General features: G+C 40.8%; 3 protein-coding genes and 2 pseudogenes across 5 annotated transcripts; 3 read left to right on the forward strand and 2 right to left on the reverse strand.

Moving 5' to 3' along the window:
• The first annotated feature begins 95,083 nt into the window (after positions 1-95,083).
• On the forward strand, positions 95,084-300,314 carry NWD2 (NACHT and WD repeat domain containing 2). The gene is made up of 7 exons (XM_030881012.2): positions 95,084-96,582; positions 174,024-174,112; positions 209,381-209,497; positions 281,159-281,362; positions 283,834-283,978; positions 289,617-290,206; positions 294,108-300,314. Exons 1-7 carry the CDS (start codon positions 96,432-96,434, stop codon positions 298,038-298,040), a joined length of 5,229 nt encoding a protein of 1,742 aa, XP_030736872.2. The 5' UTR covers positions 95,084-96,431; the 3' UTR covers positions 298,041-300,314.
• A 3,885-nt stretch (positions 300,315-304,199) lies between these two features.
• C5H4orf19 (chromosome 5 C4orf19 homolog) lies at positions 304,200-386,699 on the forward strand. 3 transcript variants are annotated; one of them, XM_060299233.1, is made up of 5 exons: positions 304,200-304,296; positions 356,735-356,803; positions 368,159-368,208; positions 383,873-383,926; positions 384,959-386,699. In XM_060299233.1, exons 4-5 carry the CDS (start codon positions 383,895-383,897, stop codon positions 385,893-385,895), a joined length of 969 nt encoding a protein of 322 aa, XP_060155216.1. In that variant the 5' UTR covers positions 304,200-304,296; positions 356,735-356,803; positions 368,159-368,208; positions 383,873-383,894; the 3' UTR covers positions 385,896-386,699. The 3 variants fall into 3 exon arrangements, with proteins under 3 accessions (XP_060155216.1, XP_060155218.1, XP_060155217.1); XM_060299234.2 differs by lacking the exon at positions 304,200-304,296 and adding an exon at positions 348,849-348,923; XM_060299235.1 differs by lacking the exon at positions 356,735-356,803 and having other exon boundaries at positions 304,231-304,296.
• LOC115865929 (CDGSH iron-sulfur domain-containing protein 2 pseudogene) lies at positions 304,250-383,422 on the forward strand (annotated as a pseudogene).
• Positions 386,700-397,701: 11,002 nt separating the features above from the next.
• On the reverse strand, positions 397,702-398,426 carry LOC115865931 (lysophospholipase-like protein 1 pseudogene; annotated as a pseudogene).
• A 3,850-nt stretch (positions 398,427-402,276) lies between these two features.
• RELL1 (RELT like 1) lies at positions 402,277-463,796 on the reverse strand. The gene is made up of 7 exons (XM_030881014.3): positions 463,592-463,796; positions 432,691-432,912; positions 428,540-428,611; positions 421,194-421,251; positions 418,541-418,777; positions 415,150-415,288; positions 402,277-403,162 (listed from the first exon to the last, which is right to left on the reverse strand). The coding sequence occupies exons 1-6, from the start codon at positions 463,677-463,679 to the stop codon at positions 415,153-415,155; spliced, it is 813 nt and encodes a 270-aa protein (XP_030736874.1). The 5' UTR covers positions 463,680-463,796; the 3' UTR covers positions 402,277-403,162; positions 415,150-415,152.
• Between the last annotated feature and the right edge of the window lie 112,920 nt (positions 463,797-576,716).

Consider the following 576,716-nt stretch of genomic DNA (forward strand, 5'->3'; position numbering starts at 1 on the left):
AGTCTTTGATCCACTGACATGGAATCCCATAAAATATCCCCAAGGAACCCACTTTACAGTAAACCAGGCAATGCTGTGGACACATAATAATGAGATAAATGTACTTGTCTGAGCACGTAACATGCTAATGGCAGCTGGCCTCATAAGCAGGGATATGACTGTTTGAAGGACACTGGCTTGTCATCCTGCCTTGAAAGGATGGGAGACCAACTTATATACGCTCTAGGACACCTTAGTACACTAAATTGATGACCATTGTGGGTGCTGGTGCTATTTTCACTGTTAAGAGAATATATGCATCTGGGAACTAAGGAGTAGAAATAGAAATGGCCTTACTCACCATCACTCCCAAGGACCCACCTGAGGAATTTTTGCTTCCTGTGCTACTATGTTAGTCTCTGTGTGTCTGAAGCATTGGTTCCCAGAGAGTATCTGTGCTTCCCATTTCCACAGCTTTATGCTGTGTGGGTCAAAAAGTCCTGGATTCCAGAAATGAACGCTTCCACCAGAAGACAGAGTAAGGGTCCCATTGAACTCTAAGCTACAGCTTCTGCCAAGTCAGTTCAAGCTGTTCATGCCAAGAGACCAGCAGGCCAGGAAAAGAGTCACCATTTTGGCATGGCTAGGATCCTGATCATCAGGTGGAGGTTGCCACAGGAAGGAGGAAGAGAAAAATACGTTTAGCACGCAGGTGGCCCAGGGCTGGTCCTTGACACTCCCCTGCTCTGTTGGAAACTACCAAGATAGCCTTGACCTGAGATGGGCATGGAGACCAAGGACAAAATTCTGTCTCCTCTCTACCCCAGGTATGACATCTAGCCCAGGAGAGGTACCAGCTGAGGGTGAGGGGCCTCTAGAATGTGTGGTAGGGGAGGGAGATGAAGGGTATCAGTTCTGGTCTTGAGACAGCTGCTGCCAGGAGAACTGTATGTAGTTCATTCCACTAACCTTCCTCTCATATGTTTCTTCTGCAACAGAGACCACGCCCACCCCAACACCAGAATCCTGGAGGCAATGACCCAAGATGGGTGAACTTTCTATGTGAAGTTAATGGATCCAGGTGCTACATGGGTGAGTTGTAGTGCGTGCTGAGCTACCCAGATGCCCCAGTACTGAACATGCGTGCTCCCACCACCACTGGGAGAACTGGCTGCTGAGTTCTTCCCACGGAATCACTCTCTGGGGTTTTCTCTTGACAAAGGGACTAACCTTACCAAAGATTACCCCTGTTAAATGCAGGGTAAAAGAGGTCTGATTCCCTTACCTCAATTCAGGGCAATCTGAACGGCCATCTCAGGACCAGAAGGGTCCTCTGTTGTAACCACACATCTGACCTCTTTCTCCGCCCAGTTGTGCCTCCCTCATTTGCTTATAGGTGATGTTACTGAGATCACGACCCAGAACACCTCCTGCATACTGATCTTCATCTCAGAGTCTGTTTTCCTAGGTCCCTGACCTGAGACAGTAGCTAACATCTATGGAAAAGCTTGCTATGTGCTAAATAATTCGCACGTTAACTCATTCAATGGGGATAAAAATAATATTATCCCCATACGTCAGATGAGAACCTTTCGGTTTAGAGAGGGTTAAATGACTTATGTGAAGTCTAATAAGATAATTTGAGAATTAGACTTGGGACAAATATATACTTCCGATTGATCTCTTATGGAAATCTGGAATTCCAGTAAGATTTTCATTATCTGCAAATGTATATGATGATCCATGACAGGTACTAAATTGTAATTGCTACGTTTCCATTTATATCACACGTGTTCTGAGACTACTAGTGAAAATACCTGGAGATTAACCAGTGACCATATCTCAATGGGCCTTTATGGTACCCTCATAAATTCCAAGGGTCAACTGTACTTATTGTGACCAAATTCTGGTATACAAGACTGGTGAAAGTTAAAAAAGAAAAGAAAGATATTAATATTTATTGACTATCTTCTTTGCTCTGTACTAGTGTTTTTCAAAATTATTTTACCTCAACTCATAGTAAGAAAAACATCTTTCATAGTGACCCAGTATATACATTTATGTGTATATATGTGTGTAAAAGAAACCAAAGCAAAAAAATTTGCTATCCAATATGCACCTCATTAATATGGCAATGATTTTATATTCTATTCGCCTGATTTTAAGCTAGTTGCTACCCACTATATTGATTTCAAATTAAATGACCATGAACAGTTTGAAAATCACTTCCCAATGCTAAGACTTTTCACATATATTTACTAATTTAGCTCTTCTAACAACCTTCCAAAGAACTTTTCACTATTATCATCCCATTTTTTCTCTAATGAGGTGCATGCTTTAACAACCATCCTGAGATCCTACAACTCATAAATGACAGAGCAGAAATGTAAACAGATTAAACTACTCAATTATACACATTTCAACCATCTTGGTCAGCATGCAAAATGCTTAAAAAGAAGAAGAGAACAGAGGAAAGAAATGAAGAAATATAGGTATTTTCTCCATCCATTTTCTTCTGCCTCTTACACCAGCTTCACTGTCAGTTCTAGGAAAGAGGTCCCACCTAAAAATATGCCCCAAACTCAGTGAAGATGCTGGTAACTAAAAGCAGATGGTGACCTAGCCATTCACTGTGAGAATTTGTGGAACTGAGCATGCAGCTCAAGAAAATTCACCTTCCTAGCTAACCAATGTTTTCTAATCTTTGGGCAGCAAGATATAGAGGTAAGGATGGTGTTGTTTCTCATCATTTTGGTTTTAGCACCATTTCTTCTGCTTCTTGAGAAGTAAAAGAACTATCAAGTCAATCAATACTCCTATCGACTCTTTTCTGGAAATCAGTTCAGTGAGAACATTTGCCCTGATGTAACTTAAATGCTTTATTCACTCTGGAATCTTACTGATAAATTCACGTGAATTGTGATATATTCTCTGAGCGTGCACAGGTTTTATGTTTGTTGGCATTTGAGGGAAAGATGAATTTGAGGGACAAAATTCTCTTAATCAGTTTTAACTTCTTAAGCAACACAATTCTCATAACCAATACATTGACATAAGATGCACAAAGCATCTTCCTCTCCATGCAGTTTTTTCTACTATTCCTCAGATACGTATTTTACAATGAAAATGTATACAGTGACGGTTAAAAAGAACTATAAATTTATATCTTTTTCAGTGGAGTGGTGGGGCAGAAACCAGTTTACATGGGATCATGTATGTAAGAAGAAAGAAAAATGGTAGACAAGTTTTTACAAAATCATGTATAGATTTAGTGTTATCTCCATCTATGTCTCAACAAAAATCATGTAAAACTGGCAAACAGATTTTTTTAATGAGCTAAAAGAAACAACAGGCAAGAATAGCCAAATCATTCTTTTTTTTTTAACATCTTTATTGGAGTATAATTGCTTTACAATGGTGTGTTAGTTTCTGCTTTATAACAAAGTGAATCAGTTATACATATACATATGTTCCCATATCTCTTCCCTCTTGCGTCTCCCTCCCTCCCACCCTCCCTACCCCACCCCTCTAGGTGGTCACAAAGCACTGAGCTGATCTCCCTGTGCTATGTGGCTGCTTCCCACTAGCTATCTATTTTACGTTTGGTAGTGTATATATGTCCATGCCACTCTCTCACTTTGTCACAGCTTACCCTTCCCCCTCCCCATATCCTCAAGTCGTTCTCCAGTAGGTCTGTGTCTTTATTCCCATCTTACTCCTAGGTTCTTCATGACCTTTTTTTTTTTTTTCCTTAGATTCCATATATATGTGTTAGCATACGGTATTTGTTTTTCTCTTTCTGACTTACTTCCCTCTGTATGACAGACTCTAGGTCCATCCACCTCACTACAAATATCTCAATTTCATTTCTTTTTATGGCTGAGTAATATTCCATTGTATATATGTGCCACATCTTCTTTATCCATTCATCTGTCAATGGACACTTAGGTTGCTTCCATGTCTTGGCTATTGTAAATAGAGCTGCAATGAAGATTGTGGTACATGACTCTTTTAAATTATGGTTTTCTCAGGGTATATGCCCAGTAGTGGGATTGCTGGGTCGTATGGCAGTTCTATTTTTAGTTCTTTAAGGAAACTCCATACTGTTCTCCATATTGGCCGTATCAATTTACATTCCCACCAACAGTGCAAGAGGGTTCCCTTTTCTCCACACCCTCTCCAGCATTTATTGTTTGCAAATTTTTTGAGCCAAATCATTCTTAAGGAAGAAAGAAAGTTTGTGTGCTCTGGGTGAGTGGACATTTGCCCTGGAACAGTTGTTTTTGAACATTAGTGTGTAATCAATAATAAAGAACACAGAGGCCTACATGTGTGTTGAAGTAAGACCCACGCCTCTGTATTTTCACCAAGATTCCGAGCTAATTTTAATACCCATCCAAGCTTGACAATCACAGGCCCAGTTGACAAGACAAATTATAAAAACTATAGCAATTAAAACAGGGTAGTGCCAGTATAGAAAAAGATAAAGAGAACAATAGAACAGAAAGCCTAGAAGCACACAGGACTATATACATGCTTGACATATAAAGGTGAATTGCAGATGGTGGGAAAGAAGAGACTACTCAAAACTGATGCTAGGAAGGTGTTATCTATATTAAAATAAAATTAGATTCCAAAGATCAACAAAATTTAAAGGGCAGTAAAGGCTAATAATAAAAAGCCAAAACTTTAGAACTTTTAGATGAAAGCAAAAGAGAATAACTTTATGTCCTATAGGACCTTAGGGTAAAGAAGGGTTTCTTAAAGACAGATTTTATAAGGAAAGCATGATAAAAATCTTTCTTTAAAAAACTTCTTCCATTTGCAACTATCTACAAGAAATCAGATGTTTCCAGATATTGCTCAGCCAAAACAAAAATATTGAAATTCATTGGAGGCTAAGACTTGTTCAAGAATATAGTTGTCATTCCTAACAAGAATTTTAAAAGTTTATTTTCTAATTGTATAAATAAATGTCCTGAAGTTCAATACATATGATACATTTATATTAATACTATGCTTTTACATACTCTCATTTTATATTAGATTTTAGTTTAACAAAAAAATCTTCTACTAATTTAAACCTCTTGCTTGACAAGCAAACCCAGGCCCAAAGAAGCTACTTAGCTTGCCCAAGATGACAGATTTAATTAGTCAAAACCAACTTGCCTGATGGAATAAAAACATTAAATAACTTTCTAGAATATTATTATTCCTTAAATCCTTCTCTTTCATTGTCTTACTGTTGTTATTATTAACCTCAGCATTAATAACATGAAAGTGAAATTATAAGGTCTTAAGTGGTGAATTTGGATTGTGATCATGAATAGGTACAGCCATTGAATAGCCAACAAAATAGAGTTGTAGAAGTCATTAAGTTTTGTGGCAAGAAATAAACCAGCAGTGTCTCTTTATTTACTTTCCCACGTAAAATTTCATTATTATTGGGGTTTTGAATGAGTTGCATCAATCACCTTTTCTTCCTCTCAAGATTCTGAACAAGTTGATAATTATACACAGGAAATACAAAGATGAAAATATCAATTTGATTACTGGTAAAGCTGGGCCAGAGAAGGCATTTTGGATACACGACCTCAAACTACGCCTCCTAAAATTTACCCCTACTCAGTCACAAGCATCAGTGGGATACAAAAGCCCTGGTCCTGGAAGCTTCCCCACAGAAGGAAGAAGAAAGAACACACAGACTGCTGGTAGGCAGACTGATCCCAGAGTGACAGCCAGAAGATGCAACACAATGCTCATGTCCCCATGCTTTTCCCACTCTTCCTCCTGTGGGGAGATAGAATATAAGAAACCTCCAAAATATTTATCCACCACATCTCTTTTTGAGAATGGAGCTGAGGGACCCTCACGGAAGCATAAGGCTGGTAAAATATGGTGCCCCTTTTATCAGCTGGGGTCATAACAAGTATCCAATAGAATACTTCAGATGGGAGGCTGAGGGGTTGAATGGATGGGCTTCTCACACGCTGTGGGCAGTGCTAAAGGAAAATGACAAAGGGTAGTGACAGTTCCCAAAGCTAGGAGCTGCACGTTGCATGCTCTTCTCTATCTAAGGACTGAAGGGCAAAGGGAAGACAGAGAAATGGTTACCAAAACATGGCAAAAGCTATGGTTGTAGGAGAGAGGAACAAAGCATCAGCTAGACCATGACCAGGCAGTGAGGAAATCAAGGGAAGAGGTAACATAACCTCCCTTTATCTACTCACCTTCAGGTCTCCTCCCAGTGCCACCTACCCTCCCCAGGGAGAACATCGTTGATGCAATCAGAGAAGTCAGTCTTCCAGGACAAAGGTCAGGGTGAAAAATGGTGGAAGTTACATCTGGAGTAGCAGAGAATACCAACACAGCCCCCAGGACATGTGAATGCAGCCCACAGAAGGGAACTTAAGCTATAATGGCTAAATAATATTATAGCAACCTGTCCTCAGGATCCAGTCATTAAGGGAGAATATTTATCAGGTCTCTAGACTCCAGTTGGTCAGACTGTGGCCAGATTAATCACAAAGAAGCACTGTATTCACAGGGCTTTTAATTTAAATTTTATTTTATTTAATGATTAAGATGAGAGTATGACTGAGATTCCTGATAATTTTTTAATTTTATTAAAGTATACTTGATTTACAATGTTGTGTTCATTTCTGCTGTACAACAAAGTGATTCAGTTATACATATGAGATTCCTGATAAATTTTTAATATCATCATACATAAGGTATGTTCTTATATTCATGAGCATTTATAAAATTCATGAAACAGTCATGGAGGTAGACTCGTTATAAGAAACACTTCCAATTACACATGTAAATGTGTGTCAAGACAAAGGGTTCCCAGTGAAAAGTTAACTTTGGTGCCCTGAAGAAGAAGATGATGGGGGTAGCAGGGGGGGATATCCTCAAACACATAGAATTTTCTCCCAAATTTAAGGTTACTTTGACCCAGCTCAGTTTTCTTCTCAAAGAATGCCAAGTCCACTTAGAAATTCCACTACTTAGGCCTGGATCCCACTCAGTCATTTCACCACTCCAGAAGTACTTAGCTAAAAGCTAGACTTCTGCCAACATGTTATCAATATTTTGTCAACATTTAAAATTTTCATCTTCAGGTGATTTACCTTTTAGAAAAAAAATCAACAGAAGAAGAAAACAAAATTTTCCCTAACAGATTAAGAATAGTGGAAGATCTAATTATTCTTTCTTCTAGGTAAAGTCTATACAAACTTAATTCCCAGGGAAGCATGGACCCTCTCTATCCTTTGCTCTAGCAGCTATATTCTAGCTCATCAACCACAAAAGCTCAGCTGAAGTCGTAGCTGAATGGTCTGCTATACCTCTTTCTGTAATCTCTCAACTGTTTCAGCCTATGTGCCATTTGCTTTCTTTGTGGCCCTGTCTAAAAGAGCAATGCAAAGTATATTCATTTTGAAATATCTGAGTTGTACTTCTAGCAGTTTCTAATTCAGTGACCATATAATTTTTTCAGGCATTATATATATTTTTCAATCTCTAAAAGGACATTCAGTATTGTATAAAGTGATTCACAATCAAAATTGAGAATTTTAAAACCCAGTTTGAGATAAAACAACAACAACAAATACCTATCGTCTTAAAGCCAAAGTCAAGAATCACTGCGGTTTATTCAATAACCTTCTACTCTTTCTGCAACATGCCAGGCAGAGTTCTGGTCCCAGAATATAAAGAGGAGAGATGGGGAGATATGATATAGACCCAATTTACCAGGAGAGACAATCCGGTATATAATTAATAATAATATACTGTATTGAACTCTATGTGTAGGCCTACCTATTTTCAATACCTTTTTTTTTTCTTTTTTACTAATAGACACTCAATTTTAATTATAGTAGTAATGTGATCAACTAAAAATGTTTAATTTCCTGGCCTGTCTTGCCCTGAGGTGCATGCAGTATTGTTCTGCCAATGAGATAAAGGCTGAAGTCCGTGGAGAGGTTATTGCTTCCTGAATAAGCAGTCAAAACCTCCCTAGAATATACAGCTTAGCTCCTTAGCCCTTTGTTCATTCCCTTTCTTCTCAAGAATGTGGAAAAGATACCAGGAAGTGTAGCAGCCATTGTCCAACTGTGAGGCAACAAGCCTGAGGACAAAATGCTATATCTAAGGATGGCAGAGCAGAAGTGTGAAAAAAGATAGGCTTCCTGATAATCTCCTTGATGACCCTGTATAACCTCCTCCCAGAATGTTTGTTGCATGAGGCAAATAAACTGCAATCTGTTTAAACCACTGCTAAGACAGGCTATGACAGAAGAATGCCTCGAGTCCTCTAAAATACAGAAGAGGGGACAAAGGGAGTTTTTCACAAGACACACTGGCATTTGAAATTTGAGCATCAGTGGAAGGAAGAGGCAGTAGAATCTAAGGTTAGGGGGAACTGGACTCAGAATGCTTGGGTTTATAACAATCTAGTTTCTGCTTTGTACCTACTCTTGTGTATATTTAATCTCTCTATACCTCAGTTTGCTCTTCTGTAGAAGGGTAACTTTTGTATCTACTTCATAGCATAGTTGTAAGCATAAAATAGTTAACACTGGTGACACTATTAAAACAATACAGTGCACATCATGTGGCAGGTGCATGTGGGAGTACAGGGGGCTGGACTGCTGTCCTAATAGCTACATTCCCAGAGGCAGTTGTATACTGTTCATATTGGCTGACTGTTATCAAATATTTCTAGATGGATCTGTATTATCAGTTAATTCACTCAGGATTAAGAAGGGCTGATCAAACAATATCCTTTCCTCAGGATTTGACTGAGCAATACGCAGTTTGAAGATTTTGCAGCTGTCAGATATATGCCATAGATGGATGCTGGAATAAGAACTTGGTTTTCATTCTGATGATTATTTATTATCCACATGTACCTCTCCTGTCTGCCACCTGCATCCTGTTATCAGTCAGTTCCTGTTAGATTGATCACCCGCTATTCTTTTATTTCTTCTGTTCGACCAAAGGTGTTTCTAACCCACTCTAGCTTCTGAATTCCTCCTGAGACCACTCCTGAGTTTCATGACTTTGCTTTAAAATGCACCCAGGATTTCGTTTTTATTTGGGTTTTTATTTGGGTAAGGCTTCATTGTGGTTTTTGTGGGTAGGATTTCATTGTGGTTTTTGTGGGTAGGATAGTTGAGGCCATGTAAACAGTTCAGGATTGGCTAGTTTGAATAAGTTCTGTGGACTCTGGACTATAAGGGCTGTTCCTAGTTGTCTAGTACCTGGCCCTGGGATGATTAGGGCACAGGAATATTGACTGATAGAGTGTAGAAGCTAGATAGAGGAGGTGATTCAGAGTATGGACTGGTTGGTTTGCATAGTTTATTTTCTCCAGAAATTATCTGGCCCTGGGAGGGCAGACTCTCCCTGATCAGTGATGACCCCAAGATATCAAAGTATCAGAAAATTAAAAAAAAAAAAAAGCTTAATACAGGCTTGGGCTCCAGTTTTGTATTTGTTGATTCATGTATTTCAATTGTGTGCTTTTTTATTTTTCTTCTGTGCCATGTAAATGTCCAGTTCTAATAATCTTACAAGTAAATAAGTTATACACTGTTAAAAACATATTTTTTCAAAAAAAAATTATTCAAGTGTTCAGATTGTTTTGGCTAGACTCTTTTGGGGTCTTTATTTTCCAAGGTAATTGCTATGATTTTCCATTGTGAAGAGGCAAGCTTAGTCAGTTAAGTCTTTGAATAAAGAGGTACTTTCCAGTTTGCATTTAAACAACATTAGTTGTAGTGCCTACACAGTTACTACAATTAGTCTAATATATATAATTATTCTGTATCATACACACACCCAGATACTGATCATCTCACCATCTTTCTCCATCTTTCTTCTGCATCTTCTTTTAGAAACCATATTGTATTTTAGCTGGGGGTGGGGAGGCAGTATAGCAAATCCCAAGATACAATACAAATATTTTTCTAATAAAATGCCATACTTTTTAAAGTGCCCTTTAATCTTCACTTTCCCTAAAGGACACATGTCTGCCCTATGTCCATCCCTAGTACATAACTCAAGGCTGGCACATAATAGAAACTCAATAATAAATATTTGTTGAAAGAATAGTGAAGAAATTAATGTAAATAATGAATAATAAATTAATGTAATATAATATGAGAATGAGCATATTTCCAGTTTGTGAGGAAGAAATTTCTCTAGAATTCTGCTAAATTACGTTGCTAAAGTTCACTTCTCCATTTCTTGTGGACACAGAAAGATATGTCAAGAACAGTCACATCAACCAATATAGTACGATTTAAATCACTGCTCTTCAATTTTCCCTACCAAAACTCCCAATACTCCCAAATCACAATCCAGCCAAAACTCCCAAATCATGAACTCTTATTAATTTGACTTTGTATTTTTACAACTCAGGTGAGGTTATAAAGCTCTGTTAGTCCATGGTCTCATTTAAACTTCACAACCACCTTGGGGGGTAATTAGGACAAGCTTATGCTCCCATCAGCCCAGGGATTTACACACTCATCAGCTCAATATTTTGAGCCTCAAAAAAAAAATCATCTTAGGGGTGATTGGGAATTGGACCCTTCATTAGGCTACCATACTCAGAAATCTCAACAATGGAAAAGGCAGCTCAAATTATCCTGTCCACCTACATCTTATATAAAAAAGAAAACTTTTGCTCAAAAGCCTAAATAATACACTTAAAGAGCCAGTGAGCACCAGGGCAGTGATTGAAGTTCAAATTGCCTTCTTTTCTTTAATCCACCTGGTTGAATGGTCTGTTAAAATTAATACAGTAAAAAAATTGCTGGCTTTAGCTTCTTTGAAGTCATCAATGTAAGTATTGTGCCCTTTCTCCCTCTGTGTCTTTCTCACTTCAGGAGATTTCCTACAGCCCCATGCCCTCAGTTTCTCTCTATTTTCCATAACTTGAAAAGCAATCTAATAAACTCATTCACTAGCTCTCCAGCAGTAAAAGCCCTGTTTTGTAGATTTTGCCAATTTCTGTGATGTAAATACTCCCATCATTGCCAGTTTCAAGGATGACTGTCTTTAACAATGGGATTACAAAATTTCTGAAAAATTAATAATAATAAAAATTCCGATAATTATCTATCACCATTCTGAAAGGCATTTGTATTTACTAAGGCAGTGCTACTGCCCAAAGTATGGTCCCCCTGGGAGCATCACATCACCTGGAAGATAGTTGGAAGTGTAAATTCTTGGACCTCGCTCCAAAGTTGAATCAGAAACTCTGATCACGGGGCTCAGGAATTTCTATTTTAACAAGCATTTAGGTTATTCTTACACATACTTAGGTTCGAGAAGCATGGTATTAGTTTGCTAGGTTTGCCATAAAAAAGTACTATAGACTAGATATCTTAAACAACAACTTCCTCATAGCTCTGGTAGCTAGAAGACCATGATCAGGGTATCAGCAGGTTTGGTTTCATTCTGACGTCTCTTTCCTTGGCTTTTGTAGATGGTTGTCTTCTCCTTTTGTCTTCACATCGTCTTTTCTCTGGGTGTCTGTATTCTAATCTCCTCTTCCTGTAAGGACAAAAGTCATATTGGATTGAGGCTCACATCAGTGACCTCACTGAACTTTGCTAGGGGTTAGGACTTTAACATATGAATCTGGGTACACAATTCAGACCATAAGAGTGTCCAATAAGTATCTCTTACATAAATGAATAAAAATAAGATGGGAGGGAGAAAAGAGCCAATCATTGACAGACAAGGATCCACATATTAATCTAACTACTACTGAATATGGGCTTCATCAATAAGTTAGTGAGCAGAGAATGGTAGTAATTATCAAAAGCACTTAGTAGCTATATGAAAAAATTTGCACCAGCATGTGATTTTAGTTTTTATTAACTACTGTTTTTTTAAATAAAAAACTATTTTAGTTTTTATTAACTACTATTACTGTTTTATTAACTAGTTTTTATTAACTAGTTAATCAGAGTTAGATAGACCACTTGGACATACTTGCACTGAGCAGATTTAATTGATACTTGGTATCATCATTTTCGTGCCCAAGTTCAGCAGACCAGGTAAGCTCCATTGCAAAAAGGGAGCTAAAGATGGCCTCTTTCTGTTTGTTGTCCTTCTTCTTACAATGTCAGGCATTAAGAACTGTTTTGCAAGACCCATATATACCCAGACACACAAATACATAAAATAAAAGGGGGGAATAATACATGTTCTGTTTTTGTTACAATTCAGTCTGCTATTTAGGGTCACTCGTTTATTAAACTCTGATTCTGGAATATTTAATAATTCTACTTTGTCAGACTCATTGAAATGTGTCCAGGAGGGGCATTTGGGGTACTTTATCCTAAAAGAAGTAATGCTTTAAATTTACATATAGCATTGCATTAGCAATCTCATGTTCTGAAATTGTTCATGATAAAATTATATTCTCAGAGTTTTCCAGCATATTCTTCAAGATTGTTTTTGTGAACATATCTTGAATCCTTGCACATGTAGAATCATTTTAAGTCTTAGTGCCATTCCTATCTTAAGTGTTTTCATATTTTGTACATGAAGGAGGGCAAGTATGAAAATGATCATTTATCTTTAAAAAATTAAGGTAAAATTAACAAATATCACTCTATGATCCCAAAATTTGTCAGGTGGCTTCAAAGAGAAAAAAAATAACACATCATCATTAGCAAACTCCCCAGGCAGAAACTCTGACATATTGCCTTTGATTAAATCTGATGCATCACATGCTTTTTGTAACTAGATCTGACCGATAGTTCCCATGGCATATCAGCCCAAAACTCTTCAAATACTACAGTGCAACTCGCCTTTCTAATATAGGGCACAAATTTTCTCAAACAAGGATAAACGGTTTTCTCATTCTCCCTAGGAATTCCTGAAAAAAGAACCCTAGCATCCCAGAGGTAGAAAGGATATTGGTGTTCGTGTAGTTCAATTTCCCATTTAATCAGGTATTCCCTCTACACTACCCCTAACAAGCTGTCAGCAGTCTTTCCTTGCACACTTTCTATGACAATGCAATTGCTGCCTTTGCAGAACCCCATTGGCACTGTCTGCATTATAGGGCAGCACTAAATTGCTGACTCACACACAAATTATAAATTGGATACTTGAACCCCACTTTCAGAACCTTTTATATCTTCTCTTCTGAATTAAAAAAAAACTAAATATGCCTTAAATAATGTTTTAACGCCTCTTTACCCTCAATACAGAAACATATTTATGATACAGCAATAAATACGTAAAAAATAAAGCCTTGCCATGAATCTGTGCTACATCAGCTACTGTCTTAGCTTTCTTCTTCTATAATATTCTGGAAAAGAATATCATATGCTTGGTTTTACTTCCTCACTTTCCCTTAAGTTTGGAGGCAGTTGAGCTTCCACCCCACAACATCACTGAAACCATTATCCTCAGTCTTATCCCTCTACATTTCTAAAACATCTATATACTCCTGGTTCCACATTTCTTTCTAAAATGTTCTTCTCTCTTGTCTCCTCTGACACAATTCTTTATTCCCACCCATGTCCCCAGTCACTCCATTGCAGTATTCTTCTTGTATTTATCTTGCTTATTCACTCCTTTATACTTACCCAGGTTTATCTCTTCTATTTTCTCCTTATTTTTAAGCAAAAAAAAAGAAAAATGGCCTTTAGGATGTTATGAAACCCAAAAAAACTGTATCCAAAATTTTGTATCTGTATGTGTGTGTATATTTCTAGAACTAAAAATATTTACTGAGTACTCAAAGTTTTCTTGAAATGAAATTCTACCTTGCTCCTTGCATAAGTGCTTCCATTCCTATGACATCAGCTGCCTCCTGTACCCATCACTAGGCAACTCCACTGATATCTCTCAAGTGCCTCAAACACAATAGTACAGAAGCAAATCACTATCTTACCTCCACCACTAAATTTGCCTCTCATATGTCATTTGCTGTCTTTATAAATTCCAACACTATCCATCCAGTTGTCCAAAATACAAACCAAGTAGTAATCCATAGCCCCTCCTCCCTACTCTCCACATCCAATTGGTGATGAAGTCCTCTCAACTAGACCTCTTCAGCGTCTTCAGAATTCATTGCCTCTCCATGTCTATACACTGCCTTACTTTAGGGTGCCATCATTTCTCAAGTCACTTAGTCTAACAGATCCCTAACTGATATCCCTGTCCCAAATTTACTTTTCTCCAATCCATTCCAATCCATTCTCTACATTTCTGCTAAGTGTTTAATGCCAATGCCCGTATCTGCTTTTTTTTTTTTTTTTTTTTTTTTGCAGTATGCGGGCCTCTCACTGCTGTGGCCCCTCCCCTTGCGGAGCACAGGCTCTGGACGCGCAGGCTCAGAGGCCATGGCTCACGGGCCCAGCCGCTCCGCGGCATGTGGGATCCTCCCGGACTGGGGCACGAACACGTGTCCCCTGCATCGGCAGGCAGACTCTCAACCACTGCGCCACCAGGGAAGCCCCAGTGCCCGTATCTGATCTAGGCACTTGGCTATTTAAACTCCCTTTATAGCTTCCAGCTGTCTTCAGGGTAAAATCCATATGTCTTAGAATAGTATGCAAAGCTTTTCTTTACTTCTGCCTGAATGTTGAGCTAATCTCTTGCCACTCTCACCTTCCTATCTCTTGCTTTTCTCCTTCTAGTGCCCCCTTACTCCAAGTATTCCCTGCTACCCTCTCCATCCCCAGTCATATGGCTAACTCCTACATATTCTTCAAAACTCAGCTCGGATATCACATCATACATTCTTTTCTTTAGTTGTTCAACAAATGTTTATTAGGAGCCATCTCTTTGCTAGATATCATGCAGACATAGTATGAATAAGATAGACCTAATCCTTTCCCTCCTAGAATTTATCTTCTATATGGAAAAGCATTCATACCAATTAGTGCATAATTAGTTGTTTTATTAAAACAACAGTAAGTTATTTTAGAAGTAAATATAAGGTATACTGAGAACGTGATTATGGTCCTGATCTAGTCTGGGATATCAGGGGAAACTTTCCCACGGAAATCACATTTAAGCTGAGATTTGAAAGATTTATAGTTGTTCCTGGGTGACAGAAGGGAAGGATTCCAGGTGCACTATGCAGAGGTCTTGAAGCAGAAACGTTCATGTTGTACTGGAGGAACTACAATATGGCTGCAGCCCAGCGTGTAAGATATCAAGTGACACAATTTGAGTCTGGAGACTTAGGAAGGGCCCAGATTATGCTGAGATTCTGGAATCTTGCTAATGATTTAAGTCTTACTATAAGAATATTAAGTAACCCCAAAAGGGTTTTAAGTAGGCTAGTGATACTATTAGATACACCTTTTTATCACTCTAACTTCTGTTCACAGAATGGATGGGCTACATGGAAAGAGTAGATACAAAGAGAGCTTTCAGGAAATTAGTGTAAGAGTTCAGGCGAGATGTGATGTTGACTTACACCAAATTAGTGCTGTTGCAGTTAGAAAACAGAAAAATATGAAAGTTGTTTGGAAGGTAAAACTAACAGTACTTGATAAAGGACATATAAGGCAGTTAAAGGAAAAGGATATTAAGGGTAACACCTACGTTTCTAGCTTGTTCAACCATGTGGATGGTTATGCCATTCACTGATACAAGCAACACTGAAAGAGGGGCAAGTTTCATGGGACAGTCATTAGTGCAGTTTCCAACACATTAAGCTTGGAGGTGATGTTAAGTAAGCAAACCTGGAGGGCAAAAGTAGTAATGTCAAAGTTAAAGACATTAATTTAAGAGTAAATGTATGGGTGGTAATTAAATTCAGAGCTGTCATCAGCCCAAAATATAAAACAATAATAATAAAATTAATAATAATAGCTAATATTTATCAAGATTTTACTACTAAGCCATTTCTTAATGGCTTAGCAGATATTAAGTCCTCACAAAAGCCTATTGGCACTATGATTATTATCCCCATTTTACAGATAAGAAATGTGAGGCTCAGAGAGATTGATGGTCACAGAGTGAGTTAAGTGACAGAGTATGGATTCAAACACAGGCAATGACAGCTATTTAAGTCATCAAGATGGAAGAATAAGAATTCCCATCACTCCTTGCCCAACGGAAACACTAACAATGATATATGGACCAAAATACCTTTATGAGAAGTACAGAATCCAGCTAAAAATTATAGTACCTTAGACAAGATCAAAATTGAGCAGATACTTTGAAATAGGTAGCAGACCTGTTTAAGATGAAAACAAAGTAGTATATACCAAGACACCCTATAATCACACTGTCAAATGTCAAAGATAATTTAAAAGCAGCAAAAGAAAAGCAACTAATCACATACAATGTGATTTCTCAGCAGAAACCTTGTAGGCCAGAAGGAAATGGGATGATATATTCAAAGAAATATATGTTCTGAAAGAAAAAAACTGCCAACCAAGAATACTATACATGGCAAAACTCTCCTTCAAAAATTAGGCCACCATGACTTTAATACATCCACACAAAGACACTGCAAGAAAGGCAAACTACAGGGCCAATATCCCTGATGAATGTAGAGGCACAAAACCTCAACAAAATACTAGCAAACTGAATTTAGTAGCAATTAAATGGATCATAAACCATGGTCAAGTGGAAATTATCTCTGAGATATAAGGATGTTTTACCATACACGAATCAATAAATGTGGTTCACCACATTAACAGAATTATAAATTAAAATCCCATAATCATCTCAATAATAGATGCAAAAAAAGTCTTGACCAAATCCAGCATCCTTTCATGATTAAAAAACCCTTAACAAGCTAGGTATAGAAGGCATTTACTGCAACATAATACAGGCCGTATGTGAAAAGCTGACAGCTAACATCATACCCAACAGTGAAAAACTGAAAGTTTTTCTTCTATGATCAGGAACAAGGCAAGAATGCCCACTTACCGGTTCAATTTAACATAGTACTGGAAATCCTAACTAGAGCAATTTGGTAAGAAAAAGAAATACAAGGCATACAAATTAGAAAAGAAGAAGTAAAATCAGCTCTGTTTGCAGATGACAGGATCTATGTAGAAAAACCTAAAGACTTCACACCCACACAAAAAAAGTTAGAACTAATAAAAAAAAAACTGAGTAAAATTGCAGAATACAAAATCAGTGTCCAAAAATCAGTTGTATTTCCGTACAATAACAAGGGACTATCTGAAAAGGAAATCAGGAAAACAATCCCACTTACGATAACACCAAAAAGAACAAAATACTTAGGAATAAACTTAACTGAAGAGGTGAAAGATGTACACTGAAAACTATAAAACACTAATGAAAGAAATGAAAGAAGATATAAATAAATGGAAACACATCCCCTGTTCATGGATTAGAAGACAATACTGTTAAAAAGTCCATACTACCCAAAACAATCTACGTTCAATGCAACTATCAAAATCTCAATAGGTATTTTTCACAGAAATAGAAAAAGCAATCCTAAAATTCATTTGAAAACACAAAGGACCCTGAAGAGCCAAAGGAATCTTAAGAAGACCAGACCTGGAGGCATCACACTTCATGATTTCAAAATCTATTACAAAACTACAGTAACTTTAAAATTATGATACTAGCATAAAAGCAGACATATAGACCAACGAAAAATGATACAATTCAGAAATAGACCCAAGCATACATGGTCAACTTATCTTCAACAAGGGTGCCAAGAATATATAGTACAGAAAGGATAATCTCTTCTACAAAATCATGTTGGAAAAAGCTGGATAACTACCTACAAAAGAATGAAATTGGACCCTTATTTATTTACAAAAATAAACTCAAAATAGATTACATATTCAAACATGAGACCTGAAAATGTAAAACTCCTAGAAGAAAATATAGGGGGAAAGCTTTATGACATTAGTCTTAGCAAGGATTTCTTGGATATGATACCAAAAGCATAAGCAACAAAAGCAAAAATAAATAAGTGGGACTACATCAAACTAAAAACTTCTACACTGCAAAGGAAACAATCAGCAGAGTGAAAAGGCAATCAGAAGAATGGGAGAAATAGCTAAAAACCATATACCTGATAAACAGTTAATATTTAAAATATTTAATAAACTCTTACAACTTAATAGCAAAAACAAAACAAATTTCTAAAATGGGCAAAGGACTTAAATGAACATTTCTCCAAAGAAGACATAAAATGGCCAACAGGTATATGAAAAAATGCTCAACATCACTAATAATCAGGAAAATTCAAATCAAAACCACAGTGAGGGCTTCCCTGGTGGCGCAGTGGTTGGGAATCCGCCTGCCAATGCAGGGAACGTGGGTTCGAGCCCTGCTCCGGGAAGATCCCACATGCTGAGGAGCAACTAGCCCCATGTCCCACAATTTCTGAGCCTGCGCTCTAGAGCTAGCAAGCCACAACTACTGAGCCCATGTGCCACAACTACTGAAGCCCATATGCCTAGAGCCCATGCTCTGCAACAAGAGAAGCCCCCACTGTGAGAAGCCCGCGCACAACAAGGAAGACCCAACGCAGCCAAAAATAAATAAATAAAATAAATAAATATATTTTAAAAAAACCCACAGTGAGATATCACTGCACACCTGTTAGAATGGCTATTATCAAAAAAAAAAATAAAGTTAAGGCAAGGATATGGAGAACTTGGAATCCTTGTACAATGTTGGTGAGAATATAAAATGGTGCAGCCACTATGAAAAACAGTACGGAACTATCTCTAAAAATTAAAAAATAAAACTACCATATGATCCAGCAATCCCACTTCTGGGTAGATATACAAAAGAATTGAAATCAAGATCTCGAAGAGGTATCTGCACTCCTGTGTTCACCACAGCATTTTTCACAACAGTCAAGATATGGCAACAGCCTAAATATTCATTGATGGATGAATGGATAATGAAATTGTGGTAGATATATACAGTGGAATACCACTCAGCCTTAGAAAAGAAGGAGATCTTGCCATTTGCAACAACCTGATGAACCTGGAGAACACTATGCTAAGTGAAATAAGCCAGTCACAGAAGGGTGAAGAAAACATGATTCCATTATATGAGGAATATAAAATAGACAGACTCATAGAAACAGAAAATAGAACAGTATTGCCAAGGGCTTGGGAGGGGGCCATGGGGAGTTGCTGTTCAAAAACATTCAGTCTTGCAAGTTGCATAAGTTCTAAAGATCTGCTATACAGTATTGTGATTATAGTTAACATTACTTTACTGTACACTTAAAATTTTTTAAAGGATATATCTCATGTTGTATTCTTACCACAAAAACAAACAAACAAAAACACAGATACACAGGCAGTGTCACTCCAAAGCACAAACTCATAAACACTAACCCATTATGGCATATAAAAGGCACAAAAGAAGTATTTTCTTTTTTTTTTTTTAACATCTTTATTGGGGTATAATTGCTTTACAATCGTGTGTTAGTTTCTGCTTTACGACAAAGTGAATCAGTTATACATATACATATGTTCCCATATCTCCTCCCTCCCGCGTCTCCCTCCCTCCCACCCTCCCCATCCCACCCCTCCAGGCGGTCACAAAGCACCGAGCCGATATCCCTGTGCCATGCGGCTGCTTCCCACTAGCTATCTACCTTACCTTTGGTAGTGTATATATGTCCATGCCTCTCTCTCGCCCTGTCACAGCTCACCCTTCCCCCTCCCCATATCCTGAAGTCCGTTCTCCAGTAGGTCTGTGTCTTTATTCCTGTCTTACCCCTAGGTTCTTCATGACACTTTTTTTTCTTAAATTCCATATATATGTGTTAGCATACGGTATTTGTCTTTCTCTTTCTGACTTACTTCCCTCTGTATGACAGACTCTATGTACATCCACCTCATTACAAATAGCTCAATTTCGTTTCTTTTTATGGCTGAGTAATATTCCATTGTATATATGTGCCACATCTTCTTTATCCATTCACCTGTTGATGGGCACTTAGGTTGCTTCCATCTCCAGGCTATTGTAATAGAGCTGCAATGAACATTTTGGTACATGACTTTTTTTGAATTTTGGTTTTCTCAGGGTATATGCCCAGTAGTGGGATTGCTGGGTCATATGGTACTTCTATTTGTAGTTTTTTAAGGAACCTCCATACTGTTCTCCATAGTGGCTGTACCAATTCACATTCCCACCAGCAGTGCAAGAGTGTTCCCTTCTCTCCACACCCTCTCCAGCATTTATTGTTTCTAGATTTTTGATGATGGCCATTCTGACTGGTGTGAGATGATATCTCATTGTAGTTTTGATTTGCATTTCTCTAATGATTATTGATGTTGAGCATTCTTTCATGTGTTTTTTAGCAGTCTGTATTTCTTCTTTGGAGAAATGTCTATTTAGGTCTTCTGCCCATTTTTGGATTGGGTTTTTTGTTTTTTGTTATTGAGCTGCATGAGCTGCTTGTAAATTTTGGAAATTAATCCTTTGTCAGTTGCTTCATTTGCAAATATTTTCTCCCATTCTGAGGCTTGTCTTTTGGTCTTGTTTATGGTTTCCTTTGCTGTGCAAAAGCTTTGAAGTTTCATTAGGTCCCATTTGTTTATTTTTGTTTTTATTTCCATTTCTCTAGGAGGTGGATTAAAAAGGATCTTGCTGTGATTTATGTCATAGAGTGTTCTGCCTATGTTTTCCTCTAAGAGTTTAATAGTTTCTGGCCTTACATTGAGGTCTTAAATCCATTTTGAGCCCATTTTTGTGTATGGTGTTATGGAGTGATCTAATCTCATACTTTTACATGTACCTGTCCAGTTTTCCCAGCACCACTTATTGAAGAGGCTGTCCTTTCTCCACTGTACATTCCTGCCACCTTTATCAAATATAAGGTGTCCATATGTGTGTGGGTTTATCTCTGGGCTTTCTATCCTATTCCATTGATCTATCTCTCTGTTTATGTGCCAGTACCATACTGTCTTGATTACTGTAGCTTTGTAGTATAGTCTGAAGTCAGGGAGCCTGATTCCTCCAGCTCCGTTTTTCGTTCTCAAGATTGCTTTGGCTATTCGGGGTCTTTTGTGTTTCCATACAAATTGTGAAATTTTTTGTTCTACTTCTGTGAAAAATGCCAGTGGTAGTTTGATAGGGATTGCATTGAATCTATAGATTGCTTTGGGTAGTAGAGTCATTTTCACAATGTTGATTCTTCCAATCCAAAAACATGGTATATCTCTCCATCTATTTGTATCATCTTTAATTTCTCTCATCAGTGTCTTATAATTTTCTGCATACAGGTCTTTTGTCTCCTTAGGTAGGTTTATTCTTAGATATTTTATTCTTTTTGTTGCAGTGGTAAATGGGAGTGTTTTATTGATTTCATTTTCAGATTTTTCATCACTAGTATGTAGGAATGCCAGAGATTTCTGTGCATTAATTTTGTATCCTGCTACTTTACCAAATTCATTGATTATCTCTAGTAGTTTTCTGGTAGCATCTATAGGATTCTCTATGTATAGTATCATGTCGTCTACAAATAGTGACCACTTTACTTCTTCTTTTCCGATTTGGATTCCTTTTATTTCCTTTTCTTCTCTGATTGCTGTGGCTAAAACTTCCAAAACTATGTTGAATAAGAGTGTTGAGAGTGGGCAACCTTGTCTTGTTCCTGATCTTAAACTGAAATGCTTTCAGTTTTTCACCATTGAGGATGATGTTGGCTGTGGGCTTGTCATATATGACCTTTATTATGTTGAGGAAATTTCCCTCTATGCCTACTTTCTGCAGGGTTTTTATCATAAATTGGTGTTGAATTTTGTCAAAAGCTTTCTCTGCATCCACTGAGATGATCATATGGTTTTTCTCTTTCAATTAGTTAATATGGTTTATCATATTGATAGACTTGCATATATTGAAGAATCCTTGCATTCCTGGAATAAACCCCACTTGATCATGGTGTATGATCCATTTAATGTGCTATTGGATTCTGTTTGCTAGTATTTTGTTGAGGATTTTTGCATCTATGTTCATCAGTGATATTGGCCTGTAGTTTTCTTTCTTTGTGACATCCTTGTCTGATTTTGGTATCAAGGTGATGGTGGCCTCGTAGAAGGAGTTTGGGAGTGTTCCTCCCTCTGCTATATTTTGGAAGAGTTTGAGAAGGATAGGTGTTAGCTCTTCTCTAAATGTTTGATAGAATTCGCCTGTGAAGCCATCTGGTCCTGCACTTTTGTTTGTTGGAAGATTTTTAATCACAGTTTCAATTTCAGTGCTTGTGTTTGGTCCGTTCATATTTTCTAGTTCTTCCTGATTCAGTCTTGGCAGGTTGTGCATTTCTAAGAATTTGTCCATTTCTTCCAGATTGTCCATTTTATTGGCATAGCGTTGCTTATAGTAATCTCTCATGATCTTTTTTATTTCTTCAGTGTCAGTTGTTACTTCTCCTTTTTCATTTCTAATTCTATTGATTTGAGTCTTCTCCCTTTTTTTCCTGATGAGTCTGGCTAATGGTTTATCAATTTTGTTTATCTTCTCAAAGAACCACCTTTTAGTTTTATTGATCTTTGCTATTGTTTCCTTCATTTCTTTTTCATTTATTTCTGATCTGATTTTTATGATTTCTTTCCTTCTGCTAACTTGGGGGTTTTTTTGTTCTTCTTTCTCTAATTGCTTGAGGTTCAAGTTTAGGTTCTTTATTCAAGGTTTTTCCTGCTTCTTAAGGTGGGCTTTTATTGCTATAAACTTCCCACTTAGAACTGCTTTTGCTGCATCCCATAGGTTTTGGGTCGTTGTGTCTCCATTGTCATTTGTTTCTAGGTATTTTTTGATTTCCTCTTTGATTTCTTCAGTGATCACTTCGTTATTAAGTAGTGTATTGTTTAGCCTCCAAGTGTTTGTATTTTTTACAGGTCTTTTCCTGTAATTGATATCTAGTCTCATAGCGTTGTGGTCGGAAAAGAGACTTGATACAATTTCAATTTTCTTAAATTTACCAAGGCTTGATTTGTGACCCAAGATATGATCTATCCTGGAGAATGTTCCATTGGCAGTTGAGAAAAATGTGTATTCTGTTGTTTTTGGATGGAGTGTCCTATAAATATCAATTAAGTCCATCTTGTTTAATGTATCATTTAAAGCTTGTGTTTCCTTATTTATTTTCATTTTGGATGATCTGTCCATGGGTGAAAGTGGGGTGTTAAAGTCCCCTACTATGAATGTGTTCCTGTCGATTGCCCCTTTTATGGCTGTTAGTTTTTGCCTTATGTATTGAGGTGCTCCTATGTTGGGTGCATAAATATTTACAATTTTTATATCTTCTTCTTGGCTCTATCCCTTGATCATTATGTAGTGTCCTTCTTTGTGTCTTGTAATAGTCTTTATTTTGAAGTCTATTTTGTCTGATATGAGACTTGCTACTCCAGCTTTCTTTTGGTTTCCATTTGCATGGAATATCTTTTTCCATCCCCTCACTTTCAGTCTGTATGTGTCTCTAGGTCTGAAGTGGGTCTCTTGTAGATAGCATATATATGGGTTTTGTTTTTGTATCCATTCAGCCAATCAGTGTATTTTGGTGGGAGCATTTAGTCCATTTACATTTAAGGTAATTATCGATATGTATGTTCCTATTCTCATTTTCTAAATTGTTTTGGGTTCGTTATTATAGGTCTTTTCCTTCTCTTGTGTTTCTTGCCTAGAGAAGTTCGTTTAGCATTTGTTGTAAAGCTGGTTTGGTGGTGCTGAACTCTCTCAGCTTTTGCTTGTCTGTAAAGGTTTTAATTTCTCCATCAAATCTGAATGAGATCCTTGCTGGGTAGAGTAATCTTGGCTGCAGGTTTTTCTCCTTCGTCACTTTCAGTATGTCCTGCCACTCCTTTCTGGCTTGCAGAGTTTCTGCTGAGAGATCAGCTGTTAACCTTATGGGGATTCCCTTGTGTGTTATTTGTTGTTTTTCCCTTGCTGCTTTTAATATGTTTTCTTTGTATTTAATTTTTGACAGCTTGATTAATATGTGTCTTGGCGAATTTCTCCTTGGATTTATCCTGTATGGGACTCTCTGTGCTTCCTGGACTTGATTAACTATTTCCTTTCCCATATTAGGGAAGTTTTCAACTATAATCTCTTCAAATATTTTCTCAGTCCCTTTCTTTTTCTCTTCTTCTTCTGGAACCCCTATAATTCGAATGTTGGTGCATTTAATATTGTCCCAGAGGTCTCTGAGACTGTCCTCAGTTCTTTTCATTCTTTCTTCTTTATTCTGCTCTGCAGTAGTTATTTCCACTATTTTATCTTCCAGGTCACTTATCCGTTCTTCTGCCTCAGTTATTCTGCTATTGATCCCATCTAGAGTATTTTTCATTTCATTTATTGTGCTGTTCATCGTTGCTTGTTTCATCTTTAGTTCTTCTAGGTCCTTGTTAAATGTTTCTTGCATTTTGTCCATTCTATTTCCAAGATTTTGGATCCTCTTTGCTATCATTATTCTGAATTCTTTGTCAGGTAGATTGCCTATTTCCTCTTCATTTGTTAGGTCTGGTGCATTTTTATCTTGCTCCTTCATCTGCTGTGTGTTTCTCTGTTTTCTCATTTTGCTTATCTTACTGTATTTGGGGTCTCCTTTTTGCAGGCTCCAGGTTCATAGTTCCCGTTGTTTTTGATGTCTGTCTCCAGTGGCTAAGCTTTGTTCAGTGGGTTGTGTAGGCTTCCTGGTGGAGGGGACTAGTGCCTGTGTTGTGGTGGATGAGGCTGGATCTTGTCTCTCTAGTGGGCAGGTCCACATCTGGTGGTGTGTTTTGGGGTGTCTGTGGACTTATTATGATTTTAGGCAGCCTCTCTGCTAATGGGTGGGGTTGTGTTCCTGTTTTGCTAGTTGTTTGGCATAGGTTGTCCAGCACTGTAGCTTGCTGGTCGTTGAGTGAAGCTGGTGCTGGTGTTAAGATGGAGGTCTCTGGGAGATTTTCGCCATTTGATATTATGTGGAGCTGGGAGGTCTCTTGTGGACCAGTGTCCTGAAGTTGGCTCTCCCTCCTCAGAGGCATAGCCCTGACTCCTGGCTGGAGCACCAAGAACCTTTCATCCACACAGCTCAGAATAAAAGAGAGAAAAAGTAGAGATAATTAGTAGAAGTAGGAAGAAAGAAAGAGAGAAAGAAAGAAAGAAAGAAAGAAAAGAGGGAAGGAAGGAAGGAAGGAAGAAAGAAAGAAAGAAAGAGGAAAAGAAGGAAAGAAGGCAGGAAGGAAAGAAAGGAGGGAGGGAGGGAGGAAGGAAGGAAGGAAGGAAGGAGGAAAGGACGGAAAAAAAGACAGAAAGAAAGAAGATACAGTAAAATAAAATAAAGTAAAGTATAATAATGTTATTGAATTAAAAAATAATTATTTTTTTTTAAAAAAAGGGATGGATAGAACCTTAGGACAAATGGTGGAAGCAAAGCTATACAGACAAAATCTTACACAGAAGCATATACATACACCCTCACAAAAAGAGGTAAAGGGGAAAAAACCATAAATCTTGCTCTCAAAGTCCACCTCCTCAATTTGGGATGATTCGTTGTCTTTTGGGAGGTCTGAGGTCTTCTGCCAGGATTCAGTAGGTGTTCTGTAGGAGTTGTTCCACGTGTAGATGTATTTCTGGTGTATCTGTGGGGAGGAAGGTGATCTCTGCGTCTTACTCTTCCGCCATCTTCCCAGCACCCCCAAGAAGTATTTTCTGATTGACTGAATGAAGTAGTATTCCTTACAAACCATTCACCATGCCGTTTTACATACCCTAAAAATCCTGTAGTAGTTTCTAATACTGCATTTGTGATAAAATTAAACTTCTAAGTCTTTTTCACACATATTATTGCCAAACCAGTTTTCATCCTCCTGTACTTATCTAATTATAGATTTAACCTCTGAGAACAATGTTATGATTACAACAGTTAAATTCCATGGCATTGCGCTTGTTCTGCTGCCAAATCATCAAGTTCACTTTGAATCCTCATGATTGTTGGCATTAAAGGGGACCCAGTACATGCACACTTATTTACTCTTCCTTAGTACTGATTCAACAGAGGATTTAGACCAAAAACTAATGCAGATGGTAAATGGAAATAGCACTCTTATTTATGATAAAGCATTGTGAATGTGGCTTAAGCATAAAGCAACGATACTGAACCCCAGAATTACAGAGTTTACCATCCCATCCTAGGCAGTATTAGACAACTAGGAGCCTTTCTGCAAAGGCACCTGCCCCTGTACAGCTTCCAGCAAGAAGAACAGAATTGAATGCATCCATCCAAAAGCATATGAGTTATTGGAGGAAAAGGAAGAAGAGCTGGGACTACTTCTACCCAGATCCTTCCCAAACTCAGCTATTGTCACAGAGAGAAACAAGGGGCAAACAAATAGAAAGTACAGAATGTATAAAATTTGATGTCCCTCAGAGAAAAGAAGACATGTAAATGTAAAAATGGATAATACTTGTCCATAAATGGAAAAATGATAATATTTGCTTAGTTTATCTTACAGGATTGCTGTGATAATTAAATGAGACAATTAAAATAAAAATTCTTTGAAAAAGAGAGAACACTATTAACTTGTTAAGGTAAATTGATCTTACTTATACCCAGGCAACCCTGAGTTTGAGTCTTTCATCTGCAAATAACTGTGCAAACTTGGGCCAGTTGCTTAACTTCTCAAGTTACTCATCTATAAAATAATATTCATCTCAGAGTGTTTGTGAGTCTTCTAAAAATAGTATGTGTAAAATCTAACACACAATGCTTACAATATGGGAAGCCCAGAAGATTTGCAATAGTAGTACTAGTAGTACTACTAGTAGTAATTACTATTAATTAAAGGTATTCAGTATATCAGTGTAAAGCTTTCAAAGACCATAGGAACACTAGCAAAGGTATCATGCTCTTCCACCACCTGCTATTTTCACTCAACCCATAAAGATAAAGGCCTGTATTATCTTTTTAACTGCTGCCTAATATTCCAATTGAATGATAATATCATAACTTAATTATTATAAATCCCCTATGGATCCTTATTTACGTGGATATAAACAAAAAGTCATGAACCAACATGGACACGCATCTTTGTTCACCTTTTAAAATATTTCTTTTGAATAAATGTCTAGTAAAAACGTCCATTTGTAGGGCAGTATTAGAATCAGTCTTTTCAGTCTGACATTTGTGGTACCTCCCATCATCACACATAATCCTAAAAACATCCTGTATTTTTCAAGGCCCACCTTGAGTCTCTCTCTTTTCATGAAGCCTTCTTTGACTCTGAGACCCACACTCCCCTTCCCTGAATCAAGCAGTATAGTTTTTGGTTATAAACTCTCTTTTATTTTTCTGTTTCTCATACATTAACAGGTTTAACTTTCCACTATTTAAGAACTCCTAGAAATTAAAAATATAAATGTATATTTCCTTGATGTGACTGAAATACATTAAAGATATTAGACCAACTTTAGGCCTAATTAGGAAGTAAATGAAATTAGTCTAAAGCCATTTTCCCAAACTGGTACCATTTGCTTCTCTGCCCTTTTACCTTGCTTATTAAGCATTCCCTAGCAAAGAAAAGGTAAAAAAATGTTAAAACCTCTAAGACAAGAGGTTATTTTAAAGGTTAACCAATCAATAACAGGCTGAAGTTCATTTTCTACAAGTTTATTCGTGGCTCTTTGGGAGAAATCTGTTCACACACCACAGTGAATTTAAAGAACCAGATCACCTATGCATCCCTGGAAGGGGGCTGCTGGCAGTTGTTAACCAGATGTGCTGCCTGGTAAATATGCTTATAGCAGACCTGGGGGACTCGGATAATAGTGGCCCTGCACTGTCAGAGGAGTGCATTTAATTCAGTTAGCACTTCTCTGAATACGCTTCATTTTCTTCCATATGGCCAATTTTAAACTTTGTATAGGAACATAGGTTCTCAAAATTTACTAAAATTCAAGATTCTTGGAATCATAATCCAAATTTACACTGTGCTCCTAAAGTCGATAGAGTCGTAATTAATTTACACGTGGGATCAGCTCTACAGATTAAAATACTATGTCATAAAATTTCAAGCATAAACTTTTAAAATAGTCTTGCTTAAAGTAATGACATGATGAAAAGAAATTTAAAAAATCCAAATATTGTTCCTGAACTACATTATTCAATATTTTAAGAGTTTTATGCACAAGTCCTTCATTTATATTGAAAATGCAGGAATCTAAATTATATAATATTTCCTTGGGCCTATCTTTCAAATTAAGAAGACTGAGATGCTTTTATTTTTGTCTACAGAAGAGTTTAAGTAAGATTTGTGGGCTTTTCAGTGGTTCAAGTACCCTAGCTGATTGCTTCCACATCCAGGAAATAGTGTATTTAAAGTTGGTTCTTCTGTGGAGACAACTGCTGATAAGCAAAGCTGTTTCCTTGGAAACGTCTAAGCAGCATCTGACAGCTTGCTGAGCATCTGCACAACAATTTATCTCGGTAGCGCGTCCCTAGACAAGCTGACTTAAGAGGAGGGGGTGGTAAACTAGGCTGAGGAGTCAAATCTGATTATTCTTTGGACAGCAAATTTCTCATTGTCAGTCTTCTTCAAAGACTCTATGCTGTCTCATTTTGTTATCTTGGAATTCATTCAGTGACTAAAACATATTTAAAATTTAATATATAACAAAATCATAATTGGCGAAATGATATTTTCTGGCTTATACTTTTAAAATATGAACTGCTGGCATGCCTACTGAGGACCTCGTCTCTGTTATATAGAGGCCAGTCAGAGTCCAATCACAGCAGACCTTGGGCATCACTGAAATGGAGAACCTTTACCACTGTCACTCATCTATACTGTCTGAGAATAAAAACTGAGGAATCATTGGAGCACCAAAAAGAATCACAACTAACCCCAAAGCAAGTCTTATGCTATGCATCACTCTAGTCCTGCTGTAAGTAAACAAATAAAAATGTAACTAAAACACGTGTATTACCATATATTCTCATTTATTTGACACTGATCGTCTGTGTCACCAAAATGGCAAATCATGTGAAGAAGTTTAACACTAAGTAGTTGGGTTTGAGCAAGAGAGACTACGGGGCTGAGTGATCTTACGTTCTAGCTGAATGGTCCTTGACCAGCTGCATCAGCAGCACCGGAGTACTTCTCAGAGACGAGAATTTTCAGGCCACCACCAAAACCTGCTAAATCAGAAACTCTGGGAGAGCGTCCAGCCATTTGGGTTCTAACAAGCCGTCCAGGGAATTCTGATATGGACTCAATTTTGAGAAACACTGCTTTTAGCATATACATTGTGGGGTGGTTGCACCTGAAAATGGTCCTCACATGTTGCTAGGATGGCTACCTACAGATGGTTGAACATGCTGATGACAGTAAATTATATGAAGGTGCCAGACCTGCCTTGGCAGAGTATTGAAAAGGGGTCAGTAGGCTCAGAGCAGAGGGCAAACAAGAGACTATTATTATGTGAGACCAGAGAATCTACAAGCTGAAGGATACCATGAGAGGGAGAAAAAAAATAACAGCTACTTCACTAAATTAATAGGGTGTACTTTAATGAGGGGAACGCTGGCATCGCTGAGAACTTAGTAACGACTGTTCTCTGCAGTCAAGGTCGATGGTACAATATGTTGCTATGGAACTGAGCTCCCTACTGTCAATGGAACAATGCAGATGATGGTATTCTGAAACATCAGAGGCCCTATATTGCACTTATTCATCAGAGGCAAGATGGATATAATTACTATAACAGGAGGAAGCTAGGCTGACAACAAGGTGCTAAGAGACCATAGGATTCCTAAGGACAATTCAGTCGAGCAGTCAACGAGGACATAGCTTGACTTATATAAACAAAAATGATCAAGAGCTGATGAGCAGCTGCTGCACTGGAAAATTATGATACTTCTTCTGCTTTCCAGACATGAGCCAGTTTTCAGTTCCAGACCCCATCAATTGAAGGGGAATCTGGAACCCCTTAAAGAAGGACCCTGAAACACCACAGAAGATATATGTGATTGACAGTCCCAAAATCTACCCCCAAAGCACTATACAGCCATTTACTATATGAACCAAACTGGAGAGAGAAAAACAGCCAGTTCTTCTGAGGACTGCTAGATACAGAATCTGAGTGATGACACCAAGGGAACTAAATGCCATCATGACCCATCCGTTAAAATGGAGACACGCAGAGGCAGGCTATAAATGGAGTCTTAGCCCAAGTCCACATCACGGTAGGTATAATTGTTCCAGAGATTCACTGTGTTCTCATTTCCCTAGGCCCCTGAGAGCAAAACTGGGAAGGATATTCAAAGCTGCTGTACAAGTTTCCCAGTATATCCCTGATCTGCAGAGTAAGATTCATCATGGGAGCAAAGGCCAAACCCTTACAGCAGTCCCCCGTCCTGAGCCAAGACAGTAAATCAGAAGCAATACCAAATGCCACATGGCATATCAGAGGTTAGTACCACTCTCAGAAATCTAAAGGATGCACAGTGTAACGCTTGCGTAGTAAACTCAGGAGATTATGGCAGATGGTTGGAGACTACCATAAACTTAACCAAGGGGTAGCCCTAATTGCAGCTGCTGTGCCAGATGTGATGTCTTCACTAAAAGAGGCCAACATGGCCTTTGGCGCTGGCATGTGCCAATTGATCTGGTAAATGCATTATTTTCAATGCCATCGGATAGGAGGATCAAAAGAAGTTCTCATTCACGTAGGTCCACAGCAGTTCACATTCATTCTCTTGCCTCAACTATATTCCTCCCTCACTCTCAAAATACAGTCTGAGGAGAACTCCATCATCTCAACTCTGGGCAAAACATCACGCTGGTTTACTGTAACATATCAAATTATCTTTTTATTGACTAAAACATGTAATTAAAACATAATTGAGCCTAAGATCTTGGACAATAACAAACTGACTCAACAGACATAAATAGGTGAGGATATTCCAAAGAGCCATCTGTGATAGACTCGCCAATCTTGGCTGACCTTCCTTTTGTAAGGATTCTCACTCTAGTGAATTTAGATGAGACCATTTGAGCTACAAGTTTTCCGCTGGAAACTTCAAGAGCCAGTATAGGCTCCTCTATGTGCACTTTCCTCTGCCACAACAATTGTCATTGTTCCAGACAGAGGCTGATCCATCATCCTGGGTCCCAGAGTGAATGTGATATGGAGCAGAGTCATGATGGACATTGTCCACAACAGACATTGTTGTAACAAGCTAGAGATATTTTTGGTATCCCCTGTTACACTCATAACCTAGCCTCTCCTGGCCAAACCAACATCCTTCTGTGATGAAGTTGACAAAGACCAACCCTGCTCCCCAACAGGAATGAAATGAGATGCCTACAAGAAACTTTCCCAACAGTAAGCATCATATAATGTGATTAGTTCTAATAAAACTAAAGACTTCCCTATATGCCAACTAAAGAGATGATCAATATAAAATGAGTTATGACATGCCAAGAAAGTCTGTTGAAATGATAGATGATGTTGCAAAGTCATTACAAACAAGAAGGAGCAGCGCTCCTAGAAACTAGAAGAAAAAAGTTGAGTGGACATGTTGTTAGTTTTTCCAAAAACATGGCTTGGGAAGAAGTCGCCCTGTTCAGTTAACAAAGAACATTTGCCAATATTTTAAAAGTTTTCCCATTTTATAGGAAACTGATTCACTAGGATCTCATACTCTGTTGAAAACAATCCTTAAAACCATCTTATTCTGTTTTCTCTCATTTTATATTTCCAATATTACTGTCCAAATTAATATCTATGTTTCCTGTTGATTTTAGAGAGAGAATAAATTGATGAGGCAAAAAGAACATTCTGATCACTTGGCAGTCACATCTCATCACTAATTAATGATTAGCATTCTGATCATAATGGACACAAAGCCTCTTTAAAAATAGTAAAACACTTTACACATTTGGCTTTTGTTCTTTCATTATCTTCAGCCTTGGCAATCTCATTGCAAACAGCTTATTGTATAAGGTAAACACTCAAATTTGTGTCTCCCAAACTAACAACTTTTCTATACTCTAGTTCTGGTGGATGTCTGGTCAACACCTCAAATGCATATAAGCAAATTCCATATATGGTGAACAGAGTCCTTTATCTCCCCGCCCAAAACCAATCCTATTCCTCTTTCTTTTTTTTTTTTTTTTTTTTGTCATTGGCCCTAACCGGATAATAATCCTCCTCTCCTCTCTTGCCCTTGTTTCTTTTTATCCAAAATGGTAATTACCTCTCTTTCCACCCCTACTGCCCACTTTTGTCCTCCCTAGATTTTCAGTGCTGAACCCACAGATGTCCTCACTAATTCTATAGCCAATCTCAAAACATTTCAGAAGTACATTAAAAACCTTTAGCTACCTCTCCTTCTAATATGTGGGTCTTAAAATTAACACTCTTTCCATAACCAGGGCTGGCATAATTGATGAATGTTTAGATTTTTTTTCCTGTCAACTAGACCTAAGACTTAAATATCCAATGGCAAGCTCTGGGCATACATGTGACCTATAGGTTAAGTCAGTGCACTTCTAATCTTTCCAATGATCCTGCCCTATAAGGATTAGAGCTCATCCTAATCTCAGTCTAAGTGAAATGGGATCTGATACATTCCTTGGGTATTCTCAGTTTCCTTCCATGGGCCTCAGTTCTTTCTCCATTCCTCTACAATATATTGTTAGATCTGCCAGAATCTCACCATTGCCCTTGCCATACTGTTAGCCTCAGCCCACATGCTTGGGTGCTCTGACAACAGCCACCGCTTCTAATGTCAGTTCTAAGACTTCTAAGACTATTTCCTCTAAGATTGTATGTCTTAAGCATCAGATGTTCTCTCCAGGTGTTTGCATGAGTCTCCCTTCCCCAGCTTGAAGTCCCCCATGACAGAGTAAGTGTCTGTTCCATCCACATTTCCTCACCTTCTACATTGCCAAAGCCACATCATTTATTCACGAATCTATCCACGTTCTGACAATCCAGTCTATTCTACCTCCATAACGCTTCTCAAATGCAGATGGCTCTCTGATATACACTACCACAAACTTAGTTCAGACGAGAGTTATTCAATAGAAATTCATATAAGCCACAAATTTCCCAACAGCCACATTATAAGAAGTTTAAGAGGCAGGTGAAATTAATTTTAATAATATATTAATAAATTATATTAATATATATAAATATATTATTATATTATATATATTATATTATATTATTATATATAAATAAATTATATTAATAATATAATATATTAATAATATATTTTATTTAACCCTATGTCTAAAATATTATAATTTCAACATTTAATTAATATAATTAATGTAATTAATATAATTAATTGAAATTATATTAATTAATTTAATTAATATAATTTCAATTAATATAATTTCAACATTTAATTAATATAAAAAGTATTCATAGTTTTTGCACTTTTTTAACTAAGTATTTGAAATCTGATCTATATCTTATATTTACAACATATTTGAGTTCAGATGCTAAATTTTCATTGGAAATACTTGATCTGTATTTAGATTTCATAAAATTTATAGTTGAAAAATAGATTCACATACACATGTTGTTCCAAACACCAATAAAAATTTTCTAATAGCTGAATTGAGTAGCAATTTTTTAGATTTTTTATTATTTTTATTTTTTGGCCATGCCACACGGCTTGCGGGATCTTAGTTCCCCCCTAGACCAGGCATTGAACCCGGGCCCTTGGCAATTAAAGCGCAGAGTCTTAACCACTGGGCTGCCAGGGAATCCCTGAGTAGCGTTTTTTTAATTTAGATTTAACTAAATTGAGAATTCAGTGCCTTGGTCACACTAGCCACATTTCAAGTGCTCAACAGCTGCATGTGGTGAGTGGCTACCATACTGGACAGTGTAGGTTCAGACTCACCACTCTCTCAGATTATTGTTAGAGCCTCCTAACTAATTTCTCTCCAATTCCTTCCCACCCTAATCCTTTTATATACAGCTGGTAAATTAATCATCCAAAGGCAAATTTCTGATTATTTCTGTTCAAAGACTTTTGAGGTTTCCAGTAACATGAATCAATTCCAAACCTCTTAACCTCTGGCCCTCACAGTCCTCAATGATTTGTCTTCAAAAACCTTTCCAACTTATTTCCTTTTACTCCCCTGGGCTTACATCCAGAGCTTTCCCTCCCTCATGTCTGCTTATAGTTTTCCTCTTTTATAATTTTCTTCTCTTCCACATCTTTCTATTATAATTCTACATAAAGTCTTCAGTTTCCGTTTCATCTTTCTATTATAATTCTACATAAAGACTTCAGTTTCATGTATAATTCTACATAAAAACTTCAGTTTCATGTATAATTTTACAGAAAGACTTCAGTTTCATGTATAATTCTACATAAAGACTTCAGTTTCGGTTTCCTCTTTCTGTTATAATTCTATATAAAGGCTTCAGTTTCATGTATAATTCTACATAAAGACATTAGTTTCAGTTTCATCTTTCTATTATAATTCTACATAAAGACTTCAGTTTCATGTATAATTCTACGTAAAGACTTCAGTTTCATGTTTCAATTGCATATACTTACCCTGCCACTGCCCTGGCTCCCAAAATCCCACTGAGATGACAACACAGAAATTTTTTAAAGGAAAAAATCTCTAGGACAGGGAGAACTGCAAAAGAAGTGATAGCAGATGATGTAAGTCAACAAAATGTAAAATGTGGTAATCAAACATGAGTGGCAACTGATTTCCAAAAGAAAGAAATGCTGAAATGTAAGCGCCTGCAGAGGGTAGGCCAACTACAAGTAAGCCAGTTTGTGTTGCAGAACCCCAGAAGGGTTTGGGAATTGAAGGTACTAGGTGGCTCTGAAGACTGGATGAGGGGTGGCACTCAGCCTGGGGGATCAGCTAAATGTCTGAGGAGAAGATAGATTCCAGATTCCATACCTATTTAACTCATATAATTCAAAAATTTCTCCTTCTGTTCTTTGAACAGTAACATTAAGAAACATTTCGTGAGCCATAATACTATACAAAAATTTTTCAACAATGTGCCTTTTATCCTCCATTAGACTGTGAGTTCCTTGAGTGTAAGCACTGTCTTGCACTCATTCCCTCCCACCTGCCAGCTTGTAACACAGTACATGGCACTCAAATATGAATGAGTGAAATGAATCACGTGTCTAGTGCCTTGCTCTTTCCCTGGAGATTCACATTCAATCTCGTTTGATCCTTACACTTCCATACGTGGACAAATCGGTTATCATAATATCTGTGAACACTTATTGAGCCCGGTTTTAAGCCCTCACAGAATGCTACAACACAGATAAACTTAAATCATCCCCATTTTACAACTAGGAACTTAGATACAAAAAGGTTAAGTAAATTGCACAAAATCACGCAGCTAGTAAGAAGTGAATTGAAATTTGAATGTTGACAGCCTGAATCCTGAGCTTTTGCTATTGACCAATATCTTCTACTGATCACTATTCAAAAAGCAAACCAAAAGAAAAAATTCCATTTTATAGGAAACAGATCAGTTTACAAGTGTTCTAACTCAAGATCTTCAGTCATCTCTATTGTCTTGTTGTTCCCCATTGATATTTAGTGTATCAATGAGTGAATAAAAATGAGATCCACACGCGGGTTCGTGCCCCGGTCTGGGAAGATCCTACTTGCCGCGGAGCGGCTGGGCCCGTGAGCCATGGCCGCTGAGCCTGTGCATCCAGAGCCTGTGCTCCGCAACGGGAGAGGCCACAACAGTGAGAGGCCCGCGTACCGGAAAAAAAAAAAAAAAAGAGATCCACAAAAACAGACAGTTTCTCTTATGTTCATTGCTTTGTCCCACCACCTAAACCAGTGCACTTTATAAACGTTTGTCAACAATTCGAATAAATGGTCATTTGATTGGGAATAGCATTAGTAAATATCTCTTCAATCATATCAACTCTGGATAAATTGGCCATCAATTTTTAGATTTTTTTAAAAATTATTTATTTATTTTATTTATTTATTTTTGGCTGTGTTTGGTCTTCATTGCTGCGCGGGGGCTTTTCTCTAGTTGTGGTGAGCAGGGGCTACTCTTCGTTGTGGTGCGTGGGCTTCTCATTGCGGTGGCTTCTCTTGTTGCAGAGCACGGCCTCTAGGCACACAGGTTTCAGTAGTTGTGGCTTGCGGACTGTAGAGCGCAGACTCGGTAGTTGTGGTGCACAGGCTCTGTGTGTAGTTGCTCTGTGGCATGTGGGATCTTCCTGGACCAGGGCTCAAACCCGTGTCCCCTGCATTGACAGGTGGATTCTTAACCACTGCGCCACCAGGGAAGCCCAATTTTTAGATTTTTCAAGGCGAGAAATATGCTCTCAAAGCTCACAAAATTACACCAACCTGGGTACTTGGAATAAACAGTCTGCCAGTTCCTTATCCAATTCAGTTTAGCTTTCTAGGGAGAAGGTGATCATTCAACCACAGAATCATCATTTTGCTGTAGTTTTGATAAACATTATAGAAAGAAAAAATATTATATGCACATATATTACAAAGTGGAAAATAATTATTTGGAATTTCAGAGGGAATGAAAAATCATTTGCCTCAAATATAGTGATTTTCTAGGTAAAAGTCCTCTAATCTTTTGAAATAACCTGATTAGTTTATCATTCCTTTGCTATATGTATAGAAGAGCCCAGGCTGGATTTTTCTCCCTCTCAGGGTCCCTTCCTTCTCTATGTCACGCCCTCCCAAGCAAGTGATAATAGGTATTTGACTTCAAGTCACTTCATTGTCCCTGCACCTTCTACAATTGGTCTTCTCTCATTGTTCCTATGTCAGGGATCTGACTTCTACCCCAATGTCTGCAGAATATTGGCATTGTCTCCATCTATACCCTGTTTCTGCCCTTTGAGTCCTACAGTAATAGAATATGATTCTTATGCAGCACTACAACACACCTAATCACATAGGGGATCTGTTTTACAACACAAGAGATAAATGTATGAAAAAACCTCAGCCTTCAAGAAATTGCCTTTTATACAATGCTCCCTAGCTTGTCCATCAAAACAGCATTCTCCATTGAGCAGCTTATTGAGAGAGAATGGCCACAGTGCTTTGTATTGATAAACTTGCTGCAGCTTCTTGGTCTCTCCTACCTAGAGCAGATTCTTGAAATGTCTGTGCTAACCAATTGCCAGACTTTCAACAGGCTGCCTGGCTAAGATGAATTTCATAGGCTTAGTCACCAGCCTCTCTCTCTTTTCTTCATAATCTAGCCCTACCTCAAAATCCTCTTAACTGATAAACAGTAATATCTAGATTTTTCCAAGAGGCTTATAATTTACTTACTGTTATGTTATAGAACTTTATGGAAATATGCAAGTGCAAAATGTTAAAAATCATAACCAATTGTATGTTTATAATTTCCCAACAATGCATGTCCTTTACAGGCAAGTAATAAATACCTGTCAGAATATTTTAGTATTTATTTGTTCCTATTCTTAAAGGGAAGAAAAAACTACATTGATGCCCTTTACCCTCCCTGAGGGAAATGTGATGCCCAAGCAAGGAAAAAATTTTTCTGCAAGAAGATAAATTTTGTATCAGAAGTTCAGCTATATTTTAAGATTCACCAAAGATCTCACGTTATTTTTTGAACCTATTGATAAAAGTGGGGAATAAATCTAACAAAGAAACTCCCACATACTTTGAAACCTTAATATTTGTTTTGTTCAACTTAATCATTGCTGCTTTTTTTTTCCTAAGGGACATTGACTATTTCCAGTTTATATTTAAATAACTAGAGGAAATAGAATGCAAATGTCTTGGATATTTTTCTTCTTCCATTCTCAAAGTTTTCCTACAAATGAAATAACAAGGAGGGTCTACATATTTTCAAAAGCATGTCATCACCATAAAACAAAACTCCTTCACCATTCATGAAGGACCAGCTTTGTGCCAGACATTGGTTGAGCTCTGGGAACATAAACTGAGCACAACCACCCTGCTTGTGTCTAGTGAAAAAGACACAACTCAACTCTGACACATGTGAGGCATATGCCTGCATCATTTCCAAAGTCCTGGAGTTGCAGAAAAGGAGAAGCTCTTAGTCTTCTCAGAGGGTTGAGAGACAAGGAAGCAGTGAAGCTTTTTGCCTTGGAAATGAGTATAATTTTTCCAAGAAGTAGGACAGCACTTCTCAAACCCAAATCCAAAAGTAAAAGAAGTTAAGAAGGCATGGATGAAGAGAAGGAGGAATGGAGGAAGGGGGAAAAGAAAGGAAAGAAAAAAAGAATTTTTATTTTATCCAAGTTACCTACTCATGAACGCTGATTTTTACATAATAAAATCACATGATTGGAATTTGGAAAATATTCTGTCAAACTGGTCATTTGAGATCAGCTAATCAACAGAAAATAATGCTGTAGAAAAAAATATTTTAAACGAAGTCTTTTTTAATTTCAACTGAATGCAATCAATCAGACGTTTGATGTATTTTTGTTTGTTTGTTTATTTTTGTGGTACGCAGGCCTCTCACTGTTGTGGCCTCTCCCGTTGCGGAGCACAGGCTCCGGGCGCGCAGGCTCAGCGGCCATGGCTCACGGACCCAGCCGCTCCGCGGCATGTGGGATCTTCCCGGACCGGGGCACAAACCCGTGTCCCCTGCATCGGCAGACAGACTCTAAACCACTGTGCCACCAGGGAAGCCCTTGATGTATTTTTGATAAAACTTCCTTTTCAGAATGATCTAACAAGGTATTCCAATGGTGTCACAAAGTTAGTGGTCCCAATGAGACAAGATGATGGCCAGAGGTGCTCTCCCCAACCCAGAGGCTCTGCCTCTGATGATTCTCTGATGATTTCTCTGATTCATATCATCAAAATAATTCAAGCTTTCATATTTATTTATTACCTCAAACATACCTTGAAGACTCATAACCCAACTACTTTATGATTCTGGTAATTATGGCAATCAGAATCAACCTTAAGTGACCAGCATAGCACAGAATCTCAAAACTTTGCTGTCTACATGGCTGGAAAGAAGAATGTCAAAGGATAAAATCAAAAAAAGAACCAGTTTGTCTTTTCAGCATGGACCAGTTTGGCTTTTCACCATGCCTGGTTACGCCACTGTCTCAGTTACTTCTCCTGACATCAGTGAGTAGAAGAATAGAAAAATCAGTCAGACAGTGACCTAGTTAGCATCTCTATCTGGACATGGTTGAATGGGGAGGATGTCCAGAATGGTAGCATTCACATTTCCACTAACTTTCTTGGGTTATTCCTTGAGTAAACAGAAACAAGAGCCCTCACAGAAACTACTGCATATTAATTATTTACATAAAAATGTTGGTATTATGAAAATAGTATATGATCATTGAAGAAAATTTGGAAAACATGTAAAAGGAAACAAGCAAAAACAAACATCCAGAGACACTTGGAGGAAACCCTGCAGAAAGACTGGTCTCCTATTTTCTTTTTCCCCCTCTTATTGAAGGGGAAATATTACTTGGCAACATAATTTCAATGACTTAATCATAGTCTTTTATGTGATATTCCTTAATCTATATTAATATTCTCCTAATTTAAAAAATTAAGACTATTTTCATTTTTTCCTATAAGTTATGCTAAAATGAATGTCTTAATTGTAACCTATATATTGACCTTTGTCTGTATCTCTGCTTCTTTGTGATAGATGCCTGAGAGTGAAATTACTGAGTAAACAATAGAAAACTACTGTTCTTGATACATATGGACAAACTGCTTTTCAAAAAGCATGTATCAGTTAATGCTTCAACCAGAGTAAAATAGTATCAGTCTCTGCAAACCCCAATCAGCATTGAATAATACCATATTTTTATTCTTTGCCAATTTGATAAATGAAAATTTATAATTTGTTTACATATGCCTTGCCAATGATTAATAGTGAATTAAACACTTTCTTATAGTTATTCACCATTATTATTTCAATCATGTCTTTTCCCCATTTTTTTAGGTTTTTGTATGTTAATTGTTGATTTGTAAGAATTTTATATATTAGGAATTTTAACATTCATATTTGTTATAGATATCTCAGTTTGTAGTTTGTCTTTAATTTTGGTTGTTATGAAATGTGATGTACAGGATAATTTTATATAAATAATCAAATATGTTGGCTTTTTTTTTTTTTTTTTTTTTTTTTTGCGGTTCGCGGGCCTCTCACTGTTGTGGCCTCTCCCGTTGCGGAGCACAGGCTCCGGACGCGCAGGCTCAGCAGCCATGGCTCACGGGCCCAGCCGCTCCGCGGCATGTGGGATCCTCCCGGACCGGGGCACGAACCCGTGTCCCCTGCATTGGCAGGCGGACTGTCAACCACTGCGCCACCAGGGAAGCCCAATGTTGACTTTTTAAATCAAATTTCCCAATATGTTTATGAATGGAAACTCTTTCCCTATCTTGAAAATCACGCTAAAAAATTAGGGAAAAAAATAGGTGACGGTTTTTTACATTTAACTCTTTGATCTAGTGAGGCTGAGTATCTTGGCCATTTAATAGAATTTTAATACATTCCCATTAATGTCACAATTTAAATATTTGGTCTTATAATATTTTGTTTTATGCTTTTATTTTCTATGCTTCCTCACTATTCTTTTGTTTCCATAGGATTTTTTTCTACTCTAATCATTTGAAATTAAATAATTGTACTTATTGTCTGCCTACAGATTTTTACCATTAAGGTATTTCCAAACTTTCTTTAGCAAATATTCCAAGATAAACACCATCAAGAATTAAATAGCATTTTTTACTACCCACTATATAGATGAGGGACTTTAGCCTACTTTAACTTCCCTCCCCACTCCATCTCAATTTCCAGTATACTTTAAAAAAATTGTTGGATTTTTTTTTGGAGTTGAATTTTTTAAAATATTATGTAACTTCTGTTTCAAGAATGTATTTGCCTTCAGTTTTGCAACCTTACCTATTATAAGAGATTCATTGAATTATTATGACAAGAAGTTACACAGATTAGGGAAAATTTATTGATTACATATTCCATATTTTATTCTATTTTTAACATCTTTATTGGAGTATAATTGCTTTACAATGTTGTATTAGTTTCTGCTGTATAACAAAGTGAATCAGCTATACGTATACATATATCCCCATATCCCCTCCCTCTTCCATCTCCCTCCCACCCTCCCTATCCCACCCCTCTAGGTGGTCACAAAGCACTGAGCTGATCTCCCTGTGCTATGCAGGTGCTTCCCACTAGCTATCTATTTTACATTTGATAGTGTATATATGTCAATGCCACTCTCTCACTTCATCCCAGTTTACCCTTCCCCCCACCCCGTGTCCTCAGATCCATTCTCTACGTCTGCATCTTTGTTCCTGTCCTGTCCCTAGGTTCTTCAGAACCATTTTTTTTTTTTTAGATTCCATATATATGCGTTAGCATATGGTATTTGTTTTTCTCTTTCTGACTTACTTCACTCTGTGTGACAGACTCTAGGTCCACCCACCTCACTACAAATAACTCAATTTCGTTTCTTTCTATGGCTGAGTAATATTCCATTGTATATATGTGCCACATCTTCTTTATCCATTCATCTAAATCTAATTTTTAATCAGTTTTGTCTCATTGACTCACAAGCAATTCTCAGCTAGCAACCAAGCTTAGAGGGCATGCTATGCTACTGATGGTTTAGGATACACTCCTTGTGCCATCTGAATGTGAGATATGAAGAGGAAAAGCTCAGGACCAACACAGAAGAGTCAGAATGTTATGTGTCTCTCCATTCAAGAGTTTGAAACTCTCAACACCCACAACAACATAATCCTTTCCTAAGACTTAACACCTACCATTTTTAGAAATTATTTAAAGTATGTTTTCATTGTGCTTTTTCTGAATTCTCTTAGCTCTGTATATCTTTGCTTCTCAGTAAAAGATGCTAGCGGTCAAAAGTCATAAAATTTATTTCATTTTTCCTTCAAGGGGGAAGAAAATTTTGTATATTAAATAAAAGGCAAACTATGGAAAGAGTGATTGTATTTCTAAATGTGATTTCAGACGTACCTTGCTTTACTTGATAGATTTACTTCTGGGTGGCAGTGTAAATTGATTTTTTTATACATCAAGTTATATATTAAATGCATTGAAGAAGTTTGCTATTTTAAACTTATCACATGATGAATCCTTTAATAAAACTATCATCAATTCCTTTGTAACCTATTTTATGTATATGAACTTTGCAATAGCCAGGTAGCTTATTTCCAAACCACTATGTCTTCCTCTTTTATAATATGTTACATTTTATAAATGAAAAGCATGGTAATTCCTCTGAACAAAAGGAAGAAACAATTGCATTGCATCCTTAAGTCTTCTCTTGGCTAAATAAGTTACTGACCATCAAGAGAGGAATAAAGTAGATATCAACTTAAATACATGAAAGAAAAATTATCCAGAAGATAAGGTCTTGAGGGGAGGAGCAAGGAGATGAGGGTTGGCATGGAACATCTCACCCAAGTAATGCATGAGGCAAAGATAATAAATCTCGAAATGGTAACAAAGGCACAGCTGTGGAGACTATTCCAAATCAGATATCACACATGTCAAACAAGAGACCTCAGGGAAGGGTAGAAGATAAAGTATAAAGCCAAAGTGACACTGAGACCAAGAAACTAGGAAAAATGAAGATGAAGAGGGATAAACAATAGGAAGACAGAGAAGCGTATTTTGGATTAGTCAAACAGTGCAATGAATAAACTACAGCTCTGCAAATCAAAATGGGGGAATCTCAAAACATAATGATGAATGAGAAAAGCACATCTCAGAAACCTATATGCAGTATGGCTCAACAATACATTCAAAATATACAAAATCAAGCAAGAATGGATTGTTTAGAGACAAAATCATGTATGATAAAACTTTAATAAAGGCATGGACTTGAGGACACGGGGAGGGGGAAGGGTAAGCTGGGATGAAGTGAGTGAGTGGCATGGACTTATATATACTACCAAATGTAAAACCAGTACCTAGTGGGAAGCAGCCACATAGCACAGGGAGATCAGCTCAGTGATTTGTGTCCACTTAGAGGGGTGGGATAGGGAGGGTGGGAAGGAGAGAGACACAAGAGGGAAGAGATATGGGGATATATGTATATGTATAGCTGATTCACTTTGTTATAAAGCAGAAACTAACACACCATTGTAAAGCAATTTATACTCCAATAAAGATATTTTTAAAAATTAAAAATAAAAATAAAGAGTGAGGCAAATTTTGCTTCTAATAACAGTATATTAAGTAATGGTATATTAATTACCCCTCTGATAAGGATAACTAGAGGAAATGAACAAAATATATTAAAGTTCAGTTTGAAAACATTGGCACACTTGCAAGTTACATAAGTATTACTATGAGAAGATGGAAATCCAGACAGAGGAGCTCAGCACTCCGGGTTTATGTCAATAAGGGACCAGAAAGTAACACATGGCTCATTCAAGTGGCATGATTGAGGCGTGATCAGTGAGGGTACAATTTATAAAGGCCTGGGTAGCATAAAGGGGAAGCAGTGAGAGATGAGGCGGTACCACAGGATGAACAATAGGTTGTTGGGTTTCCATTTTCAGCCCTAGCCCTAAAAGGGTGGAGAAAGGAAGTAGTTATAGAACATAGAGAGAGACAGAGCTGTGGGAAATGATGGTTTTTCTGGTCAGGGACTTAGAAAGAACAAGATTGGAAAATTGGTGACAAGGAATTCTGGGGAAGAGCTATTGTAGATGGACTCCTTAGAATGGACAGACTGTGAAGATATTTGTACCCTATTTGAATACCCACCCTTGGGTTTCCACTGCAGAGTGGGCTGTTAACCAGGTGCACAAAATGATGTGGTATGTGGATGTCAGTCAACTTCTTTCCCAAGACACAGTGCTTTCTCTTTAGGCCCATGAACAAAGTGGCCATGGTGACAGGGATGGAGGTTGAGCCTGGGCTCAACAAAATGGACTTCCCCTTACTGAAGCTGATGTTGCCAAAACTACTGCTGAGTTCAACACTGAGTCCCCAGTATGGCAGCATTCCATGGAGGGACCAGCCAGTAAACTATTAGCAGGTTGATTATACTACATGGCTTCTATCATGGAGAGGACAGAGATTCATTCTCACTGGAATAGACATATATTCTCGATATGGATTTGCCGTCCCTCCCTATAATGCTACCACCATAACTACCACCTATGGAGTCACAGAATTAATTGGAAAATGAGACTGCCACCTGACCATTTGATGCTCTTTATGCCACTGACCCAGCAGGTACAAAAGGTAGTAACTCTACTCCTAGAGAGACTGATTCTCATTTCCAAGGGGAAATCAAGTTGTTTCCACACAACAAAGGCAAGGAAGCCTGTGTCTAGAACCAGGGGTTTCCAGGGCACCTCATAATAGTTCTGTGCCCAATACTAGTAAAAATTAATGGAAAACTACCGCAACCAAAAACGGCAGGACAGTTGTGAATTTGGATTCCTCAGGAACGAAGGTTTGGGTCACTACACCAGGGAAAGAACCCCAACCAAATGAGGTTCTGGCTGAGGGGAAAGAAAAAATATATAATGGGTGGTAGAAGAAACCTCATAAATAATTACAGAAATGAGAACTATAGTAGTTTTACATATTTTCTCCTTGCTCGTGATATGAATGAGTTTATTTGTGTATGTTAACAGTTTTCTTCTTGCAAGTCTCAGCCCACGTTTCCCTGCTAACTAACTTGGCCCATCAAATGTGGACCAACTTTGGCCCAAAATAACCCAAAGACTTTCACCACCAGCCATGGTGGGCGGCAGCCATATCCTCTTCAACAACGTCTGAATCCTAGCCTCGTATGGGTCAGAGGAGGGGGTCCAAGTGTGTCCTTCCTTGGATTCTCTCCCTCAGCCCTGGGGTATTCTTTAGAGATCTCCTTTATTGCCTCTTCATAGCTAATCTCCTATAAATAGTTCATAACGCTTGATGTTAAATCATAACTATTCAAACTATTGTGTAGTTTCTGTCTCCTGACTGGATCCGGGTTGAGACAAAAGAAAATGGGATAATCAAAAAAAAAAAAAACAAAAAACTACATATATATATATATATATATATAAACGGAATCACTTTGCTGTACACCTGAAGCTAACACAGCATTATAAATCAACTATACTTCAAAAGAATTAAATTAAAAACAATAATAAAAATACATAGCAAGAAAAAAAATTTTTAAGCAAATGGGATGAATGTTCCAATTAAAAGACAATCACACTTAATTTTTTTTTTGTGGTACGCGGGCCTCTCACTGTTGTGGCCTCTCCCGTTGCGGAGCACAGGCTCCGGATGCACAGGCTCAGCAGCCATGGCTCACGGGCCAAGCCGCTCCGCGGCATGTGGGATCCTCCCGGACTGGGGCACGAACCCGTGTCCCCTGCATTGGCAGGCGGACTCTCAACCACTGAGCCACCAGGGAAGCCCCCATTTTAAAGATTTTAAAACACACACAATTTGTTGACTGCCAAATCTATGTACCATCTTCAGACCTCGTGCTGAGATCCAAAGTTTTATATCCAACCCATGACGGCTGGAGAGGGCTTGTGAGAGCAGATTGTGCCCATCTCTTCCCAACTTGCCATTAGTGATATTACATTGGTAGCTTACAGTTGAGCACAACGTGGTGTGAGTATTTACACCATAGAAATGAACAAATGCTACCCCTGAAAACAGCTTTCTTTATTGTTTAAGAGTCACTTGTTAAACATTTACCAGCACACCAATGTATCCAATCATTTCTGAACTGTCTCCACATGGATGCTGTAAAGGCATCTCAATTTCCATAAATCTTAAACCAAACTTATCATCTCTGCTCTACAAGTTTGTGCAACCTGTATCAATTTTCTAATGTCATCACCAACTATCTACTTACACAAACTAAAACCCCAGATTTTTTAACACTTCCTCTTCTTCACTCCCACATTTAATCAGTCACCAAGTTCTCTACATTTTATGTTTAAAACTTGTCTCACATTTGTTCCCTTTTCTCCTTTTCTCCTGCTGTTTTTTAGCAAAAATACTTTATGATCTGTACATGTGCTTCCAGTGTTTCTATTCAAAATATTTTTAAACTAATTATAACTAGGCTTGGGGACTTCCCTGGTGGTCCAGTGCTTAAGATGCCACGCTCCCAGTGAAGGGGACCAGGGTGGATCCCTGGTCAGGGAACTAGATCCCGCATGCCACAACTAAGAGCCCGCATGCCACAACTAAAGATCCCACATGCTGCAAGGAAGATCCCACACGCAGCAACGAAGATCCTACGTGCTGCAACTAAAACCCAGCTCAGCCAAATAAATAAATAAATAGATGTTTTTAAAAATAAAAAAATAATAATTATAACTAGGCTTGACCAATCAGAGCAGAAGTTAGCTCCAGTACAGGACAGGACCCTGCAGACACAGCGGTTGCTAGATCAAGAGAAGGTCCTGTGTTCCTAGGGGTATATCAGGTAGCCAGAGCTGTGGGAGTGGGACACTCAGGAGCTCAGGAAAGCAATTTAACAGGCTTGAAGGATGTTATTTCAATATTTTAACAACATAAAAGGTATACCAATGTGTACCAGCTGAGTATTTGTCCTGAGTATGCTGTGTGTACCATGGAGGTACACAGGATAGTTTAAAGAGGTACATATACAAACATTTTAAAAATAAAATATGTGTTTCTAATACATGTTAAAAAATATAATACATTGAGGCCAAATTTTGAAATACACAGTGTAAATTAGATAGATACATAGATAGATAGATACATAGATAGATAGATGATAGGCAGATAGAAAGTATCCTTGGCAAGAATTAGGTGAATGAGAGGACTTTGAAAACCATGGTGCCCTGCCTCCACTTGCTCCCCATTCCAACTTTTCTCCTTCAGTGCTGCCAGAGTATTTTTTCTAAGCACAGATTTGATACTTTAATTCCATAATTTAAATTGTTTGACACTTCTCCATTGCTTATGGAATAAAGTGCAAGCTCCCTAACAAGATATACAGTGGTCTTACAAGTGCTGCCTCAAAGAATGACTTTTACAATCTCACCAGAACCTCTACATTTTTAGCCACATCCTTCCATGTCTTGGTTCAGATACTCCCCAGCTGGCAAATGCCAACTTATCATTCAAATCTCAGTACAAATGTCACTTATTCTGGGAGGCTTTCCCTAACATTTTACACAATGAATGGCATCTTCCCTTTGATTCTGATGAGCTTTTATAGCATCACCATTTGGAAGGCACAGTGCTGACTGGAAGAGGGTCCTTCTCCTTCCAATGGCCTCTGTTGAAAGGACTCGATTTCTCATTGGCAACCATCTCCCAATGAATGGGCACAAAATATTAGAATTCTATATTAATTATGGCACGTTCTATGTTCTTATAATAAAGAGAACACAAACACATAGTTTCAAGATAGAAGTGTCTTTCTCAGGCAATAGCCCAGGAATGGTGCACAAGGTCTAGGAGAGAGAAGGTCCACCATTCTCAATGTGCAGTGTCCATCTCTGCTTCCAAAGTGGCTGCTCCACACTCATCCTCATGTCTGCATCCAGCAAGTAGGAGAGAGGCAGAAGAATAAGCACGCTTCTTCATCTACAGGGTATTTGGTAGAAGTTGCACAGATCACATCTTCTCAAGTCCCATTGTCTAGAACTTAGTCAGATGGCTCTATCTAATTACAAAAGAGCCTCAGGAACTTAGTCATTACCTGGTTAGCAATGTGCCCAGCCAAAATCTGAAAGGTTCTATTACTAAAGGAAAATGGAGAAAAATAGACAGTGGATATAAATTATCAGTTGGTGCCTCAAACATGAAACACAAATTTCCATTTTACCTACATATTAAGCATTCAGATAAAAGGTTTTATGGGGAAACTGTCTGTTGGATTGTTGGTCCCAGTGAGGTTTCTGGTTACTGTGGTATTTTAGTCATTTATGGTCTCTTTTATTACTGTTATTGTTGCAGCTTATTCTATAAAACCAAGCATATATATGATCACAGTCTCTCAGCCCACATATAAATCCTGCTATTTTATGAGACCACTAAACTCTAGGTCAGCTTGTGTGTATCCCTTATGTTTATAGATAGAAAAGTAAATTAAATCAACCTTAATTTTTTTTTATTTTCCACTCCAATAGTATAAATCTTGTTTCTTACAAGTAAGCCATCTTCCAAAAATACACTTATCACATCCCTTTTTAAAACTGTGTGCATAGATCTGGAATTACCTACAAGTTCTTACCTTAAAACGTTTAGCTGACTCATAACCCTTGCAATGTGGCTTTAGTTCCATAAACGATGCACTAAACCTGAGTAGGAAAGTACTGCAATCAAAGTATGCATTCAATTTACTAAGCACCAATTATATTTTTTAAAAGTGCTTTCTTGGGCATAGTAGTAAACTCTATCAAGCTTTCCATCTGGCCTCAAATTAATAAATGTTTGCCTTCTGTACTGAGCAAGACTGCAGTAACGCGAGGGTTAAGGAACCTTAATGAGATACAATTATGGACTGTAGGAGTTTGGCTTGAAGCAATAATACACTTCATTTTGTATGAGAGAAAGATACTTTCATTTTTCCTACTGGGGGTTCTTCCTTCTGGACCACTGAGTTTGAATTACTTCTAGAGGCCAAACATGTCCTGAAGTGAATATTCGAGCATGATTGAGAGCTGCCTCAGTGAGCCTGCCTACATTAAGAGCATTCTCCAGTGCAAAATTAAACTAATAGCCTTTCATGATTCTCTGGATAATCAGAAACTGAGGGCCTGCATGTCAGAGATGGCAAACTGGTCTATGAGTGCCACCACAATGCTTTCCATGCCATATGTGAAAGCAGCTGCGCTACACACCCTCACTCCCTGTTTCAAGAGTTGACACTCAACCCTACTTGTATTAGAGGACAAGTTATTAAGGTAAGGATTTTCCAGGTTTCCTCCTCTGCAGCCCCCTAATGAGGATTCGACCTTGACCCTCTCACTCTCTTCGTGTTCTCCACCATGAGAGGAGAAGCTCTGTGATACAGAGGGAAAAGACAAGAATATGCAGATGTAGGCTAGAAGAAAAGTCACAGAGGGAGTTTTGAAGTAAGAGATACGGGACCAACCACTGTACATGAAGGCAGGGGATGGGACAGGAAATTGGAGATACTTAGAATTGAATGGAGATTCTAAGAATCGTGATACTTAAGAAATATAAGAATACATATATCAATTTACATTCTCACCAACAGTGGAAGAGGGTTCCCTTTTCTCCACACCCTCTCCAGCATTTATTGTTTCTAGATTTTTTGATGATGGCCATTCTGACTAGTGTGAGATGATATCTCATTGTAGTTTTGATTTGCATTTCTCTAATGATTAATGATGTTGAGCATTCTTTCATTTGTTTGTTGGAAATCTGTATATCCTCTTTGGAGAAACGTCTATTTAGGTCTTCTGCCCATTTTTGGATTGGGTTGCTTGTTTTTTCAATACTGAGCTGCATGAGCTGCTTGTAAATTTTGGAGATTAATCCTTTGTCAGTTTCTTTATTTGCAAATATTTTCTCCCATTCTGAGGGTTGTCTTTTCGTCTTGTTTATGGTTTCCTTTATCTTCTCACACCGGTCAGAATGGCCATCATCAAAAAATCTAGAAACAATAAATGCTGAAGAGAGTGTGGAGAAAAGGGAGCCCTCTTGCACTGCTGGTGGGAATGTAAATTGATACAGCCACTATGGAGAACAGTATGGAGGTTCCTTAAAAAACTAAAAATAGAACTACCATACGACCCAGCAATCCCACTACTGGGCATATACCCTGAGAAAACCATAATTCAAAAAGAGTCATGTACCAAAATGTTCATTGCAGCTCTATTTACAATAGCCAGGACATGGAAGTAACCTAAGTGTCCAGAATCAGATGAATGGATAAAGAAGATGTGGCACATATATACAATGGAATATTACTCAGCCATAAAAAGAAATGAAATTGAGATATTTGTAGTGAGGTGGATGGACCTAGAGTCTGTCATACAGAGGGAACTAAGTCAGAAAGAGAAAAACAAATACCGTATGCTAACACATATATATGGAATCTAAGGAAAAAAAAAAAAAAAGGTCATGAAGAACCTAGGAGTAAGATGGGAATAAAGACACAGACCTACTAGAGAATGGACTTGAGGATATGGGGAGGGGAAGGGTAAGCTGTGACAAAGTGAGAGAGTGGCATGGACATATATACACTACCAAACGTAAAATAGATAGCTAGTGGGAAGCAGCCACATAGCACAGGGAGATCAGGTTGGTGCTTTGTGACCACCTAGAGGGGTGGGATAGGGAGGGTGGGAGGGAAGGAAACGCAAGAGGGAAGAGATATGGGAACATATGTATATGTATAACTGATTCACCTTGTTATAAAGCAGAAACTAACACACCATTGTAAAGCAATCATACTCCAATAAAAGTATTAAAAAATAAATAAAAATAAATTTAAAAATTTTAAAAAAGAATACATATAAAAGACTTGAATTGCTTTAAAATTATATTTGCTGAAATTTTGTCCATTGAGTATGAGATTGTTCTGACATTAAATCTAGTGGATACTAGCTTTTAGGCATTACACCTATTTTCCCTCTGCACTCTATATTCTAAGAAGAAAGGAAGGGGCCAACTTGGACATTATATTTCTCAAATATTGGCAACTCAATGCCAACCTCAGCTTTCATCACTTTTTAAAATCACATTTATAGGCAACTGAGAGAACAGAGTCCCCATTGGTTATGTTGAGTGTAGATAGGACCAGAAAAGAGCTTGGGATGCCTCCATGGTGATGGGTTAAACCAGAGGCAGCCACATGGCAATTTCACCTTCCTCATGTAATCTAGTTAAACTCTTTAATAACTATGCCCTCTCTTAACTGCTCCACCTTCATTCCTTTGCTGTCTGATGTCTGATCTCTGCAGCTCTTTTGAGAAGCCACAGGGCTCTGGCAACCTCACTAATATGGAGACAGTATAGCAAAGCAGGGGAGAAGAAATACCATTCATAACCAAGCAGAGATGAGTTCAAATTGTTACTTCACCCTTTACTTCCTTGGGGAAGTTACTTGAAATTAAGAAGCTGTACTTTCCTTGTCTGTAAAATAGGGATAATGATAGAAACTGTCACATAGGGTTATATTGAAGATTAAATGAGATAGCACTTAGCATGACACCCAACCCATAGTAAGTCCCAAATAAATGCTAGCCATTTTTATTATCATTAACACATTATAATGCTGTGGCTCAGTATTCATTAGCTGCAATTATTATTATTATTGCCATCCTATATCACCCTCCAACTCCTCTTTATCTCTGCACCCTTGCCTTCTTCCAAGGTCCTATTCTGAACCTAATCTCCCTGACCCATTTAAGGTGCTACTGTATTTGGGTGTAGTCAGAATCCATCACAACTTCCATCTAAGGCTTTCAAGATTAAAGACTTTCCTGGACTCCCTGCTGGTATCCATCCTGCCCAACCAGCATTTTCTCACCTTCATCTCCCTCTGTGGGCTGAACTCACAGCTCTTCCCTGACACCAGTAAGTCTAGCCTCCAATAGACACAACAAGTCCAGCGTTTAATCAAAACATTTTCCCCTGCATCATAACCGTTTTTGGAGCCCCCCCCCAAAAAATAAGAACTAATTCAAATGTTAACCTTTATGAGATAATTTTCTAAGGATGTCTGAGAAGAAAGGAGTTGAATTTTTCCTTTTAAGTCTGAAACATTTCAATGAAGTATAAAAATTTTAATGGAGAACTTTTAGAGAAAAACTTTAAAGGAATTATTCTGATCCTGAAAAATCTAAACCAATTTACCCACAATTATTTTTCCTCTAATGAGAAGAAAGAAACCCATAGGGGACAGGAGAAAACAATTTTAAAATGGAGCAAATAAATCTCAAATTTTATGATTGTCTATCCTCCCAGCAATCTTGTGAGATAGGTAGTGTCATCTCCATTACATAGATGAGGAAACAGATTTAAGTCACCCAACTAGAAAACGTCAAAGCTGAACTAAAAGCCTCATGTCTGACTTCAAAGATTTTTACAGTACTAAACATCATACTCAGCAGCAGACCTAATGCTGTGACAGGGGTTTTTTTTCCCCTACACACTTCCTTGCTACTCTCACTGAATGTCGGTGATAACACATTAGCGCACTATTTATAGGAAGGCATGTTTTATTGGCTGATACTTCCTCAGTTTGAGGCAACTACCCTCTAGTGTGCTGACAACTTCTTCATTGAGTCCCCATGAAAGCCTGGTGTTCAGAGTCACAGGGCAACTCAATTCTGTTTACCAAACTCCCAGAGACTTTCAGAAATCACTTTACTGGAGTTTCAATGGTGAGAAAACAAGTTACACAGAAGGACCTGCTGAGAGGGCAGCTGGAAAGTGTTCTGAGCAATTACAAATCAGCAGCTTTTCTTCCTATTTCATCTTCAGAATCACAGCAGATTCAACGTTTGGAGGAGAAAAATAAGAGAACTCATGGAAAATCACCAGTGAGTAAGTGAGAATGTCTCCAAGTTCTACTGTGTTGTGTAGCTCTGGTGAGCATCACACCTGCCTCCATGCCAATTACTAGCAAAACTCCACTCTGAACCAATACCATGTAGGAAAGATAAGAGGGTTGTGTTATTTACTAGCACCAGAAAATTTTGCTTTTAACACACTTATTTTATCAACCCATCTTAACATCTTTGCCCTGTGATTTTTTCCAATAACATCACTCCTTTAGTTTTCAACTGACAGGTCTCTGATGTGTGGGCTAGACATTAGTGCTGCTCACCAATATTTCCAGTCTCCTCTTTCCAGGCTATAAGGATACTGTTCTTCTCTGTACTCTTGTGGTTAGTCCTGGCCAGGTGATTTGGCATGGCCAATGATGGCGTGGCAGCAGATGTGAAGTGTGTCACTTCCCGCCAGGGTTTTTAACAGCACTTGATAGAATCTCCAACTCTGCTTCTTTCCCTATCTTCAGGGATCAGGGGGCATGTGTTGACATAAAGTTGCCATAAGAGCTGGAATGCTGAGCTAAGACATGGAAAACAGCCCTGTAGAGAGTCACTTAAACCACAGCAGGCATACTGTGAGCAAGAAATAAACTCCTTTTGTGCATAGCCACTGAGATTTCCAGGTTGCTCATTTTACTGCCTATTGCAACATGTATGTGTTGTGTTTGTCTTGGGCTGAGAGGAGCAGAAAACTACACTGTAGTGGTCTAAACAAATAAGTCTATTTAGCTCACATCATAAGGAGACCCAAGGAGGCAATGCAGGACTGGTAGGATGGCTCAGTGATATCTTCCATGATCCAGTCTCCTTCCATCTTCTTACTCTTCCATCTCTGGTTGTGGCATTAGTCCTCATGGTATCATATGGTTCCTGCATCATGTCCATGTTGAGAGCAGGAAGAAGAGGCATGGCTTTTGTCTTTCACTTTGGGAAAGGAAGTCCTCCTTGGAGATTTTTGCCGTTGTCTCATTGGCTAGAAATGCATACTAAGGCCAACATTAGCGCAGGGAGATATGGGAAGATGTTTCAGCTTTGGACTCTCCAAAGTGGAGGAAGATAAGGGAAAGGAGGTTTGTGAGGTAGCCAGTCCCTAGTTTCTGTTACTATGTGATTATGAAGAAGATAGGACCTTTTCAGGTAGTACTTAAATACAGTTTCTTTGTTTATTTGTTTTGTTTTTTGTATGCATTATAGAATGACTACCACATCCATTCTCTCTCTCTTTTTGGGGGGGGGGGGTGCTGTGCCATGCAGCTTGTGGGATCTTTAGTTCCCTGGCCAGGGACTGAACCTGTGCCCTCAGCAGTGAAAGCACAGAGTCCTAGCCACTGGACCACCAGGGAATTCCCCATTCTCTTTTTTTTCCCCTTTTTTTTAATTGAAAAATAATTGACATATAACATTGGGAACACTTAAGGTGTGCAATGTCTTGATTTAATACATTTGTACTGCAATATGATTACCACCATAGCATTAGCTAACCCCTCTGTTAAATCATATAATTCTCATTTTGTGTGTGTGTGCAGGAAAAACAATTAAGATCTTGTCTCTTAGCAGCTTTGAAGTTTATAATACAGTATTGCTGACTATAATCACTATGTTGTGCATTGGATCTCCAGAACCAGTTTACCTACCAGTTGCAAGTTTTTACCCTTAAGCAACATCTCCCCAGTTTCCCAACCCACAGCATCTGGTAACCACCATTCCACTGTTTCTACGAGTTTGGCTTTTTTACAGGCCACATAAAAGTGAGATCATGTGAAAAAAAATTTTTTTTCAAAAAAGTGAGATCATACAGTATTTGTCTTTCTTTGTCTGACTTATGTCACTTAGCATAATTCCCTCAATGTCCATCCACGTTGTCCTAAATTGCAGGTTTTCTTCTTTCTTGTGGCTGAATATTCCATTGTATATATACCACTCATCTGTTGACAGACACTTAAGTTGTTTCCATGTCTTGGCGATTGTGAATATTGCTGCAATAAACATGGGAGTACAAACATGCAAATTGTTTTTAAAGACCTATTAGCTCACAAAACCAAATTTCAAATACAGCATTAAGAAGCACATCTATATAATAATACATTTTATGTTATCGCAAAATATATACATATCTTTCACTTTTGTATGGCTCACTCTGTCCCTGTATCAGGGACAATATAACAGAATCACAGATTTCCCCAAAAGAGATTAGCAGAAGAATTGAGCCCGTCTACCAAACCATTAATCCCAGTCTTCATAAGCTAACTCTTTAAAATCCCTGAGCCTTCAGACACACATCACCTAATTTCCATGTAAGCCCAAAGCCTGGTCAGGTCACAAAATGGGGGATACTTATTTATTCATTCCACAGACATTTACTGAAACCTGCTCTGGAATAGGCAACTTACTATGCATGATATCTACAATTATGATAAGTGAGGCACCAACTCCACTTTCCAGGAACTCATGACCTGGAAAAATCTAGACGAATCAACAAGTATCTACAGTGCAATGAGAGCAATGACAGTAATACTTATATAGTTATACCTCTAAGGGGGAAATACTCAGAGTGCAGAGAGAATGGGAGAAGATTGGAGGATGTGGTATTTGAACTGTGTATTGAAGGTCTGAATAGGAACTTTCCAGGAAAAAGAGTTGGGAAAAAGATGATTCCACAATGAGAGGAAAGAAACATCCATAGTATTTAGTCCCAGAATCGCAGAACTTGACGATTCTCCAAGCTTTATGCGTTTTGTCAACCCTATTTTATACATTTTTTAAAAATATTGCAGCAATATCATGGCACAACTATATATGCCTGTTACCACTAGATTTTTCCCCCAATAAATTATACAAAGAGGGACTTCCCTGGTGGTGCAGTGGTTATGAATCCGCCTGCCAATGCAGGGGACCACGGGTTCAATCCCTGGTCTGGGAAGATCCCGCATGCTGCAATTACTGAAGCCCACGTGCCTAGAGCCTGTGCTCTGTAACAAGAGACTCCACTGCAATGAGAAGCCCGCGCACCACAATGAAGAGTAGCCCCTGCTCGCCACAACTAGAGAAAGCCCACGCACAGCAATGAAGACCCAATGCAGCCAAAAGAAAAAAAAAAAAAAAATTACACAAAGAAATGGGGGAAAAGAGAGATAACTAGAGGGTAAGAAGAGAGTCAACCTTCACTTGTAAGATACACTGAGTTCAAAAGTCTGCCCTCTCAGGCCTGCAGCTGTGATTAGGAAAGCCAAACGTGCTATTTCTTTTATATGTGATCTCATAAAATAGAATTTTAAATTACTGACTTTTCTCACCGGGGCTGAGGGAGGCTTTTGTGAGAGCATATGATATTATTGAAAACAGTGGGATTTGGTAGTCCTTTTGTACCTCAATTTAAAAAGATCCCGCAAGCAGCTCAACTTGTATATCAGACCTCGCTTCTGTTCCCTCTTATCACTCTGGATACTAGACACTGGAATATAGGGGAAAAAACCTACAGAATACAACTTACCAGATCTTCTAGTTACATCCAATTAAATCATGAATGGGTAAAAATGGGCCTTTTCCTCACTGTAGCTGTACATTTTATTCATTTGCACCAAGTATGATAGTCTTGGCTTCAGGCCCTTTAGATGAGGGAAAGTTCTGAATAAGACAAGTGTCTAGTAAGTTCCACGAAAAGGTAAACCATGTTCTCTTTGCCTTTGTTCTCTTCTGTAAGTAATGTGCACGTACCAGCCGCATCATAAAAATTGATTGGCTGGTTGGTTGAATGAGTTCATAAATGAGAAGAGAAGCTGTGGAGTTTAAGATAAAATAGCAGAATGTCATTTATTCCAGTGATTTGTATTGTTGCAAAATCTTAGAGAAATTACTCGTAAACAAAGGAAAAATAGCTCTATGTAACAACAGCAATACTTATTAAGTGCTTTGCATATACTAACTCATTTAGTCTTCCCAACAACCCCATGGGAGTATTCTTGATGATGACTGAGGTCAATCAACCCAAATCACATGTCTGAGAACAAGGGAACTTTGAATTCCCCAAAGGAAAATTAGGGCTCTGAATAATAGATGATTGGGTGGAAGCCAAAAAGTGCCTACCACACTCACAGAATGAGTAACATCACCAAGACTGAGCCCACATCTTCTGTTTCAGACTAATAAGCCCTCACAATGCCCTACAATACAGCCCCCAGAACAAAAACATATATGATGAGTCACTAATACATTCATGTTTTTCTCATTCATGCAATAAATATTTCATTCATTCAACTAACATTTACTGAGCAGGATTATTCTTTCTTTCTTGACATGGATGCAGAAGCTATGTCCCAAAGACGTATCTTACTAAGTTTAGTAAGAGGCTTTTAGAAGAAATTCTTCAATATGCTGGAAGCCTCATCTCTTCTCCGTGCGATACTTTGAAGTGATCCATTTTCAGCTCAGAGGTGTGCGGGACATAATGTGTACAAATGTGGGACTGATATTTGTGAAAGATATTATTAGGGAGAGATCACCACAACTAGGGAGTCATAATCGGTTCCTATATTGGGCTACATTCAGCTTAGGTGGTAAGAACCTCCCAAAGTCTTCCCCCAAAATGAAGCACCTTCACAGACAGACTTCCTCTTAGCATCCCATGCAAAGCAGCCCTTCCTGTGAACCCCTATGTGCTCTTTCAACTTACCATACCATCTGCAGAGGAGGGTCCAAGCTTCAAGCCAAGAGCACAAAGAAGTGGTCCTATGCTTTCTCTCTCCTCTTCTTTTTTTTTAAATTGAAATGTAGTTGATGTACAATGTTATGTTAGTTTCAGGTATACTACCAAGTGATTTGACTTTTACACATAATATGAAATGATCACCATGATAAGCCAGTAATCATCTGTCCCACACAAAGTTATTACAATATTATTGAGCATATTTCTTATGCTGTATATTACTTCCCTGTGGCTTATTTAAAAGACGACAAATAACAAGTGTTGGCAAGGATGTGGAGAAAAGGGAACCTTTGTACACTGCTGGTAGGATTATAAATTTGTGCAACTGCTATGGAAACAGTATGGAGGTTCCTCAAAGACTTAAAAAAAAGAACTACTATTTGATCCAGCAATTCCACTTCTAGGTTTCTAACCAAAGAAAACAAAAAACACAAATTCGAAAAGATACATGCACCCCAATGTTCACTGCTGCATTATTTACAATAGCCAAGATATGGAAGCAACTCAAGCACCCATAAATAGATGAATAAATAAAAAAGATGTAGTATATGTATATATAATGGAATATTACTCAGCCATAAAAAATTGAAATCTTGCCATTTGTGACAACATGGGTGGATCTCGAGGGTATTATACAAAGTGAAATATATCAGACAGAGAAAGACAAATACCATATGACCTCACTTATATGTGGAATATAAAAAACAAAACAAACAGACTCATAGATACAGAGAACAAATGGGTGGTTACCAGAAGGGCGGCAGTGGAAGGATGAGCAGATTAGGTGAAGGGGATTAAGAGATACAAATTTCCAGTCTCCTCTTCTTTATACACCTTTTTAAATTCTATTTCCAGGTAAAGAAAAGTGCAGCAGGACAAGAATAAATGAAAATGGAATAAACAGCATGTTAAAGAAGACTCACTGCTCTCTTTTATTTTTAGACTCTGTTCCTTCAATAATTATCCATCACATGCCTAACATGTGACAGGTCCTGTTCTGCACAGTGAACAAAATACACATGCAAATGTCTGCCCCTGTGAAACGTATGTTCTAGTGGACTTTCTGTTCCAGTAATATTCAAAGAAAACTGGCTGGAGCACAGAAAATAATTGAAATGCTTTATTAAGTTTTTGTTTGTTTGTTTGTTTGTTTGTCTTTTTTGCGGTACGCGGGCCTCTCACTGTTGTGGCCTCTCCTGCTGCGGAGCACAGGCTCCGGATGCGCAGGCTCAGCGGCCATGGCTCACGGGCCCAGCCGCTCCGCGGCATGTGGGATCCTCCCGGACCGGGGCACGAACCCGTGTCCCCTGCATCGGCAGGCGGACTCTCAACCACTGCGCCACCAGGGAAGCCCTATTAAGTTTTTTCAAATTGTCAAGAATGAGTCTTCAGTCTCAAAATGTCACGAACAGGACTCTCCGCAACCACAAACTCACCACCACCAGTACCGTAATAGTATTCAAAGAGAACAGAAACATTGTATCATAAATGCTGTTGTGAAGAAATGCCTTGAATGTCAGGAATTTCAAACTTAGGTGAAGGAAAACTTGGGAAGGTGTAGGCTTTTCAGTTAACACTATACCAACTCAAGAATTAGGTTAAAATAGTCCAAAGTCAGCAAGTCAGACCTGAAGTGTTTTAGAGGAAAAAGAGAAGGAGTCAGAGATCCCATGGAAAAGAAAACAGATTGTTGAATTACATCATGTAAAAATAACATTTGATGAATTAGATTTCAGGGAAGTTTTGACTCACTGTCTGTTCATGCTCCCTGACAGCCTCTGTCTAGATATGGAGAGCTGGTCAAATGTCCAGAGCCTGTCAGAATCTTATTCTTACTCTGAACAGATGCCTCATTGTGCAGGGTAATTTAGCGTTATCAATGAAGGAATTAACCAAATGACTCATGGAATTCGTAACAAGCCCAGGGGTGCTCACCTGTAAAACCTACGAACCAGGCCTCAGGTTGGGGTACGGGTTTGCTAATGACCACATGTTATCAATTTCAAGGGACACATTTCCCTGATTTTAGACCTGGAAGATAAAGGCTCTTTAATTTCTGTGAAACCACAGGCAAAAGTCTCCTGTGATTCATTAAACATGGGCTTGAAGTAACAGTAACAATTCAGTAATGCAACATCCATCGGCTGAGAAGTTATTGTCATTTGAATAGAGTGAATATGCAATGCAGTAAGTTCAGGTGTAGTAAATCCAACTAAATAGAAGTTGTTAGGTGTTTTTTTTCCAATAAGTTTTGAAAAAGTAAGAAGTGGAAGAAATCTAATGTTTACTAAATGACACCCATCTGACAGGTACCTTCTCACATTTAATCTGTACAGAAATCCTGAGTTTGACAGTATTCTAATCATTTTGTAGATAAGGAAACAGAGACCTAGAGCAGTAAGGTAACTTGAGTAACTTGCCCTTGGCCACACGTTCAAAAAGGTAGTGAAACCAAGATAGGAAAGCAAGTCTTAGCTTCCCAGGTGCTTACACTGCTGCATAAAACTACTCAGCACCATGAGGGTTTCCAGCAGGTGCAGCTATAATCCCTACCTTTGATGGATTTATAGTTCTGTTAAGGAGATGAAACACATAGATATAGAAACTAAAGAACAAAATAATAGAACACATTAGCAAAACAGTGCAATAATGTGTTGTGCATATATAGCCTTCATAGTTTCCAAGATGAGTTCATTTATGTTTTCTTCATCATGAAAAAGCTCCTGACATATATTTCAAGCAAGGCGTATTCCCATGTCTTTGCTTAGGATTTGGTATTTGAAAGAAATTGGAAGATATCCTCACCCTTGCAAAAATTTAATCTTTACTAAAATATATTGTACATTCTGAAGACACTGGCCTAGACCATTAGTTCCCACATAAGTTTGGGAGGCAGAGCACCCAAGAGACATAGACCTCTTTGAGGAGGGCTATGAGATATTTTTCCATAAATCCAAAATACCGAAACTAAAATAGTGTGATACGTTGAATATCATATTATGCTGGTATAAATGAGTGATAGCCAGGGCCAAAGGTTTAAGGAGAATGTGTTAAGAGGCAGCGGAGAGACTTAACATTGAGAATGGATCTTCCAGTGCTTTTGATTGACATTTCTGCAAACAGTGTAAAAGCATCTTTCTCAATAGTGGATTATCTTAATTCACTACATGGAACTCCCAAGGGGAGTGCTGAGAACCTTCAAGGAGGTGGTCCATGAATTCTGACCCAAATTAAACCTCCAGATGAATGATGCTTATTCATTTGCGAGGCTGTGACAACACAGTTTATATTCAACTTGGTTGATCAGTGACCCTTTTAGGGACATACTTTCATTTAGGGAAGTGGACTCGAGGTATGTTGAATGACAATTACCTATAGGTTCAATACCAGGTGCTTTACTTTACATATACAAAATGCTGAAGGACACATTGTTATCTTCATTTTTAGATGAAGAAAGTGATATTTCCAGAGTCCGAAGCCACACACAGTCACACACAGTCCTCTTTACATGATGATAGCAGTTTTGCTGATCTCATAGAATTACCTTAAGGATCAAATGAGATAACAGAAAAAAAGAACTTTGAAAATTTTCAACTTTCACCTAAGTTTACTGTATCATCATCACTGTAATCATAATGATCATCAACATCACCATAAGATGCCATCAACAATGCATCACTTTTTAGAGTCATTAATGAAACTGTCATTTGATAATGAATATTAGCATCAAAATTATTTTACTTGACTTGCAGATGACTCTGTTTTTGAATTTTATTTAATTTATTTTTTTATAGAGCAGGTTCTTATTAGTTATCCATTTTATACATATTAGTGTATACATGTCAATCCCAATCTCCCAATTCATCACACCACCACCCCTCCCCCTGCCACTTCCCCCCTTGGTGTCCATACGTTTGTTCTCTACATCTGTGTCTCTATTTCTGAGCTGCAAACCGGTTCATCTGTACCATTTTTCTAGGCTCCACATATATGCATTAATATACAATATTTGTTTTTTTCTTTCTGACTTACTTCACTCTGTATGACAGTCTCCAGATAACTTTCATCAAGATAGTTTTTAATAATAAAAAAGCATATCTCATCAGAGACTGAACAGTATGATTTAATTTAGCCTGAAAAAAGAGAAAAATAAAGATCCAATAACTATTCAATTTATATTTATATTCACTTTAGTTATATAAGCATATAACTTTAGTTTAGTTATATAAGCACTTATATATATATAACATATATATATTATAATATATATATAAGTTATATATATATATAGGGAAGGTGTAGGTGTATATATATATATATATATAAGGTGAAGGTGTATATATATATTATATATAATATATATTATATATAAGTTATATATATAACTTATATAACATATATATATATTCACTTTAGTTATATAAGTTATATAATCTATATATATCTATATATAAATTATATAATCTAACACGAAAGCAAGAACAGTGAGAAACAGAGGAAGAAATATCATGCTTAACACAACCACACTAAGACAACCATTGTAAACATTTTAGTGTAAGTGCTTTCTAGTTTTCTAATATTCATCTTCTGTATAACTATATTCAGTGTATGTATAAATATAGATCCTGTTTTTAATTCACAAACATATCATAATCATTTTAAGGGGTTGTTACATAATCTTTATTTATAACAGCTTCATTATAGGCCACACAGATTATTTAACAAATCTTATTGGTAAATTCTAACTTTTCATAATTACTTATGATTCTGTGATTTAACAAAATTACTTTATGTATATATTCTATCTTTTTGATATTTTTAGGAGACACTAGCAAAACTTTGTACCAGAACAATTTGTGGTTCCAGATTCATCCCAACAGATATTTTTGCCAAAAGTCTATATTAGTATATAGTGCCACCAACAATCATTAGGAATGCTGGTTTCAACAAACATTTGTTACAATTGTTGTATTATTATTTAAACTTTATTTTTACTAATTAATAAGAGGAAAAATAATGCCTCTTTATTCTAAAATACATTTCTTTGCTATTAGTGAAAGTAAACATTTTTCTGTATGCTTATTAGTTGTATTTGCTCCTTTTTAAAAATTGAGACATAATTGACATTAATATTGTGTAAGTTTAAAGTGTACAACATGCTAATTTGATACACTTACATATTGCAATATGACTACCACATTAGCCTTAACTAACACGTCAAATCATGTTTAACAATGATCATTTCTTATTTGTGGTGAGAATGTTTTGTGAATATTCCCATCAAATCCTTTACCCATTGATCCATCCCATTCTTAGTGATATTTCCTTAACAATTTATACAAGCTCTTTTTCTAAAGATGGTATTTTCCTCACCATAAACACTTACTAAGGTTTTCCTCCTTTTCATGCTTGCCTTTAGTTTTGATTGCTTTAATGTTTAATATTTTAGTTCTACGTTTATGTAAATCTCTTTATTCCAATGTGATTTTTTCTTTCTTTTTTTTTTTTTTTGGCGCGGGGTGGGGTGTGGGCATTTCTAAACTTAGAAATTTAGGCCCTCTGTAGAGGTTTAATAAATATTCCTTTCTGTTTTCTTCAAAATCTTGTAAAGTATAATTTTAAAATCTATCTCCTTGATCTAGTACAGCTCACAGTTCAGTGATGCCGGTCTCCCTCAGGTCTCATCACTTTCTGCCTTAGGCTCTTCTCCGAAGTTTCTTTATACTCTTCTTACTCTGCCCAACCCCTAAATGTTGGTACTTCTCAGAGATCTGCCCTGACCCTCTTCTCTTTCCTGTGCACATTACTGCTCCCCAGGCAGTCTTACCTACGCCCGTTACTTCAGTTACTCTCAGCACGGCTTTGACCTCCACATCCCTATCTCCAGACCCAACTGTCTATGTCAAAAATGCAGAGGTCGGGCTTCCCTGGTGGCGCAGTGGTTGAGAGTCCGCCTGCCGATGAAGGGGACATGGGTTCGTGCCCCGGTCCGGGAAGATCCCACATGCCGCGGAGCCGCTGGGCCCGTGAGCCATGGCCGCTGAGCCTGCGCGTACGGAGCCTGTGCTCCGCAACGGGAGAGACCACAACAGTGAGAGGTCCGCGTAACACACACACGCAAAAAATGCAGAGGTCATCCTGGCGTCCTTCCTCCTTCACATCCTTGACAACCAGATTCAATGGATTCTGCCTCTAATTTAGCTCCTCTCCCTCTGCCTTCATCTGGACAACTGCAATTGCCTCCTTACCGGTCTTCTTGCTTCCATTCTCATCCCTTCCAACAGCTCCGGGTGATCTCGTTATCAACAGGCTACAGCTTCCCTGTCCAAAGTTATCTGTTTATCAGCAGACCAATAAACAATTACAGACCAGGAGTTACAATGAAGTCATGCAGAGATGGTCCAGAGAGAGGGGTACCTAACCAAGACTGAGATGAGGGGGTCAAAAAGGAGAAGGAGTTGATGGTAACTGTGAACAAAAAGTCAAAAGGAAGGAAAGCAAGGAATTCTTCCCAGAGGAAGCTATGGAGTTAGATTCTAGTATCGAACGTGTATTGAGGGCCTGACTCTGCCAGGCATTTTACCTGTAATTACCCATTTAGTCTTCACAGCAATGCGTTGGAGTAGGTACTGTTATTAACCCCATCTTGTAGATGAGGAACTCCAGCAACAGGATAGCAAAGAATATGCCTTCAGTCACAGTGCTAGGGAATGGAAGAGCCAGACACACTAATCCCCAGGTCCATGCTCTCAGCCTTTATGCAAAATTGCCTCTTTGCGGGTAGAGGGGCTATGGGGTGGGGAGAGGGAGAAAGAGAGCTTTAGAGATTGAAGATTGACAAAGATATGACATTGGGTATCCTGGTTAGGTAAGCCATTAGTTCCAGTAAGGAATCCTGGGTAATGACCCTACCTTATTGTGTTCACTTTGGAAGGGTGATTAATATTTAAGTATCTCAGTTTCAGCATTTGAAAAAATTGAGTTCTTTGCACTTTCTCTTCTAGTCTCTCACCAGTCAAAAATGCTACACCTTAGAGTATTACTAAAATGAAGTGTTATCAGAACCACTAGCATGTGTATCAAGGGATAAGAGAAACTCATCATCTCTACAAACATTTCAAATATTGCTCCATTTCAAACTGGGTGGAGGAAGCTTAGGTTCCAGAGCCCTTGAGCTCTGCAATTCTCAGAATCTTATGCAATGTCATTCAGGTCTGGAGTCTGCTTTCCTTCTTCCCCCAGCTTTTAGACCCACTGAAGAACTTCTCAAAGCTTGTGAACCTCATTGTCAAATACTCTATCCATCTTAAAAAGCAGCTTTGGGGAGTATAGTACAGGTTCCTAAAAACAAGAGCAGGCATCTTCAAGAAATGATCTTTCTAACTGGCATCTTTACCTGCCACCTTAGTTCATCCAGTTTAAGGCTTGGGTCTGGACCTTACTGAAAACAAAAATGCTGCCAATGAATTATTCTGGGGACGAAATGTAGTTGACCTCTGCCTCCAATGGTGTCAATTTAATTCAATTTGTCTCCCAAGCATTAATCTTGCTTTGTTTCATTGAAAGAAAATTTTGTTGAGGAATTTTGTGTCAGTGACAAAGTTAATCAAAGGGCGTAAGGATTTCTTTTCCTTCTTTAGGAAGGTATCTTTTAACTAAACTTATACTCAGCCACCCATACTGTTTCTATAGTAATCCATTATTAACCAGGGTCTCCTAAATCCAAAAAATAAGAAGCCTAGACTATCAGCCTAGGAAACATTGAAAATTCTCATATTATATGTGAAGCCATATTTGTTCTTGTTTCCTTGCCTTAGTAATTTAAAGCAATTGCTCAGTGACTCAGTGCTTCTCCTTCTAAACGTGTTTGTTGGAAAGAACTTCAATATATGCTGTGGCTCAGAATAATATATCAACATTTGAGAAGGAAATTACAGATTTGGCAAATTCTCCTCCCATTTTGGGAATCCATGTGTAGATCTATGGAATGTTACTATAACCTATCCCTGTATCCTATTAGACTTTTGTTTTCTATTGATTGCTATATACAAACGAGGCCAAAGCAATCTGCAGAAAGGTGGTATCAATAATCTAAAAAGAAAATGTCATAGAAGAATTAAATGGCAGCTGAAAATTAGCTGCATTGTGTAATGGATCAGTATGAATTACAAAAGCAAAATAAATCTGAGCATTTGGACAAGAAGTTAAAAACGTAAGAGATGGGAGCATAATTTTTCACCCTAAAACCATTATATAACTCACTTCTTAAACTGTAAGGGAAAATACAACTAACAAGTGTTAATGAAATTAGCCTGTCTTACAGGATACGATAATATACAAAGAGGCAGGAAATCAGCCTTTGGAAATCTGTTTATCATTATGTATATTCAAAATATTTTTTTTTAACATCTTTATTGGGGTATAATTGCTTTACAATGGTGTGTTAGTTTCTGCTTTATAACAAAGTGAATCAGTCATACATAAACATATGTTCCCATATGTCTTCCCTGTTGCGTCTCCCTCCCTCCCACCCTCCCCATCCCACCCCTCCAGGCTGTCACAAAGCACCGAGCCAATATCCCTGTGCCATGCGGCTGCTTCCCACTAGCTATCTACCTTACTGCGTTTGTTAGTGTGTATATGCCCATGACTCTCTCTCGCCCTGTCACAGCTCACCCTTCCCCCTCCCCATAACCTCAAGTCCGTTCTCTAAGAGGTCTGCGTCTTTATTCCTGCTTTACCCCTAGGTTCTTCATGACATTTTTTTCTTAAATTCCATATATATGTGTTAGCATACGGTATTTGTCTTTTTCTTTCTGACTTACTTCACTCTGTATGACAGACTCTAGGTCTATCCACCTCATTACAAATAGCTCAATTTCGTTTCTTTTTATGGCTGAGTAATATTCCATTGTATATATGTGCCACATCTTCTTTATCCATTCATCTGGTGATGGGCACTTAGGTTGTTTCCATCTCCGGGCTATTGTAAATAGAGCTGCAATGAACATTTTGGTACATGACTCTTTTTGAATTTTGGTTTTCTCAGGGTATATGCCCAGTAGTGGGATTGCTGGGTCATATGGTAGTTCTATTTGTAGTTTTTTAAGGAACCTCCATACTGAATATTTTTAAAAGTACACTCAGCTCCAATGCCCCAACCTGTCCTAAGACCAAAGGTAGAAAGTGTCTTTTCAAAATTTGATTGATTGGTGATGGTTGCCTGTGGAGCTGGGTTGGAAAAGAATTGTGAGGGTAAACCAGGACTCAACAGGCAAGACTGCCAGGACCTATTAGTGGTGTCTACCTTGGATGTTTAGGGTTGAGGGAAGGGTGGTAGAAACCATGCTAAATATTTGTCCATCTTAAATCTCAGGGCACGTTTGTGGAACATGAATGAAGCGTGTGAACATTCTTGTGCATGTCTCTTAGTATATACACCAGTGAGCTACCACTAGTTTGTAGAGAATGCAAATATTCAACTTCACAAGATAATACAAAATTGCTCTTCAAAGTGGCTATACTAGTTCACACTTCCTCTAACAATGAGGACTCTCCGACGTGGAGAAATTTTCCCAAAGTCCCATAGCTATAAGTGATGGAGGCAGATTTGGATACAAGCATATTGTCTCCAGAAAATTTTCTGTTTACAGTGGCATTAACTGCCGAGGGATACATGGTGCGCTCACAAGACCCAAGGAAAAGAAGGGGGTTTGGGATAAAATTCAACATAATGACAGAACTCCAAGTAAAGTTCTAGTGGCAATAGACAGAACGATTTTGACCAAAATTGAGGTTTCTGTTTGGAGCTTATCACATAAAGAACAAGAATTCTGGATTTGAGAGATAACATTGAGCTTGGCATCCAGTTAGAGCTGAATGAGTCCAGCTTCAGAGAACGAATTCTACACTTTGCACATTAACTACGAGTTTCCACCTTAAAGATTATAAAGGGAACTTCACACGCTTCAGTACTTTCTGAGTAGGTTGAAGTTAAATAGTCCTCAGAAGGGAAAGGTAAAGCATCTTTCCAAAGTCCTATTCTAGGAGGACATTTCTCATCCATGGGTAGAGAGTTGTCCTCCATTTGGGGATATACTGGTTGGTTTGGGTGTAGTGGTGAACGACATCTTTTAAGATGTATTAGAAATGGTTTTCAGCTATGTCTGAAGTAAGCAAGTGAGGTGAGAACATCTAAAAATGTTTTAACTTGAAATATATTAATAACAGACAAAAAATGGGAAGGTGGTAGGTTAAATTAATTGCCTCTCATTTATACCTTATATTTATAAATACCAACCTCTATGTATTTAAGCTGAATTAAGACTTTAAAATCTCTTGGCTTTGGGAGAAAAATAAAAGCAAACTTTTTCCAAGCCACAGAGAACACTCAACCTTTTATAAGTTGCTCCTTTTGCATTTGTTTGATTTTTTAATATTGTAACATAGGATATAAAGCTTAAAGAATTAGAAACAGACCTAAGGTATGTTCACTTCTCAAACATATCACTTGAACCTCAAATTTAAAATGAGTCCTAGGTTTTGAAATGAAATTGCCAAACTCTTTCTTAATCTCAACCCTAAGGCAACTTTTTTTAAAATATATATTTTTAATTTATCTATTTTATTTATATTTATTTTTGGCTGTGTTGGGTCTTTATTGCTGTGCGTGGGCTTTCTCTAGTTGCGGTGAGCGAGGGTTACTCTTCGTTGCGGTGCGCGGGCTTCTCATTGCGGTGGCTTCTCTTGTTGCGCAGCATTGGCTCTAGGTGCACAGGCTTCAGTAGTTGTGGAACGCAAGCTCAGTAGTTGTGGCTCGTGGGCTCTAGAGCGCAGGCTCATTAGTTGTGGCGCACGGGCTTAGTTGTTCTGCGGCATGTGGGATCTTCACTGACCAGGGCTCAAACCTGTGTCCCCTGCACTGGCAAGCGGATCCTTAACCACTGCACCACCAGGGAAGCCCTAAAGCAACTTTTTTTTTTTCAACATCTTTATTGGAGTATGATTGCTCTACAATGGTGTATTAGCTTCCGCTGAATAACAAAATGAATCAGTCAAACATATAAACATATCCCCTCCCTCTTGCGTTTCCTTCCCACCCTCTCTATCCCACCCCTCTAGGTGGTCACAAAGCACCGAGCTGATCTCCCTATGCTATGCAGCTGCTTCCCACCAGCCATCCATTCTACATTTCTTAGTGTATATATGTCCATGCCACTCTCTTACCTCGTCCCAGCCCACCCCTCCCCCTCCCCGTGTCCTCAAGTCCACTTTCCACGTCTGTGTCTTTATTCCTGTCCTGTCCCTATGTTCTTCAGAAGCTTTTTTTCTTTTTTAGATTCCATATATATGTGATAGCATACATTATTTGTCTTTCTCTTTCTGACTTACTTCACTCTGTACGACAGACTCTAGGTCCATCCACCTCACTACAAATAACTCAATTTCGTTTCTTTTTATGGCTGAGTAATATTCCATTGTATCTATGTGCCACATCTTCTTTATCCATTCATCTGTCATTGGACAATTAGGTTGCTTCCATGTCCTGGCTATTGTAAATAGTGCTGCAATGAGCATTGTGGTACATGACTCTTTTTGAATTATGGTTTTCTCAGGGTATATGCCCAGTAATGGGATTGCCGGGTCATATAGTAGTTCTATTTTTAGTTTTTTAGGGAACCTCCATACTGTTCTCCATAGTGACTGTATCAATTTACATTCCCACCAACAGTGCAAGAGGGTTCCCTTTTCTCCACACCCTCTCCAGCATTTATTGTTTGTAGACTTTTTGATGATGACCATTCTGACTGGTTTGAGGTGATACCTCATTGCAGTTTTGATTTGCATTTCTCTAATGATTAGTGATTTTGAGCATCCTTTCCTGTGTTTGTTGGCAGTCTGTATATCTTCTTTGGAGAAATGTTTATTTAGGTCTTCTGCCCATTTTTGGATTGGGTTGTTTGTTTTTTTGATATTAAGCTGCATGAGCTGCTTATATATTTTGGAGATTAATCCTTTGTCAGTTGCTTCATCTGCAGACATTTTCTCCTGTTCTGAGTGTTGTCTTTTCATCTTGTTTATGGTTTCCTTTGCTGTGCAAAAACCTTGCAACTTTTTAAAATCTTTTATCTCACTGAATTTCTTCCGTTTCATTTTTTTTATCTTTGGTGAAATTAAACTTTACATTAGATTTGATTTTTATGAAATATTCTAAAGTTCTAACCTCTTGCATAGCTTCTAGTGTTATTTATTATAAATAGGATGACTATTTTTCCCTAAAATTATTAAACACTGAATATAAATTTTTAGATTACAAAAATAACAAAATTCGCTTAATAATTCCTCCTTAAAAGGTAATATCAGGGCTTCCCTGGTGGCACAGTGGTTGAGAGTCTGCCTGCCGATGCAGGGGACATGGGTTTCTGCCCCGGTCAGGGAGGATCCCACATGCGTCTAGGCCCTTGAGCCATGGCCGCTGAGCCTGCGCGTCCGGAGCCTGTGCTCCACAACGGGAGAGGCCACAACAGTGAGAGGCCTGCGTACCGCAAAAAAAAAAAAAAAAAGGTAGTATCAGACTGAAGGCTACTATTTAAACATCTATTTCAAAAGAAGCGTCTGTAATTTTGCTGACCTTTACGGGATCACATTCCCTTCACATTCAGCCAGTAACATATTGTTTGACCCAAGGTTACATTCGTTTTGCTTTAAATGACATCATTTGGTTTCATCTCATTTTAACCCAGCATCAACAACTTTTATAGCCCCATCACACCTCCTTATACTCTTAGAGTTCGTGTGTGTGTGAAAGTGTGTGTGGATGAATGGGTATAAGCCATCTCTTTCAGATTCAAGTTACTGTTGAAGACAAGGTCATTACTCACAGGTCCAAGTAGCTAACAAGGCCCAAAATGTGCAAGCAGGGATGCAAGCAGGCTGTTGTGAAGTGGGTCCTTCATTTCAGGCTGCCTAATGCCCGCTTCCCATTGTCAGTCGTTACAACTTTGTCCCTTCCTCTCAGGCTGCCTTTGCACGGATTGATCTGCCCCCACTCCTCTGAGACTACAGTTCAATTTGGTTTTGGTTTCCTACAATAGCATAGATAGGTTCTGTTAAAGTGCTTTAGTCAGTTACTGTGAAGAATTTTCCTCACATTCCCTTCACCACTGCCCCCAATTTATTAGCCGCGCAATATCTCCTTATCTGTTATGAAGTAATAAATAAATAAAATAATGTGAAGAAATCCCAAGGAAAGTCAAAGTATAGATCCATTCAACAGTTATGATTCCTATTGCAGTGGTGGTTTACTTCCAAGCCAGTGATAAATGAGATAAGGCGCCCGTCTGGAAGGTGGTCATTTATCACCCATTAGGTAAAACCTCTACTGCAACTGTTATCACGAAAGGTTTCAGTAATGAGGAGAACGTGCAATTCTGTCCAGCCTCTCTTTCTAAACTTACTGGGAGCCCTGTGCTATGATTCTGAGCCATAAGGGTTGCTTACCAATTAACAAAAAAACCCAAAAAAAAAACCCCCCAAACCACACTCTGAAATGTGTAAACGATTCTTTAAACTGGGCACAAAGCCCAGGAACGAAACTTCTCTGACCTGTTATAACTAATGTTACCACCATTACCTCTTCCCTTCAATTATTCAGGCTTCCTCCATGCCTGGACTGGATTCCTGCTGACAGTAATGTGGGGCACATTACTCATTAATCATTAATCATTTTCTTGTCATTGTATTCTGGTGGGGGGAAGGGAGTGATGCTCACTACCAAAAATAGAATGCCTTCTCCCTCTGATAAATAGGAGAAAACTCTGTAATGAACATGTTATCTTGTCATGGGTAATTCCATCTTCAATTGTCTTGAGAAGAAGCATATAATATTGGTGCTGTGTATCTACATATCATAGGCATACAATGCTGAAAGTGTAAATAGATACTAAATTAAAGTAAGTGCTTTTTAAAATAGCTATGCAAACATAAACTCAGCTATGCTAATAATTTCCGAGTCATGGAACACTGAATTTTTTAAGCAATAAATATTTGATGCACGAAGGCTGACATTTAGGTTTTTATTATTTATATACATGAAAAAGACTCATTCTTGTGTGTATGTGTTCGAGTGCCTACAAAAACATTTTTATCTCCCTACATTTGTTTACATTTGTTTGCAAAACCTATCATGCTGGATCACAGTTTTCAAAAATTTCTAGAAGATTGTCATTGCACACAAATCCAACATAATAATATCATAAAGTCTAACTTTTTTTTTTTTGCGGTACGTGGGCCTCTCACTGTTGTGGCCTCTCCCGTTGCGGAGCACAGGCTCCAGACATGCAGGCCCAGCGGCCATGGCTCACGGGCCCAGCCGCTCCACGGCACGTGGGATCTTCCCAGACCGGGGCACGAACCCGTGTCCCCTGCATCGGCAGGCGGACTCTCAACCACTGCGCCACCAGGGAAGCCCCAAGTCTAACGTTTTTAAAAGATGGAATCACTGTTAAGATCCATAAGTCCCATGTCTTCATTTTATAAATGAGGAGGTTGAAGTTCAGAAAATTATTATTCAAGAGGCTGGAAGTCCTTGCTGACCCACGTTCCCAGCTAGGATTTTTTCCTAACCCTGTGTTCATCCATGCTCCCATTCTGGCTTAATGTGAAGTCTCAAGCAAGGATGGGAGATGTTCAGTGCTCCCTGATCATCCGTTCAAACCTTGCTCTACTATAGTTTGAGTATAATGAAAGACTGTCATCCCATTTTTCAGTTGAGAAGGCAGAGTTAGAAAACTTGAGCTAATTAGTTAGAGGCAGACTAGTCAGTCAGAGTTAGGCAGAGAGGGGATCAGTACCCAGGCTGCCTGGCATCTAACAGCCAAAAGTGAGCAGTATTACTGTTATCGGGTGCCTGATACTCAGCTCCATTTCTCTTCTTTTATTCAGAAAAATATATATATATGTTTCTGTTTTAGTGTACCTGTAGAAATGGCTGTGTTTGTCTTTATACAGGTATAACTTAAGGGCTGAAAGGGCACTGGCAACACATGAGTCTGAACACCCCACTTGGGTTATTCTCCCAGATGTCCTGCCAGTGGTCTCCCTGGAGGTCTCTGGGAATCGTTCTGGGGGTGTATGCTTAGTAGAAAGATGGTTCTAGAATCACTCCAATTAACTTTTAGTTTCATCCATGCCATCTTTCACCTCTACAAAATGATATAGTAAACACAAACAACACTTATGGTTTTCAACATACTGGCCTGTGGATGAAAAGCATCAGCTAATCAATTTAGTTGATATGCATAGTGAGAATGGCTTGAGAGAGGTCAGCCCCCGCCCACTGTGTCATCCAGCAACGTCAAGTGGAAGAGAAGAGACAACCACCCATTATTTAAAAGGCACCATCTGTTTTGCAAGTTGTTTTCTTCCTTTTGTCTGTCTTTCATCCACACTTCCTTTCATGTTTCATCTTTTATGATTTTTCTTTTCCTGTACACAGTATTGTCTTTTACAAAACAGAGAAACCGAAATCGATTTGTTCTATAAATTAACTGTTACATTGCCCTAACGAATAATTTCCCATTGATGAAATGAACCGCAGACTGACAAGCATGGGAATGTAGGATACATGGATCTGGGTTTGAGTCCTAATTCTGCCCCAAATAAGAAGAAGCTGGGTTACTTTGGCTAAGTCACTTAACCTCTCTGAGCCTATTTCTTCACTTGTAAAATTGATATCATCAACCAGAGTAACTGCAAGATACAAAAGAGAGACTATATGTGACAGTGCTTACTAAATTAAGTTCTATATAAATGTTATTTTTAATAGTATCAGATTTTCATTAGTTTCTAATCTTGTTTCATATGCAAGGTAAAAATCAATGACTATTGCTATAGATTGCATTATAAGATTTTTATATTCAAGTTTTTGCCAACAATATAACTTGAGATAGGAAATTCTCGCCACAGTAACTTGAGAAATGATTTTATCATTTGATCCCTAAGCCAAATGTTAATGAAATAAATCACTGTAGCATGTAACTCAATTCACATCTCTGCTGATTGGTTTGACACAGAGCTGCCATTAGTCTGGAAAGAAGATCTGCTTGCAGAATTGAAGTGAAGATGGGGCCCAAGTGTAAATTGCATTTATAAAGTTTATCTGCCATCAAAACCTATCTAAACTTCAACTAAAATTTATAGCATTCTTGGTTACACCATCTCATCAGCACTCCAAGCCACCTCAGATATTCTTATCTTTCTGTGTCTTATCTGATTGGCTGGAGCAGAAAGAGAAATTATGTTCTACTTCCTGCTGTTCTGTCTTTCTGAGCTAAAAGTATCTGGCCCCAGGTTGTCACCATAAGTGAGCCCAGACATTTGTCAAAAACATTGGAGTGCCTTTACTGCATAAAGGTATCCTCAAGAGTTTTTCCAGAGCACATCTTCAAGGAGTTTACCATCTTCTGATAAGAAGATTGGAAGATCAGCACATCAGCCAAAGTAAATGGCAGTGCGCACTTCTAAGGTCACAACAGGCGCAAAGTCAAACATCACTGAAACGCAGATTACAAATTCAGAAGTAATAGCAATATTTTAAAAGGTGGGTTAAGGGACGTGGTGATGGGGAAGATAAAGTTTGTGAAGAAGAAGAAAGACAACACTTAGAATATTGTCACATCAAATAAAGTTCCCAAATTGTTTTTCATAACTTTCAAGGACTCCCCCTTGCCTTCACGATAAAGCTCAAACCCCTAACACAAAGCACAATTCATTGGCCAAGTAGTTATGGAATACTGCTCTGGGCCAGGTAATGGGGAGACCGTAACAAACACAAACTTCTGGGTCTGATTGTCCACACCTTGCCCACATCTTGCTCTATATAAGAACTCAGTACATCTGTAAAGTTCCCCACCAGTCCCCTAATATTTCTGCTTCCTTGCCTTTGCTCTTCAAAGAATGACCTTCTCTTTCCTTTGAAATCCTTCTCATCTTTCAAGGCTTAGCTCAAAGGCACTGCCTTCGTAAACCTTGGCTAATAAAACTTTTGGGGCCAACTTCCAAAGCACTTACTCTGTAGTAGCTGCTACAACAAAAATATGATAGACTGGGTGGCTTATAATCAATAGAAATTTATTTCTTATGGTTCCAGAGGCTGAGAAGTTCAAGATCAAAGTGCCAACAGATTCAAGAAGTGAAAGACCACTTCTTGGTTCATAGGCGGCCACTTTCTGGCTGTGTCCTCAGGCGGCAGAAGGGGCAAGAGAGCTCTCTGGGGCCTTTTTTATAAGGGCACTAATCTCATTCATGAGGGTTCTACCTTCATGACCCAATCACATCCCAAAGGCCCCACTCCTAATGCCATCACATTGGGGGTTAGGTTTCAACATCTGAACTTGGGGGAAACACATTCAGTCTGTAGCAACCCCTATGATTAACTAATTAATAATCAATTAATAAACAAATTCATTCATTGGGAAGCATGTCATAAATGGAAGGAAAGTACGCCTTGGAGACATGTTCATTAGAGGATCCAACATTAAGCTATTCATACACACATAAAGGACCATCTCTCTCGCCGCCCTGGTCCTCCTAAGGAGATGATATCACAGGTTTGCTTCTAGTGGCAGCTGAGTCAGGAAGGCCAGCACCCACAGAACTGCTAACAATTGAGGTAGAAGAATAAGGAAAGTGAAGACAAAATGATGAGACTTCAGTTCTGTTCAAAATCTAGTTGTGAAGCCAGATATGTAAAAGAAATAGTTCTCTCTGATAAATGGACGTAATTCCTGAAAGACTTTGCACATGGCAATCTTACTACAGTGTATACTACTTTAAAAAGGCACCAAGAGGAGGACCTCAGCCAATGATAATCAGTGAGGTAAGTGTGTTTCCTTTTTCCTTTTGTGCCTAAGGGAGATCATGTCCTAAGGCCTTAGCTAATCATCAAAGTGAACTTGGACCCCAAGGAGAAAGCAGCCCATTAAAAGGATATAAATGGCATTTGAGATTCAGATTTATTACACCTTTTCAATTTCCTCTTGAGAGAAATCTATTTAGAAATAATGAATAATTAAAATTAATATTAAAAAGCATATTTTAAAATCTTGTTGAAAGTCTCTCTCCTTTTTATTTCCTTATTATTTATAATGAGCAATATTCTGGGCACTGGGAATTGGGAGCCCATGGCATACTTCAAGCTCTTATTTTTCACTAGAATTCCTCACAAGGGGTAGTTGGTAGGGTTTTCTTTACTCTTTTTTTTTAGTGTAATCTACAACTGTAGTGGGAAGAGTGCCTACAAATATTGCTGATGGGTGAAAAAGGGCATTCTCTGGTAACATTGGTGAGAAGCCAAGTACTGAGTGAACACTACTATTTGCAAAATGATTTCTGTGAAAGAGCCCAAAGCTATGGTTACTGCTTTTCACTTTGCCCTGTTTGATGAGAAATTTCTTTTATAACAGGCAGGTTGTCTGCCCAGCTTGTAGCCTACTGACAAACTTCACTTTGCTTTTTCTTACAATTAATGCGTTAGGCATGCTAAGTGGATCTCAGGTTCTATTTTATAATAGGAAGTAGGAAAGTTTGCAGAATCTGCAGGCAGGCTGGGATGGGAGAGAGTCTTTTGAGACCATAGCCTTTAACCTTAATGAGGAGTCTCTCTCCTCTGATTCCTTCAACCCCACAATCGCATTTCATCAGAAAACAGAGGTATCAGTCATGATTCTTAAGTAGTCAACCAAAAGAACCAACTGATATAAGCAGAAAAGGGATGCATTAAGGACTCTAGGTAGCTTTTGACATTGCTTGGCAGGTGGAGAACCAGGCTTGGAGGCTTTGTGGCCAAATATAATGTCCACTTTCCTCAGGAACATGGTCCCAACAGACTCCCAGTACACCCGGCATTGACGGCACTGGTATGAGCCCTGGATGCACCATCAGAGCCACCTCCTCTCCTGGTTCTGGTAGACACACATCTCTGGGGCTGCTTCACACAATGGGTCTTCTCAGTGCCTACTTCTCATCACCACCTTCCAAACCTATAACTTATACATAAATGTCCAGTTAGCAGCACATAGATCCCATGCTTATGCCAGAACTGCAAAGAAAGCTGGAAAAGTTAGTTTCTGATATCTTCCATAGGGACTCTTAACATAAACTCCTCAAAGTAGGCATGTTCAAAGGCACCAGACTGCAAACAAGAATGACAAAAGTCCACCCTTCCTTGGTTTCTCAGCTGAGCTGGAATATCAGCCAACATTCTAGGTCAGGGGGAACAAGAGGCTTGGGAGGGAATGATGTGTTTCTGTTCAACTCCTCTATTCCCACGGAACCTTTGCCACTTATTCTTGACTTATTAGCTGAGTGTCTTTGAGCAAATTACTCAACGTTTCTAGTCCAAGCCATCCGCCCGACTGAAGTCCCTCTGATTGCACGCATGCCCTCCAACAGCTCATTTCCATGCCCAGTTGAGCTTTAACAACATAAATCTGACAATGTTATTTCTAGGCTAAAGACACTCCAAAACTGCCTCAACACCTTATGGCAGCCTGCAAGACCCTATAGGATCTGGTCTCTGCCTAGATTCCCTTCAAGGCATCTAGGGGATCATCCTTCCCCTCATTAGCTGTTACTCAACCCAACTGATTCTCTAACACAGGCAAGTGTGTTTGGACTCAGAGCCCTTGTCCTGTGGTTTTCCCTACCTGTAATGTTCTATCTCCAAATCACTTCTTGGGTGGATTCTTCTTATCATTCAGGTCTCAGCTCACATGCCACTTCCTCAGAGGGACTTTCCTGACCACCTTATTTAAATTGGACACCCTTCCCACACTCTTTATACCATACCCTCTTTTCAAAATCATACTTATTATCAATACCTAGATTATCTTATTTATCTATTCATCAAACTGTCTATTTTCTGTTTGCACTACTGAAAAATGAGGTTCATGTTCATCTTGGTATCCCCAGTGCTTAGAACTGTGCCAAATCCCTAAGCTTCTGGCTTAATTCCTTCTACACTCTTCTCATTCCAGACTTCTCTTCACCCTACTTCCTTGCACCCTAATTGAGTTCCCTGTCGTGTGTTTGAGCAGATGGGAACTCCCACTTCCCCTGAAGCAGATGGCGTCCTTCATGGCTAGTGTAGGCAGGGTATCAGTAGTCTGGGAGTTGAGCACGTGATCAGAGTGTACAGGGCTGTGAAGTTCGGGAGAAATTGAGTGGGAGAATGGGGAAGAAAGAGATGTCAGGCAGGCCGGAAGTCAGCTGGGCAAAGATGTGACAAAGGTGGCTATGGACACAGGGTTGATAACAAGAGTCAAGAGTCAGGTGACTTGCTGTCTAGCAAGAGCCTGACCTCAGCTGTCATTTCTTCCTGGATTAGCACAGCAGAGAGAAGCAAACAGGGCCAGGCATACAAACCATATATCTCACCAAAGGTCTATTTCTTAGAGACACAAAGACAGCAGAATTAACTAAAACATCCATACGCTTGGTAATGCTTGTTAATACCGAGCCCCAAGAGCCAGTGTAATCCAAATGGAAGAGGGGTCCATTTGGGCTTGAATTATCCCAGTGACATCTGAGCTCTCTGAGTTTTCTTAGCTTTAAAAGAAGGATGGCATATTTTTCCCTTCAAGTAAACCTCTATTTTAATTGTCTCCTTTTAACATTTAGCTAAACGGACCCCACTTTAAGTATACCTGCAAATGAATATGTCCTCAAACAGAAGTGTGTCCTCAGACAGGCATCCACTGAGATCCCTATATCTTAGAACTTGACCTGAATGTTGTGATGAGTGTTAGAACTTGACCTGAATGTTGTGATGAGTGAATGTTGTGATGAGTGATGTGATGAGGCAATAGTTTTCAGTCTTAACTACTTTCTTTTTAATTATTTGAAATTTCTAGATAATCACTTGCTAATGGAGAACTAGCCATGATGTTATAAATTGTGGTTTGTGGTTTATGATTTGCGGTTGTATTAACCCAACCCCATAAAGAAGTCCAAATCTCTTACTCTCTAATCAAAGAATTGACCAGGTCCCAGAACCATTGAATGGCAGGTGATGAGTGAGCAGGCAGGGAAGTGTTCAACCTCTTAGGTCTTCCACTCTACTCTTGGTCCTCCTGACTGAAAATTTTCACCCTTGTCCCTCCAAACCATCCTTCCTCTCCCATTGAGTGTTAGATAAGTTTCTGGCTTCTCTCTCCCTCTCCCCAAGGACAGTAATATAGGATCATTCCCCACTTGGAGAGAAAAGGACCTTCAGGCAAGCTTCTTGTCACTTATGTAGAAGACTTGCCTGAATCATTGTTTCTACTTTGATGTGAGGCAGTAGAGGGGGAAAGTCCCTCCTGGGTCAAGAGAGAAAAGGGGAGATAAATGCCCAGAAACAACCACATTATTGCTTGGATATATAACATTTACAAGGTTGCAAACAACAGAAACCACTTGAGGCATTTAGACAAACAAGGGTGACTTCATTATAGAGGAAGTGTTTCTCTCCTCTTTCTATGGCAGGGAAAGGCTGGGATGCAGGCAGACTTCAACTGTGCCTTAGAGATTCAAGCTCTGTCTGGACCCATTTTCTACATCTTGCCTCTTGTCTATGTGTCCGTTGCATGCCTTTCCCTCTCTCTCACACTCTTCTCTCTTGCTTTCCGGCTCTTTCTCTCCTTCTGGTGCTTACTGTAGTCATTGACCTGCTCTGACTCTGTCTTACCCAGCTTCCATTGCTTCTCTGGTGCACGTGTAAGAAACATGACCACTGATGCCTCCTGGATTTACCTGTTACAGGTCCAGACACCCAAATTCCCAGGGAAAGGACTTTTGACAAGCCCACCCTTGAACTGATCAAAAGTGGAGGTACTGATTTAGTGTTATGTGAACACAGCAGCCAGAGCTAGCACTGCATCCATGTGAAAGTAGGTCACAGAGTGGGAGAGCAAGGAGGCAAAGATGAGTGGCACACACAGCAAGTATCTACCTTATAATTTACTTACAATGCATGGCAAATTGTCTTCCTAATTTGTGAGTGTCATGCCAGTTGCATAGTGTATTTCATCTCACTTGAGAACAAAGGGGAGCACTAGACCCTTGCAGATATTTGCAAACCTATCTATTAATACAGTAGAGATCATTCCGAAAACTGTATCAGCTACACTTAACTAAAGATGGGATCCTGCTTTTATTATTTCAATTGTGAGAAATTTCTTGGTGCTCTGTGTGGCTGCCCACAAGATTAAGTGCTTAATCTACATTTTTAACAGATGGAGAGCTTTCTTGACTTACTATAATTCTCATGTCTTGAGTCAGATGGAGTAAGGGGATTAGAAAATAACGGTGCATAAAGTAAATATCAATTGTTGTTCCTTTTATTTTTAGTAAAATTTTAATGTCATTTTTTTCCTCCCTCTATCTGTCTTTCCTCAAGGTTCTTCTTCAATCAGTCTCCTTCTTCAAGTCTATATCCTTGGTGACATCACAGTACAAAAATGTAGTAGGTGCTCAATAAATTCTTGCTGAAATAAACTGTGTTTATCTAATAGGGGCAAAGTGTCACATGACTGATTTTGCCACTTCTCCACTGATGCAACAAGCAAATAGACAAAAGATAGATGTTAATATTTTTATCAGTTTACATGAGAAGTTCTTTATGGATATTTCTGTGGTATTATTCATGATTGTCCTTGCAACTCTAGGCTGTGAAGGTATTTACTTTTTGCAGAATTAACTGTAGTGTGGTTCCCTTAGCGAAATACTAAAAATATTCTGTTCCACATATGGCTTTCTTGGTGTTAATATGCGCCGTTGCTAGATGAAACTACTTGTCTTTTATTTTGAATATATTCCAAGATCATTTGAAATGGTATGGGCAATTCATTCTAGAAGCATGTATTAAGAACTTCCTCTGTGCCAAGTGCTGTGTAATTCCAAATAAAAAGCTCAAATAAGTGATTATGGTAAGAAAATGTTTTTGCTTTTCACTCCTAGTAGACATTCTACATCTTTCCAAAAACCTAACTATTAAGGTAGGCTGTGTAAATTTTAATTTATAGCTTCTTCACTATTCCTATTTCCAAATGATTCATATTTCCCTATTCTTTCCATAATCATAAGTTTTCAAAAATTGAAATCTGCTCCCATATCTCTTAGTTATTTTTTCTCATTTTAAAATAGATTAAACTAAGACTTACATGTGCTAGTGGTAAGTGGTTTTGTTGTTGTTGTTGTTGTTTTCCTGACTTTTTAACCCAAATTTTTACTGTTCCCTTCTGGTGGTAGAAGGAAAGAAATATTTTTAACAGAAAAAAAAAACTTGTAACTGAATATTTAAAAAATAGAGACTATTTTCTAGGAATAAGTTAACTGTTCTCTCTGTGTTTAGAGTTGTCTGCAAACCAGGTAGTGGAGCGTGGCTACTATTAGGTGATTTTGGTCACTGTAACAACCAATACAGGGGGCTTCCCTGGTGGCACGGTGGTTAAGAATCCGCCTGCCAATGCAGGGGACACAGGTTCGAGCCCTGGTCCGGGAAGCCACAGGGACACAACTACTGAGCCTGTGCTCTAGAGCCCACGAGCCACAACTACTGAGCCCGTGTGCCACAACTACTGAAGCCTACATGCCTAGATCCCGTGCTCCACAACAAGAGAAGCCACGTCAATGAGAAGCCTGCGCAGCACAATGAAGAGTAGCCCCAGCTCACCGCAACTAGAGAGAGCCCATGTGCAGCAATGAAGACCCAACACAACCAAAAATAAATAAATAAAATAAATAAATGTACAAAAAAAAAAAAAAACAACCAGTACTGACAATGGACATGTAAAGAGCTTTCTTGAGGGAAAAGGTCCTTTCCTTAAGAATTGAAATTAATTAAGATATATATCTAATAAGAATGTGAAGGAAGTAGAGATTTTGATTTCTTCCAGCCAACACAGCATTAAATTTTTGCTTCAAAGTCCAAATACATTGAAAGAATTAGCAATGCCTTGAAAGTACTCTCAGCAATCCTTTTAATTTAGTAACCTCTTCATGATGCAAAAATGACTCAAGTGTATGTGTAACAGCCTAATGAATTTCTGGAAAGAAGGGATTCTTCATTAAAGCATGTCTGTGAAAACTCTAAATTCAGCGGAACACAGGTTTAACTCCAGACGGCTATTAAAGCTTTGACATATTCAACAGCTCCATACGCATGAAGTACTGTTTTACTCTCTGATAGATTTTGCATACAATACTAATAGCATATTTAATCACAGGGCTTTAAGGCGTTACACAGCTACATTTGACAATCTTGATTTGTAAAATGAGATTCAGAAAGGTTAAGTGATTTGGATCCTATTCTTTACTGCCCTAATTAAGCTCGCAGGTCTCTGCCCAACCCATATCTGGGAAAAAAACAAACTGTGACACAGATAACACCGTCCATCTGGGTCACTGCAGCAGTTCTTAGTGATCCATCTGTACTGATACCAGAGATAGAGATTGGGAACACCCATTACTGTGCATCTGCCACCTCCACTCGCTTTGATCTCCTCTTTTCCAAACTCCTACTGTAGTCATCCTTAATCCACACATTGGGCTATTAATCACGCATGGCTCTGCACTGTTGCTTAATCATTTCATGTTCATTTATTCTACTGACACATAATTATGAAACATTTACTGTGAAGAAAGTACTATTCTAGACTGGTGTGTGTGTGTGTGTGTGTGTGTGTGTGTGTTCTTTTTAATCTTACTCATGTAAATACCTCCATCTTATTCAAAAAGAAAAAAAAGAACTTAAGGAAACTATGGCAGTGAGGAAATATGGTATCACTGTGCTCAGGAACTAAAACCTAGGAAAGAAGATAAGACCAATGTGGTGTTCATTAAAATACTCCACAAATATTCCAGTTCTTTTCTCCTAGGTATATAGTTGAGTTGAAATTACCCTCTCTAAAGTTAGGTGTGATCATGTGACTTCTTTTGGCTAATGAAACATGAGTTGAAGTGATGTGTATAACTTCCAGGTGGAGGTCTTAAGGGCCAATAAGGCAATTCACCACATTCCTTTTATTCTACCTTAGTGATCATAGAAGTATATGAGAAAGTAGTGCTTCCATCAGCCAGGGTTTTAAAGTGTCCACTATGAGCAAAGCTCCTCTCCCAGCCTTCACTGGATATGCAGCAGGAGTGAGAAACTTTCGTTGTATTAAAACACTATGATTTTTAAACAGTTTTATTGAGGTATAATTTATATGCCACAAAATTCTCCTGTTTAAAGTATACAATTCAGTAGTTTTTAGTACATCTACAAAGTTATGTAACCATCACCATAATCTAATGTTAGAACACTTTCATCAGAACAACATCATTTAGAAGATTTAATCAACAAGAACTCTCATACCCATGAGCACTCACTCCCCATTTCTCCTTCATCTTCCCAGCCCTAGGCAATCACTAATCTACTTCTGTCTCTATAAATTTACCTATTCTGGGCATTTCACATAAATTGACGTGTACAATATGTGGTCTTTTGTGACTGTTTTCTTTCACCAGGCAGATTATTTTGGAGATTCATCCATGTTGTAGCATCTCTCAGTAATGTATTCCTTTTTATTGCTGAATACATTGTATGTATGTACCCATTTTGTTTATCCATTCACCACGTGTTGGACATTTGCGTTGTTTCCACTTTTTGGCATTTATGAATAATGCTGTTACAAACATTTTTGTAAAAGTTTGTGTTGTTATATATTTTTGTTTATCTTAGAATTGCTCTAGGTGAAATTGCTGGATCATATGATAATCACGTTTAACATTTTGAAGAACTGCCAAACTACTTTCCAAAGTGACCACATCAGGGACTTCCCTGGTGGCGCAGTGGTTGAGAATCTGCCTGCCAATGCAGGGGACATGGGTTCGAGCCCTGGTCCTGGAAGATCCCACATGCCGTGGAGCAGCTAAGCCCATGAGCCACCACTACTGAGCCTGTGCTCTAGAGCCTGCAAGCCACAACTACTGAAGCCCGCAAGCCTAGACCCCGTGCTCTGCAACAAGAGAAGCCACTGCAATGAGAAGCCGCGCACCGCAACGAAGAGTAGCTCCCACTCGCCGCAACTAGAGGAAACCCATGTGCTGCAACGAAGACCCAACGCAGTTTTAAAAATTAATTAATTGTTTTTAAAAAACAACAAAAACAAAGTGACTGCATCATTTTACATTCGCATCAGCAATGCTTAAAGATTCCAATTCCTTCACATCCTTACCAACAATTGTTATTGTCTGGCTTTTTTTATTATAGTCATTTAAGTGGGTATGAAATGGTATCTTACTATACTTTTGATATGCATTTCCCTAATGAGTAATGATGTTGTTCATTTTTTCATGTACTTATTCATCATTTGTAAATCTTTTTTGGAGAAATGTCTAGTAAATTCTTTGATCATTTTATAACTGGTATATTTCTTTTTTTTTTTAGATGTTGGGGGTAGGAGTTTACTAATTTATTTTTATTTATTTATGCTGTGTTGGGTCTTCGTTTCTGTGCGAGGGCTTTCTCTAGTTGTGGTAAGTGGGGGCCGCTCTTCATCGCGGTGCGTGGGCCTCTCACTATCGCAGCCTCTCTTGTTGAGGAGCACAGGCTCCAGATGCACAGCCTCAGTAGTTGTGGCTCACAGGCCCAGTTGCTCTGCAGCATGTGGGATCCTCCCAGACCAGGGCTCAAACCCGTGTCCCCTGCATTAGCAGGCAGATACTCAACCACTGCGCCACCAGGGAAGCCCCTATAACTGGTATATTTCTTATTATTGAGTTAGAAAAGTCCATTATATAATCTATACACAAGTCCCTTATCAAATATTTGATTTGCAAGTATTGTTTCCCATTCTGTGGGTTGCCTTTTCGCTTTCTTGATGATATGTTTGCAAGACAAAGGTTTTTAATTTTGACAACGTCCAATGTTTTGATTTTTTCTTTTATCACTTGTGCTTTAGATGTTATATCTAAGAAAACTTTGCCTAAGCCAAGGTCACAAAGATTTACTCCTATGAGTTCTTGTAGGAGTTTTATAGCATTAGCTCTTACATTTAGATCTATGATCCATTTCAAGAACATTTTTACGTGTGGTGTGAAGTAGGGGTCTAAATTCATTCTTTTGCATGTTGATATCCAGTTGCCCCAGACCCATTTGTTGAAAAGATTCTTATTTCTCCTATTGAATTGTCTTGGCACCTTCATCAAAAAGAATTGATCATAAACATAAGAATTTCTTTCTGGTCTCTTAATTCTATTCTTCTAATTCTATTCTTTTTTTAATTGGAGTATAATTGCTTTACAATGTTGTGTTGGTTTCTGCTGTACAACAAAGTGAATCAGCTATATGTATACATATATCCCCTCCTTTGGACCTCCCTTGCATTCCCACCCAAATCCCACCCATCTAGGTCGTCACAGAGCACCAAGCTGAGCTCCTTGTGCTATACAGCAGGTTCCCACTAGCTATCTATTTTACACATGGTAATGTATATATGTCAATCCTAATCTCCCAATTCGTCCCAACCTCCTCTTCCCCTGCCATGTCCACATGTCCATTCTCTACATCTGTGTCTCTATTCCTGCCCTGCAAATAGGTTCATCTGTACCATTTTTCCAGATTCCACATATATGTGTTAATATATGATATTTGTTTTTCTCTTTCTGACTTATTTCACTCTGTATGACAGACTCTAGGTCTATCCTCATCTCTACAAATGACCCACTTTCATTCCTTTTTATGGCTATGTAATATTCCATTGTATATATGTACCACACATGTATCTATTCTATGCCAGTACCACACATAGTTACTGTAGCTTTGTAATAGGTTTTAAAATCTGGTAGTGTAAAGTCCTTCAATCTTGTCATTTCTTTTTAAGGATTGATTTGACTAGTGTAGGTTTTGCATTTCCATGAATTTTAAAGTAAGCTTGTCAATTTCTGCAGAAGGAAAGAAAGAAAGAAAAAGAAAGAAAGAAAGAAAGAAAGAAAGAAAGAAAGAAAGAAAGAAAGAAAGAAAGAAAGAAAGAAAGAAAGAAAGAAGAAAGAAAGAAAGGAAGAGGGAGGGAGGGAAGGAGGGAGGAAGGAAGGAAGGGGGAAGGAGGGAAGGAATTAGACCAGCTGGAATTTCAGGGAATTGCATTAAATCTGTAGATAAATTTGGGGAGTATTGCCATCTTAATACTGAATCCTCTGATCCATGAACATAAAGTATCTTCATTCATTTAGATCTTCCTTTATTTTTTTCAACAATGTCTTGTTGCTTTTGGTCTTGCACCTCTTTTGCTAAGTTTATTTTTAATGAGCTTTTACTGTTTTGGATGCTATTGTGAGTGAAATTGCTTTCTTAATTTCTTTCTTGTATTATTCATTGCTAGTGTATGGAAGTGCAATTGATTTTTGTAACCTTGCTAAATTCATTTATTCTAGTATTTTTTAGTAGCTTTCTTGGGATTTCTGCATAGAAGATCATGTTGTCTGCAAATACAAAGTTTTATTCTTTGTTTCTAATTTAATGTCTTTTATTTATTTTACTTTCTTAATTGCCCTCTCTAGAACCTCTGGTATGATACTGAAGAAAAGAATCCCAGAGATTTTGAGGTTGGTTGTTATTGCAACATAACCTTGCCTTTATATCAGTAATGCAAACATTAGATGGAGCAAAACAGAGATGGATTCCATTTAGTTGGCAAAATCAGGGAAGGCTTTTGTGAGAGTGACTTGGAAAGGATAAGCTTTGAAGGATGGAAGTGAAGCCATTCAGTACCAAAAACTACAATACTGAGTTTTACACCTTGATTTAGTCAAAGTTAATCGGTAAATGAAGAGTAGAGAGAAGACAGGAAATAAAAGTTAAGAGCAGAATATTTGTGAAAAGCTGTACAGGAGAGTTGAGGATGAAGATGGAAAGATCAATCCAGAGGCTACTGGCTACTGCTAAAGCCTAGAGAGGAAATAGCAAGTGCCAGAGCTAAGAGGTAATTAACGCTGCCTGTTCCCAGATCCCTCCTCTGTTCACATTTAGAGCTTCAGCAGTACCTACACTGCGTCGACCCAGGCTCCTAGAGTCCCCCAACTCCTAACTAAAGGATATTTACCAGCTACTGAGCATGAATCTATTCTGAGCCTTGTTCCTGGCTCTGTTTTGATCTTGGACCTCAATATCAGGAACAGTATGAGTTTTCCACTTTTAAATTGCAAGATATCTTCTGACGTTCTGTGATCTCCTTTTCTGCTTTGCCACAGGCCCAGGAATCAATGTACTTCTCTTGCCATTTTTCATGTTGCTCTAGCTCATGTCTTACCTAGATTTTCTCATCTCAGCTAGACTGCCTGTAGAGTAAAATCCAACGTCCTCAGCTCCTTTTGGTAGACCTGCAACCCTCATCCCCAAACACACGAAACAAGACACAAACAGCCAAAATTCCTCAAATGGAATTGTAGTCATTGACTGGTTTGTTTGATTTTGTTTGTTTTTACTAGACCTTATCAATATAAATTAAAATTTTTTAAAACTACAAAGTTTTAAAAATCTGACATAGTTTTGCTGTCACGATCCCCTTTTAAATTAATAACTATGTCTAGCTGGGCTTCTCTTCTAATAATAATCACCATCCCTGAGTACCAGGCACTGTGCTAAGTCCTTTAACACGTTTACTGTTCACCACTGAAAAGTAGTCAACTCATGTCCATTTCACAGAGAAGGGCACTGAGGCTTAGAGAAGAAAATTTATTAGGCTATAGCCACAATTTCTAAATGTCGAAGCCAGTATTGGAACCCGCATTTATCCATTTGTTTCCCAAACCCACATCCTGCTATTATAGCCCACTACCTTTTTGAGTAGAGCCCATGAAACCCCTTTTAGATTCTTGCTCTTGCATTGTTGGGCATCGTGACTCTTTGCTTCCATGCAGCCCTTTTTTTCTAGAGTGTCAACTGATGTCTTTTCAAGTATGTACTTGTCTTACTGGGTTTAGTAATGTTTAAGAAACCTCTAAACTGATTGACGGTCATTTCATTAGAGTCTTCCTCTACACAGATAACATTTTTTGGAGTCCCATACTAGACTGGACTGCCTGAGAACAGGGTTTGTCCTTGGAACAAAGAAATGCTTAACAGGAAGTGTTTAATGAATAAATGAACAAATAAAACAAGCAAATAAATAAAATGGATGAATATATGAATGGACAATTTTAATACCTCATTCTTGCAACTGGCTTTTGCACTGTTTAAAGGCAGTGCTACCCTGTAGCAGTAAGTGAATGGAGATTGAATCCCAGCTTCATTGCTTAACAAGTTCTGTGAGGATGGATCATTACTTAACCTCTCCAAGCCTCAGATTGTTCCTTTGTAAAACGAGTAACAGTATCATATGGCATATGGAAGGCCATATGAGATAATGAAGGTAATGAATGCAACACAGAGTAAACATTCATTTACTATTATCTCCATTCCCTTACCTTTAAGACAAATTTTGCAACCTGAGTTTCCTCCTACTTTCCTTGTCTTGAGCTAGTTCTCCTTTGCCTGGATAATTACATTGGTATATGCTACCTAGCATCTAGAGATGGAGTATATCATAATGTTTGAAACTCAGACTCTGGAACCAGACTGCCTGCATTAAAGTACATACCCCACCACATCCTGCGTGATCTAGGCAAGCATCTTGACATTACCTCGCCCCAGTTTCCTCATATGGAAAATGGGAATAATAATAGTGCCTCCTTCCCAGGGATGACAGCTTAGAATTAAATAAGTTAATGTCTATAAACTCATAGAACCATATCTAGCCCAGTGAAAGGCATTTAAGTGTTTACTTTATTACTATTATTGTCATTGGCATTATTACTACTACTACTACCACCACCACTGCTTCAGGCACTTAAGTAAAAGTGCCCTACAATGTTCTTCTTGGAGATAAGAGAACTGAATCTCTGCCTTCTTCATTTGCTATTGATCTCCAACTACTTGATGTTTACTACTGGATATCACAAGTGCCAATTGCCTTTCTGTCTAAACTCTCTAAGTTTTTTGCTACTGAAAATTATGCCCAAGTACTTGCAATATCCTGAAGTTAGTCTGTCTCAATTTCAGGATCTATTCATTCTTTGTCTGTCCCATTTTGAGATATATAGAGTTCTACTGTTCCAAAATTAAGTGGTCCCTAGATCACTGACTGGTGTGTGTGTGTGTGTGTGTGTGTGTGTACATATTACCTCTGCTGTCATATGGTTTCTGACTCTGCTGGGAACAGTCATTTCTCATTTCCAGATAGCAGCCCTTCCTCTTCCAATTCATTGTCTCGAATCTGCTGTGGTTCTGCCAACCAGGAAAACCCAGCTTGTTTGAATTGTGAATATAGTACATGTGACGAGACCCTGACAGAGAGCCTCTGGGACCTCCCATGAGTCAAGAGAGCGAGCAACAGTGTGTGAACATTGTAACATAGAGTGTGGTTGCTTAGAGGATTCTTCTTAGCTCACTTTGTTATTCTTGGTTGTGGTCCAAGAGAGGTGAGCTTTTTCAGGTATCTGAGTCTTAAAGAGGTAGAGCATCATTATCCTAATTTTATTCTAGAAATGCAAAAAGCATTCAATTCATCCCTTGTCCACAGCATCCAGATGTTCTGGGCCATATAAGAACAGATACTGTACACTTGCTCGGGGAGGTGTGTAAAGGTTTTAACCATCTGACCTCTGAACCTCCTTCTAGTGCTTAGAAAACTCTGTACTGCCTGCAGGACAGATAGTCACTCTCCCTGGCTTCCTGGCCTCAGAATCCAGAGCAATAGTGTAATAGATTACAGGGCAATAGTGATGGCAACATCTAGTGCCCAGTGGCAATGGTGCCAGTGGTGGTATCCAGCGAATGGTACTGGTGGTGGCAAGGGTGTACTTCAGCGTTCAGGCTGCAGCAGCAGCAGTGTCAGTGCTAAGTGTCTGTTCTTGTGACACTACGTTGTGGATCCAATGAGCTGACCTCTTCTGGTCCCCTCCCATTTTCCAAGCCTGGTTTTTCATCCCTCCCAGCAATGTTATTACTACCCAATAATTTTCCAGAAAATTGCTTACATGCTTAAGCCAGTCAGCACCAGTTCTGTTGTTTTCCACCAAAAACCCTGTGTTGGACAGATGGCTGATTTATTATTTTCTATCTAAACCATATATAAAGCAAACACTTGATTTCAAATGATAGTTTATTCTTTGAATTGAATTGGACCACATATTGGATTATGGTTAGTAAACTTTATTGTCATATCCTTATTAGCACAATTATTCAGAAAAGGTGGCAAAATTCTATTTTGACTTACCACTTCCTATTTATTACAGTTTTACTCCCCTGAGTATCTTATAACCCAGCAAGTAGTGTTCAAATCATTTTTAAAAACCACTTTCCCCCTCTGTTTTCTTCTAGGACTTTTACAATTTCAGGTCTTAGGTTTAATCCATTTTGAGTTGATTTTTCTTCATGTTATAAGAAAAGGGGACATTTTCATTCTTTTGCATATGGATATCTAATTTTCCTGACGATGCTTATTGAAGAGACTATCCTTTCCTCATTCTGTATTCTTGGCACCCTTGCTGAAGATTAGTTGACTGTGTATGCATGGGTTTATTTCTGGGCTCTCTATTTTGTTCCATTGGTTGATGTGTCTGTTTTTATGCCAGAACTGTACTGTTTTGATTACTATAGCTTTGTACTATAATTTGAATTAAGTAAATGTGATTTGAAAAACAAATGTGCTTTGTTTTTCTTGCTCAAGATTGCTTTGGCTCTTCAGAGTATTTTGTGCTTCTATGTGAATTTTAGGATTGTTTTATCTATTGATCTTAGCAATGATTTTTTTGGATATGACACCAAAAACACAGGCAACAAAAGCAAAAATAAACAGGTGACATTATATCAAACTAAAAACTTCTGCACAGCAAAGGAAATCATCAACAAACCAACAGAATGGGAGAAAATATTTGTAGACCATATATCTTATAAGGGATAAATACCCCAAATATATAAGGAACTCATACAACTTAATAGCAAAAAAATAAAGTAAAATTAAATAACCCAATTAAAACATGGGCAAAGGAACTAAATCAATATTTCTCCAAAGAAGACATACAAATGGCCAACAGATATATGAAAAGATACCAATGAAAAAATGACGACAATGAAAAAATCATTGTCAGGGAGATGTGAATCAAAACTACAATGAGATATCACCTCACACCTATTAGGAAGGTTGTTATTTAAAAAATGAAAGACAAGGGTTGGCAAGGATGTGGAGAAAAGAGAATCCTTGTACACTGTTGGTAGGAAGGTATATTGGTACAGCTTTTATGGAAACCAGTATAAAGGGTCCTCAAAAGATTAAAAATAGAACTATCACATGACCCAGCAATCCCACTCCTGGGTATATATTCAAACAAACTCATTTAAGCTCTCTGAGCCTCTTGTACTCATGTTTAAAACCGAGCAGTGGGCTTCCCTGGTGGTGCAGTAGTTGAGAGTCCACCTGCCGATGCAGGGGACACGGGTTCGTGCCCCGGTCCAGGAAGATCCCACATGCCGCGGAGCGGCTGGGCCCGTGAGCCATGGCCGCTGATCCTGCGTGTCTGGAGCCTGTGCTCCACAACGGGAGAGGCCGCAAGAGTGAGAGGCCCACGTACCGCAAAAAAAAACCAAACCAAAAAACACATAAAACTGAGCTGTTAATAGAATTCAATGATATGGAGTTAGCTTTTGCTCAGTAAAAATATAAAAACCAATGTAAATGTACCTAACATTGCCATTCAAGCAGAATGTTTTATACACTATATTATTTGGTTTTCCTAACAACTAGTATAAAATGTATAGAAAATGCAAATGATGTTTATCGATTTGGCCAAATGGATCGTGTTACATATTGGTAGCCACGTGGTATATTATAATTAACCTATAGTTTGGTGTGCAGAGATCCAGTTTTTAGACTGGTTCTACCATCCACCAACTGAGTGAACTTGGACATGCCATTAATATTGCTTGACCCGCTTTTTCATATTAGAAAAATGGGGAGTAGGAGTATAGTTAATCCAAAACCTACTTCACAGGGTTAGAATCAAAATGAGTTAACAGGTATGAAAGTGATTTGTAAAGAGTGATTTCCAAATAAGTATCAAATGATGGAAGAAGAGAGAAGAGGGTGTCTAAAGGTACTGTATTTGTGACTAATGTCATGATACAGATTTTTTATTAAGAAACTTACCTTACTTTCTTCTACTTTGTATGACAGACATAGTACTCTCATAACAATGTAATTGTATAGAAGGTTGTAAGAAGCAGACTGCTCAGAAAATACATTACACAGAATTGGAAGGGGGTGGATATAAAGTTAGAATTTCTGAGCCATGAAGACATCAGATAGCAATTTCAGAAAGGTGTAACTTTATTTAAAACCAAGCTGCTGTGAATTCTATCATGCTGCAGACACCTCTGAATCAACAATCTCTGTTGGCAAATTGTTATGCTGACAAATCTCACATAAACTGAAAATTTCCATTTTGTAAACAAGTAAGTGGGTTCCTGAGGGTCTGGATTATATCCTGAGCTGGAACTCTGGAAAACAAGATTCCTTGCTTGAGTGACCCTACATAAGCCATTTCTCATTTTAGCAAAGAGATTCAAATATTTATGACCCATATCAGGGAGCAACTGTGAACTTTAATGTAACATTAAGTTTAAAACACTTCTACAAGTTTGGGAAACACAAAAACACATGGTTGGCTTCACTGGCTAGATTTTGTGTTATACAGTAGTATGGTGTGTTAATTTGGTCATCTTCATAACACTAGGGGGTCTATTTCCACTTCTATCCACAATAGGAAAAATGCAGAACACTGGTCCAGAAGCATCCAGGCCAGAATATTTGATGTACAGAAATGCAAATGTACATGCAGGTAAATACAGTTTGGATGATGTATCTTCCTTCTGCTGGGTCAGAGTCAATGTTCTTTATGATCACCACACCCATTATCTAAGCAGAATGAACTGAACATGTGATACAGCCATGCAGCTGGGTGAAAAATCACCAGCTTTCACAGGAAAGGGAAGTAGGTGAGGTACATTTGCATACCATGGACTTTGGAACAAGCAACGTACACATACATCACAAGAGGTGTACAAGGGACAACGGTGTCCAAGAAGGGGCATCAAGTGGGAAGATGAGAGGTATTTGGCCCAGATCCCAGATACAGTGGGATTAAATGAGAAACCTATTAAAAGCTTTATACAATGTCTAGCTTACAGACGCTTAACATATCAATATTATTAGACATTAGTTTTCTTTCCTCCTGTTTTATAAAATTACTTTGTGGGAGGGGCACTATCTATATACTAAGGGGAGTTGGATTCCTTGACTGCAAGGAATCCTTCTAGCTTTACGAGTATAATGAACCTGGCAGTAATTTAACCTTTGAGCAGCCCTGTTTTATCAAGGGCTGGCATCACTGTTTATAAAGATAGTAACCTCTTTGTGGTCCTCTGGCCTGCAAAGTGGAGTGAGTGAGAGGATGGAGAGGGGAATACCTGTTCCTGATCACGAGCTTGGTCCCAAGCCCATTTTTCATGTACATTTATTTTCCTATTTCTATTTCTAGGTGCTTTTCTAGATGCTCCAGCCAACTTCAGGGATGGTATGGGTTTACCTGTGGTCTTATGAGGAAAAGACAGGACCCAAGGGAAACAAGGAATTTGGAAGTCTTGGTCATCAGATCAACATCCTACACGTTGGAAGAGTCTAGTCTTGTGTGATCTTGTAGCAGAACTTCTTTCCTATTTGGTCTGTGATAACCAGCCTTCCACACCTGTGAACCCAGGCCTGAACACCTATTTTTCGGGTTACTAAAGATGCCAGCCAGGGTCAGACCTGGGCAAAATTAGAAAACAAAGGTGTTGTGTTAGAAAGACTACTGAGACAGGGGCCCCAGTACCTGGATCCCAGCTCAAGCATTAACTAGTTATATGACTTTGGGTAAGTCATTTCTCTTTTTTGAGCCTTGTTTTTTTGTGTGTATAAAATGGGAGTAATAATAACATGTTTGTAAAGTGTTTTAAACAGATAAAAACAGAGCTGTCTCCATACTGTAAGTCGGGGCTTGCCTTCCACATTCATGCCCACTCTTTCCCTTCCCTTTCCAGTTTCTCTCCCTCCCCACCCTCCACTTGTACAGCCTACAGTTCCTCAGGGTGGGAAACAGATCTAGTTAATTCATAACAAAATGTTTGCACCATGAGTGACTCTTCCCTTATGCCATCTGCATGCTAATGAATGAATCTCTGTTTTTAGGCTATCCAATGTTAACAAGAGACAGAATGGAAGAAGGTAGAAGCGTGCGTTTGGGGGCGGGCAGGGGGAGGTTGGGTATCCTTAGGTAGAAACCGCCCTGATAACCCAAAGACAGCAGCCGGCTCAACCTGACGCAAAGCTGGCTGTGCTGGGAGCCTTTGGAAGCTTGGTCCCACAGATACCGTGCAATTCTCTCTCCTCTGCATCCTTGGTCTGCAGTGACACTGGCAGATGCTAAACTTCGGCCTGTCGAGAACACTTAATTAGGTTATAGAGGCTGCCCAAAATCCCAAAGTCATCCTAAGAAAGTGAAACACTTTGAGATCTGAAACAAAGGTCAGAAGACACAAACACTAGTTTGATTTTTTTTTTTTTTTTTTTCCGGTACGCGGGCCTCTCACTGCCGTGGCCTCTCCCCTTGCGGAGCACAGGCTCCGGACGCGCAGGCTCAGGGGCCATGGCTCACGGGCCCAGCCGCTCCACGGCATGTGGGATCTTCCTGGACCGGGGCACGAACCCACGTCCCCCGCATCGGCGGGCAGACTCACAACCACTGCGCCACCAGGGAAGCCCCAGTAGTTTGATTTTTAAGAGAGAAACCACCAGATAAGGAGGCGGGGTGGGGGGGCGGGGCGGTGGATGAGAAGGAGGAAGGCCGGCGAGCCCTTGACAATCTGGCAACTCCTCATCAGTCTCATAAACAACACTGAGATCAGGCATAAAGTGGTCCTGGCTCTCCTTTCTCCAGTAACAAATACTGTATATTCATAAAGGATGATACTGTAATAGACACTGTATATTCATAACCTCTTCCAGAGAGCCCAGTCCGAACCTCCTGGGACATCAGGAGAGCTTTCAGAGAGTTGTCCTTACTGCTGAAGAAAGTTCCCACCTGGGAGTAATGAGGTTGGAGAGAGGAAGGAGATAATTTGCTAAGTGGGATCAGTTGAACTAATACATGGGCACGTTCAAGGTTTTCTTTATTGGTTGCATCAAATTATTACAAAGTAAGGACTGCTGTGTGCCCCCCTGGTTCTCAGTACTGAAGAGGCAGCCTTAAAAACCCAGAGACCCAATTCTCCGAAAAGGTTACCCCAGAAAGTGTGTGCTGGTGATGCGGCGGGGTGACAAAATAAACAGCAGTGCGTAGGACTTCACTGCCACCAGCTGGGCCCAGAAGAAGTGCAGGCCAGGAGGAGGCCAGGAGCTGCCTACAGCAGAAGCCCCAGGTGAGAGGCTAAAACCAGCAGTTGAGCTACCTTCACCCTGTGCCCAGCCGTCCCTCCCCAATCTCAAAGATTTGGAAAAGCTATTCTTCCTCTCTAAAAGCCAGGAGTTCCTGCCCTAAAGCTCAACATAAGGGGTTTGGAGACCAAAGTCCCGTTAAGGCTCTAAGCACGCCCTGCTCACTTCCGCCACCCCACAGCACAATCACACTTCCTTCGTGCCCCGGGATTTGCAGAATTTTGGAGGTGCAATGAAGTGCGGCCCGGAGATGGCAATTTTATGGCTCGGTCCCTTTATATCTCACGTCACCCCGGACGTAGATCAGACTCCTTGCACTGTCCACCTCACGCCCCGACCCCAGGCAACAGTCCCCCCATGCGCTCTGGCCACGTTGGATCAGCGTCAGGTGGAGCCAACTCACGCTCTGCACGAACTTGGAAAAGCTGCTCCACGCCAACTCTGATCTCTCGCACCTGGCTCCAATCCGTGGCCACCTGCACTTTGCGGGACGTTGCGCGGGGCGGCGCTCCCCCGAGTCCACACTGGTCTGCGGAGCCCAGGCGCGCGCCAGGGCGCGCGGGGCTCCCGGCATCCTCCCGTGCGGCGGGGCCCCGAAGCCTCCGGGCTGGCGGAATGGCCCGGGAATGCGCCCGGGTGGGAGCAGGAAATAACCCCTGGAGACTTAGAGACCTCGGGAGGGCTCGCTGCGGAGATCGGCTCTAGAAAAGGTTCCGTGAGCACGCGGCGAGGAGCACGTGAGCGGCGCTGCTTCGCTATAAAAACCCCCGGCTCTGCTGGGCGTGGGGAGCGAACGGAGCGGCAGGACTCGCCACCTGCGCCAAGAGAAACGGCCACGGTGATATTCCCTCCAGGACGCACGAGACGGTCCCGAGTTTTGGTGCTTCGATCCCTGGGAGTCCGGGCTCCGTGGTGCGTCTAACTTTGAGGCGGAATTCCCAGCACTTAGGCAAAAAAAACGCGCAGACGCCGGGATGAGAGCGTTTTGGAAAATGTTCAGGGCTTGTTTGACCCTTAGTAGAGTTGGAGGAGGAGTAGCAGAAATCTCGGGCTAATTTCTTTCTGGTCGTCCACCGAAGAGGCAGCCAGGAGCGCCCGGGCTCGCCCTCAGAGAAGCCAGGGAGACCCTTGGCAGCCCGAGGCCCCCGCAACAGAACCGCCCTTAATTTAATTAAGTCGCGGGATATTCCTGTGCCCCAGGGGAGGCGGCTGGCGATAAACTCCGGACGCCTTTTGTAGATAAAGTTTGGTCCGCTCCACTTGCCCTCTCTGTCCGGGCCCCGTTGACCGCCCCCTCCTCTAGCGGCGGGCGCGGGCGGGGACATGGCCATGGACTCGGCTTCCTGGCGCAAAGAGGCGCCGCGCCCGTAGCCGCCGCCACGCTGACCTCCCGCTCCCGCCCGCTACTGCGCTGAGCCCTGGCAACAAGCGAAGGCTGACGCCCAGAGGGGCAGGAGGCGGCGGTGAGAGGGGCCCGAGGGTCCGTATGGCCGCTCTCCGCCGGCCGTTGGTGTGTGCCACGGAGCTCGCCCGCGTCGCCTCGGGCTCGGAGCGGCTCTGAGCCGCGCCGCCTGCGGGGATCGACCTAGCCGTTCCGCGGAGCCGCGGGCAGGAACCCGAGAAGCAGGAGTCGGCGGCTCTTCCTCCCTGAAGGCAATGTGGCCGGCCGGCGCGGGCACCAAGCTGCCCTGTCCCCGGGACTCTGCGCTCCGGCGGGCGGCTTTCTCTGGGAACCTCACCGCCCTGCCTTCTCACCTGATGCCAGCCGGCCGCAGCGTCCGGGTCTTCATCAGCGCCAACCCTGAAGGTAAGTCCTTTGCTTGCGCTTGTCCGTCTGTCCTTCTATCCGTCTACGCGGCGGAGCCAGAGAGAGTGCCATGGCACAGCTGGGCGCGCCGTGCGTCCCCGGCGCTCCCTTTCTCTAGCTAATACCGAGGCTGTCCTGAGCGCTTGGGACTTTAATTTGAATCACTTTTCTTCTTCCCTCGCTCATTCCTTCTGCCTGCTGACTTCCCCTGGGACACCCATTTCTCGCCCTCTGGGTTCTTTTCCCTTGGTCTGAGAAATGTCCGAAGTATTAACAGACGCTTCTGGAAGCTTCATCCTGCCACTCCCCACCCCCACCCCGTTTTTCTTTCCTTTAGCGGTTTCTTCTCCGAGGTTATCGTGAAACGTCCTCTCGCTCTCTGGGCTCCGCGGCAGATTCCTGAATGGGGCTCCCTCCTCTGCCACTTGTTCAGGCCGAGGCGAAGTGAGAGCATGGGGTTCCCCGAGGCTTGCCTCTTGCCGGTGTGCTAGTGGGACCCTTTGTCTTGGGGAGCTAAGGAGACTCTTGTGAACCCAAGATCCGCAGAGATCGAGGGGAAACGCGCTGTGCGGTCCCGAAACAGGCTGACGCTGGTTTCCAGGTGGAGCGTTCAGGATGAGTTCATCTCTACAGTTGGGTCTTGGGCTAGATGGCCCCGGTCTAGAACTTGGCCTTCTCAGTCGTGTTCCAGCTAAAGGCTGGGGCCCTGGTAGCTGCTAAATGAAAACTTGTTGATTTATTGCATTCACAAACCACAGCGGCTGAGCTCCGGGTGGTCAGTTTTCTCTCATCACTGCCTATCAATTCACAGTCCTGAACCTTAACTTTCATTCCCAGTAAGTGAAGAAAAAGTAGGATGCATTTGACTTGGCTTGGATAAAACTGTAAGAGTTGCTCTTTCCCAGAAAAATAAGTGTTTGGCCCTAAGATGAGTTTATAGGAGACTGAAATAGGCGTGTGAGATGGGAAACTTGCTACACTCTAACAAGCCTTGGTTCTGACAGAGAAGTAAAGGAAAAAAAGAAAGTTAACAGTCATATGGATAGAATCATCATTGCAAAACCCAAGGTTCTGGTTGCCTGTAAAAAGGATTCAGAGGACCTATAAAAAATAGCTTTCTAAAAAAATTACTGTTTCATAAAACGCTAGCAGAAATTTCAGGTACAGTTCACCTTATGACAAAGGGATTGGGAAAAGAATCAAATAGATAACCCACAGTGATTAGTATTAGAAGGGCTGTACACTTTTGAGGGAGGGTATGACTGTCCTCATCAATTTACAACTCTGTTTCACAGCACTTAGTAATTAAGGAGGCTTTTTGAAAGCTGCAGTACATTCTTTAAAATTCCTTTCATCTGAACTATGTCTTACAGGATTTTTTACTTAAATCTGGATAAAGAGAACTGTGGGGCTGTGCAGCATGTTGAAGGACCTAAGGAAGTTTGCAACTTAAGTTTTCGGTGTTGTTTTTAAAAATATTGATAAAACAGTATTTGAGAGAATTTAATTTTCCTGAGCTTAAAAAAAAACCTCATAAGAAGTGTTAAGTGTGCTGATGTAAAACCAGTTAAGTAACACTTTTCTTTAAACAAGTTGTTTTTAAATACAGTGAAAAGTCTGCTAATATAATTAGTAGTTTATTTTTCTTTACATTTGTAATTTCTAGGATAAAAATCAGTGATAATGGATTTATATCAAGGTAGCTTAATATTGAATTAATATTCAAGATTAGTGTCATTTTTCTTAAGCCAGTACATGTGATTCTATAAGTTTTCCCATTTCTTGAAATACAGTAGAAGCTTCAGCGTGTATTAACATTAGGACAGCAGACAAGAGAGGGGGTGAATCATGCCTTCTGGTCACTGAGCTGGGCAGCTTGAACATTGATCTTAAAAGCCCAGAAATGTGACTCTTACCTGAGAAATTGCAATAGGAGCAGGACTTCAACTTTTATCCCAAATGGAGAGCCGAGGATATGTTAAATAGAAAAGACAGAGATAGGTATTTTTTTTAAGAGCCTGAACATGAAGCTTTGCGATCTCCGTAAATGCTCTGTCAGAGACAGCACTTTACCACCAGATCTTTATGGATATGACTCAGGAAGCAAATGGTTGTGTTTTGGTGCGATCCCGTATTAGATTGTTGGCCAATACTCAAGAGTCTCTCCGCTGTCAAATTAAGACAAAGAATTTTATCTCATGCTTTTCTTTACAAGCAGGAATCCAGTTTATGCTCTAAATAAAAGCTTCTCTGTGTTGAACTCATAGCAGTACTTTTAAGAATCCAGAAAGGATCTCCCTTAGATTGCTTTACAGAGCTTGTATGAAATTTCTCTATCAGTAATTAGGATAATACATGTTTTTACAACATAGGTTAGCTCAGTCAGTAGTTCGGTTTTCGTTCTCAAACCCTGTGAGGATGGTAGACCAGAGGGTGTTCTCCCTATTTTACAGAGGAGAAAACTGAGGCACCAGGTTAAGCTCATCTAGCAGAATGAAACAAGCTGGAGCTCATCTAGCAGAACTCATCTAGCAGAATGAAACAAGCTGGAGCCTGCAGGGGCCTCAAAACATCTCTCTTGGTACTTAGGTTCATGCCTGATTTCTGTAAATGTCTTAACACCCATATGATCAAGAAAGTCAGCTGGCTGTAGTCAACAATGCTGGCCTTCCTCTTGAAGCCTGACAGCCACAAGAAGCTGAGTAGCAGGAAGGAACCATAGCTGCCCTGACCCACTTTACCCCCATGAAAAGGTAGCCATAGGAGCGTTCAAGGAAATGGCAGGATTTTCTGAACTCTGAAGGACACATTCCTATGCAAAAGCATATCTGCATCAGACCTGTCCCCACTGTGTGATAGACACTCAAGAAGAACCAGTGTGGGAGAGGAGTAACTGTCCCCCGTTCTCTTGCGTGGACGGACCTTGGACTTCATCTAGTCCCACCTCCCACCAACGTAGCAGTCCCATCTGTGGCATCTTTATTAATCCTTGGAATTTTTCCAGTCGTTTAACCACTGTCTCTCTGCCAGAATGGCACTTATACCTCCTTGGAACAGTGGTTCTAAAGCACATATAAATTTCTCCACTGTGATTAGCCTGAATTGAATTGTCCGTGAGTACGCAGAGGAGAGGAGCCTGCACAGTTCTCTCCCTGTGACTGAAATTGGAGGGGCCTGTTAAATAGTATTCCTCTTCTGTGCTTCATTTCTTACCCAAGGCTCCTTTCCTTATAGGGACACATCTCATATTGGGGACTCTACTTTCATCATCTCATCTAAACCTGATTACCTCCCAAAGGCCCCACCTCCAAATATGATCACATTGGGAGTTAGGGCTTCAACATATGAACTCGGGGCGGGGGGCAAACACTCAATCCATAACATTCTGCCCCTGACCCTCCCACAAAATTCATGTCCTCCTGGCATGCCAAATACATTTATTGCATCCCAACAACTGCAAAAGCCTTGTCTTGTTGTAGTATCAACTCTCAAGTCTGAAGCCCAAAGTCTCAGCTAAATAATATGTGGGTGAGACTCCAGATAGGACTCATCGTGAAGCAAAATTCCCCTCCAGCTGTGAAGCTGTTAGATAAGTTATAGGCTTCCAAGATACCATGAGGGGACAGGCGTAGGATAAAGTTTTTCATTCCGAAAGGAATGAGAAAACTGGGAAAATTAGAAGGAAGAAAAGGATGAAGGATTCCAAGCAAATCCGAAACCTGACAAGACAAATGCCGTTAGGTTTTAAGGCTCTAGAATAATCCTTTTTGATGTGATGCTTTGCCTTCTGGACGTGCTGGGGTGGCAGTCTCACCTTTATGGCTCTGCCGGGAGGGAATCACCCACCCAGGCTCCAGGAGGCCCTGCCCCCAAGTCTTTAGGCAGAGGCCACCTCCCCTGTTGAAGCCCAGGTGATGCCTCCCCCAACTTTGAAACCAAGGAGGCAGCCCTGATGACTTCTGAATCTTTGGGGTCATTCTTCCTTTGTCTTCAAGAACACATGTTCACAGGCAGTAGCCCTGTGTTTCCAGTCCTGTAGGGCCTAAGAGGTCTGACAGCCTTCCTTTCTGTCAACCTGTCTCCTCCAGTTCACACTGGCCGTGTTTCTGCTGGGCAGGGGGGTTAAGGGGGGACGGTCCATGCTTCACACATATACTCATTTCTTTACCAAATGGTTGTGTGACCACACCCTTCCTGTTCTTTTCAGAACAATGTTTTTTGCAATATCGATAGGCAGAGAACTTTCAAGATCATCAAGTTCTGGTTCCTTTTTGCTTAACAGTTATTACTTCAATTCACCTCTTTCTCATTTTACTATAAAATTAGGAGAAACCAAGCCAATCCTGCAATAATTTGTTTAGAAATCTCCTCAGCTGAACATCCAGTTTCATTGGTTCTAAATTCTAACTTCCACAAAACACTGTTCAGCCAGTTCTTTGCTACTGTATAAGTCACTTTGTCTCCATTGTCCAAAAACATGTTTCTCATTTCTGAGAGTCACCAGAAGGCCTTTGTCGTCGATAGTCTGGTCATGATTGTTTATGTATTCTCTGAGAAGCCATCTCTCCAGCTCTCCTCTTTTCTTTCTGTGCTCTTACCAGAGTCTCCTTTAACAGTCCCTTCATGGCATTCTTGGCTTTTTCTAGCACGCACCTCAAAACGCTTCTAGCCTCTAGCCAGTTCCAGAACTGTTTCTACATTCTTAGATATTTGTTAGAGCAGCACCCCACTTCTTGGTACCAAAATCTGTCTTAATTTCCTAGGGTTGCCATAACAAATTACCATAGATTGGGCTTTAAACAACAGAAATCTATAGTCTTATGATTCTGGAGTCTAGAACCTGAAATCAAGGTGTTAGCAGGGCTGTGCTCCCACTGAAGGCTCTAGGGAAGAAACTTTCTCTGCCTCTTCCTACTTTGATGCCAGTCCTTGACGTCTGTGGGCTTGTGGCTTTATCACTCCAGTCCCTGCCTCATCCTCATATGGGGGAGAGGGAACTCTTGTGTCTCTTCTTCTAAGGACAGTAGTCCCATCATGGGACCCTACCCTCATGACCTCATCTAAACCATTATCTCCCAAAGGTTTCACCCCAAAATACCATCACATTGTGGGGGGTTAGGACTTCAACATGTGAATTTGGGAGGATACAGTCCTTCAGTCCATAATAGGTAAAGTCTAAACCTGAAAAAAGACCAAATATTGCCTTTATAACTAATAAAAGCTGAAGCAGGCCAGTACTCCTTATCTGTGATCCCCTGGGCCAGATGCGATTTTGCAATTCCACATTTTTTTAGATTTAGGGGGAAAATGGTGCATATGCTGTTTATTATTATTAATATCTGATAATCAGATATGAATATGTTTATAAGAAAACATGACTAAGTGCTGTACTGTAGAACTTTCTGCAATGCTGAGGGTCTTTATCTGCATTATTCTGTGTGAGAGCACTATTTACATATGGCGGTTGAGCTTTTGAAATGTGGCTAGTATGACTAAGAATTTGAATTTTTAATACTTCACAGTAATTGACTTAAATTTAAATAGACTCATGTGACTATTGGCTGTTGTATTGGACACATATCTCTAAGTGGGGTAATAAGGACTGTAAGTGGCGTCATGTCCATCAAGGTCAGGTTTTGCCACCATCGACTGAGGTCACTTCAGGTTTTGCTGCCAGATGAATTGGGGAAAAAAATTGTTTTCAACACTGGGGGGATTTTGTAATTGCAGGTAAGGGCTGTGGCTCTTTACTGGGGAATGTGGCTTTTAACTTGAGGCAAGTGGGTTTCCCAGTACTGAACCTCAGAATTGCACAGACTTACCCTCCCCATCACTATCAGCAGTGGACAAAGTCCAGACCCCTCCCCATGGGCAGAGTTGAGCCCTCTAAAATTTAAGATACAGAGGAGCTGAGAAGAATGACAGGTTTACTTACAAGAGAGAAAGAAGGGGCTGGGCTGTTTGTGCTCAGATTTTCCTTCCAAATGCATCCATCAGATAAAGACACTTGTCCCCTGAGGAATAAGTGCCGGCCCTGTCCACGGCTACTAGTAGCTCCCTCTGTGTGTCAGGAGACATCTGGAGTGGAGAGAAAGATACCTCCAATGCCTCTTTTGTTTGTTTCCCATCCCCTCACCACCCCCCCCCCCACACACAGATTTATGCACTGGTCATCTTTGAAGATTGTGCACTTTTGTCTACAATGTTAATGATTGGATGCTGAGGCCATTCCCACTTAGACTTTTTACTTTACTCGTCTTTGCATCTTCCCTGACTCTCTTCTCCATTCCTTTGGAGTCTTGGTCGGAAAGCTTATTCTCCAATTGGCAGAAGCCACAGTAATAAGAGAGAGATAATCCCTACAGTTGCTGCATCCAATGGCCATTGGCTTTAGCTTGTGCTCCCAGACAAGAGGCAGAACGATGTGTGTCAAGAAATTCTCAAGAAACCTATGAATATTCTTTACCATGGTTCTTCTTACCTTTCCTACAATACTAATATCCAGGCTCCTTGTTTTTTCATTGTTTTTATGAGTCATTAGAAAAGTAGTTAAGCACAAGAAGCATTTATATACTCTTCTGATGCTGCAAGAATATCTTTCAAAGTTGAGAGTCTTAAAGGAAAATATCGTGAACGGCTGGCTCTTTTATGATAAATGCACACAGGACATTTATAATAAATGAATTATAAAATTTTAGTGGTTGAGTCTTCAAGTCCTTCAGCAAACATTATTCAGGCAGGAGAGAATACTAGATACAACTACAGACTTGAGAGCCAAACTAGCCAGGTTTGACGACTCCTCAGTCCACCGTGTAATGCAGTGATTTCTTAAGCAAGTTGTTTAACTTATTTGTTCTCAGTTTCATAATCTCTAAAAGAAGACAGTAGTACCCGCCTCACAGGGTTATTGAGTAGATTAAATAAGCTAATAGACGTAAAGCACTTAGAACAGTGCTGGACACTTATTAAACATTGTTTGCTATTATTATCCTTATCATCTTTATTAGTTTCCACTGTGATCCAGACACTGCAGGTATGGATATGCGGAGAGGAACAAGGCATTTCGTGCCCTCAAGGGAATGCCGTCTGTGAAGCTATCAGAACTCAGTAGCAAAAATAAAAGCCGTTCCAGATACTGTAGGAAACAGTGCAAGGGTTGAAGGAGTGAAAGTCAGGGGCACCATTAGGCATTTAGGTCCCATTGCCAAAGCTGTCACCCAGAGGGCAGGAAAATGTAGAAGCCACTGCCAGGATCACAGCTGCCGCTGGGGACTGGGTAGCTGGCTGGCTTCTACAAGCACGCGCTGAACCTGAGTGTCAACCACAGCTGGTGGCAGAAGAACCTCCCTGGTTCCCCTTGCCCTCCAGATCTCACACAGATTGTCCATCTGGCAGAAGGGGATTGCATTCGGACCCTGGCCACAAGTACGAGTAGGACCCTCCAGGCTTCCAGCCCCTCCATCACAAGGGAGAGAATGAAAGAAGTGCTATCGGATGTTCAACCCCAAGAAACAGTATCTGGCCCGGGGTGGGAGGGAAGGCATATTCACTCATTCACTTATTCAACCACTAATAAGCCAATGAGTGAAGTACCCACTCCATATGGGTGCTGTTCTGTGCTTAGAATACAACAGTAACAAAACAGGCGGGTCTCTGCTCTCACAGAGTTTACGTGAATCATAAATTATATGTGATGGGCACTGAGCTAAAATATGAGCAGAGCGTTAAAGAGACAATGAGGGTGAGTACGCCAGCTTGGGGCTGAGGATGCGGGGTTGGGAGGGCCCCCCAGAGGAAGGAGTGGAGAGCCAGGGTGTAGAAACTGTTCTCTACAGTAATGGAATATGAGGCAAAGAGATGGTGAGATCTCTACAGGGAATAGAGAGGGATCACCTTGATTATTCAACGAAGAGCTTTTATCCTTTTGAATAAGAGTGGCGCTGATGTCTTGAGGTGATGGTATCGTTTGTCCCTTGAAAGTGGCTCATTTAGAATGACATTTAAGAAAGCGTGACTTGGACCATATAGGTACTCTGTGTCCAAATAGATCGTGACTTGATGGTTTCATAAATCATCTACTGATCTTTAAAAATTCTTGTTACACCATAGCAATGGTGCATTTGCCATTTTAAAGGGCGTCTGCAAGTTTGTATTTTGTTTCAGTTGCTGTGTATCAACTTGCCCCAAAACGCAGTGACTTAAACCAGTGATTTACTGGTTTACACATTTCTCACTCCTGTGTCTGGCTCCTCTGTGCTCCTCCATGAGGGCTCCCTCGCGCCAGCTTATTCTCATCATTCAGCATTCATTGTAGGGGATTGGCTTCCCCAGAGAAAGGAAGTGCAATCTGCTGGGCCTCTTCAGGCCTGGCCTCCGAAGTCCCAAAATGTCACTTTCCCTGCCCCTGCGTCCTATCTATGTGAGTCATTAAGGTGAGCCTAGAGTCACAGGGAGGGGAAGGAGACCCCATCTCGTGATGTGGGGTGAGGCACGTGCATGCAGGGAGGGGAGGATTTCATGGTGGCCAACTATGAAAGCTACTGAAAGTCCCAGTTATGTCGTGTGGTTTCTTTGGCTCGGCTTTGTCCTAATTAGATTAAATCAGATAACACGTGAACATGTAGTAACCTGATAGCCTGACACATAGCAAGTGCTCAACAAGTTACTAATCATAATAGCTGTTGTTGTGATGATGATGAGTTGTTGAGGCTTGACAGTGACTCTGTAAACTGTACCCTTCTAGATCCCCCCAAATTCTGAACTGAGGGAAAAAAGACCAAAGAGTTTGCAGATAGGAAATCAAATTATCACCATTTTTGCTGACAAAGGTAACACCAGAGGATGCTTTTGTGCTTCCTAGCACTAAACATCGGAATGAGACAGTCTTCTGCCCCCACACTGGCAGTGGGGCTGGGGAGGGTGAGGGACGGAGGGTCTGCTCCACAGAACAGGAGTCTGGAGCGGGGAGCACAGCCACGCTCTCTGTGAACAGACGGGTCACTTCCCCAGGGAGAGGGGTGAGCAGGTGGGTAGAGCTTGCCTGGTTTATTCTTCCCACATTTTCCAGTCAAACAAGTCACCCTTTAACCTCCCACCCGATTCTGGAGAGGGTAAGCGGGGCAGTAAAGAGAGTCCAGGAGTCTTCCGCTCCAGAAGGGCTTCTCTTCCCTAGCACGAATATTCACTTATTTCGACTTTAGCATTTGTACACGGTGGAAGCCTTCAGTTACCCAGCATCATTTAAATCAGATCATCTAGTTTGACATACCCCAAATTATCCCAGTGAAATATCTTAATACAAAGAAGAGGAGACAGTGAGCTATAGGGTGTTACATACCTTATATATAAAAGCAGAAATTCCGTGCAAATATCCGTATCAGAATACTTTTGTAAGGTAAGTGCTTAGCAGAGCTTTGGGAAAAGTCACTTTATCTCTCTAGAAATAATTTGTCTTAAACCCCTAGGTTTTGGGGTACATTGATATGCTGCAATATACAACTAAAAAGGACAAACTCACAAACACCTTTTAAGATGGCAAATGATAGAATTCCTACAGATAACAGGCACTCATCTACAAAGCAGTCGAGTTTGATAAAGTAAGCGGACTGTTCTTTTCAACTCAGGAAATTCTTTTAAGTCTCGTTCTTCATGGTCGTGTGATTTAAATAAAAGTAAAACTTGTAGTAGATGGCTCACAAGGATTCATAGGTGCTGAGTTATGTACAATCTAAAAGAAAATGACATTAACTTAAAGATTCCTTTGTATAACTTCTTCAGAGCTTGGTTTCCATCATATTTTTTGCTGGAATTAAACAGAATTCATTCTACAAATTAACATATGTTGGCTGTTGTATAATTAGAAAAAGATTTGTGTGATACTAAGTTACTGAAAGGTTAAAAAACTGCAGCTTTGGATGCAATTCAAAGGGAATAATACCCACTTCCAATTAAATACTTCCTTGAAATCTCATTTTCAATCCAGAATATTTCAAAGACTTTGACATGGGGGTACACTCAAAACAGAGAGCAAAGCCTAGATGTCAGGTGTCTTATTCCAAGAGTGATTCCAAGTGCAGAATCTAACTCAGAAATGAAATCACAAAATTGAAAGGGTATCCTTCATAATGCTGAATCTGATCCATTATGTATAGTATCATTCAGAGATATTCTTGCCCCTGAATATATTTTCTTTAGATTTTATTCTAAGCATCAGCTGCACTATTGGTTAGATAGGCATTGTATACACCCAACTCCTAACTGATTGGTGTGGAGAGTTACAAAGGAAGTAAGAGACACATGCTGCTGCCTTTATTTTTTAGACTCATCCATCTAGGAGGCAGGACCAACACAGCTGCCAAAAATATCAATGCAAACACTGGCTGTGAGAGGGATGTTTGTGCGCAAAGGTCAATTGGAATAATTGGAATCAAACTGTCATATCTGATATCCCAGTCAGGCATGAACTGGTCAAGTTTTGTTAAAAGGGAAAGACCAAGATGCGTCAAATCTAAGAGAGAGCCCTCTCTACTGCAGTGGAGTGGCCAGCGGGGAAACTGGTCCAGCTGCAGGTGATGAGAAGCAGTCTCTCTGCTGAGACCACTGAAAAGAAGACATGAAAATAAAAGCTCCCTCTTAAGCCCAGGGTCACTCTCTTCGGAAGCCCACTGTAATAACAGAAAAAGGAATATGCAGGAAAAGTGTAAGACCTTCCCACCTCTGAGAAGCTACCGTTGGTGGGTATGTATATGCAAACTTGTGGGGGATGATTGCATTCATAAAATAGGAATTTCACAATTTAACGAAATCACTCTGGACTAGTAAATCTTATAAAGTGGGAGGCTTTTGTCGTGTGGCCCCCCAATTTTTTGTACTCCTCCCTTTGACAGGTGGAATCTATGACGTCTTTCCTCGAATCTGGGCTCTCTAACTGGTTTTGGCCAATAGGATATAGAAGAAATAGCTGGGCCAGGCTTTTAGAAATTGTTCACTTCATTTTCTGTCTTTGAAACACTTGTCCCTTAGACCCCAGCCACCCTTGAAAAGATCCCTTAAGAGAAGTGAGCGGTAGCACCCCCACCCCCCACCCTCCGCCCACCCCCAGCAGAGTCCTCCCGGCAGACCAGTGGTGTATGGAGCAGAAACTCCCTCCCCACCAAGCCCCGCCCAAATTGCAGATCCAAGAGAAAAATGAGTGAGGATTGTTTTAATTTGTTATGCAGTAATAAGTAAAAGGCATAAAATGAAACAAATGCACTATAGTGTGGGCTGGCTAAGGTGAAAGAATTTGGGGGGCACATCTGGATTTGCATCCAGAGATTTGTTATAATCTTGGTAAAGCATTTAATTTCCTCAAGCTTCATTGTCCCTCAAACTGCTGACTTTTGAGCATAATATTGGGTTGACCAAAAAGTTCGTTTGGTTTTTGCCGTAACATCTCACGGAATAATAACAATGGTAACTACCTTCGAGGGCTAGCATGAGAAATAAATAAATAAGCACCTAAGACAATGCGTGAAAGATAAGGAGGGCTTAAACATTCTAGATCAGAATTTGCTAAAAGCCCTAGGCATACAGAAAAGAGGCATAAGGTTACAAGGGAATGAGAATTACTTCAATCACTGCTCTTTTGTAAATTGTGACATGAAATGGGTCATTGTTCCTAAATTATGCCACCTATATAACCATGTAAGCTTTTAGCTAGAACGGATGATGTAAAACAGTGTATTTTTTAAATGTTGGTTTAACACATAAGTTCAGCCCAAATTATGAGGCATTAAGTTAATAAGTTACATCTTTAAATAAAAGAGCCGCCACACCTTATAACTTACTTTCAAAAAAGTTATCTGGGAAAAAAACCTCTTTTGAAACCATACGTAGCAAGCAGATTTCAATAAAATGACATTCAAAGAGAATAAAAAGTTAGCACTTTCTCCTTTTAATGTAAGATGTACTAAAATCTTATACTAAAAATCGTTTCTTTCACACATAGAGTCCCTTTAATGTTGCTTTAAATCTACATGAAGGTTCATAGGTCATTTTTTTAACTCCTGTTCGTCTTTTAGGCCTTGATGCACAGTTTGCTTTGCCACAGGTGTTCCAAAGAGCATGTTGTGGCCACATTTATGTGGGAAGGACCACTGTTGTTAAAAAAAAAAAAAAAATGAGCAGCCATCTTTATGTAGGAAGGATTTCAATACAAATCTCATGTATGATTGAAAACTGTCTCATTCCAAGTGGCTGCTATGGTAGAATGCCCCAACCCTTATGTAAGTTGATCATTCTTGTGTGCCTGTAAATGTTACTGTAAGCCTGCATTATATTGAGGAAATAACGTAGGCATTCCTGTTGAAGTTTGGGGTGGAGGAGAGTAGAGAGGAGGCGTGAAGAGAAGGGGGGAGATGGAGCTCTTAGGTGAACCAGTGCATAAATACAGCCAGGGGTAGATGCATGATAACTTGCATCTGGAAAGGGTTAATTCATCTGTTCACTAATTCTGCCCTATGAATCTCAGAGTAGCATGGAATTGAGAGGGAAGGCCCTGGCATCTAAGAATTTTGAAACGGAAACAATGTTTGCTTTTGAACTTTGAGTTTGGTACTCCTTGGAAAGAGCTAGGTACTTCGGCAGTCTAGTCCCCCCTCTTGGGGCAGGAGAGCCAGAACGCTGAGCAGCCGCAGGGCGGAGGGAAGCCAGGAGCCTGCCATCCTGGATGTACCTTGTAAGATTATTTAAAAAAGAAAGGAAATCGAGGGGTTAGCCAAATGCTTTGGTACTTCTACCAAGATTTTTAAATATTTGAAACTCACTCTTTGGATTCAGTTCTTATTTTCTAATCTTTTCTTTTTGTCGTTCCTTACCCTTTTCCTTTTGGAAACTTACAATCTATCTCAGCTGTGTCAAAAAGAAAAAAAAGGTTCACTTTTGCTGATAGGACAGGAGCAGAACGGACCCATGCTCTGCAGGCGGCTCTAGTGGGTGTATAAGCGGGAGGGAGGGGTTCCTTTTTACACTCTGCTGACCTCAAAATGCGTAAGTAAGTTGCTTCTCTGCCAGCACCTGCTCATGGGGGCAGGGCAGTACAGGTTTCTAGGCCAGGAGTTTCATGCGATACCACGGCATCCAAGAATCACATCACTAGCATCCTAGATTCAGTACTGCCAAATGTTTACCTGTTGTGTGACCTGGGGCAGGGTCTAGAATGTCAATCTTCCTTTTCTGTCAGAACTAAAAACATCTATATTGTATCAGTATATCTTACGGAGTTCTGAGGACTAAATTCTAATGTCATATACACACAGTGAGCCCTACATAGAAACAAAGCGTTCTTCTTTTCTTAAAACTCTTCCAAATACATGAATCTTAAACTGACTCTAAGCCAATATTAAGTAATTAGTTTCCAGTAAAATAATTAATATTGAGTACTCACACAGAGTAGGTGCTCAAGAAAGACTTGTTGAATTCAAAGTCATATTAAGAGAGATGAAAGTGGAGAGGAGCTGGGGGCAGTCTACCCACAGATCCAGCTTTCCCAGGCGTTCCTGCAGGACCAGCTCTAGTGCACAGAACTCATTCCCCTAAGTTGCAGTCCCTGCCTCCTCCCATCCTCACCTCCAGCAGAGCCAACCCTCTCTCTGGCAATATACCCAAACTCCTCATACCTGTATGGCTCCCCTGCTCTTCTGGGTGAGACTAGGTCCCTACAGGGATGGTTGTAGAAACCCAACCGTGCATACCCCATCCCCCAAGCTAGAGCTTCCATGAAGCCACATTCCATGAATACAGCTCCTGATTTTTTGCTGTAGCCACCCAAGGGAGAGGAAAATTGGCGGAGAAGGGCGTCTTCCTCTCAGGAAAGCAGGGACTGAAGGATGATGAGATAAGAAGAGATTTCTGCCATGAAACCAGACAACAGCAGTGTAGTTTTAAGTTCCCATGCAATTCTCACAAAAACAATGAGAAATCAAATACTGCTAATGTTATGGTCTAGCTGCACTGTGACTTTGGGGACCAGTAAGGAACCTTGCCACTTTCTGTAACATTATCTTTATGGCAAGTTTCCTTTTGTGTTCCATTTAAATCATGCGCAGTCAGGCTTGCATATCAGCCATTTAGAAGTTGGAGAGATTTGAGCATTTTCACTAGAGAACTTTCTCGTTTTCTAATAGCCTTGTGTGTGCGTGTAGTATAATGTTTGTGTCCTAGAGGCGACCTGTGGTTAGGAGGCATGAAATGGACTGAAACGTTTTGCCTTCTACTTTTGGTTTGGACAGTACCTCTGCTACCTTGGGCAGTTCTTCCTGGGACTCTTTTCCTCATCTGTAGAATGAGGTAGATGAAACATAGGGCTTCTGGGACATCTTCCAGCTTCAGCATTACATTACTCCATTTCTTTAAACTCCACAGCAGTTCCATTTTGTTTTATTTGTTTTTAAGAAGAGGAAGTGTGTGCTCTAGCTCTGCCTCCTACCTTTGTGAACAATTACTCTATCGTCGGAAAAATGATGATAATATCCCCTGACCTCCTTGACTCAGATGTTTGTCATGATAATGGATGGAGAAGCACTTCTGAAACTGCAGTGTACTGCAGAAGTGAACACTGTTGATTATTGGAATGTCGAAAGTACAGCAGAGGACAACCAAGTCAGTGGGAAGCCTCACCAGGATTTAGAAACCCTTCCCACCTGTTCAGTATTAAAACTGGAGAGTGTGAGTAGGATGAAATAAGCATAAACGTCCTCTTCTTGAGGCGTACAGATGAGACTTTTAGGTTGACAAACTTGTTGTGCCTTTGGGTAAGGTGGTTGAATATAAACTCCTGGATAAAAGGGGTTGCATCTCCACCCTGAATGGTGTGATGGGATTCATCATGTGTGTACATCCAACACAGAATACACACGGGGACTAGTGAGTAATCGAGCCTAAAGTCTCACAATCTGGAGCTGGAAACACTTGGGTTTGAGACCTTGCTCTGTGCCATTTTCTGACTCGGTGACCTTAAGCAAGTTATTTAAGCAAAGCTACAACTAGAGAAATTTTCTCTAAAATTGAACATAGGATTCTTATGAGGCTTAAATAAGATAAAGCTTGTGAAATGCTTATCACCTGCCTGGCACATAATAAGTCCTCATTAAGTGTTAACTAGGTTTATTTTTATCATTGTTGTTATTTATTAGCTCCATTATCTCCTTACCTAGCAGATGCTGACAACTCAGTGAGTTGAAGAGGTGACATCAAGCCTGGCTCAATTAGCTGGCAGTCATTAAAAACAAACAAACAAAACCCTCATCTGCCAGTGGTATCTTGTTGCCCACTCAATTAGAAGAGGGAAAGATATGTGACATGATGATACAGTTGGGAAACATTTCTATTTGTTTATATTAAACCAGAATGTTTCTTTCCAGCTGTCAAGGTTGACATCTTAAGAGGCCATGGTTGTTACAAACATTTTAAAAGTGCTTTTGTAGAATTATCATCAGAAATGAGCTTATGAGCTAGGAGGATAGGCATGCCTTCTTGCTTTACAGTCAGACCCTGTTTTTAATCAGAAATTCACAACAGTCATTTTACAAATATTTATTGAGGGCTTTCTACATGCAAGACACTGTTCTAAGCCCAGATGATACAGAATTTAACTATGTTAAATAACTGTTTATTTAACATACACATCACCCCTACTGTCATGGGTTTCATGTTCTAATGGAGGAATCGTGTGAAAAAAGCAAATAAATTAAAATATCTTTAAAATATCTTTGTAAACTTTGTAAACTCCTTGGGATGATGCATACCATGAAGAAAAATGAAGCAAGGTAAGGAGAAAGAGTAATGGGCAGAATTACTTTCCCATCAATGAGTGGTCAGAGAAGGTCTGCCTGATGAGATTTGAACAGAGCCATGCACGGAAGGGAAGAAGGGAGCCAGCAAGATAACATGGAGGACAAGCATTTCTGCCAAGAAGTGCATGCAAAGAAGAAGCAGTAAGTGCAAAGGTCCTGAGGCACAGCATGCCTTAGGTGCCCAAGGAGCAGCAAGGTCAGTGTGGTGGAGAACAGATGGAGACGGCAATTTTCACAAAATGTAACACCCCAGTATAGCAGGCACCAAACAACCAGAACAGATACTGTCTATCAGCAGCCAGTAAGCTGCACCTGTGTGTCTCTGCTGAGCATCAGCCTTGGTAGACAATGAGATCAGGGAACATATGGGGGCCAATATCATGTGCAGCCAGCATGTTATCTAGACTTAGCTCCATAAACCAACTTTACCCACAAAACATAAGGATTTTTCACTATTTATTTGGGTAGTATCCCATTCATTGATTCCATTTATTTTTAAAAGTGATTCTAAGAGAAGTTTCCAAAAATATTTCCAACATTGTTGGAAAAGAGGGTGTGTCAATATTCACTTGGATGTATATGTAGGTTTGTTAAAAACGAACCTGATCGGTGTTTTGTTCTGTTTTTTAAATTCAGCAGTTGTTCGGTGTCCTAATGATGTAGAAAGGTGTGCAGCCTAACCTGCCTCTACTGGCTGCCTGGGTCCCTGGGAACTAGAATGGAAAGGGATGAGAGACATAATAGTCAGATATTCAGAGGAAGCATGTGGCAAATGGCCCCAAACCTTGGAAATAATACCCATGCAAGAGAGGAAAAAGCCATTTAAACATATGTGACCTGGCTAGACAGGAAAGCCTCTGTGAGGTGGCAGAGAGGATGGGGCCAGCCTTGGTCTCTGGGTGCTGGAAAGATGCATTGGCTCTGCTTGTTGTAGCTCCAGGTGGATCCCTTAACCAAGCCTCCTAGGAAATCTTTTACAAATTCTTTTTATTTTATTGTTTTCAAATGAGTTCAAAGTTTATTTCCACTGAATGGATGAGAAGGTCTTTCGGATCAAATGAGGAAAAAGCGTCAAATTTGTTGAACTTTAAGATATTAGGCGATAATAAACATTAGAACAAAAAATTTAAACTTAAAAAATAGATTTTATATCATCCTTGACTTTTTATCCATCCAGATACTGGAAAGTTTCTTTGTTACACGTTTCTGAGTAACATAATGTTATTACTTGGTATTTAAAATACCTTCATGTAGAGCATATCTTATTTTTTTAATAATCTTTATTGGAGTTTAATTGCTTTACAATGGTGTGTTAGTTTCTGCTTTATAACAAAGTGAATCAGCTGTACATATACATATATCACCATATCTCTTCCCTCTTGCATCTCCCTCCCTCCCACCCTCCCTATTCCACCCCTCTATGTGGTCACAAAGCACCGAGCTGATCTCCCTGTGCTATGCAGCTGCTTCCCAATAGCTATCTATTTGACATTTGGTAGTGTATATATGTCCATGCCACTCTCTCACTTTGTCCCAGCTTACTCTTCCCCTTCCCCATATCCTCAAGTCCATTCTCTAGAGCTGTGTCTTTATTCCTGTCCTGCCCCTAGGTTCATCAGAAACTTTTTTTTTAATTCCATATATATGTGTTAGCATACGGTATTTGTTTTTCTCTTTCTGACTTACTTCACTTTGTATGACAGACTCTAGGTCCATCCACCTCATTACAAATACCTCAATTTCGTTTCTTTTTATGGCTGAGTAATATTCCATTGTATCTATGTGCCACATCTTCTTTATCCATTCATCTGTCAATGGACACTTAGGTTGCTTCTGTGTCCTGGCTATTGTAAATAGTGCTGCAGTGAACATTGTAGTACATGACTCTTGTTGAATTATGGTTTTCTCTGGGTATATTTCCAGAGGTGGGATTGCTGGGTCGTATGGTAGTTCTATTTTTAGTTTTTTAAGGAACCTCCATACTGTTCTCCATAGTGGCTGTATCAACTTACATTCCCACCAACAGTGCAAGAGGATTCCCTTTTCTCCACACCCTCTCCAGCATTTATTGTTTGTAGACATTTTGATGATGGCCATTCTGACTGCTGTGAGGTGATACCTCATTATGCTTTTGATTTACATTTCTCTAATGATTAGTGAAGTTGAGCATCCTTTCATGTGTTTGTTGGAAATCTGTATGTCTTCTTTGGAGAAATGTCTATTTAGGTCTTCTGCCCATTTTCGGATTGTGTTGTTTGTTTTTTTGATATTGAGCTGCATGAGCTGCTTGTATATTTTGGAGATTAATCCTTTGTCAGTTTCTTCATTTGCAAATATTTTCTCCCATTCTGAGGGCTGCCTTTTCATCTTGTTTATGGTTTCCTTTGCTGTGCAAAAGCTTTGAAGTTTCATTAGGTCCCATTTGTTTATTTTTGTTTTTATTTCCATTTCTCTAGGAGGTGGGTCAAAAAGGATCTTGCTGTGATTTATGCCATAGAGTGTTCTGCCTATGTTTTACTCTAAGGGTTTTATACTGTCTGGCCTTACATTTAGATCTTTACTCCATGGAGTTTATTTTTGTGTATGGTGTTATGGAGTGTCCTAATTTCATTCTTCTACATGTAGCTGTCCAGTTTTCCCAGCACCACTTATTGAAGAGGCTGTTTTTTCTCCATTGTATGTTCTTGCCTCCTTTATCAAAGATAAGGTGACCATATGTGCATTGCTTTATCTCTGGGCTTTCTATCCTGTTCCATTGTTCTATATTTCTGTTTTTGTGCCTGTACCATACTGTCTTGATTACCGTACCTTAGTAATATAGTCTGAAGTCAGGGAGCCTGATTCCTCCAGCTCCATTTTTCTTTCTCAAGATTGCTTTGGCTATTTGGGATCTTTTTTGCTTCCATACAAATTGTGAAATTTTTTGTTCTAGTTCTGTGAAAAATTCCATTGGTAGTTTGATAGGGATTGCATTGAATCTGTAGATTGCTTTGGGTAGTGTAGTCATTTTCACAATGTTAATTCTTCCAATCCAAGAACATGGTATATCTCTCCATCTATTTGTATCATCTTTAATGTCTGTCATCAGTGTCTTGTAGTTTTCTGCATACAGGTCTTTTGTCTCCTTAGATAGGTTTATTCCTAGGTATTTGATTCTTTTTGTTGCAGTGGTAAATGTGAGTGTTTCCTTAATTTCTCTTTCAGATTTTTTGTTGTTAGTGTATAGGAATGCAAGAGATTTCTATGCATTAACTTCGTATCTTGCTACTTCACTAAATTCATTGATTAGTTCTAGTAGTTTTCTGGTGGCATCTTTAGGATTCTCTATGTATAGTATCATGTCATTTGCAAACAGTAACAGTATTACTTTTTCTTTTCTGATTTGGATTCCTTTTATTTCTCTTTCTCCTCTGATTGCTGTGGCTAAAACCTCCAATATTATGTTGAATAATAGTGGTGAGAGTGGGCAACCTTGTCGTGTTCCTGATCTTAGTGGAAATGGTTTCAGTTTTTCACCATTGAGAATGATGTTGGCTGTGGGTTTGTCATATATGGCCTTTATTATGTTGAGGTAAGTTCCCTCTATGCCTACTTTCTGGAGGGTTTTTATCATAAATGGGTGTTGAATTTTGTCGAAAGCTTTCTCTGAATCTATTGAGATGACCATATGGGTTTTCTCCTTCATTTTGTTAATATGGTTAATATGGTTAATATGGTTGTTAACGTTGATTGATTTGCATATATTGAAGAATCCTTGCATTCCTGGGATAAACCCCACTTGATCATGGTGTATGATCCTTTTCATGTGCTGTTGGATTCTGTTTGCTAGTATTTTGTTGAGGATTTTTGCATCTATGTTCATCAGTGATATTGGCCTGTTGTTTTCTTTCTTTGTGACATCCTTGTCTGGTTTTGGTATCAGGGTGATGGTGGCCTTGTAGAATGAGTTTGGGAGTGTTCCTCCCTCTGCTATATCTTGGAAGAGTTTGAGAAGGATAGGTGTTAGCTCTTCTCTAAATGTTTGATAGAATTCGCCTGTGAAGCCATCTGGTCCTGGGCTTTTGTTTGTTGGAAGATTTTTAATCAGAGTTTCAATTTCATTGCTTGTGATTGGTCTGTTTATATTTTGTATTTCTTCCTGGTTCAGTCTCAGAAGGTATGTGCTTTTCTAAGAATTTGTCCATTTCTTCCAGGTTGTCCATTTGATTGGCATAGAGTTGCTTGTAGTAATCTCTCATAATCCTTTGTATTTCTGCAGTGTCAGTTGTTACTTCTCCTTTTTTATTTCTAATTATGTTGATTTGAGCCTTTTTCCTTTTTTTCTTGATGAGTCTAATGGTTTATCAATTTTGTTTATCTTCTCAAAGAACCAGCTTTTGGTTTTATTGATCTTTGCTGTTGTGTCCTTGATTTCTTTTTCATTTATTTCTGATTTGATATTTATGATTTCTTTCCTTCTAACTTTGGGTTGTTTTTGTTCTTCTTTCTCAAATTGCTTTAGGTGTAAGGTTAGGTTGTTTGAGATTTTTCTTGTTTCTTGTGGTAGGATTGCTATAGACTTCCCTCTTAGAACTGCTTTTGCTGCATCCCATAGGTTTTAGGTCATTTTGTTATCATTGTCATTTGTTTCTTGGTATTTTTTTAATTTCCTCTTTGATTTCTTCAGAGATCTCTTGGTTATTTAATAGCGTATTGTTTATTCTCCATGTGTTTGTATTTTTTACAGATTTTTTCCTGTAATTGATATCTAGTCTCATAGCATTGTGGTTGGAAAAGATACTTGGTATTATTTTAATTTTCTTAAATTTACCAGGGCTTTCTTTATGACCCAAGATATGATCTATCCTGCAGAATGTTCCATGAGCACTTGAGAAGTGTACTCTCTTGTTTTTGGATGGAATGTCCTATAAATAATCAATTAAGTCCATCTTGTTTAATGTGTCATTTAAAGCTTGTGTTTATTTATTTTCATTTTGGGTGATCTGTCCATTGGTGAAAGTGGGTTGTTACAGTCCCCTACTATGATTGTGTTACTGTCGATTTCCCTTTTTATGACTGTTAACATTTGCTTTATGTATTGAGGTGCTCCTATGTTGGGTGCATAAATATTTACAATTGTTATATCTTCTTCTTGGATTGATCCCTTGATCATTATGTAGTGTCCTTCTTTGTCTCTTGTAAGAGTCTTTATTTTAAAGTCTATTTTGTCTGATATGAGAATTGCTATTCCAGCTTGCTTTTGATTTCCATTTGCATGGAATATCTTTTTCTCTCCCCTCACTTTCACTCTGTATGTGTCCCCTAAGTCTGAAGTGGGTCTCTTGTAGACAGCATATATATGGGTCTTGTTTTTGTATCCATTCAGCCAGTCTATGTCTTTTGGTTGGAGCACTTAATCCATTTACATTTAAGGTAATTATTGATATGTATGTTCCTATTACCATTTTCTTAATTGTTTTGCATTTGTAGGTCTTTTCCTTCTCTTGTGTTTCCTGCCTAGAGAAGTTCCTTTAGCATTTGTTGTAAAGCTGGTGTGGTGGTGCTGAATTCTCTTAGCTTTTGCTTGTCTTTAAAGGTTTTAATTTCTCCATCAAACCTGAATGAGATCCTTGCTGGGTAGAGTAATCTTGGTTGTAGGTTTTTCCCTTTCATCACTTTAAATATGTCCTGCCACTCCCTTCTGGCTTGCAAAGTTTCTGCTGAAGGATCAGCTGTTAACCTTATGGGGATTCCCTTGTATGTTATTTGTTGCTTTTCCCTTGCTGCTTTTAATATGCTTTCTTTGTATTTAATTTTTGACAGTTTGATTAATATGTGTCTTGGCATGTTTCTCCTTGGATTTATCCTGTATGGGACACTCTGTGCTTCCTGGGCTTGATTTACTATTTCCTTTCCCATATTAGGGAAGTTTTCAACTATAATCTCTTCAAATATTTTCTAAGTCCCTTTCTTTTTCTCGTCTTCTTCTGGGACCCCTATAATTCGAATGTTGGTGCGTTTAATGTTGTCCCAGAGGTCTCTGAGACTGTCCTCAGTTCTTTTCATTCTTTTTTCTTTATTCTGCTCTGCAGTAGTTATTTCCACTATTTTATCTTCCAGGTCACTTATCCATTCTTCTGCCTCAGTTATTCTGCTATTGATTCCTTCTAGAGAATTTTTAATTTCAGTTATTGCATTGTTCATCATTGTTTGCTTGCTCTTTAGTTCTTCTAGGTCCTTGTTAAACATTTTTTATATTTTCTTTATTCTATTTCCAAGGTTTTGGATCCTCTTTACTATCATTACTCTGAATTCTTTTTCAGGTAGACTGCCTATTTCCTCTTCATTTGTTTGGTCTGGTGGGTTTTTACCTTGCTCCTGCATCTGCTGCGTGTTTCTCTGTCTTCTCATTTTGCTTGACTTACTGTGTTTGGGGTCTCCTTTTGCAGGCTCCTTGTTCGTAGTTCCTGTGGTTTTTGGTGTCTGCCCCCAGTGGCTAAGGTTTGTTCAGTGGGTTGTGTAGGCTTCCTGGTGGAGGGGACTAGTGCCTGTGTTCTGGTGGATGAGGCTGGATCTTGTCTTTCTGGTGGGCAGGACTGCTTACAGTGTTGTGTTTTGGGGTGTCTGTGACCTTACGTTTTTAGGCAGCCTCTCTGCTAATGGGTGGGGTTGTGTTCCTGTCTTGCCAGTTGTTTGGCATAAGGCTTCCAGCACTGGAGCTTGCTTGTCATTGAGTGGAGCTGGGTCTTAGCGTTGCCATGGAGATCTCTGGGCGACTTCTTGCCGATTGATTTTATGTGGGTCCAGGAGGTCTCTGGTGGACCAGTGTCCTGAACTTGGCTCTCCCACCTCAGAGGCTCAGGCCTGACACCTGGCCGGAGCACCAAGACCCTATCAACCACACGGCTTTCTAAAGAGAGCAGTGTTTGTGGTGAGTCTGGCCTCCAGCCAGTGGGTCCGACGCTGACACACTCCCGCGTCTGCTCCTGTTAAAAATTCTTTAAGAGGGAAAACTAAGGCAGCAATTCTGAAGCCCATTATAAAGTTGATGGGGCAAGGACCACCAGCCCTATGGTGTCTGCATCATTGAGGGCAGTAGCAGCAGCAATGAGATTGATGGTAATCAGTAGCGGAAGCTTAAGTGAATTCACCTGGGGCACCTTACAGCCCAGCAGCAGCTGTGATATGACTGCTGTCAGGGACAGTGGGGATGCATGGTACGGGTTTCACAGCCGCTAAGTTCCCAGGACACTGTATATGTAGTAAAACCTATAATTGCAGTAGCAAAATGTAATGGCACAGAAGGAGAACGCATAAGCCATGTGTTTCATAGCAGATCCCCAAGGTAATCAAGAGTTTCATACTGGCTGTTACTTTTTCATTCATGCATGTGTCCGTTCACTCACAGGACCAATAAGTGTATGGTTGGATCTGTCCACTGCTTCCCCTCCCCCAGTCTGGTTTGGAAGCTGAGGGAGCATGGGTTACACAAGCTTTCAAGATGTTAACAATCACAAAGGATTGTGTGGCTTTTGGCTCTGGAATCTGAAAGTGCCAGGTGTATCTGGATTTCACTACTTCATAGCAGTGTGTCTTCTTTCTGTGAGCCTTTTAAATGGGGCTAGTAATAGGACTTGTAAGCTTCCTATGAGAATTACTGGAATAATATATGAAAAGCACTTAGCTCTGTGCCTGGCATAATAGACACATTAAAGCTAGTTCTGATGATTCAAAATGGGAATAAAAGTATAGACTGGGGAGTGTGGGGGAAGAGGATGAGAATGAAGAGGAAGAAGAGGAAGAGAAAAGAAAAGGAAGAAGGTCGAGCAGAGGGGGAGGAAAGCAGTTAGGGAGGAGAACATGCAGGGAAGAAAATAGCTGAGAAAAAATGTCAAACAAATGTGCCAAGCTATGTGAAGAGAAAATATTCAAGCTCCCTATAAATTTTAAGAGAGTCAGAAATTACTTAAGAACCAGAGACTGATAGACTGGAAGGGGCCCTAAATGATGTTTTTTTTTAAGGAGAAGAATTTTTTTTTTACATGAAGAAGAAATGATTTTAACAGTAAGGTTTTAGATGGTCATTGGAATCAAATGATTGCTTTTATTCCTGTTTGCTGAGTTCCTGTAAACAGTGAGATGAGTAATACTTTCTGAGCATCCTTGAAACAAGATAGTAATTAAAGAGAATGCTAGAGTTGTATCTGATGGTTATTAAGATGGAGATTCCAGAGTACAGTAAATAGCCATTCCATTCATTTCAGATTGAACTAACCAAGCCGTTCCAAACCAAAGGAGATTTTGGACTCAAACTCCTTCAATCTATCTGTCTACTTCCAATTCTAAGAGGTAACTGTCAGCTTAAAATTCAGTGCCTGGCCGAATTCAGATGTGATAGGTGATTATTTTTTTTACCAGTCCCTTCCTATATAATAGGAAGATATGGAGAATTTGAGTGGTTTGCTGAAAGTTACATAGCTGGCATAAACCCCATCTGTCAAGAGCATTTCAGAAGATCTGGCTTTATTCTGAATGTGATTTGGGTAGTTTCTCCCCCTTAGGTAAAATGATGTTTTTCTATCCGCCCTCATCCTAGAGTTGTTTTATCCTTTTGGTTTTTTACAACTTGCTGACCTTTTTCCTAAATAGGTCATTTGGTTTTACAACCAGTAAACTTTGTGTTCTGGAGATTTTGCCCAAGGAGGTTGAATATATTTATATCTGCATGTGTCCATATATTTCAATATGTATTTGAAAGCTGCTAAGGTTATAAAGCACTATGAAATTTCCTGCTCCACAAAATAAAATGAAAACAAATGCCCTTATCCTGTAACAAGACATTTTCAGAAGTTCACAACATGTAAAAATGAGGCTTTATTCTGTAAGAAGTAAAATCAGAAATAAATACAGGATCTCACCCTTTTTCATTAATGCCATTATACTCTGTGTACATATGTAAGTAATTTCCCATTTAAGTTCTATAAAAGATTGATCATATTTAGATGTACATGATATGTTTCTAAACATTTTAGCCACTTAATGTCATTTTCTAATCAAAATGACATCTGCAAGATAAAAATAAAATTTAGAACATTTGTTTTTGGATTAACTTTTTTCTACCATAACAGCTATACTATCAAAACACACTGAAGGTGTTTACTGCAAAATCTATAGGGTAGAATGAACCTCAGAATAGGTCTGCCAGCCATGAAGTACTTAAATTAATGCAAATTTCAGCAATATTAAAAACAGATCAAAACATTCTATCAAGCCCAAGTCCAGACCATTCCATGACTGGATTGTAAACTTTTCTACCCCTCCAAAACAAGGGGGAGACAGAAGAAAAAGGTCTGTTTCATGGTAGTGACAATACTGAATAATTAAAAAGGGGGGGTAGATAGGACCTTAAGATCCAGATATAAAATGATTACAGCTGCCCCTTAAACAACGCCGGTTTGAACTGTGCAGGTCCACTTACACACGGATACTTTTCGGTAGTAAAAACTACAGTACTGGGCAGTGCATGGTTGGTTAAGTCTGTGGATGTTGTTGACCTGCAGACATGAAGGGCAGACTGTTATACATGGATTAAACCCCCATGTTGCTCAAGGGACAAGCGTACTTCCAAGAGTACCAATTTACCTGTGGTAAATTACACGAACAAGTAAGATGTAATTGAGCCTACTCTGCACAGTCTCTGTAAAGTCACACGGAAGTTTGAGACATGGGATCTACACCCGTGAACTTGCAAAATAGCTACTGGCATTGACATCTGAGAAGTTAGGAAGCATCTAACAAATGTAAAACATTTGTATTAGTTTCGTATTGCTTCCATAACAAGTTATCACAAATTTAGTGGCTTAATACAACACAGATTGACTGCCTTATAGTCCTAGAGGTCAGAAGTCTGAATTAGTTTCGCTGGGCTGAAGTCAAGGCATAGACAGGCTTGCATTCTTTCTGGAGGTTCTAGGGGAGAATCTGTTTCCTTGCTTTTTCCAGTTTCTAGAGTCTGCCTGTACTTCTTGGGTCATGGCCCCCTCTGCATCTTCAAAGCCAGTAGTGTAGCATCGTCCACATCTCTCTCTATGACCTCTGTTTCCATTGTCATGTCTCCTCTGATTCAGCTTTCCTAGCTCCTCTCCCTCTGACCCCCCACTCTGGTCTTAGTGTGTTTTTTGAAAATAGATTTGCGTGTTTACCTTGTACCAGGAATTATTATTATTATTACAATATAAGTAAAATAATAACTGATAACAATTACAACAATTAATGATAAGTGGGCTCTGCCCCCAAGGACTTCATGTCTGATAAAGGGAGAGAAACACAGAAATAGAAAATAATAGTTGGATGTAATGAGAATTGTGAAAGCTGCTTGACCCTAGTGTTATGGGACCACCACATGCCTCACTCCAGTTCTGATTCCTCAACCATTGTCTACTCTTTTTTTTTTTTTTTTTTTTTTTGCTGTACGCGGGTCTCTCACTGTTGTGGCCTCTCCCGTTGCGGAGCACAGGCTCCGAACGCGCAGGCTCAGCGGCCATGGCTCACGGGCCCAGCCGCTCTGCGGCACGTTGGATCTTCCCAGACCAGGGCACAAACCCGTGTCCCCTGCATCAGCAGGGGGACTCTCAACCACTGTGCCACCAGGGAAGCCCTGTCTACTCTTCTTAATCTGCTTCTCCCTTACCTGCTCCTCCCTTATTACCTTCTTAATCTGCTTCTCCCTTACCTGCTCCTCCCTTATTACCTGCTCCTGTGACCTTATTTCCAATAGGAGCCCTCTGTGCAAAGAAGATAGCTGTGTAGTCAGAAATTATCCATGTGCCTCCTCATCAACCCGGAAGCATCTACACTACCCCTTACCACCTGTGGGATAAAGTCTTATCTCCAAGTGCCTGATTTGCCAAGCCTTCAATAATTTGGCATTATCCTACCAGCCAGCTAATTTCTTTCTGTACCCTACCCTCACCATATCCGCCCAAATGAAGCCTTTGTGTTTCAGTTTTAAGGTCGACCTCCTAGGGGAATTATTTAATATCAATATTTTAAAAAATCATATAGATCCCATTATTGCTTCACCTTATCTAATGTCTATGCCTTGTTTCCCAATTCATTGTCAACTAATTAAGGGCTAGGACTCTGTTACAGTCATCTATCAATTATGAGCACCTTGGACAGTGCCTTGCCAGACAGGCGCCTAGTGAATGAATGTGCAGTATTACAATACATAGCTTGACTGTTGATAAGACAATTACAAATGTAGATTGCCATATGGTCCTTTTATACAGTAAGATCACTCACCGGCATTAGTGATATCCTGTAATTATTAAGAGCTTCTAAAAGGCTATTTAATAATACTTAGGGGAAAAAGCAGACCATTGGCATGAGGAGTTAGTTTTTAAGAAAATTATTTAAAAAGTTAGTTTTTAAGAAAATTATTCTGGCAGCCATATGCATGAGGGGTTGAAGAGGTGAGGGAAACTGGAGGCAGGTAGACAAGCCATAAGGCAGATGCAGTAAATCAAGCATAAGAGGTGGGTGAGTGTCTGGAAGGAGTTTCCCAAACACCTAGCATAGCCTATTAACATCCATTATTTAAATGTTGCTAAAGCTTATTTGACAAATGGAAATAAGTTATCAGGCTTTATTCCATTAATTCATCAAAAAAGGTCCATTTTTAGGCAAATAAGATCAGAGTGAATTCCAGATTTCTCACAGCAGTGATTTTTAAGCCTAATCTTCAAAGAATTCCTTTGCTATTGTGAGATTTATTTTTATTAGTATCACATCGATGTGTACATTGCTGGTTTTATAGGAATTAAATAGCCTGCATCTTTCGCTAGAAAAAAGAACACATACTTGTATTACAATCACAAATAAGATTTTTAGAATAAAAATTGAACATCCTGATAGTGGGGATGCCAGTCATAATTCGATTTGATTCAAGACAGCTGATGCTTGTCTCTTTTCATGCTGCTCTCAATGAGTGGTTGTACTTTTTAATTAGGGAGAATATGAGCTGTGCAAAATTGATGTCTAGCATATTAAAGTAAAAAGTGGAAGGTTTATCCACAGTCTTCTGAACAATGGTCTTTCATGAAGTACAATTTATATATAATGAAACACACATATCTGAAGTGTATAATTTGAATTTTGACAATGGATTCACTTGTGTATCCACACCATAACAGAGCTATAGAACAGTTCCATCACCCCCAGAACTACCCATGTGCTCCCACCTGTCAGTCTCCACCCTACATAAGCATCATTCTTCTGAGTTCCATCACCATAGGTTAGTTTTATTTTTGAATTTTATTCCAGTGGAATCGTACAGTAGGTACTTGATCTGGATTCTGTCACTCAGCAGAAGGTTTTGGAGATCCGTCATTGTTGGGTCTGTATCAGTAGTTCATAATTTTTTTTTTTTATTGTTGAGTCCTATTCTGTTTTGTAAACATACAACTTGTTTGTACATTATCCTTTTGATGGACATTTAGGTCGTGTCCAGTTTTTTCTCTTAAGAATTAAGCTGCTAAGAAAGTTTTTAAGAGTGTCTCTATATTTTTTCATTGTTGATTAAATACCTAGGAGTAGAATTGCTGACTCAAAGGCTGGCTGGATGCTCAACCTTATAAACGTCAGTTTCTGAAAATAGTTGTGCCATTTTACACTCCCGTCAGCAATAGATGAGCAATTAATATGCTTTACATAATTTGGTGTTGTCAGTCTCCTGTTGCATGTGAAGTAGTACCTCACTGAGGCTTTAATTTTCATCCTTCTGAGTAAAATTCATATTGAGCATCTTTTCATATGCTTATTGGATGTTCATATATCTTTTCTGTGAGGTGTTTTTCAGGTTTTTAACTGATTTTTCATTGGGTTGTTTGTCTTTTATTATTGATTGGTAGAATTATATATTCTGCATACACGTCTTTTGTCAAATATACATACTACAAATATTTATTCACAGTCTGTAACATGCCCGTTTTCTTTCCTAAACTGTCTTTGGATGAGCAGAAGTTTTCAATTTTGGTGAAGTCTACTTTACCAATTTTTTTATATTTAGTGCTTTTTGTGTCCAAAGAAATCTTTTCCTTTTCCAAGATAGCAATTATTCTCTCGTGTTTTCTTCGCGAAATGATGTAATTTTAGCATTTAAGTTTAGGTCTCTGCTGCAGTTTGAGTTGATTTTTATATATGGTATGAGACGGGTTGGGATTCATTTTCTACGCGTTATCCGGTTGACCTTGTGCCATTTGTTTACAAGACTTTCTTTTCTTGCGTTGAATTGCTTTGACAACCTTGTTGAAAGTCAGTTAACCATATACGTGGATCTGTCTTTGGACTGTGTTCTGTTTTATTGGTTACTTTGTCAATCCCTACTCCAGTACCACACTGCTCTGATTACTGTAGCTGTACAATAAGCCTGGAAATCAGGTAGTTTAAGTCCTTCAACTATGTTTTTCTTTTGCAAGATTCCTTTGGCTATTTCAGATCTTTCTAATTTCCATGTAAATATTAAAATCAGTCCATTGCTATAAAACAGTCTTCTGGGATTTTGGTTGGGATTCCATGGAATCTGTAGATGAGTTTGGAGATAATTTGACATCCTAACAATATTGAGTCTTCCAGTCCATGAACATGGATATCTCAACAGTGTACAGTAGATTTCAATGAAGAGGTCTTACACATCTTTTGTTAAATTATTTCCTAAGTATTTTAAACTTTGTATGCCATTTTAAGTGGAATTATTTTATATAATTTTCTAATTGTTTGCTGCTAGTATATAGAAATACAGTTGTTATTTTCTATTGACTTTATGCCCTGTGATTTTACTAAGTTCACTTGTGAGTTCAAATAATTCTTTTGTAAATCCCTTAGCATTTTCTAGATAGACAATCATGTCTTTTTGAAATAAAAGTTATATTTCTACCTTTAGGTCATTACATTTTATTTCTATTTCTTACCTTATTGTACAAGCTTATTATACTCCAGAATAAGTTGTCGAACAAAGGTGATAAGAGGAGATGTTTTCCTTGTTCCTGATCTTAGGGAAAAACTGAATGTTCCCAATCTTAGGGGGAAAATATTCAATATTTCACTATTAGATATTAGCTGTAGGGTTTTTTTGCGGTTGCCTTTTATCAGATTGAGAATGTTCAAATCTATTCCTGATTTTCTGAGGACTTTTATTATGACTACGTTTGAATTTCATCAAAGCTTTTTCTGCATCATTTGTAAAATAATCATAAGGGGATTTTTCTCCTTAATTCTGTTATTGTGGTGAATTATATTGTTTATTTTCAAACGTTAAACCAATCTTTACTTCCTGGGGTAAACCTAACTTGCTTGTATTGTATTACCTTTTTATATATTGCTGAATTTGATATGCTAATTTTTTTTTTTTTGGCGGGGTACGGGGGCCTCTCACTGCTGTGGCCTCTCCCATTGAGGAGCACAGGCTCCGGACCCGCCGGCTCAGCGGCCATGGCTCACGGGCCTAGCCGCTCCGCGGCATGTGGGATCTTCCCGGACCGGGGCACGAATACGTGTTCCCTGCATCGGCAGGCAGACTCTCAACCACTGCGCCACCAGGGAAACCCTGATTTGCTAATGTTTTAAGGACCTTTATTCTGTACTCATTAAGGTTATTGATCTGTAGTTCTCTTTTAATGTATTTGTCTGATTTGAATAACGGTACTACTGGCCTCATAAAATTAGTTGAGAATTGTTCCTGTCACCTCTATGTTTAAAAATCGTTTGTGTAAGATTGATAGTCTTTCTTCACTAAATGGTTGACAGAGTATACCACTGAAGCCATGTGGGCCAGTGTTTCTTTTGAAGGAACATTTTATAATTCAATTTTCTTTAATAGATACAGGACAATTAAGAGTTTCTATTTTATCTATTTTACTTACATCAGCTCTAGTAGATTGAGGTTTTCAAGGAATTTGTGTATTTCATTGAAGTTGTTGAATTTATTAGCATAAAATTGTGCATAATATTCTGTTATTTTATTGACATCTGTATGCCTAGTGGTATCCCCTCTGTTCCTGAAACTGATAATTTGAGTCTTCTCCCTTTTTTGCTTAATCAATTTTGCTAACATTAATCATCTTAGTATTTATTAATCTTATTCATCTCTCAGATAGCCATCTTTTAACTATGTTAATTTCCCTTGCTTGCTTTCTTTTTCATTGCTTTCTGCTCTTATTTCCTACACTCTACTTATTTGGGATCAATTTATACCTTTCCTATTTTCTTACAGTGAAACTTAAATTATTGTTTGTTTTTTGTTTTTTGTTTTTTTGCCATACGCGGGCCTCTCACCGTTGTGGCCTCTCCCACTGTGGAGCTCTGCTGCACGCGGGATCCTCCCGGACCGGGGCACGAACCCGCATTCCCTGCATCGGCAGGTGTACTCCCAACCACTGCGCCACCAGGGAAGCCCCCTTAAATTACTGATTTTAAACCACTCTTGGGATACAAGCATTTATGGCATAGCATATGGTCTGTCCTGGAGAATGCTCCATGTAAGCTTAAAGAAGTGTGTATTCTGCATACATTGGGGAAAGTGTTCTATAAATGTCAGTTAGATTGAGTTGGTTGATAATGTTTTATATCATTGCTGCTGTTCTGCCCAATTGTTCTATCAATTATTGAAATCTCCAAATAATATCTATTTTTCCTTTTAATTCTGTTTTTGCTCTGTTGTTAGGTACACATATTTATCATTGTTAAATTCCTCTGATGTTTTGACCCTGTAATTACTTAAAACATCTCTCTTTGTCTTCGCTAATAGTTCTTGACCTGGAGTCTATTTTGCCTGATGTTAATGTGGCCTCTCCGGCTCTCTCGTGCTTACTGTTTGAGTTCGTATCTGTTTTCATGCTTTCACATTCAATTCAGTTGCGTCCTTGAATCTAGAGTGTGTCTCTTACAGAGAGCATGTAGTTGGATCGTTTTGAAATCAAGTCTGACAACTGCTATCTTTTGATTAGTTTTTAAGCATTCATATATAATGTAATAGTAATATAGTTGGATTTAATATAGTTCCGATTTCCCATTTCACTATTTTTCTGTGTGCCTTCTTTTTTTTTCCTCTGTTCCTCCTTGACTGCCTTTTGTCATATTCTTAGTATACCATTTTAATTCCTCTGTTGATTTTTAAACTATATTTTTATTGAGATATAATTAACATATAACACTGTGTTAGTTTCATGCATGCAAAACAACAATTCAATATTTGTATATACTGTGAAAAGATCACCATAATAAATCTAGTTAACATCGGTCACCATACATAGTTACAAGTTCTCATTACAAGAAAAAATTTGTAAGATTTATTCTCTTACCAACTTTCTAATATACAATGCAGTATTATTAGGTATAGTCACCATGCTGTACATTACATCCCTGTGACTTGTTTTTGTTTGTTTTCTTGGCGGTAGAATTATTTTTTCTTCACACACACACACACTGTATTTTATTTTTACAAGAGACAATAAACTGACACCAAGCATTGTAAATGGATGACCACAACAAAAGCAACAATGATTGCAATTACCAAACACGAAACACACTCAAATTATGTCATAATATTGACATTCAGTCCAGTAGCCCTCCACTGTGACAGCTCCTTTACTTTGCAGTGAAAATTGATTTGTATATTTTTTGCCTCTGAGTCCTTGTGGGATTTTTTTTTTATTCAAACAAAGTCACAAAAATTATACTCATCCTCATCAGTTCACTCAGTCCCATGTAATTAATTTTTTTTCATCTTGATCTTTTCTTAGCACTTTTATGAATTCATCAGTTTTCCACTAGACTTCTGAAAATGCTTATTCATTCAGTTCAGCAGTATAGTCAGTTACCAGAAACCTGTACTTGTCTGAGTCTTTCCCATGAATTCCTTGAAGATGAAACCCTTTTATAGGGGCATTTTTGCAAAAGCATCAGAGTACACCCAGAGCTGTCTGTAAATGACAAAAGACTTAAAAATGACCACGGTTAAAGATTTGATGAGAGTTCATAATAATGCAATTGACAAGGAAATTTAGTTATTTCTGAGATATACATTTTAAAGTAATAACTAGAATTATGACTTATAACATTATACCAGAACATATAAGATTTTTAGAAATTTCATGTAATGTCTGAAACATTTATATTAACATTTCCATACAAATAACCCAAAGAAAGTTTAGTATTACTTGGTTTTGTTTGTTTGTTTTTTTATACTGCAGGTTCTTATTAGTCATCAATTTTATACACATCAGTGTATACGTGTATGACTTGTTTTATAATTGGAAATTTATACCTTTTAATCACCTTCACCCATAATGTCCACCCTAAATTATTTTAAAATTATTTTCCTAGTAGTTGATTTAGGGATTATAACATTTTTCACAGTCTCCTTCACATTAACACTAACTTAATTCAGTAAAATACAGAAATTTGTTTCAAAATTACTCCACTCCCTCCCCCCATGTTAATATTGTCATATATAGTTATAGCTATATAAGTAATAAGCCCAATAAAATAGTCCTATGCTGTCTCATTTCCCATCTAAGTTCTTTAAAAGACACAATATACATAAAGCAATAATCATATTTCTATAGAGTATTTTATATTAACACACATATTTACCATTTCTAGTGCTTTTCATTTTACCCACTGGATTCAAGTCATTGTCTAGAGTTCAGTCCCTTTTAGCCAGATGGGCTCTTCAGTATTTTTTTTTTGTTTTTGCGGTACGTGGGCCTCTCACTGCTGTGGCCTCTCCCGTTGCAGAGCACAGGCTCCAGATGCGCAGGCTCAGCAGCCATGGCTTATGAGCCCAGCTGCTCCACGGCATGTGGGATCTTCCCGGACCGGGGCACGAACCCGTGTCCCCTGCATTGGCAGGCGGACTCTCAACCACTGCGCCACCAGGGAAGCCCTCTTCAGTATTTTTATAAAGCCAAGACTAATTTTTAATTAGTCTAGTCTAATTTTTAACTAGTCTGGACACTAGCAACAAATTCTCTTAGTCTTTATTTGTGAATTTGACTTTCATTTTTGAGAGATAGCTTTTCTGCATATAGAATTCTTGGTTTATAGGGTTTTTTAAAAAATTCCTTTCATCATTTTGATTTTGTCATTCCACTGCCTTCTGGCCTCCATTGATTCTGGTGAGAAGAAGTCTGCCATTATTTTTTATTGATCCTCTGCTGTATGGAATTACTTATTTTTCTCTTTCCATGTTTAGAATTGTCTGTCTTTGGCTTTCCACACTTTTACTATGATGTATTCAGATGTGAATTTCTTTGTATTTATTTTATTTGCATCTTGTTGAACTTCTTGGATATGTAAATTAATAGTCTTCATCAGATTCAACGGAGGAATCAAAAGCTTTACAGACAAGCGAAAGCTAAGAGAATTCAGCACCACCAAACCAGCTCTACAACAAATGCTAAAGGAACTTCTCTAAGTGGGAAACACAAGAGAAGAAAAGCACCTACAAAAACAAACCCAAAACAATTAAGAACATGGTCATAGGAACATACATATCGAAAATTACCTTAAACGTGAATGGATTAAACGCTCCAACCAAAAGACACAGGCTTGCTGAATGGATACAAAAACAAGACCCATATATATGCTGTCTACAAGAGACCCAATTCAGACCTAGGGACACATACAGACTGAAAGTGAGGAGATGGAAAAAGATATTCCAGGCAGATGGAAATCAAAAGAAAGCTGGAGTAGCAATACTCATATCGGATAAAATAGACTTTAAACTAAAGAATGTTACAAGAGACAAGGAAGGACACTACACCATGATCAAAGAGTCAATCCAAGAAGAAGATATAACAATTATAAATATATATGCACCCAACATAGGAGCACCTCAATACATAAGGCAACTGCTAACAGCTATAAAAGAGGAAATCGACACTAACACAATAATAGTGGGGAACTTTGACACCTCACTTACACCAATGGACAGATCATCCAAAATGAAAATAAATAAAGAAACAGAAGCTTTAAATGACACAATAGACCAGATAGATTTAATTGATATTTATAGGACATTCCATCCAGAAACAGCAGATTACACTCTCTTCTCAAGTGCTCATGGAGCATTCTCCAGGATAAGATCACACCTTGGGTCACAAATCACACCTCAGTAAATTTAAGAAAATTGAAATCATATCAAGCATCTTTTCTGACCACAATGCTATGAGATTAGAAATGAATTACAGGGAAAAAATGTAAAAAACACAAACACATGGAGGCTAAAAAATATGTTACTAAATAACCAAGAGATCACTGAAGAAGCCCAAAGGAAATCAAAAAATACCTAGAGACAAATGACAATGAAAACACGATGACCCAAAACCTATGGGATGCAGCAAAAGCAGTTCTAAGAGGGAGGTTTATAGCTATACAAGCCTACCTCAAGAAACAAGAAAAATCTCAAACAATCTAACCTTACACCTAAAGAAACTAGAGAAAGGAAGAACAAACAAAACCCTAAGTTAGCAGAAGGAAAGAAATCATAAAGATCAGAACAGAAATAAATGAAATAAAAACAAAGAAAAGAATAGCAAAGATCAGTAAAACTAAAAGCTAGTTCTTTGGGAAAAAAAATAGTCTTCATCATATTTGGGAAGTTTCAGCTATTATTTCTTTAAGAAGTTTCCTGCCTTTGCCTTTTTCTCTCCTTTCCTGCTGGGGCTCTCACATATGTTTGCATGCTTGACATCCTACAGGTCACTAAGGGTCTTTACATTTATCTTTATCCTCAGATCTTCAGATTGGATTATTTCTGTTGATCAACCTTGAATTGCACTGATTCTTCTGCCATTTCAGAGCTATTATTACTTTCTAGTGAATTTTTATTTCAGTTACTATACTTTTCAACTCCAGAATTCTTCTTATAATTTATCTGTCCTTCTTGATGATCTCTATTTATTCATTCATTGTTGTCATACTTTTCTGTAATTCATCAAATATGGTTTCCTTTACTACTTTGAACACGTTTATAATAGCTTCTTTGAAGCCTTTGTCTACTATATAATCAGGGAACATTAGAGTTGGTTTCTAATGACTACTTTTTTCCATGAATATGTGTCACACTTTCCTGTTTCTTCACATGTCTCACAGTTTTTTTGTTGAAAACTTGATAATGTAGCAACTCTGGATTCTGATATTTTCCCTGAAGATTATCGTTGTTGCTGTTTTTTGTTTGTTTCCCTCTTTAGTAATTTGCCTGAGCAAATTCTGTGAAATCTGTCTCCCCTATAGTATGCTTCCACTGATATCTCTGCTTAGTTTGTATGTAGACATATACATAGGTTTTTTTGTTTGGTTTAGTTTTTAGGTCTGGTATTCTGGGAGTCATCACATATGTCCATGTAGGTTGGTCATGAGAGGTTGTGCTCAACCACTTTGCCAGTATGTCCTCTGTTCACAATTTATGAATCTCTATATGGGGTGGGTAATGCATTTAAACCTCAGTTTATTTTAAATTTTGCTCTGGTCTTTATCTGGGCACTTTGAGGTCTTTCATGTGTATGTGCATAGCCTTAGGTGTGGTTAGGAGTATGAATAGCTTGGATCCTCTCTGGTATTCTCTGCATGTGCATGTAGCCTCAGCCATAATTATGCTTTCCCCAACGTGACAGTATCCTCAGGCCAGTAGAACTACTTGGCCCTTCTCACTTGCCCACTACTGAGATCATCATTTCTATCAATCATGCCACTGGGAATGGGCATTTCCCATCACTCCAAATTAAGTGAGCCCCTTTACCTGCAGCAGATAAAATGCCAACCCCATGGCCTGGCCTGGCCTGGCCTGCCCTGGCAGAACCTCCATGTCAGTCTTGCTGGCCAACACCAATTGTGAGACACCAATAATTTTAAGTGACATTTCTTCAAATATGCAACTAGAAATTGATGAAACGTGGTTACATAGGTTGGAAAAGCAGCAAAGCAGCACTTACATGAATCCTGAAATGCATTGCTGCCCTTCTGAGGGTTTTGATCATTCAGCCATACCCTGAACCTTCATGGAAATGAGCACCCACTTCCTTGACCATTTCAATGTAGTTAAATGGACCCAGCCATGACAAGAGAGAAATAGGCTATTTCCCAAAATACACACGTCTGCAAGGTAAACATTTAGTCCATTTTCTGACCTTATTACCATCTTCACCCATCCCATTATGTGCAACTGGCTGTACAGCCCCCTCCCTGAAAAGAGCAGGGGACACAGTCAGTCTGTTTTGTTAAATGCAGTTTATTCAGCCCCCAGAAAAAGATCTTCTGACTGTTATTGTCAATTCTGTCGAAATATTAGGACAGAGCAGAATAAAACTGACCGACATAGGTATTTACCCCTCTTGCATTTGGCTGTTTTGTGTAACATCCAGAATAATGGGCACAAAAAAGACAGAATGCAAAGGAAGGTGAAAATAAGATGGCGAAATACACATGGTTAATATCAAACCATATTTTTAAAGAGAGAAGATATAGAATTCACTGCTAAGCTTTTCTGGGTTTAGTTCTATTTGTGGCAAGGAGCTTTATTATCACTTTGTTTTATAGGTTTCTAGCTCCCTATTTCTATTGCCTACTTTCTTCTTGAATATCAGTCCCTTTGGAAGCCAAAATACACAGAAATAGGACAAAGCCTTTGGTAGAAAATCCTCCTCACCAAATGGAAATATAGATTTATGAACAACAACAAGAAGTTGTGTAACAATAAGACTGCACCTGCAGAAGAAAAAAATTAACATAGTAATTTGCTGTATACGTTCATAATTGCATAGTGGTATCTCTAGGAATAATATGTAGAAAGAGAAATTCATTGTAAATGAATATCAGTTGCTTACTCCCAAATGTATTTTAAAGTTACTATAACATCTGAGTTAGATTGCAGGAAATACAGTGAAAAGCAGAAGCATTTCTATTATATCTGTATTATCTCAAAAATTACTTTACATTATACTTAATGTAAAGTAATTGTTAATGGTATGTTTGTAAGTCTATTTTAAACTCTTATTATTCACTGAAAAATCAGTTAAGAACAAAATCTCTTTCAAAAAATTTGCTGCTTTATAGTCTGATTATATTAGCACCTGTAGCTAATGTTAAATATGGACAGCAGAATAAAATCAAGTGAAATGATGCTTCTAAAAAGTACAAAACCAAACCAAAAATGAAAACAAGAAAGAGAAAATTATCCCTAAGTTGTGGCAGAGATCTTTTCTCTAGAAAGAATTTCCTTAAGGAAAAGAGTGAAGAGAGACAGGTTTATCATTTCAGAATTCAGGGAGAGATTTATATAGGAATCATTTAGGAGCAGTGAGGCAAAGCATCTGGGTCCCAACTGGGCATAAAATAGGAAAAGTAGCTGCTATCTGGCTGCATAGTTGTTTTATCGTTCTCCCCTTGTGTATCTATAGTACTGCATTGACCCAGGTTCCAGCAGGGAACAGATGGCACACTCAAACTAGATTATTTCTAGAAGGTTTAAGAAGAGGACTTTCAGCAAAGCTGTGGGGAAAGTGGAGAGAAATTGCAGCACTCTAGGACCAGTAAGAATAGAGTTGTTACCACCTCAGTTCCAAAGGACCTGAGAAGAAAGCATATTTACAGAGTACTAGAGAGAAGCCTCTCTTAAGGGGACCCTACAGAGCAGAACCCTGAGGAATAGAGACGCTAACATCTCTTTCCTTTCTGTCTCTGGCCTCGTGCTGTGGTGCCCAGGGTCCACACATCACAGGAAGCTGGAGGACAAGGGGACTCATTGATAGAGTTTCTACGCATCAGCCTCCTGGCTGAGGAGAGAAAAGGTAGAGAAGGGCAGGGAGCGGAGCTCGAGGGGCAAATGGAAGAAAACTGACCCCTGTGTTATTTTAGAATGCTGCTCTTATGGAACTTATAGTCCAGTGGGGAGACGTGGTTAAAAACAACCACATCAGGGCTTCCCTGGTGGCGCAGTGGTTGAGAGTCCGCCTGCCGATGCAGGGGACACGGGTTCGTGCCCCGGTCCGGGAAGATCCCACATGCCGCGGAGCGGCTGGGCCTGTGAGCCATGGCCGCTGAGCCTGCGTGTCCAGAGCCTGTGCTCTGCAACGGGAGAGGCCACAACAGTGAGAGGCCCGTGTACCGCAAAAAAAAAAAAACCAACCACAACAAAATTAAATATGAACACCAGAGAGAAAAGCATAAATGCAGTACTCTAATCCAAACTTTTTTACGAAGGACCTTCCTCCTATCTCAGCTGAACTACCCAAAGGGTATCCCCATGGGGCAGTCTGTGGTCCCCTCTCTTTTGAAACACAATAAGTGTTTCTGGGACCAGTTGAGTTTAGTAGAATTATATGTTTTTTGAAAAGCTACTATGTGCCAGGCATATAGTTTAAAATTGGTAATATAAAGTTGGTAAAGACTCAATTCCAACCCTCAAGGGCCTGGTAGGAAGAGAAGAAAGGCACGTTCAAACAGTGTCTGGATAGACCTATCAAGGGAGACCTGACGGGGGGAAGGAAGACTGGGACTCATTGCTCCTCTTAAACGCTTTGTATGTATCAATTCATTCTAACCCGTCACTAACCCGAGAGGATTCGTGCTTTTCCTCATCCTCATCTTACCTATGAGAAAACTGAGGCACAAAAAGTTAAAAGCCCAAGGTCACACAGTAAGTAAGCCTTGGAGGTGGGATTTGAGCTAGGTACTGTGGCTCTAGTCCAATTCTAAGCCTTACACTGCCCTCCCAGCCACTTCCCAACTCTGAAAGGTAACAAAAAGAGGAAGAATGGGAGGAGGGAAGTGTTTTTAATGATAATGATAGCTGTCATTTAAGGAGGAACTACAGGCATACCTTGGAGATCCTGTGGGTTTGGTTGCAGACCTCCATAATAACAGGAATATTGCAATAAAGTCAATATGAATTTTTTGGTTTCCCAGTGTGTAGAAAAGTTATGTTTACACTATACTGTATTCTGTTAAATCTGCAGTAGCATTATGTCTAAAACAATGTACATACGTTAATTTAAAAATACTTTATGGCTGAAAAATGCTGTCATCTGCGCCTTCAGCGAGTCATAATGTTTTTGCTGGTGGAGGGTCTTGCCTCCATGTTGATGGCTGCTGACTGATTAGGGTGGTGTTTGCCGAAGGCGAAGGTAGCTGTGGCAATTTCTTCATGTAAAACAACAGTGAAGTTTGCTGCCTCCATTGACTGTTCCTTTCATGAATGATTTCTCTATAGCATGCAATGCTGTTTGATAGCATTTTATCCATAGTAGAACTTCTTTCCAAATTTTGAGTCCTCTCAAACCCTGCCACTGCTTTATGAACTAAGTTTCTGTAATATTCTAAATCATTTCTTGTCATTTCAACAACCTTCACAGCATCTTCACCAGGAGTAGATTCCATCTCAAGGAACCACTTTCTTTGCTCATCTGTAAAAGCAATTCCTCATTCGTTAAAGTTTTATCATGACATTGCAGCAATTCAGTCACATCTTCAGGCTCCACATCTAATTCTACTTCTCTTATTATTTCCACCATATCTGCAGTTCCTTCCTCTGCTGAAGTCTTGGACCCCTCAAAGTCATCCATGAGGATTGGAATCAAGTTCTTCTAAACTCCTGTTAATGTTGCTATTTTGACCTTTTCCCATGAATCTCGAGTGTTCTTCATGGCATCTAGAAAGATAAATATTTTCAATTGACTTTGCCCAGATCCATGAGAGGAATCACTATCTATGGCATCTGTAGCCTCACAAAATTTATTTCTTTTTTTTCTTGGGGGGGGGGTGATGAGTATTTGTTCTTTTTTTCCTTCCATTTTTGAGATATAATTGACAAACAGCACTGTAAATTTAAGGTGTACAGCATAATGATTTGACTTACATACATCATGAAATGATTATCACAATAAGTTTAGTGAACATCCATTATCTCAGATACATAAAAAAGTAAAGAAGTAGAAAAAATTTTTTCTTGTGATGAGAATGCTTAGGATTTACTTTCAGCAAAACTTTCATATATAAATACAGCAGTGTTAATTACAGTTATCATGTTGTACAGTACATCCCTAGTTCTTATTTATCTTATAACTTGAAGTTTCTACCCTTTGACCGCCTTCATCCAATTCTTCCCCCCCACCCCACCCCCGCAACCCCTGCCTCTGGTAACCAAAAATCTCTTCTCTTTTTCTAAGTTTGTTTGTTTTTGAAGTGTAATTGACCTACCACACTATGTTAGTTTCCGTTACACAACGTAGTGATTCACTTCTTCTGTACATTTCAAACTGGTCACCATGACAAGTCTAGTCACAATGCGTCACCATACAAAGATATTACGTAGGTATTGACTAACTGTATTCCTCACACTGTACAATTCATATCCTTGACTCATTTATTTTGTCACTGGAAGTTTGTACTTCTTAATCTCCCTCACCTATTTCTTTCCTTCCCCTAACCCCCTCCATTCTGGAAAACACTTGTTTGTTCTCTGTATCTATGACTGTTTTTGTTTTCTTATGTTTGTTCTTTTGTTTTTTAGATGTCACGTATAAGTGGGATCATACAGTATTTATCTTTCTCTGTTTGACTTATTTCAATTAGCACAATACCCTCTAGGTCCATCCATGTTGTTGAAATGGCATTATTTCATTCTTTTTTATGGCTGAGTAATATCCTCTTGTGTATACGTGTACCACATCTTCTTTATCCATTCATCTGTTGATGGATGCTTGGGTTGCTCCCATGTCTTACCTGTTGTAAATAATGCTGCAGTGAACATAAGGGTGCATATATCTTTTCTAACTAGCATTTTCATTTTCTTTGGATATAAACCCAGAAGTGGAATTGCTGGGTCCTATGGTAGTTCTGTTTTTCGTTTTTCTGAGGACTCTCCATAGTGGTTCCTTCAATTTACATTCCCACCAGCAGTGCTCAAGTGTTCCCTTTTTGCCACATCCTTGCCAATACTTGTTATTTTTTTGTCTTTTTGATAATAGCCATTCTAACAGGTGTGAATTGGTATCTCATTGTGGTTTTGATTTGCATTTCCCTGATAATTAGAGATGTTGAACATCTTTTTCACATGCCTGTTGGCCTTTTGTATGTCTTCTTTGGAAAGATGTCTATTCAGATCCTCTGCCCATTTTTTAATCAGGTGGTTTGTATTTTTTGATGTTGAGTTGTATGAGTTATATGTGTATTTTGTGTATATTTTTGGATATTAACCCTTTATCAGATATATTGTTTGCAGGTTTCTTCTCCCATTCAATAGGTGGCCTTTTCATTTTGTTAATAGTTTCCTTTGCTGTGCAAAACCTTTTTAGTTTTATTAGGTCCAATTTGTTTATTTGTGCTTTTGTTTCCCTGGCCTGAGGAGACATATCCCCCAAAAGTATTACTAAGACTGATGTCAAAGAGCTTACTGCCTCTGTTTTCTTTTAGAAATTTTATGGTTTTAGGTCTTATTCAAGTTTTTAATATATTTTGAATTTATTTTTGTGCATGGTGTGAGAGAGTAGTCCAGTTTGATTCTTTTGTATACAGCTGTCCAGTTTTCCCAACACCATTTATTGAAAAGGTTTTCTTTTCCCATTGTGTATCCTTCCCTCTGTTGTCATAGATTAATTGCCCGTATAAGTGTGGGTTCATTTCTGGGCTGTCTCTTCTGTTCCATTGATCTGTGTGTCTGTTTTTGTGCCAGTACCTACTGTTTTGATTACTGTAGGTTTGTAGTATAATTGGAAATCAGGGAGCATGATACCTCCAGTGTTGTTCTCTCTTTAGATTGTTTTGGCTATTTGGGGTCTTTTGTGTTTCCATACAAATTTGGGGATTATTTTTCTCTTACCAAGCCTTCTCCATTAGAGGAATCACTATCTATGGCAGCTGTAGCCTTACAAGATGTATTTCTTAAGTAATAAGACTTGAAAATCAAAATTACTCCTTGATCAATGGGCTGCAGAATAGATGTGTATTAGTAGGTGTGAAAACGTCATTAATCTCATTGTATATCTCCATCGTAGCTCTTGGGTGACCAAGTACCTTATCAATGAGCAGGAATATTTTGAAAGGAATCTTTTTTTCTGGTGAGTAAGTCTCAATAGTGGGCTTAAAATATTCAGTAAACCATGTTATAAACAGATATGCTCTCATCCAGGCTTTGGTCCATTTATAGAGCACACACAGAGCAGACTGAGCCTAATTCTTAAGGATCCTAGGTTTCTGACAATGGTAAATGAGCATTGGCTTCAGCTTAAAGTCGCGAGCTGCATTAATCCCTAGTGAGACAGTCAGCTTGTCCTTTGAAGCTTTAGAGCCAGGCATTGGCTTCTGCTCTCTAGCTATGAAAGTCCTAGATGGCAGCTTCTTCCAATGTAAGGCTGTTTCATCTACGTTGAAAATCTGGTGTTTAGTGTAGCCACCTTCATTAAGTGTCTTGGCTAGATCTTCTGGATAACTTGCTGCAGCTTCTACATCAGCACTTGCTGCTTCTCCTCGCACTTTTATGTTATGGAGACGGCTTCTTTCCTAAACCTCACGAACCAGCCTCTGCCAGCTTCAAACTTTTCTTCTGCAGCTTCCTCACCTCTCTCAGCCTTCATAGAATTGAAGGGTTAGGGCCTTGCTCTGGTTTTGGCTTTGGCTTGAGAGAATGTTGTGTCTGATTTGATCTTCTACCCAGACCACTAAAGCTTTCTCCGTATCAGCAATAAAGCTGTTTCTCTTTCTTATCATTTGTGTGTTCACCGCAGTAGCACTTTTAATTTCCTTCAAGAACGTTTCCTTTGCATCCACAATTTAGCTAACTGTTTGGCACAAGAGGCCTAGATTTTAACATGCCTTCCTCACTAAGCTTAATCATTTCTGGTTTGTGATTCAAAGTGTGACTCTTCCTTTCACTTGAACGCTTAGAGGCCATTTTAGGGTTATTAATTGGCCTGACTTCAATATTTTTGTGTCTCAGGGAATAAGGAGGCCCAAGGAAATGGAGAGAGACAGGGGAGTGGCTGGCTGACGGAGCAGTCAGAACACACACGTTTATTAATAAGTTCATTGTCGTATGGGTGGGGTTCGTGGCTCCCCCAAAGCAATGACAATAGTTAACGTCAGAGATCACAGATCTCAAGTATAATAATAATGAAAAAGTTTGAAATATTGTGAGAATTGCCAAAATGTGACACAGAGACATGAAGTTTGCAAATGCTGTTGGAGGAATGGTACGGATAGATTTGATCAATGTAGGGTTGCCCCAAACCTTCAATTTATAAAAGCATGCAGTATCTGTGAAGCACAACAAAGCAAAGCACAATAAAACGAGGTCTGCCAGTACCGTGTCCCAGCATTGTTAACCACTTTATTTTTTTAACCAGTGCTAAATAATTAGTTAATGTTTATTTAATCTTCTCAAACCACACTTGTACTATAAGCAGGTTAAAAGCATGGAGTAGTGATTCTCTGAAGTCTCCCATCTTTGCACTGGGTACCTTCTGTCCATCATACATGATGATACAATGAGATTCATCACTGTCTAAAAATAGAAGAAATTATAGTAATAGAATATTAAGATCGATATAAAAACTTTCATTATACTATGTTTTTACTGTATCCTGTTATCTTACATCTTAATCATCGTGATATAAAATACTTTTCTTTTAAGCTAACTTAACAGGTATAAGAATCCTAACTAAAACTCTCTCCTTTACACAAAGACAGTAACATTCTTGTAGCTAACTCAAAGTGGTCTGACTAAACATAGCTTTCTAAAGTGCCTGCAACGTTGTTAATTCCCTAGGGAGAAATAGAAAGGTACAATTTCTCTTCAGTACAGTGAGTATAACGTTGCTTATCTCGGGCAATATTTTAGAGCAGTTATGCATAGCCTTTTAGTGTTCAATAACTTAATAGTCTCTCAATTTAAAATCGTCAGCCTGTTTCTTGCAGAGGCCACAGTTCTTTTAATGGAAGGCTGTTAAAAATGAAAAACAAAAAAGGCATCCCATGACCTTAAGCATAGGATATGTAATCTATTGCTCAGACTGGAAAAAAATAGATTACTTATAAAATGATTACATTATAGCCATATTTCATTTCTGTGGTAGGAAAAAGTTGCAGAATAACAGTGGGTTTTCCCCCCTGAGCCTTGCTTTATTTCCTGACTTTAAAGTAATTTAGGTGCTTAGGAAAGGCTGTTGAGAACTTTATTCTACTCGTATAGTATTTCTTGCACACTGCATGCAGTTTGGGCTGTAAAAATAGTGAAGCCTCTCTCTCTTAAGCATCAGTAATTCTTTTTTTTTAACATCTTTATTGGAGTATAATTGCTTTACAATGGTGTATTAGTTTCTGCTGTATAACAAAGTGAATCAGCTATATGCATACATATATCCCCATATCCCCTCCCTCTTGCATCTCCCTCCCACCCTCCCTATCTCACCCCTCTAGGTGGTCACAAAGCACTGAGCTGATCTCCCTGAAGCATCAGTAATTCTTTAAGTCAGACCCATTGACCTTTCCAGTCAGTCTGATTCCTTGCACAGTTTGAATTGTGGAAATATGCGGGTGCAGTACCATCATTGATACTCAACATTTATTGGATTTGTATTTGGATCCAGCTATTATACTAGGCACGTTCGCAAAATATCTCTCTGTTTTAGGTTTTGAGGCACTGGTTTCTCCTTTCCTGGGTTCTGCTTGTATTTCACTTACTGATATTGTAGGTAAACTTGCACCATGAGAATCCTTGGAAAATTACTTTCCCTCTCAAGACTCCCATTTCCATAACTGTAAAAGTTGTTTCACAGTTCCTTCTGTTAGAATTGTGAGAAATTGACAAATGTCAATAATGTAATGATAATAGGTACCCTCTAATTAACACTTACACAGGACCTTGAGTGATTATTAAGTTATTTTCAGATTATTAGGAAGGCATTACTATTACTTCTCTTTTACTGATAAGGAAGCCTAAGCTCAGAGAGGGTTACTAACTTGCCCAGCATCACACAGCTGGCATGTACCGGAGGCAGAACTCACATCCACATCTGCCAGACTCCGAAGCTCCAAGCCACTGCTTTGCTGCACTGCGGTCATTATAGACTCACCTAATTGCCTCAAATCCAGCCTTCTGCAATCAGTGAAAAGCCTTCTCCCACCCAAAATGTATAAATGATCAGAATTTATACTGGTAATATTTTAATGTAGAAAAATCTGTTTTATCCAACTATGGAAGAATATTAGGCTCAATACACGTGGCTTTAGGGAAAATTCTCTATGAGGACCAATCAGCTTTTTTTTTTTTTTCTTTCGGTACGCGGGCCTCTCACTGTTGCAGCCTCTCCCACTGTGGAGCACAGGCTCCGGACACGCAGGCTTAGCGGCCGTGGCTCACGGGCCTAGCCGCTCCGCGGCATGTGGGATTTTCCCGGACCGGGGCATGAACTCGTGTCCCTTGCATCAGCAGGCGGGTCTCAACCACTGCGCCACCAGGGAAGCCCCAACCAGCTTTTTTGACAGACAAAATAATTTCTAAAAGATAGCACTTACGTTCTCTTTAATGTGTGTTTAATTTTTTAATTCTGTATACTTGTATATGTCACCTAAGAGTTCTTACTGACACTGGAAGATTTTAGTTCTATATTATGATAATCATAGTGGCTAATGTTATAATCAATTACAAATGTAGGACTGTAGTGTTGCCACAGTTTACTGAAATCCTAATCTTCCTGTTTAGAGGCATTACATCTTTTCAGAAGCCTGGTGTATTCGAGTGATTTGACACTCAACAGGATAAGACTCAACAGTGTATAAGTCTTAAGATTTTTGCAGTATTCCTAAAGAATTGGAACTTAAATTTTATTAGTGGGTATCATATGGAAATTTATATGTAGTGGGGGAATCAGATAATTTGACAAAGAGTTTTATTGATACCTCGATATTATCTGAGGCGTATAAAATGATTGAGAAAACTCATCTCTGGGAAGGGTATTTAGGATCCTTCTACGTGCTCTTTTTTTTTTTTAACATCTGTATTGGAGTATAATTGCTTTACAATGGTGTGTTAGTTTCTGCTTTATAACAAAGTGAATCAGTTATACATATACATATGTTCCCATATCTCTTCCGGCTTGCGTCTCCCTCCCTCACACCCTCCCTATCCCACCCCTCTAGGTGGTCACAAAGCACCAAGCTGATCTCCCTGTGCTATGCGGCTGCTTCCCACTAGCTATCTATTTTACATTTGGTAGTGTATATGTGTCCATGCCACTCTCACTTTGTCCCAGCTTACCCTTCCCCCTCCCCATGTCCTCAAGTCCATTCTCTAGTAGATCTGTGTCTTTATTCCCGTCTTGCCCCTAGGCTCTTCATGACCATTTTTTTTTTTTTAGATTCCATATATATATGTTAGCATACGGTATTTGTTTTTCTTTCTGACTTACTTCACTCTGTAGGACAGTCTCTAGGTCCATCCACCTCACTACAAATAACTCAGTTTCGTTTCTTTCTATGGCTGAGTAATATTCCATTGTATCTATGTGCCACATCTTCTTTATCCATTCATCTATCAGTGGACACTTAGGTTGCTTCCATGTCCTGGCTATGGTAAATAGTGCTGCAATGAACATTGTGGTACATGACTTTTTTTGAATTATGGTTTTCTCAGGGTATATGCCCAGTAGTGGGATTGCTGGGTCATATGGTAGTTCTATTTGTAGTTTTTTAAGGAACCTCCATACTCTTCTCCATAGTGGCTGTATCAATTTACATTCCCACCAACAGTGCAAGAGGGTTCCCTTTTCTCCACACCCTCTCCAGCATTTATTGTTTGTAGACTTTTTGATGATGGCCGTTCTGACCAGTGTGAGATGATAAAGGAAACCATAAAAAGACCAAAAGACAACCCTCAGAATGGGAGAAAATATTTGCAAATGAAGCAACTAACAAGGGATTAATCTCCAAAATTTACAAGCAGCTCATGCAGCTCAGTATCGAAAAAACAAGCAACCCAATCCAAAAATGGGCAGAAGACCTAAATAGACATTTCTCCAAAGAAGACATACAGATTGCCAACAAACACGTAAAAGAATGCTCAACATCATTAATCATTAGAGAGATGCAAATCAAAACTTCTGTGTGCTCTTGAATGGGGTTAGGAGATGAAGATTCTGGGGAATGTCCTCAGAGCTCTTGGGGCTTAAGTTTTCTCATTTAAACTAAGAGGTTGGCTCTTAATCAGTTTACTATACACATTCTATGAGATTGAAGGATCACTGCAAATGTTTTATTTAAGTTCCTTTAAAATATATTTTGGCCACATCCTCTGGGAGGTCATTAGCATTGAGTTATTCTAAATCAATACAGCCCCTCTAATCCATAGCCCAGAATGTTCCACCAACCTCAGGACCTCACAGTCCATCTTGGGGGACTTCCCTCAATTCCTTGGCTCTACCAGTGCCTGTTGGACTTCTTTCTAGGGCCCCAGACCTCCAGGTTCTCCTTTAGCCATGCATCTGATGGCCCTATCGCTACAGCTCATTTACAGGAAACTTCCTCTTGTGATGAATCATATAAAAGTAGGGAGTGAAGGAAGACAGTTCCGTTGGAAGGGTAGAATGCAGATGAGGTGCACATACCTCTCTGCCCAACACCAGTGAGTATCTGGTGCTCAGGATGCTGTGATAGCCCTTGTGGTTGGTTGTCGCCCAGAACCAAGCTTGTACATTTGTCTTTGCAGCCATGCACTCTCTTTGTGTCCTTTCAACGACTAGAGTCCTGTGGTTGGGGGTATCAGACAGGGTTGTAGACAGAAATCCTGGGAGCTTGTTTGCCTTCAGGGATGACACTCTTAGTAGTTGTTTGACTTGTGAGGTGCCTCTCTCTGTCAACTCCACTGTTAGAGATATTCTTCCATGTCTAATGATGGGCAGGACTGATTTAAAAAAAAAAAAAATCTTGGAACTGTATATGACCTTGGGTACCATCTTGGATACCCCATTAATTTAATACTCCTTCACATACCACCCCCCACCCCACAATACACTCATGTTATCAGTAAGGAGCAGAAGCCTATTTAAACTAGTCATTATTGGCAAAACTTGAATTTAGTTCATGGGTCTCCCTTTTCTAGCCAACTTTACAGCACACTATGTAACTTTTAAGGAAGTAGACATTTTATTTTGTGGGGTTTCTTTTGGTGATCTCTGATATGTGTTCCCTGTAATTCAGTAACATTTGATTATTTTTCCAAAGCTCTGAAATCACTGGGGGAAAAAAAGGGGTGCTAAGACAAATTTATAAATAATTATCCTAAAAGTTTCTCCTTTATTTCAAATATAATTTAATTGGCTAATCTCTAAGACCTTCTGTAATGTACAATATAATGATGTATTTGTAGTATTATAGAAGAGATTAATAAGGGCATCCTGATTTGTAATTTTTATAAGTACCCAAGAATCAAATCAAGAAGATACTTTGGCATTTTCACAAATTCATTTTTATTATATTAACTGATTTGCTATCCTCATGATGGATGCTATTTCCTTACATTTAATTTTCTTTGAGAAAACATATACGGTTTTTAAAATTTTTTAACCCTCAAATTTGTTTTATTTGATTACAAAAGTAATACATGCTTGCTTAAAACATTTTAAGACACTACAGAAATACACAAGGTAAAAATGTAAGTTTCTTCTCTCGGTCTTCACCACTCCCTTCAAGGAATATCTACTGTTAATAGTTAAGTATGTATTCTTCTAGACTTTCTTACTTTTCATACAAACAAAAGTAAGTAATATATAGTTTTTAACTTTTTTACAAAAATGAGGTCATAGTACAGTGTAACATGATTCTGAAACTTTTTTCAACCAACAATATGTCATGGTACTTTTATCAAAGTTATATATATATTTTTTAATGACTGCGGAGTATTCCAGTAGTATGGATCAATACTGTATTGATTAACATTTAGGGTTTTTCCCCCAATTTTCACCTTTTATTTTTGTTCACTTATTAACTTCTTTTTAAATTGAAGTATAGTTGATTTGCAATGCTGTTGTTCATTTCTGCTGTACAGCAAAGCGATTCAGTTATACATATACATATATATATATATACACACACACACACACATTCTTTTTTATGTTCTTTTCTATTATGGTTTATCACAGGATATTAAGTATAGTTCCCTGTGCTAAAGCATAGGACCTTGTTGTTTATCCATTCTATATATAATAGTTTCCATCTGCTAATCCCCAACTCCAACTCCATTCCTCCCCCATCTCCCCTCCCCCTTGGCAACCACAAGTCTGTTCTCTATGTCTGTGAGTCTGTTTCTGTTTTGTAGATAAGTTCATTTGTGTCATATTTTAGATTCCACATGTAAGTGATATCATATGGTATTTGTCTTTCTCTTTCTGACTTACTTCACTTAGTATGATAATCTCTAGGTCCATATATGTTGCTGCAAATGGCATTATTTCATTTCTTTTTATGGCTGAGTAATATTCCATTGTACATATATACCACATCTTCTTTATCCATTCATCTGTTGATGGACATTTAGGTTATTTACATGTCTTGGCTATTGTAAATATTGCTGCTTTGAACATAGGGGTGCATGTATCTTTTTGAATTATAGTTTTGTCAGGATATATGCCTGGGAGTGGGATTGCTGGATCATATAACAGCTCTAGTTTTAGTATTTTTGAGGAACCTCCATACTGTTTTCCATAGTGGCTACACCAACTTATATTCCCGCCAACAGTGTAGCAGGGTTTCCTTTTCTCCAACACCCTCTCCAGCATTTGTTATTTGTAGACTTTTTAATGATGGCCATTCTGACTGGTGTGAGGTGTGACTGGTATCTCATTATGGTTTTGATTTGCATTTCTCTAATAATTAGTGATGTTGAGCATCTTTTCATGTGCCTGTGGGCCATCTGTGTGTCTTCTTTGGAGAAATGTCTATTCAGATCCTCTGCCCATTTTTTAACCAAGTTGTTTGTTTTTTTGTTGTTGAGTTGTATGAGCTGTTTGTATATTTTGGAAATTAAGCCCTTGTCGGTCACATCATTTGCGAATATTTTCTCCCATTCTGTAGGTTGTCTTTTCATTTTATGGTTTCCTTTGCTGTGCAAAACCTTGTAAGTTTGATTAGGTCCCATTTGTTTATTTTTGTGAGAAAGCATGTATGTTTTGGTTTCATTTGGACTGGATAATATTTTCTAAATTATCTTTAGTTAACCATATTTTTACTTTATTTGGGATTCTAATATACATCTATGTATTTTATCATCATATTATTCTGTTGAAAGTTTTATGCAGAAGTTTATAGTAAGCTGATTTTTTTCCATCAAAAATTTTATATGCAGAAAATTCTCTTTAATGCTCAGAATATAGGGCATTCTGTTTAGTAGTGTTACTGCTTATACCAATCAAGTGATAGCAATTTAAACATTACTTTATCAAACCTATACCAAACAGAATTTCACTCCAATTTTTTGAAGACTCATCAGGTATACATAAGGATTTTGAAGCAGCCTCTTAGAATCATGACATCAATTGGCCTTATGTGTGGAGGAGAGTCAATTAAAGGTATTGCCCATAGAAATCTGCAGAGAAAAACTTTCTGTTTTAGTTGACTGAACAATAGGAAATATCATCAGAGTATTATTTAATACATAAAGGTTACTTTCAAATAAAACTTTTATTGCCGGGGGCTTCCCTGGTGGCGCAGTGGTTGAGAATCTGCCTGCCAATGCAGGGGACACAGGTTCGCAGCCCTGGTCTGGGAAGATCCCACACGCCGCGGAGCAACTGGGCACGTGAGCCACAGTTACTGAGCCTGCGCGTCTGGAGCCTGTGCTCTGCAATAAGAGAGGCCGCGATAGTGAGAGGCCCGCGCACCGTGATGAAGAGTGGCCCCCGCTTGCCACAACTAGAGAAAGCCCTCACACAGAAACGAAGACCCAACACAGCCATAAATAAAGCGAACTGTCAACAAGTAAAAATAAATAAACACTAAAAAAAAAAAAAAAAAAAAAACTTTTATTGCCATCTATAAGAAAAATTCTTAACTTCCAAGTGTGCTTGATAAGTTCATCATTTTTATGTAATGTGTTTTCTCTAGCATCAGCTTTAGAGACTCCTTTACTTAGCACTTTTGTTAATGAGAACAGCAGTGATGACGAAATCCCCAAGATACCCTAGTGTTGAAATATCATCCAAATCACGCATGTGCTTATTGGGTCAGGTTTCCCCCACTGTCAGAGTTGGAGAAGTACATTAACTTTTTCCTGTCTTGTTACATTACTGTGAACAGGCCCTTGCATTCTGGAGCATGAAAGTAGCTTCGTAAGATGCTTACTTAGATATTAGTGAATTCCAGTTGGCATTGAGCTGTGCATGTGCAAAGAAAGGGGTAGAAAGGGTAAGGATTAATGGGGGGTAATTACATGGGGTAGAAAGGGTAAGAATTGGAATCAGCGTTGTATGGCAATAGAAAGAATGTGGACTCCGGAGTGTGTAGCCCGGATTAAACTATGCATTGGCCAGTACGACTTCTGTGCACTTGGGCAAGTTCCTTAGCAACTTTGAGTTTCCTTGTGTGTGAAATAGAGATCATGATACCAACGTCAGGTGATTATTGTGAGGTTTAGTGAAACAATGTATGTCACAGTAGCTGAGCAGTTACTGAGAAGGTCTTAAGTGTTAGGTGAGTATGAATCTTTACTCCTTGTATTCTCACAAAGCTTAACTTGGTTTAATGACACTAAAAGAAAAAAAAATCAGTGTAAAGAAGATAGGAGATTTTCTAGTGTGCAGTGTTTTATGTGGATCCTTTATGTCAACAGAAATAAAGCCAGTGCAAGGAAAATTAATTTCACACATTAGCCTTCTGCAAATGCCTCCTGTTCCAGGATTTCTTTGGCCAGTATCACTTAACCCTGAGGTGAAAATGAATATAGCAAGAGGGAGAAACAGTTGTTCAATTTATTACAATAGCCAAGCCATCAAATTAAACATGTTATTTATAGTGTTCCTAATTGTCAGCCTAACTGGCATATTTTTCAGGCTAGCATGCGAAGAATTTAATCGGCAGCCCATTCTTCCCACAGAGGTTTAAGGTTGTATCCTGGACAAGAATTCAAGCATCAGTCTCTTCTGCCTCCTCTGGGGATCCATGTGCACAGCAGGAGGGTTTGTAGAAACTGCTCTAAGCTGCCCATTTGCATTTATTACGCAGTGCTAAGCAATAGAACTAAATTTGTTGTTGGTTTTCATGGGATTAACTGAGCCCAGTTATTGTGGGAGCATAAAAGAATGGGCATGATTATATTAGATGAATCACTTGTTAGCTATTTAGATAAAACTGAGCTCTAAAAAAAAAACATGTTTATAAATTTGTGATGAATTATTAGTAGTTGGTTTTTATATTTTATGTGAATTCCACATATGGTTTACATCAGTATTTTAGCTTTGGCTTATTTTCTTTTTAATCCCTGAGGTTTCCAATGACTTTTCATGATGAATCTCTTAACCTAGAATTCAGGCTGGTGCCTAAATATTGATGGTTATTTGGATAGACACCTCCAACATGGTTTCATTATTCATTTTAATACCTCAACTAATATAATCTAGCTTTGGATGCAGTAAATCAGAAATTTCCACATAACTTTTATATTTTTTTTATGAGTCATCATTAGCAGCTCTCATTTGAAATATGCTTATACCACATATTGGCACAGAAGCACCATTTTTCAAAAATAAGCAATTTACTAAGAAATTAATGCTTTGATTTAATTCATTTATGTCAGAAATTCCAATACTACTGAGTATTGTTTCCTGAATAAATAGGGTCATTTCATCCATTTTTGTCCAGTACATTGTTTTGTGTGAAAGAGTACTTCTGTAAATGAATCTATTAACATAAACAGTTTTACCCAGGAGAGAGGTTATTATTTTGATAGTTGCATTTTTTTTTCATTTGTTTCCTCTCCCCTCCTTAAGTGCATTCCAGAAAACACCATATAGTCTGTGATTGATGTCATTGGTACTTACATTATGCTGTGTCAACTTTTTTTCCTTTAATTATAAAATTTTTAATTCTGAAGAATTTTAGACATGCCGAAAATGCACCATCGAGGTTTAACTGATGTTTTGCCATAGAAGCTTCAGATACTTTTTAAAAGAAATTTTATTCATGGGGTGAAAATCCTGACCACTGCTCTCTGCCGGCTTCCCTAGAAGGAGCAGAGCGTGAGTGTGTATATGGTGTAGTATGTCTTAAAAGGTTGCAAGATATAGGTGTTCTGTATACTGTACATGATACAGTCTGCCAGAGCAGACTGTAACATGAGTTAAGAAAATCAAAGGCACTGATTTTTTTTTTTTTTTCCTACTTTGGAAGGCAGGCTGATGCTCCAACATGAACTCAAAGTGGTCTCAGCTGAAGATGCTCTTGTCCTAAATGGATCACCGTTCCATTCCAGTTCTCAATGCCTTGATCCATTGTGTGTCCACATGTGTTATTCCCGTCAAAGGATGGTCTTAGGCCTGAAACAGGAACAGAACTGCCACTTGGTCTACTGCTAACTCCCCCTCCCCCACCTTTCTTCCCATCTTTGGAGGATTCCTCTTGAAATCATGATGAAAATCTGAAATTCCAAGAAGACCTAGACTTTTATCTATTTTTCTTTACTGTGTCTAAAACAGTTTCTGGTATGTGCTAGGAATTCCATAAATATTTATTGATTAAATGAATGAGTCACAGATAATGAGAACTTTTCCCATTTTCCTGAGATTTTTAGAATTTCATCATTACTCCATCCTAACCTTTCATCCACGACCTTAACTTCTGACTTTGCATAACCAAAGGACTCCTTGGAGGCAGCTCCGTACTTTAGTTTTTGGTGCTAATGTACCTGCATTTAAATAGGGGCCAAGCAACCATTTTCTCCAACATTTTTTAGTGAAAATTTTCGAACATACAGGCATGTTGAGAGAATTGTAGCGTAAACGATCATATACCTACCACCTAGATTCTACAATTAATATTTTACATATTTATCATATGTTTCTTCACCCCTTTTTTATTATATGCATTTCAAAGTAAATTGCAATCATCAGTACACTTCACCCTTAACATATCACATCATGAGTATCATTAAATAGAGTTCAGTACTTGACAGATCTTTCATTTGCTTTTTGAGGTAAAATTTACATGCAGTGAAATGTGTAAGTCCCAAGGGCACCATTTGATATGTTTTGAATAAACCTTAAACTAAATATAAAATATTTTCATCCCCTGAAATTTCGCTTATGTCCCTTCCCAATCATTCGCCCGTCCCCACCCCCAGAGGCAATCACTGTTCTGATTTTTTTGTACCACAGATTAGTTTCAAGCAACAGATTATTGGCAAACGATTTTTTCCTCATTAAAAAAAAAAAATTTGTTGGATTTGGTCACGTGCATAGGTGCCCTGCGTGAAGGTTGAATGAGCAATCCATTTTCCATATTCACATCCATGCAATTTTCTGAGGCTATAATAATTTAACCATCTTCTAATTCCTTTCTCACAGTTACAGGTAAGCTAAGGGAAGAAGAAGCTGTCCTTAGAAAGTTAGATAAGCACACTATTTCAGAAATAATATCAGCCAGCATTTATTAACAGCAGGTTAATAAATGCAGTAGCAGGTACTGGGCTAGACATTGAGGATGCCAAGATGAATAAAACATGTAGACGTAACAGCACAGGAGATTGACACAAAAGCCAGTAACTATTAGCCATTTGTTTATTATGTTCAAAAAATAGTTATTGAGCCTCTCCTGTGTGCCAGGCAGTGGGGATATAGCCCTGAACAAGACAAACATGGTTCCTGCCCTCAAGAGCTCCAACCTAGAGTTGAAGGCAATCCTTAGTGATTTTAAGTGTGCTGAGTATCCCAAATCAGAAGTACAGTGTGTTACAGGAGTGTATAGCAGGCAGAAGGAACATAGGCCTTCTGAGGTTGTAGGTAGTCAGAAAAGGCTTCCTGGAAGAAATTGCCTTAAGCTGATAATCTAGAGAACAAGCAGGAATAAACTAGGTAAAGCGGATTACCCGCAGGTGTTAGATTACAGGCATGTGGAAACAGCGTGAGAAGACAAATGGCAGGTTGGAAAATGGAAATAAGGGATAGAGAGCAAGGAGGAAGGTGCCAGAAAGTGAAAGCTGGAAAAGGAGATGGAGTAAATCCATTTTGGATTCTTGCAACATTTATCAGGAGAAGGTGAAGATTTTTGACATTCTGAGTCATCATCATCTTCACTCCCTAGATAAAATTATTGGTTTATTGGATTAGCTTTTGCGTCATCTAGAATTGGCTTCATTGTTATTTCAGAAAGAAGCAATTCTAAGAGGACGAGTTAAAGAGTCCTAGAGTTAAGAAATGATATGACTCAAGGAATTAAATACTTGGGAATGTATTTCACTGAGGAGGTGAAGAAAAAAAATGATATGACAAAGTTTTGGTTTAATCAACTTCTTAAAATATGCAGCTCTGTCTAGCCTGGAACCCTGAGACCAAACCTGAAAGGGATCACAGGGGTTCTTTGACCAAAGGCCTGAATTTAGCTGTCTACTTCAGAGGCCTGAGATCAGCCCAGGGCGTGCTGCAGGGGTAACCATTCTCACAAGCAGGCCTTCCCTGAGTAGTTAGTTCAGCAATTTAAAAATAACTAAATGTGGCCAAGTTCTCACTTTCATATCACTTTGATTTTCTTGCATTTTTTAATACCTTGTAATAAAATTGAGATACCATAACAAAAATAATAGTCCAAGGGCTTCCCTGGTGGCTCAGTGGTTGAGAGTCCGCCTGCCGATGCAGGGGACACGGGTTCGTGCCCCTGTCTGGGAGGATCCCACATGCCGCAGAGCGGCTGGGCCCGTGAGACATGGCCGCTGAGCCTGCGCGTCCGGAGCCTGTGCCCCGCAACGGGAGAGGCCACAGCAGTGAGAGGCCCACATACCGCAAAAATAATAATAATAATCCAATCTAAAGATTGCTGTGAGATATTTTAAAAAAAAACCCTTAAACGCAACATTTTGTTTATCCCAGATTATATAGGGAAAAAAACGCAATGACAGCTGTTGCGTTGAACTGCATGCTATTGCTGATAAAATCTCCATTACCTTTTTGTAAATTTAATTACATCAGTCTAGTGGGCTCCATGCAGATATTTACTTTTAGTATAATGGATTTTTAAGGGAAAATGTTCCATGAAAGCATTGAGCATTGAATATTTCATTTGAAAGCAAATGCTAAAAGTTTTTTTTTTTAATTTTTATTATTTTTGGCTGCATTGGGTCCTTGTTGCTGCGCATGGACTTTCTCTAGTTGCAGCAAGCGGGGGCTACTCTTCGTTGCAGAGCTCGGGCTTCTCATTGCGGTGGCTTCTCTTGTTGCAGAGCACGGGCTCTAGGCGCACGGGCTTCGGTAGTTGCAGCACGCGGGCTCAGTAGTTGTGGCTCACAGGCTGTAGAGAACAGGCTCAGTAGTTGTGGCGCACAGGCTTAGTTGCTCCGCAGCATGTGGGATCTTCCTGGACCAGGGCTCATAATGTGTCCCCTGCATTGGCAGGCAGATTCCCAACCAATGTGCCACCAGGGAAGCCCTAAAAATATTTTTATAACATTCAATATTGAGACTTTGGGAAAAAGTAAAGTAAAAATATCCTTTAAAGGATTAAAAGTAAACTTTTACAGCCTTCGTCTATGAGGAGTATTTAGAATTTCACACTAATAATAATATATTATTGATAAATGCATTAGAGTGAGGGATAACTCTGCTAACACTTTGGCTGATTTTTTTTCTGTGTGAAATTATATTAATGTTCTTCATATGGTGTGACATGACTAAGCTCACCCGTTTAGTGACAAGACCAGATGAACACATCCATAAATTTATAAGGATCAAGATATTTAAACGTATTTCAAAACAAAATCAAGGCACCATCTTACCTATACCTTTGGTATAGGTAGCACATTAAACACTTTGCTGGGATTCTCAATTCTTGAAAAAATGGAAAAATTGTCTGAATGTGTGCTGACTCCTTAGACCCTCTAACTGAAGATCATTTTGGGTTAATTATATTAACAGGATCACACAGCATTAGATTTTAAATATATGTATATGTGCTCATGGCAAGGGAGCAATACATATTTGCTAGTGATTCATTAGCAGTATCTAACGAATCCATGTTTGTCCCTAAAAGCAGTCATTATGGGAGCTCTTTTGATCCCTATTTGATGTCTTCAGGAGGAAGGTTTTTTTTAGAACAAAAATGTCAATTTAAATATGATCTTCCAATTTGCCAATTTTTGATGAACATCACCTGTGACGTGAATGCATTTCATATGTTGCCAAAATGGACTAATTACCTTCCTTTTCTAATAGCTGTGTATAGTACATTATAATAACTCCCTTTAAAGTATTATTTCTCTTATACGTTTGTACATTTAGTTTATTTTGTAACCAGATGGTGGAGGATGGTGTTGATAGTGTGGAACAAGAGCAATTTATATGAAGGATGAATATTTGCTTTTACTAATGATAGTAAGAGTTTAACGTGCTTTCTTATTAATGTGGAAGGAACCTTCATCTATTGTTATTCCTACTAGTTCTTGCAAACCATGTATTATTGATTAGTACTTAACGAATGTTAAGCCTGGGACACTGTGCATTTAAAAATATATATATATATTCGGACTTCAGAAAACCAAAGGAGTCCTGTCAGTAAACATTCTGAACTAATCAAAAGCACAGTAAAAAGTTTGTAGGTAAACGTCAGAAGACAAGTCGAGTCAGGAGTGTTCCACAAGTCACAGGAAGTCTCCCCCCAGCCCCGCCGCCAGCACCCTCATGGAGGGGAGGTTTTCTGTGTTGTCAGGTGAGAAAGTAATGAGAGGGGAACCACAGAGCTGATGCAGTAAGACAGGTGTGAGAGCTTCCAATTTTGTGGCTGTAACAATCGCTGATGTCCCCAGGGCTCCCACACACCAGTGAAAGAGTAGGTATATAGCAGTTTGGGAATGAGTATTAATGCTCTTGACAGTTTTAACTTTAGTATACTGCTAACTAGTAGTTGATGCCACGCTATTTCAGAGAAATCCTTGGTACTAAAGACCACAACCTAGTATGGAATTCCCAGGACTGTCTTTTTAAGCTTCCCTCAAGCCCCAAGTACCCATTTCCTACGCTGTAGAACTTATCTCGTGCTGACTTTCCATAAGTAGCAGCCAAGAAGGATGTGTCCCAGGCCCCAAATATCCATCTTACCTGTTGCTTATTTGTAAGACAGCAGCAAACTAAGGGAGAGTGTGGACAACGCTGGTGAAGACATGGCTTCTGCCTTTATCTCCATGTTCTAGATATTCCAATGAAATGGACTATGGTTTTGTCCATGACAACAATTTTTTGCCTATGACAGAAAAATTTTGCTTTGATAGGTTTGATTATTTTTAAGGATCTGAGACCTGCTTCATGATTGATGAAATATATGGTAATCATTTAAGACTCCAAAGAAAAGAGTTAGCAAAAAATTAGAATATTAGAATCATACAGGTCTTAAAAGATCCAGAGTATTCCATAATGCTCCCATCCCGGTAAATGACCTACACCCTGTGTTTGAATAGCAGCAAATCTGTCTCTTTAAGCAGCCCATTGCATCTGGAAAGCTTTATCTAGTCAAATCTCATATATATATGTATAATCTGTCTCACTGAAACTGTCTGCTGCTCCTTACTCAGTGCATGTATTTTAATAGCTTTGCCAAAGCAAAGACAGGTTTCACTGTGTGCCCCTTTCCTGATTCAATAGCCTTGATTCTGCATTTCTTCATTGTAATTATTTAATCCTCACTTGTCTTACGGGTTAGGCACAAAATCTGAGTCTTCCTTTGCTCTGATTTTGGCTTCAATTATCTCTACTGTGTAACCAATAATTCCCATAAACTTCATCTGCTACTGTAATTTGGCTTTCATCAGCTCCTGGATTTCCAAATATATCTGATACATTTCTGGGACAACCTTCCAAACAGTATCTTCCCTTCCAGAACAACTCTCCTGCCCAAAGACTAACTTATTTTACTGTACTACTATGTTTTCTAGTCTTCCAGGTTGAAAGTATATTTCGTTAACTTTTTATTTTGACATACAGTCAATCCTCATTATTCACAGATTGCATGTTAGTGAATTCATCCACTGGATAAAATTTTTAACCGACCCCCCCCCAAATGAATACTCACGGTGCTTTTGCGGTCATCATGGACACGTGCAGATGGGTGAGACATTTGAGTCGCCCAGTGTGCCCAGTTCCCTGCTGAGGTCGAACAGGGGAACACTGTGCCTTCTTGTCTCAGCTTAATACTGCAAACAAGTGCTCTTTTCATGGTCTATTCAGTGCCACATTTTTGTGGGTTTTTTTCTTGGGAATTTTGCTATGCAAAATGGCTCCAAAGTACAGTGCCAAAGCACATGAGCATGGTGTTCCTGAGTGTAAGAGAGCTGCAAAGTGCGTTAGGGAGAAAACCTATGCACTAACGAGCTCCACTCAGTCATGAGTCATGAGTCGTAGTGCTGTGGGCCAAAGTGAGTGAATCAGCAATATAAAATAAGGTCTTTAAACAGAACACACATAAAACAGGTTTTGTATTGATCGGTTGAAAAAAATAAATACTGTGACCAGAGGCTCGCAGGAACCCAACCTTTTATCTCTCTTAGGAGCAAGGCTTCAGTGTTCCCTAATTCTGTGTGGACAGAAACTTCATAGAACATTACTGCAGATAATGAGAAAGGACTGTCATTTCAAACTTACAGAAAAGTTGCAAGAAGAGTAAAGTGAATTTACGTATACCCTTCATTAGGAGTCCCCAAATGTTAGTATTTTACCACATGTGCTTTATCCCCCCTTCCACCCTCTCTATGTCTATGTGTGTGTATGTGTGTATACACACACCTATAATTAACATATATCTGTATCATTTGCACTTAAATGCTTCAATGTGTATTTCCTAAAACTAAGGACATTTCCTTATATAACAATACAGTTATCAATTAGGAAACTAACATGAATTCGGTATTCCCTAACCTGTAGATCCTAATTTACCCCTTGCCGCAATAATACTGGATCATGGGTTGCATTCAGATGTCATGTCTCTATAGCCATCTGTAATTTAGTACAGTTCCTTAGTCCTTGACATTAATATTCTTGAGGAGCATACATCAGTTATTTTGTAGAATACTGTTTCTTCATGATTAAATTTTTTTTAAGATTTTTAAAAATATTTTATTATTATTTATTTTTGGCTGTGTTATGTCTTTGTTGCTGTGCACGGGCTTTCTTTAGCTGCGGTGAGCGGGAGCTACTCTTTTTATTTTTTTTTTCACACACACACTGTATTTTATTTTTACAAGAGATAAATAAAGTGACACCAAGCATTGTAAATGGATAACCACAACAAAAGCAACAATGATTGCAATTACCAAACACGAAACACACTCACACTATGTCATAATATTGACATTCAGTCCAGGAATCCTCCACTGTAACAGGGAGCTACTCTTTGTTGTAGCGCGCGGGCTTCTCAGTGTGATGGCTTGTCTTGTAGCGGAGCACGGGTTCTAGGGCACGTGGGCTCAGTAGTTGTGGCTCACAGGCTCTAGAGTGCAGGCTCAGTAGTTGTGGCGTATGGGCTTAGTTGCTCTGCGGCATGTGGGATCTTCCCAGACCAGGGCTTGAACTTGTGTCCCCTGCATTGGCAGGTGGATTCTTAACCACTGCACCACCAGAGAAGCCCTCTTCATGGTTAAATTTATATTACACTTTTTTGGGCAGGAATATTACAAAAATGATGTGTTCTCCTCAGGACATGGTATCAGGAGGAATAGGTTATTGATTTGTTCCATTTCTCGTAATGTTAGTTGATCACTTATTTAAGGTGGTATCTGCCAGGTTTCTCTATTGCAAAATTATTGTTGATGTCCTCCAGCCAGAGACCCCCCGGGAATATACCTCTGGTTAAACAAAGTTGGGTTTGTTGGCTCAGGACAACAAGGGAGAGTGCACACCATGAGGAACCGTGGGGCATCTCAGTAAGAATGTATTAAAAGGTACTTATTATCAGATTTGGACTTATACGATCAATTATTGGGGGGAGGTTTCAAGGAAATGTGGTTTTACTCTAGAGTGGGTGCTATCAAAATGGGCGGTTTCACTGTTGGTTATATTAATAATTTGTATATCGGAGGCAAGAGGAATGGAGCAAAGCTAAACCTGTGTTTGAAAGAAGCAACACTCACTCACGTCGGTGGGGAGAGGAGCATGTTGGTCATTTTTTGTGGTTTGGACAGTATTCTTTTTTTTTTTTTCTGTATCCACATGTGATTATGGAGTGGTTCTGTTTTTGTTTCATTCCAGCATGGTCATAGAGCATCTAATATTGGCGTTCTGTGAAATTATTTACATTCACCAAGGGAACACCATCACCTAGGTGTGAGAGCCAGATCTGCTCCTGTTTGATAATAGTCAGGGACTGATTTTTTTTCTTGTTTATTACTATTTTCACCCTTTGTTAATTAATGTAAGCATCCCTACTGAAGTAGGTAGGTGGGTAGACAGATTGGTGGGTGGCTGGGTGGATGAAAGTACAGATGGATGGGAAGGGAGAGAGCACTTCCTCACAATAGAAAGTTAATTGATAAATGTAAAAAATGATAGAAGTAGAAAATCATTATTTGCCAACCGTAATAATTTGAGGCAAGGATCTTCAATAGATGCTCTAACTAGTGGATGAAAGGTTGAAGAACAACAGGACACTTTATAATCTCAAAGGATTTCCATACAAGATACCTATCAATTACAAAAGAAAAATAGCTATTTTATAAAGCAGAAAAAGTGTAATCACTCTGGTGTGATGGTGGTGGTGGTACAAGCCAACTTTTACTGAAAAGTTACTGTGTGAGAAGTACTTTATATTGATTTAATCCCAATGAGGTAGATAGTATGGACATTCAGAGGTTTTTAAAGGCTTATGATCTAGCCCTGGATATGCCCTTGATCTTTAACCAAGCCAGTATTCAAACCCAGGATTCCTCTTAACAGCCGTACTATGCCAGCTCTTTCTCGTATATATAAAATCTGTCACTCAATTTCCCGTTAAAAGCCTCTCCTTTGCACCCCTTCTTTTCCCGCTGTAATCAGGATATAAGCTCTCTTTACCTTGTGTATGGATTACGGCCGCAGTTTCCACGTGATCCTCCCTGTTTCTGTTTCTTCTTTGTCAAATCTGCCATATGGAGTGTTGCCCTTTGTATCTTTCCATATGATCACATTTATCATGTCATCACCATGCCTACTTCATCAAATCCACATCCCTCGTTTTCAAGACCTTCAGTAATTTGGTCCCAATACCATAATTTGATTCCCTATCCCATTAGGAAGTTTTGTTCACAGACCCCTAACCCCTAAGCTCCAGGTCTTCTTGTCCATCAGGAAAGCTCTCTTTTCTACCCTATTTTTCTGAATTCTACTCATTTTCAAGTCATAGCTTCTCCAAAATCTTTCCCCAGCTAGGGTCTCAAAATCAGTCTGGTGTCTAGAACGTGTTCTATTCAGTTTAATATGGAATCGTTTTCTGTTTTCTACAGATGCCTTAGTTTTGACTCTGTCTAAAGCAAGTTCGTTTGCGTTGGGGACCATGCAGTGTTTTGTTTCCCCAACACCCAGCTGAGTGTTGGGTACATGGTAGAGTCTGAACAAACGGAGAACTGGCTGACTGATGAATTACTCTAAACAGACAGGTCAGCCAAGTGCAGGGAGACCCCTGTAAGCAAGCGACAGCTGCATTTTGGACATGGTATGAAAATGTTTTTCTTGGAGTTGACTGAAGTGGATGATGAATTGCTTTTGTTCTGTATGTTCCTCTGTATGTATTCTTTCCTCTCTCATTTGATTATGAGAAATAAATGCTGTTGACCCCCCAATTCCCAGAACACAGAGGAACAGCAAAAGACTGGTAATTTATAGACTAATTATAATATAACCCCGTACATCGTACAACAAACTACACTACTTGGTGTTCCTCTAACACATCCTGAACTTCTTAAGCCCTCCTCATTTTCCTCATGCTGCTACTCTTCTAGAAGATATTTCTTCCTTTCTACCTGAGAAAATCTTGTCTATATTTCAAGTCCTAACTTAATTGTCATCTTCTCTGATAAACTCTCCCTGATCATAAGACAAAATTAATCATTCCTCTCTTCCTGCTTTAGTAGCGTTTTGCTTATCCCCCTATTCTAGAACTTGCTATGCATTACTGGGAACCCCATTCTTAGCTGACTGCTGTCTGCTGGCCCTAATATATTGTGAATGCTGAGGGCAGCAGTTGTGGCACATGGGCTCAGTAGTTGTGGCTCACGGGCTCTAGAGCACAGGCTCAGTAGTTGTGGCACACGGGCTTAGTTGCTCTGCGGCATGTGGGATCTTCCCGAACCCGGGCTCGAACCCATGTCCCCTGCATTGGCAAGCGGAGTCTTAACCACTGCGCCACCAGGGAAGCCCAGGATCTAGGGTTTTATTCTCATCATGCTATTTTTATCTAAGATTTTTTTTATATTTATTTATTTGGTTGCCCTGGGTCTTAGTTGCAGCACGTGGGCTCCTTAGTTGAGGCTCACCAGCTCCTTTGATGTGGCATGTGAACTCTTAGTTGCGGCATGCCTGTGGGATCTAGTTCCCTGACCAGGGATCAAACCCGGGCCCCCTGCATTGGGAGCACTGAGTCTTAACCACTGCATCACCAGGGAAGTCCCTATCTAAGACTTTTTAATTCTATCTTTTTAAGCCCCAATATTAAATGTTATTATTTTATGTTACTAGTTTTTAAAGTATAATTGACATACAACATTATTAGTTTCATAGATACAACATTCTTTTATTTTCTTTGTTTATATACCCAGAAGTGGAATTGCTGGGTCATATGGTATTTCTATTTTTAATTTTTTGAGGAACCTTCATATTATTTTCCACAACTGCACCAATTTACATTCCCACCAGCAGTGCATGAGGGTTCTTTTTTTCTACAGATCCTCACCAACACTTGTAATTTCTTGTCATTTTGACAAAAGCCATTCTGACAGGTGTGAGATGATAACTCACTATGGTTTTGGTTTGCATTTCCCTGATGATTAGTGATGCTAAGCATCGTTTCATCTACCTATTGGCCATCTGTATGTCTTCTTTGGAAAAATGTCTATTCAGATTCTCTGCCCATTTTTTTTTATTATTATTATTTTTTTTTTTTTTTTGCGGTACGCGGGCCTCTCACTGTTGTGGGCTCTCCCGTCGCGGAGCACAGGCTCCAGACGCGCAGGCGCAGCGGCCATGGCTCACGGGTCTAGCCGCTCTGCAGCATGTGGGATCTTCCCGGACCGGGGCACGAACCCGTGTCCCCTGCATCGGCAGGCGGACTCTCAACTACTGCGCCACCAGGGAAGCCCCTGCCCATTTTTTAATTGGATTGTTTGTTCTTTTGTTGTTGAGCTATATGAGTTCTTTGTATAGTTTGGATATTAACCCCTTATTCGATATATGATTTGCAAATATCCTCTCTCTTTTTGCTTTCTTGTTGGTTTCATTGGTGTACAGAAGCCTTTTAGTTTGACGTAGCAACTAATTTATTTTTAGGCTTAGCTGTATATCTACCAGTTTATTTGCACACCAATACTTCTTGCATCTCAAATTTTCTTCTACCTGAAATAAATCCTTTAGAATTTCCTTCTAAAGAAATAAGCCACAGAATAGAGAGCTCAGAAATGAACCAACATTTATATGGGCAATTAGTCTACAACAAAGGAGGGAAGAATATACAGTGGGGGAAAAGACATCCTTTTCAGTAAATGGTGTTGGGAAAACTGGACAGCTACATGCAAAAGAATCAAACTGGACTACTGTCTCACACCATGCACAAAAATAAATTCAAAATGGATTAAAGACTTAAATGTAAAACCTGAAACCATAAAGCATATAGAAGAAAACGTAGGCAATAACTCTTTGACATCAGTCTTAGTAATATTTTTTTTAATATGTTGCCTTGGGCAAGTGAAACAAAAGCCAAAATAAGCAAATGAGACTACATCAAACAAAATCTTTTGCACAGTGAAGGGAACTATCAACAAAATGAAAAGGCCACCTACTGAATGGGAGAAGATATTTACTGACAATATATCCAATAGGGGGTTAATATCCAAACTATATAAAGAACTTGTACAACTCAACATCAAAAAACAAACCTGATTAAAAATGGGAAGAGGATCTGAATAGACATTTTTCCAAAGAAGAAATACAGATGGCCAGCAGGCACATGAAAAGATGTTCACCATCGCTAATCATCAGGAAAATGCAAATCAAAACCACAATGAGATATCACCTCACACCTGTCAGAATGGCTATATTAAAAAGACAACAAGTGTTGGTGAGGATGTGAAGAAAAGGGAAGCCTTTGTGCAGTGTTGGTGGGAATGTAAACTGGTGCAGCCACTATGGAAAACGTATGGAGGTTCCACAAAAAATTAAAAATACAACAACCTTATCCACCAATTTCACTCCTGGCTATTTTATCCAAAGAAAATGAAAGCACTAATTAGAAAAGATATATGCACCCCATGCCCACTGCAGCATTATTTACAATAACCAAGATATGGAAGCAACCCAAACACCCATCAGTAGATGAATGGATAAAGAAGATATGGGGTGTGTGTGTGTGTGTGTATGTGTGTACACACACACACACACACACACACACACACTAATCAAAATAAGTCAGATAGAGAAAGACAAATACTGTGTGATTTCACTTACAATGTGGCATCTGGGAAACAAAACAAATGAACAAACATAAAAAAACAGAGTATAGATACAGAGACCAAACAGGTGTTTGCTAGAGAGGAGGGGTGTAGAGAGAGGAAAGAAATAGGTGAGGGAGATTGAGGTTCTAACTTCCAGTTGCAAAATAAGTGAGTCACAGGTATGAAACGTACAGCACGAGGAATATAGTCAGAAAGTATGTAATATCTTTGTATGGTGATGTATCTTAACTAGACTTATCGTGGTGATCATTCTGAAATGTATAGAAAAAATTTACTATATTGTGTAACAGGAACTAACATGGGTTAGTTGTAGGTCCAGAAACAAACAAGCTCACTCATAGAAAAAGAGACCAGAGGGAGGGGCAAGCAATGGATAAAGACAGTCAAAATGTACAAACTTCTAAGATAAATAAGTACTAGGGATGTAATATACAACATGGTAAATATAATTAACACTTTTATATATGAAAGAGTAAATCCAAAGAGTTCTCATCACACACAAATTTTTTTCTATTTAATTTTGTATCTATATGAGATGATGGGTGTTCATTAAACTTGTGATAAGCATGATGTATATAAGTCAAATTATTATTCTGTACACCTTAAACCTATATATTGCTATATGTCAATTATGTCTCAGTGAAACTGGAAAAAATAAAATAATTGATACGAAACAAAGAAGGCAGGAAACTCACTTTTTGTTTTTCTAAAAATACCCTCTTTTGCCGAAAGATTACTTTGTTGCTTATTTAATTCTAGGCTGACAGTCTAGATATTTTTTTAATCTTTATTGGAGTATAATTGCTTCACAATACTGTGTTAGTTTCTGTTGTACACCAAAGTGAATCAGCCATATGTATACATATGTCCCCATATCCCCTCCCTCTCATCCTCCCTGTCCCACCCCTTTAGGTCATTGCAAAGCACCAAGCTGATCTCCCTGTGCTATGCTGCTGCTTCCCACTAGCTAACTATTTCACATTTGGTAGTGTATATATGTCGATGCTACTCTCACCTCGCCCCAGCTTCCCCCTCCCACCCTGTGTCCTCAAGTCCATTCCCTATGTCTACATCTTTATTCCTGCCCTGCCAATAGGTTCATCAGTACCATTTTTTTTTTTTAGATTCCATATATGTGTGTTAGTATACGGTATATGTTTTTCTCTTTCTGACTTACTTCACTCTGTATGACAGACTCTAGGTCCATCCACCTCACTACAAATAACTCAATTTTGTTTCTTTGTATGGCTGAGCAATATTCCATTATATCTATGTGCCACAACTTCTTTATCCATTCATCTGTTGATGGACACTTAGGTTGCTTCCATGTCCTGGCTGTTGTAAATAGTGCTGCAATGAACATGTGGTACATGTCTCTGTTTGAATTATGGTTTTCTCAGGGTATATGCCCAGTAGTGGGATTGCTGGGTCATATGGTAGTTCTATTTTTAGTTTTTTAAGGAACCTCCATACTGTTTTCCATAGTGGTTGTATCAATTTACATTCCCACCAACAGTACAGGAGAGTTCCCTTTTCTCCACATCCTCTCCAGCATTTGTTTCTAGATTTTTTGATAATGGCCATTCTGACTGGTATGAGGTGATACCTCATTGTAGTTTTGATTTGCATTTCTCTAACAATTAGTGATGTTGAGCATCTTTTCATGTACCTCTTAGCCATCTGTATGTCTTCCTTGGTAAAATGTCTATTTAGGTCTTCTGCCCATTTTTTTTAATTGGATTGTTTTTTTGATACTGAGCTCCATGAGCTGTTTGTATATTTTGGAGATTAATCCTTTGTCTGTTGTTTCATTTGCAAATATTTTCTCCCATTCTGAGGGTTGTCTTTTTGTCTTATTTATGGTTTCCTTTGCTGTGCAAAAGCTTTTAAGTTTAATTAAGTCCCATTTGTTTGTTTTTATTTTTGTTACTCTAGAAGGTGGGTCAAAAAAGATCTTGCTGTGGTTTATGTCAAAGAGTGTTTTTCCTATGTTTTCCTCTAAGAGTTTTATGGTGTCTGATCTTACATTTTGGTCTTTAATCCATTTGGAGTTTATTTTTGTGTATGATGTTAGGGAGTGTTCTGATTTCACTCTTTTACAAGTAGCTGTCCAGTTTTCCCAGCACCACTTATTGAAGAGGCTGTCTTTTCTCCATTTTATGTTCTTGCCTCCTTTGTTGTAAATTAGGTGACTATATGTGCGTGGGTTTATCTCTGGGCATTCTATCCTGTACCACTGATCTATATTCCTGTTTCTGTGCCAGTACCATACTGTCTTGATTACTGTAGCTTTGTAGTATAGTCTGAAGTCTGGGAGCCTGATTCCTCCAGCTCTGTTTTTCTCTCTCAAGATTGCTTGGGCTATTTGGGGTCTTTTGTGTTTCCATACGAATTGTAAAATTTTTTGTTTTAATTCTGTGAAGAATGCCATTGGTAGTTTGATAGGGACTGCATTGAATCTGCAGATTGCTTTGGGTAGTATGGTCATTTTCACAATATTGATTCTTCCAACCTAAGAATATGGTATATTTCTCCCTCTGTTTATGTCATCTTTGATTTCTTCATCAGTGTTTTATAGTTTTCTGAGTACAAGTTTTTTGCCTCCTTGGGCAGGCTTATTCCTAGGTATTTTATTCGTTTTGTTGTGATGGTAAATGGGATTGTTTCCTTAATTTCTCTTTCTGATTTTTCATTGCTGGTATATAGGAATGCCAGAGATTTCTGTGCATTAATTTTGAATCCTGCAACCTTACCAAATTCAGTGATTAGTTCTGGTAGTTTTCTGGTGGCATCTTTAGGATTCTCTATGTATAGTATCATGTCATCTGCAAACAGTGACAGTTTTACTACTTCTTTTCCAATTTGTATTCCTTTTATTTCTTTTTCTTTGATTGCCATAGCTGGAACTTCCAAAACTATGTTGAATAATAGTGGCAAGAGTAGACATCCTTCTCTTGTTCCTGATCTTAGAGGAAATGCTTTCAGTTTTTCACCATTGAATATGATGTTTGCTGTGGGTTTGTCATATATGGCCTTTATTGTGTTGCGGTAGGTTCTCTCTATGCCCACTCTCTGGAGAGTTTTTATCATAAATGGGTGTTGAATTTTGTCAAAAGCTTTTTCTGCATCTATTGAGATGGTCATATGGTTTTTATTCTTCAGCTTGTTAATATGGTTTATCACATTGATTGATTTGCATATATTGAAGAATCCTTGCATTCCTGGGATAAACCCCAGGAATTCATGTGTGTGAGTGCATGTGGCTTAATAGTCTTTGAAACTTTTAATTTGCTGAAATTCATTAGGCCTTGTTAGAAATTATGCTTCTCAAGCACTAGGGGTCACGGCATGGCATGCAGTATCTTATTCACAGTTCCCCGAGCAGGGATCGAACCCGTGCTCCCTGTAGTGGAAGCATGGAGTCCTAACCCCTGGACCACCAGGGAATTCCTTGTCAGACTTTAAATAAAATGAATTTGCACTGCTAACCTACGAGAAACCAAGCTTGTGATTACGAATATCAAGGAGGTTGGGTTTTTTCCACCTAGTGCGAATGGTATAACAGCAGGTTTTCTTGGTGATGAAGATTGATTTCTGATTCACCCTCACACTGAAGGTCTTAGCTCTTTGGGGTCATGGCCTTTTGCAAGGATTTCCTGTTAGACTCATCACTTTGGGGCTCTGTGCTTTGTGTCCAATCTACCCTGCACCCACAGAAGACAAAAATCAACACTAGAGGTCACCAGGGCTTAGTGGAAAATAACCAAAAGCTGGCCTCAGAGATCCCTTATTTTCTGAGATTACTGCTTTCACTGTGCCTTGGGCCTCTGTGCATTGCTTAGTTTCACTCAAACTATGTGACACATTTTTAAATATATATGTTAAAATATTGTTATGCCATATTTGGGTTGTTTTAGTGTCATATTTTTGAGGGTCCTTTTCCTCAATATTACCAGAACTAAGCCCAGCATTGTTATCTTTTATAGTTTACTCCTTTTTCCTAAAGTGTATTGAGGTGTAGCAATAATACAGTTAGTGAATTCCTACTGGGAACTTTTAAGAGTATTTGGATAAACTGGTGATATATTTTTTTTAACTTAAGCCTTTATTTCTTTATGTTTGGCTGAGTTGGGTCTTCATTGCTCCACATGGGCTTTCTCTGGTTGCTGTGAGCGGGGACTCCTCTTCATTGCGATGCACGGGCTTCTCATGTTGCAGAGCACAGGCTCTAGGTGCACGGGCTCAGTAGTTGTGGCACACAGACTCTAGAGCGTAGGCTCCGTAGTTGTGGCGCACAGGCTTAGTTGCTCCGCGGCATGTGGGATATTCCCGGACCAGGGCTCGAACCCATGTCCCCTGCATTGGCAGGTGGATTCTTAACCTCTGCACCACCAGGGAAACCGTAAACTGGTGATATTTTTTAAATTACATTTTAACTATGGTTTTCCCTAAACCTTTGAAAACTATCTTGAAAATTTAATCATTTTAAGAACTACAATGATCATGATCAAGATCATGATGGTTGTAGCTACTTTACTATAAATCTTTCAGTGCTAAAAATTCTCATAATAAAAGGTGCTTTAGTCTTTGATTCCCCAAATTGTTTGATAGAATAATTGCAACATTTATTGAGTATTTACCACATGCCAGGTGGTGTTGAAAGACTCCATCTAATCTTCACAACAACCTCATAAGCTTGATACTAGTAATTTTGATTCCACATGACAAATAAAAAAAAAAGACATCTTTTAATTTGCCTGAAATGACACAGCTAGCAGGTGAAGAGCTGGGATTCAGACACGGGGAGTTTGGTTCTAGAACCACAGTTAGTCCCTCTACTGTCTTTTCTGTTTGATACCAGTTGGTGTACTTAACAGATCAGATAATGAGCAAGATTGACCAAAGTGTGCTTTAAAACTTCATTTCAATAATGGTACGGAAAAAATAATTGCAAAATATGCTGGGGTTTTGATAGGGACTGTGTTGGATCTGCAGTTTTTCTATTTCATTTTTGGATTGTTTGTTGTGAGTATAGAGAAATACTGTTGATTTGTATAGTCTATCCAGCCACCTTGTTGAAATCGTTTATAGCCATTGTATTTTTCCTCTGGATTCCTCAGGGTTTCCTACATACAAGACCTTGTCAACTGAGAATATTTTTTTCCTTTTCAGTCTAGATGCCTTTATTTTTAATTTTTTCTTCACTGCACTGACTGCAGCCTCCAGTAAAATGTTGACTGTAAGTGATAATGTGTTCCTGACCATAGGTGGAAAATATTCAGTCTTAAGCCATGAAACATGGTGCTAATTGTAGGGTTTTGTGTAAGTGCCCTTTATCAGGGCAAAGAAATTACTTTCTGTTCCCTGTGGCTGAATGGGTATTAGATTTTGGCAAAAGTTTTTCTGCATCTGTGGAGTGATCATATGGTCATGCCCTGTATTAATGTGGCATATTCCACGTTAAACTAACCTATCATTCTTGTACTATATCCCCTTTGGTGACAGTGTATATATTGCTGGGGGCAGTTTGCTAGTATCTTGCTAAGAGTTTTTGCCTCAGTGTTCATGAGGGATATATATTGGTCTGCAGTTTTTGTTTTGTGTTTTTTTCTTTTGACGTTATTGTCTCATTTGGGGTTTAGGATAATATAGACTTAAAGAATGAGTTGAAGTGTTCCTTCTACTCTTTTCTGAAAGTGGAAAGGATTATTTCTTTAACTATTGATATATCAGTTAAATACTCTTGGGTGGTGATTTTCTTTGGGAAGATTTTTAATAACTAATTGAAATTTTTTAACTTGTTGTAGATCTCTTCAGATTTTCTTTTCCTTGAGTCACTTTCAATAATTTCTGTTTCTAGAATTTGTACATTTCACCCACATTTTCTGATTTATTAGAAATAAAGTTATTGTTCACTTTGAACTTTGAACTATTGTTCAAAGTTAAAATATATCCTTATATATATTTTTTAACTTCTGTAGCATCAGTATGCTACATGGCATTTCATTCCTAATTATAATAATTATGTATGAGGAAGTCCTTGCCTCCCATGAATTCACAAGTCTAATGGGGGAGAGAGACTAAAAATAAATAAATTAAAAATATTATATTTATAATAAAGTAAAATACATGATGTTATATAGGGGTGAACAAAGTGCTATGGGGTGACCAGGGCATGCCTGTCTCTGTCTCGTAAGCATTCACAAACTGTGCTGCCTTTGATTGGGACTCAGGAGGGTCTGAGTCTGCCAAGCAAAGGGGATGCAGTAGATAGGGGGATTCTGGGTGTGGAAAGCAGTATGTGTAAAGACAAGGCTCGGGTTCAAGTAATGTCTGAAAAATACCCTGGAGGGTGCATGATAAAGAGCAGTAGAAGATAGAACTTAGGTCGAAGATACATTTACACCTGCTGAATATTCTGGCCTTCGTCCTCTGGGCCACCAGATGCCAGCCAAGGCCTTTAATGATCAAATTAGTTTTCACTTTTGTTTTGTCTTAGAATTTATCTCCGGCAGCTCTGTGGAGCTTAAGACTGCAATGAGAAGGGACAGGTAACAGGTCAGTCAAATAGGACTCTAAGGGCAGAGAGATGGTGAGTACAAAAATAGAGAGTAGACAGAAAAGCATAGCCAAATTCAAAAGAAGATTATGATAAAATTGACAGGATATAGTGATATGGAAATAATGAATGGTGAGGGTGATGGTTGGGCACAGAGGACTTGGAGGGCATGGAGAGGAGGTAGCCTCTGGGAAGCTGCCAGACAGGAAATCAACCCCAACAACAACAAAAGTCAGATAAGATGTCCAGATGAATCATTGGCTAAGGGGCCAGGTAAAGAGGGAAAATCCAGGCAAGAGCAAACCTACAGAGACTCGGGAACCCAGGCTGGAATGACAGCTGTAGGTGGATCCTAAATAAGTTTTGTGAGCTGCCAGGAGGGAAATGACTTAATCTAACATCCGTGCTCTGAAGGTTGGGTGAGGTGGGGCAGTAAGAAGTTCCAGTCCAACATGGTCATTTTGGCACTCTTATTTTCAATAAAAGCTTGGAATTAATCTAAATCCTGCTTGAAGTAGGATAAAGATATTGACTGATAATTCTGTGCCAGCTAATGTTCTTCCTGCAGGTAACTCAGATACTACACAGAGACCGTCATTAATTCTGAAATCATAGAGGAATTATTTAGAAAGCAACTCTTTAAAAACCTCTTGAGTGCTACCGGAGTGTTAATGCATCTTTTCAAAGCATTCAGGAGCTGGACAGATACAAATGGATGCAGTGACTATGAAGAATAAATGATGACATACCTCGTCTTCTACGCTTTTGTAAGAGGTCCCTTTTTATGTGTGACATTCTGTGACTTAATTTTTCCTATCCATGACATTCTAGTGTTTTTTAATTGCCAACCATCAGGATGTGCTGTCAGTATGAATCAGGTTTTTTGTATAATTAAGCCAGCTTATCTGTCACCCAGCATAATTAATCCATTTTATTTTAATTACTTTTCCATTTCCAGAGCCAATCATCCTATATTAATACAAATATAGGAAAATCTGAGTCGCTTTTGTAATATAAGTAATAATAAAGAATGCCTGTCATACACTTCCCTCACATTTTTAGAAACATTTAACATAATTTGATAAAATATTAGTATTTTGCCAGAAACACAGAAACCATGAAAGACATCAGTATTTCAGTTCATTCACTTACTTCATGAAGTCCACTTTCTAAACCCAATCATGTATTTCCCAGAATTTCACAGTCTTGATTCCCTGTCCAACCAATGGCATATTGTAATGTAGGAAGCCTTTCTGTTTCTGGAGGTAATTGCAGAGATGCATTGCCTGTCAGCTCATTTTTATCCCTCGTGCCTGTGTGGGTTTTTTCATATACTCCTTCCTTAATTGAGCATGACTCTAGTCACTGGGGATTCAGCAGCGAAAGAGACAGAAGAAGGTTCTGAGCCCCATTGAGCTAACCCGGCAGTGGGGGAGACACATAGTAAACAGAAAATTATCACCAATAGTGATGAGTAATGTGCAAAGAATTTGAAGAAGGTGGTGTGATAGAGAGGGGTCTGTAGCTGGAGGGCTCAGAGAAGGCCTCTCTGAGGAGGTGGCATTAAAGCTGACACTTGAATGACAGGAGATGACATGAAATGATCATGGGACTAAGCATTCCAGGAGGAAGTCATGGCTAGAGCGCAGAGGTCACCAGTGAGAATATAACCCAGGAATCAAATGAACGCCAGCGCTGCTTGAGTGACATGAACAGGGCAAGTGGTAAGAAATGAGCTTAGAGAAGGAGAGAACATTCAAGGTAAGGAGTGGGGATTTCATTCCAAGTTCTATGAAGAGCTGCTGGAGGATTTTAAACAAGAGAGTGATGTGATCGGATTTATGTTTTTACATAAATCTGGCTGCTCTGTGGAGAATGGATTGACGGAGCCAAGTATGGAAACAGCGAGATAGGGTCCAGGTGAGAGATGAGTTTGGCTTGTACCAGAGGTGCAGAGAAGTAGATTCATTCAGGATTTATTTAGAGATGGATGGAGCAAGAGAACTTATTGATGGGTTGGCTGTTGAAGGGTGTATTATAGAAAGGGAAAAATTTGTCACGGATAACTGAGATTTTTGTTTGTTTCATAAATATTAGGACTTCAGCATCCCTTAACCATTCTGGGAAGCTCTTGCATTTGTCATTTTCAAAAATTGATTCTTTGCACAGTTGCATATTTTCCATGGTTAGAGCAGACTATGACATTCTGCTCTCTAAATTCAAATCCAGGTTCTCCAACTTAGTGGTCACATGACCTCAGGCATGTCTCTTAACCCCTTTATATTTGTTTCCTCTTATTTTAAAAATGGACTGATTTTCATAGGGTTTTTGACAGAAGTGACTAAGAAAATACACATAGAAAAACTTAGCACACTGCTAGTCTACAGTAAGCACTCAGTAAACGTTAGTAATTAGATATTGCATTTCTGTCTTAGCCTCCTTACTGTGACACATTCAGTAATAAGAGTTATAATATTTTTTAGAAGCAAATTTCTGCTCATTTCATAATTTTTTTCATGTATTATTTGAATACTATTTTTTTAGAATATCTTACCAATAATTGTTGTTTAATATATTCCCAAATTCCACATCTGGTAGTATCTCTTCATTTTTAAAGTGACTTTTTATCATTTGGGTCTTAAAAGTCGGTAGCCTTTTAGAGAGATTGAATATCATCAGCTTTACTTGGAAGATAGTGTTTTCAGCCCTTACAGTGGGGTGAGGGAGGATGGGCACCTGATCCCAAGATTATATAAATCATGTGGAAGCTTAATCCGCTGCTTCCACCAGTGCCGTATGGCACATGGGCACTGCTCAGGTGTACCCTCCTCAACACGGTCCTCCTGCTTTCCCTTTGGACTTAGGCCCATGTTGGATCTATGGGGGAAAAAGACCCTACTTGTTTGGATCACAGGGTAATCTCGAAGACCTTGTATTGAATCTTTGGTTCCCATGTAGACACTGGTGCCTGTCACTCTGTCAAGCTGCCGCTGCATCTCAGACTCTTGGGATTGGTTGTTTGCCTCTCAAAACAGGCTTGAGAACAGTAGGAAAGTAGAGTAGGTCAACACGGCATATGGTTGAGTTTGCACGGACAGATGTGCTTGAGAATAACAAGGACAGTCTTTTAAATTGGTTCCTGAGTTATAAATGTGGTATGCAGATGTTTCATGGTTATGGCTGGGATTGAGGTACATTTAGCAAATGGTCCTTTTCATGAGATAACACATTAACCTAATTTTTTAAGCTCTGATTCTTATCATTCTGTGAAGTTAGCTGGGCGAGGACCATTCTCTTTGCTGTAAGCATCTTACAGCGTCATCACTGATGTAGAGCACCGTCCAGCACAAGTGGCTGTAGAATCCCTTTCTGTGCAGAACATTCAACATTAAATACATACATATGTTATGGTTCTCCTGGTTTCGGGTGCTCTGTTTCTTCTCGTATTTTTTAATGACACGGATAATTTTTAAATATTTTATTTCGAAGCTTTTACACACTGTGGCCCATGTAAAACGATCCCCTCTCTGATATAACAGGTCCCTAAGCCCAGGGTGGGAGACGCTAATGTTGAACCATTGGCCAGTGGAATCCGCTAGTTTTAGACGATGACTCCTACAATTAGTTGCTCCTGACTATTGTGCTGATTGCACAGATGCTGTACTGAATCTTGTAAAAGTAACATTGTTTCTAAATACTGTAGGGAATGATAGAGTCTGGATGTTTTTGGAAATCAGTAATCAGTGTGTGTGTGTGTTTTGAAATATTTACACCCAATGGAGCTACACCTGATAGCCTTACAATTTTTCCTTCTGCCTCTTTGAAAGACAATGTGGTTGTAGCTATTTAAGAGCGCCATGTGAGGGTCTACATGGGTATAAAGAATGAGCTGTGAATTCTCAGCTCTGCCAGCACCCACAGAACTTACCCAGGGCTCCCATTCGCCCTGTGTGCATGGTAAACGTCTCAGCTCCCCTGCTCTGTTAAGAGCAAGTCTTCTCCAGCAGACTAATATCCCATCATTTCACGATGCAGCACCCTAGCTTGATTATATTAATGTTAATGTTGATTTGTAAGATTTTTTTTTCCAGAAATGTGTACTATGTGGCCATAACTCACTTTCTGTTTGTTTGCTTTTCTACCACAGACACGGGAGCAGAAAGACAGGCACTGAGAGAAAACGTGTATCCTAAATTAAGAGAATTCTGCAGAGAAAACTATGGATTAGAATTTCAGGTAACGCTGATATTAGTTTCATTTTTAATTATGTCAGCTAAATAACTAACGTTTGTTTCTTGTCACAGTTTGGGTGTTATAAAATATGTTTTAAGCCCCGAAATATTTCATTTCTTTAAGCGTGGGTGAAAAGAAACACTGGAAAATGGAAGTAAAATATTTAGTCATTTTTGATGTTTTGCACTTTTATGCTCTGCTTCTTGGACCCTACCCGGTATTGGCTCATCTTTTTCTTGGAATTATGTTTATTTGCTTTTCTGCTAACCTCCACTAATGTCAAAAAGGGCAGGGTTGCTGAGCACCTGCCTTTAAGCTGGCATCTCTAGAAATGTTTTGCATCAAAATATTGGGACCAACTCTCTCCCGACTATTTCTTTTTAGCAGCTTGGTCAATCCTTGCCTTCTGTCCTACCTTTTAGTTTTTATTTGCATTGAAGAATGTCCTTTTTCCCAAGCATTTTGGGAATTTACCATTTACCAAAAAAACAAAACAAAACAAAAACAAACCATCAGCCTTTCAAGAAACAGTAACTGTGCATGTCATTGCTAAAATTCATAAACATCCTGGCATTTGTAGACACTATTGATGAGGCCACCTAATAGAAAAGTACTAGAGGACATTGGGCATATCTTAGACATCCAAAAAAAATTTTTAAGTGAATGGCTCCTGCAACTATAGATAGCGTTATTTAGTCAGAATTCATCACCTTCATTTGCAATGGACATCTTAACTCTACAGTGCTGTCCTAACTACATGTTTACATTGTTAAGCAAGGACTATGGACTAGAGGTTTGTGGTGTAAGAGTGCAAAATGTGTCTTTTTTTTTTTTTTTTTTTAGTCTTTGGGTTGGGAGAGTTTTTTAGGGTTTTTTTATTTTATTTCTTGTACAGCAGGTTCTTATTAGTTATCCATTTTATACATATTAGTGTATATATGTCAATCCCAATCTCCCAATTCATCACACCACCACCCCGCCCCGCCCCCGCCGAAAATGTGTCATTGTTAATGGAAGAAAATTTCACCCCTCATTTGTTTCCTTCTGAATACAGTTGACCCTCAAGCAATGCAGGGGTTAGGGGTGCTGACCCTCTGAGTAGTTGAAAATACACGTATAACTTTACAGTCAGCCCTCTGTATCCACGGTCCCTCCATATCCGAGGATTCAACCAACCATGGATCATTTCATACTGTAGTATTTACTACTGAAAAAATCCACACGAGTGGATCCACACGGTTCAAACCTGTGTTATTCAAGGGTTGACTGTAAATATTTAGTCTTGGTATACTTCCTAGTGCCTTCTAATAGGATGTATAAAATAAGAGTTTCAAAATGGCTTTGATCTCAATGCATAGTGTCTGTTAGCAGCAAGCCATTGTGACACACATATTGAATAGTTACTCATAAGTCACTGTTTACTTGAAAAATCATCAACCTAAATTCCTTGTTGTGAAGTCAGCACCACCTTCTCTGAGGAATCTCGTTCTACTGATAACAAAGTCTCAACTGTTAAAAATTCTGATATGTCAAGATTCCCAAAGACTTAGACATTCCTTGGGGACTCAGTTACCGTAAAGAAATGTATCCAAGCCTATTAATCCCATCTTTGAGTTTATTTGGGTTTGCATCACTTTTCTCAGTAGAAGAAGGCTGAGCTACAGAACAGCCTCCATAAAATATGGAATTGATTAGGATTAGCTGAGGGGAAAAAAGGAAAACTATATTTTCTAAATTTTAAGTAGGTACAGGAGAAAACAGATAAAGCCAAAGGAAAACTGTAGAAGGCAAGCTGCATAGAAGAAATTGATGCCAAGGATCATTCCAGGCAGGTGTATTGAATCAGTCAGTGAGATACTGGACAGGAGAGTTAAGAGCACTGGGTAAAGCATGACATGGAATTGAGCCCCAGCTCTTGACTGTGAGTGACTTAACCCACCTGCTGGTCCTTTAGTGTCTAAAATGGGGGAGGTGACAGCTTACACATCTGAGGTTGTGTTTAGAATACAATATGCAAGCTTGCATTTGCTTCCCACCTTCCAAAGTAGGTTGGTTATAGAGCTCCCTGAGGCTGTGTTTACTGGAAAGACGGTCCTCTTTTCTCAGCTGCAGCAAAATGTGCCAGAAGCTTCACAAAAAAACGAATTTAGCCGTACAGTGTTCTGGATTCCATCTTTGTACATTGGACTCAGGAGAAACGCATTTCCTAGAGTTACTCAAACATACCAGTCTATTTCCTGCTTTCTTGCCTTTGCTGTTCTTACCACCTACAACGCTTTTCCATCTGCTTCTTCCCCTGCTTCACCTCCTAAGTCCTGCTCATTCCTAGGACTCTTCCTGTCTGATCTTAAGTCATGCCCCTCTTCTCCTTGCCCACTTCTCTGCAGCTGTGTGTCCTCCAATTGGTCCCTTGAACACTTCAAGCCCATTCCATTTCAGGAATTTTCCCTGGCTGTCTCTCTAGAGGAATGCTCACCCCCTCATCTTTTCATGGGTGCTTACTCACTGTCCTTCAAGTCTCCTCTGAAATGTCACTTCCTAGAGTTGCTTCCCTCGTGACCCAATCTAAAGTAACCCCCTAGGTGTGCTGTCTTTTACATCATCCTATTTTAGTTATTTGCATAGCATGTGTCAGTGTTGGATATTTTTCTTGTTTACTCATGCATTGGATTATTTCTTGTCTTTCTTCCAAGATTGTAAGTTCCACGGGAACAGGGGCTTGTCTGCCTTTATGACAGCTACATCCTAGAATAGTGCCTGGCACGTAGTAAAACTCCATAAGAATGTTGAATGAATGAAGTCTCAGCCCAAACATTACTTAAAGAATTGTTCTCTGATCCCCTCATTCCTCCCAGGTTATACCACATACCCTGCTCCCCTAAAGTCCTGTGCATAACCCCCAATCATTGATCCAGTTCATTTAAGAAGTGTTTATTGACCATTGACAACATGCCAGTTGACATTCCACGTGCTGGAAATACAGGGGAAAAAAACCATCACACCCTCTTCTCCTGGAGCCTCCAAAATTGTTGAGAGAGGCAGACAATAAATGGTAAATTCCAGTGGGAATAGATGCATTTTACTGAGTAATTGTTTTAAGAAAAGTAAAACACGATAAAGGGAGGTAGGGAATGCCAGGTAGTCAGAGAAGGACTGAGTAATAAGACAGCCTTTGAGCAGAGATCTGCAGAGGTGATGGAGCAAATCATGCAGATGTTTTGGGAGGAGAATTCCAGACAGAGGCAACCAGGAAAAGGGTCTGGGGTGGGAAAGTGTTTAGAATATTCTAGGCACAGTAAAGAAGCCAAGTGGGGATGGAGTAGAATGGAGTAATGAGTAAGATAAATGATGGTAGGAGATGACATCAAAGGAAGATCATACCTTATGGACTGAGAGTAAGGACTCAGAATGTTCCTGAGTAAGAAGCGAAAGAGTGACGGGATTTATGTTTAAGAGGTTCGCGCAAGCTTTGTGAGGGGACTGGAGTGGGGGTGGGGAGAGATGGCAGAAGCAGTAAGGCAGCGCAAGTAAGAAATGATCGTGGTGCGGACTAGAATGAGCAGCAAAGATAAGGAGATATCTGACTAGGTACGTTTTTCATCACCTGTCTATAACGTCTAAAAATTCTCAGGACTGGAACTGTCTTATTCAACTTATCCCAGTGATTGGCCTACTATGTGCCAGGTACTTGACTGTTTATTTAAATCTCTGTTGAACTAAGTTGATAGACTGCAGAGTTACACTTCAAGCAAGGCCATGTACTTTTTTCTCTGTGCTTGTTTGGCAGACTGTTTTCTAGTATTTCCTTTATTTTTTCATTTAAACTAAGAGTTTTAATGAAAATGCACCAGCCTGTCTGATTTATGTGAACTTCAACTAATTGCATGTGTAATATACATAGTTGACTGCTTGGAGATGGGAACATTAAATGGAAAGAATGTCAAGCCTACTCAGAGCAGAAAACACACATGGCTCAGAGAAAGACAAGGGGTTTAAATAAGATGTTATTTGATTTGCCAGTGTTCAGTGAGGGCCCTTGACTATGGAGAAGAGGATCAAAAGGAAGAACAGGGGAATAAATTGGGAAAAATAAAGACAGATTGGGGTAAAAGCAGGTGGTACAGGACCCAATAAATAAAGGGCTTGTAATTATCTGCAAGCCCTGCTTTCAGATGTTTCCTCTCCATTCTTATTGCTGAGACCCTGATCTAACCTTAATTGGTTCAAAATATTAGATGAAGGGACTTCCCTGGTGGTGCAGTAGTTAAGAATCCACCTGCCAATGCAGGGAACACAGGTTCGAGCCCTGGTCTGGGAAGATCCCACATGCCGCAGAGCAACTAAGCCCATGTGCCACAACTACTGAGCCTGCGTGCCACAACTACTGAGCCCGTGTGCCACAACTACTGAAGCCCGCACAGCTAAAGCCCATGCTCCCCAGCAAGAGAAGCTACCGCAATGAGAAGCCTGCACACCGCAACAAAGAGTAGCCCCCACTCACCGCAACTAGAGAAAGCCCTTGCAGAGCAACGAAAACCCAAGGCAGCCAAAAATAAATAAATTTTTTTAAAGCTATTAAAAAAAATGATGAACGAAGAGGATCTTAACTGATCTTGTTCTGTGCTTACCCACAGTAGGTTGCAAGTCCTGGAGGAAGAGACTAGTCCTCACTTATTTTTTTTTTTAATTTATTTTATTTTTGGCTGCATTGGGTCTTTGGTGCTGCGCGCGGGCTTTCTCTAGTTGCGGCGAACAGGGGCCACTATTCGTTGCGGTGCATGGGCTTCTCATCGCGGTGGCTTCCCTTGTTGTGGAGCACGGGCTCTAGAGTGCAGGCTCAGCAGTTGTGGCACACGGGCCCAGTTGCTCCACGGCACGCGGGATCCTCCCAGACCAGGGCTCGAACCCATGTGCCCTGCATTGGCAAGTGGATTCTTAGCCACTGTGCCACCAGGGAAGCCCCTCCTCGCTTATTTTTAAGTCTCCGGGGCCTGGAAGAGTGCTTGATATTTACTGGGTTTAGTAAAAGTAGCAAGCAGAGCTGCCTACACCATCATCCTACTTGAGTTCTTCTATACATCACCAGAGTAACCTTACTTAAATGTCAGGTTGTCATTTCCTTTGCTTAAAACCTTATAATGGCTCCCTGCTGCCTATGGGATCCCTCTTTAATGTGATCCCAGCTGTCTCCCCAACTTCATCTGCCATTTTTCCCAACATAGACACTCCATGCCAGTTTGGCCATCCTCAGCCTATCCTTGGAGCATGTCTTGCTGATCACTCATTCTTGACTTGAAAATCTCATTCGCTGTACCTATTGCACTTCTCCTCTCTTATCAGAAATACCCTTTCTCCTCTACCGCCTACCCTTCAAACTCCAGCCCAAGTTCTTGCTTTCTAAGAAGTCTTTTCTGACTCCCAACTATTCCCCCTCTACTCCCTGAACCCTTATAATCTGCCCCACCCTGCCCCCACAGGTACCCTGAGCAGGAGTAGACCTGATTGGGGCAGGGACCTCTAACGGGGGTACTTGATTGATTTGGGCGCTTAGCCACTGCTCCATTTTGAAAACAGTTTCATTTCAGTCCAGCCACTCAACTTAGTTTCATTCCTTAAGAATACCTTCTGATAGCAAACATTTTTAGTGGGCATCTAGTATTCCTCTCACATCACTTAGTCACCAAAGTAAATAACCCTGTTCCTTTTTCTTCACCTTTAACATCCAATAAATCCCAAAGACCTGTGGATTCTACCTCCTAAATATTTCTCCAGTGTATCCCCGCTGTTCAAGTCTCTATTACTGTCATCTTGACTATTGCAGTAGATATGCTGCGGGCCTGTTTACCTTCATCTTGTCCTTCTCCTCCCCAGCCTCAACCCTTCCAGCCACCTGGACCACCTTGTCCACCCTCCACCATATTTCTGCAGTGGTATCTCTGAAATACATATCTGACTCTTTCATCCACAAGATACATTCTGCATGTCTTAGCCTGGCATACGAGTTTCTCTTTTCCACCCCTATCCACTGAGGTCTTGTCTGTCCCCTCCCACACAGGTAGCCTGTTTTATCTTTTCTAATCTGCATTCAGTTCCCCAAACAAGTTCTTTTTTTTCCCCTGAGTCTTCAGACCCACTGTGCCCTCTGTTCGGGTTGCCCTTAAATTGTCCCCCATGCCAATGACTAGAAAATTTTCTACTCATCCTTTAAGAAACAGTGAATTTCCTTCTTCAGGATTCCATAGTGCTTTATTTCTAGTCTTTAATAGCATCTGTCATATTGTTTTAATTACTTTTAAAATGCCTTTCCCCCTAACTGGAAGCTCATCAAAGTCAGAAGTCATATTATTTATATCTTTTTATCACCAGTCCTTTTTAGAGTACCTGGTTCATATTATATACATAATAAATGTTGATTAAAGTGAATTTATTAAATGAATAAGACCCAGAAGCTGAGAGTCTAGACCACTGCTGTGCGAAAGAAGTATAATGGGAATCACAGATGCAAGCCACAAATGCAATTAGATTTTCTAACTACGTTTTGAAAAGTAAAAGGAAGCAGAAAAAAAAATTTAAGAACATATTTAAGCCATTTTATATCCAAAATATCATTTCAACACATAGTCAACATAAAAATTATTAGTTATTTTATATTATTTTTTTTGTACGAAGTCTTCAAAGTCCAGTGTATATTTTACACTCACAACACATCCCAGTTCAGACTGGCCACATTTTGGGTGCTCAATAGTCAAATGCTCCCATGCTGGACTGTGAAGTTCTAGATGGGAGTGGTCAGGGTGAGGCCATTCTAACAGGGATGAGAGCCTGACTGCCCAGTAACAGGTGTCCTGATGCAAGTGATGGAGAGACTTAATTAGAGGAGCTTCCGGAGTGAATGGAAATTCATTTGTACCTGTTAAAAAAAAAATCCAGATAATGATTAAGAAAATAATTTTTCACTAGTCAAATTAGTAACTTTTCCTTTTATTTGATCACTTTTGGACATTGCATTAGTAGGGTGTGTCAACTAAAAAGAAAAAAACACACACACACACAGTGTAGAATCTATGAGTCAAGTTTTTTGGTGTCTTACTGAGTACTATAGCCTGGGAGACAGCTTTGCAGAGAGCTCTGAGAAACTGTTCTGAGAGTTAAGGGGGAGGTCAGTACACATGTGATTTTGGCAAAAGGGGAACGTGCAACAGAGCACACATCTCGGTAGAAGGTTGCTACTAGTCACAAGGAACTGGTATGTTAGTTAATGGTTTTAGTGCTTTTCTAAGTATGGGAAGATGCAAGAATCCAGGTTCATAGATATTTTCTCCTGAAAATATCTGACTATCTGAAGGCCTGTTCTGCCCAGTTTCCCAGAGCACGGAGTGCCTCCTTCCTGATCTCGGCCCTGAACTCCTTTCAGGGTAATGTTGAAGGTCATACTGCAACATGGCTGCAGTGGCTAGTAATTAATTCTTGTAGAGCCAGATGGTGAGCAACGTTGTTTAGTTGCCAGGTGCATAATATGAAATAGTTAATGCAGTGCTCAAAAGCACTGTGGGGGCTTCCCTGGTAGCACAGTGGTTGAGAGTCTGCCTGCCGATGCAGGGGACACGGGTTTGTGCCCTGGTCTGGAAATATCCCACATGCCGCGGAGCGGCTGGGCCCGTGAGCCATGGCCGCTGAGCCTGCGCGTCTGCAGCCTGTGCTCCGCAACAGGAGAGGCCACAACAGTGAGAGGCCCGCGAACCGCAAAAAAAAAAAAAAGCACTGTGGAATTGGGGCTGAGTAACGATATGAGGCAGTAGACTAAAACTTATGGTCAAGCAGTTCATTTACCTGCTGTCTGAAGACTTAAACTTTATTTGAAATCAAAAGAGGAAGGTGATGGAAACCTTACTTCCCAATATTAGATGAACAGTCCTTGTCTTGATGGGTGCCATTTGTTACCTTTTGCAGCTTTGCTAAAGATAGCTTTTAAAAAAATTCCCCCATAAGCCCTTGCAATTAAATATAACAACTTGGTCTCAAAGCAGGAACTCCTATGCCGACCCAGCCCTTTTCCTTCTCTCTGGCAGGCAAGTGTTGAGTCCCTAGGTGTGTAGGGAAGTGTGAGTGAAACCTGCAGCTGCAGCCAGCAGGAAGATCTTGCCAAACCTGCTCTCTGCCTCACAATGCCATTGTGGTGCCACCTGAAGGCACCAGAGAGGAAGATGCTCATCCTTGGTGAAGGTACCTCCGGAGGCCCCTTTGGTCTAGAATTTGTCCTTCTCTTCTTTGCTTGACATTCCATCTCTTCATGTTTCCTTTGGCAGCACAGGTCCAGACCTGTCCACCTGTTTTTTTCATCCCTAGACCCCCAAGTAGGTGTCATCTTCTGAAGCTGGTGCCTGTGCATGAGTGAGCCCCATATCAGCATCTCCAGCCCTCACCAGAGTTACATGAAGATAGTTGTTTTTGGAATGTTAAAATATCTAAAATGGAACCCATCCTTCTTCCTTTTCCCAATTTCTCAGTTGCTACTATTCCCCAGTCTTCCAGACTTTAAAACTGTGGCTCATAGTTCATTCTTCATCCTTTACAACCTAGATCCAAATTGCACTGTTCCCCGTTGATTCACCTGCCAGAGTGCTTCCTGGAAATTGGCCTGGTCTTCCAGTTTCACAAGGCTCTGTCTTTACTCAGGCTTCTGTTTCTTTCTTTTTTTTTTTTTAATATCTTTATTGGAGTATAATTGCTTTACAATGATGTGTTAGCTTCTGCTTTATAACAAAGTGAACCAGCCATACATATACATACGTTCCCATATCTCCTCCCTCTTGCGTCTCCCTCCCTCCGACCCTCCCTATCCCACCCCACTAGGTGGTCACAAAGCACCGAGCCGATATCCCTGTGCCATGCGGCTGCTTCCCACTAGCTATCCACTCCACGTTTGGTAGTGCACTTATGTCCATGACACTCCTTCACCTCGTCACAGCCTACACCTCCCCCTCTCCAGATCCTCAAGTCCACTCTCTAGTAGGTATATGTCTTTATTCCCGTCTTACCCCTAGGTTCTTCATGACATTTTTTTTTTCTTAAACTCCATATATATGTGTTAGCATACGGTATTTGTCTTTCTCTTTCTGACTTACTTCACTCTGTATGACAGACTCTAGGTCCATTCACCTCACTACAGATAACTCAATTTCATTTCTTTTTATGGCTGAGTAATATTCCATTGTATTTATGTGCCACATCTTCTTTATCCATTCATGTTGATGGACACTTAGGTTGCTTCCATGTCCTGGCTATTGTAAATAGAGATGCAATGAACATTTTGGTACATGACTCTTTTTGAATTATGGTTTTCTCAGGGTACATGCCCAGTAGTGTGATTGTGGGGTCATATGGTAGTTCTATTTGTAGTTTCTTAAGGAATCTCCATACTGTTCTCCATAGTGGCTGTACCAATTCACATTCCCACCAGCAGTGCAAGAGTGTTCCCTTTTCTCCACACCCTCTCCAGCATTTATTGTTTCTAGATTTTTTGATGATGGCCATTCTGACTGGTGTGAGATGATATCTCATTGTAGTTTTGATTTGCATTTCTCTAATGATCAATGATGTTGAGCATTCTTTCATGTGATTGTTGGCAATCTGTATATCTTCTTTGGAGAAATGTCTATTTAAGTCTTCTGCCCATTTTTGGATTGGGTTGTTCGTTTTTTTGTTATTGAGCTACATGAGCTGCTTGTAAATTTTGGAGATTAATCCTTTGTCAGTTGCTTCATTTGCAAATATTTTCTCCCATTCTGAGGGTTGTCTTTTGGTCTTGTTTATGGTTTCCTTTGCTGTGCAAAAACTTTTAAGTTTCATTGGGTCCCATTTGTATTTGTTTTTATTTCCATTTCTCTAGGAGGTGGGTCAAAAAGGATCTTGCTATGACTTATGTCATAGAGTGTTCTGCCTATGTTTTCCTCTAAGAGTTTGATAGCTTCTGGCCTTACATTTAGGTCTTTAATCCATTTTGAGCTTATTTTTGTGTATGGTATTAGGGAGTGATCTAATCTCATACTTTTACATGTACCTGTCCAGTTTTCCCAGCACCACTTATTGAAGAGGCTGTCCTTTCTCCACTGTACATTCCTACCACCTTTATCAAAGATAACGTGACCATATGTGCATGGGTTCATCTCTGGGCTTTCTATCCTGTACCATTGATCTATATTTCTGTTTTTGTGCCAGTACCATACTGTCTTGATTACTGTAGCTTTGGAGTATAGTCTGAAGTCAGGGAGCCTGATTCCTCCAGCTCCATTTTTCATTCTCAAGATTTCTTTGGCCATTTGGGGTCTTTTGTGTTTCCAAAAAATTGTGAAATTTTTTGTTCTAGTTCTGTGAAAAATGCCAGTGGTAGTTTGATAGGGATTGCATTGAATCTATAGATTGCTTTGGGTAGTAGAGTCATTTTCACAATGTTGATTCTTCCAATCCAAGAACATGGTATATCTCTCCATCTATTTGTATCATCTTTAATTTCTTTCATCAGTGTCTTATAATTTTCTGCATACAGGTCTTTTGTCTCCTTAGGTAGGTTTATTCCTAGATATTTTATTCTTTTTGTTGCAATGGTAAATGGGAGTGTTTTCTTGATTTCACTTTCAGATTTTTCATCATTAGTGTATAGGAATGCCAGAGATTTCTGAGCATTAATTTTGTATCCTGCTACTTTACCAAATTCATTGATTAGCTCTAGTGGTTTTCTGGTAGCATTTTTAGGATTCTCTATGTATAGTATCATGTCATCTGTAAACAGTGACAGCTTTACTTCTTCTTTTCTGATTTGGATTCCTTTTATTTCCTTTTCTTCTCTGATTGCTGTGGCTAAAACTTCCAAAACTATGTTGAATAAGAGTGGTGAGAGTGGGTAACCTTGTCTTGTTCCTGATCTTAGTGGAAATGCTTTCGGTTTTTCACCATTGAGGACAATGTTGGCTGTGGGTTTGTCATATATGGCCTTTCTTACGTTGAGGAAAGTTCCCTCCATGCCTACTTTCTGCAGGGTTTTTATCATAAATGGATGTTGAATTTTGTCAAAAGCTTTCTCTGCCTCTATTGAGATGATCATATGGTTTTTCTCCTTCAATTTGTTAATAAGGTGTATCACGTTGATTGATTTGCGTATATTGAAGAATCCTTGTATTCTTGGAATAAACCCCACTTGATCATGGTGTATGATCCTTTTCATGTGCTGTTGGATTCTGTTTGCTAGTATTTTGTTGAGGATTTTTGCATCTATGTTCATCAGTGATATTGGCCTGTAGTTTTCTTTCTTTGTGACATCTTTGTCTGGTTTTGGTATCAGGGTGATGGTGGCTTCGTAGAATGAGTTTGGGAGTGTTCCTCCCTCTGCTATATTTTGGAAGAGTTTGAGAAGGATAGGAGTTAGCTCTTCTCTAAATGTTTGATAGAATTCGCCTGTGAAGCCATCTGGTCCTGGGCTTTTGTTTGTTGGAAGATTTTTAATCAGAGTTTCAATTTCAGTGCTTGTGATTGGTCTGTTCATATTTTCTATTTCTTCCTGGTTCAGTCTTGGCAGGTTGTGCATTTCTAAGAATTTGTCCATTTCTTCCAGGTTGCCCATTTTATTGGCATAGAGTTGCTTGTAGTAATCTCTCATGATCTTTTTGTATTGCTTCAGTGTCAGTTGTTACTTCTCCTTTTTCATTTCTAATTCTATTGATTTGAGTCTTCTCCCTTTTATCTTGATGAGTCTGGCTAATGGTTTATCAATTTTGTTTACCTTCTCAAAAAACCAGCTTTTAGTTTTATTGATCTTTGCTATCATTTCCTTCATTTCTTTTTCATTTATCTCTGATCTGATCTTTATGAATTCTTTCCTTCTGCTAACTTTGGGGTTTTTTTGTTCTTCTTTCTCTAATTGCTTTAGGTGCAAGGTTAGGTTGTTTATTTGAAATGTTTCCTGTTTCTTAAGGTAGGATTGTATTGCTATAAACTTCCCTCTTACAACTGCTTTTGCTGCATACCATAGGTTTTGGGTCGTCGTGTCTCTATTGTCATTTGTTTCTAGGTATTTTTTGATTTCCTCTTTGATTTCTTCAGTGATCACTTTGTTATTAAGTAGTGTATTGTTTAGCCTCCATGTGTTTGTATTTTTTACAGATCTTTTCCTGTAATTGATATCTAGTCTCATAGCATTGTGGTCAGAAAAGATAGTTGATACAATTTCAATTTTCTTAAATTTACCAAGACTTGATTTGTGACCCAAGATATGATCTATGCTGGAGAATGTTCCATGAGCACTTGAGAAAAATGTGTATGCTGTTGTCTTTGGGTGGAGTGTCCTATAAATATCAATTAAGTCCATCTTGTTTAATGTATCATTTAAAGCTTGGGTTTCCTTATTTATTTTCATTTTGGATGATCTGTCCATTCGTGAAAGTGGGTTGTTAAAGTCCCCTACTATGAATGTGTTCCTGTCAATTTCCCCTTTTATGGCTGTTAGCATTTGCTTTATGTATTGAGGTGCTCCTATGTTGGGTGCATAAATATTTACAATTGTTATATCTTCTTCTTGGATTGATCCGTTGATCATTATGTAGTGTCCTTCTTTGTCTCTTCTAATAGTCTTTATTTTAAAGTCTATTTTGTCTGATATGAGAATTGCTACTCCAGCTTGCTTTTGATTTCCATTTGCATGGAATATCTTTTTCCATCCCCTCACTTTCAGTCTGTATGTGTCCCTAGGTCTGAAGTGGGTCTCTTGTAGACAGCATATATATGGGTCTTGTTTTTGTATCCATTCAGCCAGTCTGTGTCTTTTGGTGGGAGCATTTAATCCATTTACATTTAAGGTAATTATCGATATGTATGTTCCTATTCCCATTTTCTTAATTGTTTTGGGTTTGTTATTGTAGGTCTTTTCCTTCTCTTGTGTTTCTTGCCTAGAGAAATTCCTTTAGCATTTGTTATAAAGCTGATTTGGTGGTGCTGAACTCTCTCAGCTTCTCCTTGTCTGTAAAGGTTTTAATTTCTCCATCAAATCTGAATGAGATCCTTGCTGGGTAGAGTAATCTTGGTTGTAGGTTTTTCTCCTTCATCACTTTAAATATGTCCTGCCAGTCCCTTCTGGCTTGCAGAGTTTCTGCTGAAAGATCAGCTGTTAACCTTATGGGGATGCCCTTGTGTGTTATTTGTTGTTTTTCCCTTGCTGCTTTTAATATGTTTTCTTTGTATTTAATTTTTGACACTTTGATTAATATGTGTCTTGGCATGTTTCTCCTTGGATTTATCTTGTATGGGACTCTCTGTGCTTCCTGGATTTGATTAACTATTTCCTTTCCCATATTAGGGAAGCTTTCAACTATAATCTCTTCAAATATTTTCTCAGTCCCTTTCTCTTTCTCTTCTTCTTCTGGGACCCCTATAATTCGAATGTTGGTGTGTTTAATGTTGTCCCAGAGGTCTCTGAGACTGTCTTCAGTTCTTTTCATTCTTTTTGCTTTATTCTGCCAGGCTTCTGTTTCTTGATAGCTGAATGATTATGGCAACATCTTCTTGATCTTTCCTTACCCTGGGTGTTTTTGTGTTCTGGTCCAGACTGTACATAGCACAGCAGCTGCTCAAATAATCTTTAAACCGTCTTTACCAGATCATTCTTTCTAAGTTGCATTTTTTTCACCCTTTTACGTCTCAGAAATCAGGATTCATCGTACAAACAAATGGTGTGTCATGGTGTAATTGGCAGTGCATTTCTTTTTTAGTGGAATATACAATATTAGAGCAGCCTACTACTGATGATATATTCAATTCAGTAAAATGCAGCACATTATGTAATTTATGGGGTACAGTGGAAACAGCATAAGTTTTTCTGTTAGAAAGACTAGGATTCAAATTCTGGGTCTGCAAATTTACCAGTCCTGTGACTGTGGGCAAATTGCTTGATTTCCCTGACAGGCAGTTGACCCCTCTGTAAAGTGAATGGGGTAGTACTTATCTTCCAGGATTGTTACAAGAATTCAATGAGATGATGCAACATGCCTGGCACTTGGAAGGCGCTTAACCAATGTTCATTTCTTTTTTTCACGTTTAAGTCTTTCTCCTGAACAAGAACCTAGTGTAATGAAATTATTCATATGCATTTTTCTTTTGCTTTTTTGAGTACAGTAAGAGACCTTTGATCAAGGCATCTGTCTGTCTGAGGGGTGTTTCGTGTCTGGTGCAGAAGGAATTTAAATGGGAAGAATATTCAAGAAATATTGTCATGCACACAAGAAAGGATTATGTAGCAAGACAAAAACCTTGGAGGTCACACTATCAGCTTGTGAGAAGATTTCTCTAAATTCCTTAAATCACATCTTTAACATATCATCTAGCACTAGCGCTCTGACCCTGGAGATCTAATATGTAGAGAAGACGGCCCAGCTCGTCAGTAAGGCAGAGCCAGGACCTACCCAATGTGGTCTCTAGGAAAATGGTGGAAGGAGACAGAGAGGGGCAGAGTTCGGGAGATCTGCTTCCCCATCCTCCTTCTCCGAGTTCTGCTTCAGAAAAGGGGAGGTGGGTTAGATGAGCGAGAACAGGTGGGTGCATGTGTAACATTAAGGGCAGCTTACCTCTGCTCTCTATTTAGGACTCTGGAAAGAGATGGCCTTACAACAATCATCCCCCTGCCCCTACCTCTGCCAACAGACCTGGGTGTGGCCACATCATGGCCATGGCAGCAAGAGACCATGAAGTTTCACTTCCAAAGCTGCCCTCAATTACTGTGTGTCACATATGCTGAATTAAGGGCCACTGTTAGTCCCCATGACAGGGAGAGGTGACCACACAAAAGGGCTAGGGTGGAAAAACTGGATGGAGCGTGGGCCCAAGGCCTGGGACTTCTCAGCCCCAGGAGGGAAGTGTGGCCCTGATTGCTGCAGAGCAACACCAGGCTCTGACCAGGCTGAGAAGGAGAGGCCAATCCATGGGTTACAACTGCCCCAAGCACAGCCATGCTGCCAGCAACCAGGCGGGCAGTGGGCATCACCTGGGGACTGTGCCCTAGAAATCCATTTTTCCCCTTCAGGATATGAGGTCACCCAGGCATCATGTCAGGAAAAGAAGGAAGCTTTTGAAAGAGTCGGCAGCTTGATTCAAGAGAGAAAAAGTACTTAATAAAGAGTCCTTGGAAACATGAGTTCAAACTAAGGTTGAAACTGGATAGAACAGAAGCTCATTTTACCCTGATAGCCAGAGGATAGAGACTTAGGCAGGAGACCCAAACCATTTTAGACAAAATAAAAAAACTACATTCTCTATGTATATCCAAGTTGTAGGTCAGGTGAAATTATGTGAGTCTTATATTAGCCTGACCTTACTAATAATTACTGACTAATAATTCCTTAGTCTCACACTGAAGGTCCATCGTCAGTTGTGTCCTCCTGCTTTTCTTCCACTGCATCTTCACCACCGCCCTCCTGTTCTACTGAACCCAGTCTCCTTCTCTATATTCATTTTTTCCTCCTGACTGTCTGCCTGCTCAGGAATCTCAGAATGCATTTTGCCTCCTGAGTTGCCAAAATACATCATTGGCTTTGTAATTGATAGGATATGTTGTGATGCCCTTGGTCTTTTCTCCACATTGTCAACTAATCACTCCTTTTCCATTGCCTATTAATCAAATGTGTGCCTCTTTCTAAAATGAAATGCATCTCCCCTCATTGAATCACATCATTTCACTCAGGCCAGCACTTCAATTTGTCTAGCTCGCTTTGCATTTTGATTCTGTCCATCAAAGCCTGGACAGACCTTACCAAGTTCCTATTCTGTAAAAAGTCTTAAAAGCATGTTACATCATCCTGCTCCCATCCATGAGCCCATTTATAAAAAGGGGAAAGGAAGATTAATAGAGAAGATAAAAGGGAAGGAAATCATTATGTCATCATTGACCTTCCTTGCTCCAGTTGAATTGTAAATATTGGCTCAACATTTCTGCAGTGTGGAATGGCTCTTCTAGAATTCTCAGGCCTGACTTCCCAAGCCAGTATTTTTGTTCCTCCTTTACTTTGTGCACATAGGCAATTTTATATAGAGCTGTGGCATTGTGGCAAACTCCAAAATTTACTGGAGGAGCTATACTTTGCTGAACATTTAATTCCGCTAAATTGTGGCTATCAATTATGCCAACTCTGGAAATCACCCAAGAGGATTAGTCCCTCAATAAACAGAATGAGTGATCCCTATTTGCAGGTGACATTTAAGTATCCCAGTCAGGTCCAGTCACTGTGAAGTCTTTCTCAGATTCTGAACACAAGGTAGCTATTTCTTCCCATCCTCATTTTCTATTTCTTGTAGGATGGAGAGGAGACCTTATAACAAGTCTTTGCACAAAGAACATTCACTTAAGAGGTCCGCTTTGTCAGTAATTAGTTATAAACCATTGGAAAAGTAACTTAAGCCCAGTTTTCTTATCTATTAAGCAGAGTGTTTCTTCAGCCCGATCTTGTTTCCTCTCAGCTCCCAAAATGATGATGCTTTGACCTCATCTCTATATGGCAGGCCGTGTCACATTTTTGTCTTTGCAGTTCTGTCCTCTTACCCTCTCTGAAGAACAGTCTCCCATGCATGTATCCTTTAGGTCCAGACTCCTGTCTTACTTCCTCACTGATGTCTACCCCAAATCCCCAGGGCAGGTTAAGGTGCTTGGTCCCATGGGCTTCACTCATTTATTCACAGACATTTATTGAGCCTCTGCTCTGCAGAGGCCAGGTTGTGGGTGCAGTGGATACCTTAGTGTTGAAAACAAACATAATCCCTGTCCTCAGAGTTTACAGTCTCAGAGAATACAGTCATCACAACAGTGACCATGGTGGTGCTTACTGCAGAGGAAATACAGGGACCTCTGGGCATGCGTGATGGGGGTGGGGGGCGGGCCTCGTTGAACCTAGAGGCATCAGGAAGGCCTGCTGAGGAACTGATGTCTATGCTGAATGCTGAATGATGGGTAGATGGCCAGGTTAAGCAGAAGAGTATTTCAGGCAGAAGGAACATATTTTCATAAGCAAATTTGGGAAGGAATTTTAGCATTAGGTAGTACTCACTGCCTGCCAGGCACTTTTTCTAAGTGCAGTATATACATTAACCTGTTTAATCTTTGCTACGAGCCTAGGAGGTAAATTCTATCTTCTACATTTTACTAGATAAGGACGCTTAGAAATACAGAAGTAAATAACTGCTAGAGATCCCACAGCTAATAAGTGGCAGAGTCAGAATTTGAACCAATGTAGTTTGGCCCCAGTGTCGGTGCTCTTAATTACTGCATCAAAAAGCCTCTTATATTCATACATTCACAAAAATTTATATAAGTGTGTATAGGTATGTAAATGTACATGTATATATGTAAATACATGTGCATATGTAAATGTGTACAAATGTGTACATGTGTAAACACGTGTACACATGTTGTACAAACGCGTGTGAGGAGTATATACACAGCTGGAGTGTGACCCATGAGAGAGAAAGTGGTATAAGGTAAGGTTGGAGAGTTAGGCAGGGACTACGTCATGGAAGATCTCAGAAATCAGGTCATAGATTCTAGATACTATCTTTGGGTGATGGGAAGCTTAAACATGGAAAGTGCTGTAAAATAATGTTAACAGCCCAGTTTCAAATCCCACCTCTGCTACTCGCTACCTCTGTGATTTTGAGCAGGTTACTTCTCTGTTCCTCAGCTTTTTCATCCATAAAATAGGGATAATATTTCTGTCTACTCATAAGTTTAAGGAGTAAATAAGTTACTCTATATAGTGTCTGGTGGAATGAAAGGAAATCCTAACACTGGCGATCAGATTTGCATTTTAACAAGAGCCCTCTGCCTGTGGTGTAGTGAATGGATTAGAAAGAGCGAGAACAGAAGCAAGGAGATGATTTGGGAAGTTGCAGCAGTGATGCAGGCCCAGGTCCACGAAGCAGATCACTCCCATACAGTGGTTGCTGAAAGCCCGCTGCCAGGAACAGAGCCAACTTTGGGTTTTTCACTCAGGCACATCATTTGTTTGTGGTCAAGTGTCCTGCCTCTGAAGGCAGTTGGTGCCTAGCTGCAGCCGGGCTGAGGTTCCTTTATACAGCGAGTCCCCAGCTCAGACTCAACCTAGATGCGCACGGCGCCTGCCTTGCAGCAGCTTCTGTCTCCAGCAACTCCTGACACCTTCTCTGTGTCCCCAAGTTCATTAAGCCTTAATAGGCAGAGGTTCTGCCTCGGTTAAGAGTTCAGTTTTCTTACCATCACGTTACAATTGTTAGGACTGTCCAGAGGCTGACTCTCCCAAGAGACAGAGGCATCAGGTCTGAACAGTTAGTCGCCTTTATGAGGCTTCGGATGAAACATTATCCTAACTCACCCTGTTGGACCCTCTTTCTTTCTGGTGATCGTGTACAACCACTGGGGCCAACCAGTTCTTTCTGGGCTTGATTTAGGACCTGATTTTCCCAGAAATGTCTGTCTTAGTTGTGCTCCCATATATCCTAATCAGATATCTCATGACCAAGAGAATAATTGCAGGTGACCTAAAGTCGTCAGTGTTTGCAATAGTTCTAGTAAAAGTGTGGCCAAGGGTTTTTTTGTTTTGGGGTTTTTTTTCTCTTGTATCCCACGCAACTGGGGAAAGTCATTCTAACCAGAGTAAGAATTTGGTAAGTATAAACAATAACTTTTCCCTGGTAAACAGTATCTGACAAACCTAGTCTGAGGTTTAAGACTCTCTGCTCACCTTATCCTGTGAGATGAACATTCTAGTAACAGGACACAGCTACTAAGCTACATTCAAATGAGTACTGTCTGCATTCTGCACTGACCTTGAAAGTTATATCCATAGCACAAGAATGTTGTCCCTGTTCAAAATTTTCTGAACCTGCTCTGTGTTCTTTTGAATGTTTTTAGCAGTAACAGATACTTATCCCTTTTAAGAATAGATTTGATTTCTTTAGAGAGCTAAAATTCTTTTCAAAGCCATGTCTTATAAATGTAAAGGCCTGTTAAGCCTGGAGAAATACCATTTTAATAAAAACAACCTCCCAGCTATAAAGGGGTGAGAGTTTTTCAATACAAAATGAGATAATAGAAGCATGTGGGATCATCCCTGACCATTTCCTCCTACAGAGGAAATGCCCTGGGCAATGGCAGAATCATTAGAGTGAGTGTGTAGCCTCCCATAGTAATAACTTTGAGGAACAGCCTTCATCTTAGTACCATATCTGTTCAGAAACAAAATCAGTCATATTATCTCAGTAGTTACATTGTTTTGCATTCAGATAGTGTCATATAGCATGGGAAGATTGAGAAGGAAAATATTTTGGAAAATATTTAAATTTCAGAGGTTCTTTCTGAAGAAGTGATATGTGAAGCCATTACGAATTGAAATTTGACCTTTTTTTGTTACATTTTTGTAAAGCATAAGGCTATTATTTGATTCTTACAGGTTGCTTTATTATTTGTTCAGTAATCTTGGTATTTAAATCATTATGTCTGATTTCAAGTGGTAAAATTTGTTAGGGCTTTTATTCGCTGGCTTTTTGTTTGCAGACCAATTCAGCACATTATTATGAGCATGATAAATTAGCTTCCCAAAGAATATTTTTAAACAAGTGAAAAAAATAAAGTCAATTACTTTCCTGAACTTTTATACTTAATGATGAAATAAGTAAAGGTGCATAAAATGTGCTATCAACAAGGTAGTATTCCAATAAATAGTAAATTAGATTCCAGTGTCTGCAGTGCCTGGACATTAGGCCAAAAGCTAAACTTAATTTTTTAAAGTGTGTAATAAATCTTGTCTTATTGAGCCCTTTGGTTCCAGCCACTTCTTGCCAGTTATTGATAATGCATTTCTGTTTGCCCGTAATGGTGTTTTGTGTTGCATAAGCTAAATGTTTCATCTATTTATTTCCTGCTTGTCTTCACGGTTCCTTGATTTTATTTTTCATCATTTTCTGCTCATAAAGACACTTGAGAAAGAACAATTTAAATATTCTCTTACTTCCAGCTTTTCTTCTTTAAACAAAGCTACTAAAGTAAGGACACATGGAGTTATAAAGACCTGGATGAAAGCAGTGGTGGCCAAACTTTAAGGAAATAACAGATGCAAAAACTATTATAAAAGGCTCCCATAGGTGTCAAATAAATCATGTGATATTTAAGCTTCTATTTAAAAACATAAGTGAAAGCTTTGTTTTGACTTTTACCCTGGTCATTTGGCTCACATATATTTAGTTAGATCTTATTGTTTAGCTCTTAATACACTAGGTGCTTGATTTAAACATTCTGTTCTTGATCTCAGTTCTTTGAGTTGGAGATGTAAGACCTGTGGAAAATCACAGTCCAAGCTAGCTGTGCAGACTATCACTGAGATACAATTCGGTTCACACATCATAAAATTTGCCCATTTAAAGTGTGCAATTCAGTGTTTTTAGTATATTCCCAGTTGTGTAAGCATTACCAAAATTAATTTTAGAACATTTTCATCACCCAAAGAAGAAATCCTCTCCCCTCTGGCTATCATTCCCTTATTGCCCTATTCCCCTCCCTCCCAGCCCTAGGCAACCACTAATCTACTTTTTGACTGTAGATTTGCCTGTTCTAGACATTTCATGTAAACGGAATCATACAAAAGGTGATCTTTTGTAACTGGCTTCTTTCACTTAGGATAGCATTTTCAAGGCTCATCCATGTTGTAACATGCATCAGTATTTCATTAATTTTTTTAAGATATTGATTGATTGATTGCTGTGTTGGGTCTTCGTTGCTGCACGCGGGCTTTCTCTGGTTGCAGCGAGCAGGGGCTGCTCTTTGTTGCAGTGCGCGGGCTTCTCGTGGTGGCTTCTCTCGTTGTGGAGCACAGGCTCTAGGCACGCGGGCTTCAGTAGTTGTGGCTCGTGGGCTCTAGAGCGCAGGCTCAGTAGTTGTGGTGCACAGGCTTAGCTGCTCCACAGCATGTGGGATCATCCCTGACCAGGGATTGAACCTGTGTCCCCTGCATTGGCAGGCAGATTCTTAACCACTGTGCCACCAGGGAAGTCCCTATTTCATTACTTTTTATTGCCAGAAAATATTCCATTGTGTGGATGTATACTACATTTTATTTATCCATTGATCACTTGATGGACAACTGGATTGTTTCCACTTCTTAGCTATTATGAATAATGCTGTTATGAACATTCATGTACAAGTTTTTGTCTAGACGTAGGTTTTCATCTGTCTTGGATATATACCTAGAAGAATTGCTGTATCACGTAGTAACTCTGTGTTTAACCATTTGGGGAACTGCCAGACTGTTTTCCAAAGTGGCTGCACCATTTTATATTCCCACCAGCAGTGCATGAGTTTTCCAGTTGCTCCACATCCCTATCAACGCTTGTTATCAGTCTTTTTGATTATAGCCATCCTAGTGGGTATGAAGTGTTATCTTGAAGTTTTGATTTGCAATCCCCTGATGACTAACGACATTATCTTTTCATGTGATAACGCTGATTATCTTTATTGGCAATCTGTATATATTCTGTGAAGAAATGTCTACTCAGATCTTTTGTCCATTTTTAATTGGGTTATTTGTCTTATTGAGTTGTAGGAGTTCCTTATATATTCTAGATACAAATCTATTATCAAATATGATTTGTAAATATTTTCTTCCATTTTGAGGGTGCCATCTTCACTTTATTGATCTTTTGAAGCACAATTTTTTTTAATTTTGAGGAAGTCCAATTTATCTGTTTTTTTCAGTAACTTGTACTTTGCTATCATATCTAAGAAACCATTGTCAAATCCAAGGTCATAAAGATGTTTTCTATAAAAATAGTTTTGTAGTTTTAACTCTTAATTTATGTCTGTGATCTGTTTTAATTTTTATATATGGCATGAGGTAGGGATTAAACTTTGTTCTTTTGCATATAGATGTCCAGTTGTCTCAATACCATTTGTTTATTTATTTCCTCATTGATTGTTTTGACACCCTTGTTGAAATGAGTTAACTGTAAGTAAGAGAATTTATTTTTGGATTTTCAGTTTTATTCCATTGCCTATACTTATGCCAGTATCACACTGTCTTAATTATTGTAGCTTTGTACTAAGTTTGAAATCTGGAAGTGTGAGTCCTCCAAATTTGTTCTCCTTTTGCAAGATTATTTTGGCTGTTCTGGGTCTCTTGAATTTCCATATGAATTTTAAGATCAGCTTGTCAATTTCTGTAAGTCAGCTGGGAATTTTACAGTGATTGCATTGAATCTATAGATTTATTTGGGGAGTATTGTCATCGTAATATTTAGTCTACCAATCCATTTATAGGGGATGTTTTTCAATGGTGTTTTGCAATTTTCAAAGTGTAAATTTTGCATTTCTTTTGTTCAATTTATTCCTAAGCTTTTTATTCTTTCTGATGCTCTTTTAAATGGACTTATTTATCTTAGATTGCTCATTGCTACTATATAGAAATACAAGTGGGTTTTACATATTGATCTTGTATCCTACAACCTTGCACAACTCATTAGTTCCAACAGTTTTTTAGTGCTTCCCTTAGAATTTTCAATATACAAGATCTTGTCATCTATTAATAAAGGTGGGTCTACTTTTTCCTTTCCTATATGGATGCATTTTCTTTTTCTTGCCAAGTTGCCTAGCTGGAACCTCCAATATACTGTTGAATAAAAGTGGCAAGAGTGGATTATCTTTCTGTTGCTCCTAATCTTAGGGGGAAAGCTTTCAGTCTTCATTAAGTATGATGTTAGATGTAGTTTTATCATACATGCCCTTTATTCAGGTTGAAGAAGTTAATTTCTGTTCCTAGTTTGTTGAGTGTTTTTTTTTTTTTTTTATCATGAAGGAGTGTTAGATTTTGTCATTTTTTTTTCCTGTGTATGTTGAGACATATGGTTTTTGTCCTTTATTCTGTTAATATATAGTGTCCTCCATTAGTTGATTTTCTGATGCTGAGTCAACCCTGCATTCCTGGAATAAGTCCCACCTCATTGTGTTGTATAAACCTTTTTATATGCTGCCAGGTTAGGGTTTTTAATATTTTTGATGAGGATGTTTATTTTCTTGAGATGTTGATTTGTATTTTTCTTCTGATATTTTTGTCTGGCTTTGGTACCAGGATCATACTTGTCTCATAGAATAAGTTAGGAAGTATTCTCTTGTAAGTTTTGGAAGACTGAATAATTGGTATTAATTCTTTTGTAAATGTTTCGTAGAATTCACCAGTGCATCCGTCTAGACCTAGGCTTTTTATGCAGCTTTTAAAAAATTACTATTTAATCTCTTGTTAAAAATGTCTTCACATTTTTCTATTCTGTCTTGAGTCAATTTATGTAATTTGTGTCTCTCTATGAATTTGTCCATTTCATCTAAGTGATCTAATTCATTGGCATACAGTTGTCTGTGGTATTCTCTAATAATCCTTTTATTTCTGTAAGGTTAGTAGTAATGGCCTCTTTCACCCCAGATTTTAGGAATTTGAGGTTATTTTTGTTTCTTTTGGTGAATCCAGTTTTATCCATTTTGTTGATCTCTTCAAAGAACCAATTTTTGATTTCATTCATTTTTTTTCTCTATCATTTTTCTATTCTGTTTCATTAATTTCCATTGTAATCTATTATTTCCTTCCTTCTGCTTGCTTTGGCTTGCCCTTGATGCTTTTTCTATTGTCTTAACTTAAATTGTTGAAATCTTCATTTATAATATAGGTGTTTACAGCTCTAAGTATGGCTTTACCTACATCCCATAAATTTGCTATGTTGTATCTTCATTCTCACTCATCTCAAAGTAATTTTTAATTTCCCTTGTGATTTCTTCTTTGATTCATTGGTTATTGAGGAGTGTGTTAATTTCCATCTACTTATGAATTTTCCAAGTTTCTATTATTGATTTCTAGTATCATTGCATTGTGTTCAGAGGACATACTTTATATGATTTAGATCCACTGAAGGTTATTGATGCTTGTTTTATGATCTAACATATGTTCTCTCCTGGAGAGTGCTCTATGTGAACTTGAGAAGAATGTATATTATGTTGTTGGGTAGATTGTCCTAAGACATGTTAGAACTAGTTCATTTACAGTATTGCTACAGTCTTCCAGGATTTTGTTCTTCCCATTATTATATATTCAAGTCTCCAACTATTATAGTTAAATTGTCTATTTCTCCTTCATTTCTGTCAGTTTGTTTTTCATGTATTTTAAGGCTCTGTTCATTGCATATACATTTATAATTGTTACATCCTCCTGATGGATTTACCCTTTTATCATTATAAAATGTCCCTCTTCATCTTTATATTGTTTTAAAATTTCTTTTGTCTGATATTAGTATATATTTGTCTGATATTAGTATAGCCCCGTGAGCTTTCTTATGGTTGCTGTTTGCATGATAAATCTTTTTCCATCCTTTTTTTGAAATATTACATTTATTTTAATACAAATTCTCTTACATATATAGATTGTTTTATTGATTTTGTCTATTGTCATGCTGGTTCTACACTATAACACTTTCAATTTTTAAGTGAATTTTTAAAAATTTTTATTGCGGTATAGTTGACTTACAATGTTGTGTTAGTTTCTGCTGTACTGCAAAGTGAATCAGTTATACATACACATATATACACTCTTTTGTAGATTCGTTTCCCATGTAGGCCATTACAGAGTATTGAGTAGAGTTCCCTGTGCTATACAGTAGGTCCTTATTAGTTATTTCATATATAATAGTGTGTATATGTAAATCCCAATCTCCCAAATTATCTCTTCCCTCCCCTTACCGCCTGGTAACCATAAGTTTGTTTTCTACATCTGTAACTATATTTCTGTTTTGTAGATAAATTCATTTTTACCTGTTTTTAGATTCCACATGTGAGTGATACCATATAATATTTGTCTTTCTCTCTCACTTCACTCAGTATGACAGGCTCTAAGTCCATCCATGTTGCTGCAAATGACATTATTTTATTCTTTTTTATGGCTAATACTGCATTGTATATATGTACCACATCTTCTTTATCCATTCCTCTGTTGATGGATATTTAGGTTGCTTCCATGTCCTGGCCATTGTAAATAGTGCTGCAGTGAACATTGGGGGTGCATGTATCTTTTCAAATTATGGTTTTCTCTAGATATATGCCCAGGAGTGGGATTGCTGGATCATATGGTAGCTCTATTTTTAGTTTTTTAAGGAACCTCCATACTGTTCTCCATAGTGGCTGTACCAAATTACATTCCTACCAACAGTGCAACAGGTTTCCCTTTTCTCCACACCCTCTCTAGAATTTGTTTGTAGATTTTTTGATGATGGCCATTCTGACTGGTGTGAGATGATACATCATGGTACTTTTGATTTGCATTTCTCTAATAATTAGTGATATTGAGAATCTTTTCATGTGTTTATTGGCCGTCTGTATGTCTTTTTGGAGAAATGTCTATTTAGATCTTTAGCCCATTTTTTGATTGGGTTGTTTGCTTTTTTGATATTGAGCTGCGTGAGCTGCTTGTATATTTTAGACATTAATCCCTTGTCAGTTGCTTCATTTGCAAATATTTTCTCCCATTCTGAGGGTTGTCTTTTCTTTTTACAGTTCCCTTTACTATACAAAAGCTTTTAATTTGGTCCCATTTATTTTTGTTTTTATTTTCATTAGGAGGTGGATCAAAAAAGATCTTGCTGTGATTTATGTCAGAGTGGGGTTAAGTTTTTTTTTTTGATGTGGGCCATTTTTAAAATCTTTATTGAATTTGTTACAATATTGCTTCTGTTTTATGTTTTGGTTTTTTTTGCCTGTGAGGCATGTGGGATCGTAGTTCCCCAACCAGGGATTGAACTGGCACCCTCTATGTTGGAAAATGAAGTGTTTTGTGTTTTTTTTTTAAACATCTTTATTGGGGTATAATTGCTTTACAATGGTGTGTTAGTTTCTGCTTTATAACAAAGTAAATCAGTTATACATATACATATGTTCCCATATCTCTTCCCTCTTGCGTCTCCCTCCCTCCCACCCTCCCTATCCCACCCCTCCAGGCGGTCACAAAGCACCGAGCCGATATCCCTGTGCCATGCGGCTGCTTCCCACTAGCTATCTACCTTACGTTTGTTAGTGTATATAAGTCCATGACTCTCTCTCGCCCTGTCACAGCTCACCCTTCCCCCTCCCCATATCCTCAAGTCCGTTCTCCAGTAGGTCTGTGTCTTTATTCCTGTCTTACCCCTAGGTTCTTCATGACATTTTTTTTTCTTAAATTCCGTATATATGTGATAGCATACGGTATTTGTCTTTCTGACTTACTTCACTCTGTATGACAGACTCTAGGTCTATCCACCTCATTACAAATAGCTCAATTTCATTTCTTTTTATGGCTGAGTAATATTCCATTGTATATAAGTGCCACATCTTCTTTATACATTCATCCGATGATGGACACTAAGGTTGTTTCCATCTCCAGGCTATCGTAAATAGAGCTGCAATGAACATTTTGGTACATGACTCTTTTTGAATTTTGGTTTTCTCAGGGTATATGCCCAGTAGTGGGATTGCTGGGTCATATGGTAGTTCTATTTTTAGTTTTTTAAGGAACCTCCATACTGTTCTCCATAGTGGCTGAACCAATTCACATTCCCACCAGCAGTGCAAGAGTGTTCCCTTTTCTCCACACCCTCTCCAGCATTTATTGTTTCTAGATTTTTTGATGATGGCCATTCTGACCGGTGTGAGATGATATCTCAGTGTAGTTTTAATTTGCATTTCTCTAATGATTAATGATGTTGAGCATTCTTTCATGTGTTTGTTGGCAATCTGTATATCTTCTTTGGAGAAATGTCTATTTAGGTCTTCCGCCCATTTTTGGATTGGGTTGTTCGTTTTTTTGTTATTGAGCTGCATAAGCTGCTTGTAAATTTTGGAGATTAATCCTTTGTCAGTTGCTTCATTTGCAAATATTTTCTCCCATTCTGAGGGTTGTCTTTTGGTCTTGTTTATGGTTTCCTTTGCTGTGCAAAAGCTTTGAAGTTTCATTAGGTACCATTTGTTTATTTTTGTTTTTATTTCCATTTCTCTAGGAGGTGGGTCAGAAAGGATCTTGCTGTGATTTATGTCACAGAGTGTTCTGCCTGTGTTTTCCTCTAAGAGTTTGATACTTTCTGGCCTTACATTTAGGTCTTTAATACATTTTGAGCTTATTTTTGTGTATGGTGTTAGGGAGTGATCTAATCTCATACTTTTACATATATCTGTCCAATTTCCCAGCACCACTTATTGAAGAGGATGTCCTTTCTCCACTGTACATTCCTGCCACCTTTATCAAAGATAAGGTGTCCTGTGTGCGTGGTTTTATCTCTGGAGTTTCTATCCTGTTCCTTTGATCTATCCTTCTGTTTTTGTTCCAGTACCATACTCTCTTGATTACTGTAGCTTTGTAGTATAGTCTGAAGTCAGGGAGCCTGATTCCTCCAGCTCCGTTTTTCGTTCTCAAGATTGCTTTGGCTATTCGGGGTCTTTTGTGTTTCCATACAAATTATGAAATTTTTTATTCTAGTTCTGTGAAAAATGCCATTGGTAGTTTGATAGGGATTGCATTGAATCTATAGATTGCTTTGGGTAGTAGAGTCATCTTCACAATGTTGATTCTTCCAATCCAAGAACATGGTATATCTCCCCATGTATTTGTATCATCTTTAATTTCTTTCATCAGTGTCTTATAATTTTCTGCATACAGGTCTTTTGTCTCCTTAGGTAGGTTTATTCCTAGATATTTTATTCTTTTTGTTGCAGTGGTAAATGGGAGTGTTTTCTTGATTTCACTTTCAGATATTTCATCATTAGTGTATAGGAATGCCAGAGATTTCTGTGCATTAATTTTGTATCCTGCTACTTTACCAAATTCACTGATTAGCTCTAGTAGTTTTCTGGTAGCATCTTTAGGATTCTCTATGTATAGGATCATGTCATCTGCAAACAGTGACAGCTTTACTTCTTCTTTTCCAATTTGGATTCCTTTTATTTCCTTTTCTTCTTTGATTGCTGTGGCTAAAACTTCCAAAACTATGTTGAATAAGAGTGGTGAGAGTGGGCGGCCTTGTCTTGTTCCTGATGTTCCTGATCTTACTGGAAATGCTTTCAGTTTTTCACCATTGAGGATGATGTTGGCTGTGGGCTTGTCATATATGGCCTTTATTATGTTGAGGAAAGTTCCCTCTATGCCTACTTCCTGCAGGGTTTTTATCATAAATGGGTTGAATTTTGTCGAAAGCTTTCTCTGCCTCTATTGAGATGATCATATGGTTTTTCTCCTTCAATTTGTTAATATGGTGTATCACGTTGATTGATTTGCGTATATTGAAGAATCCTTGCATTCCTGGAATAAACCCCACTTGATCATGGTGTATGATCCTTTTAATGTGCTGTTGGATTCTGTTTGCTAGTATTTTGTTGAGGATTTTTGCATCTATGTTCATCAGTGATATTGGCCTGTAGTTTTCTTTGTGACATCCTTGTCTGGTTTTAGTATCAAGGTGACGGTGGCCTCGTAGAAGCATTTGGGAGTGTTTCTCCCTCTGGTATGTTTTGGAAGAGTTTGAGAAGGACAGGTGTTAGCTCTTCTCTAAATGTTTGATAGAATTCGCCTGTGAAGCCATCTGGTCCTGGGCTTTTGTTTGTTGGAAGATTTTTAATCAGAGTTTCAATTTCAGTGCTTGTGATTGGTCTGTTCATATTTTCTATTTCTTCCTGGTTCAGTCTTGGCAGGTTGTGCATTTCTAAGAATTTGTCCATTTCTTCCAGATTGTCCATTTTATTGGCATAGCGTTGCTTGTAGTAATCTCTCATGATCTTTTTGTATTTCTGCACTGTCAGTTGTTACTTCTCCTTTTTCATTTCTAATTCTATTGATTTGAGTCTTCTCCCTTTTTTTCTTGATGCATATAGCTAATGGTTTATCAATTTTATCTTCTCAAAAATCCAGCTTTTAGTTTTATTGATCTTTGCTATTGTTTCCTTCATTTCTTTTTCATTTATTTCTGATCTGATTTTTATGATTTCTTTCCTTCTGCTAGCTTTGGGGGTTTTTTTTTTTTGTTCTCCTTTCTCTAATTGCTTTAGGTGCAAGGTTAGGTTGTTTATTCGAGATGTTTCCTGCTTCTTAAGGTGGGCTTGTATTGCTATAAACTTTCCACTTAGAACTGCTTTTGCTGCATCCCATAGATTTTGGGTCATCGTGTCTCCATTGTCATTTGTTTCTAGGTATTTTTTGATTTCCTCTTTGATTTCTTCAGTGATCACTTCATTATTAAGTAGTGTATTGTTTAGCCTCCATGTGTTTGTATTTTTACAGATCTTTTCCTGTAATTGATATCTAGTCTCATGGCATTGTGGTCAGAAAAGATAGTTGATAGTTTCAATTTTCTTAAATTTACCAAGGCTTGATTTGTGACCCAAGATATGATCTATCCTGGAGAATGTTCCATGAGCACTTGAGAAAAATGTGTATTCTGTTGTTTTTGGATGGAGTGTCCAATAAATATCAATTAAGTCCATCTTGTTTAATGTATCATTTAAAGCTTGTGTTTCCTTATTTATTTTCATTTTGGATGATCTGTCCATGGGTGAAAGTGGGGTGTTAAAGTCCCCTACTATGAATGTGTTACTGTCGATTTCCCCTTTTATGGCTGTTAGTTTTTGCCTTATGTATTGAGGTGCTCCTATGTTGGGTGCATAAATATTTACAATTGTTATATCTTCTTCTTGAATTGATCCGTTGATCATTATGTAGTGTCCTTCTTTGTCTCGTCTAATAGTCTTTATTTTAAAGTCTATTTTGTCTGATATGAGAATTGCTACTCCAGCTTGCTTTTGATTTCCGTTTACATGAAATATCTGTTTCCATCCCCTTACTTTCAGTCTGTATGTGTCTCTAGGTCTGAAGTGGGTCTCTTGTAGACAGCATATATAAGGGTCTTGTTTTGGTATCCATTCAGCCAGTCTGTGTCTTTTGGTGGGACCATTTAGTCCATTTACATTTAAGGTAATTATCGATATGTATGTTCCTATTCCCGTTTTCTAAATTGTTTTTGGTTCGTTATTATAGGTCTTTTCCTTCTCTTGTGTTTCTTGTCTAGAGAAGTTCCTTTAGCATTTGTTGTAAAGCTGGTTTGGTGGTGCTGAAGTCTCTCAGCTTTTGCTTGTCTGTAAAGGTTTTAATTTCTCCATCAAATCTGAATGAGATCATTGCTGGGTAGAGTAATCTTGGTTGTAGGTTTTTCTCCTTCATCACTTTAAATATGTCCTGCCAGTCCCTTCTGGCTTGCAGAGTTTCTGCTGAAAGATCAGCTGTTAACCTTATGGGGATTCCCTTGTGTGTTATTTGTTGTTTTTCCCTTGCTGCTTTTAATATGCTTTCTTTGTATTTAATTTTTGACAGTTTGATTCATATGTGTCTTGGCGTATTTCTCCTTGGATTTATCTTGTATGGGACTCTCTGTGCTTCCTGGACTTGATTAACTATTTCCTTTCCCATATTAGGGAAGTTTTCAACTATAATCTCTTCAAATATTTTCTCAGTCCCTTTCTTTTTCTCTTCTTCTTCTGGAACCCCTATAATTTGAATGTTGGTGCGTTTAATGTTGTCCCAGAGGTCTCTAAGACTGTCCTCAGTTTTCTTTCTTTATGCTGCTCTGCAGTAGTTATTTCCACTATTTTATCTTCCAGGTCACTTATCCGTTCTTCTGCCTCAGTTATTCTGCTATTGATCCCATCTAGAGTACTTTTAATTTCATTTATTGTGTTGTTCATTGTTGTTTCATCTTTATTTCTTCTAGGTCCTTTTTAAATGTTTCTTGCATTTTGTCCATTCTAGTTCCAAGATTTTGGATCATCCTTACTATCATTATTCTGAATTCTTTTTCAGGTAGACTGCCTATTTCCTCTTCATTTGTTAGGTTTGGTGCATTTTTATCTTGCTCCTTTATCTGCTGTGTGTTTTTCTGTCTTCTCATTTTGCTTATCTTACTGTGTTTGGGGTCTCCTTTTTGCAGGCTGCAGGTTCGTAGTTCCTGCTGTTTTTGACATCTGTCTCCAGTGGCTAAGGTTGGTTCAGTGGGTTGTGTAGGCTTCCTGGTGGAGGGGACTAGTGCCTGTGTTGTGGTGGATGAGGCTGGATCTTGTCTCTCTAGTGGGCAGGTTCACGTCTGGTGGTGTGTTTTGGGGTGTCTGTGGACTTATTATGATTTTAGGCAGTGGGTGCTAATGGGTGGGATTGTGTTCCTGTTTTGCTAGTTGTTTGGCATAGGTTGTCCAGCACTGTAGCTTGCTGGTCATTGAGTGAAGCTGGGTGCTGGTGTTAAGATGGAGGTCTCTGGGAGATTTTCGCCGTTTGATATTATGTGGAGCTGGGAGGTCTCTTGTTGACCAGTGTCCTGAAGTTGGCTCTCCTACCTCAGAGGCAGAGCCCTGACTCCTGGCTGGAGCACCAAGAGCTTTTCATCCACATGGCTCAGAATAAAAGGGAGAAAAAGTAGAGATAATTAGTAGAAGTATGAAGAAAAAGAAAGAAAGAAAGAAAGAAAGGAGGGAAGGAAGGAAGGAAGAAAGAAAGAAAGAAGGAAAGAAGGCAAGAAAGGAGCAAGGAAGGAAGGAGGGAAGGAAAGGAGAAAGAAAGAAGATACAGTAAAATAAAGTATAATAAAGTTATTGAATTAAAAAAATTTAGAAAAAAAAAGGATGGATAGAACCTTAGGACAAATTTTGGAAGCAAAGCTATACAGACAAAATCTCACACAGAAGCATACACATACACCCTCACAAAAAGAGGTAAAGGGGAAAAAATCATAAATCTTGCTTTCAGAGACCACCTCCTCAATTTGGGATGATTCGTTGTCTAAAGGAGGGAAGGAAGGAAGGAAGGAAAGAAAGAAAAGTATAATAAAGTTATTAAAATTAAGAAAAAAATTTTAAAAAAACCATGGATGGATAGAACCCTAGGACAAATGGTGGAAGCAAAGCTATACTGACAAGATCTCACACAGAAGCATACACATACACATTCAGAAAAAGAGGAAAAGGGGAAAAAAATCATAGATCTTGCTCTCCTTCTCGATGATTCGTTGTCTCTTCAGGTATTCCACAGATGCAGGGTACATCAAGTTGACTGTGGAGCTTTAATCCGCTGCTTCTGAGGCTGCTGGGAGAGATTTCCCTTTCTCTTCTTTGTTCTCACAGCTCACAGGGGCTCAGCTTTGGATTTGGCCCTGCCTCTGCGTGTAGGTCGCTGGAGGGCGTCTGTTTTTTGCTCAGACAGGACGGGGTTAAAGGAGCCGCTGATTCAGGGGCTCTGGCGCACTCAGGCCGGGGGGAAGGAGGGGCACAGAGTGCGGGGCGGGCCTGTGGCGACAGAGGCCGGCGTGATGTTGCACCAGCCTGAGGCCCGCCGTGCGTTCTCCCGGGGAAGTTGTCCCTGGATCCCGGGAACCTGGTAGTGGCGGGCTGCACAGGCTCCCCGGAAGGAGGGGTGTGGAGAGTGACCTGTGCTCGCACAGAGGCCCCTTGGTGGCGGCAGCAGCAGCCTTAGCGTCTCCCGCCCGTCCCTGGGGTCCGTGCTTTTAGCCACTGCTCGCGCCCGTCTCTGGGGTCCGCGCTTTTAGCCGTGGCTCGCGCCCGTCTCTGGAGTTCCTTTAAGCAGCTCTCTTAAACCCCTCTCCTCGCGCACCAGGAAACAAAGAGGGAAGAAAAAGTCTCTTGCTACCCAGGTACGTGGGGAGTTTCTTGCCTTTTGGGAGGTCTGAGGTCTTCTGCCAGCCTTCAGTAGGTGTTCTGTAGGAGTTGTTCCACGTGTAGATGTATTTCTGGTGTATCTGTGGGGAGGAAGGTGATCTCCGCGTCTTACTCTTCCGCCATCTTCTGCTCCAGCCGGAAGACGAAGTCTTAACCACTGGACTGCCAGGGAAGTCCGCCAAAGAGTGTTCTTCCTGTGTTTTCCTCTAATAGTTTTATAGGATCTGGCCTTACATTTAGGTCTTTAAGCAATTTTGAGTTTATTTTTGTGTATGGTGTTAGGGAGTGTTCTAATTTCATTCGTTTACAGGTAGCTGTCCAGTTTTCCCAGTGCCACTTATTGAAGAGACTGTCTTTTCTCCATTGTATATTCTTGCCTCCTTTGTCATTTTTTCCATCCTTTTAACCTTTTTGAATCTAAAGTGTACTCCTGTAGAAGTATATAGTTGGATCTTGTTTTTATCTAGTCTTATCTATTCTGACAGTCTCTCTGTTTGGACTTTTTAAGCCATTCACACTTAATGGTATTGACATAGTTAGATTTACTTCTGCCCTTTTACTTTTGTTCTATATGTCTGTCATTTCTGTTCCTCTATTCCTCTTTTACTTCTTTGCTTTGTGATATGTGAATATTTTCTAGTTTAACATTTTAATTCCTTATAGTGAAAAAATCATTCATTTCTGAGTTATTTTCTTTGTAGTTATTTTAAGGCATATACATCTTAGTTAGTATAAATCATAGGTAGATTCTGATAATTCCAGTGAGCTATAGAAAGACTACTCCCATATAGCTCTATCCTTTTCTCGCTTTTGTGCTATTATTATTATATATGCAACATCTAATAAGTTACAGTGACATAATTATTACTTTATATATAATTTTATGTCACAGAAGATGTGAGAGGAATAGCAGTTGTATATTTATAGCTTTTGTTACATTAACTTTCATTTTTACCATTTCTGTTTCTCATTTATTCTAAATCCTACCTTTCCTCAGATATCAAACAGTATCAGCCACAAGGACGGGGACCAGGTTCTGTGTATGGTTGTCAGTTTGTGCATGACACAACTAAGTTACCATTCACATTGCAGATTTGTTTGAGAGTTTATTGACAGATGGCCAAAAATGGACTTGTTCTAGTAATTTCAGTATATGAAGTTCAGTAAATTACAGTTCTGTCCAATTAAACTTCCTGTGATGGTGAAGTATTCTATATCTGCATTTTCCAACATGGGAATCAGTAATCACATGTGACTATTGAGCACTTGAACTGAATTTTAAATTTTAATTTATATTTAGTTTTAGATAACCACAGCTAAGGGCTCTCATAGTGGACAGTCAAGTTATAGTCTCAGATGTCCCTCTTTCTTAATATTGTGATTAAACCTTGTAAAGTAGATTAAAAGAAAGAACCCCAAAATCAGTGCTGATAGTTTCATATGTTATAAAACTCATGGACTGAGCCACGGGAATATTTTTTTAAAGAAGTTGTTATATCTCTGTCAGCCATCTAAAAACTCAAATGCAGATAGACAAAGATTTGATACAAACACACTTGTGTGGGGCATTGGCCAGGAGATGGAAAGTATACAGAGCACTTGGGGCACAGTGGGGGACCCCACGCTCTGTGCCTACATCTCACTGAATGCCATGCAAACAGCCAGTAAGGAGGAGAGGTTGTTTTTTCTGCTTGTGGGAAATAAAGGAAAAGAAGAAATCTTCAAAGCTACAATTAGAAACATTTAGCTTATGCAGACAGCAATTGAGTAAAAGGAATGAAACCCATTCTGCTCTCCATAGCAAATTTTTCAAAGAGTGTACTTGTAAAAGCTTTTTACAGACTCTTTCCTCATCGTCTTTGAAGTAAGGAGATAGAGGATCCTATTATCTTCACTTCTCAGTGAGGCATACCTTTCATTGTTTTCCATACATGTTTTTTCAGATATGTATTAATGAAAGCTAAGCTGCTTAGAGATAAGATATAAACAAAATGTCTCTGTGGGATAACAGGTTTCTTTTTCTATTTTTGTTTTTTACAGAAATGTAGCTATTTAACTTTGGGTCAGTATATGTCAATGCCCATTATGGTTTTCCCTTCTCATATTGAGACATAACAGTAAAATTATACACTGTTATTTGTCTCCGATAACGTAGTAACTATATCCCAGCTGCTTTCAGACTTCTGAAATCCTGTTACCATTTCAATATAATGAAAGCCTGAATTGCAAAGCCTCTGATATTTAACATTTCATTTTCTCTGGGGCCATGTCAACAGTATAATCAGGAACAAAAAAAAAATTATAGTGTTCATCCCCAAACCATCATGGGATTTAAAAAAAAATACCTCTTTAGATTGATCTTAAAAATCATTTTCCCTCTGCAAGGGAAAACATGCTGCAAAGAGAAAAGTTGGAAGTCACATTAGCTTAATATTGTGAATATAAAAGCCTACACATCAATTGATTTTTCACACAGGTGAATTAACGCTGCCTCCTCCATTGGTCCCCAGGTCATAGATCTGTACTGGGGAATTGATGAAGATGAATGGGACAGCCCTGAGCTCCAGAAGACCCGCATGAAGCTCCTGGAGGATTGTTTGAAAACTTCTGCAGGTCCATGTTTTGTTGTGGGTATAAAAAAAACTTAATGCTTTCTATTGTAGATGAATGTGAGAATTCTTGATTTGTGATTCTTAAGGGGCTTTTAGAATGGGGAAAGAAACCTTGCTTTTCTGTATTTAAAATTCTTAAACTGTCTCCTTGCCCTCAATGTGTGAGGACAAAATCCTCCCCTTTCCATAAGAAGCACTGCAAATTAACAGTGAATAATTTGAAGTGGTAATCAAAGGATTGACTTGGGGTTGACAACAATTTCCACAACACCTTGTGATCAGCAGTAAGGCTTACTGTGTTAGTCCTCCAATAATTATCCTAATTTTCCTTATATTTTATCATGTAGTATTCTATCCTAGTATCTGTTTCTCAACATTAGAATTTCTGGCATATTTTTTTAAATACTGTGGCAGAAACATTGTTAAAGTAAACCAAATATATGGTCTCAGATCTGCCAATAGGAATTGATACCCTCTGGAAAAAATTTGTTTTTGCAGTGATTTTCAGCTAGAGATGTTGAACAGGAATATTATTATTATTTTCTAAAGAATATCCACTCCTCTGTGTAAACACAGTGGTGGTAAGAAGGTCACTCTTTGGCGGTGATGTGCAAAATCACTGCCTCAGTTTAGCTGAAGAGAAAGACCTTATCCTAAATCCAAACAGCTCCTACCAATTGATAGGGAAGTTGGCCCTTTCGACACAGGATGTTCTGAGGCTGACGGATGACTGTTAAAATTACTATGATATGAAAATGTCATATCTTATATTTAAATGCTAGGTTCAGTGTATCAATAAAAGTTTTTAATATTTATTTGCATGTCCATCTATATTCAACTCCACATAAGATGTAAAGTACATAAAGTTTCTATAATATTTTTAGTATGTGGATAAATTATTCATTTATCAACCAACTACTTACTGAATGCTGTTCTGTGCCAGGGGCTGCTCTTAGTGCTGGGGCAAGTTGACCCATATGAAATGGTCATTTTTTTAGGCCAGTTTCTTATGATTTAATGTTAGAATTGAACTAAAAGGTAAGACTTTCTACCCTCATGGAGCTTGTGTCATTATGTGGGGCTAAGAGGAGAGGGCAGGCAAAAATCAAAGAAATAAGTAAAATAAACAATAATCAGATGGTGACAAGAGCAGTGGAGAAAAATACAAAAAGGAAGGAGGAAAGGGAAGAGTAGTGAGGGGAGAGACTTCTAATTTTCCATAGAGTAGATGGAGAAGCTCTCACTGATAAGGTGACTAAGGAGGGGAGACAGGAGGAGGGACAGGGAAGAACCGACTGGATATTCCAGCTCAGAGCTTTCCAGAGAGAGGAGTGGGGAACATGCTTGGCAGGTTTAGGGAACAGGAAGTAGGTGGGTGTGCCTCAAGCAGTGTGAGCAGAAAGGGAGAGTGTGGGACTGGAGGCCACAGCATGGGGTTTGCCATCTTGAAGTTGGCTGTAAAGATTTTACTTGCACTTTGACATGAGAAGCAGAGTGCGTTGAGGAGAGGACTGAAGAGATCTGACTCATTTTAAAGCCTACAGCTGCTGGTGGTCAGACAGAGGGCAGAGCATGAAGAAACCCATTAGAAAGCTAATGCAATATGCAAAACAAGAAGAATACATGGTTGGAGGCGGGTTGAAGAATGGACATCTAAAAACAGTGTCTTGTAGTCTAAACAGACTGCAGAAAGTCCTGAAATCCATACAGATATACAAAGAGCTAGTAGTGGAAGAGGAATTAAGACTTTTTCCCTGAGTCTGAGGATAGAACTAGACCAGTGGGTGGAAATTACAAGGAGACAGAGTTTTTGCTCCAGGTGAAGATGATAGAGTCTATAGCTTCCTCTCAGGTTTTGGGGTCACAGATAGCTGGGTATGACTGACGTTTCACAGCTGTGGGACACTGGAAGAACTTCTTTACCATTCTAAGTCTTGGCTTCCTTCTATAAAACGGAGATAATAGTTACTTGCCTCCTGAGGTCTTTCTGGGGATGAAATGAATTTACAGGACACTTTTACTTATTTGTTGTTGTAATCATTATTTCTCAAAACTGTCTATATTATGGGTGATGCACTCATTACAAAGTTTTCATCAAACTAGAGAATACAAATCACTCTGGCAGAGGTGCTGTAGGAGAGATTCAAACTTTGGAAGACAAGTTAGACCGGATTCCATCATGCTTAGAAAGCCAGATTTAGGAAGCATAAAGAGCTATGTGTATGTCCTGGGGCATCTCTATTGCTATGATCTCCATAGCTTTATACTGATCCAGCCTCAGAAATTCAGGAATGAGAGAGACATTCTCCTTTTATCACCCTGTAGTGTGTCATACCCAAACTAAAATTAGTCATGGCCATTAATCCCTATAATTTACTGGTAGGGGAATGAATAAAGACTTGCCAAGTTCATGCAGGCTCTGAGAGTAAAGGTTAAGTGATAGAACATCAGTAACCACTGAGCTTAAACAAATCATTTATCCCTCCTTCTCTTCCCTGTTACACGTTGAAACTCGAGGCAACCACGATAAAACCCTGTGGACAGAGTCAGGATTATTCACCCCAGTGATCCTAAATCACGGAAGGTTTATTTCACTGCTTATAGGAGAAAGCACACCTCTCATGGCCTTTCCTGTTGTAACTATGGTAACAGCGGGCATATGTGTGTCGCTTTTAAGCTCCGGTTTCCTTGCACACTGCTCCCTTGTGACATTTCTACAAGTCATGATGACCCCCTGGGCTGCAAAGCATGGCATATTACTTCCCCTAATGCTGAAGTGTTTGGCAAGAAAATTCACCATTGCTGAATGAAAAAAATGTTTTTATATCTTCAAAGCCTTCACAGATATTAGCCCTTATGTTAGTTACTAATTCAGTACCAAACAAAGCTTTCATTTTAAGTACCCAGGGGATTGAAGTCCAAAGGGAAACATAAGCGTTGTATGCACATGGCTCTTTTCAACTTCATTTCCTAAAAGTTGTCCTTTGAGATATGGCCTGAGGTCCTAGAGACATGCAGGCTGTACCTGCTAATCCCAGACAATTCTTTGTACGCATGCTTTTGGTCAAAAGGATAGAGTGATAGAGTAAGGTACCTGGACACGTGTCCAGTTTCACGCTCAGGATTAACTTGGGAGATGTATCACACAGAAATACATCATCTCTACTGAGGAAGAATAGCATTTGTAGACATGTGTTTAGAGGAAGCCTCAGACAGTGGGAAAAACACAGAATTTTTAGTTTACAACTGGAGTTAGAGCCCTAGTTCTGACAAGGCAGCTCACCAACCTCACCACACTTTAATTCTCACATCCATAAAATGGGAAAAAATAACAGTAAACTAAATGTTGAAGAAATATCAAAGGTTTGTTGTGGAAACCAAATGTGATGATGTATGTGAGAGTTTTTTATAAACTATAAAGGGCTACACAACCATTAGTTATTATTAAATTGTGATTTCAGTTATTTTCAAATGAGAAATGTTTTTATTCATACTGGGCATTTTTGTGGCACTGGAAAATTTTCCCTTTGAGAATGTTGATGATAGCCTCAATGTAGAAAGTGTTAAGTCTTGATTCAGACAAATATTAAAGGGTTTTTTAGTTCATTCATTCATTCATGGCTGTGTTGGGTCTTCATGGCTGTGTGCGGGCTTTCTTTAGTTGCGGAGAGCAGGGGCTACTCTTTTATTGTGGTGCGCAGGCTTCTCATTGCAGTGGCTTCTCTTGTTGCAGAGCATGGGCTCTAGGCACGCGGGCTTCAGTAGTTGTGGCACATGGGCTTAGTTGCTCCATCTCATGTGGGATCTTCCCGGACCAGGGCTTGAACCCATATCCCCTGCATTGGCAGGCGGATTCTTAACCACTGCGCCACCAGGGAAGCCCTGGGTTCATTCTTAACATTGTCATATGTAGAGCATATACATTAATTTGCTGAAATTTACTTAGTAAGACCTTAATCTGCTCCCAAGGAGGGTTTTTGACCAGGATTGCAGTAAACAGGGAGACAGCTTACAGTTGAGTCCAAACTCACTATCTGTTTCTCCTTTTAAGTGCAGAGAATTGCCTCAGCCTTCGCAAAGTGTGGAAACTTTAGCAGTTTGTCCCACCCACTTAGTTCATAAACAATGCTTATGAAGGGGAGAAGAATTTGCCTGTTGGAGAGAGCAGATTCCAGGTACATGCTACCTATACCATCCCCATTTCTCTTCACAGTGTGCATTTATGGGGAGAGGGGAATTTTCTTCTTGTCATCCCTCCATATTTGGAGTACCCCCGGAGAATTGCTTGGGGAGTTTGGGCATTGACTCTGGACCTTGAGCAAAGGCCCATCTCTTGGCAGAAGTTGATAAAAGCAAGTGCTCTGCTGGCTTGAAGAACTGGAGTTTGAAAAGCTTAGATAACTTTAGTGAAGCTGCCCCAAATGTGTGGGTGCTCTGGGGGGTGCAGACAGCATCTCATTACATTCCCTCAATCCATAGTCTGGATGATGTGAAGATTTACTGAGGAAAAGGTAGCGGGAGCTTATTCTAAGTGAGCCAGTCTAGGCCCATGCATCCAGTAAAAAGAGTGCCAGTTAGAGACAGGTAAGAGGAGATTCCATGACTTCACATTCAGAGTCAGGACAAAGAAAATGCTGTCTGTGGTATTGTTCATTGCTTTGTCGGTTGCTAGGAGTCTCAAGAAGCCAAAGCCCATGTAGCATTCTCATTGGGGTTACCAGATTGCACAGATATAATATGTTGGCATTGGAGAGAAAAACATCCAAGGCCAAAAGAATGGAACTATTGCCATCATAGATGCTGAAGCAGCCTCCCCACCCAGCCCCCAACAACACACACACTGCCATCAGTGGCACGGGACCAAGAAAGAACGGGCTATGCTCTTGCCTACCACAGGCAGCTTCGGGCAGGCGCTCTTAAAACCAGTATGCACAAAGGGAGAAGATGGAAGCTAGAGGGCTAGATTTTTAAACCAGAAACATGAAAACTTAGGAGTTAGACTGCAAAATCTATTATTCAGCAAGTTTAAGTTTTTCCACTAGCCAGAAGAGTAAAGACAAAGCCAGGGCTGTTATTGGTAAAAATTAAACCATTCCGTATTTGTACATCACTGAGTGACAGTAGTGAACTAAACCTACAGGATATAGATCAGCTCATCATCACCTTCACAGTTAAATTATGCCCACTTGATGGTTCAAGTTTAGTTTCTTACTTTAAATAATTTTAAGAAAATCATACTGTGAGAGTTCTTAAATCATTGAATTTGAAGAAAATTAGGGTTTTTATAAAAGTTTAGCTTTGGAAAATAGTTCATTTTATCCACATTTCAACTTATGATTGACTTACCGTTTTAGGTACACTAAATAAAATACACATGAAAAATTAAAACAAGTGCTTAGTTTGTACTTTAGCAACATGTACAGGTTTTTCTTGACTTCGTTCTCAAATTTATAAGTACAGATTTACTAAAATATAGTACTAAAATGGGAACAGATTTAAACTAGAAAATCATCTAAATTAAAGAATCTAGACATTTTTTAAAGTCCTTTTTTTTTTTTTTTTTTTTTGGTACACGGTCCTCTCACTGTTGTGGCCTCTCCCGTTGTGGAGCACAGGCTCCAGACGCACAGGCTCAGCGACCATGGCTCACGGGCCCAGCCACTCCGCAGTATGTGGGATCTTCCTGGACCGGGGCACGAACCCGTGTCCCCTGCATCGGCAGGAGGACTCTCAACCACTGTGCCACCGGGGAAGCCCTTAAAGTCCTTTTTAAAAAAAACATTTAAATAAAAATCTACAACCTCAGATTTTCTAGATATATTTTGCTTGTACAATCAAGAATTCTTTACATTAAAATTAAGCTTGTCCAGTTTAAATCAGCTAGACATCATAGTTCTAAGATGGGTTCCATTAATAAATTGGTTCCAATAGACGTTCCAATAATAAATCACTTGATCACCACCAAAAAAAGTTAGAATGGGCAAACATTAAAAAATATTGTTTAGGGCTTCCCTGGTGGCACAGTGGTTGAGAGTCCGCCTGCCGATGCAGGGAACACGGGTTCATGCCCCGGTCCGGGAAGATCCCACATGCCGCGGAGCGGCTGGGCCCGTGAGCCATGGCCACTGAGCCTGCGCGTCCGGAGCCTGTGCTCTGCAACGGCAGAGGCCAAAACAGTGAGAGGTCCACGTACCAAAATATATATATATATATATATATAGTTTAAAAAATAATGCTAGTTATCTCACTGGTAGCAGCCAAGAGAGCTGTTTAGTTAATTGTTGCTAATATAGGAAATGTTTCCACAATAAATTTTTATTAATACATAAGCTATTTTAATAGTTTAACTACTTCACAGCCTATGTAAAATAGCACATTTTTTGTGGAAAAAGAATTATGGAGAAAAGACAGTGAACTGGAGAGCAGTTAACCTCCTTAAAACTTAATTGGTAAGAAAAATGTTCACTTAAAACTAGGACTCTAACAACCTAAAGAGCTAGTAGAGCTATGGAGACAAAAATGGTTAAAATTTCCAGAGAGGAGTCCTTCCTTGGTGAGCTGGTTTTACAGACAGAGACGTCCCAAAAGCATCAGCAGTTGTCATCGTGAGACATTTGCTGGGCATTGGGCAACATGGATGATAGAGAGCTGGGATGAAAAAGCAGAGTAAGTTCTTCCACAGTCTTTTGGCATTTAGGAGACAAAGTCCACTAGAACCTAAGAGGAGTATTCAAAGTGCTTGCCATTGAAACATTTTAGTGCAAAGAAAGCTGAATCAAACTATAATAACCTAGTTTCACCCAGTTCAAATACTGAATGGACTGACATGATTAGCTTCTGAGTCTAACATAGGAAAATGAACCACTAAATAAAAGCTCTTTTAAATACAATGCCCAGAATACAATGAAAATTATAAGACATGCAAAGAATCAAGAAAATATGATTAATAAAAGAGAAAAAGTAGACAATAGGAGTCAACCCCCCAGATGAAGAAGATGATGGAATGGGCAATCAAAAACTGTTTAAAAATATGTCAATGAAAATAAAAGGTTAAAGCAGAAACTAACACACCATTGTAAAGCAATTATACTCCAATAAAGATGTTAAAAAATAAAAAAAGAAGAAAAGGTAAAGGAATGAGATAATTTCAACAAAGAAATGAAATCTATTTTAAAAATTGATTTTAGAACTAAAATACAGAAGATATAAAATTAAAAACTCATTTAATATACATGTGGAATCTGAAAAAATTGGTATAGACGATCTTATTTACAAAGCAAAAATAGAGACACAGAGAACAAAAGTATGGATGCCAAGGGGGAAAGGGGATTACACCTCCCTTTGCTTCAGATGAAACTAGAGCTTCATCACATCATGAAAAATGATCAGTTATGACCCTAAATCATCAGAAAAGAATAAATGATTTTTAGAATTCTCTACTGAGAAAGATTTGCATCAAAATAGTTAAAGTCTAGCAAACTTGAGTTCTTCAGAATGACTCGTTAAAGCCCAGATCTCTAGATAGTGGAGGTGAAACTCTCTGTTCCTTCCACAAAAACGTCTAGTTTGTAGACTTGAAAATCAAACGTATGGATACCAAGGGGGAAAGGGGGGTGGGTGGGATGAATTGGGAGACTGGGGATGACATATATACACTATTGATACTATGTATAAAATAGATAACTAATGAGAACCTACTGTATTGCACAGGGAACTCTACTCAATGCTCTGTGGTGACCTAAATGGGAAGGAAATCAAAAAAAAGAGGGGATACATGTATAGCTGATTCACTTTGCTGTACAGTAGAAACTAACACAACATTGTAAAGCAACCATACTCCAATAAAAAAAATTTTTTTAACTCATTTGATGGGCTTAAATAGGAGACTGAACATAAGACTGGATTAGAGAACTCAAAGAGAAGTCAATAGAAAATATCCAAACTGAAGCACAGATTTTAAAAAATAGGAAAAACAGAATGGAGCAGAAGAGACATGTGAACCACAGTCAGTCTCTCATAAGTGTAACTGGAGTCCTAGAAAGAGATAGAGAAAGAGGATGGGAAAAGAAGTAACAAGTGAGAATTTTCCAAAACTTTTTAAGGCATCAACCCACACAGATTCAAAAAGCTCAGTTAACTGCGAGCAAGAAAATTGCATCTGAGTACATTATAGTAAACTGCTGAAAAAAATAAAGAAAAAAATTAAAATCCATCAAAAGGAAAAAAAATCATTACCTACAGAAAACCCAAACTTTCAGCTGATTTTTAATAGAGAAGCTCTGGAAATCAAAAGACAATGGAAAGTCCCAAAGATTGGACACAAGATGGTGGAGTAAAAGGACCTCCTCTCATGAGCACACCAAAATCACAACTAACTGCTGAACAACTATCAATAAAAGAAAGACTGGAATCTACCAAAAAAGATATTCTACATCCAAAGACAAAGAAGAAACCATAACCTGGTAGGAGGGGCGCACTCGTGTTATAATCAAGTCCCATACCACTCTGCGGGGGCAGCCCACAAACTGGAGAATAATTATATCACACAAGTTTTCGCACAGGAGTGAGAAATCCGAGGCCCAGGCCAGGCTCCCAAGCCTAGGGGTCTGGCATTGGGAAGAGGAGCCCCCAGAGCATTTGGCTTTGAAGGCTAGCAGGGCTTAACTGCAGGAGCTCCACAGGACTTGGGGAAACAGAGACTCCACTCTTGGAGGATGCACACAAGGTCTCACACACATCAGGACCCAGGACAAAAGCAGTAACTCCGTAGGAGCCTGGGCCAGACCTACCTGCTGGTCTTGGAGAGTCTCTTGGGGAGGTGGGGTGTGGCTATGGCTCTCTCTGGGGTCATAAAAGCTGGTGACAGACACAGCGGGGACCTACCTGAACTCTGGCTGGAGGAAGACATTTTGGGTCCTTGGCACTGAGACCTGGCCCCACTCAACAGCCTGTAAGCTCCAGTGCTGGGATGCCTCAGGCCAAAACAACCAACAGGGCAGGAACACAGCCCCACCCATCAGCAGACAGACTGCCTAAAGACTTCCTGAGCCCACAGCCACCTCTCGACATGCCCCTTGACACAGCCTTACTCACCAGAGTGCCAAGACCCAGCTCCACCCACCAGTGGGTAGGCACCACCACCCCTGCCCCTAGCCAGGAAGCCTTCACAAGCCTCTAGACCAGCCTCATCCACCAGGGGCAGACACCAGAAGCAAGAAAACTACAGTCCTGCAGAACTGAGTCCACAAACGCAGATCAGAACCTACCTGGTCTCTGGCCCTAGGGTGACAAGAGAGGAGTGTACTGCTGAGACACATACAACATCCCCTATAGAGGGTCACTTCTCCAAGGTTGAGAAACATAACTAAGCTACTACATACATAAAGATACAAATAGAAATTTAAACAAAATGGCATGGCAAAGAATATGTTCCAGACGAAAGAATAAGGTAAAACCCCAGAAGAACAACTAAGTGAAGTTGAGATAGACAATCTACCGGAAAAAGAGTTCAGAGTAGGGATCGTAAAAATGACCCAAGAACTCAGGAAAAGAATGGATGCATGGAGTAAGAAGTTACAAAAGTTTTTAGCAAAGAGTTAGAAAATATAAAGAATAAACAAACAAACTTAAAGAATGCAGTAACTGAAATGAAAAATACACTAGGGAGAATCAATAGCAGAATAAATGAGGCAGAAGAATGAATCAGTGAGCTGGAAGACAAAGTGGTGGAAATCACTGCCATGGAACAGGATAAAGAAAAAAGAATGAAAAGAAATGAAGACAATTTAAGAGGCCTCTGAGACAACATCAAATGCACCAACATTCGCATTATAGGGGTCCCAGGAGAGAAGAAGAGAAAGGGCCTGAGAAAATATTTGAAGAGATTATAGCTGAAAACTTCCTTAACGTGGGAAAGGAAACAGTCACCCAAGTCCAGGAAGCACAGAGTCTCATACAGGATTAACTCAGGAGGAACACACTGAGACACATAGTAATGAAACTGACAAAAATTAAAGACAGAGAAAATATTAAAAGCAACAAGGGAAAAGCAACAAATAACATACAAGGGAATCTCCATAAGACTATCAGCTGATTTTTCAGCAGAAACTCTGCAGGCCAGAAGGGAGTGGCATGATATATTTAAAGTGATGAAAGGGAAAAACCTACAACCAAGAATACTCTACCAAGCAAGGCTCTGGTTCAGATTTGACAGAGAAATCCAAAGCTTTACAGACACGCCAAAGGTGAAAGAATTCACAAACCAGCTTTACAAATGCTAAAGGAACTTCTCTAAGTGGAAAAGAAAAGGCCACAACTGGAAACAGGAAAATTATGAGGATGGGAAAGCTCACCAGTAAAGGCAAACATACAATAAAGGTAGGAAACCATCCACATACAAATTTGATATCAAAATTAGTAATCATGAGAGGAGGAGAGTACAAATGCAGGATATTTGAAATGCATTTGAAGTTAAGAGATCAGCAACTTAAAACAATCATGTATACATATAGACTGCTATATCAAAACCTCATGGTAACCACAAATGAAAACTCTATAATAGATATAAACACACAAAAAAGAAAAAGGAATCCAAACAACACTAAAGATAATCATCAAATTGCAAGAGAACATAAGAGGAAAGGAAGAAAAAAGACCTACAGAAAACAAAGCCAAAACAAGTAACAAAATGGCAAAAAGGGGGCTTCCCTGGTGGCGCAGTGGTTGAGAGTCCGCCTGCCAGTGCAAGGGACACGGGTTCATGCCCTGGTCTGGGAAGATCCCACATGCTGCGGAGCAGCTGGGCCCGTGAGCCATGGCCACTGAGCCTGCGCGTCCAGAGCCTGTGCTCCACAACAGGAGAGGCCACAACAGTGGGAGGCACACATACTGCAAAAAAAAAAAGGAAAAAGAACATACATATCAATAATTACCTTAAATGTAAATGAATTAAATGCTCCAACCAAAAGACATAGACTGGCTGAATGGGTACAAAAACAAGACCCATATATATGCTGTCTACAAGAGACCCACTTCAGATCTAGAAATGCATACAGACTGAAAGTGAGGAAATGGAAAAAAGGTATTCCATGCAAATGGAAATCAAAAGCAACCTGGAGTAGCAAGACTGATATGAGACAAAATAAACTTTAAAGTACTGTTTCAAAAGACAAAGAAGGATACTACATAATGATCAAGGGATCAATTCAAGAAGAGTATATAACAATTATAAATTTATATGCACCCAACACAGGAGCAATTCAATATATAAGACATATGCAAATGGACATAAACGGAGAAACTGACAGTAAAACAATAGTGGGGGATTTTAACATCTCACTTATATCAATGGACAGAACATCCAGACAGAAAGTCAATAAGGAAACATAGGGCTTAAATGACACATTAGACCATATGGACTTAATTGATATTTATAGTATGTTCCATCTGAAAGCAGTAGAATACACATTCTTTTCAAGTGCACATGGAACATTTTTCCAGAATAGATCACATGCTGGACCACAAAGCAAGTCTCGGTAAATTTAAGAAAACTGAAATCATATCAAGCATCTTTTTCAACACTATGAGATTAGAAATCAACTACAAGGAAAAAAACTGTAACAAACACAAACACATGGAGGCTGAACAATATGCTACTAATCAACCAATGTATCACATAAGAAATCAAAGAGAAAATCAAAAAATACCTACAGACAAATGAAAACAAAAACACAATGATCCAAAACCTATGGTATGCAGCAAAAGAAGTTCTAAAAGGGAAGTTTATAGCGATACAGGCTTACCTCAGGAAACGAGAAAAATCTCAAATAAACAACCTAACCCTACACCTAAGGCAACTAGAGAAAGAAGAACAAACAAAACTCAAAGTTAGTAGAAGGAATGAAATCATAAAGATCAGAGCAGAAATAAATGAAATAGAGCCTAAGAAAACAATAAAAAGGATCAATGGAACTAAAAGCTAGTTCTTTAAAAAGATAAGCAAAATTGATAGACCTTTAGCCAGACTCATTAAGAAAAAAAAGAGCACTCAAATCAATAAAATTAGAAATGGAAAAGAAGTTACAGCTGACACCTCAGAAATACAAAGGACCATAAAAGACTACTTCAGACAACTATATGCCAATAAAATTGACAACATAGAGGAAATGGACAAATTCCTGGAAAAGTACAACCTTCCAAGACTGAACCAGGAAGAAACAGAAAATATGAACAGACCAATTACAAAATGTGAAATTAAATCAGTGATATAAAAATTCCCAACAAACAAAAGTCCCGGACCTGACAGCTTCACAGGCAAATTCTATCAAACATTTAGAGAAGAGCTAACACCTATCCTTCTCAAACTCTTCCAAGAAATTGCAGAGGAAGGAACCCTGCCAAGCTCATTCTACGAGGCCACCATCACCCTAATACCAAAACCAGACAAAGATATCACAAAAAAAGAAAATTACAGGCCAATATTACTGATGAACATAGACACAAAAATCCTCAACAAAATACTAGCAAACCAAATCCAACAATACATTAAAAGGATCATGCACCATGAACAAGTGGGATTTATCCCAGGGATGCAAGGATTTTTCTGCAAATCAATTGGTCTGATACACCACATTAACAAATTGAAGAATAAAAAGCATATGATCATCTCAATAGATGCAGAAAAACAGCTTTTGATAAAATTCAACATACATTTCTGATAAAAACACTCAGTAAAGTGGGCATAGCAGGAAACTATCTCAACATAATAAAGGCCATATATGACAAACCCACAGCTAACATCATACTCAACAGTGAAAAGCTGAAAGTATTTCCTCTAAGATCAGGAGCAAGACAAGGATGCCACTATCATTCAACATAGTTTTGGAAGTCCTAGCCACAGCAATCAGAGAAGAAAAAAAAATAAAAATAAACCATATTGGAAAAGAGGAAGTAAGACTGTCACTGATTGCAGATGACATGATACTATACTTAGAAAATCCTAAAGATGCTACCAGAAACTAGCATCTAAAAACTATTCAAGCTCATCAATGAATTCAGTAAAGTTTCAGGATACCAAGTTAATACACAGATATCTGTTGCACTTCTATTCACTAAACAATGAAAGATCAGAAAGAGAAATTAAGGAAACAATCCCATTTACAATCACATGAAAAAGAATAAAATACCTAGGAATAAACCTACCTAGGAGTCAAAAGACCTGTACTCCAAAAACTATAAGACACTGATAAAAGAAATTGAAGATGACACAAACAGATGGAAAGATATACCATGTTCTTGAATTGGAAGAATCCATATTGTCAAAAAGACTGTACTACCCAAGGCAATCTACAGATTCAATGCAATTCCTGTCAGATTACCAGTGGCATTTTTCACAGAACTAGAACAGAAAATTTTTTAATTTGTATAGAAACACAAAAGACTATGAATAGCCAAAGCAATCTTAAAATGGAGCTGGAGGAATCAGGCTCCCTGACTTTATACTACAAAGCTGTAGTCATTAAAACAGTATGGTACTAGCACAAAAAAAAGAAATATAGATCAATGGACAGGGTAGAATGCCCAGAAATAAAGCCACACACCTGTGGTCAATTAATCTGTGACAAAGGAAGCAAGAATATACAATGGAGAAAAGACAGCCTCTTCCATAAGTGGCACTGGGAAAACTGGACAGCTACATGTAAAAGAATGAAATTAGAACACTCCCTACTCCCTAACAAAAATAATACACAAAAATAAACTCAAGATGGATTAAAGACCTAAATGTAAGACCAAATATTATAAAACTCCTAGAGGAAAACATAGGCAGAACACTCTTTGATATAAATTACACCAAAATCTTTTTGGATCCATCTCCTAGGGTAATGGAAATAAAAGCAAAAATAAACAAATGGGACCTAATCAAACTTAAAAGTTTTTACACAGCAAAAGAAACCATAAATGAAAAGACAACCTATGGAATGGGAGAAAATATTTGCAAATGATACGACTGACAAGGGATTAATTTCCAAAATATACAAACAGCTCATACAGATCAATATAAAAAAAAAAAACCCAAAACAACCCAATCAAAAAAATGGGCAGAACATCTAAATAGACATTTCTCCGAAGACATACAGATGGCCAAAAGGCACATGAAAATATGCTCATTGTCACTAATTATTAGGGAAAAGCAAATCAAAACTGTAATGAGGTACCACCTCACACCAGTCTGAATGGCCATTATCAAAAAGTCTACAAATCATAAATGCTAGAGAGGGTGTGGAAGAAAAAGGAACCCTCCTACACTGTTGGTGGGAATGTAAATTGGTAGAGCCACTAGGGAGAACAGTATGGAGGTTCCTTAAAAAACTAAAATTAGAGCTACCATATGATCCTGCAATCCCACTCCTAGGCATATACCCAGAGAAAACCATAGTTAGAAAAGATACATGCACCCCAATGTTCATTGCAGCGCTATTTATAATAGCCAAGACATGGAAGCAACCTAAGTGTCCATCAGCAGATAGATGAATGAATAAAGAAGACGTGGTACATGTATACAATGGAATATTACTCAACCATAAAGAACAAAACAATGCCATTTACAGCAACATGGATAGACCTAGAGATTGTCATACTTAGTGAAGTAACTCAGACAGAGAAAGACAAATATCATATGATATCACTTATATGTGGAATCTAAAAAAATGGTACTTTTTTTTATGTTGGGGGTAGGAGTTTTTATTAATTTATTTATTTTTCCTGTGTTGGGTCTTCGTTTCTGTGCGAGGGCTATCTCTAGTTGTGGCAAGTGGGGCCCACTCTTCATTGCGGTGCACGGGCCTCTCACTATCGCAGCCTCTCTTGTGGTGGAGCACAGGCTCCAGCTGCACAGGCTCAGTAGTTGTGGCTCACGGGCCTAGTTGCTCCGCGGCATGTGGGATCCTCCCAGACCAGGGCTCGAACCCGTGTCCCCTGCATTAGCAGGCAGATTCTCAACCACTGCGCTAACAGGGAAGCCCAAAAAATGGTACAACTATTGATGAGAAAGACAGAATCTAGCAGAAAAGAACTTCTACAAATAAAGATATAAAGAAGGAACCACAATGAGATGGGTATGTGCAGTATAATGAAGACCCATACCTCAGGTTGGGCAACCCACAAACAGGAGGTTAATTACAATTGCAGAGGTTCTCCCAAAGGAGCAGTGGGTCTGAGCCCCATATTGGCTCCCCATGCTGGGGGTCCTGCACCAGAAGATGAGCCCCTAGAACAATTGGCTTTGAAGGACAGTGGGGCTTACTTTTGGGAGACCTAGAGGGCTGCGGGAAATAGAGACTCCACTCTTAAATGTTGTATACAAAAGCTCACATGCTCCAGGACCTGGGCAGAAGCAGTAATTTGAAAAAAGCCTGGGTCAGACCCACCTGCTGATCTTGCAGAGTCTCCCGGAGAGGAGGAGGCAACTGAAGCTCACCCTGGGGACACAAACACTGGCAACAGCCATTATTAGGAGCTCATTCTACTTCATGTTCACTGGTGCTGGCAAGTGCCATTTTGTAATCCTCCCTCTAGCTTATTAGCTTCAGGACTCAACCCCACCAGGCAGCCTCTAGGCATCAGAACTGTCTCAGGCCAAACAACTAGCTAAGTGGGGACACAGACCAGCAGGCAGGCTGCCTTAAAAATGCCTGAACCCACAGCTGCACTGTGACACAGGTCCTCCACCAGAGGACCCAGGACCCAACGAAATGCACCAGTGTGCATGCACTAGCCCTGGGACCAGCCTCACACACCACTGGGCAGGTACCAACCCTAGGAACACCTGGGATCTGACAGTGCCCACCAGCCCCGGGACCACTACAGCGAGCCATGGCAGGACCCAGCCCACTCACTAGCAGACCAGCTCAAGAACCCTCAGGGCCTTTCAGCCAGAGATCCCAAGAACAGACTCAGCCCAGTGAGTCAGCACTAGCCCTGAAATACCCTGGTCCTCAGACCCCCACACAAGCAGTCCAAACCAGCTCTGGGACCTCTAGGACCCCTGGGCCCTGCAGCCAGAGACCCCAGGATCCAACTCTGCCTGCTAGTGGGCTGTCACTAGCCCCAAGTCCCAACTTCACCCACCAGTGGGCAGGTAATAATAGCCCTGGGATTCCCTGGATCCCAACCCCGCCCACCAGTGGCTGGTCGCCATCACTAGGACCACCACAGCCTGCCTTGTCAAAACCCAACCAACATACCAGCAAGCTGGCACTATACCAGGGACCCCCACAGCCCTGGCTCTGACCACAACTCCAGCTCTGAGACACCTTGGGCCCTTCAGTAAGTGTCCTCAGGATCCAGCCCCACCTACCAGGGAGATGACACCAGCTTCAGGAACCCCATGGCCCTGCAACCAGAGACACTGGTACACAGCTCCACCAACCAGTGAGCCAGCACTGGGAACACCCAGCCCAGTCCCTGCCCTCGGGCAGCCCAGCACCAGCTCTGAGTTAACGTGGACTCTTCACAGCTAACCACCCTGGGATCCAATAACACTCACCAGCAGACCAGCACGATCTTTGAGACACCCTGAAACCTTCAGCCAGATGTGTCAGGAACCAGCCCCACCTACAAACAGGCCAACAGATCTGGGAACCCCTGACCTGTAACCACTCACCCCCAAACCTGACTCTGCCCACCAGTGAGTCACCACTAGCCCAGGGACCCCACCCCCAGGGTTCCACAGACAGCCAGTCCTGCCAACCAGTGACTGGCAGCCTCTGAACAAGGCAGGGCCTGGCAATCAACCAGACCAGGGGCCAGTCACAACTACCAGACCTCCCATAGTAGTCAGTCTGCCACAACAGAAGGACCCATACAGCCCACATAGGGGTACCCCTAGAACTTATAGCTCTGGTGACCAGAGAGGCATGTGCTGCTAGGAAGCATAGGATGTCTCCTACAAACGGTCACTTTTCCCAGGTCAGGAAATATAACCAACCTACCAGATACATATAAATTCAGATGGCAAATTAGGCAAAACAAGAGGGCAGAGTAACATGTTCCAAACGAAGGAACAGGATAAAACCTCAAAAGAAAAACTAAGTGAAATGGAGATAGGCAGTCTACTAAATAATGAGTTCAAGGTAATGATTGTAAAGATGATCAAAGAACTCAAGAGAAGAATGGATGAACAGAGTGAGAAGTTAGATGTTTTTAACAGAGTTAGAAAACAAAGAAGATCCAAACAGATGAAGAATACAATAACTGAAATAAAAAATACATTAGAAGGGATCAACAGTAGATTAAATGATACAAAGGAATGGGTCAGTGAGCCTAAAGACAGAGTAATGGAAATCACTGAACAGAAAAAAGAATGAAAAGAAATGTGGACAGGTTAAGAGACCTCTAGGACAACACCAATTGTAATAACATTTGCATTATGGGGTCCCCAGAGGAGAAGTGAGAGAGAAAGGGGCAGAGAATGTATTTGAAGACAAAATAGCTGAAAATTTCCCTGACTTGGGAAAGGAAACAAATATCCAGGTCCAGGAATAACACAGAGTCCCAGACAGGACCAACCCAAAGGGCCCAAACCAAGACACATTGTAATTAAAATGGCAAAAATTAAAGATAAAGAGGGAATATTAAAAGCTGCAAGGGAAAAGCAACAACTTACATACAAGAGAACTCCCATAAGGCTATCAGCTGACCTTTCAGCAGAAACTGCAGGCCAGAAACTCTACAACCAAGAATACTCTACCCAGCAAGGCTGTCATTCAGGTTTGCTGGAGAGATCAAAAGTTTTACAGACAAGCAAAAGCTAAGAGTTCTGCACCACCAAACCAGCTTGACAAGAAATGTTAAAGTGATTTCTCTAAGTGAAAAAGAAAAGGCCATAACTAGAGACTTGAAAATTACAAAAGGAAAAATCTCATTGGTAAAGGCAAATAAACAGTAAAAGTAGCAGTAAATCAACCATGAACAAAGCTAATAGGAAGGTTAAAAGAAAAAAGTAGTAAAATCATTTTTCCCACAATAAACAGTTAAGGCTACACACACCAAAAAAAAAGATTCAAAATAATGATGTCAAAAACAGTAATCATGGGGGAAGAAGAGTAAAAATGCAGGGTTGTTAAAATGCATTGGAGGTAACTAATAAGGACCTACTGTATAGCACAGGGAACTCTTCTCAATACTCTGTCATGACCTATATGAGAAAAGAATCTAAAAAATAGTGGATATATGTATAACTGATTCACTTTGCTGTACAGCAGAAACTAACACATTTTAAATCAACTACAATAAAAATTTTTAAAAAAGAATAGAAGAACAAAAAAGTGCTTGGAAAGTAAGAAATCAGCAACTTAAAATTATGTATGTGTATATATATATGATATATATTGCTATATATTATCATGGTAACCACAAACCAAAAATTTCTAATAGATACACACACAAAAAAAGAGAAAGGAATCTAAACATAATACTAAAGATAGTCATCAAATCACAAGGGAAGAGAGCAAAACAAGAGGAAAGGAACAAAAAAAGAACTACAAGATAACCCCAAAGCAATTAACAAAATGGTAATAAGTACATACCTATCAATAATTACTTTAAACATAAATGGACTAATGCTCCAATCAAAGAGAGTGGCTTAATGGATATAAAAAGAAGACCCACATATATACTATCTACAAGAGACTCACTTCAGATTTAAAAACACAGACTGAAAGTGAGGAAAAAGGTATTCCACAGAAATAGACAAAGAAGGACATTACATAATGATCAAGGGATCAATCCAAGAAAATATAAGAATTGTAAATATACAAGCACCCAACATAGCAGCACCTAAATACATAAAGCAAATATTAACAAATATAAATGGAGAAGTTGACAGTAACACAGTAATAGTAGGGGACTTGAACACCCCATTTACATCAATGGAGAGATCATTTAGAAAGAAAATCAATAAGGAAACACTAGCCTTAAATGGACTTAATAGATATGTATAGAAAATTCCATCCAAAAGCAGCAGAATATACATTCTTTTCAAGTGCATGTGGAGCATTCTCCAGGCTAGGTCATATGCTAGGTCACAAAATAAGTCTCAGTAAATTTAAGAAAATTGAAATCATATTTAGCATCTTTCCTGACCACAAGACTATAAGAGTAGAAATAAACCACAAGGGAAGAACTGAATAAAACACAACCATGTGGAGGCTAAACATTATGCTACTAAATAACCAATGGATCACTGAAGAAATCAAAGAAGAAATCAAAAAATACCTGGAGACAAATGAAAATGAAAACTCAATGATCCAAAATCTAGGACACGCAGCAAAAGTAGTTCTAAGAGGGAAGTTTATAGCAATAAAAACCTACCTCAGAAAACAAGAAAAATCTCAACCTAACTTTATACCTAAAAGAACTAGAAAAAGAACAAACAAAACCAAAGTTAGTGGAAGGAAAGAAATCATAAAGAACAGAGCAGAAATAAATGAAATGGAGACTAAAAATAGGAAAGATCAAGGAAACTGGTTCTTTAAAAAGATAAACAAAATTGATAAACCTTTAGCCAGACTAAGAAAAAAAGAGAGTACCCGTCAATAAAATCAGAAATGAAAAAGGAGAAATTAAAACTGACACCACATAATTACAAAAGATCATAAGAGAATACTATGAACAACCATACTCCAATAACATAGACAACCTAGAAGAAATGGACAAATTCCTAGAAATGTACAAACCCCCAAAACTGAAACAGGAAGAAATAGAAAATATGAACAGGCAAATTACCAGTAATGAAATGGAATCAGGAATGAAAAAACTTCTAACAAACAAAAGTCCAGGATCCGACGGCTTCACAGGTGAATTCTACCAAACATTTAGAGAAGAGTTAACATCTATCCTTCTCAAACTATTCCAAAACATTGCAGAGGAAGGAATCCTTCTTAACTCATTCTATGAAGCCAGTATCCAAATGAAGATATCACAAAAAAGAAAAGTATAAGCCAGTATCACTGATGAACATAGATGCAAAAATACTCAATAAAATATTAGCAGAATGAATTCAATGATACATTAAAAGGATCATACACTATGATCAAGTGGGATTTATACCAAGGATGCAAGGAAGGTTCAATATACACAAATCAGTTAATGCAATAAATCTTAACAAACTGAAGAATAAAAATCATATGATCGACTCAGCTGTAGAAAAAGGGTCTTGACAAAATTCAACATCCATTTATGATAAAAACTCTCCACAATGTGGATATTAATGGAACATATCTCAACATAATAAAGGTCATGTATGATAAGCCCACAGCTAACATCATACTCAGCAGGGAAAAGCTGAGCATTTCCGCTAAGATCAGGAACAAGACAAGGATGCCCACTCTTGCCACTTTTACTCAACATAGTATTGGAAGTCCTAGCCACAGCAATCAGATAAGAAAAAGAAATAAAACGTATCCAAATTGGGAGGCAAGAGGTGAAACTGTCAACGGCTGGAAAAAGAGAAAATTCAACCTAAAGAGATTCAAAGAAAAAGGAACATTCATCAGAATGCAAAAGCTTTTAAAACATTTTCAAAGATTCCCAGTACCATTTGTATACCTCTAAGGATAAAAGGAAGACAGGACTTTAGAGCTGGAAACAGCCCTTGAGATCATTTAGTAACTAAGTAGCTAAAAATCCTACATTTTACACAGGTAAAAAATTGAGACCCAAAGAAGTGAAGGAATCCAGTATATTCTGAGCTCCTAAAATACACCAGCTGCTGTTCTGAGCACTTTTCAATACACAACCCATGGTGGTCATTATTCTTCCAGCACTATCAAAGAAGATGCTGAGACTTAAGTAGTTTCTGCAATTGACCTCAAGTCCTGCAACTAGTAAGAGATGGAGCCAGGATTCCAACCTAGGTCTCTTTAATTCCAAAGCCCATACTCTTCCTACAACAAGACCCTAAATGGTGTAATTAGAAGCCATAGTAAGGTCTAGAACCCAAGTCCCTTTTTCCCAGTCTATTTTTATTTCCACTACAAAAGTGAAGAAAATGGAAAAATAATGCCCTGTTTGTTTTGTGGAATTCTTCTACGTACAGTTGAATGAGTCAGATAAAATCATCACTCATCTAGTATGCAGTGTACTTTTCTCCATTGGGGAATGAAGCTTTGTTGCCCAAGGCTTTATTAAGGTTGTTTAAGCCAACCATTAAATTCTGTAATAAACTTTGACTTTTTTAATCTAATTTCCCTGTACAGAGAAACTTGAAGTTGCCAAAATCTGTACTTGGAAATGTCATACATGCAAATTGTGAAAACAACAAAGATTTCTTAGGGGTTTTTTTTTTCCCTCACACTATCCAGTATCTACTCACGATACAAGGTCCATGTCTGCTATACTAAACCAACCTAAAGTCTCCATGTGATTCTGAATGTGCATGTTTCGCAATGTTGTTCAATAAAACAATCAGCAAATCTATGTAGTGCCTATCATGTATAAGACTTGATGCTAAGAGGTATAAAAATAACATACTATCTCTGTACTCTTAACTACCCACCTAAACAGAGAGAGAGGGGAAAGGGGATGTGCATGCAGTTATATATTATACAATTTGACAAATTTGAAAATATTGTATTAAACAAGTGCTATGGGAGCCAGGTTGAGAAAATTGTTCTGACTCTGTGGGTCACAAAAGACATCCAGAGGAAGTAACGTTTGCAGTGAAGCTAGGAGGACTAAGTGCTTTCCATCTTTAGATCTAAGATGTGGGATATGAGGTGCCTTGAATGTTCAGAGACCAGCAATTCCTGCATGTGGTTAGAATATAGGCTTAATTACAGGGCATTGGGGAACATGAGGCAAGAAGTATAGTTTGAGGCCAGACCTTATAAGTAAGTTTCAGCTTACATTTTTAGCAGTGAAGAGGACTTTCTCATGTTCAGATGTGTTACTCTGGAGGTAGTGTTGTGAAGAGGCTGGGCGTGAGACACCTAACTAGGAGCCCAACTAATGTCATGATCCAGATGAAAGATAATCGGTGTGGTGAGAGGTAAAATAGAGGGCATAGATTAGAGACATTTAAGAAATAAAATTGATGTTGACTCTTTAAATGCGGGGGTTAAAGGAGAAGGATGAGTCAGAGGTGATTATGCCAATACCCAGGATGTTGGCCCCTCTATCATCATATATGCTTATGTATACACACAACAAATCACATTCTAGAGTAACTCACAATCCATGTTTATAAAAGGTGATTATTTGCTGAAAATAAAATCTATACTGACTAGCAAGAATGTATCATATTCTTCATTCTTTTCTTCATATTCTCTGTGTTTTCTGATCCTTTTGTCTTAGAATGGGAAGAGAGTCAAAATGGTAACCAAGAGTGAGTAAGGAGGAAGTTGAATCACAGTATCAGTGTGTACCATCAATATTCTATGAATACTTCTCGTATTGGTTTTTACTTTTCTTCTTTAAAGTATCAGGGACAGAGCAATTTTGTAAACAACCATCATTGTTGCAATGCAAAGAAAACTCTCTGGAGGTCAAAGCAGGTGTCCCAACTAGAAATATGCACAGATATAGGACAGCCTTGTAGGTCTTCTGTTTTATGGCCCCTTCTGTATTCTCAGCTGTCCATCGCAGCCACACAAGTACCGGGAGGTGCTGCACTTCTTCCTGTTCTTTCTCTTCCTTCCTTAGCATCTGAGGTGCTAGAGGATGTACAGATCTGATTGTGAGGTTATCATTGCTCCTGACCCCTTTCCTGCTTTATTATGACAAGTTGCAAAACTATCTTCCCAGCCATTCTGCAAATCTAAACTGAATGATCTGAGGCAAATTAAACATTTTAGTATTTTTATTTATGTATACATGATATATGGAAGAGGTAATAGTTCTAACTATTAAATTTTAACTTGGAGAAAGGGAATCTCTGTTTATTTTTACTTAGTTCAGCATTTATACTTTGTCTACTATACAAGAACATGTATTGTTATTAATAAATGCTCCAGGTTTTCCAAACCCACCATTAAGATTAGTGTTTCTGGACTAGAATCAAATATTCATATACCACCAGCAATATTATACATAATTTAAAGTGTATCTTGTCATGCAAATGGATTCACCGTGGTGCTTTCCTTAACTATAAAATTTATTCTTGCCCCAATGGGAGCAGGCTTGTGGATTTTTACCCAGCATTGGAAGAGGCCCCTGAGTGAGCATTTGGAAGATGTTTTAAATTTTGTCCCTGTGAAAATGGAATTAATTGGTCTCCAACTTGAATACATTATAAATACAGAGGTAACCAAGATTAACCAACAACAGAGAAGCAATCATATCTTTAATTGCCTGTAGCAGTCTCAGTGAAGTACTGGGCTCAACTTTTTTCCAAAATGTAGCAGATACATATAGAAAGAATCTAGAGTAGTCACTGCGTGCATCTCTATACCTCATTTTTCCAAGACAGGAAGAATAATGAGGCTAAAGCTTGATTATAAAATGTTCAGCCTAGCTTAGTTTTTACTAGTTTTATAACTATGTAATCTGGCACAAGCAAATCTACAGACTAAATGAAAGTAGTGTTTTTTAGTCTTCCTGTGGGACCCTTTACAGTGTAAGCAAGGGTCTTGGTACTCTCACATGGACCACCACATTTGCCTTTACTTTCTTATTAAAATCATAATTACTATGTTTTCTTTTCTAATTTCCTCTTAATAGGTGGCCAAAATAGACTATTAAACAGCTTCTTTAATAAAGTTTAGGATGGAAAGCTGTTCTGTGTTTATCAATGATGTCATGATTTCTGCTTTTATTCTAATTCAATCTGTTGAATTTTCTCAGGAAATTAAGGAGACAAGAGGCCTCCCTTTTCTCACTTTCTTATGTAACTGATAATTATGGTTGACACGAACTGGCTCATACGTACTTGAGGGTACCAAGTATCTCACCCAATTCTCTTTTTTGACCTTACAAACCAGACAACTGAATTTGTGTTCTACCTTTTTATTCCCTGGAGAAAATGTTAAAATATGTATCCCCGTTCTATCTAATTTTTCCCTTTAGTGCAGAGTAATTTTTCTTTTCTTAAAAGTTTTTCTAACGCAAATAAATGAATTCTTACAAGGGCAAACTTTAACACTGTCCTTCTAAATTGAAGCAGACCTGTATTCATGGTAATGACGTTCATAAAGTGTGAAAAATGAATGCAATACATTTTAGGGGATCAAAAAGTCATTTCTCTCTTTTGAAGTATCATGTATTTAAATAAGATAATTAATAGTATCATACTCATATATAGTATACTGAAAATATGCTATAGGATTTCTTTCAAATCATTGTTAGGTGAAATTAAAATATGAATTTTATCTGAATAATAATTGTACATTTGAATAACTTCATTTGTATCTCATTTTACTTACTATCTTTATTATCTCTACCTCAAGACTATTATTAAAACTAAGCACGTTTCTTTGACTCATATTCTTCATTTTAAAAAGTGTCCAGTTTCTTATATTTGGAGATTTAAGGTTCTACATAAACATATAAAACATTAGTGGGACCCGTATACAGACTGTACTAGGAGTACTTTATGTGGATAATTCATTCACTCTTCCAAATAGTTTATGAAGAAGTTACTCTTGTTATAACCATTGTACAGATGAGGTAATTGAGGAGAAAAAGGGGATTCCTGACTGTTGCCAGGACATACTGCTAGTAAGGAACAATGCAGGACATGAACCCGGGTGGTCTGGTGCTAGGATTTACACGTTAACCATTCCACAGTCAGTGTTGCTTCACAATTTGTCTTCACTCAGCTTTTGTTTCCTCTGAATTAAGATGTGTTCATTTCAATGTACAAAGTACTCTTAATCAAAGGGTCTTGAATTCCCCCTGGAACACAGACATCTATTAGTATCTCACCTTTTTTAGTGTGTTTGCAGCTCAGATATAGCAAGGTCTAAGAATAACATTCCTGACTTTCACCCTTCCCCCAATATCAATCCATATTTTTCATTCCTATTTAAGGCACACTCATGCCACAGCACAGAAAACTGTTCATTTCTAGGAATGATTAGTTAGTTCATGTTTCTTTGTCTCGCATAGAATCCATCGCCCCTCCAATCCTTGAGGAGAAAGTGAATGAAAGAATACAGACTTATATTGTAAATACCCTCTGACTCTCCCAGCTTTACACTGAACTGTGAAGATACAAGGCAAAGATAAAAATTTACAATACTAAAACCAAGACCAAATCAAGGAAGAAATTTAACTAGCTGTAAGATATGTAGAGTGAAATTAAGATTCATGAACTCAAGACATAAATAGTGTTAAGAGCAAACATTTACTTGGCATTATTTATGTGCCAGGCACTGTTCTACACTGGATGTACAATAATTTGTGTAACCTCATAACAGTAGTAATGAGGTGTGGGTACTGTTTTTACCCCCATGTTACAGATAAGGAAACAAGCACACAGAGTTGGGATTTGAAGCCAGGCAGACTGACTCTGAGGCTCATAGTCTCAACTGCTCTAACCATTTCTCCTGCACTTGATATGAGATGCTTCATTTGACCATACTACCTACACTTTGCCTCAAAATCCAGGTCAGTTACATGCAGTACACTGGGCACTCATCATGGCTGTGCATGTACAGCTTTCCAAAAGAATTGTCCAAGTTCAATCAGTAAAAATTTGGAGGCTGCAAATGACCACAAACTAGGAACATGATAGAGGTTTGGTAGCTTACTGTAATTTAACATGGATATTCCCTATAAACTAGTTGCTGTTTGGAAACACCTTATTAACACTGCATTCTAAGAATTCTAAATATCCGTATACCCCATCACTGAAGACACAGAGAATTAGCAACAGTTGTGGATGGAAGATCCAGCTCAAGCTACTAAACGCCTATTAGACACTGATTTCTAAATTAGGAGAAAGGGCATCAATTTGTTCTCCAGCAACAAACAGATGGAGAAGGAGAGTTGACAAACACCCAAATGGATAGAGATCAGGACAAAAGAGCAAGCCAGACATCCTGGATATTCACCAACATCAGGTTTGGGAAAAAAAGCTTTTGAAAAATATTTTACATATTAATAAAAATGGATTAAGAAGAAGGTAATATATCTGAAAATGATTTTCTACAAAGAAACAAAAGACTTTAGCAAACACATTGGCATCTTAGTAGCATCTGAGACTGAAAAATCATGTGGTGAGAATAGACTAACATGAAAAAAACAGCTAGATGGTAGGGATGGGTGACATGCAAAACGAAGACTAGAATTAACACAGTAAAATTCAAGTCAGTCCAGTGATACAGAGAATAAACATGAGATGGTTTCTCAGTATTCAGAAGAAAGAGATGAAAAACAAAAGGAAAAAGAAACGAGAGAGATCGAGGGCTTAGAAAGGAATCCAACCCTAAAATTACAGGCATTTCCAGGAAGGAAGACACTAGGGTCAGAAGCAATCAGCAACAATACTGGAGAAAGAAAATCTGGACAAATGATTTTTACTAGCAATAAAAACATAGATCTTTGACATATGTAACAAAATAGGGAAAATACATAGAAGTAAAATTAGGAATAAAGAGTGATTTAGCCATGGATATAGAAATAATAACCAGAATCAACACTAATATGTAGAACTAACTAGGTGCCATGAGTCTGAGTTACATATATAGAACTTTAAACATTTTCATCACAAGTAAGAAGACTTTCAAGTTGAAGATACTGTGTAAAACTCAATGCTGAGAAAGTTTCAAAGCTGAATGTATGAATACTTTTCTGAGAAGTGTTAATTACCAAAATAGATTCAAGATGATTTGGATAAACTGGTAGTTGTAAAAGATATTGAAAATTCATTAAGGCATAACTTCCAGATATAAGCTTCCTTTTGCTTCCAAAAAAAAAAAAAGAAAGAAAAAATAGTGGTTCTACCTGTGTATTCTATGCTTTCAAGAAACATATTCCCATGCTAAATAAATTGTTCCATTATGAAGACAGAAAAAGGTGTAAAGCCATCCTATTCACTTTTGAAGCTGGCATAATCCTGACCCCAAACCTGACAGAGCACAAAAATTAATATCCCTTATCAATTTTAATATAGATTGAAAAATCCTTTATAGAATAATTGCTAAACCAAATTTAGAAGTAGGTTTTTAAAAGTATTCACCATACTTAGGGTTTACCCCAGAAAGGTAACAAAATTATTATTAGAAAGTCCATTAATGAGTAAATCAATGCTAAAAATATGTTAATTTCAACTGATGTCAGAAAAGGAACTTAATAAAATTCAAGACCCTTTCCTACCAAGCAATGAATTCTGTAAACCAACCAACAGATTCTTCCTTTTATTTTAAGAATATCTACCATATGTTAGTAACCAATTTTGTGATTACTATAAGCATGCCCATGGCCTGTCTCATAACTGTAAAATTAATGCTTATTGATAGGAATTTGCAGATGACTATAAAATAAAATATAAAACTAACCCATCATCTCACCATCCAGAGATACTCATTTAACTAAGTTAGGGGTACCAACCCTCTGCACAGTTGCAACTCCACATATATGACCTGCCCTCGAATATACCGTTCCTCCACAACTGCAGTTCTGCATCCACAGACTCAACCCAGATCATGTAGTACTGTAGTATTTATTATTGAAAAAAAATTGTGTATAAGTGAACGCATGCAGTTCAAACCTGTTTTAAGGGTCAACTGAACTGAACTTTAAGAATATGCTGCCACAGGTATTATTGTTGTAATCCTCGTTTTCCTGATAAGGAGACTGACACACAGAAAGGTTAAGTAGCTTGCCCAAGGTTGCTGAGTAAGCAGTCACGTAAACAAGGTATAAATTCAAGCAGCGTTTCTCTAGAATTCACACCTTTAAACAATGTGTTAAATTAAATCATCTCTTTAGAGAACGTTTTTCCGATATTTTATCATAAGCATTTCCCGATAATATATGTTCTTAATTATTTCAATAATTTATCATATTCTAGCATACAAATGAACTATTATGTATTTAAATGTTGCCTATTTTTACATATTAGGCCATTTTTGATTATTATTATAAATATTAATGCATTTAACATTTTCATGTAAATTCAAACTAATTTTTTCTTTGAGGATAAACTACAAGATGCAGAATTACTAGGTCAAAAATCATGAATATTTGCAAACCATCCTGATTTTCTACTTGTTTCCTGGAAGGAATTTGCAATTTGTATTTTTACCGACAGAAGATGAGAATGCCCATTTCATAGCAACCTCATCAGCTCAGAATAGTACCGCTATTTAAAACTTTTGTAAATTTGATAGGTGAAAAAGAGTATCCTATTTCACATCTTTGGCTACTAGTAAAGTTTAATAACCTTTTCATATTTTATTAGCCATTGGAATATGGTTTTGTGGTTTGCCTGTTAATTCCTACCTTAGAGAAAACAGCATAGCTAACAGTTAAGAACAGTCATTTTTGTCAGAGGCTCTGGAGTTCTCAACTTTTAAGAAATTGAACATCCCTATACTATATTGTTATCACACAAAGGCTGACGTGAAATCTAGAAATATAGGTTATCCTAGAAATCTAGGTTAATCCTAATCCCACCAACTTTAATCTCACTGAACCTGTTTCTTCATCTTTCAAGTAGGGATAATGATAATACTATTTCATTAGTTTATTGTCAGTATTAAATAAGATACTATATGAAAAGTGTTTGATGTACAAATAGCAGCCTTCCAATGGTTACTTTTAAAAAACCTTGCTCCATGCTTTCATGTCACTTATTTAGACTTAGACTCTATTTAGACTTATATTAGAGTTTTGTATTTACTTATCAATAGATGAATTCTCAGGAAGAATTTTTATCTTTTTCCTCTGTCCCTAGCATTCCAGTACCTAGCAAAAAGCCTGATATGTATTAGGAATATATACCTACCATGTTGGGCTGAATGTCAAATTATCAATACTTCCAAAGGATATTTTGTGATTAGATGTCAAGATTCCATCTAGCTAGCCTCTAAAACATTTTATCATTTTCCTATTGCAGAGTTTAAAAAATAGAAATCCTCAAATTTAAGTTCTCAAAGGCAGCATTTAGAGTGTTAACTATTTACTAACCACTTTGTTTAGGACAGACTCAACTACATTTAGGCCAAACTCAAGGACAAATGCAAGAGTGGTGACCACCCCAATTACAGTCGATTTGATCAATAAAGATAGAGCAACCACAGTGTAGACCTCAGCAAAAGGAGGAGTGCTCACCCCTGCCTTCTCTTTCATTGAAAGATAAATGTTTTCAAAACGGTCTCCCAATGTTTGGTGCAGTGAAACAATACTGACTGATACAGTTTTATAAAGACCTACAAAAATCAACATGTCTTTTTAAATTATTTTCACTATCAGACCAAAGTTATTACAAAAGTTCAGGGGAAAAAAACATTTGTAGATATTTTAGGTTAAACCATATTTTAGGTTAGAACATTTTTATAATAAAAATATAAATTTGTAGGCCTGCTTTTGGTTATGATGATTAAGAAAATAAACTTTGTATGGCTGTCTGTGCCTTTTATCCATCCCCAGCCCACCCTCCCCAACTTATGAGCCTGTATCTGTTCCACATCCCTGTTAATAATCATTTCACAAAATGCTAACTGCGGTGACTGATTTGGAGAATTTTAAATGTTCTATTATTATCTTCTTCTATACTGATGCCTGAATTGAAATAAAAGGCATATACAACAGTCATCTTTATGGACAGGTTTAAGTTCACTTTTATTATTTAAGCTTTCTCAAAGAGAAAAGTGAAACATAGGCCAATTAATAATCATAAGCATAATCATAAGGCTCTTGGTTAAGGAGGTGAGCAGTGTGATAGGGTGTCAGGGTGTCATTTAGTTCAGTTAGTTATCATTCACGTTGGGTGACAGTCCACAATTTCAAGAAAGGTAGGAGGGAACTCCACTTCCCCTTGCAGCCATGGCTGATGCCAGCCAGATTCTAACCTGGTTTTGCATGGATCTTAGGACAATTCCTTGACCTGTTATGTAATTACCTTTCTTCTGGCTCTTGTGTTTTGCCTTATTTCCCTAAACATTTTTTTGAGTGACCTTTAAGTCACAGGGACTTATAATTTGGTGACTGTTGTAAAAGTGTTTCTTTCAATATCCCCTCCATGTGTCCTCTCTAAGTGTAATTTTATAAATCATTTTTTAAAACCCTGCTTTTTCTGTAATGCTGTGCTCAACAACTGATTTCTTTAAAAACTGAGAAGTGTAAAGAATTGGGCATTTTGCTGAAATTCACAAGGACTTATTTGTTGCTTTAAAGCTGCTGAGGGAACCAATATTTGTTTTTATAGTTTTACAATCATAAACTATAAAACTAATGGAATAGCTTGATTTCACTTTGTTGAAGTTATAAAACTGGCTACAATTTCAATTCACATTTTATCACTCAACTTTCAAACTAATTATATAAAGGAAAGCTGGAGCTTAGCAAATTCTTGATTAACTTGGGCTCCACCATGTCCCCTACGAGTCCCCCAAAAACTTCTTTTACTCCGGATGTCACAGTGATTCAGTGGAAAACCACATAACAGTCTAATCTTTTGTTGTATTTAAGTTTCAGAAAAAGGCAGCACTTTTCTGGTCTGTTTTGCAACGTTTTCACAGGAAGAACTGTGAGGGACAAAGCTAATGTAGTCATTCAAACCTGAGAGTAAGAATAAATATAACAAAACACTTACGGGACACTATTTCCACATTTTCAACCAGTTAGGGTTTCCAACAGCATGATGAAGGTGCTGTTGTTATCTCCATTTGACAGAACAACTGAGGCACAGAGAGTATGAACGGATCACCCAGAGTCACGCAGTAAGAGAGGGAGCCACAATGAAGGCGCCACCGGTCGAGCTCAGGATACATGCACTCTGGTGCCATGCTTGTGTGTGTCACAAAGCACTTTTCATAATACGTTTATCACTTAATCCTTGTAATATCCCCTGGAGATATGAAAGTTGTATTATTGTTCACTTGAGTAAACTGAGGTGGAGAAGCCTGAGGCAGAGTGGACCAGGGCCGTATACCGGGGAGTGGTGACATCATCTCAACCCCAGGCTCCCACGGCAAGCCTCCTACTCCCATCTCACACCTCTGTGTCTCAGGGGGTTTTGTTTTTGTTTTGCCAAGGAACATTCTCAGTAAATGAAAACTTAAGCTATCTCTTGACCAGAAAAATGAAGGCTGAAGTGTCCTAGTTGAAGCAGGGCGCTTACACATCCCTCCAACCCTACCCATTCCCATTCCCATTCCCCCCCCCAAGGCCCCAAGACAGCTCCATGGAACACAACTGGGAACTCACTTCCTCATCCCGTGTTACCTTTCAAAAGGTACAGAATGGATTTGTTCTCCCCTGGAAGGACTGAGTGGTAATAGGGGAAATGAGCATGGAGAGGCCAGAAATTCCTGGAAATAGGAAAAAGAGCATAGAGGAAAAGCAGGTTTTTATTTGGGTAAGTCAGGGTTTGAACTTGGCACCTATGAGCTTCAGTCTATTGTTCATCTGTAAAATGGGAATAAGAATTGATGCCTCTCATTGAGCGCTTCTAGTGGGCCAAGTTACTAAGCATTCTTTCATTTAATCCTTACGGCAAACCTGTGAGGTGTAGGTATTGTCATCCCTAATTTATAGATAAAAAATTGAGGCTCAGAGAGATGAGCTAACCTCCCCAAGGCTACTAGGCTAGAAAACGGCAGAGTTGGAATTCAAAACCACATCTGTCTGACTATAAAGTCTATGCCCTTAACCTACAAAGGATTGGGGAAATTATGAGATAAAGCTCCTGTAAGTGTCAGACACATACTAGGCAGCCAATAAATGGCAGATGTTATTTTGGGGAGAGAGCATATTATTTAAGAGTCTAGACTCTGAATTCAGGGTTCAAATAGCTGCTTTACTAGTCACATAATGTGTGATCATGCTTCAATTACCTCGTTCATAAAATTGGAATAATTTTACACCTATGCCACAGGTTCTGTGACAATCAAATGAGATACTGAGTTACTTAGCACTGACCCTTACCCATTGTGTATGTTAAATAAACACTGATTATTATTTGGAACTCTATGCCAAGGAACCAGGGACAGGAGACTCAAAAAAGTGGATTTTACAAGTAGCCTACATTATCTCATTTTGTTTTCACCAAAACTTTTATGAAGTGGTGCTACATGATTCCCATTTTACAAATACTACTTTGAGAGTTTAATTTTTTTTTCCTCAAATATTCATAGCCAGTAAGTGATAGAGCTGGAATGTGAGCCCAGGCAGGTGGGATTCTGAGCCCTCATCATCATTCGGCATCAATTCTGACAAGCTAATTAAGATAGACATTCCCCAGGGTTGAGGAGTCCAAGTGTCAGGGATTTAGCAGATTAGGAGAGTGCACTTCTTTTACCTGATTAGATTCAGAACCAGTTGAGAGGTAGTTGCAGGAATCAAGTAGATAGAGATTAAAATGTTACTTTCTCATGATAAAGCTATTGAAGAACATGGCTTAGATTGGATACCAAGCAAAATTATTAAATCTTTCGTGAGGCAGAATGACCCACCCACTGGCCAGCCTAACGCCTCAGCTCCCACCACTACCCCACAAAGCCTGCCCTGGCGGATTGGCACTGAGTTCTCAGCAGACAGATCCCAGGAAGAGAAAAGGGCCAACTCATTTGGCTTCCATCCTCTCTCCCACATCATCAATCGGATAAGTGATTCCTCTTCTCCTGGATGGAGTGAGTGAAGGTAGAGAAAGACCAGGGATGTTACTCTAATGACTAGAAACACTGTGTGTGGGGTGTAGGATCCCATTTAACATTCCCCATTTGTGTTCTCTCAACTTCACTGGGCTCAACCTTTAAGACTATGGGGCATCTGGGTGTGTGACTACCCCCTCAGGTGAGGTTAACATCTGTCAGGGCAGGACAGCTCCCCAGACCAACTACTGCTTCTTTGGGTTTCCTCCCTGGACCATAGCTAGGCAGTGTTCATTCTGTCCCCAGAAAGCTCCAAAATAGGTCAGAAATATACAATTATTAAATTAATATGAAAGCTACTCTGTACGCAAATCTGAAATTCAGTTTATATTCTATTTCCCATCCTAAATTATGTGCAACCATATTGTCCAACATAGCCCTTCAGAGGTTCTGTAATGAGGTTAAGAGACAGCATATAGCTATTCCAATTGTGAAATGCTAATAATATAAACAGTCCTATTGAATATAAATCTCATCCCATTACTAATTGTACAGGGAGAAATTAAAAGATGAACATCCAAAAATTTAAAGTAGAAAGTAGTTAAGTCAAATTTCAAAATCAATTGAAAATTCTTTTGCTTTTGTGGGATAAAATTTGTAAAATTAAAGTTCAAAATTGATCTTCTTGAATATCTTATTCTGTTCAGTCTCATTCACAGACAGTCTTGATACCTAGGACAAGCTTGGGCTCTCCTCCTCTGGATGGGTGTTACTACTTCAGCATCTCAGAAATGATCATTCTGTGTCTCCAAAGAGAATAAAACGTTGCTAACCATCTTGGTGCTGATCCCACTCCCATGAAATTCAGAAAACAAGCCAACCCCACGCCCTAAAGAAGGTAGCCCAGGCACCGTTATGTTCCATAAATCCATACTTCGTGCTGCCAAAAACCATAGCAGAGATTCAGTGGTGGCAAGTGAAAGAGTCAGCAGAAAAGTCCTGGTTTCCACCTTGCCAGGATGCCAGTTGGTCTGTGCGTGCACTCCAGCAACTATGACCTAGATTCACTTGGGAGAAAATTCCCATTAAGAGATTAATTTTGGCACTTTGTTTATGAATTCAGGAGGACATTTCTCCTTATGTGTACTGTCTCCCCTCACAGGACATAACACTGAGACATTCCTGCCTTGCAAACTGAAATTTTTGGAATGGTGGCAACCCCAGGCATCAAGCTTTATTTGAGAGTTGCCTGCCTCTCCCAATGGAAATATGAACGGGAAAAATGGGGCTGTCCCACATCTCTCCATTTCCCCTTTCAGCCCATGTTTCTGGCACCCCAGTCTGCACTGACAGTATGGACTCTAGTGATGTAACCACAGCCTTCTGTGAAACTCTTGTGACAAACGTCTGTCACTATCCCTTGCTATGGCATCACTTACTTCTATTAAATGTGGTTCCTAGGGAGGATTTTCACTGAATCCACAAATGTTTCAACTGGAGAATTGCCCAAGGAAATTTCCTGAACTGGAAGTGCTGTTGGTGTCTTGGGAACCTGTTGAGAACTATTTCCTCTGCCGAGTTCCCATTAAACCACTGGCTTCCCTCTGTTTTTGACTGAAGCCTAAGGAGCATTTCTCTGTGTAATCTTTCTCTGCATAGCATCATCTAGCCTTTTAGGAAATCTCAGGGGAATTTCTAAGAGTTTAATCCTTAACTTGGTCTCTTCCCTTTTCTAACACACATGGGACTAGCCCTGTTTACTAAATTTGAGGACCTTCTTTCCCCTTTGATTTACAGATAAAACAATTGATTTTCTAAGGTATCTCTTTAGATCTCATTCCGTGGGTCTCCTATGATGAGAAATATGAAATTATGAGCTCTTGATATGCCCTAGATTTCTACTTTTTAAATCACACCTCTCTGCCCCTGCTACATTGGAGAATTCACCTGGGTGATATCCTCCCATGGGATCAGCATGGAACCAGGACCTGGACTTGCTCCATTATTGTCCTGCCTGTTTGCATGTAGTATGCCTCACCTTGTCTGTCTTCAAGTTCTCATCTCATCAATTTCTCAAGCAAGTCCCTCAGAGCATAGGAAACACCTGCATGCCTTCTACAATGGCTCTACCACCTGAAAACTCATCCAGGAATTCTTTGCTGCCTTCCCCAGCCTACCATAACAAATCTTATAGATAACTACTTTCTGTACTGACCCAATCATCAGGATATGTGTCCTCAACGTCTCTTACTGGGGACTCTGCTGGTTAAGGGTTTGCAAATGTTCTCTGGACTTCAGCCCCCCGCTAGCGAGTAATTTCAGTTAGTTTTCTGTCCTTTACTGGGTTTCCTTAGGCTCAAGGCACTCCTTCTGATCTAATATCAACCTTAAGGTCTCTCCTTAATAGGAGCAGACAGGCTTAGGCATTTCTCCTTATGTTTCATAGCTGTCTTTTCAGACCTTCAAAGATTAGCCTGTCTTCTAAGATGTCAGCCTCTCCCTCAAGGAAATCTTCCTTTCCTTCAGCTTTTAATCAGTTTATCTTGTTTTCAGTCTTCTACTGCATTTGATATGACTGTCACACTGAAGCACAGTTTTCAAAGCACTTGAGTTCTTATTCCCTCATTCTGAGTGGCAGGCCTTTGGGTGATCATTTTACTGAGCTGTTCTCTACTTCAACCCAAGAAGATGGCATAGTCTAGTTATTTACTCTGCATATACTACCTTTCATGGGTGACTCTGGAGGGCCTCTGGCAAGCACGTAATTACAAGAGGTTAGCCATCTTAATTCCCTCTTTCGGCCCTGAATGTAGTTCACGGATTCTGAGGCAGCCAGAGTAATGCTGCCTTCCTGGGCCAGGAACTAATAATTTAAAGCTAGGAAGTAAGTCAGAAAGAGAAAGACAAATACCATACGATATCACTTAATATGTGGAATCTAAAATACCATACAAATCAACGTATCTACGAAACAGAAACAGACTCACAGACAGAGAACAGACTTGTGTTTGTGGGGGGTGGGGGGGTAGGGGAGGGAAGGAATGGGAGTTTGGGATTAGCAGAGGCAAACTATTACATATAGGTTGGATAAACAACAAGGTCATACTGTATAGCACAGGGAACTGCACTCAATATTCTGTGACAAACCACAATGGAAAAGAATATATATATGTGTGTGTGTGTGTATAACTGAGTCACTTTGCTGTACAGAAGGAATTAACATTGTAAATCAACTATACTTCAATAAAATTTAAAATAATAATAATTTAAAGGGCTTCCCTGGTGGCGCAGTGGTTAAGAATCCACCTGCCAATGCAGGGTACATGGGTTCCAGCCCTGGTCCGGGAAGATCCCACACGCCGTGGAGCAACTAAGCCCGTGTGCCACAACTACTGAGCCTGAGCTCTAGAGCCCGCGAGCCACAACTACTGAGCCTGCGTGCCACAATTACTGAAGCCCACGTGCCTAGAGCCCATGTTCCGCGACAAGAGAAGCCACCACAACGAGACGCCCGTGCACTGCAACGAAGAGTAGCCCCTGCTCGCCGCAACTAGAGAAAGCCCGCGTGCAGCAATGAAGACCCAACACTGCCAAAAATAAATAATAATAATTTAAAGCTAGAACCTTCCAGTGTTCGCAGTGCACATGGAGCTCAGCTATATCTGCTCTTTCAAGTCCTGGCCAACAGGCCCAGCTGAGAAACCGCAGCAAAAGGTCACTCAGCTCCTGACTATCTAAAAGGCCTGTACCAAACAAACACTTTCCCGATCTTGGCCTCCATTATGACTGCTTTCCAAGGTTGGCAACTGCAGTCCTGTCTGCATATAAATATCTTCTCACCCGTACAGAAATAGCCATTCACCTATAAATAAAGCCATCCTAAGCCAGAGTAGGAATCCCACAAGACCCACACTTGCCAAAGCCTGAAGCCTTCTGCTCAGCTGTACTAGTTAAAAGCCAACAGTAAAAACCAGCTGCAGGGCACAATATAGACACCACTCAACTACCAGGATTAAAACACGTGACACCCCCCCCTCACCGACCCCAGAGGCCCCAAAGCCATGTGCCTTGGCTCCACTAAAACCCTCTCTACTCTTGGTCTATTTCTCAAAGTTCCCGGCTGAACGCACCGGATGTTGGGAATTTAAGGATATCAGTAAACAGCACTCCTCTTACCCGTGTTTAAATTCTGAACCCACTGAGATAAACATGGGAGTCGGGCAGCAACTTAAAAACTCACCTTTCTGTGAATTTAGCTGTTGGGAATTCCCAGGTAAGTGTGTCTGTCAAATTTCACAATCACTACTTACCAGCCACAGCTGGACAGTCTCAGGCCTCCCCACGGGGACCTGTCCGTGTACAACCAACTGCTCAAAGGGGAGAGCAGAACACGTTCTCTCTGCCCACAGGTGGATTCCAGAAAGAGGTACCCAGCTCCATCTCCCAAAGCCTCCAGAGAATCGTTCCCCCAAACTGGAGAGCAGTGATTGAAGGAGGGCAGAAACGGAAAGTGTTACTCTAATGGGGTTCCCTCCACATGAAAACACCAGGAACACAAAGCCCCACCTCAACACAGAGTCGAAGAGCACGTGCAGCAGGAAAGCATGTGCTGTATCATCAGAACAAGGGCGGAAACACATCAACTGGTTTGACATAATGTTATATAACATACCATACCTAACATATATGTTATATACAAATATGTTACACACAGATCTTCCTCAACTTTAGATGGGGTTGCATCCCAATAAACCCATTGTAAGTTGAAAATATCCTAAGTCAAAAATGCCTGTAATACACCTAACCTACCAAACATCGTGACTTAGCCCAGCCTACCTTAATGTGCTCCGAACACTTAATCTACACTTGGGCAAAATCATCTAACACAAAGCCTATTTTATAATGAAGTGTTGAGTATCTCATGTTATTGAATACTGTACTGAAAGTGAAAACAGAATGGTCATCTGGGTAAGGATGGTTCTAAGTGTACAGATGATCCCACGGCTTGGTGCCCATGCCCAGCATCATGAGAGAGTGTTAGACAACATATCAGTAGCCCAGGAAAAGATCAAAATTCGGAGTACAGTTTCTGCTGAATGGGAATGGGGGAGGGGTGGTTCTGGTATTATTAATAAGAACAATAATATTTACCAAGTGCTCACTGCAGGCCAGGAACTCCACTAAGTGCATTTATAATATTAACTCATGCACACCCGACCACAACGTTTGAGCTCTTAACTGTGTGACCATTCATTGTTATGTAAAACTGAGTTTTCTAAAGAAATACTTAATTGGAGGATTAAATGAAGTTTCTTAAAATCGTTAAAAATGTGTCCCTCTCTCAGAAAACATATCACCCTACCAAGATGGTTGCCATGAAGAAACTGTCACTTGAGAACTCAGTGGACGTTTTTTCTTCCCTTGATGTTGGATATTTAGGGATTTTGTGAGATTTATCGACAGCACTTGTTCATCATATTGAGTTTTGTTATTTCTACATAAAGGGATATTTCCAGAGATTTCTGCCACTAACCTGCACTAATATAGTCTAAAAAATAAAAGCAATCCTAAGTGTGTATTGAAATAAACTGCAATTCACAAAAAACATGAATCCCAGACAAAAGTACACTGACATGAAACCATAATGAATTTAGAGGTCATTTCTTAGCCAGAAAATTGAATGTAGAAATGTAGCACCTTTTCTGCATTATCTGGTTGCCTATTTCTACCCAACCCCTAACTGTTGGTGTCTCAGGTCTTGACCCTGGGTGCTGGCTGGTTTTTCCCACTTATAGATTGTCCAGAAAGGGTCTTCAGTGTCATCTGCAGGCTGATGGGACCTACATGTGCAGTGCCAGCCCTGACCTCCCCTTCGAGCTTCGGGCTTCCCATCTCCACCTGGATATCTCACATACATTGCAAACCTCTATGTCCAGAGCATAATTTTTTAATTTTCATCCTTATATCTCCCTCTCTTCTTTTCCAGTTCAGTAAATGCACCACCATTACTTGCATTGTTCAAGCAAGCAACCAGGACGTTATCCTAGATCAGCAACTCCAATGGAAATACAGTGTGAACCACAAACATCATTTTACATTTTCTAGTAGTCACATTTAAAAATACAACTAATTTAATATTACAGGCACACGTTGTCTTACAGTGCCGTGCTTTATTGCACTTTGCAGATATTGCATTTTTTACAATTTGAAGGTTTGTGGCAACCCTACAACATCAGATAATGGTTAGCATTTTTTAGCAACAGAGTATTTTTTAGTTCAGGTATGTACATTGCTTAGACATAATGCTATTGCACACAATAGGCTACAGTATAGTATAAACATAAATTTTATATGCTCTAGGAAACCAAAACATTCATGTGACTTGCTTTATCGTGATATTCCTTTATTACGGTGGTCTGGAACTGAACCTGCAATATCTTTGAGGTATGCCTGTATGTTGTATTTATTAATAATATATTGTATTCAATGCAATATATCAAATATTGCCATTTCTCCATCAATATAAAATTTATCTATAAGGTAGTTTGCTATTTTGTGCTAAGTCTTTGGAATCCAGAATGCATTTTACACTCCACAGTACATCTCGTGTCTTACTAGCCTCATTTCAAGTGCTGAGTAGCTGCCTGTGACTAGTGGCTACCATATCGTACAGTGCAATCTTAGACTGAAGCTTTGTCTTTCACAATTAGATCCATTAGCATATCCTGCTAATGGATAGTTGTCTCTATCTTGAAATACATGTAAACCATCCACTTGTCTGTACCTCCATGACCTTCACATCTTTCACCTCCTACAGCAGCCTTCCTGCTGCTCCGCAGAGCTCCTCTCACCCTTCCAGTCTGTTCGCCACCCAGCAGCCAAAGTGACCATTTTGAAGTAGTTATTCTTGTAACAAATGTTAAATGATTACATGCCAGGCTCTGTCTATAACACAGACAGCAATTATAGACAGCAGTAGTTATAGACAGCAACAGTGGTATAAGAGCAGCTTATCCAGGTACAAATCCTGCCTCTTCATAGGAGCTGAGTGACCTTGAGCAAATTGCGTGCCTCAGTTTCTCATCTGTAAAATGGGAACAATAATAGTGTCTACCTTATGGGGTTGCCGTGAGGATCCACTTAGTTAATAGATATAAAGTACATACTTGGTGCATACAAAGCACTTCATAAGTGACAGTGATACTTTCCAAGTCATTCTGCAGGCCTGAATTTTGGGTTACTGACATTTTTTTTTTAATGATTTTTGATTCTGATAAAATATATATCATAAAATTTGCCATTTTAACGATTGTACAATTCTGTGGCATTAATTACATTCACAACGTTGTGCAACCATCACCACTAGCAATTTCCAAAACTCTTTCATCGTCCCAAATGAACCTCTGTACGCATTAAGCAAAAACTCCCCATCCCCACCTCCCCCAACCTTCAGTATGAGTTACTGACTTTTCAGCTTCCATTATGGAGTCTACAACTAGCTGAGGGAAGACGGATTAAATAAAAAGATATTTATCATCATGTCTGCTAATGCTAAATGCTGATGAAAAAAGAAAGCCTCATAAGAGGATGGAGGACAGGAATGTTCTCACCAATGATCAAGACAGGCCTCTCTGCGAAAAAGATGTTGCCCAAAGAGGGGAATGAAGTGAAGGAGTGGGCTGTGCAAAAATCCCAAGTCCTTCCCTTGACAAAAACCCTTCAGTGGGACCCCTACGCCTACGCTGCCACAGTTCGAATAAAACCAAAATTTGTTCCTCGTCCCGGGAGGCCTCTCATCACAGCCTCTGCCTCAGGCCCCTCTGCTTCTCCCTATGGTGCTGTTTATTCCCCTTTTCTTTAAAAGTATGTACTTTGAAGCCTAGATTTACAGAAAAGAAAAAATTCCAGTGTGCTTCTATCTTGTACGAATTTAACCTGTGTATTGATATTAATGTTACAAACCTTAAATTTCTTACACTTTGTCATAGTTAGAAGCAAAAGGCGAACACATTTGGACTTAAATTCTGCTTCTGTCTCTTTGTACCATTGTGACTAGATTTCAAACCTTTCTCTGCCTTCTGCTGGCTCCACAGTGATGGGGGCTGTGGTTCATCAAGGGCAGGTCATGTTACTACCCCTTTCTGGTACTCAGTTTCCTCAGCTGGGAAAGGGTTAGAATACAGACCTCACCAGGTGCTTGTGGTGGTGAAGGAACCAGAGTAATGCACTGTCTTACCTTTCCTTTGGTGTTAGTTACCATTAATAGAACTATTATTTTTTCAATAGCCACACTCCTTTTCTTATAAAATAAATAATTTTTGGCCAGATGTAAAATTAATATTAAATCATATGCATGTTTATTTTTCCTTTGCAGAGTTCAGAACCGAGCTGTGCTTTCCATTCTTTAAATACGAGGGTTCCATCTAGTGGCCAAAATGTAGGACATAGCCTGTAGATATTGCATTTTTCAATCTGTAGGTCTTGAAAAAATGTTTTTTAATGGAGTAAAATGGAATATAAAGTATCAGAGTGATGAGAAATGCTTATAAAATTTAACAGATACATTCCATGAAATTATTTTGTTGAAATAGTAAAAACATATCCGTGTGTGTACTTAGCCACAATATGAACAGCTTTTTCTGACAGCGGCCATTTTTAAAACATTCAACAAGTCACTGGTTTAGGGAACTTGGTTTATTTTAAGTTAGGGGTGAACATTGGGCTTAACTTGGGCTGAATATTGGAATTATTCAGGGAGCTTAAAAAATACTGTTGCTCTGTCCCAACTCCAGAGATTCTGATTTATTTGGTCAGGGGTGTTACCTGGGCATCAGGATTTTTTAAAAGCTACCCAGGTGATTCCCAAGATTGGGACTTACCATCTTAGGTCCATCAAAAATTCGTTTTGTATGTGAGCGAACTGTGATCCAGAGTGTTTAAATAACTTGCCAGAAGTCACACTGGTAATTAGTAGAAAAGTTTCATGAAGGACCTTGATGGCTATTTTGAACCTGTCACAAATTCATGAAATGATTCATTTCATTTTTTGGAATGCTTTTAAAAGGGCGGGGGAGATAAAATGGAGAATATACAATGTCTATCTCTAATCTGTTTTCCAAGTTTTAAATTGATTTTTATATTTCAATAAATTTGTGGAGTTTATCTGTTACATTTTCATTTACAGAGTTAATTCAAATTAGATTCTATGTGTCAAGTAATCTACATCACTGATTTGTTTTTGTTTTCACAACATCCAGTTTGAGAGCATTTTCCACCTACATCCCTGAATATAATATAGTTTCACCTTCCTGTTATTTTCTCAGAAACTGTGTTTCTGTGTTGGTGATGCCTCATCTCCTACTAAGAACTAGGAAGGCACGTGTGACCATCCATCAAAAAGTGCACACCCTAAAAAGTATGATTAAATGCAGAGGTGCTCGTATTCTAGCAATCTGTGGTCTACAGAGAGAGAAGGCACACACATGGATTTTAGGATTAAAGAGACATATAAAACAGAACATTAGAATATAACACAAGCATAGTCGTTATATGTCAAAGTGCCCACAGCCAGCTGACAGGATAATATGGATGTACCAGAGCGGTGGGAGTATGGGAGGCAAGAAAAGCTTTGAGAAGGTGATTTTTGAGTGGGGAGAAAGAGGGGTTTAGACTTAAATAAAGGCTTGAAGTAAAGTTAACCGTTTTGTTTAGGTTAAAAATCTTTTTTGTATAGAAAAGGAGAAATTAGGGAAGGTGTTTTGGTAGCTAGGAGAGGAGGAAAGAAAAATATCTGGTGAAGACATACGAAAAGGTGAAATGGATGTAGGGTTTCCATTATGAGGCGTTTTGAATGGTAGAAAATTAGAACCCCCAAAAGAACTCAGATAAAGCCCATCTTCCTCACCATCCAGAGGAGGGAGCTGAGACATGGAGACCCCAACACAGTGGCACCGTCCCAAGTTCTCCCTCCGGCTCCAGTGTTTTCCTTGGCTGTAGCACATGGCCTCACCTCACTTTATTTGAGGAGAATTAAGAATATCTTAATTCTTCATCAGCTTAAAAATATTCATTTGATGAATTAAAGTATGAATATACAGAGGTAAAAACAACCTCTTAAACCCGTATGCCTGTTAAAAGAAACTAAGGCATGTTAAAATTTTTAAGAATTTGAGCAAAAATCAATTTGAATCAGGGAGCATCTAATCTAGCAGATATAAAGGAGCTGTACAAAATGAAAGACGTTCATAGGCAGAAGGGAACAGGAACAAGGAAGTTATACTAGGCAAAAAAGCAGCTTGGTTATTTCAAGGTCACTTTCCTTTAGAGGAAGGCAGGGGTGTATCAGGCAGATTACCTAACTAGTGCCTACCAGGCAATTCCTGATTGACTGGTTTAAGATTCCATTTCTAGGAGAGCCAAAACTATTATACAGTTAAGTCTGGGTTTGATGACATGGGGCTTAGCATAAACGACTCCATTTGGGCCCTATTCTGTTTTTAACATACTTACGAGTGTATTACACAGGCTTGAGCCTAATAAGCCTCCATTAAAACTAAAGACTAGGGACTTCCCTGGTGGCACAGTGGGTAAGACTCTACGCTCCCAGAGCAGGGGGCCAGGGTTTGATCCCTGGTTGGGGAACTAGATCCCACATGCATACTACAACTAAGAGTTCGCATGCTGCAACTAAGAGCTGGTGAACAGCAACTAAGGAGCCCTAGAGCCGCAACTAAGGAGCCCACCTGCCGCAACTAAGACCCAGCACAACCAATTAAATAAATAATTTTTTTAAAAAAAACCTAATGACGAGAGCATAGATAACCACTATCATTAAACAGCTGAAACCCTACATTTAGATCGGGGTTTGTGAACCTCAGCTCTATGGACATTTTAGGTTGAGGGTCTATCGTGTGCATTGTAGGATGTTTGGCAGCATTCCTGGTCTCTACCCATCAAATACCAGTAGCGACCCTTCCACCACCCCCAGGTTATGACGACTGAAAATGTCTCCTGGAGGCTGAATTCCTTTCCCTCCCTGAACCACCGCCCCCTCCGCATTGAGAACCACGGATGTAGATGATGTAAGGATGTCTTAGGATTTCAGTTCGCTGATCTAGGATTCGAGATGAGAAGTGGGCAGGGAGTCGCCAGCAGTGTACTGCCCTGAACTGTGCTATCTCCGTCTGTAGAGCTCGAGCTCAGCTCTGGCTGATTGCTCCCGCAGGGCTCTGCACGCAGAGGGGTGCTCAATAAACGCCTCTGGGAGCGAATTCGGACTCAGCAGTCGGCAGTTTACGCCCCTCAACATCACCTCCGCCAACCAGAGTTGTCTGACCCTTTTAGAGTCTCCTTAAAACTTAAGACAGGAACTGTCTCCCTCTAGGAGAATTTCTAAGTATGGAGGAATTCTCATTCACACTGGGATGTCTATGAATGTCGTGACCGCTTCAGAATTCTGACCCCAAAACACCCCAGTGGGCAGCTGTCTTTTGGTTCTCCTGTCGGAATGCATTGGCTCTGACCCACTGAGCCTCAGGAAGCGGGAAGCAGAGGGTAGTGCGGCCCGGCTGTGAATGTTGGGCCTTTTTCTTAGAAAACAAAGGATCCACTTTAGGCTAGCAAGAAACATCCGGAAAAAACTCTGACCTTGATTCTAATCAAATAAAAGATGGGATTCAGAGAAAACTGTCTTTCATGCTATGAATTATCGTCATGTAGTTGGACTTTTTATCATATCGTTTCTGTCAGAACCACGTACATTACCTAATTCATAAAAGAAGCAATTTATCCTCAAAGCAAGTTTTTAGAAGAGGTTCTACAAGAATTTCAGAAGTTTTGATTTTTTAAATTAAGACCCTTCATTATTTCCTGGTCTCTATGTTGTCATAAGAAATGCCTGAACATCATAAAGAGTGGAAAAAATTCATAAGTATCCAATACAACTTGAAAATTTCCAGAGAAAATAGTCCAGGCATAATTTTAAAGATGCAAAACGGACACAAATACCACCACAGATACCTTAATGGATCCTAGTGACTCGTAGTAGGGCACACTATTTTAGTCTTTTTTTCAAAATGCTTAGAAAACTGAATTCTGTACAGCAGCTAGCGCTCTGCTGGCTTGAATTTGGGGTTACTGGCTTCCTAACTTCCCTCCTGCCTACTCTCTTCACAGCTCCTGATGTAACATGGACTTTATCAGTTCCTGCTCCTTCTGTGGTTCTCCTCTTAGCCAACATCCCTCTCTCCTGTCAGACCTTTCTTCTCCTTAAGGCTCAAAGCCATGCGTTGGCCACATAAGTTAGTCTGATTCCCTTAGTCCCCAGGCTGGGAGACCAGGTTAACCTTTGAAAGAGCATCCTTCACTTTGGGGAAGAATTGCAAAAAGAATGGTCCTCCGATTGCAAAGAATGTCCCTCCAAACATGAGTATTATTATTTTCAGGTATCTTGTAAGAACGAAGAAAAGTGAAGTGGGGGAAGAGAGACATTTGAGGTGAATATGGAAGGCTTTGCAGCTCTCATCTGCCTAATATTTTCCGTCCCTTAACATAACTGCACTAAGCACTGAGATATATAATTTCACCTCACTGTTAACGTACAGCATCAGTTTTCATTCTGAGATCTTTCATTGTTTGTTAGTCTTTTCCTTATGTATTCGTCTGTATTATTTTCACGTGATTAAAGAAGTCTCAGTAGGGGTGGGAAAAGGAGACCACGGCTTTTCAAGGGAGACAGTAAAGTCAGTTAATACCAGCATGACCCAGAACAGAAGCTGCTGGACGTGAACAACAGAATTATTGATTCCTAAGGCTGAAAAATCAACCCGTTGCCTTGTATAATGTCTAGCACAGCAAGTGAGAGTGGTCTCCAGAAATAGGCATTTAAATACTCACCAAACAGGGGCAGACTCTCTCCATTTAATTCAAATAGGCACTAATGTCCTTCAGTCATCACTAACTCCTTTTTCTAGTTTAATTATCTGCAAGCTAGTCTCACTCTAGAGGAACAGGAGGATTATAAATTAGTGTTTGCAGTGGAGACACAACCATGCACGTGAGAACTTTGCCCCTGACTGGCTGCTTTAGTTGGCACACTGTACACCTTGGCCCCTGTTACTCTCCCGGGAGCCTTTGCCTCAATTCCTGATCTCATCCTCCTCCTGGGCCTCGGCTGACAGAGATACAGTGCCCAGACATGTGAAGGGCCACAAAGCGTTCCAAATCAGGGCAGCGTGATAATCAGGGCAGTGGTGACACATACTAACTAACTCAGGACTGAGTCTTTCTAAATTTGTGTAACCAGTGTACTGAGAGAGCTGAAGTCAATTGAGGACACAAGGAAAGAGAATTTATTTTTCTTGCGTCACTGCCTTCAAACATGCTTTGCTGGATCTCTTCCCCACCCTGGAAGCTCTCTCATCCAGACACTTTCAAGACTCACTTTCAAGTATTCAAAAGTCCAGGTGAGTCTAAATCAAAGTGTCCACTTCACACCCAGTCTAAAGTGTCTGCTTCTCCTTGGTTCATGTTCTCGGGTCTGGAATAGAGGTAGAGAGGCCTGGGCAGTTCTGCACCATGTTTCCTTGTTCTCCCTTCATCCCACACCCAGCCTTGCGGCCCTCAAAATGCTGCTTCTGCCTTCAAGTCAATGAAGGGGAGGGAGGATAGAAGAGCAGAAACTAACAGAAACTTATCCAACCCTGTCTGCCACCTTGCATTTCCACATCTGTGTCCAAATGCTGGCTTTCTCACGGAGTTCACTGTGAGGAGAACTTCAGTGGTACCTCCATCCACCCTGACACGAGCAATATTATCTGATTCCTGCCCCTGCAGCCCCCCTCATTTTCTCTTACTAGTGGTGTCCCCACATTGGCATGTAGCCCTCGTGGGTGAAGCCTCATCAAGATGGCTTGAGGGCTTCCCTGGTGGCGCAGTTCTTGAGAGTCCGCCTGCCGATGCAGGGGACACGGGTTCGTGCCCCGGTCCGGGAAGATCCCACGTGCCGCGGAGCCGCTGGGCCCGTGAGCCATGGCCGCTGAGCCTGCGCGTCCGGAGCCTGTGCACCGCAACAGGAGAGGCCACAGTGGTGAGAGGCCCGCGTACCGCAAAAAAAAAAAAAAAAAAGACTGGTCCTTCAAGGAAGGAGGAATTCTGACTGCAGACGCCTTCAGGCTCAAGCTGTAATATCAACTCTTCCCTGGGTCTCCAGCCTACTAGCCTACCCTGCCAATTTCAGACTTGCTCCCCACCACAATCATGTAAGCCAACTCTTAAAAATATAGAGATATATATACACACACACACACACACTCTCTCTCTCTCTCTCTCTCTCTCTCTCTCTCTGTTGGTTCTTGAAGTTTCCCTGGAGAACCTTGAGTAATACAACCCTATTTAACATTTTACATCAGTTCTACAAAGAATCATAACTTGTTTTGCTCCCTCTGGACACCATGATCTCATCGCCAGTAGTCAGTAGATTCTATCCACTGTAAACATCTGTTTATCAGTACCCGGAACAGTTCTTCAACTCAGAACTTTAAGAAGGAATCATCACCAAAAAATCCAATACATATGATGAAATGAGGACAGTTTATAATTGTCTGGCATATAATTTTATACAGCCACACACACTATCCATGAGTTAGAACCATGTAGAAATACATGGATACAAGCCCATCCAATTTGGGCTTCCAAATTGTTTTCCCAAAAATATGAATCAAATCTATCATGCTCAACTCCAGATTTCCTCTTGTGTCACCCACACTCTTACTGTCTAGTCTCGTGTGACCATATTGTTCTTGCCGTAAAGCAGCCCATGATGGAGTAAGGGTGGTTTCAGAAGCCTTATTTCAAATTCATCAACATTCTCAGCTTCACATCACACTTGCTTTAAAGTTCACTGTCAGTACACAGTATTTTCATTAGATGTAGTTCAAGGAAATTGTATTTCTCCAGCACACTTTACCAAATGCCTGCCCCTAGCAACCTGTTTCCTTGGGAACGGTCTCTCCCTCTCTCTGCGGGGCTACATCTTTCTGTTGCTCTCTGTCTGCTGCCCCTGGGTTCTGCATTGGCCACACTTCGACCATAGAAGGTTCTCATCATGAACACTCATTTGTTGGAAGCGTATCTTTCAAGTTAAGTCCAAATTAAAACTAGAGCTCCCATTGCCCAGAATGTGAACCTGTGGTTGAAATGGTACCACTTAACTCCACGATTGAGTGGGTCACAAAATTCCATCACTACTGTTTCTAATTGACAGAGCTAACATTTACAAAATACTTCCTGTGGTTCAGGCACTGTTCAAAGCATTAATTAGTCCTCCCAAGAATCTTTGGAGTTTGGCACTGTAATTAGGCCATTTTACAGATGAGAGACCTGAGGTGCACAGAGGTTAAATAATGTATCTAGGGTCACACAGCCAGTGGGGCAGGAACAGGTTCAAAGCCCATGTTCTTTACTACAATGCTATGGCCGGCCCCCAGAAAGAATATCCTGCCTGAGGGTCAGCCTTATCTTTATAAAGAGAGACACTTTTATATATTTATTTGTGGCTAAATAGGATTCTGTATCTAGTTTTTAAAATTCATTATATGTAACAATGTCTACACCAAAAAAGCTTTTGACAGGAATTTATATTACATGAAAGAATATTTTAAATGACACCAAAAAGAATTACTGGCTAAGAAGTAAGGGGCTAGGGAGAGACAACTATGTCAGAAAATCATTTCAAAGGAAGCTACCAGACTTGAACAGAAAGCTTAGCTCTGGGGTTCCTGGCAGCCGTGACCAGAAGAGGAACATAGTAAATTTCACATCTTTCATCATGTGATAAAAAGGAATCAAGGCAGTTCATGGAGAAAGGTACAAACTTTATAATACTGAATTGTGAGAGGAACCTATCCTATGTTTTTATTTTGTTGTTGTTAATGACAGCTTGTGTCTTCAACTGCATTTTCAAGACAAAGCCGATGTCCACGTATGAAGGTCAATGAGAAGTTTATGCCTTAGTAATTTTCCCACCTGACCCCCTCAAGAAAAATTCAGATAAAGTTTTTCTCACGGGCAGGGCCAATCATATTTTCATTAAATGAGTGGCTCAGGCCCCAGGACTCACTTATTTAAGCCTCTCTGGCTGTCATCTGGCTCCAGGAATACAGCAGGAAGAGACCTGAATTCAGACAACATGAACTCCTTATGCCAGATTCTTTTTCTTTTTTTTTTAATTCCAGAAGTCGTGGTTAACATAAGTGCTTTTAAATCAATTTCTGTTTCTTGCTTATTTCAATTTTACTTATTTTATGAGCTAAAAGTCTTAAAGTTAATTCTTCTGAACTAAAATGATAAAAGATTTCCCTTTTAGATCACTCGTTTGAAGACTCCATCATTTAACTTTGGTGGCTAAATATTTCCCTTATACCTAACCTTACAATAGAACTCCTTGCCACTTAAGACCACTTTCTCCAGATTCTGCCGATTGTTCATTTGAGGTGAATTTCTGATCCAGTCCTTCATGTGAGTAAGGTAATTTGCGTCTTCATCCTCTTTCTCCAGAATAAAGTCAATTCCTTTATCCTTTCACTAAAGTGCAGTCTCCATGCTTTTACTCAGAACTTTACTTCCCCTTCAAGTGCAGTCCCATACCAGCAGCAACTGTGTTACCTGGGAGTGGCTTGGAAACAGATTCCCTGGTCCCACCCCAGACCTACAGAATCAGAAGCTCTGGGTGGGGCTCAGCATTCCTGTGTTTGAACAAGCCCCCAGGTGATTCTGATGCATGCTTAAATTCAGCACTACTGCACCAGGCTTTCCTTCCTCAAGCTTTTTTTGCTGTCTCCCATGTTTTCTAAATCAGTAAGTAGCAGGTAACTGGAGCTAAGCCAGATTGTAGACTGTAACCCCATCTTAAAACTTGGGAGCTTCAACAACTGTGGAAATCAACCAACTCTAAACAGATACACGTGGGTAAATTGCTTCTTTTAAAATCCCTTCTCATTAGTTTGGTTTTCCATCTACTCTGATATTCCTGGTGTTAGCCTCCAAATGTTCTGATCTGTCTTATAGATCTTAAGAAATGAAGAAGCACAGAGCTAACAGCTCAGTTTCCCCTGGCAATCCTTCCAGTGGGAAAATAAAGAGAAATTACCTTCCTGAACTGTGTTTTGGGGAGTCAGGCTTGCTATTCAGCACGTATTTTTCCATTTGCTTCTGGCTGTTAACCAAACTGCAGTAAAGAGGAGTTGCTCAGCCTTACTCAGAAAATTGGAGTGATGGCATGAATTTCCCTTCTCATGGGACAGAGTTCCTAGTTATCATTATTGCGCTTAGAAGGGCCATTTTCGAAATAAAAACAGTCCTGAGTCTTGCCAAGTTTTAGAAAGCCGACTAAAAGTTCTCAGAGACTTTTTCAACTTTGTAACTAATTGCCTTGTGTACTGTTCTTGACAAGCGACTAACAAATGGGCATTTCATGGAAGCCATGATAGAGAGTTTTGTTTTATCGTGACCATCAGTGCATTACGAACAAAATGCAAAGTGCATATGTTTTAATCTCAGTGAACGTGCATTTCATGAAATGAGACTTGGAAAAGCCAGATAACCTTTTCCTGAAGAGCAATGGTTACGTCTATTTTTGTTATGGTTCCTACAGCTATGCTTAGAAGTGGACTTAGAGAGGATTAAGTTGGCAAGACGGAACATTAAGGATTCAGTGGCCTGTGCTACCTCTCATTGATGTTGTGTAGTCACTTTGTTCAAGGCACTGATATTTGCCAAGCAGAGCAAGTGAGAATAACACTCATTTCTTAAATATATATAGATAAGTATGAATAAATCACTCATTAAATTAGGGACATCTTCTGGAAAAGCCCATGATGTATATTTTGTGTAATAGCTCTTTTTCACTTAGCCAATCACAAAACCTATCTGTTCTCTCTCTTCCTTGGCAAGAGATCTCCTTTCTCTCTTTACTGAGGGACAGAAGACACCCACCATAAACCTCCCCTGTTCATCTCCTCCTCCAATCTCACCTCCATTGGGCCCAGTCTGTAGAGTATCTCAACAAGAAAGGCTGCTGTCCAAAGATACCACCTCGGCCTCAGCTGCCTCAGGAGCTTCTCTGCCAGTTCTTCCTCATATCTTCAATCCCTCCCAGTCTAGTGGTATTTCTACATGGTTCTAACTCACAGAGTCTCTCGCATCTCTTTGGATGCCAAGCAGCTTCAGACCCTCATTTTCTCTTGCCTGGACTCTTAACTAGTCCCTCCAATTGCAGCCTTTTTCTTCTTGGCATTTTACACCTGTTTACAAAGTAACGGAATTACCTTGTTAAAAGACATATGTGATTATGTTGGTCTCCTACTCAAAAACTCAGTGATATCCAAAAAGAATTTGAAAAAATATTAATAGGAATCTCAAGGTCCTCCACAATCCACCTCAAGACCCTCTGCCTGCCTTTTCAGAATGACCGTCTTCTTTACACTTCTCTTTGCAGCTCAGAAGGCTGCCTACTCTTCTTTGAGCATCACTGCCCAGCTTCAGACCTCTTGCCATTTCCCCATCTGCAATGTCTCTTCTCTGCTTGTTGAAATGCTTGTCCTCAGTGTGCTCCCAGTTCCAATCAATGGTACCCACCTCTGTGTACCCATTTTACACTTTTATTATAACACTGCCTTCCATTGTGGCCAGTTGTTTGTGCCTGAGATCAGAGACGATGTCCTTTTCATTTGCTTATCTTTCTCAGTGACAAATTCGGTAATTTACCAAAATTAGATGTTTAGGCACTGAGTTGTTGTAGATTGTGTGCTGTTAACCAAGTGGATAATCACAGAGGTATTACAGGGGAGCAAAGAATGTTAACTCATTTTTGTCAGACATTTCCTTCTTCTGCAATATTACTTAAATGCAATGTCCTTCACCCATGTCTAGAATACGTGTCTATTGACCAATTAAATTCTCATTCGAAGAAAGCATAATGGAAGCACTTGTGTAAAGTAGAAAGCTAAGGCTGGGATTAGAAATTCAAAGTCCTGGGCTTCCCTGGTGGTGCAGTGGTTAAGAATCTGCCTGCCAATGCAAGGGACATGGGTTCGAGCCCTGGTCCGGGAAGATCCCACATGCTGCAGAGCAACTGAGCTGGTGCGCCACAACTACTGAGCCTGCACTCTAGGACCTGTGAGCCACAACTACTGAGCCCATGCACCTCAACTACTGAAGCCCATGAACCTAGAGCCTGTGCTCTGCAACAGGAGAAGCCACCGCAATGAGAAGCCCGCGCACCGCAGAGTAGCCCCCACTCACCGCAACTAGAGAAAGCCTGCTCGCAGCAACAAAGACCCAACACAGCCAAAAATAAAAGAATTTTTTTTAATTCCTTAAAAAAAAAAATTCGAACTCCTATCCCTGGCCTTCTCCACTAACCTAGTTGCGTGGGTTCAGGCATGTCAGTTAATCTTTGGAGAAGACAATTTCCTCATCTGTAAAATGAAAAGCTGGTACTATATTCTCCCTAAGGTGTCTATCATGTCTAAGATCTTATCATTTTTAGCCATCACCATTATCTTTTACCACCTTTTGTTACATAACATCTACTAGCTCAGTTTGATGAACAGTTTTCCCTAGCATAGGTAACTATATGTTGAATATTATGAGGATTTCTTGACGGCTGAAAGGTCTTAACCCAAGTAATTAACCCCCTGAGAGAGATTAAGCTGTTCACTTCTCCCTAGTCTTTGCATGCAATCACAAAGAACAAAGTTTACTGGACAAAAAAGCACTGGGAAGATTGCTAAACCCACAGCACACCACTCCTACCAGCTGCCATCTATTCATCCAACAATATCTACTGAACCTTTATTATGTGCCAGGCACTATTCTAGGCATGAGAATACGGTGATAAATGAGACAGATAAAGACCCTGCTTTCTTGGAGCTTAGAGGAGAAAACAGATAATTAACAAGAAAATAAAGGAATTTTTAAAAGGTCGTTTTAGCTGGTGATAAGGTACAATTAGAAACAATATGACAACGTGTTGTAGTAGGTACTTCAATGGCTAATTTAGCTGGAAGGTCTAGCTGAGGAGGTGACATCTGAGCTGATGGCTGAAATTAGAATGACAGAATCAGTCATGCATGTAAAATCTAGGAACATCAAGAAAGCAACCCAACTGTAAGTCAGGATTTTAGCGGGACTATTTCAAGGGGAAATAACTCCTAGGAGTTATTTCGCCATTCTCCCCAGTGGCGATGACTTCTCCAAAGCTGAGGGAACTTTAGACCCAATTCAAAGTTCAGAATCTCTCTAAGGCAAAGCTACAATCCATAGATCATCTTTGATATCCTATAGCAGCTACTTTCACTTGTTTTTCCAATACACACACAAGATGGGGTTCACATTTGTAAAACACTCCTGGGCAGACCCAGGCTTTTTATGGCCCGTGACACAACAGGGATAGGCTTTGGGTCATGAGCAACTTGTGGAACTCTGCCCCTTTTAGTCCCATTCAGATATGTATAACAGAAGGAAAGTTAATAAGAATGTCACTGTTAGACCTAGCGGTTGCCAGAGGTGAAGCAGATGGGGGGATGGGCAAAATAGGCGAAGGGGATTAAGAGGAATATAGTCAAATATTATTGTAATAACTTTGGATTTGTATAAGGTACAAAAATATTGAATCACTATGTTGTACACCTGAAACTAATATTTAAGTCAACTGATGTCAATTAAACAGAGAATATCACCGTTAATAGCCCTAATAATTTTTCATTCACAAACTTTAGTGATTCCTTTTCAGTAACATTTGACATCTAGTGGCAGATGGAGTCATAGTAATCAGAGATCAAAGAATTAGGTCCGTGTTCCCCAGTCAGTCCACTTTTGAGCCATCCATCCTTCAATACCATTATATATCATTGCCTGCGGGCTCTTAATGGGAGCTCCATCCCAGTCATGCTCCAGAGCTTAATGGATAGGACTATGACCTTGAAGTTCTGTTGACCTGAGCTCAGATCCTCGTTCTGCCATAAATTTGCATTTTCAACCTTGGGAACAATAGTACCTAACTCATAACTTCACAGCAAGTGCTATTATTGATAAAAATAAAAGTTTTGTTATTATTGCCAGGCTTCTAGTTACCTTTTAAAAGCACCCTCCTTATTTATAACTGCAAGCATTATATCAATAGAAGGAGGCTGCTAACTCCATCTGGAAGGTTCTTTCCCACCCTCGCCCCAGTCTGTCCATTTAAATCCTTTTTAACCATCGAGGGCCAGTTCAAGTTTTGCTTCCATCCCCGTCCACAGTCAACCTTCTGATTGGTTCCGTCTTCTGAGATCCATGAGCCCCGACTGACACTACCAGGCTCTTTGTCCCTTCATGTCTACTTGCCTGTCGCATGTCCCATTTTCTTTCCCATCCAGCCTGTAACCTCAGGAAGGGCAAGAATCTCACTCTTCATTTATTGTGCCTTCCTCTTCACTTAAGTGATGAATGAATAAATGAATTCTTATCCACAGTGTGAAGCCTTCCCTTGTGCCTCTAGTTCAAATCAATGGTACCCACCTCTATGAACGCGTTTCATACTTTTTTAACAGCACCACCTTGCATTACAGTTGGTTGTGTGTGTGTGAGAACAGGGGCACTTGTATTCAGGCAACCAAATGATAAGAATGAAACAATCACTCATACAACTCAATAACAAAAAACAAACAACCCAATCCAAAAATGGGCAGAAGACCTAAATAGACATTTCTCCAAAGAAGACATACAGATGGCCAATACGCCCATGAAAAGCTGCTCAACATCGCTAATTATTAGAGAAATGCAAATCAAAAGTACAATGAGGTATCAACTCACACCAACCAGAATGGCCATCATTAAAAAGTCTACAAATAACAAATGCTGGAGAGAGTGTGGAGAAAAGGGAACCCTCTTGCAGTGCTGGTGGGAATGTAAATTGGTGTAGCCACTATGGAGAACAGTATGGAAGTTCTTCAAAAAACTAAAACTAGAGTTGCCATATGATCCAGCAATCCCACTCCTGGCTATGTATCCAGACAAAACTCTAATTTGAAAAAATACATGCCTCCCCTATGTTCATAGCAGCACTATTTACAATAGCCAAGACATGGAAACAACCTAAATGTCCATCAACAGATGAATGAATAAAGAAGATGTCGTATATATATATGATGGAATACTATTCAGCCATAAAAAGAATGGAATAATGCCATTTCCAGCAACAAGGATGGACCTAGAGATTATCATACTAAGTGGAGTTATGTCAGACCAGAGAAAGAGACAAATACCGTATAGTATCACTTATATGTGGAATCTAAAAGAGGACACAAACGAACTTATCTACGAAATAGATTCACAGACATAGGTAATAGACTTGTGATTGTCAAGGGGGAAGGGAGTGGGGGAGAGTTGGATGGGGAGTTTGGGATTAGCAGATGCAAACTATTATATATAGAATGGATAAACAAGGTCCTATTGCTTAGTACAAGGAACTATATTCAATATCCTGTAATAAGCCATAATGGAAAAGAATATGAAAAAGAATGAAGCAATCTTGTGGAGAGTGAGTTTAGAACCACATAGGAGGAGATGGTTTTTTTGAAAATGTGGGTTGCAGTCTAATAGTGCATCAGGAAATCATTCTAACCCAGCGGATTACCACCAGCAATTTTTATTGGAGTAGAACTGTAGAGAACAAAATGGAAAGCATCAAGGTGGACTGCAGATAATACAATTAACAATTATTGGTGAAACACCTTACAGACCCACTCCCAGAATGTCTGATTGTATAGGTCTGGGGTAGAGACCGAGATTTTCCATTTCTAAGAAGTGTGTGTGTATGTGTGTGTGAGAGAGAGAGAACAGGATCACAGTATAAAATGTGTTTTTACTGTAGGTCACTGTTAAAGTTTGAGAAACATTGCTCTATCTCATAGATAGAAGAGTCAGGTCTAAGAGACACCTCTTCATAATTTCACCCAAAATACTCTACATATATTATCTCAGAATATTTTAAAGTCCTTATCAGGCAGATAAGAATATATGATACTACTGTCATCATAGAGTAAAAGGGGCCAAGGCATTTAAACAGAGATCTAAGGAACAAATCTTGGTTGAGCAGCCTATTTGGCTTAACACAGGCATCAAGGTAGACAGTAATTGATTCAGAACCCAGATTCAAAACGGTTACATTGTAATTTCTTCACTAATTAAATGAGTGCTTTCTAAGCAAATGCAAATCATGCAAACCAAGGGTCTGTGCTTATCGTAAGGGTTATGAAAAAATTCTATAAAGTTGTTTTTAATTTGTCAACAAAGAATCACGTTCATGCTGCTTTTAACCTGTAAATATGCCACGAAAGTTGTCATGTTCCCAAATAAGCAACAAGAACAATAAAAGGCTGCAAATGATTAATAAGTACAGAATGGATGATATTAGAAATCTTCACCTCATGATCCCAAAGAAAATAAGTCTGAACAACAATCAGTGGTTGGTGAAACCATTCAGTAGAGCAGGCATCAGGTGGATGCCACCCAAGCACTGGCAGTCTCAGCATCACTAACATTGGGTCAAACAGAGCTTATGTACCTCATGACTGATGCAGTAGTAGAGCATAGCATCATCTGTGAAGTATTCTTGCCTTAAAAAAAAAAAAACGGAGTAGGGGCTTCCCTGGTGGCGCAGTGGTTGAGAGTCCGCCTGCCGATGCAGGGGACACGGGTTCGCGCCCCAGTCTGGAAGGACCCCACATGCCGCGGAGCGGCTGTGCCCGTGAGCCATGGCCGCTGAGCCTGCGCGTCCGGAGCCTGTGCTCCGCAACGGGAGAGGCCACAACAGTGAGAGGCCCGCGTACCGCAAAAAAAAAAAAAAAAAAAAAAAAAAAAAAAAATGGTGAACCTGAATGTAATCAAGGCTCTAAAGCTGATTGCCAATTTATAGGAAATATAGAGGTAATTAGAGAAGATAAATGGCAACAGGAGGCAGCAATCAGCCGAATCTATGATGTGGGCTAGTCAACAACAGTGGTACCCAGGTGAGATCCTGGAGGGCTTATTAAAACACAAATTGCTGGGCTGCATTCCCAAAGTCTGTTTCAGTAGGACTGGATGGGGCCTGAGAAGACATTTACATTTCTCACACGTTCCCAGGAGATGCTAACGCTGCTGCTGGTCCGCACTTTGCAAACTACTGACCTACAGGACAAAGAACCCCCTATTAACCAGTGACGTGAGACAGTGGGGATGTTACAGAATAAAATAAATTTAAAAGGCTTACAGATCCAATGCAATACATGGACTTTATCTGAACCTTGATTTTAAAAAAGCTGTAACTACAAAAAAAATTTTGAAACTGGCAAAATCTAAATATGGACTGAAGGTGGGATTAAGTTAATAAATTGCACTTAATTCTTTTGAGCATAATAATAGCATGATGATTACATTAAAAACTTTTTTGAAGTTTTTAAAGATACATGCTGAAATGTTTGTGTTTTGTTCTTTGATAAAATAATAGCATTCCTACGGATGGATGAAAAAGATTATCAAAATATTGATAATCGTTGGAACTTAATAGGTATCTGGGGACTTGTTATATTAGACACTCTACTTTGGGTATTGTTTGGAAGTTTTCATGAGTTTTTTTTTTTTTTAATGACCATTGCCTACACTAGACTTCTCCAAATTACAGAGAATTACATTTTCCTCATCTGGAGATCAGCCTTCCAGTGCCCTCAAAAATAAAAATCTAACACTAAGAAATAAAGATAAATTACCTTTTATGCTCCAGAAGTAGCTGTAATGAAACTATACTAAAGCCATGAAAAGTCTTCTTCAGATGACATTCAGATTTAACATACAGTTCTATAAGAATTGGTTGGTCTAGTTTCTGATTCCACATTAGGTCTAGTAAAGGAAGACTGCCAAAAATAGTTATAGAGACAGCAGGAAAAGTCACAGCTCACAGCCTGACATTTACAGGACAAAAGAGAAATGTACAAATGAGTTGGATCAACACTTCAACGGTGATAGATCATTGACTAATTCATCAATAATAAAAGTGTGAGCATTTATTTATCAGTTACCATTCTAATTCCCTTACTTATTTTAATGCTGTTAATCCACATGACAACCCACAGAAATTGGCACTGTTGTAATCTGCAGTTGACAGATAAAGAAGCTGGAGCACAGAGAGGTTAGGTAACTTGCCTAAGATCACACAGCAGAGGGCCTGTGCTTTTAACCACTTTCAGGGCCAGTTCATCAATAAAAGTTAAACAGAAGACAATGGGTGAAGCTTAACACATATCTACGTGAAATGAGAGTATGAAAGACAGCTTAGACATTTTTTCTATTGAAATTTGTTTAAAGAGGTTTTAAGATATCTAAACAGATAGACTGTCTATTTGGAAGTCTTTCTGAAGAAAGTATGATACGGTAGAAAGATCATGGACTCTGGAGTTAGAGACACCTGGGCTCAGAGTTGGGCTCCATCTTTAACCAGCTGTGAGATCTTAAGCAAGTTACTTGACCTCTCTGCTCCTTAGATTTCTCAGTTTTAAGGTGGAAGCAGTAATGCACAGCATTGTCATAGGGATCAAATGAGTTAATGGCTTATAATTTCAATTTATAAGTTCATATTCTTCCCTTATGAAAAAACCAGTGGTGCTGGATAAATGAGTTGGTACTTTATAATAGGCACAATCACTGAAATTACTAGAAGATGCATCCTAGAATGATCTTAAATAAACTGTCCTTATCCCAGAATTCAGACAAGTTAGCAGAGATGAGAGGACTGGTGGAGGGCCCCTTCAAAGGATGGTTACATGAAAGCCTACAATAATGTCTTATCTCCAGGAAAGGAAAACCAAGACATATGAGTTTGGTCCCAAGGAAATGAGCCAACATGGAAGGGAGGGGTGGGTCTGAGCAGAGCCTCTGTGCTGAGTTTGGGAAGTGGGAAGGGGAGGGACTCAGAACAAGGAAAGAGAATATTATACAAGATATTAGGATTTTTAAATTGAAGTATAGGTGATTTACAATATTGCATTAGTTTCAGGTGTATAGCATAGTAATTCAGGGTTTTTTGCAGATTATATCCCATTTTAGGTTAATACAAGATATTGGATATAATCCCCCTGTGCTATACAGTAAATCTTTGTTGCTTATTTTATGTGTAATATTTTGTATTTATTAATTCTGTACTCCTAATTTGTCCCTCTCCCCTTTGGTAACTATAAGTTTCTTTATCTGTGAGTCTATTTCTGCTTTGTGTATAGATTTGAATAATTTTTTAAATTACACATACAAGTGATATCTTATAGTATTTGTCTTTCTGACTTATTTCACCAAGTATTTTATTCTCTTTTATGGCTAAGTAATATTCCATTGTAGTGTGTGTGTGTGTGTGTATCTATATATATATATACATACATATATACACACACTCCAGCTTCTTAAGCCAATCATCTGTTGATGGGCACTTAGGTTGTTTCCTTGTCTTGGCTATTGTAAATAGTGTTGCTATGAACTTTGGGTTGCATGTATCTTTTCAAATTACAGTTTTTAGAAGGACTCAGTTGTGGAATTCCAATTACAGATTAGGCATATATTGAAGGGGACACTTGCAAGTTGCAGCAGGTCTTCATAAGCCCAGGCCTTAGTAATGGGTACCCATTAATAACACTGCTCTTGGCATTAAGACAGCTAACACTTAATGAGCCAGCTTTCTTTTGTCCAGTTCTCAGGCCCATGGTGCACATGTCAGGCTTCCTCCTAGGCCTGTCTGCTCTGTCCGCAGTTCAAAACAAGAAACTTTTCTTGGAACTGTGGACCAGCAGTATATGCACGGGCAATTCAGCTTCTTTTGTAAGGCTTTCAAAGCAGCACTGAAAGGCCTCAGGAGGATCTTCACACGCACACAGGCAGTTCTGAAAGAACCTTTAGACACGCTGACCAGGGCTGACCCCTGCAAGGCAGCAGGAGGAGCAGTGGGAACCTGCTCTGGGCCAGGCATTGGGTGATGTGCCCAGGCCAGGATAAGGACCCAGCCAGCTGGACAGTGACTCTAAGAACCAGGCTTCATGGGCTTCCCTGGTGGCGCAGTGGTTGAGAGTCCACCTGCCAATGCAGGGGACACGGGTTCGTGCCCTGGTACGGGAAGATCCCACATGCCACGGAGAGGCTGGGCCCATGAGCCATGGCCACTGAGCCTGCGCGTCCGGAGCCTGTGCTCCGCAATGGAGAGGCCAAGAACCAGGCTTCATAGGCACTAAAACATGACTGGAATTCGTATTTTTCAGTATGGAGCTACACATCAAGTCTGAGCATGGGACTTTTTATATGTTAACATAAATTAATGCCATTTCTACTGACATCATGCCCTCAATATTTGCTAACTTGATGGGATATTATTTATAAAAGCAAAAAAGACATTGGAAGAATCTAAATACTCGTCAGTAAAAAAAAAGTGGTGAAGAAAATGTGGAATATTCTTACGATGGAATATTTTGGTTATACAAAGAATGGACTAGATCTAAATTTATCAACAGACTAATCACAAAAAAATATAAGAATGAAAGAAGGGTAGAATATGCCCCCTATATAATTTATGTAAATGTTAAAATAGAATGCCCATAAATATATATTTGTATGTATAAAATATAAACATAGACTGAAAGAGTATATAATGTGTGCAAACTTATAATTTGTGCATCCTGGGAAGGAACAGGAGAATCAGCCTGGATTTGCAGGTCAAAGGGGAATTCAACTTTATCTGCTATGTTTTATTTCTTTTATTTAGAAAATGTCTATTGGAAATAAATGGAGTCGGTAAGACTAGAGGTAAAAGGAACTACGCTTAAGTACTGTACTCTTGTCAATAACACCATTTCCTACAGGGATGGAGGCTCAAAATTCTGGTACTGCTATCAGGTATACTGGAATTGAACAACTAAGTAAATGAATGGCAGATGGTGGGATCCAGGTTTCTCCCAGCTGGATTCGAAAAGTACAGATCAGCAAGGGGAAGTGGCTAGAATAATCCATGTGTTAAGGGGTTAGAGTTGGACATGTTAGTTATGAAGTTTATGGAGAACTCACATTTAATTTTAAAATAGATTTAAGTATACGATTAACAACTTGATATGGAGCACAGATGGTTACCTATGGGAATATTTATTGATATGTGTATATACACAGGTTAGCACACACACATATAATTCTGAGAGGGCGTAAAAGAAATGGACTGCAGTGGCAGCAACCGCATCGAGCACCCAGATCTTGGTTTCTAATTCCATTCTCCAATAAAAGGAACAGGGGCTCCTTGGAGAAATGGGTGATTCTGAGAGGGGAGCAGAATATACACAAGCTAAGCCTGGAGCATCTTATGCCAGAAAGTTAGTAGTTCTTAAAAAATAAAAATTGCCACAATGATGGGGGCATGTTAAAGGGACCCAGGAGCGAAGTGAAAGAGCTTCCAAAAGGCCAAAGCTGGAAAAATTTGAGCAACAAAATAAAGTAGCATTGGAATATAACCCAAAGTATAAAATAGCCACGACTCCCTACTGATATAAAAAAGTAATTGGATAAATTACTAAATTCTGTGCACAATACCAAATGAGGTAGATTATGTGAATTTTGTAGACACTCCACCCTAAAGGAGGGGAGCATAACTCTCACCCCTTAAGAGTGGGCTACACATGGTGACTTCCTTCTAAAGAGTACAGTATGGAAATGGGGCTTGGGAGGTAACCTTACAGTAGAGAAACCCAACAAATACTATTTCAGCCTCATTAATATAAGGAAAATAGCACTTCTGTGATCTTTCTCCCCCAAACCCCTAACTCCAGTCTAATAATGAGAAAAATATCAAACAAATTCCAATAGGGCACATCCTACAAAATACGTGACTAATACTCCTCAAAAGGATCAGGGTCATCAAAAACAAAGAAAACCTTAGAAAATGTTACACACCCAAGAGGAGCCTAAGGAGAAATGACAACTAAATGTAATACGGCATCCTGGAACAGGAAAGACATTGCATTAAGTCAAAACTAAGGAAATCTGAATACACTATGTGTTTTAACTCATAAAATGTACCAATATTGGTCCAATAATTGTAACAAATGTACCGTACTAAAGGAAGATGTTAAAATCAGGGAAAACTGAGGGAGAGTGGTGGTATATGGAAACTTCCAGTACTCTGCTTGATTTGTCTGTAGGTCTAAAACTGTTCTAAAAAATAATCTATTAATTTTTAAAAAATCACTTGAAAATATGACCAAATGTTGAGTTTTCAAGCTGAGCTGTGGGGACAGTTATTTTCTACTTCATATGTTTCTCTATTTTTTAATTTCTCAGAATTAGAAAACTAGAAATTGAGAATTCTGTCCCATTATGTGAATTAGTGATTATGGTGGGCAATTTTACTCTGTTTTGTCTATATTAACACTGATAAAAGTCACTTATGGAATAAGGCCAAGATATAAGCTAAAAATTGCTGAACTTCTTTGTACACAACTCTTTATATAAGTAGTAGGATGGATTTCTAAAAGTGGAATTTTATACCTACTGCCAAATTACATACTTAGCAAGGTTCTACCCATTTTTACTGGCACCCTGTGTCTGAGTGCCCATTTAATTACTGCCCAGACACCACTAAGTATTATTATTTTTCTCTATCAGTTTGATAAGCAAAAAAGATCTGATCACATGTGTTTACATTTGCAGTTCTATGAGTATTAATAGAGTTGAGCATTATTATCTTTCATGCTTACTGGCATTCGTTCTTCTGCTTCTATGAATTATCTGTCCATGTGCTTTGTCCATTTTCCATTGCTTTACAGAGCTCTGTACAAATGTTTGGAATATTACTGTTCTCTCCTTTCTGGTCTTCTATGACACCATTCCATACTTCCTCCTCCTGCTTCTGTGCCCACACAAAGGTTGGTGGTCCTGTGCTTTTTCCACTCTTATTCCTTCTTGAACTATCTAATCCATACAGAACCCTGACCACTCTTCCACAATGAAATCTCAAAAGGAGTAGGGACCATGACTGTCTTGTTAGCATCACCAACTGTCCTACCTTGCCTAGGAATGAGGGGGCTCCTGGGACTTTCAGTGCTCAGACTGGGACAGTCCTGAGCAAACCGAAATGGTCAGTCACCCTGTGAGTCAGATGCTCTTTAAAAGGAATCCTTGCACAGTTCTCAGTTTCATAAGGCAACTGTTTGAGGTTAGGGTTGTAACTTGTATTGATACTTTGGAACTGATTAAATGAACTGCAAATCCCAGAACGGTTCCATTCCCTGCAGTTCTGTTACCCAAGCCTTTTCACCCTTTTGGTCGCTTCCTTTGCTCCAGTGTTTCTAGAGAATTGTCGACCTAAATAAAAGGGTAAAATGAGGCAAGCTCAAAATTGTAAAAAGGTGAGTTTGTTCCGAGAATAGCAGGAGAACTGCAATTCGAGACACACAAACTGTAACAAACTACAGGTGAGTCCACTGAGGGTTGGAGGGAGGCTGTCTTTATGGGCAGGGAATGTAAAAAGGGCAGAGTTCAGTGAGAGTCTATTAAAGTCAAAAACAAACGGAGACCGGCTTTGAAAATTCCCTAAGCAGACAAAAACCATTCCAGTCATACAAAGCTCAATTCAGCTTATTTTGCGAAACCAGCCCCACGTGGGTCATTTCTTGTTCATACCTCTGGAAACCATAAGCCTAATTTCCCAGGGTTGATATGAGGCAATCCCTGACCGACTCCCTATCATTTAAGAAAATTCCAATATTATCAGTTTTCTGTCAATCAGGCTTTTACAAGAAAACAGTTTCTCAGTCCTTAAGATTTGTTTTCCCAAGGACACACGTGTGAGATTTTACATTTTATATCCTCTGGTTCCATTTTAGATTGAAATTCTTTCACAGAATAATAGCTGTGCTCAGTATTTTCCAGGTAATGAAACTTTGTTACAGAGAAAAGCACATTGCAGTAAGTGAAAGGTAGCAGAATTACTATTGATATAAGTAAATGTCATTGATATAATATTATTGATATCAGTTAAATTCAGCAGTGGGTTTTAGCATGTAAATTTAACAGCCACAGTTAAACCATGAATATCAGTTTTAAGAAAAATGGTAAAATTATCATTTATATGAGCTGAGACTCTCAAAGAAGCTAGATAGAAGCATTAACTTACCCTGTTGTACAGTAAATGAAACTAGTAAGTCACTTAATCTATGACTTTACCCCCTCAGTACACTTTAGGATGAATTACCAAAGATGCCAGATCTTATGTTAACAAAAACCACTTCATTTTGTTCATCTTTATGCTTGTACTAATCAGCTCAGGCTGCCATAACAAAATGCCATAGAATGGGTGGCTTAAACAACATAAACTTATTTTCTCACAGTTCTGGAGTTTGGAATTCCGAGATCAAGGTGCCAGCATGGTCTGGTTGCGGTGAGGACGCTCTTCTTGGCTTGAAGACAGCTGCCTTCTGTCTGTGCTCTTGTTTGGCGAAAGGGGCTCTGGTCTCCCTTCCTCCTCTTATAAGGGCACCAGTTCTACTGGATTAAGGCTCCACCCTCATGACTTCACTTAACCTTAATCACCTCCTTAAAGGCCCTATCTCATTCACATGGGGGGTTAGGTCTTCAACATATGAATTTGGGAGGACACTTGTAGTCCATAGTAATGCTAATCTTTTTCAGAAGAGTTGAATTTAAACAGCTCAAACCTGGTTATTAACACACCAATAATAATACAAATTGCTTCATTTTTTAACATTTCTATTTTATGTGTGGGTTGTCAGCTCCCCCTGAAGCCTTGCCTGTGTTCCCTGTAAAGGTTAACTCCACGCCTCTGTTGCTCTTCTAGGCCGCTAACTCAGTGAACCCAGGTTAATTCGTTTAAGCCTTTTTATCTCCACCCTGGAAAGTGGTGGAGTTTGTTCTTATCTCACCACATAGTCTCACCTTCCTACCACCTGTAAACAACCATTTACCCATTCTTTCCTGCTTTCTATCTTGTTTCTCTTTCTTCAGTCAAGAGATGTTTCCCTTCTCTATCCATCCAGCTGTACTTCTCAGTATTTATTTCTATTACATGTATGTATGCTTGAGTGTGCTGAGTATGTATGTTTCTCCATAAACTATGTTTAAGTAAAGTAGTGATACCTTACCCCGCTTATATTGCCAAGTGCTTTACATTTCACAGAGTGTTTTCACCTAGAGTAACTATTTGATCCTCACAAGAAACCAGAGTAGATGTGTGACCAGATAAATACACAAGGGTAAAATATTATCTCCGTTTACAGGTGTGAAAGCTGACATTTTATACTTAAAAAATTTTTAAATCAGTTGTGAAGATGTTTCTTGACTTTGGAAAAACATTGAGAAAATAACACTAAGTATGTGAAGCAGGTTCAGCTGACTCTCGGAATGGTGGAAAAACATTGAGAAGATAACACTAAGTATGTGAAGCAGATTCAGCTGACTCTCGGAATGGTTTAATTGGTCCTACTCTGCAACAGAGCACTGACTGTAAAGGTTGGCTGTGAGCTCCAGGGAATACATCACAACCATCTTTGTCTCTCCACCCAATGTCAGATGAAAAGAATGACAACACCCAGGGCCATAACACTGAACAGTCCTCGTGAACAGTGCCTTCCGGAAGTATGCAGCACACAGCTTGCACAGACATGCATGGTGGCCCGGCCAGGGGCACTGGCTAGCAGAGACATCACAAGTAAGCCGTCTGCAGGCACCTCAGGAGGGAGCATAGCACAATAACTTGATGAAGTAGAAAGAATGAGGTTTTTGAAAGCCCCATATTCAAGTGCTAGTATTTCCATGTCTTCTTAGAGAAGTGGTCTGGGCAAGCCAGGTGAGGTCTGTGAGCTTTGGTGTTCTCTTCTGCAACTCTCCCTATTTCACAGACTTGTGAACATTAAATGAGATCATGTACAAGAGAAAATTGTATATATGAGTGTGGATTTTATTTTAATAAATAAAAGAGAAGCTTATAGAAAGGAAGGAATAGTTCCACCTGCCTTGTATTAGTGACTGGGTGGGAGGGAACAGGGCCTTTACAGAGTATGTGCTTCAGCTTGTTATAGCACCAGTGGTGGGGCGGGGAGGGTGATAGAGTCTCTCCCTTCCAGCTTCCCCATGAGTGATGGCTCATCAACAGCAGTCCAGGGTGCACTTGCCCACCTGCCAATGAAGCCTAGCCTCCATAACCCCAGAAAGACTGCCCTCACCTGTCTTTCCTGATATCTCACAACAGAGTAAAAGCAAAGACTTACTGAGATCACCAACACCATCGAGAATACATCAACCTCTCCGCTCTGTTTGCTGCAAGAAAAACTGCATTAGCATCAGACTCAGACCCCAAAGATTCTCAATTGCAAGCCCAGGCAGAACTAATTGCACATAAAGAGCTGGGGGCTGGGGGCAGTGGAGGGCAGGGGAAAGAATCAGTGTTTGCAGTGGGGAAGGAAAATCAATTGAGGGGAAACATAATGTTATCTCTAAGCCTTTGAAAGCAGTGGCTTAGATGTATCTGTATCAGTGGCTCAGATGTATCAGATGTATCTATAAAGAAGGAAAGGATGATACAAAGAGTAGAGAGTCCTTTTACATTTAAGTTCTCAGTTATAAGGAAATCAATAGTTCAGAAAGTATTTCTTTTTTAAAAAATTGAGGTGAAATTCATATAGCATAAAATTAAGCTCTATAAAGTGAACAATTCAGTGGCATTAGTACATTAACAACACTATGCAACCACCACCTCTATCTAGTTCCAAAGCATCTGGAAGTATTTCATATGCCAGAATTTTATACACGGACACTACTGTTAAAAACAGTAGAAATTTTTCTTAGACTTTTCAACCATTTGGGCTTAACTCCAAGATTGTATTTGAGTACTCAGTTGGATTGTTGCTTCTTGCCTGACTACTATTGTATATCTTCAGTGTTTCAGGATGGGCCAAATTAAATGTGTTTTTACTTAGGTGGGTGGGAGAGGCAATGATAGATTTCTACAGACAAGAGAAATCCCATATGTTTATGTTCATACGTGTATTGACAGCATGAGTAAACAATTCAATGAAAAGTTGAAAATTATTTCAGCCACATGCATTTCTTCCATACAGGGTCACACAAGCAGACTGATCAATGGTATAACTAATAAACATGGACCTCAATGCAAAACCAAATATAGTCCCTCAACTCTCCATCAAGTTTCTCCAGAAACTGGCAAAGCTGTTTTAACCAAGCAAAAAAAAAAAAAAAAAAAAAATGATCTTCTTGAATACTGGGGTCAGAAGGATGTAGAAAATCTGATTCTTCTTCAGTTATGGGAGTGAATATTCTACGACAGTGAACAGAAAAGAATGCTTTCTTATACATAGCTTCTGTAGCTGCCCTAGGCTCGCATACTCCCCATGGCTCCAGGGCTAAGGAATAGTCTGATTAGAAAACCAAGACTGGACCTCCATCTTGCCACCTCCACTTTTACTGCTAGCGTTTTAGACTTGGTCCTGCATCTCTACCCCTGCTCTGAGCCACTGACCATAGGAGCTGGACTTTGCAACTGAATTGACTGTTGCCAGCCCTGGCAGATACAGCCATGCCTTGTGTGTTACCTTATAACTGTAGACACATAGAACCCCAAAAAAAGTCTTCCTGAAAAATGTGGTAGCAAATTTCCCTTTTGCTGTTACTCTCTCTGCTATTTCTCAAATAGCAAGGTAAGATTGAGACAGAATCCTATTTTGGACTCCTGGAAAGTAACTGCTTCGTGAGTTATAAGCATTCCACCCAAAGGAAGAATCAACAGAGAGAAGGAGAAGGCTTGGGGAGAACAATCCAATAAGTAACTTTAAGCCTATCTCACATTATTACTTTTCTGAAGTTCTGTATTGCTTTTTATACAGTAGGCGCTCAATATAATTTGTTATTTGAATTGGATGAGGATATTTTTTCTTCTTTAATAATCTCTACTCTAAGGAACATTTTGCCTTACTATACTGATGAAATAATTCTAGTATTTGGTGTCAGCTGTCAACTCAAATAATTATTTTTAAAGAGTCTTCGATTTTTTGTAATGATCTGCTGTGTTCTCTGTCCTGTCCCTTTGGTGCTTGCTAACCATTACTCATGAGACCACATATGCATTGCCCATAGCAAATTCTAGATTCATTTGTAACCGCATTTTAAAACCCAGATTCCTGGGCTCCCCAAGCACTGTGGTCCTTCGGTCAGAGAAGGGATCTTGTAGCTTATATTTTAATAAACACCCTGGGTGATCCAGGTGCATGTCATCATGAAGCACATTTCAGAAACTGATCCGTAAATTTGATCCTGCCCTAGACTCTGAGACCAGCTTTATTTAGAGCAAAGCAAAGACGGAGAACCAACAGTAAATTGCTAATACAGAGATGATGGTCCTTTCCTGGGACATGACCTTGTTTCACTAGTCGCTATTTTGTCCTCTTTCCCACTTCATGCCTGAAATACAACTGGTGTTGCCCTGGATCTTGGTTGCTGGGTCCATCATATTCCTGGGCTTCACTGGCTGTCGACGAAGAATTGTCAATTACTAAATCCCATATTTAATGTTTTGCCTGTTCACCAAGTCCTTCACCCAGTGGCCAAACTCCACTGTTTGCCTTTGGGGATTCCTCCAAAAAGTCCAACTTCTACTGCTTAGAAGTCTACTTAGTCCCTTCCCTGCCCAGGTAGGTTTGCTGGATAATTCTTCCCAGTACTAAAACCTCACTCTTCATGACAGATTTTTCTTTTTAATTTTAATTTTATTTTTTAATTTTATTTTTTGACTGTGTTGGGTCTTCGTTGCTGCACGCGGGCTTTCTCTAGTTGCGGCGAGCGGGGGCTACTCTTCACTGAGGTGCTCGGGCTTCTCATTGCGGTGGCTTCTCTTGTTGTGGAGCACGGGCCCTAGAGCGTGCAGGCTTCAGTAGTTGTGGCACACGGGTTCAGTAGTTGTGGCTCTTGGGCTCCAGAGTGCAGGCTCAGTAGTTGTGGCACATGGGCTTAGTTGCTCCATGGCATGTGGGGTCTTCCTGGACCAGGGATCGAACCCAAGTCCCCTGCACTGGCAGGCAGATTCTTAACCACTGCGCCACCAGGGAAGTCCCCATGAGAGATATTTCTGACTGAGGGTGCTGACTATCCTTATCCAGAGTTAGCCAAGATGAATAGGATAGTCACCAAGCTGCCTGCCCTTAAAAAGATCATCTCCCTCTGTATCTGTGGTAGAGTAAGAGGGCATGTCTGCTCATTTACCCAAGTTTAACATGAGAGATTTTAGAAAAGGAATTGTTAAGTGAAAAACAACTCTAAATAATATTATTTTTGTTGCATACAGCCTGTTGTCAAGAATAGCCCAAAACAAATGCAGATTAAAATAAACGTGCTCTAGGACTGCCGTGGTAGTGCAGTGGTTGAGAATCCGCCTGCCAACGCAGGGGGCACGGCTTTGAGCCCTGGTCTGGGAAGATCCCACATGCCACGGAGCAACTAAGCTCATGAGCCACAACTACTGAGCCTGCGCTCTAGAACCCGCGAGCCACAACTACTGAGCCCACGCACCACAACTACTGAAGCCCGTGCTCCGCAACAAGAGAAGCCACTGCAATGAGAAGCCTGTGCACTGCAACGAAGAGTAGGCCCCGCTCGCCGCAACTAGAGAGAAAGCCTGCACACAGCAAAGAAGACCCAATGCGGCCAATAACTAAATAAATAAATGTTTAAAAAATAAAAATACAATAAAAGTGCTCTTAATTGGCATTTAGGGCTGAAGTGAAGGTTGCTGACAAAACTGGTACTTTCCCAAATTGTTACTCTACCTGCGGAGATCTGAAATATTATCTCTGAATATAAGAAGAAGTTTCAAATAAGAATAGTACAAACACTAAGGATTTCTTTCTCTGTCTTGGTTCATTCATTTATTCAACAAATATGTTTTTTAATATTTTCTATATGCTAGGAATAAACAGTTCTGGCCTCTGCCTTCATGGGGCTTACCATCTTGTTTAGGTCACGAATTTATTTTGGAAACAGGTCTACCCAGGACTTTTATTCCCTCACCTGACTATGTGAGATGAAAAGAACACTGTGGGTTGCAGAGGTAGTAAGAAATGCCCCTAAGGAAGCCAAACCACAATTCTCCTTCCAACGGATACACAAGGCTGGAAGTTTATGGTAAAGGTGCTAGTCAACAGGAGGAAAGGATGAAGATGCCCACAAGTTAAATAGAAATCTTCCCATGGATACTATAAAGCAGACCAACTTGCCTTGGATAGTATAGATCTTTGTTAGAGTTCTGTATGTTCCTTCCTTGTTTCTACTAGATAAGACATGGAAGATTAATTGAAATACCACCTGCTATATGAGCTAATATTTTTGTTAGCTTAAGTCAGTGGTTCAGGCACCAGGAGAGCTTACTAAAACAGAGATTCCTCAGTCCTATGACCAGAGTTTCTGATTCAGAAGGTCTGGGGATGGGCCTGAGAACTTGCAAGCCTAACAAATTCCCAGGTAACACAGATGCTGCTGGTCTGAGGACCACATTTTTAGAACATGGGCTTAAGCAAACACTTAGAGGAGCCTTGAAAATGTTGCTCCACAAACGAGGATAGACAGCATCATCGGGTTTAAAAATTTTAAATACCTGTTGGTTATCTCACTACAAAATAATACATATGTATTGCAAAAAACAGTTTTAATAAAAAAGCAATAAATTCATAAAACAACCAAAGTAAATTCAAAACCATCCACCGAAAGATAGCCATGAGTAAACTTGCTGTGTATTCTTATAAAATCTCTATGTGTATGTTTATGTCTACAAATATATACGATCTCTCTCATATATATATAAGATATATATACAACATTGAATTCATCTTATATGTACTGTTTTGTAACTTACCTTTTCACTTAACAGTATATTATAAACATCCTTCTGCATCAATACAGTTCTAAAACATAATTTGGCACATCCTTTGAATAGAGGTACCAAAATATATATAAATGTATTTAAATGTTCCCACTTGCTGGACACTTAGGTTTAACCCTTTTCTGTTCAAACAGCCTCAGCATAAATATGCTAAGTCATTTTGTACATCCTTAATTATTTTCTAAGGACAGATTTCCAGAAGAAAAATTGCCAAAACTCATGTATGTTAAGTCTTTTAGTACATATCGCCAGACTGCCCTTCAGAGAAATATTGGATCGATTTACACAACCATCAGCTGTATAGAGGTATTTTCTCACATGTCCACATGACACTGAGCATGTGTTTTCCTTTGCCAGTTCAATAGGGAGAAAATGATACCTTGTTTATATTTTGAATTTTTTCCAGTTACCAGTGGAAACTTTATGTGATTTATAGTGACATCACATTCAGCGATCTCATACTTCTTTCACTTGTAGCTGTGTAAATCTGGGGCTTAGAATCAGACTATAAACTCTATACAAGGCAATTTTTTTTTTGTTTGTGAGTTTACATGTTTGATATTTCATAGAGTCCAGCATGTCATTTTTCTTTGTTACAAACAAACAAACAAAATTTCAAAATAGACAACCTTTGTTAGGTTACGTAAACTTTGGGAAATTTTCTTTGCTACAAAATTCTGTATTTTTGATTTGTCTAATATGATATGCAATCTCAGTATGTGAATTTATTATACTACGATATAAATGGACTAATTTTACTTATGAAATAATCCATGTGAAAACGTATCCAGTGTGATTACAAGAGACAATGGATAGAACAAAGTATCTTCTTATCTATTTATTAATATTTATTGAGTGGCCATATGATATGAATACTGAAATGGACTTTCTTGGTGATACACTAAACTGAACTTTCTCGGTGATACACAGGGACTGTTAGGTGAAAAATATGGGAACATCCGAATCCCTGGAGAAGTTGAAGCGTCAGAGTTTGAAATGATTTTGGATGCTGCCATAGAGGCGAAGCTGGAGACCAAGTTACTGGAAGAGTGGTACTGTCGGGACGAGAACGCGGTGCCAGCAGCTTATTACCTCAGACCCAAATCGGAAATGCTGAAAAGCAATAAAAATGCAGTAAGCTATCTTTCTCTCCGAAGTATGTCTCTCTCCATGACTTTAAACAGTTTATGTCACCCAGGGGTAGTTTTCGCCACAGAAAAGGCACAGTAGACAGAAAATTATTCTGCCCTGGACCCTAAATTTCCTTTTAACAACTAAATCCAAAGCTAAGAAATCTTCTAATTTTTAATCCACCTTTCTTTTTTGGCATCTCAGACTTTCCTGCTGGGGTCTTTTCCTTCTTCATGAAGTATATCTCTTAGAAGTTCCATTAATAGAGGTCTATTAGTGATAAATTCTGTTTATCTGAAAATATTTGATTTTTCTCATTTCGCTATAACGTGTCTATATATATTCTGACTGGTGTATGTTGTGCTTCCTACATTTGTGAATTCATGCATTCTGTCAGTTTTGGAAATTTCTCAGCCATCATCTCATCAAATAATGTCCCTGCTCTATTCCTTTTGTTCTTTCCTTTGTGGTCTTTAATTAGATGTACAATAGATTGCCTCAGTCTATTCTCCACATCTCTTTTTTAAATTTGTTTAACTTTTGCTTTTTATTTTTTTTAATTTTATTGAAGTATAGTTGATTTACAATGTGTTAATTTCTGCTGGACAGTAGTGTGATTCAGTTATACATATACATACATTCTTTTTCATTTTCTTTTCCATTATGGTTCATCACAAGATATTGAATATAGTTCCCTGTGCTTTACAGTAGGACCTTGTTGTTTATCCATTCTATATATAATAATTTGTACCTGTATCCTCCATGTCTCTTAATTGTCTTTTATGTTGTCAATTTCCTTATCTTTCTGTGCTGCTGTCCAGAAAATTATTTTAGATCTTTCATCCAGTTCATCAATTTTCTTCTTCAGCTGTGTCCACTCTGTTCATGCTTGAGTTTTCAAGTTCAAGAGTTATATTTTTAATTTGTGAATGATTTTTTTTGGGGGGGGGTCTTTTAAAAATCTGCCTAGCTGTTTTTTATAGTCTCTAGTTTTTTAATTCAGTATGTTCCTTTAACATTTCATACATTGTTAATTTATAGTCTTGTGCCTTATGTAGAATCTTGCAGTGAGGTTGAGTCATGCATGAATATGATGGAAACATTAGCATTGTCTCTTCTCCAACTTGGTTCCCAAATGTATCAATCATGTGTCCCCCGAAACTGAATGAAGGAGGTAGAGAAAATGGGTGGGACTATTCATTGCACAGACATTTTAGAGATTAAAAGAAGGCATAGCTATCTATCCCTCTTCCAAAGAGAACATCCTTGATACATTCAGCACCCAGGCAGCTCTGAGAGGAGAAGAGCCGTGGGTTAGCAACAGCTCTTCATTTAAGGACCCTGTGTCCATACTCCAATATAAAATAAAAAGTTAAAAAAAAAAAAAGAACCCTGCGTCTTTGTCATTCTGACATTTAGCATAAAGCATGCTCTCCATGCAAAATGAAATCATGTCAGATTCCTCGATTTTTCTTCTTCTTCTTCACATGCATTTTTCAAAGTAATTGTCTGCAAGACTATGGAGATGAATATTGGGGTAAACCCCAAACCATTCTCTTAGGTAAATATGCCAGAAGTAAAGGTAGTAGCTGGTAAAGCAGATATCAAGAAACATGATACCTCAAGAAATCAGTTTTACAAAGTTGTAAAACTTACACATATACTACTATTTAATTGGCTTTAGTTGTTCCTTCTTCATTTGATTCCATGATCGTCTAGGGAAACTTCAATTATTCTCTAAACCCCACATGATATTTCTGCATAAACTGTTGTTAAGTAAATGAATGCTTGAATAAGATTATCAGCAAGACTCTATAAATGTTACTTTCTTGGTAGGTACTCTTATTTTATTTCCTAAAGGATCATAAAAATAAATGAGGAAGAGGGCTTCCCCGGTGGCGCAGTGGTTGAGAGTCCGCCTGCCGGTGCAGGAGACACGGGTTCGTGCCCCGGTCCGGGAAGATCCCACATGCCGCAGAGCGGCTGGGCCCGTGAGCCATGGCCGCTGAGCCTGTGCGTCCGGAGCCTGTGCTCTGCAACGGGAGAGGCCACAACAGTGAGAGGCCCACGTACAGCAAAAAAATAATAATAAATAAATAAATAAATGAGGAAGAAACAACTAAAGACAATTAAATAGTAACATGAGTACTTTCCCTTTAACTGTCTCTCCTCTTTAGAGGGTAGTGAAGATATGATTTTGTTATGACATGTGTATCAAAACTCAAGCAGCAAATACATGGTATATTAAGAAATCCCGACAAACAAATCCTGTTTGGATTCACACCGTTGTGTCACCTGGGCAAGTTCACATCACTTTCAGGGTACTGGGGAGAGGAAATGAGATACTCACTGTTAGGCACCTATTATGATAAGGCAAAGAGTAGACTTTCAAATAACAATAGTTCTCTTGCTCTTAAAGACTGGGTCTTCTATGATGATTTTAAGACCAATATCTCACTTTTACAATTCCATAGGTGCAGCCCCCTGCCAATGCTGAGAATGAGAAGACCTGGCAAGAGATATCAGATGAGATCAAGAAGGTATTTAAGGTTGCTGTAAAACTGTTATATGAAAAGAGGAAAATGAAACACAGCCAAGCCAAGAGGTACCTGTTCTCAGGTAATTTTTATGCATCTTCAGTAAACTGAGGAATAGATAAATAATAGATACATTCGCCGCTTCCCTTTTATGGTTCTGCAAATTTAGTTGTATTTACTGCCCGATGAAATTTAATTTTTCTACATGTTTCCACCTCCTGGGGAGGCAGGTATTCTTTTTATTCAAAGATAAGCCTTTACTTAACTTGAGGAATTCTCCAAAAATGTGACTTTAAAAGAACACAGAGGAGGCTGGATATAATAGACCAGACTCTGCCACTGTTTCTCAGTTGAGCTGCTCATTCATTCACTCAGCAAACACTTATTGAGTGCATACCATATGCCAGGCACTGGGACTACAACAATGACAAAGCAGGCAAGGTCTCTGCTCTCCTGGAACTTACTTTTTTAGTGGGGGCAGCGGGGATAAGTGATAGGCAATCAGATAAATGAACAATATCATTTCAGAAAGGATAAGTGCTCCGAATAAAACAAAACACAGTAACAGGATAATAGGGACTGATGAAGGCTGCGGGGGGTCCAGATTTAGATGGCGCAGGCGGTAAGGAAATGACTTTCGAGCCAAATGACAGAACGAATCAGAGCCGGCAATGCCATATCTAAAATAGAGAATTCCAGGCAGAGGGATTACCAGGTTCAAGGTCCCTGAGACAGGAATGTGCTTAGCAAATTCTAGGAGCAGGAAGAAGGTAAAGGTAGCCAGGCTTGGAGGAGGAGAGATGAGATCAGAAGGTGGGCACAGGCCATAATAAGGACCTTGTGTTTCATTCTGCTGTCAACAGAAATAATCAATAAACAGTCTCTAATAGGAATAGAAAAGAATTTTATTTGAGCCTGAGGACTATAGCCCAAGAGACACAGATTTAAGAAGTACTTAAACTGTGTTCCACCTGACTGCAAAATGGGGGAGGTTCATATAGGCAAAAATCACAAAGTTACAGTTAGTCGTCCCATGAGTCATTTATCAAGAATCATCATTGGAGCTGGCAAGAAGTCAGGATGCTTGTCAAATAAGGATTGGTTGGGGTCTGAAGTGGTCGCACAGGTACAAGGGGAGACCTTGAGACCTAGGCAGATGCTAGCAGATATTGTTTTAAGAACGACAATATCCTTGTATCCTTGAGTCTGATACAGCTCAGAGAATTCAAGTTCTCAGTGATACAGGAACATGTCTGAAAGCACATCCCAATGGCCACCCGGCTCCATTTTGAATGCCTCAGCCACAGTTATTCCGTTTTGATTTTTAAATGGTTAAATCAGATTTTAGTGGTTAAATCAGATGTACAATGCATGTTTGACAGGCCAGAAGACAGGCTGTTGTAGTTAGCATAAACGTCAATCCAAACCATGTGTAAGCCAGAATGACTTCCCATACCTGTGACAATTTCTTCCATCACTGGGTAAGATGGGAAGCCATCGGAGGTTGGGAAGTAAGGGAGTGGCAGGATCTAATTTAACCTTAAAATAAAAGTCTCCCCAGCTACCGAGCAGAGACTCACTTGTGGGCCTTTCTCAGCCGTGGAAAAGAGGCTTTATTTTGAGGAATTGCCCAGGAAACCACATATCTGAAGAAATATGTCAGTCACAGTTTCCAGGGGACAAACACGCCTGGGTAAAAGTAATCAGTTAAGTAGCATTTATTTTGAGAGTTGATAGTAAAGAATTATTGAAGAAAAAGCAACAATAGTTGCATTTTCAGACTGGTTTTGTGAATGGTGTAGCAAAACGTTTGTGAAAACCGAAGAAGCACTTGATATCATTCTCCTTGGATATACATGTATTTCAAGCTCAGAGGAATTATATATAATTTTGACAAATTCATTCTCCTGACGCTGTCAAAAAATTAGGTCTTATTTTAGTTCTCCCTAAAAGTACTAAAATTGGCAGGAATAAGTACTATCTTTAGAATATACAGGTTAACATATATCCTTATTCCTTTGGGATCTGTTTGACCCATTTAGAAGCCCTGGTTCTTCATCTTTATCAAGGGCAGAACTACCCAGTTTTTAAAAATATGCTGTATTAGGAAAAAAACACCAAGAGCAAAAACTTTCCTATTCCTGATGTAAGAGACACCAGTTAGGGGAGGGTATCCTCTCGCTTAGAGTCAGACAGCTCAAGTGTTCAAGTATTCATCGGCAAACACTTTCTCTTAATTTTCTCCACACTAAAGAACATGGTCCACATGGATAGCCACATGAAGATTAATAATCTCATACTATGTAGTACGAACTACTACACGAGGACTATTTTCTACTTGGGGTTACATCTTAAAGATATGCATGATCATGAAATTTTTATTTACTTTACATTCCAAACTCATTTTAAGACAATGTCTGCACAATGAAAATTGCTGAAGAAGGGCCAACTCTTTGAAATGAATAGAGTATATTTGTTTTGTGCCTGTCTCTCCAGCCTATCAATAACCAATGTTGTGGTTGGACCAACCCTTGTGCTTCTTACTATGATTGCAAGATACCCTTTGGCAATCACCATCAGGAAAGTTTGAAAAAATAAAGCCTTATTACTCACAGGAGCTGGCAATTACACAGCACACCTGGGGCCACACAGCAAGGTCACAGAGAGAGAGAGAGAGAGAGAGAGAGAGAGAGAGAGGGAGGGAGGGAGGGAGGGAGGGAGAGAGAGAAAGAGCGCGAGCGAGCGGACATCGGGTTTTGCTTTTACCTGGGCTCACTCTTTATTGGTGAATTTAAAACATAAGAGCGGGAATTTAAAGCACAGGAAGAGAAAAAAAACAAGTGGCCCAAAATTTCAGTGATTACTGAAATCAACCAAGATCTCTAAAACAAAGGAACCTCAGTGAGTGGAGGTGGCCTGGCTCTGTATGTGTGGTTGTTGATGAGTTTGTTCAAGACAGCCATCATTGAAGTGGATGCATCAGCAATCAAAGCTCAAGTCAGACACATATTACAAACAAACAAACAAACCCCCCCCAAAATGTCAGGGTTTATGCTACAATAGTACTTTAATATTTTTAAGCAGACCAGATAGAACCTGGAAATGTGTACTATTTATATTTGAATGTATTTTTTCACAACACTTCCAGTTTTATCTTTTTAAATAACAGGAGAGGAAGAGAAGTAAATTAGACTCCAAAACAGTGCCCTACTGTGAATGCCACAACTGAGTGGTCTTGGGAATAGTAGAGAGCTGAATGTCTCATGAATGATAGCTGCCAGGGCTGGGAATCTCCCCCTAGTTTTACCTTCATCAGGTTCTGTGATGGTTAAACTTTAGGATATTAAGGAAAACGCAAAGACAGAAAACAAATACATTATTCTAGTAAGGGGGAAGCTTATAATATTCATTGACAAATAAATATCAGAAATTGTTATTAATAAAAGTCCCCCAAAATGTTGAGGATGCACTTTGCTTCTAAAAATAACTCTACAGAGTTGATTTTGTCTCACATGGCTCATTTATTCAGGGATATTTATCAACCAGACATTCTTGCATACAGCCTCTTTTTATCCCCCTGAGTCAAGCTTGGATGGGCTCTACCAGCTTGATTTGTCTGTAACTCTTTTCATGTTGCATTTATGATCAACACGCCTGATTGGCACTCTGTTTCCATAGAGGTGATAACAAAGTCAGGTTACAGTTGGTCTGTTTTCTGGGAGTCAGGGGTGACAGTACATATCTCTAATTATCATCCATTACATACAGATACTGCAGGTGGATCACCTCCTTTCTCTTCATGTTACTCGGTATACAGCACTGGCTAACCTAGTGTGCCCCTAGCATTGTACCCAGATGGTTGGAAAAGAGATGGGCCAAAGGCTGCTTTCTGTGGGAGCTCATAATGTCCAGATTTCTTACATCTTCGCCTGTCTACATTATAACAAGTTCTTAATCTTCTATAAAAAGAAGAGTAGATATATGTTACAAAAGCTCCTTTAACTGGCCTCCTGAACCAACTTGCCTGAATAAAACCCTTTGTAAAACATACTGATGTGAGGGCTTCCCTGGTGGCGCAGTGATTGAGAGTCCGCCTGCCAATGCAAGGGACACGCGTTCGTGTCCCAGTCCGGGAAGATCCCACATGCCGCGGAGCAGCTGGGCCCGTGAGCCATGGCCGCTGAGCCTGCGCGTCCGGAGCCTGTGCTCCGCAACGGGAGAGGCCACAACAGTGAGAGGCCCGCGTACCGCAAAAAAAAACAAAAAACAAAAAACATACTGATGTGAATGGCACAGCTCATTCAACACTGGTGGCTATACACATGTCTTTTTTACTTAAGTCACAAATTTTTATCAATTGCTATCATTACTGGAAAAAAACAGTATCACAGAAGTTCTGCTAAAAGGCACCATTTTAAAATAAAATTCCCACCTTCCTTAATAGTTACTCTAGAGAATACATCTATGTTCTCGGTTTTGCTCGATGTCGGCATTTTGGCCAGCACATTGAGATGTTCTCAGTTACGACCAGACCCATCCCTCCCCCCATGTTTCCACCAGATCCCAGCCCAGTAGTCACCCCCTTAAGAGAGCCTCCCCTGACTTCTCCAAGTGGGTTAGACCTCCAGGTGTGTTTGCTCTCATGGCACCATGTTATTCACCTTCATGGGCCTAAAAATAATCATAATACATTTGTGGGACTCTGTGATTCATGTCTGCCATCCTCCACTGGACTGTAAGCTTCATAAGGGTTTTTTTTTTTTTAACATTCTCAATTTTCTCTTACCATTGTATCCTAAGAAACTAGCAGCGTACCTGGAACATAGTAGATGCTCAATTAAGACCAACCGGATGAAGAAAAGCAGAAAGGCAGAGGAGGAAGGGAGGGCAGCCCATTTTAAAAGCCTGTTTGCCTTAAAATTCATTTCCATTGGTTTAATTATTTTAGTTATTTTTTATTTGACTTCCCTAAAACCATGCGTAAATGATATTTTTATTACTACTGATCCAATTTTCAATGTTCTTATGGGGCCTCAAATGATTTAGAATGCTTATTTACTTTTATGTAAACATATGTATTGTAAGCCCTAACATGGTTTCTCTCACAAGAAATAAAGCTACAAATTAAGTCATTTTTCTGTACCTGCTCTGATGGATATAACGGTATTTAACAGTGACATGGATAATGGATAAATAAAATCAGCACAAAATTATATTTTGAACCCGTTTTTATATTTTTATTTCCACGTATCTGTCTGGGGTACAATGCATCTCAAACAAAATGGTGAAACCACGTTGTAAGGAGAGACTGAGAAGGAAGCAATAGACTAGATACATCACTTGGCCTCTTCCTCATTCTCTCCTGGCCCCAGTCCGTGCCTGCTCTCCACTCTTAGAACTCCTGAAGTCTGGGAGGGAAGCCAAACAGGAACTTAAGTGTCAACCGTAAGCTTGGTATGCTTTCTTTCTTATGCTTATGTTCCCTCAGGTTGCGGAGGAAATTAAATCATTTTATTTAGAACCCATTGTTCTGGGCTCCAGGCTGTTTAGGAAAAGACAAATAGGAAATTAAGGAATTGAGAAATTATACTAGAGACGACTCTGCTACACACTATAAGCAAAATAAACTACCACTAGTGACTTGAGAGTTATGCGCTCGGAGCGTGGGTGTGTTGCATCTTTGTTCTAGACAATAAACTCCTTGCTGTATTTTCTTTCAGCTATAGAGGATGAGTTTGACTTTGCTCTAGGGAAGCAAACTCCAGCATTCCTGAAGAAATGTGTTTGCTATATTAGGAAAATTGCTAACATTGAGCGTTTCGTGAAAATCCCGGAGATGGGAAAATACATGGATATAACTGGAGCAGAACCCAGGATTATTCGGGACCCAGAAGCCCAAGAGAAGCTGATAAAACTCCGGGATGAGTTTATTCCTACCATTGTTGCATCATCTAATCTGAGAGTGTACACATCTGTTACTCATTGTGACATGAAACTAGGCTATTCCCAAGAAATAGAAAACCATTACATAGAAGGACTCGGTAAACAATTTTATGAGGACATGATTGACATAATTCAGGCCACGGTACAACAGAATTTTGACACAGAAACGGATACACTCTACGACGAAATCCTTCAGCATTCATCACTATGTAAAACGTATGCCTCCTTCTACGAGTACAAATGTGAATCTCTAAACATCGTGCATAAATACATTCTTCCAAGCAAAACTGGGCACATCAACCCTCTTGTTATATACGGTGGACCGTGCACTGGGAAGACCCTTCTGCTAGCTGAAGTAGCAAAGAAGGTAAAAGCCTATTCTTTTACGTGTATATTTGTAAAAAATTTTACTTAGGGGAAAAGATCAACTGATCAAATTCACTTCCATTTTCTGTGTTTACCATCCGAATTATAATCGGTCCTTTAGGAATGGATACTTCAGTGTTTCTCTTTTGCTGGTATAACAGTTATACTGAAAGAATAAGACTCACGGGGTCCAATTCTAGGATAGCTTTGTTTTGTCTCTTACTGTTCGAACTCATGTTATGGGGCTAGTTCTCACCTAGATAGAAACTAGGGCAGATCTCACAACTCTTCTCATCACTCTCAGCAAAGACGAGCACTCCAATCGCTTCTGGATATTAATTCCATCTCAGTTCAGCAATTACTCTGTCCAGTCAAAGATGATAATTAAAACTTCAGTCTACATCTCCCTGCCTGAGCCGAGGTCGACCATACACAAGGCACCTCCAGTGGGAAATAGGGACATGGCCATCTTCTCTTTTCTTTCAGCACACAGCACTTCTTCCCCTCTGTCCCTAACCCCAGCTGCATTCTGACCCCTGTAGGGTTGTGGTTTAGGGGATGTAGGAAAGGTAAGGTGGCCAGAACATTCTTATATGACCAGTACTGTTCTGACCTGGGTTCGGCACTCTGGTCCTGGCAGGTGTTTAACACTTCCGTTTCTTCTGAGGTCTTTTCATGGTTTCCCAAAGGTCCTTTCCCTCCCCCATCCCCCACCTTGTCCTCACTGAGCATCTCTCACCTACAGTTCCCTAGGGTGACACAGGGAACTGCATTGCTTTTCTATCTAGCTGGTCACCTCCATAGCTCCTAGGCATCCAGCAACACACATTTCTAGTATCTTTCTGCCAAGAGCCTCTCCACAATCCAGCAAACCCCCTTAGACCTGGGAAAACAGAACCGACAGAAACCCTCGTCAGCTCACGCTTGCCAGTGGCCCACATATGATACATGGGAAACACTCAGGTATTGTTTTGCCCTGAGAAACTCCAGCTCCAATACGGCAGCTCTCTTATCACTCCTCCATCAGAGCAGCTAGCCAGCCTCATTCACTCAACCTCCATATTCCTCAGATGTCATCAGATACAGATGGCCATGTCTCCCAAGCCCTAGGGGGCGTCCTGAAAGTGGTCCATTGCAGCCCCTTTCCCTAGGCTAGAAGTGAGGGGTGGGCATCTCTCAGCCCTCCCCTTTGGGAGTGGGGTGGTGAGAGATACATCCTCATCTCCCACTTTTTTCTTGGCCTCTTGCATCTCTTTTTCAGGCTGGAGGTGGGTAGTCCATCAAAGGTAGCAAAACTAATTTTCAAAACTCCCTTTCAAGTCTTGCAAGATGGGCCGGAGCTTCTATCTGAATGTGGTATCTATTGTCTAAACTGGCTGACACTAGTACCAGTTTTAACCTCCTGTTACACTTGCTATCAAAGTCTGATGGTTTATATTATCCTGGTGTTACTTCAGAATCTTTGTATTGTTCTTCCCATGGTCAGTCTCTTACGAACAGATCTTTCTTTAACTTTGTGAACATTCTCATGATTTATCACGTGCTACACAATTTCAGGTAGATCATCTTGAGGACGAGAACTGGAACAATTGTGTTGCCCCTTATGGGGGGATTACGTTCCAAAGTAAGGTCACAGGAGACAATCGGGTGTATCAAGCTTATTGGGTTGGCCGAAAAGTTCATTCGGGCTTTTCTGTAACACTTATGGAAAAACCTGAACGAACTTTTTGGCCAGTCCCAATACTTGCAAAGTCCTGAGGAAGGCCCATTTACAATCTCTCTACCTGCCAAGCCCAGCTGCTGGTTTTTCTTCTTGTGTTAGGATGTGCTTTCTTTCTTTAGCTGAACACCCAATGAAATGGCAGGCTTACACTTTAGGGACATGTTGCATCAAAATAAACGTGTGCATGTGCACGTGTGTGACTGTCTGTCTTTGAACACTACTTTGTACATGCATCTTCAAACTTTAGAATTATTCCAAGGAAGCAAGATAGTAACACTACAAGGGGAACTGAAATCAAATGAGAAAACATTGGTGTGTCCATTTCACCCTCATTCTGGGGCTTTTTCCTTGTGGAGCAGGGGAGGGTAAAGGTGGTTGGAGGGCCAATGTGCATGTGTTGCGACCCTGTGTGTCTAGCATGGGAGTTACACGATGTGTGCTGATGTGCCTGTATACATACGCAGTTCCTGTGGCCAGTGTGGTGACAGTTAGTCAGGTTTCTGAGCTCTCGCTGTTGCGGATATGTTGTCCAACCACCAGCTCTCCTGAGGAGGCTTGCCTATTTCCAGGTCCTCTGCCTGGACTCTGCCTGCTTCTCCTCCCTCCTGGGGAACATCTGCTCCCCCCACCCCCTGCCACCCCCACCAACAACAACCTGTGCTCTCGTGAGCTCATGTTCCTTGTAAGGATGCAGACAGGCCTCCCGTGTTTATCTCCAGGTTACCTCCTGTGCAATCGACTTCTCCCTGGACGTGAGCTCATGATCAGAGGGCCATTCTTTACAGACATCACACATCCCACAACACGTGATTGGGAGGAGGGAGGACGATGCATATAATCACCATAAGCCATCCACATAGGGACAAACAAACTGTCTTCCGTTTCTGATCTGCCACCGAAGGACAGCTGTAAAATGGCAACATTACCTTCCTCCAAATTAGCTTCAAAGGTTTGGGCCAAACACCGACAATGAGTTGCTTATTTTCCTTAACAGTTCATTCTGAAACTGACATCCATGAATCTTTTCTAAACTTACTCATACGTTAACCTGAACTACCAATTGGGGAAACAAGTTTCATAAACTTACTTCTTAATGTGTTAAATGATATGTCCTTTTCTAAGAAGTATCCTCGGTGAATTCCAAGGATTACTGAATAGTATTTTCTCCCTAAAAATATACTTTGGAGTGTTTTATACTTTGATCATATCCCTTTTTGTCTTTACCTTTCCAGACAGAAAAATATTAAACCTAGCACCCCCCTCATATACTTTATCTCTTTAACTATACAATTTAAAAAGGGACAGTGGCAGAGACAGAACACTAGAATGAAGGTCAGATATGACTTCTACTCCATTTTCATCTCTTGGTAATCATTTAACTCCAAGCAAGCTATTTTTGGCCTTGGTTTCCTCTTCTGTTACATGATACTGTAATCCCATGTGCCCTACAGAGAGACAATACGAGGCCTGATGACTGCCTGTGTTATATAGTAAACTGTCCGTTATAAAGCACAAATTCAGCAAAACTCGTTTAACCAGCATTATATAGATTTTTATGGTAATGATAAAAAATAATCATAATGATGACCCTATAGCATCACAGTAAAGTGTCTCTGAATCATACAAGATTATATTCAGTATCATTTTAGTGCTGAGTATTTTTATTGCATTCTAATTAACTGGAAATGTGGTCAGCCACATATATAGCCTTATGTGATCTCAATTAAGGAAATTATTTGACTCAGTATAATGTGTAGGTCATTACTTAATCTATTCATTAAACAAATATTCACCAAGCACCGACCATGTGCCAACAACCATGCCAAGAAATGGAAATTCAGCGATGAGAAACTAAGCATACTAGATATTCGGGTTTACAGTTTGTGAAATGCTTTGTAACTTTTAGAATACAAGCTAAATTCTGCCTTTGATTGACGAACACTGTGATCACCATTTTAATACCTTTAGTAGAGGGAGCCTGAGGGTCTCACCTACAGACTTTAGTGCATGAGCTTTCTGACAGCTCTCTGACCATCTCAGGCTTTTCCACTTCCTGGTTCTAAGGTACTTTCTGCCTGGTCAGGGTTACCAGAAGGCTGATCTCTGCAGAGGGCAAGGGTTGTTGCATGTGACCATGTGAATATATCTCTCCATTCTAAACACCACCTTTATGTTCTAGGCTTATGGCTGGCTACACGAAGACACAGGACCAGAATCTGACCCAGTCATAGTCGTGAGGTTTCTAGGAACCACAGACATGAGTACTGATCTTAGGACTCTCCTTCTAAGTGTCTGTGAACAGTTGGCCGTGAACTACCGGTGCCTGGTTCAGAGCTACCCTAAGAAGATCCATGACCTCCGCGACTTATTTATAAACCTCTTGAATGAGTCTTCATTGCAGAGACCCCTCGTGGTCATATTCGATGCCCTGGAGCAGCTCTCAGAGAGCCACGAGGCCAGGAAGCTCTGGTGGCTCCCGGTTCACCTTCCCCGATTCGTCCGGATTGTCCTCTCCACGCTGCCCAACAAACATGGGATCCTACAGAAACTAAGGTGCCTTATCCACGAAGAAGACAACTACATCGAGCTGATTCCCCGGGACAGGAAGATGTGCAGCCAGGTGCTCAAACACCAGCTGCTGCGGGTCAAGAGGAAGGTCACGTCGGGCCAGCAGATTTACGTGAACAACGCCTTCTCCAAGTGCACATTGCCCATGTTTGTGAACCTGACCTTTAGGGAGGTGAGAAACTGGCGATCTCACAGAGACGTCGATGAATCCTCCCTCTGTGTCACCGTGCACGAAAGCATAGAGCAGCTCTTCTGCTCCCTGGAGAGGAAGTGTGGGCAGAAACTCGTCTCCCGGGCTCTAGGTTACATCACCATGGCCAAAATGGGTTTGAGTGAAATGGAGCTGGAAGACGTGCTGGCCCTTGACAATAGTGTGATGAATGAGCTCAACGAGAGCGTCAGGCCCAGCAATCCCCTGAGGGTACCTTATCTGTACATCGCGAGGCTCAAGGAGGGCCTCAGTGGATACTTAATCGAGAGACACGTGAAGAACATCACCCTCCTGGTCTGGGCCAACAGACACCTGCAGCTCATAGCCCAGAAGCTATATCTGCAGGATAACAGTGACCTGCATGAAATGCATACCATCCTGGCAGACTATTTCCTGGGGGTCTGGTCAGGGGGCAGAAGGAAAGCTTTCTGCCTTGAAGACCCCTACCTGAATGGCTGTCTTGACTTGGAGAGCAGAAGCCTGCTTGAGGAGGAAAAGCATTTCACGGAGCAGGCTTCCTTCGACAGGCAGGCCCCGGACCAGCCCTGGGTCTTTCAGTGCAACCCACTGGAGCCTGACATCTTTTTCGTCAACCATCGGAAAATGTGTGAGCTCCTGCACCACCTGACGAGGTGTGGGAAAACCGATGACCTGCTCTACGGCATCATCATGAACTTCAGCTGGCTTTACACCATGATCAAAATTGGCCAGTTTGACAAGGTGCTCTTGGACATCGAGCTGGCTTACAACTGCTCGCAGGAGAAGGAGCTGAAGTTCCTGGCGAGCACCCTCCGCAGCATCAAAACCAAGGTCGTCGCGTTCCCCGGCTCCCTTTCCGCAGAGCTTCAGCAAAGACTGCTGCCCGTCGTGAGTTCCCTGCCCAAACTTAGACACCTTCTTTTAGAATGTGACAAAGATGGGCCCAAATACTGCTCCATCGTGCCATTACACTCATCCATGGATGTGACCTATAGCCCGGAGCGTCTTCCCTTGTCATCTAGTCACCTGCACGTCACCGAGATTCTGCCCACCTGTAACCCCAGTACGGTGCTCACAGCTTTAGAAAACGGTTCCATCAGCACGTGGGATGTGGAAACGCGTCAACTACTCAGGCAGATCACGACGTCCCAGTCTGTCATCCTGGGCATGAAACTCACCAGTGACGAAAAGTATCTCGTGGTGGCAACGACAAATAACACCTTGTTGGTTTACGACAATGTAAATTCTTGCCTCCTGTCTGAAGTGGAAATCAAAGGGACCAAGCATGGAAGTGGCTCCACCTACATCAATGGATTTACACTGTCCGTCAAACACGCTCTGGCCTGGCTCGAAGCCAGCAAAGATGTCACTGTCATCGATCTGCTCTACGGATGGCCCCTTTACCAGTTCCACTGCTGGTACGAAGTGACCTGTGTCCAGTGCTCTCTGGACGGCGTGTATGCCTTCTGTGGACAGTACCTGAACACCACTACCATCTTCCATTTAGGGAGTGGAGAAAAGTTATGTACGGTGACGTCTGAATTTTCAGGTGGGTTTGTGAAATTCCTTCTTATCTTGGACACGGCTCAGGAAATGGTAATGGTAGACAGTGAGGGAAGCCTTTCTGTTTGGAACACTGAGGACATCTCCAACCCCCAGCTGACCGATGACTTTGACTGCCGAAGAGAAGATAGTGAGGTGGTCAGCGTTGAGCTTTCAGAGGACCAAAGTGCAGTTCTGATCTGTAAAGCCCTCAGCATCGAGCTCTTAGATACCGGTATGTGGAAGGTGGCTGAAAAGTTCAGAGCGAAGCACAACGAACGCTTTATATCGGCTGTGCTGTCCAAGAATGGAGACTGCATCATTGCGACCATGGAAAACACCTCGGCCGTGTTTTTCTGGAGGCGGGACACGGGACAGTGTATGGCGAGCTTACAGGAAATCTCAGGTACCATAGTCAAGTTGGTGAAATCCAGTCATCACAACATGCTGCTATCTTTATCCACCAGTGGTGTTCTTTCTATCTGGGACATAGATATAATCACAGCTATGTCCAACATAGATAAGACTGGAAAACCCATCCAAAGTCTGGTGTTACCCGCTAGGGGGGAAATCATTTACTCCCTCGATGGCTCTGATTGTGTTCACAAGTGGAACTTCAGCAGTGGGTTCCTTGAAGCAGTATTTAAGCATGAAGGAATAGTTGAACACTGTGTGTTGACATCCTCTGGAGACGTCATGGTGACATCGGATGACAAGAGCAGCCAATACGTCTGGCATACCAGCAGCGGTGAAAACCTCTTCCGAATTAATGGGCAGAGAATATCTCAGCTGCTGATTACCCACAATGACCAGTTCGTGGTCTCTCTCTGTGAGGAAAATGCCTCCAGGGTTTGGAGACTGGCCACGGGCCACAGGGTTTGCAACATCCTGACCACTCTGCAGAATGCCTTCATAACCTCTGCAAATACCTTCGTGGTGGGCATGACCAAAAGCAAGGTGCTGGCAGTCAGTCTTTGGACGGGAAGCATCACCAAGAAGGTCTGCTGCGAAGACGGCACCACCATTGTGAATTTTAAATTGATCCCCGATTGTCCGGACATCATTGTGTTTATCACGTCAGCCGAGACGGTGAATATCTGGAGCCTGACAGATGAAGTGATCTGTCGCCGTGTGCAACTTCCAAACAACTTCCTGAAAAATCTAGAGGATTTTGAAATTTCCCCCAATGGAAAGCTAGGCATTATTTCCAGGGGAGATGAAAATATCAACGTGCTGGATTTACACAGCGGTAAATTACGGGTGGTTCACGCCTCTGGGGTCATCTGGAGGCACAGGTTGTCTCGAGACGGTCGCTACCTGGTATACATTTGTTTCCGAAACGGGGAGGAAGAGGACGAAAATGGTGCGATATCCAGTTTGATTGTCATGAGACTGGCCGATGGCAAAAATATCGGTGCTTGCTCCCTTTACAAAACTCCAACTTTTCTTGCCCTCTCCCAGCGGCACCTGAACATCATTGTGGGTTTTGACGACGGCAGTATAGGGATATACACGGTGGTGGACCGCGTAGACGCTGCACTGAAAATTAAAATAGCCACTTCAAATAGCAGACAAATTTTCAATAATGCGACACAGACATCCAGGCCAAAGTGTCATAGTTACTGTTTTAAAATGTCTGTGGATTGCTTATGGAGAGAGTCCACTGAGGTCTTTGCAAGAGACAGTCCCATCACAGTGAGTGACTCCATGGAGCCCAACGAGGCGACGCCCTCCAAGAAACACAACTCTTGCTATGACCGGGTGTGCTCAGCCCTGGAATCCAGGGGCCACAGCTATGCCCCTGACAACTGAAAAAATGTTTTTCCTGCTCAGCAGAAATACATAATATGTAAAAGAAAAAAAAGTATCTTCTGTATCCCAGATGATAAACACTCATTCTTAAAGGACAGGAAAGATGCTGGAGTCCCAATGCTAATTATTGCCATGCTCATGAAATGTACAGAAATGTGAAATTGGTTGTGAGGTTGGTCTTCTTGACAAAGTGTATCCAGGAACGAAGTCTTAACAGAGAATTTCTACAAATCGTATTTACATGGCTATATCAACTGGAAGTTAGAGGGTAGTTTTTAAATTAACTGGACGGGAAGAAGCAGCTTAACTCATCCCATTGTCCAGATGAGAGAGGCTAGAGCTACATAGAGACCATTTGGACTGAAGTTACTTCTACAGCAACTGGTTGAAATTTGTAAACACAAATTGCTGTTGGACTTCAAGTGATTGTGTGGATAACTAAACACAGCCTTAATCTCTCCTTACATTTTATGATCCTGACAACTGTGTCAATCCAGTCTGCAGATGGAAGGTCTAAAGGTGCAAAATAATGTAACAAAAATGCCCAGATGTACTCCCAGTTTCCCAGGAGAAAGGATGTGAAGTGTGAGGCCACAGACTGACTGGGGCAAGAGCTACCTACCGCTATCATAGGGCTATTGAACACACAGAGTCGGTCTTCATTAAAATACAGTTGTGACAACTGCATGCAAGGGTTTCTGTATAATGGAACACATGATTTTTAAACTATTTTCTGGGCTGCAAAAGAACACATTTACTAAGAAACCACAATCTTTTCATGTCATTTTGAAATGTCTATTTGTGCTGGGTGTAAAAAAGAGTTACAGAAAGGGCATTACAAATTTGGTCAAAACACCTCTTCATTTCTATCATTGTACTAACAAAAGGCTGTGCTATGGAAGTCAGTTGTACCGAAGCATAAATTATTTCCTAAATCCCTGCAGTAAATCTTAATAGAAGGAAAGCTTTCTCGACATGCCATCTATGGAATACTGATGACATCTGCCTTACTCTCATTCCTCCTCTTTCCTGTGTAAAACGCAGATAGCTGACCAAATACTCTGGGACAAACTGAATATGCCTGTCTTTGTGCTAAAATATTCTGTAAATCTTAAGGGTGTCCAAAGGCTCTTTACTGTCCCTGTTTGTACTCACTTTCTTACTTCTACACACTGTATGTATCCTTCTTTATCTGTCACCCTTTCTGCCTGAGGACTCTCTAGAGCCTTTTATAGTCTTCTCCGTTTCAAAGCAGAAGCTGTGAAATTGGTATTCGATGTTTTTAAAAACTACTCCTCCTATTTAAAAGAAAATATTACATCTCAAGAGGGGAAAGTGATTTTCTTCCTTCCCTATCCTCCTCATGGCATGTCCTTGGATGCGTTTCCAAAGGGCGTCAGTAGTGGGGGTTTGGTTTGGTTTGAAAGGGACAGTGGTGACTTGAGAAGGCAGAATAATGAACAAGGAACTGACTTGCTTTCAGTCCAGCTCTGCCATGAACTCATCCAATATTCGTAGACAGATCTTTTAACCGCCCAAATGTATTGTTTTTGTAAACTGCAGAATGAGGGTAGTGATACCTCCTGCTATTGCTCTCATAGGGATGTGAGGGAGAAATGGGAGAAAAAAGAGAGTGACATCTTAACGGTTAACGCTAACGCAAGAAACAAAGTGATTTAACCCACCGGGAATCCAAGCCAACTGTATGTCAATTTGGAAGTCGGCTTGACAGGTAAGCATACAGAGATGTGATTCCAATATAGACGCCCACTCCCTAGTGAAAGACTTTTTTTTCAGTATACTCCTCCTGGTCTAGCTACCAGCCAGGGAGGTGGTAGCCCAGAGAAGGCTCAGCCCACACACAGACCACGTGGAGTTGACTGAGTCAATGCTTTTTTTTTAGCTCTTCGGAGGCAACACATTCTCATTCCCGTCATTATCAGTTGGCCCTCCGTGCTACACATTCGTAAGAAATAAATGTCTAGATGGATTAAATGTAGTGTGTGAACGTTCTGTGTAACAGCCAACAGCGTTTAACAAGTGACTTGAATGATTTTTCCTAACTTGTTTGCAACTGATAGCTCATATTGAATGTTTTTATGTAAACTTTGTATTGTTGGGAAGAACTACCCAATCAGAGATCTATATTTTCATAAATGTTACATTTAGTTAAATTTTATTACAGAGTTGTTACACTAGAAAATTATTGCCGTCTTCAAAAAATGTACAGTCTTGTGTAGGTATTGTTTGTATGAATAAAAGATAAACTACTTAGATTTGTGTGGCGTTTGTTTTTCTCCCCCAACTTTGGCAGATGTAGTTAGAGGTCTTCAGTAACAATAGCAATAATAATAATAATTGTTCATGCTTACTGAGTGCTTACTGTACACGAGCTTTGCATGTGCTAAGCCATGTAATCTTCACAACAGCCAGGTATGTACTGTTAATACTCCAAACGTACAGATGAAGAAACCTAAAAACAGAGGTCCAGAGGGAATCGCTGAACAGGATTTCAATACACCATCAATTTTTTTTGTTGTTGTTAACTTCTCAAAGCACATAAAAATAAAGCATTGAGTATCCAGCAGGAACTTACTGCTAATGACCTGGAAGATATTTTCTAATTTAAAGATGAGAGGCCAGGCTAGGCTCTGAAGATCACTGGAGGTCTTTGCAAACTCCCAGGATTTTCAGGTATAACCGTAACTGCAATAGTTGCAGTATTCATCCAACAAATACTTACTTCGGCATACGATTTGCCAGGAATACAAAGATTAATAAATAGTTTATACCTTCTAGGACTTCAGTCTTAATAGGAAAACAGGAAACAAGTTCTATGTGTAGTACATGAAGTTTGGTTCTCAGAGAAAATGTGGAGGAGTGGATCATTATTATTTGCATAAAAGCATTTCATATACATGGAGTTTGTTGTTTAATTAAATATCTTCCTTCCTAGGGTCAAGAACACAACAAACACTGTGCTTGCTATGTCTAAGTCATTATGCTATGCCTAGGATGATTTAAAAATTAGTCACGCACAACCCCTGCCCTCCAGGATCCTATCATCTAAGGGAGGCGCAACTAAATTGGATGTAAGACAGACTGTGATTTAAAAAAAAGTTGTTAGCCAAAAAAAAAAAAAGTGAAAAGTGAAAGTCAGGTACTGAGGATACGCTGCAGAGGAGTAATTAACTCTAACTGGGAATCAAAAAGGATGGCAAGAGGAGGTGACAGAGAGCAGTGGCTTGAAGGATAAGTAGGACTTAGCTGTCAGAATGTCAGAAAGACATTTCAGGTGGAGGAAGCTGCGTGAGCAAAAACAGGGAGCGTCAAAGTCTACTTAGATGACTTCAAATGCTATGTGGGGATTTTAAACTTTATTCGGTAGCCAATAGGGAATCATGAAAAAGTTTTTGAGAAGGGGAATGGCCTAGTTGAAATGGTATTTTTTAAAATGACTGGGGCAGTAATATGTCAGATGAATTAGAGATGAAAGAGACCATAAGCTGGGAGACCAGTAAAGAGACTATTGCAAAGACCTGAGATAGAAAGTATAAGAACTTGATCTTAGGGCTGTGGCAGTAAAATTGCTAAGAAGAGTGATTTCAGGATGTCACTGATAGAGGTGGGTGATGAAAGAGAATGAAAACTCTAATTCCAGTTCCAACTGAAATTGAGTGGAGAGTAGAGTTACAAATGTAAAAGGAATAGGTTAGGAGATGAAAATGAGGGAAATAATAAAGTTGGACCCAGAGAGTTTAAAGGTTAAGACATCCACACAGGCAACTGGTAATACACGATCCATTCAATGAAGAAACCTGAGCTAAAGATAAAGAATCCAACCAGTAATCTCTTTCTCAAAAGTCTAAAATGCCTAATATGGCACTCGTTTGGTTGTAATGTAAGCCAATACCATAACCTTTTTAAAAGTTTGTCTCTTCTTTTCTTTAGAACTATATTGACAAATTTAGAACTATACTGACAAATCCACTCAAACAAATTAGCTTTCTTAGCTTCCATAACTCATCAGCGGAGAACAATTTATATGCCAATGAAAACATAAACACACCTAAAAACCTAAGTGAATCGTGGTGTTTCATTCCCACACACATGACGCACGGCCTCTCACTGTTGTGGCCTCTCCCGTTGCCGAGCACAGGCTCCGGACACGCAGGCTCAGCGGCCATGGCTCACGGGCCCAGCCACTCCACGGCATGTGGGATCTTCCCGGCCCGGGGCACGAAGCCGCTTCCCCTGCATCGGCAGGCGGACTCTCAACCACTGCGCCACCAGGGAAGCCCTTCCTTATTTTTTATGAGGGTCCCCTCTGAGCTCCATTTGGCATTCCATGTGAGCTGCATGAAATACAGATTACACTTTGTACAGACACATCAAAGGGTTCAGTTTCAGTGTATCAACATGACAAATTATGTAAAACTGGTAATTTGAGGTTACCAATACCACCACCACCTGTGGCTTTATAGAATCCCAGCCTTTAGTAGATGAGGGTAACTTAGCCCGCTGCATGAGCAGATTCAGGGTGGTGGTGCATCATTTTGTTCAAACACAGATTACCGGGGCTTCCCTGGTGGCACAATGGTTGGGAGTCCGCCGGCCGATGCAGGGGGCACGGGTTCGTGCCCTGGTCCGGGAAGATCCCACATGCCGCGGAGCGGCTGGGCCCTTGAGCCATGGCCGCTGGGCCTGCGCGTCCGGAGCCCACGCTCCGCAACGGGAGAGGCCACAGCAGTGAGAGGCCCGTGTCCCAAAAACAAACAAACAAACAAAAAAACAAAAAAACTTCACCCTCCCTGATTCCACTATCTTTAAATCCATATGTCTGGGGTGGAATCCAAGAATCTGCATTTTTACTAAATTCTCCCAGATGATGCTGATTCTACCAGTCTGGGAAACACACTTTAAAACCCAAGATAAATACCAACTGGTCAAAATAACCAACCGATAAACTTACCAGTGGACATTTCTAAAGCATGGGCTAGAAGTTGGACAAGACGGTCCTTTACTGTGACAAAGAGTTTTATCAGACAGTGATGTAAAACAGCACACAACGTCCCCTGTAAATCTATCGTTTTAAAGCATGCAGCTACTACACAAGCGGAAGGATTCAAAAAACGAGTTTTCCCCCATAAAGCGTGACAAATGTTGTCGTGTAAATGGCGCTGGAATCACTAGAGTGGACACATTAAGAACTAAGGGCAGTGTGTCCATCTTTAAACAGTATTCTGCCCTGTTGCTTCTCCAGCATCCTGTTTTATCCTGACTCTCCCTGAATGAATGAAGGGGAAAGGGAGAAGAGGGCAAGCCAGGTGGCGCCGTAGCTTAACACATTTTCCTGCCAAGCCCAACACTGACGCACTTTGGAGCACAGGTGAAAACAATCTCCAACCCTTAAGTACTATTTTAGAGTAAAGCAACCCACCTTAAGTGCATGGATTGCCACAAGCACGGGCGTGGAGCTCAGGAGGGTAGACGGGGTGTGGCAGCCGAGGTTCCAACACCCCAGGAACAGAGAGGGAAGGTGAGGGGTGGGGGAGCATGACTTCGTTGAACTCCCACCGCGGTCTTAAGGGTGCAGGCGAGGCTGTGCAACTTCCCCGGGAATTCTCATTCTAGTAGCGTCTGCGCTCTTTCCCAGACCATCTATCCCATAAAGGCAGGCGACAGTGCACACACCAGGTGTAGGCGGCTAATGCCAGCACTGGGGGGGGGGGGGAGGCGGAGGGGGGGGCGGGAACAAAACCACAAGTTCACGGAGGGAACGGGAGACAGATTTGCCAGGGAGTGCATTTATGTATCTCCCCCCACTTACGTCCCAAATCTTAGGAAGCTCCCTTCTCCCTGCAGCACGACGCCCAAATAGGCACCAAAAAGTTTCCCTGCGCGGGCAGAGGCTGGCATGCAGCCTGGGTGTCGGTGATCAGAGGCCGAGCTCCGGGGTTTTCTGTTTGGGTGCGCCCCGCAGGCCAACCAGGGCTCGGGGGCGTCGGCGGGGGCGCTCCGGAGGCCCAGGCGCGGCGCTGGCAGCTCAGGTAAAGGGTTACGCGGACCCGGGAGGCTCGCCCGCCGGCCGGGCCACGTGACGCGCCGGCCCAATGAGTGCGCCGGGGCGGCCGTTGCGGGCGCGGCGGATCCCCGCGGCGCTGAGCCGCTGGAGTTTCCCGGCGCGGCCGCCCGAGGCCGGCGAAGCCATGGGCGCCGCGACCCCGCCGCCGCCGCCGCCGCCGCCCGGCCCCAGGTAGGGACAGTCTCCAGCCCCGCGCGCCGGGCCCCGCCGCGGGCAGCACAGGCGCTTGACTCCCGCGGAACTCGGGTTTTGTGGCAAGGTTCCCCCCACTTCTCTCACGGGGCATTTTTATTTATTTCCTTTGCCGTGGGAAAAGAAAAAAAAGTGGGGTATGGGGAGGTGAGGCAGTTCTTAGTTTGATTGCTTCGGGAAAGTCAGGCCATTCAACAAAGGCTCTGAAAGAGGCGAAATCCAGAATGGGGTGAGGTGGGGGGGACTTTTACAAACTCCCCCAAACTAAAGACCAAGACAGTTTGCAAAGCTTGGCATCTACTTGATGTGTGAAACACTCTTGTTTTTAAATATCTTATTAATGATCTTTCAATAGTGCCTGAGAACTTGAACTGGGAAAACTGCAAAAGATTTCCCCCTTATTTCTAAGTACCCCCTCCTTCCCCCATTTTTAAGCATGTGAATGTTTTTAAGTAAAACGGAAATGGAAGGTGACCGGCGCTGTCTCTTTGAAATGTCCTTGGGTCCCAGGATTTGCCCCCTTTGGGGCGCTGGCGATGAGTAGGGATTGAGGGGAGGCGCCAGTACTAGGAAGCAGCACGTGTTGAAGGAGGGTCCCAGGTGCAGCCGGTTAAATGGTCAGACACTGTTGGCTGAATATTTGATAATTAGGCAAGTATCTCCCAGGTCGATTACTTGGGTCTCAGTGACCTTGGCAGTCCAGAAGAGGTGAGATTTTCACAAACCACCACTGAACAAATTTTCCAGTGATAAAGACAAAAATCAATGTTTTGTTTTGTTTTTCCTCAAGCACTAATTCACCTTAGAAACAAAACAAAAACTCCCTTTAGTAATTTAGTACATGTTGTTTTCCATTGCAGTATAGATGTTTGCCCAGTGAATTTAGAGGAAGTCAGTGTTCCATGAGGTGGTTCAAAGCATTAAAGAATAGGGTGTTTATTTTCCTCCTGTCACTGCGAGAGAGAATTACTGATGGCAGTTCTCACCATGGCTTGTAGGTGGTTGTAAACACGCTATTTTGGAAACACTTGAGAGTTGAATGAGAAAGATGGGGAAAGTGGTTGCTGCTTTTAAAGACAATAGGTTCTATATTTGCCACTTATTCTCACACTGAATCCTCCAGTTAACACTATTTTAAGAAGGAGACATGTTAAAGTCTTCTAAGGCTGAGCACCCAGGTCTGTAGACCATCCGAACAGTCATGAGGCAGATCACTGAAACAATAACCAAGCTCTGAAGGTAAAGTAGAGTTCTGGGGTTATTTGTATTTCTCTAATGTGTGAAGAGTCAGTTATAGGAAGCTGCCTTGATCACAGAGGCCAAATGGAGCAGACACTGATACGAGAAGGCAAGGTTCGGCTTCTTTCTCTTCCTTGCTCTCTGTGTCCCTTCTGATCCTGTTCTTTGATTCAGTAAGCATGTGATAAGCTCCTATCTCATGGCATCTGTTCCCCGGGCCTGGTTATCAGAGGTTCTCAAGATTTAGATATGTAATGACATCTGAAGATCAAGGTGGCCAGTCTTAGCTATGTTCTAAGAGCTTTTGCATATCTGGAATTTAAAACAAAACAATGACTTGCATGTCAACTAAACATGTTCCTTAGCCTAGAATGGAGCAATCCCCCCTGACTTTCCACCTAGTCCCTGTCTGAGCCTGGCAACATAACCAGGCTAAGCCCTGGCCAGAATCCAGTGTCAGCCCAAGGGCAGAGCAGGTAATGCCCTCCCTGCTCTGGGAACAGCCCTACCCTTGGTGCCGTGAGAGCCTATTGACTGTGCTTCCAGGAATGGACTCCAGTTTCCGAATAATTGAATACCAGCCTCTTAGTAGCTGGGTTTCCTCTACCTGGACTGTTTCAAATTCCCCTAGTTCCACAATTTTTTCAAACACCCAGAACCTTGGGATCTTTTAGGCTCTTGGTAAAATAGTACCTAGCTCCTGCCCTTTTTTTTTCTTTCTTTCTTTTTTGGGGGCATTAGATTGATCATTGGTTGCAGATAGACTTACTAGATATCTAGAAAAGAGGAGTTGATAGGCTCATCCTAGGGGAGAGGATAGACCTGAGCCCTCACCCATCTGCAGGTCAGCCAGGTCATCCCATTATAGCCTTCCTTAGTCTAGTTATCACCTGAATGCTATGTAAGAAAATGAAATGAAAATGAAGTGTTTTATCTACTCTCACCCTTTTCACCTGAGAATATCATGGTCCCACAGAGATTGGAATCTTCAAAAGGACCATAGATCACCAAAATGACCCTATCCTAAAGCATGCTTATAACACACCCATCAGGTGAATATGTATCCTCAAGCAGAGACTTAAAAAAACTCAAAATACTGACTCAGTGTCATCAAGCATCTTAGAAAAGACTCTCCTGAGCTGCAGTAAATATCAATAGTATTAACATAAGGCAAGAGGAATATCATGTCTCCGATTTTACCGCAAGCAGTGAACTCTGTTCTATTCCGGGTACAATTGACTTTCTAAAATTAAGTGGAACCCTGACCTGGCCAGGGTTTGTAGACATTTGGTCAGGTGCTAGGGACACAGTCCTTGCCTTTGGGGGTCTTACAGTCCTCAGAGAAGACATTGGAGGATTTTAAGCAGAGCAGATCTGCATTTTAGAAAGTTCACTCTGGCTGCAGTGAGAAGAATGAAATGGGGAAGATACAAGCAAGGCAGCTGCTAAGAAAATCCCCACTAGAGGGGAGAGAGAAGTGAATTGATTCAAAAGATACTTAGGCAAAGGTATTTAAGATACTAACTCAAAGAAAATATTAGGTGACTCAACTCTCTGAAAAGTTGACCTGTCATTTCAAAATATGTGTGTTCCAGGTAGATAACCAGAAGCGACGTTTCATTACAAGGCTGTCCCTACTGACTGTAGCTACTCTCGGACCCCAAGTAATTTGTTTCTATCACAGAAAAAAGTTTTTGATAAAGAATGAGGCTGGGGATTCCCTGGTGGCACAGTGGTTGAGAATCCACCTGCCGATGCAGGGGACGCAGGTTCGTGCCCTGGTCCGGGAAGATCCCACGTGCCGCGGAGCGGCTGGGCCCGTGAGCCATGGCCGCTGAGCCTGCGCGTCCGGAGCCTGTGCACCGCAACGGGAGAGGCCACAACAGTGAGAGGCCTGCGTACCGCAAAAAACAAAAAAAAAGAATGAGGCTGTTTTTTTATTCACACTTTCAACAACGTGGTGCTTCTTTATGCAGACTTAACTATATATATCTGAAGGCAAAGTTAAGATAAACTGTTGCCCTCAGATTGTACCCACATTCTCTGATTTAGCTTAATTCCTCCCAGGAATAAAAACACCCTGACTTTTGATTGTGTAACAGTAATGGAAGTGGGCAGTGGAACAGTCTTTTTTTTTTTTCTAAGTTGGCCACAGTAGGGCCTGCTGTATGTCACAGGGAAGACTGTATCGTATTTGCAGAGGGCACTGTTAGAGCATGTACTAGTGGTGTGTGAGAGGCACCAAATGCCCGTGAGAGAAGAAAAGCCACTCTAGTCACTGCCACGTGTATAGCTTTTTAATACAAATGTATTTGAATGTATTTGCAACTTACTTGTTTATTAGTTCCAGGGTCAATCACTGCATGAGAATTTTGAAACTTTTTAAATTTTGGTGTTAAATCTTTCTCCCCTCATTTGATAACTATATATCTTGGGTCATTAATGTGCAATAAATGCAGATTTGATTTGTACTTTATGGCTGTAAAACAGTGTCCTCCTTGTTTAGTGATCACACTGCACAACCTCAGTCCTGCAGAATATTTATTGCAACTTAGAAATGAATAAAAGAAGTCTATCTGCACATGCAAAGAATTAAGAGCCACATAACTTCGATTCTGGCTAGAGCTTACATGGCATTATTCATCTTTTGATTCCTAATGAGCTTGGCTATCTGGGTTCCTGGTCCGCAGCAAGGAGGTCCACCTTCTAGATTCAGAGCATGGCTGTTAGAATACGTGTGATACGTAGTCACAACCAACTGCTGAGCAGTGAAGGCAATACAGGGAGGGGTGTCTCTGATTACATCCTAAATCTATGAGAAAAGAAAAGTTGGGTTCAGAACTATCTGTTAACAAGGAAATAAGTATTGCCTTTTGGAAAAATGGATCCTCAGTCCTTTTTAGAGCTAGAAAAAACCTTAAAAGTCATTTAGTCTGACCACCTTAATTTACAGATAAGGAAACGGAGACTCAAAGAGGTTAAATGATGTTTCCAAGGTCATATGGCTGCCAACTGGAAAAGCTACTGGGACCAGAATCTATGAATCCCAATTTCCAGTTCAGCCATCTTCCTACTACTGACCAAAAAGTAGAAATGTTAATGGTATGGAAAATTCATTATCTGTTGCCGTTGTACCTTTTTCTCAGAATATTGTAATAGCCACTATTTATGGAGAAATTACTTACATATACACAGTGTCAGTTATCTATTGCTGTATAACAAACCACTCCATAACATAATGGCTTAAAACAACCACCATTTATTTAGTTTATGACTTTGTGCATCAGCAGTCTGGACCCGGGGAATCTACTGGTCTTGTCCAGGCTCCCTTATGTGTCTCTGGTCACCAAGGTGGCTCTGCCTCTGGGTGTTGGCTGGCTGTTGGCTGAGTCCTCTGGGGAGCAGCTGGGCCTCATGCTTCCCATCACTGGGCAGGCTGCCCTGGGCCTGGTCACATGTTGGCTCAGCATGGTTGTGATCAGGAGCATGGGAGCAAGGCTCCTTGAGGCCTAGACTGCAACGGACACAAGTTGCTTCTCCTCCAATCTACTTATGAAGAAACAGACTCTACCTTTTGATCGGCGGAAGTGCAGAGCCTTTAGAGAATGGTATGGATTCAGGGAGGGGTGGAGAATTGTGGCCGTTTTTGCAATCTGCTGCATTGTCCGAGCACTTTATAGAACTTAACTAATTCTCATAACAACGCAAGAGATGAAGGCAGAATTTTACAGGTGAAGTCATTGAAACTCAGGCGTGTTAGTTCACATGAGGCAGGGGAATAGCTGGTGAGCAGTGGAACCAGCATTGGAACTCAGATCTGATCCGGGACTTCCCTGGTGGTGCAGTGGTTAAGAACCCCCCTGCCAATGCAGGGGACACGGGTTAGAGCCCTGGTCCGGGAGGATCCCACATGCCGTGGAACAGCTAAGCCCACGCACCACAACTAAGCTCTAGCCTGCGCTCTAGAGCCCGCGAGCCACAACTACTGAGCCCACGCGCCACAACTACTGAAGCCCGCGCAGCTAGAGCCAGTGCTCCGCAACAAGAGAAGCCATGGCAATGAGAAGCCCGCACACCACATCGAAGAGTAGCTCCCACTCGCCACAACTAGAGAAAGCCTGCCCCCAGCAGCAAAGACCTATCACAGACAAAAATAAATAAATAATTTATAAAACTATATTTAAAAAAAAAGATCAGATCCAAAGCCCGTGTCTGTAACCATGATGCAGCTCTGCCTCTGTGCCTCTCTGTGTGATGCTGCAGGGGAGGATGGTATTAGTAAAGTATCATAAGCTCAGAGTTTCATATGAACAAAATTAACTTTAAGAATCCTTTTTCTTGATTTATGTGCTAAAAGAAATCAAGCCAGTTAAGATTCAGAGTAAAGAGAAACTGGATTATCAGAGAAGCATAGTAGGGGACAAGGTGATGAGCTTAGGGGAGCCAAGGGAAAGACAGATTTGAAAAGGATAGCATCTATTTATAGTCAAAAGATCCTCCTATCACTTACATAAAATGGGTAATAGCCCCACTACACAGATGAAGATATTTGCCTGATAAAGATTGCATTCCAACCCATGTCTGTATGTCTCCAAAAAATTACCCCCTCCCCATTTTTTTCCCACTGAGCCAATAGGTTTTGCTACTCCAAGCGGGGTCCATGGGCCAGCAGCATGGTGGTCACCTGGGAGCTGGTTAAAATTGCAGTCTTGCCCCCACTTCGGATCTACTGAATCAGAATCTGCATTGTAACAAGATCCTCAGATGATTCATAAGCACAGTGAAGTCTGAGGAGCACTGCATTAAAGGGACCATGCGGGAAATGATTTGTAATAAGATGGGCTGGTGGAAGGGCATTCTAGGCAGAGAGAACAGCACGAGCAAAGGACCTGGAGTCTGTGGGCAGGTAAAGGAATTCCTGGACTAGAGGAGGGGGCATGTTTTTGGAGTAGAAGGAAATAGGGTGAGACTGATGGAATCACTGTGGATCCTGAGGAAGTCTGCTTTCAGGAAGGCTGATCAGGCAGCACTGAGGATGGCCTGGAGAGCCTGGAGGCAGTGAACCCAGTTGTGAGGCATGCCGAGGGGAGGGCTCAGACTGAGGCAGGCATGACGGAAATAGAGAAGAAAGGTCCAGTCTGGGAGACGTTTCAAAGCACATCCCACAGGGCTTGTTGCCAAATTGGATTCTAAGGAAAGAAAGAGAGGAAGTGAAGATGGTTCTAGACTGCCAAGTTCTGAATTGTGCTTCCCAAACTTCAGGTTGGGGCATTATCTTTGCATTCTTTTCTATGGAAAAAGAAGATACTTTTTGGTGGTAATGGTGGTTTGGGGGTTTTGTTTGTTTTCAGGCAGCTTTCCCCATTCCTTTGAATTGTGGCAGTTTTTCGCCTTTTACTAAGAGGCAGTTCACATGTTAAAGTTCCAAATCAGCGTGCCCATGTAAATTTCATATAAATACATATATATATATATATATACACACACACACACACACACACACATACACACACACAGTGAGAGAATTTTTTTGGCAGGCAATTAATTATAATGAAACAGTTCTTCATATAATTCTTCAGTTTATTCAACCTTCCCAAACTGTCCTGTGACATTTATATAGGTAGAATTATTTTGGCCCTTTCACAGTTAAAGATAGTGAGATTTAGCAATGTCACCCAGCCAAGGTTTGAACCGAAGTCTACTAACTCCAAGCCCAGTCTTCTATCCGCTGAAGCATTTCTGCAGGTTTTATATTTGGTCTTTGGAGGCAATTAGTCAGTCTGATCAGTTTTAAGTTTTGTTATGTTTTTTTTTAATTTTATTTATTTTTTATACAGCAGGTTCTTATTAAGTTTGGGTTTATTTTTTCCCCCATATACACTGTGTCAACCTCAGGAAGATGCTTGAAAGTTTATATTGTGACTTTGAAGTAACTGTTTCATGGAAACTTGAAAATGCCTCATAAAAACTGATTTCCTCCCCCGCCTGATTTTCTTATTTCATTGAATCCCTGTGTTGATTCTCATAGCAACAAACCACACTTTAGAGTTCAAAAGATACGAATTATTTTGCTGCCTTTTCCTTTTATTTTTTTTGAGTGATAAAAAGATTTTAATATTTTTCTAAATAAATTTTTAAGCCTGTTTCTTAAGCAACTAACCTGGAGCTTTTAAAATAATCTGTAGATTATAGAATCCCGACTTGGAAGGGGGCTTCACTGAGCCAAACACCTCATTTTATAAATTAAAAAACAGAGTTCTGGAGAGAGAAGGGGGCTTGTTCAAAGATACCCGACAAGTCAGAGGCAAAACTAGGGCTGGAAGCCTTGTTTCTAACCCCCAGTCCTCTACTCTTTGACTAAACTACTTCAAAGCAATTCCTTTCCCTATTGTTGTGTTTGCCAGCCTCTAATGGGCAGTGTGGGGAAGTTGGGAGAGCTCAAAGTCAAGATGACCTGGGTTTGAGTCCTGGTTTGCTAGCTATGTAGAATGGAACAAAATGCATTTACTGCTACCGTCATTTCTAAAGAGAATTGTAAAACGGAGTTAATTGACTATACAGTCGAGATTTAGTTTACAAAGTACAGTTTCTCTGCATTCTCTTTTAAACTTGATGGGACAGTTTTATGATCCTCACTGCGATTTGGTTTTGATGAAGGAAGCCAAGTGTTCTAGGAGTGGATATGATACGAGCTTCAGAGAGACACTGCAACCCAGGCGGAGGTCCAGCTCCAGAAGACCGCAGATGGAGGCCTGATCCCTCCTCCACAAAATGAGTTCAGTCTCTATTACTGATGCAATGCTTTCTCTTTTCAAAGCTAAAAGACAAGTGTTTCCTGGTGCTGAAGCACAGGCGAAATTGTGACTCTGGGGAGGGATCCCAAAAACAGAGGAGTGTGTGGAAGAGTCACAGCCCACTAGCGTGGAGAGAGCTAGAGGGTTGTTTTTGTAACACCCTGCCTACAGTCAAAGGTTTAATGGGGCAAATGGAGTGTGACCTGTATGTAATCAAAAATAAAAACAAAAAGCTAAAGTAGCTTTAGAGAAAACAAAATTACTGAAATTACAACCCTGGACTGGCGATAGTTCTGTACGAGTTAATTAGACAAAGAAAAAGCAAAACAAGCAAACAAACGAAATCTCCAGAATTTGCCATCCCAGCACCTTGCAGGGCTCCACTGGCAGGTGTGACTGGGTGAGACACAGAAATCGTCAGAATCATCCTCTCAGTCACAGATGACTGTGTCCTATGCATGTTTGGTCCCATTACATGTCTTTACTCACTCTGTTTGCAGGTGCTTACCATCTGTTTAGTCTGTGGGAGCTCTTAAAAGAAACCAAGGGTGGTGGTGTACTTTCTTCCATCACTAAACCAGCCGGTCAACGGTGCTTCTCGAGTGAGTCTTCAGGAAGAAAAAAACATGACCTCTTTGGAGTCAGGCCTGGCTCTCCCAGAAGAGATGGGAATGAGGGCTAGACTCCCAACAGCTTTGAGTCCTGACTCTGCCATTTGTTACGGGACGTCAGATATTTTCCGAAACCTCCCTGGGTTTCAGCTTCTTATCTGTAAAGCTGCATGCGTCTGCACTTAGTAAATGCTTAATAAATCTGATTCTCAGCCTCCGTAGCCTTCAGTTTTCTCGAACGTAAAATGAGAGGTTTGGACCAGAGCAGCACTGTGGGGTACAGGATGCAAGGAAGGGTCGGGGTAGGGGAGGTGTGCAATCGGCGCATTTCTCCTCCCAGCTCACCTCATCTTTACCTTGGATAAAAGCCACACGAAATACAACAGGAAACTTCAAAATTAAACACATGGGATGTCCCTGGAATTTCTAACTAGATATATAACTTTCCTTACTATGAAATGGTCTCCTTAAATATCTGTCCAAGGGTAGTTATAAATCCTCCCCGGACCTCAGACATGTAAAGAAGGTTGGGCTGAAATGTATTCCATGTTTGTGTTAGTGGGAAGTAGGGAGGATGCCAAGGACTTGACGTGTGGAAACAAAGTAAAAATGGAGTTCTTTGAGAAAGCAGAACTTATTTGCATAGCAAAATAATGCTGCTCTTAAGTGTTGAGATGAAAGGAAACTATGAAATATGCAGAAGTGAGTGATGAGGAAGGGGGCTCTCGTCTGGTCCTCCTGTCCATGAAGGGTTTTCAACAGAACTAAGTTGGCGTGTATAGTATTTAAAAGAAAGGGTCGGGCTTCCCTGGTGGCGCAGTGGTTGAGAGTCCGCCTGCCGATGCGGGAGACACGGGTTCGTGCCCAGGTCCGGGAAGATCCCACGTGCCGCGGAGCAGCTGGGCCCGTGAGCCATGGCCGCTGAGCCTGCGCGTCCGGAGCCTGTGCTCCGTCCGCAACGGGAGAGGCCACAACAGTGAGGGGCCCGCGTACCGCAAAAAAATAAAAGAAAGGGTCATTGCTTCACCTTTGTATATTATAATATTCTTCATCCTTCACTTTGTGAGTTGGATTGGATTGTGGTTGGATTTTTAAAAAAATATTGTAAAGCGTTTTCATCATGGAAGGCCCACCCCACTTAGTGAACCTAGTGCCATAAAGAGCTTTTTTTTTCTTTTTTTAATACTGATGCTGTGGAGACTAAAATCTAAATGCTGTCTATTGAACAAATGTCCACAGAGGCTGCGCCAGGCGGTGGGGACACAAAGGTGATTTATACAGGCCTGGACACAGTCCCCGTAGGGCTCAGTGCAGTCAGTATGCGGACGTATCACCCTCCATTCCCATAGGGACCGCAGGGAGGGACACCCCGGCACTGTAGTGGGGGGGATGGGAGTGTGACCTGGACTGAGAGGCAGGAAGGGCCGTCCCACCCAGCTACAAAGGCTGAGAGCGATCTGACTGAGCAAAGGGGGTCGTCGGGTGGGAAGGCACAGCACACACTCACAGGTCTCGGGGTGGGCGTGTTCTCGGGGTGGGAGGTGTCCTGAGCATGACGAGTACCAGGAGAGGTGGCAGAAGGTATATCGTGTGGGGTCTCGTAAGCTACCTGCTATAATCTGACCTCAGCCAATCTGATCCTTCTTACTGATGTAGGATTTTTTTGGTGGATGTTGAAACCTCCAGTATTTAGAGGTGGCTGAGGGTACTGGTCTCCTTCCCCACAGCCTCACACTTGGTCCCAAAGCTGATCTCAGGCCCAATCTAGCCTCACATTGTAACATCGATTAGTGAGCAGGAATCGAAATCATTGTGCAGCCTGTTTTGTAAGCTTGGTGAAGTCCCCCGTTGTGTTCTTTTCATTTCTCCAAGTAGATCTTTCATGGAAAGTTCATTAGAGGCAAATGGGTCACTCCTTTTTTTTTTTTTTTTACTGTATTCATTTTTTTTTCACACACACTGTATTTTATTTTTACAAGAGATAAATAAACTGACACCACGCATTGTAAATGGATGGGGACACTCCTCTTGAGGCAGGGTTCAGCTAACCTAAGGGTGTAATTGAGCAACAAGGACTAGACAAGGCATTTTTCACAAACATGTCCCAGGAACCGCTGGGAAGGGCACAGGTACTGCATCACCACCGTGTACCATTTGGTGCAAGAGTGGGGTGCCTTGACGCTGTTTCTAGCTAATCCACACATCCTACACAAAACTGATTTTACCAAGGAAAAATAACTTCTAACATTTATTTGCTAATTAATCAAGTCCTTTTTGTTGATTGGAGGTAAGAAAGCTAACATACCTATAGAGACCACCTCTGGATTATAGCCTTCTGATAACATTCTTACTAACCATCTCTGAAGTGTGTATTCCTGACTGGGATAACTGATTTAATCTACATCCTAGAGTGCAGATGAAAAACACACTCATAAATTCCAGACTGTCTATGCATTATAGACAATAGAACCATTATGAGGCAGTGGTCTTTATCTGGGGAACAGAGAGAGGCTATTGAAGGTCATAAACTGGGAAATAAGATTTGCATCTCTGGCTGCAAGTTGGGAAACTGGAAGGAAGACATGGGGAGAGAGGAGACCAAGTAAGGGGCTGTTGCGTTAGATGTTGTTGAATCTCCACTTGAATAAGGTGGAGGTAATTCAACAGAGAGAAGTGGCTGGGTTCCTGAGATATTAGGTGAAATCACCAGGACCTGGTGGTGGATTGGAAGTGGGAAGTGAGGGAGGAGGTGCCAAGATTGAATTTGGGGGCTGAGTATACAAAGGAATTTTGTTGAAGTGTTGTTTGTGATCAAAAAGGAAAACAGTGTATCTGTTGTCAGTATACACTGGTTAAATGAAGTACACTTTATAGATACAATGCAGTACTCTGCACTGATGAAAAAAGAAATGAGATATATATGTGACGACATGGTGGAAAGATATCCAGGATACAATCTTAATTTTTTTAATTTGTTAAAGGAACATGCATTTAGTGTTCCATTTTAATACAGTTAGTAGTGATTATAATTGGCACTTAACATGGCAGTAGTAACATTATAATTAGCACTTATACTATCCAGAAGAAAAAATTCCTAGCAGTGGTTATCTGTGCGGCAGAGATTACCAGGGCCATGTGCAATCTATACTGTGGATTTTTGCAACTGAGAAATCAGATTTTGCAGAAGATGAGCAAACCAGCCTACTTCTCTCATGAAAACTCCTGATCATTCTATCCCAACATGATTACTCCCTCTTTTGAACACACAGTCCACAGTCATTCCAGAATGTTAGATTCAAAAAGGGCCTTAGAGGTCATTTAGTTTAGTGCCTCCATTTCACAGATGTGGACATGGAGGCCCAGAGAGGTTAAGGGCTTAGCTGAAGTCATATAACCCTAAATTAGTCATAGGACCAAGACTAGAACCCTGGGATTGTACCAACTCAGAGGCTGGAATTCTTTAGACTACAGCAAGGGAAGTCTGCTCTAGCAAGCACTGTGTCTATGATACCTTGGCTTTTATTGGACTGTCCAGTAAATAAATCTGTCTCCTGCCATAAACGATGCGCTCAGACTCGGAGAGTGTTCAGCCTCGTGTTCCACAGACTGTAAAACACTCATTAAAGCACTCAATGGACTGTTTAGACTTCAGATCCTAGAGGCGGGACTAAAATTAGGGCAGGAGAAAGACTCCCACACTGGCGCTCAACACAGAGCAAGCTGCCCGCCCGACCCCATCTCCCCCCTGCCCCACCCAGAGTAAGAATAGGCTCCCCGCTGCAATGCCTAATTGGTTATGCTGGGGAAATGGACTTTGGATTTAAGTAAGGGTCAACAATACACCGATATCCTGAACTTCCTGAAGGAAATGGTATGGTTCCTGAAGGATACTTTTCATTTGTTGATGAAGTTGTGATGATTTCTCACAGCTGTCTTCAGAATGCTCGCTTCCTACAACTCTCATAGCCCCTTTTCACAGAATGTGTTTTGGGGACTGTCTCTTATCTTAGAGGAACTCATCCCGATTTGGGGCCCAAGAGCAATGTTTCAGGTTGTTCACTCTCACATGGTGGTGGCCCAAAGAACTGAACACTTGCAGACGGCAGTTCACGGACAGAAAGGAGAATAGAGGTCTACCTTGTCCTTAGACCTGGAGTTACCCAGGGGCAATTAGGGAGCCACGTGCCCCAGTCTGTTCAGGGCTATTTGGCTTTTCCACCTTTGGTACCCAGTTCTTTTCTCTTTCTCCCCTGAAGCTAATCAGAATACTTTTGTTTATACTGAACTACACTTGGCATCTGATGTTCATCACCTAAATGGGTCGCTATCTTTCGGAAACTCTTCTGCTCCCGTTTTGCAAATTTGGTGAGCTTGTTTCCATTGTTTTATTGCTTTATTTCAACTCAGTATTTTCCATATCTTAAACGTTGCCATTTTTCAAGTTAGCATCTGTTTTAGTTTTTTAGACTCTACACACACACACGTTTATATAAGGCTTAGTTTTAAACTCTTTCAAACCACTTTTTCTTTCTCCTATTGCTAGTCTTGTGTGGGTTCACAATGCTTTAAGTATTTAAGGTATCCATATAATGCATTTGTACATTTAATCTTAAAATTGGGGAAAAGGAAAAACTGTTAAGAGTCACAACTGTGATGTACCTTTAAATTGTGTTAAGCAAGTTAGTATTTTGATGTAATGAAAGTAAGGATAAATTTAAAGTACTAATAATTATTTCCCCTTGGTCAACTATATGTCTGCCTTTCAGTAAGCTCACATTTTCCTATTCACAAGTGCAGAAATTTAGCTTCCTGAATACTAGGAATACATGTAAAGGCTGAGAGTATAGGCAAGGGGAGAATGTATAACCTTCCACAGACCTCCACTGCAAATAGAACAGGAAGGAATGTGAGTGAACTCAACAGATCTTAAGAGTCAGAAAATTCCAAGATGACAGGATAGCTGAGCCCTAGAGGGGTTATTAGCAATACATAACCCAACCGTGGACTGTGTGTGTGCCTTCAGAAATATCTGGAAAAAGTTACATTTCTCATTGTTCCACTATGGTCAGTCCAAGCCATCATCTGTCTGCCAGTAATTTTGGTATGAGATACAGTTAACCGAATCTTCTAGTAAAATGCAAAACACTTTGGATGAACACAGGATAGACTATTTGAAATCAGTCTTCCCTGAAAACTCAAGAATTCATATTCCCCTTAACTTGCCCAAATAACCATGATAAAGCATTTTTATGCCACGTTCCCCATAACTTGCCCAAATGACTATGACAAAGTATTTTTATGCCAACACTGTGACACTGTGTATGCCTAAACATTGAAACATTTTAATTATTAACAGGGATAATAGCCTCTTTGGGAAATTAAAAGTTCCATGAAAGAATTAGAATCTAAGGGTCTGTAGGTATAATTAAGGGCTAGACCACGTAGATTCGCTAATATCTCTTACTATCTATAATCAACAAACATTTGAGTGCTTTCCATGTTTTTTTTTGCTTTTGCTTTATAAAGGTTTGAAAGTAAAGAAATGTAAGACAAAAGTTAACTACCTCACAATCAAAAGAGCAGAAATGTTTTCCTGCTAGAACTTCTCAGTTGCAACTGATTAAGGACTATTTATTCCTGATAAAAGTATAGAGGAAAGCCAAAGGAGAAAAGGATGCTGTGTCTTTAAATTTAGAGATATCTTATAATTGTCCTTGCAGTTTCTATTTTCATTTGTTTGCTTTGGGTGGGACATGGAAAAATATTTGCCTACTGTGTGGTGCTAATCTTCATGCATGTGTTCATGAATTTCCTGAGAAAGGTGGTAGGCAATTCATTGGTGATGACTTTTATTTTTAAATGTTTGCAAATGCATGAATTTCTGTCCTAAAAATCTAAGTTCAGGTTCATTTAGTATCATAAGAGAAGATGTCTCTGAGACACTCCAAAAGTGTGAAACTTTAGGAATTAAACATTGAGTTTTCTAGTTATATATTATCCCAGAAGCTACCTTAATTATGTGATCAGTATTTTCATCATAAATTGGTTATTAACAAAGTTCTGATGAACTCTAATAAATAACATTGTTTGGAAAATCTTAATTTACTTGTTAAAATAGTTTTTTGTTTTTTAATGTTTAGGTAGTATCTTTGGTTTCAGTGGCTTGGAGGCAAGCTATATTGTCGTTGTTGTTTTTCTTAAAGTAATGAAAATTCCAGTAGTGCAGAAATTCTTATTCAGTCAACAAATATGTATTGAGCATTTCCCATATACCCGACCTACAGGGAAAATATAAATCAGCCTTCTTGCCACCCCACAGTGGACATTTTTTCACAAATGCAGAACTTTAATTTGCAAATAAAATTCTTGAATACTGTACTCCTACACCATATACTTGGAATATAAATTCATTCATCATATTTATTGGACACTAACTCCATGCTAGGCTTTGAGCTGTGTGCTGACCAGGAAACAGACGCGAACAAATAGAGTCCCTGTCCCCATGTGGCTTATAATATCTGCTGGGAAAGAGGAACATTAAATAAGCATGTAAATAAAACTAGAATTTCAACTTGTGCAACTAGGTGCAACAAAGAAAAAGTAAAAGGGACGTAGAACAGCTTTTATGGCATCTGCTTTAGGGGAAGGGGGAGAGTCCAGGGAAGGCTTTCAGAGAAAGTGATGTGTGCAAAGCAGAAGAATGAGGGAAAGTTAGCCAGGGAAAGAGGTGGAGAAAACTGGCTGTGTATATTTTTCTAAAGGCGGAGGGAGGCATAAGCCAAGAAACCCAGTTTGTAGTCTGAGAGCCACCAAGTAACTGCTCTTGAGCATGTCTTAATCTCTGGTCTCATCTGCTTTACCTGAGAAGTCCAAGTTCAATAGAAACCTCTAGATTCCTTCTGTCACCTGTGATCCATGTGAATTGCTACCTTATTGGGAAGGCCTCTGATGGCTCTGTTTGGGCCATTTCTGGAGCTGTCATCATCCCAGCCCAGATTCCTTCTGTTCCCGGGAACTGTGTGCTGAGTCCTTGCCAGGCTGGCTCAGGCTGGCCGGGTGGACCAGATTCAGGCAGTTCAGCTGGACTGCCTCTACTTCCTGCCCTGCCTACACCCACACCTATCTCCCTCTGTATCAATCCTTTCCTCATTCCCTCCATTCTCAGAGGATAAGGTGTTCCTTTTCCTGTTCAAGGTCAGCATTTTAATGGGGACTCCTTTCCTTTTAGACCAGTACCTTGGCACACTGCCTCACCATTTAATCCTGTCTCCATCCCAAATCTTCAAACTCTTAGCGCTCCAACCCTCCCCCACAAAAAGGAGTCAACTCTCTCCTCAGTAAACACACTCAAATCTTTTCTTTTATAATTAAAATACAGAACAAATGTCTGTTCCTTTGAGCGTTATTCTTCCACTTTTTAGCTATCCCTCCATCCCTCTGTCCATCCCTCCCTCCCTCCCTCCCTCCCTCCCTCTCACTCTCTCTCACTCTCTCTCTGTGTTTCCCTTATTAAAATACTAAGTTAAGTTAAAAGGTCTTAAAGAATTCTGGGTTGTTGCTGCCTTTAACTGCAATTCCCATTTCTCACTTCTAGCTCACTCTTCATATATCTCTCTTTGTCGTCTATGCACATCATGACATGACAATTTCGCTGATGGAATTTGCATCTTAAATTTAAATGTATGACCATCAAATCTAATGGTCCTATTTCATCCCCTTAACTACTGTTATTGATGATGCCTTCCTTATGGGAATTCTCTCTTTTCTTTGACTTCTGTTATACTATTACATTTCTCCCCCTCTGGTTCTTCATCTATTTCTGTGACCTTTCCCTATTCATCTGCCACCTGTTACCAAGTCTGAAGGGGGGTGTTGATGCAGAATCCATTTGCAGGTCCTCTGTACACCTGTGAGCAATGACTGTCATCAGGGAAGGGTGTACAGAGAATTCAGAATAGGATTAAACAGTGACTAGATTTGCTGATTTGGGTGGGTTGGCAAGGCAGCCTGTGTGGGAGATGGAAGAATCAAAGAGGTTTTGAGAATTAGGTGACTAGTAATTGGAATCTTAGGGAGAGAAGTGAGAAGATGGTACCCATTGTCTGGTTTGGGTTCCATATTAAAACAAATTATTTCCTTACAAAACAATGTTTTAACCCTGGAATGGTTTAGAATCAAGTACAAATGTGATGGACTAAATAAAACCCAAAGTATTTATATTTTTAGATAAGATTGTGGGAAAGTCTGTCTTTAATATTTTATTTTATTACTTTTTTAACATCTTTATTGGAGTACAATTGCTTTACAATGGTGTGTTAGTTTCTGCTTTATAACAAAGTGAATCAGTTGTAAATATACACATATCCCCATATCTCCTCCCTCTTGCGTCTCCCTCCCTCCCTCCCTCACTCCCTATCCCACCCCTCTAGGTGGTCACAAAACACGGAGCTGACCTCCCTGTGCTATGCGACTGTTTCCCACTAGCTATCTGTTTTACATTTGGTAGTGTATATAAGTCCATGCCACTCTCACTTCGTCCCAGCTTACCCTTCCCCCTCCCCGTGTCCTGAAGTCCATTCTCTACGTCTGCGTCTTCATTCCTGTCCTGCCCCTAGGTTCTTCAGAACCCTTTTTTTTTTTTTAGATTCCATATATATGTGTTAGCATACGGTATTTGTTTTTCTCTTTCAGACTTACTTCACTCTGTATGACAGACTCTAGATCCATCCACCTCACTACAAATAACTCAGTTTCGTTTCTTTTTATGGCTTAGTAATATTCCATTGTATATATGTGCCACATCTTCTTTATCCATTCATCTGTCAATGGACACTTAGGTCGCTTCCATGTCCTGGCGATTGTAAATAGTGCTGCAATGAACACTGTGGTATGTGTCTCTTTTTGAATTATGGTTTTCTCTGGGTATATGCCCAGTAGTGGGATTGCTGGGTCGTATGGTAGTTCTATTTTTAGTGTTTAAGGAATGTCCATACTGTTCTCCACAGTGGCTGTATCAATTTACATTTCCACCAACAGTGGAAGAGGGTTCCCTTTTCTCCACACCCTCTCCAGCATTTACTGTTTGTAGATTTTTTGATGATGGCCATTCTGACTGGTGTGAGGTGATACCTCATTGTAGTTTTGATTTGCATTTCTCTAATGATTAGTGATGTTGAGCATCCTTTCATGTGTTTGTTGGCAATCTGTATATCTTCTTTGAAGAAATGTCTATTTAGGTCTTCTGCCCATTTTTGGATTGGGTTGTTTGTTTTTTTGATATTGAGCTGTATGAGCTGCTTGTAAATTTTGGAGATTAATCCTTTGTCAGTTGCTTCATTTGCAAATACTTTCTCCCATTCTGAGGGCTGTCTTTTCGTCTTGTTTATGGTTCCCTTTGCTGTGCTAAAGCTTTCAAGTTTCATGAGGTCCCATTCGTTTATTTTTATTTCCATTTCTCTAGGAGGTGGGTCAAAAGGATCTTGCTGTGACTTATGTCATAGAGTGTTCTGCCTATGTTTTCCTCTAAGAGTTTTATAGTGTCTGGCCTTACATTTAGGTCTTTAATGCATTTTGAGTTTATTTTTGTGGCTGGTGTTAGGGAGTGTTCTAATTTCATTCTTTTACATGTAGCTGTCCAGTTTTCCCAGCACCACTTATTGAAGAGGCTGTCTTTTCTCCATTGTATACTCTTGCCTCCTTTATCAAAAATAGGGTGACCATATGTGTGTGGGTTTATCTCTGGGCTTTCTATCCTGTTCCATTGATCTATATATCTGTTTTTGTGCCAGTACCATACTGTCTTGATTACTGTAGCTTTGCAGTCTAGTCTGAAGTCAGGGAACCTGATTCCACCAGCTCCGTTTTGCTTTTTCAGGATTGCTTTGACTATTCGGGGTATTTTGTGTTTCCATACAAATTGTGAAATTTTTTGTTCTAGTTCTGTGAAAAATGCCAGTGGTAGTTTGATAGGGATTGCATTGAAACTGTAGATTGCTTTGGGTAGTATAGTCATTTTCATAATGTTGATTCTTCCAATCCAAGAACATGGTATATCTCTCCATCTGTTTGTATCATCTTTAATTTCTTTCATTAGTGTCTTATAGTTTTCTACATACAGGTTTTTGTCTCCTTAGGTAGCTTTATTCCTAGGTGTTTTATTCATTTTGTTGCAGTGGTAAATGGGAGTGTTTCCTTAATTTCTCTTTCAGATTTTTTGTTGTTAGTGTATAGGAATGCAAGAGATTTCTGTTCATTGATTTTGTATCCTGCTACTTTACCAAAGTCATTGATTAGCTCTAGCAGTTTACTGGTAGCATCTTTAGGATCCTCTGTGTATAGTATCATGTCATCTGCAAACAGTGACAGTATTACTTCTTCTTTTCTGATTTGGGTTCCTTTTATTTCTTTTTCTTCTCTGATTGTTGGGGCTAAAACTTCCAAAACTATGTTGAATAATAGTGGTGGAGTGGGCAACCTTCTCTTTTTCCTGATCTTATTGGAAATGGTTTCAGTTTTTCACCATTGAGAACGATGTTGGCTGTGGGTTTCTCATATATGGCCTTTATTATGTGAGGTAAGTTCCCTCTATGCCTCCTTTCTGGAGGGTTTTTATCATAAATTGTTGTTGAATTTTGTCAAAAGCGTTTTCTGCATCTATTGAGATGATCATATGGTTTTTCTCCTTCAATTTGTTAGTATGGTGTATCACGTTGATTGATTTGCATATATTGAAGAATCCTTGCATTCCTGGGATAAACCCCACTTGATCATGGTGTATGATCCTTTTAATGTGTTGTTGGATTCTGTTTGCTAGTATTTTGTTCAGGATTTTTGCATCTATGTTCATCAGTGACACTGGCCTGTAGCTTTCTTTCTTGGTGACATCTTTGTCTGGTTGTGGTATCAGGGTGACAGTGGCCTCCTAGAATGAGTTTGGGAGTGTTCTTCCCTCTGCTATATTTTGGAAGAGTTTGAGAAGGATAGGTGTTAGCTCTTCTCTAAATGTTTAATAGAATTTGTCTGTGAAACCATCTGGTCCTGGGCTTTTGTTTGTTGGAAGATTTTTAATCACAGTTTCAATTTCAGTGCTTGTGATTGGTCTATTTATATTTTCTTTTTCTTCCTGGTTCTGTCTCGAAAGGTTGTGCTTTTCTAAGTATTTGTCCATTTCTTGCAAGTTGTCCATTTTACTGGCGTATAGTTGCTTGACTAATCTCTCATGATCCTCTGTATTTCTGCAGTGTCAGTTGTTACTTCTCTGTTTTCATTTCTTATACTATTGATTTGAGTCTTTTCCCTTTTTTTCTTGATGAGTCTGGCTACTGGTTTATCAATTTTGTTTATCTTCTCAAAGAACCAGCTTTTCGTTTTATTGATCTTTGCTCTTGTGTCCTTGATTTCTTTTTCATTTATTTCTGATTCCATTTTTATGATTTCTTTCCTTCTGCTAACTTTGGGTTTTTTTGTTCTTCTTTTTCTAATTGCTTTAGGTGTAAGGTTAGGTTGTTTATTTGAGATTTTTCTTGTTTCCTGAGGTAGGATTGTATTGCTGTAAACTTCCCTCTTAGAACTGCTTTTGCTGCACCCTATAGGTTTTGGGTCATTGTGTTTTCATTGTCATTTGTGTCTAGATTTTTTTTTTATTTCCTCTTTGATTTCTTCAGAGATCTCTTAGTTATTTAGTAATGTGTTCTTTAGCCTCCATTGTGTTTGTATTTTTTACAGATTTTTTCCTGTAATTGATACCTAGTCTCATAGCGTTGTGGTCAGAAAAGATACTTGATATGATTTTAGTTTTCTTAAATTTACCAGGGCTTGATTTGTGACCCAAGGTATGATCTATCCTGGAGAATGTTCCATGAGCACTTGAGAAGAAAATGTATTCTGTTGTTTTGGGATGGAATGTCCTATAAATATCCATCTTGTTTAATGTATCATTTAAAGCTTGTGTTGCCTTGTTTATTTTCATTTTGCGTGATCTGTCCCTTGGTGAAACTGGGGTGTTAAAGTCCCCTACTATGATAACGTTACTGTCGATTTCCCTTTAATGGCTGTTAGCGTTCACCTTATGTATTGAGGTGTTCCTATGTTGGGTGCATAAATATTTACAATTGTTATATCTTCTTCTTGGATTGATCCCTTGATCATTATGTAGTGCCCTTCTTTGTCTCTTGTAATAGTCGTTACTTAACGTCTATTTTGTCTGATATGAGAATTGCTACTCCAGCTTTCTTTTGATTTCCATTTGCATGGAATATCTTTTTCCATCCCCTCACTTTCAGTCTGTATGTGTCCCTAAGTGTGAAGTGGGTCTCTTGTAGACAGATATAGATGGGTCTTGTTTTTGTATCCATTCAGCCAGTCTATGTCTTTTGGTTAGAGCATTTAAGCCATTTACATTTAAGGTAATTATCGATATGTATGTTCCTATTCCCATTTTCTTAATTGTTTTAGGTTTGTTATTGTAGGTCTTTTCCTTCTCTTGGGTTTCTTTCCTAGACAAGGTCCTTTAGCATTTGTTGTAAAGTTGATTTGGTGGTGCTGAATTCTCTTAGCTTTTGCTTGTCTGTAAAGGTTTTAATTTCTCTGTCGAATCTGAATGAGATCCTTGCTGGGTAGAGTAATCTTGGTTGTAGGTTTTTCCCTTTCATCACTTTAAATATGTCCTGCCACTTCCTTCTGGCTTGCAGAGTTTCTGCTGAAAGATCAGCTGTTATCCTTATGGGGATTCCCTTGTATGTTATTTGTTGCTTTTCCCTTGCTGCTTTTAATATTTTTTCTTTGTATTTAATTTTTGATAGTTTGATTAATATGTGTCTTGGTGTGTTTCTCCTTGGATTTTTCCTCTGTGGGACTCTCTGTGCTTCCTGGACTTGATTGACTATTTCCTTTCCCATATTAGGGAAGTTTATGACTATAATCTCTTCAAATATTTTCTCAGTCCCTTTCTTTTTCTCTTCTTCTTCTCAGACCCCTATAATTCGAATGTTGGCACATTTAATGTTGTCCCAGAGGTCTCTGAGACTCTCCTCAGTTCTTTTCATTCTTTTTTCTTTGCTCTGTGGTAGTTATTTCCACTGTTGTATCTTCCAGGTCACTTATCCGTTCTTCTCCCTCAATTATTCTGCTATTGATTCCTTCTAGAGAATTTTTTATTTCATTATTGTGATGTTCATCATTGTTTGTTTGCTCTTTAGTTCTTCTAAGTCCTTGTGAAATGTTTCTTGATTTTCTGTGTTCTATTTCCAAGATTTAGGATCATCTTTAGTATCATTACTCTGAATTCTTTTTCAAGCAGACTGCCTATTTCCTCTTCATTTGTTTGGTCTGGTGGGTTTTTACCTTGGTCCTTCATCTGCTGTGTGTTTCTCTGTCTTCTCATTTTGCTGAACTTACTGTGTTTGTGATCTCCTTTTTGCAGTCTGCAGGTTCATAGTTCCCGTTGTTTTTGGTGTCTGCCCCCAGTGGCTAAGGTTGGTTCAGTGGGTAGTGTAGGCTTCCTGGTGGAGGGGACTGGTGCCTGTGTTCTGGTGGATGAGGCTGGATCTTGTGTTTCTGGTGGGCAGGACCACGTCCAGTGGTGTGTTTTGGGGTGTCTGTGAACTTATTTTCATTTTAGGCAGCCTCTCTGCTAATGGGTGAGGTTGTGTTCCTGTCTTACTAGTGGTTTGGCATAGGGTGTCCAGCACTGTAGCTTGCTGGTCGTTGAGTGGAGTTGGGTCTTAGCGGTGAGATGGAGATCTCTGGGAGAGCTTTTGCCGTTTGATATTATGTGGAGCCAGGAGGTCTCTGGTGGACCAATGTGCTGAACTCGGCTCTCCCACCTCAGAGGCACAGACCTGACACCCAGCCAGAGCCCCAAGATCCTGTCAGCCAAATGGCTCAGAAAAAAAGAGAGAAATAAAGATGGGCGGGAAGGAAGGAAATAAAGTTATTAAAATAAAAAAATTTTCTTAATTATTAAAAATTTAAAAAATTTTGTAAGTAAGAAAAAGAAAGAAGAGAGCAACCAAACCAAAAAACAAACCACCAGTGATAACAAGTGCTAAAAACTGTACTAAAAACAAAACAAAACAACAACAGCAAAATGGACAAATGCAAAGCTGTACAGACAAAATCACACAAAGAAGCATACACATACACACTCACAAAAAGGGAAAAAGGAAAAAAATATATATATATATTAAAAAAAGGAAGAGAGCAACCAAATCAATAAACAAATCTGCCAATTATAATAAACTCTAAATACTAAACTAAGATAAACATAAAACCAGAAACAAATTAGATGCCAAAAGCAAACCCCAAGTCTACAGTTGCTCCCAAAGTCCACCGCCTCAATTTTGGGATGATTCATTGTCTATTCAGATGTTCCACAGACGCAGGGTACATCAAGTTGATTGTGGAGATTTAATCCGCTGCTCCTGAGGCTGCTGGGAGAGATTTCCCTTTCTCTTCTTGGTTTGCACAGCTCCTGGGGTTCCTGAGGGTGCCTGTTGCCACCCAGACAGGATGGGGTTAAATAGCAGCTGATTAGGGGGCTCTGGCTCACTCATGCCGGGGGGAGGGAGGGGTACAGAATGCGAGGCGAGCCTGCGGCGGCAGAGGCCAGAGCGACGTTGCACCAGCCTGAGGCGAGCCGTGTGTTCTCCAGGGGAACTTGTCCCTGGATAACGGGACCCTGGCAGTGCGGGCTGCACAGGCTCCCCGGAAGAGGGGTGTGGATAGTGACCTGTGCTTGCACATAGGCTTCTGGGTGGCTGCAGCAGTAGCCTTAGCGTGTCATGCCCGTCTCAGGTGTCTGCGCTGATAGCCGCGGCTCGCGCAGGTCTCTGGAGCTCGTTTAGGCGGTGCTCTGAATCCCCTCTCTTCGCGCACCTGAAACAATGGTCTCTTGCCTGTTAGGCAGTTCCAGAGTTTTTCCCAGACTCCCTCCCAGCTAGCTGTGGCACACTAACCTCTCCCTGGGATCTGATCTCCGAAGCCCGAGCCTCAGCTCCCAACCCCCACCCGTCCCAGCAGGTGAGCAGACAAACGTCTCAGGCTGGTGACTGCTGGTTGGCACTGATCCTCTGTGTGGGAATCTCTCCACTTTGCCCTCTGCACCCCTATTGCTGCGCTGTCCTCCGTGACTCCGAAGCTTCCCCCCACCACCCCCACGTCTCCTCCAGTGAAGGGGCTTCCTAATGTGTGGAAACATTTCCTCCTTCACGGCTCCCTCCCACTGGTGCAGGTCCCGTCCCTATTCTTTTGTCTCTGTTTTTCCTTTTTTCTTTTGCCCTACTCAGGTACGTGGGCAGTTTCTTGCCTTTTGGGAAGTTTGAGGTCTTCTGCCAGCGTTCAGTAGGTGTTCTGTAAGGAGCTGTTCCACATGTAGGTGTATTTCTGATGTGTTTGTAAGGGGGAAGGTGATCTCCACGTCTTACTCCTCTGCCATCTTGAATGTCTCCTTTAACATTTTAAATACATATAGTATTCACAATGTTTAAGATAATGTTAATTAACATGAATAGCCTTGTGATTCCAATTTAAAATGTCATTGAGTGATTGATTTAGACCTTGGATCTGTAAGTTGAAACTTTTAAGATAATTTTGCTGTTTTATACTCAACTGAAACTTTTAAGAGAACCAAAGATTTACGTTATTTGTGAGTTTATTAGTTTTATAAAATGACTTAAGTACTAGGGGAGGGTTTGTTTACTGGTCAGAAAACTGAAATAACTTAAAGAAGAAAATCCAGTATATTACATCACTCTTAAAAGGGTTGACAAAGTATACAGAATTTTAAATAGAATATAAGATTTATAGTTGATCCCAACTCAAGAGAAAATTAAATTTTCGGATTTGTTATTTTAATGACTTACACATTAATTTAAAAAAAATCTAAGTAGCCTCACATAATGTCTTTTGGGGCCTTAAGGGGACACCCAGAAAGCCCTGTTGCCATCTCCCATTCCCAAGCATTAGTGCTCCCTGGGCTCCCTCCCCACCCCATGGAGCCAGACCAGCCTCTGGCAGTGTCAGAGTGTGTGCACCCGGAAGAGTACCCATACGCACATGACACCACATGCATCTCTCCAGCCCTGCTCTCCCCATACAGCTACAGATCCACTGAAGACAGCTGCCTGCAGGGCAGATCTACTGGCACATCCCCAGGCCCCTTTAAACTTAACCCATCTTACTAGCCTGAGTTCATCACCGCCCCACGCCCACCTCCACCCACACTGATTTGCCCTCCCTCCTGTGTTACTGTTTTGGCTGATGACACATCATCTGGTTTCCCTTCCCCTCAAGATCAAGAACTGGACCGTGGCTCAGGCACCTTTGACTCCTCGGTGCCCACTACCCGACAACAGTAGGTGCTCAAAAAGTCCATCTGTGAATACGAAGGCTAAATAAAATATGGGGTGGCATGAATACATGTTTTAGGACAAGTGGATGGGGAAGGCCTCAGGAGAGCAGGAATAGCTAACATTTATTGAGCACCTACTATGTGCCGGGCACTCCAAGTGGTTTATATACCTCATCTAACTTAAAGAGGTGGGCTCAGAGAGGTTAGGCAAGCTGTTCAAGATGACAGAGCTAGTAAGTGACAGAGCTGGGACTCAGTCAAGCTTCCTGTGACTCTGGGACACACCCTCTTAGCCAGCAGACTGCCTCCTCGGTGGCAGCCATCTCAACCTCAAGAGTCGCTGCTTTCACATTAGGCTAGATTTCCTCAAACTGATTTTTATGCAGTGGCATTACTGATGACGATCAAGTGATACTTAGCAACTCAGAAATTAGTTTATAATCATTTAGTCCATTTTTTTTCACTTCCTTATGAAAGAACTCACTTTACCTTTTTAGACAGATCAAAATACCTAAGCATAATGATTTCAAAGATCAATCCCGTCACTTATGAAAGATACATCAGCAGAAGCAGTTCTGCCAGCTTTACTGCCTGACCTTTTGCTGCTTTAGGTAAACTCCTTCTTGGTCCTTCCGTGTACTGCCAGACCAAGAAGGATGTGTTGCAGTCCAGTTGGACACAAAACACTGGGTTTAGGAGGAAATGCAGCCACAAGAGTGCCTTTTAAGAAATAAAATTGAGATATCATCCTTCTCAACGTTTCCTCCTTCCCTCTCCTTTACACAGTTCATAGAAACAGTGCTCTTTTTTGCCACTGCACACTTCAACCCTAGTTCAAGATTAATAAGAGTGTTAAAACTGGCGCTGCTATCTCATCCACATCCACCCCACCCATGACCTAACCCCTCACCCCCTGGAGAATAAGCCATTTTAATACAGGCTGCCTAGTGCACCTTAAAGATTGAGATAATAAGGATCCTTTGCTCAAAATAAACATTTTGAAACTAATGAGCATTCTAGTCTCTATTTCTCATTCCCTAATTAACTCTGTCCCGTCCAAAACTAGTGTGCTTTTTTTGGTTAAGATTCTTGGAGTTAGAGGAACTTCTGTCTAGCTTCATTATAGGAAATTATGTGTAAAAATATACCACCTTTAACAATGTTTATGAAGTAGTTATTTAGAAAGTCGATTCCCTGAGCTCTTCTATTTAATTGAGTCACATATATAAACTTGAAAATTGGAAGGAGCCTAGCTAAAGATATAATCATTATATATGACGTGCCATGGAATACAGTTCTAGAAAGGGGTTGTAGTGAGCAGGAACTTTTTACCAATAATGTTTAACTAGAGCCTGAGGAATTTTAATTTCCGGAACTGCTTGTGATTGTGGCCAACCTGCAAAATCATTTTTCCTCAATTACAAGGAGTTAGAAAAGAAAAAAGGAACTACTAAGGAACTAAGGTGAAAAAGAATCGCAAAACTGAATCACCTCTCTGGCCTCATTCAGAGAATGCAGTGACTCAAGAGCATCTGGCCTCGGTCTCTTAAGTGCACAGACCGAAAGGCGAATACACTTAGCACATGTTTCAGTGCTATTTATCACCATAACCCTAGGACGATTAATGTTGTCCTTTATCTGGGGCGGGGGTGGGGGAGTGATAAAGACAGTAATTTACCCAAAGTGACTTGGGACTGCTTAGTTTCAGGTCTTCCTTTCAATTGCTCTCTGGTCACAGAAGTCACTTCTCTGTTCCTTAATATCTCAACAGATAATGTGTCACCTGTTGCTATAATGCAAAAGCCATGTCCCTTCAGCATCTTACTCATCATCACTAGATGCTTTAAATTCATAAAGTTTAGTTACTTCCATATCCCATTTGATCCCCGCGGGTTTATATATGCACATAGTAGCCACTGAAACAGGATAAAGCCATGGTGAAAAGCATAATCTTTTAGACACACCTGGTTTCAAATCCCACTCTAGAGCTTCTTAAGCTCTGTGAGCCTCCCTTTCTTTGTAAACTAGGGATAATAATTGCGCTAATACATAGATGGGATTGTTGTTGGCCTACAAGCTAGGAATCAAATCAGTGAATACATGTCAAGAAATTTTCTATGTTAACTTGCATGACTTCTGTAATCAGACAGAAAACAATTCTTGAAAACACATTAAAAACAATGAAGTGTACCACTTCATGATAGGTACCCACGAGGACGGCTGTAATCAAAAAGATGGGCAAGGGCTTCCCTGGTGGCGCAGTGGTTGAGGGTCCGCCTGCCGATGCAGGGGACACGGGTTTGTGCCCCGGTCCAGGAAGATCCCACATGCCGCGGAGCGGCTGGGCCCGTGAGCCATGGCCGCTGAGCCTGCGCATCCGGAGCCTGTGCTCCGCAACGGGAGAGGCCACAACAGTGAGAGGCCCGCGTATCACAAAAAAAAAAAAAAAAAGCTGGGAAATATCAAGTATTGGCAAGCATGTAGAGAAACTGGAACCCTCATACACTACCAGTGGGAATGTAAAATGGTGAATCCACTTTGGAAAACAGTCTGGCAGTTTCTTAAAAGGTTTTCTTAAACACAAAACTACTATATTACCCAGCAATAGACTTCCAGGTATATACCCAAGAAAACTGAAAACACATGTCCACACAAAAATGTGTGTATGAATGTTCATAGCAGCATGATTCATGATAGCCAGAAAGTGTCCACTAACTGATGAGTAGACAAATAAAATGTGATACATCCATACGGTATTGGCTATTGCATGGCCATAGAAAGGAATGAAGTACTGATATATACTACAACACGGATAAACCTTGAAAATACCATGCTAAGTGAACGAAGCCAGACACAAAAGTCCACATATTTCATGATTCCATTTATATGAAAGGCCCGGAATAGACAAATACACAGAAAGTATATTGGTGATTGCCTAGTGCTGAGTAGGTTGGGGGATCAGGGGTTCTTTCCTAAAAGGTGCAGGATTTCTTTTTTGAGGGTGATAAAGATGTGTTAAAATTGTGTATAATTCCATGAATATACTAAAAAACCATTGAATTGTATACTTTACGTGGGTGAATAGTAAGGTATGTGAATTATATCTCAAAACTGTTAAAAAATAGTAAAGTAACGGACTTCTAATTACTTAACCTTTGAAGCTGAAAGTTTTTAGACAAGAGATCAGTAGACGTTTGTTAATTACGCCCTCGGAGGTGTGTCCCCACATCCATGGCCTTTGACCTGCCGGAAGCTTTTTGAGCCTCTTCCTTAACCACAGCAGCCGTTTTCCCATGTGTACAAATGAGAAGCTCCAGCTCTGATCTTTAATAGTTTTATTGGTTTCTTCCTGATTGTAAAATTAACAGAAACACATTGGGGGAAAACTCAGATAAGTAGGAGTTCAAAGCATAAATTAAAGAACACAGGTAATGCTGTGACTCTGAGAGCAGTACCCCTTCCTGATTCCTTTCCAGGTTGGAAAATCTGGTCTAGAATTCAAGTGTTAGGGAACCAAGTTCTCACACCGAGGCCATACGTGAACTCCATTTTGACGGAACCTTCTCAAAAATTATCACTTGGACCTGAAGAGCTCATCTTTCTAAAGGCAAGTTTCTAGTCTAGTATAGGTTAGATGGTGCCTAAATGCAGTTAACAGCTTGTATTAATTTAAAAACACACCCCTGCTCACTTTGCCCCGCTATTGGTGGTCTCCCCCTCCCCAACACATTTGTACCAGGTTGTGATCTTATTCATCATTTGCCTAGTTCTGATTTCTCTAGACCTACATGCAATCTCTGGAAATAATGGGTTAAGAGGGAAATCCCTGGATCTCTAGGCCTAGGGGCCAGTTCACTGGGAGTCACCCCCTCCCCAAGGCAGCAGGTCTTAGCGAGAGACTAACTAAATACGTCAGGTGAATATAGTAGCCTATTCTTTGTCTTGGTGGGGGGGGGGAGGGTTAATTATTTGGCTAAAATCCACCAACTTGGTTGACCCTTAAAGGAACAGACACTTCCCTGAGCTTTGGATTGTCCTTCTAGTAAAGAACTAAAACAATGGTAAATATTGCCTAAATAAGGAATCAGACCTTTCACACTGTGTGTGTGCTCACGAAAGACATACTTATTTACAATTTGCCTTATAAAGTGAGTTTTCCAAGTTGGTATTTTAGTACAAGGAAATTAATTGATGACAAGATGTGCTGCTTCCCATAGGGAATCCATTTCTGTGAAGAAACGTAACTAGAAACAATCTCATCCTCTTCATGCTCTCAGTGCTATCTGCCTCCCCCTCAGTCGACACTTATCTGTTATTTTTATTGCTGGTTGTTCTTTCATTTGAAAGTGTTTTGTTTTCTCAAGTGGCTGTAAATTTTTAAAAAGTATGTCCCATAAATGTCATTTTATCTCCTGCAGTACCTTATTTAAGATCATTTCGTGATTAATCATTTGCCAGCAGGCATGTCTGGCCTTCCTGAAATATGAGCATTTGTGATCAAATTACGTAGTCATGTCTTTCTGAAGGCACTGTCAGAATTACACTGACTGCAGTAAAGCAGAAAAGAGCAGCTCTTCTGGAGCAAAATCACATCATTAAACAGGTGGCTTAAAAGTATGTGGCGGGGCTTCCCTGGTGGCGCAGTGGTTGAGAGTCTGCCTGCCGCTGCAGGGGACACGGGTTCGTGCCCCGGTCCGGGAAGATCCCACATGCCGCGGAGCGGCTGGGCCCGTGAGCCACGGCCGCTGAGCCTGCGCGTCCGGAGCCTGTGCTCTGCAACGGGAGAGGCCACAATAGTGAGAGGCCCGTGTACCGCAAAAACAAAAAAAAAAAGTATGTGGTGGTTTGTTGTACCAGTCTTCCAAGTCTTCTGTAGGTTTGAAAATTTTCAAAATCAAAAGTTGGTGTTTTTTTTTTTACGTTAAACACCCACATATACCTCCAGAACTTAGACCCAATATCATATTTTTTTCCACATTCAACTTTTCACATGGGTTGTTTAGCTAAGCTGCAACAAACAGCTGCCTGTTTCTAAGGACCCAAAACCTTTCTCCTTGAACCCTGCTCATTATCTTTCTTCATAAAAATTCTTCACGGTGTGTTTCAGAGGTGTCCTCCCCGGACCTTCATCAATAAATTAACTGGGTATTTCACAAAAAGGTGTTCTACAAACTCAGAGTTTTCAATGTAGAAGAGGAAGATTCAGGTATTAACCAAATAATCACATACAGGTAAGTTTTCAGTAGTGACAAGTGCAATGTGAATCAGTGGTACAGGGTTTTGACCCAAGAATGGAAGTAAAAGAAAGCTTCCCTGAGGAAGATCGGGGGTATTAACCAGGAAGAAGAGACGGCATGAGCAAAGGTCCTGTAGTGGGTAGAGGCAGAACAGTGTGGGACTAAAAGAAAACCTGTGAGGGTGGATGGAGGCCAGGGAGGGATGATGGTTCAATATAAGCTTGTAGAAGTGGGTAGGAATTTTGTCTTCTCATTTTAAGAACAGTGGGAAGCTACTGAAATGTCTTTACAGTCAGGGAGCTGGCATAATCCAGACTGTTCTTGGGAAAGACTCCTGTGGCTGCGTTGTGGACAACTGCCTGGAGAGCACCCAGTGGGTGTGGACAGACGTGTCAGAAAGGTCTTGCAGTGGACTAAGCCAGAGACGTAGGTCATTGGGTCCAGGTTTCAATCGCAGTTCAGTAGAGAAAAGTGAACTAATTCAAGAAATATTTAAAAAATGAAATTGTCAGGCAATGTTGGTACAACCCAGGTTTCATGAAGGTTCAGATAGAAGTGAGCTCGTTCAAGAAATATTTAAAAGATAAAGTCGTCAGGAATTGGCCATGGATTGGAAATGAAAAGTGAAGCAAAGAGAGGTGTCAAGGATGGCACACAGATCATGTGAATCAAACTCATAATATGCACCTCAGCACATTAAAGGCTCTGAGAAGTTCTGCAGCAAAGAAACCTGGCTGACTGTCTAATCCAGCATTTCCCAAATTCACTTGAGCCCAGAATCCCCCTTTCTTTTTCCCAGTAACAGTTACTAACTTCCTAGGAACACACTCTGGACAACTCTGAGTTAGCCTAGATAGGCTCTTGTACTTTGAACAATTCCAAATATTCTTCACGTTTTCTTTGTAAATCCCTGTATTCGACCACTAGGGCTGCCATAACAAAATAGCACAGACTGGGTGGCTTAAGGAACAGACATTTAACTTCTCACAGTTCTGGAGGCTGGAAGTCCAAGGTCAAGGTGTCAGCAGGTTTGGTTTCTCCTGAGGCCTCTCTCCTTGCTGCCTCTTCAACATGGTCCTCCCACAGTCTGTGTTGTCTGTGTGTCCTAATCTCCCCTTCTAGTAAAGACACTAGTCGGATTGGGTTAGGCCTCACCCTAATGACCTCATTTTACCTTAATTACCTCTTTAAAGGTCCTCTCTCTAAATACAGTCCCATTCTGAGGCGCTATGGGTTAGGGATACACTTCAGCCCTTAACAACCCCAGAAGCATAAACTTTTCTGCTAGCGCTGGTGCCACCACTGAGCGTCCATGGCCTACACCACATTCAAGGTCTGGTGGTCCTGTGTCATGAAGGGTCATCTGTCATCGGCACTCTCCATAGAGAAGGCCCAATACGTGCTGGGGCAAGATTTTTGTTACTTACTCAGATTTCTTATTAGTAATCCTATAAAGTACCAATAAAGGATAAGAAAAATGCAACAAACAGTTTCCCTCTGATCAACCCCATGCCCAAGTTATCAAAGATGGAGATGTTAGTGGAGGAGAGGAATGCTTCTGGATTTTTCTTCTAACCCCATGAGACCAGCATTTCGCCTTGAAACAGCAGAGCACTTAAGCCAGGTGAACATTGGTCTGCTCCATCCCACTGTACCAGCCAGTCTGTAGCCCGGCATCCATGTAGCCAGGTCTCTTAATTGTGTAGCGTGTGGGGAGCAGTGTGTGAGATGCGTTGGGACTAAAGTTCAGATTCTTACTTCATTCTGTGCTCAGAAAGCAAGTCATTCAACTTTCTTCTGTTTCTTGTCCTGGGAGAATGGCCGAGAAGACTATGTTGATAGATCATTCTGTCTTAAAAAACAAAATCCACTCTGTGCATGTGAAAGTAAGGCTGTCACTCATCCCACACCATCAGACTGGCAGAGTAGTCAGATGGCCAAAACAGTATGGATGGATTGAGTCAGCAATGCATAAAACCCACCTAACGAGTGAATGTCTTATTATTTTGCACACTATTTTATATTCTATATTTTCCACCAAAGTCACCTTCAGGTTTCCTGTTTCTAATTTCGGCCAAGCCTTTAAATGTCACCACATCATCTTTATCGGAATTAAGTCCCAAATGAGTCACAAACCAATGAACACTGCCTACTGGTTTGCTTATTATATATAATTTATGTTAAGGAAGGAGCCAAGATTTTTTTTTTCCTCCTAAATCCTATTAAGTTTCAAAGTCTGTCTGCTACTTTTTGGAACCTGGGTACCACTAAGTGTGTCATTGTATGAAACACGTCTACTATATTATTCCAATGGGACAGGCAGAAGATGCTTGGTTTGCACATCAGTCAGCTGCTTCTCAGGAAGAGGTGGTTTGGTCTGGCTTTACAGAAAACCACCCATCTCTCCCTAATGACAGCAGAGAGGTGTCCACGCAAATAAAATGAACCAAACAGATTTCCCTGAACTTGTTCGGTGTGGGGTTACTGTAGCTAATCCAGTTCTGATACATTCCCCCTGTACAGAGCCAGAACTGTTAGACACTGTTTCATGAATCAGGTTTGAATTATGGCCTCCATCCAGGGTAAAGTTAATCAGAAACTGATGTCTTTGTTCAAGTCTGGCTTATTGTCTTCTTTTCTCCTAGTAGATATTTACCTAATTCACTACCTTCCTAGTGCCTGCACAGCTGCACCAGGGCTCCTGAGATCCCTTTAGTTCAAATCCACCTTCTGCCACTTTAGCACCTTGGCATTTTGTCAGTTTGAGTTGAAGTTCAAAGCCTGACTCCTGGTTTTAGGTGAAGATACTTTATCCCTGCCCCATTCTTCAATGCGTGGCTCTGCAGGTGTCAGGAGCCGCAGGGACTAGGCAGCCTGGTAATTACATTGTTTACCTGCTAGCTTCACACAAAACCAAAGCAATCCCAGGCACGCCACCAAGCAGCCTTCAGGGAAATAGATTCCAAAAAGCTTCACTGAAACCACTTATTTATTGACACTCAGAGACAGTTAATCATTCTGCTGAGCAAGAAACGCTTTGACCAAACAAGGAAAAACCCAGCCTTTCAAACAACTGACCTTTGTCAAAGGTTTATTGAGAAAGGGAAGCTAGAAAAGAGCTGGAGGTGACAGATCCGGGCAGCCTTTGTCACACCCCTTTGTCAGGTGACAGTATCATATGGCAGTGGGTACGAGCTTAAGAAAAAAGAGAAAAGGGAAAAGTTTTCTCTCTCTACAGAATTTGGAATAAAGTTACTATTCCTTTTTATGACTTATAATGTGTACCTTCTTTCTAAAATATATTTTCCTTCTCTCACTTCCGGCTCAGTACACACACACACACACACACACACACACACACACAGGGTCCCACACCTTCATAACATATTTGAATAATACATTCTGCTCGAAATACCCACCATCACAGACATAGTCTTCCTCTTGGACATCTGTTCTAGTTCCCGGATGCCTGGAAGTTCTGAAGATGTGTTCTAGAACTTTCTGTTAGACAGTAAAGAAAACCATTGAGTTCTCTATGGGAGGCTGACGTGTGTAAGGTAATTAGCCCGGTGGTGCCTGGACAGCTCCAGTGATCCAGAGGTGGTGGTGGCCCATAGTGTGAGTGATTGCTGTTATTCACGGAACGGAGAATAAGTATGACATTTTAGGTTCCATTTATTAAAATAGAGCAAGGACCATATGAAATGCTTTGATGGTTCTCAAGTAGCTTTTTTGGCCCAACGGTTAATGAAATACTTCAAAAAGGCAAAAAGAGATACATTGCCATACACTCATGTTCTTTAGTATGAAAATTTTCAAGCTATGGAAAAGCTTAAAGAATCGCACATCTCACCATCTAGAATCTATAATTAATGTAGGTGTCTTTTCTCTATCACGTATCTAACCACCTGGCTATCCACCAATCCCTCTTTTTTTTTTTTTTTTGACTACATCTCAGAGTATGTTACAGACGTCATTTCAGTTCAAACATTTCAGCATGTGTTTGGTTGACTGTGAGTTCAGTTTTTATTTGCCATTCTCTTCCTCTTCTCCTTCACCTTTCCCCCTGCCCTTCCTTCTCCACTTCCTCTGGTGTAATTTACATTCAGTGAAATGCATAAATCCAAGTGTACAGTTTAGTGAGTTTTGGCAACTGCATACAACTGTATCACGCAACTCCTCATCGAGAAATATAGAGAGCGTCATCACCCAGGAAAATTTCCATGCCCCTTCCCAATCAATTCTTGTTTCCACTCCAGTGGAGTCAGTCACTATTCTGATTTTTTTAATCACCATGGCTTAATTTAGCCTATTTAAAACTTATATAAATGACTCATACAGTCTGTAAGAATGTATGTTCTCTTTTGTGTAAGGCTGCTTTTCCTCAGCATGTTCTTGAGTTCCGTATGTGTTGTTGCACATGTCAGCAGTTCATTCTTTTTTCTTGCTCAGTAGTATTTCATTGTATGACCACACCGCAGGGCATTATACTGTTGATGGACATTTGTGTTATTTCCAGTTTGGGACTACTCTGAATAAAGCTGCTATCAACACTCTTGGACAAGTTTTTATGTGGATATATATTTTCATTGCTCCTGGGTAAATACCCCAGGAGGCAAATTGCTGCATCATAGGGTTGCTTCATATCCTTCACAGCCATGCCACCTGTGTTCAGATTTTCTGGGAGCAGCAACCTCCAAATCCATTCAAGTCCAGAACATACCCACCCTGCTTCCTGTCGCTGCTATTCTGGACAATAGCAGAACGAGGGGCAATAACAGTTATTTTAAGTTCTAAATGTTCTCATTTTCCTCCTGCTTGAATAAAGTGTTTTTTTCAACCAGCATGTTAAGACATGTTAGCATTTGGATCAGGGGAAGAAACAGTACTTCGGACGTTGTAGGTAACTCCAGCCCATCGCATTTGTAAGTCAGCACCTATATCACAAATGCTGTTGATGGTAGACTGTCCATCATTTGAATATTCATCATGTATGGTGAGTAGAAGAAAACAACTTGAGGGGCTTCCCTGGTGGCGCAGTGGTTAAGAATCTGCCTGCCAATGCAGGGGACCCGGGTTCGAACCCTGGTCCAGGAAGATCCCACGTGCTGCAGAGCAACAAAGCCCGTGCACCACAACTACTGAGCCCGCGCACCACAACTACTGAATCCCGCGAGCCTAAAGCCCATGCCCGCAACGAGAGAAGCCACTGCAATGAGAAGCCTGTGCACCGCAACAAAGAGTAGCCCCCACTTGCTGCAACTAGAGAAAGCCCACGCGCAGCAACGAAGACCCAGCACAGCCAAAAATAAATAAACTAACTAAAAAAAAACCAACGACAACAACTTGAAAAACCTCTTATCCGTGGGCTACTCTACACATTCAGCCCTCTATATTTGCAGGTTCTGCATCTGTGGATTCAACCAGCTGCAGATCGAAAATATTTGGAAAAAGTTCCAGAAAGTTCCAAAAAGCAAAACTTGAATTTGCCACACACCAGCAACTATTTACATAGCATTTACCTTGTATTTACAATTATTTACATAACATTTATGTTGTATTAGCTATTATAAATAATCTAGAGATAATTTAAAGTATATGGGAGGGTATTTGTAGGTTATATACACATACTCTGCCATTTTATATAAGGGACTTGAATGTCCTCGGATTTTATCAGTAGTATCCATGGGGATCCTGTATCCCCCAGGGATACTGAGGGATGACTGTAGATGATTTCAGGGTCCCTCAACATCACTCAATTGCATGTTTTCTTTAGTCATTTCTCTCTGCCGTCCTCTGCTGCATCCATTTTGAGCCCTGTCCAGTCAGATCTCAGACCTAGTCACCTTCCTCACGCTTAGCACTACTTTAGTGATTCTCAACCAGGGTCACTTTTGCCCCGCAGGTAACAATTTCTTTGATTGTCGTGTGGTCAGGAAGGGTGCTACTAGCATAGTCAAGGCTCCGGAACATCCTACAGTGCAAAAACAGTCCCCTGAAAGAAAGAATTATCCATCCTAAAATATCGCTAGTGCCAAAGTTTAGAAACCCCACTTTACAGGCAAAATAGAAGACATTAGAACAGGCTTCTTAACATGTTTTATGCTATGGACTGCTTTACCAGTCTGTTGAAGCCTATGGACCCCTTTTCAGGATGATATTTTTAAATGCATAAAATAAAATACATAGGACTACAAAGGAACTAGAGTTATCAATTTTTAAAAATTGTGATGTAATGTGCTTTTTTATATTCCATTTTTTAAATTGAAGTGGAGTTGATTTACAATATTTGTTTCAGGTGTACAGCATAATAATTTAGTATTTTTACAGATTATACTCCATTAAAAGTTATTACAAGATAATGGCTATAATTCCCTGTGCTATACAATATATCCTTGTTGCTTATCTGTTTTATACACAGTAATTTGTATCTCTTAATCCCATACCCCTATTTTGCCCCTCCCCACTTCCCGCTCCCCTTTGGTAACCACTAGTTGATTTTCTACATCTGTGAGTCTGTTTCTGTTTTGCATATATAGTCATTTATGTTATTTTTTAGATTCCACATATAAGTGGTATCATATAAGATTTGCTAACTCTGACTTATTCTACTAGGTGTAATATTTGCTAGGTCCATCCGATTGGGACAAATGACAGAATTTCATTCTTTTTATGTCTGACTAATATTCCATTGTGTGTGTGTGTGTGTGTGTGTGTGTGTGTGTGTGTGTGTGTACATCTTCTTTTTTTGTTCATCTATTGATGGACACTTGGGTTGCTTCCATGTCTTGACTATTGTAAATAATGCTGCTATGAACATTGGGGTGCCATGTATCTTTTCGAATTAGTATTTTCTTTTTATTTTTTGTTTTTTGGGTTTTTTTGGATATATACCCAGGAGTGGAATTGCTGGAGCATATGGTAGTTCTGTTTTTAGTTTTTTGAGGAACCTCTATACTGTTCTCCATAGTGGCTGTACCAAGTTACGTTCCCACCAACAGTGTATGAGGGTTCCCTTTTCTCCACATCTTCTCCAACACTTGTTATTTGTAGATTTTTTGATGATAGCCATTCTGACAGGTGTAAGGTGATATCTCATAGCTGTTTTGACTTGTATTTCTCTAATAATTAGTGATCTTGAGCATCTTTTCATGTGCCCGTTACGTCATCTTTGGAAGAACGTCAGTGTGTGTTTCTTTATAAATGTATTACAGAACAAGATCTAACAGGAGTCTAATAAATACCATAGTTATGAGCATAAACAATGTTTTGAGATCTACAATAGCTCTAATGTAATATGAAAATATCTACTTTCTATTAGAGGCGAAGTCACAGGAACTGCCAATGATGCTGTGGTTTGACGCCTACATTCAGAATTGAAGAAAATACTAAATTTAAGTTAGAGGTTAGGTAAGAAGGAGATATGACTTTTACTCATTTAAGTTCACAGATGCCGTGAACCCTATTTAGGAGCTCCTTGAGGCTCTGCATACCTCAGTTTAAAAAACTCCTGCATTTGAGGAGATTGCCATCACATACGTACACACACAAAAATTTATCTACATGTATATCCATCCTTCCTTCCCTCTTAATACAAGAGTAGATGTCCCTCTCAATCAGAGTTCACTTGCAGGAAACAGAAGTCACGTTAGCTATGTCAAGCAAAAGGAAATTTAATACAGGGAATCGAATGCTTACAGTATCCCTGGAAAGGCTTGAGTAGCAGGCTCAATAACACTAAAAACAAAAACGACAACAAGGGCTTCCCTGGTGGCGCAGTGGTTGAGAGTCTGCCTGCCGATGCAGGGGATACGGGTTCAAGCCCCGGTCCGGGAGGATCCCACATGCCACGGAGCAGCTAGGCCTGTGCGCCACAACTACTGAAGCCCACATGCCTAGAGCCTGTGCTCCGCAACAGGAGAAGCCACCACAGTGAGAAGCCCACACACTGCAACGAGAAGTGGCCCCCACTCACCGCAACTAGAGAGAGCCCATGCACAGCAATGAAGACCCAACACAGACAAAAATAAATAAATAAATAAAAAGATCTTTACTCATACCTCTCTGATTCTCTGATTACATTCTTTGTTTAGGCTCCAAGGACTAGAATTTTTGGAGCAAAAATTACTGATATTTTAAAGACTTTTTAACACTGGTTGTTATCATTAAACAAAAAGTTCAACTTACTTGACAAAAGTGTTATACAGTTATTTGCATTTATTTATTTCTGTAGTTGAATAATTTTTCATGTTCATTGGCTTTAGTATTTATTCATTTCTTAATTGGTTGGCCATGTCCTTTGTTATTTTTTTTATGATGTCTTTAATAAATATCCTGTTGAATTATGAACCCTTTTAAAGTTAAAGATAGTAACCCTTTATCATCTGTGTCATAAATGTTGTTCCATTTGATCTTTGCAATTTTTCTCCTCTTAAGGTGAAAAATATTTACTTTTTATGTAATCTGTTAATCTTTTACTTGTGTTTCTTCCAGACCTGTAGTAACTGAAGAGCCCTTCCTTACTCTTAAATTAGATAAATATTCACTTGTATTTCCCTCCAAATATTTTTATTCTCATTTAATTCAGGATCTAACTTTTCCCTAATAACCTGTTGTCCTACCACCATTTATGAAATGATTATAAAAATCCACAGGATCTTACATGTAGAAAAGTCTAAAGATTACACACACACACACACAAATTATAACTATTATGGAATTCAGTGAAGTCACAGGATATAGAATCAACTTTAAAAAATCAGTTGCATTTCTATGTGCTAACAACAAACTATCCAAAAAGGAAATTAAGAAATCTGAGTTAAAGTGGCAGCAAAAAAATAAAATACTTTATTTTTATAGGAATAAGTTTAACCAAGAAGGTGAAAGACCTGTGCACTGAAAACTACAAAACGTTGTTGAAAGAAATAAAGAAGACAGAAATAAACAGAAAGACAGCTCATGTTCATGGATTGGAAGACTTAATATTGTTAAAGTGTCCATACTACCCAATATGATCTACAGATTCAGTGCAATGTCTGTCAAAATCTCAATGGCATTTTTTTAGAGAAAAAGAAAGAACAATCCTAAAATTCATTCAGAACCACAGAAGACCCAGAATAGCCAAAGCAAACTTGAGACAGAAAAAGCTTGAGGTATCACACTTTCTGATTTCAAAATGTGTTACAAAGCTACAGTAACTAAAACAGTATGGTACTGGCATAAAAACAGACATATAGACTAATGGAACAGAATAAAAAGTCCAGAAATAAGTTTATAAATATATGGTGTCTTAGTCCATTCAGGCTGCTATAACAGAATACCATAGAATGGGTGGCTTATAAACAACAGTAATTTATTTCTCACAGTTCTGGAGGCTGGGAAATACAAGATCAAGTTGTTGGGATTGAGTATTTGGTGAGATCTCACTTCCTGGTTCATAGAGAACTGTTTTCTTGCCATAACCTCATGTGGCATAAGGGGCAAGAGAGCTTTCTGTGGTCTCTTTTATAAAGGCACTAATCCCATTCATTAGGGCATACAGACCTATAGTCTACAGCATGAGTTCAACTGATCTTTGACAAGGGTGCCAAGAGTACACAATGAGGAAAAGACAGTTGGGAAAACTGGATATCCACATGCAAAAGAACGAAATTGGACCCTTATCTTAAACCATACACAAAAATCAACTCATAAATGACTAAAGATATAAACCTAAGACCTGAAATTATAAAACTCCGAAAAGAAAACATAACAGAAAACCTTCATGACATTGATCTTGACAATGATTTCTGGGATCTTACACCAAAAGCACAAGAAACAAAAGCAAAAATAGACAAAGGGGACTACCTCAAGCTAAAAACCTGCATGGGGGACTTCCCTGGTGGTCCAGTAGTTAAGAATCCGCCTTCCAATGCAGGGGACACGGATTCGATCCCTGGTCGGGGAACTAAGATCCCACATGCTGCAGGTCAACTAAGCCACAGCTACTGAGCCTGCACGCCACAACTAGAGAGAAACCCACGTGCCACAACGAGAGGTCCCACGTGCTGCAATGAAGATCCTGCGTGCCGCAACTAAGACCCAACACAGCCAAAAATAAAATTAATTAATATTTTAAAATTTTTTTAAATAATAAATAAAAGCTGCATAGCAAAAGAAATGACAGAGAGAAAGGCAACCTATGAAATGGGAGAAAATATTTGCAAACCATAAATCTGATAAGGAATTCATATTCTTTGGGGTTTTTTTAGGTAAAAATAGCTCACAACTAAACAGTACTACTTCCATAGGATGACAGTCTTTTTATTAATTTCTTTAAATGTAAATTACACATACTATAATATGATACACTAACATTCTGTTTAATATAGTGGTTTAACCTATAAAAGTTTTAGTATAAACAGAAAAATGAATGTGAAAAATAAGATTCCATTCTTAGATGAGAGAATTGTGGGTGACTATAAGGTATGTTACATAACTTTTGACTTTGAGAAGCATATCAATGTTTTTTTTTTTTTTCATTTTAACTTCAACAAACGAGCTCCTTCTCTGTATGCCAGATATTGTTGAGGACCTGGGATAACAAAAAAGGATGAGGGCGTGTCCTTAAACCAGTCCTTGGACTCCTTGACTTGGCACTAGTACAGAGTTTGTCCATCCCCTCCAGAGTGCCAAATACATCTGGCAACCAAAGGAAAGCTTCAGCGTCAGATACTAAATGTTAGTGCAAATGAATGTAACCTGAGATTTTGCCAAACAAGCTTCCTATGGTCAGTGAGCAATATATTCCTTGACTTTTCGAGATTGACTTGACCAAATCTGTCATGGGAAAGTCTATCCTCTTAGAGCTTCCATCATCCTGAAGACCAGGTTACATAAATAAAGACTAGGTTAAAGAGAGAGAGAGAGAGCGCCCATGCAAGTGCACGCCAGCCATGAACCCAAGACCCCTATAAATCAGTTACGTTCTTTGCATCTATTTTTAGAGAAAATATATCAAGGCACTGTTTTCAGTGTTCTACGGGTGTTAACACGTATACTTCTAACAGCTACATGGAATATATATTTATGGACGAAGAATTCAGGGCATAGAGAGATTAAGTGATTTACCAGTCACCAAGCTAGGAAGAAATCACCTTCACGATCCTCGTATTTCTCTTTAATTCAAAGTTCCATACCCGGCCCTCCCCACTTTAGTGTTGGTTTTGTTGAAGGACTCGCCATGTTCTTCCTTGGCACATGCTAGAGAGGATGCGAGTGACTTGGCTATGCTACCAAGATTAACATTGACTTGAGCACAAATCTCCACCAGAGTATGTAGCGCTTTCCTTTTTCTCCCCACCCCCCAAGTTCTCAAGCCAAGTTTAACTCCCTGAGATGGATAAATATTAACTTTGAGGTCCTCGTCACAGTGCGTGCGTCACAGGCCAGGGTCTAACCAGCAGGGAACTTTAGTCTCTTCCTGTGTCTCCTCTCACATGGACAGAGGAAGACAGAAATGCAGCCTCAGGTGTTTTTCTACAAATCGGTAGATGGTTGAGCCGCCTTGTTCTCCTTCATTTGGTAGTATCGGATTGTATCTTTGCAGATATGTGGATAATACATATGAATTTTTAATGATCAAATAATCAAGAGAGTTCCACTATTGATTATCAGATCTCTGTATGTTTATGTTCACAAGTCCAGACACGTACAAAGAGATACAAAAAACATACACGTGTAGAGGTCAAGGGACCATAGCAGTTATGTAGTCCAAGCCTCTCAATTTATTAAAAAGGAAAGTAAACACCCAAAATATTTACCAAAATCACATAGATGTTATTTTGAAAAAGCAGTCACATGTTAGCTCTCTATATACTGTTACTTTTTTTTTTTTTTTTTTTTTTGCGGTACGCGGGCCTCTCACTGCTGTGACCTCTCCCGTTGCCGAGCACAGGCTCCGGACGCGCAGGCTCAGCGGCCATGCCTCACGGGCCCAGCCGCTCCGCGGCACGTGGGATCTTCCCGGACCGGGACACGAACCCGTGTCTCCTACATCGGCAGGCGGACTCTCAACCACTGTGCCACCAGGGAAGCCCCTATACTGTTACATTTTAAATTATCTTTTTAAATTTTCATCAAAGTTATGTATATCAGGGTACAATTTTTAAAACCTGCTAGTTCTACGAGGTTTCATACAAGAAAGAACAGGTCCCAGACCCTGCTCCTTATTTCCCTCCCCAGAAAGACCACTTTTCTGCCTCCATATGCCTAATGGCAAGTAAGTGTTGCCACCTCCTGCTTTTTCAGTTTGAGGCACCGCACATTAGCTTTCACCTTTGAACATGAGGACTTAGCTCTTTATTCTCCTGGTCTATACCATGTGCAATTGGCATCCTCACAGTATAGTTATATCTCAGTTTTGATTAGAAAAGTATTCAAAATTTACATTATTATGACTATATGTGCTATTCAGAAATGGGGCCTATACTAAACTATTTTTTTCCTATCAGCACAACTTATCCCTGGAGTTAATAATTTTCTTTTTACTTGTTTATTTATTTTTGTCTGTTTGTGTGTGTGTGTGTGTGTGTTTTATGTACTTAACATTCATCCAGTACTGAAATATTTGCCAGTTGTCTAGATATTCTCTGAAGGTGCTTCGTGATTCTATCAGTTTCATATCAGGTGTTATGTCAATTATGTCAAGTTTCATGCGTCTGAAGAAGTCTCTCTCAGAAACCGCTGACCTGCTCATCTGGACTGGTTGCCCCCTCTGCCTGGTTATCTGAGGTCTTCTGCATTACCATCCAGAGTCCCTTTACTTTTCTCCTGTGTCAGAGCTATTTCCTAGACCTCACATCTTTTTTTTTTTCTTCCTTGTTTTATTCCTTCATTTTCATGGACCACATCCTACAGTACCTCCTTAAGAAAAAGCATATGGAGGTTTAAAGTTATGTAAGAACTTGCCTGTCTAAAATGTCAATACCTCACTTGACTGATAGCATGATTGCATAGAGAGTTCTATGTTGGAAGTTATTTTCAAGCAAATATTTTTTCTTCAGAATTTTGAAGATATTGCTCCATTGTTTCCTTATCCACAGTATGGCTGTTGAAAAGTATTCTAATACCAACCACCATTTCAATTCCCAGTCCTTTATACATATATAAAACTGTATTTTCTTCTCTGAAAGTTGGTTGAATATATTGAGAAATCTCACAATGATATTCCTCAGTGCCAGTTGTTTGTTTGTGTTTTTAATCCACTGCACTGAACACTCAGTGAGCCTTTTAAGTCTAGAAAATCTACCCTCCCGTTTTGGGGAATTTTCTCGAATTATTTTGTTGATGTTTCTTCTTCTGTGGGTGTTTTGTTTTACTTTCTAGATCTCCTGGCATTCCTGGATTATTTATCTGCTTTTCTTATTCTTCCTCTCCTGTTACCTATTTCTTTGTCTTTTCACTCCAATTTCTTAATTTTAACTTAGATTCCTTCAATTGAAGTTTTTATTTATGCTGTCAAGTTTTTAATTCCTAAGAGGCCTTTTTTTGTTCTCTGAATGCTCTTTTTTTTAACAGTATCATTTTCTTGCTTCATGAGACAACGTATTTCTCTTATCTCTATGAGTTTTTTAATAATAATTTTTGAAATTTTCTTTTTACTCCGCAGTTCCTGATCTCTCCGCATTGTTTTTTTGGTTTTCTTCAGCTATTTGATAATCATTAGTGTTCTCAGATATAAGAGTAAGGAACTAAAAACTGAAGTTCCGAATAAGAATGTGAGGGTGGGGAGAAGGTTGCACTTCCTGATGATGACTTTCCTTGTAGTGAGCTGGCTGAGCCAGCTGTTAGGGAACTTCTACGGTCAGCATCTTTAGGGCTTTCGTCATGTGTTGGCCAGATCCCCTAAGAAAATACCTGCAAACTCTTGCCCAGAGGGTAAGGGCCTGGCTGCCAGTGTTTGTTTAGGAGATTGAGGGTGAGAAGTAGACTGGAGGAATCCTGGGATGCTTCGTGCCTATTTACTCCATCCTCCTATCTTTATATGGTCCCCACCCTGAATATTGCCTGGACATCCCCAGTTTCAGAGACCCGAGGCACCTACTGCTGCTAGAAGACAGGTGGATGAGTGGCCACGAACTCAGTGGACCTGAAAAAGCTGACCCAGAAGCTGGAAGCGGGACAGATGAGCCCCACCAGTGTTCAGGGCAGGGTCCTGCCAGGGCTCCAGGAGTAGCAGCAGCAGCGCCTCAGGCTGAGAGGAGGCTGAGGCCAGAATGGCAGCAGCGGCTGAACTTGGTTTAACAAGCAGCTGGTACCCTACCTCCTTTTGCTACTGCAAGCATCTGGGCGGCAGCATCCCCTCCACCTCAGCAGAAGCCTGGAAAAGCATCCTGCGGTGAGGGCAAAAGAGAGGGCCGTGAATTTGAGAGGTGTGCCTTTCTGGCTTGGGGTCTTTCCTAAGGTGTCTGGCTGTGGCTTCAGTCACAGGCTTGACTGGCACTGGAGGATGTACCTCCAAGGTGGGTCAGGTGGGTTCCTCCCCACGGGGCCTCTCCACTGCGTCAGTGTCCTTACAGCAGGGCAGCTGGCTTCCTTCAGACTGAACCACTTGAGAGACCGTTACAGAAGCAATCATGCCTTCTCTAACCTAACACTGGCAGTCACACATCATCATTTCTGCCATGTTTTATTGAACACGCAGCCTTGATTCAGTGTGGGAAGAGGACTGCAATAGGATGTGATGCCAGGAGGCGAGGATCACGGGGTCCCAGCTGGGAAGCTGGCTACCACACCTAAAACCATTCTGTGATGACTTCTTATCTTTTACTGCTTAGTGAAGAGAGGAGTATTTTTAATGAAACGAAGGTTAAATAGATACCCTCTTCTGAAGTGTATCTAAGGCAAATGACGGAGGTGATATTGAGAGAGGCCAAAGCAGTAATCCCCCGTGGAGAGCCCAAGAAGAGTGAATGAGCACAGTGGGTTCCAGAAGAGGGTGAGGAAGGACCCTGGGTACTAGGAAAGGAAGGAAAGGAAGGGAAAGGCCAGAGGACTTGAGCCTCTCTGATGATTCAAGGCATCCGGATTTAAGTTGGAGTAATTACAGGCACCACATTTACAATTCCGAAATGTGTTCAGCCCAAAGAAACTAAAACGGGAGAATAGAGAGAAAGAGATGATTCATTTCAATTCTACAAGCATTTGTGTGTTTCCTCTGGGATAGGAAAATAACATAAAAATAACATAAAATAACATCAACAGAAAGTATTTACTGTTACAAGTTACCCTTTGGGTCTGTGCTAAAACTCTCCAATTACAAGTTTCCCTTCACTTTTGTGAGTGTGTGTGTGTTTTTCTTTGTATTTCCTGAGCAGAGATGAAATAGTGATTTGGGGAGCCAGGTAATAATGTTTCATATACTCAAGAAATCTGACTGTGACCTGGCCCGCTCGTCTTTCACTCACATTTGAAAAGTGCTTCTCTATTAGAGAGGAAGCAGCTTCCTGACGGATCCATGTGTGTCCAGGAAAGCAGTCTTTTACAGTGATCCCGCCACTATCTTAACAATAAACAGTTATATTCAAGGCATTAATTTAGGACCTTTGTATGCCTTATCTCTAATCCTTATAATCGCACTAGAAACAGCATCATCCCCATTCTACAGGTGAGGAAACTGAGTAATGTCTCTGAGTCATGTGACTGTGCTGAAGTCATTTCCTCCCTCCCTAAGTGTTAATACTCTACTGAGAACCTAATGCCCAACATCCCACCCCTGGAGATTGATTAACTCTCAGCAGGGGAAGTTGGGCCTGGGGTCACTGCTAATCGGAGGTTAGTGGTGTGTGCCTGAGGGAAAATTGTCTGAGAAATGCGTTTGCCCTTCAGGCCAGAACCCTGAAAGCTTGTGCTGGAGCCACCAGGACTGGCTGAGGAATTTTGGAATTTCAGAAATGTTGTGAGGTGATACGAAAAGTTGAATTCTATTAAAGTATAATTAAAGTAAAAACAAAGTTAATAAATACTCAAAACTCATCACTTCCTAATTATTTTACTGTTTTCTGTGTTCTTGAGGGTATCTACATCTATCATATCTGTGTGGTAGAAACACTCTGTAATGGTGTAAAACCGTACATCTCTCCAGCTTTGTGTTCAGGGACCTAACGTTGCTAGCTTGAAATCAGCCATGACGGAAGCATTTACACCATGGAAAGTGGCGAATGCTATAAAGCCGGGCTTGATTTAATAGGTGGTTGCCTGACGACACTTATGACTATGATGAAGAAAATGTTAATGCAAGTTAAATGTGAAAGTTTGCTGAGTCTGTAGCTTTTACATGAGGATAACCCAAAAAATTCCTGGAGGAAGTTTTCTTCCAGTATTTAAAAGCTGTTGTCTGATTCAGCAAAGAACTAGTCATTAACAACCAAGTGAAATTCCAAGAAATGTATTCCTTTTCTCACTTTTGTCTAACTTATTAACTCAAATGAAAATGTCAACTAACATTCAAATCAGATCTATGCTTACTGGCAAAAGAGTCTGGCAAAACTCAGTTAAAGCATTCTGTGAAAATAAGTTGTCCCTATGGAATTCGTTATAAAAAGAAACTGTTGGGGTTTTTTTGTTTTTTTGCGGTATGCGGGGCTCTCACTGTTGTGGCCTCTCCCGTTGCGGAGCACAGGCTCCGGACACTCAGGCTCAGCAGCCATGGCTCACGGGCCCAGCCGCTCCGCGGCATGTGGGATCTTCCCGGACCGGGGCACAAACCCACATCCACTGCATCGGCAGGTGGTCTCTCATCCACTGCGCCACCAGGCAAGCCCTGGGGTTTTTATTATTACTTATAAACTGTGTGCTACACATGCTTTATTTATAATAAACTTTTTTTTTTTTCTGTAGAACCAGTTGTTAAACATTGCCAGTGCACCACTGTCTGTGGGGTATAATTGGTCTACAAGTTTTGCACCTGCTAGAACCACAGAGCAAAGTTCTTGCATTCCCCCAAAGCACTGGCACAATTTTGAACATAGTTGAAATAGGAATACAGTTTTTTTATCCCATTGTTAAAAAAGAGAAGCTAAAAAGCATGCCAAGTTCTTCTGGTGTTAAATTTATTGCATTAGTCCACTGGCGAGAGGGAACACTGTCAAGAAATCTTCAGACTACCCCAAAGCAGGTTACAGATAAATGTCTCCTCATGGATTTTGTTTCCATGCATCTATGTACCTTTTATTGCTAATGAAGATTGTAGGATCCTTTTCCAGCTATCTCTGGTTTAAGCAGCAGTATTTTTTCCCCCAAAGACAGTAAGTTAATACACTTTATGTGTTACTATATCAGGCTAAGAAAACATTAAGGATTGAAAATTTGGGAATTTAAGCCAGTCTCATATTTACTTAGTTGAGTGAATTACAAGTAGGTTAAGAGCGTATCAATTTCTGGTTTTGTTTTCCTTCTACCCTGTACCACTCTCTAGAAATACTCTAGAAATCTGTGGATTGTTATGCATATTTTTGTATGCTCAGTTACTTAAATCTACTTTAATTGGTTTTGGACTGTTTCCACAAACTGGGTTTTCCATGTTGCACTCCACACTGTGGGAAGTGGGGCTTGCTGTTGATTTTAGCTTACACATAAGCAAATTTCCTTTGGCCAAATGTTTTCATTTTCTTTGAGCAAACTTTAATATGCAAAATTTTGAAAACTGCCATCCTTCCTACCTTAATCTCACGGACATCTAATATCTATTAATGGAAAACAAGGAAGGAAAAAAACAATAGCTAGGGACACTTCCAATATTTTCTGGAAAATTGCTTACATATGATTAGGAATGCTTAAGTGGCAGAGATAAAAATAATAACTGGGCAAGATATATCTGACTCAGGTTCGTACAGGCATCTTGATGGAGACAGATGATGTCTGCAGAGTTCTTGGTTCCCTTAGAAAAGTAGGTGGATTGCCAAGTAACGGTGGGAAATACTTACAGTGCACGTTTTCTGGGTGATTATTAGGCAGCATTTTTTTCTGGTTTTGATGTTAAGAATATGTCAGGTTCTTTATTTTCTTGGGACGTCCATTTTACCTAACTTATCAGAACTGATACTGAGAGGAAACCTTGAGGAAGTTTTTGATCTCTTGGGATTTTGTTGTTAGTTGGAAGAGAAGCAATGTTGGTTTTTGGTATTTGTGTGTGTGTGTATCAGTGGCATTTAAGGAAGCAAGATGAAATAGGTAGTCCATACAGAAGTACCTCTCTCTTTTTTTTTTTTGTTTTTTAGCTTTTGAAGATCACTGCTCCAAGAAACATACAATTTAAATACAAGGTCATTTGGCTGCCGTCTGAGCAGAATAGATAGATAATGCTTTTCCTGGAGATTGAGTGCACACATCGATGTTATAGCTTCATGAAGTCTAGGAACTTAAGTCACGAGAACCCATGTCCAGGAAGCTCCTGGGAATCCATTCTAGTGTGGCCACAGTTGGGGTGTCTTCTGAACCTCGAAGCCATTCCTTGAATTCAGCTCCCTTTAATCAAACCATACTGCCCTGGATCTAGTAATATGAGGCCAAACGTTTAGGGCCAGCTGGTTAACAAATACTTATTGAGCTCCCACTACATGCCTGGTGCTGGATTGAGCACCAGGCAGTTTCCTTATGGGATTTACATTCTAGCACAGAACAGGCTTAGAAGTGGGTGAAAATTCTATCCGTTATTCATCTAAAATCAGTCGAATGTATGTCAAGCACGCTGCTACACACTAAGGAGGCAACTGTGAAAAATTCAGAGTCCCTTGTATGCGAGGTATGGCAGGTACTGTGGGAGCTCAGAACCAGGACCACTAGTTCATAGGGAACTACTGCTGGTGATTTACTTCCAGGGGGGAGAGAGCTCAGGGCAGTCCCAGTAAAAACTCCCAAAGCGTGAAAGAACTGAGGATTTCTCCTCATTATCCGACCCACCACTGTTTGGGGGATTTTTGCAGATGGGGCACGGGGGCCACAGTGATACCAAGAGCAGGAGAGGGAGGAACAGGAGGTGGGAAGGGGTGTCGGAAGCAGATTCCAGTGTCCCTTTTCCCCTCCCTCTGGGTCTTCCCTGAAGTGCCCTCCCACTTCTGTCCAACTCAGCCTGTTTTCCTGATCTTCTTTTAGGTCTGCCATGGGTGCCTGGTCAAAGATCAGAAAATCACTTCATTTTGATTCCACATTTGCTGTGAACTAAAGATCAGTATTTCAGCACATGTGCTTTTTCTCACAGTAACTCTGATAGGAAAGGGACATCATCATCATCATAGCCACTTTATGAAGGAGGACACTGGTGGCCTCTGCGTGAGTGACTTTTCTGGGTCCACAGTTAAATGTGGCAGTGCTGGGCTTCCCTGGTGGCACAGTGGTTGAGAGTCCGCCTGCAGATGCAGGGGACGCGGGTTCATGCCCCGGTCTGGGAAGATCCCACATGCCGCTGAGCGGCTGGGCCCGTGAGCCATGGCCACTGAGCCTGCGCGTCCGGAGCCTGTGCTCCGCAACGGGAGAGGCCACAACAGTGAGAAGTCCGCGTACCGCAAAAAAAAAAAAAAAAAAAATGTGGCGGTGCCAAGCCTGGAGCCACATATCCTGGGACTTTGGGTCCCAGTCAACAGAATGTGGCAGCTTCAGGGTCAGTCAGAGCTCAAATATTGGTGCTCCCACTAGCTCACCAGAGGATAAAAGGCAGATTGCTTAACCTCTTTAACCTTTGCTTTCTCCCCTAATAAATGGGCTGAAAAATAGTATCTACCTCCTAAGGTGGTTGTGAGGGTTAAATGAGATAATGCACATAAAGTGCTTGATGCATGTAGTAAGCACTCAGTAAATATTATAATTCCATTATGAATAATAGGTACTAAATAAGCTTCTGTGGTAACAAATTGAATGAGACACAGCACCAGCCAGAGAGACAGACATCTACATAACTGACCACAAGGCCAAGGGATAGACTCTGAGTAAGCAGTTGGTTGGTATAGATGGTTCCATTTGGAGATGGGGACCAGGGGTCCAAAAGTCTCCACAGAGCAGATCGTAATGGTACTCTGACCCAGGAGGTAGAATTTCACTCGCCTTGCAAAGGTGAGCCCAGCTAATGAGACACAATTGTATTAGTTATCTATTGTTGTGTAACAAAGTACCCCCTCCCCACCCCCTGCATTAGCAGCTTAAAACAGCAAACATTTGTTATCTCACAGGAACCCAGGCACAGTTTAACAGGGCACCGCTGGTTCAAGGTCTCTCGTGGGGTTATAGTCAAGCTGTTGGCCAGGGCCGTGTTCATCTCCTGGCTGCATATGAGCTAGAGAACCTGCTTCCAAGCTCCCTCAGGTGCCCATTGGCAGGCCTCCAAAGACCCACTGCCAAGTTCACTCACATGGCTCTGGCATGGCTTGGTTCCTCCTCATCTGCTTTGTTCATCCTGTAGAGCCAGAGTCAGCACTTTTTCTGTAGAGGGCCAGAGAGTCAATATGTTAGGCTTTGTGGGTCGTACGACATCTGTAGCGACTACTCAACACTGCTGTGTAGCTCGAAAGCAACCATAGACAACTCATAAATGAATGGGCATAGCTGTATTCCAGCAAAACTTTACTTAGCAAAAACAGGTGGCCTGACCCCTGCTCTAGATCTCTACAAGGACAGCAGCATGGTGTAGCAAAAATAATACTGGCAGCGGACTTCGCTGGTGGTCCAGTGGTTAAGAATCCGCTTTCCAATTCAAGGGACGCTGGTTCGATCACTGATTAGGGATCTACAGGAGGAACAAACTAAGATCCCACGTGCCGCAGGACAACTAAGCCTGCACACCTCAACTACTGAGCCCATGTGCTCTGGAGCCTGCAAGCCACAACTAGAGAGCCCGTGCACCACAACGAAAGACCCCTCATGCCACAACGAAGATCCCATGTGCCACAACTAAGACCTGACACAGCCAAATAAATAAATAAATAAATATATTTTTAAAATAAATTTTAAAAAGTAATACTGGCAGTCACAGCCTCTCAGGGCTGCAGTTCCCAATCTGTAACACATGTGGGCTAGAGTAATATTTTCTCAGGGCCTTCCCACCCCAAAATGCTGTGACTCTAACTTTAATTTTTTTTTTTTTTTTTTTGCGGTATGCGGGTTCTTACTGCTGTGGCCTCTCCCGTTGCGGAGCACAGGCTCCGGATGCGCAGGCCCAGCGGCCATGGCTCATGGGTCCAGCCGCTCTGCGGCATGTGGGATCCTCCTGGACCGGGGCACGAACCCGTGTCTCCTGCATTAGCAGGCGGACTCTCAACCACTGTGCCACCAGGGAAGCCCTCTAACTTTGATCTTTATTCACAGCAGTTTAATAGCCATTTATTTGTTCTCATTGTCTCTCTCTACTAAGACTAATAGCTTAGCCAGGGTGTCAAAACACTTCACAAATCTCACTGTAGAATGGGAGAAATTTAGCGAGGGACAGCTTAATTGACATGTTCAAGTCCCTCCTTTAATACATGTAGTCTCAGTCAGTCGTGGCGTGGCTGGCCAGCTTGGGGCAGAGAGTGATGGCCTCTTGGCAGCAGGGCCCTTGCCTGCCTACACAAGCAAAGAGAGGCCCAGGAGCTGGAGGACCAGTAGCATCCTAATAAAATCTGCTAGTGATTGATTGCTTACCTGTGCCGATACCATGTATGTAATCCATGGGATAACAGCTCTTAGGTTCTTAAGATGCATATATTTAAGGAATCACAAATAGTGGAGTCTCTACAACAGGTACATGAGAGTTGACTCCCTGCCCCTGAAAATTTCTCTTGAAGTAATTGCACAGAAACCTATCGCTAACTTTTCTTTTTTGCATTACGCTTACAGTGAATATACAACCTGTTTTTTTTAGAACAACCATAATGTCAGATCAAGGTCACTCAGAGGTTGAAAGAGGCCTGGATTACTTTGTTGTTGTTGTTTCCAAGGCTACTGATATATTTAAGAAGTAAAATAATGACAAAGCAGGATTATGAACATTGAAGAATATTTTAAATGCTTATCTGTACAGATTTGCAATACTGCACACATGCATAAAGGTGATAAAATTTTCCTATTCTCAAGGTAAAGTATTAGTTCACAGGGAACTGCTCGTGATTTACTATGGAAACGTCGGGCTGAAGTTCAAAGCTGTGTGATGACCATTGTTTTCTTTCAATCCTCTCCGTGTAGCTCTGGGCGTATATTTGGAGATACTCGTCAAGAGTCTACATTGAGGCCCTTCATGAATGGGAAGCCCAGGTTAGTTGACCTCCTGTGTCCCATATTCCCACAGTTCCTACCTGCCCCCATGACGATAGGCTTGATGACATGAATCCTGTCATATTGAAGACTTCATGGTGTGAATAAAAAAGCTTGAACTTTGAATCCTGGCTCCACCATTTACTAGTTGTGTAACCTTATATGAATTAGTTAAGCTTAATAAACCAGTCTCCATATTCATAAGATGGAGCTAGTAATGCTTATGTCACAGAGTTGCTGGGAAGAAAATGAAATAATGAGCGTCAAGTACCAAACACATACTGGATATTCAAATGTCAGATACTATCACTACCACCACCACAACCACCACCACCCCCACACACACACACACTCTCTCACTCACTCACACATCAGATCCAGAGCCCAAGTTTGGGTTTTGAACATCTGTTGAGTGTAACTACACTGCCTTCCTGGGCCCAGTGAAGAGTCCTATGCCCACAGCTTCCCTGAGCTCCCGTTCACAAGTGAACTGACAGCCCCACAGCTGCGGTGACTTGGCCCACAGGCTCTGCCTCCATTTCATCCCCTCACCTGCCCTTGGTGAATGAAGGTGTGAGAGACAGTATGCAGCTCTGAGACACACTTCTTAGGCCACTTATGTGAGAAAACTGAGAATAGGACTTTATAAGTAGAAAAGGTAATATCCAAAGGGCATTGGAGCACCTACATGTTTACAGGATGACTGTCAGCCGTTTCTCCTGGGGTCTCTGCTGTTAAGAGGGACGCACCTTAAGCCTCTGCCTGGGAAGAGCTTGTGCCGCAAAGAGAGAGAAAAAAAGATTAACTTAATAGAAGTTAAAAATTTGCGTCTGATTCCCTAGCATCTATTGTTCAGGGTCTTTAAGTGTTTGGGAAGAGAGGATTTCTGCCTGTATAGGTAATTGCTGGGCAAGTTTTCCTTGGTCTTTTACCCATATAGAGCTCTGAATTTGAAGAGCAGTGATGCCTTGCAGATCCAGCATTTCCTGGTTTATGATGGAGAAACAGCCTCCTGGCTGTCTCTAATGACTGGGTCCTATAGATCATCTTTACTTTGTATCAGAAGAAAATTAGGAAATGGAAAGGCAAGAAAATCAAAATCATGTCACACGTTACAGTTATGTAAAGTTTATAGTCAGCACCATAGACACTGAACTTGGAAACTGCAAGGAGGGTAACTTTACTGAAAAAGGAAAGTTCCAAAAATGTTAAGCGATAGAGAAAAATGGTTAATTAGCTGGCATAATATATCTTCCATTATTAATTATATAATAATTAATTGGAATAATTTGCAGCCATTTAAAAATATCATTGTGGGGACTTCCCTGGCGACCCAGTGGTTGAGACTTCGCCTTCCAAGGTAGGGGGTGCAGGTTCAATCCCTGGTCAAGGAGTTAAGATCCCACATGCCTTGTGGCCAAAAAACCAAAAAAACATAAAACAGAAGCGATATTGTAACAAATTAAATAAAGACTTTTAAAATGGTCCACATCAAAAAAATCTTTAAAAAAAATTTTAAAAATAAAACAATCATTATGAACATTATGGATTGTCATGGGAAAGGCTTGAAACATAATGTTAAAGGGGAAAATAGCAGGACGTGAAGTTGTTTATATATTGTGTAAAACAGGTATGCAGTTCTTGGATTGGAAGAGTCAACACTGTGAAAATGACTATACTACCCAAAGCAATCTACAGATTCAATGCAATCCCTATCAAACTACCACTGACATTTTTCACAGAACTAGAACAAAAATTTCACAATTTATATGGAAACACAAAAGACCCTGAATAGCCAAAGCAATCTTGAGAAAGAAAAACAGAACTGGAGGAATCAGGCTCCCTAACTTCAGACTATACTACAAAGCTACAGTAATCAAGACAGTATGGTACTGGCACAAAAACAGATATATAGATCAATGGAACAGGATAGAAAGCCCAGAGATAAACCCACGCACATATGGTCACCTTATCTTCGATAAAGGAGGCAAGAATATACAGTGGAGAAAAGACAGCCTCTTCAATAAGTGGTGCTGAGAAAACTGGACAGCTACATGTAAAAGAATGAAATTAGAACACTCCCTAACACCAGCCACAAAAATAAACTCAAAATGGATTAAAGACCTAAATGAAAGGCCAGACACTGTAAAACTCGTAGAGGAAAACATAGGCAGAACACTCTATGACATAAATCACAGCAAGATCCTTTTTGACCCACCTCCTAGAGAAATGGAAATAAAAACAAAAATAAACAAATGGGACCTCACGAAACTTAAAAGCTTTTGCACAGCAAAGGAAACCATAAACAAGATGAAAAGACAGCCCTCAGAATGGGAGAAAATATTTGCAAATGAAGCAACTGACAAAGGATTAATCTCCAAAATTTACAAGCAGTTTATGCAGATCAATATCAAAAAAACAAACAACCCAATCCAAAAATGGGCAGAAGACCTAAATAGACATTTCTCCAAAGAAGACATACAGATTGCCAACAAACACATGAAAGAATGCTCAACATCATTAATCATTAGAGAAATGCAAATCAAAACTACAGTGAGATATCATCTCACACCAGTCAGAATGGCCTTCATCAAAAAATCTAGAAACAATAAGTGCTGGAGAGGGTGTGGAGAAAAGGGAACCCTCTTGCACTGTTGGTGGGAATGTAAATTGATACAGCCACTAGGGAGAACAGTATGGAGGTTCCTTAAAAAACGAAAAATAGAACTACCATACGACCCAGCAATCCCACTACTGGGCATATACCCAGAGAAAACAATAATTCAAAAAGAGTCATGTACCAAAACGTTGATTGCAGCTCTATTTACAGTAGCCAGGACATGGAAGCAACCTAAGTGTCCATCAACAGGTGAATGGATAAAGAAGATGTGGCACATTGTACAATGGAATATTACTCAGCCATAAAAAGAAACGAAATCGAGTTATTTGTAGTGGGGTGGTTGGACCTAGAGTCTGTCATACAGAGTGAAGTAAGTCAGAAAGAGAAAAACAAATACCGTATGCTAACACATATATATGGAATCTAAAAAAAAAAAGGTCATGAAGAACCTAGGGGCAAGACGGGAATAAAGACACAGACCTACTAGACAATGGACTTGAGGACACGGGGAGGGGGAAGGGTAAGCTGGGACAAAGTGAGAGAGTGGCATGGACTTATGTCTACTACCAAATGTAAAATAGATAGCTAGTGGGAAGCAGCTGCATAGCACAGGGAGATCAGCTTGGTGCTTTGTGACCACCTAGAGGGGTGGGATAGGGAGGGTGGGAGGGAGGGAGACACAAGAGGGAAGAGATATGGGGACATATGTATATGTATAACTGATTCACTTTGTTATAAAGCAGAAACTAACACACCATTGTAAAGCAATTATACTCCAATAAAGATGTTAAAAAAAACAGGTATGCAGATGGACATAAACTAAAACAAATCCTGGGGAAAATACTGAGCATCTAACACAGGTTAGATTGCTATGATTACAGCTGGCTTTTTTCTTCCCTTTTCCCAAACTTTGTATGATTTGTGCATGTTTGTGTATAATCACATCTATTTTATATATATGTATTTTACATATAAATATGTACACATACAAACAGCTTTTTTTAATGAGAAAAGTTCTTTAAGCATTTGGAAAAGATTGGAGATATTTATAAGCAGAGCAGCTACAAAAGGAAAAAAAAGTTTTTATACTTAAAAAAAGTACTTAGACTTTGTACCAAGGACTAAACTTTAAAATCCATCAATAGATGAGTGAATTTTACACTTTATACTGCAGATGACCGTGCTTTAGTGAAGTAACTAGGGTCGTTCTTTTTTTCCGTAGAGATTCTAGATATCAATCACGGTTTTGTTTTCCCTTGGTTTAAATGGCATTCCTCTTTGATCATTACTTCGCACTGGGAAAAGATATTTCCTTGTGCAAAGTAGTGGTTAGCTTCTTATAACCTCAGACAACAAAGGGCCCCTGTGTGAGGATGCAGGAATTCGTCTTGGAATACAGGGAAGGCCTCCAGCTGAATCGTATCCAAGGAAGATGCTGCAAAGCTTGCAAAGCTAGTTCGGAGAAAGGAGCCCAGCTGGAGATCTTTTCTTTCTATTCACATATTGGCCCTGCTTGAGAGGTGGGGGTGGGGGGAAGCCCATAAAAGGAAACCCGAAAACAAGCCTGAATTGCATTTACAAATTACAAGGAAAAGTTAATTCTGGCAACCAGCGTTGGTGCCAACTCAGGCTTATCATGTTTAGAATTTAACTCCACTTAAGGAGAAACTTTGTTTTTCTTCTCATGGAAGTTAAAGAAGGCAACAGAGATGGACTGTATGGTGTAAGTTCTGAATGAAAACCTGTCTGTGGGTAAGTCACAGGCTGGCTCAGTTCCCCTCGGCCACCTCTACTCTCGGCCCACCGTGAGTCCCACGTGTTGCTGCCGTTTATTATTGTGAACTGCGAATCTCATCAAGCCGGGCCCTGAGCATGGCATTCGCAGCCCTCGTCTACCTGACTCCTGTGGGTTTACGTGTGACCATGCTTCCTTTTTCACCACCCACAAGCCTCTTCCCCTCCAGCCACCTTCTCATGCCCTTCAGCTTCCCCTCGACCTTGGGAGGGTTTATAGAATGACACGTAGTACCTGCGGGTGGACGCTGGCATGTCCTGGGCTTTGGGTAAATGCCAGTACCCTTCCCCCTTCTTCCTCTCGCCCTTCTTTGAACTTAAATTCCTCTTCCTCTCATAGGTACTAAAGTTCCTGGTCAATGATAGATCCTTCCGCAAAAGCCAGAAATCAGGGCAGTGATGAGAAGAAATGAGAGGTGCGGAGAGTCAGCCCTTGTCTTCATTGAGGGCCCCTCTTCACCTGTAGATTAAGAATGACGAGAAGAATAGCAGCTGCCGTTTTTGTGCTTCTGCCACTGGCTTATCCTGATTCCTGCGTTATCTATAAACCTGGCATCTGAAAAAACAGAGGCCCAGAGAGTTTGAGAGATTTGCTTGAGGCCACACAGCTATAAGTAGTGGAGCTAAAATTCAAACTCAGGAGTTTCTGAGTTCTCCAGAACTCTCCCCTCTTTTCACGACACAGAAGTGCTTTCCCAAAGGCTCAAAGACTATTAGTCACCAGCAGCACTTGCCCCCAACATCTGTGATCAAACAGTATCAGGACATGTAAGAAAGACCCGTTTCTAGTTCCACCCGTGGCTCCAATTGAAAACTAAACTTGGAGTAAAAATTCTACTCCGTGTACAGATAACTAGTTAAATATCAAACTCAGCAAGGCTCTACTTACTAATAGACCCATGGAATGTGATCCCTTCAGGGGTTTGATGTACTTGAAAACACTATAAAAATCACCATTTAAGAACCTGTAGACCAGTACCATCTAACAGAATTTTCTGTGATGAGAAAAATGTTCTGTGTCTACCCCGTCTGATACGATAGCCACATGTGGCTTTCAAGCACTTGAAGTGTGGCTGGCTGGTGTAACCAGGAACTGAACGTTTAATGGACTTAATTTTTAGTAATTTAAATAGCCACCTATGGCTAGTAGTTACCATATTGGGCTGTGTGGCTCTAGAATATTCTGACAGGTTGACTGCTGGTCCCCACCTTGTCATGATGCTTTGCCTCTAAGCTCTATTATGTCACTGGATCGTAATTATTTGTTTTTGTTTTGCCCACCCCACCAGGCTGTAAGCAGTTCATCCTGCTAAGTCATCTCTTTTTAGCACACGACCTGGCCCACGGTACTAGACATTAAATAATTAATGTAGGTTAAATAAATGGATGGGAGTCAGCTTTTTTCAAAAGCATCATTGTTATTGCTTGCTATCATCTGGTTTACCCTTTCTCATGACTTTGCTCTTAGGACTAAATTGGTTCCCAAATCTTCAGATAAAGCCCAGACTGCTTACTCGTGAACACATCTTTCTTTCCTCAAAGGAACTCACTTCTTTCACTGATTATTTTGGTTATTTGCCTCAGTTTCTCTAAATGAATGTTTCTATTACCACTTCTTGATTTTTTTTTTTTTTAGTGTTTCAGACATTATATCTTCCAGTGTGGTAAAAGATGGTTCAGCTTCCACCCCTTGCCCCACCACACGTAAGAAATGTTCCCACTCCCTACTGAACGCCCCCCTCCCGTTTTAGTTAGATGAATAACTAGTATTTATTATAACTATGTAAATGCAGTTCACAGCTAAGCCAGGTAGGGAAGTATAATTAAATTGCCTTTCCTGAACATCTTTTTCTCTGAAGGTAGCAAATGGCTCATTTTTTTCATCTGTTCAGTATTCTACATCCTTACCACTGATTTGACCCCAAAGTCTTTCCCTATTGTATATATATATATCTTTCTCTTTGGGACACTTCAGTGATTCTATCAGTTTCATCTCTTAAAAGAAAACTGCCCAGAGCCTTCTCATCTTCTCCAGTCAGAATGAGCTGTCATCCAGGCTGTGCACGTTGCTGGCATTCTGGGGTCTCCCATCACCATCGTCCTGGAGGTTACTTTTGTCTCTCTCCTGTGTTTAATGCCCTGTCTCCTGTATTCCTTGTCTTCCGCTCTTGGTTTACTACCTCATTTGTTTGTTACATCTTCTAATAGCCTCCTTCCCAGGAGGGGAAGGTATATGAATGGTAAAATTTTTGAGACCTTTCTTATCTGAAAATGTCTTTATAGTACCCTCTCACTTCATTGGTGGTTTGGCCAAGTTCAGAATAATGTGTGTGTGTGTGTGTGTGTGTGTGTGTGTGTTTAAGAAGTCTAAAACCATTCTGATCCCCAGCTCTTTGTATATGATCAGTTTTTTTCTTTCTTGAAGCCTGTAGGAGCTTTACTTTTATGACAGTTCTATTTAATTATTCATGTCTTTATCTCCTTTCCGAATTTATATGAGATTTCCTCATGTTTCTCTTCTAGACTCTCCATTGAAATATTCATGTTTGCTGTCTTGTTTTAATTTCCAATAACGTTTTATTGTTTCTCTCTCATTATTTTTTTATTGAAGTATAGTTGATTTACAGTGTTTCAGGTGTACATTCAGTTACACGTGTGTGTGTATGTGTGTATATATATATATATATATATACTTTTTTAGATTCTTTTCCATCATAGGTTATTACAACATACTGAATATAGTTCCCTGTGCTATACAGTAGGTCCCTGTTGTTTATCTATTTTATATATAGTAGTCTGGAATTTGGAATCCCAAATTCCAAATCTATCCCTCCCCTCCCTTTCTCCTTTGGTTTGTTTTCTATGTCTGTGAGTCATTTTCTGTTTTGTAAATAAGTTCATTTGTATCATTTTTTTAGATTCCACATATAAGTGATATCATATGATCTTTGTCTGACATTTCACATATAAGCAATATCATATGATATTTGTCTTTCTCTGTCTGGCTTACTTCACTTAGTATGATAATCTCTAGGTCCATCCATGTTGCTGCAAATGGCATTATTTCATTTTTTATGGTTGAATAGTATTCCACTGTATGTACCACATCTTCTTTATCCATTCCTCTTTTGATGGACATTTAGGTTGCTTCCATGTCTTAGATATTGTGAACAGTGCTGCAATGAGCATTGGGGTGCATGTATCTTTTCGAGTTAGAGTATTCTCCAGATATATGCTCCATGCTGATCACATGGTTACTCTATTTCTGGTTTTTTAAGGAACCTCCATACTGTTCTCCATGATGGCTGCACCAATTTATGTTCCCACCAACAGTGTAAGAGGGTTCCCTTTTCTCTGCACCCTCTCCTCCGCTGAAGTCTTGAACCCCTCAAAGTCATTCACAAGGGTTGGGATCAACTATTTCCACACTCTTGTGTATGTTGATATCTTGACATCTTCCCGTGGATCACAAGTGTTCTTAACGGCATCTAGAATGGTGAACCCTTCCCAGACTTTTCAACTGACTGTGCCCAGATCCATCAGAGCAATCACTGTCTATGGGAGTTATAGCAGCCTTTCAAGTCATATTTCTTAAATAATAAGACTAGAAAGTCAAAATTACTTTCTGATCCATGGGCTGCAGAGTGGATGTTGTGTTAGAAGACATGAAAACAACATTAATCTCGTTGTACATCTCCATCAGAGCTCTTGGGTGACCAGGTGCATTGTCAATGAGCAATAATGTTTTGAAAGGAATCTTTTTTCAGAGCAGTAGGTCTCAACAGTGGGCTTAAGATAGTCAGCAAACCATATTGTAAACAGATGTGCTGTCATCCAGGCTTTGTTGTTCCATGTATAGAGCACAGGCAGAGTAGATTGAGCATAACTTTTGAGGGCCCTAGGATTTTCGGAATGGTAAATGAGCATTGACTTCACCTTAAAGTCACCAGCTGCATTAGCCCATAATAAGGGGGGCAGCCCGTCCTTTGAAGCTTTGGAGCCAAGCATTGACTGCTCTCTAGCTATGAAAGTCCTAGATGGCAGCTTCTTCCAATGTAAGGCTGTTTCATCTGCGTTGAAAATCTGGTGTTTGGTGTAGCCACCTTCATTAAGTGTCTTGGCTAGATCTTCTGGATAACTTGCTGCAGCTTCTACGTCAGCACTTGCTGCTTCTCCTCGCACTTCTATGTTATGGAGACGGCTTCTTTCCTAAACCTCACGAACCAGCCTCTGCCAGCTTCAAGCTTTTCTTCTGCAGCTTCCTCACCTCTCTCAGCCTTCACAGAATTGAAGAGAATTAGAGCCTTGCCTTGGGTTAGGCTTTGGCTTAAGGGACTGTGGTGGCTGATTTGATCTTCTACTCAGACCACTACAACTTTCTCCATATCAGCAATAAGCCTGTTTCACTTTCTTATCATTCATGTGTTCACTGGAGTAGCATTTTTAATTTCCTTCAAGAACTTTTCCTTTGCATTTACAACTTGGCTAACTGGTGCAGGAAGCCTAGCTTTCAGCCTCTCTGAGCTTCTGGCATGCCTGCCTCACTAAGCTTGATCATTTCTAGCTTTCGATTTAAAGTGAGAGACGTGTGACTCTTCCCTTCACTTAAACACTTAGGGACCACTGCAAGGTTATTAACTGGCCTAATTTCAATATTGCTGTGTCTCAGGGAATGGGGAGGCCTGAAAAGGGGAGAATGGGGAACAGCTGGTTGGTGAAACAGAGCACACAAACATTTATCAATTAAGTTCGCTGTCTCACATGGCTGCGGTTTGTGGCACTGCAAAACAGTTACAATAGTAACATCAAAGATCACCGATCACAGGGGCTTCCCTGGTGGCGCAGTGGTTGAGAGTCCGCCTGCCGATGCAGGGAACGCGGGTTCGTGCCCCGGTCTGGGAGGATCCCACATGCCGCGGAGCGGCTGGGCACGTGAGCCATGGCCGCTGAGCCTGAGCGTCTGGAGCCTGTGCTCCACAACGGGAGAGGCCACAGCAGTGAGAGGCCCGTGTACCGCAAATAATAATAATAATAATAAAATGAGGTGTACCTACACTGTAATCCAAGGCAGAAAGTGATCAGAGCCGTCCAGTTTCTGTGGAAATTAAAAGAGTGGAGTAATTACCTTTAGGTGGGATTTTTTTTAAATCTTCATGGAGTTTTGAAGGAGTTTTGAAGGATCAGTAGAATTCTGCAAAATACCAATGGGCATGGAGGCATGCCAACTGGGGGAAACACTATGTGCAAAGGTATAGAAATAAGAAAAAGTGTATATAGACATGTTTAGAAAACAGCGAAAAATCCAGGTTGGCCAGAAACAGTAGTGGCTAGAGGAGTTTCAGGGATAATCTAGGAAGGCCAATTGGTACCATATTGTGGCAGGTCTTGGATGCCTAGCTGGGGCCATTAAAGATTGGTAGGCAATGCAGAGCCAGTTAAGGCTTCTTAAAGGGGAGTGACTTGTTGAGAGCTGTTCTTTGCATGCCTGGTTCCATCTCATTCTTTGAGTCCCAGTTTACATGCTCCCTCTTCAAAGGTCCATCCCTCACTCTAAGGAGGTTCTCACCTGCAACTCTGAATTGCCACATCCCGTTGGTTTCCTACAAAACACTTGTAGGAAAGTTGTAATATCTGTCTAGCAACCACGTGGCAAGTTCCAAGTTCTTTAAACACCAGCTGATCCAGAGTATTCACTCTCCCGCACATAGGGCTGTCGTTCTGTAGGGCACACAGCATGGTGTCCCATTCACTGCAGTTTAGTGGTGCCTGACACACAGTAGGGGTTGAATTATCTGGTGACTAAATAATACCCCGTCCTTTCCTGACTTCTTTGTCACATTCCCTCTGCCTAGAAGGCCCTCCCTCCGCACTTCACCATCATCATTTTTCTATCTACCACAGTTCTTCCCATCTTTCTATGAATGCATAGTTCAGGTGCTGTCAGCCCAGTTACACAACCTCCCAATCCTGAACCCCCTCAGCTCTTGTGTTCCTTTGGTGGCATTATGTGCACCCTGCCTAATATTTTAGTGATTTTTAACCTAACCTTTTCTTGTCTCCTTGCCCTTCCCAACAGATGGCTAGCTCTCTGAAGGCCTGGATTTTGTCTTTCTTGTGTCTTCCTTTTCAAATAATATTTGAGTTGAATTATAAGTACTTGGTAAAAATTAAGAATAACATTCATGTGACATTTGAGCAATGTATTAGATTTTAAGGAATTAGGAAACAGTAAGAAGTAATACTGAGTGAAAAGACATTGCTGACAGAAAATGAAATTGAATTTCCAAAAGGATATAACCATTCTAATGTTATATGATACATTTAAGGCAGAATTCATTATCCCAAAAGGTAGTTTACTTGGAAGTGGGATAAGAGCATTTCTCTGAAAAGTTTTGTCTATGTATAGTGAATTATTCTAATAATTTTATTGAAATATTATGCATATATTCATTGAAACTTTGATTGTTTGATATGTCTCCAAGAAGTAAATTCCTTGAATTATTTTTCTGCTTAGTTGAAACTTTACCCATCAGAGAAGAGGTGTATTGTCATGTAATGTTTATTAACAGAAACAACTAACAATAGCTTCTGGTTATTGAACCATTCCAACATGCCTAGCATGTGATAAGCAGCTTTCCCATTGTGCCATTTAAATCTCACTATAATATGTTAGAGATGCAACACTGACATTTGGGTAAATTGTTCATTGATCATTAATTGAGTATCAGAAGCTGGGCTGCAAACTCAGGCTGGCAAATTTCAAAGCCCTTGGCTGCCTGGGCTAAATGTTCTAGGCCAGGAATTCTTTTCCCGCACATCACTGCCTGGGCCTCTCAGGAAATGCTTTCTGCTGTGGCTTTCAAGATGCAACTTGGCTGTAAAAAGGAGGCAACTTGTAAACCTCAGTTTTCAACTTTCTTTTTTGTTTTTTTTGGTTGCAGGAAGAGAAGTTAAACTTCTAGAGAAACCTAATGGACGATCTCCACAACAGGTAAGCTGTTCTTTTTTGTGTGCTTTGGGAAGAAAGTCTGTTCTTTCCACTTTCCATTACATTTTATATTATTCGGTCTTCCACTACAGTTCTTATTACCTGAAACATTAAAGCCAGTAGACAGAGCAATCCCCAAAGTCTATTCTTTCTGACTCATTCAGGTTTGAGTAGAATTCTGTTATTTCCTTTTTACTTTTGTTGTTTAGGGGATACAGTTCTAAAACGGGACAAATGGTATGACCATACAAGTCTTCACACTGAAAGGTTTACAATATGGGGCTGAATCAAGAAGGCTGAGTGTTACCTTGTTTGAGCTCAGCTAGAAACGTGCACCTCAGGCCACTCCAAGTTTTCACCATTCCGCACATGCCCAAAAATGACCCCCAAAACACAGCAATTATTCATCTGGGACTTACAGTTAAATTTTAGCCAGTAGATAAATTCACAGCTATGGAATCCACAAATGATGAGGACCAATTGTACACCTAAAGCACGTGGATTAACACCTGGTACATAGGAAGCTCTGTGTAAGTTTGCTGTTTTTATCATCATCTTCATTATTCTATGTTATTAAATATCCTGAGGGTCTTAGACACCTTTGAAAAGTTTTAGGCCCGGGGAAATGATAAGATTCAGATTTATGTGACTTAGATCATGTGACTTCCATGTGGCAAATGTATTATTTTAGAAGACACAGGTGGATGCAGGAGACAAGAGGATTTTGCAGTAAATTCAGGTAAGAAAAAAGTGATAATGTTTTAGGACAAGGCAAGGGTGGTGCACACGTAGAGAAAAGAGTGGGCTTACTAAGAAAGAGAGTGTAAGTGGTAGCATCCCCTGGAATGTGGTCCGGAACCCCACCAGCCCCATTATCTGCTCACCTGTGGCCACAAGTCTTCTCCAGTCTTTTCCCAAGATTACTCAGGTGCTCCTTGCCTTATGTAACATGTTACATGACATAGTTTAATCTCATACTTTTAATACTCTATTAGTCATGTATTTGTATGTCTGTCTTCCTTGCTAGACTGTGAACTCTTTTCAGCTCCCTGGAATCGAGTTCAGTACCTGTACGTAATAGGTGCTCAGGAAACACTTGACGCATGAATGATGGGTGGTGAGCCCTTTAACAGACTGCGGAGATCTCTCCCTCTTTGTGTCCTAGTTACTAGCAGAGTGTCTTGTCCTCAGTTAAGTGCTCAGGGATATTGGAGACCTCAGAACCATGCTCAGTCTTTTCAAGTGCAAAAACTATTTTTACTGTACTTCAGAGAAACATTGGTGACCCAATTCTGCACATATAGGGTTTTCTGCAAACATGGGACAATCTGTTTTTTCTTGTCCTCTGACCAGTCCATGCTTCCAGCCTTGAGTCCAGAAGCACATTTATAAAATAAGGTGGTTGGGTGGTAGGATATTCTCTAAGATTCGCTGAGGTTTGGGCATCTAGGATACTGGGAATTACCCAGAACTACTTCACTGTAAGCATCCAGCCCTGAGCTGTGCTTGCTTTTAAAGCTATCATTATTTATAGCTTTACAAGACTGTATTATATAAACGTCTCCCCACGTCGCCTCCTCTGCAACTTCCTCATCATTTCCAGAACTTAACTTTTTCTGAATGCTTCAGGTTTCTCCCAGACTTCTCCCACCTCCCAGATAAGGCTGCTTATCAGTGTTGGAGACATACTGTGTGTTGGAGACACGCCTAATTCCCATGGGGTTTCAGGGAGAATTTGGTCAGAACATCACCCATTTCTATTCACAGTGTCTAAAAGTCATTAAGCCAGTGGTTACGTAATATTCTCATGGACAGTGGCCGTGAAGATGAGAGCAGCCCACATTTACTAAGAACCTACTACTTGCCAGTCATACTTTGCCAAGCCCATCACGTGTGTAAGCCATGTGATTCTCATAAGAACCCTGCACAATTAGATGTTACTGTTTCCCCTGTCTAATGGTTGGCAAAGCTGAGATTCAGAGAAGTTAAGCAGCTTACTCAAGGTCATCCAGCTTAGAACAGGCCAGTCCAGATTTTGACTCCACAGCCCACTCCCTTAATTACAATAGACCGTCTTCTGTGTCCTGGATCTTAAAATTCTTCCTCCTCTTCTTCTGAACCCATATATGATTTTATACATGTACTTTGACCAGTCCTTCTGTTAACGTGGGCGTAAAAATGAAATCAACCACGCACTAATGCAAGAGTGTCTCGGATGTTTTTAAGCAGATTCTCTACTAAAGATTGGTGATGCTGAGCTTCCAATCAGCCAGAGTCAGGATCAGCCCCAAGCTGAGTTGAGATGAGTTTTGTCAGATGATACGGTTACTATGGTGGTCAAGAGTATGAAGGAAGGGGGCCGCTGAATCCCACATGAAAAAGACATAGAACCGCACGTGTTAAGTGAAAACACGTCATCTTCACTTCAAATTTTTGAAATCCTCTTCTCAAATACACTCTGTTTGTACCATCTGAAGATTCTCCAAAGTGTACTTGTTCATACTCCCTGAAACTAAAAAACACCCAGAAGGTCATGGCCTGCCGCCCTCTTCAGTTGGGTCTGAATCTTGGTGCTGTGGTCATGTATCCCCGATAATGATCTGGTTTGGTTTGGTGTTCAGTGATACGGTATATTGGTTCATCAGTGAACAAGATTCTACCCAAGTAGTCGAATTCAGGGTAAATACCTAAGCCCGTATCATTGATGATAAATTGTCATTTTAAGTGAGATTGCGTACGTGATTAGTTGAGCTCTCTGTGACGTCTCGTTCACTTCAGAGCTGTCCGTGATCATCTGCTTGACTTCCTCAAGGCATACTTCAAAAGCAATTGATAAGCACATGGTGATATCTGGATTACCAACTCTGTCTTAAACTATTGAATTAGAGACTCACTGAAGGCTTTAGGGGCATATTAAAAATAAACTTCCTGCCACTACATTGATAATGGGGAATGGGTTAATACGGCCAGGTGCCCATGTGAATAATAGGAGATACCCTTCGTACTTTAGTAGACATGAGGAACATCAAAATGTATATTAACCGCCGTCACCCACACGCGTGAATGATGTTGAGTACTTTCACGAGATTATGCGAAGGTCCACGTGTCCCCTAACACATTCTCCAGTGACGGTTTTAGAATATATATAGGAAGAGTTTAAGAGCTTGGACGGGAAGATAGGAGACTTGTCTGGAAGTTACATTACACAGCAAACAAACTGATTTTGGGTGGGAAAGGGAAGAGAACTTGATGGAGTTGATGGAGGGGCTAAAGTCCCTTCCCCAGCCACTGTGGACACCCCCTCCCATGTCAGGTATGCAACAAGCAGCAACCTATACCATAGATAATACCAATTTTTGCAGAGTCCAGTACTGTTATTGTATATTACTTAATAACTTAGCTAGAAAGCCTTTGACCAGGATATTATTTGTATTAGGCAAGGTCCAGCCAGAAATGGGAACTCTTCCTTTCAGACAGAGGGACGTTATAATCAGTGGGTTATGTGGGTATTGGAAGAGCTGGGAAACCAAATGAGATGGTGAGGCAACACAGAGATGGTCGAGGCAGGGAGACATTACCACCCCAGGATGAGACACAGAACCAGATGCTGGGGTAATGGCTGGAGCCATGGTGAGGCACCATGGTTCTATCTGGCACCATGGAGGGTGAGACTCTTGGGTATCTATTGCTGTGGAGGAGATCTGGCCACTACCAGGATGAACAGCATACTGTCCGAAGTAGAGAGAAAGGGAAACATACCTTGACATCCCCCATCCTCCCCCTCTAGTCTTCCACCAGCACCTTCCACTGGTGGGACTACCCCGATCCAGAGGGCAAGGGTTCGTCAGCATTACGGTGCCTTGAGAAACTGAGTGGGCAAGGGGCAGGGACCAGTCTAAGAGCAGACAGGCAGTAGACCAGCCCAATGTCTTGGGTTTGTTTCATCTGTTCCTCAGTTAGTAAACATTTAGGTTGTCCAGATTGACCCCCTATTATTGGACACGTGGTTTATTTTAACTTTTTCCTGTTATAACGCCCATAGAGAAGGATAAAATAACATAAATTAAAAACTGTTAAAAAGCAAATTCTGAAAAACAGACAGAATTTTTAGAAACCTAACAGGATTGTAAACTGCACCAATTGGGAGTGCAATTGGCAGTAATGACTACAGATATTAGTTTTGGCCAACTTGGTTTGGGCCATATCATCAGTCACCAAAAGGGGCCAGTGGTAATTGTAGCCACCTCACTGTTGCCAGGAACTTCCCAAGCCACAAGCGTTCTTAGGGTGTTACTCCTTCCCCTTTAAGTAGAGCTCACCTAGACCAACCAGCAACATAGCAAAACAAAGAGGCTTGCCTGCCTTCATTTCCATAAAGCCGTAAAGCAGGAACTCTCAAAGTGTGGTCCCCAGAGGGCAGCATTAGCACCCTGGGAGCTCGTTAGAAATGAGAGTTATTGCCCGCACAGACCCAGGAGGATGTCTTATGGACCCCGTTCCCTCTGCCTCTCAAAGTGCTCACGAGGATCCCCGCCCCTGTCACCCATACACCCTAGTCTTTATTCAATAATGAGCTGCAGCTCATCTGATCCAGACAGGAGCCTACTCCCAGGAGTTTACAGTCCAGAGAATAGGGGCATAGCTTCTCAAACTTTCCCTAGAACTGTTCCCACCAAGAGTACAGGGAGAAGGAACTGGTCTAGAGGGCTGACCATAAGCTACCAACAGAATTTGAAATTTTCTGCAGAGCAGAAATTGAGACACAGAAGTAGAGAAAAAACGTATGGACACCAAGGGGGGAAAGCGGCGGGGGGTGGGGGTGGGGGTGGGATGAACTGGGAGACTGGAATTGACATGTATACACTGATGTGTATAAAATGGAGGACTAATAAGAACCTGCTGTATAAAAAAATAAATTAAATTTAATTTAAAAAATAAATTTATATGAAATTGCAAAGAGCTAAAAATATCCAAAAACATCTTTTAAGAAAACAAGATAGAAGAACTTTCTCTGTTATTGCAAACCTAGAGTAATAAGAACAGTGGTTTTGGCAAAAGTAGATCAATGACACAGAATAGAGAGCTTAGTATCAGCACTAAGTATAAATGGATACTTGACTTTTTACACAAATATTACTGCAGATAAGTGTAAAAAACTCACAAAATTTAAATAAACTATTCAGGCATAATTGCTATCAATAGTTTTTTAAAGTAAACAACAACAAAAAGATGAATGATAACTCTATTCAACAGCCCTCACGGAATTTCTGTCTTATTCCCTATCTTCTTCTGTTATAGCTACTGTCACGTGCTTATATCAGGTTTTTTTCCCTTCTTTACATTCATTTTCCTCTCTAAAAAAAAAAAAAAAAAGCCTTCTGTTTAATTCTAATAATTCATGCAAATTTTGCCTTTTCAAACACAATATTCTGAATTTATTTTAAATCAAAAATAATGAGCTTCTTCCACAAAAACTTTCAAATTGGGCCATAATTATTTTATAGCTTATCTTTACCTCCTAATTCATGGCCACTTACCCTCATCCAGAAGATGGGGCCCCAAGACCAGCTCACACCATAGGCAGCCCACGGGGCCTGCGGCAGCCCAAGGATGGCCATAGAGAAGGAGCAGTGAAATGGGCAGGCCCAGCAGCAGCAGAGCTAACATGGGAGAAACTGAACCCCTCCACAGCTCCTTCCTCCTGAAGCCTCTTCCACAGAATTATTGTCCAGAAAGACAGATCGCATTTGTGTGAAAAGAGGTGTCTATAGAATTGCCAGAGTTTTTTGACCCCGCCATGGTCTGGCCAGACTACAGAATAAATCCCATGCCCAGCCAGAGCTGGAGGAAGCCCTGCCGTAAGGTGGTGCTATGGCCACCAGGACTTAACACAATAATTGTCTGAATGTTTACCACATCACGTACTCCCTAACTTCACCACCTGGCAAAGCACCTACACTATTTGTGCCTTTAATTCTGTGTCTGAGGCCTTTCCCATACCAAGTCCTTCCCTTGAAATTGAATTAAATAACCACTATATACTGCCATCTGGTGGCCAATAGATGAAACCACACCTATGAAATTCTATCAGAGCCCAAATCAAGAGGATCCAGTTCCCTTTTGCAAAAGCTAATGGATCACAAGCTGCTGCTTATTGTGTAAAGCAGTGGACTCAGAAAACAACAAAACCTACAAGAGGTATTATATTAATATAATATGAAATATATAAATATTATATAATTAATATATAATCAGGAAGTATTAATAATGAAAACAATAACAACAGCATTAATAATAGCCACACTATACCACTTTCAACTTTTATGTCCATTTACTTATCTATAAAATACTGGCTCCCAACCTTTGTGCAGTGTTGGTGGGAATGTAAATTGGTGCAGCCACTATGGAAAACGGTATGGAAGATCCTCAAAAAATTAAAAATAGAGCTACCATATGACCCAGCAATTCCACTCCAGGGTGTATATCCAAAAAAGAAAATAAAACACTAATTCGAAAAGATCTATGCATCCCAGTGTTCACAGTGGCACTGTTTACAATAGCCAAGATATGGAAACAACCTAAGTGTCCATCAACAGAAGAATGGATAAAGAAGGTGTGATATACATAATGGAATATTATTCAGCCATAAAAAAGAATGAAATTTACATTTACTCATTTACAACAACATGGATGGATGTAGAGAGTATGATGCTTAGTGAAAGAAGTCAGAGAAAGACAAATACTGATATATAAATATGATATCATATGACATATCATATGACAAATGTGATATATATGATGTCATATATATGTGGAATCTAAAAAATAAAACAAATGAATATAGCAAAACAGAAACAGACTCACAGATACAGAAAACAAACTAGTGGTTACCAGTGGGGAGAAGGAAGGGGGGAGGGGCAAGACAATGGTATGGGATTAAAACTATTATGTATAAAATAGATAAGCAATGAGGATCTATTGTACAGCACAGGGAAATATAACCATTATTTTGTGATAACTTTAAATGGAGTACAATCTATAAAATATTGAATCACTATACTGTACACCTGAAGCTAATGTAATATTGCAAATCAACTACTCTTCAATTAAAAAAATAATAGGGAATTCCCTAGTGGTCCAGTGGTTGGGACTCAGCGCTTTCACTGCCGTGTCCCGGGTTCAATCCCTGGTCAGGGAACTAAGATCCCACAGGCCACGCAGTTCAGCCAAAATAATAATAATAATAATTACTGGTTTCCACCTTAAAAGATTATTGTAAAGTAATAATCTAAGATTCATTCAATTCAATTCATTCAATCTTAAATTTCATTTGAGAAATGAAATTTCTTAAAACAGTACTTGATGCATATTAAACACTCAAATGTTAACTCCTTGTAATCATTAATAAGTACTGGCAGGATGCCAAACATTACAGTAAATGCCATACATACTTTTATCTCATTTAAATTTCAAAACAATCCTGATAAGCAGGAACTGTTATTATTCCCATTTTGCAGATTAGACAGCTAAAGGTCACAGAGGCTAAGAAATTTGCCTAGAGGTCACAAAGCTAATAAATGGTGGAGGTAGAATTGGAACCCACAACTCTGGCCCTAAATTATTCATTTAACCGCTGTGCTGACTTGCTGGTGTGATAAATCTTCTCAGATGCTTATACATCCCGCCTCATGCACATACCCCAGCCCTGCCCCCCACACACACACACACACTCCCCCAGCACATCCCAGTGAAGGAGGTCCAGCAGGTGTACCTCCTCCTCCCTCAGAGTCCCCCTGACCTGAGTCCTCGCCCCTCCCAGGGAAGTTGCTGTTGCACACACTCTCCCCATCTCAAGGCTCCAGGGCGTTGGTCAGCAGGACCCTATGGCAAAGAAGCCAAGGAGACATTTTCAAAGAGCTGCAGACCTAAGGGAATGAGATGAGAACTTGGGGCCTGAAGGAAGGAAACAGGAGGAGAAGCTCTGTGCATTCAGTCAGGATCATGGGTTGGGGTGACTGTGGACTTGGGACCCAAACGCAGCCCATCAGTATTGGGATGGGGTAGTTCACACACCACTGAGCAGAGCTCCCCACCTGCAAAACGGTGATATTGGTGCCTGCCTTGTCTCGGTGTTCAATGGTAACGGTGTGTGAGCCGAGTCAGAGAGAGGGTCATGAGGGGAGGAGCCTTCCTTCGCTGATTCACCATTTCAATTGTTAGATTTGGAAGAGAGCTTTGATGTCATGGACTCATTGGGCAGATAAAGAAACTGAGGAATCAGGAGGTTACACAGCTTTCCCACATCCACATGGTTGATGATGAAGCCACTGCTGGAAAGTGGATTTCTCACACCTGGCACAGACTTTGCCTGGCTGAGTTCACCAAAACACCAACCACCACCTGGCAATAATTAGTTGGGGCGTAAAACCCCTCCTGATAATTAGACTGTCATGACAGTTGTTTTTCCCAAAGATCCACAGAACACAAGTTCTGTTGGTTGTTAATATTTTATGGGGGAAAAAAAAAGTCTCTGTGGTCAAATAATTTTGGAAACTACTGAGTTAAACAAGGTGAAATCGTTCTTTTTCATAACTATGAATGTGTTCATCTTCCATCTCTGCTGTTTCCAAACCTGTTTGACCAGGGAACCCTTTGGCAGGGGTTTGAACACACCTCTGCACAAATATTCCATCAAACCCAGTCCTAAGTGATGCTGATACACATATGGTAGCACATTGACTGTTGGGAGTGCATCAAATGAACTATTTGATGGTGCTGATAATAACCGTCTTCTTATAGTCTTTCCAGTTCTCCAAAATCACTGAAGTTCAACCTCTTTAGGAGAAAAGGGAACACACCAGAAAATTTTGTCCCAGAGAGTTTTCAAAGCCTTCCCAGAAAGGAGGATATGATTCTGCTGAGGAAAGAGATTGGGTAGTAGTCAAGAATTATCTTCTTGTCCTTTTTCCACTGTAGATTCAATACTGTCTATGGAGTTGGGCAGGCAGTCTTTAATTTCTTTTATAAAGCACCTGGTGGTCTCTTCAGTGTGTGGTAGTTATTTTTATCCAACCCTCTTGAGTCTAAGAGGTCAGTACCCAGAAGTGACTCACTACATATTTTTCAACTTTACCTGCTGGCCAGATTAAGGTGAAATCCTGGACTGTTTTCTAAACACTGGCAAGTTGGTTTTTCAAAACGGAGTTGAAATTTAAGTGTTTAATTTTATCATGTCTCTTCCAAACACTCCAACTTCTCTCAACTCCAACCACTTGCCAGAAGCTGCTCTGAAAGCTCATTCATTGACTAGAGCCCTTGAAGCAGGTTGTCCTTGACCCTTGGAATTACATAACTGTAATTCCCAAGCTGGGAAGAGGACCCACGGTTCCCCCCATCTCTCTCAGTTCGTGTCATGCACTTGGCTTTTGGTTTTGGACCACTGGGTGGAGTGAGATTTGATCATGGAAAAGGTAGACCTTCTACTGGAATAATTTATAAAAGCTCATACTCAGGCTTCCCTGGTGGCGCAGTGGTTGAGAGTCCGCCTGCCGATGCAGGGGACGCGGGTTCGTGCCCCGGTCCGGGAGGATCCCACATGCCGCGGAGAGGCTGGGCCCGTGAGCCATGGCCGCTGAGCCTGCGAGTCCGGAGCCTGTGCTCCACAACGGGAGAGGCCACGACAGTAAGAGGCCCGTGTACCGCAAAAAAAAAAAAAAAAAAAAGTTCATACTCACCATTCATTCATTCACACCTGTCACTCACCAATCATTCCTTTATTTGAATAACAGGTGTGACGTGCTCCAGGCAAGCTGGATGCTGCCCTGGATTAGGCATTGCCTGCGAGGGGCTTGTGTTCAGTAAGGGAGGCCGACAGCTGATGAACAGCAATGCCCTAGACTGTGAGTCCCCTTCTGAGATGGGGCAGCCCAAGGACAGGAAGCATCTTTGCCTTCAGTGTTCTAGTGCCTGGGGCTGGATATTGAGGAAAGGTCTTTAGTACATACTCAGAATGACAGCTAAATCCAGAAAGGCCAGTGGGCTTTTGATGAGCTCCTTTCCTTTTCTCCATGTGCTTCCTTATAGGGAATAGCTTAGTAGCAATGGTTTCCTGTAGGTAATGGGTCCTAGCCCGGAGACAAGCGGAACAAGAACAGACATCAGATTAGTGGTTTTTTTTTTTTAAACTTCCCACTATTTTTTTTCCTTTTAACTTTTGGTTTTGACATCATATCGGACTTACTAAAAAGTTGCAAGAAAAGTACAAAGGACCCTCATAAAATCACAGTCCCCAAACGTTAGCATTGGCTTTATTTTTCTCTCTTTCTCTACACATACACACACAATCTTTTGCCTGAATCATTTTAATAAGTTACAGGTACCATGCCCTTCTACTCCTAAATACTTTACTCTGAATTTCCTAAGAACGAGGGCATGCTTTTATATAACTCCAGGCCAATAATCAAGATCAGGACATTTACATTGGTTTAATACTACTACCTAATCTACAGACCTATTCAGATTTCACCAGTTGTGTCAATAATGACCTCTTAAAAAAGATCATGATTGCATTTGGTTGTCGTGTCTCGTCCATCTCCTTTAATCTGGAATAGTTCTTTAGTCTGTCTTTGTTTTTCATAAAATTACATTTCTTTAAAGAGTACAGACCAGTTGTTTTGCAGAATAGCCCATAATTTGGGTTTGACGTTGCCTCCTGCTTCAATCCAGATTATACTCCTTTGGTAGAAAAACCACAGAAGTGACTCCAAGTTCTCAGTGCATCACATCCAAGGCTGCCGACTAGTCTCGTTACTCACGACGTTAACCCTTCATTATTTGATTTAGGTGCTGTGAACCAGGTTTCTCCACCGTAAGGATACTGTTTTACCCCTAAGCGTGTGGTGGGGAGCTACTTTGAGACTAAATATCCCATTCTCCTCAAGTTTTCACCAGCTGGTCTCAGCATCTGTTGATGATTCTTGCTCACCTCAACTGTTCCTGTGATGGTTGTCAAATGGTGATTTCTCTAGTTCCATTATTCCTTGTATGTTTGTTAGCTGACTGTCTACTTGTAAGTCAGAGCTTTCCCCTTTTTAGATTTATATCCTAAGGATTCATAGACCCTTGTTTTATTCAATGGATTATAATCCTTTATGTTAGTATTTATTCTCATGTTCATGTTGTTCTGTATTTGGCCAGTAGAACCCCTGCCAGCTGGTCCTGTGTCCATTTGACCTGTCCCTGTCGTTCTTTAAGACCATCACAATCAGAGGCAGCCCTTTCCGGCTGGGTTGAGCCTTTTTCTATATTCCTTGACTTCCTGATGGATACTCAGTCAATTTCTCTGTCTGGTTGCAAAACTCCTGCCTCCCCCCAGTCTCCCCGTTTCTCCCCACCTTCATCACTAACTCCCTTGTGAAACCAGATTTTACCGCAAGGGGACTTGACTAGTAACTGATGGGGCTTTAGCGTGCCCGTCTTCAAACACAGGACTGTGTAATTTCGACATGGAACACAGGACAAGAGTCAACCTCCAACACAGGAGTCCAGGAGCAGGCAGGCGCCAGCAGTGGGTGGACACACCATCCTAACTGTGTTTGCTTTTCTCCTGTGCAAACCAGATGACGGTTGCGAAGGCTTTGCCTTTTGCTTCTCTGTTGCTCTTTTCCACTCCAAAGAGAAAGCAAATTCTGATTCTGCTCCATAATAAAGGGCCCCAGACAACTGAGTTCTCACCTTTAAGCCAGATGTTGTCAAAGTGAGGGGGGAGAGAAAGAGACAGACTGCCCGTTTTGAATTCGGTTTTACTTCAGAAGAGCATATATTTTTTTCCCCATGTCCGTGTGTCACGCTGGACCTGGAGTATTTCCTTTTTGCACCTGGAGATGGGAGACCTCCTCGCTAAAAGCAAGATGTGGTGTGGCAGGGACACATGAAAAGAGAAACAGATCAGGTTTGATGTTAGGAATCATCATAGAAACAAGACTCACTGTAGACACAGGCGGGCAGGGGTTGGGTGTAAATGCATTAGTCCCCACCCTTTTCGTCAGCGGTCACTCAACCTTGGACGTTGGAGCCTATCTCACTGAGAGAAGGAATGTCGCTGGGGAAGGAAAACACAGCGTGGTGAGAGAGGGCAGGACCTCTAACCAGGAAGAGGCTGCCTCCACTGGGCTGGGTAGAGAGAGGCACAGAGCGTGGCCCTGGGTACGGGACCAGGTCTGTAGGAACCCCAGAGGGTGCACCCTAAAGGGAGGCGGTGGGGGGGACTGTAAACTTGACTTGAAAGGGGAGAGTCATCAAAACACCTTTTATAACTACATGGCTTTGAAGAAAAATACAGATCCTGTGGTTTTCCAGGGAAAGGGGTGGGTGGTGAAAGCCACAGATGACATGTCGGTTCTCCTAGAAACAGGGAAGCAGAGTCTCTGGAGTTGGGCTCTTAAATCTCAGCAGTAATCTCACTTCCGGGCACGTTGCTTGTGTGGCCACAGCGCCAGCAGCAGAGGGTGGGGACAGCCAGCCAGCCTGGCGAGGGTGCCTCAGGGTCAGGATGACCTTGATCAGCCTCAGAGACGCTGGGAAAGCCAGGTGTCGCTCAAGACAAGCCTCTTTCGTTCTTTCTTCTTTCCAGAAGAAAACCTTCCCTACCTACGACTCTGGAACCCACCTGCCTGACATTTTTCAGTAATTCACATCTCACGATTGCTTCAATTACATCATTAAGACCTGTAATCTGCTCCTCTCTCAAACACTCCAAAGCCCTTTTTTTCTTTTCTTTGACTTTTTTTCTTGCCTCCTATCCTCCTGACTTTTTAAAAACAGATTCCAAGATAAACAAAGGTACTGCAAGCATGGAAACGCCAGATTTTGAGGGCGCAAGTGGGGAGGGGAGGGGCTGATGGTGGGGAGGAAGCGCACAGGGGGCTCTTGAACCTGTTATCCAGCTGATATATAAATTATTTGCAGCAAATGGACATAAGTGGGGAGCAGAGGCTGGAAACAAAATCCTGGGCTTGGAAAATGGGGTAATTTCATTGAGAGTGCATTGAAAAAGGAAAAGGTTGTACACATATCGCTGGCTAAGCCACCAGTGATTTCTCTCTCTGTGGAATTCTTGTTGCACTTGGGGTGCGCGTCTTTCAGTTGGCGCCGCAGTTGATAGAAATATACCATTTGGCCCTTATTCTGGAAACAAGTATTACTTGGTATTGTTAATGCTCTTGTTTGTATGTGTGTGTACGTCATGACAGCTAGATTCTTTCTTTCTTAGGTGCAAAGCTTCCGTCTTTTTTTTAAAGCATGCTGTATCTAGACAAAGCTGAGTAATAAGTATATGCTTATTATGAATATTAACTCATATAATCTCCAACAATGCTATGTGGTAGATGCGTCATTATCCCCATTTAAAGATGAAATAGCTGAGGCCCAAAGTTACACGGCAGAGCTGGGACCTGACCCAAATAATCCAGGCAATCTCCCCATCTCAAATCTGTAATCACATCTGCAAAGACTTTCTTTCTTGATCACACGAGGTAACAGTCACAAGTTCCAGAGATTAGAATGTGGATGTTGGATATCTTTATGTATGTGTGTGTGGGTGGGGGGGTGTAAATCTAGTTTCCTCTAACCAACCAACTAGTCTATACTTCTTAAGAGGCACCAGTAATTTTCTCTGTGGTTAAAGGCTTATGAAGTAGCATCCTGGGAAATTCATGCATGATTGAAAGGAAGGAGAGAGAACAGAGGAAGCAGTGACACAGCTGACGATGAGCGACCCCTCTCTCTCCCTAGTACATGCATCTCATGGAGACAAAGGGACTAGGGCTTTAGATTCTGTCACTGGCTTGTCTTCTTAAGGGTTGTAGCTGTTAGAGATGGAAGATGACTTAAAGTTTCTTCCATACTAATGTTTAGGATTTTCAGAAAAGACCAGAACAGTGTGGTCAGTTTTACATGAAGAGAAGGTTTTATTCAGAGGACAATCATGAGGGGAAAATGCAACTTGGGAGAGGCCAGGGGACAGAGGGCAGGTGGGAAATGAAAGAAGCAAAGACATGAGTCCATCTGCCACCAGCAAGCCCGAAGGGGCGTGTCCTTGAACTGCCAGAGAGTGGAGTCCATGGATCATAGCCAGGATGGGACCCGTGGTGGGAAAAGCAAAACAGAAGCAGTTTAGTCCAAGTAAAGGTTGTGATGATCCCTCCAGCTCTAATCTCCTCAGGTCTGTAACATGGAACGTAGAGATCAGCTGCCGTATCCTGACATCTTTTAATGCTGAGTAGCTAATCCCCTGGCGCGGGAACCTCTCCACTCTCTTACACCATCTGCTGCTGCACGTGGGCTGCACCCCGGTTAAGCCCACGTCCCCTGTGGAAGGCAATGGAAGAGAAAACGCACAGGTCCTTTTCAGTCCCACCTTTCTCTCCCTAACATTCGTCAACCTGTTTTTTCCTCATTTGCAAAGTGGAGATGGCATAACTCCCAGGGCTGGGGAAAGGTCTGGCACAAGAGACAAGTGTGAATAAATGTTTGAGAACTCCGAATCTGTGATTTTAGATACGTGAAGGTATTCCGGGTAACCAGTGTCCTCCCTGAATCGCGTTATCCTTTTGCCAAAAATTGTAACTCTACTAACTTTGAGTGTATCTAGGAAAGAAAAAGCAAACTTAACTCCTATTAAAATGTCATTCAGCCTCCCCGGCCCAGTCCAGGCCGAGAGCGCCCGCCTGCTGCTTCCACTCTCCGCGCAAGCGCCCGAAGCTCGGCCGGAGAGCGGCAGAGCCGCCGGCGGGGCCGGGAGAGGAGCGGGCGCCGCTGGCCGGGAAGGTGCTGGAGGCCACGGTCCGCGTGTTGAAGGTGCAGCTCCCCGCGTTATCTTAAGGAGCTCCCAGTCCCCGAGAGCATTACCAGGATCGCCCGGCTCACAGTTTCAGAATGGCTTTGATTATTGCCTTTCCTCCGTGTACTTGCACTACCTTGCGGTTCGTCCATTCCTCCCAAAGAAAAAGCAGCAGAAGGATAACTTGATTAATCTTAAAATACAAAAGGAAAATCCCAAAGTGGTGAATGAAATAACCATTGAAGATTTGTGTCTTACTAAAGCAGCTAATTGTAGGTGTTGGCGTTCTAAGACGTTTCCTGCCTGTGATGGTTCACACGATAAACACAACAAATTGGAGATAATGTGCGTCCACTAATACTGAGTATAATAGTATAATAAGTATAAGTATACTTATACTTATTATATATTACTAGTAATATATAATAGTAATATATAATAGTAATATATATATAATAGTAATATATTACTATTATACTTATTAATAAGTATAATAGTAATGAATTAGGATGGAATTCAATTCTGTGCTGTAAAATCTTATAACAGTATTTTTCCATTCTTTGTTTATAGAAGATCTTTCAAATGGTAGTCTTAAGTATCGCTACTGGTTGAATAATTATTTCTGCCAATTTATTTTACACTACTGTTTATATTTGACACTTTGTATATTCAGTCATTTATATAGAATTAAATCGTGCAACACTTTCACTCTGATTTCAAAGAATTAATGTATCTTCCTACAATAAAACGAACACTTTTTATTTTTAAAATAAAATAAAATAAAATGTCCTTCACTCTGTTCTCTCCTTTTTATGCCTTTTTTTCCAGATGATAACAAAAAGTAATCCAGATGGGGTGCAGGTGCTGTAAAATGCTACAAAGGTAACATTGAACAAAATGTCCCATCCGAATGGAGGAATTTGTGATTACTATGCAAGCACTTTAAACACCCTGCATGGGTTCAATGCATTCACCAAGCTTGGGGCATGACCACCATTGCCAGGAAATTAAGAGTTTGGAACCACTTTAATGTCATTTAAAAGAACACGAGGCCTGGATTTTTAAACATTTTTTGCGCAATGCTCAGAGTGTGTTGGGAACGCTGTCTTTCTCTGAGGCTGAATTTGGTTTGGATTGAATTTACATTTCTCCAGAGAGCTTCAATGCAAAGAAAAGTTTGAGTTTTTGAAGATGCCTGAAATGGCATCACTGAAAACACCCCAGTCACATATGTGCTTTTAATTTTGTCCAGATTCTATTTCATAAAAATTTGGGCAACATAAATATAATTCTGTATAAAATAAAGGGGAAAAATTAACTGATGATTTTGCTTCCTTGACAAAACTCTCTTTATTATGTTAGTTCTGTTCCGTATCTGTATCTATCTATATATAGATCTATATATAGATAGATATAGGTATATAGACACACACACACCTACATACATATATAAGTTTTATTCCACTATAATTATAATCTGATGTTAGGCTCTATTCAAAAAAATATTTATTGTAAGTATCTTTCCTGCTAGTCCAGACTTCATATTTTAATTACTACATAATATTCCATTGAGGGGTTGAACCATCAGTTCTGAACCAGTTATTTTCCTGTTGTTGGATATTTGTTTTATTTATTTACATTTTTTGTTTGTTTTTCAATTTCATGACCCACTTTGTTCTGTAACTTCTTCCTGCCCTTTTTTGAATCTCTTCTTAAGATCTATTTCCAGTTGGTAGAACATTTTTATACCAACTATATATATTTAATGAGGCACACATATAGACTTAAAAGAGTAATCATGGAAATTTATAGGAATTGTAGAAAACAGCAGAGCCTGTAGTAGATATATTAATAATGAAAGTTATTAATAAAGTTAATACTTAACCCGACTGGTCTCCCTTCTTCTCACCCCAGCTATCTCTTGGATCCAGTTCAAGTGCCCTCCCCTGGTTATGTCAACGAAGTAAACAGCTGCAAGTTAGATGAAGACGATGCCGTTAAGTTAAAAGGCAAACAGAGCCGCGAAGTGCTGGTACACAAGGATGACCCTCCGAGCGAGAGCTCCAAGAGGACCACGAGCAGGTACCAAACGGCTGCTCTGCAGGAGCCCTGCGGGCCGCCCCAAGGACCGCTTCTCCCGGGGGACACGGCCGGGGGACCCTGCGCTGAGAAGACTGGCGGGGCCGTCAATGGCCTCGGCCCCGCTGCTGCCCTGCAGCTCGCTGGCGATCCCGGGTGCCCCCAGGGGGACAGGGGCTCCTGGGCCAGTGCCACAAACAAGGGTCACACGACTCGGCCCTTCCTTGGAGGAGGAAGTGCCAGGCAACCGGACTGCGTGCTGCTGGCTTCAGGAGAGACCCGTGTCATCGGAAACGGCGACTCCAGCGCGTCTTGCGCGGCAGGGCATCCCGCCTGGGAAATCCCAGACCACGTCCTCCAGATACCCGCCCCCGATTACCCTCAGCTGTGGGGCTCAGCCGACGACGACGACGCAGATCACGTTGATCGCGAAGAAAAGGACTGCCTTTTCAAGAGCCACACAGAGGAGGAGCCCGGGCAGGGCGCTCCCCCCGGGGCGGGGGAGCGTGGTTTGAATATGCCCTTCTCGGTGAAGAGAAGCTGGGATTCGTTAAACGAGGCCGTAGCAACTGAAGTTCTAAGTGTATACTTTAAAGAAGAGGATCCTGCACAGGACGTACCTGTGGTCGATTCGAGAAACGGGTGGGAGGAGACCCAGGGCTCCCCTGGAGATGCGAGTGGGGAGACGGCGGATGAGGACGCAGAGGTGGCCGAAGCCCTGGCCGCTTTAGAGGCAGCTACTGCGGGAGAAGATGTGGACGAGGCAGAGTAGGGGAGCGGCTTTGCGCCGGCAAGGAAGCCAGCGTTGCGCTGGGCGTATGGGGCTGGGTTTGCTCCTTAGACACAGAGCTGATGACCGCAGCGCAGATGGGTGCAGCCTTACCGGTGGTTGACACCCAGCAGCTGTTCTGATGGCTGTGAGCGCCTGGGCCACACCGCTTGTTAAACATGGAGAGTACCACCGTCTAGATGGGCTAAAACTCGAGACACGAGAATAAAAGTCAGAGTGGGCCACAGTGCTCGTGTCCACAGCGCATGCAGACATTAAACAGCCTGCTCGGCACCCCGCATGACTCCCCCAGAACATCTGGTGCAGATGTCCCTGAGGATGCGCTGACGTCCCAGCGCTTAATCCCAAGGGCTTAAGGTTCACAGAACATTCTGTTTGACTCTAAATTCTCTATCTTGCTTTTGAGAGCCAAACGTTATACCCAACCCGAGAAAGGTAACTACCCCCACTTAAAGTGCCTAATGTATGGTTTACCTGCAGGGACAATCACCCAGGGAACTAATAACTAACCACTTGTTGGACCGGGGGTGAAGCTCAGCAGCTTCCAGGGTGGAGCACGAGCCGCCCGTAAACACATGGTTAGTCATTAGCTGTGATATCAGGACACCTTGACCTTAATTTTTTTACATTATTACTTTTTAATCTCCTGTGGGATTGGGAAGTCTGGTCAAAATAATTATTTAAACTGCTTGTGTCAAATTCAGGTTTTCATGAGATTTGGAACAGCAAAGAGATAGATGGAGTGTTTTGTGCCATGTTAATGTCTGATTGTGATTAAAATATAGCAACATATGTGTCTGTGTGTCTTAACTCAAAAGTGCTTCTAATTTTCCCAGACTGAGCATTAGTGACCCTTGATGTTTCTTTCCATTTAAACAGCTAGACTATTAAATTACAGATGAAGAGGAGACTAGGTTGGTTTGCCAAGAATGGCTTTGACTCTCTGTCCCTGTAGTTCAAACTCTTGACACCATGATTACCTGTGCGGATCTGACCTTTAGGATGAATAGCCCTCTCTGGGTTTCAGCCTTCTAATTTATAAACAAGGACAGCTATTAGACATGGCTTGATGGAGAATTTAGAGGATGGTCAAGAGTATTTAGAAAAATACCAACATGGAGGGTGCTTTATTATGGTGTTTCATAGCACAGGCTCTGAAATCTGACCTTAGTTGGATTTCCAGCTTTGCATGTGACCTTGGGCAAGGAATGTATCCCTTCTATTTGCCCATTAATTAAGTGAGAATAATAATATGTATTTCTAGAGATTGTCATAATGTCATCGCTCCATTTTGGTAATTATTTAACATAAACATGATTTCTGAACCTAACAGACAGACATTTCCCTGGGTTTGCTTGATGGCAAGCCACCTCTACATACAAGGTCACTCAGAGCTTTTAAAGGCTAAACTGTTGGCATCGCTAATTGCATTGTTGGTTTACTGTTCTGTTTAGTACACCAGATGCTTAATATTTCAAAGTGGTTCCTTCAACAATTTCCTAAGTGTACCTGTTGGGATAAGGTCCAGCTGCATGTGATAAATGTCTTATAAAAATAGAGATTTATTTACCTTTTATGTAAAAGAAGTCTGGAGGTAGCAGTCCAGGCTGGTAGAGGATGCCATGGTATCAGCGACTTACGTTCCTTCTATCATTTGGCTTCCGTCTCAAGGTTACTGCGTGGTCCACAATGGCTGCTGGAGCTCCAGTCACTCATTCGCTTTCCATGCAGGAAAAAGAATAACAGGTCAGAAGATCTCACTCCCTCTCTATTAAGGACCTTCTAGAAGTGTAATTCAACCTTTCCACTTGTTTCTCATTGGTCAACATCTGGTTACTTGGTCACATCCAGCTGCCAGAAAGGCTAGGAAGACTTACCTTTCTAGCTATGAGCATGGCTTTCCCAACTAAATTCAGGATTCAGTTATGGAGAAGGGGGAGAATGGACGTTGAGTTATGAGATGGTCTGCTTACAATCTGCCACACCAGGTCCTCAAAACACAAAAGCCCGGGATAGAGCTGATTTGAAAGAGATTGAAAGATATTTACAGTTAGTGTGACACAGGAGGAGTCTGAACCTTTGGTCCAAGGAGGACTGGACAGCTACAGCCTTCCCAGCTTCCCATGGGTATCTCCAAAACAGAAGGATGAAAGAAGAAAAATCGGACAAGGAAAGGGGAAAGTGAGGTATTCCTGCAGACAAGTCTCTTTCCCTGGCACAGAAACACACTTCTGCATTTACATGTTTACCTAATTTTACATTTTAGGACGGCTACAGAGAGTTCACCATGATTAAAAACTCTCGACTTTTAAAGATTCTTTATATATATTTAGAAAATTCTTTATATAAAGAATATAAAGATTCTTTATATGTGAATAACTGCTTCAAAAAGGTTAACAGAATTTCATGTGTTTTGTTAAAAGCAGCCCTGGCCCCAATATCCAGGCTCCACTAAAGGACATCAGGGCAAATGTCAGAATCTTTAGGTTGAGAAGAAATTCCAGATTTTAGCTTTTTCCCCACAGCTTGTCTAGCAGCTGAGAATCCTGCTCTGTGCAATGTCTTCTTTCTGCAACCTGGTCCCACCCCTTATCAAAAGTGGTGCTGCTGGTAGTGCTGCTTTTCAAACATTCTGGACAGTCTGACAGCATAGATGCACTCTGAATGTAAGGCACTGGCTGTGATTAGAAGTGGACATCACAATCCAGAAAGGAGGAGATATATGTATACGTATAGCTGATTCATTTTGCTGTACCGTGTAAACTAACACAATATTGTACACCAACTATACTCCAATTAAATAGATATAGAGAGAGAGAGAGAGATAGATAGATATTAAGAAGTGGACATCACAGTCTCCTTGATCTTAGCAAACTGCATTGCATGGCTATTTACCATGTTAAATCTTGATTTTGATATAAGATTATTTCTATATCACATGTAGTTTTCTTGAGCTAGGAAGTTACATTTCACTTTTTACTGATAGTTGAACTATCATATAAATATGACATTAGACGTTTTTCCCTGGTTTCCAAGGCACATGGTAGCATATTGTTATAACTGTCAAAGCAGATCTGCAAGGGATTAAAGAGGCTTTCAGGTTCTTAGCACACACCCATTTGTCCATGTTCAGTAACTTTTAGCCAGTCACCATTTTCCTCTTTCTGTCTTCCTCTGCCCTGACCCTAAGGGCAAGATTATCTCTTCTCTTCTTCTTTTTTTCTTTAAATTGAGGTGTAGTTGATGTACAGTATTATATAAGTTTCATTTGTACAGCATAGTGATTTTTAAAGGTTATACTCCATTTGTAGTTATTATAAGATATTGGCTGTATTCCCTGTGTTGTGCATTACCTCCTTGTAGCTTATTTATTTCATACGTAGTAGTCTGTATCTCTTGATCCCCAAGGGCTACCTTGCCCGCCTGTCCCCCACCCATTCTCATCTTAACTCTTCATCAGCATCTCCCAGCAGGAGGCCTTAGGAAGACGGAAGGAAGCACCAGATGCAAGTACATGAGTACAGATCTGACTTCCTTAGTTTTGTCCTCTGTGTGCAGTCACAGGAATGTGGCCTCTGCTCTTGAACTTGGACTTTATTCTTCATCAAGGGGACTCCTATTTGTACAATGAGTCTTTCGATGAAAATGTGGAAATTCTTGCTTTCTGTTTATTTTTTCTTCTAGAGTAAACCTCATTCCTTTTAAAACGTGCTATTTTAGAGCTGGTGATAATTAAACAGAGACAAGCTGACATTTATTTTTCACGGTAAACGCTTTCTCTGTTAACTTACAGAAATAAGTTGCTCATTTATTTATGTACTAAATTTATAAGTTCCTCCAATGTATTAGGTTATAGTAGACATATAACAGGCTGACTTTTGAAGCACTCTCAGCCACTCTAAGAAACAACATGCTGGGCAAATCTATTAAATATGCTTGGAGTTGACCATTAGCAATTTTTTTTTCAACTAAAGTGACTATAATAAACAAGCACCTTTTGCCTGGATCTAGGATGGTGTGCGGCACAGGTGAGACTCAGTACATTATTTGTTAAATGAAAGACTAAAAGCTTTTCACATGTAGTGGAGGAGACATCATGCAGCTGGTTAAGATTCCGAATGCTAACTGTGAGATTGGAATATGTTGTGATAAAGGTATAAATGCAGGGCTGTGGAAGCACAGTCTAGATGAATACGAGAGAAAAGAAATTACATGTATTAGTCACGCGTTTCACTCCGGCGGCCCTGCTCCATTTGAATAAGGAGGCTGCCTGGTGGTCTGTGGTAAGATGGGCACAGAGTGGAATTGAGTAGCCCGTGGAGGTTTGGTCTCCATCACGAGGTCATGTTACCCCAAGGAGCTTACTCCCAAACTGAGACAACAACCTTAAGAAAACCAATGTTTGGGGCCAAGCAGTGGGAAACTTGGCTCACCACATTTTTCAGTCATCTTGAACTCAATCTTTCAAATCCTGGAGGGGAAAGAAGGAAAGGGTGTGTATTTGTGACATGAGACTCAGATGTCACTTTTCTCTTGGTGCCTCATGGTAGAAAAATACATGGGGGTTGGCTCCACGATTAACCCCTGCAGCCATGCGTGGCGACCTCCAGGTCTTCGGAGATTCTGACCACACAGCATGGGCCGGGCACTCACACTCGTGCCCCTCTTCAACCCTAATCAACCTGGGGTGGAATCAGCCTGTGCCTCTTGTATGACCTTGGGTTTAAGTTTCTTAACTTTCCTGAGCCTGAGTTTCCTCAACTGTAAAATGGGGATCCTTCCTACATCCCAAGTGGAAGGCAGACATTCTCAAATTTCAGGGTGCTTGTTTTATAAAAGCAGGTTTCTGGGTCTCAGCTCTTAGAGGCTTGGATTCAGCAGGTCTTGGGTGGGGCCCCAGCATTTGCATAGTTGTTGTGGGTGCTTCTCCAGCCACAGTTGGAGAAACTCTGAGACTAGAGCAGGACTTGCCACACCTTTCTGATCTTGCACCAGTTATCAGTAACAAATGTCACACTCCTACCCCTAATAGAAGTATGTTTACAAATAAATGTACCGGTCCTCTTGTACTATGTCATATACTTTGTAGAGCAGTATTAACATAACAGATATCTATCCGGGTTTTAATATTTTCTTCCCATACCCCTGGGTTATGTGAAACCTACTTTGAAAACCACCGATTTAGAAGCTCAGATGAACTATCTATAAAAGCACTCTAAATAGACAAAACCAGACTAAGATTTTCGACAAGATACATGGCCTATATATGCATGTGAGCCATACACTTAGAATACAAGCAAACGTGAAAATACCTCCCCAATACCACTCATCGCTACCGTTCACCCTCATCTCACACTTTGAGCTTGATTTTTTACGAGACTTCTGTATTTTCGGCTTTTAAGCATTTTGGAATAGTTAATACAAAACAAGGGTAAACTATGACCCAGAGAGCAGAAGGTAGACAAAGAATTTTACTCATTTCCCTTATCAAATCTACACATTCCCAATTCACATAAGTGAGACAGTTGGAGGACAGGCTGATTAGAGTATTTGTTTAGTGGGGCTCTTGCTGTTTTGAAAACAAAGCCATAAAGTTTTCTCTTGACATCCGTTACCAACCTTAGAAGAAAATCCCACAAAAATAATTTCATTTCCAGGTTCTACTCATCCTTTTTCATTCTCCAAAGTAGCTCCAAAGCTATCAAGATTGGTACATATCAACTTCGGTCCTCGTATAAACAAGGGAAGATTTTTACAGGCCAAGGAGAGTTGCTGGTCTCTTCTCATGAACTAATGTGCTCTCCCTGTCTTAAATGTTCATGCCTAGAACAGAATCAAAAGTTTTGAATTACCCATTTATGAAGCCATGTGATCATAGGCTCTAAGATTTTCATGATGTCAGCCATTGTCCAGGAGACAAACCAAGAACTGTACAGTATTTAAATTAAAAGTTCATAGAGATGGACTTCCCTGGTGGCTCAGTGGTTAAGAATCCACCTGCCAATGCAGGGGACACAGGTTCGAGCCCTGGTCTGGGAAGATCCCACATGCTATGGAGCAATTAAGCCCGTGCACCACAACTACTGAGCCTGCGTTCTAGAGCCCGTGAGCCACAACTACTGAAGCCCACACCCCTAGAGCCCATTCTCTGCAACAAGAGAAGCCACCACAATGAGAAGCCCGCACACCGCAACGAAGAGTAGCCCCCGCTCGCCACAGCTAGAGAAAGCCCGCATGCAGCAACGAAGACCCAATGCAGCCAGAAATAAATTAATTTTAAAAAAAGAAATAGACTAAAATTATTTTTTAAAATTTATAGAGAAAAATTTTATAACAAGAAAAACATATCTGCAGACACTTTCAAAATAATTTGCCAAACAATACAGTTATTGATATAGAAATTTTATTCAGTAATAACTAGTGAGAGACAGCAAGTTACTTTTTTTTGTTGTTTTTTGGGGGGTTTTTTTTTGCGGTACGCGGGCCTCTCACTGTTGTGGCCTCTCCTATTGCGGAGCACAGGCTCCGGACACACAGGCTCAGCGGCCATGGCTCACGGGCCCAGCCGCTCCGCGGCATGTGGGATCTTCCCGGACCGGGGCACGAACCCACATCCCCTGCATCAGCAGGCGGACTCTCAACCACTGCGCCACCAGGGAAGCCCTGTTTTTGTTTTTTTTTTATAGGTGCAAATATAGCTTAACTTTTTTTAAAACTACCATTTGTTAAGCATTTAGTACAGTTTCAGTTCTGCATAAGCATCATCTTCCTTAAGTCCCCCATGACCCTATAAGTTGTAGGTATGATTATCCCTATTTCACAGATGAGGAAATGGAGGCTCAAAAAGCTATCTAATTCATCCATGGTCACACAGACAGTCAGTGGCAGAATCTCAACTGAACTCAGTTTGAACAACAAGCTTCCTTTTAAGGAATAGGTAATACAGCCTCTCTGTGGAGACAGCCATGTTGCCATCAGAAAAAAGGAAGGGCTGAATCAAAATGTGGAATTTCTAAGAAAAAAAGCCTTTGGTCTCCATTATTGCAGGGAATTCAGCAATCACAACAATCAAGTGAATTCTGAGATCTGAAAGTTGGGGGAACTTTAAACCAAGGTGGTGGAGCTAAGAACAATCCAGGGCTTCCCTGGTGGTGCAGTGGTTGAGAGTCCGCCTGCCGATGCAGGGGACACGGGTTCGTGCCCCGGGCCGGGAGGATACCACATGCCGCGGAGCGGCTGGGCCCGTGAGCCATGGCCGCTGAGCCTGCGAGTCCGGAGCCTGTGCTCCGCAATGGGAGAGGCCACAGCAGTGAGAGGCCCGCGTACCGCCAAAAAAAAAAGAAATCCAATATTGGAAAAGTAAACTTACATGTATTGTCAATTGGGAAAGAAAGGTTTTTGGTTTTTGTTTTGTTTTTTTCTTTTTCTGGTTCTGAGGAAGATTTTCATAAAGAATTGAAACGTTAGTCAAGGCCTTATCTGTAAAATCTCTGAGATGGTCTCCGACCAATGATATTTGCGTTTTTACAATGATCACATGAACGGCCAGTGCAAAGGATCTTGAAATTCCTTTCCTCAGTATTGTCACCTGTAAAATGGAAGTGGTGGCTATGCCTCCCCCGAGCTGTAATGCAACTTACAGGAGATACAGAATATAAAGTGCTTAGCGCATACCCAGCACCGGGTAAATAATAAACGTTAGATGTGATCCTATCACCCAGTGAAGGTCATCTCACACTGGACCATTTTTTTATGAGTAGCATTGACACTTCCTTTTAATAACTAAATGTTGATTTCTATGACCACCAAAGCTTTCTGCACCACTTCTAATCGTGTTGAATTATTTCTAAACTAGGTAAGTCCTTTTCTACCCACATTATTAACAATCATCTCAAGGTAAACATGCATCTTGGGGCACTTCAAATTTAATATTTTGTATTTTCATCATTATTATTTTTGTATTCTCATTATTATTATTATTATTATTGTATTCTCATCGTTATTATTTATTTTCCTCATTTAACCATTGGAGGATACACAGTAATTTATGCCTAGTCACAATTCTGTCATGCTATGTCTGAAATGAATATTTGAGGCATTAAAACTAACCTATTTCTTTAATCCTCCCTTGCCACAAATACATTTTTATTAAATAAAATGCATTTTTAATGCAAGATAGAAATCTTGGGTTTGGTAGGGTTGGTTAGTTATTTCAGAGGAATTGTTTTGTTAGGTGTTTTTTTTATTTGGCCAACATGAAGATATTCATCCATAATCAAACCCAGAAATTTTGTAATTTAGGTTTCATGTTATGATTCCAAGAGCATTTTCTCTATCATTTCTCAGTTAGAATGACTTGCAAATAAAAAGAAGTCAAGTTCTTTTTAAGACTATACCACATTCATGTCTTATCCTAAGAGTGATAAGATAAAATGAGAGCCTGTACCTGCAGAGAAAGAACACACCCCTTGTCTTGTAGATCCGGCTCCATTTAACATTGGAGCAATGAGATCATCCTCTCACTTAAGGTATTTGACCTGGTTCCAGAAGAATCTCAGGCCCAGACAGAATCTTAGAAGTTGCCTCTTCTACCTGATCCCTCCTACTCTCCAATCGCCCCCATCCCCACACTGGATCCATCTTCAATGTGAAGCAATTTTAATGTGGCAAAAACATCAAGAACCCACACTCAAATGGCCAAATACTCATCACTCTATCATTTATTTCACTGAAGAGGGGCTGAGTTTGGCAACTCCAAGGCAGCTCATTGAGTCAGCGCTGGCTGTGTCCGGCCCCATACTACATGCACTACCTGCCCACGCTCTTATAATCCTGACGGCCTCCCTAAAAGGCACGTATTATCTTCAGTCTAGTCTATTATCTTCAGTTAGCAGATTGGGATCTGAAAACATTAAGGTCACAGATGGCCAGTCATCTGAATGCCAAAGTTGTGCTCTGACAGGAGCTACAGTCTCAAGCCCTATGGCAAATCGAGGAAAGACGATGGAATGGAGGTTATCCTAAGGCAACGAAGTCCGGAGAGGGATTGCAAGAGCATTTCAGAGCAGATGCCACACCAGGGCCGGGGCCCCTGGCAATGGATCTGAGGCAGCGCTGGGCAGCCTCAGCTGTAGGGCTGGATGTCTGATACTCCTTGTGTATCTACTTTTCTGAGAGTAATTGCACCGACTGTGGGGTTTTGTGATTGTTGTCAGAAGTGATAGAAACTCAACCCAAAGGCGGTAAGACAAAAGAGGGATGTCCTTGGAATGTTCATAAAGCTCAGAAGGGCAGCTGGGCCTCAGGGTCAAATGAATCTAGGCCTTGACAACAAACCAGGACTGCCTCTCTTCCCTCTGCATGTTCCCTTCCTTTCTTCAGACCAGCTTCCTCGGCACGGCCTCGGTCACATCCAGCTGCAGTCAGGGCAGCGGGGCGCTTGGCTGGGTTCTAAGAGGGAGAAGAGTTCTCCAAAGGAGGGGGCATCATCCCAGAAGGGAGAGGCACTGGGCTGATGGAGTTTCAGCTGCCCCCTGCACACACTACCTCTTCATCCTCAACTCTTTTTTCTATCTCTGTGCTTCTGCCTCCCCAAAATTTGGACTCTCCTCTACTCTGTGGTTCTTCCACGAGGCTTCTGAACTCTTACTGTGGTTCAGCAAAAGGTGTCCTGGCTCAGCTCCACACTTGGACAGAGCTGTGTGTGCTAGGCCTCTTCACAAGCCACCTTGATCAGCTGTGGTGGGACAGATACACACAGACCCTTTACCAAGCTACCAAGCTTGGCTGCTGACGATGACAGTGCACTCCATCAGGGTTGCCATGGAGACCACGGCAGGCACCATGACTTTGCCTGCATTTTCCTAGTCCTTAAAAGTCCTGAGAGATAGGTCATTTTACAGCTGAGGAAATTGCATCTCAGAAGGTAAGGTAAGGGACTTCCCTGGTGGTCCAGTGGCCTAAGACTCCGCGCTCCCAATGCAGGCGGCCCGGGGTTCGATCCCAGGTCAGGGAACTAGATCCCCACATGCCGCAACTAAGAGTGTGCATTCTGCAACTAAAGATCCCGCATGCTGCAACAAAGATCCTGAAAGCCTCAACTAAGACCCAGTGCAGCCAAATAAATTTTTTTTAAAAAGAGGGTAACATAATTTCCCCAACATTGCACAGGCAGTGAGTGTCAGAGCCATGACTCAGAGCCAACAACAAAGGCGGGGGCCACTGCTCTGAGACCGCACTGCTTCTCACAGCCACACCACTTCCATGGCAGGATTCAGGGCATGGAGGTCTCCTCCAAATTAGAACTCAGTTATTTCTACCAGCATCCACACGTGCAGGGAAATAAGTTCCCAGGTGAGAAACTGGGATTTCCTATGAGAAAGACAATAGAGACCAGCTAGTAGGGTCAGAAAATGAGTTAGGAAAAATCCAAACTTCAATTTTTACTCCCATAAAATAGCTGATGATAATCTTTCATTTTTAAAGGTAGACTTTTGTTTCTTTATTCATTCATCGTGAAATCATGCCTACGTACTTTCTGAGCGCCCGGCCCTGAAAGACACACCACCACCAATAAATGGCCCAGGAGCTAAGCTTCCTGCACTTCTCGCATTCGGCCGGCAGAGGGGGCAAGTGCCAGCTCTGTGCGAGGCGGACAACCGCCCGCCTGGGCAGCAGCTGAAGCGGGTGGGCAGCGACACCAGCTGGGCGGCCACAGAATGCCGGGGACAGAGTCCCAGGTGCCCCTTCGGGTGTTTGGAGCTACCATGAGGGATCTCCAGGAAGATCTGAGAACAGTCCTGAAGAATGGTCCTGGGAGGATGAGGAATGAACAAAGGAAGCCCTGGATAGAACCTGCCCTGCAGACAAAAGGGTTCAGAGGATTTAAGAACTGGTAAGGACCTCGGGTGAAAAATGGAGTCTCCTTTGACCACAGCCAAGCCCTGAATGGTGGGACCCCACTTCCAAAGCACCAACATCCTGCTGTCCTCAGTGGGAGGGAAGGAAGTGTTCCTCCACACTTCCATTATATCAGATCATCAGGGTGGAGGAAAGCTTGATATCTGGATTTGAAAAGGAAGTGCAGGAGCATACAAGGCCATGGACTGTCAATCCCCTTGACAAGTTCATCCTGGACCTGCCGGTGGAAAGCTGAATCCTAGGGAGGATCTTAGAGAGGATATCAAAAGGCTGATTGAGGGCTTCCCTAGGGCTTCCCTGGTAGCGCAGTGGTTGAGAGTCCGCCTGCCGATGCAGGGGACACGGGTTCGTGCCCCGGTCCGGGAAGATCCCACATGCCACGGAGTGGCTGGGCCCGTGAGCCGTGGCCGCTGAGACTGGGCGTAACAGTGAAAGGCCCGCGTACCGCAAAAAAAAAAAAAAAAAAAAAAGGCTGATTGATTAAGAACAAAACCTGTAACCCCAAATGACCCCTTTCTACTATAAAATGAGATTTGGGGGAATTCCTAACATCCTCCCTGGTGCATATATTCTGGGTTTCCTGGTTTTCAAGAGCTGAAAATTGTAAAATCAGCTTTTCCACTTCCTTAGCATAAGCTGTTATTGATCATCTTGTTTTCAAGGCAAACACACACACACACACACACACACACACACACATAGAGGAAAATTCAAACTCAGAATCCAATGAGGCACCCCAAAGAGTGAAGTTTGCTGTATATAAATTTTTTTTTACTGTTTTAATTATTGTTTATCAAATTAGAATTTGGCAGTAAACATCACTTTTCATAAAGACATTACTTATATATTAACAAATCAATCAATTCATTCAGTCTGGTAGCTTTGTAAGAATCCATGACTTCAGTTTTTCTAGCTCAGCTTCGCTTAACTCTTGGTAAACACTTGAGAAACTATGAAACTTTGTGCTCACTCCTAGAGATTTTAACACTGAGTTTGTCTCTTCACCCCAAGAATGAAGAACTAACTCATCTGCGGTACCATGACACTGAAATAATTCAGGAAAGACACCATCACTTTTCTGAAGAGGTTGGTAAACAGCAGATGTCTTATTCAGAAAACTAGAAAGAGCAAGTACTCCTGCCACATCTTGATGATTTCTGTATGCTAAACGCATTGCCACACACCCTCCCATAGAAAATCCTCCTACTGATACTCTGTTCTTCTTGATACCACTTTTTACTTCACCGTCAATCAAATCTGTAAGCACCTGACACATTACGTCAATTGATTCAAGGTGCTCTGGGTAGTCATTAGATATTTTAAATCTGTCAAACCATACATTGGAGAGTCCTCCTTTCAAAGAAGTATATGGCCTGGGAGGAGCTGTTAGATAACTTTTATGTGTTGGAATGTTAAATCTTGATTTAAAACTTGCTTGATCCACGTTCTCAATCCTTGTCCAGAATCACCTGAGCTGTGCAGGAAGATCAGAGGGGCGCTGTGCCTCACATACGGCAACCCATGCGGCGAGGCAGGCGCCCTGAACCCGACAGAGCCGCGTGACTGCCGCCACGACCCTGCTGCATATAAATTTTGAGAAATTTAACCAGGACATGAAGGAAAGATGGAATGCAGATGATGACAAATGACCCTGTGTTAAAACTGAATCACACAAGCACGCCCAAGGTGTGGGGAAAAAAGGCGCTGACCTAAGTAAATTTGGCAAACAGGCTTCTGGCTGGATTCTCTAAGGCTCACAACTAGAAGAATAAGTACACAGCATACTGCTCTAGTTGGAAACCTATTTCTCACAGGGGTATGTGTTCAAACTACTTTACATGTATGCTAGGGCTGAGACATTGTATAAAAATATTATAGATTGTAAGAGCCAGGTTTCTTTACTGTTGGAGAAAAGTCACAAAGAAGGAAAGTGGGAAGGTTAGAGGGAACCCTGTGGAGCTAAACTGGGGTCAGAGGCAGCAGTCATGACTCATGCTTTTGTTCTAAAGATAGTTACATAAATAAAGATGTGTGTATATGAATGGGTTAGTAGTGTGTGTGTGTGTGTGTGTGTGTGTGTGTATATGTGTGCCCAGAAGCAGTAACACCCCAGTATCAATGAGCACACCTAGTGCTCTGATCTCTATTTCTAAACACCATTCTCCAATAAAAGGAACCGGGGCTCCTTGATTAGTTAGTGGTGGATTCCAAGGCTAAGACAAGGAAAACAACATGAGAAGATGAGCCTGGAGCCTCTCGTGGTTCTAGAAAGTAAGAAAGGGCAAAAGGGATAAAGAGGAAGGGAGAAAGAAATAAAGAGAAGGAGCCATGTCGAAAGGACACAGGCACCAACCTGAAAGAGCCCCTCCCACAGTAAAAACAGCTGCAGGCAAGACCCACCAATGGATGGTGTAGTGGGTTGAACTGTGTCCCCTAAAAAAGTATGTTGAAGTCCTAACCCCAGGTTCCTGTGAAGGTGATCGTATTTGGAATTAGGGTCTTTGCAAATGTGATCAAGTTAAGATGAAGTCATCCTAGATTACAGTGGGTCCTATATCCAATGACTAGTGTCCCCATGAGAAGACGAGAGGACAGAGGCCCACACCCAGGGAAGACGGTCACGTGAAGACGGAGGCAGACAATTGGAGGGAAGCAGCTACACAGCATGGAACGCCGGGACTGCCAGCAACCACCAGGAGGCAGGAGGGAGCATGGGACAGGTTCTCCCTTGGGACTCAGAAGGAACCAACCCTGCAGACACCTTGATTTCAGACTTGTGGCCTCCTGAACTGTGAAAGAATAAATTTCTATCGTCTTAGGCCACCCAGTTTGTTTTTTACAGGAGCCCAAAGAAAATAATACAGGTGGTAAAATTAAAGGGTGAAGCAGAAATAGGGTATGTGCCTAATCTCAAAATATCTCCCCTCAAATACTTATTAATTACAAAGGGAAAAATAGTGACTTTACCAAAATGAAAGCTGGTGGCCACCACCTCGACTAAATGGTGGAGGTTGACATCGCTAGCGATACACACCGACATCATGGCCTCCCCCACCAGCCCCCGATACGGAGCAATGGGAAGGGCGTCCTTTGCCTAATGCAAACCCTCAGTCTAGTCAGGAGAAACAGCTGGCACACTGAGATTGAAGGGCACTCTACAACATGACTGACCAGTACATGCTATAACACGCCAAGATCATGAAAAATAAGAAAAGACGGGGGGAAATCACAGGTCACAGGAGATTCAGGAGGCCGAAACTAAATGCAGTGGGAAATCTGGAACAGAACAAGGATGGTAGTGGGATAATTGGTGAGACCGGAATAATGCTGTGACTTAATTCGTAGTATTATGCTGATGTTAATTTCTTAGTTGTTTTTTAATAAATTTATTTATTTATTTTCATTTTTGGTTTTGTTGTGTCTTTGTTGCTGCATGCAGGCTATCTCTAGTTGCGGTGAGCAGTGGCTTCTTTCGTTGCGGAGCATGGGCTCTAGGCGCACAGGCTTCAGTAGTTGTGGCACGCAGGCTCAGTCGTTGTGGTGCACAGGCTTAGTTGCTCCGCGGCATGTGGGATTTTCCTGGACCAGGGCTCGAACCCTGGTTCGAATCCCCTGCATTGGCAGGCAGATTCTTAACCACTTCGCCACCAGGGAAGCCCTAATTTCTTAGTTTTGATCATTGTTCTGCGGTTATGTAAGATGATACCATAAGGGAATGTGGGGTGAAGAGTATACAAGAACTCTTTGTACTGCTTTTGCAACTGTTCCTTACATCCAAAATTATCTCCAAATTTTAAAAATACTAATCGGGGGTGAGGATGGCATTACTATGGGGGGAAGGAGGAATCCAATGGGGAAAGTCAGCCAAATGATCACTTGACAATTCAGACGTTAAGAAATCAGGCACTGTGATATTAAGCTCGATAAATTATACCAACCACAATTGTACTTTCAGTACCCAAGGCACCAACAATTGGATCATTCAAAAACAACTCACTGTGTTTAACGTTTTTATTTTTAACTCTGCTTTGGTAGTACAAAAGTCATAGAAGTACAAACCAGACAGTTAAAAATACATTTGACACTCGGTGAAAAATTTCCTTTACAAATTTTTACATTGAGGTGGTAGCCAACTCATGTATGACATCAGAAGTTAGTCCCTCATTAGTGTTTTATACAGTAACTTTGTGTGGGTTTCCAAGCCTTCTAAAGGAGGAAAAACACAAAAGGCCTGTAAACATCTGTTGCTTTGGGAACACTTAAAGATTCTCATTAGGTAATATAAACCAGTAAAAAGCATACATGTTGAAAATACTGAATGCTTAACTTTTGGCATATTTGGAAGCCAGTCAGACAACAACTGCTCAAGTATTAGAAAATAGTTAAAACGTACTCTTGGTATAAATACAATTTAAATATTTTGAGTATCCTCTTGCCTGTTGTATTGCTATTAAAAAAAAAAAAGCGATCTGACCTGAATAAAATTATAAAATAATTAAAGCTGAAGAATATCTTACACTTTATCCCTCGCCATTCCGGGGGCATAATATTTTTAAGACAAAAAATGATTCCTCGTTATAAAACTAAAACTATTGGTCTAGACTGCACGCATACTATTTACACTAATACATACCCCCAAAATTCCTATATTGCTACTTTCTGGACCACCGGGAAATTTATTTCCATATTGCCTTCCTCGGGTCTACTGCGTGTATGCACGTACACATGTACAGCTTTTAATTAGTTGTCAGCAAAAATTCACATGAAATTGAACCTACCATTCATTTAAAAGGTTAGAAATTTTTAGTCTGGTGCCGGAAAAAGAATGGATACTTTAAAGTACATTTTCGGGCTTCCCTGGTGGCGCAGTGGTTGAGAGTCTGCCTGCGCGATGCAGGGGACACGGGTTCGTGCCCCGGTCCGGGAAGATCCCACGTGCCGCGGAGCGGCTGGGCCCGTGAGCCATGGCCGCTGAGCCTGCGCATCCGGAGCCTGTGCTCTGCAACGGAAGAGGCCACAATAGTAAGAGGCCTGCGTACCGCAAAAAAAAAAAAGAAGAAAAAAAAAAAAGTACATTTTCATGGGAATCACCTTTTGGGAGTCAAATGAGAATTGTGCTTTCTTTTTGAAATAAAGGAAGTGCCAAGGCACCCTACCAACATGGAGGCAGGTCTTGAAGATTTCCCTGTACCTGGACTCCCCAACCTCTTGGCCCAGACCTCCCATAAATGTACTACTACCTTCACCTCTGGGTTCTTTGAGGTGTTTTGTAAACTGTAAAGCTTTTTTTTTTTTTTTTTAAGTGGAGTATTCCACACCTACAGGGGAAAGTAACCCTCAAGAATCCTTTAAATAACAGACACTAGCTACAAGATGGAGAACAGGAAGAACACCAAGGAAAACATACCAGAGGAAGGTGTGGGTCCATCTTGCACCAGAAGTGGAGATTGTCTTGTTTTGTTTTAGCCTTGAGTTGTCAAAACAAGACTTTTTTTTTAGTGACTTTAAACCATTTCCCCCTTTATTCAATGGCTAAATAAGATTTGCTTAGCTTGAGTTAAAACAAACAAACAAAAAAACAACCAAAACTCTCAATATTTTATAAGTGACCTAGGAGTGGCATGCTGGTAGCAGGTCAGTGCTGATTTCTCGTCTCTGAATCCAAAGTCTAGCATCTGGTTCCCTCTGACTCCATGATCTCTTGGGGGGTCAACTGCCCAGGGTTAGACTATATCTTCAAGGAGGCTTCACCACCAAAGATTCATCTTTTATCTTTTGTAACAGTTAAACTGTAAGGGGATCGTCTTACAACCAGTAGCAAAATGAGATCTAAGGGTTGGGGGAACAGAAGCACAGGCACACAGACATGTGTGTACATACACACACACGCACACACAGACACACACACCCTGAGCATTAGCTCAGACTACACACATACAGTTCACAGACACACACACCCTGAGCATTAGCTCAGACTATACACATATAGTTCCACTGTACATAGTTAGCATACTGGAAAAATTGCAGTGTGTACACCAAGGCCACAGATGGGGGATTGGGAGGGGTGGTGGTTGGGAAGACAAAAACATGAGCTCTTTTCCTCCCAGGAAAGATAATAAATTTTTCATCAGACATTTTTAAACCAAAACTTGTTTCAAAGCAAACTGAATTCTGTATCCAGCATAGCAACAGTATTCCCTTTTAGCTTTCATCCACATGTCTGCAGACTCCACCATAGAAATTGTATAAAAGATAAAAAAATAATTCCCTAGGCAACTTTATATGTCATAAGTTTTCAGTCTCTTAGAACTCTTCAAATAAAGTCACTCCTGCAAGAGAAAATAACAAAGGTAAAGGTTGGCAAGCGTCATATCACATGTTAATCTGGCCTGAATATTTAAGAACACAGAGGAATTGTAATCCACCCTCACCCCGCCCCACCCGTCCCACTGCATTCCTTCCCCCACTACACATTTCTTCTTTGAAATCAGTCTAAGGAAATTTAAGCACGAAAATTTCCAAAGGACCTCTTTATTGAGGTTTTATAAACCAAGAAAGAACAGAACTTGAGAGCCACAGTAGGCTGACGGCATCAGTCTGGTTTAATACAAGTTTCTGGGGCGACTGGTGGGCATTCTCCCTGTGAGTCCTTTAGCACTTGTTCTCAGGAACCTGTTCCTTAACTCTTCAGCTACATTCTGTCCAGCAATGAGCAACAGGGTGAACGTGGTCAGTCACAAGGAAGCCTGTACGTGTCAGGTAATGTGACTTTCCCAGGCCACACCAAGTTGAGTTAACTCTGCATCTCCATTGAGCACAGGGTGCAGCTTGGCTGGGACTTCACTGGGCAAGTAAGAACACAATGACAAAATGCTCAGTCTTCAGTCTTCATTGTACCTTCGAAGGCTCTGTATTATATTTCTAAGTTCTTCTAACAAGTGGCCCATGTCAACATCTGTGTTTACATTACAAATGAAGCCCCCTATAAACCTGCAAAATAATTTTTTATTTTTCCAAGTTTTTTGTTTTTTGTTTTTTTACAGTGGTCTCATCTACGTGACCGTTATGTACCCCTTTACTTTCCTGTTTTGAAGGTCCAGGATAGGATTAAAATTCTACACTTGACTGTGTATATTGAAACATACGATGCAGGCAAACCTACACCAGGTTAAGGAACAAAACATTCTCTTGTCTCCCCAAATTGTGTTTCCTATAAATGCTAAACAAAAACAGAGATGAAACCAGCTTACAGAAATATGAAGAAACAGCAAAAAGTCAATAGGTTGTCTTCACTGAAGTATTACTTTGTACTTAGTTTATAGCTCATCCTTCACATGTAGCCTATTATCCATATTATCCTTTTCTGTCACTATGTCATTTATAATAATCATAGTGTGTGTGTGTGTGTGTGTGTGTGTGTGTGTGTGTGTGTGTATACGTGAAGGAGAGAGAGACAGAGAGGGATCTCCCAAACTAAATGGGTTGGGGAAAGGACCCTTACCCCCTTAGCTGAAAAGGAAATAAAGCATTGTCCTCTAAAACAGCAAGAACCAAATTCTTAATTATAAATGAATAAGTAATTCCCTGCTCTGCATTGCTACAACCGAGCATGGCTAAACTACAGATTTGTACAAGAAAACTGAACAAAGTCAAGTCTGGGAATACTGTCATTTGAGAGTCGATTCATGTGGAAGACACTAGCACGGAAAAAAGTAGAAAAGCCAGAGATGGAAAAATAGAAAAATTGTCCTAAGAAGAAAACAAAAAAAAAGCTAAAAGATAGGAGAGAATTTTCCCAGTAAAACTTCAAACTAGGCCATTATCTAGAAAAAAGGTGTTCAACTACTTTTATGTCTCCTCTTTTTATCAGCGGCTCCCTTAGACCTGGACTGTTTTGCATCAAGGAAAACAAGAAGGTCAAGAGCAAGGGATGTCAGAACGAAATGTTTCATCACAGTAAGAGTGTTCATTCCAACATAGTAGAACTTCCCATTTAGCGTTCTTTGCACAGGTTTGACCAACTTTAAGGAGTGGGCATGTAAGACCAAGGCTGGGCTGCGAAGGAGGGGTCTGGAGCCAGTGGCCTGTCCCCAGACGCAGACCCCTGTGACTAGCTGTTGAACCTTGGCCTCTCTGCAGCATCCCACGTAGGGCTGTTGGGGGTTCTACATAAGATGATATATGTACAATGCTTAATACAGGGCCAAGCAGTCAGTACCCTCCTAAAAGTTAGCTATCGTGACCATTAACAGCATCCCAGCACAGCGGCTCTCTTCCACAATAGCCTTCTGCAGCTGGTTAAAACTGCACTGCACACGATACCTTTGAAAGAGAATGTGAGAAATACAAAATGCTGCCTAAAAGTCTTCACTACTAATACCAGAAACAAGGCAGAAAAAAGGAAAGTTAACCTTTTCAGGCTCTATTGAAAACTACCGAGCACTGATTCACAGTTCTGGGCTCTCTGTCTTCACACACACTTAACAAAAGGGAAGCTTTGACCAGCACAGCAGCTCTCAATTTCCAGATAAATACCTGTCTTATCTGAGTGATAATCTAGAGGAAAGAAGATACCACATTTTGCACAGCTTGTAAATTTCCAACTGCAGCCTTATTTCTGGGACTGTGTCATGGTGCATTTGACAATGTTAAATTTCTTCTCATTTCATTCTACAGCTGTGAATATGACCTATTGATAAACAAACACATACTTTAAAATAGTATTTCTTTACCACAACGCATTAATATTAAAAGGTGCCTCCTCTACAGGCACACAGCAGTCAGAAACTAGGAGCAGGCTGGCATGAATGCTAGGGAAGGCTAGCAGCGCGGACCAGAGGGAGAGAAAACACTCCACCCACCTGTTGTTCTCAGGTCACATCACCAGGGGACCCCACCATATTTAACAAGACTGATCTATCTTTTCTGAGTGGGATAGGGTGGGGAAATTTGGTGATTACTGTCTTACACAAGTGAGTGCTCAAGCTGGGAGAAATGAAGCAAAACTTCCTTACATTGAAAAGACGATTCAGAAATCCCAAGTGTGACCACGTCCATCATATAACAAGACTGATGGAGAGAAATTAAGAACCTCAGAAAAAATTTATCTGGAAAGAAAAGGTCATCTTTTTCTCTAGACTTTATTGCTTTTTATTGCTTTTTTTTAATTGCTTTTTATTGCTTTTTCTCTAGACTTTATTGCTAATTAGATAAAGCTAGAATTCCATTATGGTGTTAAGTTTCCACAGGAGCCACAACAGAGCTTTGATTAGGACGCATATGTGCCTTGTTAAAAAAGGATTCTCTAGAAAAAAGGATCTGGTCCCTTTAAAAATGAGAACCACGTCTTAAGAAACTAGAAGCCTAAACAGATTAACGGACAGTGAACACTAAGACCTCAAAGGACAGGGGATTAAGGAAGGCTATCTGATTAATAACAATAGTGGCTGACATTTACGGAGTGCTTTCTATGCACCAGGCACTGCAGTGCTAAGCGCTCCAGATTCAGTAACTCAATCTTTTCAAGGACTCCATGAGTCAACGACGATTCTCATTTTCCTAAGTAGACACTGAGGCTTGCAGGTTCAATAGCTTGCCCAAGGCCACGCCATTAATAATAAGAAAGCAGTGATTCCAGCCCAGGCAGATCACCTGGAAGCCACAGTCGCCGCCACACCAGTCACGCGGAGATATCCACCGAGCCATGAGGTCTGCGGCTGTCCTCTGCTCTTTCCTGAATAACGCCAATGGGAAACTGTGCACTCCTTGTAGTTTTGAATTTTCTCACGTGAGATTTAGATCTTACTGGGAAGTCTGAAGGTTGCTCTTTCCTGAGTTATAGCTTCACAACAATTTAAATGTGTTCATATATTTAGCAATGATGGGCTTCCCAAGTGACAATAGCTGAACGTTTGTGATTTACCAACCCTTGGGATGGTGAGAATCAGAGCACTTGATTCCAAGTAAAATGTAATTGACATCAAAAGTTATTCTGTATCTGGAAACACAAGGGTTCTCCTGGGAAAGATTTAAATGCAATTCAGCAGTTCCCTCTTAGTCTCAATAAACCTCTGATTCAACGTCTACGCTAGCTACAGGTAGAATAATTTAAGACTCTGAATGGTCCCACCTCTTTCTAATAAGGAAAACAAAACAAGTTAAACGTTGCCTCCTGACTGCCTTGTGAGCAAGTCCAGCTACCTGCATTTAGTAAGCCTCTACCCTAGTGTCAAACAAAACTACAGCATCTTATAGGTTATGTCTAACCTGCTTCTCTGAGCCTCAGGAAAATTAAGAAATATCAAAAACCATTAATTTTTCACACTTTTATTTGCTAAGTGTTTAAATAGGTCTCACCTGACATAATATTATAATAATAACATCAAGTATTTGGCTATTTAGCACTTGCTAAGCACCAAAGAACAACATCCCTATGAGGTAGGTGGTATTTTAAACCCACTTTACAGATGGAGAAGTTGAGGCATCAGAGACTAAGGAACTTGCCCAAGATTACACAGCTAAAAAGTGCCCAGCCAGGACTTGGGCACAAGGAGTCTGGTTCCAGAACCTATACTGTGGAGCTACTTACTATAGCATCGTACATCCTTGCAGAAAATAGCTTACAGAAAACAGGGACTACTACTTCCTTAGCTATTTAATGTTAGTAGATTCAAAGTCTCGAGTTACAAATGAAGAAAAAGAAAAATCCTGATTATAACTGTTAATTCCCTCTTCTGTCTCGTTCTGGGCCAAAATGTCACCAAAGGCATTTCGCTTTCTGCCTCCCTCGAGCCCCTTAGGTCTGCCTTTTCGTCCTCCGAAGTCTCCGTGAGCCTCCAGTGCTGCAGTCTCTGTGGCAAAAAGGCAGATGTTGCAGCCCTCTTTCCTAAGCCTTGTCAGAGGGCTGGCAGGGCCACGGGGGAGGACAGATAAGCTCCCTGAGGGGTCACCTTCTGGTCAGCACTAGGGAGGTGCCCTGGAGCAGACCCTGCCGAGGGAGATAACTGAGGAGAGGAGACAGCTTTGGTGGCAACTCAAAACAAAACAAAACAAAACCCTCTGGGCCCTCATGTTACCTAAATTCTGGGAATACTCACAAATATGTTTCAGTCTCTTCTGTACACAGAACAAGGCTGTGGAAGAATAACTTAGAACATCAGTGTTGATGACAGCAAAATATGTTTTTAGGTCCACCCAAAACTCTCAGATTATGTCTGTAAATGTTTCGGGGCTATTCCCAACAACAAAGAACAAACAGGACACACAGCATTTTAAACGTGTACAGCATTTTCACTCCTCATGGCTCAATCAATGTGGGAGCATAAAAAATAGTCCACAGACCTTATCAGTCATCAATTTCAATAAAAAGCAAGGTGCAGACAAGTATCTAAGCTCTCATTCATGGAAGGGCAAAGGAGGGGGCTGTAGACATGTATATATGTTGTTTAAGTAAGTATATGCATAGAATAATCCTGAAAGGATATAGAGGACACGGACAACCGTGGTCCCCTGTTGGGAAGGGGACTGAGAGATGACATGTGTGTGGTGGGTAGAAGGGGCGTAGACAGGGTGAAGACATTTTTTTTTTCATCCTGCAGCCTTTTATGGTGCTTAAATATTGTATCGTGTTCATGCCTTATTTTTCCATTTTAAAAATGATTCAATTTCAAACACTTGCAATATCCAGGACCTCAGAGACAGTGAAGGGACTGAACTATGAGGAAGCCCAAGTCCAGGCTCTGGAATAAACCATCCGCATGACCTTGAACAACGTACATAATGTCCTAGGGCCTCCTTACTCTAAAACTAGGGGACCAAGGGGGCATGGGGAGAAAAATCACTACAAAAACTAGAACAGAAGCTCCATGAAAGCATGGCCCTTGTCTGTCCCTCTTCCACACTGCTGCATCCCTAAGGCCTGGCACAAAGTAGGGGCTCAACAAACACTTTTAAAAGACGTTAATTGTACTTGAGTTGACCTGAACTAGCCATCACAGCTCCTCTGAGATCTCGAAGTCTATGATCTTAGTCGACTTGTTAGAAAACAGAATAGCTCACAAACCTGGACTGATCCAGGCGCAGCTCTAACAGCCAAAAGACATCAGATGGTCCCCATAGGAGACCAAGCCTGGGGAAGGTTGATAATGTTGAAATGATCACTGCTGTGAGTTACCGGGCTAAACTGAATGCAGATTTTTTTCTTTGTTGAAGCAAAGCTCCCTTGAACTTCAAAGCCACTGAGCATATCGGCCCCAAAGTATGGATTTCTTCCCACCTAAGCCCTCTCCCTCCCCAGCCCAGGGATCTGGGAAAACTTCATCCTTCTGAGCCTGGCTCTTCCACTGTAAACTGGAGAGATGAGATGAGATGATCACCCATGATCCATCAGGTTGCATTGAAATTTCTGTCCCCCACTCAGCTCTTCTCATCTGCCTGGTTCTACTGCCTACGCTTTGCACAGACAGTGAATGGTCAAGGACAGGCATTAACTTCCCTCCACTTCCATATTTAAGATGGACTCAATGGGACTGGTCTTCCATGTAAGAACAACACAAGTATCAAAGTACTGCTTTTACTCTTTAGAAATGTATTCAGCCATTTCTAAATCAAGCCAGGTGGTCCCATCCATGCCTATTTGAGGTGCAGCTTCTGTTTATAAAGGCCAATGAATCCCATTAAGGGGCTTCCATCAAATTTGTGATCCTTTTTCTTAAAAGATATATATGTGTGTGTTTTGCCCTGAAAAAAATATAAGCTATGGAGAAAAATTAACTCGTGATACCTACAGTTTCTCACCATCCTCTCCTTCCATGGAGAGTTAACAAAAGAACGAGCCATGCAGAGGACTGCGAATAAAGCAACACATCATCAGGGGAGGCCCCCACCGGACCACCACTGCACTGCCTGTCACCAGAGTTCAAAAGCAAAAAGGAGAAAAGCTTGCCTTTCCTCACTGTTAGAGGAGGAAATGAAAAGGCCCCGAAGATCTGGAGAGCTGACCTTGTGCCCCGCAGTGGTCCTGAGGAGGGAGGGAGGGTGATCCATGAGTCTTGGCAAAAAGGAGACTTTTATCCCAGAGCAAAGCCCCAGCCCAGCAGTAGCACGGTGAGGTGAAGAAAATTCAGTCCACACTAGCTCTTAATATAACCCCTCCTCTGATCTGTATAATAAAAAGAACTTAAGTTGCAACACTTTTCAATTGCCTTGTTACTAATTCTGATTCCACTTCCAGTAAGAGGGGCATGTTATTTCTAAGGCCCTCTTAACACACACAAGAAAGTGGCCCAAATTCCTAAGGGACTTGCCAAATATCTATTTCTGAGATGTCATCAGACTCCAAAGCTCTAATGTTCTTAAGAAGGAAAAAGTGAGTTACAGTATCTAAAAGTGATGCTTGAGGAATGGGCTAATAACTAACTAGGACCCCTGAGAATGGGATGGAAATTATTGATAATAGTGAATAGTGAGTTAGTGAATACTAACTCTGTGCCAAAGCCTGATTTAAGAACTGTACACATGTATTATGTCATTTACATCCACCACTACACCCTACACCACTTTAAAGATGAAGAACCTGAGGCCTGGAGAGGTTAAGTAACTTGCTGAAAACAACCGGTAGTTAGTGGCACAGTTAAAATTAAACCTAAGCAGTTTAAAACTCAGCTCTTAATCACTAAACTAAATGACCGAAATAAGAATTAATAGAATAGCTTCGATAATAAAACGATTTAAAACAGAGACATCTAATATGATGAATTTGTTTTGATAAAAAAATATTTTCTGTAAACTTACCAAATCAACGTTTTCAATAAGATGCTACCATAAACTGGAAAGGGGGGTAGATACTTCAGAAACATGTGCGAGAGAATGCTTACGATGGCATCATTTTTAAAAAGCAAAAGCCCAATGATAATGAAGACAAGGCAGTGGCATTTGGAGGCTGAAAGCAATTTGATTTATTTAACTTTGAAGAACAAAAGCTTATTCTTCTAAGAAGAAATCAAAACACATTTTCTGTGGAAAAAAGAAACCATTTTAACTGCATTGCCAAAATAAATCAGGCAGAGTGCAAGTCAGATCTAGCTACAAAAAACAACTCAGGCAAAGGAAACAGGGGGGAAATAATAAAGGGGGGAAGAAATGCCAAACAGCAGATTTTGTATTTTAAAAAGAGAAGGAGAAAGAGAGAGAAATCCTAAGTCTAGTTGGTGGTATCAGCCACTGAATTTTCTTTTTTTTAAAGAAGGAAACCTAACCAATGAGTAGATATGCATTTGCATTTGAATATTTGAATCAGTTCTATATTAAAACAAGGCATTCCAGTAAAATAGCTTGGCCAAAAATTCAAATTTAAACAAAAATATTTTTCAGGAAAAAACCACAACTCTAAAACCTGTATTAGACAGTACGAAAGGTATATAACACTCCTGTCTTATTGTATTAGTTACATCCCAGTGCAGATCTTCCTATTCAGCTCAGAACCAGAGATCTTCTGGGCCTAGAAGGAAAAACTTCAGGATCTCTCTTGTTGGAAAATCAAGTCACATGAAATCGCCCAAACATACTCTTTTGTAGGATGAGAAATATTAAGAAACCAAGCAAGAAAAATTTTCATAAGTACCTACATAGTTTTGAGTGTCAGTGAATAGTCCTTTCCCTCCTTTCGTAGAGTCCATTCTCTGTTGGGCTCAGCAGACATCATCACTCAGCAGGTCCCAACCTCAGCAGGCTGTAACCACAGGACCTGTTTTTCCTTGGACCCGGCTGAGTGGTGAAGTCTGGGACTCCGGGAGCCAGACTGCCTGGGTTGGGCTCTAAACTCTACCACATTCTTGCTGGTAACTCTAAACAAGTTGCCTCAACTCTCTCTGCTTAAACTGGCACCTACTTATTGCTGTTGTGAGGATTAAATCAGTTAATACAGGGAATATGCCTTCTAAAGCATGCCCGGTACATAGTAGATACTCAATACGCAGTACGTCTTATAATTAAATTAGTCCATCGGCATTTGTGACATTATTCTCTCTACTTTTGAGTCTGTTTGAAATTTTCCATAATAAAAATTATGTTTTTAATTCCAAAATTGATTACAATTATGTTGAATGCTCGGAAAACACATCCGCTTTCTGAGGTCACTCGTGCTCGTTGCACCTTTGGACGGCACAGCACCACTGAGAGCCAATGACATGCCAGATGCTCTCCTGGCACTCGCCTTCAATCGATGGATTTAATATCCTATTTCACATTCAAGGAAACCTGGAGTAAGGGCAGTTAAGGACAATTTCCAAGCGGCGAAGCTATGATGAGAGCCCAGGTCTTCTAATCAAATCCAATGCTCTTTCACAAAATCCCGGTAAGAAGATTGCGTGCTTTGCAGAGAGTATCAAGTTGTAAACCAGTTAGATGTGGTCAGGATTTTCAGATGACTGGATCAAATCCAGATACGGACAGAATTTGGACCAAGAAAACTACCTGAGCAATCCTAATTCTTTTAACCTTCCCAGACCTTGAGTGCCTCCCTCCGGGCACGGCACTTTAGCAAGGCTGGAATCTGGCTGAGCCTAACCCAGGATCACCTTGCGCTTCCTGCCCGAGGGCAAGCAGTGTCTTCTTACCCACCTCTGCTCTGTCTCTCAACACACTGCCAGGTTGATGACTCATATGCAGAACTGTCATTACAGCTCATGCTTTCTCTTTCTTTGCAGCTAAACTGGCCGGGCCTTCCTCACCTTAGACTTGAATAGCCACATACTTCTCGTCCCAGAAGCCAAGTCCTCGTGACTTCAATCAGAATGTTTCTCTAATTTACCAAAGTCACTCAGGATTCCAATTCTGACATCTAAGGTACCATCTACTCTGTGGGTAATACTTTCTGCAATGATGGAAAATGTCTGTATCTGGCAGACCCTAGTCGTCTATGGCTACTGAACACTTGAAATGTGACTAGTGCAATTGCAGAATGAAACTTTTAATTTTAATTAATTTAAATTTAAGTAGCCACAGGTGACTAGTGGCTACCATATTAGACCACCAGGTTCCAGATCATTGGTGGAGATGTTCCTCATTCATGGATCTAGGGCTGCCCCTTCATGAGCACCCCAGGATGGCAGAAGAGTGCAGCTGGTCTTACAGTCACAGGCCTCAGTTCATATCAGCTCCTCTTTCCAGTCATGTGATCCATAACATGTAATTTACCCTTTCCGTGCACTGGTTTCCTCATCTATAAAGCTGGGGTAATAGTATCCATCCCATTAGGAGATGTTTATAATGGTGACATGCGAGACACATCTCAGTACAACACCCAGAAGACTAGAATACTGAATTGACATTAGCTGCTTTTATGATCATCATCCTCTTCGTTTTCCTAAATTCCTCTGGGTTCCCTTCCCAAGGCACCAGTAACTGGCTGAGAAGCCAAAGACAGACTTTTCTGCTCCATGTCTCGTCTTTAAAGAAAGCCTCTGTTGGGTTCCTCAACTCAGGGGAAGCGGCCAGATCTTCCCAAGGGTGAAATGGCAAGAACCAGTGCTGGAAAGCTATCAGAGCCCCTATGTCTTACAGAATTCAGGAGCACAACTCTTCCAGATGACTTCTGTTTTGGTTTTTTTGTTTTGTTTTTTTGTTTTTGCAGTACACGGGCCTCTCACTGTTGTGGCCTCTCTCGTTGCGGAGCACAGGCTCCGGAAGCGCAGGCTCAGCGGCCATGGCTCACGGGCCCAGCCGCTCCACGGCATGTGGGATCTTCCCAGACCGGGGAACGAACCTGTGTCCCCTGCATCGGCAGGCGGACTCTCAACCACTGCACCACCAGGGAAGCCCCCAGATGACTTCTGGATCATCCTCAACCCCTCTGAGCCCAGGCAGGTTATCAGAAGCTTCACTCAAAAGCCCCTTCTCCGCCAAACTGGCCACTTAAAATAATCAGTAGCACTAACTGGGCATTTCCTATCTGCCAGGCCCTGGGCTTCCCATGTTATTTCCCTGATATCGCATTGCCATCCCTCAAGGCAAGCAGCATCATTTTTATTTCTCGGTGAGGAAAGTGAGGCATAAAAAAGCCCAAGCACCTTGTCCAGGTCCCAGGGCTAGTGAGTGGGGAACGGGAACCTGAACCAGGCAGCCTGACTCCAAGGCTCAGGTTCAACCTTGCTGTTTCCCTGTACCTTCTAGGACCTGGCTATTCCTCTCCCCCTTACCCCGCCTCCCCCTCCCTTTGGAAGTGGAACCTCTTCTGCCTTAGCATTCAGGCTCTGACTGTTCCATTGGAGACTTTGGAGCTGGTCACTCCTGAGTCCTCACACTCATCCTTTTACATATAACATGTAACATGAAAGGGATGAATGGGACTCAAGCCAGAACAGAAAGCAAAGAAGATAAAGGCTAAGCCAATATCAAATTATCACAGGCTTTTTTTTTTTAAGTAATATCTCCCAAAGTTAAAACTGCCAAGCCAAGAAGCATTCACGTTTGCTTTTGAATTGCTTCAAAATATTTGGTGGAAGGAGTAATACTTCTACTGGGGGTATTTTAGAACTGTGACACATCAAACAAAACTGGTTTCCAACTCAAAGGAAAAAAGCATTGCTTTGCTTGCTCAAGCCCTTTTTCAAATCATAGTTTACCTAGAAATGGCGACAAGATTATATTTCATTTGGCCTGCGTGGTCGTTTAAAGGATTTTTAACAAGCCGCCAACATTTAAAAACCTGTTGATTTCACCTGTAGGGGCTTCCCTGGTGGCGCAGTGGTTGAGAGTCCGCCTGACGATGCAGGGGACACGGGTTCGTGCCCCGGTCCGGGAAGATCCCACATGCCGTGGAGCGGCTCGGCCCGTGAGCCATGGCCGCTGAGCCTGCGCGTCCGGAGCCTGTGCTCCGCAACGAGAGAGGCCACAACAGTGAGAGGCCCGCGTACCGCTAAAAAAAAAAAAAAAGTCTAGATTTCCACCTTTTTTGCCTAAGATCTAGCCACACTAAGTGCTTCCTGCCTTGTGGTAATGCAAACCCTAACAGATGGGTTATGTGATTTCTAGTTTGCTCCAGTTCCCACCACTCCACATTACCCCCTAAGTAATCCTCCCCACTCATTATCATACAGGCCAGGTCCCTGGAGGCACCTGTGTTGATGGGCTCTTCACAAAAAGCTCTGGGCAGACAAGTAATGGTGTTCCGACCCCTACAGCCTTACCAGCTCCAGGAAAGTACTTCTCATTTCCCTGCCAAGTCACTCCCGTATTACCACAGACTCCAGGGAGGCTCTGGGCACCTTCTCCCTGCCATGTACCACCCACCCCCAATGTCGCCACAACTTCAACTTACCTGCTACTCTGTGCCACTTCGCTCTCTCTTCAGGGGGGTCATAGACACCTCCCCATTGACGCTGTCGGTCCCACTAACTGACATTAAACTTCTCCGCTCCTTCTGATTTGACTTGTGTTCCACTTTCGTAACTCTAAACCTGAGTGAGGGAAAGAGGAGATGTGACGGGTTTTGCTTTTCCACTGAACAAGAATCATGAATGAAGTAAAAATCATCCACCTGGAGGATCCCAAACAAACTCAGCCAAAAGTTAGGACAGCAATGAAAATCACCATATTCACATACACACATGACTATATATAAAATAGATAACCAACACGAACCTACTATATAGCGCAGGGAACTATACTCAGTATTTTGTAACAACCTATAAGGGAAAAGAATCTGAGAAAGAATATATATATATGTATTAATATATACATATTATATTAATATATATATAGCTGAATCACTGTGCTGTACACCTGAAATTAACACGACATTGTAAATCAACTATACTTCAATAAAAACTTTTTTAAAAGGAAAAGAAGGGCTTCCCTGGTGGCGCAGTGCTTGAGAGTCCGCCTGCCGATGCAGGGGACATGGGTTCATGCCCGGGTCCGGGAAGATCCCACATGCCGCGGAGCGGCTGGGCCCGTGAGCCATGGCCGCTGGGCCTGTGCATCCGAGGCCACAACAGTGAGAGGCCCGCGTACCACAAAAAAAAAAAAAAGAAAAGAAAACCACCATATTCAACAGGAGGAACCGTCCTGCCAAAGCTCCCAGCCGATGTTCACTCAACACATCAGACTCTGCTGCACAGTTTACAGAGCATGGGAAATGCACTAAGAAACACGGGTACTCAAATATGAAACAGCCTCAGAGCTGTGGTTTCTAACAAGGACCTGGGCTTAAACATCAGCTGTTTTAACAACAGAAGGCTGGATAAAAGCCCGACCAGTTTGCAAATCTGATGTTCACTAGGGAACTGTCTTCTTAAATTTCACCCAGCAGAGGGTCTACCTCTCTAAACAGGGCCCCAGACACACGTTTATCAGCATCAGTCGGGTGGCAGAGTTTTTGTGTCTGCATGAGTTTTGTCTGGGTTTTTTTGTTTCTGTTTCTGAAGCAAATTTGGGTTTTCATTAAGGGTTAAGGAATTTAAGAAAGAGATTTTCCTTAAGAATTAAGAGAGAAGTTAAAGAAATGTACTCAGTTGGACTGCTTTTCTCGTCCATCACCATCAAAACCCGAAAATCTTTCACAGCAGTTTCTCTCTAGTCTTGGTCTTCATTTCCCTCAAAACCATCTAAAATAAATTCTCTTTGTTTGTCCAAAATGAGCTCACCCACCAGAAGGAGGAAGGAGACTCTGAAGCAGTGAACGGAGGATCAGGAAAAAAGTTGTCACCACAAACCTATTCGGTCAAACTTTAAGACTCTCTTTAAGCAACACTTGCTGAAAAGCAGCCTGTAATCACTCAGCAGTCATAGTATTTATTCTATCTCCAAGACGGAGAGTTGGATTGGGGGCGTTTAAAAAAGCCATGTTGAATCTGAGTTGAAAGTTTCAGCAGATTTTTTTTTAAAGCAAACAAAATACACTTTGTCCAAACAAGTTACAGGTTCTCACCGCATTCCACATTCATAAGTTCCCATGACTCTGCTCTGAATAAAACAGTGTGGTCATGAGTTGCACTGTTTTGTTATAAGTGGCAAAGAGCCAAGGAGTCTTCTCCTTGTTGCTTGTGCAACACATGATGAAACTCAATGGAATTCAAATAACAGTAATAATAATAGCCAACAATTCTTGAGTATATAATAAGCACCAAAAACTGGTCTAAGACCTATACCTGAGTCACCTTATTTAGTCTTCACAGCAACCCGATAAGGTGAGTGCTACTGTCATCCCCATTTTATAGAGGGGAAAACTGGGGCACAGAGAGAAGTAACAGTTTGTAAGTAGTGGTGTCAGGAGTCAAATGAGGGCGATTCAGTGAGTCCAGGCTACTCTTCCCAGAGTTTGTCAGTAAGGAGAGAAGGATCATGTAGGCAACACTGTCAGCTTTTGCTCAGGGCTTCCCCAGTCTGCTGCCAGCAGGCATGCTCTCGACCATTACTCTCTACTGCCTTTGCACGTGCAGCATTAGCCCTGCAGTTCCTGCAGGAGGCTCAAAATCAACCAAAAATGCTCTGCATACAGTATCGTCAAATTGTTTATCACTTGAACTGCAAGATCTCCACATCACATATGGGTCACAGGTAAATGGAACTTTAGGACTGGGAAAGGAGGAGGTGAAGGAAAAGCGAGCAGTCCCAGGGGTCCACGTGGATCTTACACGGCAGAGGCTGGAGAGCAGTGGACCAGGCTCCATCTCTTCCCTTCTTCCTGGCCGACGTTACCTACCTCCCTGGCCATTAGGTGTGGCCAAGTGATTGAGTTCCAGACAGAGGAATGTGAGCAAGACTGAAATGTGCCACTTCAGGCCCATCTCCTGAAAAACCTCTTGTGAACAATGCTCTGCGTACTTTCTCCTGCTAGCAAATCCAGCAGAGGCACAAGATGGAAAGGACCCAGGGCTCTGGGGGCCTGCTTGAAGAGCCACCACTGATCTTGCGATTTCCACAAGTGAAATACAAATTTACATTCTCTAACAGTTGAGATTTGGGCTTTATCTATTAGAGCAAGTGTGATGGTTAATTTTATGAGTCAACTTGACCAGGCTAAGGACTGCCCAGAGAGTTGATAAAACATTGTTTCTGGGTGTGTCTGTGAGGACGTTTGCAGAAGAGATTAGCCTTTGAATTGGTAGATTGAGTAAAGATCACCCTCACCAATGAGAATGGGCATCATCCAATCCCTTGAGGGCCTGAACAGAACTAAAAGGCAAAGGGAGACTGAATTTGCTCTTTTTACTTGAGCCGACACATCCCTCTTCTTTTGCCATAAGACATGAGCATTCCTGGTTTCTAGGCCTTCAGACTGGGACCAGGACTAATACCACCGGCTCCCCTGGTTCTCAGGCCTTTGGACTTGGACTGAATTACCACCAGTTCTCCTGTCTTCTTGGCCTCCATAATCGTGTGAGTTAATTCCCATAATAAATCTCTTACATGTGTGTCTGTGTGTATATATATATCTTATTGAGTCTGCTTCTCTGTAGAACCCTAATACAGCAAGTAATTAATTTGTTACCTTAATTAATACAAGTCACACCTGATCTTGCAATAGCCACCTCTTAGAATTCTTCTGCTGTTGGAAAAATACAGGACTCAGACCAGAAAACATCAAAGAAGCCCAGAGATAGGACCTGAGCCAGGCTCAGGAGAACACACTCTACGTTTAACGGGTGTACAAATCCACACAGCGCAGCAACTGCGTTACACAAACCCAAAGCACCCCCAGGACTCACCTGCCCACAGAGAGGACAGTAACTTCTCCTTGGCGCCTTGAGCGGCCCTCTTTGGCCTTGTTGGTGGGTTTTATGAAGTGCCATCGCTTATGCCTACATCGATGACACACGTCCCGCTCGACAGCGCCACCCACTGTGTGCAGATGGTGGCCGCAGATGTGCTTCCCTGGGGTGCCACCTGGCGACAAGGGCCCGGGGCTCACAGGCGGGCTCCCAGGAGTGCTAGGGGTCGCCGGGCTAAGGTGGGAAAAAAAAAAAGGAAAAGGTCGAACTGATTATTAAAAGAAATACCAGCTAAGGCATTCTCTCCCCCTGCATTATAAGAAGCAGGTTTAAATCAAAAGAAAAAAAATGCCTCTTCCAATTATACAAATGGGCTTCGTGAACTGATCTCAGGCAGCAGGTACTCAGCTCTTATGACTAGACAATGACAGTTCGTTTTAAACAGTAACAATGTGATTTATCACTTCCCGTATGGAATTAACTGGCCGAAAATAAACCACTGCTTCTAATGATGATGCACTGTTTGTCGTTCAAGTATTAGGTCTCTTTCCAAATGGCTGATCTCCCTTTGCATGCAGTCTAATTTCAAGTAAACTAATTTCTCACACATACCCAAGTTCCTCCTAGATCTCTAAGATAAGAGATGCCTCGAATATATGTGCCCTGGAGGAGAGAAAAACTTAAATTCCAATCAAATTATCGGATGACTTAAGATAGAATATTTGATCCAATCTGACTATTGTGTCAAAGGAAGAAAGCTTTTAGGTCAAGACATCAAAAGTGATGCTCAAGACAGATGTTGATCATCGTAATGACAAAAATAGCTAACACTTAGCAGTCTACGCACTTGATATATATTAATTCCACTGATCTTTACAAAACCTTGAGGTAGGTATTATTAGTTTCCTCATTTTAGAAACTAGGACACTGAGCCTCAGAGCAGTTAAGTAACTTACCCAAGGTCACACAGCTAGTAAGCGACAGCTGAGATCCAAATCTAGAAAGACTAAATCTAGAAACCATGATCTTAACCATCATGCTACAGTGCTTCAGAAACAGGGGAGATCACTCTGATAACCTGGAAGAAACCCAGCCGTACCATCCAAAATATAAAAAGCAGAAGTATATATAGGTCAGATGCTGGCTGCTTTCAAAAGGCACGTGTCAAGGCTCTGGTCCACTAGGAAAGGAAGAAATAAGACAGGACAGGGCCAGCCCAACCAGGAATCAGTCCTCTGACCTGATGGGGTGGGCAGGGCAGCACATAACAGCAGAGCCTGACTCCTGAGACTGGGCTGAGAGCCCAAAAGGCATACAGAAGTCTCATGACAGCATAAAGCCAGCCTTTACGCTGCTGGTAACCAGCCCACTTGCCCACTTCAAAAGTAGACAAAAAAATTTAACAACATTCATTCAACAAACGTTTATCTAGTACACGCTGCACATAAAACCCAATGACAGGGACTATAGGATGCCCTAAGATGACTGAGGCAAAGATTCGATGAGGTGACATGGTCCTAACACAAGGAGTCTGTGGTCAGGGCTGGAGTGTGGCGGAAACCACAGCTCGTATGTCTCTATAAACTACACCACCAGAGCTCCTTCCACTGGCCTTCTGGCACTAAGTCACCTCGCTAAAATGCAGATCTAACGTGGCCAGTTTGACAAACATGTATGAAATAGCTAAGATGCGCTGGGTGTACCACCCACAGAGTAAGCAGGAAAAGGTCCAAACTCCTTGCCATGTCACTCAAACCCAACTTGCCTTCCTGGCCTTTCTTGCTTCTGTCCATAGCATGAACTCGGGCCACCCCAGACTGAACCTTACCGGAGGCATCCCACACTTTCACTCTCCCGGGCCTTTTGTCCTGGACTTTCTCTGCCTACAAGCAGCCCCTGCTTCTTGCCTCCACTCCCCACTAGACTTCGTCCTCCATGGCAACGATCTGTGAAGGCCCGGCTCCAGCATCATGCCCAGCACACAGCAGGCACTCAATAAATGCTCCATGAAGCATGAAAACTTACATAGAAATACAGTTACCTATAATTAATTAGGAAGGACTATGATACTCAACCACCGTAACCTAAAACTGGTAATACAAGAACAGAACTTAGCAGGTGCCCCCAAACCAGCCTGGTTTTTCGTTTAATCATCATTGTTCATAGAGGTCTTTTGATGCCCGAGGTATTCGGTATTCCTCATAATATTCCAATTAAGTTGGTACAGTGGTTATCTCCAGTTTATAGATGATGGAACTTGAGCTCAGGGTGGTCGGTTAACTTGCCCGAGAAGAGGGGATCCAGAAGTGGTGGAGGTAAGACTCACCCAGGTCCCCAGCTCCAGGGCTACTCTTCCCTCTCGACACCGTTCTCTAATGCAGCCGTTCTCAGCCAGGGGCGACTTCGCCCCCAGGGTACATTGACAGTGTGTGGAGGCGTTGGTTCTGGGATGTCACACAGCAGGAGAAAGGGACAATGGCATCCAGTAAGTGGAGGCCAGGAATGCTGTTAAATGTCCTACAATGCACAGGACAGTTCCTCACAGCAAAGAATTCCCTGGCCCAAATGTCAATAGTGCCAAAGTACAGAAACCTGCTCTAGCGGACAACTGAAAACGAAAGCCCCATAAAATCAGGGGAAAAGCACTCACCTTTCAGGATCACACACGTTGTTATCTGCTACCATTGCCTTTAAAACATCCGCATTTGCTAAGGAAAAAAAAGAAGGTCAAGAATTAAAATGGGGGACATCCCTGGTTGCGCAGTGGTTAAGAATCCGCCTGCCAATGCAGGGGACATGGGTTCGAGCCCTGGTCTGGGAAGATCCCACATGCCACGGAGCAGCTAAGCCTGCGCGCCACGACTACTGAGCCTGCGCTCTAGAGCCCGTGCGCCACAACTACTGAGCCTGCGCTCTAGAGCCCGCAAGCCACAACTACTGAAGCCCGTGTGCCACAACTACTGAAGCTCGCATGCCTAGAGCCCGTGCCTCATAACAAGAGAAGCCACCGCAATGAGAAGCCCACGCACCACAACAAAGAGTAGCCTCTGCTCACCGCAACTAGAGAAAGCCCACTTGCAGCAACGAAGACCCAACACAGCCAAAAACTAATTAATTAACTAATTTTAAAAAAGAATTAAAATGGAATCAATCATATGAGTGATCATAGAATTATCATATCAGAAAAACTGTTTGGAAAACACCTAATTGATTTCCTTCAGCTCACAAATGAGGCCCTGGGGCCCTGGAGAAGGGAGGGTCTTTCCCAAGAAAAACCCAGATGTGGCACCATCTGCCAATACTTTTCACCACGCAGGAATTTAGGGAGAGTGACAGAGAATCTATGCAAAGGAAAGCAGATCTACCACAGAGCTTTGTTTCCTACACGTCATTAGCAATATAACATAGAAGCCATATCTTTCTCCCCTTCTCAAACCAAAAGGAAACTGAATTTAACTCACTTTGCTAAATATGTCATAAAACGTATGTCTCAAGAGACCTGTATTTTAATAACTTATACATGCTCAATGAATTAGCCCTAAATTCTGGATACCCATGTAGTATCAAGTCTATCCCACATAGAACCAGGGATGAGAAAGGATTAATTTTCTAGGTGGGCCATTCAGACCATACAAGACCTTAACTCTAGCCAGATAGCTTTAAATTTCAAATGTTGGTTACACCCATCAGTTAAATTAGACTTCTAATGTTAACTTTTTTTAAAAAAAAATCCAAATTTGTAGGGGGTGCCTAGGCTGTCCACTAAAGCAAATTGAATCTAAGCTTCTTGGGTGCCTACCCCACCACCATGCACAGACACACATGTTCTTTTCGTCTTTTGTAGGGTGAAAAGTCGTAAGGATAAAAGACTGAAGTGAGTGGTCAAGTTTCTCTTGGGTATTTCCAGGCAAGGCCAGATGTGATGACCGACTCCTGACCCATTCCCATTGATTTTTAAAGCACTGTCCTCAGGACTAACCACACCAAATTCCCCAGAGACAATGAAACAATTTAAAAATCACTATTTATCATGTGAGCCAACACCAACATTATCATCTCAGATGAAATCCGAGAGGAGGAAAATTAACTCTATTTTCAACACTGCTGCTTTTAAGTGCTAATAGCTAAGGATGTGTCCAGTGTTTCAACTTTTTTTCATTATTGCTCCACCCAGAGGCCTTTTTTTTTACATTTTTTTCCTAATCACCCTCCCATGAAACTATAATACTGCAGATATACACGTTTATGTAGTATACGCATATCTGTGTTTTACATATAAAATAGTAAGGGGGTTTTGCCCCCTACAATCTAATTTTCTCCCCTTCACAACCCTTGCAAATGTATGGGGTTTCTGAAGACATATTGAAGGAGCATACCAGCCTTTTCAAAAAGAAATATTTTCTTTGCCTTTCATGACTATCTGTGAAGATGCACAAATGCATATCCAAACACAAGGTTTGATCTAAATAAGACTCTTATCGTTACAAAAACAGTGCTGAAATGGATCAGCAGTATCTTTTCCCACGTGACAAAAAAGGCACATTACCCTCTGTAAGACAAATTTAGGTACAGTCTCATCATTTTCCCTTTAACTAATTCTAAGAATTCAGGACAATAATTTTCTTTCAGATAAAGAGTTTAGGGAATACACAATAATTTGCCAGTTGAGATTTATATTCTGCCATCATTTACTAAACTTCAAAACTATAAACAGAAAAGAGGGAAAAATAACAACAAAAAAGGTATGAAAACAAAGATAACACTAATAGCATTCACTTATAAGAATGAGCTTTTCAAAAACAGTTTAAATAGTCACCTGAGAAAATTAATTAATCAAAATGATGACCTCTGTTAGAAACATCAGATGATAAAATGCTGCCAGAGAGATTAGGAAAATATATTAAAATCATTACTAAAACTTGTTTTTATGGGCTTGTGTTGTTTCTCATGTATTCATGTATTCCTGTATCTTGCCCTTATTTCTTATAAACAATAGTAAACAACCCCTTTGTTTGCTATGAGTGATGCTTTAAGCATAGACTCAAGTTTTGATCATTCATACCCATTGAGGGTGGGTGTGTGAGACCAACACACACATACACACGCACATACGTCCTTGTCTCTAGTCTACCCTGCAATCTATACCAGGGAGTAAATCTCAGTAAACTAACCCTTGGGAACATTTTTGGTTTCCTGTGATGAGAAAACTCTAACAGAACACCACCATGAGCACATAAACACATGTTTTAATTTGGCTGTAAAAGAGCAATAATCCAATTAAGTTCTAATGAATATATTTCTCCTCCTTGTGATTACTCATAACTCCAAAACGTCGCAAAAGATGGTTTCTCCTACAGTTGTCAACATTCTGTCCAACAATTCTTCCCTTCATGGGCATCCAAAGGATGGGAGGAGTCAATTACAGGGCAAGCAAATCCGGTCAAGAACAGGGGAAATTTTCCAGTGGGCAGTAATTTCCAGAAACTGCTTCCTCTCTTCTTTCCTGAATTTCTGCCTGATAATATGCATAGACCAGTCAAAATCAGACAAGAAAAATGCCTTGTCTTCTCTCCCACTATTACTCTCTTCAAAGTTTTCCCTTACATTCAAGGCAAGATCTTGGTATGTACCAGTCACTGGCTAAAAGCTTTACAGACCCCATCATGTTTGATTCTCCCCAAGAGTGGGCAGAGTTATCATCCCCATTTTAAAGATAGACACTGAGGCCTAAAGACTGTAACTGACTGGCCAGAGCCCCACAGCTAGAAACAGAGCTAGAAACAGACCTAGATTCAAACCCTGGTCTATCTGACTCTGGGGTGGGTGCTTTTCACCCCGACCTACTCCTTCAATGTCCAAGTAGTTTAACAGTTTAACAGTTCACAGGATGTCTGCATAACCATTATAGCAAGTTCCAGAGATCTACTCAGTAGTGATGGTAGTTTATGGAGGAATCCTTTTTGCCACCACACAAATTGAGCCCCAAGGTAAGAATGTCACCAAGGGATCCCTCTCTCTGCCTAGCGTGAATAACCATAACCAGGGCGCTTGGAGAGTAATCACAATACTCCGAATTGTTGCTGTTTTCAGACAGTGTCAGGGCCTGGCAGAGAAGCTCAGCTACGGAGTTGCAGGTACTTTCCAAACTTCCATACAGTGGAGTTGCAGGTACTTTCCAAACTTCCATACAGAGGCCACTGAATTGAAGACCCAAACGCTCTTCAATTCAGCTCTATTTAGAAAGGATTAGGAATTAGGGGGAAAATAATCAGTCTGCAGGCCAGCCAATAAATTCATCCTTCAAGAGATATTTATCTAAACAAGACTTGATTTGCAACATTCAAGACCTGATAGGTTTAAACCATAAACAAGAATGTCACCATGAGTACAGGTGAAATATTATCCCATTAGCCAAATTAAAAATGCAAAGCAGAAGACGGGTCATATATCATGACTGCAAATGTTTTAAAATATGTAAATGTAGGCAAAGAAAACATAAATAAACATGGAAAAATGGTAATGGCTTGTACTCAATTTTATTCCTTTTTTCTTCAATGTTTAAAGAAAAATTATGTTATAGTGTGCTGATAATTTTTTTTTAAATAGTTAAATTAACCTCAACCGGGAGGTCTTAATTGATATTAAGTTCAGAGTCTGTTAATGACAAAGAAAAGAAAAATACATTTTGTTCTATAGAGAATTTAAGTCTCAAAGGCAAACTAAAAAAGCTAGGTTATCAACTGGTAAGAGACCCAAGTATGTATCTAATCCCCCAGCTGCTGTTTTGGCACAGGCTGGAAGCTAGAGAGGGCCACGGCTGGAAGAGGGGTGTCCAGTGAGATCAGATATCTCCTGGTGGCCAAGGAGAACCAAGGCCACACAAAGGATCAGAGCCCCCAGCCTTCCTCACAGGTCACTGGAGAAATCACAGGCAGACAGATGAAGGCCCTGACAGGGAAGAGGGTAAAGAATAAGAAAGACAGAAGGGAAAGAACAGGGGAGCAGAGGAGAAAGAATGAAATCAGTGCCTTGGTATTATTCCAACATACCTACTGGTAATCAAGGCAGCAGAAACCAAAAGGTTACTTTCTGAAAGGAAAAGGACATAATTAAAAAAGAAAAGAACAGCCCTATAGTCTGTGAGTGTGGAAGGTGAGGAAATTATATAGTCTGCTTGCTCCAAGGACCCAAAGGCTTCTCGTCTGCTGTAATTAGGAGAAGGGGCCCACTGCTGGCACCATCCTGCCACATGCTGGCTGTGTGACCTTGGGTAATTTTCTTACCCTCTGGGCCTCTGTTTCTTCATCTGCAAAATGGGGTGATAACAGGATCTACCTCATAAGGTAGTTTGGAGAATTTAATGAGTTAATGTTTAAGAGTTCTATAAAACACCCCAGCTGTATACGTTGTCTCTTTGAAAGGAGGAAGTTTATCATCCGTCTTTCCTGCTACCACGAAAGAGGCAGTGACAGCACGTGGGTAAGTATAGACTCTGACGTCAGATGCTAGAGTTCAAATCTCAGGTCTGCTACTTGCAGCAGGGTGACATTGGCAAGTTAGTTAAGTGCTGTGGGCCTCAGTTTCTCAACTGTAAATTGGGAACGAAGTATCTGAATCACAGGGTTCCCAGAAAGCCCCTAGAACGAGCCTGGTGCATAGCAAGCACTCAGTGTCTACTATGAAGTTATACACGAGAACTGCAGCCCCCGGCAAAGTTTTCACAGCTGACTTATTTCAACCAGTTCACCTGTCAGTAACCCCCTCATGCAGCACTCACTAACTCAGCAACCACTCCAGCTCTCAGAAGCCCAGGTCCCAAATGCCTCCAAGCTCCCCAAAGCCCTGAAGGCAGTTTCGAAAGCACAAGGTACAGGAGCAACCTTACCCTGTGCACTTTTGTCATGGCTGGAGCTTCTATGCCAAGAACATATTTGTGTACTTCTTATGCAAATTAAAATCCACTTTTTTTATGTGAAAGAAATGTGCACCACTGAGTCCTCAAGGATAGCATCACCAAATACTGTTCCCTGAACGAAGGTCTTTAGAAAACAGACATCAAATCCAAGTGATTGCTGTCTTGTTATTTTAAACACCATATTATTAAGTTTGGCTATCTGGTTTTCCATCCCATAGAAACTGAAAGCTACAAAGTAGAAGAGAGTTGAGGCAATGTTGTATAGATGAAAGAGACCCAGGTAGGGCCAGGCTGCTCCTTAACCATGTGACCAACCACTTGGAGTATTCCTTTCTTCATCTGTAAAATGGGTATAATAATATCAACTCCAGAGGAATATTTTGAGGATTAGATTATGCACATAATGCACCCAGATCTATGCCAAATACGTAAAACCCACCCTGTAAAGAACAATGAAAACTATGCTGAATCATGTGAAATTGCTGCTTCTCTTAGTCAGAACAACTGACCAGCAGCCCGGGCCAGGCAGATGCTCCAGCTGATAGTGAGGATATGGGGGCAGAGGAGCCCCGGGGAGCGGCTGGGGATGGAAGAGCATGTATTTACTGAGCAGCACGGAGGTATTTCTACTTTTGGACAAATGGCTCAGGCGCAGCAGTGCATGCTGCATGTGTCAGCACTGACCAGGGCACAGACAGAGCCCAAGGAAAGCATTTTCTTTTAAATTCTCATGAAAATTCAAAGTATGGAGATCTGCGGATACTGGAGATGTCGACTGAAAATAATGCACGACCTAAAAGTTGAGAGGTTATGTTTTATTCAGTGGACAAACCTGAGGACCTAAGGCCGGGACACAGCGTCTCAGACAGCTCTGAGGGAGTGCTTTGGAGAGGCAACCCCAGGATATACAGGGGTTTTTGCAACAAAGACCAGGTAGTCGGAACATCAAAAGATGACTATTAATTAAAGAAAACCAGACATCTCGAGTTAAGGAATGTAGTTCTTTTCTATGTACGGGAAGATGCAAGAGTCTGGGTTCACTGAAGTCATTCCTTTGATGTGCACCTCAGCCCTCTGGGGCCAGTATCCTGTGCACCCTGAGTCTCCTCAGGGTGCCCCGCTGGGGCAGATGTGATGGCTTGATGGTTGCAACATCCTTTGTTTACTGACATGACAGGTGACGTTTTTAGTTCACAGGTATGTGGGTAGGAGCGCCACACACCTCAAAAGTCACTCGGGGTGCGGAATCTTATGGAGACAATCACCTTCAAAACAATGACCCTGATTTATCTAATCAAGATTAAACTAATCCTGATTAGTTTAGGAAGATGGGGAAGATTAGGAAGATGGGGGTTTAGAATACATTTCAGAGGGGAAAAAAGTGCTTAAAGCCATAAAGGTTAGACTTTTTAAAAGTTTTAACACTTAAGAATAGATCACAGAATGGGCAAATCTATGGAGACAGAAAGCAGAGGAGGGGTTGCCAGAGGATGAAGGGAAAGGGGATGGAGATTAGGGAGTGACTGCTTAGTGGGTACAGAGTTTGGGATGATGAAAAAGTTCTGTAGCTAGATAGTGGTGATGGCTGTACATCATTGTGAACGTACTTAAGGCCAATGAATTGTCCATTTTAAAATGGGTATAACGGTCCATTTTACGTTATGCGTATTTTACCACAATATGTTTAAAAGCACAAAAAAAGGAATAGATAATATTTGAGTGCTTATTATACAAGCACTTTATGTGCAATATGTCACAACAATGCTATGCGGTAAATATTATTTTAGAGGAGGAAAGTGAGGCTCCATGATGTAATATGACTTTCCCCAAATCGAGGTGAGGCCAGGAATAAAAGGTAAGCCTCCGGGCTGACTCTACGATGACTGACTCTTAGAAAACACTTCTATGAAACTCCCCTGGTCAGATAATGCTGGAAGCTGAGCTATTTGTGAGCTTAGGTAAAAGGTGTCAATAACTTCAGAAACATTGACAGGACAATCTATACAAATCATGACTCTTTGAAGCAGGTTTTTAATAAACCTACGAATACTGAATTGTTCTGGACACTAAAACAACCATACCTTCGTTTTTCATGATGTAGTGGACAATTTGCCCAACGGTGTCACTATTTTCATTTACACTGTCGTTCAACTCTGAAAGAGAAAGGGGAGGGGAGGACAGGTTACAATTGGTCACTTGCATCAGGTCAACGAGATGTGCAGTCTTAGAGCCCAAGACCTCTCTGAACAGTGTCCAGAAAGTTCAGCTGATCCCCATGGTGCTAAGAGCTCTGCTTTCTTCCTTTAACCCCAAGCTGCCTGACTGAAAGCACACAGTGACTTCCCTGGCATAAGAGGCATAAAAAGTATCAGAGTTGTCCATCGATCTCAAGTCCAAACACACACTCAGTTTCCAAGACAACAATTCCATGTATCTATATCAGTCCTTACAACTATTATTTCTCTCTCATCGTTTTGTTAAACCTTTAAGGGAAATGGAAAGAAAAAAGACATTTAAAAGAAAAACTTCTTGGATTTTATTTTAATTGCAGATGTACTATATAAATTTAGAAAATTAATTCGTTTCTTAAATTGGGTAATTATTGGGCTTCCCTGGTGGCGCAGTGGTTGAGAGTCCGCCAGCCGATGCAGGGGACACGGGTTCGTGCCCCGGTCTGGGAAGATCCCACGTGCCGCGGAGCGGCTGGGCCCGTGAGCCATGGCCGCTGAGCCTGCGCGTCCGGAGCCTGTGCTCCGCAACGGGAGAGGCCACAACAGTGAGAGGCCCGCGTACCGCAAAAAAAAAAAAAAAAATTGGGTAATTATTCGTCTGTGTTTTTACAAGACTCTTCTTTTAAATGTACTTCCAAATGATCTAAATGTTGGTCACAGTTAATTGCCTACAGACTCAGTTTACTTTGAGAGACTCTGCACATGGGATAGTCCTTGAAAAAAAAGAATCAAATCTCCACCCTGAAACTGATCCTTATAATTTGCTTCCATAACACAGGAAGGAAGAGGGAGGGTTGATCTAGCTCGCAAAGAATGAATCAAGGTGTGCGGTGTCCTACCCGTGTATCTGGAAAATGGTCTTCTCGATCCAAGCTGCTTGCTCTCATGAATACACGTTTGGTTGCACAGTGCACTTGCTAATGGCTAAGCCGACCTACAGAGCATCTAGGAAGGAGGAGGGGGAGGCCCCGCCTTCTGTTGACAAACACTCAGCCTTGGTTTGCTCATAAGCTCAAACATGACTCATCCTGTGACCGTGCTCTCTCTCTGGCTCAAAGGTCAGTGGGGGTGGGAAAAACCAACAGGGCGGCAAGCTGGCAAGGAATGAAGAAGCTCCCGCACTCTGCCCTTGGGGCCGGCTTGAAGGCTGACCTACTCCAACTGTAACCTTTCTGCAAAAACTATCCTTTGAGAGGCTGAAAGGGATAAGGAGAGTTACCTACTACTCCCCAAGGCCCTAAAGGGTAGTTGGAAAGTACATCTGTGGAGAAAACAGGATTTCATCTCTCAGCGTTTTCCAAACACAATCCAGCAACTCCACTTTAAGAGGAAAAGCTGAGACGGTCTGAAGTCAATACGAAAGCATCAGTTCTTGCCATATTTTCACTGCAATGTTCACACAACCTCTTACTTAATAAACATAGACTCTAACCTCGTAGATTTAAGATAGAACTCCCCCAGCAAAAGTAACAGCACAAAAATGGTGAGACGTATTCAGTTTTCCCATTGTTCTTATTGGAATCTAATTCAATAATAGTAAGGGTTAATATTTACTGAGTGGCCATGTGTGACAAACACCAAATATATATTCTCTATAAATTTCACAATAATCTTACAAGGTGGAGATTACTGTTCTCACTTAAATTAAAATTTTAATTAAGTTAGTATTAAATTAATGAAATTAAATTTAAGTTAAATTATACATAGCAGCATATATAACATATGTAACTTGCCTGAGGCTACAAGGCAAATAAGAGTAAATGATTTAGTAGGTATTTAATAAATGAAAGCAAGGTTTATAACTCTAGGTGTGCTTCCTGTGAAATCTACAGTGACACTACACCACACCATCTGCCTTTAAGATGGATCATTTTGTAAAAGTTGGCGAGGATGCAGAAAAAAGGGAACACTTCTGCACAGCTGGTCGGAGTGTGAACTGGTGCAGCCAGTGTGGAAAACAATATGGAGGTTCCTCAAAAAATTAAAAATAGAAGTACCCTATGATCCAGTCATTCCATTCCCAAAGGAAATGAAAACAGGATCTTGAAGATTTATATGCACTCCCATGTTTATTGCAGAACTATTCCCAATAGCCAAGATATGGAAACAACCTAACTGCCCATCAAAGAATGAATGGGTAAAGAAGATGTGAGATATATACATACATATATATACATATATATATATGTATATATATATATAATGGAATAGTATTCAGCCATGAGAAAGGAGGACATCCTGCCATTTTTGACAACACAGATGGACTTTAAGCACATTATGCTTAGTGAAATAAATCACACACAGAATAAGACAAGTACTGTATGTTATCACTTGTATGTGGAAACTAAAAAAGCCAAAGTTGTAAAAATAGAGAGTGGTTACCAGGGCATAAGGGATGGGGAGAGAGTGAAATGGAGCAGGGCCCTGTGGTCTATACGCCCACGTCCTCTGCCTGCCTTTTGCCTGTGGAAAAACTTTAGCCAAAGGATAAGTTTAATCAGAGAAGTGAGAAAATGCAGAAGCAGAGAAAAGCAGTCAAGCAGGACAAGACAATAATAGTCACTAAGCAAAGTCAAGCTAAATCAAGGACCTCTAGTTCCTTCTCAAGGGCTGTAGATAATATTCTGAGCCGTATCCTGCGAGCTGTCTTGTAGATACTGAAAGCCCCACCAGGTGGAAGAAGTTAACTACATGATGACCAGGCTGTAGCCACGGACATAAGCTGCCACAATTCTGAGAATTGGCCTCAAGGAAATGGGAAAAAACTGACCCTGGAAAGATTAACTGCACTTAAAACAATCAAGGGCTTCCCTGGTGGCGCAGTGGTTGCGAGTCCGCCTGCCAATGCAGGGGACACGGGTTCGTGCCCCGGTCCGGAAAGATCCCACATGCCGCGCAGCGGCTGGGCCCGTGAGCCATGGCCGCTGAGCCTGCGCATCCGGAGCCTGTGCTTTGCAGAGGGAGAGGCCACAACAGTGAGAGGCCTGGGTACCGAAAAAAACCAAAACAATCAAGATGGGCTTCCCTGGTGGCGCAGTGGTTAAGAATACGCCTGCCAATGCAGGAGACACGGGTTCGAGCCCTGGCCCGGGAAAATCCCACATGCCGCGGAGCAACTAAGCCCGTGCACCACAACTACTGAGCAGCTACTGAGCCTGCGCTCTAGAGCCCGTACTCCGCAATCAGAGAAGCCACCGCAATGAGAAGCCTGCGCACCACAACGAAGAGTAGCCCCCACTCTCTGCAACTAGAGAAAGCCCGCGCACAGCAACGAAGACCCAAGGAAGCCAGAAATAAATGAATAAAATAAATAAATTTATAAAAAACAAAACAAAAAAACAATCAAGATGACACTGGTCAGACCACCACATGACCAATTTCAAGATGACTGTCAGAGCTGACTGTGCTGTTTCTTCATGTAGCTCCCTCCCTTCGTCTATAAAAGCTCTTTTACCCCCTGATGGTCAGGGGCGAGGGGTAGTCAGCCTTTGGACAGGAGTCCATTAACCCTCTCCCCTCACCCCCCGGTTGCCAGCACCCAAAATAAACCACCAACGTGGCCTTATTATTGGCTTTTGAGCAGCGAGCAGCCAGACACCACCTTCGGTTACAATAGGGCAGATGTTGCTTAAGGGTACAAACTTAGAACAAATAGTAAATAAGCCTTAGAGATCGAATGCACAGTATAGTGAATATAGGCAAAAATATTGTATTATAATCATCAAACCTGCTCAGAGACTAGAACTTAATGATTTCCGCCACTAAAAAGAAATGACAATTACGTACTGTGATAGAGGTGCTAAATATCGCTACAATGGTAATCATATTACAATATACAAATGTATCCGATTGACGTGTTGTACACTTTAAATTTACATAATGTCAATATATAAAAAAAGATGGATCATTTGCCTTATAGAGATGGAAAATATACGTTACTGGTTTCTGATTTAAAAATCGTCTGCACTCACATTCCCATAAAAAGAAGCCAGGTGATTTACCTATCTTTTCAACCTTTTCTTCTTCCACGTCTTGCTCAGCTTCTGTTGTACAACGATAGCCTTTCTTCTTAAGCAGGTGGCAGATGAGGACACCGAAGAGACCCATGATGAAGAACACAGGGACAAGCGCGTACGCAATGTATTCTGGGTGTCCATTTCCATTGTTCGTGGGCGAGGGCGTCGTCTCAGTTCTGGAGTGTAACGGGCGGCTGCCATCATTGTCTGAGGAAAAAACATGCACAGCTGCATCAGACGTCTACTGGGGACAAGGAAACTCCGACAACCTTGGGAAATGTTCCTGTTAAATGTCAGTCTGCTTCCAAAACCACGGGCCACGCAGAGACTGGCAGGTCTGGCAGGACAGGCACACAGGCTTGTGCTGAAACAGTCTTGAGTTCCCATCCTGTCCCTGATACTCAGCACCTGGGTCCCACCCTGGGTAATTTTTTTTTAATCCCCTCCAAACCAGCCTCTGCTTCTTCCTCTAAAAGAGTACCTACACAGCGTGGAGTGAATGTACAGAGTTTCAGTGAAGGGTCCACACAGAGCAAACACACCATCACTAGGTGGTATCACAGCAGACTACTTAGTGGTTAAGAGCACAGACTCAGGAGACGTGCGGTCACATCCTGGCTCTACCGCTTAGCAGCTGTGTGACGCTGGACGATGACTTAATCTCCATGCCTTGGTTTCTTGTAAAATAGGCACACTAATAGTAGCTACCCACCCTTCTAGGCTTGTTATGAAGATTAAATAAATTAATACATGTAAAACATCCAGAACCATTTCTACAACATAGTAAATGCTCAGCTTGGCTCAACTACATGCCAGGCACCATTCCAGGCATCTGGGACATACCCCTGAGCAAAACAAAGATCCCTGTCCTCATGGAGTATATGTCCCAGAAAGATTTAGTAAACTGACAGATCTAGTGTATGAAAAAAGAGAGAAAAATCCACGACGGCATCAAGTTTTGGCCCAGGGATACAAACATAAAAATGGAAGCACATGCATTTGTTTATTTGTTTACTAACCCAAATTAGCATTTATGGCATGCCCATTATGTGAAAAGCACCAGCTGGGAGCTGGAGAGAGAGTGGAAAATAACACAGCATGACCAACGCCATCTTGGAGCTTGTAGGGTAGTATCGGAAACAGGCATAAACAAGTGAACAGCTGGGCAGGCATGAGAGATTGGGAGAAAGGCCGAGGAAGGTATGCATTGGGGCATTAAAAGAAACAGTAATAGTGGGGATCTATTTTATGACTTCAAAAATGGGGCAGCTGGGAAGGGGGCATCTTTGGGAGAGAAGGAGACATTTGCTTTTGGACAAGTCAAAATGCCACATGGACTTACGCCAGAGGCAGCCGGATATCTGGGCCCAAGAGCATGCTACGTAGGCTCCCAAGAAGTTCCCATATATGGGGAACTGAGTCACATCTATGAAGGAGTGAGAGGGAAAAACTGTGAGCCCGGCTCGTACAATCATAAGATACGGCCAGTTAAGATAACGGAGAAAGAGCCGACTGTGTGGAAAATCAACAAAATACCAGTTCACACACATAAAATGAGAAGGGAGTTATCAAAAAAAGGAGAAGGGACTTCCCTGGTGGCACAGGGGATAAGACTCCACGCTCCCAATGCAGGGGGCCCAGGTTCGATCCCTGGTCAGGGAACTAGATCCCACATGCATGCCACAACTAAGGAGCCTGCCTGCCACAACTAAGACCCAGAACAACCCAATAAATAATTAAATAAATAAATATTTTAAAAAAACAAAAACAAAGGAGTGGGTCAGGTAGGATGTGGACTAAAGAAAAATGTGGGATTTCACTGAAGCGAAGTCTCACTATTTGGGATACTCAGATTCTGAAGTAATAAAATAAGCTTTTCTACATCATGGAGATTCACACATATTGCTTGGAAACCCAGAAACTGGAAAGCTAGATGCATTTAACTATAAACTCTCTCAAGAGTATTTTGATGAAAAAAAAAACCAAAAAATACCCCTGTGTTGTAATGATTACATGGGGACAGAGACTAGGTGTGAAGTGACCACATTTCTTCACTGCAGCAAATAGTATCAAACAGAAGCCACAGGACAAAAGGCGCTCTCTCTCTCTCTCGCTCTCTCTCTCTCTCTCTCTCTCTCTCTCTCACATGGAACTATCCATTATCTTTGAACATGAAAGGAAATTGCTGGTTTCTCAGGTTTGTAAAAGGTTGCATTCATTATTTTATCATGCAACCTCTAGAATTTGGCATAATCTATATATTTTTTCTGATTTCTCTTCCAAGAATATAATTAATAAATGAATGAATAAATAAATAAGAGAATACACACACACACTTCCCTAAACATATGCAAATATATCATCTAAATTAGGGTTTAACCTCAAGATTTACTTTCAGTAAAACCCAGAATATTCAACTCCTTTTATAATTCTAAGTGTGTTATTTATTAATTCCTTTTTAAAAACACATATGCCATGCAACAGGAATAGGTAAAGCAGGCAACATGCTAAGACTGAAAGAGTTTTACTCAGAATCATGGTCTGTTTCAATCTGGAGGTGATAATAAATTCTCTTTGGGAAGCAGTAGAAACAGAGATGAAAGCAGAGGGGCTCCAAATTGGAGCCAAACAGCTCCTCCTGAATCAGGTGGTTGAGAATGTGTGTTCATCATTAATTTGACATCTAGTAAACCCTTGCAAATACTATGTATTTACAGTTTGTGATTTACAAACATATTAGCAGTCATTTAATTTCATAATTATTGCACCATGGAAAAAACTGAAGAAGATATGAATCTAAATTAGTGAAACATGAACTACAGAGATGCACTGTAGTTAAAAAAAGGTCAGGGCTTCCCTGGTGGCGCAGTGGTTGAGAGTCCGCCTGCCGATGCAGGGGACACAAGTTCGTGCCCCGGTCCGGGAAGATCCCACATGCTGCGGAGCAGCTAGGCCCGTGAGCCATGGCCGCTGGGCCTGCGCGTCCGGAGCCTGTGCTCCGCAACAGGAGAGGCCACAACAGTGAGAGGCCCGCGTACAGCAAAAAAAAAAAAAAAAAATGTCAGACTGCCTGGCATAAATAACAGCTTGGCCAATTACTAGGCATGTCACCTTGAGCAAGTTTCTTAACTGCTAGGTGCTCAGTTTCCTCATCTGTAAAACAGAATCAAAATGATTGTACCTTTCTATGATGACTTTAAGACATGTCCCCAAATGCTTTGGCACTGCTCCCATGGAGAGGTGAGGTCTATATCTCCTCCCCTTGAAGATATATTCTGTGCTTTGCCTGACCAATAGAATATGTTGGAAGTGATATTTTGTCAGTTTCTAAGTCCCAGGCCTTAAGAAACTGACAGCTTCCACTTCCTGTCTCTTGGGACACTTGCTTTTGGAAGCCAGCCACCATGCCGTGAGGAAACCCAAGCTCCCCCAAGAAGAAAAACCAATAATAGTCATCAACATGACAACTATGTTATTGAGATATCTTAGAAGTAGACTCTATAAGCTCAGTTGATGCTGCATGGAGCAAAGATGAGCCATTTCTGATGAACCCTGCCCAAACTGTAGATTCACAGGGAAAATAAATGATTGTTATTGTTTTAAGCCACTGAGTTTTGTGGTAATTTTTTATATAGCAATAGTAACTGGAAGACTACTTCCTAAAGTCATTGTGAGGATTAAATACATTAATATGTAAAACACTTAAAAGGGTATGTAGGAAAAGATAAGCACTATAAAAGTGTTTAGGCATCACCTTGATAGAACTGCACTATCCAGTAGGTAACCACTAACCACAAATAGTTACTTAAATTTAAATCAATTAAAAATAAATAAAATTTAAAATTCAGTTCCTCAGTTGGACTAACCACTTTTCAAGTGCTCAATAGTCACACGTGGCTAATTGCTTCCATATTGGACAGGTCAGATGAAGAACATTTCCATCATTGTACAACCCTGTTATAGACTGTAAAGAATCACTGAAGAGCAAAATGTTGACTGGAGACTCTACTGTGATCTACCTCAACAATTTAATTAAGAATAACTTTTAAATCACAAAGTAACTACTCACAATTAACGCCTAAGATATTTGTTAACTGAGGTAGGCTTAGCTTTCTTTCAATTTACACTAATAATTTGCTTAGAGATACTGTGTCCACCTTTTTTCTTTATCCCCTGCTGACTCATACCTGAATTCTGAAAAAAATATTTATTTGAGTCCAAATTAATAGTAAAGGTTGTCATAGCATTATTTATAAAAGTCAAAAAATAGCAACGACCTGCATATTTGATAATGGGATAATAATAAAATATCTAAGTCAATCATTATCTATCCATTTGATGGAATAACACACACCATTTAAAACTATTTATGAAGATTTTGTGAAGATATGGAAACACACATGATTCAGTGTTGAATTTTAAAAAGTTGGATTCAAAATCTTACATACAGTATGCTCCAACTAGTAAAAAAAAAAAATGCATGAAGGCATAAAATGTATGAGAAATGACCAAAATAATAAGTGATTCTGGGTAATTGAATAATAGGATAATTATTAATTTTATTTTTATGCTTTTCTGTAGTTTTCTAAAATTCTTATGTATGTATTACGTGTACCAAGGCGGTAGACGCTAAAAAAAAGAAAAAGATACAGAGCAGAGGTTGTCAGCCATTTGGGAGTCACAGATCCCTTTGTAAACCTGTTGGATGCCATGGTTCCTATTCCAAAATTGTGCCTCCAAGTTCTACAAGCTCTAGATGCTAGGTTCATATAAAGGCACGTGATTTGATAAGGATGATTCCCAAGTTTCTGCTTGAGTAACATGGTGGACATTGGTGCCATTCATTGAGATGAGAAATACCTGAAAAAAAATCAAGTCTGCATGGTGCTATGGGTTGAATTTTGCCTCACCCCCAATTCATATGTTGAAGTCCTAACCCCAAGTGACTATATTAGGACATAGGGTCTTTACAAAGGTATAAAATGAAGTCATTAGGGTGGGCCCTAATCCCATATGGCTGCTGTCCTTTAAAAAAAGGGAAATTTGGAGATAGACAAGCACAAAGTAAAAACACCATGTGAAGGTAAAGGCAGAGGTCAGGATGATGCTTTATAGAAGCCAAGGAACATCAAAGATTGCCAGCGAACCGTCAGAATCTAGAAGAGAAGCACTGAACAGATTCTTTCTCACAGCCCTCAGGAGAAGAAACCCTGCTGACCCTGATCTTGGACTTGTAGCCTACAGAACAGTGAGTCAATAAATCTCTCCTTTTTAAGTCACCCAGTTTGTGGTACTTTGTTTCAGGGGCCCTAGCTCATATACTTGCGTGGAGAAGACAATAGCACATGTTCGGTTTTGAACATGTAGTGATAAAGGTAAGCACGGAGACACCCAGATGGAAATATCCATTGAGCAACTGGATCTACTCCATGAGGACCTGAGGAAGAGAAGCCAGGGTTCTACCTTAGAACAGAGAAGAAGTTTCCAGGAGGAATCAGCAGTCAGCTAGGTCAGATGCTTCAAGAGAGAGGAGCTAAAATAGGACGGAAACATAAAATGGTACATCCACCATGGAAAACAGTATAGAGCTTCCTCAGAAAACCTAAAAATAGAACTACCAAATGATGCAGCAATTCCATTTCTGGGTATCTATCCAAAAGGAATGAAATCAGGATCTTGAAGAGATAGCTGCACTCCCATGTTCTCCACAGCATTATTTACAATAGCCAAGACTTGGGAACAACGTAAATGTTCGCTGATGGTTGAGAGGATAAAGAAATGTGACATATACATAAAATCGAATCCCATTCAGCTTTAAAAAAGGAGGAAATCCTGCCGTAAAGGACAACAAAGATGGACCTGGAAGACATTATGCCAGGTGAAATGAGCCAGTCACAGAAAGACAAATACTACATGATTCCACTTACATGAGGCACCTAAAGTAGTCAAGTTCATAGAAAGAGAGTAGAATGGTGGTTGCCAGGAGCCAGCTTTGGCGGGGGCCGGGGTGGGGGGGTAGTTGCTATTCAACGGAGATAAAGTTTCAGTTATGCAAGATGAATAAGTTCCAGATATTTGCTGTACAGCATTGTGCCCTCGGTTAACAATACCGTATTGTGCACTTAAAAATTTGTTAAGAGGGTAATTCTCATGTTAAGTGTTCTTATCACAATTAAAAAAAAATAAAGAGAGAAACACCCTAAGAAGAATATTTAGAAAGATTATTGAGAAAAACTCAGACAAGTTGGGCCACATAGAAGTTCCAAAGAATACACAGAAAGCCTTTAGTTGCTGAATCAGAAAGTAACTGGAAATTTTTTTAACTTTCCCCTTGTTGCACTTTGCTCCCTTTCTGTTTCCCCATAGTTTCTTGAAGTAACTTAAAATCCTAAAATAATCTTTAAAATCCTAAAATACATACATACATCATACATAAAATGAAAAAATAAATAAAATAGGAAGGAAAAAACGGTTGGCAGGAGATCTTTGTGGCCTTGGAGGGACCAGTTTTTCATAGACCAGAAGGTGAGGCTAGATTCCCTGCGTTGAAGAGCAGAAAACAGCTCGGTTTGCTCTTTCTAGAAGCCCACTATGGGCATTACGAGTAAGGGAGTTCACTTTCAGCGTGAAGGGAAGAAATTTTTATTTGGAGTTTTGAATTTTTTTAAAGTGGCTGAAACCAAAGTGTTTATTTACATGCAGAAGAAGCCAAGGAGCAAAAAGGAGACGGATTAAAAACTTGAATAGGAAAAAAGATACTTCGTCCTGAGGCAGGGTGTCCATGAGTTTGTTCTTTACGTGGATGGAGGGAAGGTGAGCAAACAGATGCCTGAAGATGAGAGATGGCATTTCTTGAGAACTAGAGGCGCCAGAGAAGAAGAGGGGCTGACGGAGACAGTGAGGCTTAGTGGAGAAACAGAAGGAATGTGAGAGGCCAGTGAAAGGACTGCAAGGCCATTCGGGGCACAGCTGAGATGTGCACCCCAAACCTGTAACTGGGTTAACTCATGCAGGGTGGGCCACCGAGCAGGAAAGAGAATAAGAGACCCAAGGGAATCAGACACGAGGGATCAGGGTCAGAATGGAAAGTAGGCTGAACCAGAGGCAGGAAGGGGATGGTTTCAGGTGGGAGTGTTCCAGAAGTGATGGAAGTCCGGCTCAGACTAATTTGTTATACCTCTGTAACTACTAACAATAAGCAACACCACATTTATGAAGCATTTGCAATCCAGCAGTAAGCCAAGCAGGGAATCTTCACAATAAACTTATGACATAGTTACTGGTATTCTCCCCACGTCACAGATGTGGAAAGGAAGCACAGAAAGGTCAAGGAGCCTTCCCAAGGTCACAGAGCTACTACCTGTCAGTGGCTGGATTCAAACCAGGCAGTCTGGATCCTGCCTGCTTGGACGCTGCTTCCTCTTACCTGAGCTGAGGTCATCATTTACCAACTCTTCTGTTAAAATGCTAAATGTTGGTTTGCTCTTATATTTCACAACTTAGATTAAAGGCTCCCCACATCGCAAAACTATGGATTCCAATTAGCACAGCAGGAAGGAGGATGTTTTGAAAATGCCCACCACCAGACCTCAGAGCAGCTTACCCGATGAACAACTGCAAAACTCTATTTGTCCCCCCTCTCTGACCTCCCTTCCAACTCCCAAATCACAGCCCACCTTATGCAGACCACAACCTCGGGTCCCTCAGCCTCTTCAAAACAAGCCCATCACCTCGTCTCCAGGATCCTCTGCACACAGCAAGAGCCATAGAAACAGAGAGTTCTCAGCTCTTACTGATAAAAGTGATTCCCCTCCACATTACAAGTAAAACAGGTCCAGCAAAAGCCAGCGGTTATCAAAATCCTTAGCGTTTTTCTTAGACCCAGCCAGGTTTGGTTAATTCACCGTACTTTGAAGACCCACTATGTACTGTGTTTTGCCAAGATCCTATTGACAAAGTCACAAAAGAAGATGTTATATAAAAAACATTAAGACAGCAAGAAACTGAGGAAGAGGTATGAGGAATGGCTCAAAGTCAACCCAAAAAATCAAAAGCAGTTTTCTAGCTTGGATTCCAAGTAATACTTACATTTCCAACTGACCCCAATGGTCAGAGGAGCTGAGAAGAAATGGCGCAGAAATGGCATTCCTTAAACCCAGTGGGCATAGCTCGAGGGTTGCTAAAATACACATAATGGGGATGACGGTAATAACCTGAGACTCCAGATAAGGAGGCCCTTGTGACTTCTCCCAAGCAGCTTTGTTCCAACCAGGGCCAAGAGCATTTTGATGGTTCTGATAGCAATTCTTCCTCTCCTATCAGGAAAGGGTGTACATTCTCAGAAGCTAGGGTTTCCCAGCAGTGACCCAACAACTCTGTGATGGGAAAAGGACTTGGCTGGTAAGTAGATAACCCACTAAGCTTGGCTGGAACCTTGCTTTTAAACACACAGATACACACCCTATTTTTTTTCAGCAAACATTCAAATCACAGTACCCAAAAGTAGTCTATTTTTGATTTAGATTACTGACCAAGATAGCTAGATATGCATTTCTCTAAAGGGGTTTTTCTTCCTCCAGCTTTGTCCCCAGCTACCTCTGTGATACTAAACAAGTCCCTTCACCCCTCTGCACCTTGGTTTGCTCAGCTGAAAAATTATGTGCTGGACTTCCCTGGTGGCGCAGTGGAAAAGATTCCGTGCTCCCAAAGCAGGGGGCTTGGGTTTGATCCCTGGTCAGGAAACTAGATCCTTCATGCATGCTGCAACTAAGAGTTCGCATGCCGTAACTACAGAGTCCTCGAGCCACAACTAACACCCAGCACAACCAAATAAATATTGAAAAAAGAAAAGAAAATTACTAACCATTTAAAAAAATATTATGTGCTAAAACCAATGTCCTTCCTGGTTCTCAAATTTCCATACTCCCCAACCTTTTCCAGCCCTATCCACATTCACTCTGGGTTGATGCTACTAGAGAGGAAAATGCAAGCCCACCCTCCCGTGTCCACAAGGCAAAACCCAAAAAGCTCTGAAACAAAAAGTTTTATACCTCATTTCATAGCAAAACCAAATCTGACAAATTCATTGGTAGTAAAACCTGCTCTGATCTGACGTGAGGCTATTTGCAACCCCTATTCCGCTGAGTCTGCTGCAAAATCAATATATTTGATTAGATCTCTCGAGGGGGACCTACATATTTAGAGTTTAGGCCATGGGCCCCAAGGGTTTCTGACAGTCACGACCCTATGAGATGTGTACTATTATTTTAGAGAGAGAAGCTGGAGGTTAGGGAGGGTATGTCACTTGCCCAGGGTCACATGGTTGAAAACTGGTAAGAGCCTGGAGGAAAACCCAGGCAGATACTGTTTCAGGACAGAGCCTCTCAATCCTACCCTGGCAGAGCTAAGATCTACTAGCTCCTGAAAAACAACACCCTTTATTAAGCTAATTGTTTAAACACGTTTTAAATCAATTATGAACACTAATGAAAGGGGAGAATGCGAAGCAAACTCCACAAAACAAAATCATCCCCAAACTGTTTCTGGTTTTAGCTGTGGGGATAACCGAAACCATAGAGCTTTTAAGATATTCCCCCAGCGCCAGTGACTGAGACACAGCATTTGCCCAAATTTTAAAAACTTAAAATGTATGAAGAGAACAAACGAGCTTATATGGAAACTGGAAAACAATGGAAGTCAGTATATAAATAAGTGCTAAACTTTGTAGTGGAACTTCAGGCAGCTGCCAACTTCCAGATAAGCCGCTGCTACTGTCCCACCCTCCCCAACTCCGCAGCTGTGACTAGGCAGGGAGGGACATCCAGACAGGACCCACCTGCCCAGAGTCTACTCACCCATGATACAAAGTCCCTCCCGAAGTATACAGCTACTCAGTTACCTCTATCTTGTCAAATTCCTTGAAATGCTTCCCTGATGCTGGAAAACTCTTGATACTGGACAGCAAAAACCACTAGGGGAACAGATGGAGGCCCAGAAAGCTTCCCCAGCAAAACATGCATAAATCAGGAATGTCCAGCTATGAACCCGATTCACAGATGCATTTGGCTAAGAGGTCCCTGTACCCTGGGGCTGGGGATCTGGCCAAAATGGAGAGCTCAGGGCAGCAGGGGCACCCCAGGATCCAGAGACAGGCATTAAGCATGGGAGAGGAAAACAGGGAGGGGCGAGTACACAAAGATTTCAACATACTACCTATGCCCAGAAAAGTTCCTTCCCTCCCCCAGTACTTGGCTAAATGTGGCTTCAAATAGCTTTTGTTAGAAACTAATAGGACAAAATCCGGTTAGTAAACCTTGATTGGAGCCTGATTCCAAATTCTAAACAATAATAAAAATTTTAAAACAGCAACAAAGGATATTTTGAGGTCAACAGGAAAATGGCGTAGACAGTAGTACAAATTTATTGTTTATTTTTTTAAGCTATGATCATGGTATTGCAGTTATGTTGAAGGAAGTCCTTAATCCTACAACGTGATGGCAGAGGGATTTAGGGTGAAATGTAACACTGTCTGCAACTTGATTTCAAATAATTCAGCAAAAAAAGTAGGTAGATAGAGGTATGTGGATGGGTGGATGGGCAGATAGATAGATAGGGTGAACAAGTGAATATGGCAAAATATTGAAACCAAGTGGTTAGTGTACAGCAGTCCACTTTACTATTCTTTCAACTCTTCCGTAATAAAAGTTCACTAAGTCCCATTTTATCATTTTTTAAATACCCTTTATGGGAGCCTAATTATTATTTTTAGTGGGAAAATGCATTTCAATTTCCAACCCAATTACTCAAAAAGGAATGTCTGGAGCACAACCCTTCCCTAAGCTGCAGTTCCTTTGTATAAGTACCTTAGGAGTTGAGAAGGGAAGTAATTAGTGTGGATCCAGGAAGAAAAAGGACTTTATATTAGGTTTCAAAAGAAAAACTTAATTTGCCTGGACAAAAAAGAGAACAAACATTCTTGACGGGCAGGAGGTTGTGGGACAAAACTGAATTACTCCTGAACCCCAGGTAGCTACCAGAACAGAGAACTGAAACTGGGGTGATGTCAATATAAAGAAACAAAGACACAAAAATTATGATGGAAACTATAAATATTTACCATCTCAGGTTTCCATTCAGACTAGAAGGGGAAAACTAACTTTGCAGAGTAAGAGAAAATCCCTAGCATTCTCCACAACTGTCTTGGATTTACCAATTCTTCAAGAGCACCAAAAGATTGAAAAAAACAGAAAAGAGCTACAGCCCCACAGCTACTCCTTGGGAAGGGATTCAGTTTAGGACACCAGTGCTTTGAGAAGTCAAGGATCTCAACTTCTGGACTCTTCCTGAATCTCCCAGAATACCTCAAACAGTGGTTTGCATTCAGATGACACAGAAGGCTTATCTGACCTGAGCTCACCCAACATGGGGCAAGGTCAGCTTGCCAGTGTCTGCACTGGGACACAGGCCAGGAAGTCACCCACCATGCCTCTAAGACAGAAAAGGCTGAGGAGTCCCAAGGGGAGAAGAACCCCACATCGTGGGGTCCTCAGAGAGGGGTATAAGCGAGGGCGATGCCTAAGGGGCTGCAGGGCAGGAGAGCTCAGCAGTTTAGACCCCAGCTGAACCTCCCCCTCCCTTTTCCTATACTCCTACCCCTTCCTCTGCCTCTCCTCTTTCTCTTGCTATTCAGTGTTGTCCATTTGAGGATTTTTTTGTCTTTAGTTCTGTAGCACTCTCAGTTTCCTGGAGATGGGGTGGGTGGGTAGCTGGAGGACAGGAGTGGAATGAGACTTTGACTGTAGACCCTTCCTCACCTTTCAAATTGTAAATTACATCAACTCAAGAAAAATTAGAATTTCTTAAAAGACATTTGCTTGATATGTCTGCAAAGCAATGGACTTCAGAGATTCAATAATCACTTCAGATTCTTTTCTAAAGGTGGTGTGTTATAAAGAATGAGTTGCTCCGTTAAGGTAACTGTAAGGCAGCATTTACCGAGTGTTTGCAGTGCTTCATGCACAATTCCATTTCATTTCCACATCTTAAGGTAGGTTGTCTCATTACCCCCATGTGCAGATGAGGAAAATAAGGCCCGTGGAGGTTCAATAACAAGTCCTAACATGTAGTGGGACAGGATTCAAGCCAAGCCTTGAGACCCCAGAGCCCTGCACACTTATCCACATTGTTTAGCAGCGTCTGTAAGAGTGCAGATTGGTTTTCAGTTTTACCTAGTAAGTGACACATGCCTCACAGTAAACAGGTGGGTTAAACCATCACCAGTTGACCACAGAGTTGGGCTGGAGCCCAGGTCTGCACCCCCTCGAATGCCCTTAAACACTAAAAAGGTGCCTCTCGCCAAATGACCCTGTCATGTGTGATAAACATTGGAATCTGCATGCATCTTGTTAAATGTAAGAATCATCTTCATGAAAAAGTGTTAAAGTCAGCTACAGCAAGATAAATTTGTATTGACGTCATTTTTTAAAATATTCTCAGCAGCATAAAATTTCCCAATATTAATTTCTACTACAAAAAGCAAAAGATCACTCTAAAGTAGAACTCTATCTTACTGCTCCATAACTATTATGAAAGTAAAAGGAAGACTTTTTTCTATCTATTGAAAAGCATCTTGTTCACAGGTATGTTTTCACATTATTACTCACAAACTATTATACTTCGAAGCAATTCAATAGTTGTCACAAACATAATTTGTGCTAACAATGTTAGTTGCATGGCATCTAAAAATCTTTCAGAAAGGAAGAAGGAAGGAAGGAAGGGAGGGAGGGAAAGAAAGAATGGAAAAGAAAATCTTCAATCACATACATTATTAGCTAGAGACATCATATAAAATATAAAAGTTTCCACTCAGATGACACTTGACACAGTCATTGTCTTATCTGAAACGTCTAATCCCAAGGAAGTAGACAAGAGGGTGGATGAGATCCTCATTTTGCAAATAAATCAGTGGTCTAACATGACTTCACTGGGGAGATACAGAAATGAGCCAGGCAGAAGAACCAACACTCAGGAGCCACTGACAGCCCCCCACACACACACTTCACTACAAGCACATCTCTCGGGCATACTGTGGTCAACGTTAGGAAACCCAATGTGGGTGACAGAACTTGCAGGAAAAGGCTGATTTAAGCCAAACACTCCTGTTTCCCCAAGTAGCAAGGAGAATGTCCTATCATTGTACCCTGAACCCCTGTCACAGTTCCTGGAACATAGTAGGAACACCTTTAACATTTGCCACATGCAACCTGTGAATTGTGAAAGCAGATTCCATCCTTCCAGAAGGGTTCCTCGATTACTGATCAAGTGTCCACTTTCACTGCAACTGGATCAGCAGTTTTGTTAAGATGCTATTTGGTGGGACAGAATGTCCAATGCACTTGTACCTTCATTTGCCAAATGCTGACAGTTTTTAAAAACTTATATAAATAAGTTCTTTTCAGAGCTGGACGACTGATACATCCCATAGCTTTACCCACTTGTTGGGTAAGCCCTTTCCAAAAGATGTAAATATACCAGCAAACCCCTGTATTCATCAAAATCAACAGAAGGCTCCAGTTAGCAAAGATTCAAAGGAAGGCCACGAATGGCAGCATGTTCCCAAGCCCAGCTTTGGGAACTGGCCCTCCACTGGATTTTCCCAGGACTCCATCATATTCCACACTGCCGCGTCCGTCAAGGAGCAAAGCTGACATACCCTCACCAAAGGCGCTGCCCTCTTTCCACAGGGATGCAATCCCTAACTGATCTGTTCCTGAACATTCCTCACAAGAGGCCAAGCAGGGACTAGGTTAGAAATTATTTAAACTACGGGAGGACGCTAACCAGCAAGGGCCAGGACAAAACCACCAAATGGGGAGAGGACAGGCCCGGATAGTCTGTTTCTAGCAGAAACTGCAAGAGGGGGGCCCAGGGAGGAGGGGGTTCCCTTACGAACCAGTGACTGCCCTGGAGCTCCACAGAGAGGGCGCTGACTCAGAGGACCAGGCCACCAGGAGCTAGGTCCCCGGTTTCTGGCTAAAACCCACCCCTGCCAGGGTGGGAGTACAGCCAAGTAATTTCTACCACGCAGAAGACAACACAAACTACCCACGTGGGAAAACGAGGTGTGGTGCCGAGCCGGGTGGGCTTCAAAAAGGAAAACTGCCGGGTGACCGGCCCTACAGAGGGAGAGAGGGATTTAGTGACTGATTCTCCAGGGGTGTGTTGGGGGTTCACCATCCCACATCCAGGGCCTCTGGGAGTTCAACCACTCTACCACCATTCACTACCAGTGCTTATTTCTGAGCTGGGCATCTTTACTCCCGTTATCTTTTTTTTTTTTTTTAATCTTCAGGACTCTTAGATAGGTCCCATCTTAGAAATGGAGACATTAAAGAACAAAGTATTGAGGTCAAGGTCACTCATCTGGGGAATGGCCAGGATTTGAACCAAGGTCTGTTGCAGGCAGGGCTCAAGCTCTCAACCAAAGCTGCTCCCTAGAAAGAAAGAAGGCAAAAAGCAGAAGCTAGCTTTTTCTTGCTTCCTGCCTGTGAGACCCCAGGCAAGTCCATTAACTTCCCAGTGACCCAGTTTCCTCATCTCTAAAATACAGATAAACAAAAAATAAATAAATAAATAAAATACAGATAATAATAGAATGGTTTCTGAGCAGTAATGATATGAACTCGGGTTTAGCCAGGGTCCTAGCACAGAGTAAGTGCTCAATAAACATTAGCTAGCATTGCTGTGATGCTCGTTATCAGTGGTAATAAGTGTAAACACTGCTATCCTCACAAAGCTTCCAGCTCAGCTGGGAATACAAAGCCAACAGACAGGAATAGACACTGAAGCGTGTGAGCCCAACTGGAGGGACAGAGTTAAATGTGGGGGGCAGAGAAATACCTTAAACCCTGGAGGTGAGGGAGCAGCTGCCCAAGGCAGCACTGCGGGGGCCAGTCTGTAGCTCCCATAACGCTGACTTCAGTCCAGTTTCTCTTCCTTCCAGGAACAGGAAGGGGTAACAATTAAACAGAAAACTACAAAAGTCCTAAATGCAGGGTTTTCCAATTAGTCACAGGTTAAGTCAGGCAGTGTTCCTGCTAGACAGGCACGTGGCCAGCCTCGCGCGAATATGGAAACTGGCGAGCAGAGATGGTATACGTGGAGGGCCATGGTCCCCTCCTGGGGAAGTCATGAAGTCCTCTGCCTGCCGGGAATTCTCCCCTGGGGCTGTTAGAGAGAGCAAAGGAACAGGAACTAAGATAGAAAATAAAGACCATTTCGGAAAAGGCAAACAAAGGCAAGATTAAACAGAAGTAATTAGGAAAACCCTAGATATCGAGAACCTGATTTAAGGGGAATAAATGAATGTCAGTAGCCTGAAACTCAAATAAGAACTCTGAAAACCAGTAGCAAGGGTAAGACACCTAGAAAAATACTATTAATATTAGTCACGTACTGATGCATACTTTGTAATAATTACTGTTCCAAGCACTTTACAGGTATGAACTTGTTCAACCTTTACAATAACCCTATGAGGTAGGCACTATTGTTTTCAACCCCATCTTACAGATAGGAAAACTACAGCACAGAGAGGTCAAGTAACTTATACCAGGTCACACAGCTAGCCAAGTAGCAGAGGTGAGATTTTAATCCAGGCAGCCTGGCTCCAGAGTCCCATACTCTGTGCTCAATTGCCTGTGAGAGTTACCAGTTTTGATATTCAGTAAAGTTCCACAAAACGGGATTATCCATGGCTCATCTCTATGTTGAGTTAGTGTTTTGAGTAGAATAATCTATGAGTAATCATTTCTCATCTATTTCAATAAGAAACCTAGAATGAGAGAATGGTTTTCCCTAGCGAGTCAACTATTGGGAAGAGAAGGTGCATTTAAGTTATAGTCTCTCCAGGTCAATTTATCTATTTTTTTGGCATTAAATACCTATTTCAAAAGAAAAAATCCTGCTACCATTATAAGAAACAAAATCAAAAAGCCATCTGATCTACACTCCACACTGTTGAAATTGCTGATTACTTATTGAAAATCCTAAACTTCCCTTTGTTTAGGAAACTATTTGTATGAAGGGATCGGATTTGCCATATCCCTTTGCCAAAATGATCAAAATTGTTAATAAAAAATGTTAAGTGAAGAAATAAACACAAAGCAGTATTCTGAGCTAACATGATCTCAGTTTTATTGAGACAAATTTTTTTTTACTTTATTTATTTGGCTGCGTTGGGTCTTCGTTGCCTGCGCATGGGCTTTCTCTAGTTGCGGCGAGCGGGGGCTACTCTTTGTTGCGGTGCTCGGGCTTCTCATTGCAGTGGCTTCTCTTGCTTGCGGCTCTAGGCGCGAGGGCTTCAGTAGTTGTGGCTCGTGGGCTCAGTAGTTGTGGCTCACGGGCTCTAGAGCGCAGGCTCAGAAGTTGAGGCGCGTGGGCTTAGTTGCTCTGCAGCATGTGGGATCTTCCCAGACCAGGGCTCAAACCCGTGTCCCCTGCATTGGCAGGCAGATTCTTAACCACTGTGCCACCAGGGAAGTCCCATCTCAGTTTTTTGAAAGAAAAAGTACGAAAATGTTTACACAAAACTACGGCACAGAGAGGTCAAGTAACTTATACCAGGTCACACAGCTAGCAAATAGCAGAGGTGAGATTTTAATACAGGCAGCCTGGCTCCAGAGCCCCATACTCTATGCTCTATTGCCTGTTTTCTCTGAGTAGTGAGATTACAAGTTATTTTTATTTTCTTTTTAGTATTTTGTATCTTTTGTTGGTGGAACTTGGGAGTACATATTTTTTTCTTTTTTGCCTTTGAGTATTTTCTCAAATGCCTTTTTTTTTTTAATATTTATTTATTTGGCTGCGCCGGGTCCTAGTTGCGGCACATGGGATCTTCGTCGCCGTGTGCAGGATCTTCCTTAAGAAATGCAGGCTATCTTAGTTGCCGGCATGCTAACTCTTAGTTGTGGCATGTGAGATCTAGTTCCCTGACCAGGGATCGAACCTCGGGCCGCCTGCGTTGGGAGCACGGAGTCTTAGCCACTGGACCACCAGGGAAGTCCCTTAAATGTCTTGATGGCAGTCACGACAGTTGTTTTTTTTCTAAACTGCAGATAGAAAGTCAATAAGAACTTAATTCCTATTAAGTTTGAACCATATGAAACTGTTGTCACTGTAGGTCAAAAACAGTAGAATATTGGTAATTTCCTGTGGTTTATCCTAATAGTAATATTAATGCTGTGGAGGTAAACCAAAGCACTGAAAATCCCTTAGTGAGGAGACTACCTATAACTGCAATCCATAATACTTACGTACTAGATATTTCCACTGACTGAAGGCAGAGAAAAGGCTATGAAATCTTTGGTCTACACCTTAGGAGAGACGGGTCAATGGAAACCACAGAGTGGTGTAACTTCTACTTTATTACACTATAAAACACAATGTAAATACATAAATAATAAGGCACTGGCCTGATAACTTTTTTCTTTCCCACTATAATTTTTTCTTAAAGGACTTTTCAGTCTTTAAATAGTAAACTATCATAATTTCAGAGAATATTACAGCCACAATGTTTTAATATTATGCATTGATATTTCACAATAAGAAAGACTTGACTACTTCATTTTCCAACAACTAATTCTCCATCACCAACTGGGTGTCCTGCAATGCAATTCATTTCTGACACCAATTGCCTGGAGTTAGTGCAAACCCCACGTTAGACACGGGCTGCAAATGGCATCTAACCACTTAACCAGGCTAACCCACTACAAAGTCAGGGCTTCCCATCATCTCCCTCAGGTTCGACACTTTGCTATGATGGCTCAGGAAAGCGCTATACTTATTATTATCATTTTATTATAAAGGATACAACTCAGGAACAGCCAAATGGAAGAGATGTGTAGGGCAAAGAATTGGGGGTGGGGAGGGGAGGTAGCGCAGAGCTTCCATGATCTCTCCAGACCCACCACCCTCCCAGCACATCCATGGGTTCACCAACCCAGCAGCTCCTTTAGCCTCCTTGTTTCAGAGTTTGTATCAAAGTTTTAAGAAATTTCACTACATAGGCATGATTAATTAAGTCACTGGCCGTTGGTGATTAACTCAATCGTCAAAACCTCACCCCTCCCTGAGTTCAGCGGATACAGCTAAAAGTTCCAACCCGCTATAATCATGAAGTTGCTTCCTCTGACAACCTGCCCTCATCCTGAAGCTATCTAAGTGCCCACCAAGAGTCATTCATTAGGGTGAACTCAGATATAGTCTAAAGGCTTCATTAAGAATAACAAAAGACACTCCTATCACTCAGAAAATTCCAAGGGTTTATGAGTTTTGTGCTAGGAACATGGGACAAAAACCAAATATATATATACACACACACACATATATATTCACACACACACATATATATATACACACACACATATATATAGCCTTTATTATACCACATTGACTCAAAGTCAAGAGTCTTATTTATATATCAAGGTGCATCACTGAATGACATGGAAAAGATCAACTACTTTATCATATGGTTCAAGCAAAAGAATTCTTCCTTCCTTGAAGACTCCCCGCTTCCTATCCCACCGGCTCCCAGGCACTAAGACACACCAAGTCCTCTGTCTCTGTAAGCACTATGTCCATAATATGAAGGCACCTAATGTACACTAAATTACTTTCAAGTGAGTTATTTTTCCTCCCCCAAATCTATTCGGTCACGTTATAAGAAATCAAGGGACTAAGAAAACGGACTTGCCAGAAGTGACAGAGAGATAGAGCCCTTAGCCAAGCAGGGTTTTATAAATCAACGCAGTGTTGATCTGCATGTTTTATTTAAAGACACGACCCTAAACACTGATGGCCAGCACTGCCCTCCTGACCTGGGCTCGCCTGGAGAGAGAAGAAAACAATGAGAACTTGACCAACAATAGCTAGCGCAAAAGCTGGACATGCACAACAGTCCTCTAAAAATAAATGTTAAGCAATGAAGAATTCAAGAGGCAAGATGATTTACACAATTTCAGAGGATTTACTCTAGCCTTTACCATTCATGAGCACTTTCTGGCCTTCACACCACCAAGACGATTCACTGCACTTACTTCATAATTCTAATTTCCCAGCAAACTTGGAAAACTTGTTTCTATCTATATATCATATGCATGATATTAAACCTATACACTATATAGGTCATATTTGTATTACTTACAAAGGGCTACATTATTCGTTTGATCCTCCAAACAACTTTGAGATGTATAAAGAACAGGTATATTCATTCTCTCTCCCTCTCCTTCCCTCCCCCTCTCCCTGCCCACCCCCAACCCTCCCCCTTTTCTCCAGATGAGGAAACAGCACAGCAATCTCAATGGCCTTGTTGAAAGTACTGGGGCCATGTCTGGTACTCAGGTCTTACTCAGCTCAGCATCTGGAGCTCTTCCATCACACTGCAATGCCTGAGGGCCCTTCTGGTCCCCTGTCCTCCACTGCACCCCATCCTTAGCCCCCAACTGCTTGCACAGTCAAGCACCTAGTTTCAGGAGCCCCAGAGCCTAGCCTCAACCCACCCTCTGCAGTCTCACCAGGTCTGCACTGACCTCTCCTGACCTATCTCCACACCTCTGCACAAACTGTTCCTTTTGCTGGGCTGCCATCCCCACACTCCCCTTTAAGGTCTGCTTAAAATGCCAAGTTTTAGGCTCTCAAGGCTTTTCCATCCCTTCTATCAGAAGGAAAGTCTCTCTCCTCTGTGATCCCACGTGGCACTTCGTCTGTAGGTCTCTGATGATACCAAATACATCCTCCGTTATTCTATAACAATTTGTATTCATAGCTTATCTCCTCTCCCTTCTCAATCACAAGTTAGTAGAGAATGGAAACCAAGTTTGTTGTTCATTTTATATACCTACACAACACCTAACAGTACCTCAAAGAAGGCCCTCATTTTTAAATGAATTGCATGCTGTTTGTATGGAATATCTACCTGTTTTACCCGCAAAGACTATCAAGACACTGACTTGGCAATCATGCATGGGAAATGAGTTTTACCTTCAAAACCCAGCTTCCTTGGCCCTATCATCTGGCTTTAAGCGATAGCCCATGCCTCTTTTTTTTTTCCTGTGGGTGGTTGTTTTGTGTTTTGCTTTAATAGTGGAGGAGGAGGTTGGAAAGAATTGAGGAAGCCTCAGAAGCATTCAGGCCATACAACTCTATAGCACAAACATGCAAAGAAAAATGAAGGAATGCCTGTTCATTAGCCATCTGCCACTTCACCAATGCCAGGAAATTCCGGGCTGCCGTTTCTTATAATGTGAATAATTCACATGATTGTGTTGGAGACTTCCAGCTATGGAGAGCCATTGGAATATTTGAAAATTAGTGTTCCCGAGTTATATTGTGAGACAGAAAACCCAGTGAATTCTTCCAACTTCTACCCGTTACAGGAATCTCAGAGAACCACATTATGTTCATAATATGCATGCGGGAGGAAGGATTGGCATGTTACTGATATTGAAAAGAATTTGTTGTTTGTTTGTGACCCTTACCTATCACGTGACATGTTATGTACAGGTTCTTTATAAATCTCCGACTACTCAGCTAAACTTAGCTGGCCACCTAAGAAGGGTAATGGCATAATTGTTTAATCTGTGTCTTTTCAGGAAACTGAAATAGATTTTTTAAAATATCTCCCTCATACCAAAACTTTATAAAAACCATTTCAAAATCTAATGACATGTAAATTGAATTAGTCCCTTCAAATATGTACTCTAAAAGTAAATAGACAATTCCTGAAGAATTCCTTGGATAATCACTCATTTTCCACTAAGAACAAAATCTACATTCAAATAATAAACTGCCTTAGTTTTCTCTTTCAGTAGATGGACCTACAATGAAAAAGTAAAAAAATAATAATAGTAAATAAATATAAGGCCATCCTTCCACCAGTAGCGCTGAGCATGGAGTACATGTAATTTCAAATAACAACAAAGAACATTTGAGAACAATTAACATATATATAGCTTTGGCTTCCCCTCATCTAGGACTTGAATGAGACATTTCACTTCTCTTCATCTTGGTTATCCCTCTGTACATCTGTTTCCTCATCTCTACAAAACAGAATAGAGCAACCTGCTCCTCATAGAGGTTGCAAGAAATAAACCTGATCAAGTAATCAAATATTTGAGTGTGTCTTATGTGCTCTGCTGTCTAGTTAACACAAAACACAGTGGAAACAACTGCCTATGATTCTATGTTAAATAACATACAATAGATCCAACATGTATTCATGGACTCGAGATGTATATTCACAGGAGATAAAATCACTGAGAATGCCTAGGAAGGGTTTCCTGGAAGTGTTATCCTATATCTCAGCTTCAAGGATGGGCAGGAAAACAGGACGACTAGCCCATGAAGAGGGGACGGATTTCCAGGTTAAGATACTTAGACAAATGCTCAACATCATTAATCATTAGAGAAATGCAAATCAAAACTACAATGAGATATCATCTCACACCAGTCAGAATGGCCATCATCAAAAAATCTAGAAACAATAAATGCTGGAGAGGGTGCGGAGAAAAGGGAACACTCTTGCACTGCTGGTGGGAATGTGAATTGGTTCAGCCACTATGGAGAACAGTATGGAGGTTCCTTAAAAAACTACAAATAGAACTACCATATGACCCAGCAATCCCACTACTGGGCATATACCCTGAGAAAACCAAAATTCAAAAAGACTCATGTACCAAAATGTTCATTGCAGCTCTATTTACAATAGCCCGGAGATGGAAACAACCTAGGTGCCCATCATCGGATGAATGGATAAAGAAGATGTGGCACATATATACAATGGAATATTACTCAGCCATAAAAAGAAACGAAATTGAGCTATTTGTAATGAGGTGGATAGACCTAGAGTCTGTCATACAGAGTGAAGTAAGTCAGAAAGAAAAAGACAAATACCGTATGCTAACACATATATATGGAATTTAAGAAAAAAAAATGTCATGAAGAACTTAGGGGTAAAGCAGGAATAAAGACGCAGACCTCCTAGAGAATGGACTTGAGGTTATGGGGAGGGGGAAGGGTGAGCTGTGACAGGGCGAGAGAGAGTCATGGGCATATACACACTAACAAACGTAGTAAGGTAGATAGCTAGTGGGAAGCAGCCGCATGGCACAGGGATATTGGCTCGGTGCTTTGTGACAGCCTGGAGGGGTGGGATAGGGAGGGTGGGAGGGAGGGAGACGCAAGAGGGAAGACATATGGGAACATGTGTTTATGTATGACTGATTCACTTTGTTATAAAGCAGAAACTAACACACCATTGTAAAGCAATTATACCCCAATAAAGATGTTAAAAAAAAAAAAAAGATACTTAGACAGCATCATTTGGGAAGCAGTTAGAAATGCAAATTCTCCAGTTCCTTCCCAGACCTACAGACACTGGAGGAGGGGGAGAGCGATCTACCTGTGTTTTGACCAGCATTCTAGTTAATTCTGATGCATGCTCAAGTTTAGGGACCAATGCTATGGCTTTGCTCGTTCTCACCTCCTCTGTTCCACAACCACGTGTCCCCTTCACCTGACTAATGCTGACACTTTTACGACTATAAATTCACACTTCATTTCCTCCAGAAAGTCTTGCTCAACCTGTACTCAACTCTCATCCCACCTCCAGCCCCAGGTCAGGTACTCTGACCCAGTGCCATACTTTCCTTATCGAGGTAGTAATGACATTTTATCATTATTGCTTGTTTAATCATCCTCCCTGATAACCTGCGCTGGCTCCGTAAAGGCACAGACTGTGTCTATTCTATTCGCATCACTTCATCCTAGTGTCTTGCACCCCAGTAAGGCACTTGGCTAATATTTGCTGAATGAGTAAATAACTTAAAGAATTAACCTGTGAAACGAAGGTATAAAGGAAAGGTATAAAGTATTATAAAATTGGGAATATGATATATATATACATAAAACTAATAGATGCATTTAAAGTACTGGTGTAGCAACACAACTGAATTCAGTTTGTCATTGAAAAGAACTTCACGAACGGATTTGAGTTTTGAAAACCTTTGCACTGAAAATTTTCACTAACACATTCAAATGTGTTGATGTTCCAGCATATTCACCTGATAAGGCAGTATTTGCTTACTTTTTTATTGTCATTCTTTTTTTCTCCTTAACCAGAGTCTCTGCCTCAGGCTTTCGGAGCAATATAGCCCGTGGAGGCTGACAGACAAAGCAGTCTCTTTCCATTTCGGGAAGGGAGATGGAGGAGGAGACTTACAGCTAAGACTTAGGGATGATTTTGGAAAGCATAAGTCTTCACTTTAGTATAAAGAAAACACCTTGGGCTGAGTCAAAACACCTGGATTCCACCCCTGGCTTCTTTCCTTCCTTCCTTCCTTCATTCCAATGTTTTTAAGCATCTGCTCTGTTCCGGGTCCTGTGCTTGGATCTGGGCCTTGGACAGTGACCAAGACACACACACAGGCCCTCCCTCACCAAATCTAACGTTCTGCTCCTCGACTATGGGCTACGGCCCTTCCTGATTCCCGCCGGCTCCTGAACCTGAAGCTTCCCCATCTGCAAAGGGAGGGACGAACTATAAGAGGAACACTGAGTCCCCTCTGACGCTAACATTACGTGACTAAGAACAACACAATTACTCACAGGAGTCAGTTAGCCAAAGTCATTCTCCTCAGGGCCTGCTCACCCCAGATCCAGAGAGCTGAGAAACCAGGCCCCGGAGCGTAAGGACCAAGTGCAAGTGTAGACCTTGCCAGATGCAGCAAAGCGAGCAAAGCGAGGTCCACTGAGGTGGAGAGACAGCTTTCATACAGTGGGAAGCGTCCTAGACAGAGTAAAGAACCCCCTTAAGACCTGGCTAGGCTGACTCAGTATCCTCGTCTGCTCAATAAGCTTTGAGGAGATCATCAGCCTTAATGCTACAGGGTTCTACCTCCTCATTCCAGCATGTGTTTCCCCCGCACCACCAAGAAACTAACTCAATTTCCTACACTACCTGGAGAGAGCATCCGATCCCGCAAGTTAAGGGCTCAGACCCAAAGACTCCCCACCGCACTCCCCAGCCCCCCATCCGTCAGATGCCAATGTTAAGTCCAGGTTGTCACCTGTACTTCTGATCAACTGGCTATAGATTGAAGGTTCCAATGACCCCCTCCTTGAGTTCAATTAATTTTCTAGAGTAGCTCACAGAACTCAGGGAAACATTCTGCTTACTAGATCACCAGTTGATTATAAAAGGACACAACTCGGGAACAGACAGGGGAGAGGTGCACAGGGCAAGGGACGGGACGGGGAAAGGGGTGGGGTTTCCGTGCCCTCTGGGTGCGCTACTCTCCACACATCTCTTTACGGTCACCAACCCAGAAACTCATCAAGTCTTGTTATTCAGATTTTTAAAGCACTTAATCTGTGGCCCTCCTCCTGCCTCCTCCCCTTCCCTCTGGGAAGAGGTGGCTGGGTGAGGCTGAAAGTTTCAACCCTCTACTCCCACCCTCCTTCAGGTGACCAGCCCCATCCTGAGGGTATCAGGGGTACCACCCTAAGTCCCCTCATTAGCATTTGCTCAAAGGGGGCTCCTCACAAAGAAAAGACACTCCTATCATTTAGGAAATCCCAAGGGTCTGAGGAATTTTGCATCACGAACTGAGGACAGAGACTAAATATATTTCTTATTACACATATATTATACATATCATATATTATATATTATTATTTATATTATATATATTTCTAATTATATCCTACTTCAATATAACATTCACCGGTGAACAATGAGAAGATGAACAATGACCAGTTCAACCCTGGATAATCAAACAGGATGTCAATGGGATGATTACACCAATCCTAGGGGAAAACTGTCAAAACTTTGTGACTGTACCTACAAATCCACCAGCTAAAGAAAAACCAGTTGGTGAACTTTTCAAAATTCTTCCCAAAGAAACTGCCACATTCTATCTACCCTTATAAAGATTAACGGTTTCTTTCTTTTTTTCCTTTTCTCGTTCGTTGCCTAATTTTGGTAGCTAATGGCTCAGCCCCACATATCCCCTGCACCCCGAGAGAGCTCCCTGCCAGGCTCACTGGTCCCTACTCCTCCCCTGGCACCTTGGCGCTGCCCAACTTGCTTCCTCAACCTCGTGCCCATGACACCGCAGCCTCAGCAGCCTGCGCTCAGGAGCCATATGAGTCAGGGGACACCTCAGGCAACGGCAGAGAGCCCGAAAGGAAAATTCTGGAGCGGCCAGCAACTTTGTCCCATCTGAGAGCTATGACAGGTAGTATTTGGTTAAGGACAAAGTAATAATAATATATTTTTTTAGCATTTACTACATGCCAAACACTGCGCAAGGCACCCTTACATTTTTATCTCATGTAATTGTCACAACGATGCCAATGAGGCAACTCTACCATATTTTCTCCACAACACAGATGAGGAAAGTGGCTCAAAGATTTCTTTGCCCTCTGTACAACAGGCACTTTCTTAGTAGTTGGAATGCAGTTATACCCAGGGGTGTGCAAACAAAATGGGGGGAGGGGAGAGTCGGGAAGAACTGGAAGCTGTTTGGGATCCTGAGATGACCAAAGACAAGAAGGCAGGAAACTTGGGGCACGGCAAAGGGGGGATAGAAGATCCCTGAGTTCAACAAGTTTGGCACGAGGATCCTCAAGTTGAGATGACTGGGCACGGGAACTCAGTTTGCCTGGGGTATCCACCACCCTCTACCAACCTTCCCTCCCCCAAAAGTCCCTTGGGCGGATTCCGTTTCTTTTCTCCCTTACAAAGAAAGCTGTGTCAATAACTGGCAGAGGAAAGCAGAGTTTCCATTATAATGGGCACCCATCCCTAAACCCACCTAGAACAGAGGAAACCTCAGCTTTGCCAAAGTATCTTTGCTTTATTAGGTTCCCCACTAAAATACCAAAGCAGTGCTTCTTTTCACGACGTGCCACTCATTTGAGGAGTTCTTTTTCTCCATAGGGTATTTTACTATTTTGAGCAGTTTTACACTTGGCTGCCCGCAAACAAGAGCAGATGAGTCACGAAAGAGGAAATGCAGGACCATAATCCCTTATCTGAAAGCCCGGAGGTCAGATGTGCCTCGAAATTCAGACTTTGTAATTCTACAAAGGTAACAATGCATTTAGCACACATTATGTAACACTCAGAAATCAAACTCATTATTATTACTGCAGCCAAAACTTAGCAATATTCACACTGGTTCCGGTTAGGTTTCACCCGCCAACGAAGTATGCAAAAAGCCTCAAAAATCTTCTGGTTTTCGGAGTTTTTCAGATTTCAGAATTGTCCGTAAAGGATTACAGGCATGTGCAAATGGCTCAAATATTATACTAGAAGAAAATAGTCAACCTATTAGTAATCAAAGAATACACATTTAAACAATCAAGGTATAATTTTTTGCCTTACAATTTAGCAAATATGTTTTTCAGAGAAAATGCCAATGGTATGAAAAGTGAGTCTTTTGACCACTGCTGTGAGAATGTAAACTGGAACAACCTTCAGGTCACTAAGGTTGGTGGCATCAATGGCCTCAAACATGAATACCTTTGACCCCAACATTGCCTTTTCAGGAACCCATTTTCTATGGAAGTCATCGATATCCAGACAAAGTTTTGCATAGATGTTCACTAAACAATGACTTTTAAAATTCGTTTAAAAATAATTAGCGGTGGCGCAGTGGTTGAGAGTCCGCCTGCCGATGCAGGGGACACGGGTTCTTGCCCCGGTCCGGGAAGATCCCACATGCCGCAGAGTGGAAAAAAATTAGCAAAATCTAAAATCTAAAATGGAAGCACAGTGAGATAGAAGACAGAGAACCATGTAATGCAATATTATGCAGCCACTTTGTGGGTGTGTAGGGAAATGGAGAAGCCTTTAAGTATAACATTAGGTAAAAAGTGCCAGGTAGAAAAGTATCTTTGCATTATGATCCCCTCCAAGTAGAAAATACATACAAAGAAGACCAGAATGAAATAGGCTGACAGTGACAAGTGTCTTGGAGTAATGAGATCAAGCGTTATTCTCTCCCTTTCCCCCAAAACTTTAGATCTTTTGGGGAATTATCCAGAAATACCAAGAGCACTGTATTTTAGCTGAGGAGAAATGGGAAAAAAAGGTTTGGCTACTTAACTCCCAGTCAATGGCAGCAAACTCATGAATCTGAGGTGTCACTCCAGACTTTATATATTTACAATGAACCTATGACTGCAAAACCCTCACCACTTCCAGAATGAAAACATGTGTGGTCTACATTTATTAGACAGTTGTTTGGTTGACATTATAAGTCTAGTCTAATGGGCACTTTGGGTAAGAAATACAGGAAAAAAGATACACAGGATAGAAGATATATACCACTCTGCCATTTGCCAAGACCTTTCAGAGACACCAGCTCATTTGCTCCTCACTAGCAGCCAGTAAGGCAGAAAAAGATAGGGGTTGGCACACACCCATTTTCCAGGCAAGAAAATGGAGGCAGAGAGAGCCACACTCCAGAAAGCGGCAGGCACATTTCAAGTCCAGGGTTCTGACTTAGAGCTTGGTGCTCTTTCTACTCTATCATGCCATTATCCTATTAATGATTCTTTATAAATATCTTACAGTAAAAAGAAATTCCTCACTCTAAAGAAAAACAAAATGATTTGGTAACAATAATAGGCCTCAGAATTGAATACATGTGAGTCCACGTCAAAATCCAACTTACACAGGTAAGTGACCTTTTCAAGTTAACTTCTCAGAATTCAACTTCCTCATCTATACATGGAGGAATAAAACTATATAGCTGACAAGATGTTGTAAGAATTAAATGATCTGAGTACTTAGACCAGAGCCTGCCACAAAACAGGTATCATAAACACTGCATTCCTTCCTCTGAAAAGGGCCCACAGTGTACTAACTGCAGATTCCAATTTTAGCCAGACTCACTGTTCTCCCTGCTTTCAGCAGCCCACCAAATCCTTAGAATTTCCGAAGTAACTGCCCTAAAATTCTCAGAAACAACTCAACATAATAGTTTTAACCAATGACAATTTAAATCATGTTTTTTTTGGTGTCAAATAACAACTCTTTTGCCCCAACGTGTAATTAAACTTCAACATCAGAGACAATTTTTTAAAAAGTAATAATGAAAACTTTTTTCTCTATCACCTGGGGCTTTGGTCTCTCTCATTCAAATGCGACTACTGAAACTCCCAAATAGTTTGATTTATTTGGGGGCGGGGATGGGGTGGGGATGGGGAGATAGGGAAGGACAGGCACGCCTCGAATTTTGCATTTTCTCTTTAAATGAAATTTGGGCAGGGAAGCCCAAGCTCCAAGGAGTGCCTTCTCAAAACATTCTGTCCACTGACTAAGATTAATGTAAATATACAGCTAGGCAGCTACCTGGCCAAAGGAGAACCCAGAATTTAATAAAGCTTATCGTTAGCATCTAAATGAGGAATCAGGAGTCTGGATGGAAGCCCACAGAGCCCCAGGAGAGGGCACCTCTCATTCACCAGCCCCTGGTCCTTTTCAGCCCACTCCTTACTCAAAGGCCATGCCCACTGTCTGCAGAGAAACTACGCCCTAAGTAACCAGAGAAGTTAAAAGACATAAATAAGCCAAGATGTGGAAAACCATCCCTTCTGGTGCTGGTGGTATATAGTTTCGAATGCTGCTTAATGAGAAGCTTAATGAGATTCTTAAGCTTAATGAGATTCTTCTACTAGGCAGGAAGTCAGAGACTTTGCCACTACCCACTGTGCACTTAACTGTCCTTCTTTTCTCTACTTCCCATCTTCTGATAACCCAATGTTTACAATATTATGATGTCCTAAACTCCCTATCTTAGAATCTCAACAAGACAGCTGAAGGTGATTTCTTTTCTATTTTCTCTCTGGGGAGCAGTGCAGTACAGTGCAAAGAGAATGAACTTTGGAATCAAGCAGGCTGGGTTATCAAAGATAAAGATACACATAGACACACATACACACACACTCCCCTCCTAGTGATTCTGCTTCTTGGACTGAATGCTGACGGATACACTAGCTATGTGATGTTGGGCCAATTGTTTAATCTCTCTGGGCCTCAGGTGCCTCACTGGAAATAACTTCACAGAATTGAGAAATAAGTATAAAAATGAATATAAAGTGCCCAACTCAAAGCTTGACACATAGCAGGCACTCAACATTACTCCCCATCTTTCTCCCTGCTTCCCTAAAACATTCCCTACAAACATTAACACCATCTTAGGTTCCACGGGGACCAGATGGTGGCTGGTCAGGGCATCTTTTCATCACAAAACAGGTCTCAAGTCACACTGGCATATTTGTACTCCGTACCCTTTCCTTTTTAGATACCTCATTCTTCTCAAGTGTTATACTGTGTAATTAAGAGTTTTGTCATCACATTCCAGTCCTGAAAGCTGTGTGTTGCTCAAAGGTCCATCAAAACACAAACTCACTCTACAGATGATTTCTCCTGCTCTGACTGATTACATGCATCATGTGCTGAATTATTAACAGTTTCCCTCCCAGGTCAAGCTCTTCAAATTCTGGAGCAACTGACTCTAGCCCTCTAAGTACTGTCTACAACCTGGGGTCCAATTGGAACCTAATGATGCATCTACCTGTCTCAGCAATGAAATGCAGGGTGAAAACCAAAATCTCCCATCCAATAATACATGTCACTAGCGGCCATTTCCTCAGGGTGGATGGCTGAAGGAAATACAGATCTGCTAATAAAGACTCAGGAGACATATGTTCCCTTCCTAACGTATTCTGATTTCTACAAAAAAGTGAAGGCCAGAGTGATAAGCCAGTTTAAAAGCTGTAAGCAAGTGGATTCTTCTTAGGAGTGAAGAGCAGTATATGTGTTTCTATGGAGGAGATAGTTATGGTTGGAAGGCTTCCAGTTATTGCTTATTATTTGGACTGAAGAGGAGCTGCTCAAGCTTGGAAGAGCTTGCTGACGTAAGATTCCAGGCTCTAGGAACCCCAGCTGGACAAGAAGGTATACGTTTTTTTTTTTTAAACTACTGCTGTAAGGTGGCAGTTAAGAAGGGGCTCGGTGGTAAGGAATCCCTGGTGTCTATAATTATAAAAACAAGAGTGTGAGAAAGGACTTCCGTAAAAGTTACACCTCCTCTTAGATTTCAATTAAAAACTGCTCCAAGTTCATCATTGGGGACAGCATTTTATCATCTCTGCTGGTGGCTTCCTGCTCTGACCACAGAAAGTTCCTTTTGTGGTGACAGGAATCAACTCAAAGAAGAAAAACAAAAAGGTAAGTTTACAAACACGCCCTCCGTTTTTCCAAGCCTGACTTATCCAGGATATGTGGGAGGAAACCAGAAATCCCCAACCTGTTACAAGAATCCATCAACCACGAAAATAAATTAAAACTTGGAAAGGAAAGAAATTGTAACTCCTCAAGGTTTTAAGATTTTAAAAAAAAAAAGGAGGAGGGGGAAGGCGGCGACAGCGCACCCGGTGCCCAGTGTCACGATCTTCCGCTCGCGGGGCCTTTGAGGACAAGGGCAGGAAAGGGGTCCGCAGGGCTCCAGGTTGCTGGGCCCGGGCGGAAGGGCTCCCGAGGAAGGCAAGAGCCGGCCGGGTCCCTACACGCCAGACAGCTCAGAGGTGGGGCCGGGGGGTAACAGGTCCTCGGAGGAGGGAAGGCGGGAGCCGAGCAGGCTGGGAGGGACGGGAGCCATCTCCACGCGCCGCGCCCGGCCCGGGCCACCCCCAGACAGCCAGATGTTCAGCGCCGGGATCCTACGGCTGTGCCAGGACCAGGGCAGCTCGAGGAGCAGCGGGACTACAGTCCCGATCCCTCGCCTCCTCCTGCGCGCCCCGGCTGCTACAGGGCACTCACCCGGGGCCACGAGCGGCGAACTCACGGCGCCTCCCACGAAGACAGCTGCGGCGAGGACAGCGGACTCCAGGAGTCCCGGCGGAGCCATCGCCGCGGCCCTTCGCCCTCCTTCCCCGGGGCGCCCCGTCCCGGACTCCGGCACGAAGAGCAGCTCTGGAGCCCGCGCGCTGACAGACTGTCTGGGCTCAGCCCCCGCGCGCTGTGCACCCAGCCCCACCAGGGACCCTCCCCTCAGGCCCCACCCACCTCCTCTCGGCCCTGCCTCTCCCAGTTTAGCCCCCGGCTCCGCCCGCACTGGCAGGAGGCACATCCAGTGACCCCGCCCCCGGACCCGCCCACCTCAGCCTGGTCCAGCCTCGCCGCTTCGCCCCGGCTTCCTTTCCAAGTCCGTCCGCAGCTCCCGCCTCCCGGATTCGGCCATGGCCCCGCCCCGTACCCCGCCCACTGGGCGAGGCCCCTCCTGTCCGCTCGCTGGTTCTCTTTCCCAGACCCTCTGTACAGCAGCCGCCCACATAGTGCGGGAGCCCGGGGTCGGGGCAGGGTCGCCGGGGCTTGTCCTCCAGGGCGCTGGGACTAGGCGGGTGTGGGAAGAGGAAAAAGAGCAGGTCAGGAAGCTCTGGACGGGTGGACATGGCCAGCATTGGGATGGTCACCATCTTCTTCCTCTGTTGGCGTTATCTGTTCAGCTGGCATTCCCCTAGGTGACTGGTCCGGGGAGGGGCGCTGCGCGGGATGTCAAGTTCCAATGTTTGAAAATGAGAAAAGCCAAATCATTTAAATTTCTTCCTATCTCCACTTCCATTTAAGCTGTTCCTATTGGGGGAAAAAACCTCTACATACCTCCAGGAACAAATTGCCTATTTTAAAAAATGCTGTGCCCACATTGCACCTTGCAAATACTTCTACGAAGTAACTCTTCAAGTGCCTGGTCACTTATCTCCTTGTATCGTCCTGCCAGCTCTGTGAGGTAAGTAGTATCCTTATTTCACAGGCTAGGGAGTAAACCCCCGATGGCCAGGCCACCGTGATAAATTGGGATTAGCTCTTCATTGTGTTTGCTCACCACTGTGTCCTCCCCGCCTAGCTCAATGACAGCATACACTAAGTAGGAGATCAGAAGTGGTTTTTGAAGTTAAATCATCATGACGAGCAGCAATTGGAGTCAGGGTCTTTCTATGCATAGTTCCCTATTTACTGCTCTTTAGAGATTCCTTCTGAAATAAGGCGGTCAGGCCTTGAACAAATGTTCAAGAACACCAGCAAGAGGAGGGAGCGGGCATTGGAGGTTTTCACAGAACCAGGCTCTTCCTTGGCCTGTCAGCCTCAGATTTTCAAAGGAGTACTCTTTCATCTCCTCGCTGCGTTCTCTACACAGTCCACTAGACTCTTACACACATTTGCACTGATGTGGGAATTCCCAGAAGCTCAGGCCACTACAGATGGCTGGAGCCGAAGGATGGAGCCTCTGCCCTTTGGAGCCAAAGGAGGGCACTGTGTTTCCTTTGCACAGTTGTCTGCACATCCTCAGTCTGGCAGGTGAAGCAGTTTTATACCAACACAAATACAGAGTGGCTGCAGGGGAAAGAGGTCCATGTGGGTTTCTAACTAAAAAAAAATGAAAGAGTCCTGGGCCTAGAAATTAAACACACACCTATAAAGCCAGTCCTGGTTTTGGAACTTAGAATGTAGCCAAATGATTGGACCAAGATATCTATTCAAAATGTAAAATATCATTTTAAAAATGAATAGTGTTTCACTCTTTCTCACAGATTGAACTTACTATTAAAAAGACAGGGCCGGGCTTCGCTGGTGGCGCAGTGGTTGAGAGTCCGCCTGCCGATGCAGGGGACACGGGTTCGTGCCCCGGTCCGGGAAGATCCCACTTGCCGCGGAGCGGCTGGGCCCGTGAGTCATGGCCGCTGAGATTGCGCGTAACAGTGAAAGGCCCGCGTACCGCAAAAAAAAAAAAAAAAAAAAAAAAGACAGGACCATTTTTAACAACCTATTTGAATTGGATGTCTGTGGCTCTCCAGAAATAAGAGTACAATCCAGTAATTAAAGCTAGAAGCAACCTTAGTAATCATCTACCAAGCCACTTATTTTACAGATGAGAGATAGTTAAGTGACTTGCCTGCTATCTCATTGCTAGTGTGAGCCAGGGTTGGAACCGAGGCTCTAAAATTTCCCTTCTCAGACTTTTCCATAACACTTAGCTGCTTGACACACTCTCTCACAAAACTTCATATACATGCATTTGCACATCTTGTTAATGGAGGAAGGGAGAAAGGGAAGAAGGGAGGAAGGAATGAAGGGAGGAAGGAAGGAAGGAAGGAAGGAAGGAAGGAAGGAAATAAATGAAGCTTAAATTATTTTCTAGGTACTTAACCCTACAGATTTGTTCAGCTGATTAAAAAAAGCCCCACATATGCATATCTAAAAGCTATTGCTTATTGTTTTATTTCAATGTGAAGACTTCAGTGTGATCAAAGTTCTCATTCATATTAACAAGGGGATGTCATATTTCTTCTGAGGAAATAAAAATTTAACATCACAGGACTAAACGATCTTCCCATTTTTTCAGAAATAAAATTAAAGGATCATAGGTAGAAATAGTTGTAACATTAGTTCTTTACTCAGCTCTTAGATTTAGCCTGATCCTGGGGCAAGTACTTTTGCTGTATTACTTCATCAAATCCTCACAATTTTATGTTTTGGGAAGTATTAGTACTGATCCTCACTTCAAAGCCGAGAAGACTAGGATTTGTGGGATAAGGCATTCACCAAAGTCACACAGCTTCGCTGGGTGCTGCCAGGACTCAAATCCGGAATCAGCTCACTCCAGGCCTACACTTGAACTTCTGCTTATACTGCTCTGCCTCTGAAATGCAGAATGCTAGCCAATTAGCCCTCCTTTTTCAATATAAAGTCTTACCGTCATTTGTTACTTAACCTGGACTTTTTGAACTCTGTGTCAACAACTGATTAAATGCACTTTTTTTCAGGGAAAATTAGTTATTTATATATGGGAAGAGCTTCTAGGAATCAAATTTACAAACTTATACAATCTTCTGTCCTTTCTGGGTTTTGTCGAATTTGGGGTTTTTTTTTCCCAGTTTCTCTATAAAATTCAGTTAATCCTTCCCCTTAGTAGAAACCTTTCCTGTTTTCCTCTGTGCTGTAAGGGGGTAATTTTCATCGCCATCATTTAAATGTGTAAGGCTCAGTTGGCTGGTATTTACTCTAATTAATGTTGAAAATACTTCTGCAGAAGGTCTCTGTAGAATTCCTTCTTTCTGTGATTTAGATGTAGTCGTCTTTCCTTTTGAGAGGTTACATCTAGGAAAGAAGCCTTCAGTTCTCTAAAAAATACGTTTGCAGGGATATCAAGTGATATTTTATAAAACCTGAGGCTATTTTGATCTGACAAGTATGTACTGTGTTCCTAGTACTGGGCTGAGGGGAGGAGATTGGAGAAGAGAGTTACTACATGTGTCATAATAGATCTTAACTTGGCTTATAGAAGCCAGGTTAAGAAAGGAAGAAAGGAAACAACTGCATCATGAAACGGAAATGGTCAAAGGCCCAGGGATCAGGATAAAGCTGTGCCACTGACCCACTCTATGACTTTCACCAGCTGCTTCTTACCCAGAAAATTCAGGCAGACGATAGGATGATTTCTAAAGGTTCCCATCCAGCCCTAAGATTCTACACCATAATGAGTAAAATCAAATGATAGGGTGCATGGTGCCAAAGTTGGGCCTGACTGTAGGGTTTCTCAACATTATCGACATTTGTGGACTAGATAATTCTTTGTCGGGGGGCCTGTTTTGTGCACCGTAGGATGTTTAGAAGCTTCTTTGGCCTCTACCAGTTAAATGCCAATAGCGCTCTCCCCTTTCCTGATTGAGACAAACAAAAATATCTCCAGATGTTACCAAACGTTACCTGGGGGCAAAATCGCCCTTGGTTGAAAACCTCTGGGCTATAGGAATTCCAAAACCAAAAGGATTGCAACCGGAGGCTCTGAGCAAGCCTTCATGGAGAAGGTGCAATTTGGGCTAAATTGAGGGAAGTACAGGGATTAGTGGAGAGGTGGGGGAAGGGTATAAGTACCTGTACAGAATTTAGCATGATGTAGGCTGCACAGTGATGAGTACACATGAGGGCAAGAGGGAGAGGAGAACAGGTCAGCTATAACTATGGGTCAGAGCTGAGCAGTGGTCAATAAAAGGAGAACTGAGAACTTCAAATGCCCAGGAATTGTCATAAATTATACCAAAATAGATTGTTTTAGGGAGGTTGAGATGAATTTCAGTTCTTCAATTAAGTATTTTTTATCATCTGTCAGGAAGCTGCAAATAGAGAAGTCCCAGTTTTGCCAACATGTTCATTGGAGGACATCAGAGGAATCTGATTGCTGGGTTAGCAGTGGTGTCCATAATCTCTGCCTCATTCCTGACCACCAGGTCAAGTTTCGTTTCATGGGCACACAGTTCCCTGAAAATTGCACATAAGTGACCCAGACCATTTACTGCTAGAGCCTCAAAATCGGGTGGACATACAATGATATGGTTATTCCCTGTAAAGAGCAAGGGAGAATTATAGTAATGAGCCCCATGGTTTCAGCCCAATAAAACCCACAAATGCACATTTTGGAGAAGAAACTCTACAAAGTACCAGGTATCTGTCTTAGTCAAGGTTCCTTTTGATTGCAATACACAGAAACATCAACACTAGCTGAATAAACAGTAAATTTATTATAAAGGTAAAACACTCACAGATATAAAAATGGCCAAGTCTCAAGCCCTCAAACAAATCAGAACTGAGAACAGTAGATAGTAAATGCAGGGGGTGTGCTTCCTTCTCTATCTCTGCGCTACCACACTGTTCTCATTTCTACTTCTTAGCAAGTTTATACTCTCTCCCCCTCTCCCTCTCCCCCCCCACCCCCCGGCTTATTCATCTTGGCCGGGCCTTCCCATGGCTGCTTTGCACCCAGGCCCTGCTTAGCTTGATCTCCACAGACTGGCTGTGGATTGGTTTCCCATGTCTCAGGAGAACATGGGGCTGCCACCTGTAGGAACTCTGAGTGTAGCCTCTAGTCGGGTATGTTGGGCGTGGTCCTCACGCGGACTGATAGATTCTACATAGGGAAGTATTATGGAAGCAGGATAGAGGCAAGATTGTCCTAAAGAAAGAAGTAATGGTCAGCATCGTATGTGCAGAGTAGTCCAGTAAAATAAGGACTGAAAAAGAGGACCAGGAGAAGATGGGAGAAGAGTAAGACGCGGAGATCACCTTCCTCCCCACAGATACAACAGAAATACATCTACACGTGGAACAGCTCCTACAGAACACCCACTGAAGGCTGGCAGATGTCCTCAGACCTCCCAAAAGGCAAGAGACTCCCCACGTACCTGGGTAGGGCAAAAGAAAAAAGGAAAAACAGAGACAAAAGAATAGGGACGGGACCTGCCCTAGTGGGAGGGAGCTGTGAAGGAGGAAATGTTTCCACACACTAGGAAGCCCCTTCGCGGGCGGAGACTGTGGGTGGCGGAGGGGGGGAGCTTCGAAGCCGCGGAGCATAGCGCAGCCACAGGGGTGCGGAGGGCAAGAGGAGAGATTCCCGCACGGAGGATCGGTGCCGACCGGCACTCACCCGAGAGGCTTGTCTGCTCACCCGCCGGGGCGGGCGGGGCTGGAAGCTGAGGCTCGGGCTTCGGTCAGATCGCAGGGAGAGGACCGGGGTTGGCGGCGTGAACACAGCCTGAAGGGGTTAGTGCGCCACGGCTAGCCGGGAGGGAGTCTGGGAAAAGTCTGGACCTGCCGAAGAGGCAAGAGATTTTTTCTTCCCTCTTTGTTTCCTGGTGCTCGAGGAGAGGGGATTAAGAGCTCTGCTTAAAGGAGCTCCAGAGACGGGCGCGAGCCGCGGCTAACAGCGCGGACCCCAGACACGGGCTGGAGACGCTAAGGCTGCTGCTGCCGCCACCAAGAAGCCTGTGTGCGAGCACAGGTCACTATCCACACCCCCCTTCCAGGGAGCCTGTGCAGCCCGCCACTGCCAGGGTCCCGGGATCCAGGGACAACTTCCCCGGGAGAACGCACGGTGCGCCTCAGGCTGGTACACGTCACACCGGCCTCTGCCGCCGCAGGCCCGCCCGGCATTCCGTGCCCCTCCCTCCCCCGGCCTAAGTGAGTCAGAGTCCCCGAATCAGCGGCTCCTTTAACCCCGTCCTGTCTGAGCGAAGAACAGACGCCCTCAGGCGACCTACACTCAGAGGCGGGGCCAAATCCAAAGCTGAACCCCGGGAGCTGTGCGAACAAAGAACGGAAAGGGAAATCTCTCCCAGCAGCCTCAGGAGCAGCGGATTAAAGCTCCACAATCAATTTGATGTACCCTGCATCTGTGGAATACATGAACAGACAACGAGTCATCCCAAATTGAGGAGGTGGACTTTGGGAGCAAGATATATTATTTTTTCCCCTTTTCCTCTTTTTGTGAGTGTGTATGTGTATGCTTCTGTGTGTGATTTTGTCTGTATAGCTTTGCTTTCACTATTTGTCCTAGGATTCTGTCGGTCCGTTCTTTTTTTCTTTTTTTTTTTACTTTTTAGAATTTTTTTCATAATAATTATTTTTTTTATTTTATTTTATCCTACTTTATTTTATTTTATCCTCTTTCTTTCTTTCTATTTTTTCTCCCTTTTATTCTGAGCCGTGTGGATGAAAGGCTCTTGGTGCTCCAGCCAGGCGTCAGGGCTGTGCCTCTGAGGTGGGAGAGCCAACTTCAGGACACTGGTCCCCAAGAGACCTCCCAGCTCCACGTAATATCAAACGGGGAAAATCTCCCAGAGATCTCCATCTCAACACCAGCACCGACCTCCACTCAACGACCAGAAAGCTACAGTGCTGGACACCCTATGCCAAACAACTAGCAAGACAGGAACACAGCCCCACCCATTAGCAGAGAGGCTGCCTAAAATCATAATAAGTCCACAGACACCCCAAAACACACCACCGGACGTGGACCTGCCCACCAGAAAGACAAGATCCAGCCTCATCCACCAGAACACAGGCACTAGTCCCCTCCACCAGGAAGCCTGCACAACCCACTGAACAAACCTTAGCCACTGGAGACAGACACCAAAAACAACGGGAACTACGAACCTGCGGACTGCGAAAAGGAGACCCCAAACACAGTAAGATAAGCAAAATGAGAAGACAGAAAAGCACACATCAGGTGAAAGAGCAAGGTGAAGATATCCTCCAAGTCAGCATGGAGGTTACTGAGAACTCTTGTGAAAGAATGTTAAGGAAATGATGGGGGGATACCAGAGTGTAGAGGATGAAGAAGTGGAAATTATTGTGGAGAGTTCTCTACTCGGAAGCCTGGCTGAGAAAGAAGAGGGAGGGAGTGGTAGTGGGACCTTGGGAGCCAAGAGGTTTTTATGGAATGGAATTGATTGTATGGGACAACTGGAAAATAGACAGAAATGAAGAAGTGAAGAAGGGCATAACTAATGTCGCAAGGTCCAGAGGAGACCCCTGATAGAAGCATAGGGGTTGTTAGCCTTGAATAAAAGGCAGACACTTCATGCTTTAAAATTGAAGGGAAAAGGCCAAAGAAACACACCAAGATGAATATATTTGCAGTTGAGAAAGAAAGTCAAGGAGATTCACATTGATGGAGGCAAAACCATCCTTTGACAATGGAAGGAGTGGGAATGATGCAAGGGCTTTGAGGAGACCATGGTCAGAGCCATCAGGACAGGTGTCCGAGTCATGTACCACACTAGGCACCATATATGAACTTATTCCAGAATGTGAAGGCAAGAGATTCTGGCCTCCTGATCAACTCTTGGAAAAGTAGGGGAGAGCCTCATGCATATAAGCCCACACGGCAGACAAGGCCATGCACACACTTGGAAGAGTACACATGCACACTGTCATTGGTGCTCACACTCACATACGTACACACGCATGCATGATTGTGTCCTATGTCAGTCTTCGCTGAGCGTCCCTTGAGGTTTCTTCTCTCACCTGCAGAAGCCTGATTTGTGACAATCAGACTCCAGCCCTACTTCTCTTTCCCTGGGGATGTGTGGAGTGTGCAGGCTGCTGACACTGTGAGGACCCAAAGTCTGGAGCGGGCGTGGCGGCCGAGTTGTCAGAATTTGGGCACATGTATGTGTGCAGCCAGGGATGCTTCCCCCTGGGACTCTGGAAATCCCATTTCCCCCTACCCCCAGGGCAGAGCTGTCCAGATTGTACAGTAATATCAGAGTAAACTAACTGGAAGGAGGGGCACTTTTTGCTGATTCTCAGAGATTCTGAGAGTAGTAGAAGTCACTGAAGGGAAGAGGAGAGCTGCCCAGTATATACGCTGCTGCACATCTCGGAGGGTGCAGCTGGGGCTGCAGCCCATGAATTTTTCATGGACCAATCTACTTGACTGAGTGATTCTCTGTAACTGTGCCTAGTGGCCCAGGGGTAGGAATGAAGGAGGCAGTTTAGGAGATGGATCCCAGTTTAGGGAAAAGCGTGACATCTTAGAGGTTTTTCAGGGCATTTGGCAGTTTTGAAGGATAAGGGTTTGAGGTGATAAGCTTCAGTGTAGGCTGGTTAGGACACCAAAGGGCTGATGTACGGAGAGAACTTAGGGGTCTGGTGTGCCTCAGGTGTACCACCAGAGCAGTGGGGTGGAGAGGATGAGAGAGCTGCAGGAGGGGAAGGCCCTTTCTCAACATAGTCCAAGACTCTGAGAATCCCATATGGGCCATTCTGTTGCCAAGACCCAGGTCAGTAACAAGGATTCTCCCCATCTTCCTTTCGGCCCGGCCAAAAAGTTAGTCTGCTTGGTCAGCTCTTAATACCAGCTGCCACCAACTCTGTCCCTCTGCATGAGACCTTTAGTACCATGTAGGTCTGGGCTAGAGACCTTAAGTCCTTCCTGAGGCGGTGACTAAAAGGCCGCTGGTCTTCTTCTGTCTGCTTTTACTCCCGTCTGCTTTTACTCAAGGGTCATGCTTATCAAGACTCCTCTATTCCTTGAGGGTAGATGCACTTCTGTGCATGAACCTGTGGCAGCTCATTTTGCAGGCAGGTTAAAGGTTGTAGCAGCTCCATTTTCCACCGGTGAAGAGTCACAACATGCCTTCTGCCAAAAGGGTGCAGAGTGCCAGGGAGAAGGGCCTGCTTGGTCATGCACGTTGATTCAGCTGTTGATTTTGATCACAACCCCATGCGTGGTCTTATATCTCTTTGTGCGAAAAGCAGATAGAGCTATTGTGGTCCCTGCATGAATAATCTATTGTTTTAAAATATCAATTTTCCCATTACTCTGTCAGCCATAAATACCTTCTTTGATAACATGTTGTTCAGAATCACCGTAATCTGGAGAGGGCCATTTTATATCCCCTGTTCACATGATCTAAGCAACATTTTTGCATGACTTTAGGAAATAAAACTAGGAAAAGGGGGAAATTTTTTAAAATAGAATAAGCTTAATGGCTTTTTCACTTATCATTTCTTTAACCACTTTAATATACGGTGGTGGGATAAGCACTAACCTTTGGTAGAAAGGGGTCCTGTTTTGCAATCAAAAGAAAGTGGAGGGCTTCCCTGGTGGCACAGTGGTTGAGCGTCTGCCTGCCGATGTAGGGGACACGGGTTCGTGCCCTGCAGGGAAGATCCCACATGCCACGGAGCGGCTGGGCCCATGAGCCATGGCCGCTGAGCCTGCGCGTCCGGAGCCTGTGCTCCGCAACGGGAGGGGCCACAGCTGTGAGAAGCCCGCGTACCGCAAAAAAAAAAAAAAAAAAAAGAAAGAAAGTGGAAAATATTTCTGGAATATTTTGACTTTGTTTCAACCTGTTAAATGACTCAAAAGAAATATGGAATAATAAAATAAAAACTTGAAGGCTGCCAAAAAAAAATTCCTCCATTCTTGTTTTAACTTATATAATATTGTACATTAACTATATACTTCAGTAAAAAAAAAATTTTTAATAAATTAAAAAAAACGATTCCTCCATCCTTCTGACCCTCCATTCTCTGCTGATACGGTGAAGAAGCAACAGTACAAACTAACGATATTGCAGGGATGGCACGAACTAAATAGAGCTTCACAGCTGTGGCTGGTACCCAGCACTCAAGAATGACTCTTTTACCAGAAACCCGCTTGGCCCGAAAGGGAGCCTCAGGGCAGTTGACATCCCTTCCTCTGCCAGCACCCCACCCCCAAACCACACCCCACCGTCAGACTTAATGAGGAACTTTCAGTGCTGACATTCTGAACAATCTTTTCCTCTGTGAGCACACACTGAGATGGAGGAACTTGGTGGCCAGTTCCATCTGCTGCAAAGCAATCACACAAGTTGTTTTGTTTTATTTTTTTCTTGCTGAAGAAACAGTACAGTTCTGTTTGACTTTGGAAAGGCACAGCTATGTCCACAACTGCTTCTCCCTAAAAGGCACAATTCTAAGGGACTCATCCTCGTTTGTGTTCCTGGTGGTTCCAAGTCCTGCAATTGCCTCTCAGCAGTCTGTCTCCAGCATGTGCTGTTCTACCCGATCCCACATTCACCGCCACGGTGCTACTTCTAAAACCCCACTGATAGCAGACATTTCTCTGCTCATTTCCCTTCTAGGACCCAACCCTTTGCTGCCTACAGGGTCACGTTCAACTCTTTAATCTGCTGTAACCTCAGTGTCTACCGTCATATCCATGCAGGCAGAATCCAGCTTCTCTCTTTCAGTCAAGGGTCACTTACCTCTAGCACATTTGGGTTGAAAAAGGGTGGCCTCTTGGCCATCCTGACTCAGTCCACACTGCCAGCTGCTTATTCATGGTCACCTGGCTCCTAGCGGCTCTCTGTGCAATTCTGGGATGGCCACCCTGGCCTCTAGGAATGGCTGCCACTTTCTTCATTGCCCCCTCCCCAAACATGTACACTGCCCATTCTTTTTCCCCCAAACATACTAACACAGAGGTGCTTTGTGTAACAGACTGTTCCTGAAGGTTTGGCCAGTATCATCTGTGGACCCAGCACAGATGGAACAGGAAATGAGGTGTTTCTCAGAATCCCCATAGCCATCACAGCCGTGGAAGTTTCCTCACTGTAAGTCCACCACATTCCCTGGGTCCCCACTCACCCCTTTGCTCTTTCTTATTTTTTTTAAAGGAAACTTCCTTAATCTTTTATTTTTCCTTTTTAAAATATTTATTTATTTATTTATTTTTCGCTGCGTTGGGTCTCAGTTGCGGTGTGCGTGCTCACTAGTTGTGGCGCACGGGCTTAGTTGTCCCGTGGCATTTGGGATCTTAGTACCCCGATAAGGTATCAAACCCAAATCCCCTGCATTGGAAGTCAGATTCCTAACCACTGGACCACCACTTAGGGTCAGAGCAAAGAGCCCTATCTCTCCTCTCCTAGAATTCCAAGGCCTTCAATACACTCTACTGCCAGCTCACTTCCCCCAGAAAACACTCTAAAACTTCTCATTACCTTATTATCATGTAGAGGATCAGATGACCCTATTCCAGACTGCAGGGGTTCTAACCCAGAATCCAAGGGGACTATAAATAGAACACAGGGGAGGTTGTTGTTTCTAGTGGGGAAAACATTACATCCTTATTAATTTTGAAATTATTCAAAACTGTTTTCAATGATCTTGAAGTGAAATTTTGCATTTCCTCCTTTGATAAGTGTAGCAACAAACCACTGGACCAACAGAAACCACTGTTTCTGTGACACTGGAACCAACAGAAACCACAGATATTTTCATATTATAGTCGTGCAGATATCTCAAATACTGCTTATACCCATTATTATTTGGAAATTACTTTGAAATTTTCAATAATACATTAAATAACAAGACTTCAAATAGAATCTTGTTTAATGTGTGAAGTGCACACATATCGCTGTCACCATTTTTTTAATATTTCAATAACAAAAGATTTCAACATAGTTGGTTTTCTTTGTATTACTAATTTTAATTATGCATTTGAAAATATGATTCTGAGATAAGGCTCCATAAGCCATACCAGACTGCCAAAGGGGAGCAAGACGCACACACACAGATGAAAGTGTAGAACACCTGCTCCAGGGTCTGCCTTTGCATAATCACACCTACTGAGGAATTTTCCTCTGCAAAGCTTATCTCCCCTGATGCTGCTTCTCTAGAAACTGATGCAGTTATAACCAAGGTTTGGGGGATGTAAGTAAGCTTACCCAGCTAGTTAGCTAGATGCACATTTCTGTAAATTTATTCTATGGGGATATTTCTTTCCTTCCTCATGGATGAAATTTAGAGCAAGCTTCATGATTTTCCCAGTACTTTAAGGTAATAAAAGCTACTCTGGACACTAATTAAAAGTCCAGGGGCTTCCCTGGTGGCGCGGTTTTGAGTCCGCCTGCCGATGCAGGGGACACAGGTTTGTGCCCCAGTGCGGGAAGATCCCACATGCCGGGGAGTGGCTGGGACCGTGAGCCATAGCCGCTGAGCCTGCGCGTCCGGAGCTAACCTACAATGGTTAAAAACTCCTCCCTCGACAGCTTCCGGGAAGATGGCGGAGGAGTAGGACGCGGAGATCACCTTCCTCCCCACGGATACCCCAGAAGTGCATCTACGCATGGAACAGCTCCTACAGAACACCTACTGAACAATGGCAGAAGACTTCAGACCGCCCAAAAGGCAAGAACCCCCCCACATACCTGAGTAGGGCAAAAGAAAAAAGAATAAACAGAGACAAAAGGATAGGGACGGGACTTGCACCAGTGGGAGGGAGCTGTGAAGGAGGAAAGGTTTCCATACACTAGGAAGCCCCTTTGCGGGCGGAGACTGCAGGTGGCGGAGGGGGAAAACATCGGAGCCACGAAGGAGAGCACAGCAACAGGGGTGCGGAGGGAAGAGCGGAGAGATTCCCGCACAGAGGAACGGTGCCGACCGGCACTCACCAGCCCGAGAGGCTTGTCTGCTCACCCGCCGGGGCGGGCGGGGCTGCGAGCTGAGGCTCGGGCTTCGTTCGGAGCGCAGGGAGAGGACTGGGGTTGGCGGCTTGAACATAGCCTGAAGGGGATTAGTGCGCCACGGCTGGCCGGGAGGGAGTCCGGGGAAAAGTCTGGACCTGCCGAAGAGGCAAGAGACTTTTTCTTCCCTCTTTGTTTCCTGGTGCGTGAGGAGAGGGGATTAAGAGCGCTGCTTAAAGGAGCTCCAGAGACGGGCCCGAGCCGCGGCTAAAAGCGCGGACCCCAGAGACGGGCGGGAGACACTAAGGCTGCTGCTGCCGCCACCAAGAAGACTGTGTGTGAGCCCAGGTCACTATCCAAACCCCCCTTCCAGGGAGCCTGTGCAGCCCGCCACTGCCAGGGTCCCGGGATCCAGGGACAACTTCCCCGGGAGAACGCAGGGCGCGCCTCAGGCTGGTGCACGTCACACCGGCCTCTGCCGCAGCAAGCCCGCCCGACATTCCGTGCCCCCCCTCCCCCATGGCCTGAGTGGAGCCAGAGCCCCCGAATCAGCGGCTTCTTTAACCCCACCCTGTCTGAGCGAAGAACAGACGCCCTCCGGCAACCTACACGCAGAGGCGGGGCCAAATCCAAAGCTGAGCCCCTGGGAGCTGTGAGAACAAAGAAGAGAAAGGGAACTCTCTTCCAGCAGCCTCAGAAGCAGCGGATTAAATCTCCACAATCAATTTGATGTATCCTGCATCTGTGGAATACATGAATAGACAACGAATCATCCCAAATTAAGGAGGTGGACTTTGGGAGCAAGATATATTATTTTTTCCCCTTTTCCTCTTTTTGTGAGTGTGTATGTGTATGCTTCTGTGTGAGATTTTGTCTGTATAGCTTTGCTTCCACCATTTGTCCTAGGGTTCTATCCGCCCATTTTGTTTTTACCTTAATAATTTTTTATGTTAATAACTTTATTATATTTTATCTTACTTTATTTTATTTTACTTTATCTTCTTTCTTTTTTTCCTTCCTTCCCTCCTTCCTTCCTTCCTTCCTCCCTCCTTCCTCCCTCCTTCCCTCCCTCCTTTCTTTCTATCTTTCTACTTCTACTAATTCTTTCTTTCTACTTTTTCTCCCTTTTATTCTGAGCCGTGTGGATGAAAGGCTCTTGGTGCTCCAGCCAGGAGTCAGTGCTGTGCCTCTGAGGTGGGAGAGACAACTTCAGGACACTGGTCCACGAGACCTCACAGCTCCACATAATATCAAATGGCGAAAATCTCCCAGAGATCTCCATCTCAACACAAGCACCCAGCTTCACTCAACGACCAGAAAGCTACAGTGCTGGACACCCTGTGCCAAACAACTAGCAAGACAGGAACACAACCCCACCCACTAGCAGAGAGGCTGCCTAAAATCATAATAAGTCCACAGACACCCCAAAACACACCACCGGACTTGGACCTGCCCACCAGAAAGACAAGATCCAGCCTCATCCACCAGAACACAGGCACTAGTCCCCTCCACCAGGAAGCCTACACAACCCACTGAACAAACCTTAGCCACTGGGGACAGACACCAAAAACAACAGGAACTACGAACCTGCAGCCTGCAAAAAGGAGACCCCAAACACAGTAAGATAAGCAAAATGAGAAGACAAAAAACACACAGCAGATGAAGGAGCAAGAAAAAAACCCACCTAACAAATGAAGAAGAAATAGGTAGTCTACCTGAAAAAGAATTCAGAATAATGATAGTAAAGATGATCCAAAATCTTGGAAATAGAATAGACAAAATGCAAGAAACATTTAACAAGGACGTAGAAGAACTAAAGATGAAACAAACAATGATGAACAACACAATAAATGAAATGAAAAATACTCTAGATGGGATCACTAGCAGAATAACTGAGGCAGAAGAACGAATAAGTGACCTGGAAGATAAAATAGTGGAAATAACTAATGCAGAGCAGAATAAAGAAAAAAGAATGAAAAGAACTGAGGACAGTCTCAGAGACCTCTGGGACAACATTAAACGCACCAACATTCAAATTATAGGGGTTCCAGAAGAAGAAGAGAAAAAGAAATGGACTGAGAAAATATTTGAAGAGATTATAGTTGAAAACTTCCCTAATATGGGAAAGGAAATAGTTAATCAAGTCCAGGAAGCACAGAGAGTCCCATACAGGATAAATACAAGGAGAAATACGCCAAGACTCATATTAATCAAACTGTCAAAAATTAAATACAAAGAAAACATATTAAAAGCAGCAAGGGAAAAACAACAAATAACACACAAGGGAATCCCCATAAGGTTAACAGCTGATCTTTCAGCAGAAACTCTGCAAGCCAGAAGGGACTGGCAGGACATATTTAAAGTGATGAAGGAGAAAAACCTGCAACCAAGATTACTCTACCCAGCAAGGATCTCATTCAGATTTGATGGAGAAATTAAAATCTTTACAGACAAGCAAAAGCTGAGAGAGTTCAGCACTACCAAACCAGCTCTACAACAACTGCTAAAGGAACTTCTCTAGGCAAGAAACACAAGAGAAGGAAAAGACCTACAATAACGAACCCAAAACAATTAAGAAAATAGGAATAGGAACATACATATCGATAATTACCTTAAATGTAAATGGACTAAATGCTCCCACCAAAAGACACAGATTGGCTGAATGGATACAAAAACAAGACGCATATATTTGCTGTCTACAAGAGACCCACTTCAGACCTAGAGACACATACAGACTGAAAGTAAGGGGATGGAAACAGATATTTCATGCAAATGGAAACCAAAAGAAAGCTGGAGTAGCAATTCTCATATCAGACAAAATAGACTTTAAAATAAAGACTATTAGAAGAGACAAAGAAGGACACTACATAATGATCAAGGGATCGATCCAAGAAGAAGATATAACAATTGTAAATATTTATGCACCCAACATAGGAGCACCTCAATTCATAAGGCTAGTAATAACAGCCATAAAAGGGGAAATCGACAGTAACACATTCATAGTAGGGGACGTTAACACCCCACTTTCATCAATGGACAGATCATCCAAAATGGAAATAAATAAGGAAACACAAGCTTTAAATGATACATTAAACAAGATGGACTTAATTGATATTTATAGGACATTCCATCCAAAAACAACAGAATACACATTTTTCTCAAGTGCTCATGGAACATTCTCCAGGATGGATCATATCTTGGGTCACAAATCAAGCCTTGGTAAATTTAAGAAAATCGAAATTGCATCAAGTATCTTTTCTGACCACAATGCTATGAGACTAGATATCAATTACAGGAAAAGATATGTAAAAAATACAAACACATGGAGGCTAAACAATAAACTACTTAATAATGAAGTGATCACTGAAGAAATCAAAGAGGAAATTTAAAAATACCTAGAAACAAATGACAATGGAGACACAACGACCCAAAATCTATGGGATGCAGCAAAAGCAGTTCTAAGAGGGAAGTTTATAGCAATACAATCCTACCTTAATAAACAGGAAACATCTCGAATAAACAACGTAACCTTGCACCTAAAGCAATTAGAGAAAGAAGAACAAAAAACCCCCAAAGTTAGCAGAAGGAAAGAAATCATAAAAATCAGACCAGAAAAAAATGATAAAGAAATGAAGGAAATGATAGCAAAGATCAATAAAACTAAAAGCTGGTTCTTTGAGAAGATAAACAAAATTAATAAACCATTAGCCAGACTCATCAAGAAAATAAGGGAGAAGACTCAAATCAATAGAATTAGAAATGAAAAAGGAGAAGTAACAACTGACACTGCAGAAATACAAAAGATCATAAGAGATTACTACAAGCAACTCTATGCCAATAAAATGGACAACCTGGAAGAAATGGACAAATTCTTAGAAAGGCACAACCTGCCAAGACTGAATCAGGAAGAAATAGAAAATATGAACAGACCAATCACAAGCACTGAAATTGAAACTGTGATTAAAAATCTTCCAACAAGCAAAAGCCCAGGACCAGATGGCTTCACAGGCGAATTCTATCAAACATTTAGAGAAGAGCTAACACCTATCCTTCTCAAATTCTTCCAGAATATAGCAGAGGGAGGAACACTCCCAAACTCATTCTATGAGGCCACCATCATCCTGATTCCAAAATCAGACAAGGATGTCACAAAGAAAGAAAACTACAGGCCCAAATCACTGATGAACATAGATGCAAAAATCCTCAACAAAATACTAGCAAACAGAATCCAACAGCACATGAAAAGGATCATACACCATGATCAAGTGGGGTTTATTCCAGGAATGCAAGGATTCTTCAATATACGCAAATCAACCAACGTCATACACCATATTAACAAACTGAAGGAGAAAAACCGTATGATCATTTCAATAGATGCAGAGAAAGCTTTCGAAAAAATTCAACACCCATTTATGATAAAAACCCTGCAGAAAGTAGGCATAGAGGGAACTTTCCTCAACATGATAAAGGCCATATATGACAAACCCACAGCCAACATCGTTCTCAATGGTGAAAAACTGAAAGCATTTCCACTAAGATCAGGAACAAGACAAGGTTGCCCACTCTCACCACTCTTATTCAACATAGTTTTGGATGTTTTAGCCACAGCAATCAGAGAAGAAAAGGAAATGAAAGGAATCCAAATCAGAAAAGAAGAAGTAAAGCTGTCACTCTTTGCAGATGACATGATACTATACATAGAGAATCCTAAAGATGCCACCAGAAAACCACTAGAGCTAATCAATGAATTTGGTGAAGTAGCAGGATACAAAATTAATGCACAGAAATCTCTGGCATTCCTATACACTAATGATGAAAAATCTGAAAGTGAAATCAAGAAAACACTCCCATTTACCACTGCAACAAAAAGAATAAAATATCTAGGAATAAACCTACCTAAGGAGACAAAAGACCTGTATGCAGAAAATTATAAGACACTGATGAAAGACATTAAAGATGATACAAATAGATGAAGAGATATACCATGTTCTTGGATTGGAAGAATCAATATTGTGAAAATGACTCTACTACCCAAAGCAATCTACAGATTCAATGCAATCCCTATCAAACTACCACTGGCGTTTTTCACAGAACTAGAACAAAAAATTTCACAATTTGTATGGAAACACAAAAGACCCCGAATAGCCAAAGCAATCTTGAGAATGAAAAACAGAGCTGGAGGAATCAGGCTCCCTGACTTCAGACTATACTACAAAGCTACAGTAATCAAGACAGTATGGTACTGGCACAAAAACAGAAAGGTAGATCAATGGAACAGGATAGAAAGCCCAGAGATAAGCCCACACACATATGGTCAACTTATCTTTGATAAAGGAGGCAGGAATGTACAGTGGAGAAAGGAGAGCCTCTTCAATAAGTGGTTCTGGGAAAACTGGACAGGTACATGTAAAAGTATGAGATTAGATCACTCCCTAACACCATACACAAAAATAAGCTCAAAATGGATTAAAGACCTAAGTGTAAGGCCAGAAACTATCAAACTCTTAGAGAAAAACATAGGCAGGACACTCTATGACATAAATCACAGCAAGATCCTTTCTGACCCACCTCCTAGAGAAATGGAAATAAAAACAAAAATAAACAAATGGGACCTAATGAAACTTCAAAGCTTTTGCACAGCAAAGGAAACCATAAACAAGACCAAAGACAACCCTCAGAATGGGAGAAAATATTTGCAAATGAAGCAACTGACAAAGGATTAATCTCCAAAATGTACAAGCAGCTCATGCAGCTCAATAGCAAAAAACAAACAACCCAATCCAAAAATGGGCAGAAGACCTAAATAGACATTTCTTCAAAGAAGATATACAGACTGCCAACTAACACATGAAAGAATGCTCAACATCATTAATCATTAGAGAAATGCAAATCGAAACTACAATGAGATATCATCTCACACCAGTCAGAATGGCCATCATCAAAAAATCTAGAAACAATAAATGCTGGAGAGGGTGTGGAGAAAAGGGAACCCTCTTGCACTGTTGGTGGGAATGTAAATTGATACAGCCACTGTGGAGAACAGTATGGAGGTTCCTTAAAAAACTACAAATAGAAGTACCATATGACCCAGCAATCCCACTACTGGGCATATACCCTGAGAAAACCATAATTCAAAAAGAGTCATGTACCAAAATGTTCATTGCAGCTCTATTTACAATAGCCCAGAGATGGAAACAAACTAAGTATCCATCATCGGATGAATGGATAAAGAAGATGTGGCACATATATATTATGGAATATTAGCCATAAAAAGAAACGAAATTGACCTATTTGTAATGAGGTGGATGGACCTACAGTCTGTCATACAGAGTGAAGTAAGTCAGAAAGAGAGAGACAAATGCCGTATGCTAACACATATATATGGAATTTAAAAAAAAAATGTTATGAAGAACCTAGTGGTAAGACAGGAATAAAGACACAGACTTACTAGAGAATGGACTTGAGGATATGGGGAGGGGGATGGGTAAGCTGTGACAATGCGAGAGGGAGGCATGGACATATATACACTACCAAACGTAAAATACATAGCTAGTGGGAAGCAGCCGTATAGCACAGAGAGATCAGCTCGGTGCTTTGTGATCGCCTGGAGGGGTGGGATAGGGAGGGTGGGAGGGAGGGAGACGCAAGAGGGAAGAGATACGGGAACATATGTATATATATGACTGATTCATTTTGTTGTAAAGCAGAAAATAACACACCATTGTAAAGCAATTATACTCCAATAAAGATGTGAAAAAAAAACAAAACTCCTCCCTCTCCACTGCCCACGCTCCTGCAGACAGGATGCATGCACTGGGAGGACGGTGTTGTCAGTGTAGTGATGCTGTGCTTGCCATCCACGGGCATGCCCGCCCCCCCCCGCCGCCAGTTGTCCCACAGCTGCCGGAGGATTGGTCCTGAGAGTTCTCAGCTGAGAGGCTCTCTGGAAATTGGCCTCAGCAAAAGAGAGCTGCCTTCTCCCCAGGGGCAGCCCTTATCCAGTGATGGGTTAGTGGGGTAAAGGAGGATGGAGCCCCTCTGCCAATGAGGGATGACTTCAGAAGGGCAACCCAGCTCTAGTAGTACCCCATGGGCAAGGCTGCGGCCTCTGTAACAAACAACTGCACCCCAGTTCAGCGTCTTCCTCTGCCCCATCCCACTCACCACCCCCCGCAGAGTCAGTCTTGGGGGTCTTCCCTAATCAGCCTTGTGCATGCAAGTCTCCATCTTGTGTCTGCATCCTGGGGAGCTCGGCCTTTTCCTCTCGTTCCCTGTCAGGTCCTTCTGTTCAACAGTCTCATCCTACTGACCACTTTTTTTTTTTTTTTTACCTTCACAGGCTTGGGCTGTGAGGGAGAAGAGAAGAGAGGACAAGAAAGTTCCACTTTAGAGCTCTCATCAGAGCTTAACTGGTAAGGAAGGGGTTAAATGCAGACTTTGCTCTCTTACGAATTTTCAAGGGTTCTTTGGAGACATCTGCAGCCACCATATGGCCTTCCAGCCCAGGAATCTATCTTCCTCAATTCTCATCAAAGAGGGGGGACGTCTTCTCTGGCTGTCTCTTCACTCCTTCCTCAGGCTCTAGGCATCCGGTGGTACTTCTGGCTTCTTTTCCCTGAGGGCTGCTTGCCTCTCCAGATGCCCTTGTAGAGAGGACCGTAGACCCCCTCACAGTCTCTGCTCCAAAAAACTGTGGGCATCTCTGGGCTATTGTAAATAGAGCTGCAATGAACATTTTGGTACATGACTCTTTTTGAATTATGGTTTTTCTCAGGGTATATGCCCAATAGTGGGATTGCTGGGTCATATGGTACTTCTATTTGTAGTTTTTTAAGGAACCTCCATACTGTTCTCCATAGTGGCTGTACCAATTCACATTCCCACCAGCAGTGCAGGAGCGTTCCCTTTTCTCCACACCCTCTCCAGCATTTATTTTTTCTAGATTTTTTGATGATGGCCATTCTGACTGGTGTGAGATGATATCTCATTGTAGTTTTGATTTACATTTCCCTAATGATTAATGATGTTGAGCATTCTTTCATGTGTTTGTTGGCAGTCTGTATGTCTTCTTTGGAGAAATGTCTATTTAGGTCTTCTGCCCATTTTTGGTTTGGGTTGTTTGTTGTTTGTTATTGAGCTGCATGAGCTGCTTGTACATTTTGGAGATTAATCCTTTGTCAGTTGCTTCATTTGCAAATATTTTCTCCCATTCTGAGGGTTGTCTTTTGGTCTTGTTTATGGTTTCCTTTGCTGTGCAAAAGCTTTGAAGTTTCATTAGGTCCCATTTGTTTATTTTTGTTTTTATTTCCATTTCTCTAGGAGGTGGGTCAAAAAGGATCTTGCTGTGATTTATGTTATAGAGTGTTCTGCCTATGTTTTCCTCTAAGAGTTTGATATTTTCTGGCCTTACATTTAGGTCTTTAATCCATTTTGAGCTTATTTTTGTGTATGGTGTTAGGGAGTGATCTAATCTCATACTTGTGCCCATCATCGGATGAATGGATAAAGATGTGGCACATATATACAATGGAATATTACTCGGCCATAAAAAGAAACGAAATTGAGCTATTTGTAATGAGGTGGATAGACCTAGAGTCTGTCATACAGAGTGAAGTAAGTCAGAAAGAGAAAGACAAATACCGTATGCTAACACATATATATGGCATTTAAGAAAAAAAAATGTCATGAAAAACCTAGGGGTAAGACGGGAATAAAGACACAGAACTACTGGAGAACAGACTTGAGGATATGGGGAGGAGGAAGGGTGAGCTGTGACAAAGCGAGAGAGAGGCATGGACATATATACACTACCAAACGTAAGGTAGATAGCTAGTGGGAAGCAGCCGCATAGCACAGGGAGATCAGCTCGGTGCTTTGTGACCGCCTGGAGGGGTGGGATAGGGAGGGTGGGAAGGAGGGAGACGCAAGAGGGAAGAGATGTGGGAACATATGTATATGTATAACTGATTCGCTTTGTTATAAAGCAGAAACTAACACACCATTGTAAAGCAATTATACCCCAATAAAGATGTTAAAAAAAAAAAAAACTGTGGGCATCAGTCACCCCTTCCTCCAGTGAAGCCACTTCTCCTTTTCTTCATTGTCAAAGCAGTTGACCAGGCCATTCCTCACCATTTAAACTTTTCAGCTGGAAGACAGGCACCAGGAAGGGGACGCACACTAAGCTGAGCAGTGTTGCCAAAGGATCCCCTTGCCTTGAAGTAAAGGATAAAGCACACCCCTCTCTCTCCTCCTTGATGGTGATGGGGGCTGTGGTTAATGCCCAAGAACACCAGCAACTCTTTGTAAAACTCCTCCCTCCTTTTCAATTATTTCCAACCTTTTTACACCTCAATTATGAGTGAGGAACTCAGAGTCATGTTACTGGTTTTCGAGGACCTCATTGGTAAATCAGTGACCCGCACCTCACTTTGGAACGTGGTATCAGTTATAGCTTGATGACTTGGCTGAAACAGCAATATGCCCCTATTGTAATCCATCTTCTTTCCTTCCTTCGTTTCTTTCTCTCTCTTTTTTTCCTTTCTTTATCTCTCTCCACAATGTTGACCTCTATTTCCTTGATCTCTCATTATTCCTTTACTTAGAGTCTGTGCTCCAGCCAAGTGGGTCTACTTTCACCTTCACCAAAGGCCCCAGAAATATTTCTACCTGCTCCGTCTTCAACATCTCTCACCCTTCAGTGTCCTGTGTTCTGTTCACCTTTAGGGATCAATTCATGTCCCAATTCTTTTGTAAACCCTATTCTTGACCACACCTGTCATCAGTTGCCATTCTGTCCCCAAATTGAGCAAGCTGGTTCTCTTGTTGTGTTTTGTTACTTACAGATCTGTGGGATGCCCCATCCTCCCAACTAGACTGAAAGATTGCTGAGGATACCAACAATGTTTTATGTGAGCAACAGGGGCCCAGAGAAGTAGAATTTTAAAAAGGATACCAGCACATTCTCTGCCTAGATATTAAGGGAATAAGTCCTTTTGAAATAGATATTCCCTATTAACATGGAAGGGGTAACTTGAGTATTTCCCTTTGATCCAGGATAAGGGTGTGACTAGACTTCTGTGGCCTGAACCAGGGTGCCCTCCAACCCCTGTGGGTTGCAGGGCTAGTAACTACAAAGGTGGTAGGCAAGTTCACAGAGGGGAGCTTCTTGGGGAGAAAGGGATCCCCATATTTCTAAAACTTTAATGTGAATATATAACACCAGAGGATCTTGTCAAAATGCAGATTCTGATTTAGTAGGTCTGGGATGGAGCCTGGGTTTTTGCATTTCTAACAATCTCAGAGTCACACTTTGAGTAACAAGCATCTACACTTCAAGCTACACTTTGTGTTTTTTTTAACAAATTATTTTTTCCAAGGACTTTTTTAAAAAAAATTATTTATATTTTTGGCTGTGTTGGGTCTTTGTTGCTGCACGCAGGCTTTCTCTAGTTGTGGCAAGTGGGGCTACTCTTCGTTGTGGTGCGCGGGCTTCTAATTGCGGTAGCTTCTCTTGTTGCGGAGCACGGGCTCTAGGCGTGCGGGCTTCAGTATTTGTGGCACGCGGATTCAGTAGTTGTGGCACACAGGCTCAGTAGTTGTGGCGCACAGGCTTAGTTGCTCTGTGGCATGTGAGATCTTCCCGGACCAGGACTCAAACCTGTGTCCCTGGCATTGGCAGGTGGATTCTTAACCACTGTGCCACCAGGGAAGCCCCAAGCTACACTTTTGAAGTTCAACTTTATGAGCAACTGTTTTATGGATTAGGATATTCCCCACTGAGGTCCTTTGGCAAGTGCATTAGATAATAATTGCTCTGTAACAAAACTATCACAAAGCTAGTGGCTTAAAACAGCACACATTTATTATCTTGTAGTCTCTGTGGGCTTGGAATCTAGGTATGACTTAATTGGATCCTCTGCTTCAGGGTCTCTCATCAACAATCAAAGTGTTGATGGAGGATGAGGTCATATCTGAAGGCTCAAGTGAGGAAAGATCCACTTTCAATTTCATGTGGTTGTTGGTTGGATTCAGTTCTTTGTGGCATGTCGGCCCTCAGTACCTTGCCATGTGGGCCTCCCCAACATGGCCACTTGCTTTATCAAAGCATGTAAACTGAGAAGGCAACAGAGAGAGTCTGTATCAAGATGAAAGCTGTAATCTTATGGAACATAATCATGGACATGTCATTCCACTGCCATTGCCATCCTATTGGTTAGAAGTAAGTCACAGGTCCCTCCCACACTCAGTGGGAGGGAATTACACAAGGGCATGAATATCAAGAGACAGAAATCATTGATGGGTCTCTAAGAGCCTGCCTGCCACAGTAAGAAAGACTGGAATAGGCTTCAAAGAGAAGATGACCCTCAGGGAAGAGAGTCTGAGCTAGTGTAATAACCAGAATAATGACCTCCCCAAAACATCCAAGTTCTAATCCCTGAAACCTGTGAATATATTAGGTTTCATAGCAAAGAGGAATTAAATTTGCAGATGGAATTAACGTTGCTAATCAACTGACTTTAAAATAGGGAGATTACCTGGATTAGCTGGGGGGGCTCAACATAGTCAGAAGGGACATAAACACAGAAAAGGGAGGCTGAACAATAAAACCAAAGGGATATGTGACTATGGAAGAAAGACACAGAGGGATGCAGTGTTGCTGGCTTTGAAGAGAGAAGGAGGCCATGAGCCAAAGAATGTGGGAGGCCTCTACAAGCTAGAAATGGCATGGAATCAGATTCTTTCCTGGAGCCTCCAGAAAGAAACAAATCCCAGTGAGACCCATTTCCAACATCCACCCTACAAAACTGTAAGGTAATAAATCTGTGTTGTATAAGTTGCTAAATTTGTTGTAACTTGTTACAGCAGCAATAGGAAACTAATACCACTGGGTAACCCAGCTTCCATATAATGGCTCTTGGAGGGTTAGTGGAGAGAGGCAAGACTGTAAACCTCTTGAATCCAGCCCCATGGGTTTTACTTTGGAAATAATGTCTGGGTGTGTAAACATGAATTAAGAACTATAACCTTTGAACAAGTCCAATGTGATGCTGAGGGTCTAGACCAGCAAGGGATCACAGAGTCCTGAAAAAGAATTTACAACTTTCAGAGACTCCACTCATCATCAGCACTGGCGCAGGGACCAAAATAAAGATACAGGTGCCCTGACCAAACCCTCCCTCCCCCATTCTCTCTCTCCCAGCGAATTCGAAGTAAGACAGTCTCCATATTGTGTTATACAATTTATTAGAAAAATGACATAAGGCTGCAAATGCTGAAGCTGGTTATATCTGTCATTGTAGTCTGGCATTAGCCATATACTCATTACACACTCAGTAAATGTATTGACATAGTATCTTAGACTTTCTTTGTGATGTGAATAAATTCAGCTGTGCTATGTAAGACACATAAATTTAAATGACAATCTAAGCCAAGACCATTATGCCAAGTTCCAGGGAAATAAAGAACAGATGAATGATGCTTTTTTCTCTAATGAATCTTATCATAATTTCTGAGTTGGAAGCATAATGAAAAGATCAATTCCAATATTTCTAACACCCGCATTTTGCTGATTAAAGCTTTACATTCAAAATTAACATTTGGAAACTTAGTGCAGTTTTTTTTTTATTCCCTCCCTTGGAGTTGAGGACTGTCAGAAGTGATAAGCAGTCTGGTCATGGACATGAAGGAGCAAAACAGTAGATTGAAATGTCACCTGGAGAAATCTATTTCTAGACCCTTCTTAAGCAGTTGGCAGCCAAATGGGGGGAGAGGGGGAGGGAATGCTGGAATGTTGTTTTATATGCAGAATCCAAATAGAGTCCCCAACATCTCTGCAGGGGATTGGTTTCAGCCCCTGACCCCCACCCGTGGTTACCAAAATCCAAGGATGCTCAAGTCCCTTATATACATGGTATAGTATTTGCATATAACCTACATACATCCTCTCTTATACTTTAAATCATCTCTTGATTACTTATAATACCTAATGCATTGTAAGTGCTATGGAAATTGTTGCCAGTGTGACATTGAAGTTTTGCTTTTTGGAACCTTTGGGAATTTTTTTCTAATATTTTCCACCCAGGTTGGTTGAACCATGGATGCAGAACATGTAGGTACAGAGGGCTGACTGTACTCTGAAATGCAACAAATATCTCCACAGGGGGATTAGTGTAAAAGTTTCAAATTATTTGATCATCAAATGAACCAAAGCTGACTTGGCAAGCTCTCAGTTGATAGAAGGGTCCTTTGTCTGGTCTGCAGAACACTCCAAGCAGACTAACAAATATGGGCCATGGCAAGATGATTTTTAGGATCACGGCATCCACCATGGTTATGGACAACATTGCAAAATGGATGAACTTTGCTTTTAGTGCCTTCACACATTGTATAATTCACTCTCTTCCAGTTCTTCCCCTACTCAAGAGGTGTCCCCCAGCCTAAAATTATGTCTCTCCCATTCTCCAGCTCAAAAGCCAATGTACTGGCCTCTGCCAGATGACAAGTAAGTCACAGATTGACTCTCAGTCCTCCCAATAAATTTTTTTTTAATTGGAGTATAATTGCTTTGCAATGTTGGTTAGTTTCTGTTGTACAACGAAGTGAATCAGCTATATGTATAACTATACCCCCTCCCTCTTGGACATCCCTCCCACCACTCCCCCATCCCACCCATCTAGGTGATCACAGAGCACCAAGCTGTGCTCCCTCTGCTACACTGCTATCTAGCTATCTATTTTATACGTGGTAGTGGTAGCTATATATTTTATACGTGGTAGTGTATTTATGTCAAACCTAATCTTCCAATTCATCCCACCCTCCCCTCCACCCATGTCCACATGTCTCTTCTCTACGTCTGTGTCTCTATTTCTGCCTTGCAAATAGGTTCATCTGTACCATTTTTCTAGATTCCACATATATGCGTTAATATACGATATTTGTTTTTCTCTTTCTGACTTACTTCACTCTGTATGACAGTCTCTAAGTCCATCCACCTCACTACAAATGACCCAATTTCGTTCCTTTTTATTGCTGAGTAATATTCCATTGTATATATGTACCACATCTTCCTTATCCGTTCATCTGTTAATGGACATATAGGTTGTTTCCATGACCTGGCTATTGTAAATAGTGCTGCAATGAACATTAAGGTACATGTGTCTTTTTTTTTTTTTTTTAACGTCTTTATTGGGGTATAATTGCTTTACAATGGTGTGTTAGTTTCTGCTTTATAACAAAGTGAATCAGTCATACATAAACATATGTTCCCATAAGTCTTCCCTCTTGCGTCTCCCTCCCTCCCACCCTCCCTATCCCACCCCTCCAGGCTGTCACAAAGCACCGAGCCAATATCCCTGTGCCATGCGGCTGCTTCCCACTAGCTATCTACCTTACTACGTTTGTTAGTGTGTATATGCCCATGACTCTCTCTCGCCCTGTCACAGCTCACCCTTCCCCCTCCCCATAACCTCAAGTCCGTTCTCTAAGAGGTCTGCGTCTTTATTCCTGCTTTACCCCTAGGTTCTTCATGACATTTTTTTCTTAAATTCCATATATATGTGTTAGCATACGGTATTTGTCTTTTTCTTTCTGACTTACTTCACTCTGTATGACAGACTCTAGGTCTATCCACCTCATTACAAATAGCTCAATTTCGTTTCTTTTTATGGCTGAGTAATATTCCATTGTATATATGTGCCACATCTTCTTTATCCATTCATCCGATGATGGGCACTTAGGTTGTTTCCATCTCCGGGCTATTGTAAATAGAGCTGCAATGAACATTTTGGTACATGACTCTTTTTGAATTTTGGTTTTCTCAGGGTATATGCCCAGTAGTGGGATTGCTGGGTCATATGGTACTTCTATTTGTAGTTTTTTAAGGAACCTCCATACTGTTCTCCATAGTGGCTGAACCAATTCACATTCCCACCAGCAGTGCAAGAGTGTTCCCTTTTCTCCACACCCTCTCCAGCATTTATTGTTTCTAGATTTTTTGATGATGGCCATTCTGACTGGTGTGAGATGATATCTCATTGTAGTTTTGATTTGCATTTCTCTAATGATTAATGATGTTGAGCATTCTTTCATGTGTTTGTTGGCAGTCTGTATATCTTCTTTGGAGAAATGTCTATTTAGGTCTTCTGCCCATTTTTGGATTGGGTTGTTTGTTTTCTTGTTATTGAGCTGCATGAGCTGCTTGTACATTTTGGAGATTAATCCTTTGTCGGTTGCTTCATTTGCAAATATTTTCTCCCATTCTGAGGGTTGTCTTTTGGTCTTGTTTATGGTTTCCTTTGCTGTGCAAAAGCTTTGAAGTTTCATTAGGTCCCATTTGTTTATTTTTGTTTTTATTTCCATTACTCTAGGAGGTGGGTCAGAAAGGATCTTGCTTTGATTTATGTCATAGAGTGTTCTGCCTATGTTTTCCTCTAAGAGTTTGATAGTTTCTGGCCTTACATGTAGGTCTTTAATCCATTTTGAGCTTATTTTTGTGTATGGTGTTAGGGAGTGATCTAATCTCATACTTTTACATGTACCTGTCCAGTTTTCCCAGCACCACTTATTGAAGAGGCTGTCCTTTCTCCACTGTACATTCCTGCCACCTTTATCAAAGATAAGGTGTCCATATGTGCATGGGTTTATCTCTGGGCTTTCTATCCTGTTCCATTGATCTATCTTTCTGTTTTTGTGCCAGTACCATACCGTCTTGATGACTGTAGCTTTGTAGTACAGTCTGAAGTCAGGGAGCCTGATTCCTCCAGTTCCTTCTTTCGTTCTCAAGATTGCTTTGGCTATTCGGGGTCTTTTGTGTTTCCATACAAATTGTGAAATTTTTTGTTCTAGTTCTGTGAAAAATGCCAGTGGTAGTTTGATAGGGATTGCATTGAATCTATAGATTGCTTTGGGTAGTAGAGTCATTTTCACAATGTTGATTCTTCCAATCCAAGAACATGGTATATCTCTCCATCTATTTATATCATCTTTAATTTCTTTCATCAGTGTCTTATAATTTTCTGCATACAGGTCTTTTGTCTCCTTAGGTAGTTTTATTCCTAGATATTTTATTCTTTTTGTTGCAATGGTAAATGGGAGTGTTTTCTTGATTTCACTTTCAGATTTTTCATCATTAGTATATAGGAATGCCAGAGATTTCTGTGCATTAATTTTGTATCCTGCCACTTTACCAAATTCATTGATTAGCTCTAGTAGTTTTCTGGTAGCATCTTTAGGGTTCTCTATGTATAGGATCATGTCATCTGCAAACAGTGACAGCTTTACTTCTTCTTTTCCAATTTGGATTCCTTTTATTTCCTTTTCTTCTCTGATTGCTGTGGCTAAAACTTCCAAAGCGATGTTGAATAAGAGTGGTGAGAGTGGGCAACCTTGTCTTGTTCCTGATCTTAGTGGAAATGCTTTCAGTTTTTCACCATTGAGGATGATGTTTGCTGTGGGCTTGTCATATATGGCCTTTATTATGTTGAGGAAAGTTCCCTCTATGCCTACTTTCTGCAGGGTTTTTATCATAAATGGGTGTTGAATTTTGTCAAAAGCTTTCTCTGCATCTATTGAGATGATCATATGGTTTTTCTCCTTCAATTTGTTAATATGGTTTATCACATTGATAGATTTGCGTATATTGAAGAATCCTTGCATTCCTGGAATAAACCCCACTTGATCATGGTGTATGATCCTTTTAATGTGCTGTTGGATTCTGTTTGCTAGTATTTTGTTGAGGATTTTTGCATCTATGTTCATCAGTGATATTGGCCTGTAGTTTTCTTTCTTTGTGACATCCTTGTCTGGTTTTGGTATCAAGGTGATGGTGGCCTCGTAGAAGGAGTTAGGGAGTGGTCCTCCCTCTGCTATATTTTGGAAGAGTTTGAGAAGGATAGGTGTTAGCTCTTCTCTAAATGTTTGATAGAATTCGCCTGTGAAGCCATCTGGTCCTGGGCTTTTGTTTGTTGGAAGACTTTTAATCACAGTTTCAATTTCAGTGCTTGTGATTGGTCTGTTCATATTTTCTATTTCTTCCTGATTCAGTCTTGGCATGTTGTGCATTTCTAAGAATTTGTCCATTTCTTCCAGATTGTCCATTTTATTGGCATAGAGTTGCTTGTAGTAATCTCTCATGATCTCTTTTATCTCTGCAGTGTCAGTTGTTACCTCTCCTTTTTCATTTCTAATTCTATTGATTTGAGTCTTCTCCCTTTTTTTCTTGATGAGTCTGGCTAGTGGTTTATCTATTTTGTTTATCTTCTCAAAGAACCAGCTTTTAGTTTTATTGATCTTTGTTATTGTTTCCTTCATTTCTTTTTCATTTATTTCTGATCTGATTTTTATGATTTCTTTCCTTCTGCTAACTTTGGGGTTTTTTTGTTCTTCTTTCTCTAATACATGTGTCTTTTTGAATTATGGTTTTCTCAGGGTATATGCCCAGTAGGGGGATTGCTGGGTCATATGGTAATTCTATTTTTAGTTTTTTAAGGAATCTCCATACTGTTCTCCATAGTGGCTGCATCAATTTACATTCCCACCAACAGTGCAAGAGGGTTCCCTTTTCTCCATACCCTCTCCAGCATTTGTTGTTTCTAGATTTTCTGATGATGCCCATTCTAACTGGTGTGAGGTGATACCTCACTGTAGTTTTGATTTGCATTTCTCTAATAATTAGTGATGTTGAGCAGCTTTTCACGTGCTTCTTGGCCATCTGTATGTCTTCTTTGGAGAAATGTCTATTTAGGTCTTCCACTCATTTTTTGATTGGGTTGTTTGTTTTTTTTAATATTAAACTACATGAGCTGTTTGTATATTTTGCAAATATTTTCTCCCACCTGAGGGTTGTCTTTTCATCTTGTTTATGGTTTCCTTTGCTGTGCAAAATCTTTACAGTTTCATTAGGTCCCATTTGTTTATTTTTGTTTTTATTTTTATTACTCTAGGAGGTGGGTCAAAAAAGATCTTGCTGTGATTTATGTCAAAGGGTGTTTTTCTTATGTTTTCCTCTAAGACTTTTATAGTGTCCAGTCTTACATTTAAGTATTTTTATTTTTCACTAAGAATTTAACTGGTAAATCAGCCCCTTGCTAATGTTCTCAATTGACTACTTTTTCACATTCACTAGATAACTACAAAATGTCCATGTATGTAATACAGTCACTGAAAAGAAAAAGTTGGACAAAATTATATAAAGTTTGATATATAATAGCTAATATTAAAATACTTGTACATATTCCATTTGTCTTTATAGAAATCATTATTTATGTGTATGCACATTACACATATATATAAAATGTACAGTGTGTGACATTAGGAAGCATTTATAAAATTGCTAAAATTTCAGCTAGGCTGATTCATCTGCAAAATGATAGGGAAGAACTGCCTGAGTGTTGAGAAAGAACTTGAAAAAACTCATTGTATCAAAATTACTTGTAAAAAGTTGAGAGTTTAATTTTAAAATCATGAAAGATAAGAAAATGACTTTTCAAATGACTTGATCGTTTTAACTGAAGAAAGATGAGGTTTTAAATTAACTTGCTTTTTATGCCGTGACATTTCAATCTCTCTGTGTTTGGAACGGTTTCCTCCTTGCCGTCTGCAGATGGCCTGCCGTGTTGTAATTCACTTTATTATCACCTGCCTTAATGACACCAGCCCACACACTTATCTTCTAAATCACACTTATTAGATCCCTGATGGGTAATAAGAATGAACACAGACTGAAGACAGGTCCTAGACTTTGAGATTGCCATCACAATGTTTTTAATAGCACCAACCTTTCAATTTACCATTGAAACAGAAAAGCAATTCACCAATGACTTGCTTTTTGCTTTGGATTTTATTTATCTATCTGCCCTTAACCGCAAATATTTGTAGTTTAAAAAAAAAAACAAAACTTTTTTTCTCTAGCAACTAAATAGTTCATGCTCATTGGGAAAAAAAAATGTGAAAAAATTGAAAAAGCCAACATAAGCTAATTGCCAAGAAATTACCATGTTGAGTACATTTGGGTATCTTATTGTATTGGTTTTTTTTTTTTCCAACTAATGTCATTAAAGGCTCCCTAAAAATATGATTTTGGTAACTGTAGACCATTAACTGTTCTCTTGCCATGAACATCTACATTAATTAATTTCTATAATAATGGCATGAGAAACAGTTTTGTTCATTAACCATTAGCTGTGTATCTACTTTTTAAAGGATGCATTTCCAGAAGTGACTGTAAAGATTCTTAATGTTCCTCTAGGAATAAAGGAAAACCCATTTCTTCCAGGCTTGTATGAGAACGTTTCATAGTTCTTTTTGCTAAATAGACCTTCTAAGGCAGTGCTGTCCAAAAGAACTTTCGGTGATGACAAAAATATTCCATATCTGCACTGTCTAATATGCTCACCACTAGCCACATGTGGCTACTGAACACTTGAAATGTGGCTAGTGAGAACGAGAACTGCATGTTAAATTTTAATTAATTTAATTAATGTTGTGTTTAATTTCTGCTATACAGCAAAGTGACTCAGTTATACATACATATACATTCTTTTTCATATTCTTTTCCATTATGGTTTATCACAGGATATTGCATATAGTTCCCTGTGCTATACAGTAGGACCTTGTTGCTTATCCATCCTATATATAATGGTTTGCATCTGCTAATCCCAAACTCCCAATCCTTCCCTCCCCCGCCCCGCCTTCAAAGAATTTAAAATAGCTACAAGTGGCTAGTGGTGGCCATATTGGACAGCATAATGGGAAAAAGCAGAATATACTGATATTGTCCCTGGAATTTACCAAATAGGATTTTTTAAATTTTGCTTTAAGTACAAAATCCACATTTTCTCTCATCACTGGCATTGAAACCTTAATGTTTTAGCCACAGCACCTCTCCTTTGCCCCTTATTTAGTTTAACAATAGGCTTTGATAAATGGCAGTATACACATGATATCCACCAAGCTAGACAACTTGTATCTTTACAGAAGTTGTGTGATTTTAATTACCACAAAGGAACTACAGACACTTCAGAAATTCTGTTTGAGGAAGACCAATTATGTTTTTCAGAAGTAGCTTGAGGTGTAATAAAAATATGACATGATTCAGAACACCAGAGAGGTTTGGAAGACAAATTAGCCCAGAGTGTTGCTAAGTGTTCCATGTTCTGGAAAAGGAAGCACAAAAATCAGCTCACTTTATGGTTCTTAGTTCATATCTGAAAAAAATTAAATGAAATTTTGGCTCCTTTTTGGGACGAAACTTACCAAGTTACACATTTTCAGGAAGAATTTCCTCTGAGCTATGATCTTACCTAATTCAGACTTATTTCAGTCCCATCACCCACTTCTTCACTATTGACTCAGCCAACACCAGCAAATAGCTCAGAATCGTCGTACATGCTCCCATTTTGAATACTCTTCCTGCCTCCTACCATTTTTGTCTTCAACAAGATGATTTCTACTCATTTTCCGAATCCCTATAAGGTCAGAAGTTAGTATCATTCATTGCACTCCTTACTTCTTATTCAATACCTGTCTTCTCCTCTATACTAAAAACTGCTTGAGGTTGGGTACCGTGGATTGCGTTGTCTTCTCGTTGCTGTAACTGCAGTGCCAGATAAATAGGTAGATAGATAGATATAGATAGATACATATAGATAGATAGATAGATAGATAGAGTTATATATATGTGTGTGTGTGTGTGTGTGTGTGTGTGTGTGTATTTGGATAGGGATAGATATAGTCAGTGCTCTATAAATATTTCATGAATGCATGAGTGAATTTAATCTTCACAACTGCCATGTGAAGAATGTATTTTCAGTCCCATTGTGGACGAGGAAACTGAGGCTCAGAGAGTACAACACTTGCTCTGGGTCTCATGGCTGAGAGGTGAGAGAAGTGGGATTTGAACCCAGGTCTCTAACCCCAAGTCTGGAGTTCTTTCATTACCTGAGAGCTGCCCTCTCATTCTCCTTCTCTAGGGTGGCTTTGAACATTCATCTCTATTTCCCTAGCCAAAGAGATACATGCGCTATGGAAGCAATTCCAGTAGGGACAGGGTTGCAAAGAAAATAGCTGCTGCCACAGAAGAGATAAATGCAAGAATGAAGCTGCCTCTAGGGCTAAATGCTCTTCTCATTATATGAATTACCATGCTGTCTCCAGTCTGAAAAAATAAGGCCACAGACTTCAGCTCTGTTTCTTTATAATAGATATTACAGCTCAATTTAACCACCTTAAAAAAAATCCACGTGGAATACTGTGAAACTTTTGTAATTAGCATAAAGCTACTGTCCCATGGATTCAGCTTTAATTAACCAAATTACATGGCTCTTCATACAGTCATCCTTCGATATCCATGGGGGATTGGTTTCCAGATTCCTCACGGATACCAAACTCGAGGATGCTCAAGTCCCTTATATAGAGTGGCATAGTATTTGCATGTAACCTACACGCATCCTCCCGTATACTTTAAATCATCTCTAGATGACTTATAATACCTAATACAATGTACATCTATGTAAATAGTTATAAATACAATGTAAATGTTATGTATGTAGTTGCTGGGCATGTGGCAAATTCAGGTTTTGCTTTTTAAAACTTTCTGGAAATGTTTTTTCAAATACTTTCAATCCATGGTTGGTTGAATCCGTGGGTGCAGAACCTGAAGACTCAGACGGATGACTGTAAAAACACTTACTTCACCAAATTAGAATAAGAATGGCTTTTAGATACATACTTTTCCTGCCCTCTCTTTTTTCAGATATAGGAAGTGAGGTTCAGAGAAGTGAAAAGATGTGCCCAAGACACACAGCACTAGGGCTAGAACAAAACGATCATGCTTCTCTGCCTGGTGGTCCATCCACTCTTCCAGTGATCTTCAGACACCAGGCTGCAGAGGGGTGCCCACCTACGACACAGCTCCTATCCATCCAGAAACATGAGAATGCTCTCAGTACACGGAGCTTTATGTTATAATTACCACAATTTTTAATTCGTTATTTGTTCATTTGTTTGTTTTCTACCTGTCACCCTCACTAAAATATTCGCTTCACATGTCAAGGAGCATGGCAATCTAGTGACAGTTCTTCCTTTCACACCTGGCAAACTCCCACCAGTGCTTCAAAATTCGGCTCAAGGGACTTTCCTGGTGGTGCAGTGGTTAAGAATCCGCCTACCAATGCAGGGGTCACGGATTCAAGCCCTGGTCTGGGAAGATCCCACACGCCGCGGAGCAACTAAGCCCGTGCACCACAACTACTGAGCCTGCGCTCTAGAGCCCGCAAGCCACAACTACTGAGCCCACGAGCCACAACTACTGAAGCCCGCGCGCCTAGAGCCCGTGCTCCGCAGCAAGAGAAGCCACTGCAATGAGAAGCCTGCACACCGTAACAAAGAGTAGCCCCCTCTCACCACAACTAGAGAAAGCCTGCGAGCAGCAACGAAGACCCAAAGCAGCCAAAAATAAATAAATAAATTAATTAATTTTAAAAAAAATTTCTGCTCAAGTGTCTCCCCCTGAGGGAAGCCTTCCCTGATCTCACCAACCAGAGCAAGTACTACCTCCATGCTCCATCTATGGTAACTTCTATCTGCTGAAGAAATGAGACTTACATGCTCTTTTTTTCCCTTTCATTCTAAAGACTTTATTTATAATGTATGTTTTAGTTTGCCAGGGCTGCTGTAACAAAATACCACAAACTTGGTGGCTTACAACAACAGAAATTTATTCTCTCACAGTTCTGAAGGCTAGAAGTCTGAAGTCAAGGTGTTGGCAGGGCCATGCTTCCTCTAAGCCTCTATCGAGGACCCTTCCTTGCCTCGTCCAGCTTCTGGTAGTCTCAGGCGCTCCTTGGCTTGTGGTAGTATTTCTCTACTCTCTGCCTCCGCCTCCACATGGCTGTGTTCCCTGTGTGTCTTTCTCTCTTCTTCTAGGACACCAGTCATATTGGATGAAGGTCACCCTGTACTCTAGCATAACCTCATACTAAATAATTACATCTGCAACGACTCTATTACCAAATGAGGTCACATTCTGAGGTAGCAGGAGCTGAACATATCTTTTTGAGGTACACAATTCAACCCATAATAATATATATCAAAAAAAAGTTTACTCGGGCTTCCCTGGTGACGCAGTGGTTGAGAGTCCGCCTGCCGATGCAGGGGACGCGGATTCGTGCCCCGGTCCGGGAAGATCCCACATGCCGCAGAGCGGCTGGGCCCGTGAGCCATGGCCGCTGAGCCTGCGCGTCCGGAGCCTGTGCTCCGTGGCGGGAGAGGCCACAACGGTGAGAGGCCCGCATACTGCAAAAAAAAAAAAAAAAAAAAAAAATGTTTACTCAAGTGTGCAGTCCTAACTCAAAGTGAGCTGAGCCATGTAACCAATACCCAGATCAAGATACAACATGACCAGCACCCCAAACTCCTCTCACTCTCCCTTCCATCGCTTGCCTCCCCCATCACCAGTAACCACTCTCCTGCCTAACAAAATGGATTAGCTTTTTTCATCATAATTCACACACCATACATTTATCTTTTAAAGTATACAACTCAGTAGCTTGTAATATATTCCCAAAGTTGTGAAACCATCACCACTATCTGATTCCAGAACATTTTCATCACTCTAAAAGAAACCCCACACCCGTTAGCAGTCATTCCTATCACCTACCCTATTTATCCCCACCCCTGATAACCATGAATCTACTTTCTGTCTCTATTTATTTACCTCTTCTAGATGTTCATATCAATGGAATCATACAGTATATGTCTGGCTTCTTTCATTAGGTATAATATTTTCAAGATTCATCCATGTTGTAGCATGTATCAGTACTTCATTTCTTTCTAGGACAATAATATTCTATTGTATGGATATACCACATTTTGTTTATCCATTCTTCAGTCGACAGACACTTGGGTTGTTTCCATTTTTTTAGCTCTTATGAATAATGCTGCTATGAACATTCCTGTATATGTTTTGTGTGGATATATGTTTTCACTTCTCTTGGGTGTGTACTTACATGTTTTTGTACCCTAACATCCAGCACAGTTCAAGGCTTATGGTGGATATCAATTGATTGATTGCAAGTTAAAAGCAACCCTAGCCTCTGAAAAGGCTCTCTTACATCAGGGAATAATTTGGACACTTGAGAGAATTGTAGCTCTCCTTTGTTTGATCCCCATTGTCTCTTTACATTCATCCTTCCAGATAGTTAATAGTCATCTGCTTTTCCACATCAGTGTTAGTGCAGGAAGCAGCCCGCTGCTCATGTGCTCAGAAAATGTCATCTGGGGTCACAGTGAAAGAGCATGTGCTTAAAATAACAAAGTAAAATATTTGGGAAACTGTTGATTTGAAAAAAAAATTGCAGGAAACAAAGCATATACCCATCATTTTTCCCTGGTGAGGACATCAAAGAAGTACAGTGTTAGCGAAATCCCCTGGACTCTGCTCTGTACACCTGACAACTATGTGGACATAGTAATAGAGGAATGCTTCCAACTCTCTCTCTCTCTCTTTACATTTTTTGTTTTGAAAGAGTGGTTCCTTAGTTAAACAGGTAGGTAGATAGATAGATAGATAAATTCTTTTGAATGGATGTATAGTATACAAGACATAAAGATTAATAAAATGGATATATATGTACCTACCAACCAGCTTAAGAAACAGAATATTATCAAAACTGTTGAAATCTTTCTACCTTCCCCAATGAATCCACCATGCTGAATTTTGCAATAATTTCGTGATAATTTTACTACATTTGTATGTATCTCTAAACAGTATATTTAGTTTTGTACCTCTTTGAATTTTATATAAACAGTATCCTATTGCTTGTATTCTTCTGCCACTTGCTTTTTGACTCAATATTATGTTTGTAAGATTAATCCATATTGATACATTTTGCTTTAGTTTACTCATCTTCAGTACTCCATTTTATGTAATTACTACAAATTATTTGTCCTTTATGACGTCAGACACTTGGATTCTTGGCATTTTTTGCTATTACAAACAATGTTGCTATGAACATTCTTATGCACATCTCTGGAATGTGCATTTTTCTAAGATGTACATGGGAACGCACATACAACAGGAATGTAACTGCTGGGCCCTGAGGTATTTTCATCTTTATAAGATAACGGTACATTATTTTCCAAAGTGGTTATACTGGTTTGTGCCACTAGTGTGTTAGGAGTTCCCACGAACTCTCGACATTGTCAACTTCTTAATTTTGCCAGTCTGATGGCTATAAAATAGTAACAATATCAGCTAGTCATTGCCACGTACTATCCCAAAATTTAGTGTCTTAAAACAATATCCATTTATTATTTCTCACTAGTCAAGGTTAAGCTGGTTGGCTCTGCTGATCTGGGCCATGCTCAGTTGATCTCACCTGGGCTTGCTCATGGCCTGCGGACAACTGTCAGGTCATCAGTGCATTGTCTGGACTAAAATGGCCTCATGATTCAGCTCTGTTCCATGGGTCTCTCACCCTCCAATAGCAAAATTTAGACTTGTCCTCATGGATAAGACAAACAAACAAGAGAAAGAGCAGAAACACACAAGTGCTTATATAAGCTCTGCTTGCAATAGGTTTGCTATTGTCAGGTTGGACATGGTCAAGTCCAGATTCAGTAAGGGAAGGCAGTGCCAAAGAGTGTGTACACCGGGAGGCATGAAAACTTGGGACCATTGGTACACCCAGTCCTTCTAAGTGGTTTTAATTTGTATTTCCTTGGTTAGTATGGTGGTTAAATATCTTTTCATATGTTTATTGGCCATTTGTGTTTTCTCTTCTGAAATGCGTCTTCATGTCTTCTGTTCATTTTTATACCAAGATTTTGTCTTTTTATTCATTCAGAAGAGATTATTATTATTATTATTATAAATGTTAACCCTCTATCAAGTATATGTGTGTTTCAACTCTTCTTCCAGTTTCTATCCTTCTTTTTACGTTTTTCTTTACTACAGTCAATTCATAATTTTTTTCTTGTGTTTTTGGTGTATATGTATTTTTTTATACCTTATTTATGACATCTTTCTATATTCCAAATATTTGGATACTTTCTTATATTCACTCCTAATATTTTTAAAGTTTTGCTTTTCACATTTTGGTCCTTAATATATCAGGAATTGATTTTTGTATCTGATATGAAATAGGGATCCAACTTTCACTTTTCCCCATATGGAAAAACTCCATATCCTGGCACCATTTATGGAGTACACTCTTCTTTGCCCATTGATCTGACTTACCTTAACTATCATATATCAAGTTTCCATCTGTGTATTATCTGTACCTGGGCTTTCTGTTCTGTTCCACTCATCTCTTTGTCAATCTCCATGCCAGCATTATACTCTCTTATAAATTGTAGCTTTACATTAAGTTTTAGTATCTATTATAGCAAGTTTCCACACTTTGCTCTTCTTATTCTTGGCAATTTGCTTTTTCATTTAAGTTTTAGAATCCAGTCGTCAAGGTTCATGAAAAGCCTATTGGAATTTGGATTGAAATTGGGGTTTCCCGTAGATCAGATTTGGGGAAATACCATATTATGTCTTCCTTGCCATTAACATGATATAATACTACATTTATTTAGGCCTTATTTTGTGTTTTTCAATAAATTTTTATAATTTTCTTTCTAAAGTTTTTGCCCACATTTGTTAGACTTTTTCATAGTTACCTTAATTTTCTTTCTGTGGCTATTGCAAATTCTTTTTTTTTTAAGTATGATTTTTTTTAAACTGTCGCTAGTGTATGAAAATATAACTGATTTTTATAGTTCCTTGTGAGTTTTTGGTGCTTTTTGTTTGTTTGTGTGCAGATAATCATATTATGATTATAGTTTTGATATGGTTTTGGTTTTTTCTTTCTAATTCTTATACTTTTAAACTTTTGTCCTATTATTCTGGCTACAACCTCAAGTACAATGTTGAATAGACTATAAGTGGTGTTAGTGGCATCTTTATTTTGATATTGATTTTAAAGGGAATGCTCCTAACATTTTATTCTTATGTCTTTCTTCTTTTCTTCATGACATCACTGCTCCAATGGGTTGGCTCAGAACCCTGAGAAATATGCAGCAGCCTCAACTGTAAAATATTTCTTTCTATTTAAAAATAGAATCAGTTTGCTGATTTTTTTTAGTATTTTTACAACTGCAAAGCACAGTTATTTTCTAATCTTCATTAATTGGTTTCTAAATTTATTAGACACGATTCTCACTTCACTTCAGAGTTTAATGCTCTTTTCTCCCTTATTTTGCCTCATCAATTATCTAACGTATCAAGGTTCAATTGTTTGCATAGCTCTTGTTTTTTCAAACAAACTTTCTCAGTATTTGTACACTTCCTTTCCTCTATCTGGTTGAATATAATAGTATGAAATTAGTGTTTTTCAAACATTGAAATTGTTTACTAAGTAATTAAAGGGAGGAGGAACTAATTAATATTTATTAATTGCCTTCTATATGTGCTTTACATATTTTAACTGTAATACATATTTACTGTATATTATTGTGCTATAATATATATTATAAAATATCCATTTTAAACCACACAAGAATAACTTCTTAAGGTAGTTATTGTTCTATATTTTATTGACTCTAAAATGTATCTTTGTTCATATTTTAACATCTCTGAATTCAGGATGCATCTTAAAACCCACGTGATAAGAAAGCATATTATTATATTTAATTGTCTGCTTTTTAAATTTCTTAATTGTGCGTAAAATAATGGTGCATCTTATAACTAATGACGTCTTTGATTCAATGGAATACAGTGTGTACCAGTTTACAGATGAGAAACCCTGGCCTCAGAAATGTCAGGTAATTTACCCAAAGTACTCAGGTAGCAAATGACATGAACCCAAGTCTATCTTCCACCAAAAGAGTGCCCAAAGTATATGGTAATTAGAACATGCTCATTAACTGTTAGTTTCAACAATAACAATTGCCAACTACCTTGCTAATCGCTTTCATACCTATTATCTAGTCTAATGATAGACATTGTCTTTGATAAACATACATTTTTAATAAGAAGCTCAATTTAATAATTTATATCAAATGAGGTGATGGTAAGATTCCAAGGGCAGACTCTGGCATCCAACTTCGTTGGTTAAATTCTGCATCTTCACACCCTCCTACGCCTCCTATATTTCTTAGAATAGAGAAAATGATAATATCTCACTCACAGAGCTGTCATGGGAGTCGAATGGGTTAACACTGTACAACACTTAGAAAACTGTCTCACACATAGGGCTCAATAAGTATTAGCCATTTTTCAATTCGTCCCTGATTAGAGCTTACACTTTCTTTGGATGTCAAGGTTTTTCTGAGCCTGCTATTTAGTAACTAGAGAGTAAATACAATAACTCTATTATGTTGTCACTTTAAGCAAAGCGAGAAGTTAAAGGAAATAGCTTATTTTCTTTGTCACATGCCATAACTAATTCAGGACTGAAATCGTTCTGAATTGGCGAAGGATGGTTATCTTGGAAAGCACCATCTTACCTCTCACCTCTTACCTATATTGACAGGAAACCTGAAAAATAAACTAGCACAGTCCTGAATTGCCTCTTCCCTCTTCCAGTGAGTCACTTAACTTGAATTATCTAGTAGTTCACATGAGGAAAGGAACAACTGCAAAAAGCTGGCAGGCTCCCAAATGCCTGGTGGCACAGTTGACATAAAAATATAGGTGTTCATGTATGATGAGATTATTGGGGTCACAAAGTTTTCCTAGGATATGCTCTGGCTAGCAAATGGCTCTGTTCTCCACTCTGTCTGCAGGCTTGCCTCTTGCAGGGATTTGTTGATTTTAGTAAAGAAACATTACAGTCACTGTTCTTAGAGTTGACTTCCGTCCATTAGCTCACTTTATCCTCACAATAATCTGGTGAAGCACGTGGAACCGGTAGTTTTATATTCATATCTTACAGACCCATTCACTGTTAGGCTTAAGATTGTGTAGTTATTCATATTCAGCCCTAAAAGTAGGACCCGCTTTTAGGGCCAGTTGGACTAGAACCAGGTGGTTCCTCTTTTCCTTATCCTATTTTTCTGCCTGGAGAGCAAATCAAACCTAACCAAATAACAACAATAATAACAGCAAAAATATAAAACAAAGCAGAAACGCTTTCAGTCTGTACCTAACTTCAGTCAGATGTATCTAAGAAGCTTCCTTCTCCTTTATGACATCTTACAAGATCATATAGGAACTTAAGAAAGTTTACTTTCCATGGGTTGTTTGTTCTGGAGGAGTGGAAGGAAAATACAGATAGGTAAACAGGCTTCCAGAGGAAGACTCAGCTCTGAGGTGGTCCCAGCCTGATCAGAATAGTTTCAGCGGGAATACGGGTTCACTCTAAATGTTCGGGTGCCAAGACAGTCAGGATGAGACACAAAAGCATGAACTTTGGAGTCAGACCTTGAGTAAGTGTTTAACTTCTCTGTGCTTCAATTTTCTCTCCTATAAAAGCTAAGGCCCATAACACCACGCATACCTACCTTGTAGGATTAAGTACAATAATGTAACTTTAAAACAGGCAAAGTGGACTTCCCTGGCGATCCAGTGGTTAAAGCTCCACGCTTCCACTGCAGAGAGCGCAGGTTCAATCACTGGTCAGTGAACTAAGATCCTGCACATTACACAGACAAAAAAAAACAGGCAAAACTTTCTTTTTTTTAATTTTTATTTTATATTGGAGTGTAGTTGGTTTACAATGCTGTGTTAGTTTCAGGTGTACAGCAAAGTGATTCAGTTATACATACACATGCAACTATTCTTTTTCAAATTCTTTTCCCATTTAGGTTATTACAGAATATTGAGCAGAGTTCCCTGTGCTGTACAGTAGGTCCTTGTTGGTTATCTATTTTACATATAGTAGTGTGTATATATATCAATCCCACACTCCCAATTTATCCCTCCCCCACACCTTTCCCCTTTGGTAACAATAAGTTTGTTTTCTAAGTCTGTGAGTCTGTTTCTGTTTTGTAAATAAATTCATTTGCATTTTTTTTAGATTCCACATACAAGCGATGTCATATGATATTTGTCTTTCTCTGTCTGACTTACTTCACTTAGTATGATAATCTCCAGGGCCATCCATGTTGCTGCAAATGGCATTATTTCATTCTTTTTTATGGCTGAGTAATATTCCATCATATATATGTACCACATCGTCTTTATCCATTCATCTGTCAATGGACATTTAGGTTGCTTCCATGTCTTGGCTATTGTAAACAGCGCTGCAATGAATATTGGGGTGCATGCCTTTTAAACCATGTTTTTCTCCGGATATATGCCCACGAGTGGGATTGCTAGATCATATGGTAGCTTTATTTTTGGTTTTTTTAAGGTATCTCCATACTGTTCTCCATAGTGGCTATACCAGTTTACATTCCCACCAACAGTGTAAGAAGTTTACCTTTTCTCCACACACAAAGAATTACTCATAAAATGAAAGATGGAGATAACCAACAAGGACCTACTGTATAGCACAGGGAACTATACGCAATATTTTATAATAACCTATAAGGAAAAAGACTCTGAATATGTACATATATACATATAACTGAATATATATATCACTGAATATAAAATATATATATATAATTGAATCACTTTGCTGTACTCCTGAAACTAACACAACATTGTAAATCAACTATACTTCAATTTTTTTAAATGTATTAAAAAAAGAAAAAGAAAAGGTGGGTACATTGGACTTCCTTAAAATCAAGAGATTTTATTAACTGTAAGATACTATTAGCAGTGTGAAAAGGAAAGCATGGCAGATTATATTTTCCAGAATGTCTGTAATAATATTCCCCATCTCGTATGCTCATTCAGAACTTTGCCACCGTTCCATCAAAAGGGACAGTTTCTGTCCCTCCCTTGAATCTGGATGGACCTTTGTGACTGTTTTGCCTAATGCAATATGGCAGAAGCAATGCTATGGGACTTCCACTTTTTATGTTTTTTTCCATAAAAAACCATAGTTTCCACCTGTCTAGGGACATTCACCCTTGGAACCCAGCCACCATGCTGTAGAGAAATATAAGCCATATGATGAAGCCCATTTGGGTAGGAACAAAAGCCTCCACCCCTCAACCCAGCTAACAGGCAGCATCAACTTGCCAGCCATGTGAGTGAGTCACCCAAGAGTAAACGTTCCTACCCACTGTTGAGCTGCCCCAGCTGATGCTGGGTGCGGGGGGAGGGAGGTGCAGAGAAGCCTTTCCTGTTGAATCTTGTCCAAATTGCAGTTGCATAAACGAAATAAATGAGTGTTGTCATTTTCACCTACAAAGTTTTAGGGTAGTTTGTTACACAGCAATAGATAACTAGAAAAGTCTGGTACATAGAAGTGAGCTGCTGCCATAACAAAACGTAAAATATGTGACAGTACCTTTGGGAGGAAGAATTGGGCAGAAGCTGGATGGGCCTTGAAGCTGTTGTGAAATATGAGGGCCTTGAGTATGCAGTTGGTGAGAGCTTAAAGCAAGTGAGGAAAATGTTTGGAAAGCTGGGAGCAAAGGAACCCTATGATATAGTGATGGAAAATTTAACAACACTGTAACCTGGTTACCTGGAAAATAGAAAATCTACTTAACGAAGTAGGTGACATAGCTGAGGAAATTTCCAGGCAGAGTGTTGTGCATGTCACCTGGCTTCTTCTCACTGCCTACAGTAAAATGGGTGAGGAGAGAGATAAACTAAGTAAGGAGAGAAATAAACTGGTAATTATAAAGGACTTGGGACTTACTGGGTTCAAAAATGAAATTATTTCTCGTTCCCAGACTCTCCAGTTGGAAAATAAAAATGCTAAAATTAAGAAATGGCTTCAGGCAGAGATCACATCCAGGGCATGATCATGAAAAAATGGTCTAAAGATGAAACTGAGGGAGTGTCATGAAGTGTCTTTGTTAAGACCTTATGGTAGTATGTCATAGACCCTTGCAAACTGACAAATAGCCCTTAATGATGAGGATCTTAAGTAATGGGGCTTCTCAGAAATTCAGTTTGTTTACAGGGAGTTCAGTTTTACTGGAAGCCTGACTCTTACAGCAGATTTACAGAAAGCCAATGATAGGCAAGGGCTTGTTTTGAAATGACTTGGAGGTATGGTTTTGCATAATGTTTGGACTCTAAAACGATTTGTAAGAAATCCATAAAGTTTTTAAAGGAATTGTAGCAGCTTGGACTAAAATGAACCAAGACAGTACACAATAAAAAGAGGTTTGGGGACCTTCAAACATCTATGGACAGGAAGAAGGCTGAGAAAACTACTCAGCTGTAAACACAGGCTACATTTATTGCAGGAGGAAGGATAATCCAGAGGGTGGAACTGAGAGCCTAGAGGTTGGAACAAAGAGCCACAGAGATTCATTCCCAGGAAGTAGGACTGAGCCCCACATGTACCCAGCTAGAATTCAGACCAGCGACAATTGTGTGCCTCCAATTTCTCCCCTTTTTGACCAGGAGGGTTTAATGCAACTAGCCTATGACTGTTGCATTGTTGTATGTTGGGAATATGCAGGGCAGGTAACTTTCGTTCACAAGTCTTCAGATGGGGATGGGGGTGGAGGGGGCTGGTATTCAAGGAACTGTACCTGAGGAGCCTTATCCACATCTGGACCAGATTAAGATGATGAGCTCGTCTTATAGACTTCAGGCTTCAGATATTGTCATGAGATGATGTTGGGGGATCTTTGGGAAGGAAGGAAGTAGTATATTTTGCTTATGAGAGGAATGTGAATTGTGCCAGATGGCAAACTGCAATAGATTACATTTTTCAAAAATAGCCACAACAATATTTTCAGCCCCATGTGTTCTTCCAAATAATTGCCTTTCCCCCAATCAAGAGGTGGAGTCTGTTTTCTCTCTTAAAACTGGGTGGGCCTTTGTGACTGCCTTGATTAATATTGAATGGTGTAAGTTATGCTATGTCACTTCGGAGGCTAGACTATAAAAAGTGATTCAACTTCTACCTGGATCATTCTCTTGGGACATGTGCCTTTTGGAACTCTGAGCCAGCCACCATGTAGGAAGTCCTGAAGCCCTACACTAAAGACACCAGGAGACAAAACTACATCAAGTTATAGAGAGACACCTGAGGAGCTCTGGCTATTCCAGTCTCCAGCTGTTTGAGCCCAGATATCAGACATGTGAATGATCGAGAGCTCAGATAATTCCAGTCCTGGTCACCATCTGAAAGCAACCTTACAAGAGACCCAAAGTGAGAACTTCCAGCTGAGCCTAGTAAACTCGCAGAATCATGAGAGAGAATATTTACATGATTATTGCTGTTTTGAGGCACTAAGTTTTCATATGATTTGTTATGTAATAATAGATAACCAACACAGCAAGCCAGAATTCAGTAAGAAAAAGACAACATTAAAAAAAATATATGGATGACACAAACAGATGGAGAGATATACCATGTTCTTGGATTGGAAGAATCAATATTGTGAAAATGACTATACTACCCAAAGCAATCTGCAGATTCAATGCAATCCCTATCAAATTACCAATGGCATTTTTTACAGAACTAGAACAAAAAATCTTAAAATTTGTATGGAGACATAAAAGACCCCAAATAGCCAAAGCAGTCTTGAGGGAAAAAAACAGAGTTGGAGGAATCAGACGCCCTGACTTCAGACTATACTACAAAGCTACAGTAATCACGACAATATGGTACTGGCACAAAAACAGAAATATAGATCAATGGAACAAGCTAGAAAGCCCAGAGATAAACCCACACACCTATGGTCAACTAGTCTATGACAAAAGAGGCAAGGATATACAATGGAGAACAGACAGTCTCTTCAATAAGTGGTGCTGGGAAAACTGAGCAGTGGGTAGGAATCTGCCTGCCAATGCAGGGGTCACAGGTTCAATCCCTGGTCTGGGAAGATCCCACATACCGCGGAGCAACTAGGCCCGCATGCTGCAATTGCTGAACCTGTGCTCTAGAGCCCACAAGACACAACTACTGAAGCCCACACGCCTAGAGCCTGTGCTCTGCATCAAGAGAGGCCACCACAATTGGAAGCCCATGCACTGCAATGAAGAATTGCCCCTGCTCTCTGCAACTAGGGGAAGGCCGTGTGCAGCAACGAAGACCCAACACAGCCAAAAATAAATAAATTAATTAATTTTAAAAAAATGGATTAAAGACTTAAATGTAAGACTGGACACTATAAAACGCTTAGAGAAAAACATAGGAAGAACACTCTTTGACATAAATCACAGCAAGATCTTTTTTGACCCACCTCCTAGAGTAATGGAAATAAAAACAAAAATAAACAAATGGGACCTAATGAAACACAAAAGCTTTTGCACAGCAAAGGAAGCTATAAACAAGACGAAAAGACAACCCTTAGAATGGGAGAAAATATTTGCAAATGAATCAACAGACAAAGGATTAATCTCGAAAATATATAAACAGCTCATGCAGCTCAATATTAAAAAAACACAGCCCAATCAAAAAATGAGCAGAAGACCTAAATAGACATCTCTCCAAAGAAGACATACAGATGGACAAGAGGCACATGAAAAGCTGCTCAACATCACTAGTTATGAGAGAAATGCAAATCAAAACTACAATGAAGTATCACCTCACACTGGTCAGAATGGGCATCATCAGAAGATGTACAAACAACAAATGCTGGAGAGGGTGTGGAGAAAAGGGAACCCTCTTGCACTGTTGGTGGGAATGTAAGTTGATACAGCCACTATGGAGAACAGTGTGGAGGTTCCTTAAAAAACTAAAAATAGAATTACCACGTGACCCAGCAATCCCACTACTGGGCATATACCCCAAGAAAACCATAATTCAAAAAGACACATGCGGGCTTCCCTGGTGGCGCAGTGGTTGAGAGTCTGCCTGCCGATGCAGGGGACACGGGTTTGTGCCCCAGTCTGGGAAGATCCCACATGCCGCAGAGCGGCTGGGCCCGTGAGCCATGGCCGCTGAGCCTGCGCGTCTGGAGCCTGTGCTCCGCAACGGGAGAGGCCACAACAGTGAGAGGCCTGCTTACCGCAAAAAAAAAAAAAAAAGACACATGCACCCCAGTGTTCACTGCAGCACTATTTACAATAGCCACGTCATGGAAGCAACCTAACTGCCTATCAACAGACGAATGGATAAAGAAGATGTGGTACATATATACAATGGAATATTACTCAGCCATAAAAAGGAACGAAATTGGGTCATTTGTAGAGACGTGGATGGACCTAGAGACTGTCATACAGAGTGAAGTAAGTCAGAAAGAGAAAAACAAATATCGTATATTAACGTATATATGTGGAATCTAGAAAAATGGTACAGATGAACCATCTGAAGAAGCAGCCTGACCACTTTGTCTTCTGAGATCCAGGTTTGATAAAGCTCCCAGGCAAATCTTTCTTTACTCCCATATACTTTACTATCCATATAGAGGTCCCAGGAAGAGTAAATATAAAATAGAGTTCTGGGACATCCCTGGTGGTGCAGTGGTTAAGAATCCGCCTGCCAATGGAGGGGACATGGGTTCAATCCCTGGTCCAGGAAGATCCCACGTGCCATGGAGCAAGTAAGCCCGTGCACCACAACTACTGAGCCTGCGCTCTAGAGCCCGTAAGCCACAACTACTGAGCCCGCATGCCACAACTACTGAGCCCACATGCTGCAACTACTGAAGCCCGCACACCTAGAGCCCGTGCTCTGCAACAAGAGAAGCCACCACAATGAGAAGCCCGTGCACTCCAACAAAGAGTAGCTGCCGCTCGCCACAACTAGAGAAAGCCCGCGCGCAACAACGAAGACCCAACACAGCCGAACTAAAAATAAAATTTTAATAATAAATAATAAAATAGAGTTCTGTTTAACAACCCCAGGGCTGGAACTAAGGTGATAAAAAGGCCACAATAAATGTAATATCTGTTAATCCAGGGACTTCTCCAGGGTTACCCTTCCTCAGAAAACAAACAACGCTACATGAATTGGTGTATGTTACAGGGAGTGTGGCAAATTAACTGCCTAAATAGATAATCTGCAAATGAAATTTGTGTTTTTGAGACTGGAGAAAGTCTTAAACACAGGTGGACTAGTTTGATTAAGAGTTTCTTTGTCATAGTTCAGAAGGAAGCTATGATTACCAGAGCAGCCATCAACAACAGAAAGGAACTTATGGCCACATGGACCAGAGGAAATTTACCAGTTCCTCGAGTGAGAATGGGATTAAGGTAGTTGACATGCTTGCCAACTGCCAGTTTCTGTAGGAAATGTTTATCATTTAACCTATATGTTTGGTCTTCCCAGTGAACCACCTCACTAAAGCTCTGATGTCCTCAACATGATGATCAACAACTACATTTGACTGTAAACTAAATTGTCCTTAGCAAATCCCAGTTCCCTAATTTTTTAAGACAAGAGCAGTCTATCAAAAAATTATAATGTCAAAGGAACCTGAAAAGATGAACACAAAATATTCAAAATCCCAAAATTTACTGAACAGCAATCAAACGTTGTTCCTCAGGCATGTTCCTTGGTTGCATTCGCTCTCCTACCATATTCAGTTTAGGGAGATGTTCTTAAATGCTTTCATTCTGACTCAGTGTGTGGTTTCCAAACAAATTCCAGAACAACTCCTAAAGTAAAAACTTTATATGGAAGAAGCTCTTAAATCTAACCTTAGTCGGAGACACAACATTCAAAAGCCTGTAGGATTCCAGGAGACTCTATTAAGCTCAATTATAATCGCCATAAAAATTACAAAGTAAAGAAATAGGCTCAGCATACAGGCGCTTAACAAGCTGAGAGGCAAAATGGATGCCTACCAAGAGGACACAAAAAAGCAAAGCTCGGGGAAAAGATACCCCTTGAATTCTAGGTTCCCCACTGCCCAATTATCTCCTGACGTTAGATGCCGCTTACACAGGGCCTGAGTGCACCTCAGATGTGGTGATGTTTGCACAGATTCGCCCACTCGGCCTCCTGATTCTTCTGGGTTAAACAACAAATAGTCACTTGAAAAACAGCCAGGAATGCCCAGGGTGACCAGGAGGCAGCAGTGTCAAATGCCCATGACCTTGGCCGCATCCTCATTATCTCCTACCCACAGTGAGTTCAGTAGGCAGAGAGGGAGACACCTCAACTCTTTGAATAAACCACAGCAGGAAGGCCCTTTAATGGTTAACTAGCTAGTGCATAAGCCAGTGATGCCTGCCAGGGAAAAGAAAAAACAATAGAGTGAATGACCTTCTTCTTAAGAGAACCACTGTACATAAATGTATGTGAGTGTGCATTTGCACAGTGATAGCGCTGTGCTTTTAAAGTCTTCAGTGTCTTCAAGATACCTTCGTTTTAAGAAACAAATACACAGTTTTACTTGGTGCTGACCTTACAGTAAAGGCTGAACAGTCTGGACCCTCCTCGTCATTCTTTGCACTTGCACACAAGTCTCTACAGGTCACCTGTGTTTCCCGGCCTCCCATTATTGTGACCTCAGAAGAATACAGGCGCCCTCAACTGAAGGCAGAGAAGGAGTCAGAGCAGTAGCCAGGAGGCTTGAGGATGCAGGGGCAGGCGAGGAGCTCACCAGTGGCCATCACAACTGGAGCAAGGGCAGAAGCTGCCCCAGGGGGCAGAAGCTCTAAGACGGGAGGAGGCCGGCACAGGCTTGGAACAGACCTACCCAAGCATCACTATGAGCGGAGGAGAATTAGGGACCAGATGTAAAATCTTCAAATCCCAAATTCATACATTACCCACCTCAAGAAATTCTAGTAATTTATCACTCTTCCTACGACTGCATTACTCATGTAGTAAATAACAGATTTGGGGAGGTTTTATGGTATTCATGCGTTCCTTTCTTAAAAGACTCATCAGCGATTTCTTGATGAGAGGAGTATCAAGAATTTGGGGCCATGTTTTAAAAGTGCCGCAGTAACTTTTGATATTAACTCATAGCTCTGAGCTGCCTGTAAGAAGTGTGACTACCCTGAGGTTGCCATGCTCTGAGGAAGCCAAGCCATGTGCAGAGGCTGTATGTAAGCTCTGCAGTGAACAGCCCTAGCTGGGCCCATTCTTCAGCCATCTCAGGTCCAGGCACTGGATACTTGAGCGAAGAGGCCATCATGAAAGTGGATCCTCCGGCTCCAGCGATTCCAGCCTCCCCCATTCGATTTAGCACCCACCCACCCCCCAATCTGAGTCGCTCTAACTGAGACCCCAGACATCATAGAGAACAGTTGTTTCTGCTTTGCCCTTTTTGAATTTTTGGTCCACAGAATCCAGAAAGTTGTTGTTTTAACACCAATAGTTTGGTGTCGTTTGTTACTCGGCAACAGATAATGAGCCACTGCTCTGTACCAGGCACTTATTCTGTACCAATGTTCTGCATGTGTTCTCGAAGCCTTACAATGCTCTCAGGTGAGGAGTATTATATAGATGAGAAAACTGAGGCTTAGAGAAGCAAAGAACTTATTACAGATCACACCTCTGGAAGTGATGGTGGTAGGGTTAAGTCCCATATTCATTCAGATCTGAAGCTGAAGCTCTTACTCACTCCAGGGCCACAGGATATCCTTCTGACCCGAAGGGAGAGAGAGGTGGAGAAGGGTGGTGACCCTGACTTCTTCCCAAACATGTGTTGATCCTTCCACCTTAATAAATATTAGCACTAAGTACTTCATTCTCTTGAACATTTCTCTTCTTAATTCTAAATCTTCCCAAGGATGAGAGATGCTTACCCACTAAGAAATGTCTCCATGTTCTTCATAATTTGAAAGGAAAGAGTGACTACTTTTTTTTTTTTTTTTTCACGGTACGCGGGCCTCTCACTGTTGTGGCCTCTCCCATTGCGGAGCACAGGCTCCGGACACACAGGCCCAGCAGCCATGGCTCACAGGCCCAGCCACTCCGCGGCATGTGGGATCTTCCCGGACCGGGGCAGAACCCCTGCACTGCGCCACCAGGGAAGCCCAAGAGTGACTACCTTTTCATACAATTTTTGAAGTTGTTGTCTTTGCTTTGCTCGAGATTGTCAAATGACCCGACTGGTCTGCTGCCTGGGATTTTGTTGGTGACCCAGACAGGACATACTCTCTCTCTTTCTCTCCCTCAGTCTTTTTCTGGTTTTGTTTGTTTGTCCTTACATTCTGAGCCCATTTGAAGTTTCTGGGCCATAACTCTTCAACTTCAAGGAAAGAAGGTGTTACATGGCCCACTTGACTGGATTCAGTTTATACATCACCTCATCGTTCTGCCCACTCCCGAAAGTTTGCAGCCCCTGCTCACACTGGTCCCTGCAATCACAGCCAAAAACGTGATGAAGGAAAAAATGATTTCTTCTGTTAAACACCTCTATATAAATGAACAAACATTTTGAACAAACACCTACATGCATATCAATATTTGAAGTCTTTGATGGGAAAAATAAGCTACTTCCTTTTTGTTAATATAGCCAATATGGGTTAGATGGTAACAGCATTACTTCTTGAGGATGAGTTAAACTGCTTCTGTATTTTGTCTTACTAACACGCATAGCAGAGAAACCAGTGTCACAGAAGTATGTTGACAGAAATGGAATAGAGATGTCAAAGCCATTTTAGTAAGCTCAAGATATGTATTAACGCTTACCCAAAATAATTCATCTCAGTGCTTCATTAGCAGCCAGTGTTAATAAGTTATTCTGTAAAATTTTAGCTAAATTTATATTATCTTTGGATGAAACACTAGTTCACAGATCAGCATCGTTGCCAACGGCATGAGCAGCACACTCCTTGAAGCAGTTAATCACACTCAGATGATCTGCACCAGTAGGCTTTCGACACAATAAAGGAAAATTTGCATTAATAAACTAATTCCAACTAGTGCCACCACTCCCTACAGTTAATTAAAACTGAAGTGACAATATGGAAAAACATCTGGTGTAGTGTGACATGCGGAAATATACCAAGGGCAAGCTGAGTCCTGAAAATATTTCTTCATACTGTAACTATTGATAGGGTCTTGGCTTGTTAGACAGTTAATCCAGTTATTATATAATTAAAATAATATTATATTCTAAAATACAATGCAACAGGAAGGAACCTGTCTTTAAAACTGACAAAACTTTCTTATCAACCGATGGTGGGTACCATATTCTCCAGTTAACTTATTTTTGAAATATACATTAGCTTCTCATGTATCAGTGGTTATATGTTTGAACAAAGGTGTTTTGCAGTATGACATCTGAACTAGAGTCCAAAATGTGGTTGTTAAAATCTCCTCCCCTGCTTTCCCTTGTTTACTCCATTTTAGCCATGTTGGTCCCCTTTCCACTTCCTGTGCTCTCCTGGCTCTAGGCACTTTCGGTTCCCTCTATCTGGAACTCTCTTGCCACCGGTTCTTGAAGACGTAGCTTCCTTCGCATCCTCAGATTCCATTCAAATGTCCTCCTCTGGGAGGACTTCATTCAACACTCAGTCCAAAGGATGGCTCTCTCCCTCTCACATCTCTCTCTCAAGCCTCTGCAAAGCATTTCTCATTACTTATGTTTTCAGTGCCTGTCTAGAGCTTCTAGAAGGGGACTCCATTTAGAGAGCGACGTGGTTTTTCTTGTCCACTGCTGTGTCACCCATACACATCAGAGGGCCTGACCCATGGTTGGTGCTTAATGGTTACTTGCTGAATGAATGAAAGGTGGACGAAGCCTGCAGCATAAGTCCAGATTCTGTTCCTTAAGCATGAGTTGGGCTCTGTGCTCAGGGCTGCAAGAGATACAGAGATGTGTGGCGCAGTCTCTGCTCACTGTTTACAGTCGACTGGAGACATGATACATATACAAACCACTATAAGTCACATCAGAGTAAGGTAGGTGCCACAAGAAAGCCATAAATTAGTCTCATGACTCAGAAGAGAAAGAAATCACTTTTGGTTTAATAGAGAGTGTGGTATTCGTGCTGAGCTTTGGCAAACGGGCACAGTTTGGATGAGGGGAGATTCTTACAGGCAAGGCAAGAATGCCAGTGCCTCCCTCACCTTAGTCTACAAACCTGGGTCCTTATATGGAGCCAAGCCCAGGGACTTGTTAACATAAGGGCTTAGGGGTCTGTAGGAATAAAGCAGCCGTCTGAACCTTGAGGCTCAATTTCTCTGAGAATGTTTTAGCACTAAGTATACCTTCACCGGAAGTACACTGAGATAAACAATGAGCAGACAGTTGCTTAGCTAGTTTCTGAGCAGTCTTGTAAAGTTCCAATTATGCAAGATGAATACATCCTAGAGATCTTGTTGTATGACATAGCGCCTATAGTTAATAATATGGTATTGTGCACTTTAAAATGTGTTAAGAGGATAGATTTCATGTCAAAACTTCTTAACACACACACACACACACACACACACACTCAAACCCAGAAAAGAAAACAAGGAATTTTTTGGAGGTAATAGATAGGTTTAGTACCTTGATTTTGGTGATGGCATCATGGGTGTTTGCCTATGTCCAAACTCATCACAATGTATACATTAAATATGTGAAGTTATTTGTATGTCAATTATACCTCAATAAAGCTTTTTAAAAGATAAATAAATCAATATAAAGTATCTGAATTTGATGTAAGGAAGAAATGAGAAGATTCTCAAGAACGAACAGTTCCGAGAGAGATGATTTCTCGTGCTCATGAGCTACATGAATCAGGAAGCACTGGGGGCAGTAGCTGAGATAGCCATAGTTTAGATATTTCATTAAAAATTCAGTAGGAGAAAATTCCTTCAGGTTAAATTAGAAATTTTAATTATTCACATAACCTGCTAATGGGAAATTCTAAATTAAAGTTTTAGGTGTATGAACCCAATTTAAATAATCCAAACTACTTTCATTATCTTTAGCCTACATTTGATGGGTATTTTTTCAAAATAATATACATGTGAATCTGGCCCTAAAGTTTAAAAGCACTTCACATACATCATTTGTTAAGCAAAACAATTGTATGAGGGAGGTAGCTAAATCAGAAATTACCTGAGTTTTAGAGCAATAAAAACAAAAGCCTTTAGCAGCAGTTACTGAGAGTTATAGGCTATTTAGTCTCAAATCTGGAACGTGAATTCTGTTCAGAAGTGTTGTCTCTGTATCTCTTATAGGTGTGGGTACAGTGAGGGAAATGAACTTTAGAAGACAGAGGGCAGAGGGCACTCATATGCCACGAACTTAGAAAACCTGTGTCTGGCAACCCCTGAGCTATATATAGTCCTCTACCAGTTACTTACCAGCACCACCGGATTTTCTCTGCTGTGTCTGTTCTTGGGGTGCTTCCACATCACGCAGCAGCAGGAGTCATTGTGGCCAGAGGTCCAGGCCCAGTGAAACAATCCTCAAGCCCCAGGATCCCACCTAGACCTGATATTTCTGGTTGCCTACCCCATCATTCATTCTCCCCTTACTCCTTACTAATAGAAACACTGATCTTTATCTTGGCGTATAGATGCCTGGGGAATAACCAATACATTTCTGCATTCCTTGCAGCTAGGTGAGCCAATATGAATAAGTTTTAGCCAATGAGATATATACAGAAAGGCCTGACAAATTTTAGGAAGCCTCCTTAAAGGATAGCTGGTTCTCCCTTTACTCTTTCTTATCTCTATCTCACTGCCTGGAACGATGCTGTGACTGATGGTGTTATAGTTTCCATCTTGGACCATGAGGTTGAGGGTCCCACACCCTCAGGATGATAGAATGGAGAACTAAAAGTCTCCTGGCAGATCCTTAGCAACTTAGTGAAGCCACCATCCCAACCCTAGACCACTTAACTCTGGATCTTGTTTTCAAGTAAGAAAAATAAACTTCTACCTTGTGTAAGCACTGCCTTTTTTTTTTTTGGTAACACACAGAACCCAACTGAATCCTAACAAATATGCCAACTCTGGAAAGAAACCTAGGATTAGAGTCACCAGTGGAAAGGACAGGAAATGTGGGAAGTAAGGGGAGAACACACCCCTTGTACCACTGTTGTACCCTCCTCAATCTCATGATCTCACTAGTTTCCCACAGCCTGTGAACACCACTTGAACAAACTAAGCAGACTTATTTGGGGGATCTGAAATTAATCATTGATTTTCTTTTCTATCTTCCCTGTTAAACCATAAGTCGGTATTCTCACAGCCTGTTTCATGCACCACCTGCATTGGAATCTCCTAGGAACTTTAGTAAATCCATTGAGTCCCTTGCCCAAACCCAGACCTATCACACCAGAATCTCTCTGGTGGGATGCAGGAATCTGCATGTATAACACGCCTTCCACCTGATTCTTAAACCCACTCAAGCTGAGGAGAACTCCTGCACTCTCCTTACGGGTGCCACTCATTTGTTTGCCTTTAAAAATTACTTGTCTTTCTTTTCACATCTGTATTCCCCGGTGCAGGGATGTTTGTTCTTGTTTCACAGAGACCAAAATAGATCCAAGATGGTAGGAGGGAATTTTCCTATGTTTGTTTGTTTTTTAATATTTTTAGAGCTTGTCAAAAGCGAGTGTTTAAACCAAGATCTCACTGAGAGGTCAAGACACTTTCATCCACATTTGGTGATCCTGAGCAATCTGTACTATGCATTCATCTGAAGATCTAAAACTTCTTTACTCTGAATATCTCATCCACATTCTTAATATAAATATGCATCTTACATACATTCGTAATCAGCCACCAAGACAACATAACAGACAATTCATTTTCTTTGCAAACAATCACCAGTGTCACTGAGTGAAAACCCCATCATTGATACTGGTGGAGATGTAACCGAGAAACTCACGGGGTGTAATTCAACATTTCGGTTCAGATCCACACAAATTCATTGAACTCCTACTAAGTGCTCCATGCTGTATTAAATACTAGGGACACAACAACGAACAAAAACAACAACGGCTGTTAAGAATGGAAAACTCTGGGTGTGTTTAAGAACAGAGGCCTAGCTTGGGCAGAATGCCAAGGTCTGACTAACATGTGAGAGTCCTCAAAATGGGAGATTTTAGAGATTTACTTGTGGAGGGTTTTGCCGCGTTGGCAGTGCTTGTATCTGGATGTTACCCGGGTGACGGACTACAATACACTCTTATCATTTTCAACTGCAGCTCCACAATAGGGGTCATTATTAATGTGCTTCAAACGTTTAAGCCTTGAAAATGTACATCTCATTTCAGAGGCAGATGTTATTTAGAACTGGGTTTTTAAAACTTACTTTATAGAAGCGTTTTGACGGATGATTTCCTTGCTGCCAGAGGAACCACACAGGAAGTCACAGACAGATGGCAATAACAGAAGCTCTAGGGAACATATAATAATATTCCATATGGCTTATGGTGTGGGGCTCATAAAAGTGGTTCTAATGTCCAGAAATGAATTAACCAGCAGTCACAAAAGAATTACATCTTCTTTAGTGATCTTTATGGCCGCGCAGGACACCATTACAAATCAGCACACGATGCGGCAAGAATAAGAGTGGCAGCGTTAGGGAGAACAAATGCAAATTAGTTAAACCAAAATGAAATGCAAATCAAGGCAACAGCAGCAGAACCATAAAGGTTTAGTAGACCAGCAGAGCTAGCTCCTAGAGCCAGCTAACGGTTTGGAGAGGTGCTGAGACTTTACAGGAACAGAATTGGAATTTGAACATGGGAGCTATATTTTGCCTTAGGGGTGAGCAAACCGCAGCCCACAAGTGAAATAGAGCCCATTGCCTGTTTCTGTACCACCTGCAAGCTAAGAAGGGATTTTTTTTTCCTTTTTCAAAGTAAACCTTTTAATTGAAAAACTTATGTATACAGAGAAAGATTAACAAACCATAATTGATTAATTTTTGCAAAGTAAACACATCTAGGTAACCATCATCCAGGTCAAAACTAGAAACATTACCAGACCCTTCCCCCGCCCGCTGGAAGTCTCCCTTGAACCCCTATCAGTTAAACAATCCCCTCAAGCTGAGAAGGGATTTTTCATTTTTAAAGGGTTGGATAAAAATCAGGAGAAGAATAATATTTTATGACACATAAAAATTATATGACATTCAGAGTTTTATTGGAACCGCCAACAGACTTGCAAAACTTCCAGTCATTTTATTGGACCACAGCCATGCTCGTGTTTTAGGTATTGGCCACGGCTGCTTTGTGCTGTAACAGCAGAGTTGAGAAGTTATGACAGAAACAGTGTGGCCCGCAAAGCCTACAATATTTACTCTTTGTCCTTTACAGAAAAATGTATGCACCTCTGTTCTAGCTCTACATCAACAATATAAAATTGAGAAACGGAGGCATGCTATGTGGGAGGAATAAAAAGCTTCTTCGGCACTAAGGACTGTGCACTCAGAGCAAGGATTTGTTATCTTCACCTGGTTAGGGTTCCAGAGCCCATGTGGTTGCCTTACCTCTTGTCTAACTGTCCTCTCTCTTAGATCGTAAACTCTGTCTAGGCAGGGGCAGGGTCTGCCGCCTTCACAGCCACGTCCATCCAGGTACCCTGATGCTCAGCTGTAATTGTTGAGTGAAATGATCTCCTTCAGAATCCTCTTTACTACTTCCGGTGTGATCTTCCTAACGTTAAAAATGGTTTTCTCAGTATAATATAAGTTTTTACATTAATAAATAATAGTCTGACATGGTACAAACTTAGAAATGCACTAAAAGGTATATGGTAAAAAGGGAGTTTTCCTCTTAATCCCACAATCACCCAATTTGTCTCCCTGAAGACAAATGCTGCTATCGGTTTCTCATGTCTCCCTCCAGAGAAATTCTATGCAGAAATACACATACATATATTCTTTATTTGAACCAATGTTAGCGTATTGTACATGCTGTTCTGTACCTTGGGTTTTTTTAATAAATAAATAAATTTATTTATTTATTTATTTTTGGCTGCGTTGGGTCTTCTTTGCTGCGCATGGGCTTTCCTCTAGTTGCTGAGAGCGGGGGCTGCTCTTCGTTGAGGTGTGCGGGCTTCTCACCACGGTGGCTTCTCTTGTTGCGGAGCATGGGCTCTAGGCGCGCGGGTTTCAGTAGTTGTGGCTCGTGGGCTTTAGAGCTCAGGCTCAGTAGTCGTGGTGCACGGGCTTAGTTGCTCCATGGCATGTGGGATCTTCCCGGACCAGGGATCGAACCTGTGTCCCCTGCATTGGCAGGCGGATTCTTAACCACTGTGCCACCAGGGAAGTCCTGTACCTTGTCTTTTATTTAGAGCACATTTTGGAGCCTGTTTTATACTAAAATACAGGGTGACCATTCAGTCTAGAAACATAAGGAATACATTTTTTAAAAGATAAAATATATAATATATGATAAAATAATACATCTATGTTTCTAGACTTCATAGCCAGGAAATATAGTAGTTGGGATAAAAATCTTTGTATGCCTTTTAAAATTCCTCAACAGGCTCCTCCTTTCTCTCTTGGTTGGTCTCCTCCTGAGACTAGTTGCCCCCCACTTTGGGTCCTGGATGAAACACACCTGCAAGGCACATGGCCCAGCTTCCTGGGTGCTGCCAAGGGCCAGATGACATCACTGGGGAGTGTAAACCTCCACCAATTAGAAACAAATGGGAGGAGCAAGCAGTAACTCCTCCCTCCTTTCTCTCCTCCGTGGACTACTCTGAGATGGTTCCTACCTACAAGCCACCTGCTGAGTGAAACGCCGTGCCCCTTGCAATTCGTTGAACACATAGCACTGCACCTTCTCTTGCCTTACTTCCCATTAGCTTCACCCTTACCATCCTGGGCTTGTACCACCCAAATAAATTGTTAGCTTTTCTTTCTAGAGAATCTGATCTAGGACACTCTAGATTTGCCTCACTCTTTTTAAATAGCTGTATAGTTTTTCATTCATGTATATACAAACTTTATTTAACCAATCCTCTATTGGTGGACATTTAGGTCATCTCCAATCTTTTGCAGGCATGAATATTTAAAATATTAATTGCTTTTGGACCTCTGTGTTTTCATAGTCATCTCTTATTTGATGATATTACATCGCTACATAATTATTATTATTATCAAAAAAAAAAGAAAAGGAAAGAAAAGCTAAACCATAAAGGACCTGGCATCTTCTTTCCCCCAGGGACTCGTTTTCTGCCACTCTTATCTTTAAATTTCACGAGCGGAACTGCTTGTAATTCCCAGAGCTCTCTTAAATCTGCTTGCCTTTTCACAGACTGTTCTCTCTCCCCGGAATGCCCTCCCACAGACCATCTGCCTGGATAACTCCCCCCTGTCCTGGAGCCAGGGCTCGTGTCAAAATTATATCCTCCGTGAATCTTTCTCTAATCCCCTTCTGGCTTGGAATTTCTTTTTCCAAGATCTACCTTATTCTAAATATGTGACCATCGTAGCTGTTATCATTATGAATAGTCATCATTTTTTGGCACTTATGTTTCTTCACTGGTCTGTAAGTTCTCTGAAGACAAGACTCACATTTTTTTACCTTTGTAACTCCATGGCTGTAAGGGCACATGGCTGTGCCCTTTTCCACAAATAACTAAACCTTTTACCCATACACCATATATTTCATCCTATGACTCTGTCAAAAAAAAAAAGAAGAGGCATGTTTTCTTAAGAAAAGCATGGCTTGGTCGAGACAGACCTAAGTTAGCTTTGCTGCTTATTAACTTATCATCTGGCACAAGTTACTCCAACTTTCTGAGCTTTAATTTCCTCACTGGTCAAGTGGCTGTAATAATACTTACCCCGTGGGGTTAGTTGTGAGGATTAAATATAACAACACATGTATATATATTGTCTTTCCTGAACCTGGAATAGGGAGGGTGATCAAAAGGTGTTAGTTCTCTTACCCTTTCCCTCTCTCCACTGATGATCATTAACATGCTATCTTTGTGTAAATTGTGTGGTCTCTTTTCATTTCAAAGGAGTTTTCAGATCAATAACAACAAACACTATACAGAGCTCATATAAGTCAAGCAGTATTTTATGTGCTTTACATTTGTTGACTTAGTTACTGAAGTTGATTAGAGCTGTGCCTTGGGAGAGTTACCCTTTGATGGTCTGAATTAACTCACAGAGCATTGAGATCATAGACTATTTTTTTATATTATCTTGGGTTCCAGTGATGATTTACAAGACTAGAGAACTCTCATGAACAAGGCTGCTTTACCCAAAACAGAGACTAAGCACATACTTTAGGGCATCAGAAAAGTCGCAGTCACCAAAAAAAATATTTTTAAGTTGCTATTGTTATTTTTAAAAATAAACAGAACCATGAAAGTGGGTACTAGTCATGTAGAAAACTTTGGCTGCTGTGGGTTAAACTTTGTATTTATTTTAAATAACTTGGGGTGGGGAAGAAAGGAGAAAGACAGGTGCCAAACTCTGTTCCCTGCTTCAAACTTGTTTAACTGACCCTTTCCATTGCCACCAACAGGAATTTCTCAAATGGCTTTTTAAAAAAATATTTATTTATTTTGTTGCACCAGGTCTTAGTTGCAGCAGGCAGGCTCCTTAGCTGCGGCAGGTGAACTCTTAGTTGCGGCACGCGTGCGGGATCTTGTTCCCTGACCAGGGATCAAATCCGGGCCCCCAGCATTGGGAGCACGGAGTCCTAACCACTGTGCCACCCTCGAAATCCCTCAAATGGCATTTGAAGATGAATCCCAGGCAAGGCCTTTAAACGAGTACCTGGAAGATTCCTTCAGAATACAGAAAAAAAAAAAAAACTGCATTTCCAGTGCGGTGCCAGCAGCCTCAGCCAGAGCTGCTGCAATAGGCATAGCTAGAGCTCCTGTCTTGCAAAACTGAAGTCGGTGGTTTCCTAAGTCCTATTTCTCCTCTTCTTCCTCCATTTAGTCATTTCGTTGCTTGATTATTGCAGACAGTTTGTTGACTCCCTAACAAGCAGTCACCCCACTTCTTCCCTGGTGACAGAACATCAACATCAAGGAGTGGAAATCCATTCCTCTCAGGGAAGGAGGTATAGGCACTCCAGGCATAGGTGATTAACGGTGTTTGGTCTAAACCATCATGTTGTCCCATTTTCCTTTGAGAGAGTTAGGTTAGAAGCAGACATGTGAGCCTGCTCCGGCCAAAGAGATGCAGGAGAGTCTGGGTTGGTTGGGAGAGTCTCTATCTCAGATAAAATGACAGAACCTCAGAGGAATAAAGCCTTTATGTACCACCCCACCTTTGTTCTACCTTGGAAAGCTGATGTGAAGCCAAAATACCTAACGCTGCGGCAGCCATCTTGTGACCACAAGGTAAGAAAAACAGGACAAGAAGCCAGTAGCTGAGAATGTCTTTCTTGGGGCAGAGCAGGAGTCCTTTATGACATCATGGAGCCTCAGAACAAACCCTGGAGTCACCTTGAAACCGAGTGGGGCCCTGCGGGGCTCCCGGGCACAGAGGCCTTTTTGTCCCCCATTTCTTGTAGACAAGACTCCAGCCTCCATGATCTTCCCTGAGTTCCAAAGGGCAGATTCAAACTGTTGCTAATCAAGAAACCACCTGAGGCAATATTAAAGGGACCAGAGAAACTCATCAAGATTAGGAGACCCAACCACCTGAGACCCTGCACACACCCTAATCTTTTTTTGTTGTTAGTATTTATTTATTTACTTATATTTGGTTGTGCCTGGTCTCAGCTGCAGCTCTCAGGCCCCTTAGTTGTGGCGTGCGAACTCTTAGTTGCAGCACGCATGTGGGATCTAGTTCCCTGACCAGGGAGCATTGGGAGCACATTGGGAGCACAGAGTCTTAACCACTGTGCCACCAGAGAATTCCCTGAACACACCCTAACCTTGTCAGCAACCCCACCCTTGAAGTAGGTTATAAAACTCCTCATCAAGGCAGGAGCCCTGTGTCCCCCTTTGCCTGGCAAAGTAATAAAGCTATCCTTTTCTACTTCACCCAAAAGTCTCGTCTTCGGTTGGACGCCAGTGTACAGAGAAGCTGAGCTGTCGACATCAACCTCCAGACTTCTTGTTAAGTAAAATTTGCACAAGTTTAGTTGCCATCAACTGGTTTTGCTGCTAATTTTTGCCAAAAACATTTCCAACTAATATACTTGCCTTCCTGAGCAAGCCAAAGCTCTCTTTGGAAAACAGTCTCTGGAGCAGTGGTTCCAAAACTTAGCTGTACATTGGAACCACCTGATATCTTGAAAACATTCTGATGCCTGGTTCCCATGCCCAGACATTCCTATTTAATTGGTACAGGGTGTAACCTGGCTATCAGAAGCAACAAAATCTCCCCAAATGATTCTGATGTGTAGCCAAATTTTGACAACCACCCTTCTGGAAGAAGGTATATGGTGTCTTGATGTTACATGGTGACATTACGATTACTTTTTTTTTTTGAAGTACAGTTGACCTTTGAACGACACAGTTTGAACTGTGCAGGTCCACTTATGTGCAGATTTTTTTCAGTAGCAGATACTCCAAGACAATCTGCTCCAGGGTTTGTGGAATCCTTGGACGCAGAATGGCTGATACAGAGGAACTATGGAGAGGGAGGGCCGACTATAAATTATATGCTGATTTTCGACTGCACAGAGAGTCACCGCCCCTACCGTTTCCCCACCACACCCCGCATGGTTCAAGCGTCAACTGTAATTTCTTTTTCAGTGGTTCCCACCTGGGCTGCCCAATAGACTCACCTGGAAAGCGTTTAGAATATACTTATGCTTGGCCTCACCCTCATAGATTCTGATCCAAATGGATCAGAACACAAATCTAAAGCTTCCCAGATGATTCAAATGCATAATCAGGGTTGAAAGTCCCTGTATTAGGAGTACTAGCCAGCTGGGAGCCCATCTGTGTTGTGAATCTGAAAACTTTGGTTGCTGGTGGAGAGTAAAGGAGGTTTTCATAGCCAAGCTGATTCCTCCACTACCAGTGGCGATGTTGAAGTGTGAATGTTTCCCGCTGTCCCCGACAGGGAATGTTTACATGTATTTGCAGAATTTCTCTATCAGCATTTAGCAAGATTTTGCTGTTTCTGAAGAACAGCCAAGTGAACGCTTATAACCTAGAATTCATAAGAAATACAAAAAAAAGTTTGTTGAAGGTGCTCTAGAAATAGAGCTATGAAGCTATCATGAGTTGCTCTCAAGTGTGTAGGATGGACTAAGCCATTCAGTGAAAGATTGTTGCCCACAGGGTATGGGCAGGGTGTTAAGGTATCTCCCACTGGTTTCTAATTGTAAAGCGTGGGGGGGGGGATAGCATTTCGATGGAAAGTTCTAGCAGTTACCACCTTAGCCTAGTGGTCACATTTAGTGTCAGTCATAGTAGGACACCCTGACATTATGTGACTCCTGATGAGATGCAATTGACGTGCACAGGTCACCTATGCAAGTACTCACACCAGATGTGTGACCTGAATCTTGTCAAACCTCCGGACCTACCTTCCGGCTGCGGGAATACCTGGTCAAAAGGGACGAGGTGAATGGCACCAGGAGAAAGCAAGCAGATGAATCCAGACTGTGGAAACTTCTTCAAGGGACGAGGTGAATGGCACCAGGAGAAAGCAAGCAGATGAATCCAGACTGTGGAAACTTCTTCAAGGGACGAGGTGAATGGCACCAGGAGAAAGCAAGCAGATGAATCCAGACTGTGGAAACTTCTTCAAGGGACGAGGTGAATGGCACCAGGAGAAAGCAAGCAGATGAATCCAGACTGTGGAAACTTCTTCAAGACCGCTGCTGTCTCTTCAAAGGGACAATATTTGTTTTAAAAAGCGCACAATTCTTTTAACATAAAGGAGAATAAAGAGATGTAACAAACAAATGCAATGTGTTGACTAGATCCTGGTTTGGAGGGGGTGGAGAAAAAAACGCCTATGAAATAAGTTGTAGGGACATTTGGGGGAAATTTGAGTAATGACAAGGTAACAAATGATATTAGGGAATATTGTCTCAAGTGTGATAATGGTATGTTGGTGTTATGCTGGAGAATGTCCTAATTTTTAGCTCAACTATTCAGGGGCAAATTGTCTCAATGTCTGAAAGTTATTTTCCAATGTTTCAGCAAAATTTTAAATATATATACGTATGTATATATACACATGCACACACACATACATGCACACAAACACATACCCATACAAACAAAATGTTAACAGTTGCTGAATAAAGGTGGTAGATACATACTGTACTCTTCTTTCAACATTTTAGATGTTTTAAATGACTTTCATAATATCTGGGGAAATATCTCTATTCCTAATCTCTCCACGTGGGAAAACGCTTCATCCAGATTTGATCGCTAGGAGTGTTAGAGGTGGAAGTCATTCCTGCAACTTTTTCTCAGAGTCTCTTCCGTTAGACTCCTGGCAGTGTTCACCAAATGCAAGCCACAACAATGGACTGTTTCCTTCTCCACTGTGACCTTCTGTTTCTGGAGCGAGATAAGCTTTCTCAGGCTCAGCTGAGGAGCTGGTTCACCTTCCGGACACCAGCTAGAGTCACCAGAGTCCCTAAAGCAAATAGCTCGATGCCTTGCCTCTGTTGGATACTTACTTAAAAGAAAAAAATAATAAGGTGTGAGCATAATATGATGCAAATATTTTTATGTATTTTTTTCATTGTAACTTTAAAAAAATATTTATTTATTTATTTAGGCTGCACCGGGTCTTAGTCGAGGCATGCGGGATCTTTGTTGCCGCACGTGGACTCCTTAGTTATGGCATGAGAACTCAGTTGCGGTGTGTGGACTCTTAGTTGCGGCATGCGGGATCTAGTTCCCCGACCAGGGATCGAACCCAGGCCCCCTGCATTGGGAGCGTGGAGTCTTACTCACTGGACCACCAGGGAAATCCCTGATGTGATTATTTTTAAAACAGCACACTGTGATATATGTATACGAATGTCCTCTTCAAAAGCATAACTGGCACAAACAGGTATGGAAGTCTGCCTTTTAGGATCACCCTCAGGGCCAATGTTACATTCCCCTCAATGGTCACATACGTGTGTCCTTCAAGGGTGAATTTGATTTGTGTGAACAGCTAAATATCATTGAGGGTCACGGGAGTAAACAAAGTAATTAAGCAAGCACAGGAATGCCCTTATAGCCAAACACAAAATGTGATTACACACTGAAATATGTATTTTCTGAAATAAACTGGCTCTAATAATAATCCTTTTTAAAGGCAGTTCAAAATTGTTTAAGGTAATGTTAGCATCATTTGAAAAACATTACAAGCTAAGCTTGGTCCAGTGCTCTCTCGAATGTGTAAGTTTAATCCTGACTCTGAAATCACTGGCCAAGAAACCTTTCTGTACCTCAGTTTTCCCATCTGTAAAACAGGAGTAACAATAGCTACCTCAAACAGTCCTAAGGCCTAATTGAGTTGATACATGCAAAGCACTTAGAACAGTGTCTGGCATCTAATAAAGCTCAATAAATGTTATCTATTACAAGTATTGTTACTGCTGTGTATCAAACATTCAGTCATATCACATACAGGACGCTTTAGTAAGATGGTCCTTTCAGTTGCAAATGAGAGACAACCAACTCAAAATATCTTCAGTTAAAAAAAGAATAATAGAATTATCTAGTTGGGAAGTTCAAGTGCCATGGTAGCTTCAGGTATGGCCAGATCCAGGATTAAAACAATGATGTTAAGGCTCTGTTACTCCTCTCCGCCTCTCAGCTCTGCTTCTTTTTTGGTGATGGGCTATGGAAGCCTCCCTCCATGAGGTCGCCAAGTTGCTCACTGGTAGCTAAGCCTTAGGCACTATTGCCCACGATCCCAGAAGAAGGGATCCTGTCTTCTCCAGCAGCTATAGTCATCATGAGTGATGAGGTAACCCCAAGTAGCCATACTTGATCCTTGGCCACCTTTGTGCAAATTTCTGTGCTTAGATGAAGCATGAAGATTGGCTGGTTGCGAGTCCCAGAGTCACCCTAGGTTACTCCAGGCCCCCTTGGAGGGGGGTGGGGTAGTTACCAAGGAAGTCCTTGAAGACAAAGCTAAGTCTGCTCTCTCAGAAGTGAACAACCAGCTTCAGATGGTTCCACATCCATTTGTTTATCACCGGATAGTTATTTTTTGACTGCTTACTACGTGGTAGGAACTACACTGGGGCTATACATAAAAGCGAAATGTAAAAATATCTAAATTCGATTGAATCGTTGATATGTACCAGATTCTAGGTTTTGTATTCCAGATGTATTATCTTATTTAATCTTCTTAATAATCCCATGAGGTAAGCACTATTATTATCCCCAGTTGAGAAAATGGAGGCCTAGAGAAATTAGTAACCTTCCCAAAGCCACACCCCTTGGTAAAACAGTTAGGCTTTGGACCCAAGGAAACCTGACCACGGAGCCCTTTCTTTACATGCTCTGTCTATTTGAGTCTCATAATAGTCCTATTAGACAATGCCTTATTAAAACCACCGTATTACAGGTGAGGAAATAAGTCTGAAAAAAGCTAAGTAAATCTCTCAAGGTCATGCCCAGGCACTGTGCTAGGCAGTTTGGAACCAGAGATGAATATATGGCCCCTGGCAGGTACGCTGTGTGTGGCTGCACAGCTCACGCACTGCACAAAGGTGCCTGGCCCATTGGGGAGCAGGGGAGGATGTGGGTTGAAATTCAACCAGAGTTCTGCTCATAAACCATGATCCTGTCCCTGGCTACACCTGCACAGAGGTGCCTTCTATTGGCCAAGCCATATCCACAAGGCTGCAGCTAACCATAGGGGGAAGCTTATCACAAATCGAGCAAAGCCTGTGCACGGGTTAGCAGGGGACTGGACCCAGACCTCAAAGGCAGCCCGAAAAACAGACATCACAATGGAACATAGTAGTACTGAGGTAGAGGCTTCCACGAAGGGCCAAGTGACCCTGGGCAGGGGCAGTTTGGCTACTCACTTGGCCAAGTTTGGACTTGACTAGGTCCAGTAGCCCACCTGGTCTGGTCTGAGGATGCACAGGGCTGCCAAACAAATGGGTCCCACTTGAATGGGATCACTGGGCCCATCCAGAGCCTCTCTGACTCACTCTCAGGTGAGCAGCCCCGGTGACCGTTCCAGCAGTCCTGGCCTGACAGAAGCATCATCTCTGTAAAACACAGAAAAGATGCGTTCAAGAGTATGTGAACAGCTAGCTACGCATTAATCTGGATATAGAAAGATAGAGTTCATTAAGCCCCTTGGGGCAACTGCTAGCTGCCTACACAATAATTATTCCCTTTATTCCTAGTGTGATACTGTGATTTATAAGAAATGTATATATTTGGTCATTCCGATGACCAAAATAGATTTCTCACATATATTTGGTTTTTGTCCACAGTTCCTGGCTCACAGCTCCCAAAACCCTTGAAATTTTCTGAGCACAAGAGCATTGGAAACATCTGTTGTTGTAACATTTGGTCCTTTGTCCTCAGTTCTTGAAAATCTTCAGAGCCATAAAGGTAAAATTGTATCTCATCATTCATAGCAAGTCCCTTTCCAACAAAACTGGCTTTATGTTAAATGAAGTAACTTTTGGAAAGCACCTAAGGATGGGGGCTGGTTGCCAGGGGAACCGACCAAGAATAGAGGGTTGGAACTTTCAGTCCCACCTCCTGATTTCTGGGGAGGGGCTAGACATTGAGTTAATTGCCAAAGGCCAATGATTTAATCAATCATGCCTCTGTACGAAGCCTCCATAGAACCCAAAAAGATGGGGTTTAGAGAGCTTCGGGTTTGGTGAACACGTGGATACTTGGGGCGAGTGGTGCTTGGAGAGGGCATGGAAGCTCTGCACCCTTTCCCCATACCTTGCCCTGTGTATCTCTTCCATCTGGCTGTTCCTGAGTTATATCCTTTTGTAACAAACTGGTGATCTAGTACATAAAAGATTTCTCTGAGTTCTGTGAGCTACTCTAGCAAATTAATCAAACCCAAGAAGGAACCTCCAATCTATAGCTTGTAGGTCACAGGTGACAACCTGGACTTGTGACTGACATATGAAGTAGTGGTTGCAGGGGGCAGTCTTGTAGGACTGAACCCTTAATCTGTAGATACTATCTCTGCGTAGATAGTGTCAGAAGTGAGTTGAATTTTAGGACACCCAGCTGGTGTCTGAGAATTGCTTGATGGTGTGAAGGAAAAAGAGCCCTCCCGCACACGTTGAAATTGGGTCTTGGAACAATTTTACCCAGCTATCAGAGCCTGATGTCCTGTAATGTTGGACACTCATATGCTACATGAGTCTCTCCCCAGCCCTGGGAGTAGATAATGATTAATCTAAGATGACTGTTGTAGTTTGGGTTCCTTCCAGAGTAAGGAACAAGGATTTGGGGAGGTGATTCCCGAAACTGCCTAGAAATATAGTTTAAGAGATTAAAGAAAATGTACGCAGAGCACCAAGCCCAAAGCCCTGATTATAGTAGGCCCTGATGTGTGATAGTTATCATTATTACCTTGATATAAGTCCCTCCTGGCTTAACGTAGAGGAATCCAAAGCCATGTAAGGATCTGAGTGGATTGTGAGCTAGAATTGGTGGTTTCCTGGTGACTAAGCATTCAATGGTCTGCACTCACTTTCAACATGTGCTAGAATATGCTGCACTTGGGGCCAACTAGGATGTTGGAAACCCACAGTAACAATGTTTGGCTCATGGCAAAAATGAATAGTGCACTGAGGAAGAAGGAAGGTAAGGGCGGGACTGTACTTGCTCTATAAATGATGGGGCAGTCGCCTCTGGGGCGAGGAGGGGAGGCATGGAGATTCTGCTCTCTGTGAGCAGTCTCCCTGTGCATGATGGAAATTTTAAAACATAAATACATCTCTGGTAAAAGGTGGGAGAAGAGGAGAAGGAGTTTTGGTGTAGCACTAAAATCCATGCCATAGTGAGGAATTGCTCCACCAAAATCTTTTCTCACTTCCTTTCATGTAACAAAGCTTCAGTTCCACAACAGGACTGCCAGCTGGAGACTACATTTCCCAGCACCCCTTGTAACTTTTATGGCCCCATGACTATGTTGTCATCAGTGCAGGGGGGAGTGGGCCACATCTACCTCTTTTGTTTAGAGGAAATCGCTGTCTCGGATTATTTCTTTTTCCCTTCCTAGAAGCTGGATCTTCTCTTAACTCAGCTTTGGCCGTACTGAAGAGGCCTGTTTTATTCTGAGTATTAATTTAGAAAAGCCTGCCCCTCCCTAAGATAAGACCCAGAAGTTCAGGCTGTCAAAGGGCAACCAATATAAAAAAGCTACTGACCACACACACACACACACACACAATGCAGTATTTGCATTTTTTTCCTTCAGTAGGCAAGCAGGGAGAGAGTTGGTGGGGAGGGGGTCGGGGAATGGGCACACACAACCTTATCAGTCTGGCCAGTCTTTCTCTGCCTCCTTCCTGCTGACCCCCAGGTGGTATGTTGGTGTCCTCTGCTAGCAAGATGTCTTTCCCTTGTGTACAGGAGGAGATTGGAATCTCCTCCAAACTGCATGCCACCATCTACAACACCCAGTTCAGCATTCTCCAGAGAGGTGCACGAAATGTATAGTCAATGCTCTGTGACAGTAGGGCAGGCTGGGCTGGAGTTACAGGAGGATTAGCTTAGATACTCACCCAGTGCCTCCACAGACTTGCACTCCAGTGCAAATAACTTGTTTATACTGCTTGCTTTTCGTGTACAAACATGTTTTCCTTTGTTTTTTAAATTTATCTCAAAAACAACATACGCAATAACAAATTTCATGAAAATGTTTTTATGCCATCTCTTAAGTTCAACATGTTTACAGTTTGTCAAACTAGAGTGTAAACAGTCAAAATAGATTCCCTTGCGTGGAAAGGGAAAGTGAGGCATGCTCTAAATATTGTACAAACCACACACATCACAGGACAGAGTCTACAGAATGGAGGAGCAACAGATGGCCCAGTAACCATGTGTAGCTGAGCTGTCCTGCCCACCCAGACTGCCCAGACTGTGGCTGCAAAGATCACAGGCTTCTTTCTTTCTGAAGCCACTGCACTTTTGGATTTCTTTGTTCTAGCTGCTTAACCTTCATCCTGGCAAATATACGGAGTAAGACACAATAAGGAGGCAATCAACATTTGCTGAATAAGTGAATGAAGGCATGAGTGAAGTGCAATTGAATGCATATTTCCTCATACTTCTAGAACAATGGAGCATCTTGTATTGTTTTGTCTTATCTGTTTCTTGGACAGTATGTCTCCAAAGACAGCTCTACCCTGAAGAAGGTCACAGAGTCACACTGAGCCGGGATGGTAGTGCCAGTTGCAGAGGGAGAGACAGATCCACCTCTGCCTCTCGCAGCTGCTGGCAGCCACGGAGAAACTAGGGCATGAACTCTGGCCTCTAGGTGCTCTGGGGGAATCAGTACAGCAGCATCACCACCTCCCCCCAGTACAAATCTTCTCTGTCACAGATTTTTGAGTAAAAAAATGAAGAACAGATGGTAAAATAAAGAGGTTTTTTTGGGTTTTTTTTTTACATCTTTATTGGAGTATAATTGCTTTACAATGGTGTGCTAGTCTCTGCTTGATAACAAAGTAAATCAGTTTTACATATACATATGCTCCCATCTCTCTTCCCTCTTGCGTCTCCCTCCCTCCCACCCTCCCTAGCCCACTCATCTAGGTGGTCACAAAGCACCGAGCTGATCTCCCTGTGCTATGCGGCTGCTTCCCACTAGCTATCTGTTTTACATTTGGTAGTGTATATAAGTCCATGCCTCTCTCTCGCTTTGTCACAGCTTACCCTTCCCCCTCCCCATATCCTCAAGTCCATTCTCTAGTAGGTCTGTCTTACCCCTATGTTCTTCATGACATTTTTTTTTTCTTAAATTCCATATATATGTGTTAGCATACGCTATTTGTCTTTCTCTTTCTGACTTACTTCACTCTGGGTGACAGACTCTAGGTCCATCCACCTCATTACAAATAGCTAAATTTTGTTTCTTTTTATAGCTGAGTAATATTCCATTGTATATATGTGCCACATCTTCTTTATCCATTCATCCGATGATGGACACTTAGGTTGCTTCCATCTCCTGGCTATTGTAAATAGAGCTACAATGAACATTTTGGTACATGACTCTTTTTGAATTATGGTTTTCTCAGGGTATATGCCCAGTAGTGGGATTGCTGGGTCATATGGTACTTCTATTTGTAGTTTTCTAAGGAACCTCCATACTGTTCTCCATAGTGGCTGTACCAATTCACATTCCCACCAACAGTGCAAGAGGGTTCCCTTTTCTCCACAGCCTCTCCAGCATTTATTGTTTCTAGATTTTTTGATGATGGCCATTCTGACTGGTGTGAGATGATATCTCATTGTAGTTTTGATTTGCATTTCTCTAATGATTAATGATGTTGAGCATTCTTTCATGTGTTTGTTGGCAGTCTGTATGTCTTCTTTGGAGAAATGTCTATTTAGGTCTTCTGCCCATTTTTGGATTGGGTTGTTCGTTTTTTTGTTATTGAGCTGCATGAGCTGCTTGTACATTTTGGAGATTAATCCGTTGTCAGTTGCTTCATTTGCAAATATTTTCTCCCATTCTGAGGGTTGTCTTTTGGTGTTGTTTATGGTTTCCTTTGCTGTGCAAAAGCTTTGAAGTTTCATGAGGTCCCATTTGTTTATTTTTGTTTTTATTTCCATTTTCTGGGAGGTGGGTCAGAAAGGATCTTGCTGTGATTTATGTCATAGAGTGTTCTGCCTATGTTTTCCTCTAAGAGTTTGATAGTTTCTGGCCTTACATGTAGGTCTTTAATCCATTTTGAGCTTATTTTTGTGTATGGTGTTAGGGAGTGATCTAATCTCATACTTTTACATGTACCTGTCCAGTTTTCCCAGCACCACTTATTGAAGAGGCTCTCCTTTCTCCACTGTACATTCCTGCCTCCTTTATCAAAGATACGGGGACCATATGTGTGTGGGTTTATCTCTGGGCTTTCTATCCTGTTCCATTGATCTATCTTTCTGTTTTTGTGGCAGTATCATACTGTATTGATTACTGCAGCCTTGTAGTATAGTCTGAAGTCAGGGAGCCTGATTCCTCCAGCTCCATTTTTTGTTCTCAAGATTGCTTTGGCTATTTGGGGTCTTTTGTGTTTCCATACAAATTGTGAAATTTTTTGTTCTAGTTCTGTGAAAAATGCCAGTGGTAGTTTGATAGGGATTGCATTGAATCTGTAGATTGCTTTGGGTAGTAGAGTCATTTTCACAATGTTGATTCTTCCAATCCAAGAACATGGTAAATCTCTCCATCTGTTTTTATCATCTTTAATTTCTTTCATCAGTGTCTTATAATTTTCTGCATACAGGTCTTTTGTCTCCTTAGGTAGGTTTATTCCTAGATATTTTATTCTTTTTGTTGCAATGGTAAATGGGGGTGTTTTCTTGATTTCTCTTTCAGATTTTTCATCATTCGTGTATAGGAATGCCAGAGATTTCTGTGCATTAATTTTGTATCCTACTACTTTACCAAATTCATTGATTAGCTCTAGTAGTTTTCTGGTAGCATCTTTAGGATTCTCTATGTATAGTATCATGTCATCTGCAAACAGTGACAGCTTTACTTCTTCTTTTCCGATTTGGATTCCTTTTATTTCCTTTTCTTCTCTGATTGCTGTGGCTAAAACTTCCAAAACTATGTTGAATAAGAGTGGTGAGAGTGGGCAACCTTGTCTTGTTCCTGATCTTAGTGGAAATGCTTTCAGTTTTTCCACCATCGAGGACGATGTTGGCTGTGGGTTTGTCATATATGGCCTTTATTATGTTGAGGAAAGTTCCCTCTATGCCTACTTTCCGCAGGGTTTTTATCATAAATAGGTGTTGAATTTTGTTGAAAGCTTTCTCTGCATCTATTGAGATGATCATATGGTTTTTCTCCTTCAATTTGTTAATATGGTGTATCACGTTGATTGATTTGCGTATATTGAAGAATCCTTGCATTCCTGGAATAAACCCCACTTGATCATGGTGTATGATCCTTTTCATGTGCTGCTGGATTCTGTTTGCTAGTATTTTGTTGAGGATTTTTGCATATATGTTCATCAGTGATTTGGGCCTGTAGTTTTCTTTCTTTGTGACATCCTTGTCTGGTTTTGGTATCAGGGTGATGGTGGCCTCGTAGAATGAGTTTGGGAGTGTTCCTCCCTCTGCTATATTTTGGAAGAGTTTGATAAGGATAGGTGTTAGCTCTTCTCTAAATGTTTGATAGAATTCACCTGTGAAGCCATCTGCTCCTGGGCTTTTGTTTGTTGGAAGATTTTTAATCACAGTTTCAATTTCAGTGCTTGTGATTGGTCTGTTCATATTTTCTATTTCTTCCTGATTCACTCTTTGCAGGTTGTGCATTTCTAAGAATTTGTCCATTTCTTCCAGGTTGTCCGTTTTATTGGCATAGAGTTGCTTGTAGTAATCTCTCATGATCTTTTGTATTTCTGCAGTGTCAGTTGTTACCTCTTCTTTTTCGTTTCTAATTCTATTGATTTGAGTCTTCTCCCTTTTTCTCTTGCTGAGTCTGGCTAATGGTTTATCAATTTTGTTTATCTTCTCAAAGAACCAGCTTTTAGTTTTATTGATCTTTGCTATCGTTTCCTTCATTTCTTTTTCATTTATTTCTGATCTGATCTTTATGATTTCTTTCCTTCTGCTAACTTTGGGGTTTTTTTGTTCTTCTTTCTCTACTTGCTTTAGGTGCAAGGTTAGGTTGTTTATTCGAGATGTTTCCTGTTTATTAAGGTAGGATTGTATTGCTATAAACTTCCCTCTTAGAATTGCTTTTGCTGCATCCCATAGGTTTTGGGTCATCGTGTCTACATTGTCATTTGTTTCTAGGTATTTTTTGATTTCCTCTTTGATTTCTTCAGTGATCACTTCGTTATTAAGTAGTGTATTGTTTAGCCTCCATGTGTTTGTATTTTTTACAGATCTTTTCCTGTAATTCATATCTAGTCTCATAGCATTGTGGTCGGAAAAGATACTTGATACAATTTCAGTTTTCTTAAATTTACCAAGGCTTGATTTGTGACCCAAGATATGATCTATCGTGGAGAATGTTGCATGAGCACTTGAGAAAAATGTGTATTCTGTTGTTTTTGGATGGAATGTCCTGTAAATATCAATTAAGTCCATCTTGTTTAATGTATCATTTAAAGCTTGTGTTTCCTTATTTTCATTTTGGATGATCTTTCCATTGGTGAAAGTGGGGTGTTAAAGTCCCCTACTATAAATGTGTTACTGTCGATTTCCCCTTTTATGGCTGTTAGTATTTGCCTTATGTATTGAGGTGCTGCTATGTTGGGTGCATAAATATTTACCATTGTTATATCTTCTTCTTGGATTGATCCCTTGATCATTATGTAGTGTTCTTCTTTGTCTCTTCTAATAGTCTTTACTTTAAAGTCTATTTTGTCTGATATGAGAATTGCTACTCCAGCTTTCTTTTGGTTTCCATATGCATGGAATATATTTTTCCATCCCCTCACTTTGAGTCTGTATGTGTCTCTAGGTCTGAGGTGGGTCTCTTGTAGACAGCAAATAAATGGGTCTTGTTTTTGTATCCATTCGGCCAATCTGTGTCTTTTGGTGGGAGTATTTAATCCATTTACATTTAAGGTAATTATCGATATGTATGTTCCTATTCCCATTTTCTTAATTGTTTTAGGTTTGTTATTGTAGGTCTTCTCCTTCTCTTGTGTTTCTTGCCTAGAGAAGGTCCTTTGGCGTTTGTTGTAAAGCTGGTTTGGTGGTGCTGAACTCTCTCGGCTTTTGCTTGTCTGTAAAGGTTTTAATTTCTCCATCAAATCTGAATGAGGTCCTTGCTGGGTGGAGTAATCTTGGTTGCAGGTTTTTCTCCTTCATCACTTTAAATATGTCCTGCCAGTCCCTTCTGGCTTGCAGAGTTTCTGCTGAAAGATCAGCTGTTAACCTTATGGGGAGTCCCTTGTGTGTTATTTGTTGTTTTTCCCTTGCTGCTTTTAATATGTTTTCTTTGTATTTAACTTTTGATAGTTAGATTAATATGTGTTTTGGCATATTTCTCCTTGGATTTATCCTGTATGGGACTCTCTGTTCTTCCTGGACTTGATTAACTATTTCCTTTTCCATATTAGGGAAGTTTTCAACTATAATCTCTTCAAATGTTTTCTCAGTCCCTTTCTTTTTCTCTTCTTCTTCTGGAACCCCTATGACTCGAATGTTGGTGCGTTTAATGTTGTCCCAGAGGTCTCTGAGACTGTCCTCAGTTCTTTTCATTCTTTTTTCTTTATTCTGCTCTGCAGTAGTTATTTCCACTATTTTATTTTCCAGGTCACTTATCCGTTCTTCTGCCCCAGTTATTCTGCTATTGATCCCATCTAGAGTATTTTTAATTTCGTTTATTGTGTTGTTCATCGTTGCTTGTTTCATCTTTAGTTCTTCTAGGTCCTTGTTAAATTTTTCTTGCATTTTGTCTATTCTATTTCCAAGATTTTGGATCATCTTTACGATCATTATTCCGAATTCTTTTTCAGGTAGACTGCCTATTTCCTCTTCATTTGTTAGGTCTGGTGGGTTTTTATCTTGCTCCTTCATCTGCTGTGTGTTTTTCTGTCTTCTCATTTTGCTTATCTTACTGTGTTTGGGGTGCCCTTTTTGCATGCTGCAGGTTCGTAGTTCCCATTGTTTTTGGTGTGTGTCCCCAGTGGCTAAGGTTGGTTCAGTGGGCTGTGTAGGCTTCCTGGTGGAGGGGACTAGTGCCTGTGTTCTGGTGGATGAGGCTGGATCTTGTCTTTCTGGTGGGCAGGTCCATATCTGGTGGTGTGTCTTGGGGTGTCTGTGGACTTATGATTTTAGGCAGCCTCTCTGCTAATGGGTGGGGCTGTGTTCCTGTCTTGCTAGTTGGCATAGGGTGTCCAGCACGGTAGCTTGCTGGTCGTTGAGTGAAGCTGGGTGCTGGTGTTGAGATGGAGATCTCTGGGAGATTTTCGCCATTCGATATTACGTGGAGCTGGGAGGTCTCTTGTGGACCAGTGTCCTGAAGCTGGCTCTCCCACCTCAGAGGCACAGCACTGACTCCTGGCTGGAGCACCAAGAGCCTTTCATCCACACGGCTCAGAATAAAAGGGAGAAAAAGAAGGAAGAGAGAAAGAAAGAGAGAAAGAAAGAAAGAAAGAAAGAAAGAAAGAAAGAAAGAGAAAGGAAGGAAGGAAGGAGGGAAGGAACGAAGAAAGAAATGAAAGAAAGAAAGAGAAAAGAGGATAAAATAAAATAAAGTAAGATAAAATAAAATAAATTTATTAAAATAAAAAATAATTATTAAGAAAATATTTTTTTAAAAGAAAAAAAAAAACGGATGGTTAGAACCCTAGGAGAAATGGTGACAGCAAAGCTATACAGACAATATCTCACATAGAAGCATACACATACACACTCACAAAAAGAGGAAAAAGGGAAAAAATAGTAAATCTTGCTCTCAAAGTCCACCTCCTCAATTTGGGATGATTGGTTGTCTATTCAGGTATTCCACAGATGCAGGGTACATCAAGTTGATTGTGGAGCTTTAATCCGCTGCTTCTGAGGCTGTTGGGAGAGATTTCCCTTTCTCTTCTTTGTTCTCACAGCTCCCGGGGTTCAGCTTTGGATTTGGCCCCGCCTCTGCGTGTAGGTCGCCGAAGGGCGTCTGTTCTTCGCTCAGACAGGATGGGGTTAAAGGAGCCGCTGATTCGAGGGCTCTGGCTCACTCAGGCTGGGGTGAGGGAGGAGCACGGAGTGCGGGGCGAGCCTGTGACGGCAGAGGCCATTGTGACGTTGCACCAGCCTGAGGCGCGCCTTCCTTTTCCGGGGTAAGTGTTCCCTGGATCCCGGGACCCCGGCAGTGGCGGGCTGCACAGGCTATCCGGAAGGGGGGTGTGGAGAGTGACCTGTGCGCGCACACAGGCTTCTTGGTGGCGGCAGCAGCAGCCTTAGCGTCTTATACCCGTTTCTGGGGTCCGCGCTGTTAGCCAAGGCTCGCGCCCGTCTCTGGAGCTCCTTGAAGCAGCGCTCTTAATACCCTCTCCTCCCGTACCAGGAAACAAAGAGGGAAGAAAAAGTCTCTTGTCTCTTCTGCAGGTCCAGACTTTTCCCCGATCTCCCTCCCGGCCAGCCGTGGCGCACTAACGCCCTGCAGGCTGTGTTCACGCCGCCAACCCCAGTCCTCTCCTGGCGCTCCGACGGAAGTCCGAGCCTCAGCTCGCAGCCCCGCCCGCCCCGCCCGGGGAGCAGACAAGCCTCTCGGGCTGGTGAGTGCCGGTCGGCACCGTTCCTCTGTGCGGGAATCTCCCTGCTTTGCCCTCCGCACCCCTGTTGCTGTGCTCTCCTCCGCGGCTCCGAAGCTTCCCCCCTCCGTCACCAGCAGTCTCCGCCCGCAAAGGGGCTTCCTAGTGTGTGGAAACCGTTCCTCTTTCACGGCTCTCTCCCACTGGTGCAGGTACCGTCCCTATTCTTTTGTCTCTGTTTATTCCTTTTTTCTTTTGCCCTACCCAGGTATGTGGGGAGTTTCTTGCCTTTTGGGAGGTCTGAGGTCTTCTGCCAGCGTTCAGTAGGCGTTCTGTAGGAGTTGTTCCACGTGTAGATGTATTTCTGGTGTATCTGTGGGGAGGAAGGTGATCTCCGCGTCTTACTCTTCCGCCATCTTCCCGATCTAAAATAGTCTTTACAGATGTGAAGTCTATGCTTTGTATGCGCATTACACTTGCTTGCATGTGTCCAACATTTACGCCACTTCTTATGGATAATGAGCTCCCTTTGCCAGACCCATCTGCAGCAATAATCAATAACCACAATTACAAACCACAATTACAAACGCAGTTCTCTTCACTGCCACCTTCTACCACACGATTGTTAATTGTCAACTCTAATCCACAGGAAAGAAAATTTTGAAGAGAGCTACCAAATCAGGTCTCAGGATAAAAGTAGTATTTTCTTGACTGTCGACACTTTGATGCAACCACTGCACTGCAAGAAAAAATATTGGAGTGGTAGATTTCTTGAAAGAATACACTGATTGTTAAGATCAAGGGGGAAAGTGAGCCACAGCCAATAGGATACGTTGGGTGTATGATATACCAATAAGAACTGTTTACAAGTTCTAGATTTATTAGAGCCCAGACTAGGTCTAAATATTAAATTAGGTTCAGAGATTATATAAATGAGCCCCATTTCCTATGCCTGACAAAGTGGCTGGCTTGTGACTTAACTAGAGAAGGCACAGGCTACCTTACTGAAAAGACAGTCTGAGGGCAGAGTCTATATATCTGTTCCAAACCGTAACTGGTGGTAATTCTAAATTATAGAATTCTGTATTCTTTAAACCACTACAATTTTAGGTTTCCTTGTTTCAACAGCTTCGCTTTTATCTTTTTTTAATTTATGCATTTAATTTAATTTATTTATTTGTGGCTGCGTTGGGTCTTCTTTGCTGCACGTGGGCTTTCTCTAGTTGCGGCGAGCGGAGACTACTCTTTGTTGTGGTGTGCTGGCTTCTCATTGTGGTGGCTTCTCTTGTTGCAGAGCACCGGCGCTAGGCACGCAGGCTTCAATGGTTATGGCACACAGGCTCAGTAGTTGTGGCACACAGGCTTAGGTGCTCCGTGGCATGTGGGATCATCCAGGACTAGGGCTCGAACCCATGTCCCCTGCATTGGCAGGTGGATTCTTAATCACTGTGCCACCACAGAAGTCCCTTCTTAGCTTTTATCTTAACAAATACACTCAACAAGACAGATTAAGTTCTTAATCAAATATATGTTTAAATATGCCTGCAATGCAAGCTTAGCTCCCAGACAAACTCACTGGTGTCATCAGGGGGTCAAGGAGGATGAGGTAACAGTGAGGATACATCTAGAATGGCAGAGGAAAAGAAGGGTGAAAAGAGGTCCGAGGCCTGGGATTGGAAGGAGAGAGAGAATGGGGGACTCTGTTTCCTGCCAGTAAATGGTCTTGCAGCACTGGTGATCATAATGCTGTCTCACAGCCCTACTGTTGCTTACTTTGACCAGGAACAATTCTAACTTGTATGTGTACTAAGTCATTGCATCCTCATGAGAACCTTTGAATAAGTATAGTTATTCTCCACAATTTATAGATAATGAACCTAAGTCACAGAGAGGTTAAGTCAGTTGCCTAAAGTCACACAGCAGTGAGTGGTAGAGCTATGATCGAATCCCAGAAACTAGGCTCTTACCCATTGTGCTATACTCCCCAGGGGACAGGTGGAGATTAAAATGTAACCAGGGTCTGCCTTGGCAGGGGACTCTGCCTACACACAGGAAGGGGGACTTTTTCTAACAGGCTCAAGGAAACTTTTGCTCTCCAAGTTTGCATCTGTCCAGAGAGGACCCTTTTTTCTATTCTCATATAGGTGAGGTATAGCCTGGCAGCACCGCCTCTCATTAACACAGGCTAAGACTTAGGGTGGCCACTGGTGCCTGTGGAGTCTGCTGATGTGCATGCTGGTACAGCTACAGCCGTGATGACTTTTACTCCCGCTCCCACTAATTGTGGCTTTTGTGTTCTCTAGTCATCCACTTCCCTGCACGTGACCAGCTCAGCAGATATGAGCTACAATGATCAGGCACCAGTACCTCTGGGTGGAAAAGTAAAACTTTGTGCCGCCTGCCCTGCTGGGTGCAGCAGGAACAGGGCAGTTCTTTGGGGACAGGTGTGGACTCTCAGAACAACATCAAGAGCCACACCTAGAGTTAACACTCCACTACAGAAGGCTTTTGTTGTTGTGGGGGTTTTTGTTTTTTGGTTTTTTTGGGTTTTTAAAGATTTATTTTTTTATTTATTTATTTTTGGCTGCGTTGGGTCTTCGTTGCTGCACGCGGGCTTTCTCTAGTTGCGGCGAGTGGGGGCTACTCTTCCTTGCGGTGCGCGGGCTTCTCATTGCCATGGCTTCTCTTGTTGCGGAGCATGGGCTCTAGGCCCACGGCCTTCAGTAATTGTGGCGCGTGGGCTTCAGTAGTTGTGGCTCACGGGCTCTAGAGCACAGGCTCAGCAGTTGTGGTGCATGGGCTTAGTTGCTCCGTGGCATGTGGGATCTTCCCGGACCAGGGCTTGAACCCGTGTCCCCTGCATTGGCAGGCGGATTTTTAACCACTGCACCACCAGGGAAGCCCCTGTTGTTGTTTTATAAGGGAAAAAAAATCTAATGTTCTGACTGTTCTACCTTTGAAGATAAGTAGCAAGAAATTAAAACTTTACCAGCGGTGAAATGTACACTGTGGTTCTGTGCCATAGACAGCTGTGGAGTCAGGAGACTCAGACCAGGGTCACAGCTCAGCCACCTCCTACTACATGGACTTGGTCAATTGCCTCAGCACTCTGGATCCCCTTGTGCTCACCTGTGACAAAATAAGAAATATATATTTGGTCCCTACCCCCAGTTCCTGACACAGAGCTCCTAAATCCCTTGGCATTTCCTGGGTCATAGGAGTGTCTTTTGTTGTAATGAGGTGACTCTCGGTGGGCTTCTGGAGAGTTTCAGGATGGTCACCGGAAAGACCAAGCCATGATTAGAAGCTTGGAATTTTCGGCCCCATCTCTATCCTCTGGGTTGGGGAGAGGGACTGGAGATTGAATTAATGATCAATCATGCCTGTGGGATGAAGCCTCCATAAGAATCCCTAAACTCTGGGATGTGGAGAGATCTGTGCTGGTGAACAGGTCCATGTACCAGGAGGGTGTGCACCCCAATTCCACAGGGACAAAGCTCCTGTATTCAGGATGCTTCCAGACCTTGCCCTGTGTTCCTCTTCTCTGGCTGTTCATCTGTATACTTTATTACATCCTTTATAATAAACCAATAAATGTAAGCAAGTGTTTCCCTGAGTTCTGTGAGCCATTATAGCAAGTTATCAGACCTGATCATGGGAACCCCCAGTTTGCAGCCAAGTAGGACAGATGCGTGGGTAACTTAGAGATTCACTACTTGTGATTGGTGTCTGAGGGAAGGGCAGTCTTGTGGGACTGAGCCCTTAACCTATGGGGTTTTCCCTAACTCAGTAGTTAGTGTCAGAATGGAGTTATAGTACACCCAGTTGGCGTCCAGAGAGCTGGAGATTTGGTTGGTGTGGGTAGAATCACCACAGATTTGATGCCAGAAATACTGTGAGTAGAGTAAGAAACAGAGTCTCCTTTGCCATCAAAAACGGGAAGTAAATAAATATGTCTCACCAGGTTGTTGCGAGAAACAAATGGGACAATATGTGTGAAAGTGCCTAGAAGAGTGACTAGCACAGAGGGAGTTCTCTAGAGAGGTTCACTGCTCCCCAAAAAGATGGGAGGGAGGACTGGGAATTATTCTCCCAGTTATTTCCTCTCTGTTTTTGAGAGAGGAAAACTTGCTTTCAAGTCAGGTATTTTTTCAAAAAGTTACCTCGTATTACGTTTTGCAACCCTCCCCTCAGGTTCATTGTCCTTACAACTATCTCAATAGATAAGGTATTTCAGGTTCAGAGAGGTTAAGTGGTTGGACCAAGGTCACAAAGCTTGGGAGTGATTAAACCAAAATTCAATTCAGGTCATTATGACAGCAAGTCTCATGTTGCTTCTCAACACAGAGAGGAAGGAGAGGAAGAGGAAAGAGAGGGGAAAAGGAGGGACACACGTGAAGAGAGAATGGGATTGAGAGACACCAGGAAGGTGAAGAAGGCAGGAGACAGAGTCAGTCAACAACCTGCTTCTTTCGCTCTGAGTGGTCACGGGGACAGGGCTCATGCATATATCCCGTCATCTCAGCACCTGCCTTCATTATGTTTCTGACTAACTCTTCAGTAGTTATTTACTGTCTGAAATTACCTTTCCCAATGTGCAGGTTTTCCTTCTTGGAAATTCCTTTTTCGTTCCCTGGGTACCTGAGCTAGCCTAAATAACAGCTACCCAAAGATGACCACATTCTAATCCCAGAACCTGTGGACACATTACCTTATTTGGCAAAAACAACTTGCAGAGGTAACTATGTTAAGGATCTTGAGCTGGGGAGAGGCTTCTGAATTATCCAGGTAGGCCCGATGTAATCACAAGTGTCCTTATAAGAGGGAGACAGCAGCGTGAGGGTTCGAGAGAGAAGTTGCAAGGACAGAAGCAGGGGCCAGAGAGGAGAGAAGATGCTCTGATGCTGTCCTTGAAGATGGATGGAGGAGGCTATTACCCAAGGAATGGAGTCAGACTCTCAAAGCAGGAAGAGGCAAGGAAACAGATCCTCCCCTAGAATTTCCAGAAGGAACCAGTCCTGCCACACCTTGACTTTAGCCTATGGAAATGAATTCAGTATTCTGATCTCCAGAACTGTAAGAGCATAACTTTGTGTTGTTCATAATAATTTGTTACAGCAGCAACAGGAAACTAATACAGGACCGCCCCCTCCCCCTTGTGCATTTTCACCTCTACAGCTTGGTACCCTTGGGCCTTAGAATTATGAAATTAGTAATAGCCACAGTGCTTCAAGATTTGCAAAGAGAATTATTAACACTTGAGCAATTATCCTGTGCCAGGCATGTGTAAAGCTCTCTGTGCGTTGACCTTTAGGTACCGCAAATATCCTATTACTTTCCACAGCACCCTGAGCCAAGATTCAAACCCACATGTATCCAACCTCACAACACATACTCTCAACTAGAACTCCCAACAGCCTCTTCATCTTATATTATACGTTCAATACCTCATTTGATCTTTGTGCAGAGCCTTTAAGGAGGGTTTTGTTTTGTTTTGTTTTGTTTTTTGCGGTACGCGGGCTTCTCACTGTTGTGGCCTCTCCCGTTGCGGGGCACAGGCTCCGAAAGTGCAGGCCCAGCGGCCATGGCTCACGGGCCCAGCCGCTCCGCGGCATGTGGGATCCTGCCGGAGCGGGGCACGAACCCGTGTCACCTGCATCGGCAGGCGGACTCCCAACCACTGGGCCACCGGGGAAGCCCCAAGGAGGGTATTTTTTAACCATCCTTCATTTATAGATGAGGAAATCAAGGGTCAGAGAGTTGAAGTGATTTTACCAAGATCTTTCAACCAGTAAGAGTCAAAGCCAGCCCTCAAACAGATCTAGTACTTTATTTTCTCTGACCCATTCAGGAGAAAGACCTGCTCCTCCCTTGAACCCAACAGGACTTTGTAAATCCCTCTACCACCACAATGCATTCCAATTATGTATGTATGTAATGGGAGTCTTTAGAATGTCTTTCTATGACATCAGGATTAAAGAGGCACAAGCAGCCATAAGCAAAAGAAGTCTTTGTTCTCTAACTTTTCTCACAAAAATAGAGGAGGGTGGTCCCATTCAAAATCTTGTTACACTTTTACATCCCCTCCCCCTTCTCCCCAGTTCTCTTACCCCAGAGCTTCTCAGCCGTTACCAACCTCCCGGTTCTCTCCTCTCCCAGGGCCAAGAGGCATTTTCCTTTCATTTCTCATCTCCCCTCACCGAATTCCTTACTATTAGACCTACTCAGCCTCTCCTCTAACTCTCCCATGAGCTATTTTTAACTCTGCATCCCAGCCTTTTGCCTCACCTCAGTGTCTCAGTGTTTCACACCTGAAGAAGGCCACCGGTGAGCAGCCCAATGAGGCAGTCTCTTCATCTAGAGCAGGGTTGGAGGTGGGCAAGGGACAGCCTGGAGAGATTTTCACTCAACCTTAACCCTGCCACGCTAGTCATGACTGCAGACCATTTTGTGGGTACCATTTTTGTTGCAGACGCTGTCCCGGTCAGTTTATTTATGCTATTTCCAATCTTCCCGACAACCCTGAGGAGTAGGTATTTCATTGCAAGAAACCAAGTCAGAGATTATGTGGTTACCCAAGGTTCTACAGGACACCCCCCAATGCCCTCCTCCTTTCCCCATCCCACACTACCTCCCACCAAGTCTTCTAACTAAATTATGAGTTCTTCAAGGTCAGCTACTATCTTACTCATTGTTTTATTCCCAGAGCCTAATAATGAGCTGGGCACATCAAAAGTATTTGAACAAGATGCAGTGCTCTCATGGCACCTTTGGCACAATTCTAAAAAGTGAACCCTGGCATTATCTCACCCCCACCCACGAGAGTAATACTCTTCCATGCCCTCCATTACTGAAGCCACAATGTCCATACCTATCTGGGTTCTTAGAATCCTCAGGCCCAGGGCTGGGTGGATTTTTGCATACATCTAGTCCAGGCCTCTTACTTTATGAGGAAACTGAACCCAGGGAGATTACTCATCTGGTCAATGACCTTGTCCAGTACTTTTTTCATGATATTACAGGGTTTCTCCTTGCTGAAGGGCAGTTTCAAATACAAAGCAGGAATTTGGCACTGGCACTCTTCAGGTGGTTTTCTAGGTGCCAACCTGGACCTGTTCCCAGAAAGCTATATGGCAAACAGGGTATCTTTTACATAATTTTCCAGGAAGTTTTATGCTCTATCGCTGAACTCAGAATAGGTTGAACCCAAATTCTCCTTCAGTTCTGGGAAAGCCATTTGACCTCCTAAGGGTTTTATTTATTTGCCCATCAAAAAAAAAAAGGAAAAAAGGAAAGAACATTTGGGTTCTAGTCTGACTCTGATACTTGGGCACCAAAATGTCTGAGAGCTGACTCTGATGCAAGGGTTCCACGATGGCTTTCATAAACTGCACGGCAGTCTAAGATGCTTCTACCCCAGCCTTCCTCTTCTCTCCCCTTTACTCATGGTCTGATGACCCTTCTTGCCTGTACCCTCCTCATTTTGCCTCAGGTGCTTCCCTTAATAGAATCCCTGCACATTTAATCGCATCTTGGTGTCTGCTTCTTGGAGGCTCCAAATTAACACAAGGTTCTAACCTCCCTTTCCAAACACATTGCTTCATTTTTCAAATTGGTCTCATTAGAGTCCCTCAATCATGCATCTATCCCCCTTCCAGACCCAGAATTCATTTTTGTTCAAACAGTATTTACAGACTGCCCATGTTGTGCCAGGCACTGTGCTGGGTATGGTGGCAACAGTGATGGACAAGCCAGATATATATATATATATATAGATATAGATAGATAGATAGATAGATAGATTAGATAGATATATAGATATAGATATAGATATAGATATAGATATATATAGATATATAGATATATATATATATAGAGAGAGAGAGAGAGAGAGAGATGGATCTTGTTTTTGTATCCATTAAGCAAGCCTGTGTCTTTTGGTTGGAGCATTTAATCCATTCATGTTTAAAGTAATTATCGATATGTATGTTCCTATTACCATCTTCTTAATTGTTATGGGTTTGTTTTTGTAGGTCCTTTTCTTCTCTTGTGTTTCCCACTTAGAGAAGTTCCTTTAGCATTGGTTGTAAAGCTGGTTTGGTGGTGCTGAATTCTCTTAGCTTTTTGCTTGTCTGTAAAACTTTTGACTTCTCCATCGAATCTGAATGAGATCCTTGCTGGGTAGAGTAATCTTGGTTGTAGGTTCTTCCCTTTTATCACTTTAAGTATACCATGCCACTCCCTTCTGGCTTGTAGAGTTTCAGCTGAGAAATCAGCTGTTAACCTTATGGGAGTTCCCTTGTATGTTATCTGTCGTTTTTCCCTTGTTGCTTTCAATAATTTTTCTTTGTCTTTAATTTTTGCCAATTTGATTACTATGTATCTCGGTGTGTTTCTCCTTAGGTTTATCCTGCCTGGGACTCTCTGCACTTCCTGGACTTGGGTGGCTATTTCCTTAACCATGTTAGGGAAGTTTTCGACTATAATTTCTTCAAATATTTTCTCGGGTCTTTTCTCTCTCTCTTCTCCTTCTGGGACCCCTATTATGTGGATGTTGTTGCACTTAATGTTATCCCAGAGGTCTCTTAGGCTGTCTTCATTTCTTTTCATTCTTTTTTCTTTATTCTGTTCCGCAGCAGTGAACTCCACCATTCTGTCTTCCAGGTCACTTATCTGTTCTTCTGCCTCAGTTATTCTGCTGTTGATTCTGGTGTATTTTTAATTTCAGTTATTGTATGGTTCACCTCTGTTTGTTTGTTCTTTAATCCTTCTAGGTGTTTGTTTTTTAATTCTTCTAGGTGTTTGTTAAACATTTCTTGCATCTTCTTGATCTTTGCCTCCGTTCTTTTTCCGAGGTCCTGTATGATCTTCACCATCATTACTCTGAATTCTTTTTCTGGAAGGTTGCCTATCTCCACTTCACTTAGTTGTTTTTCTGGGGTTTTATCTTGTCCCTTCATCTGGTACATAGACCTCTGCCTTTTCATCTTTTCTATCTTTCTGTGAATGTGGTTTTTGTTCCACAGGCTGCAGGATTGTAGTTCTTCTTGCTTCTGCTGTCTGCCCTCTGGTGGATGAGGCTATCTAAGAGGCTTGTACAAGTTTCCTGATGGGAGGGACTGGTGGTGGGTAGAGCTGGGTGTTGCTCTGGTGGGCAGAGCTCAGTAAAACTTTAATCCACTTGTCTGCTGATGGATGGGGCTGAGTTCCCTCCCTGTTGGTTGTTTGGCCTGAGGTGACCCAACACTGGAGGCTACCCGGCTCTTTGGTGGGGCTAATGGCAGGCTCTGGAAGGGCTCATGCCAAGGAGTACTTCCCAGAACTTCTGCTGCCAGTGTGCTTGTCCCCACAGTGAGCCACAGCCAGCCCCTGCCTCTGCAGGAGACCCTCCAACACTAGCAGGTAGGTCTGGTTCAGTCTCCTATGGGGTCACTGCTCCTTCCCCTGGGTCCTGATGCACACACTTCTTTGTCTGTGCCCTCCAAGAGTGGAGTCTCTGTTTCCCTCAGTCCTGTTGAAGTCCTGCAATCAAATCCCGCTAGCCTTTAAGTCTGATTCTCTCCTCAGACTTAAAGGAATTCCTCCTCCTGCTGCCGGACCCTCAGATTGGGAAGCCTGACATGGGGCTCAGAACCTTCACTCCAGTGGGTGGACTTTTGTAGTATAAGTGTTCTCCAGTTTGTGAGTCACCCACCCAGCAGTTAATGGGATTTGATTTTATTGTGATTGCGCCCCTTGTACCATCTCATTGTGGCTTCTCCTTTGTCTTTGGATGTGGGGTATCTTTTTTGGTGAGTTCCAGTGTCTTCCTGTCGATGATTGTTCAGCAGTTAGTTGTGGTTCCGGTGGTTTCACAAGAGGGAGTGAGTGCACGTCTTTCTATTCCACCATCTTGAACCCAAGAGAACTCTTTCATATTTTTGTATGCTGAAGCACAGTTGGCATGCAATAAAAATGATGTTTATCATTTAATGAGTCCTTACAATTTTCCAGTCAGATTTTCAGTGCTGTGCAAGTGGGTAAGTGTATTAAGCATGTTTTTTATTTTCTGGATTCTGATGACATCTGGGGCTTTGCTGACCTGGAGGGACTGCCCCTGCCAGGGTCAGGCAATTCCTAGAGATGATAAACAGCTCACTCACTAGTGTGCTTTTCAAATATAAACCAACCAATCCAGAATCCACACCCCAACTCTCTCCTTCTCTCACCCTCTGGACTATTATCCAGCTTCCCTAATCATCCCAAAGCCAGGTACTGGACAACTACAGAAGCCTCTATGCCCCAGAGTCTGCTGAAATTATTCAAACTGGCCAATTCCTAAGACTGCTTACTCCTCCTCACCCACTAATTCCTGCAGAAACAACAATAAAGACTGTGCCACAGTCCCCACCCCAACACACACACACACCCTCCCTTCCCTCTCTCCCCAGCCAACCCTGGTGCTTCCGCATATGGCCACAGCTCCCAGGGCATGGCATGCCCCTTCCTCTTGAGATCTCTAATAAATTATCTTTTCAGTAGCCGTTGAATCTGTTAGCCATGCTGTACCTCAAATTTTCCGTTAATACACTATCTTAAAGCAGAAAGGAGGGTATCAGCTTTTTTTTTAAGAGGGAAGTTGTATGGAAAATATTACTAATCTCATTTTATATTTGGTAAAAATATCCAATTGTTATAGAACTTCAAATGAAGTAAAATATGACTCCATTTTCTTGATGGATGGAAATATCCAGAATCTGTAGTGATTTTCCACAAGAGTGGAGGAAATATATGAAGGGGGAGGAGAGAGATATTTATGTTTGTCTAAAGAGGGCTGTATGCATTAGGTTAGGACGAGGATGTTGAAACAAAGGAGAACAATAAATAACCAGGAGCATAAAGAGGATAGAAGTGTATTCCTCTCTCATGGAACTTTGTGAGGTGAGTAGTCAAGGCTGTTGGAAGCTCTGCTCCATATAGTCATTCAGGGCCTTGGGGCCTTGGTCTCATCCACATGGTCAAGGCTGAACCTCCACTGGTTCTAATCAGGGAAGAGGCATGGAGGAGGCACACCCAGTGTCTTAGCCAGTGTTCACTCACATTCTTCTGGTGAGAATGAGTGGTCACAGGACCACATCTAACTGCAGACAGGCTGGGGAATAGACAGCAAGTGAGCAGTCACATGCCCAGGTACCACTGAATTACCAAGGAAGGAGAGAGAACTGATCTGGCAGGAGAGGCGCTGAGTCTGCTACAGTACCATAGACCAGAAAAGCTTAAGATAGCCTTGCAGGCATTTTATGAGATATTATTATTTTCACATGAGAGTTGGGGACATTTGAACTCAGAGTAGTAATTAATTAGGTCACAGTCTAGTTGAACGTGGAACTGAAATTTGAAGTCAGAACTGTGGGATTTTAAAGCTTGTTTTCCTTCTTTTTTCCTGCAGCTTTACTGAGGTATAACTGACAAAACTGTAAGATATTTAAAGTGTGCAGTGTGATGATTTGATATACATATACATTGCAAAACCCTCCATCGAGTTAATTAACACAGCCATCACTTCACATGTTTACCTTTTTTTTCTTGGTGGAGGGTGGGTGAGGACATTTAAGTTCTACTCTCTTAGCAAATTTCAATCATACAATACAGTGTTATCAGCTATAGTCACCATATTATACATTAGATCCTCAGACCTTATTCATCTTACAGCTGAAAATTTGTACCCTTTTACCAACTTCTCCCTACTTCCTCCACCCTCAACCCCTGGCAACGACAATTCCACTGTTTCTACGAGTTCAACTTTTTTTTTTTTTTTTTTTTTTAAGATTCCACGTATAAGTGATACCAGAGGTATTTGTCTTTTTCTGCCTGGCTTATTTCTCTTAGCACAATGCCCTCCAGGTTCATCCATGTTGTCCCAAATTACAGAATTTCTTCCTTTTTCTTAAACATTTTGTACTCTTTATATTCCTTTCTCTCCTTGCTAATAGTCTTCAGTTAATATGTCTTGTCTCTTTCACTTTGGTGTGGTTTTTCTTATTCTCCCTTTTTTTTAAGCCTATAGTCTACAAAATGTTTACCTATATTGATTTTTGTTTTTCTTCCAGCTCAAATATCCCTTATTTGATTACCCTTATGTTCATTATTCTTGCATTTGGTCACCTTTCTTTAAATTATCATAATTCAAAAGTTTTTCTGTTCTGTTCACTGTTTATATCATTATTTTTGTTGCTTTTTCTTACCTTCTTTTTCCTAACTATTCATTCCTGTGGGGATAGGCTACCTCAGACCAGAGATATTTCTACTTTGATTGAAATCAGTCAGTAAAGTCCATGGAATAATAAAAATGTTACTTTAAGTTTCCAAAATATTTTTGTGTATTAAATATCAAGACATCTTATTAAATAAACTGGAATTATAGTATTGACTGTTTGAATTCAGTGTACAAAACAAAATGTCATTCAGTAGGGTCATTAAAATCACACAGTGGGTTACTGGAAACATCTAAATTCCATCATCTAAGCATCTAAGCAATGATATCATTGTTCATAACAAAGAAAGGTAAGAAAGGTAAACTTGAAAACATAGGGGCTGGGGACTTCCCTGACAGTCCAGCGGTTAAGACTCTGCGCTCCCAATGCCGTACCCTGCGGCCAAAAAAAAAAAGAAAGAAAGAAAGGAAGGAAGGGGCTTCCCTGGTGGCGCAGTGGTTGAGAGTCCACCTGCCGATGCAGGGGACGCGGGTTCGTGCCCTGGTCCGGGAAGATCCCACATGCCGCGGAGCGGCTAGGCCTGTGAGCCATGGCTGCTGAGCCTGCGTGTCCGGAGCTTGTGCTCCGCAACGGGAGAGGCCACAGCAGTGAGAGGCCCGCGTACCGCAAAAAAAAAAAAAAAAGAAGGAAGGAAGGAAGAAAGAAAGAAAGAAAGAAAAAGAAAGAAAGAAAGGAAAGAAAGAAAGAAAAGAAAAGAAAATGTAGGGGGCTACTTGATAAGCGACCACTTTATCTCCTGGTTTTCACTATGTAGCCTCTCACTATACTTGGGCTTTAGTCTGGAGCAATGTTTATATAAATTAGATTAATAAAAGGAAAATCAATTGGATTTGTAAATTACGAATTTCAAGAGAACATTTTAAGTAATAAAAGTTAAATTATTTTCCTATTACAAGTAGATTCATGCAGACATTGTCCTAAAGCTTCAATTGTTTAGTCAAAACAAAAAAAAAAAAGAAATTGAATACTGTTTAATGCCCCAATATAATAAATATCAATATTTTCTTACATTTCTTGGGTTCTAATATGACAAGATATAGATTATGCTTTTTGTTTAAAAAATAAAGTAACAAAAGTAATGACAACAAATAGATTAATGATACAGCTGCCCTCATTAAGGACTGGGGATTGGTTCTAGGACCCCTGCAGATACCAAAATCCATGGATGCTCAAGTCCCTTATATAAAATGGTGTAGTATTTGCATATAATCTACGCACATCCTCCCATGTACTTTAAATCATCTCTAGATTGCTTATAATAACGAATACAATGTAAAAGCTGCGTAAATATGTAGTATTTTTACAATAAAATGTAATTGTACAAAGTAAATGTTATGTAAATAGTTGCCAGTGGCAAATTCAAGCTTTGCTCTTTGGAACTTTCTGAAATTTGTTTCAAATATTTGTTGATCCATAGTTGGATGGATCTGCAGATGCAGAACCTTCAGGTACTGAAGGCCTACTGTACATATCTAAATGTCAGTTACGTGCTCTGTGGCCATAGGCAGTGTAAAATCCAGCTCAGGGGAGCTTCACTGCTGTAACAATCAGCTTCAGCGTGTCAGTGCTTGACACAAACAGTTTACTTCCACTCATAAAATAGTTCAATAGAGGTGTTCCTGGTCAGGCAGCCCTCCTGTGTGACTCTCAAACATTTACCCAGGACTCAGGCTCCTTCAAATTTGTGTCTCTACCATCTCCCAGGGCATTAGAGTCCTCTGATTTCTAACTTCCCATATGGCAAAAAACGGAGGCAGGGGAGGATTATGTAGGAGGGAAGTTACCAGTCCACATGGCTCTATACCCTGGAGAAGAAGGAAATAGAGGCAGCTTAACACGTGGCAGTCACTGCCACTCCAGCCAAAATAAACAGTAACTGATTTTCAAAGTGTTCCCATTTATACCCGCTTTCATAGTAGAGAACCCTGGAAATGCAAATAATGACAAAGTACTCGAGAGTGTTCATTAGTGGCCCATTTTATTATTTGCACAACTGGAAAAAGAAAATACCGAATTAAAGTCAGCTATTCCAGAAGGAAAGAAATCATAAAGATCAGAGCAGAAATGAATGAAATAGAAACAAAGAAAACAATAGCAAAGATCAATAAAACTAAAAGCTGGTTCTTTAAGAAGATAAACAAAATTGATAAACCATTAGCCAGACTCATCAAGAAAAAGAGGGAGAGGACTCAAATCAATAAAATTAGAAATGAAAAAGGAGAAGTTACAACAGACACCACAGAAATATAAAGCATCCTAAGAGACTACTACAAGCAACTCTATGCCAATAAAAGGAACAACCTGGAAGAAATGGACAAATTCTTAGAAAGGTATACCCTTCCAAGACTGAACCAGGAAGAAATAGAAAATATGAACAGACGAATTACAAGTAATGAAATTGAAACTGTGATTAAAAATCTACCAGCAAACGAAAGCCCAGGACCAGATGGCTTCACAGGTGAATTCTATCAAACATTTAGAGAAGAGCTAACACCCATCCTTCTAAAACTCTTCCAAAAAATTGCAGAGGAAGGAACACTCCCAAACGCATTCTATGAGGCCACCATCACCCTGATACCAAAACCAGAAAAAGATACTACAAAAAAAGAAAATTACAAACCAATATCACTGATGAATATAGATGCAAAAATCCTCAACAAAATACTAGCAAACAGAATTCAACAACACATTAAAAGGATCATACACCATGATCTATTTATCCGAGGGATGCAAGGATTCTTCAATATACGCAAAGCAATCAATGTGATACACCGTATTAACAAATTGAAGAATAAAAACCATATGATCATCTCAATAGATGCAGAAAAAGCTTTTGACAAAATTCAACACCCATTTATGATAAAAACTCTCCAGAAAGTGGGCATAGAGGGAACCTACCTCAACATAATAAAGGCCATATATGACAAACCCACAGCAAACATCATTCTCAATGGTGAAAAACTGAAAGCATTTCCTCTAAGATCAGGAACAAGACAAGGATGTCCACTCTCACCACTATTATTCAACATAGTTTTAGAAGTCCTAGCCACAACAATCAGAGAAGAAAAAGAAATAAAACGAATACAAATTGGAAAAGAAGAGGTAAAACTGTCACTGTTTGCAGATGACATGATACTATACATAGAGAATCCTAAAGACGCCACCAGAAAACTACTAGAGCTAATCAATGAATTTGGTAAAGTTGCAGGATACAAAATTCATGCACAGAAATCTCTGGCATTCCTATACACTAATGATGAAAACTCTGAAAGAGAAATTAAGGAAACACTCCCATTTACCATTGCAACAAAAAGAATAAAATATCTAGGAATAAACCTACCTAGGGAGACAAAGACCTGTTTACAGAAAACTATAAGACACTGATGAAAGCAATTAAAGATGATACAAATAGATGGAGACATATACCATGTTCTTGGATTGGAAGAATCAACATTGTGAAAATGACTATACTACCCAAAGTTATCTACAGATTCAATGCAATCCCTATCAAATTATCAATGGCATTTTTTACAGAACTAGAACAAAAAGTCTTAAAATTTGTATGGAGACATAAAAGACCCCAAATAGCCAAAGCAGTCTTGAGAGAAAAAAACAGAGCTGGAGGAATCAGACTCTCTGACTTCAGACTATACTACAAAGTTACAGTAATCGGGCTTCCCTGGTGGCGCAGTGGTTGAGAGTCCGTCTGCCGATGCAGCAGACACGGGTTCATGCCCTGGTCCGGTAAGATCCCACATGCCGCAGAGCGGCTGGGCCCGTGAGCCATGGCCGCTGAGCCTGCGCATCCGGAGCCTGTGCTCCGCAACGGGAGAGGCCATGACAGTGAGAGGCCCGCGTACTGCAAAATAAATAAATAAAAAGCTACAGTAATCGAGACAATATGGTACCGGCACAAAAACAGAAACATAGATCAATGGAACAAGATAGAAAGCCCAGAGATAAACTCATGCATCTATGGTCAACTAATCTATGACAAAGGAGGCAAGAGTATACAATGGAGAACGGACAGTCTCTTCAGTAAGTGGTGCTGGGAGAACTGGACAGCCACATGTAAAAGAATGAAATTAGAACACTCCCTAACGCCATACACAAAAATAAACTCAAAATGGATTAGAGAAATAAATGTAAGACTGGACACTATAAAACTCTTAGAGGAAAACATAGGAAGAACACTCTTTGACATAAATCACAGCAAGATCTTTTTTGACCCACCTCCTAGAGTAATGGAAATAAAAACAAAAATAAACAAATGGGACCTAATGAAACGTCAAAGGTTTTGCACAGCAAAGGAAAGCATAAACAAGATGAAAAGAGAACCTTCAGAATGGGAGAAAATATTTGCAAATGAATCAATGGACAAAGGATTAATCTCCAAAATATATAAACAGCTCATGCAGCTCAATAATAAAAGAACAAACAACCCAATCCAAAAATGGGCAGAAGACCTAAATAGACATTTCTCCAAACAAGACATACAGATGGCCAAGAAGCACATGAAAAGCTGCTCAACATCACTAATTATTAGAGAAATGCAAATCAAAAGTACAATGAGGTATCACTTCACACTGGTCAGAATGGGCATCCTCAGAAAATCTACAAACAACAAATGCTGGAGAGGTTGTGGAGAAAAGGGAACCCACTTACACTGTTGGTGGGAATGAAAATTGATACAGCCACTATGGAGAACAGTGTGGCGGTTCCTTAAAACACTAAAAATAGAATTACCATATGACCCAGCAAACCCACTTCTAGGTGTATACCCAGAGAAAACCATAATTCAAAAAGACACATGCACCCCAATGTTCACTGCAGCACTATTTACAATAGCCAGGTCATGGAAGCAACCTAAATTCCCATCGACAGACGAATGGATAAAGAAGATGTGGTACATACATACAATGGAATATTACTCAGCCATAAAAAGGAACAAAATTGGGTCATTTGTTGAGACGTGGATGGATCTAGAGACTGTCATACAGAGTGAAGTAAGCCAGAAAGCGAAAAACAAATATCGTATATTAACACAAATATGTGGAACCTAGAAAAATGGTACAGATGAACCGGTTTGCAGGGTAGAAATTGAGACACAGACGTAGAGAACAAACATATGGACACCAAGGTGGGAAAGCGATGGGGTGGTGGGGGTGATGGTGTGATGAATTGGGCGAGTGGGATTGACATGTATACACTGATGTGTGTAAAATTGATGACTAATAAGAACCTGCTGTATAAAAAAATAAATAAAATGAAAGCATTAAAAAAAAAAGAAAAGTAATCACAATGTCAAGTATTTAATACCTTTCACTTCCACCTTGAAAAGCATGGATATGAAAGTGCTAATATAATTACAAAAAAAGAAAAAAAAGCCAGCTATTCCAAACCAGGGTGCCAAATCTGTAGCCATGACTGCTGGTGTCTAGGATGAGGAAAGCATTTAGCAGAGGTAAACAGAGGTATCCAAAGGTAACCTCTGAGAGGTGAGCATCCTTTTGTAAGGATACTTACAGTGGGGAGAATTTTAAGATGATCTTCAAGATGGCTCTTCCATGTAAGATATCACTCCCATGATTATTTTGTATGGCATACGAAAAGGGATTTTGCAGCTGTAATTAAGGTTCCTAATCAGTTGACTTTAAGTTATTCAAAAGGGAGATTATCTTGAATGAGCCTGACCTAATCAGATGAAACCATGGGGGGAAAAGTCTAGAGTCAGAGACAGACATCAGGGACATTCAATGCAGCAGACGACACTGTCCTGTTGGCCTTGAAGAAGCAAACTGCCATGTTGTTGTGAAGAACTCAGAGCCCTTTATAAATGTAGATAATGCCTATACCATTTACAAACAAAGTGTAGCTTTCCAATTTAACTATTTTATATAGATGGATGGGTCAACCAGTAATTTTATGCTGCACAGATCACCACATACTATCTGTATATTTGGGCGTGTGTCCATACTAGGATACTGCTCATACTATGGCTTCTCTAATGGTTTTGACACCAGCATAGCTACATAGCAGAAAAATTCCACAATTAGGCTTTTGTAGTTTGCCCGCAAAAATACCATGCCTTCTACGAAGTATTCCCAAGCATGCAGAAGCCATTTAACACTGAGCCTTTTGAAATACCAAAGCCATAATGATCTTTTTAATTCACAAATATGATCATGTCACTTGACTGCTTAAAATTACCAGTGACAGGGCTTCCCTGGTGGCGCTGTGGTTGAGAGTCCGCCTGCCGATGCAGGGGACACGGGTTCGTGCCCCGGTCCGGGAAGATCCTATATGCCGCGAAGCGGCTGGGCCCGTGAGCCATGGCCGCTGAGCCTGCGCGTCCGGAGCGCAACGGGAGAGGCCACAACGGTGAGAGGCCCGCGTACCGCAAAAATAAATAAATAAATAAATAAATAAATTACCAGTGACAGACCATTGCCTACAGGATGAAGTCCAACCAATGCCCTGACAAGCTAGCCCTTGCTTTCCTGTCTAGATGCATCTCTAGCCCCTCTCCGTATGCAGGCTTACCAATCTTCTTGTTCTGAATGCAAGTTGTTGTTCCTTGCTTGCATGCCTCAGCCATTCTGGCTTTCTCTTTCATCTTGGGGCTAACATTTATTTATCCTTGAGGACTTTACTTCAACTGACCTCTCTTATTGCATTCATTATTCATTCCAATTATTTGGCTCTTACACAAGCATCACTTCCTAAGTTATTCAGTTTCTAATACTGAATAGTGAGAGTTTAGATAGGTACTCTGCATAACAAGGGACACCACATTGTCTAAATACATTTTGTTCCTATATTTCAAATAGCACATAGAAAAAGTGTGGTTAGAGAGGGCTCTGAGCAGTCTAAGTGTATATTAATACACATATACCTAATCAGTTCCTGATTTTAGAATGCTAGAATCCAGAAAGTGAAGGCTACTTGATTACAGTTTTGTTTTATAACCTACTTTCTGTATGTTATGTAGTCTACAGGGTTAATGGCATGAGAACTACAGCAAGACGGCCTGGGTTAAAATCCCAGCTCTAGGGACTTCCCTGGTGGTCCAGTGGTTAAGACTCTGTGCTTCCCCAGCAGGGGGCACGGGTTCCATCCCTGGTTGGGAACTAAGATTCTGCTGCATGCAGCCAACAAAACAAAACAAAACCAAACCTGGATTTAAAAAAATAAATCCCAGCTCTACTGCTTATCAGCCTAACTCCCTCTCTTTCTCACTTTCCATAGCTGTATATTGGCGATAGTAAGAGCACCAGTCTCATTAAGTTGTGAGGATTAAATGAGTTTTGTTTGCTCCAAAGAGGATGTAAGGATATAAGTTGGAGTATGTATGTATGTGTGTGTGTGTGTGTATGCATTTGACTCTTCAGTTAGCTTACGTGCTCCCTGGAAGATGCAGCCATGCCCTGTATCTCTTTGCATATTTCTGTAATGGCTAGCAGAGTGCCGTGTATGGTGAGCACTTATTTATTTATGTTTGTGCCGGGTCTTAGTTGCGGAATGCATGTGGGATCTAGTTCCCTGACCAGGGATCGTACCCGGGCCCCCCGCATTGGGAACGCATAGCCTTATCCACTGCACAACCGGGGAAGTCCCATTCCTCCCCCTCTTACTCCCAAGGATACATGCCACGCCAGTAACTTTTTATCTACTCCCACGATGCTGAGACTTTTGCTTGGCGCAATGGCAAATGTGCATTTGTTGGTTGGACTGTAATTGCTGCCGACAGTCATGCCCTCAATCCAGGAGGGAGAGTCACTGACCCATATAACAGGGTTTCGACGTTCTTGGTCACCATCTGGCCTCCAGATAAGGTGAGCAGCAATGACAGGCTCTGTCAAGACAGGAAAGAGCAGGCTCACAATAACAATTTTAAATAACTCACCATTCTAAATGGTAGAAAGCTAGAATTATGGTGATGTAATTGCTTATAAAGAAAGTCATGACCTCCATTGGAAAATGTTTCTTACATTTAAAAATATGTGAAGAGAGGGACTTCCCTGGTGGCGCAGTGGTTAAGAATCCGCCTGCCAATTCAGGGGACACGGGTTTGAGCCCTGGTCCGGGAAGATCCCACATGCTGCGGAGCAACTAAGCCCATGCACCACAACTACTGAGCCGGCGCTCTAGAGCCCACGAGCCACAACTACTGAGCCCATGTGCCACAGTTACTAAAGCCCACGCGCCTAGAGCCCATGCTCCGCAACAGGAGAAGCCACCGCAATGAGAAGCCTGCACGCCGCAACTAGAGAAAGCCCGTGCGCAGCAACAAAGACCGAGCGCAGCCAAAAATAAATAAATAAAAACTTAAAAATAAATAAATAAAAATATGTGAAGATCAATGAGCCTGAGTGAATACAAACAGTGAACTAAACAATTACTGCTGCCAGAAGACAGAAAACTGCCCTGAGGAGACATTCCATTCTATCCTTTCTCAGAGGATATCCCACAGAAGCTTAATGATGAACTAAAGCCTCATAGAAAACTTACTAGAAGATTCAGGTATGGGAGGATGGTTGTTTCAAGCCATGGCAGAATGCACGGTTATTCTTCGGTTATTCTTCGTGACCTTCTTTTATAACCTAAAGTATGTTATCTACACATCTAACATACTTAGATAACTTAGATAACATAAATACACATCTGACATCTACAATGTTATCTATTGAGTCCACAAGAACTACTTTGTCCTTTGCGTCTCCCCCATGGCCCCACCAATGGAGAAGCAAGTCCTTGACCAGAGAAAGAGTTTGCACTATGCAAATGTGGTGATATCACTTAGGAAGGGAGGACTAGTCAGGCTGAACTAAAACAAAACAAAACTCTGCACTGATGCCCATGCATTTAGACACTAATATAAATGAACTCTATAGATTCCTGGTCTCTTCCGTATGTACACCAGACCTTCCATCCTGGATTATCCTGGGGTTTAAGGTGATGAGCTTTGCTCCTCCCACAATTTTGTGGCAGCTCATGGGGAGAATAAGTAAGGAGGGGAAACAAAGGCAAAGAAGGACATAAAAATACATGACCTGCTTTTTGCTCTGTCCCCTTTCTCCATGGCATCTGGCAACTTCCTTTGTAGGTTCTTTTATGGCTGCTTCTGGACTTTCAAAGCTGTCTAGGCTGAGACACAGGTAAAGGGCAGAAAGAAGCTGGGCTGGAAATCACAGCAATTTCCTGGGGAGGGAGTTCCCCGAGGTTCCATTGATCTTCGTTGCCCTACTAGACAAATAGACTTCTCAACCTCAAACAAAACTTAGGTCAACAAAGCTTTGTTTGGGACGATATATATATTTATATATATTTCTTTATCCTTTTAAAATTTTACCTGCAGTTCTTGAGTATGTATGCCAAGATGAAAAGACCTTGGAAACACAGAGAAAGGGCATCCTGACTCCTCACCCTAAAGGTCCGGGAAAAAATTCTGGGAACACAAAACACATTTGCATACCAGCTGAACATCACCCAGCAGATAAACTAGTTGAGTTTCTACATACTTTTTAAAAGGCAGCATTACTAATTCGTCTGATTGAATGCTCAGCATGAGAAATCTAAAACAAATTCTCCTGTTGCACAAAGTAGTCTCTCTTAAGAATCAATTAGGGCTTCCCTGGTGGCGCAGTGGTTGAGAGTCCGCCTGCCGATGCGGGGGATGCGGGTTCGTGCCCCGGTCTGGGAAGATCCCACATGCCGCAGAGCGGCTAGGCCCGTGCACCATGGCCGCTGAGCCTGCGCTTCCGGAACCTGTGCTCCGCGACGGGAGAGGCCACAACAGTGAGAGGTCCGCGTACCGCAAAAAAAAAAAAAAAAAAATTAAGAATCAATTAAGCATGGGAAAATTCAGAATACTTAGCTCTGTAGCTGCAACAATATAGTGTGGTTAGCAAAAACCAGGACTGTACACAAATAAAGAAGTCGCAAAGCTGATAACCCAAAAGAGAAGGGTGGAGCGAAGGTGTTCTGGGAGTAATCTTGATTAGTGAGTCGTGACCCATTTTGATTAGTGAGTTGATTTGTTTGTCCCTAAATATGGCTGGACTTTCCGATCCCCTGTACTGTCACCCTATTGGAAATAACCACGTGGGAAGACCGTTGCAGATACCTGTCTTAAAGTCGAAGATCACAGATCCCTGGGGCCTAAAGCTGACCCCAGGGTGGGGTTAGCTTCTAGAACCTGCCTGGCAGCTTTTGTAACAGGCTCTACCTTCAAGCTGCCAGGAAGTAGTGCCTGGAAGGAAAAAAAGTCAAATGAGCACTGTCAATGAACTTTTATCATTTGATTTTTTTAAAATTTAATTTAATTTTAATTTTATTTTTTGTGGTACGCGGGCCTCTCACTGCCGTGGTGCCCCCCGACCCCGTTGCGGAGCACGGACTCCGGACGCTCAGGCTCAGCGGTCGTGGCTCACGGGCCCAGCCGCTCCGCGGCACGTGGGATCCTCTGGGACCGGGGCACGAAGCCGTGTCCCGTGCATCGGCAGGCGGACCCTCAACCACTGCGCCACCAGGGAAGCCCCCATTTGATTATTTTTAAGTAACTTTTTTCTGATTAGAAAAGTACTATGGCTTCACTGTAGAAAAATTAGACAATATAGATGAGAATAACGTTTTTTCATAATCCCATTTTCAACGTTAAATGCTGTCAACTTTCTCACATACATTATATCTATTTGAATCTTTTTTTAAATGTAAATAAGGTAAAGTAGCAAGTGCTTCAAGGTTTAATTCTAAAGTCAGCCAATAAGGGGGAAAAAGCTTGCAAACTATGCCTGAACTGTCTTCAAATTACTCATAAGGTACAGTATACATGGTTTAATGTTCCAACCTGGTAAAGTGCTGCTATGCATACTAAAGTTTGAGAACTCCTCAGCTAGACTGAAAGCAAAAGCAAAAGCAATACCTTAAAATAACCTAGGGAGGCGGGTGGACAATTCTAAAGTCGCTCAGCTTGCTGGGGTATCGGATCTGTTGTGTTTTAATATTAAGCAACTGTAACTTTGATACATATTAATAGGTTAGTTTATTGTGTGGATTAAATATGATAATGGAGCCACACCTTACTGGAGATTAAATTCTAAACTTAGTACCAAAGATGCACATATGATGCCATGTTACCCCACTTCCTCTCACTCTCTGGATGTGAGAAAAACTCAGATCATATAGTGCTGTTTTGGAGTCCACTTCCTCCGTTTAGCAAGATATTTTAAGCATTTTCCCAAGATAATCAAATGCTATTCTAAAACATTCTATTTATGGTTATTGTTCATAGTTTGTTTTAATACAATTATATTTCAGTTGCTGGTTACAGAGAGATGTAACTTATGTATTTGAACTTTACAAAGAATTTGCACCACAGATTTTTTTAATGTGGAACTTCTTTGTACCCGGGAATCCAAACGGACTCTATGCTGCTCTGGCAGGAACTGAAGAATTGAGGCACAGGACCTCTGTGTTGGAAGAGTGAGCTCTCAGGGGCAAAAGTGGAGACACCTCAATCCCAGCATTAGGACGAATAACTCTGTTGTTAATTTCTTACCACCATCCAACACATTCCATTTTGTAGTCATTTATCTATTATGCTATTTCTCCCTGAAAGCAATTTTGCAGCTTCTAGGTGTATACAGGGCAACAGCTAGACACGAACAGGCTACCTGAGGCTGAACTAGGTGGAGGAAAACTGAAGGCAGAGAAACAAGGCAGTGATGGAATGGCATGGAAGACATTAGCAGTAAAGTTAAAGAAGAATGGAATGTGTGAAAATGGTAAATTTGAAGACCATAGGGAAGAATAATTAATAGGAATTGGGGATTAACTAGAGGTTAATATAACCCAGACATCAGCCATGAGATCCAATGGTTGTGATTGCTCCACCCCTCAAATCCACAGCCTGTGGAGGCCCAAAGCTCTCACCACCATTTCTGCTCATTCTGGAGGGCTGCATCCTTCCAGCCTCCTCGGCTTTATGCCCTCCGACTTTCCCATGAACTCTTCTTCTTGCACCAGATCAATTTCCAATGTGAAACTCATCACCCTCTTTCGTTTCCCAAACAAGCTCGCACACAGCCAACGTTCATGAGTACATTAGATGTAGCAGATCGTATAGGTTGGCTGACCCAGCGTAGGCCTTCTCCCTTGCCTGCCTCTGTTAAAGAGGATATAAAAGTTAATTATTTCCTTTCACCCCTTGAGTTTAGGGAGGGCATATGACGTAAGTAGAAACTTGCTGGGGTGTTTCTGTGAAAGAGTTTACTTTCTTTAAAAAAGAACATGCCCATGATTGGTAGTCTTTCCCTTTTTTCCTTTCTTCCTGCTTTGAATATAGATTTAAAATGTGAGCCCATGGCAGCTCCCTGAGACCATAATGTGGCAAGCATGAGCACAAAAGCCAACAGAATAAGAATGGCAAAGTGGAAATATAGAAAGTAACTAGGTCCTTGGGACTTCCCTGGTGGCACAGTGGTTAAGAATCCGCCTGCCAATGCAGGGGACACAGGTTCGAGCCCTGGTCCAGGAAGATCCCACATCCTGCAGAGCAACTAAGCCTGTGAGCCACAACTACTGAGCCCACAAGCCACAACTACTGAAGCCTGCCTGCCTACAGCCTGTGCTCCACAACAAGAGAAGCCACTGCAATGAGAAGCCTGCACACTGCAATGAAGAGTAGCCCCCGCTTGCCACAACTAGAGAAAGCCCGCACACAGCAACGAAGACCCAATGCAGCCATAAATAAATAAATAAATAAATAAATAAAAGAAAATAACTAGGTCTTTTTTTTTTTTTTTTTTGCGGTATGCGGGCCTCTCACTGTTGTGGCCTCTCCCGTTGCAGAGCACAGGCTCCGGACGCACAGGTTCAGCGGCCATGGCTCATGGGCCCAGCTGCTCTGCGGCATGTGGGATCCTCCCGGACCGGGGCACGAACTCGTGTCCCCTGCATCGGCAGGTGGACTCTCAACCACTGCGCCACCAGGGAAGCCCAGAAAATAACTAGGTCTTTGATGGCAACACTGATTAGCTGAATCCATGCCAACAGCTACGTATCTCTGATTTTAAACTCCCATTTATTTTAGCCACCAGGTGTCTGGTATTCTATTACTTGCAGCCTACTATGCCCCTAACAGATAAAGAAGATTTTGGTGTGATATTCTGGGAGTCCTAGGGCAGGTAAAGATTACACCACCTCCTGCCCTCGTCCTCTGTCTTTCTCTCTTCTCTTTTCTCTCTTCTCTATCCCTTTGTTTCCCACGAAGTATTTGTAACCATAATAACCTGTCTCACAAAAATGTAACTTAGACTTCTCTTCCTCCATTCCAAGTATTCATCAAATATTCTTTTCTAATAAAGTCAGCTCTCTCCCTAAAAGGAGTTCTGGTCCAGATGTTCAAATAAAACTATCCTCTACTTTCATACATAAAAGATAATGCATTTCTTAAAAGGATACCAACACTTACAGCCCTAGAGATTGAGAACATTGCCAGTATTGGTGAGGTAATTCTGCACAGCAGTGAGAATCGATCCCAGTGTTGGCTCCGTATGCCAGGAGAGCACTGCCCAGCAAAGGCTGAGCAATTCAGCTTGCTCTCTCCAGACAGGGAAGGTCATTTCTGTGGGACTTGGTCAACTGAGCATGCTCCCCATATTTAGTACATCCACCTTGACATTCTAAATTCTGGGGAAAGGCCATCTGCCTCCACCAGCTTCACTCAAGACCCTGCTCTGAGCTTGATCAGTCACAGAATGCTCACCAGATAAAAACATGAGAGAGTCTGCACCAGACGGGGCTCAGAAAGGTCCTGCAGTCAGCCAGCAGAGGTCAGCTGCCCAAGCCTGGGCTTGGAGAGCTCAAGATAGCTGGTGGCTTTTTCAGAAATATTATATTATGTGTTTTCTACCAGAAATAATTGAGACTAAGGGGAATAAATGAAAGTGTACTTCCTTACACAAATGTTGTCAAATGTCTTTTTTCCCCTTCTCTGTGCTACACACCCTACTCCCACATATGTGGTCCTTTGTTAAACCTATTCAGGACTTCGTTCATTTGTCTAAACCAATGGTTCTCAACGGGAGTGATTTTGGGCCCCCAGGGGACATCTGGCAATTACCGCTGACATTCTTGGTTGTCACAGCTGGCAGGTGGGGGGAGGATGCTACTGGCATCCGGCAGATGGAGAATAAAGATGCCGATAAGCATTCAGCAATGTGCAGGACAGCCCCAAACATCAAAGAATTATCCTGCCCAAAATGTCAATAGTGCTGGAAACCCCAATCGAATTCAAAGACCAGTAAAAATAAGGAGAGAAAGTGTGAACGTTGAACCTTCTTAGAGTCGTGTTTTATTCTTAGATGTACTGATATCTTTTTTTTTTTTTAGTTTTTTAAATTATTTATTTATTTATTTTTGGCTGCATTGGGTCTTTGTTGCTGCATGTGGGCTTTCTCTAGTTGCGGGGAGCGGGGGCTACTCTTCCTTGTGGTGCGCGGGCTTCTCTTGTTGCAGAGCATGGGCTCTAGGCGCACGGGCTTCAGTAGTTGTGGCTCGCGGGTTTTAGAGTGCAGGCTCAGTAGTTGTGGCGCATGGGCTTAGTTGCTCCGCGGCATGTGGGATCTTCCCGGACCAGGGCTCAAACCCATGTCCCCCTGCGTTGGCAGGCGTATTCTTAACCACTGCACAACCAGAGAAGACCTGTACTGATATATTTTTAATTTATTTGCTTTGCCATTGGTTGTCAGTGCCTCTGGTTACACCTATTGTATCCTAATATAATAAATCTATTTTTATAACCCATTGACAGTAACTGGATATCTAGAATCACTTGCCAATATTGTTTTTCTCACTTACCTTCATTTGTACTAGTTTTTTTTTTTTTAGTCTTGAAGGGAAGCAATCCCTTAGCAGTGAAAGCGCTGAGTGCTAACCACTGGACCGCCAGGAAATTCCCTTAACATCCTTTCTAAAGTGGAATCATTTGTCCAGTTTTTTTTTTCCTCCATCACAGTCTGAGCATTTTCCTAGGAAAGATTACAGACATGCTCATTGGTGCACACAACTCTGGCCCACCACAGTCCGAGCGCCCAGCACCGTGCTGCTACAATTAAACTGTTTCCTCGGGGTTTACACGTTTACTGATTCCATGCTTGAGAGAGAAATCAAGTTCCAGGGGGTAAATAAGAAATCTCTGGGAACCTTTGCTCACCTCATTTCCTCCACCAACCCTTGTTATTTCAGATTCCACCAATCTCATCTCCTTTTCCTTTTTAGAAACTTCTCTGAATTGTCTTCAATCAGCTCTCTCTTTTCAGAACTCTAGATGTATATTCTCTCTTCCACTCAAATGGTGCTTAATTAAATATACCTTGTGATGACTCTCACATTTCCATCTGCCTAGTTATTAAATTAAACATTTATTTTCTCTCCAACTAGAGAAGCTCTTTTGGGGCAGGGACCATGCCTCACTTTTCATTAAATCCGTAGAGGACCAAGTATAGGGCCTAAACAAAAAGCCATCCAATAAACAGTGAATTCATGAACAGAATATAGATCATGAACAGATATGTTTAAGACTACAAGGACGTACTATTTTATGTCTTCAGACTCTTAACTTGGCTATCCTGAACTGAAGGAAAAACGTCTTGTCTCCCTGAGAAAATCTTTCCTACAATAAAAGTCAAAGGGAAGTTGGCCAAAGTTCACATGACTGAGTTGTGACCAAAAAGAAACTTGATCTGAGACCTTCAGTGACATGCTCAATGTAGAAAATGTGAATGAGCTTAATGATTAGTGATGACTGTTAAAAATTAAGGCTTTAAAAACTCTAGTTATGTGAATACTAAAGCTGCACATATCTGGAGGTAATAGGTGATACCCTTCTGACTAAATTTCTGTTTCTAATATTTTCCTTCTAACAGTCTTCAGAGCAAATAAAGCAATGAAGCCAACCAGAAAAGTGACAGGAAACAGGTTTTCCCTATACCTATGGTCTGCTTTCCTTTTAGACACATCCTCGATCCTCAGACGAAAGGCTTGTCCCAAAGTAAATTGATTTACAATATAAGGAAACTTCATTTCTATGACGTTCCATAACAAAGCTATGTCTATTATTTTTAAAAGTTTTTGTAACTTTCTTAAAAAGTTTCTCTTTTGCCAGTAGATGCGTATCCTATTTACTGCAGCCCTGGAGGAGTGTTGATTTATTACACACTATTTCTCTTTACAATATTTTTCTGAGCCAAAAATGGAAAAAGCATCATATGGAACAGTACACCATTAAGGAACATGTAACAGACCCTACAGCCCATCCCTACTGCAACCGGTGAAAGCCACTGTCCTGCCCCGAGTTGAGATGTTCTAAAATAAGTACCCCTCCTCTGATGTGCCTTCTCTGTTGCCATTACTGGCTAACAGTTTTTAACCGCTGGCTGACAAAATGAGCAATTGACAGTGCTGGACCTGCAGTAAAAGGAAGAATATCAGCCTGAATGTTAAAACGCAGATTTTAGTGAGCACAAGAGCTAGCATGGAAAAGGTCAGGGAAATCTAGGATGAGGGGTCACAGGCAACTGGGCATTGATGGAAGCCCTTTGACTTTGTAAAGGGCTTCAGAAACAGCACTGCAGCCTGGGAAGGCTGACCTACCCTGGAGGACACAGTGGCCACAGGCCAGGAGTGACCTGGGGGGAGAAGAGCAATTGCCTATGCACGACGAAGGATGGATGTCAAGGACTGAGATGCCATGGGCTCAGGAAGCACTGATTGCCCTGGTTCAGTTAGAGCTCTCATTTCCAGGAGGGAGTTTCTCTTTTTTTTTTTTTTGCAGTAAGTGGGCCTCTCACTGTTGTGGCCTCTCCCGTTGCGGAGCACAGGCTCCGGACGCGCAGGCTCAGCAGCCATGGCTCACGGGCCCAGCCGCTCCGCGGCATGTGGGATCTTCCGGACCGGGGCACGAACCCTCGTCCCCTGCATCGGCAGGCAGACTCTCAACCACTGCGCCACCAGGGAAGCCCCCAGGAGGGACTTTCTTCATCCCCAGGGTAAATTAAGGATAGAGGAACATTATTTAAATGTTAAAATTTCTTCAAATTTAAATGCAAGCATCTTTGTTTTCCATATTCATTTGTTCATCTAATATCCATTAAGGGTCCTTTGCAAAGAACGGAGGATAGAAAAGCAACAAGACAAAGAATCCACTACTCATCAGAAGCTCACAGTTCCATGGGGGCAGCACTGGATATTCTCCTCCTCCCTCTCGATACACACTCCACCTTTCTCCACCCTGCCCAGTGCCCCTGGAGGCTGACTTTTATGGACAGCAGTGACTGGGCTCCCTTGCCCTCCGGCTTCAGATTGGGATCAATCGTTGGAGGTAAAGGACGGGAGGAGAGAATGATAAAGCTTGTTATTGGCTCCCTCCCTGCCCTGCTGAGGCTGATGGTGGCTCAATACAAAGCAGAGCAGGGAGAGGGCAGAGAATGAATCTAACGGCAAACAGGCAAGTGATCAACAATAACATCTAAGTCCCTCCAACTTACCGTTTAAACCTAATAGCAGAGAGCTGTACTAAATTTGTTTATCTGTATCTATACAAATAAGGGAATATGAAGACCTAGTTAAAGCAAACTGCCAATAAGGCTGGGTTTTTTAGTCCTGATGGCTCTGTTGTGTCATACCTCAAAGTCATGCAGAAAATCAGATTAAGTTATTATCAGGGCAAATATTAAGTATAACTTTCTGCCTTTTTTATAAATCAGAAATATAGAAAACTCTATGGAAGGAAAGAACCCATGCAACATTCATTCACGTATTTATTAAGTGCCAGGCTCTCTGCTATGGGCTGGGGTAGGTCTAAGACATAGAATAGTACCTCTTTCCCATTCCTGTCATTCCATATTTTCTCCTGGTTGTCTCTGATGCATAACTACAACTGTATCCATGCCTAGAAATCTCTTGTGCTCCACCTTTGAAATCTTCAACTCTAATGTTCTACTCTCTGACAGTCTCCTATCTTTCCAGCATTCTCATTCTTGACATTTAGAGATGCATCAGGGGCTTCCCCGGTGGCGCAGTGGTTGAGAGTCCGCCTGCCGATGCAGGGGACACGGGTTCGTGCCCCGGTCCGGGAGGATCCCACATGCCGCGGAGCGGCTGGGCCCGTGAGCCATGGCTGCTGGGCCTGCGCGTCCGGAGCCTGTGCTCCGCAACAGGAGAGGCCACAGTGGTGAGAGGCCCACGTACCGCAAAAAAAAAAAAAAAAAAAAAAAAATGCATCAAAACCTCCAGTACCATTATCCCTCTCTTTTCCCCAAATTTTTCAACTAATCTTTTCCCACAACTTCTCCTATAATCCCAGAACCAATGGTCCAACACTCAACCACTCTCTCTTACTACAGTGAACAGTAGGATTTGTTGTTGTTTTCCTATTCAGTGTCTAAACCCCCATTTCCAATTGGGAGGAATCCCTAAGGTAAAGATTCCTGCTGGGAGGTAAAGACTCATTCCCAGTGTGGAAGCTGGGAGAAGGAGCCAGATACTTATCCCATCTTCCTGGAAGTAGAGGTTGGACACATGACCAAGGGTTAGCCAATCGGATGCTCCTGCCTGAGACCTCAACTCTTGACCACTAGGGACAAATGGATAGTTTAGTATGTTTTCATGGCTGCAGAGTCTATGTATGGCAGGTGTAGAAGCAGGGGGGAGGAGCCCCACTGGGAGTGGGGTCCCTTGGCAACAGTGGCAGCCACTCTAGCAGGGTATCCTGGTCATTCTTTTCTGTGTTGGCTGTCTGATCTCCTGTGGTTCCCATCTGTTGTTTTAAACTTGATTCTCTAACCTTCCCTTTGGTCTATGAGCTATTCATTATTTACTGAAGTTAACCGTTCATTTCCATTACATTCAACCAAAGGACTGGTATATTTACCATACTTCAACTCATTTGTTCCTTTGTCATTCTTTTCACCTCTCCACAAATTCTAACATTAGTTTACTGATTCAATCCCTTTTTTTTTTTTCTCCTACATTCTGACTTTGTATTAGTGCCAGGAGAAAAAAAAAATCACTATTTAGACTGGAACAAATTCATGACCTGTAACCTCAGCCATAGTCCTTCTAAGAATACTTGGCTCCTGATCTCATTCCCCAAAGCAGCTACTTCAGTTCTTAGAGATTCTTCCCAAGTTTGCCCTCCATCATCTCTTGCCCTCCTCATTCCCAAGTACTTTCAACAAACAATTCAGTCATCTGCTGCACAGAGGAAAGAGAGGCCATGAGATGTAAACTCAGCTGAACAAACAATTATTTCATAAATGGTTACAGCTGCAATCAGTACATAATTACTATCTTGTGCTTCTCTTTTTCACCTTAAGATTATTTTCAAAAAAATTCCAAGTATTTACACAGACCACATAAACTTTTTTCTGCGCAGAGAATATGTCAATGTGTGTGTACTATGTGTGTTTATATACACACACATACACATATATACATGCACACATGTATGTATATGTGTGTATGTATCAATATTTTTTTCTTTTTGTTGGAATAAACTCCCTTTCTATTTTTTTTTATTTTGTAGTATAAATGAAGCAGCTATATTTGTGCTTCTACAACTGATGTTGTTTCCTTTTCGCTTATTTCCTTAGGGTATACTTCCAAAATAGAATTAGTGGGTTAAAGGGTATGAAGTTTTGTTGTTTTTTTTTTTTTGCGGTACGCGGGCCTCTCACCGCTGTGGCCTCCCCCGCCGCGGAGAACAGGCTCCGGACGCGCAGGCTCAGCGGCCACGGCTCACCGGCCCAGCCGCTCCGCGGCATGTGGGATCCTCGCGGACCGGGGCACGAACCCGAGCCCTCTGCATCGGCAGGCGGACTCTCAACCGCTGCGCCACCAGGGAAGCCCAAGGGTATGAAGTTTTTAAAGAGCTTGCTATATATTGGAAAATTATTCTCCAGAAAGATGTCCCTTCTGCAGTGAGAAAGCACATTCTGTTTTCCCATGATGACCATGCAACCCTGACTCCATTGGTCATTATAATTTTTAATAATTTTTGCTACCTTATTTTATATTCCTTCTTTCTGTTGGCCCGTAGTCTCTTTCCATGAGACAATGCACTATCTCTTGTACTGGATGATCTGTAATGGCTACTAAAGGAATTCTACCTGTTGCCTTTTAATTATAGTCATATGCTTGCTATATTTGAATAGTAAAGCTTTTACCAGATGTCATCATTACATTTGTTTCCTCTATTCTACTAGTTTCTTTCAATATTTATTTTGATACATTGTGTGTACACAAATTTTAGTTTGACCTCACAGATTTGATCATACACATTGCATCTCTGGTCATAGCCTACACTACTCAAGATTCAAAAATGTGTTTCTCCTCCACAGCTGGATTAAATTTGGCATTTCATTTTTCCAAGGATTTTTTTATTTAATAGATTGGTTTTAATATTTAATTCTTTGACCCATCTGAAGTTTACTGTGGTATATAATATGAAGTACAGATACAAGCTAATTTTTCTCCCTGTTGTTCTGTTTGCCTGATAATATTCATTAAATGCTGATTTATACCTCACCCCCACCATCAGCATTTTTTAAACTCCTGACAATGATTTTCAATCCAATATTTTTCATTGTGTAGAGTAGTGACTTATTTTAAGAAGCTAGTGTAGATAATTCAGACCTGAAAACTCCCCTCTGAGAAGCTGGGATTTTTGGCTTCAAAAAACCACCTGAGGAGCACATGGAAACTTAGGGCTATGAGGAATTTTAAAACTATTTTGTCCAACCCCTTCCTCCTAATACAAATGAGGAAACAGAGGCACCAATGAGTTAAATATGGTACAAGGGGCTCTGCTAAGGACTGTGGGAAAATGTAGAAAATTAAGGCATGTAACTAGAAATTAAGAGATGAATTTCAGATGAAAATGCATATAAGCATTAAATAATAGCATTAATACAAATATACAGCTAATAATATACAAAAATACACAGGTAAGGAAATAATAATAAATATACAGCTAATAAAAATATACAACTAATAATAATGACAGCTACTATTAATTGATGATCTGTTGTGTTCCAAGCACTGTGCATCTCTTTTAAGCCCCATGACAACCCTATAGGGTATGTATTATTATTCCCATTTAGATACCTAGTAATTTCCCCAAAGTCTGCCACCAAGTGAGGAGAGCCAGCTCCCAGCTCTCTCTCTGACTTGAAAGCTTTATTCCCCCTACACAACACTGCCTCCCAACTACCCAGAGAGAGAAGACTAGGCATATCAAATGACCACTAAAGAAACTATTGCATTAAGATAAAAACCTTTTACTGGGGTGGGAGGGAGGCTCAAGAGGGAGGAGATGGGAGATATATGTATACATATAGCTGATTCACTTTGTTGTACAGCAGAAACTAACAACATTGTAAAGCAGTTATACTCTAATAAAGATGTATTAAAAAAAAAAAAGAAGAAGAGATTAGGACACAGACAGACACAGAGGGACCATAAAAAGACACAGAAAAAACAGTCACCTACAAACCAAAGAGAGAGGCCTCAGAAGAAATCAACTCTGCAGACACCTTGATCTTGGATGTTGAGCTTCCAGAATTGAAAATAAATATCTGTTGTTTAAGCCAAAAAAAAGAAAAAGAAAATATGGTACACATATACAATGGAGTACTACTCAGCCATAAAAAAGAATGAAATAATGCCATTTGCAGCAACACAGATGCAACTAGAGATTATCATACTAAGTGAAGTAAATCAGAAAGAGAAAGACAAATGCCATATGATATCACTTATATGTGGAATCTAAAATATGGCACAAATGAACCTATCTATGAAACAGAAACAGACAGACATAGAGACCAGACTTGTGGTTGCCAAGGGGGAGGGATGGACTGGGAGTTTGGGGTTAGTAGATGCAAACAATTACATATAGAATGACTAAGCAACAAGGTCCTACTGTATAGCGCAGGGAACTATATTCAATATCCTGGGATAAGCCATAATGGCAAAGAGTTTAGAAAAGAATGTATATATGTGCATAACTAAATCACTTTGCTGTACAGCAGAAAGTAACACAACATTGTAAATCAACTATACTTCAATAAAAATAAATTTTAAAAAACTAAAAAAAAAAACAACCTTTTACTTAAGTTCATTTGCAACTGATTAAAAGAGTTGTTTCAATTACTAAAATTGTATGATTTGGGAAAAATCAAGTGACCACTTTAGAACTCAGTTTACTCAGCCCTCAGTGGACAGCAACAGACAAGATTATCTCTAAAATCTTTTCCAGTTTTAAAATTCTAGAATTCTAATTTCTGCTGTCCACTTTTCATTCTTCCATACAAATTAAAATGATACAATTTTTTTTAAAGAAGTACAACCCATTTTTTACTCAATTAACATGTTTTTCTCTAAAACAGTTTTAGGGCCAATAAAGCCTTTAATAGAAATTAAGTTTTGATAACCATGAAAGAAAAGGAAAATAAAAAATTAACAAATATTTTGTAATGTTTTAAAAAGTAACAACTAAAAAAAGGAATTCTTTTGAAACTTTATTTTTAATACAATGATGGTATAAGATGATCTGGGAGAATAAATACTATGTTTAATGTTACAATAGTAATAATATTTAATAAGTACCTGTTTAGTGAGTTAACAAAGGAACAAATTTTATTTAACTACATTGCAATGCCTGGGCCAAAAGAACAGATTTATTAATTCCACTATATTTTTACCAATTGCTG

The sequence above is a fragment of the Globicephala melas genome, chromosome 5 (assembly GCF_963455315.2).
Source record: "Globicephala melas chromosome 5, mGloMel1.2, whole genome shotgun sequence".
Lineage (NCBI taxonomy): Eukaryota > Metazoa > Chordata > Mammalia > Artiodactyla > Delphinidae > Globicephala > Globicephala melas.

Bases quoted from the DNA above. Each gene is read 5' to 3' on its own strand.
- NWD2 (XM_030881012.2), top strand. From the start codon at position 96,432: ATGTGGCCGGCCGGCGCGGGCACCAAGCTGCCCTGTCCCCGGGACTCT. The intron at 209,498-281,158 runs GTGGGTATAAAA...GGTGATACACAG, and splicing joins CTGCAGGTCCATGTTTTGTT to GGACTGTTAGGTGAAAAATA. The intron at 290,207-294,107 runs GTAAAAGCCTAT...TTTATGTTCTAG, and splicing joins TAGCTGAAGTAGCAAAGAAG to GCTTATGGCTGGCTACACGA.
- C5H4orf19 (XM_060299233.1), top strand. From the start codon at position 383,895: ATGGGGTGCAGGTGCTGTAAAATGCTACAAAG. The intron at 383,927-384,958 runs GTAACATTGAAC...TTCTCACCCCAG, and splicing joins TGCTGTAAAATGCTACAAAG to CTATCTCTTGGATCCAGTTC.
- RELL1 (XM_030881014.3), bottom strand. From the start codon at position 463,679: ATGGCTCCGCCGGGACTCCTGGAGTCCGCTGTCCTCGCCGCAGCTGTC. The intron at 432,913-463,591 runs GTGAGTGCCCTG...TTTTTTCCTCAG, and splicing joins TTCGCCGCTCGTGGCCCCGG to ACAATGATGGCAGCCGCCCG. The intron at 415,289-418,540 runs GTGAGTCCTGGG...TCCCTCACTCAG, and splicing joins ACTGTCCTCTCTGTGGGCAG to GTTTAGAGTTACGAAAGTGG.